Source organism: Passer domesticus, chromosome 3 (assembly GCF_036417665.1).
Source record: "Passer domesticus isolate bPasDom1 chromosome 3, bPasDom1.hap1, whole genome shotgun sequence".
Lineage (NCBI taxonomy): Eukaryota > Metazoa > Chordata > Aves > Passeriformes > Passeridae > Passer > Passer domesticus.
Genome location: NC_087476.1, coordinates 57856737 through 58388685, shown reverse-complemented (window position 1 = coordinate 58388685; position 531949 = coordinate 57856737). Strand labels below are relative to the sequence as shown.

General features: G+C 40.5%; 7 protein-coding genes and 3 long non-coding RNA genes across 29 annotated transcripts; 4 read left to right on the top strand and 6 right to left on the bottom strand.

Moving 5' to 3' along the window:
• Nucleotides 1-7438: 7438 nt before the first annotated feature.
• On the bottom strand, nucleotides 7439-54033 carry LOC135296682 (coiled-coil domain-containing protein 170-like). Of its 2 annotated transcripts, XM_064413346.1 has the most exons (15): nucleotides 53898-54033; nucleotides 52452-52557; nucleotides 51677-51918; nucleotides 50065-50230; nucleotides 48361-49080; nucleotides 34154-34285; nucleotides 31225-31481; nucleotides 27467-27611; nucleotides 25567-25752; nucleotides 18936-19253; nucleotides 16015-16215; nucleotides 14053-14226; nucleotides 13044-13286; nucleotides 12268-12504; nucleotides 7439-8825 (listed from the first exon to the last, which is right to left on the bottom strand). In XM_064413346.1, exons 1-15 carry the CDS (start codon nucleotides 53945-53947, stop codon nucleotides 8628-8630), a joined length of 3375 nt encoding a protein of 1124 aa, XP_064269416.1. In that variant the 5' UTR covers nucleotides 53948-54033; the 3' UTR covers nucleotides 7439-8627. The 2 variants fall into 2 exon arrangements, with proteins under 2 accessions (XP_064269416.1, XP_064269415.1); XM_064413345.1 differs by lacking the exons at nucleotides 48361-49080; nucleotides 50065-50230; nucleotides 51677-51918; nucleotides 52452-52557; nucleotides 53898-54033 and adding exons at nucleotides 37617-37665; nucleotides 39450-39525; nucleotides 39598-39968.
• RMND1 (required for meiotic nuclear division 1 homolog) lies at nucleotides 52776-75033 on the top strand. 4 transcript variants are annotated; one of them, XM_064413352.1, is made up of 12 exons: nucleotides 52776-52970; nucleotides 56810-57324; nucleotides 61417-61525; nucleotides 64432-64507; nucleotides 64852-64891; nucleotides 67891-67991; nucleotides 69233-69339; nucleotides 71375-71439; nucleotides 72314-72390; nucleotides 73511-73631; nucleotides 74332-74448; nucleotides 74687-75033. In XM_064413352.1, the coding sequence occupies exons 1-12, from the start codon at nucleotides 52901-52903 to the stop codon at nucleotides 74717-74719; spliced, it is 1431 nt and encodes a 476-aa protein (XP_064269422.1). In that variant the 5' UTR covers nucleotides 52776-52900; the 3' UTR covers nucleotides 74720-75033. The 4 variants fall into 4 exon arrangements, with proteins under 4 accessions (XP_064269422.1, XP_064269424.1, XP_064269423.1 ...); XM_064413354.1 differs by lacking the exon at nucleotides 52776-52970 and adding an exon at nucleotides 54043-54166; XM_064413353.1 differs by lacking the exon at nucleotides 52776-52970 and adding an exon at nucleotides 55345-55402.
• A 7008-nt stretch (nucleotides 75034-82041) lies between these two features.
• On the top strand, nucleotides 82042-90963 carry ZBTB2 (zinc finger and BTB domain containing 2). 4 transcript variants are annotated; one of them, XM_064413348.1, is made up of 3 exons: nucleotides 82042-82235; nucleotides 85786-85968; nucleotides 87947-90963. In XM_064413348.1, exons 2-3 carry the CDS (start codon nucleotides 85796-85798, stop codon nucleotides 89307-89309), a joined length of 1536 nt encoding a protein of 511 aa, XP_064269418.1. In that variant the 5' UTR covers nucleotides 82042-82235; nucleotides 85786-85795; the 3' UTR covers nucleotides 89310-90963. The 4 variants fall into 4 exon arrangements, with proteins under 4 accessions (XP_064269418.1, XP_064269421.1, XP_064269420.1 ...); XM_064413351.1 differs by lacking the exon at nucleotides 82042-82235 and adding an exon at nucleotides 82468-82524; XM_064413350.1 differs by lacking the exon at nucleotides 82042-82235 and adding an exon at nucleotides 83345-83381.
• A 14886-nt stretch (nucleotides 90964-105849) lies between these two features.
• Nucleotides 105850-135681, bottom strand: AKAP12 (A-kinase anchoring protein 12). Of its 2 annotated transcripts, XM_064413319.1 has the most exons (5): nucleotides 135523-135681; nucleotides 126091-126277; nucleotides 111656-115368; nucleotides 109002-110893; nucleotides 105850-108474 (listed from the first exon to the last, which is right to left on the bottom strand). In XM_064413319.1, exons 1-4 carry the CDS (start codon nucleotides 135658-135660, stop codon nucleotides 109004-109006), a joined length of 5928 nt encoding a protein of 1975 aa, XP_064269389.1. In that variant the 5' UTR covers nucleotides 135661-135681; the 3' UTR covers nucleotides 105850-108474; nucleotides 109002-109003. The 2 variants fall into 2 exon arrangements, with proteins under 2 accessions (XP_064269389.1, XP_064269390.1); XM_064413320.1 differs by lacking the exons at nucleotides 126091-126277; nucleotides 135523-135681 and adding an exon at nucleotides 123092-123244.
• Nucleotides 135682-139184: 3503 nt separating this feature from the next.
• Nucleotides 139185-146736, top strand: LOC135296679 (uncharacterized). Its single transcript, XR_010358696.1, has 2 exons — nucleotides 139185-144722; nucleotides 145654-146736. It is a non-coding gene; the product is annotated as an uncharacterized LOC135296679 (long non-coding RNA).
• Nucleotides 146737-158650: 11914 nt separating this feature from the next.
• On the bottom strand, nucleotides 158651-166020 carry LOC135296678 (uncharacterized). Its single transcript, XR_010358695.1, has 3 exons — nucleotides 165988-166020; nucleotides 160248-160296; nucleotides 158651-158923 (listed from the first exon to the last, which is right to left on the bottom strand). It is a non-coding gene; the product is annotated as an uncharacterized LOC135296678 (long non-coding RNA).
• On the top strand, nucleotides 163123-173281 carry LOC135296677 (uncharacterized). Of its 2 annotated transcripts, XR_010358694.1 has the most exons (4): nucleotides 163123-163426; nucleotides 163882-165136; nucleotides 166285-166370; nucleotides 168130-173281. It is a non-coding gene; the product is annotated as an uncharacterized LOC135296677 (long non-coding RNA). The 2 variants fall into 2 exon arrangements; XR_010358693.1 differs by lacking the exons at nucleotides 163123-163426; nucleotides 163882-165136 and having other exon boundaries at nucleotides 165815-166370.
• On the bottom strand, nucleotides 171290-316129 carry MTHFD1L (methylenetetrahydrofolate dehydrogenase (NADP+ dependent) 1 like). Of its 3 annotated transcripts, XM_064413316.1 has the most exons (28): nucleotides 316013-316129; nucleotides 314798-314882; nucleotides 312078-312128; nucleotides 311947-312000; nucleotides 309282-309406; nucleotides 308091-308191; nucleotides 307077-307201; nucleotides 299883-299994; nucleotides 295146-295225; nucleotides 294335-294432; nucleotides 290380-290553; nucleotides 282691-282827; nucleotides 281423-281469; nucleotides 280454-280561; nucleotides 279472-279546; nucleotides 278035-278137; nucleotides 274720-274796; nucleotides 270358-270498; nucleotides 264066-264134; nucleotides 256742-256853; nucleotides 236850-236989; nucleotides 235117-235158; nucleotides 233968-234068; nucleotides 233388-233565; nucleotides 220614-220721; nucleotides 219060-219212; nucleotides 177786-177894; nucleotides 171290-174199 (listed from the first exon to the last, which is right to left on the bottom strand). In XM_064413316.1, the coding sequence occupies exons 1-27, from the start codon at nucleotides 316117-316119 to the stop codon at nucleotides 177805-177807; spliced, it is 2793 nt and encodes a 930-aa protein (XP_064269386.1). In that variant the 5' UTR covers nucleotides 316120-316129; the 3' UTR covers nucleotides 171290-174199; nucleotides 177786-177804. The 3 variants fall into 3 exon arrangements, with proteins under 3 accessions (XP_064269386.1, XP_064269387.1, XP_064269388.1); XM_064413317.1 differs by lacking the exons at nucleotides 309282-309406; nucleotides 312078-312128; nucleotides 314798-314882; nucleotides 316013-316129; XM_064413318.1 differs by lacking the exons at nucleotides 282691-282827; nucleotides 290380-290553; nucleotides 294335-294432; ... (7 more) ...; nucleotides 314798-314882; nucleotides 316013-316129 and adding an exon at nucleotides 281944-282018.
• A 229-nt stretch (nucleotides 316130-316358) lies between these two features.
• PLEKHG1 (pleckstrin homology and RhoGEF domain containing G1) lies at nucleotides 316359-444396 on the bottom strand. Of its 9 annotated transcripts, XM_064413307.1 has the most exons (21): nucleotides 444343-444396; nucleotides 443912-443984; nucleotides 430264-430329; nucleotides 405139-405213; nucleotides 362416-362954; nucleotides 345676-345776; nucleotides 341196-341265; nucleotides 334160-334206; nucleotides 333548-333698; nucleotides 332427-332558; nucleotides 329896-330078; nucleotides 329712-329807; nucleotides 329511-329597; nucleotides 327633-327666; nucleotides 327071-327166; nucleotides 325813-325851; nucleotides 325369-325391; nucleotides 324300-324518; nucleotides 323078-323185; nucleotides 320597-322265; nucleotides 316359-319658 (listed from the first exon to the last, which is right to left on the bottom strand). In XM_064413307.1, the coding sequence occupies exons 2-21, from the start codon at nucleotides 443949-443951 to the stop codon at nucleotides 318556-318558; spliced, it is 4878 nt and encodes a 1625-aa protein (XP_064269377.1). In that variant the 5' UTR covers nucleotides 443952-443984; nucleotides 444343-444396; the 3' UTR covers nucleotides 316359-318555. The 9 variants fall into 9 exon arrangements, with proteins under 9 accessions (XP_064269377.1, XP_064269379.1, XP_064269384.1 ...); XM_064413309.1 differs by lacking the exons at nucleotides 443912-443984; nucleotides 444343-444396 and adding an exon at nucleotides 441973-442213; XM_064413314.1 differs by lacking the exons at nucleotides 443912-443984; nucleotides 444343-444396 and adding an exon at nucleotides 441676-441808.
• Nucleotides 444397-501599: 57203 nt separating this feature from the next.
• IYD (iodotyrosine deiodinase) lies at nucleotides 501600-517438 on the bottom strand. The gene is made up of 5 exons (XM_064413306.1): nucleotides 517121-517438; nucleotides 510781-510975; nucleotides 508528-508687; nucleotides 507155-507311; nucleotides 501600-505498 (listed from the first exon to the last, which is right to left on the bottom strand). Exons 1-5 carry the CDS (start codon nucleotides 517299-517301, stop codon nucleotides 505316-505318), a joined length of 876 nt encoding a protein of 291 aa, XP_064269376.1. The 5' UTR covers nucleotides 517302-517438; the 3' UTR covers nucleotides 501600-505315.
• Between the last annotated feature and the right edge of the window lie 14511 nt (nucleotides 517439-531949).

Below are 531949 nucleotides of genomic sequence, written 5' to 3'. Positions count from 1 at the left end.
TTCAGTGGGGGGATGAAGCACTAGAAGGCACCACAATACCCTGAAAAAATTACATTTGTTTCAAGCAGGAATTTTAACTGGATTTCAAGAATAATCAAACACCATGTAATTGACCTTGCATGTGAACTGCCTATAACTGAGGCAATGGCAAATATCAATATGGCAAACATCACTTTATCTTATTTGATGAATGCACACCACAGACTCAGGACTGGGAGTTGTTACACACTAGAAAACAAAGGCTATCATGTGTCTGGATGAGTATAAGGAACATACATTATAACTGCATGGAGACTTCAGTAATTCTGCACCAGTTTGCAATCTGGTCCCATTCCCTCATTGCACACCCCTGTGCCTCCAGCATCCTGAGTGCTCAGACCAATCATTCCTGCTCTCTCACAGCACTTGGCTCCTGCTGGCTGATACTTTGGGGCTTTCACAACTCTTTCATTTTTTTTATAGACATATTTTGATATGTGTCCTTTTCTTCAAATTGAAGCTGAAAGTTTTGCAATTTTTTTTAGATCTCCTGTTGTTTATCATGTGGAACTAAAACCAACATACCCATCTGGAAAATTATGGTAAGCTTCCAGGAGAGCCAAACCCAAATATATTCTGTGATAATTAGAAGATCTGGGATTCAGATATTTTGACTGCTCTTAATTATCATTTCAAAATCCCCTGGTGTAAGTTATAACAGGTTGCTCCAGAATAATCCCACACAGGGGAGTTTTCTCTTTGCTGTAACTTCCTGGTTTTATTGCTAATTTCTTTGAATTTACTAATGCCAAAAAGCACCCTATATTTATGACCATTTAGAACTATTTGTGGCAATGATATTCAGATATTTTACAAGAAAGTGTGAAAGCAATCTTAAAACCACTAAATGTGATTCCTGCATGATTCCAACCCACTTTCTATATGGGCTATCAAACAGCCTGGAGTTTAAGTGATGGCATTCAAGCTGCAACTGAGCTGAAATGCTTTTTCCTTTAGCAAGTGTTAAATTGGAGGGTTTCGTGTACTACAGGAAGATCCATACTTTGTCAGGAAATGCAGCTGAGAAATGGGCCCAGGAAAAGTAGGGAAGTATCAGGTCCAGCTGCAACACAGATGTGCAGCTCGGCACAAGGACAGAATGAGGGGATACAGTGATCCTTCTGCCTTGCACTTTATTGCATTTTTCAACAAGTTACTTCACTTCATTATAGGATTGCCGAGGTGTCCCGTCTCCTGCTGGCATGTGATGCTGGGAACATTTTGTGCAGTTGATTCCATCCTACTATGTTACCTTGCTTCCTCCCATTCTTCCCGCTTTATTTGGAGATGCAAATGCTGATTTCTCATGCTGCTCCTGGGTTTCCTGTTACTGCACCCAACAGACTCAACCTCAGCCTCTTGCCCTTGGCTTCTCTCTCCCCTGTCCTTCATCCTGGTCTATGACCAGGAAGTTCTGAAATGCTCCCATCCTCACCATTGCCTGCTGCTTGCTTCCCAATCATCAGCTCTCCCAAACACTTGTTCCCAAATCCCTACTCAGCTACTCACACTCTCTCCCTCTTTTTATCTTACAGCATACCATTACTGCATCTCTCCCACTGAACTTCCTTTCTCTTCTCTTCCCTTCCCTGTGAAACCTGCCATAACTAGCTCCTTCCTGAGTCTGTTCCTTTTCCTTCTGGCTTGGAGATGGTCCCCTCCTTCCACTCCTGTTTATTTTTAATTAATAAAGCACTGGGAGAAGTAAGGTGTGTCAACCTTTGCTCTAGTCCAAAGCAAGCCAGGAACACTTGCTACAAAGCAACTTAGTTTTGACTCTGGCCTGAATTGCTCCAAATTGTCACATTTTTGTTTATAGATATAGACAAATTATAGGTTTTCCATTAGTCTTGTTCTTAGGAAGGGCTGAATCACTTTGGCTTGAATTTTCAAATAAATAAATTCTGCCATCTGGCAAGGAAGACTTCCCTCCTCCTGTAAATAAAAGCAAAGCATCATATTGCATTACAGGCAATGATACTACAGATACATGTAAAAACTGAACTTCCAAACCAGCCCAGTCAAGAATTTCTTAGGAAAACCACAGAGAGAACATTTTTTGAGAAATACAACCTCTTCTTTGACTAGGCCAGGGAGTCACTATAAACAACTACAAAGTATTTGAAGACACACCACTTAAAAATAAAAAAGCTGTTGTGAAAAACTGTTATCCTAACTGGGAGGATTTTGGATCTCTATCACTTGCTGGTACAGACATTGTCATTTGTACAGCTTCATGACACTGTGAAAGGAAGCTTACCTGTCTTGATTCGAAACCCAGCTGGGCAGCAGTCTTCAGGCACTTAGCCAGTCTTTCTTCCTGTTCCAGCTTCCTTTTTTCCCTCTACATTACCAGCAGATTTCCAAGGGCAACTAGCTCCTCTTGTTTCTATCCTGAAGCTCACCCACAAGTCAGGAGAAGTTTATAAAGCCTTGCAGTTAAGATTTATCACCAGAGGATTAGTCTGTGCAGCCCTAAACCCATGACATTATTTTCTGTTTAGGTCATTAGTCTAAATCCCTGTCTGTTTACTGGTTGCTTTTTCAAATATTTATTCTTTTTGATCCCTACACTCTCCACAGCCTCCTGTCTCATGCTATTGAAATTAATAGTTCCTAATCATAAACACAGAAAAATATTTTCAGGGATATTTTTAGCCACTTGGATCAATACATTTTAGCTCCATGACTTTGTGAGGTGCATCTCAGACACCCAGCTGTGTTCCCAGCTCCTTCCACAGCCCCTCAGGCAGCTAAATGTCATCAATACATGCTGAGATTTAGATCCCTGTGCTATATGAGTCACGCTGCTTCTCCACTCGTGCTGGACACACCCAGTTGTGTTGCCTGTCCTCTGTTCCACTGTTCCCAATACATGTTTTCAAAGGCAGCTGGGACTACATAGTGCTGTCATGTGCTGGAGTAATACCATGGAAGTATAATTCTAAATGTCTCTAATACCAAACAATATCAAAAATAGTAAACATTGATATTACTATGATAATGCCAGCACTAGCCTAGCACTTTTCTGCACAGCCTGGTTTGGACTGATGTCTAAGGGAAGCTCTTAGGGACTTTTACTCCATAATCTGCAGGATTCCATCCATCTACACTGATGTCCGTAGTGCTTCTGCTATAAAAATCATTGCAGCCTGCTTCACAAGAATCTGCACCTGTCCTGGCTCGTCTGCTGCCATCATTTTACCCTCGTGTTATTTCTCCTTCTCGCAGCTCCACCTCCCCTGCAGATCCCGCAGTACATATCTGTCCCCTTGTGGCCGCATGCCTGACACAGCCCTGCTATTTCGTAGGATCCTTTAAGCTGACCACAACATTTCAGCTCTTTCTCCCACCCACACAAACATGGACTGACTGTCCCTGACCTGGCAGCTCCAGGAAAATACTTAGAATGGGGAGGAAGCATCTAAAAGGCTCTGCAGTCTTAGACGAGAGACTCAGCTGTGTCTTGGTGTCTGCTGAGTGCCACACAGCGTGCAAAGATCACACCCTGACTAGAGATAAAGTGCAGGAGGAGGCTGCCAGGTCTGAGGGATGGAAAGTGGTGGCAGAGCAAAACTGTGAACAGGTTTCTCTAGCAAACCTACACAACTCAGCTGACTCTGGGGCTCCTTGCAAGGTGCAGATGTGAAACCTTGCTGGATGAAGAACAGGACTGAGCACAGAGACTTTGCTGCAGGCAAGTGATCTGGGAAAGATCCAGGTGAGAAAGGTTTCGTGAAGGACAACAAATCCAATGCAGCATGTAGAGACTAAGAAAAAAAAGTCTTCAGTTAAAGGTCTGAGAGTTGTTGCCAGTCATGTTTTTCTGCTAGTCCTTTGGGACGCCTGTTGGTTTAATCATGAGTCTCTGACCTCCTCTAAGGGCAAGTCAGCCACAGTAGCTGACCATATCAATTCACACTGTTACTTTAAAATTCATACTGCATATTTTTACATCATTGGTGTAGTATGAAGAGTACCCAGAGGAAATTTAAATACTCAGTGAAATAGTGCTAGAAATACTCTTACTGTTCCTTACTGTGTGCCAGCTTAAGCCCAAGCCACCAATCGAAGCACAGTTTTCAGGCTGCAGGCACTCCCTGTTGGGAGCAGAGGTGCCTCTTTGGGGTGCCCAGATTTACATTCCTGTTTGCAAGGCTCCCCCCATGCCCTGCCACAGCCCCCAGAGCTGCCGTGGCCGTGCTCTTCCTCACAGCACAAAACCATGACCAGGAGGGGAAAGGGCTGAGTCAGCTCTGCTGGCATGCTGCTGCCAGCCCTGGGGAAGGTCTTCCAGCATTCCAGGGGTGCCATCACGTGTTTGTTTTGTAATCAGAGCTCCCAGCGTTTTGTGGGCAAGATTCTTTTTTTTCCAGATTAAATTGCATCCGTTGGCCTGTTTAAAAACAGTAATAATAGAAAGCTGAATGCTTTGTTTATAACCAAGCACTCAACCTCCCCACCCAACATACTAACATTCCAAAAAAAAAAAAAAAATCAAAATCGTTTTACAAAAACACCAAATTATAACAAAAATTATAAAAGTACTCATAACCTAGGGCTGAAACCTATCCAGCTCCCAGTTTGGTGAGAATTCCTGCTCTCCACTCCATCCCCAGCATTACCAGAAGCCATCTGACACTTGAATTCTCTACCTGGAACCTGTCTGGAGCCCACTGGCTCACACTTTGCAATCTTCTTTGTGTTGTTGCTCCTACATATCCAAAGTGTAAGTAGTCACAGAGGAAAAAAATGAAATAACATATCTCAACTATTTTATTTGTTCCCATCTGAAAATAAGTTTTTTTCATTGTCTCCAGGCTCATTAGCTGACTTTAAAACTGACGGAAAAATAAACTATTTTGTGCAAACACGTTGTTATGTTTCATAGATTTTTTTTTCTGACTCAGTTATTCCTCACTAATTATGAGTGCAATCTAATAAACTCATCTGCCTTCCAAAAAAAAAAGTATTTCCATAGAGGATTCTTACTTGTTTTGACAAAAAAATCTGAAATCTTCCATTTGAAAAGGATTATCTTTGAACATTCTATCCAGTTTCTATTCTGGCAAGCTATCATTTTTTTATTTTCCACATAGTTGACTAATTTTGTTTTGCATGCTTCAGTGATACAAGAAATCCCTTTTCTCTAATTTCCTAGAGAATTTTACTTCATTTTGCTTCATTCTTCAGCCTTTTTATTTTAGATGGTCAAGAGAAAAAGTTAGAACCTGTAATTTTACAAAATACTTCTATTTCACATGAAGATTTTGGTAGAATACATTACTTTTTCTCTCAAAATGTACCTGATTCCTCATCTGCTATTTTTTAAATTAAAATCTATTATGACTTGAGTCATTCATATTTCCCCCCTCCCTCGCCATCATAATGTGCAAAATAATCCAGTACCAGAACAGCTGTAGGAAATTGTGCATGATGCATACATCCACTGAAAATGTGAAAAAGCAAGCAAACTGCTTTATACTTTAATAATAAATTACAGAGCAACAGAGATCAAAGAGTAATTTAATGTGATCTGTCTTGATGCATCTTAATTCCAATTTAGCAAGTACTTGAATACTTTTGCACTTAATTTCTTTGAGGAACAATGGTTCTACTACATTGATATTCTGATGCATGGTTCAGCTGTGTTACAAATAGTGTATTATCAATAATAAGATGCATAGGCAAAAATTCAGTTCCGTGTACTTTAAAACACTTATAACACTCTAACACCCATTTTTCTATCCACTTTGTGATTTTATTTTTACAGTGTTTATAGCATGTAAATAATTTCACTTTAATATCTACAATTGCAACATTTTAATTTGTTGAGTTTTGCCTTCACACTTAGTAAAGTTGTCATCATTGAAGTTAGTTCAGCTGTTATTTGGAGAAAAAAAAATGTAGTTCTGTAGCTATACTGATCTGTGAGTTAACATACATTTCTTCTATTTCGGAATGCATTCTGTTGATAAATCAAGAATTTGATACACTTTACCACAATAAAAGAGTAATTATGATAAGATAGTAAACTCTTAATCCCACACCTTTTTAATACAGACAAACCTAGTAAAAATAACCTATGGGAAGAGGAGTGTCTGCTGACACAACATTAATAGACACTTGCAACACCTGTCTTGTGATGTATGCACCTTGGATAAAAAAGAAAACATTTGAAACAAATGTTCAAAACATTTATAAGCCTCTTCTAATTTTCTCCCAAGAAAGACTTCCTTCAATGCTGTATGGAACAAGTCTTAAAAAAAATTCAATGTCAGTTTTTTCCAGGGCTTACTTAAATTATATAGGTCAAAAATCACCTGAACTTTGTGCGAATCAAATTGCTTCTTATTTATTTATTTATTTTTCTTTAGCTAAATGGAGAAATATATCAGTGCTCTTCCAAAAGTGAAGCAAATACAGGGAATATTAGTATTCCTAATACTAATATTAGGAATATAGTAATTTATAATTATTAGGAATAGGTCATATTCCTTTGTGAACATGGTGAGCATTAATACTTCAGAAAATACAGATCTGCTGGGCTAAAAAAAAAATAAAAGGCATTAGAAAACCTTTATTCCTTCTTCTGGCTTAACACACAAACCGCTAATCAAGCATTGCTGTGAACTTCATGTGAAAATCTGCCTCCTTTGAAATAATTTAGAGACCCGTCCTGGTGGTTTCTGTGGGGCTGGAACTCCACTGCTGGTGCCAGGGCTGGTCACAGGGTGGCAGGGAACGAGGCTCATGGGCCTGACAGGAGCCTTCAAGTCTCATTGCAGACATCAGGAAGTCATTTTACAATGCAACCTTACTTTATATTTGTCACTCTCAGAGACTATTTCTTAATGTTGTGAATGTATTATCTAGGCTGAGTGGACCTGAATTTGTAATGTAATTTACTTAACTTTCAAAATACAGTAAATCAAGTTTTGTATGATATTTATTAATGTGGATGAAGAAAGTGGGGTTTGTTATTTAGTAATAAATCAAAAATAAGTGCCAATAAAACCAACAAAACACAAAGTGAAACTACTTCTATTATCTCACAAAGAATTAGAAAATTATTGCCTCCTTTTACACCCTCTAAATCCCTAATCAACATATCATGCCTAAAAATTACATTTCATCCAGCCTTGAACACTTCCAGGGATGGAGTATCTACAACTTCTCTGTCCAACATGTGCCTCACTATCCACACCAAAAAAAAAAAAAATTTTTTTCTCATATCTAATCTAAACCTGCTCTCTTTCCATTTGAAGTCATTCCCCCCAAAACAATGTTACATTACAAAACAAAAAATTTAATTGATTTCAATCCAGTTAGCCACAGGAGCATAAGAATTTATGCAAATTTTATTTCTGTCTTCTCAAATGACTGATTTTACAAAAGCTTGAGTGTTTATTTCTTTATTTTACAGCAAGTCAATGAGAAACAATTCTTCAGAAGCCAAAGAAATAAAAACATGGTTTGAGTCCCCAGCCAGATACCCAAATTACCACTCTTACTTGAAAAAGTGTCATTTTTCTTAAAATAGTGTGTTCAGTTTTACTGAGTGGGTCATCATTCACTGAGATACTGTAGAAAGCCCACAAGTGGTCAAGACAAAAATAAGTAAGTCATCTTTACTGTTCTACACAACCATACAAAACCTATAATGGGAAGAGACGACTAAAACCACAGAATCAAGTTTGAATGTGCTATTAAAACAGATTTATTGTCCATATTTCTTTTTTAAAAACATGAATTTTAGCAACACTCAGAAAGCGTTTTTTATGATTAAGAGGTAGTTCTGTACACCTCATCATCACTTCTCTGAAAATAAACACTCAGCTATTTTCTGTAGTGAACAAGAATTCTAAAATAATTTTTCATTAACTCAGAAGAATTGCCATGCGGATTAATTGCCCAAGGAATACAGCAGCTGGAAGCAAACTTTTCAAGACATCATGACCAAGGCCAACACTCAATTTTACCAAATATATTTATATGAGGCAAATGACAGGACCCTGTGAGAAAGCCTTTGCTGCAAAAATGATTTTTTTTGTTTTGCCATACAAGCAGACAAAAGAAGCCAACAGAAAAAAAAAAAACCCATCTTGTTCCAAAATTGAAATAATCCTCTAACTTGCAGACAATTGTGTTGAAGCCCTTATGTGTAAAAATGCAGAGATGTCCCAGGTGGCAAGAAGAACAGCAGAAGAACAACCCCTACTTGATTTCATCCTTGTCACCTAGAGGTAAAACACAAGGAATGCCACTGAAGCAGTAACTTCTCAAAACTGTGGGCTGACCTGGGGTGACCCATCACTTCACTGCCTCTGCACTGAAACTTGAGAGCATTGCTGATGTGTTGCCTACCATTTTCATAACTGAAGTATTAAGCTACCCAGGATTTTCTGTTTGCCATCTCCAGGCTGCTGGCTTGACTCTACCCATTCCAAACAGTCTCTCTGTTGAAGTTCTAAAAAATCAGCCCTAGATGGTTGTCTAGAATAGGGAGCAGAAATAGGGATCTGTTTCTTGTGGAGGTCCAGCAGGTAAGGAAGCAAACAGAAAATTTTACTTGGTTCCATCTCCGTTCAGTGAAGAAGCTGGATGTTTCTTTGCTGCTCCTCTGGGGTCCTTGCCATGTCTTTGAGGCAGACACAGGGGAAGAAGAGGTGCTGATGGGAGTGAATCAGCCCTTCAAGGCGTGAAATGATTTCATAGTCAGGAAGAGCAAGGCTGGCAATGTCAAGGCCCAGCATCCGCGAGACCACCTCTCGGAAATCTGCCAGCTGCGAGAGCAAACAGAAAGGAATAAATCAAATAGGGAGCTAGGGAGATGTCAGGGACAGCATGCACATATGGCCATACATACAAACACAAGCACTTGTGTTGTCAGTGCTAATATAGGCATTTCAGCTGTTGCTCAATACAGAGAGCAGAAAAGAACAGAAACAGCCCTTTGGGATATACATCAAATCACAAAACACAAACAGCTGAGATGTCAAGTATCTCAAACACAAAACAGTTTTCAAGTGTTTCTTCAGTATCTTTCACAAGCATATCTTCCCTGCTGACTCAACTCCAAAAACTGAGGAAAGCACACTTTTACTTGATCCAGATGATCAAAAATTATACAAAATGGAAACTCTGGTGGGCACTTCCCAGAGCAGAGGTTGTTGCTTGTCCTTGACCACCATCTGCCACCTCTCCCCTCTACCCTGCACTTTCTTGAGAAAAAAGAAAGGAGGAAGTTAGAAGAAAGGTGAAGTTGTTGGCACATCCTGCAGTCTGACTTTGATTTGAATCAGGATACTGCCCAAATTTAAGACGCAGATTAAGAAAATGCTTGTTTTTCTTCTGTGCATAGCTGCTGAAAATGTCATAGGAATAGTATTTGGTAAAGTAATTAATTAAAGACACCAGCTTTCTCTCTGAAGTTCCAAATGGATAGACATCCACAAGTAGCTGTCATCACCGCTGATTTACTCTTCTCAACTCAGGATATGTATCATTATCAGTCAAACTTCAAGACCTCTTGAAGAGACGATAAATTACACAGCCAAAATGACAAATGCCTTAATACTCCTTATCATCAACATATAAAAGAGGAAAATGTTACTATTTGAGGAAATATGCTTTTCCTGCTTTCTATTTGAATGCCAAGATCCCCATTTCCAAGCATGAAAGAGACCCAAAATGCCACAAAATCATCAGAACCATTGAGAAACTGGACTCATGTTCTGATGTGACAGCATCCTCACTCCACCAATCATACCAAGGGCTAAGGATAGGGAGAAGATAGACAGTCCTGAAATATCTCCAACCCCAAGAACACTGTGCAGAATTCTGAAGCAGTTAAGTCTGTGAGGAAAGGGGTTTGCTTTCCTGAAAACCAGGTCTCAGTTTCCAAGACTTTGCCAAAGGCAGTTGGTTTGTTTCAAACCCTGAGGAGCTGCCATCGATTCAGAAACACAAATATGGAAATCAATACAGAACAGAGCTGAGGTCTGACATGGACCTGTTAGAACAGTTCCCAGGGAGAGCTACAGAGATGATCAGAGGGCTGAAGAACTCTCCTTCTATGAAGTCAGGCTGAGAGAGCTGGGGTTGTTCAGCCTGGAGAAGAGAAGGCTCCAGGGAGACCTTTCAACAGCCTTCCAGGACTTAAAGGGGGTTTACAAAAATAAAAAAAAAAGAGAGAGAGAGAGAGAGCAACACCTTACACAAGCATATAGGGATAGGAAAAGGGAGAAGGATTTTAAACTAAAAGAGGAGACATTCAGATTAGATGTTAAGAAGAAGTTCTTTACTGGGAGGGTAGTGAGACACAGGAACAGCTTTGCTCAGGGAACTTGTGCTGTCCCATCCCTGGAAGTGTTCAAGGTTCAAGTGTTCAGGGTGAATGGGGTTTTGCACAGTCTGGTCTAGTGGGGGGTTTCCCTACCCGTGGGAGGTGTGTTGGAACTAGATCATCTTTAGGGGCCGTTCCAATACAACTGATTTGAGAATTCAGTCCCAGCTATCTGTATTACCAAGGCAGTGAGATATCTTGGATAAAATGTTGGAACAACATTACACCAAAACCCCAAAGTTCCCATATATTACATTCTACACTATTTCAGGAGGTCACTGATGCAGGGATCTGGCAGTGTGCTAGGCAAGTAGTATTTAGCAGAAGCTAAAGACTTTTTTTAAAACATCTGGATGACAGACAGGATAAGGAGGCAGCAAAGCTGGGATTTGTTTCCATACAGACTTTTTACATTGAAAGATCAAGGCAGCTCTCTGCAAAGATCCGGCCTTTGGATGAAGGAGACAAATAAGAAAGGATAAACATCACTAAAGACTCAAACACAAAGGTATGGTGCAGATAACAACAATCCTGCTAAATTTTCTTTACACCTTCCATTCAGTGAGTAAAAAATTATTAGAAGTAAAAAACAGGAAATTAATGCAACTTAGAGCATTAACCCAAGATATTGGGATTTGAGGAAGTAAAAAGCAGACACTATATTTTATTTTCACACTGTAACTACAAGAAAGTAGAAGGGATCTTATTCCAACAGAAAGAGAGCAAAAAGAAAAGTCCAAAGAATATTCCAACAATATTCAAATGGTTTGAAACCCCATGGACTCAGACGGTAAAAAGTCAACATTTGTATCTATGCTTTTAGCAAAATACTCAATGTTTGACTCCATGGAATATTTTCCTGCATATAATTAATATCTTCTTCCCTGTGCCAGATGCTTTGTTTCCTCATGAGATGTATGAAGAAATTAAATCTTCCTTTCAAATTTCTAACCTTTGTTATAAAACAAAGCATCATCAAAGACTTCCAGGGAAAAAAAAAAAAGATTCCCAGGTTATTAGTTGTCTCTCCACATAAATAAAAAAATATTTTTCTAGACTAATTTTCTGAAATAGCATTCTTAAGTTTCATCCAGAGTAATTGTTAAGGCCAACACGTGCCATAAAATTTTTAGCTGGGAAATCTAATAAAGTTTTAGGGAGAGAGGGATGTTTCTTGTATTCTCCAACATTCTTTGAATTTGTGGCCTATACACAGTAACACAGCTTCTTGCATCATTTAGGTTGGAAAGGGCCTTTAAGACTATCAAATCCAACTCCTAAGCTGCATTGCCAAGTCCATCACTAAACCATGTCTAGGTGTCTTTTAAACACCTTTAGGATGGTGACTCAGTCCTGGGCAGCTTGTTCCAGTGCCTGACTACGCTTTCAGTGAATAAATTTTGTCTAATATCCAGTCTAAACTTCCTCCCACCCCACACAGCTTGAGGCTGCTTCCTTTCATCCTATCACTTAGTCTTGTTGAACCTCTTACAACTGGCAAGGAGAAAGTGCAAGAGATGGATGTGTGAGAAACAGAAGGAAACAGATGAGAAGTTGGTAAGTTTCAAACCTAAGATATTTGGAAAAAGACATACCTTAAGAGAGATTTTACAGCAGTTTAACACTTCTCTAAAAGTTAATGTAATATTTTGTGATGAGCAAAGAAAATAATGCCTGTATTTATTATTCTCTTGCAAAACTTAACTTGCAGAATATCTTTGCAATCACAATTGTTAGTGTTGCTCACAAGTGTGAGCTGAAATGTCCTTGTTTGATAATGTTTGGAACAGTTTAAAGCACAGCTGGATAGCTGCTCCACCTATAATATTTTCCTACACTCTAAGGGACACCTAGCACTTGTCAAATACCTGTACACTTACCTGTCTCTCTCTTTTTGCTAGTTCTGCAAGGGTTGTTTTAAGGACTTTCATCTCACTAGTAATTGCTTCTAACATATTTTTGTTTTTTTCTTTATCTTCAGTAGCTTTACGCTCCTTTAAAAGTAGTTCTGATTTGGCAGATCTAAGTTGTTTCTCAGCTTTTTCTTTCATTCTTTCCAATTTCTCTTGAGACTTACTGAGTTCCTCTATCGTTCTGTTCTGCTCCAAAGTTTTGATCTGCAATAAGAAAAGGAAGCATTAAATTTGTCATACTTTTTATTCTAACTTGAGCAAACAATAAAAATATCAGGAGCACTTTAGTGTGGTTTCTTTTGGGTACTTCATTGAATCATCACATGTACATGTGAACTAAAACGTTATTTAAGGAGACAGACCTATTTCAACACAATTAACAAAAAGATTTTTCCTTCAAAGACAGGAATTAATTCTCCACAGGTTTTGTGAAAAGAGGTATCTGGACAGAAAAGAAAATCCACAGTGAAGGTTCACTCTCTTCCCTGGAAAAAGAGTACTAAAAAGACTTGTCAAATATTTTGCTGGTAAAAATAGCCCAAAAATTTACATTGTGCTTTGCAGATGCTACTTAGTATATCAAGACAAATTGAAAAATACTCAAAATATTGTAGTATTATATTTGTTTTTGCCACCTAGATTTGAGCAGTTCTCCATGAACACATTTATTTTAAATTAAGTCCAGCTGTATCCAAGTGAAATAGAAAAATTGATAGTAGTACAAATTTAATCTTTTAACTCACCTTAAGTTCACTGGTTTCAGACAGCTTGGCTTTGAGATCAGTATTTGTTTCCCTTGCCAGATCAAGCTGCTTCTGTAGCCTCTCTATCATCTTATGTAACTTTTTGACAGCAAGATTGGCCTCATCCCTTTCCACAGCTAAGGCAGCCCTTACTTGCCTCTCTTCTTCCAGCTGAGTTATTTTCTGCCGCAGAAGGTTCATGTGCAGCTCTTTGTTTTCAAGTTTTTCTTTCTGAGCCTTCAACTTGATTTCCAAACACAGGGACATTTGAAAAAATAAATGTGAAATATGTACTATATAATCACAAATTTAATCCTCATGTCGCATTTATAACCTGAACTCCTTTTCCTCTCTTGAAAACTTTGTGAAGAAGTATCAGCATATATACCCTAACTTGATACTCCTTGTATTACCAATTCATTGTGCTTCTCTGTTGTCTTAAACCTCACACAGACCAAATTCCCAGCTCTATACCAGTCTGACAAGTCTAAACCCAAAAGATTTCCCTATGTCATAACAGGATGACAGAGGGTTGTTTGACCAAATTTGAACAGACTTGTTCCTGGAGGAAAACTGAATGAAGGAACAGTTCTTGTTGGAAACATTGCAATTCTTGGTGAAGTACAACTAAAACCCTACTAGTTTCTAGAGAAGTTTGTGTAATGTGCCTCCCTCCTTGGCAGATCCCTTTAGATTTAAATATTACTGGCAGTTGTTTACAGAATTATAAATGTGTATTAAAAAGTACACAAATATACAGATATAAACACCCATAACTTCATTGTTTTTTCTTAAGAAGTTGTGAAAAGCAGTATCGTGTTCAACTGACTGGTGCGTTTAGTTATTTCAATATGCAGTCTTTTTGCAGTTTGCAAACATTCACTATCTTCTTTTTATGTCATGGTTATCTTTGAAATTCTTTGCACATATCCAGTCTGCTGCCTCTAGCAAGCCACTACAGAAACACAGCCATATGTTTATTTTTGAATGGTATGTCTTTTTTGCATACCTTCCTTCTGAGGCTGTATGCCACAGTCTTGTTCTCAACCACCGCATCCCCTTCCAGTTTCACCAACTGCTCTACCCGGGCCAGAATCACATCCATAGCCATATCAAATCCAACCTCTGCTGCTAGACTGTCCAGCTTCATCTTCTCATTAAGTTGCTCCAGAAATTTCAGATACTAAGATGTGGGAAAGTGGGCAGAAGAATAATAAAATTTCATTAAAAGTCATGAAGAAGTACAATTTAAAAACAATCTCCACTATAGCAGCAGCCAACAATATGTAAAAGTACACTACAAGAAATAATGTACTGAAAGGGTGTAATTGGGCACATTCCTGACACAACTGCAAATTCTCCATATGTCCTTTTTTTAGTCAACACTTACTTTGTCCATAAATCCCTAGATCTACTGTATTTATCTTCTTAGCATGAAAAAATGGGGTTTGCTTCTCTGCAGCAATAGGTAGGTCCCTGCTTCTGACTCCAGCTCCTGTCTGGAGCTCTGTCGTTTTACACAGCTGTGCATTGGCAAGGAGAAGTCAGAATGGGCAGCTATGTCCTAATTAATACAGCAAGGGCTGGGACTGCCCCGTGCTGTGAGCTATCAAACAGAGGGAACTGGCACCAGGGATGCCATGAATGACATACAATGTAGTCTGAGGAGATGCAGGAATGTTAACACAGTCAGCCTTCAGCCCTTCTTTGGAACAGCAAGGTTTGAGGTAAATTACTGGTTTACAAATTGCTTTTAAGGTTATTTTAATTGCATCTCCATCTGGTTTACTGATGTGAACACATACAGATATCAAATAGTATTCAATCCAGTTTTTCCTTCTTTTGTCCTGCCCTACCAGCTCTTTAAAAATTGCTTTAGTCTCTTGCTCTCAATTAGCTTCTCTTGCAAAATCCAAAACCCTCCTTCTTACTAGGAACTGTTTCACTTTGTTTCCTCTTATTTCTGGTGCAAACCATTATATTTGCAAAGAATCAACAAAATAAATAAAAAGGGGAAAAAAACAATAAACCAGTTTCACCATTTGTTCATTAGCAAGAATATCTTTTTGTTTCATGATATTTCTGATTCAAAAAATTAAAAACAGCAGCAGAAGAGGAAAGCACTGCAGTTATTCATTGGCAGAAAAAAAAATCACAAAAAAGGTCTCTTCATTGCAGCAAAATGTAGAGAATAATTTAAGAATCTAGGCCCACATGTTATTCACAGAGGAAGCAGAGCAGAAAGAACAGCTCCTTTTTCTGGTTTTCTCCCAATGTGATGGATACCTCATTCAAAAAAGTTATTTTATCATAGTCTAAGGCAAAACAAATAGCATAAAACTGTTGATTCCTCTAAGCATTAATCCTGGCCTGGAAACATGCTACAGCTTTGCTTTTCGTAGCTGTAGTGTTTGGCTTTCCAGGTACTATGTCATTTTTCAAACTATTTAGTATGTGAATGAGTTCTAGGATAACAGTGTGCTCATTCATACAATTAGACAAAAAAAAACTTAGTAGTTATGATTGTCTAATAATATAAAAGAATCAAAGACTAAAGACAAGACCTTGAGAGACTGCAGACCAGATAATGTTTTAGAGAAAGACATAGAGATGACAGAAATGTTGAGATCAGAGAATAATTGAAGGACTTCTGATGAGGTATTGACAGGGACTTCTTTTAAGCTGGTTTTGGGGTGTAGTTTGGTTTTGGGTTTTTTTTTTACTTGGTATTTTTTTTGGGTGGGGGTTGGGTTTTTTGTTCATTTTGTTTCACAGTAATGGACTTGGGACTCAAAAGCTTAGCTACATCTTCCAATTGTTGGTCAAAGAAAAGGTATTATTGCTCCCTACATCATGTCTGACTTTGCTATTTCACATTACTTGCAGTGCTCCAGTAGACCAAAGCAATACAATGAGCTGTGTCTCTGCCTTTAGTGACTTCCATTCAAAAGTAAATAATGTGTGCAACTACTTTTTGTTTCTCAAGCTTCAAACCATCTTGCATCAGGTTTCCAGTTAATAATTCCTCTTCCAAGTGCTTCAGTTGATCGTGGAAATTCTCAGAACATTTTTCAGCTTTCCTGCTCCTCTCCAGGGCTTCATGGTACAATCTGGTCTGATTTTCCAAAGCTTTAGTCAATTTAGCTAATTGTGTTTCAAGCTGAGATACCATCTAGGGAGTAAGCAAACCAACAAAGCATATGGGGTTAGGTGGGAAATGCTAGAAAGATATGAAAGATAAATCAATAAATTATTAAAAATAGGGCAAAATATTGATCTTTAAAATATACGCATTTAAAAAGTCAAAAAGAAAAATCTGTAACCACCAGCAAAAAATTGCAGAAGTGGAGACACCCAGAAATGAGCAGCACATTCTATAAATAAGATGAGTCAAATACAATTACTTTGTATTAAAAAATCAATACAAAGTAATTCAGACAGAAAATTTCCAAAGATGTGGACACAGCAGCAATACCTGGACAGTCCGCTATCATACCTTGAAATAAGCCAAAGAAATCACTATTCTATTGAGGAGTTGACTAGAAAAAGCATATAAATTACTTAGAAAATACATGCAGCATGTAGGGGAGAATGTGGATAGGGATAATTAAGCCTCAGAGGAGTGTTTCCCAACTGGTAACTGTTAAGCAGTGTTCAAGAGATAGTGCTTTAAAAAATATTAGCAATAATAATTTCTGTAATCTAGCCAGAGCCCAAGGATAAAAGGATAAAATCTCAAAACAAGCAACTAGAATAATTCTGAAAAAAATTTCTAATTCTTCACTCTTAACCTTACAACACCTGCATATAGTGTGATGGATATTAAGTTGTAAACTATGTATAAATTAAATGCTTTAAAGTATCTGGTTATGCTACTGCCAAATACTGAAAGGCACTCCTATACATCAAATTGCTTGTTTCCCTCTGTATTCTTCTTACTGTCATTTGGTTACATAGCTAACCATAGTGCATTTGAAAGTCAGTGTTCACACACTCATCTCCAAGCAGCCTCTTAATTTTAAGCGTCTTGTTGGTTCCTGTTAATAAAATTAACAGTGAGTACATGGAGCTGTCATTCATTTTAATGGCACTGAAAGGCTTCCAACTCAAACTGCAATTAAATACAAACAGTTTGCCCCCAATTTGCCTAAAAACACTGAGAAATTACTGATGCTCATGCAGTAGACAACACTAAACAATAATAAATCTGCAAGAACCCGCAAACATATTTTATGCTGTTTTGCATTTCACATCACCCAGTAGGAACAGGAATTTCAGTAAGTGGTCCCCCCCCCAGATGTGCTGCTGCCAGGGAACCTAGAGCCCCTTTATCAGGCTGCAGAGGGGGTTTCAGAGGCTTCAAAGATCCATAAACATGAGAAAGTGAAGGGCTGTACCACAGAAGCAGAGCAGAAGCTGTCATTTTATTATCCTGAGGCATCCTGGTGTAACTATTATCCTTGGCTTAAGGACAACCCACAAGGTAGGCATTTCCTAAAACAACGCTGCAGCCTTGTTACCCACCTGTGCCTAATCCATCATCTTACAAGGCTGCATTTTTCATCCTGCAGTTCTGACCTCTATAACTTTTCATTCTTATGACTCAGTCAGCTTAATCAGTCAGCCTGCAAAATAAAAACCCCCCTCCTGCTTTTTTTTAATGTGGCTACTGGATAATTTCAGATTACAACCATTTTACATGTGACGCAAAACAGGGTCTGAGTGTGGATCTGCAGGAGGGTAGGAAGGCTCTGCAGAGGGATCTGGGCAGGCTGGATCAATGGGCTGATGCCAATGTATGAAGTTCAACAAGACAAAGTGCCAGTTCCAAGTGCCAGGTCCTGCCCTTGGGTCACAACATTGCTGCAGGCTGGGCAGAGTGGCTGGGAAGCTGCATAGTGGAAAAGGATGTGTGGGTGCTGGTGAACAGCTGGCTGAAACTGAGCCAACAATGTGTCTAGGTAGGCAACAAGGCCAATGGCATAGGCTTTTGTTTGTTTGTTTTTTTAAGTACTTCACCAAAATGCACAGGATATTTTCAAGAACTATTTCCAGCCTTGGACAGAATACAAAACCATTTGCTGTCATTAAAAACTATCACATCAGCAGGAGATGCTAGAATTTCAAAATCTGGCAAGAATATTAGAGCTGGTTTTCAGTGGCTCACTGAAAGCAGCTTTGGATTTAGTATGTGACTTTCAATTATATAAATAGTCCTCACTGACAAAATTAATAAACTGTAAGCAAGCAAGTGAGAAACTTCAGTGCAGTGTCAGGCTGCATTCTGATTCACCTGCCTCCTGGGCTGACCCTTCTCTATCTGTACATACAAACACACCTTTGCAAACTACCAGCCCAAATGCCTCAAGCCAGAGCCTTCCTTTTACCTTTGGATGCTGAATAATGTTTAGCTGTAAATGTAAAAACACATCTTTATTTTTAGGTGCAGGTTTTGAGGACTGGAGGGAAAGAAGTTGCCTGTGGTAACTCATCAATTATATCTGCTTTGAGGAAGAAGTAAGTTCTTGAAGTCACCATTATAGCAGCAAATCCATACATGTTCACAGGTTTTACTAAATCATGGCAACCAAACAGCCACCTTTGATGTCTGCTGGCACAGAAACCAAATTTCAATGTCATAAGTGAAAGACCATTCCTAGTCTTTTCTTCTTAACACCATCTATTATTAATTTAATTTCTGAACTCTTCCTGCTTAGCAAAACATAGATGCTTTTCCCCTATTACCTTAAATCAATAGACAACAAATTAAAGGTTTCTGCAATTCCAAAACCTAAACAGAAGGAACCAACACTCTACCAGATGAATAAAATGAAACAGAACCCAAAGAGAATAAATACATACATTGGGCAAGTGCAGTAGTTGCTGACTTACTATTTCTTTATTCTCCTCTTTGCAATTTATTTCTTGGATCCTCTCCAAAATGGCCTTCTCAGAAGGTTTAACTATTGCAGATCCACAGCTGAGCAGGGTAGCAATTTCTTCTTTAAAAGCCTCTAAAGATCTCTGAGCAGTCCTGGCCTCTTCTCTGCTACTCTTCAAGCTTGCATCTAACTCACTGGAAGATTTCTTCAGATTGTGCAGCTCCTGCTTTGAGGTGTCCAAAGCTCTCTGGTTAACAGCCAGGCTCTCTTGGAGGTTTCTGATCTCCATCTCTAAACTCTGCCTCTTTATTATAGCACTGTCAAGATCCTAAAGTGCATGAAAAATTAAACAAGGTTTTTAAAATCAGTTATAAATTCTCTCCACACACAAATTAAGGAATAACTCAGGAGCAGGTACTGCAGACAGAGAAACTAGGACCCATATTCCTCATATTTGTTTGGCATCAGGGTCTCACAGGTGAACTGCCACTGAAATTGATGAAGACCTTAAGTCTGCTGTAATCACACTAAAGCCTAACCTCTTACATTGGTTTGCAAAGAGGAATACATAAACAAAATTTTCAGATGAATGAAACCAAATTTTTTTATTGTAAAACTATTGAAATCTTACTTTTCCATCTAGACAATATAGTCTGAAAAAGATGCATCACAGTGAAAAGCAGTGAAAAAGATCACAAATAAAGCCAAAGTACTACAACCGAGAGGGGAAAGGGTAGGATAGAATATCTCAGTTGGAAGGGACCTGCAGTGATGATCAACTCCAACTGCCTGAAAATTCAAAGCTGACCAAAACCACAGACACAAACTCACTGAATATGGTGAAAAGAGGTGATCTCTGAGATCAGTTGATCTGACAAAAGTTTATGCAACAAAAATTCCTGAGATTATTTATTCACAGAAATGAGAAGGGTGGGACCAGGCAAATCAAGGCTTGGTTGGGAAAGAATAAAACATAGCCAAGACGTATGTATCTATATCAGCTGTATATAAATATTGACCTAACAGGTCAGAGCAGACAGAGAGAATTGTGCATCCTGACCCATGACACCAAAACAAATCATGACAGAAAAAATAAAGAAAAATAGCCCTCTAAACATAAAGGGCTATTTGTGTCTCTCCTTTCCCCACAATACCAATATTAAGAGTGTTTACACATACAAGAAAAATATGTGCAGCAAGACCAACTAAAAGTACAGCAAAGACTACGTCTTCATTTCGCAGGGCATTTTCTGATTGGGAAGAACAAATGGGAAAGAATATTATTCCACACATGATACAAAATTACTACAGAGGACAGAAGATTTACAGAGAGGGATTGGATTCTTCTGGAGGTCTCAGTGGTAAGTGGACTGATATGAGCTAAGACTGTGCACACTGGAGGTAGAGAACTGTTCCTAGAGCAGTTATGAATATGGTGATTACTCAAGGGTCTCTCAGGGTCTGTGTGTGCTTGCACTGGAGCACAGCATGTCATTTGTATTAATGGAATACCTGCCAATCAAGCAGTTAAATCTGGGGGCATTTCTGTAGTTCTGCAGGGAGGGTGGACAAAACAAAGGAGTTTGCAGGGCACTTTTAGAAAATAAAATATAAAAATATGGTACTAAAAACGCCAAAATTTTTAATAGCAGTGAAAAGGCAAACATGCAAAAACATAAATAAAAACATTTAGGAAATTATTTGTTGTTACACATTTCTGAAGTAATTTTAGAATTGTTTTAGAAACAAATGTTGGCCTGATTCCTTGCCAATTTCTCTTTTTTATTCTAGACAAGTCCTATTAATAGAAAATTCCCACCTGTGCTCGGAACTACATTATGGTAATTACAGCAAAGAATAAAGAGTCATTTATTTCAATTACAGTTTTCAGCAGTGTGTATTTTTCCTTTCAGAAAGGCAGTGCTAAAATGGCTTGCCATTACCAGGGAGCTCACCTAATCACCATCTTGTTAAATTGTGAACATCTGAAAACAAACATAGTTTATTAAAAATATCAAGGTCTAAAATAAAGAAGCACAAGCCACAAAACAGTGGCTGGGAAGCTGCCTGTCAGAAAAGGACCTGGGGGTGCTGATCAACAGCAGCTAAACACGAGCCAGCTGTGCCCAGGTGGCCAAGAAGGCCGATGGCATCCCAGCCTGGATCAGCAATGGTGTGGCCAGCAGGAGCAGGGCAGGGATTGTTCCCCTGTACTCAGCACTGGTGAGGCCACACCTTGAGTCCTGTGTTTTGTTTTGGGCCCCTCACTACAGGAAGGACATTGACGTGCTCTGGTGGCCAGAGAAGGGCAATGGAGCTGGTGAAGGGTCTGGAGCACAAGTGTGATGAGGAGGATCTGGAGGAGCTGGAGCCTCTGGAGGAGGCTCAAGGGAGACCTTATCACTCCCTTCTACTGCCTGAAAGGAGGCTGGAGACAGGTGGGGGTCGATTTCTTCTCCCATTTAAGAAACGTAGGAAATGGCTTTGAATTGTGGCTGGGGAGGTTTAGACTGGATATTAGGAAAATATTCTTCATCAAAAAGGCTGAAGCACTGGAACAGGCTACCCAGGGAAGTGGTGGAATCACCACCCCTGAAGGCATCTGAAAGACTTGTAGACAGGATACTTAGGGACATGGTCTAGTAGTGGGTTTGGCAGTGCTGGGTTAACAGTAGATTCCATGAACTTACAGGTCTTTTCAAACCCAAATAATTCCATGATTCTGCTAATACTGACACCCCAATCAGCAGCATGCTCTCAATAGACTAAAGTCAACTACATATACAAAAAAGAGCCCACATTACATTAAAAGTAATAATAAGGTATTAAAAGAATGCAGGTATTATCCAGATTGATTCTTACACCAGCTGCACCTCCACTTACTACTGTTATACCATAAGGATTGTAAACTACTTTGCTCTTATCTCCTGTCTTCTCAAATGATTCAATCTGGAAATATTTGTGATGTCTGCTGAAACCTGTCTCTAATATGTATTTTCTCAACACCTTATAAAAAAAACAAAAAAAATCCATGTTCTGAGAAACTCAATCCTGTATTTATCTGTTGGGACAAGAAAAACCTAAAATCATTTGGCTGTCTCTCCTACAATCTAAGTATTTGGGTATATTCAAAATGTAGCCATGTTTCTCAAGTTCAGTGAAATTTCTTAAATAAGGTTTTCATATTTTAATTAACTCTTTTCATAAAATTGATTTATTTTAATATGTTTATATTGATTAGAAACCACTTAGATCTATTTTGTTCATTAACATAACAATATAAGCCAATATTGAATACTGAAGAGTATTTTCTTGGTTAATTTTGCATCAGTAGTAAATGCAGATGTATTTGTATTAATTAAAATTGCTTGCTTACATTTCAAGTATGTTCTTTAAAGATTTGTACAGTATACATCTTTGCAAAACAAATGTTTAAAATAACACTTCAGAGGGAAATCACAAATATTTCCAGGTTGAACCATCAGCAAAGATGTGAAACAGAACAAAACAGTTAACTAGTTCTTGTGGTTCATCTGTGGCAATGCTGTATTTAAATTAATATGGAAGAATATATGCATCCTCTTCTATATCTTAGATAAATACCATAGAGGAATTTATTAAATATTAAAAAGAAACTTTCTTAGGGTAAATAAGACATTTCAGAGGACCTATAGACACTCTCAAAGAATGTTATAATTCTCTAAGTATGATTATCATAATCAGTAATCACTCTCTGGAAATACTGAAAGAAAGTTCAGGTATTCTGATTCTCAGTCTAGAAATCTGGGCAGGATTTAAAAGTTGTTTTTCATCAAATGCAAATTTGATAACCAATGCAATAAAGGTATGCACAATATTTACAGATTTCTAAAAGCAAAATCCTGCAATATTCTATCAGAAACATGATAAATCCAGAAATAAATCGAAGAATATATTCAGAAATAAATAAAAATAATAGATTAGGGGGAAAAAACAGCTTCTTTAATTGCTTTTTTTATTTTTATTAGTTTCAGGAATTACTGACTTTTATTCTTTGCTGCTTGATATTGTCATGCAGTGAGACTGAGAGGGGAACAAGTAAAATGATTGTTCACTTGTTAATATTCCTCAAATAGAGCCCAGCTAACTGCAACAAATATTCAATTATTAAACAAGCCAAAGAATATTTTACATATATTAACCTTAAAATGTAATTAACTGGCTTTCAATTTATTTAGTAAGAATTTTTGAATACTGCCTCCTAGGACATTAAAAAAAAAAGAACCTGATCAAGAGAAGGAATTCATAAAATTCCTAAGGAATGGCAGTGGAGAACTACCTGGCAACTAAAGCAGGCAATTATTCAGAAGGGTGGCAGAGAACAGTGTGGTTGCCAAATCTTGACAGAACAGTGTGATGGTCTCTATACACTTAGGGAGAATTTTAAGAGAAAACTGGGGGAAATGGGCTGCCATCTCCATCTGTAGCACTGAAGATGGCCAAAATGTTTGGTCCTGCGAGCTGCTGGCACACGCAGGCAGAGTCACTTGTACTCAGCCTTTGCTGGGTGAATTCAGCTACAGGCAGTTCCATTAATTAAGTCCAGGAAACAGCCCAGAAACACACAGCCAAGTATGAGTCCTCTGGCACAGGAGCAGTATGGATTCCTGCTTCTCACCTTGACAGGGGAACATGTCGCAACACATGCAGCTCCTTCCATGTGCTTAAACTGTGCAGCATGAGGTACATGGTGAAGTCAGACTGACTTGTGCCACTGGTGCCCCTCCTGTAACCAAGCCAGACACCCACCAAGGCAACAGAGGATCCCACACTAAACACGTGAGGACTTAAAGCATTTTTTGCTTTTGCTTTCTTTTTCAACACTGAACTTCTTCATATGCTTTTGTGAACACAAAACCTTCTCAAAAGCGACAGCAAATGTAAGTTGCTAAACTGAAATTGCACTGGAGGAATCTGCAGCCTCTGTGCAGATGGGGCATTTCAAAGGCAATGCTTTTGAAAGGCAATACTAATAAAAGATATTTCTGCAAAATTGGTTAAATAAATTATGTATTTGGCACATGTAAAATAACGATAGGAAAATATTTTTCGGAAAATATTTTTCAGAAAATAGCTCAACTTGGTAAATGTTTTGGCAGTTGGAGCAAACTTGAAAAACAAGCCACAAATGGAGCCCTGATCTTGGTTTAAAACATCTCCTGATTCTGGCTTACTGAGAAAACTACACTCTGCTCTTCCTCACACACCTGTGTTTGAAGTGAAGCATGAAAACAAAATGTTCTCAAAAAGGACCTGTTTAAATTTTTGATGCAGGCTCTCTCCCAGTTCTATTGAGTCTTAGAAAATTGTACACAGCTTGGTAAAAACTATTTTCGGCAGTAAAAAAAATTTATTACCCTTGCGGTACTTACATTTATCTTCCCCACAAATTCTTTCTTTTCCAGAGCAGGCTGCCAGCTATTTCTCATCTCCTAAGTATTTTGCTTACAACCAAATCAGAACACTATATCCTTCAAAGTGTATGGTGGGTGTCTCTTCTTCAGGAAAAGAGGAATGCCAGGGCTGGGGAAAATGCTGTATTACTTCGGAATACTCACTTGTACCAGGTTGTCTTTATGTTAAAAATTCCTACAAACTCAATCACACACAACTCAGCTACGTATTTGGCAGTCTAAGTTTCTTCTCTTATTTTCTCACGTTCTGGCCATCAGCTTTAACTGCACTGTTTCACCTGCAGAAGAACTTCATACTGGCTTCACTAAACTGCTTCCTTTCCACAGACACCACCCAAAGTGCAAAGCAATAAGGAAAATTGCTACAGAAATGCACTTTGTTCATCCATCCTTTGAAATAGATGAACTCTTAATGGCGAGTTCTCCTGGAGCAATTCAATCCTTAAATCACATCCTTTTCCTTCGCAAATCATAGCTAAGTGGATTTGGAATGCTTGACTTACAACTCAACTTACATTTCTCATCTGACCATGCTTCCTGCTGCACAGATTTCCTCTAAGGCTTCCCAACAGGGAAACTTCTTGCTTTCCTGCAAGAGCCATCCTATTGCTACAACTTTTGGGCTATGAGTCAATGGTTATGAAATACAAATTTATAAGGTAATGAAAAGATAATCTAGTGTGTATGGAAGCCAAAACACTTAACCTGCCAGTGCTTTAAGAGAAAGAATAGTGTCCAATCAATTTCTTTCAATTTCTCATTAGAATTTTTGTAAAACTGAGTCTAAAAATTCTCATAAAACTGGCAGTGTCAAATAAATATTGTTTTAAAAAGCATTTTTTCACCACTTCATACTTGTGCCCCAGATATTAACATTATACACATTCATTTATTTACATGTTTGTGCAAGCACAAAGGTTACAACCCTACGAAGAAAGCAAAAACAGACATTTGCAAACAGCATTGAAAGCCATCAAATCTACCTCAGATCTATTTTATAACATGTTATTGTTTAATCTTCATATCTCACTTTCAAAAAGTTGAAAATAACCTTAGAAAAATGTCCTTTTTAGGAAAGACCCTAATCAACATATTTTTTTTCTCATGCAATTCCTATTGAAAATTAATTTGAAATTTCAAGAAAACATTCGAAAACCAGATAAGCATACACACCATGCAATTATGTACCTTACTAAGTTTTTCCATGTCTTGGTAGTATCCTGCTGCCTTTTTCTGCTCCTTGGCCACTTCTGAAACTAGTCTCATGATAGTTTCTCTGTTAGCTTTAGACTCCATCTCATGGCCATTCACAGCTTCTTGAAGAGCACCAACCTGATCTTTTAATGTCACATTTTCTTTAGATATGTCAGAGACCTTGAGAAATAAATCAAATATTAGTACCTTCTTGAAAGCTCTTAAAAATTAAAAATATTCATCCCAGTTATACCTTCTCCTAATCAAGCCAATAAAGACTCAATGTTTCTGGTGACCCCTAGGTCAGACTTATAATTGCACTCCACTGCTTCTTTAGAAAAAGAGTAGAAAGAGAGTTAAAATCATAGAATTATAGTCTCGCTATAAACCCCCACCCTAGCTAAATGTGATTCAGATCTGCTCCCACACAGGCTTTATGATGTATTAAACAGGTGGAGAGCTTCTGCTGCTGCATATCTGTGCTTGACATGAGGCAGGTTAGAAGACAGACCACGCAGCTCCTTCATGTGAAAAGCAAACCATTCCAGCCTGGCTTTTTAAGATGTGAGCCTTTCATTTGGAACAAGAAAGCTGCAATTCATGCTCAAATCTGTGTAAGCACCAGAGGTTTGAGCTATAAACAGATATTTATGTTTATAAGCACATTCAAGGACAGGGCCAAATACCTGGTGTGCTGCCGTTATGAGCAGCCAACACCTTGGAAAAAGGAGTCCTTTCCAGGAGGATTCTAGGGCTGTTTTGGTACACTGTGCTATTCCCAATCAGTGCAATAGATGAATGTGGGCACTTCAAAGAGTGAGCAAAAAATGTACCCTGATTCCTGCTGGCAAGACATTTCTTAAGACTAAAACAGATCAATGTGGAAAAGAAGCTAAATAGATGTGCCAAGACCCCAGAAAAACTAGTTGCTAAGGTTTCCTAAGACACAGCTTTCAGCACAAATTAGATTTCCCAACTAGATTTATTACTACTTTGTTAAAACACATGAAAATATGTTTTTAAAGCTCTAAGTATCAACTTATTAATTATTAAAGCATGCAAGAGTGCATCTTGCATGACAACTTTTTTTAGAGCATCGATTAAAATTACAATATGCTTGCAATATTATGTAATATTATGAGGGCGTACACTCACTGTGATACATACCTAGATAATCTTGATTTATTAAGACTGTAATCTTACAATGACATGAACATAATGAAATAGAATTTCCCCAAATATCTATTGTGCTCCAAAATGAAGAAAAATAGAGATCAAAGAGTGGACAGAAGATGAGTCAAACTAATAAAATTAGAATAAAATTACTTTCAGCAGCATTGATAGTTGTTAAAAGAATATACAAACAACTTTCTTTTCCTAAATGGAAACTTAGTTTTTGGAATTTCAGAAGTATTCTGAAGAGAAATTATAAATTTTTAAGCTTCAGAAACACCACAAAGTTATTTACAGCATTTCATTACAGGACACAGAAAAGGTTGTTTTAGGGCATGCCATTTCAGATGTTTGTATTTAATGGTATGTCAGCTCAAAATAAGAGATAAGATCTAGTGCTACAGTTTACACATCACCTGTTGACCCCCACATTAATGTTTTAAGGAAAGCTTTTAACCAAGTATCTAATCAGGACTGTATGTGGGAACTGCAGGCTGATAAATTATTTATGCAGATAAGATCAGACTGCGTTCACTGAGGCATATTAGTCTTCAGCACCTTTGAAAATTAGCCCAGTAGGAAAAAAAATCTGTCTTTAAATGATAGCACTGTCTGCAAACCATAATTAAATACAAAGATCTCTATTATTTGCTTTACTTCTGTGACAACTAAATATTTTTCTGTTAAATCACTGTAGAGAAACATTTGCCTACACAATCACCTTTGATGTTAAATGTTCTTGTGGTTTCTCTTTTTCTCTGATGTCTATGTCCAAGAATCCAGAAAGATGTGTAAGGAGCTCTTCATAGTTTTTGCTGATTTTAGAAGCTTGAGTCATGTTTTCTTCATACTCATTCAAATATTTACTAATCAGACAGAGAAAAATATACACATCAGGATGAATGCTCCCTGAAAAAGAACTCTAGGCAAAATGCATTGCTGCAAGACTATTGCTAGTTTCTGCATACCACCAAATGAATTTTAAAAGTTACATTTAATTCTCTATATCTGTTATGTAATGCATATAACTTTTGCTGTTGCCTTATGTGTAAACATTTTTTCATCATTGCTTTTGATTAACACAAAAAAACTTTCTGTGATTCCAATCTCATTCTCAGCATAAATTCTAATAAAACACAAAAACTAAGTGTCATGAATAAATAGTGCCCTCAAGATACTACAAGGAGAAAATGCAAGCAAACCTTAGAAAAAGTAAGTGGGGGGAGAAGGTGATCAACTCTTAGCAAAAATACGTGAAAAGCACTTCACATTCTCTCTCTGTAAAGAAGCTGACAGAGATGATCAACAAAATTCAAGTAAAGAGAAGTCTTTCTGGACCAATGGAAGTGTAAGGCATCCAGAGTACCCATGAAGGGAAGTCCACCAGCAGAAGCAGAGATGGGAGACACTACTTTGCTGTGCAGTGCTCTGAAACACTACTCTTGAAAGGGATGCATTTAAAAAGACAGCATCTAGGGGCTACCACAAAGATATTAAGAAATGGGAGCTTTTTGCCAGGAATTTCATCACAATTTTGTCTTCAATTTCACGCAACAGGTGCTTATCACTCAGATGCATATCCCACATTAAACGTGTTCTCAGCCTTAAGAGCAGATGTCAGTTTGTAAAGACTCTACAAGAACAACCAACCAAATAAATTAACAGTGAGTTTAATACAAATGTGGTTATTTTCTTTCCCTTGCCAGGAACAAAGATAGGTCCAGCAAACAAGAACCACCACAGACTGATTTGGTAGGAAACACAGAAAAAAATCTTGCTCATGGTGCTGAAACACACATCACTTATGAAAAACTACAAACAAACAGGTTAGCAAAACCAGCCAACCAAACAGAGCTCAAAACAACCACCAGTGTAATCCAAATGCCAACTCCAGCACCTCTCAGTTCCACCCACGAGTGAGGTTCTCAGTGGAAGAGTGCAAGACCTGGTAGGTTGGTAGTGGAAAATTTGTAATACTAGCTTTCATTTGAAGAACAAGGTTCTTTCTAAAGCAAGTTCTTCACTCTAGAATAAATCAAGACCTGAGACGTAACCAAATGAGTGTCTAGAGCAAATATTTTATTGAAATTCATTTGCTTATCAGAGCATAGCACTATTCTCAGTTTTTAAGGTGGGTCCAGCAGTCATTGTTGGACTCATTCTTTTCCATGTCTGATTTCTTCCTCTCCCAGCTGTTAATCAAACAGAGCATCATTCCATAACCAAAGAGACTCCAATGGGAGATGCAAACACAGTATGTTGAATGATTATAAATCAGTAAGCAAAACAGTCCATGAAAAGATTTAACACATAACCTTAGGAGGGAGAGCAGCACAGCTGCTGAAAATGCTGCAAAGTGAAAGAGAGTGACAGAATAACAGAGAGGAATGGAAAACATCTATTGCTGCTCTGGACACAGTGAGGGCAGTTCCACATAGTGCTGCACAGCACACACCGTGAGCCAAAAGGGCTCTGCCTTCTGCAGCAGACACTGTCCCTCTGAGCACAAGAACCCTCACAGCTTCCTCACCTCTGGGCACCTTCCTTTCCTCTGCAGCCCCAACAAAACTAAACCATGAGATGATTGCTGCACTGTTGTTGTGAGGAGGGATATATCAGAGGTGAAAAGGTATTAGGCTCAGACATGCCATAAAAGCATGCCTATATGTCAGAATATTATATAAGATTGACCACCCACAACTGTTCTATGGCTCTAAAAACCTGAGGTATCCACTAACAAAACCATGCCTGCTGCTAAAAATAAAAAATCTGAAGTACAAAGCACTCATTTGATAACTTTACGAATAATCTAATTACTTGCAGTAGGGCCATAGAGGTGTGAGCACATAGAAAATAGGCAATCAGGTACAAAAAAGTAGAACACAGCTTTTTCACAGTTTTGCTAGCTCTTCAGAACTAATGAGCAAAGAGAAGGGAAGGAAAAAGAAGAAGAAAAAAGCTTTTGACAGTTCACACTCTAAAAATACCATGGCAATCGACATGTTGAGTAGAAAAGCACCATTTTCGATAGAAGAGGTGCACATCCTGGGAGCCAATCAGAGAATTCACCAAACATTTCTTACTGTATCCGCAAGATATAGAATGCAAATGTGCACTTCATGCATGCTGGCTTGCTCTTCCCTCTCATTAGTGGTTTTAAGTGAAAATCTTTTTTGAACACCTAATTAGGACCAGTCATGTGCCAGGCACTACCAGGGTGGCCAGAATAAGTGACTGAAGTTCACTGAGTTTACACATTGGTTAGTGTGAAATGACACATGTAAACATTAGCTGAGGACAACAAAAAGCTTTGGAAGCAAACACTGCATGTTCATGAGCAACCTGACATGTTTGTTCCTTCCAAATTAGCAGAGCCACTATCCCTGTATCTCCTCCCTTTTGCCAGAAGCCCAGTGGCACACTCCAGGTGCACAGTGAACCAGAGCTGGGATTGGTAGAGGTGGAAATCAAGCTTTTTTTTTTGCTCACTTCTCTCTTGGAGCAGTCCCCTGGTCCTGACCACCACACATCAGCACAAACAGAACTGATTACACAAGTATTGTATGCCAAAGAGAGCAGCCAGGACTGCTCTGGGAGTGACAGCAGAGATTTATTCCCATAAAATTGATTGTATCACTATAATTGCAGGCAAGTATGAAACAGTATTCCAGAAGTTTTCTCCCATGTGAGTTAGGCAAGCAAATGGGATAGGAGGTTTTTCTTCCCTTTTCTTCTTCTTTTTTTTTTTTCCCCTACCAGAAACAGCATTCTAAAGAATTTTAACAACCATTATGTAAAACTGCACTCTCCAGGCAGGGCTTTTGGCAAATCAGCTGCTAATAAACAAGTGCACTGTAATGGTTTTCTCTAAGTTTTAAAATTACTTAATTAATCACTTTTAATGCATAAAACCTGGCAGAGATGTGCCAAACACTCATTTGGGAAAGACAGGTGTCTGGTAAACACTCACCTTGCTCTGGTAAACACTCACTCCTTCTCTAGACAGTATTGATAGAGTCACAGATATTAGTCTGATAATGGGCAGAAAAATCTGTTTTAAAATTCCAGGTGTCTACTAATGGGACTGACTGATTTTGGAATTTAAGAGCTCGGAATATTTTCATACCAATCAATTTTGCTACAAGTCTCCATCCTACAGACACGAAACATGAGCAATTATGTAGAACTGACATATCAGTGATCTGATACACTATGCTAAGAACAGTACAGTTAAAGGATACTACATTTTGTAAGTTCAATGCATTTCACCTTCAAAGTACAAAACCTTCAAACCTCTAAGTATTGACTACCAACTCAAAACAAAATTCAAATTTCAACACCTTCCACACACTCAGGCACTGTAACAGAATTCAGAGCTGCAATAAAGTCTATCCACCTACTTACTTCTCTATATTGACAAATGTACCATTGTCTCATCCCACCCAAAAAAAGTAGTTTCTTATCTCACATGACTCTTACTTAAGTTCTGCACTTTTCTCATGAAGCTCCTCCTTCAGCTCCAAATTTTCCTTGCATGCCACCTGCGCTGCCAGCTCAGCCTGGGTTTTAGAAGCAGCGAGCACGCACAGCTCTTCCTCCATCTCCTGGATTCGTGTTTGCAAAGACAGGAGGCGGGACGTCAGTCTAGCCTCGTTTTCCTTATAGCTTTCAGCTTCAGCCTTCAGCTCTTGAAAAGAAGCTTCTTTAGAGATCATGCTCGACCTGAGTTTAAGAAGCTATAGATAGAAAAGGAGACAATTAATGAAGAATGGTTTTCCCAGCCTGAAATAACATGACTGTATTACAAACTTAGTAATGTGAAAAGAAACACATTTCTATCACTACAGGACTGAGTAGAGGAACACAAATTTACTTTCATATGACTAGGAAAAAGAAATTGAAGAGGTTTGCAAAAACAAAAGCTACTGTTGGGTAACACAATACAACTTTTCAAGACAACATCTTACAGGAAGATAAGTTTATTTACTAATTCAGAATTTAGGAAAAGTCTAACTTAAGTTCTGCTGCACAACCTCAACTCATGTCTCCTATGTATCTGCAGTACAGCAAAGTTATCAACACCGCTATTCCCTCTTTTTTGCCTGCTGCCTGGGTGCTTCCAAATCTGGTGCTCAATTCCACAGATAATCTAGAGCTGCAGGGAGTTGTAACAGCAAAGTATCCTGCTGTATGAATGTGGAGACTTGATGGCTTGAGGCATATTCAGAAGCAGGTAAAGTTTTGGAGCATTGTGTGGTAGGCACCCTCTTCTCATCTTATGCAAATAGTTATTTTTGAATATGGTAATCAAATTAAAGTTGTATTTACACAGGAACAGCAACAGAGCCTTTAAAGGAAGGGTAGGAGGAGGAAAATCACCTTTAAATGTTAAAGACCTATTACAAGGATGATGTTAGAGCTTTCCAAGAGCTCATGGAGTTTAGTAGATTTTCCTCTATCTTTTTGTTAAAAATACCATTTTCCATTGAACTATTCCTGTTAGAAGTTTCTCTAGGAAACTTCACATGAGGGAGACTCACCAGGTGAGCAAAATTTCCACATGATTTTTTTTTTTATTAGGAACAAGTAATTTAAAGTGGACTTTTTGTCACAAGAAGTGTTAAGGCATATTTCAGTTTTCCTGACAATTCCAACTAACAGCACCAAGATGCAATCTGAAGGACTTCTGTCCTATCACATAAAATTACCAGACAAATAATTTAGCCAAGTTAACCGTTCTTTATGGTGAATGACCAAACTTCTAAACTGTGGCAAACATTTTAAGGGGAAAAAAAATTTAGGACATTAAGCTGAAATCCAGAACAATGGGAAATTCACTTCTCTGCTGGAGTCTTGCAGTGTGACCCAACATACTCAGAGAAATTTGAGAGGCTGGTGAGGCAACAGAACAGCAACTGCCTTGGAAAAGGGAGGTCCTGCTTCTCCTCTTTCCAGCCACGCACACCTGTCCTCTCCCTCACACCCGCCCTGTGTTTGTCTGACTCCTCTACAAACAACTTCAATAACAACCCATATAAAATAGTTCACTTCTCTTGCAGAGGAGAAAGAGAATCACAGAGCAAAGGCTAACGCTGAGGAATCAGGTAGGAGGATCACCCTTGTAGCAGCAGCACAGCCTTCAATAAGCTTGTGTTTCACGTGCAAGTGCAGCTTTATCAGATACTCTGGAGCAGCACTGAGTTTGAGAAAAGCAGCTTGGCTTTTTCCCAGGTCCACGGGCTTCATTTCCATACTCCACCCTCCTCTCAGTGCTAGAAGAAGCACTTGTACGGCTACAAGGCGAAACAAGATTGGGAAACTGATCTGGTTAAAAAGCAACTCAGAAGGAAAGGAATTATTTTTCAATTGCATGGACACAACAGCGCACTGTAAAAACTACACATACATCTGTGCAGGCACAAGGGGTGGGGCAGTGTGGGGAAGGAAATGAGCAGCTGAAGGAACAATAGCACTGCTTTGCTTGGCAGCTGGACCAAGCTATGGTATCTTAGAGTGTTCATAACCTTAAAATTTCTCTGTGGTTCAACTCCCCATGTGATATTTTTTCATCTGTCCATTGTCTTTGTGGTCAGTTCCAATAGCAGAAAAAGCAAGAATAATCCCATATCATGAATTTTAGAGAGCACTCAGCAGAACAAGGCTCTGACCTCAGCTGGGTCATGAAGGTCTTTATTAACAAGAGCATGAACAGCTGCTTTTTTGACTATGCTTTTGCAAGCACTGTCTTGAAAAATCTATAAATCAGTCAGAAGTTCTGGCAATAAAGCCATTCAACATTTCCAGTAATAAATTCTTTGTATGAGAACATTATATTCTGTATGGCTTCTTAAAATTTAAATTTAAGGCACCAGTTCTGGATAAATGTTAAATGTAGGGGAACCCTGCAGTAACTTCAGGATCAACTGATCAAATTAAAAAGTATGTGTACATGTTCTTCAGTCTCTGTAGCTACAATCAAGCTCATTAGCACAAACACAATTTCACTGGTGACGAAAGCAGAGCACATTTGGGGAGTTATAACTTGAATAAAAGGGAGACATGAGTAAAGACAAGCAGCTAGATCTTAACTCTCCAGCAGGAAGAGGAGGCTATCTATCTGAACATTTATACAACCATAATTTAATTAATTTTCAGATTTTATATAAACATATTGCACATAGATTACAATAAAAAGCTACACTGTTTCAAATCTTCCAAATACAAACTTATGATCAGTTCACAGAAGGAAACAAAGTATAAATCACACAGATATTCTAAAAGCAAAAACCCAAAACTTCTGTAGGAAAGGCAAGTTTTGGACTTTCTGCAAGCTTTCTATTCTCTACATAAGGAGACTGCAAAATATCTTCAGGTTTGGAGAAAGATTTGAAATTATTTCTAGATGTACCTCTGATTGGGCACAGTCATACTTCACTGAAAGTGCTGCAAATTCACTTTGAGCAGTTTCAGCTGCAGCTCGATAGTGATTCATTTGCTCTCTAGTGACGGGAATATCCAAAAGAACGTGGTCATGAGATTTCTGTGAAGACAGAATGAACATAAAACCTTTAGACATCACATTTTTGGAAGATTTTTCTTCAGTCCTTTTTTGTTTGATTAAGCTGCTCCGGGGCATTACTCCAAATGTTGCGGAGTATTATTCCCAGAGCAACACACTTACTGAAAAATACATTAAAGAGCCACTTTTCTACGAGTCACCACCTTCATCTCCAAGTTCAGCCACCAACACCAGCACTAAAGGAAGATAGTTCCCCTCAACAATCCCCTCCCACTGTTTGCAGCTCTGGCTATTTCCAGCAGTTTCTATATATTTAGCAACATCCAAAAGGCCCTTTTTCTACAAACTTATCCAGTCACTCTTTCAACCTGTATAAACTTTAATGCAAAGGGATTCCTCAGGGGTCTCTTATGCAAAGAATCACTTTGGTTTTTAGACTTCAGTTCTACCGCACATCCCCTCATTTCTCGTTCAGAAGATATGCTGCAAAAAAGCAATGGCTATCCATCTTCTCTGTGCCACTCATGATTTTTCAGATTTCTATCATATCTCTCATCCACAGTCTCTCTACCAGGCTGAAGAGCCCATGCCTACTCAGACACTTCTATCTGCTCCTCCAAGTCACTTTTTGTCTTGCCATTCGCTTTTTTACTTCTAACCTTTCAAGGTTAGAGGTCCTTTTGAACTCCATCACTTGGACATTACTTCAGCTTCCTGACTGATGCTTTCTCATCCCCAGCCATCACCATAATGACTACCTTTCATTCTTTTTCAAGTCCTGATTCCATGGCAAGCACTGCCTCTGTCTTTCCGTTACAGTCTCTTTTCACACCACTTGTTCTTTTAGCTGTGCCCTTTAGATTCTATAGTAGGCTTTCTCCTTTTTGTGATGTTCTGCTCTTCTGCAGTAGAGCAGGAATGTGGTGGATTTCTTGGCCTTTGTTACTTAAGTCTTTCAAGATGAAAATTCAGACCTGAAGTCTTGGTAGAGTTTCATTAGACAGAACTTTTTTCCTTTTTTCAATCAATAGTAACTAAAACCTATGAAATGTAACCTCTTCAGAACAGAACTAAGTTTAGGCTATGATGGAAGCACACATGGCAGAGAATTGAACATGAGATTTGTTCTCCATCAGCTTTCACACAGGACTAAACCAAAACTACAATCCTGGTACATTTGGGTATGAATTACAAAATGCAAAACACCCCCAGATAATGACTGCTTTTGGAAAAAGGTATTGCAATGGAGACAAAGACATCTTCTCTTCATGTTTACTACATCAACATCAATTTCTAGGCTGAGATAAATTACAAGTTCAGCCCCTACCCATTCCATATAGGAAAAAAAAAAACCCTGAAGAACTTTACAAATATGTCCACATCTAGTAAAATAAGCATTTACCATGCAACACAGAGAGAAATCCCTGAGGAATAAGGAAAAACTACTAGTTTAGACTGCAGCAGAAGATAAATCACCTTGGATTAGTTGCTATAATATCCCCAGCTCTATTCTTTAATCTTTCCTCCCTGTGCTAGTTGACACTAGATTAGACCCATCAAGTTTAATTGCATTCATCTCCTTCAAAGACACTCAGCTGTGCTCTTCCACAAAGGAGTTGCCACTCTCATCAAGCCGGACTGACACATGCAGAAAACTCATGGCCACATAGAACACAGCACATTATCTGGGAGATAAAAGGGCTGCTAATTTTCTCAACACTTTATCACTGTTCTGAGGGAGTAAGGGAAAGCATGTGCCATCTCCTCACTGCTTTTGTCTTACTTTTGCTTCACGCTGCTTGTTTCACATGTACAACCACATGAAATTCTTTCATGTAGAGGGCATTTTTCTCATTCTGTAATACACCAGGGCTGCAAAACTATGGATGGAGACTGGAAACAGTAACACTGGGTATGATGGTTATGTACATTATTACATTTGTAGTACTGCATGAATGTAGGTTTTTCCTTTTCTTCCCAAAAAAACCACAGCTTATGACTTCACGGAAAGAAGGAGTACGTCTCAAAACTGGTGAAATAAATACATTTCAGAGCATAGCTCAAGAAAAGAGGCCCCCATTCAGCAGCACTAATCAACGCAACAGCTTTAGACCCGAAACTTCCAAAATCTATGTTTTTCATACAAATTAGATTTGTATGTTTTGATTTTTAAATTAGGAACACTTTAAAGATGCAGCTACACATCCAGAAGTATTTAAAAGAAGTTTAAATGAAGCCAGGTGCCAAAGTCAATGGGAATTACTGTTCGACTCATCTACAGTTTTAGTGAGATTTACAGACGCAGATCTCTGCATCCTCCAGTGCCTTGGCAAATATAAAACTAATCATGGTGACACCACACTAGGAAAGTTGGTGTTATCATCATACTTTTAGCAGGAAACATGCATGCTCTAAAATTAATAGTTTTCTATGTTTCTGTGAGTTCCCATCAGCCAATCACAAGTCAGACGTATCAGACAACTCAATTAAATTGGCATGACTTTCCTATAGGGGTAATATTTGCAATGCAGATGTGGCATTTTTCTATCCATGGAAAAAATCAGATTTCTAATGTTTCATAAGTATTATATAATCTATACTGATTTTTGTTAGGAAAATAGAATTAATGAAGTGTTAAAAGAATTAGAGAGATTAACACATTAATACTCAATCAGCTCTAAATAAATCTAAGTTTTGGGTGTTTCTCCTACTCACTTATTATCACTCAATTATTAATTTTTTTGATCTCTTTCCACTTACCTGCAAGAAAATGAAGTTTTCATCTAGCTTCATATGCTAAACAAAAGCAAAGCCTATATTTACATTACTTAAGAGCAATATCTACTTGGACCTTCAGATTTATTAGTAATAGGTGTTCTTTAGAAGATCAACAATATAAGGTGATTTTTGTAATTGTTGACCATTTTTGTTTTGACTGTTTTACCAAATAAATGCCTTTATCTCCCAGCCTTTAGTTGGAAAACTTCATTTGATTCAGATACAACAACTTTCATGACTTTTATGTCTATCCATGTACTTTGAAATCAGCCAACTGTTAAAGCCACTCACTCCCATTCTGCTTTTGGCAGCTTCTCTTTTATTTCCTGCTGTATTTCTCCTTTCAATGCTGTCAAATTCCACTACCACTGCCATTGCCTGCACACAGCCCAGACCCCTTTCCCACAACATATAATTTTAAAAAATCTTTTCTGAAACACAAAGCTCCCAGCAGGCATTTAAACACCCATCACCACCCTGAGTGACTTGTCAATGCTCTGCCATAGACTGAGCTCAGGGCAGGGATTTCTTCTTCCCATTCCCAAAGCACCTGAACACATTGGGGTTGACATACCAAAAATGATGACTCACGAACCTTTGTTGACTTCATTCTTCCTTTGTTTCTACAGAACAAATGGGAGAAAGAGGGGGGAAAGGTTGAAAATGAAATAGATTTGTAATATGAAGGCACATTACATTATTTTTTCACTGGTATGCTTTGCTAAACTGTCTCATAGGTTACCATCAGCAAAGTTGGGCATGAAAGAAGAACACCATGGGAAAGTTTCTGTAGTAGCTTATGAGCTCTGATTGTCTCCACAGTACTCAAACACACATCTAACTAAAACAGACACATTCATATTGGTTTGTCCAGGGAATATTCACCAGTTCAGCTACACAGGCAGCCTTCATGCAGTGACTGCTTCCTTTGCCACTGCTTTTCACTTGCTCCAAGTTTTTACTTCACTTCTCCTTTTGTCCTGCATCTCTTCTATACTGATATGTTTTAAAAGGATCTGAGCAATAACACAGGCCCTATCTTAACTGAAATACATCTTTTTTCCCCCCTCAGATGTTAAGATAATCAGTGGGCCCTTTTTACCTACATATTTATATAGAACTTTTCATATTCTGAAATCAAACAAAATTACATAACCCAAATCTGCAATGTTGCAATGTTTTTTCTTAAGACAATGAATATTTATGTGTATATGTGCATAAAATTGTTCTAACTTCTGAAAATACAATGCAGCAGTGGAGTTGATTATTATTATTATTAATTGTTGCTACCAGAAAGATGACATCCATCATGAAACACCTGAAAAAATGGGTGTTGAAACATTTGCACACTTGGCTGCGGCAGATTTTTCTTGGTAGCAGCAGCCAGCATGCACATCACCTCAGAAAAGCACAACAGCTACAAACTGCAATGAGCATGAGAAGGTTCAGGCACTATCTACAGTGACTCAGATTCTGTTAACACATACAAAAACAGATTAAAATGAATCACACATAACCCATGAGGTTGGAAAGGACTTCTGAGAACATCAAGTCCGACCTGTGACCAAACACCACCGTGTCAAGCAGATCATGGCACTGAGTGTCAAGCACAGTCTTTCCTTAAACACCTCCAGGGACAGTGACTCCACCACGTCCTTGAGCAGTCCATCCCAATGTCTAACCATCCTTTCTGCAAAGGAATTCCTCTTAATGCCCAACCTAAAACCTCCCCTGGCAGAGCTAAAGACTGTGTCCTCTTGTCCTGTCGCTGGTCAGCTGGAATAGGCCAGAGTGACTTGAGGAGGTGGGAAAAAACTGGTTCACAAATTAACCATCTTGTACATTATATTATATATGTATATTTTGGGTCTTCTTTATAGATAACACTTTGCCCAATTTGCCTATCAGGGATCTCAAAATGTATTGATAATTATATATTAACATAAATCAAAATTTGCGAGTAATATTTCACAACTCAGTTCTGTCACTCGCTCTTGCATATTAGAAAGTGCCAAAAACACCCAAATACTCACTATCCACTCAGTAAAGTCCTATTTTCCCTTGCTGATTCCTTCTTGTAACTAGGCCAACTCACTACTTGCAGTACTTTTATATGTTATTGTTATATACCTACGGAGTTTTTCTGCATTAGTGTAATATTCCAGAAACATGTAAAACTAACTCAAGTGTTCTCAGCAGCTCAAATAAATTACCAAAGAGATTTTCTAAATTCCTTTCAGAAGGACACTGCTCAGATCTACCCTCCTCCCTTTGCAGTAATCATTGAAAGGTATTACTGAAAAGATAAAAATCGCTCCTGCTGTTCATTGGCCTCAAAGAGGCAAATTTTGAGCTTGATTAATGGGCCCAAATGAAATCTTCATTACAAGCAAAATTTTACTCTTACCTGCTGCTACTACTACAATAAGCAGTTAAAGCATTTTCATCTTCTGTTTTTCTCTTAAGAAGAGGTGACTTTGCATCTAAATATAATAAATGTATTTAATGTGATGAAAGACAACAGTCATCTGAAGGCAATTAGAGAGATACATCACCTACTCTAAACATTACTTAACATGCTTTCTGGTTGACTTCATCCTTTGTCTGTATGGACAAATTAAGGAATTTGGAACTCTCCAGATGCTTTCTCTCATTGCTTTTCCAAAATGATTAACAAGGAGCTGCTGTTTATTCCCTAAACAATGAAAAGGGTAATTGCTAAGACAAGATTAAGTGCTTATTTAGGGATTTGCACAAACAATTCATTCTACTGTTTTTACTTTATCAGTGCTAGAATTAAATAACTTCTGTAACAGAACTACTTAAATGGTAGATTTAAAAAACAGACCATCACGCACTGCCAACAGCTGCAATTTTCCTATAACGCCTACTATACTTTACTGTAGTCAACAAAATGAAAATATTTTAGAAATACTTCAGTATATTGGCATATACCAAATTAAAAACTGATTAGTGCTGTAGTTTTATTTAGCAGTTGTAACTTACATTTTATTCTAGTGTGTTTTTTAGTCCCAAAATCAACACTCACAAATTATTTGACTTCTGGTTGGTTAAAATGTGGAGCAGGTTGCTGTCAACTCAGCCACTAAACAGCGCTAGCAAAAAGTTTGTAATTGAGTCATAACTGTCGTATTTATATAATGGTAGTTGTTTTTGCCACCACAAACTACCAAAATTCTGTATTTTTTGGTCTCAGAACAATATAGCTTCATTACAAAATTGATGTTCAACTAAATGAACTGCTCACACAAATAAATTGTTTATCCTTTGGAATGCAAAACTGTTACAAGGTTCCTATTACATCTTTAGTACAAGGGTTTGATCCTTCTAAGCAATATCCTCTAGTGTCTCCCTTAAATTCACATCAAAGCTAGCAAACCCCTTTCAAAGGAGCAAGAGATGCAAAGAAGAAATTCTTAGATAACTATAAATTCCTGCTCCGTGAAAGCTACTCCCTTCTGCAGCACTTAGTAACAAAAACCTTTCTGGCCTTGAACTTGTAAAGATAAGGTGTAATGATCAGCTGAAGTTCACGGGGCTTCAATCGCACCACGCACGGACCACCGGGCACAGCTCTGCACCTGCAGGAGCTCTGCTTTGGGGTTGGGGTTTTCTGTTTGTTTGGGGGTTTTGGTTGGTTGGGTTTTGGTTTGTCTGTTTGATGCTTTTTTGGGGATTTTTTGCTTTGTTTTTTTTTTTTTTTTGGGGGGTGGGGAGGAATGTTTAAAGGCGAGATAAAATTTAATATTGCAAAGATGACTCGCAAAGGGGGGTTACAGCCAGCCCGTGTCAGCCGCTGCAGCAATAGCAACAGAAAGGCGGGTAGGAGGGGGCATATTTCCAAAGTCCGGGCTTTATTCCCTAATAGGGGAACTGCCAAAAAACCCCAAGCCCTAACCAAACCAGCCCCTCGGCCCTTTCTGCCTCGGCCCGTTCCCCGGTTACCGCGGTTCCGCCGCGCCGCTGCCCCGCCAGCCCCGGAGCCGCTCCCGGGCACAGCGGTGTCCCTGGCAACGCGTCCCGGGGGAAGGACGGAGGGCGGCCCTGGCCGGGGAAGCCGGGAGAGGGCTCAGGGACTGCAAGTGAGCAGTCTTCACAAGGGGAAGCTCACAGAAAAGCCGGGGTTTGTCGTTTCTGTTTGTCTGTCGTTCTCACTTCAAATAAACATTAACCTGAGAGTATTTGCTCACGTTTTCCCTCAAAAAAAAAAAAAAGTCAGAAGAGGCGAGGGGAGCAGATGGCACCTGAGCAGCTGCTCCTGTTACCCAGGCAGGGTTTCCCTCTCTCCCCAGAACCTGCCAAGGCAGCACCCCCGCAAACGCAGCCTTCCTTGATGGCTGCTGAAGTGCCTCCAGCCGAAAGAGCACCTCCTCCTCTTCCTCCTCACCTTTCATCCAAATAAAGTGGATAAACACGGAAGAGAGGAACTGAGGATTGCAGTAAAAGAAAGTTAGACCTGTGGGTGCATGGGAGCTGCACATTATTTTCTCTGAAGACCCTGTGAGCTTTAATCATCCTCTGGGGACAGTGCCATCGAGCATCATTTCTGTACTCAAAATTCAAAAAAAAGTACTTTACCTTTCTCAGGAATGCTGACTTAATCACGTTTCCCAGACAAGAAAATGAAGAAGGTAGGGATAGTACTAATTTTTCCTGTCCTTGCCCCTCTGTGCCTGCTACCGTTTCACTGCTGCTGCTGAGGACACAGAAACCCCCAAGCAGAGGGGGGATTTTGCAGATGTGGATCATGCTGCTCCAGGGTAGCCTCATTCTGCAATCCCAACCTATTAAGTATTTTTGATGGGTTAAATTTGTACTGGGCAGTCTTACATAAACCCAGAGGAAATCTGGCACATGTTTTACTATCTACTGCAAATTTGAACAAAAATATCATCTTGGATTTGTCCAGCATTTGACTACAGCCTAATCCATCCTGCTGCTGGAGTGGCATGCAGATGCAGGAGTGAATGCTTGTGAAACTTTGTCCTAACTTTCCTGAGCATGTGCTTGAGCACACTTCCCCATCTCTAGTCCTGCAGTGCCACGGCTGGCGTTACATTTTAGCTGCTTCTACACCCTTGGTGATGGGGAAGGAGTGCTTATGCAGCTGTATCTCAGCGCAGATCTATGAAGTTATTTGCCCTTAAAAAAAACCACACTTTATTCTGGTGAACTGTAACAAGAGTAACAACAAAAGAGACAAAAAAAAAAGGATGGAGAAAAGTAGAAATGTCAACAGGTGCAATACCCACTCTTCAAGCCATTTGACTGAGAAAAAACTACCTTATTACAAAATGCTCAAACTTTAAAATGCTTTATCCTTGTTTGCTAATATTTAAAAGCAGAGTTCCCAAAAGAATTTAATGTTTCTTTTTCCTTAACAGGGGCAGGAAATAATTTAGGAAGGGTTAATTTGGGATTTTTAAGTCTAAATAATTTCAAAGAGTCATTTTCATTAATCAAGTTCTTCATGTTGTGTTTCATAAAATACATAGAAAGGATGTTCTCAGCCTTTCTGAGCAAATAATGATGCAAATCTCTTGAATGTAAGGACCTAATAAAGCCACACTAATTTTTGAAAGAAAAAATAATTTAAAAATTAGTACAAACTTTCCCTTCCATGAAAATGCTCAGTGTTGAGAAAAGATGATAAAATTGATCAGTTTTATGAAAACCCAATTCCAGAACCCAGTACATTCAAAAATGTACCAGCTGATATTCTGCAGGTGTCTAAATGAGAATGGATGTGTAAAAATAATTTCAAAGCCAAAAGTCACATGATTACGTCCCTGTGATAAGCACATGTGGTGGGATCAGCAATCTTCTGAGGAAAATAACCTGGTTTTACAACTCTGGACAAAGTGGGGGGTGAAAATGCAATAAGCATAAGGGGGAACGACTCAGGCTTGGGAATCTGTGTAAGGGAAAGATGCTGGTGCTGATGTATTGTTTTCAGTTTGAGGAACTTAAACCAGAAAAGTCTAAACTCAACCCATGCAGCTATTTTGCAAATCCTCTGTATGTGGATCTTAGGTTTCCACATAAGTATGAAAACTCCCTGATTTGCCCCAAGCAAGTAGTTCCTGCTAATGTTTCCCTCACAATCCAGCAAAGTAGCAGCACAACTTCCAAGGCCCAATCTAACATCATGGATGCAGCCAAAGCTGTGTATCCAATACATGACCAAAGCACTCAAGTGTAGCTCTAACTCTAACAGGATTACCTCAAAACAAGACTACAACAAGCCACGGACAAATGGGGATGCTCTTTGTTCATATAAAGATACTCAAACCCCACTGCAAGCTGTAGGCCCTCTCAGTCTGGAAGAATTTACCTGTCCCCTAATTCCCTAACCTTAGCCCAGGGACACACATACTCCTTGAGTGGAAGGAGGACCACTATGCAGATAACACAAGAGTCACTGGACAGAAGGAAAAGCAGGTGGAAAAGCCCTTCAGCTAGCTTGAGGGAGCACTCCTGCACCCTAACCCTTTTTCCTGAATGGTTCTGCCTTCCACACAGATCCTAGACTAAAATTAACAATTATGTGTGTATACAAACCATCTAGGACCAGAACACAGCGCACTTCCTGACCTATGACAATTAATGGCATTTTTTTGGGAAGTGGGAGGTAAGAGATAAAACCTATTCCAAATGCAACTGCATGAAATGCATCATCAGGCCCTTCATCAGAGCCACTTGGAAGGCATCAGCCTTACCATGGTAGTGTGAGATCCATCAATTAGTTAACATTAACAAAGCAAATTAAAAAGCCCATAGTATATATCTTGATGTATCTTACCTCAGCTTTTAATCTGTTACTTCATTAGATTTGGAAGAAGCCAGCAGAATCCCAGGAAAAATAAATTTCTACAAGGATGAAAATTTTTCTTCACAGGGAGTTTTAAAGATTATGATTATGTCACTTACTGAAAAGTGATACAACAGAAGCAGCACACAAGTACTGAATATGTTTATTCACTCTAAGTTATCATAAGTGGACATTTTATATTTCTTTCACAGTGGAAACAAAGCCAGTTGAGCTAAACCTCAAAAAAGCACTGTAAATAAAATCCCTTCTCACAACATGTCTGCAGAATTCACAACTGCAAAGCTGAGGTAGAATGTGGAACAATCCATAAACTAATTCTTAATTCACGTAAAAATACATGTAAATGGACTTTTTATTTGCAGGCTGTTAAAAACAGAAGTATATCAGCAAGAATAAAAATGTACAGAAGTTTTCAAAACCTTTTTTAGGGAAAAAAAATATACAGAAGCAAACAAGAAAACAAACAGTCCATGTTATAGGATGTTTTTCCTCACATGTGTTCTGCCAGTAGCATATGAAAAAGAAAGAAAAGGACCACTTTAACCAGCACATTCTCAGTTTTATTTTAAAATCCCTAGATAAGTGTTAGGTGAACTTCAACTTACATTTTGCCTTAAATAAAAATAATTACAAGCTTTTGTTCTGTAATTTTGGATAAACATAAAGCTGGTAAGCAAACAAACTTTACTGAAAAAAAAACCAACAGTTCTGTACAAGATTCCATTTTGGAATTTTTATTTTAGACACAATTAAGGGTTTCTTTTTAGATTAAACCATTTCATAGAATAATTTTCATGCAACAGAGTAAACCTTTTTCCTTTGCTGTTTGACAGCACAGGAGATAAATGTTCACATGGAACAAGTTGTAACCATGAATGCAAATAACACTATGAACTTTACAGAACTGTTTCAACAACAACAGTTAGGGTTTATGGGACATCAGCAAGGTGTGTAAACCAAAGTGTTTTGGAAATATTTTAGTTACAGTAAGAGTAACACCAAAATATTTTCATTTTTGCTGAGAACACATGAAGCACCTATCAGTTCTAGAAGTGATACTGGAAACGACATCATCAGCTGCACCAACCTTAGTAAGTAAGTACCAGATACATTTTAGAGATACTCAATGATTTTTAAGGTTTTAAAATTTTAACAGGAGTACAGGTAGTGTAAAAATTAGAAAATTCCTTATTATTGCCCTGTCTTGTTACAGAAGAACATTTTATGATACCTATCTCTTGCATCTGTATCTTTCAAAACCTCATTGAATAAATATGCTTTACAGGTTTACGCATAAAATCCATTTCAAAGGAAAAAAATTCAGGAACTAAGACCTGAATTATTTTAAGTTGGCTTTCCCAGTCACTGAAATAGTATAACAATATCTGACTTGCACAAAATTATATCATTTATTTCAATATTCTTACAAGCTTCTACTCATACAATCAACTTATTTTCCACATCAAACAATTTATTTTAAGAAACCTTATATACACAAGAAATTATTGTAGCTATCTTACAGGATAACTTATCAAGTATTCAGACAGATGTGTGTACTGCCTTTCACTGTGCCTGTGACATTACTTTCCTTCTATTTCCTCAACAATCAAAGTCATTATCAAAAACTGACTTACAAATACAGTTGTTCAAAAGTTAGAAGACAGAAATAAAAAGTAAAAAAATGCTTTTTTGTTGTGGTCCTCAGAATTACTGAAAACACCTTTGGTTTTTGTTATAAATAATCAAATGGCATATGAAATGAAAATCTCAAAAATTTGGATGTACAAATCAGTAGCTCCTGAGTTATACTTTGCGTTTTGGGAAATCAGTTGTGACACAGATGTTTAGAAGGAACTTTCTTAAATACGCAAGTAAAAAAAATGTTACATTACAGCAAATGCTAGTGTTCTAACACATGCTTCAGATTATGTTTTCAAATTCCACCTAAATGCAATAGGTTCATGTTGGCATTTCATGAAGCTGTATTACAACACTGAATAACTACAAAAGAGTTTCCTATTTTTAAGTAAACCGTAGCAAACCCATCAGCAGAGCACTGTGCCTCATTGGAATATTCCTTCACAACTTTGTTGTATCATGGGAGACTGTAACACTGCACTACAGCAACACTGATGTTATTTTTTTCTTTTTTCCATACAATCAATCAAAATTTTACAAAAATACAGCCAACCAACACACATAAAAGGATGCTGAATGTTCAGTTCTGCCTAGAGATAGCCCTTTGCAATTATAGCTATAGAAGTCAAGCTTTTGGAAGTTATGGCTGTGCATTCCTTACACAGCCACACAGTCACACTGTGCTACCACAAACTTCTCTTTGTGAGGGGCAAAAGAAGGAAAGTGCACTTTTAATCAGCAGGAGAATAGAGAGATTTTTTTTCACCATGACATCACACTAAGCTACAAATTACATGTCTTGTAGTAATCTTCATAATTCAGTAATACTGAGCAAACGCCGCTGCCTCTCCTAATTAATTTTAGATTTTGTAGGATTGTATTTATCATAACTTCATACTACTAATTTTCCCCAATCTGCATTGTGAATTTTCAGAAGTAAGAGCCTGAAAACAACCTGGGCACAGGGACACAGTAGCAAACAGTAACACACTAAATCAAGTTTCTCAGCATGTGTAAGGAGGGTGTAAGAGGCAGATCTATATGTCAAGGGTGGCCTCAACAGCGACTTTCTCTTCTTGTTCATTATATTCTTTTAAACCTCCAGTAAATTAAGTCAGCACCTTATAAACAATCTGAGCACAGCAAAGCCAATTCTGCCCCCAGTTGCTCTCTGAGCAAGGTACGATGTTCTCATTCCACATATTCCACAACTTCTAGGTCTCTGTTCTTGACCCAAAGTTGTTGCTTCAAAATGCACTTCAAACAAGTTAACGGCACTTTGAAAGATGAAACACTGAGGCCCCAGTGCACAGATTCATCCTGTCATTTACATATTTGATCAAAGCACTAAAGCTGGAGTGCTGTTGAGCTCTCTCTAGCCAGAAACCTTCAGCACTGTGGCCTTCAGCCTCCTTGACTAGATTTTTAATTTCTACAGTTCAATCAGGTGCCTAAGGATGAGGATTAATTCACCCTGTAGGAGTACTAAGCCAAAGAGACAAAGGAGATAAGACCAGTAAACCCAGGTCTCAAAACTATAACTCTCCCTACAACTGCCTCATGAAATTCCTTGCATCTTTGTTTTTGAATACTTGACCTTGGAACCTTAAAATACCCTCTCATATTTAAGAAGAAGAAAATAAACACAAATAATCCAAGTCATCAGCATTTGGAACATATTTATCCACTGTATAGATCTTTGTTGCATGAACATAACGAGCAGCAGCTTTTGAGACCAGGATAGAAGAGTAGAAATGGGCACCTAACAACTCCAGTTAACAGGAACCAGTATGGCATATGCTTCTCTACCCTGTACTTCTCAGTGCAAATGAGGTTGTATATTCTCCCTAAAAATTAAGGCATTCTTCTTAAAAAACAACCAACCAAACAAAAACCCCCAAACAAATACATTTGAAAAATAGGAGAATTACCACCACAGAAGGAAGCAGCAGTACTTGAACCTCATACATACACTGCTGACAGGCCACCTGAAGATCAAGTCTGCATTAAACCTGAAGTCCAGTTAATGCAACTGCTTGGGTTTCATTAATTTTTTGTTTGGAGAGGCTTTTCTGTGTGCTTCTTTTTTGGTAGAGCTTTGTAAATAAACAGTATCTTCAATATTCTTAGAATGAGATTGTCCTTTCTCCCACTAATCTTCCTACCAGATGGGACAACTCTCTCACAGGCAATCTGGCTAGCAACATTCACTTGTGCTTTAAAATTGAAATTCAAATTTCAATTCTACATGAATGTTTACAAGCTGCTACACAATAACTTATCCCTTAATGTAACGCAAACTATCCTCAAAACGTCAAAAGAATCTGTCTGTAATTAACTTCTGAACTCTGTAGAATACTAACTTTCATGCAATGCATGAAATGACATGGAGCACAAATTATTCCAAAATAAGTAAATTCATGCTAATGTGGCACTGGGGAAATTGTTTCTGAAGCAAATTTTTCACTAGTAAAGCTTTCACTCATTAAACTCATACTCACTGATGAAAAAAATATTATGGACAACCAAATATTCATCTTAAAGATCTGCTGACACTGGACAACAGGAAAAGAAAATGCATTGAAATGCAGATTGATTTATGTATATGAAGACAGTTTATAAATATTTTCACAACATTAAAGTCTTCCACAGGACAAAAACAACAAATCACTTGGGAGGAAAAAGCACAAACAAAAAAGAATCTTTACTGAAGCCAAGCATGGAACAAAGATTAATTAAAGTCAGACTTAATGTCTCTTTCAGAATATTACAAATCATTTAACTAGAGACCAGCATCAAACTGAACTACCCCGTATTTTCCACTTACCATCCACTCAGGTTCAGAAGCCTGAATTTGCTCACCTTGTCCAGGTTTCAGGCCAACCTGAGTGTCAGATTTCAGTGTTCTCAAACTACAGAGAGGCGCGGGATGAAATTTATTCAAGGCTTGATGAAACGGGACACTGTATTCCCATTTTCTATCTCCTGTCAATTTTCTATAGTTTAGATCACCTTTGAAGAGAAGCAAGTTTGACTTCTGTAGCTCAGCATACAAATCAGGAGCAACTTCACTCATACTGGAAAAATCATGTGGTAAAGTCCAAAACATGTGGTCACGGAAAACCCAAACTCCCTTTTTCAAATTGCCCTCCCAGTTTATCCCACATCTAGACATCCACATATGATTAGCTGACCCCAGTTGTTTAATAGTCCAGTTAAAATCATGCTTTGTGGTATCAGATACATACCATGGAATACTTTTTCCATGAAAATAGACTTCATCAGCTAGCTTTGACGACAACAAGAAATCAGCCAACACAAGATCACTTACAAGTTCAAATCCAGCATTATCCAGGATTATGTCAACTCTAACATTACTTCTTTCTGTTCTATTTTTTTTGGCATTTAGTAATGACCAAACTTTTTCCATATCATTCACTAAGATGTAAGGTACCATGTTTTCCAGGGATTGCAAAGGACTAGATTTCTGAGAGCTGTCTTCACCAGCTGAAAAAGAAAGGTCACACTTATTGCCCCACAATGACACCTGGAAGGAAAAAGAAAAACAAGAAAAAAAAATTTACTATGTCTCACTGTAGTTACATTCTCAACTTCACATACATTGAAGATTTTGTTCCCTTGTTTCTGTTTTAGGTAATGAAGGTTCTAACTCCACATATTCTTCCAAACTTTAATAAAATTCAACTTCTTGTACAGGTATCTCAACATAGACAGGATTTTGTGGAAGAAACCAAACAAAGCTCTGTATTAACACAAGCGTCAGAAGTGACAAAGATGGAAGATTTAGATCAACGTAAACACATTGGCCACAAAGTTCAAAACAGAAAATTCTCCATACTGCAATTCTAAAAAATATCAGTGGTAACACAGATAAAGGAATTTAAAAAGCAGATGTATTTGTTTATTGCATGCAGCCAAATAAGTATTTTAGATATATGTATTTTAAGTACTCACTAATGAGCCCTTTGTGAAGATTCATCAAATACTTGGGGACACTGTTGCCAGCTACTGGACTTATTTGTAACCCTATGATACTTTGGGGTTTCTACCCAAAGGCACTATATTCCAAGAATAATACTGTTAAAAAGCTTTTAAACCACTTCTGACCCAGACTGACTTCTACTTTCTCTCCAAAGAAGTCTAAAATCTTTTAAAGTGACAACTAAAATTAACTATTTTAAGAAACAATAGGTAAATATCAAAAAGGTCACTGGAATTTGACTTACAATGTTTAAGAGATACTGGTTTTGAAGGAAGAATTGCTGGGTTTTCATATACACAATGAAGACCAGCAGCTAATAAAAAAGTGTCACATTTAAAACAAGTACCCAAAATATAAATATTTTCAGAAGAGCAGCAATAGAGTAGGGCTATCAGGACTTCATCAAACTTTTACAAACTAAAGATTTATGTTTTAATTCTCATATGAAATTCAGATTCTTTATAGCCTCAAATTCTTGCTTGTTTCATAGGAGAGTTATTTTCAGTTCTTGTGTTAAGCACAATTTACCTGCAATAGCTTAAAAAGCTCCTCCTGAAGTTGCTTTTCATCTAGATCCTTGATGTTCTTAAGAAGTTCCTGAAAGTAAGTGCATAAGGCAATAACAGCTTCTTGGGATTCAAAGAAATTTTGAGCCTTTCCTTCCTTAAATACATCAAAGTTGTCAATAGGTGGGCTAAAAAGAGAAGAAAAAAACATGTTGACATACTTCCCACATTCTTCATTACAGCGCATGCAAAGGAAGCTCAAAGGTCAGCTTCTTTAGACTGCACTACAGGCCTTAATTAGATTTTCCACTTCTAATTTGTCATACTAGATTTTCACATATCTCCATAACAGCCTAATACTGCATTGTGCTAAAAGACACTATGCAAGGCATCTTTATATAGCAATATATTCTGAAAGTGAACAAGTATTCAATCACAACAACTCTGGGAGCTGCACAGACAGTAAGCATTTTGAACTCCAACCTTCAGACAAGAGATTTAAAGCTGTAACATACAAGTGAACTAAAGTCAAGAAAAGCTGGCCTGATTTTAAATGTGTTTCTGTGTGCTGGAGTCTACTTCCCATACCAAATTCTCTTCCAGTTAGGAAGTTATGAAAGCCTTTACTAGGATTTTGGAAAATTATCATGACAAATGAGAATGTTGTAAAATACAAAAATTATAGGCCAATCTATTATGAGACATATTGCACAATGACCTTTCAACAAATGACTGAACTTCCATCCAAGCATATGCTTAAGAGCAACTAAATAATGGAGATCAAGAAACTTAAACATGAAAAGTATCTGCTCAGCTTTTTAAGTGCAATCCAGCAGATCAACCTCATATTTGAAGAATTTGGTTCGAGAGTTCAAATTACACAACATACCAGTAGAAACTGAGTCCTATTACTGTGTTTGCAACTCCACAGCACTAAGGGTAAATCCAGTACTCGGGGAGCTTTCAAATTTTTTTGGCAGCAATGGGATCTTAAACTGTTCATTCCTACCCCATGACGATGTACTGGCATGTCTCCATGGTACCAGCACAACAAGTTTTTCCTGCCCAGTTATTTTTAACCAGTATCAGCTCCCAACATTCGATGCAACACATGGTCTGCAGGCACTGCTGTAACGAAGAAGCTGGTGTAGAGTGAACAGCAGGGGCTGCTTAACATGGATCTACTGCTGCAAGAAACACCTCTCAAATGGTAACTTCAGACTGCAAGCAGCAAAACAAGTTAGAATTCCCAACGGATTTGTGGCTCTCATATTCTGTGTTTAAGGTTTAAGAGAAAATTCTAGGCCAACAAACCTTGTAGAAATGCTACATGGTTTTCATATCTCAATTCACATTAGTCTGCAAGGTCAAACTATACAGTCAAGCTCAAGAGTTACATGTAGACCAACTCACCAAAACCGAAGCATAAAAAATTAATAAGCTTCAAATTCTGCTAAATATAAGAAGTAAAGGTATTAATTTTAAATCTGATGTGCAAGCTGAGGAAAAAGCAATAGGGTAAAAGCTTAAGATTTTCCTTTATCTTACTCCTCAGCTGTCTTTCCTTTTCCCAAAATAAAAATGGGAAAGAGCAATGTTTTACAAAATAATATACCAAGCCAGTAAATACTTACTTCTGTGCTAATGCTGCATGGATTCTTCGATACATGTAACACTCTACGTACAGCCAAGGGGACTGAAACCAACTTGGCTCTCCATTTCCATTTGGTAAATTTCGTTGGTATTCCAGGTATTGGTTCCACAGCACAGCATCAGGCAACTCATCTTCCAAAGGGGTCACTGGCTTGTCTGTCTGCAGCTCATTCCGCAGTTTGGAGAGGAAAGATATAGCTCTCTTCTCTGCTTCAACACCCTTCTGAAAAAAGCGGAGAACAAAAGTTCCTACTCTGTACCTTTATTGCTGCAGAGACACAGACCAACTGCTCATGGAATGTGCAAAGTTTTAATTGCCATATCAGAGTCCCTGACAAATCACAGCTTGATTCAACAAAATACACTGTGGTGAATAAAGCTCAGTTCAGATCCAAGATCCTAAAATGAATTCCACATGGGACTTCTTTTCAGATTGGAATTTTTGCGAATTAGAGGTGAAAAGAGTGTTGAAACACCATCATATTCACAAGGTGTTACTGTCTATCAAACACTGCATCAACAAAAAAACCCCAGTAAGTGATGCAGATGCATGAGTGACAGATCAGAAGAAAAAGGTTAGACAGAAAGGTGTGTTACAGAACTAATCAAAAATAGCTGCCAGAAAGAAATTATTTTTTCAAAAATCAGACAAAAGGATTGAGACAAACAAGCCTCATCAGTAAAAACAAGGCAGAGAAAGGGTCTCAAGGGCTAGAGGGGAATAAACATCAGGGAAAACAGGGACCTTACTCTTACCTCACCATGTTCTTCAAAAAATTCATTTTTGTGTCGATGCAAAGTATCAATAACTCTTGTGAGGATCTGGGGGAGTCGGTCTTTAATCGTAAAATATGCAAAGGATCTAAAAAAGAGATCAGTATTTTATTATTGTCAGCAAAGGATGAAGTGGCTTCAATTTTTAAAAACAAATGCAAAGTCTTTGTGCTACTTTGGGCTGGGATAGAGTTAATTTTCTTTACAGTAGCTGGTATGGGGGCTGTGTTTTAGATTTGTGCTGGAGACAGTGCTGACAACACAGGGATGTTTTCCTTACTGCTGAGCAGGGTTTGCACAGAGCCAAGGCCTTTTCTGCCTCACCCCATCCCACCAGTGAGGAAGCTGAGGGTGCACAGGGTGTTGGGAGGGGACACGGCAGGACAGCTGACCCTAACTGACCCAGAGGATATTCCACACCATATGCTGTCATGCCCAGCACTGGAAACCAGGAGGAGAAGTTAACCAGGGAGCCACTGCCTAGACATCAGGAAGTTCATGGTGAGCAATTGCTTTCATTGGCTTTACTTGATTTTCTTGGGTTCTCTTTCTCCTTGCTCTTTTCATTATGATTTATTCTCATTTCAATTATTAAACTGCTCTCAACGCACAAGTTTCCTCATTTTTACCCTTCTCATTCACTTCTCCCACCCCGCTGAGCTACGTGGTGCTTTGCTGCCAGCTGCGGTTGTAACACAGTATATGTAACAGTATTAGAAGTAGCCTGACATGCCCTTAAAGCTGTGGACAGCAAAAAACCCAAAACAAAACGAAAAAAAAATTCAAACCGGTCAGGTTCTTGCGCCTACTTTTGCAGCCTTTTCGTGGAAGAAAAAGCTAAATGACTGGCCCTGACAAAACAGCAAAAAACTAGCAGTTAATTCTAGGCTAAACCGCGACCTCTGTTGCTAAGATACCCAGACGCAAAACCTGGGAAATGTAAAACCAAAAGCAGAGACATCTGTTCAAACTTTATCACGCATCTCATCAACAAGAAGCGCGCTCTCCATTATACACTTGAATCACATTTCCTCCAAACGCTGTTTTATGTACGAGCAGAAGGCGGCCAGCCGCACAGAGAGCGCGCACTTCCTGAGGACGATTTTTACTGCGAGACTTCGACCCGGTGGGTTGGAGCGGCGGAGCCGAGCAGCGGCACCGGGAGCAGGGCACCGGGAGCAGGGCAGCCCCTCACGGCCAGGCCGGGCCGGTGACTGCGGCAGCGCCGCGCCCACAGCGCCGCCTACGGGCCCCGCGCGCCGCCGGCGCTGCCGTCCCCGCCCGCCCCCCCGGGCCAAGAGCCGCCCCCCGGCCCCGCCCGGCGCCAGAAAACCTCCGCTCCCCGACGGCGGGGCGCCGGACGGCCCCGCGGCTCCCTCCCGGCCCCCGCCTCGCTGCCGGTGCCGAGCGCGCCAGGCCGTGACGGACCCCTTAAACCTGCCCGACAGGGACACCGGGAGCGCCGGTACCGCCGCCATCTTGCTCCGCCCCCCCGCGAGCCGGCGCGCCGCCCTGCCCCCGCCCCCTCCCGGAAGCGGGCCCGAGCGGCGGCCGGACGTTATTGGCGCGCGGGCCGCGCCCCGCCGCGCGGCGGCGGACGGGCGGGGCGTGTCGGCCCGCGCGCCCTGGCGGGGCCCGGCGGGCGGTGGGCGGGGCCGCGGCTCGCGCGGCGGAGAGCGGCGCGCCCCCTCCCCCAGGTCAGTGCTGGCGCGCGGCGGCGGCGGGAACCGCCTCGCCCCTCCCGCCGCGGCGGCGGCGGCGGGCGCGCGCGCGGGGCGGGGGAAGGGAGGGGAAGGGAAGGGGGGCCGGGCCGGGTCGGGCCGGCGGCGCAGCGGGCGCCCTTGGCGGCCCCGCGCGCCGGCCGCAGCTGCGGCGCAGCCCGCACTGCGGCAGGGGAGGGGGGCGCAGCCCCTCCTGGGACAATCCCGGGGCGGCGGGGCCTGCGGCAGCGCCCGCGGGAAGGGTGCGGGCGAGCCGAGACGACCTTGCCCGCCCTTCCCGCCAGCTCCGGTCCTGCCGCGGCTGGGAGGGCCCCGCGACGTTGCTCGCCAGGAGGGCGCAGTTTCGGGGCTAGCGCGAGCCCCGTCTGAGGGCGTGAGGGGCGATTCCCACCCCCGTGTCTCCCCCCACCCCAGGGGGTCCCTGTGGCCCCCGGAGCGGGGCGGCTGCCGGGCGGCCGCCCCGCCACCCCCCGTGTTCAGGTGTCGCTGCCCGCGGGTGACGCAGCACCGGCGGAGACCGCGGGCCGGGATGGGGGGGCCCGGACCCCGCGCGCTGCCGGCGCTGCCTCCCGCGCCCGCCAGGGGCGCCCGTCAGCGCCGCGGGGCGGCGGCCGTGCTCGGCCCGCGCGGGCGGAGCGGCCTCGCCTTCCGATTGGTCGGCTTGCTCCCCGCTGTGCCCGCCCCCCGGCACGCAGCCAATAGGAGCGGGGCCCTCGCGCCCCGGCCGCCCTGCCCCCGCGCTTGCCGCAGGGGCGGAGCGGGCGCTGTTTGCCTGGGAGCCGAGGGCGGCAGCGCGGGGGCAGGGACGGGCGGAGCGCCCCCCGCGTCCGGGGCTGGCGGGCCCCAGGGGCAGCCTGCAGGCATCCGCACTGCGGAGGCCGGGCGGAGCTTGCGGGCTGGTCTGTGCCGGTCCGGTCCGGTCCGCCCTATCCGTGTATGTCGGTGGCGGTGCCGCAGCAAGCCGGGCCTCCCGGCCGCGGGGGCGGCGGGCGTGGCCAAAGTGTGCCGTGTGCTGAGGAGAGACGCTGGAAAATAAATCCCAGCTGCTGGCCGGCTGCTCGGAGGTGGCGCCTCCTGGCCTGGTGTGGTCGCCCTTCGTCCCGCTTTCGTGTTGGATTGCTGTGTTCCGCTCCTGCCCTGGTGCCGCAGGTCTGAAGCTCAGGCCCTCGATGGAATTCAGTCTATGTGATCCCTCTTTCCTTGCAACTTACTGTAAGCCTGTACAGTTGAAAAATCGTTCCTGGCATTACTGATCCACGATGAGGTTTTGTTGGCTAGGAACGCCAACAAAGCCATTTTAAATCTCTTTCTGCCACTTACCACACACTGTTGGAGACTTTTTACCCCTTGCCCCAGCTCTCCACCACTTGGTTTGCAGTTGCTGAGTTTCTCTCTGCTTTTCCTTTATCCAGGAGGTATCAAGCCTTTAAAAAGGTAAATATGCCTCGTCCTGGATGGGGTTGCTTTTTAAATAAGGAACAAGTTTAAAATGAAACTAATAGTTTATCCCAATAAGTATGCCAATAACAGGCTTCTAAATTGGGCAGAAATGTATAAGTGAAGAGCATGTAAAGATACAAAGTTAAGCCCAATATCAGTTCATCTAGGTATCCTTGTGAGGATGGAGGGCTTGTTCCACAGCACACACTATGATTTGCTCTTAAAACAAAACATTTATTTGAACTATTATGTTAAATATATTTTTAGTATTAAAGATCCACCTTCAGTTTTTGAAAAATATTCTAAAATGGGCAGGTTTTTGTACTAGGCAGCTTAATGACATTTTGTTAATAACTTGCTGAGGATGGATTTTGTGTTATAAGGGAAGTGTTCTTGATTAAGAAACCAGATTAGTGTAGGGACTTGTCGCTGAGTTTTTTCAGCAAATGAAACACGTCCACTGTGTTATTGAGCCTGTGAATATTTTTGTTTTGTTAGCTCACACAATGTAGTGCAAATATAGAAGGGTTGCTCTTAGTCTGAGCTGGCAGCATAAGGACGCTGTTGTGTTTCAGGCTGCAGGGTGGCTGTGCTGGCAGGCCTGGTGGTCCCTGGAGCACCGGGATGTACTGGCAGGAGCAAGGCTGTGAGTCGGCTCCATTCTCTGTCCTGTGGTCAGGACAGATGGCTGGGGCTGGATCTGTGCTCGGCTGTTCATGGCACAGCAGCTGGAGCTGAGGCTGGGCAGCGTGTGTGTTCTGCAGGTGACATTCCCATACAACCATGTAGTAATCTAATTGTTGTTTTTATTATGTTTCACAGTGATTCACAGAGTCTGGTGTCCTCTTGAACGTGTGTGCTTGCTTGCTCACAAGCAGTGGAGTTACTGAAAGTGCAGGCTGCTGCACAGAATGAGCAGCCAAAGGAAAAGATGCCCTCTTGCATATTGGCACAGCAACCAGTTCTATTTTTTCACCACTTGTTGCAAGCACACAGATGTGTTTTGATCTTAGTGTTTCCATAGGATCAAAAAAGTGCTTTTATTCCCACCAGTGTCGTGTGCTAAGGAGTTCTTACACATGCAAGAGTAGTATGGACCACCTTTTGGATAAGAGGGAAATAATACTATTTCTTTCCAAAATGTTGACGGGTGATTTTGTTTGTTTGTTTTAAATACAGTTCAAAGGGAAGAAATGAGACTGAAACTTCTGCACCGTCAGCTGAGATCTTTCCACGCTTTAACAACAATATGCCAGTGCCAAAGCTTTAGCAAAACCGGATATCTGCTATTAAACCTGGATAATGAAGTTGAAAGAGCAGCTCACAGAACGGCAAAGTCTTGGGATTTGTATGCACTGAAACCTGCATTCCCTTGGTTGACAAGTCAATGTGTGCAAGTCAGGAATCAGCATTTTCTCCAAGGATTTCTGTCTACTTTGGAAAGAAATGTTTATTATCAGAGTGGGGAGGGTTTTTTCTCATCCTGGAGACGTTTGGGGGCGACAATGATGGAAAACTACAGGCTCAATACAGAGTGGATCAAAAAGCTTAGGAACACATCGACGAGATTTTATGCAGTTGTGTCAGCTGGTAAAACTGTCCCCAAAGCCAGTAACCAGCCAGTTAAGAGGCCACCAAAGGCACCAAGGACCAAGCAGCCATCCAGAACGAACCTGCCGCTCTCAGACATGGAGGTGAAGTATAACATTTACAGTCTATGTGACATTAAGGGAGTGCATCAGTTTAATTTCCATTCAGATTTGGGGTTAGATGAACATTTTAATGAAATTAACATAATTGTTTGGTGAGAAGGACTTCATTATTTACACTAGTGTTGGAGCTTTGGAAATAGAAGCAAGCTTGATGGAAATTGGCATGTGTGGTATTTTCAAGGTAAAATGGAAGTTTACTTGCAGTGTGTTAACAAAAGTGGAGGAAAGATGAGTGGTTATTAAAAAGTGGAAAGTGAAGTGCATTAAAAATAGTTTTGGCCTGTGCTTTCAAATGACATTTTCTATTGAGAAACAAAGTCTAGCTGTCAGAATAATTTAACTTTGTCTACATTCATTGCTTGTCCAGATCTACCCAGTTTTAAGGTTTCACTCAAACAGAAATAAAAGTGCAAGTAAATAGTATAAAGTTTATATTCAGATTAAGTTTCAGATGGGAAATGAATGTGCAAGTGTAGTGTGTGTTATCTGAGAAAAATCATTCCTTGTGTAGATATAGCACCTTGATTATCAGACTCTGAGGCCTACAGAGGAAATGCAACAACACACTGTTTTAGATACAGTGAGGTACCATGGGGAAGAGCAGTGCATATTTGTAGCCATATCTCCTTAAGACAGCTCTTAGGCAAGCCAGGCCGTAAGTACACTTGAATATAGGATTCCCATGGTGTCAGATGTGTTACTGTTCTCATCAGGATAAAACAACCGAGTTCCAGGGTGTTTTAGTAAAATAGTATGATAGGTGAGACTAAAACAAGCACTGTGTCTTCAGAAATAGTTTCCACATTGCAGAATATATCTGTTACATGATGTACTGAGTGTGAGCAAAGTTTTAGTGCTTGCCTTCTCATATCTAAGCCTATGATGAGTATTTTGTGCGATAAGCAGGTGTATGCCATAGTGTAACATAAAGAGGTAGTTATAAACAATTTAGTTCCCACTAATACTTTAATATTGCTTTGGAAGAGGAAAGTGAAAAATATTAGTCCTGAAACACTATGTAATGTTTCCAGCTGTTTAGTCATGGTATAACATTACATTCAGAGTTTGATTCTTGTTGGTTTTGGGTGAAGTGACAACATTTTTGAGGCTTTCAAGTGACAGCGTAGAATGCAAAGAGTTTCTTTGTTTGACATTTTCATATATATGTGCAAGTAACATGCAGTGCTATTTTTAATTTTTTCCGTTGTGAAAAAATGCTGCCTGATGCACTGAAATAGTAATGTACTTCCTGGGGAGGCTTTTGCATGGCAAAATGCTGGGCAAGAAATGACCTCTAGTGTAGCAGGCCCTAGCACCAAGACTGTTGCCTTAGGTGCATCTCCATCCCATCTTTTCCCACCTCTGGAGGCAGCAGTTGCAGGCCCATTCCTGAGGTTCTCAGTTCAAGAACCCTGAGGGTCTGTGGTGTTTTCCCTCTGGGAGGGCCTGACAGCTGACACCTTTCTTTTGCAGAGCACTGGGTGAATGAGATCCTTCCCATCCTCCGTAGCACTGGTCATCATGTGTTTTTACAGGCAGAGTGCAGTGATAAATCATTGTACAACCAGTTTTTCAGGATAGATAGAGGATTTCCTTGGAGGCAGTTAAGTGGTTTAGTCAGTCCATCAGTGAGTGGTACCACTACTTGGATAACCTGGTACAATCTGATGGCAGGAAAAGCCTCTGAGCTAACTCTTAATGCTACAGCCATCTAGCATAGAAATAGTTTGAAATTCAGGTATAGACATAGTATTAGATAAAGATTGGTTCCTGTGCTGATGTGAGGACTAAAGTTTATCCTACGGGTTTTCTTTCTTAAAAATTTTTGTATGCTAAAAGTGGAAGATAGGGACTAAGGGGAGTTATGATTCCATCAGCCTGTGCAGTTGTTGGGGGCATGGTGATACAGAAAATGAGTTGTCAGCATGCTTAGCTGTCCTTAGGAGCAACCATCCTGTGTTGCTGCTCTGAATAGAATCTCAATAATGCTGCAGGCAGAAAGGAGAAGGGGATGAGTAGCTCAAGTTCCATTCTAGCAGCAGTACAGGTGCTGTATTCTGGGGTTTTTGAAGTTTGCAAGTGAAAGTGATGTAGCAGAAAACATGGCATTAAGGTTGGTCAGCCATTTAACACATCTATTTTAGGATTAATTGAGTCATTGATTAGAGTAGATTTTTTTTTTCTATATCTCCACCAGCACCCATGAACAGGTATTTTAGGTGTCTTAATCACAAATTATGCCCAAGCTGAATCTTCTGTATCAAACAAGATTTTTGTAAATATGTAAGTGAAACAATGAATTATAAAAAAAAAAAAAAAAAATCCCCAAACCCTAAAGTGGTTCATATCCAAAATGCTATTTCAGGCATGTAGCTTAGTGGTTGTAACTAAATGAGAAATGTAGCTATTGAAACTAAAATTGCAGCTGTAAGACAGTCAATTCTGTAGTGCCTTGAAGTGAAGAATAGCCCAAGTAATAAACTGTGGGAAACACAGAGCAGAAGAGAGGTTTTTAGATTGCATACTAACTACAAGATTTTTGTAGTCCCTTACTAACTACAAGGGAGAATTTGCTCCCTTAACTCTCGACAGAAGAGTTTCATGGCAGAGCATATGTACTTACAATAGCCAGAGCTTTTTGGAAGAATCATGAGATTCAGATGTATAATTGGCACTGGTGATTTAGCGATTGAGAATGGATTTAGGTAGTTGAAATTGTGATAATGAAACTCGATACTTCAAGGGAACTGAAAGCAGAGTTCTGTTCCACTGTTAGTTCAACCTTCTAGCACAGTTGTGGGAATATGCCTACAAAATTGTTCTCTGAATATTATAATTACTTTGAAAGCTTATTTTCTGCTAGTGGTTGCTGAATTAAGATGATGTGTAAGCAAAGCTTTGGATGTGATAGAATGTTGACATTAAAAAAGAAAAGTTCGAATGTGAGGTGGTGATGCTAATGATTGGTGACAGGCCCCCCGCAGGGAGCAGAGCCCCTCTTGAAGCCTTGATTTTTGACAGTGTAGGAGTGCTGCAAGAATAAAACTTGGATTTTAGGTTGAAGTGTATTGTGGATCTAAATGCCTGTAGATGAGCACAGTTCTTTTGTTCATTTGTTGTTAGTTACATCCCCATTTGTATTAGTTACAAAAAGCTGGGAAGTGACTGATCCACAGTGAAACATTGCTTTCTGGATGTTTTCCACTACATTGTACTGAAAAACAATTTTGTAGGTCATACAGAACGTATCAGAACAAAGAAATACACTTCAGATGAGTAGTAGAATTTGAAAATCAGTTTCTTGTGCCTTGTTTGATTAATCGAGAAAATCTCACATCTCCTTGCAAGTCAGCATCATTCCATGTACTTCTTGGACTATGACATTTTAGTTGTTTAAGATGGTGGGATATTGGGACAAATTTCCCATGTGTACAGTTCCACTGTGGAGCTGTCAGGGGAGAGCCGCTGTTAGTGCAGGATGCAGCTCAGGGCGGGGGAGGGACGCTGTACATGTGCAGCACCCGCAGCTGGCCCGGAAGGTCGGTGACTTTCTGTGCTGCAGTGGCTCAGCCCTGGCAGTGGCTTGGTGCATGGCAGAACACGATGTTTGTGGTTGGAGCTTCTGCTTGATAAACAGACTGGGGTAGTTAAACTCCATTTATCTGTAAAACACGGTGTTTCAGCTCTGTCAGGGGTGTCCTGCCTCAGTGGTCAGCCAAGTATGTCATAAGCCGTGGGATGGGAGGGCAGCAGCAAGTGCAGCTCTACTGTTCAAGTGTTTGATTGGCTTTCAGGGAAGAAGGATTGTCTTTGTGGCTCTGTCATAGAGTTTTTTCTTGCGACTTTACTCATGCCACCTGATTTGTTCTCAGTGTGTGATTTGTGCTCCTACTTAACAAGGAGCAAGTACTCTTGTTAGTATATGTACACCAGGTGGAAATCATGGCAATGATACCACAGAACAGTGCATAAGTTAAAACTGTCACTCTCTTAATAAATTTGAAGCAAACAGTTGTCTTATTACCATCTTGCTTCAGCTTTGCCCTAACTCAAATCTCTATTCCTTTGGCACAGAATCTGATGCAGTGCACAGCCTTTGCAACAGCAGATGAATATCACCTTGGTAATCTGTGTCATGACCTGACTTCACATGGATATGTTGAAATAACAAGTTTGCCTAGAGGTAGATTTTTGAAACATACTAAATGCAATGTTATGTCTTGGGAAATAAAATATGGGTGAGGGTTATAAATTTTGTAACCTTATGTATTCTTATTCTGATAATATCCTGGAATATATCATACTGCCTGTAAAATTATTGCTTTGCTTAAAGATTCTATTTGCCTATAAGTCCCCACAACAAAACCTTTCAGAATAGCAATGTGAATAGCTCTTGCTCTTACCCTCTGATAATTTTTCCCAACATTACAATTACATTAGAAGTATAGAAAAATTACATGCATGCATAAGAAATAACTTTGGAAATTGACTGATACAGAGAATTTCTACAGAAATTCACTAACTGAATGTTAGTTTCCGAATGATTTATTTTAATTAATCTTTCAGTAGTGAGGTAGTGCAGTACATCAGCTGTCAAAACAATTCTGTAGGTTGAAGTGTTGCATCTTCTTTCTGTACCTAGATTTCTGTTAGTGTAAATCACAGAGTTGGAGAGGAAGGCGTGCAAGAGAGAATCTTGCTGACTAAGTGAAATGAAAAAAATACACACCTAAGTGTTTAGTTCTAGTAAAGAGAATGCTGTTGATACTTCTTTATTGTGCCAAGTATATCCTAGCAATTGTTGAACACTTCACTTAGGTAGGCTTCAGCAAAATAATTTATTCTGGTTTCAATATAAAGCATCTCTGCAGACTTGGGAAAGTATGGCTTGAAAATAGCTGCAGTATACTACAAAAGAAAAACAAATTTATCTTCTTATAGCTCAGGGAACCTTACTCCCTGGAACAGCTGTGATTTTCATATGTCAGTAGTAGAATGCCTTTTCTTCTTCCTTTGAAAGAACAGATTATATGAAGCTAGGAGAAGCCCTGGCAGTTCATGGGCATTTCAGTAGGGGTATCAAAAGCCTGGCTGCCTCTCAAATAATAATCTAAGTGCAGTAACACTCCAGTGGGTCTCTTTCAAGCACAAGATTTACTAATGATTGTCTTGTTCAGAAAGATGAACATGAATGACAATACCCACTAGAATAGAGGCTTCATGTTCCTTTGTAGTTTCTTTGTATTAAAACTAACCCTGGTTTCACAGCTTTGGGATAGCAACTTTGTACAACCCCCCAGCATGACCCTGAATTAAATGTTACTGTTGATGTTATTTTACCCTGGGAGTGTCAGTTTTGCCAATTCCTTTTATTTCTTCATGGTGTTTTAGACTCATAATGAGTACTGTTTATCAAAGGTTTGGAGGAAGTAATGATGAAAGGATATTGGATTGTGCCAGCATATCTGAAGTGTTGTGATGGTTGGCATGTGCGTGTAGCAGTGGTTGGTTACCAAGCCAAACACTGAATCTGGGAAAATAATTTTTAAAGATACTTCTGCACAGAAATCTAAACCAGCAGTTGTGCTGTGAATTTATCGCTTTGTAGTGTTTTCCCAAAGCATTATTCTTTGTTTTGACCTCTTTAAAAACATTTTAGAGACAAATCCTGCACCTCCACTTGAAGTAGAGAAAATTCTTTTCAATTGAGTGTGTTTTGGCTGGAGCAGATAAATAAAGATATACCTGGTATTTGAAAAGGCAAATGAGAAAACATAGACAGATGTTACTTCCATGATGAACTCAAACTTCACACCTAAAATTGCTCTAGTTATTCATCCAGTTATGTGTTTCTGAACTGGATTAGCAAGTGGAAGAAAAGTCTTCAAGGGCTCATTCAGACCAACTGTGTGGTCCCAATTCAGATACCAGCAAAAGTGTGTCTGGTACTCTGTTGTCTCTCTGCTGCCTCAGTCTGTCTACCTGGCCTCTACAGCCTGAGCAGTAAAGCAGAAGGTAGAATTTGTACACAAGCAGAAGTAACAACATTCGATACCATCACTTGACTTGTGATTTTCCCAAAAAGGCATTGAACTTTTTAAGGCTTAGCTGGTAGGCCCTGCAAAATCTTTGTGAAGTCTCATTTTAAATAGAAGTAGGGGGCTTTCCTGGTATAGCTTCCACTAGTGCTGCAACAAAACAAGTCATGCTGGTTTGAAATCACACCAGGACTTCTAAAACTGCATCTGTATTAGTGACTGGCACAGTGGAGAAGAATTGTAGAAGAAAAATAAACCCCTGTTTTGAGAACCCAGCAACCACATTTTGTAAGTTTGGAGATACTCTACTTGCACTAGGTCTGATCTAATCCTTTGTAACAAATGCCCCATTTAGTGGTTGGAGTACCACAGGAACATTTTTTTTTTTTTTTGAGCTTCTCATTCATTTTAATTTAATGCAAAAGCCCTCACATTTTATGTACTGTTGTGCAGTGCACATCAGAAGTGTGGTAAGGGAGAGTAGGTGGAAGATTTGTTTCAAAAGCACACTTCTGATGTGCAGAGAAATGCAGGTGTAGGCTCTCCTGTCTTGGGGGTACATTCTTTCAGGTTTCTGACTGGCAAAGCAAAGTCAGCACAATTTGAGTGCAGATTAATCCTTTAGTGTATAGAAATGAAGAGCTTCCAGACAAGCAGATTTGACTGGTAATTTCTCTGCAACTGTGCAAAACTTCCACAGTTCTCTCACATTGTATGTCCACTCCTGTATTCTGTTCCTGGTTATTTACAATGTCTGCATCAGTGTTCTCCTAAGTGTTTTGTTCTTCAAGGCTACTATCTTTCATTAGCTGAAGATTCTGATGAGGTTTCCAGCAGAGGCCCAGTTGGTCTAGAATGTGTTCTCTAGTTCAGAGAAGCAGATTAGTGTGATATTGTAGTTGGTCTCTGGCAAGCATTTCTATCAGAAAAACAAAATGTGGAACTGGCTGATGTGTTAGTATGCAACTGTTGAATTACATGCTTACAGCTATCAGCTGTCATATTTAGAAGTTTGACTAAATAGTCAATTTTTTCATTTATTTCAAACCAGATGCTGCAAATGTTTTGGTGGTCAGTACTGAGAAATCTGCAAAAGAAGATGATCCTGGCATGATTTTTTTCTTCAGGTAAGCTACAAATCATGCTCAAAACATTAAGTCATTAATAGTAATGGTGTGAAGGAAGTAGTGCAGCTTGCTAGATCTTGAATCATATTACCTCATGAAACTCAAGGAATAACTGTCCAGTCAGAATGACTAAAAAAAATCAGAATTATTTAAATGGTTGAAAAAAACCTTCTCATTGTTTTCATTGAAGTATGGTTAAAAAGCAACTAGTATGTAATTTCTGTGAAAATAGTTTTAAGTTTCTTGATTCACAATGACAAAAATTACCACTGTACAATTTGAGTATTCCATTAAAATACATTTAAAACAGTATGATTACACTCAGTTTTTCCTTGAATTCACAGGGAAGGGGCTGTTGTATTTTGGAATGTGGAAGAGAAAAGTGTAAGTAAAGTGAAACTTGGTTAAAACTGCATAAGCAGGTGTTTTGTCAGTCTCACAAAGCTCAGCATGCTAGAGGTTTGTTTGGGAGATTGATCTTTCTGTGAAGGAAAAAAACTGATTGATTCTCCAGTGAGTGCAGGTTCTTGCCTGCTACTGCCCTCAAGTGTGTGGGCTGCTGACACATCACCTCTGAAATTCTTCTACAAAATCTAAAACCTTAATTTAGTGAGACTGACAAAAAGAATATTCTTGCAGTTCTACATCCTGAAAAAGTAGATCAGAAAAATCTACCTGTGAATGACTGTTTGAAAAGCACTAATGTAACAGAAAATATGTTAGAAGGATTATTCCATTCTATTCCATCTAAGGCAGTTATTAAAGACTTATGTTTGTACAACTTTGAAAGAGAAAAAAGAATTATAAGCAACTTGTTAATACTGTTCTGTGTTTTTACCAGCCAGCAATTTTCCTGAAGGAAGTTTTTTATTGGATGATATAATTATTAAATATGTTGCTGGCATATTCTATTTTTGTGATCTTTGCTGACCTAGAATGATATGCCAGAAGCATATCTATTCTAATGAATACATTTATAGTTATTTAATGTTTTAAATGTATTTTTATTATTGTGGTTAAACTGGATTCTAGATACAAAAAGTATTGACCTTATTTGTAGAAGGACGATGTGAAATTAAGTGGTGTATTAAATAAATGATACTGAGATGCATAGAAGTTCACAGGAGGATTTTCATTGGGGTAAACGAAAACATAGAGCAGTTGTTTCCAGACATGAACAATTTCTGGATTCAAGTTCATTTCTTCTGTTTCACAATTGAAATGTTCCTGATTTCCTTTCTGTTTTGGGGGGTGTCAGTGTATCAGGTGTCTTACTAGTTCTGCCTTCAAACCTTGCCTGTTTGGATGCTATGGCTGTAACTACACTACTGATTCACAAGTGTTACTGAAAACCAGCTGCTTTAACTCCTGATGATCTTTGAGTTGAACACCTTAGCCCACTGGAGTACTCTGAAAATTCTCCTGTTATTGTACAAGCTCAAATACCTTTGAAAATTTGATACATTGTTTTCCTGGTTAATACTAGTATCAGTAGTTGGTCCCTTGCTAGCTTTATTTATAAAAGAGGAGGAAAAATGCCCCTTTCTGTTTGTTGAAATCATAGTCAAAGCTTTAACTGCCAAATGACTTTCTCAAATACAGGAAGTATTTTTATGGACATGCTTTAATGAACTGAAATGAAGGGAGAAAAACCCCAAACTGGTCTGTAGAACAGAAACTGAAAGTAATTCAGTAAACCAGAATGTAGAATGTCACTGCAAATGGACAAAAGTACCCCAAAATTACTAGTAGGAGAAAAAGAATATTTTAAATTAACAGACATTTAACATAAGAAGTAACAAATACGGACTGATCACAAAAAGAAACTTAAAATACAAAATAGCAATTTCAAATACCTGAGTAGGAAGGTACTGCAGCTTCCTTACCAAAATAGCAAGGGCAAAAAAAAAAAACCAGCTCTGAGGTTTTTTTAAAAGGAAACCGTGTGACGTAAATGCCCATAATAGCAAGAGTTTGCAGCTAGTGACTCCAGAACATCTCTTCTAATTAATTTTACTGTGTCACAACTAGTCCCTTCTATAAAATTAGGCTGGGCCTAGAAGCAGTGTGAGGTTTTTGCTGCTGAACTGTCCCTCAGCTGTTTGGCTGAGGTGACTGGCCTCAGAGCAGATGCTTCCTATGTTTCCATACCCTTTTTTATCACAAGACTAGAATTATATGGCAAGTCTTAGTCATGTTAATATTGAATTCAGGATTATGTAATGAGCTGTTTCAGCTGTACAGTTGAGGGGGGTTTTTTCAGTGAAAAATGTTACTGTGTTACATAGATAGTATCACCAAAGTTCTTGAAAGCAATGAAGAAAGCTAGCTGTGCAAAGAAAATCCCTCTTGCAGATGATCCAACAGATTTTTTTTCAAGTACTTTACCTGGAGAATATGTGTTATGAAAAATTTATAGGGTACAGTTTTGTGCTAAAAGATGAACTATGATCTTTTATTTTAAAAAGAGAGTGCTTTTTAAGTTAGTTAGTAGAAGACTGAACTCTAAAGAATTTAGGCATCAAAAGTGTTTTGTGGTTTTGTGGTTTGGTTTTTTGTTGGCTGTTGTGTAGCTAAATGCCTTTTAAAAACTCATAGGTGAGTGCTTTTTTAGTTGAGAATTTGTTCTAATTGCAGATTTTTTGAGAGGAGCCTTGTAGCATATAAAAAAGGAACAAGGATGAGAGATCCTAAGTCAGATGTCAAGAGGAGAAAGTTTTGTGAGAGAAAAGGGCTCTTTCTTCCTACATCAGGTTTTAGTGTGCTGGAGAATAAAGGAGCAGTGAGATTACTTTTGCAATTAAAATTGCACATTTTACTATTTACAGGGGTGAATGTGGCAGCTGAAACAAATTTTCCAGATTTTTGTAGTGGTAAAGGGTTTCTGTAATAGCACTGACCTCTGGTAGCTGAAACAAGACTACTGATTTCAGCAGCAATCAAAAACAAAACTACTGATTTAGCAGCAAACTAGTAATATTATCAGAAACAACCACCTAAGGTACTTCTCCTAAAGATTCATTCCCACACTCAGACATCTGCCAAAATCTAGTACAGCTCATTGTTATAATACTGAATACATCCATGTTTCCCTTACTACTGCTGTGGTTAATCCTTAGCCTCGTCCGTGTGTGCACATATAAAATGACATTTCAGTTTTCCCAGATTCCTTGCAGCTGTTATAGCTACAAATTCTTCTGAAACCACAACTAGTTTCAGAAGTAAACTATGTTAACAATAACTTCATTATTTAGCGTACCTCTTCATTGTTAGGTAAATAACTTCAGCATGAAGGTTGCATTCATCAGCCTGCCCTATGCATGTTCTTTGCAGAGTGATAATTTACTGCATGGTAACTATTGCTGCAATTGTCTCCTTCTTAGATGAAGAATATCATGCGAGTGCTAGAGCACCATGAAATTCAGCCATACGAAGTTGCACTGGTCCATTGGGAGAATGAAGAGCTGAACTATAGAATAGGAGAGTAAGTATCTTCAGGTGTTCTGTATATAAAAGCTAACAGACACCTAAACCAATTTCAAGCAAAAGTAATTCAGCTACTAAAAATATACTTGTCCTTACTTTTTTCCAAATAAGTAAAATAAAGAAACAACACTATAAACGTGAGTGGATAAATTCTTGGTAAACTTGCAGGGAGTGGCCTTTGTGATTTGCTTATACAATAGATCTTGTAAATAAGAAGTTCCCTGCCCACACAACTCTTCAGCAATCCCAAACAGAAACTATGTATGTCACAGCAAAAACACTAATAAGTATTATTGAGATGAGGCTGATTTTAAAGAGAATGTTCTCTCTAAGTTTTCTCCATGTCCTTGAGATTCATATACAAAGATGTAATTTCTGCATATACTTCATTTAATAGGAAAGTTACAGCTTGATTATTGTGTAATGATAAACCTGGCAAGTTATCCTTCCTTGTTAAATAATGTTTTTTCATCATGGAAAGAAAATTATCTCTTCAGAAATATTTCACAATGGAAATTGTTATATATATTACCTGTCATTTTCCAACAGCACACAAAAGCAACCCCTAGACAGGACACTTTTAATACTAGGAACTGAATAAATGATACTCAGCTTATTTAAAGTAACTTGATAAGGAGACAGGTGTTTGGTTTTTCCTGACCATTTGAAAACTGCATGTACTGTGTAGTTGTGTAATTTGCAATTGTTGACATGCTCTATTTTGCTTCTGTGGTGTTCATAGGGACATTGACATGAAAAACTGAACAAGTCTCTTGTCCCCTTTTCTTTGTTTCTTGCCCCTTATGCAATAGAGGTTTTAGGGAAAGAAACATCCTAGTGGGGGGGAGTAAGGTTGATAAGAGTGACAGTGGAAAATGAAAACAGAAAGATAACAGAGGAGCTAAAGAGCAGGAGAGAGGCCAGCATCCTGCTTACTCTGAATAATCTGTGTGTATGCAGCAATGCTACAGTTACCATCACAGCTTGCTGCACTTGCATTTACACCTAGAAAATTTGGCCATAATATTGGTCTTAGACTGAGGAACTAATTTTCAGTGATTTGTTGTGAATATCATCAGGTTGAACATGAGTAAAATGCAAGGACGGGGATGACACCATACAGACATGGCATGCCTTATCTAAATAAACAACCAGCCTTTCTTGCACTGTCGATTATTCTTTAAATGTTCCTATGCTGGTGGCTCGATCAATGAAGATGCTTCAATCTTGTCTTAACAGAGGTCAGTCAAAGCTCCATAAAGGACAAATCTTGTTAAATTCTGAGCTGGATAGTGATGAAGTTGTTCTGCAGAAATTTGCCTTTTCAAATGCTCTTTGTCTTTCTGGTAAGTTAATATTGTTTGTACTATGTAGTTTATGCTACAGATCTTGTGAAATGTCATTTTAAGCGGGACTTGTACAGTGACAGGCTGGAAAAAACTTGGTATCTGGTTTAGACAAACTGTGTAAAGTGTGATTGTGCTTCAGATTGAGAGGATTTGTTTTGAGTACTTTTACCGTGTTTTCTGTAAACTGGAATTGCTTTATTCAATGGAAACCTTTTTAAAGCTGAACAAAGCACATTAACAAACATGCTTTGCAAAAGATACACATTCTACTGAGCATCCTGTTCCCCACCTTTGAGAACTATCCTAGGATAACAATGAGTGTAGAGTTCAGTATTAGAAACCTCTCAGTAATCTTGAGTAACTCATACTGACATCATTTCCTCTCAGAGAAAAAGCTAGATGCCAGCTGAAGAAGTGATACAGGACAGCTATTCCCAGCTGGGGAGGTGTATCAGTAACACATATGTGGACCAGAGTCACAGATAATGTTTTGCAGGCTTATTAGCTATGATAGCAGACAGTGGGAGGCACTGTGAAGAAGTCAGGTTCACCAAGTCATCCTGCTGCTTGAGCAAATAACACCCGTCTACTGCTTCAGACCTTGATGACGGAGTGGGAGTTAGGAACCAGCAGCAGTAAGGCTGTCCTCAGAAAGGCCTTTAAGGGAAGTCTGGTCTGTCTACTTCTGCTGCCTTTGGGGTAAATTCCTGGATTCCAGTAGTATTTTGGGAAAGTGCACCTTTACACAGGAGAGAAACAGAATGCACATTTTTGAAGTGCTACACCATTTCATCAAGGAGTGCAGTGTAAGTAAATGGTTCTTGACTGTTGAAGGAAGAGCTGTTGAGAAAAAAGCATGTTGTTCTCTATAGTTTTCTTATTCATAAGAAAATATTCATTCTTATTACTCAAAATACTAAAGAGTAGTGCCTCCTAAAAGAGAGCAAGGGATTTATTGCCAGGAGATAATGTTCAGTAAAAATAAAGGATGCAAGTACAGTCCCTAGTCAGATTTATGAACGGCAGAAACCAGCCTCTGTCAAATAACAGGTGACAGATGAAATGCTTACTGGCTGTTGTTTTTTTCAGGGGCTAAATTTGAAGTCATTTAAGTCAGTGACTTGGATTAGGCCTCTGTATTCAAAAGATTAGTGTGCAAAATGCTCAGCATTGAGTTTACTGGCAGTGTCCTAACAAGATGATACTATTGATTACTGCCACAGAAGAGTTCATTTTGACAATTAAATCTTCCCTGATTAATTTTTTCAGATTTAATGGGGTTAATTTTTGATCTGTTGCTACTTCTTTGTTGTCTGGGAATCTGTGGACTAAAGAACAAGGCCCAAGTTTTATTATCATCTTGCAGAAACATTTTACTGCAAGGTTCAAGCTGAGGCATAGCAGAATTTGTGTTGCCAGTGCTGAACTCAAGCTTCCATGGAACAAAAGTTGGTATCTTCAGTAACAGTACACTCACCTAAAAACAAAGCAGAAGATTGCTCAAATTTGGATTGAGCTCCAACAGGAACAGGCGTGTCTATAGAAGCTAACTCTGTGGTTGGAGCACAGTGCATCAATAGTGCACAAATGGAGAATGAGAGCTGTCCATTTCTAGGACACTAGAAATACAGTGGAGGCTCTTGAGGTGCCACATGAAGTCAACCTGACGCCAGCATAGCTCATTATCTCTAGCCTCCTTGGAATGTAATTTGCAGAAGGCTCACACATCCAGTAGAGCACTTGGACACACAACTTCTGAGCTGCAGCAAAAACTCTCCAGGATCTGAACTGATCGCTTGCAGAAGAAAGCTGTGCTCATGGTGAAGCTGGTTCTGTGTGCAGAGCTGTCAGTGCCCAGCCCAGATCTGCCCACTGATACATGAACAGTGATTGTATAGTACAAACTGTAACTTGCTGCAAATAATGTCTGTAAGCATCAACATGTCCTGAAGCAGCCTGTTGGCAGATTTAAAGTTAGAACTACTTGAAAGCATATGTACTTCTCACAGTCTTTGTCATCTCTGTGTTGCAGTGAAGCTAGCTATTTGGGAATCATTACTGGATAACTTTGTGGAATCTATCCAGTCAATTCCTGAGGTGAGGCCTTGTTCCCCTCCTTTTCTCCTGTGTTTTGTAAAAGATCAGTCCATATGTAGCTGAGGATAGGAATAAAGGAATTGAATGTTGAATATATTTGATCGTAAATCCATCAGTGTAGAGAAGCTGAGAACCCCTGCAGAGTGGTTGGACAAGAAATCATCAGCCTTTAAAGGGCTGGGAGTGAGGTTCTGCATTGTAATAATGTTTCCCATATTGTGCCACAGTCACTTGCTACTGGTGAAATGTATGTGTAACAGGACAAGCAGCATTTAAAAACCTGGCCAAACTCAGTGTGTGCTATAACTTGGGCTGAAAATAATGTGTTTGACTTGAACATAATAAAGAGTTTGAGTGAATTACTTAAAAGTTTTTCATGAGATGTAATTACAGTACAAAGCCCATATGATGTTATATATAAAATTGAGATTTGTAGGGTTCAAAAGAGAAAACGTTGGGTTTATTAATTTTATATGAAGGAAATAAATGGTAATACATTGTTACAAGGAGAAAGTCTGTAGAAAGGCTAAGGAGTGGCAAGGTAAAAGAACACTGTCATGACTTTAAAATAAAAACAGCAGGAAGGAAGAACAAATCATCTCTTGTTCAGGAAAACACTTGGAGAAAATGCCCCAGTATTTCTGTGGCTACTGGTGACGTACTCAGTGATTTATTGAGAAGCCTGGATGAACCAGTTGCACAGTGATATTCTTAGAAAGCTAGAGAAGCAAAGCACTTAAGCAAACAAAACTAAAATGTTAGTAAGTGCACTATGCATTTAGATTCTGAGATACTTCAGGCTGTAAAACTCTGGACTTCTTAACTACTGGTACATGTTACTTGATCAAGCAGTGAAGAACTTCCTACTTTTCAGATTCTAAAGTCACGAAGGAAGGTAAAACTCTCTCATGCAGATGTGATGCAGAAAATTGGAGAACTCTTCGCACTAAGGTAACTTCTTTAGTTACACCTAAGACATTGTATTACACAGAATGTAAAAGTTACATTGTGCAGGATACAAAGAGAAGAATACAGACTAAATAGAGCAGGGTGAGACAGGGTGGGAGAATTCCTCATTTTGACTGGAGTCCATGTGCTATTTACATTGGTAAGGGGAGCCACAGGCTTACCACTCACACTGGCATTTCAACTGCAGGCATTAAGCAGGCAGTATATCATAAATAACCAAATACCACACCCTTTTCCCTTCCTGAGTCCAGCAACATGTGTTTAAACTAGTAATTACAGTAGATACTACAGCATGTAAAGGATACCAGGAGAAAGGTGGGTAGGTGTAGAACTGTTAACTACAGCCTAGAGTTGGTAAAAATCTTTCTTGAGTTCTGTTCTTCCCTTGACTTACTCAGAAACCACTGCTAAGTCATTGTTTTTAATGTTTTTTCCTCCCTCAAGTGAAATTTGGCCTTTGACAATACAGACCATTACACACTCAAAAAAAAAAAAAAAAAGGAAAAAATCCCACCAAAATCTCCAAGGTAAAATTAAAAAACAATTCCTGTTTCAGATGCTGGGGTACTTGAAGGACTGATCAGTAATCAACAGTGATGTTGCAGGTATCCAAAGGTTTATGTTAGCAATACATTGAAGGTAGGAGATTTTAGCTTTTAGCCTTTATGATGCTTAGACCATTGCCTGATTCTGAGGGGTGTGCTGCACACACATATCCAGCATGCAGTACCAGTCACATTTAGGAGTTCTGTATTGTTATTTTGTGTACTGCTTCAGTGAGCCACCAGCATAGTCAGGGACCTCTCTACAGGTATCGAAAACTAAGGAAGGTGACAGGTTGAGGAGGCAGTGATGGCATAAGGAAAAAGTCATTAATGTTCAAAAGAGTTCCACAGTAGAGTATTCCCAGAAAAGTTTCAGGAGATGTGACCAATTTTAAATAATCACTCCAATTGCATTTTTACTATGAAAGGACATTCTTTTCATATGGTATGTAGAATTAGAATTTTTCTACATTTAGAATGTAGAATTTTTCTTATTTAATTTAACTGCATGTCAAGAGGAAACCTGAACTACAGTAAGTAGTACCCATTCTTTTTAGACACCGTATAAATCTGAGCTCAGACCTGCTAATAACACCAGACTTCTACTGGGATAGAGAAAAACTGGAAGAGCTTTATGACAAGACTTGCCAGTTTCTCAACATTAATCGCAGAGTTAAGGTGAGTGTCTTACTGTTGTGAGACTCTTCCACACTCAGATCAGTTGTCTTTGGCTCAGCAGGGTCACAGATTGCTCTGTGAATGTGCTTTAATTGCAGAAAGGGAATAAATAAGGTATCATACACTCTTCCCATTTCCAGGTGTTATTAGCCCACTCGTACCTTTCCCTGGTTTAGGTTAACATGCCTCACATGAATTAATTATTTATTTCCTGGGCCACTAAATTAGGCTTTATATACATAGAAGAACTGAGAAGTGTATTCTTCTTATTGACATGATCATTCACATCAGTCCTTGAAGGGTGACATAATGTTTACTGCTGAACCAGAATATAAGAAGCACAAAAACTACCTTTCCTGCTGGTACAGCAATCATAAATATTTAATTTTGAGGCATTCCAGAAAGCTGTATCTCCGTTTGCTTATGACTCTTTTCATGAGTAGGTATCACCCAGAAACACTTCAATACTGCAGATGCATATCTAAATTTATATTCTTTTGGAGAACCCATTGAAATAACAGGTTTATTTATGCTGAAGCTTCTGTTGCTTGTGTCTTACAGAATTTTCTGTTCTATTAATTTTCTATTCTATTTTGCAGAGGTGTTAACCCCTTTCTAGTTCTGTGGAGTATGTTTCCCTATTTAGTGATCTGATTCTATTTCTGGAGTCCAGATTTGTGATGTTTGTAATTGCTTGCAGGTAATGAATGAAAAGCTCCAGCACTGCATGGAGCTGACAGACCTAATGCGAAATCACCTGAATGAAAAGCACGCGCTGCGCCTTGAGTGGATGATAGTAATACTAATCACCATAGAGGTTGGTGGGGTTTTTTTCAATATTAAGAACATAATAACAAGTGCAATTTCTATACTTCATACTTTGAGAATTAAGATTACTGTATTAGTGTGATGTACACGGGGATTAGTATTTGTTCTTTGCAACTTGCAAATTGAAGCTACAGTTACTTTTCAGATTATCTGATTTATAGTGTAAACTGGTTTAAAGATTTTTAAATAAAATAAAAATTCACATCCATGTGTTTGCTGTTCCACAGGTTCTGTTTGAACTTGCAAGGGTAGTTTTCTGATGACAGAACAAACTCAGGAAGAAGAAAACAGACAAAACAATAGAAAACACAAGACTTGGAAAATTCCGATCAGATGCTTCTGGAGAATCATAAAATTGTGTCTCTTGATAAATCTCTAAATCTTCTGATCAAATAAAAAAAAATTCAAATCTGTCTGTGAAATTATTCCCAGCCGCTGTACTAATAATGTTAGAGAGGGCTTAACCTATGGATGGATCTCATCTGTGCTGACTGTATTTGGTGAAAGACTCTACTGCTTTCTCCCTTAACAGTTAAAATGATGCTGAATAAATTGCTACTTTGTGTATTTCTGATAGATGTTTTCTCTCATGTTTGCCAGCTCACTCTTGGAGAGCTGGAACACTGTCCCAAGCTTTCAGATGGCATTACCATTTGTTCTCCTGGCATGATTTTAATATATGTGGCAGATATATTTAATGTTGTGTTCCATCCCATCAAAAGGTGATGTTGATATACTTGAATAGGAATATGTTTGTTGTGAGATGGTACTATTTCCATTCTTTTTTTACATTTAGTGTTCATATAGAGGGGGAATTAATTGATTCTAGAAATCACAGGGACCTGTAGCAAAATGGTAAACTAAAGAAAGATTCACAGAATTTCTCTGTCCACCTTATCATGCTGATTTTCATCAGTGTAAGTTGCAAGGAGTTAGCATAGGGTGAGATATCTTAATTATCCTCTAAGATAAAAGTTTCTTTTTTATTTTTAATCTGTTCCTAGTCCGCAGAGTGTTAGAGGATGAACATATTTTTTTCCTAGCAACTTTTTCTAAATATATTTTCAGAAACTGGTACACAACTGCTTTTTTCTCACCTCTTTCAAATTCACTTTAGTCCACTGTATTGAATAAGGAACAGAACTTAAAGATTCTGTTAAAAGCTCCTGGAGCATCATTAACAAGCCATGATGACTAAATTCTGGCTAAAAATGCAACTAGAGTTGCAGTAGCTTACTGTTCTCTCTTCACCTGAGAGCATTATTTCTGATTGCAATACTGGACTCCTGTTTAATACATCAAACAGACATAATGGACACAATAAAGTCAGGCACAGCTAGGAAAAACATCTGACTGCAAACCTATCCTTTTGCTGTAAATTACAATACAATGCTATGGGTGCCTCTGAAGAAGCAGCTGCTGCTCTGAAGTGGAGGCTTTTCTCCACTGGAATCAAAACAGATTGTAGCTGGAGGTCTTGGTTCTGGAATAATTCAAGTTCCTCTTCTCTGAACTGCTGAGAAGGTCTGAACAGACAGGCCCTGCTCAGGGAAGTGAATTGGTCAGAACAGCTTGGTGACACAGACTTGTCACTGTGAACTTCTCTGCATCAATAGCCTGACTTACACAGTGTTGTTGAGAAACAGAACATTACATCTTTTGTGCAGCAGGAAAATTTACCAATCACCACTTAATTACAATTACAGAGAACTAGGTTACATTTTAATTCTAATTTTTCCAGCAAATATTTTTCAGGCTTCTCCCTCCCCTGCTGTGAGGTAATACACTCAAGGACATTTATTCCCTTTGATCTCACATTTAATGTTTCCACGTTTCAACTAAATTGCTAAAATGTATACATGCAGACCACTTGCATCAGTAAGAAAAGTGGTTTTAACAAAGTCATTGGAGGACTCCTAAATGCTCTTTAAAAGCATGAAGTGTCTAGGCTGGATTATCTGAAGTATTCTGTCTCAGGACTGTAAGAGTTACCAACACCTCAAAACAAAAGAAGGGCAGTTACTTTTGAAACTGTAAATCAGTTTATCTTGGCACATAAAATCATAGGCATAAAGTCATACTATGCTTCTTGCCAAGCCCCCAACCCTGCTTACTCCATTGAGTGGCTAGTCACAGTTTGAAAAAAAAAATGCAAAAGCTTCAGTTAAGCCTTAACAGACCTTTAAAACTTTGTATCCATTTTTTTCATGGTGTACACACTGGCAGCTGCATCCAAGCATGAGGGGCTTTTATGTTAGCAGCTAACTCTAGAGAGAATCCTCTTGCTATATTACACATAGAGAACCAAGCTGGGAATTGAATTCACCAAGAACGTAACTTGAGCTTTCACTGCACAATATAGCAGGGAGGAGAGCCCTCTATGACCACACAGCACGTGGGAAACTCTCCCTGCCTGCAGTCCCTGTTTCTGCTTCAAGCCAGAGATCCCCTGGGGAGCCTGTGCACATGTACACATGGCCTGACCAGGGGGAAGTTCTATGGCACAGGCAGGATGAGACTCAAGCTCCAGAAGCAACACAAAACTGCCTTATTTGTGAGAACACACCCAGCTTTTGCCTGCCTCGCCCACCCCATGCTCTCCTGGTGTAACTGAAAACAACCATCATCACTACAGTTTGAACAGTCTGAGTCTTCATTAAAATGGATCTACTCTAACCAGTAAGGGTCACTTGAGGGGGAAAAAATGCAATAGCAATAACAGAATATGCAAGGAAGAGCAGAGAGGAATCCTAAAATACCCAGCACTCTGAAATTTTAACCTTTTTTTTTTTTTTAATTAAGACTGAATGGTAAAAATCTGTTCATATGGAACCTTGTTAGACCATTATTTTATAAAGATCCCAACTGTGCAAACTGGTTCTATCTGTGCTTTTTCTGTCACATAAGGTAAAGGATAACTTACATATGATTTTCTTTGGCAGATCTGCTGGGAAGTCGTCACAAGAGTAGCTATTTGTAAAACAGCAAGGAATGCTGAGAGCTGTGACTCAATTCCAGACCTGTTTTTCTGGGGTGACAGCACTCATGGCTACCGAGTCAATCTCTGCTCTCTGCTGCACTGTTCACATCAGCTCTGCTTGCTGTATGCATGCACAAACCTCCCTGGAGCTCTGTCATTGAGAGCTGCTTCCTCTGCAACACCTCACCTGCATGGGCTTTAAAAATACACTTGGGAACCACTGCAGTTTGATTTTTTTTCCTAAGGAAAATAGCACATGCAAGTACATATATTGCTGTAACTTTACAGTCAAGCTCCACTAAAAATGTCGCTCCAGCCAAGAGGACATGGTCATGTTTGATTTTACCTGTTAAAAGTGGGCAGGGCCCATGTAAAAGGCTCATTTCAGACTAAGCCAAAGGCAGGAAATAGATGGCTAATCTGCACTGCAAGAATTGTGTTAGTTGGGTTACACTAAAAATTCCTGACAGAGAGGATTCTCCTAACAAGAAAAACTATAACACAATTAAACTATTTCCTTAAATGACATACATTGTGCTGGCAAAAGAATGCTTGTAATTATTTCCCCTGGTCTAAATTGCAGCTACTCAACTAGTTTTGTTCACTAGGTGTAAAAAAAATTCCTAATACCCAATACCAAAAAAAAACAGCCTACAGAACAACAAAGATCATTTTCTTCATCTTTTCATCTCATACAGCCTACACAAAAGGTGGCTCACACGCCATGGATATCCTTCACCTCTCAGACCACCAAAACTACTGGCAACAAAAATATGAAAGCTCAGATCTCCTTGGGGATGACCACTCACCTATCACCAACAGCAAGGCAAGGAAGAGTATGGAAGCCAAGGCAAGAAAAAGCAGACCCATTCCACTATTACTGTGATCCCATACATCAGTTTTCCCAGGGATCACTTTTACATTCCTACAATGCTGTCTGAAAGATAGGTGAAACTTGGCTAAACTGTGTTCACAATTCTAACAGGGGGAATGACAGAGTCCTGGATGAAAAGCTTGGAGACTCTCAAGAGGTACAATGTTCCAGGAAGAAGCTATTGCAGCTGTCACACTTGCCACCAAGCCTTCTTGCCAGCATACATACAAAGTGGAAGTATTAGAAATGGCAGCTGTGCTAATAGAACAGATTTACAGCATTGACATAAACTCTTGGTTTACTACAGTTGTACCCATGTGAAAAAAGGTCCCACACCTTTGGGGAACAATTCCCACTCATTGCCCAGGACATGAAACTCCCAGATCCCTGTGGCTTCCACTCCTCTGGGAGTGTGTCAGCAGTGTTGCAGGGAGCAATGAGCGAAGAGCTCTTCAAAACAGCAACTCTGCTCTCTTAATTTTCAAAAATGCTGAAAAATTTGAAAACTCACAAAAAATCTTAGCACTTTGAGCCTAATTAACATCACTAGAGCTGTTGAGGTTTTGACTATAGCAATAAAAAAATCTGCTATTCCACTCAGATTTCAACTGAACTCATCCAAGAAGACACACTTACAGGACTTGAGACTGGATCAAGTTCCTCCCACTGCTCAAGTGACTTTTTACTCAGATTAGCAGACACTTCCATCATCCTATTAACACTTATATCATCAGCAGCATGCTCATTTACAATGTAAAATATGATCTTATCAGACAAAATGCTGCCTGTAATGCAAGTACGTGCAGATTGAAGTAAACCCCAAAACCTAGGGACTGATCCTGTCATCAACAGCATCACACCTAAGAATGCGCTCAGATGTGTGTAGCACTATCTCAAACATTCTGAACAGTCCTTTCAAAAAATCATAAAAGTGGGAAAGAAATCCTAATCAAGTACCTCTAGCAACTCAGGAGGAAAAGTCAGCACATAAAAACCAAAAGCACAGTAATGCCACTTAACAAGACATGGATACATTTTTCTTACAATTTCAGGTGCATGAATTTTAACGTAAGAAACAAACAAACCCAAAAATCTGAAGAGATAGAGTAATATTTTAGATCCATATGATAATTTGGGTGTCCCAAATTCATCAGGTGAATGCTTATCACTCCCTGTGACACAGGTGACACGTTTCAGGTGTCAGTCAGTACTGAAAGTGTGAAGTTTGGCAACATTACACCCAACACAGCCATCTTTCTACAGATTCCAAGAGGATTAGAAACTGCATTATTGCTGGATTCAAATACTGCAGTATAAATAAAGGTGATTTACAGCTGAATTATGAGCTGTTAATAATACAAATAAACCATAGCCAAGTTAATTTTTTCTCCAGTTTCAGAGACAGCACAGAGGAGAATCCCACACAAATGCCAAGTTCAGCATAAAAGAGAAAAAAAGGCCAAAAAGCCTGCCAGATATCTGCCAGAAACACCCTGGTTTTCCTAAGTAGCCCACTCAGTTAAATTAAAAATTATATAACTTTTTCCAATATCTTCCAGAATGAGACAGATCCTCAAACACTAAGCAACTTGAGTACAAATGCCCATCTACTCTTTCTACTTTGTATTTAGCTTGCAAAATTGAAATGCAAGGGAAACCATTCAGGGGAAAAAATTGCCAAGTAGACTGGTTAAATACACTCTATAAACTTTCTGCCACATGCTCACATAGCAGAACTCTGAGAGTTGTGCTGAACTACAATGGACATGTTTTTAAGATCTCAGCTATTTGAGATGGGTCTTAAAGATTAGGTTCTGTTCAGATGCTTTATTCTAAGTACTGGAACAGCAGCAGACAGCTTTCAGCTCCATTAAAATTAAAAGTTGCTGGGTTTTGGGGTTGGTTTGTTGGGGGTTTTTAAGACTTTACTAGTCTTAAACACCTGCACTTTTCAAATGCATTTTAAGTTGGGTAAAAAAATTAATATTCATTAGCTATTTGATGCAAAGAATCAAGCTGTGCCTATCAAGACATCCATTAATTTCAGTGGGAGATGGCTTAGTCAGACTCATGTAAAACTGGTCTAATCCTTTATCAGTTTAGATCCTGTAGAAGTAGCAACAGTCTGGGATGGCTGCAGTTATCTGTGGATCTACAAACCAGACAAGATACAAGACTCCTCCTCCCCATCAGCACACCTGCTGTCAAGATGCAAAGTTCAAAGTTTGGGCCTTTTCTTCCATAGTATATCTTATTTAATTACCATGGAAACAACATCCCAGGTACAGCTAGGCTCCTAAATGCTTGCTTAAATAAGTATCCTAGAATGTAATAATCATCTGGACCTAATTCTGACAGCTGGCATTGTAGCATATGCTCTTCCCACGAAAAACAAAAAGCACACTGGAGGACAGCGGGAGCAGGGCTCCAGGGCACAGGAACCCCCTTTACCTGGCCAAACATCTTCCCACAAGAGTTCAACAACAATGACAAAGTTTCTCTCTGAAAATGGTTCCGTCCATGACACTGCCCTGCTTAGCAGATGTATCCAGGCTGTCCCTGGACTGATTCCCTGCCTGGAAATCACATCCAATCACTCCAGGCCTCTTGTAAGAAGACGGCATCCCTGCTCCATGCTAACAGCTCTGACTTAGTAACTTCTGTGAGACCAACAATTTTTTTCCAGGTCCGTCTGTTGGTGTACTTCTTTATGCAGTCTTATAAGCATCCATGTATTATTCTACAGCATGCCTTGGATTTGGATAAAATGAGGCCTTGCTACAGCCACCTTCCCTCTGCACTCCACCACAACCAGATCTGCCACTGTGGGAAGTTGCAGATGTGATTTTTGCATACGGCAGCTATATCATCCCTTAGAAAGGCAAGTTAAGAATACCCACTTCAAATAACCTGCATCCAGCTGAACAGACCGCAAGCAGACCCAACTTTTCCACGTTTGTACTCTGAATCACTCTTTTTGACAACTGATCTCGTAACCTCCCATCTGACAGCGCAGCCACGGCGTGCCCAGGGCAGTCTCACAGAGCCCGGTCCCACGCCGCCCCTTCCCGACGCACCGGAGCGAGACTTGCTATAAATGACACCTGGAGAGCAGCCAGGGTGACGCGGAGGAGGGCACCGGCGCTCAGAGTTCCTGCCCGCTATACCCGGGACACCGCGTCCCGCCGCTGCCGGCCCGTCCCCGTCTCCCACATCCCCGGCGACTCCGCGGGAAGCGCCGGGACGCACCTGCGCCCGTCACTCCTCCCGGCAGCGAGCGCGAGGGCAGCCCCCGGCGGCATCCATCCCTCCATCCCGCACCCGCCGCCAAGCACCGCCCGGCGGGAGCCGCTCGGGGCCCCCCGGCGGCGGCACCGAGCAGCCTCTGCCGCCGCGGCGAGGACGGACGGGCGCCGGGAAGGCGGCGGCGGGCGCGGCACAGCACCGCCCCATCCCATCCCGTGCCGTGCCGTCCCATCCCAGCCCCGCACGCCGCCAGGATCCCCGTTATCCCGCAGCGCTGGAGGCGGAGGGGGGTGCAGGGGGGCTACACCGACCTCCGCCGCCCGGGAGTTTTAAAGGGGCAGCGCGCCTGGCTAGGACGGGAGCGGCGGCTTTGCCCCGGGGGTGCCCGGAAGGCGGGAGGGCCGCTCCCGTTCCCGGTGGTGGGGCGGGCGCGGAGGGAGGGGCGCGGGCTGGGTGTCTCCCGCTGCCGCCACAGCGCTCGCCGCCTCCCCTCCCCCACGGCGGGGGCTCCTCGCCGCAGCCTCTGTGCTCCGCTCCCGGTCATGTGACCCGAACGTAACCGGACAGGAAAAGCCGCCGCCGCCGCCGCCGCGCTGACTCCGTTGTTGCTGCTGCCGGGCGCGGAGACGGCGGCGGCCCCCGCGCGGCGCCACCCGGCGGCCCCCACGCCCCCCAGGTGAGCGAGCACCGGCCGCGCCGCGCCCGCCCCGCGGGGAGCCCGGCCCCGCCGCCCGCACGTGCGCCCGGCCCCGTCGCGCCGGCCGCGGCCCGGGCTGAGGCGGCGGCGGCGGGGGCGCGGCGGGGCCTGCTCGGCCCTACCTCCGCATTGTGTGTGAGGGGCTCCCCGGGCCCCGCCGGGTCCGAGCGGGCCGAGGGGGTTGCGGGGCGGGAGGTAGAACTGCCCGGTGAATCCCCGCCGGACCGGGCCGGACCGGGCCGGGCCGGGCGGCTCCATCCGGGACACGGTACGGGGCGGGGGGGGGGATGGGTGCGCACCGAGGGGAGGGCCGGGCCGAGCCGGAGGGGTGTGGGTGGGTCGCGGAGAGAGAGAGGAAGAGAGGGAGGAGGTCGGGGGGACCGGTGCCGCCCGGCGCGGGGCTCGGCTCGGCCGGTTGAGGCCCGCGCTGCCTCCCTCCCGCCCCCTTCGGCGGCGGTGGCGGCGGCAGCAGCAGCAGCGGCGGGATCCGGCGCGCGCGGGGCGGGGCGGCCCCGCCTGTCCCCCGCCCCCCCCCGGCGGGCTGGGCTGGGCTGGGCCGGCCCTGCCGGCGGCGGCGGCGGCGGCTCTTCCCGTCTCGCGCGCCCTGGCGGCTCCGCTCGCGCTGCGTCTCGCGCGCCGGCTCCGTCCCGTCCGTGCGCGCGTGGCGTGCGCGGGGGGGTGGGGGGGGGGGCGTGGGCGGGGCCAGCGGGAGGAGGGAGGGGCGGGGCGCAGCCAGTGAGAGCGGCGCGCGGCCGCCCGGCCTTCCGCCCCGGCGGCCAATGGGAGAGCGCCGCCCGCTCCCGCACTGGGGCCGAGCGCGCCGCGGGCCGGCAGCGGGCGCGCGGCCGCCACGCCCCCGGCCCGGCCCGGGAGGGCGGCAGCGCCCGGCGGGGCCCGCCCGCGCTGAGGGCGAAGGGCGAGCGGGGCCGGCCGGGGCCCGCTGCCGTCGGAGCGGCAGCCCGCTTGGTTGCCCGTAGCCGGCTCACTCCCGCGGTGCGGTCCCGGCGCTTCCCCGGTGTCATCCTGGGCTTGTGCCGCCCCCTTTTCCCAGCGAGGCACCGGAGCCAGCGCCCTGCCCGAGCCGGCTCGGCCCCATGTGGCTCTCGGCCCCGCCGCACACATTCGGTAACCCCCAAAGCCGCGGCGGAGCGGGCCGGGCAGGGAGGCAGCGTCCCCGCGGGGTTTCAGGCACAAGAAGCATTTCTCGCACTTGTTGAGTCGGTCAGCACTGACATGGGGCCGTGCCGGTGTTAATCGCCGCTTCATTTAGCTAAGGGTAACATTCCTGAGCACACGCGTACCTGTACTGTGCAAAGTGCCTTCCTCGCTCCTTTCATCTGCCCTGTCATTTCCTTAGAGTGTAATTACTGCAGTGCTTCCAGCTACAGCGTGTAGATGTCATCCAGATACATGCAAAACACAATGTTGTGCACATGTATAATTTTTTTTAAAGTTCAATTCGGGTCGTTAAGGAAGGGCTTGCTGTTTGGGGTAAGAGCGAAGCTCCAAACTAAACACACTTAGGATGGTAATAGCTAGGAAGAATGCTTGTCTGGCTTGGAGTGCCTTCACATCGGTGGTTTGCTCTGCTTGGCAAGTTTTGTTATCCAAGTGCAAACCAGACTGAATTTAAAAATGTAGAACGCAATAATCAAAGGTAAAAAAAAAATCTAGCGTGTTTTCTGTAACATCACCCACATGGGGCATCTTGCAGGATTAAATAATATCAAATATGATTTCTGTTCCTGCTGACAGCAAGTATTCCCTCTTGTGGAGAGAGAGAGAGAGTCTTAGCACATTGTATGTACAAACTTAGTTATCCAAACGTTAGTTTAGGGAGGAGGATATGTACCTAAAGAGAGTTAAAACCTAACTTCTTTTTCTCTTATTAACTGTAAGAAAATAATCAGCTGTATCTTACACTGTATCTTACACTGTATTTCTTTCTTTGTCTTTACACCCTTGTCTCCAGTGAGTTCTGATCTCGATGGATGCAAAAAAATGCATTTTGTCAGCCTGGTTATCCTTTAAATATGAGGGAGTTCTTCCCTGTCCAGCAAGTAGAAATACTTGCATCTCTAGTGACTAAACATACTGGCATATGTGGAATACATTTCTGTTCTTTTTCCCAAAAAGCCATGCTTTTACTGTATAAAAGAAACTAGCTGCTTGAACCTGACTTAAATTCCTATAACTTGCTTTTAAGTTTAGAGGGGAAAATGCCCAAGACTATTTATAAATTTTTTTATCCACTTCTAGTTTCACCTTCTCATTCTGTTGTGTTTCTGTTCTGGGCATTACATGGCCAGGAATTTTGTTGGCTTCTCTTGCTGTTTTGTATGCTTATGTACAGATTTATATTGCTTCATACTTTCACTTTTGCCCAAAGCTCTATTTGCTTTGATGAAGTTTGTTTCCACTTGCTGATCTTACTAGCCCTGTATTCATCCATGCATCCAACCATGGGTAGCTGTCCTGATGTGTTTTCCTATGTATTTTTTTCCCCCAAAGCTACCCATTTTTGCTTCCAAGACTGCCCTTGAATCCTTGAGAAAAAGTTTATAGCCCTTAGGTAGTTTTTTGTGGACAGCCTCCAGCATCTGGTCCAAGGAGGTGCCCAGGAGGGTGAGGGGCAGTGGAAACCCTGGCCTAGCGGGGCTCGGTCAGTGCCACATTTCACTGTTGGTCATCCTACCTGCAGTGGACAGAACTGCACCTCTCATCTCACCCTTTGAGTTTCTTGATTTTCTAGGCAGGCATGAGGCATGCAGACTTCTTAAAAATGCTGTTGTAGCTGGTCTCAATAAATAGATCAATAGTTATTAGGTGAAAAGGTTGGCCCCTCCTGTATTGATAGTCCAGAGTTGCCAATACCTAGAATGAATTCACTGTTTGAGCCTGGGAAGATTCAGGTATGTATCTGGTATTTCCCAGGAGAGGGCATAACCATCACCAAAGTTGAGTTATTTAATGCTGGCCTTGGATTCAGCTGGAGGGACTCATAACTTTTAGGTAAAAGATGCACAGAGACGCTGAAAATCCAGGTTAAAAGTATCTAACTTGTCTTTTATTGGGTTGTGTCACTCCCACTGGTGTAGGTGAGAGTGACTAACATCAGAATGGAAAATCAGTTTTCCTATTTGAGCAGACAAGTGGCAACCAAAAGACTTTCTTTTCCCCACTCTGTATAGGTGTTTTTACTACTTGTTAATATATCTTCCTCTTCCTTAGCTATTTATATTTCTGTATCCAAGTACCCACACCATGCCTTTCCACAACACTTTGGTCCTGGTTCTCCTTTGCTCTTTAAGCCTTGGCAAATCACTCACACCTTGGTGAATCGCAATTCCCATCATGAAAGAGAAATCCTTGCCTATGTGTAAGGTATCTTTTATACAGTAACTTGGGATTAAGATGTGTTACTAAAGTATGGCATCTGGATATTGGAGAAAATATCTGCTAAGAGACAGCTACTGTTGCATCTGTGCATCTACTGTAAAGTTTTACATGCAAGTCATTTGCTTTTCAGAGTGTAAAAAATGGATTTGGCCAACCATGGACTTATTCTGCTGCAGCAGCTAAATGCTCAGAGAGAGTTCGGTTTCCTGTGTGACTGCACAGTTGCCATTGGGGATGTCTACTTCAAGGCACACAAATCTGTCCTCGCTTCTTTCTCCAACTACTTCAAGATGTTGTTTGTTCATCAAACCAGGTAACTCTAAAAAGGTTCACCGTTTACATGTTGTTCAGCTAACTAAGCTAAGGAAGTCTAGCAACAAAATGTTCTTTTTGCTTCTTGTTATGACATAAAGAGCATCTTAACTGCAAACAGTCTTACCTGCAAACTAGAACCTCGCGTTCAAACATATTGAAGTCGAACTGTGATTCATTAACACTGATTTTATAATTTAGCATAAATTCTTTATCCTTAAGAAAACATAGAAAATTTAATTTCTACAATTGAATACTACTTCAAGGATCCTGTCTTCTCTCCTGCACTTTCCTTCCCCCAGTCACTGTCTTCTACGCTGTCTTGACACTGTTCTTGACGTTTGTGTAATGTTACATGCAATCCAATAAGTACTTGCTAGGAGATTTTGAGAAATAAACTTACAAAAGAGGTATATGTGTTTCATTTCTTTGCAGTTTATTGTTAATTAAATAATAGAATACTATATAATGGTGGAAAATAAGGGGGGTTGTGGTATTTTTCTTTCAGTGTTTTTTTATTATTATTATTTCTGTACCACAGGCTTACATTGAGGAGATTGAAAAGACCACCAGGGTGTGAGATTTAAAGATATTTTGGTCTTTTTCCAAAATACTTGAACTAACTCAAAAAGTTAGTTAAGTGATTCAAACTTAACTCTTTGGCTAAGAGTTCTTAGCCAGAAGTGAACTGCTAGGACAGAAGTGCATTTGCACTTCTGAAAAAAGACTGCAGGCAGATGTTATCACTCTTGATACTCCTTCAAAAGCACACAGTCATCTTTGAAAGACAGCATTGCAAGTTTACTTTTGAGTCATATATCTGAATTCAGAAGCAGTCACAGAGAGAGCTCAAGAAGGGTGCACCTCAAGAAACCGAAGAATTGGCTATAATTTCCTCCTCAGCTTGGTAGCCTTCTGTAGTTAGAGCATTCAGACCACAGCACGCAATGTCCATTTTTGAATTTTTGTGGTTTATTTATGTTTGTTTTTAATAGAGGAGCTACAGATACTTATGAAAAATAATTAGAATCCCAGTTCCTCTCCTGTTAGCTAACTGACCTGACAAAGACGTTCCCTCTTTTCTTCTTCTGTGAGCCTTGCCTTACTTTCTGCACAGAGATACAGGCTTAGCTAGAACAGTGGTAGCTGTCTCAGTCCAGAGCATTGTGAAGGTTGATGCATAGGACACACTCTGAGCTGGAGGGGGGTGTTGGTTTCAGTCCTGTTTGGCTGAAGAGTGGATCACAGCCAAAGCATCTCCCTTTGAGTGCTCTAATCAAGGGACTGCTAGACTGACCAGGCAGTCCACTGGTGCTGCTGTTTCTCCCTCCCTATGCAAGGAAAAAATCTGCTGTTCTGCTGTGTAAGGAACCTGTATTCCAGGGGTTACACCTGTTGCATCAGATCCCCAGGTGAATTCATACCCTGTCCTGCATGGTTTCTGGATCATAATGCACTTGGGACAGCACAATACTGCACATTTGCAGAACTGTAGCTGTAAACCCTAGTAGGACATAGAAGCCCAGCAGGTAAGTGCCAGACGAATTAGGTGTTTTCAGGGCTAAATAATGAGAAAAGTTTATTGGACTGTGAATTTAGAGTCCCATGCTAGCAGGTTGTAATTTCACTACAGATGTGTTTGAATCCAGCCAAGAAAAGGGGGAAAATGTCTTTGCAGTTTAGAAAATATATTAGTATGTGACAACTCATTTACAACATAACAGCAGTTTAAAATGGTATAGGTTGCAATGGGACAGCTTTTCTTTCAAGCCAGTTACTTCACTGAGGAAAGAAGTCATCTTTCAAGTAGCTCCTAAGATTAGCTCTTTCACAGTAAAGCATTTCCCTTAATATTTATTGCAGATTCTGTCTTTTGAATTTAAGTAGAAACCTCCTATTTTTATCAAGGCTTGAATAACCTAGAACTGGGAAAAAATATTTTCCTTATGTCTTATTTATAATTTTGTTTCACCTTTCAGTGAATGTGTCCGTTTGAAAGCGACCGACATACAGCCAGATATCTTCAGTTATCTCTTGCATTTGATGTACACTGGGAAGATGGCACCACAACTCATTGACCCAGTTCGACTAGAACAGGGAATAAAGTTTCTGCATGCATATCCACTAATTCAAGAGGCCAGCCTTGCAAGTCAGGGAACTTTTTCTCACCCAGATCAAGTCTTTCCATTAGCATCTTCATTATATGGCATTCAGATTGCAGATCACCAGATAAGACATCCCACTAAGGTTACGTCAGCGACTGACAAACTTGGGCGAGAACCACGGCCTCAGACATCCCGGATGAACCAAGAGCAGGCTTCTGAAGGCTCGCAGCTCTCGCAGTTGGGTGCAAATCTGCCACAAGTGACCCGGACAAATATGTCTGCTTCTGACCCATTGCCATCTTCTCTATCTCCGGAATTGGTGTCTGCTGCTGGTAATAATTCACCTTCGGGAGAAGAGGGCAATATGGAAGCATCTTCTTCAGATGAGCAGCCTGCCTCTCTCACAATAGCACACGTCAAGCCAAGCATTATGAAAAGGAACGGAAGCTTCCCAAAATACTATGCCTGTCACCTCTGCGGTCGCCGGTTCAACCTGCGCAGCAGCTTGCGGGAGCACCTGCAGATCCACACGGGAGTTCCCTTCACATCTAGCCAGCAGGGAGAAAGTAATATTTCTTTGTCTCTCTGTAACAACACGGCTGATAAAGATGCCATGGAAGTGCCTGAAGCGGGGATGATTAGTGACAGCGAGCTGCAGCAGATCTCAGACTCCCCAATAATTGATGGGCAGCAGCAGTCAGAGACACCTCCCCCCTCCGATATCGCAGATATTGACAACCTGGAGCAGGCAGATCAAGAGAGGGAGGTAAAGAGACGGAAATACGAATGTTCCATCTGTGGTCGCAAATTTATTCAGAAAAGCCACTGGAGGGAGCACATGTACATACACACGGGCAAGCCCTTCAAGTGCAGCACTTGTGACAAAAGCTTTTGTAGGGCTAACCAGGCTGCCAGACACGTGTGCCTAAACCAGAGCATGGACACGTACACGATGGTGGATAAACAGACTCTGGAGCTCTGTACTTTTGAGGAAGGCAGTCAAATGGACAACATGCTAGTACAGACCAACAAGCCCTACAAATGTAACTTGTGTGACAAAACTTTTTCAACTCCCAATGAAGTAGTCAAACATTCGTGCCAAAATCAAAACTCTGTCTTTACACTAGAAGAAGATCGCTCCATTCTGTTAGGTGGTGGGGACACAGAAGCCACAGAGACTGATAACGCAGTGTTAGCCTCCATCAAAAAGGAGCAGGAAGCAGTGTTGTTAGACTGAATGTGAAACCTATATCAATTTTTTAAAGTTTCTTTACTCATTTTTTATTAAATCAATTTTTTCCTCCCCCTACCTCTTACCTCACTTACCCCACCATCTTTTCCAGCAACCTCCTTCCCACCCTTTGTCTTCAGCAACCAGAACTGTACTGGCACATTAGGAAATTGGACTTTGCCTCTCCCACCAAAACAAACAAAAAGCTCTTGCATCAAACCACAACAAAATTGATTTTAATACAAAGGAACATGTGAAAAAACAATCCAGCTAACTATGTTGATAGTATTAGTTATTCCAAATTTAATAGATTTTAAACAAAATTTAGATTGCTTAAAAGTGTATTTAGATACAATGATGAGTGTAATGAGAAACAGAGTATCAGTTTGGTAAGCAAAGGATATATGTATTTTAGTTTCCCTGGTAGAAGGCATTTTGAGATCTGGCAGATTAAACACCGTGCTCTTTACAAGTCCGCATGCAAGTTGATTAAGGTTATAACCTAAGCCCTCAGAACTTTTCCTCAAGGAATGCAGAAATCTCTGTTCATTGAGTTAAAAAGAGCTGAGGGTGTTGGTTTTCTTTTAGCTGTATGTCTTCCTTCAAGTATGCCTTTGGGTATCTGTTTCAGAGTCAAGCAAAGTCGTTACTTAGTCAAATTCTGACTTAAGTAGCTGTAATAGTAATGTGATGGCAATCTTTATATATATATATATATAAATACTGTATATGTATAAAGATTTATATATATATAAAGTGTCTGTGTGTATATTTGGTACAGGTAAATAAATGCACACATCCTTTTTAACTGGCCGTCTGCTCTCAGATTCAGCCTGGAATGTCTTTTAGTTGTTTGACAAAGCTAGTCATTGCACAGGTTGCTTTTAGCCAAATTTGAAACGTCCTGAGCTGTGTGCATTTTTATTGACCTGTTGAAGAGAAGCCAATAGGTAAGTGTTGTCACCCAAGCTACCAAGGAAACTAGAGAAGTGGCATACTGGTGAGCACTGCACCATCATTAGTGCAGCACATGCGTGTGTTGTTAGCTATACAGAGCTTTGAGTCATTCTGGATGAAAGGAGAGAGAAAAGCTTTATTCCCTTACTCAGGCAAGGAATGTCCATGATTGCATTTGGTCTAATGGCATGAGTTAAGAGGAAGGAAAAGCGGTGTTCTAGCAACAGGTGATCATGGTTGTTTTAAAATGAATCTGTAGTGCTGGCTGGGAAATTCTGCTCTATGAGTTACTTTGAAAGCCAAGACAAAGCCTGCAAAACCTGAAAGGATGAATTCTGTAGTTTTAGTTACTGCTGATGGTAGTACTGCATCTTTGTGTTAAAAATCAAGTTGTTGATTTTTATTATTTTATATAGATGCCCAGATTTTTTGCTGGTAGCCTAAAAACCTAAACTGACAGCAGCAGTGAAGCCCACGGAGCAATTACTGGGCCAACAGAAGGTCTAAGTGGACAGAAAAAGTGCCCCATCATAAATGGAGACAGTGTGTGTTTGGGGGGAGGGGTGGGAGAGGGCAAGTCACAAACCACAGCTCTTCTCTGTGTATACGTTTAAACTGAATATCATCTTTTTGTGTATAGTTAAGTTCTCAGATTTGTAAGTTTTTATACATCATTTCATTGAATAAAAACTGAATTAAATGGGATATGATTTATTGAGTTGAAGGTGAAAGGTTGTTGGTTTTCGGTCTTCCTGATGAGCTCTTGCTGAATGAGTTAATTTAAAAGCCAAGCAATGTATTCTGTTTATCAGACTAAAACCTCCATCACACAGGTGAACAATGAGCTTACTAAAACTTGAGGTGGATTTAGCACAAAAAGTCTCTACATACTAGATTTTTTCCCAGCTTATTATGATGTGACCATTATTGTAAAGTTTATTGTAAGTGATATTGATTTTATTATCTGTATTTTATTAGAGTGATAGGTTTAAAATCAATTGACTTCAAAGTATAGAAGTCTTTTGAGGTAAAAAAAATAGCATCTTACAGAATTATTTTAGTGCTGCCCATTTTAAAACTTTAGGTCCTTCATCTACCAGTATAATTTCCTTAAATGTGGATTTTATTTAATCTTTCTTAGTCCAAAAGCTCTCAGAATACAAAAACAAAAGAATAAACCTTTCCTAGTTCAGGGTAACGTCAGCTTTTGAGGTGTCTGTGGTTTAGGGGATAGTCACAAGTTCATTTCCAAAATGACTGAAGCTGCTAAAGGTGCTACCACCTCAGCTGTTAGTTACTGCTTAGATGCCTTTTTTTTTTTTTTTTTTAAATCCAGTGCTCCAGTTCTGCTGTGGGCAAAGTACAGCAGTTCCACTCAACTCCCCAGATGGCTGGTTGTGTAAGGGTGCACGTGGCCACAGCATTTGTTGTGAGACATTATTCCTGCTCTCACTTCTCCACTCTTTGGACATCATGATGTTTGCTAGGTTACGTATTGAATGGACTCAAGTAAAAAACAACCAGTCTTAAAAGAAGCTATTTTTCTGCCAAACCTGTTCCTTATTTTAGCTCTGCAGAAGGTTTTGAACAACTCACAGATTGTGCAGAGACGGAGATGAGCTGGGAAGAGCCTTACTGAAGGCAGTGTTGCTGCTGGCAACACCCGGGATGCAGAAGATGGGAAGTGGTGACTCCCACGTGGGCAGGTGGCTCCTCTGGAGGGCACTGTGGCCTTGCAGGCTGGTGTGCTGCCCAGCTAGAAGGAGCAGGGTAGGGCAGGGAAACAAGCAGCTGTGGAAGGAGTTGGTTATGATGGTCCTGGCTCAGCAGAGATACTTTCACCTGTTAATATTTATTCTTATGAAATAACACTGTCAGGTAAAGAGAAAAAAAAAAAACCACAATAAAGAGACTTTTAATATGTGTTGAGCTATGATAATGGTTTCTTTTAAATACCCTTTTATTGTCTGATGCTCCATCGGGATATTTAAGTCATTGCCATTCAACTTCATGAGCAGTTTTGTTCCTTTACAACAAATTAGAAACAGTATATTCTGGTTATTAACAGCTGCCTCAAGAATTTGGGAAATTGCAGCACAAATGCAGTTTTGCTCAAGCTTCTTTTTCTAAACCCTCTGAATTATTATTACAGTAAGAGATAACTCCAGGGTTTAGTTTTCAGTTTGACTTGGAGATTTGTGACTGCGTTGCTCATTGCTCATTCAGACTGCTCACCTGCTGAAGTTGTAAATTTTCTACCAAATAAAAGCAGACATCTTGGCAGGAGCTGCTGAGAAGTTGGTGAAAATCTGCCATCATTCAAGGCCGTGGGCTGGAACTTCAGCTCCACGCTTTTCCAAAGGAGTATCTTCAAAAGTAATTTCCTAGGCATGTCACTTGACATCTCTGCCTTGACTTCAAAAGTACCAAACACCTACAAATCTCTCTGCTCCAAAAGAGGATTATCTCTTCTGAAAGTGAAGTTTGCAGTCCATTGTAGTCAATATTTTCCCATCAAGTATCTTCTCCATCACTGGTCTGGTAATCTTTCTGCTTCAGCAGGGGGAGAATTTATCAGAAGATGCTTGTATTACAAACATTGAATACTTAAAATTGTGCTCCTGTTTACACTGCAGAGCCTTCAGTTGCTGTCTTGGTGTTTAAAAAATCTGGCTGGCTCTTCAGCTCCAAATCCCATAAAATAACAGTCTCAGTCACAAAAAGTTGTCAGTTGCAAGAGGAAAAAAAAAAAAGAAACCAATTTCATTCTGTTTACTTTAAATAATTTCTTTGGCCTTGCAACATCTTTTACAGCAGGTACTATGGTACCTGCTGGCATCACAGTCTCTCAGAATGTTTTTTTCCCAATCTGCTTAACTGGAGGATTACCTGTTTGGGTATTTTGCCTTTTTGGAGAGTAATGCAATTGTTTAGCTATACTTATCCCAAGGACTTAAAGATCAAACTGATTCATTCTTAACCAAGTTCAAGTAATTTTCCTTGATTGTGTTTCCACACCTTTTAATCTTGAAAAGTAAACACATATAAGGGAAGTTAATTTTGGGGTTCTATCATTGATTCTCTTACTGCTTCCCAAAAGTCAACAAGTGTTTTAAGATACTTCATAGTTATGAATGATTAGGAGTAATCGGTTTACTTTAAAAAAATAAAATTTAAAACCCATTAGATTCCTACTTCAACACTGTAAATGTTACACTGTTAATTACAGCAGCATACTTTGGTTAATAAAATCTAGGTGACAGACTACCAGTGGTGTTGGAAGCTGACTGCCAGCTCTTACTCTGAGACAGAATGTTTCCATTTCTACAGCTCTTATTTTGTTCACTTGTTTTTGTTTGTGAAAAATGCCCATTGTCACTGGCTAATGAAATCCCACTCATACCGAAAGTAGAACAAAGCAGAGAGAAGCAAGCAATCTTTTGCAACACCATAAATACGTATTTGCCAAATTATCTGTGATCATCTCTAGAAATAAGAGAAATTCACTGTCCTTAAATATGGGCTTCTATCAAGTCTGCCATTAAGAAGGACATATTTAGATGAAAGAACATAACACATTTCCTCTGCAGCACAGCCCTGGTGCCGTGATGTTGGTGCATCCATGATTTTGAACAGGTCACGTGTGCCAAGATGTAAGAGCTCAGCATGGCCTTGGAGCAGGTGGCAGTGACTGTTGTCATTCCTTGAGGTGCCAGTGTTTCAATGCCAAAGGAGCTGCCAGCAGGACTTCCTCATATTCAGTCCATGCCTATTGCCTTGGCCAAAGCTGAAGCCTTCCTGGAGCCTTAGGAAATCTGCTCAGGGAGGAGAAGCAGAGCCACAAAATTAAAGTTAACACAAATGTTCACTTACTGTACTGGAGGAGAAGCAGAGCCACAAAATTAAAGTTAACACAAATGTTCACTTACTGTACTGCTCTGTGGAGTGTGGAGGAGGTTCCCAGCACTCCAGCATGCCTCAGCACAGACCCACAGCCTGTATCCAATCTGCTGAGTGTCAGGACTCATTTTGAAGCAGCTCATACACTTTCTAAGGGAGCTTCCTGATAAATCCATTGTTTCCTTCTATCCTTAATCTCTTAACCATATGGTTAAAGCACTTTCTATTCTGTTACCACTCTTTTGTGCAATTCCAGTTCCAGCAGTGAATTATTTTATATATTGCCATTGTTTATTTGGGCCTCTCATATTCACAGAGCAATGTACTCTGTCAATCAAGATTTATTTCATGAGCTTATCAGGTAAAAGTCAAGCCAGGCTTCAATCCACTTTTCATTAATTAGTCTGATTTTTCATTGTGTTGCTTCAACAATTCACATGCTCATTAACTCAGGAACTGACTGAAGCACATGCTTATGAGCACAAGAGCTGCCTGGCTGGTGGTGAGGGTGCTCATCCTTCCTTTGCCTCACGCTGCAGGTGTCCCCTCCATCACCCCAGGAAGCAGAGAACCTCAGCAGCCTGGCTTCTGCTGGATGTGCTGCCAAAGGCTTTTGGGGTAAGCTGGTGTATCCCTGCCTCCCAACTTGGAAGCCTGGTCTACACCTTTCCTGTGGCTTGTTGCAGCTCACTCCATGAAATATCGTGTTTTCTGCCGGGCTGTTGGGGTCCACTCTGGCTAGCTATGGACCCTTGCCCACAGGATAATTCATAGACAAAGGTAAAAGATTGAGAAGCGCTCTCCACGTGGGAAATGTTCTCCTTTATTCCAAGAAACACACCAGGTGGACAAACCCTTGGGAGAAAGAGGGCATTCCCTGGTGGCAGGGGACATTTATACCCTGGGATGGGGACAGAGGGAGAGTTCCACAGCCACTGGGATACCAGTGAGGAGTGGCGAGGGGAGGGATAACCCAGGAGGGACCACCAGGGGGTACTGGGGTGGGTGAGGGAAAGGCCATGTGATGGGGGAAAGGGATAACAAACCACATGATATAACATAAGCTATACACTGCAATATAAAAACTACTCTGTGCAAATTCCCAGTCACCCAGTGCAAGAGAACAACTAAATAAACTATGCACCACAACTCCAAAGACTTCCAGGCTCATCAGACACTGCCAAGCAGTCACTTGTGCCAGGCTGCAGGCGCAGGTGCCGCTGTTCCTGCAGCCACGGGCACTTCTGCCAGCAGGGCTGGGCCTCGGCAGGAGCTGTGCCTTGGCAGCACCGAGCAGGAGCCAAGCGAGAGCTGCTGTGGATCCTGACCTGAGCCAGTCTGGCACCAGATGCAGCAGCGATCTGGAGCTCTGCTGCACACGCAGCTCTAGGTAAGGACAAGCACAGGCTTTAGGGCAGCCCTGAACGTGGACACTGGCCACAGCCTCTCTGTTGGTGTTATACTGCCAGCACGAACTTCCCAACCCAGCAGGAGCAGGCCTTTCCTGAGCGTCCTGTAAAAGGGTAAAGTCTGGAAAATGTGGAATGTCAGGTCCTTCCACCCCAACAGTAGTGCTCAGAGGATGTGAAGTGAAATAGTCACTCAAAGTCTGTGACGCAGCTGCGCAGCTGCTGAGGAAAGGAAGGGATGCCCCATGGCCAAACCAGCACCACTCCAGCTGCTGGCACACAGACAGACGTATACACAGAATATGGAGTAATAATTGTTCAATAATAATAATAATCTTGTTATTTGATATGATTGCATTCTTATGCAGAATTAATTTTTTTTAATCTCATTTTGAGTCACTATTGCAATACTGATAACAGAATGGGACCCAGAGCAAGTCCTGATTTGTGCACAAGAACTGAAAAAAAAAACATTTGTAGAAACTTCATTCTTGTTCACTGAGTTTATTAAGGTTCAAAATTGTCATGCCCTTTTAAATGAAACTGTAGTATGATATTCATTTTTTAAAAACCATGCTACAGGCATGACTTGAAGGATGTAAGTATTACTCTGCACCACTCTCCTGTCATATAGGAAACGTCTCAGAGCAAATGGCCACAATGACACCAGTTTTTTCTGAGTTTATCTGCTGCAAGTGAAGCAAAACCAAAAATCAGCAGAAGAAATCAGCTGAAATATGAATCAGCTTTCATCTGTGTGCAGAGCTGTGCCACATAGAGTGGAAAGCCAACGTGGTGAAACAGCAGCTCAAACTAAATGGGGAGAGCCTGAAAGAGCTGAGCAGTTACTCAGGAAGCAGCCAGCTAAGCTGTGAAGTTGTGATCACGCCTGTAAGGACACCACCTTTCCTGTTTGGGGGTGGGGTTTGGGTTTTTTGTTTTGCTTTGGGATCTTTTACATTATATTAACTATTTCCTCTTAGAAGAGTGGTACACTTGTCCCAGGGAATGGGAGCACTACCTCCAGTTCTCATTAGCTCAAGGGCCAGAAATCTCAGCTTGAGATTTGCATTTGTGTCTTAAAAGAGCATACTACGCATTTGGAAATGATGGCTGTATTAATGCTTTTTCCACCCTTCCCTCTGCCATAGATAGCACCTCTTTCTCCTAAAGGAGATGTTTTATGCTTCAAAAAGAAGTTGACCTAGAGAGATTAAAAGTCATCAGCTCCTGTATCAATGAGAAATTCATCTAGTGTTGCAATGCCATAGAAAACATCTCCCTGCTTCAGATACCACTGCAAGGGAGTCTGAGCTGATGGTTTACTCTACATGTGGCCATGCTGGTGGGCTCCCTCAGAGTGCTTACAGGAGCTGAGGCTTTGCATGGTGAGAGGAAAAAAGTGCAGCTGCTGCTGCCAAGAGGATTTATTTGCTCTGTCATGCAGCTGCCAGTAGCGGTACTCCCTTGCAGAGCCACACCTCCGTGGTGACTCTTGCATGAGGAAATGAGCACATCTATTTCCTATTGCTGTCAAGGAATGTGATTAAACATGGCTCTGAGAGCTGAGAAATAGAGATACAATGACAGTGGCACTTAGCACTGATGTCTCTGCCACTGAGCATAACCAGGGTTTCCAAAGCAGTGACGCTCCAGGCTTCAGGAGCTCTCCTGGACAGAGCTGAACTGCTCTGCCTGAAGTGAAGCAGGAGGTTTTGCAGATGTGCCAGCTTGCAAAGTGCTATAGACAAGGGCAGTTCCTCAGTCTGTGTTTAAAACCTACCAGCTGGGTGGCAAAATTGTTTTTCAGTGTCTGATGGGACCAAGAAGATACATTTCTTGGTATTATCCTGCAGGAGGAAATGTGTGATGATTACACAGGTGAGTTGCTCCAGCTCTCGGGAACCCAAAGGAGATCCCAGGGAATTCAAGGATGTGCAGAAGCGATGTTTAGGTCCAGGAATGGCACTGCCTCTGACAGGGACTTTGGTGGCAAAGTCACTCGCTGCAGAAACCATGCTGGGCCTGTCAAGGGGGCCACAAGCCCGGCGCTCTCAGAGCAGGTCCTGTCCTGGCCATGCTCCCCCTCAGCTCCTCCTGCTCCTCCTCACTGGCAGAGAGAGGGAACTGGAATGTCCTTGACTTGGGGTAACCACTATTCAGCAACAACTACATCACCACGGTGTTATCAACATCGTTCTCACACGGAGTAAGAACACATGGCACTGCACCAGCTGCTAGGGAGGCAATTAACTCTATCCTAGCCAGAACCAGGACAAGGATTAGGGTTAGGGTTGGGAGAGAAACAGAGTGCTAACCTCTCACCAGAATGGGGCTGAGAAAGAGCTGCTGGAGGAAGAAGGAGGCTGTAGAAAGTCAGTGTAACCACTGGTGGAGAGTGCAGGCGTGGGACACTGCCTGTTCAGCTGGAATGACACCAAACAAGTATTTTAACCACTGCAGCCACTAAAGAGAATGTGGTTTTCTCCCCTTCTCACTCAGTCTTCTCTAATTCCAGCTTCAATTTTCCCTTTCACTTGAGAGCATGTGCAGGACACGCCCTTGTTTCTGTCCTGTCTCATGACAGGAAAAGGGAGAAGGAGGCAGAGAAATCCTTGATGTCCTCCATGAGGGGAGTGGGTTGAGATATCTCCCATGATCTTGGCTCTGTTGTGCCGACCATGGCATGGAACACATATGTGGCTACACTGAACATTAAAGGCATTGCTTTTTATGACCATGACAAAAAGGTAAAGTCTTCAAAGAATAACTGTCAGCATCCCTGAATGAAGCCTCATGGATAAAGCTCCTGACTCTGCCACAACCTTGGTAGTTGTTCTCCAAGACTGGCATCTCTCCAAATGGCACATGGATGACCAGTGTATCTGGAGTATATCGGTATCTGACAGAAAGAAGAGAATTATGAAAGTTTTATTAATGAAAACTTGCTCTCCCAAGATTGTCTTATTTTCCCAAGCAGTTCTTAGAGATGGAGACAGGAAGGTCTCAGTTAAGCAAACGCAGAAAATGGTCTAGGGAGCAGCTACACCTACCACCTTTTCTGATGCAGATTTCACTGAAGTGTAAAAAGCTTTGGAAGTGAGGCAGTCCATGCTTACCACAGAAATAAACACTCATGCTCTTTGCTTTTCAAAAAGCTTTATTACAGGGTAAGTGCGCTTGCCTTCACAATGACCCCACTGCCCAGCTTCATGATCTTCCTCTAAAATCATAATCTCTGGCTCCCTTTTCAAAATATTTTTTCTTTTCATAATTATTTTATAGCAAATTGTTACATATGACTGCATTCTTACATCCTCTTTGGAACCCAAAGTGGCTTGATATTGCAGGTGTCCAGGCAGTCACTCCATCTCCAGCCTGCAGCCATATCCCTTCTCTCCCACCTGGATGTACACTGAGGGGGGCCACATAGGGCAGATGAATCCCAGTGACTGAAACACATTTATGGTTTTCTTCAACAGCACTAGGGCCTTCTATGTTGTGGGGTCCATTCCCAGATTGCATTTTTCCTTAGTAAATTACAGAGTAGTCAGATTATTACACTTAATCCTAGAATATGCCTCCTCCTAAAGTCTCTGGCACAGCACATAATTAATTTCTTATTCTGGGACAGGGATAACTTTTGGATTTCATGTAGCAACTGTTTGTCTCCCACCTGTCCACCTGACTTTCCAAAAGATGAATTTGTGACTGGGCTCTTGTTTAGTCTCTCTGGGCTCTTGTGTCCATGGTCTTTACAGGTTTTGTGAAGCAGCCTCGTCCTCCATCACTGATGCACTGCCTCACAGTGACCTCTTGTGGAAATTTTAACATTTCCAGCTCTTCGGGCAATGCAGCATGAGCTATACAAATGCTAGGAGCAGGGTTTAAGCTTTGGAATAGACAAATATAGTGAAGACCCTGACAGATGACAGCAAACCTCATCTGATCTGCCCCCAGTGCTGGGGTCATGGAAAACATTTATTTCCCGTTAGGTGCCATACATCATTAACAGGAGTGACTGTATCAGCTTTACTGGGCACAGATGCAGTGAGTGGCTTGGCAGCAACTGCTGGGGGCCTCCACCATCTGCTGTTAGTTGCTACTTGCCGTGCAGGTGCCTAAGACACCACATCCCTAAAAGCTCTGCCTTGGTCATTACTTTTTTTTAAATTGTACTTTGTCACCACCATCCCTGGGTGTGGATCCCAGGGGATTGTTATGAAGAGGGAAATTCAGCCAATTGATGTAAAACAGGTATTGTCTGTACATTTAAATTACTTAGAGTTTGCTTTTTGTCCAAGTACATTTTCCACCACCACGTATATTCAGTGGTGCTTCTCTATTTCCCCAGTTTGCTTTCCCCTTTTTACTTGGACACAGGCTGGCTCTTTTTCTTTTCCATTACCTTTATTTTCATTGAGGTTCTCCTCTGTTTTTTACCATTTGTGGTACATACTGGGTGTATCTGCAAACAGGCTGAAGAACCTCTTGGAAGGCACTAACACTTAACCTTGGCTAGTGACTCCAGTGCTCACTCAGCTTCCTTTGCCTCACAATGCAGGTGTCCCCTCCATAACCCCAGGAAGCAGGAGAGCCTCAGCAGCCCAGTTTCTGCTGGATCTGCCGCCAAAGGCTTTTGGGGTAAGCTGGTGTCACCCTGACTCCCAGCCCAGAAGCCCGGTCTGTACCTTTCCTGAGGCTTGCAGCTCACTCTGAAGACTTTCAGGCTCCAAAATCAGCAGTGATCCAGAACTGAACTTGCATTTTCTCTTCAGAGCCCGCTAAAGCAGCCCATCATTTCACATGTGTGTTTTGTGCATATATACATCGCTAATGCAAGCTAACACTCTGCCCTGCTTTTTACTCTTCAACAGCTGGTGGAGTTTCAGCTAGCTGGGAAAACAACAACTAAAAGTTTCTGCCTTTGCCACATCGATTTCTCCACCTTTGGGGATGTTATGAAGCAGGAGATAATGGTTCTACGCACACGGAAGGTGCAGCCTGGGTCGATTTTTCCTGTTTGTTTGTGAGAGAGGCCCCAGCTGAGCCTCCTCCCGGCCGAGCACGCAGCGGCGGTGTGCAGGGACAGCACTAGATGGTGCTGCGCTGTCACACCAGCGCAGCCAGCCCGGCCCTCCGCGGGACAGCCGCTGCGCACCCGGCAGCATCCCGGGCAGCATCCCGGGCAGCATCCCCCAGCATCCCGGGCAGCATCCCCGGCAGCATCCCCGGCAGCATCCCCGGCAGCATCCCGGACAGCATTCCCGGCAGCATCCCCGGCAGCATCCCGGACAGCATCCCGGACAGCATTCCCGGCAGCATCCCCGGCAGCATCCCCGGCAGCATCCCGGGCAGCATCCCGGACAGCATTCCGGGCAGCATCCCCGGCAGCATCCCCCAGCATCCCGGGCAGCATCCCGGGCAGCATCCCCGGCAGCATCCCCCAGCATCCCGGGCAGCATGCCGGGCAGCATCCCCCAGCATCCCCGGCAGCATCCCCGGCAGCATCCCCGGCAGCATCCCGGACAGCATTCCCGGCAGCATCCCCGGCAGCATCCCCCAGCATCCCGGGCAGCATCCCGGGCAGCATCCCCGGCAGCATCCCCCAGCATCCCGGGCAGCATGCCGGGCAGCATCCCCCAGCATCCCCGGCAGCATCCCCGGCAGCATCCCCGGCAGCATCCCGGACAGCATTCCCGGCAGCATCCCCGGCAGCATCCCCCAGCATCCCGGGCAGCATCCCGAGCAGCATCCCCAGCAGCATCCCCGGCAGCATCCCTTGGGCAGCGTCCCCGGCAGCATCCCGAGCAGCATCCCCCAGCAGCATCCCGCTCCCAGCGGCTGCACTGGAAAGCCAAAGGAAGGCGCAGGAGGGACTCCGGCAGCCCTGTCCCGCAGCGGGCTCGTCCCGGAGAGCAGAGCCTTTTCCACGGTGGGCTGCGGAGCACTCAGAGGCGCCAAGTTCCGAGGCTGGCAGGGGCAGGTACACCAGGGAAAATACACCTCGAGAGGATAGTTTGTGTTCCCCACACAGCAGCAGCGCTGCCAGGAGAGACCCGTGAGCTGATAAGCAGGTGCTTATCGGCAGATGAAACTTCAGCGCAGCGGAAACAGCGGCACGTCCCTGCACACCGTGTTCCAGCTGCGCCAGGGAAGTGCAAGGCCAAGGGGAAGCAATTGTTTGAGCTTCAGTGCAGCTGCTGAAGCTCCCTGTCCCCAGGTCCAGAGAGGGGACAGAGCCTGAGCACGTCCTTGCCAGAGGGACAGTGCACGTATGCACACATGTGTGCACACACAAAGTACACAAATGTGTACTCCAGTCCAGAGCACTAACTTAGGAAGGGCTGAGAAATATTAATTCTCCAAGCATCACCAGTAATACTCCCTCTGTTTAGTCTTCCTCCTCTATGCTTAAAAGCCAGAGTATCTTCTCACTTTAGGGACACCCTGTGCTCATCATTTGGTTACATTTTGAGATCACAATTAGAATTAGAAAGAGCTACAGATTTTTCCCCAGAATATTAAAACAGGCTAACCTCAGCACTGCTCACTTGACAGTCTATTTAAGGCTCTTCTAAGCTGAGAAATCATTAATATTTCAGTCTAGCCCATTTAAAATTCAAACATAACCTTCTAAACTTTGGTTTGTGTGCTGTATTTAGAGTAGAAGCCAGGTAGAGGGTTTTGGCGTCTCCCTTAAGAAAATTGTTAATGAGCAGGAAGATTGAGCTTTACACTTCAAAGATCATTATTAGTTAACCATACACTTTCGTGTTTTTTATTTCTAGCAAATTTTTAAAAGTCCTCTTGCCTGTCTTTCCTCTTGCAGAAAGGAAAGCACTAGCTTCACACCATCTTTGGTTCATTGGTAAGTGTTATGTTACAGCTATGAGCTTATCTTTAAAGCTTACCTCTTACTTCAGATGTTCATATGTATGTACGAACACGTTCTTAAAGAGCTCTTCATCCTTGAGAAGCCACAGTGGCCATATTATCTGCATTCCTGCAAACAGGTCACAAATTCATGTTCCATAAAAGTACTCCTTTTTTTTCAACTCATTTAAATATTTTTTTGGATTTGCAGATTGTGGAGCCTCTCTGATTTTTTCTCCTAATTCCGAGTTTGTCATAATAAACATTCTGTTTCCAGTAGCAGCAATCTTACATCACTTGATGCTTGTTGGTCTCTGCTCCTGCAGTCCTCCAGCTGTGCTCTTCTGCTTCCCTGCTTCTTGTCAGTGCCACCCACCACCACTTTCCTGCTAATTTTACTTTGTCTCTCAATAGGAAAAAATAATTGTTACCTTTCTTAGTTTACAATTCAAGTGTTATTTTTCCAGTGATATGCCAAGGTTCCTGGTTTCTGTGGTATAATATAGAAGTATAGCAGGTTGCTTTGTCATAGCACATCATCACTGTGCTCTCTGTACATTAGTTAAAACTGAAAGGAATCATTAATATTTCAGATTTTGAGAAGTTTTAAGCAAAACCATCTCACCTGCTAGATTGCAAGGTTTGATGCTACCCAGGTGATCCAAGCTCTCAAGTGGAAAGAGATAACAAAATATGATGCCTCTTCTATTGGAAAAATAAATAACTACTAACAGGAACATCCAGAGCCTTGAGACACTTCAGGGATATTTACAGAAAGAAGTATTGTATCTGTTCTCTTCATGAGCAACTATTGCCCATGAGTGAAAGAAAACAAATAGTAATTTCAACATAGTCAATATACTGCCATGATTAATATGAGCCAAGAATGAATAAGAGCCTGCTTCTACCAACTGGTGCCAATAATGGCTCAAGGGGATTGTCTGTTTGGAATGTTTAAATTAAATATGCTTTTGTATGGGGAACTGTAAGCAACATGCCCAGCCTTTGCCACATCATTCATACTGATGCAGGTTCCCCCCTTGCATCTGCAAGGCATTAACTGGCTCTGCTGTGGGGAGGAGAGAGGATGTATGAGCTGGAATCCAATTGCAGGATCAAGACAGATTATGCAAAAAATCCAATAAAAGCATTTTCCCAGCAGGGAGACTTACGCCAAAGAAAATAATGCTATTTTCAAGATTATTCAGCAAATACTGTAGTTTAGAAGAGTTCATGTCAGCTCCAGAATAATGGACAGGTCATATCTGTCCTTCACCTTCTTAATCATGCTCATTAAATGACAATGAAAACATCTGGAAGATTTAAAAATAAATGTAATTGGGCTAAGAAAACTTCCTCTGAATAAATAATGTTTCCCCCTTGCTCCACCTTCACCTAGCAGACTTTCCTTGGAGCTATAACTTACCAGCCTCCTCTACATTAGTGAAGAAGTCATGAAAACTTTACCCCTTTTTGGCCCTAGGCATACACTACCCTCAAACACTGGCTGAGCATCACCTCTGCCTTTTTGTTACCCTCATGGCTACCCTGGAATGGTGAAAGGGAGACAGGCTAGTCCAGGTGGTTGTGTGTCAGGATTTCTGCTTCATACAGCTGCTTTTATGAGAAATTACAGGCACCACTGACTGTAACGCTGCCTCTGGGACTGTCCCATGAAAATCTCCCTGAAATAAATTTAAAAGTTCACCAGGGACCTGCTTACAAAGCAGAGACAGCTAGCTCGGCTAGGGGAGAGGCCATAGCACTGCAAGGCTGAGGGGACACAGAAGAGCCCCCCAGAGGAACATTTTTGCTGGGGAGAAGGCAGGGATTGCTCCCAGGCTGCTTCCTGAAGGCTTAATGGGATGTCTGCCTTCCAGGGCAGCAACTGGTTTGCAAATGCTTTGCAGTTTTCCACAATTCCCTCTTGTCTAGCTGCTGGGAGAAAAGGCGTTGTGTTGGTTATCCTTCCTGTCCTTGTAGGAGGGACAGAGGTCTATCTGCAGAACAGATGATGAGGGCAGGGTCAAGCTGACACAGAGATCATCCCCAGGGCACAGCTCCTGTGGCATATCAGACTTCTGCTCCCCTCATTTCATCGTATCATCACTCCTGGCCCTGCCCATTGCAGAAGGAGCTGGAACCACAAGGTCTTCAAGGTCCCACCTGTCCCAAATCATTCTATGATTATACAGAGCCTTATCAAGCTCTAGAAGTGGGTGTCAAATAGGAGATGCTTCCTAAAACTGTTCTTCCTGTTCTAACAAGTTGATAGTATTTTTACAAGAGGATGTTGAAGCAGAACAGACACGTGCTAACTTTACAGACAGTAGAACAGACAGCAGAACAGACACTAAACCCCTGAGTCAAATTCTTACTTTTGTAAAGACGACATGTAGTGCCCAACTAGAGATGACACCAGCCCTGTACCAGGTGTTAGCATTGTGGTGGCTGTTTCCACCTTGTCAGGAGTATCTCAAAATGTTCACAGAGCAAAGTCACCCCTCCTTTATCACATCATTCTTCCCCCCACCAAATTAGAACTCCAAACCCTGTGCTGCCAATTCCACTGGCCTTCTGCTCCACATTGCTGCTCATTCCAAGCCACATCCTCCCTTGTGAGGCCACCAGCCTCCTCAGGCCTGCTCCCTTCCCATGTGGCAGCTGCCAATGACAAACATCCAGCGCTCAGCATCCAGACAAGAACATCTCAGGAATCCTCTCTGCTTCTGGCAAACCTCCTGCCCATCCCCAAGCACTTGCTGTATCCAAGCTGTGCAGGTTCCTCAGTGAGCACAGCTGCCTCCCATATGCTCTGGATTGCATGGGAAAGCCAGATCCGCTTCCATAGCCTGAGCTAACAGGCAGGATACTTGAGCTGTTGCCAAAAAAACCAACCCTACCAGAGGAAACAGCAGACAAACTTCCTGGGGATGCAAGAAGCTTGGACTCCAAGCCCTAGTACACCCTTGCTAAGAAGAAGTGGGGGAGCCTAAAACATACCAGTTATGAGCCCAAGACCCTTAATCTGCTAATCTGTAACAAAGGTTTTGTGGACATTTATGTTGTTGCTTTGTTGGAGTTTTCTATACCTAAGTCACACCAGCAAGGCATGTGATTTAATAATTTTTCATTCTGGCTCACAGAACGCCATTTTCTATCTTGAATTTAATTAAAGTATTTCAGTCTTCAGGAGTACCCTATTCTTACTTCTTCTGAAATATGCATATTTTATTGAAACTTAAGAGCCAAATCATAGTTTAATTCTGTAATTAGCTTCTGTAATTCACGTCAAAACCTGAATGTGAATTCTCAGGAGCAAATCTAACTCCCTGAAGATGAAGCAAACATCACAAAATAATTTACACTAAGTAAGGTGAAAAAAAACTCACCACATACACAAGTTAGAACAAATTTGTAGTTGCATTTTATTTAATCAATGAAATCTACCTTAAAAACACAAAATCAAATTTAGTAACCCAATACATTGGATTAGAGAAAGCTTCAAGCTTTTAAGCACAAGCCAGAAGTCACAGTCTCAAGGAGAGTTTCAGAGCTCAAAGCAACACACTGGAACAAAGTAGTATTTTTTTGTGGAGCCATGCTCCCTGCACCATTAGTGTGGTTTTGGGTGCAGTAGGTTTTTTAGCTGTCAGTTATAAAAAGAAGTTTTTTTATTTGTTTTATAGTTAGGTTTGTTGCATTGCTTACCTAGGCCCTGGATTAATGGGGAAAACAGGCAAGTTAAAAGCCCTTGCCTGCTCAATTACTACCAACAGACAATTTACATTGTGGTAAAGCTAGCTTTATTTAAATGAGGTTCAGACAAGAAGTAACTTTACATATTATTAACAGCTTTGGAGCTACAAACTTAAGAATCAGGATTACACAGGTCATGCTTTTGTTATTTTGTTTTACCTGCTGCAGTTATTGCAATATGGCTTAAAGTACATAGGTATACAATTTGTACAAATTCAGCCAAGTTTGCACTTGTGAGGTGTTATTAAGAGCATCATTACCTTGCAAGCCAATCTAAACGTGTGGAAGTCAACTGAGGTTTTTGGAATTGCCCAAAGCTAAGGGGGAAAGCTGCCGCTAACAATGGACAGATAGACTGGATTGTTTGAAACCACATTGTTTGGCTTTAAATATTTATATAATTCGCTCTGAGGTAAGGAAAAATCTTTTGATGCTTCCACACAGGGCAGCACCAGATGGTGCAATCACACCAGTGCAATCAGTCACATCGCTTGCTGGACGTGCAGCCTCGAGGAGAGGCCAGCACCTGCCATAACAAGAGCATTTGTACACTAAAATTGATTTTAAAATAAATTACTATACAGGTATGAGTGAGCTATTGTTCAACTTGATGGGCATTGGTTTCACAATGTGTGATCTGTAACCTTCACTTTGGAAATCAGAGCTGAAAGTACTGACTTGTACCCCTTGTTCGATTTTAACGTAAACAACAAAGGAGAGGACCAATTCCTGTTGGGGACAGACATCCCAGGACTCTCAGTCTTGGGGCTTCTAAGTATCTTTACATCACCCTGCCCTTTCCGGTCTCACCTGCTGTCAATCCAATCCACCTTTCATGAAGCTTTTTAAGACCTCAGTACCCCAAAAATCTCATCAGCTTTTTGAAATTCAAGGCAGAACTCATTACCAAGTCCCTTTTTTCCTCTTTCCTACTCCTGCCTCAGAAAAGACAAAATTGTCAGGAGTGGGGAGAATTTCAAAAAATGGTGTGGTGGGAAAACAGTTCAGGCAGGGATTGGGAAAGAAGGAAGTGTGTATGTAGGAAAGATGTTAAGACATTATAGGGCAGGGAAAGGCTTTGCACCGGATGGGACAGTGACCAGAAATTGGCAGAGCTTGGAATGAGAGGGGCGAGATACAAAGGCAGTGGCACAAGAACAAGGTGATGGTGAAATGGTGGTGTCTGGAGGGTTCTCAGAAACCAGGGAGGGCTGCAAGTAGAAGTGAGCAGTGGGTCAGGTCAGAGCTCTCCTTTTGTCATTACAAATATCATAGTTCTACATTAAAATCAGAACTGGGTTTAGGATATACATATAAATATTCAAAGCAAGACAGCCAAATTTTTTGAGAGATTTTACAGGGGGAAAAACCTGGAACAATAAATAGGAAACTACATGTTATCAATTTCTGCTCCAATAAGTATCAATTTCCTCTCCAGGCTACTCTACAATATTCACTTAAAGGAATGCCTAAACAGTACAGAAGTATCATTGCTCTACATTAAAATCAGAACTGGGTTTAAGACATACATATAAATATTCAATTACATTACAGTCCAGTCCTGAGACGTGAAGTCTGGAACAGAGGAAGGGTATTTTCCATCTCCTTTCAAAGCTACACTGTAGATATAATTTCTGACTGAATCAGTCCTGCACAAATACAACTGAAAGATGGACAGAGATACCTGAATGGGACTGAAAGGCAGCAAACTTGAGCACCCTGCTCAACAATTTGTGCGTGATCCAGTTCCTGCTGTTTGACAGACGTATCCAGAAGTCTCGTGTGTTCTCATCAGTCAGCCCTCCTCTTCCCCCTCACACACAAGCTGAGTAGCACCTACAGCCATTCACAGGTCAGATCAAGGCAGCTAGGAAAGATGTGAGGGGTAAGGGAGACGCTAAAGAAGGGAGGGAGATTCAGGGACAAGTGAAGGGATTCAAGGAAATTGGACAGACAGGACACACATTAAATGAGGGGACAGTAATAACCATGGCAAAAATTCTAGTGGACTGCCCAGTCACTCAGTGGTGCATCTCCAGTCTTAATGGATTATTTTGGGCAGAGACAAATAACCTTCAAATGGAACACAGGTATGGATACAGCCAATATTAAAGGCATTGGTTTTTAACAAAAATGGCAAGGCGAGGTCTTCAAAAGAACAGATGTTAACATCCAAGAATAAAGGGTAGTGAATAAAGCTCCTGGTTCTGTGGCAGGATTGTCAGTTGTTCTCTAGGACTGTCATCTCTCCACATGCCACATGGATGCTTCTGAAAGAAAGATGACAGTAAAAAAGCTTTAGTAATGACTACTTACTTTCTCAAGAATATGTTATTTTCCCAAACAGTTCTCAGAGATAAAGGTCTTATGACTTAGTGAAGCAAGTGCAGCACATATCCTAGGGAGAGACTGCATTTGTAAATTCTGATTCAAATTCCTCTGAAGTGCAAAGAGCTTTGTAGGTGAGGCACTCCAGGTTTACCATGGAAGGCAATACTCACATCGTTTAGGATTTTTAAAAGAACTTTGTTAGAGAGTGTATTTGCACATTAAATTGAATACATTAAATATGACATGTGAGTTCCTACCTAGGAAAACTGAAAAATACATTTACTACCTCCCAGAAATGCCACACCAAAATACAGGCCAAGTCCAAAGCCACTGAGGTGAAGGCAACCCTTCAGCAAAATAATTAAAAACAAAACAAACAACCACATCACAGTAGAGAGAACAGGTTACAGACCCTCACAACTATCTTAAAAAAAGAAATAAATTACTGGCTAAAAATGCTACTTACATTCAAGGCGTCAGAGCCACCGAGTTCTGACTTTGTCTATCACAAGATGTTCCTTCTTGACAACTGTCATCCTCCCACATTTGTGTTTTCCCATCTTCCACTGGTGGATGATATGGTTGTTCTTCATTTTCTCTGCATATTTGCTGTCTTGTATGCTGGTCTGAGATTTCCATAATGTACCCAACCTCTTTTTCCCTTAATTTTGGTGTGTGTATGTCTACGGTGTCTTTGGTTGAATCTTCTGAAGTACTTTGTTCTAGGGTTGATTTCTGAAGTCTCACACTTCCCCTTGAAATTTCTTCAGGGCTTGTCACGGCTGTTAAAGAATTCTGACTTTGCCCATCTTTCAGCATATCAGAAATCAAAGGTGTGTCCTTTGTTTTTTCCACAGGTGCTTGAATTTCTGCAGACTCAGTTAAGGTAGTAGTTTTCACTATTCCTGATTGCTTGAGCTCTTGTTCTTTACTCTGAATCTCTTCCTTTTTTACTGGAAGCTGTTGATCTACCTGTGTACTTCCCAGAAGTTCAGGTACAATTATATCTGATGGGCTTTTCCCTACAGACTTAATGCTCTCCTCTGACTCAAGGGCAGCTGACTCTTCTGTTTCTGCAAGTTTATGAACAGCTGACTGGATAGCATTCAATACAATTTCTGTGCTCTGGGACTCTATGACCACAGAGTGAATAACATGCTCCTGCAATTCTGGGTGGCTGGGAGACAGACTGTGACTGGAAGGGAAACCATTGTGTTCAGCTTGCCCTGTGCTCTGGGGCTGCTCTTGCTCCTCTGATACTCCATTCATGGAAGCACAAGTTACTCTAGGCTGGGGTGCCTCCACACTACCAAGCTCTGCAGTGCCACAGCCTGAACAGTCAGTATTAGAAACTGGGACCTCTTCAGAAGCCATTTGCTCTGGTGTTGTTGCCAAGGGCTGTACAGTTTTGGCTGTCACGTCTGCGCGTGTCACAGTTTCTGCCACAACATGCTCTCCACCTGCTGCAGCTGCTGGAGGCACAGGTGCTTTCAGAGCCTGTGGAAAGGCTGAGCCAGAGCCTTCCTCTTGCTGGACAGCAGTTGAACATTCATCATGTCTCACAGCTTCCTGTTTTCCATGTTCAAATACTTCTTTGGCTCCATCCAGCAATTGCTCATTTTTCTTATCTTCTTTCTGAAAACCTTGACAGTTCAAGGTTTCTTCAAGTTCTTGTCCTTTTCCCACAGTCTCTTCTCCAGCCAAACTGCTGGGTGTTTCACATTTCTGAGGACTTTTATCAGTGATAACAGCACTTCCATTTTCAACAATCTCTGGACATGTTGATGCTAAATTAGATGCCCCATCTGCTTTAATCTGCACGGGAGCCTCAGCAACAATGGAAGTGCTCTCCAACCGTGTTTCAGATTTGACCACAGCACCTTCCACTTCTCCACCTTTGGCTTCATCACTCTTGGAGAGGGTTTCAGTTGTTTTGTCTCCGCATTGTGGCTCTATGACGGGCACAGAATCTTTTGCTGCAATATCCCTGTCAGACCCATTGCTCATGCTCTGCTCAGCATCTGCAGCTGCTTCTGAGCCAACTGTTTTTGAAGGAAGGGCAGAGGTTTTTCCCTTGCTCTCCAGTAGAACCTCAGGAACAGTGACTTCTGTGCTTTTTACTCCATTGTGCACAGCATCATCTTCCTCTCCCAGGGCAGGTGTCCTGCTAGGAACTCCTTTAGTACAAACTTGCTCTTCTGAGTCAGGAATTCCATCTTGTTTCTCAGTTTTAACAGGGACTACAGTGACAACTGCTTCTGTGCACTCTGGTCCCACAGTGAGTGTTCTGCCCTCTCCTTCATGCTTTTCAGCTGTAAGCCTCAAGGATGAGGTTTCATCCTCTGTCTTGTCCTGAACCTGTGGAGAATTGCAACAGATCTGTGAAAAAGTACAAGCAGAGAGTGACCAGCAATGTTCTACGTTAAAAAACGCAACACCCAAAAGGACAAGTGTTATGGGGAGAGCACAAGGTGATGACATGGGGATTAGCAGCTCACCAAGATCCCAACTTGTGTTGTTTCTGAGGACATGTAGCTCATTAAACAAAGGGCAGCCTTAAAATTAATTAAAGGAAGGGACAGCTGGCAGCACTTGAAACAAAGACAAAGACAGGAGGTAGGGAAAAAGGTAGAAAGGTGCCAGCCACAGCAACTACAGCATTTAAAGCTGGAGGTAGTGGTGTTGTTTTCGTGTCCTCCCTTTGCAGAGGTACCCCAGCTTCACCTGTATTTCTGCCTACAACTGAAAATACCATCCAACATACATGGTGTCACATGGATCACATATATCTCAGGTGTTCATATAGCATCATCAGTCACTTTGTGCAGTGCAGGAGCCATAATGGCAATCATTTCAATACCTCTGCATTTATGCACACCATCTCCCACTCCATTTCTGCAGGCATTACATCCACCTCACCCTGCACACAAGCTGCAATGCATGCTGCTTCCAGACATCTGTGTATCTCTCACCGGAAATAAACTTCAGCTGTCTCAGGCTACACAAGGAAGGTCCTTGACAGTAATATACCTACAACCTGGTCCAAAATGAGGTATAGTAGTTAACACTTGCTAACTTTTACTTTGACAAATTAACCTTTGTGTTATATGCAATACTTACTGCAGGCTTTCCTTCTGGAGCACATTCATCTCTCGTATCATCCTCTGTAACAGGCAGTTTCTCTTGTTCTGAAGGCTCCTGGATTGCAAACAGCTCTTCCTTGGGAGTAGTAGCTTTGACACTGTGAAACTCTTTGTCGTGTGATAAAGTTTCCTCTGTTGTCCTCTGCACTTCATTTACTTCTTTATGGTCTTCCACACATCCTTGACATCCATCTGTGCTTTCTTCCATCACAGAAGGTACTTCACTTTTCTCTGAACCTTCAGGTAATACGCTCTCTTCAACTCTCTTTTGGCCCTGAATGCTCCCTGCACTTTGCTGGGGGCCATCCTCTTTGTGTTCTTTTTCCAAGGACTGCTCAAGCAGAATGGTTTCCTGGCTGGCAACGTTCCCATCTTTAGCACCACCTTTCACTTCTGACTCAAGTCCCTGTACTGCTGTAATTATAGTTTCTGTCACAGCTCGTTCACTAACCAGCTGTGTTACATCTGACTTTACTCTTTCAGCAACTTCATGAAGAACTTTTTGCGTCTGTTTGTCCAATTCTTTCAAATTTTGTTCAGTGGCCTCTACTTCTTGAACTGGTGTAGCTTCCTCTGTAGTATCTGGGGTTTCTAACTGTGAAACAGCAGAAACCATCTCAGTTGTCTCCTCAGCAAGGGACACTTCCATGGTCTCTTCAGCACAGGAAGGTTCTGCTGTCTCCAGAGCAGTCACAGCTTCAGAGGTTAGCTCCAGCTCACTTGCTGTGGTGTCATCACTTGCATCTTTTCTAGTCTCTGGCACTGTCTCAGCAGCTACCACTGCATCCTCCACAGTAACACATGGTTCAGCTGTTTTCTGAGTTTCTTTCTCTTCCTCTTCTCTCACCTGCTCAATGCACTCTGTCAGAGCAGCAGATATCCATGATGGTGACCTTTCCTCAATGCTGCTCACTGCCCTTTCTTCTTCCACAATGGTAACAGCAACTGCATGTACTAGCCCTTCTGATCCTTGCCCCATCCTTAGAGTCTCCTCTAACTTTTCTGCTCTCTCTTCCTCTGAGGTTTGTTCTCTCATTGCTTCAGCATCTTTTGCTCGTTGAGCTTCCATTTTCTCCTGTTCTGCTGCTTCATATTCAGATAAAGGAACAACAGCTGGAACATCAGAATCTTCCTCAGCTGTTTCTGCCATGTCTTCTCTTGCTTGTTTAAGATGAGCTGGTTCTGGCTTTCCATCTGACTTTTTCTTCCTGCGCCCAGGCATCAGTTTTCTAAATGGAACCCATGATTCATCTTTTCCAGGCTCACCATCAGATGTTGAATGCTCCAGGCTAGATCCCACCACAGAGTCTTCACTTCTCTCCTCCATTCTGGTTTTGGATCTCCTTCTTGGAGTAACTAACCTTTTAAAAGATTCCCATGTTGAAATACCTTCACTTTCAGATGGACTTCCAGCTTGTTCTGGGGAAGAATTCCCTTGTCCTTGATCACTCTCCTGAGAGCTAGTAAGAACTGCATCTGTTGCTGTTTCTTTGCTCTGTCCAGATTCTTCTACTTTTTGGCTTTCTTCATCAGATGATGATGACTTCCTGGCTCTTTTCTTTGAAGAACCTACACATATGAAAGTTTCCCAGGAGACAGAGGTGTCAACTTTTCTTTTGGGCTCTTCTGCAATTTTCTCTGGTTTCTGGTCAATCCCATTTTCTTGTATTTCTCCCTGATTCTCATCAACAACATTTTCAGTCGCAGATACTGCAACAGTCTTTGTCTTATCAATTTCTTCTTCTTTATCACTTTCAGAAGGCCTTCTGACACGTTTCTTGGGAGTCACCATCTTTTTAAATGATGCCCAAGGTGTAACAGTTTCTCTTTTTCGCTCCACATCTGGAATTGTGGCATCTTCACTTTCAGTGCCCTGCATTCCATCTTCAGATTTTTCCAAAGAGGGAATTTCATTCATCTCCTCAGGAGAAGAAGCAGAACTCTCCCCCTTTTGTTCCTCTGGGCTATCTGGGGAATCTGATAAGTGCTGAATTGGTTCACCCTGTTCCCCTAACTTAGATTCTTCTCTTTTACCTTTCTGCTTCTTTCCAGACAGTTTTTTCAATCCAGTACCTGTAAAGAGTTTCTTTAAAGGGCTACCTTGTAGTTTAGTCTTCTCTTGAGAAGACAGGAGTTCTGCTTCATTTGTGATACCTTCTGGAGGTCTCTTTCCAGCTGCCTCTTCAGAAGTTACTTCCATGGTTGTTTCATCTGGTTTGACAGAATCAGTTGTATCTGTGCCAGGTTTTCCCTGTAGTCCTTCAGCAGCAGGTTTGACTGACTGTTGATTATCCTCTGTGTCAACTGATTGTTCAGAAGTAGAAAAGGACTTCGATTCAGGAGCACTCAGAGATGATTTTGTTTCATGTTCTTTGCTTTCTTTCTTCTCTGTGGTTCTGTCCAGAGTTTCTCCCTGTGCAACATCATCTGCTGTGGGTGACATCTTTAATTCTGCTTCCTCTGTTTTTTCATCTAATGTCTCCTTCCCAAGTAGAGCATGTTTACTTCCTTCTCTTCCTTCAGATTTTCTAAGCTGATCACTAGAAATTTCCATTGCCACAGATCCTGTTTCACATGTCTCTTCAGAGGCTATTTCAGTTCTGTCATCTCTTTCATGATTTTCCATTGACTCCAGTTTTTCTCCCACAGGTAGGCCTTCTGAGGATGTTGTCAATTCTCCGTTCACACTGTCAGTGACAAGAGGTACCACTGACTTTGTTTTTAGTAGTTTCTCTGTCACCTCACCTTCTTTCTCCCCTTCTTCAGTTTTTTCTTCCTCTTCACCAAGATTTTCGGGGACTTCCACCACTTTCCTTTCTTGATCATCTTTTTTTCCCTCTGCACTTTCTTTTACAGCTGCTGCTGCCTGGTCCTCTTTTTGTCCCTGCTCATCGTGCTTGTCTGCCTCTTTCTTTTCACTTCCTTCTACCCCTGTGGCTGCCTTTTCAGACTCCTGCATTTCACCTTCAGTTTGCTCCTTTTCGTGTGCTTCAACAGTTACTGCTGTCACACTTCTCTCTTCATCTTGCTTCTCAGACTCGGGTTTCTCCTCCTTTTCACTGATTTCAGTTGTTAATGTTGTCTCCTCTTTTTCTTTCTCCTCTTCCTTCACAGGAGACTGTTGTTCATCTTCTTTAGGCTTCCTAAAACTTTTCTTTTTTCTAAATCCAGTCCATCCTTGAGTAAAAAGTTTTCTTAATGGTGATGCAGTTTCGGTGGCTAAGGCAACTGGCTGAGAACAAATCTCAGTTGCTTCTGGTATTTTAGGAGATTCATCATCTGTTTTTTCGTTTTTCAATGTATCTTTGGTATTGTCTTCTGCAGAGGGTACATCCTCAGGCACTGCTGTTTCTTCTGAGGCAACTTCTTTTTGATCATCAGCTCCTTCAGGGACCTGTGTTTCCTTTTTCACAGTAAGCAGCTGAACTGGTTCTGATTTTCCTGTCTTTTCCTTCTTCACTGTGAATCTGAACCCAACAAATTTAAAAACCTTTTTAAAACCCAGATCATAAGACTGTGGCTCTGCCACCTGGTCTTCTGCAACTTCTTCCAAAGCTGGCAACTGCTTAATTGAATGAGCATCCTCCTTCTCGGCATCTACACCATCCTTGGTGCCCGAGTCAGATGGATTTGTCTCCATAGTTTCACTGTCTTCCTTCACAGTTACACTGGAATGTTCTGTTTGTCCAACTGTTTAAACAACAACAAAACTCCAGTTAATTTCCTTCTAAATTTAATGTTATATTACACCTATATATATTTTTTCATTATTACCCATTTTCATAAGAATACATGTTTTATTATTATCTGTGCACCTTTTCTATATGCTACTAGTACATTTTTAAGAATTAGTTTCTGTTCTATCACTATTATAACTATTTTCCTTCTTCATATCATTGTACAATTCTTTCCACAGTTTATTTGCAACTGCAACTTTCAAGCTTATAACTGATTTTGCAGTTCTTTTTGTGTGTTTTGTGGGTTTTTTTAAGGCAAACTTAAGTAAAAAAAATATATACTGCAGACTATACAGAATAATATAAGCAATTACTCCTGAAGCAAAGCTCAATAAGTATTTCCATGCAGACAGACACATCTGAGGAAACCCAACGAACAAAAAAAACTCTGCAAACAAACAAAACTCAAAAAAAGCCTGTTGACCTAAAATATGACAAAAATGAAAGCTTATTTTACAGCTCTGTCCCAAAAGAATAGTAAGATGTGAAACCGCCCATGGGAAATCACCTGTTTTTCTGAAAACTCGTAAACCCTACAAAACAATACCCCTACAGAAGTTAGGTAACAATATATTGTTTTGAAGATCACGAACCTTTGGCATTCTCCCATAGAATATATGTACGTATTCAATATATACATAGCATCACCATCTCCAGCAATTCCTTGTTGCTTAAAATGAATAAGGTTGTTACTATGCAAGAAGGTAAAATCCCCCACTGGTCACATGCCTGTTTGCATTATTTTTTCTTTGAGGACATTTTGCGTTTTTCGTTCAGGTCACTGGCAGCCCCCCTCTCAGTCTTGCCAGGATAATTTAAGTATTATTGCTCCTCTGGCCAACTCAAGTTCTGAGACTGTCATTGTAAATTACATCTATGGCATATTCAAGACACCAAAAAATTCCTGGGCTTGGATGCTGTCAGGATTTCAGTTTAGTATTGTTCTGGACCCTAGACTTTGTGCAACAGGCAAAAGCGCAAGGCCACAAAGAAACATACTCTTCTCTCTGACCAAACCTGCTAGAGTGCCAAGATGAAAAAATAAAATTCTTTTAATATATTCAATGTTGAACATCAATACCCTAGAAGAAGACATGGTCTGTTTCTTTTAAGCTGTACATGTGCTACTTCAATGTCCAGAGGCAGGAGGAGACAGCTTTACAAAGCATGTGATCATCAACTTCCCTGAAGTGATTTGGTTTTTATTTGAACCACCTTGAAGCTGTCTCTGACTCTGCAGCTGGCCCTGCTTTGCTGGAACACCTGATCTCCAGAAGTCCCTCCAGACTCTTGCCTGGTTCTCCCTTTATTAAGGGCTGCTTCTTCAGAAGCACACAGACAATGCAGTCCAGGTAAGGCTGCAACTAACTACACAATAAGCAAAACAAAATCTACAAGGATACTGGCTTCTAACTGCTATGTGGAGGGCAAATTATAATTATGTTTCACTATCAGCAGCCTACTGGTTGTTGGTTCCAAGTCAACATAAGCAAAGCTTTTTGTTTTTCCTTTATCTAACAGCTTAATATTATTTACCTCAATTGTTAATTCCTAATTCAATTAAAAGCCTGACCTCTGCTAACATGCTAACTCCCCGAACATTTCAGACCAGAGATCTTTGAACTGAGCCATTTGTGAGGGCGAAGGTTGAGACAAAAGAGACATTCTGAAGAAGTTGCCAGAATTTTTAGTATATTGTTAATATACCTCTTGCAAACATCAATACAATCCACAAGCAAAATAACTCTTATCAGTCAAACACTACATTTTGTTTATTTAGTTTTATGTTGAGATTATACAATGATAAAGTCAAGGAACCACCCTTGTATCTATGTTCATTTATTTCTAGGTCTGAAAATGAAGTCCTTGTCACTTCCATAAAATAATGTAATTTAACGGAAAGCTGTCAAAGGCCTAACGGGAATTCACAAAGTTAGAGGCACTTCTTCAGAGACTATCTTCCAAACATCACATATTTTATAATTATTTAGTAACAGTTACTTTAATATATTCTTAAGCTTATTTACACTAAAAATTATTCTTTTGGCTTAACCAGCTATGAAGCTAAATGCTGATCACTTAACATTGAATAAAAATTTCCTCATGAGCCAGGCCTTTCAGCATCTCTGCTGGAAACAAGGTCTACAGAGTCTGTTTGTCCTAGCCCTGTATTAGTGCCAAATGCTTACTCTTCGACACATTCAAATCTCCATGTGACAGGAGTTAGATAAAGGTAGACTGAAACACAGGGCTGAGAGCAAGTGGGGAATTCTGGGTCTAAGTGGGAAGGACCAGAAGTACAGGAAGGCAGAAGGGAGTGGAGAACTCAGAAGGCACTTGGGACTGCTAAGCAGCCAGAGACATGGATTTCTATGGGCTCACCTTTCCTTTTGCAAACATTCCCCAGGAATGCATGCCCTTCAAACACTGAAAATCCTGAAGTTTCAAAAAAAATCATCAAAAAGTGACACGTCTTTTTTTTATTTGTTCCTAAACTTTTCCTAATTCCCTTAAGAAAACATCCCTTGGGAAGTTTCCTTCCAAATTTCCTTCCAAACCTTCCTTTTCTCAAACCAGAACAGGTGTTTAGTGTAATTTCAGTGTTTAAGATGAGTTCCAGGTATTACAGATAAATGGGATTACTGTAAGAGTGGAATGATAAAGAATATGAATAAATGAGGTATTCCATTTCCAAAGAGAGATAAGATATAAAACCAGTATATAAAGGTGTCTCTTCATATATAAGATAAGCATTCAAAGGATTTTTGCTTATTCTGTTTATAAAATGAGGTGTTTATAACACCCTAAGATAACGACCATATTTCTGTAAAATGTTTTGCAGGTGAAAAGAGCTGTGACTATTACAAAAACTGCAGGTATGGGTATGCGTTAAGATAGCAAAAGCAATCGCAAAAATAGAGAACACCGAGTTTAGAGGCAGTGGTAAGCTTTCAAAAGTGTTAAATCAAGCTGACAGTAATTAGTGTGAGTCCATCCAGCAGACACGCTACCTTGCAACACTTCACTAAACACAGTGCCAAAGGAAAAACTAACAGAAATATTGACAGTTGAATTCTATAGTGATGCTTTTATTAATGATACTTCAGTGCCCAAACACTGTGAGGGCAATTCTGAATGCAGGAAGGTTTGGAAGTTACTTACACAAGGCACTGCTGGTCAGAGTTCTGTAGCATGTCACTACCATAGGTATTCTGGCAAGACAACCATCACTTTCTGAATTTTAATTCAGTGGTTTTGAAAGCACCTTGAAGAAACACCAGACAGGCTCATCCAAACAGCCACCAGAAAACCAAACAAATAAAGTAAAATACTGATATGATGAATAACATTTCCTTAGGTCTCTCCTGGGCAGGGCTGTACTTCACTAGCTATGTGCTAGCCAAGGAATAGAATACAACAAAAATATAACTAGAGGAGGTGATAAAGATCAGGGGTGATATCATAAAATTGATACACTTAGCTGTTTAAAATCCACTGCGGCTAAGGACCAACACTGAAATTCTATTTTAACTGCTTACATACCAGTTAATCTTTCAAATATTTTTAATTGAATCAAGGTGCTGCTTGTGCTTTATCAACTGCAACTTTTATTCTGAAAGAAACTTTCAAAACTGACAGTCCTGAGGACTCAAAGGTGCTTGATTTCACAATTTCATAAGTATTTAGCCCACTGTAAGAATTTATTTCTATTTTATCAGAAGCATACTGATCAGTTGTTGGAGAATTATTATTTTCAGAATGACTGAACTCCTGTCTCATCCCATTAAAAATAAAATGAGTAATTAAACTCTTCCTTTTGTAGACTGACGGACACAGCTGGCAGTGCAACTTAACTGCTCCCAGCTCTCATCTCTCTCCAGAAGTGAAAATGTGTTTCTCCCCTGGTAGCTGCCAAAGAGTTAAAAAAACCACTCTGACTGCAAGAGTTAAATCCACAGCACTTCATGGGGCTTGAAGTCAACCATGTCAACATCTGGAGTTGGTTGACTTTTTCCCCTAAGGATTTGCAGTACGGCGCTGGATTTTTTCCATGAATTCCCTACATTCTCAATCTCTCAGATGCATGTGACACACACCCAGCGCCCACCTCGCAAACTCCTCTGGCCACTGCAAAGCTCCAGAGGACTTAGTACTATTTTCATTTATTCAGTGTTTAGAGCCAAATCGTGCTGTTGGTCACATACACAACTCTCTCACAAGGTCTGCATGAGCAAAAGCAAATGCTACAGCCCTGAGGTGTATTTTACAATCATTTGTTGTGTCTAGATTTGCTACAAATACAACTTGTAAAAGGAAAAAAAAAAGCCACAAACAAACCACCAGCTACTGCTCTAAAAACTCATATGACACAAAAAGAAGGCTGTTAAAAAAAAAACTGAACCAAGCTTGTATTTGTCAAACACAGCTTTCTCTTAACTGCACAATTCTTCTAATTATCATTAGAAACATTAATGACAATATAAAGAAAGGATAAAAATTTATACAAATGAGTAATTAAAAACCAAGACACAGCTTGAAATTACAGTATCTATGAAAAACTTACACGGAACAGATTTATTTAGAATAAAGTAGCTATGTGGAATTATTTGTGAAATTGAGCACTTTAGTATTAAAAAAAAAAAAAAGAAGAAAACCAATCTGTGCTTCTAAGTTTCCACTGCAGACCGTACAAACTGGGCATTATACCACAAATTCTGATTATTTTAATCACAAGTTTCAGAAGGTTGGATTTAAGTATCTCAAACACACTACTCACGTCACAGTAAGAAAATAACACAGAAATATGATTATGTATTATCCTTCTAACAATTCAATTTTTTTAAACTACACCTGTGACATTGCTACTTCTTAACAACATATTTTTCAAAAATTCTTCCTTCCTTTGTCTGCCACAGGCCATATTTAACTTCACTTCAATGTACAAACAATTCTTCCATAGAAAGCACATACTACATCCTTCTCCCTTCTATTCATTCAATTTTCCAGGGACTGACTTGCTGTGTTCATTGCAGGGAACAAGTTCTTTCAGATTAATTAAATAATGAGGGAGGAATTACAGAGATTTTTGCATGCTAAATCTCACCATGTATCCATGCAATTCATGAGCTTTTCAACCACACTGTTATTTCAAAGCTTTTGAAACAAGTACTATTTAGTCTTTAGTTCTCTGATACTTCGGTGGCAACTGAAGAGTTAGGTTTTAAAATCTCACATACTTTTGTGCTCATTTTTAAAATCAGAAAAAAAGGAACAAGCTGCAAATTATCTATTATTTTTCATGGATTAGAGCTCATTTAGAAAGCAAAAGCAGCATCCCCAGAAAATGACATCATAGAAAAGCAACCAAAAAAACAAACAAACAAAAACCCCAAACACACAATCATTTAGACTGTGATGCTGTAGCATTCTAAAATTCCCCAAAAATCTTTATTTTTAGAAGATTTTCATTTAGATGTACTTCTCTGCTCCAACCCAGAGCTTCTCAAATTCCAATTCTGAGCCCAGCTTCTCAAATTCCAGCAGGAAAAGTTATGTATTTCATTTATTCAAGATTAAGATATTTCTTTTTTCATTTCAGTGTTTCAAGAAACAGCCCTAAAAATCAGAAAACAGTGTAGTTCTTTAAAAACAAACAGAAGCCTTTTAAAGCCAGAAGGGTCACTAGCTATGCCATGGATATAGTTGCTGTAGTTAAAAATTCTTCATTAAATACACTCACAATAATAAACTGCTCTCAGATCAGCACAGCTGTTCTGTTTGGGAACCAAACCAGCATGCTACAAATATTTATGAAATTTCATGGTTAGACATGCTGTCCACATCGCACATTCAGTGACTTGGTTCTGCTTCTTAAAATAAAATTTATTCACCGGGGGTAAGACAGACACAACTCTAGGACTTGGGTCTTTAAGGGGAAAAAATTCATGGCTCCATTAGCAACAAGGATGGGATAAGCAATACAGGCCACTAATCGCTGAGACATTTTTTGAGAGCCCCTAATGATTAATGAACAATGAAAAGCAGATTGAAATTTTTTCTTTATCAAAACGACCACATAAAGACTAATGTAAACATCACAAACTCACCACAAAGGAGATGAAGCTGCATCTGCACTAATTAGACACATGACAGCTTAATACACTCCTGCATACCAATAAGCAGAAGTTCTCTGTCCCTTCCAAGAAATGGTAACACATACCACAAGCTAAATGCAGTTCTTGGGAAATGTACTATAGAAGCAGCTGTGCTGCAGTGAAAAGCTAAGGTTCTTCCACAGGAATTATTAAATAAGGAAACCTCAAACAACCACAACTGCGCAAACCTATAAAGACATTGCTTTTGAAAAACAGTTTAACCTTTAATTGCTAACAATAAAAGGAAATAAAAAAAATAGAGAACCCTTGAGGAAAAAGACTCAGCATGTGATAAGCTCATTAAGCATCAAGTTTAATGAAAACCCTATTGTAAACAGCAGTAGGATATCTCCTCCACTACTCACTGATTCAAATCACGTACAGTCCTCCCCAGGGCCCGCTCCAAATGGAGCCGCACTTCTACAGGCTTTGTTGTCGATATGTATTGTAAAGTTAGAGTATTTTGCATGAATAAGCTCCCCCTATTTGCTGAATTCATTCACTGGCTCTAGCCAACAATATACAAGAGCGTAATCATTAATACAATGAAATAAAGATTTCCTAGATAGCTAGAGCCATATATCATCAATCTGAGAGAAATTCCGATGCAAATTAGCTATCTTTAGGGGAAAAAAAAAAAATCACAAAAAACCCGGGATTTGTTTATTTAAATTTCATAATAGCACTTTGTCTCTCAGAGAAAAACGTAGGTTTGTCTTTGACATAAATTTTTTGAAAAAACATGATTTTTTTCTTTTAATTCTTTGCTCATCCAGAACTTATCTTTTCAGAAACCCCAATTAGTTTACGGTATTAGCTCTCATCTTCAGAGCCTCGTGTGCTAATTCCTGAAGTAAGATGTGCGGAGTTCAGCACACACAGCATCGAGTTTTTGGTACTGCAGGCTAGGATCCCGCTGCCCCCCATACACACACACCCCCCTGCCACGGTGCTAATCGCCTGTGGATTCTGCTTTGTTAAGGTAAAACAGCAATAAAGCAACAGCTTCATTTCTCTCATGCAAATATTTTTATAACATATAAACGATGCTAACTTCCATATTGCCTCCAACTTCACCAAGTTTAGCTCTTAAGGTATTTTACTGCCTTTTTGCCTGACTGATGTAAAACAGCACCATCAGCGCGGTCACTACCTTTTCTTTCTATTCCTCAATTTCAGACACCAGGTCATAGCCCCGTCCCGCAGAAAAACACCCACTTAGCACCTCCACATGCACCAAGCCTCGTATCACAGGTACCACCACATCGTACGATATTACACTTCCTGAAGTTTCAGCCACCTTCGCTTGGAAGCGGTTCTCATTGAGATAAAAATACTTCAGGCAGACCTTTTAACTCCTAACGCCCTGCCAGGAAACCCAGCGTCGGTAAGCCGGGGCTCGGCGCTCCGCGGCTCCGGGGCTCGGCGCACGGCCGCAGCCCCGCGATGCTGCCGCTGCTGCCGCTGCCCGCCCAGCCCAGCGAGCGAACCGCGTGTGCCGGCAGCGCCACACCGCCTTACCCGCCATCGTCACTGTCCCCAGCATGGCTGAAGCCACTCCGGCACCACGAACTCCCTCTCCCGCTCCGAGGTTCCTCCCAGGGGCGCAGGGCAGCCCCAGCCGAGGGCGGCGAGAGGAAGGCGGCCGTGCGGCAGCGGCGCTTCCAGCCCCCGGCACGCGGCTGGCTGGACGGACGGACGGATGGACGGACAGCCGACAGAGAGCCTGCCTGATGGAAGTCTGCCTGTCGGAGGGCTGGGCTCGCCCCCGAGCCCCACGGCCGCTCCCCCCGTCCCGGACAGCCCCGGGCCCCGCCCGGGACCGCCCCCCGCCCGCCCGGCTCTTCCCACCGCCGGCCGGCACAAGCGCGGGGCCTCCCAGGGTCCGCCTCGGAACTCCGAGCCTTCATCTCCCTCTGCCCCGAAGGGAAGAGGCGCCGGCTGCCGCTTTCGAACCAGCCGCCCGCTTCAGTTCCCGCTGCTGTAATGCGAACTTCCCGATGCAGCTTCCCACAAGGCATCCACACCCGACCTCAAGAGATGCTGCTTAAAAGCCCCCCGGATTTTGTCCCTCATAAACAAAAACATACAAAAACCACTTCTGTTTTTCCACACTGAAATATTTGCTCCTTTGCCTGTTACTGTGGGGTTGGTTTGGGTTTGTTTTGTTTTCATTTGTCTGGAGGGTTTTTTTAATTGGAATTCTCTACAACCTAATTACTTATAAATTGCCTCAAATTCTGCTGTCAAGAGTTTCATAAACATGTTACTCCAGACACTTGTAGTATAATAATGTTATGTTCCTACTGACTGTAAAAAGGGATGCAATATAATAAAATAAAATCAGTATCTAACACAGGCGTCCTCCGATAATAGCAACAGTATTTCTGTTTCGATTACAACTGATTATGTTGAATATCCAAAGCTCTGATACTTTGAGCCTTCATCTCTCTGACTGTCAGAGCCAACTTCCCAGCCAATTTACCAGAATATCTGGTTAATTTCATAGTGGCAATTTAATGAGTCTAGGTCATCTCTCAAGTGGTCTCCTGACGGCAAGATTCAAATGACGATGATAGAACCAACTAAACAAAAAACCTTTAACCATAAACACTTCTTTACTGTAGGCAAACACTTGTGTTGTTTCAGTGCTTGGTGCCACAAGGCTTTACATCTGAGTTGAGACTTGCAAGCAAGGTGAAATAAACAATGAGTGCAGAACATGAAGTGTAGCACTAAAATGGGAAATTCTTCTGTGTGGAAAGATTTGTCTGCATGAAGCAACTAAGAGATACCTCTTCTGCACCTTTATTCATCTGCCTAAGGACAGGTGAGGTGGAGACCAGACTCTCTAAGGTCCAGAGGAATGGACAAAAACAAACATTTGAACATAACCTTTATTTGAAGAACTCTTTTCAGTGCTCAACTGGGCAAGTTTCACTTGTCACTACAGATTGTGTCATTTTCATCTATCATTACCAGCAAATACATGCTGCATCATCCTCATAAAAGGATTTTTTACTTCAAGAGCAACCACAGTACTGTTTTCCCTTTCACATAAATAATGCTATCACATAAACTTGGCTTCACTGAATAGGAATCACACAACCACGGAGAGATGATTCTCAAAACAAAGCCAACATTTTTCAGGCAGTATACTCCAATCCAGATTCCTAATGCTGTGTATGTTCATGTGTATCATGCCATGCAACTGGCTACACATAATTACCTGCACTCGGAGGAAGCTTCTCACCTCTTCATTACAAATCCTAGGAATGTGATTTCCATGCAACTGAAACTACAACCCAGGATAATTAAAAAATAATTATAATCTTGGACTATTGACTTGAAACTCATGTCCTTTTAATATCCTTTTCTTTCACTTGATCCAGAAGCTGAGTATCAACATGAAATCTTCTGACACTACTTCCAAACATCAAGTATTTTCTTTTCCTTTACGACTCTGTTTAGCGAGTATCCTTCCCGTCAATCCCTGTCCACTTTAGAGTAAAATTTTAGGGAAGTGGAGTTTTGTGAAAGATAAAACAAGTTGCTTTCCATTTTTATAGTGTCAAAAGTCCCTACTGGTACGATTAAAAAAAAAAAAAGGCACAAAAGCTCAGGATAAAATATGGTAGCCTTCTGTTGGGATAATAGTATTATGGTAATTCATCTAAAGACGTGACAAAGAATTGCTTTTACCAGGATCCAAACCCTAGAGGACACCACGGGTTACACACGTGCCTTAAGGCACTCTGCAGGCTGATGCTGAGACAGTGCCTCCTACCCTGTCCCCATCCCTTCCCAGCTCACCACCACAAGCATTAGATGTCTGCTCTGACTGAAAACCAGCCCTCCCTCTCGCCATCCTGCCAAAAAGTCAGCAGGATTGCTGAAGCAGATCTCTCAATGCACTCCCGTGAACAGGAACAGAGAGAAGCAAGAAGAGGCTGATGAGAGCAGGAAAGGTGGGCTGCCAGATCACACAGGAGAAAGAACAGCACATTCATGACTGTGCAGCAAGGCAGGGGAGACACTCCTAAGACAGAACTGGGATGCCTATGATGAGAAAGGTTTTGTGGTCCTAATGCAAATCCAATTAAAAGCTGTAGGAAAGGAAACTTTAATCAAGGTAAAACCAGATTAGCAGCCTGTCCCTTCCTGTGAGTTCAGAATCATTTATCATTAATACCACTAATGAATTAACATAAAAAGGATTTCTGCCTTATGAAGGAAGGGACAGGCAGCAGGAACTAACATGAGAAGTGGAAACTGAGCTGTTCCTAATAGGAAGATGTCCACCACTGACACCAACACCACAAGCCATTTGTCATATCAACTCTCTCCTACAGAGAAAACACCTCCCACAAAACAGTGCCCAAGAAGCACCTGAGCAACAACAGATCACTTGAGTAATATCTGCTCAGGAGCAGACAGCTAGTCGAGCCCTATTTCTACTTCTCATCCCATTTAGCAGTCAGGCCTCTATGGTATGTCACTGAACACAGGTCTGTACTCACCATTTGCTCCAGCAGACTCTGTTTGCTCTCCGGGTGGTTCTTGGAGGGCTGAAGCCACCTCTGACTGCTGCCCACCCGGTTCCTTAGATGCTGTAACAGCTCCCAGCTGCAGTGGCTCCTGTGGTGAGGCATCATCCTTCAAATTGTCTTCACTAACATCAGGTACTGGTAAACTTGCATTTAAAGCCTGTGTGGTCAAATATTGATTGAAGGATGGTAGTAGGGAAAGATAAAGAGAGGAAAGAAAATGTCAGTATTAGGCTGGATTCCCCCACATCCCCCCAGAATATGGTTCTTTCATTCTCATTTTGAATATATACATACAAGCAATTTGAACTTTATTAAATAAAAATACTTCTGTAAAAAACAAACTCAAAACACATAATCTGGGACTATTTATCTTTCTGCTCTCCTGCACTAAATACGTGGAAGAAGCAGGTCTTACAGACAATGGCCTATAACCTTGTGTAGAAATTGGTTTCTTCCATGAAGGAAAACTTCAGGATAAGGTGAATCTAGCTGATGGGAAGAAATTCTTCATTCAAAGTGTCTGGCACAACTGCTCTGATATATGAATGAATCCTCTCTACAATATAGTCTTTGGTATTGCTCCTCTGCTGATGTTCTTATCATCATCAACAATACAACTACAAAGAAACAACTATTCAGGACAGAAAGCAGAAGACATGGATTTCCCATGAGGAAACACAGTGAAACTGAGATTAAAACTAGAATTTTTGGACCTCTGTTATTAGGCAGAAACAACTCTTACAGGAGGAAAGAGTTTTGCAATTCTTTGGGACTCAGCCCTATATAATTTGAAATATTTTTTCTAGATGTGCTAATATATGCAAAAAGAAGAATTTGTTTTTCAGCTTCCTCATTTGACACGTTTTAATTATTTGCAGAATTTGTATTGGCTTGCCCTATAAGAAGAAATATACTTTCACAAGCATATTTTTATTTCAAAATCATGGAATGTGTTGTGGTCATTATAAGATACTTAATTACTCTTTAATTTATTGATTACCCTTTAATGAACTAGCTCTCCAACTGATTCTATTGCCTTCCAACAGAAAACATTTCAACTAATTAACCATTATTCCTGAAGTGAAGGTTTGAAGTTCCTCTGGTGGAACAGTAAACTTTAATTACGTATCATTGTCTTATGATTTGTCTGTACTCCCAAAATACTGCCACTGAAGCCCTGTTAATTAATCAAAGGTACCACAGATACATTACACCGAAAGATGGGATCCAACAACCACATGCCTGAAGCACCAAACTGGGATCAGGAAGATGCCACATTCCTGACTATTCTCTTCCAGCCCCCCTCTACATAAACCTTCGGATGGGGAAATCTATTTATTTATTTTTACTAGTAATTAGTCTGCTGCAACAGAATTTCAAATCAACAGACAAATCAACAGACAGAGAGCCAGGAAAAGGGCTTTCCTCTTAATCATCAGATTCTTTTCACATGCTGGGTGAGATCTGGGAGAAGCACCGTACCCCACTTCCACAGGCAATGAAGTGTGTGCATTCAGGTTCCCAATTTTCAGTTCAGAAGCCCTTAATTAAGCCAAATTGTTTCCACCCGGCGTTGTTGCACTCCTCAAAGCTGCCTTTCACAGCCACATAATCCACCTCACGAAAAAGGATCCCATTCTGCTCCACTGCCAATACCACAGATGGAATAATTTGGCTTTAGAGTTTTCACATGCTGAGACCAGATATTAAATAGTAGAAATACGGACTGGCTCAACACTCAGATTACATTCCCGCTTCTCACATCATCCTTCCCATAAATCTAAAACACAGGAACTCAGGAGGGATAAAGACACCACACTACTGAACAAAGGCAGGTAAACCCTGGGAAGCTCCTCTGTAGCTGCACACAGCTGAATGGGAGTAACCAATTAAAGACAAGCAAGAAAATCAAGACATAGAAAACAACAACCTAATTCTGAAAGGGCTTTAAGATTCTTCAGTACAAGTTTAGTAGAAGACTGTTACTATTTTTTTAATAATAATACGTTTTAATGATTTATTCCTGAAAGACAACTGCTAGTCCTGCAAACACAAGAACAACCTTGACTTGACTGGCTCTCAGGAAACCTGGCTATCTGAAGAAAAAGCCATGGATGACTGTTTCAAGATGATACTCTCAGAATTGGCACCAATAATTCTTTCAAGTCACAAGAAAGGCAACAGCACTGAATATCTTAGCATTCCTCATGTTATTCAAAGATTTCTTTGCCTCTCTTTCCAAACCTCCCCCGGGCAGTACACCATTTTAAAGCCATGTATAGACACACATGTACAGACACAGTCGACCATTTGCCTGATAAGCACCAGTGGACTCTGCAAAGAACCAGAGTACAAAGGCACTTGGTTCAGTGCAGTACAACTTGTCTCCTTTTCAAATTGAGCACAGACTGTTACGATAAAATATTAACAATGGTAGTACTTGCTATTACCCCAGCTCTGAATTTATTCTATAGTTTTGGTGCATTCAGGAAAAGTGACTTTATATAATCCTAAAGATTTGTGATTTCAGACTACTAAAGTTCAGAAGTCACTGGGTCTAGCAGATAACCCTTTGCATCTGTTAAATCTGCAACAACTTCCAGTATGAAAAACAGAATTAAATATAAAATATCACTAAATATAAGACTATAAACAGTTTTTATAACCAGTCAGTGTAATTATAATCCCTGTTCACTCTGTACATAAGTTCAGTTTTGGAAACAGGATCCATCTGTGACAACTAAGTAAAAAATGTAAATACATGGAAAACCTCAATACTTTCAAATCTGACCAGACCTGCAATATAACCCTACCTTTTTACCCCAGTCTCTTGGGAAAGAGTTTGATGTGATTCTTGGCCATGGGAAGGCAAACTTAAGATTTTCAAACCAAGTCTTCTGCTTTAAATAATTGAATAATCAAAACTAATAAAATAATAGTATTTTTTTCCAAATTAAAACATGTGCAAAGGAGAATAAACCTTTGGGGAGTTTGTAAACTGAAAGGAGACATAACAGCATCATTAGTTTAAATAAAGAAAAAAAAAAGTGTTTTAAAAAAAGTTGCTCAGGCTCTTTATGAGGGTCAATGCAGTCTGTCCCACTGCATTAGTCCTCAAAAGAAACTAATTTCAGTTTTCCTTCACATTAACTGCTTCATTTCTCTGAAGGGATCTAAACTGCAGTTTAGTCCAATTATATCTAATTTGGTGAGCAGTGCTCTTAATTCCATTGAGAATAGCTGTAAAGCTTAGACAAATACAACATCAGACCTTAGAGAGATGGACAAAAACAAAATTTAAAAAGACAAATTAACGGTATTAGGAATCACTCTGTTCATCTTTATGCATTTATCTACAAGTAATGAGACATTACATTTGGCAGGTTTACCAACATTTATCAGTTTTTTGTGGCACACATTCATTACACTCCTTTGATTATTAATTTATGAATGTGTTGTCTCATGAACACAGGAGAAACCAAGGGGAACTGGTTATCCAGTTCACTGATCTTTCAGCTTCTTCATTCCCAAAACAAAGGGCCATTAGCAAAGCAACGCTCCAGTTTCTGTCACGCCATTACTGTACATCCTGCATATATTTTTTTAATGTTTGCCTCGCATTCACCACAAAGATGGAAGCAAAGGGCAGACACCCAGCTAATGAGACTAAAATGCACAGGGCTTGTTGCCCATGTCGCTCTAACCAAGAGCAGTTTCTGCTCCATCTTGCATCCAGCAGTGGGCCCAACTGTTAGACCCTATTAAACACACACAAAATTGAAAAGGAACAAATTAACACGACAAATTGCATGAGATGTGGATGAACTGCAGGTCCTGATTTCACTGTGCATTAGTGGACACTTCCTTCAGGCGCTGTTCCTGAGGGGTTCACAGCACCCAGCCTCTTCCCCCACCAGCAATCACCATCATTCCCAACATTCCTTGTACCAGACCCAAATCATTCCAGGGATTCCTCACACCAGGCCCAAACGTACCAGAGTTAATTTTGCTTCATTCTGTTAATCCTGCTACAGTGATTCTACATCAGATTACTAAAATAGCCAGATCCAGCTGTCTGAACAACTGAGCAAACTAACATAATGGTCGCTAATATTTTTCCTGAAGTTTGATTTTGAAGCTCTGGGAAAGACTGTTGCTGTGCTCAGGGGGTCTGCTTTTAGCACATGCTGCTTCATTAAAAAAAACCAAAAAACTTCAAACACCAACACTTAGGAAAAGAAAAAAATTGGATCATTCCAACTCTTTGTTCACAGCAGTTTGTCTTGTTTTGCATTAGCTAAACATTGGAGGTTTGTGGGATACTGCAAGTTCCAGGTAAAGAAAACACAAGGCCCTTCCTCTGTAAGGCACATAACAGCACACTTAATTTCATTACCTTGTTTCTGCCTCCTGCAGACAAAGCCAAGAACTTTCTACACACCTTCCAGCTCCTCATCTACCCTATTCTCTCCCAATTCTCAGCTTGACTTCGCTGTGACACCTCCTTATGGATCACTACCCTCGAAATCCAAATGGATAAAACAAAACAGCCAAAACACCAGGAAGTTTCTACACCCAATTCATCCCTGTCATCTCTTTTTGCAATCTGTGAAAGAAACACTACCTCCAGTCTGTTATTCTGAAGCCTGATCCAAACGGAGCTCCTTCCCAGGTCTCCCACCTTTCAGCTCTTTCAGACACCACCTTATGGAAGCATTTCACAGGTACAGCTCACCCAGGCTCTAAGGACCAGCCAGAACAAAGGCTGAGCACGAAGCACGTTCCTCTCCTCTCAGCAACCACACCCAAGCTTGCATTTCCAACCTGGAGGACTTTCAAAGTCCCGACGCTCCTCTTAGCATCTCTTTAGCCTCTACCACATCAAACACAAGCTAATTGCCTCGGCTTTCAAAGTGCCCGGCCACTCCCCCTACCACCTCCCTCTTATCTCCTATATGATTTGATTAGGGGGCTATTTCACGCTTTTGGTGCCGCTATGACACCAATTTCCATTGTGCATTTTTTCAATTACGCATTTTTATTCTTTCACCCCAGCCACGGTCAGCCCTCCAAACCTTACCACTGAATTGTACTGAAACTCTTCCTCCTCAGTTGGAAAAGAAGTATCTAATGGGAATCAGACCCTGCTGAACCAGGGGAACCCTGCAGCCTCAGACCAAATGTCCCAAAATAGGGCTCCCAGAGACACGTCTAGGGACTTTCCTTGCATAAGCTCAGTTTCACCATTGCTAACGCAGTATTTTCAGGCTGACTCAGCTCCCTCACCAGAACACAGTTGTTTAAATAGCAGATGTAAGTCTGCCCCAGCTGCTATTTGTCAGGCACTCGGACAATAAGACACTCTGACATCTCAGCTGGTAACCTCTTTAGAAGAGACAGTTCCAAATATTTACTGTCTAGCACACACTTGCTCTCATTACAACACAGGTAGCATAATCAAGTTACTACTCAGAAATGGGAACCATCCCGAAAACACTGTTTGAATTACTTGCTGCTCAAGTGGGGGCCCTTGCATGCCAGCAAGCCAGGAATCCACCACACCACATTTTCAAGCCATCAATCTCCATTAAAATATTATCTCTGACAAACCTAGATTTTGATGCAAGAATAGCTTATTAGCATGCCTGTATCTCTGGAAGTTTCCCTACACTGTTTCAGGTAGCTGTTCCAACAGAGCTTGACTCCTTCCACATGGCCACAAAAAGAAACCTGTATTAAAGCTGGCACCTCAAACTTCCAAATAAAATGAAAGTGGCACGTGTGACTGTCACTGTCAGCTGCAATGTTGGTAGGATAATACTGCTATCCTGGTGTTGCCCACATGGCTTGAAGTCACCTTCCTCCCCATGGGAGGGCACCACGCTGGCATTTTTTCCATCTCTCCCATGCTTAGCATCAAAATTGGAAGTTGGATGAGAGTCACATCACTGCTATGAACAGAGAAGGTGCTCACAAAATGGAGATGCCCAAACCAATCCAGTCACATGCTGCCACCAACAGAAGTGTCACCCAGCTTCTTTTCCAACTCTGGACACAAGATCCTGCCTGCTCCCCTGCAGCTTCTGCTGAGTCCCAGAAGCCAACATATCTGGCTCAATTGGCAGAGAATGACCTTGCCAAAGAACTGGAACAATTTTCCAGGGGCCTAGCTCCTTGAAGGAGCTGACACAGTGCCTGATGCAATAAAGGAGAAGCTCCCATGTGCTCTGGGTAGGAGGCAAGAGCACATGAACCACCTCACCGGACATCTCCATGGCTTTTGTCAGTCCAGGACACCAAAAGTTGGTTTGGCCTTCTTCAAGATCAAAAAAAGATCTTGTTCCTTCTTCTAGCACTATTGAAATCTAGTAAATCCTTCTCAGGCCAAGCTTCAGGCCTCTGTGCTGCTCAGGACAGTCTGCCCCTGAGGTTTCAATGAGTTTTCACCAGCTCACTGCTGCCAACAGGAGTTGTTTTTTCATTTCCCCTCCTGCCCTGCTGGAAATGCTTGCCTTGTTCTGGCTCTTGGTCTTACCTCTACAATGTAGGAGTCAAATGAACTCACAAGCAGATCAGGAAAATGGTTCAACAAGAATAAATTTCAGTTTCCTGAAGGGTTAGTGAGTTTAACCTGCTTACAGAAAGGTAATGTTAGGACACAATACAGCCAAGTGAGACTGCATCATCTGAGGCAAAACAAGGAAGAAAAGGAGGGGGAAAAGAGCATTGCTACTAAAACAGCAAAGAGGTAACTCCATCACAAAAATCAGCCTTCTGTAGAACCATACCCTGGCCCTTGGTGTCAATAGGACCTCAGGTGTCAATTCACAGATCTGATTAATTCAGTTGAGGCAGCTGAGTGGATCAGTACCACCAGGATCTCTCACACTTCCCTGCAGAGGCGGCTTCCCACAGTGTGGTGGCTATGCAAGATAAGGAGCAGCTCCTCCACTGCCAGATTTCAAGTCTTGTCTGCTACAGGGAAGAAATCCACCCGTTTTGAGTCCTAGTACTGTGGCAGGCTGGAAACTCTGGAGCTGCTTTACGTGTAATTCACCAGGAACTTTTGAGAAGATGGGGTCAACAGCTGAGGTACTCACCACATGAGCCCACATTTAACCCACCGTGTTCACAAGCCAGGCCCCAAAGCTCCGTAGACCAAGGCCTTTCCAGGGTCCCTGGGCTGCAGAAGTGAGCAACACCGAAACATACACCCTCCCTTTTTGAACCAGGACACCCAAAAACTGGTACCTGGCCAGAGTCACACATGAGTAACAAAACAGCTTAATGACTAAACTTTTTCCTTTCTAGAAGAAAAGGCAAAGAGGTTTTCATCTTGTAAAAAATGCAACTATGTCATGAAAGAAATCTAATTAAGTATTTAATGGATTTCACATCACAAAAGAAAGCACAATTTCTCTGAGATTTTATATCCTGTATAAGACTAGCTGCTTAGACAGTTTATTTGTAATTGCCTTGCCAAGGCTCACTCAAGTTGGATTCCACTGAAATAATTTTCCAAAGTTTTCTTCTAAAAGGGTTGTAATAAGCATTTTAATTTGGAAAATGCAAAATAGAAGACCACCCTCCAAAAGATTCCCTATCTTCCACAAACATATTAGCTATCTGACAGATTTCTCCAGGGGCATTGCAAGACCTGGTAATTTTCAAATTCAAAGAGCTGCAAGGAATAATGACGAAAAACTGTGTCACAAATCTGCATAGAGTTACTTTACTTTAGTAAGACAGACTAAATGAGACACAAAAAAAGTATGACTAAACTTCATTAAAACCTATTTTTCTTTTTAGGCCATGTATTGGAAGACATAACCAGCTGTTTTAGGGTAACAGCAGTAATATAACTTCTCACAGCAGCAAAATGGTAATAGAACCTCCCAAATTTTAAACAGTTCTACTTGAATAATCAGGCAAAAATCTACTAGAAGACATTTTTCCTAAAGCATAAAAGACATAAAACACAGTATTAATAATAATCTGTACTTGAGAACAGTATTACTGTGATTCTCTTTTTTTAGAGGGTCTTAGTTCCCATAACTGAATAAACATGGCTATGAATATTATGTCCCTTCTTCAAAGTCGCATTATCTTAAATTTTAAACAACCACAATAGCCAAATGCTTGCCCGATATAACTTCCCTCTTTTCTAAACGCCAGCATCTGAATTCTAAAATTGCCCAACAAAACTGCTAAATATTTTGTGAACCAACACCAATCCCAATGCTTATTTAGTTTAAAAAAAAAATACATCTTAGTTAATTTAAAGTTCATTCGCAATGTGGTTTTCAAATCTGTCAAAACACGCACAAGGAGGTCTAGTGGCAGCCAGGAACTATGGGAAATTCAACTTGAAAGTTAAATCTGAACCACAAGGTCAAAGAAACAAAGTCATAACCGGTTCTCAAGCTCTAATACACCCACGCACCAGTCACAGAAACTTCGAAGTCTCCCTGCTCTGAGCACCCAAACTCTGAAGAGCCCAAAGAAGGGGATCTCGGTAGAACGTGGTCCTATTTCTCCCCTCACAAACTCCCTAAAGCCACGCTATGTAAACACACAGATGCACATAACCTCCCTTTCAGTCCCAAAATCCCCTAAACGCGCCTATTCCAGAGGGATAAATGGGTTCATTCATAATCTATTTTTAAATACCAGACATGTTTTAAAAGAATTTCTTTCAATTCTTCAACGTCTTTATTTCAAATCACACATACCTAGAGCCCCGTCGCTCCCCACGGGCTGGGAGTTCGGGAGTCCCTCCCCCATGGCCCCTATGCGGTACGACTATGGCCGCACCAAAGGCATGGCTCCAGCCCTCGCCGCCGACACTGCCGCCCCTTCTCCGCGGCGGCGGCCGGGGGGCGGCGGCTCAGGTGAGCCCGAGCCCCGGGGTGCGGGACGGGGCGGGAAAGGGGGCACGGCGCGGCTGGCGCCCAGCCGAAGGCACTGCCGGGCCGCGCCCCGACGCGCCTCCCACCTGCTCCCTCGGGAGGGGAGAGGATGGAGTGGGGGGGCTGCGGAGAGCCGCGGGAACCGCGGCGATCCGGCCGCAGGACCGCAGTCAGGAGGCTCCTTGGCGCAGACCTCGCCGCGGCTGGGCGCGGCTCCCCTCGCCCCGGCCGCACACAAAAGCGGCGGCGCCCCCGCAGCCGCCCTCGCCCCCCGCCCCGCCGCTGCTGCCGCCGGCGGGAGTTTTATGACTGCGGCGCCGGCCGTGGCGCAGTCCCGGCCCCGCCGCGCCCCGGCTCCGCGCCCGGCCCGGGGGGTGCCCAGCGCTGCGGCAGGTGGCCGCAGCCGCGGCGGGAAACTTTACCCGGCCCGGGGGTGCGGCGGGAGCCGCCGCCTCGCGTCCCCCCCGCCACCTTCCCGCCGCCCCTGCCTTACCTTGGCGGGCTCCGCTGGTGGCTGGGACTCCGCCGCGTCTTCTGCCGGCAGCGGCTCCGGGGGAGTGCTGGGGGGCTCGGCCGCGGCCCCGGCCCCGTCCTGCGGGGCGGCCGGCTCGGCGGAGCTGCCGGCGCCCATGGCGCTGCCCCGCGACCGTGCGGAGCCGCGGGCGGGGGCTGGCGGTGGGCGGCGGCGGCACAGCCGGGAATGAAGGAGCCCGGCTCTCCGCAAACTCCTTTAGGGCGCGAGATGGGGGGAAATTTAAAAAAAAAAAAAAAAAAAAGGGAAGGGAAGGAGAAAAAAAAAAAAAAAGCGCGACCGAGAGCAGCGAGGAAAATCACCTCCTCCCCTGGTCCCCCCGCCCGCCTGCCTCTTGCTCCATCACATGAGCAGATCCCCGGACACGCCTTGCAGCATCAAACCGGGCTGATAAGGAGCGGCCAAGGGGGGCAGCGCCCTGCCCGCCGCCGCTGCCGCCTCTCCCCGCCCCTCCCGGGCACCGCCGGGGCGGGGGCGCCGCCCGGCCCCCGGCCCTCCGCGGCGGCACCGCGGCGCTGACTCAGCGCTTCGGGCCCCTCGCCGCTCTCCCGGGGCCGGGACGAGCGCCCGCCCGCCGGCACCCTCACGGGCTCCGGCCCCGGGGCCGCGCCCCCCGCCCGGCCACGCTGCCCCTCGGCCCCCGCGGGGCTCCTGCCGCCTCCTGCCCCGGGCGCTCGGCTCCGCGGCCACCAGCCCTCAGCGCCGGCTCCGGACCTCAGCCATGCTGGGCCTGCCTGAGGGAAGGACGTCCATGCAGATGCAGAAATGTAAGGTCCCATGTCTGAGGCAACTTTGAAGAAACAAAAAAATCAAGCCGCCTCTTTGGTTTTTGGACTTCTTTTTGCTTGTGGGTGGGGTTTTTTGTTGTTGTTGTTTTGTTTTTGTTTTTGTTTTTTTTTTTATTGTCATGCACGATAGGTTCCCAGTTATTAATTCATGCCAGATCCTGGCGCAAGCAAGCAAAGCCAAGAACAGGGTAGTTTCTCTCCTAGCCCAGAATACACAAAGCATCTTTCCCATGCCACAAAAGCAGGACCAGTGTGTATGTAGGCACACTCTTACCCGGTGCTTTCAAAGGTATCTGCAGTGAAATAGCACACAAATTAAATTAAACTAACCACAACGTGCCAAACGGGTAGCAAATGGATCCATTTACTGTTCTTCACCATAAGCATCCTTTTTTTTTCCCTAGATATATGCATGTACCTGTCCTATACAGAGTTAATGGTTTAAGTCAGGAATGGTGTGAAGAATTCATAGTACAGACACAATTTCTTTTAGAACATTTAAACCAGTCCTCATTCACCAAAGCACTGTGTCATTCAGAAAAAAACCCCAAAAAACCAAACCAAAAAAAAAAAAAAACCACCACCAACAACAAAACCATTCTGAAAAAATTCTATTCTACAAAGAGCCTAATCTTCACATGCTGGTCAGTTTTTTTTCCCTAAAAAAAAAATCAACACACATCAAGTCAATGACTGAAAAAGCATTTTCATAATCTCCCTTAGCTAATGCAAGAACCTACTGGAATTGTTTGTGTTCAGCAGAACAAAACTGGTGTTGTGGATCACAGAGTTGGGATAAATATCTCCCCCTTTCTGTTTTGTCTTCCTCATTTTCAGAAGAGAGAGGAGATACAGGTCTGAGCTCAGTGGTGCCTGAGTCCCTGTAGTAGAACTTACCCAGAGCCACCCAGTACTTCTGGATCACCCACCAGCCAGCACTCACAACAGGGAGCAAGGAGCCTGTTCCCAGCCTTTCCTGGCTGCCATCCTTTGATGTCCGTGTCTCTGGTGGAGAAAGAGTTGGCACCACCTCCATTCCCTACTAAATCTGCCTTTCTCCCTGCCTTCAGCTGCTCCTTTGCAGGTGCAGCTGAGAATGGAGGCCAGCCCAACTGCTGCAGGGCTGTCTTGGGTTCCCCTTCAGCTGTGGACCCTGGGCACAGACACAGAGGATTCCTGGGTTTTGGAGAGGGGAGGGCTTGCTGTGGGGCTCAGTGGCACACAGAGAGGTTGGGAATGCCGTGTGCCATGGGGAGATCAGGGTTTTGCCAGGGAGTTTCTCAAGAAGGGAGATGTGACATAATTCAAGGTCTGTGGCACATCATTTCTCTTTTCACTGCTCACTTTCTCTGCAAGCAGCTGGAGCACTGCCTCCTTCCTCCCATGTAAACTTGCTCTTCAGTCCTTTTGCTTGTGCCCAGCAGCACCGGCTCTGTGCCCAGCAGTCTCAGAGCAAAGATGCTGCAAGCACTGCAGCTGAGAGAGACAGCCCTCAATGCCCATTCACTTGCCATTTTCTGCATACAAATTACTTTCTTTTGGCTGAAAGTCTTTGGTTACATCTAGTCAGTGAAATAAAATGTGCTGGGGATGGCTTTTTGCTGATGAGGTAGAGCAGCACAGGATAACTTGTGTGTACACTCGTAACTTCTCCCCACTTTGAACCCCCACATTTCTGCAAACTTGTGCTGCAGACAGCCATGAGCTGTTGTCTGTCCCTGTATAATCTCTGATATGGGCACAGCTTCTGTCTCCTTTCCTCTTGCATTTGCTTTGGTTTTCTTTCCTGGAGTACATCTAGCATAGCAACTTTTAAGAGAGAGATCTATCTGACATCTCCAGTCTTGTCCAGAGGGTGGTCAGTTCCCAATTTGCCATTCTTGATGGTCTGTACCCTGCCTGTACAGAAGGAATCCCGATGAATGACAGGTCTGACTGTGGCATTTGCCAGCCTGTGTTTCCCTGTCTTCTGCCTGTGTGCTGGGGTGGTTATTGCCCAGACCTTTATCCTGAACACCGCAACTGCCTGCTGCTGTATCGAAGTGTTGTTCAGGCACTGTGTCTGTTTCTACTGACAAACTTTGCAGTGAAGTGCAGTCACATAAGCTTCCTCTGGTCCTCTTGCAAAGTCACCAAGGTTGGTGCTGAGGCGAGAATATTCAAGCTATTGACAAAAGTATGCATGCACACTTTTTAGGATGAATCCAAGGAATCAAGAAAGATAATAATTAAAGCTCTACTGTCATGTAATCTAGAACTATTTCTAGTGAAACATCTTGGAGGAAACTCCTACTAAGAGGTGCAAGCACAAACTTTCCAAATAGCAGGACAATCTTTCAGCATTGCAGCTAGCATGTGACTGTTTTAAAACTCCCCTGAAACCTGGATAACTTTCATAATGATATTTATAATGCAGAGTCTGTAGACAGGGTTTAATTTTTGCAAAAGCGTTTATAATTATGTAACTGCTGCTGGTACAGAAGAGACGAACCACATGTCTGAGTCTCTGAGCCTGTGTTGAAATATTTTCCTGCTGTCTTCTGCCCCATCCATGATTTTCCCCGTGCACTCCTTCCAGCCTTCACTCTGTTGGTCTCTGCAAGTGGCCACAAGCTTTGCTGCTGTTGGCCGCTCTGGCTGATCCTGAGGAGCAGCAAGGTGTGGATGGCAGGGCTAGTCCCCAGCATCCATGGTACCCAGTGGGCATGCCAGGGGCTCCTCCGTATCCCATCCAGGCTGGCTGTTCACAGGTTTGTGTGAGACAGTGGCTGGGAGCACTAGCAGCTGCCTGGAGCTCTGTTTACATGAAGCCTCTTGCTTCCTTTATCAGTGGCGGAGGTGCATTGGGATATTTTTGGCATAAAAGCTAAGTGGAAACATATCGTGTAAGTGTTCTCAAAATGGGAAGCTCTCAAGAACATACCTTAGATCTGGATAGAGAATATAGTGCTCTGACGTCACCTCAGCTGTATTTACTGCAACCTTCAGCTTTTTCTCCCTTCTCTTTTGTCCAGTTGTGATAGGAAATTCTAGGATGCTGTCAGAAGTGCACGGATATGCCTAAGGAGCTAATATGTATCAGACAAACAAAATACGGATGAGTGTAAAAAGAAAAAAAAATACAAAAATAGCGTAAAAAGTTTTACAAGCAGAATTGATAACGCCACAGTAAGAAATAAGGAAAAAGGAATAAATTTTGCTGGTAGAAGACTGTTTCTTTGCTTCCCAGGAGTTCACATATCCCAGAAAAATCACAGTAAATAGATAAAATGAGCATTTCACATCTAACAGGTTGACATCACAGAGGTGATCTGTGTCAGAAAAAACCTATTCATGGATAAAGACACACATCTGTGTGTCACACATAACAAAACTAAATTGGCTCCTCACACTGTGCAGTTTTAAAATAATGTTAGTAGCAGAAACTGACTTCAGACTTGAATTTGATGGTTATTTCAGTAAAGGCCATATATTTGTGTAGCAAGTGTGTGGTTCAGTGAGTAGTTGCACATTTCTGTAGCACCCAGAGACCCTTGTTGGATATCCCAGAGCTTCCTTCAGGAGAGAGAGACCCAGCCTGTAGTTTTCTCTAGTACCAATCTGTCTATAGTGTCTCTCTGCTACTGTCTCTCTACTACTACCCAGCCTGTGATTTCTCTCTAGTTTCCCTGTGGTTTCTCTCCTCACCAGTTCTTCACTTGTCCTGTTCTTCCCAGGAGGTGTTGGACAGATACGTTAAGCTTCAGGAGTCTAACTGTTGTCATCTGCCCATGGACAGTTCTTCACAAGGGCATGGGACAGGGCAAGAGACTGCAAAAGTCCATCCCATTGGGGGTTTGGCTGAAGAGATTCACAGCTTGTCCTGGGCACAGCCCTCTCAAACCTGTAAGAGCTCTAGTTGTTGGAAGGGCTCTGATCTGTCTGTGTAATTATATTGGTGTTTCCAGGAGGTAATGTTTGGGTGTTGAATCTTGAAGGTGACAGTGGATGAAAATCTTTTCTTAAATGAGGAGGAAAAGTAAAATTTGGCTTTATAAAGGACAAAAAAATGTATTCTCTATGAGTTCTCTTTTCATCAGAAAATAAGGAATAAGATCAAAGGACTGTGTTTCATCATTCCCCTATAATGCCAAGTGGTCCACTTTCCTGCTAAGGAGGGAAAAGATACAGTCAGGCTGTTGTTTAGTTTCATTTTATCAGTATAATAGTCATGCAGTGCAATAGGAGAATAAATGATGCGGTGTGCAAGTGCAAGGGGACACCAGCTTACAGGCAAGCTTAGTCACAGTGTCAAAGATGGAAGAATGTGACCTCCACTGCAGTGTTTTATCTGCTGTACAGATAAATGCATCTCACCCAAGAAGCCTTTCAGGCAGAGCTCTGAGGAAATTCCTCATCAAGGAAGGAATGCCCAGAGGAGAGATAAAGAGGCCTAGAAGGTCCCCCTAATGCCATTATCCCATTGTCCCAGCAGCAGGTGAGTGAGGCTCTTTTGTCTTCAGGAGGAGACCCCTGTGGATTGGGACTGAGCCCAGTGACTGTTTAGAAATGCCTTGGCACTACTGATGTTATCAAGAATGGCAGAGTTCAGAGCCAGCAGGTGCTAAAACACCACCCTGAAAATTAAATTGGAATCTGGAGTGGATTTAGAGAGTCGATTAGATTGGGGGGATCCTCCAGAGGTCATCTAGTCCAATCTCTTGCTCAAAAGAGTGTGAGCTTCAGGCTAAGATGAGGTTGTTTAGGGCTTTGTCCAAGTGAGTTCTTGAACAAAGCCCTAAACAACACAGTGCCAGCCCCTGCATGTGCACATCAGTAGGTAAAGGAAACACATTCCCTCTGTCACCAGCAGCAATATGCTTCCAGTCACTGCTGCTGAGGGATCCCCATCCCTCACAAGCTTGGCTGTCACCCTGAGATGCCCACCCTTTGCCTGCAGTTTCTGCCAAGCCTCTGTATCCCCATCTGCTTTCCCAAAGGCTTGGTGACACAAGCAGGCTGTAGGGAAGACACCCACAGCCACCCCAAAAGGCACCCAGCTCTGCCTGTCTGGATAGACACATCCCCCTCAGGAGCCCTGTCCCATAACTGGGAACCAGGCTGTGAAGCTGCTCTGTGTGTTCTGCCCCTCTGGCAGTTTCTCATCGTATTTTGTGGCTCCTGGCCGAGCCAGCAGACATTTGCAGTGTGAAACTGCATAAGCCATGAAATCCTTCCTCCCTCCTTCTACCCCGAGCAGGGTCAATGCACCTGGGAGACCTTTACAGCTGCAGGTAGGAAATGGCAAAACGTTTAAGAAAAATGGACCACTGAGATTGTGTCTTAGTACTGTCACATTCTTCCTCTGGCCTGAGCAAGCACTGTCCTGCTCTGCTAGTACCCAGCCAGAATAATTTCCCTAGACTGTTACCTCTTGATTTGTCTATTTGCAGCTTACCTCTGGATCTCCACTAAGTATGATTTACTTATCTTTGGCTTTCCCATCTAAACCTATCATATTTATAAGTTACCTTTCAGTACTGGCAATGGTCATGACTACCCACCTCCTTCATTTGCTTTTGAGATTTTCAAACAGGAGCATCTGTGCTATGCCCTGAGCTGCTGCTAATGCCTATAGGCAATGTCCTTCAGAATCTTCATTAAATCATGCCTTTGACATGTCATCTACAGAAAATGGGACAGCAGATAAGTAGCAGTGTGGCTGACCTATGACTATTGATTACTCAGCAACATTACTTTCTTATTTCCTTGTATCCGTTCATGGGCCTGTCCCCATCTATTGCAGACACATCAGGTTTGACCTCTGAGTCAGCCCTTTTCCCTTAACCCCTCACCTGCATGGTGTCTGTCAGCCCAGGCTGGCAGGGGGTGTCCAGGCATAGAGCAGCCCAGTGTCCCTGTTGGCAGAAGGGTTTCATGGTGAGCTCCCCATGTCCAGGGGTGCAGAGCCATCAGGTGGTCCCCTGCTGGGCAATGCCTCCTCCCTTTCCTAGACTGGTACACATGGCCATTGAATTGAGGGAAGCCACAAGATGTGCTGTTTACACTACTTTGTAGGGGGATTGTAAATTTTCAGATGTGAGGAAAATGCTTTTGTTCTGGCCAATATAATGCCAAATATAAGGCGGGTCTGGTGTGGCTCAAAAAGCCTATTTCTGAACTGATACAAACAATAAATACCCCTTGGTCATTCATAATTTATAATTTTTGTTGTGAGCAATCCTTAAAAATTCTAGTCTCATCACTTGACTGACAAAGTACTAAGAAGTGCCTCAACTTTTAATCAGAGGTTTTTAACTTTCTGCCAACGTGATCAAAAATAAGTTCACTCCCAGAAAAATAACCAGAAGAAAGATAGCCAGAAAGATAACCATCATCATTCAGACTTCTAAATAATGCCCAAACTGGGACTTGAGCTCAAAGCATTTTTAGCCCCTTTGTTGTCGAGGCACATATAAAAATCTTACAGCTGCAGAAAGGATGCAATAAGTAGAGCAAACATAGGTCATTTCTATAGTCCTGTTTTTGTCTTAGTTTGTAGAAGGTGGCACTAGCACACCTGACAGGCAAAAACCTTCAGCAGCAGTGAGAACAAGTGAGAACCACCTTCAAAGTTTGTGTGGGTCTCTGTCTTGGAAAACAAAAGTAAAAAGGCTCTAGTGTGAAGACAGGAGTCTTTCAGTAAGGTACCATGTACAGATGTAAAATTTATATCACCTTTTCTAATTTTTACACATAAAAAGGTAACAAGCTTTTCTCTATGGATCTCCACCTTTACGAATTTGTAAGAATAGTAACACAGATTTAACCCAGCTTGTAAATGGTCTCTGCACCTCGGCTGTAAGAGGAGGGACAGTGACCCAGCTGGTGTCATTTCTAGGGCTGGTCAGGCTGCCACTGCACTTGAAGTGATCCTTGATAAGATTTCAAGTGAAAGGAGGGAAAGACAGAAAGAAAGAAGGCAAGGAAACCTCCCCCACTTCAAATTCTTCAGGCTGACCTGTCAGCATCTATGTTACTACATTTGGACTTGAATTTCTTGCCAAGGTCAGAGCAGATTAGAAGCTGCTTTCATATCTGACAGAAATACTACTCCCCGGTGAACAAGGGGGTGTAGCTCCAGCATCTTTAAGTGGAAGGAAAAGTTCAGTCTTCTCCAGTCATCAGCGTGGCGTGCACAGGGGCCTCCCAATATTAACTCTGGTCAGCACCAGCGGGTCATCTTCTCTCTGAAATCCCACATTCTCTCCATCTCTGCTTGGATCTGAGCTGCAAGCTTGAAAAGCATGACTGAAAATACCAGAAAAACAGTGAGATTTGAAGGATCATATGATCATCTCATGATCACCAGTATTTCTTTCTTTTTATGCTCTTTGTGGGAAATATATACTACTTTTTTTCTCAATCACCCTTAAAACACAACAGCAGAATTATGTGCAGCCAGGCAAGAGTTTGATTTCAGGAGTGACCTCAGGACTCACATTTCCTCTTGCCTGAAGCTCAATTCACATTTGTAGGGAACTTGCTCAGTGGGAGACATGTTTTTCTTAAATGTTCAACAGCTGCATGGAAGCTAGGCAGCAGCAAAAACACAGGGGCAGGCAAAGGATAAAAATAATGATAGTGTTTTATCCCCTTGTCTTTTAAAACTTTGGTTCTCTCAAATAAAATGTAAGGAAATCTGTAAGTCCTGATGTGATGAGACCAAGGCACAGTGGATGAGTGGCTTGCCAGAGGTCATAAAGGAGTCTGAACAAAGAACAACATGCATCATTCAGCCATGTTTACAAAAATGTCTAGCTCCACCAGAATTAGTAATTGCATGCCAGAATGCTAAAGGTTTTTTTTTTTAGTAGGAACTAAAGAACACAGGGCTGAGAAAACACATGTGAAAAGGAATTATAAAGTCTTTAGAGCAGACTGGCAAAGTAAGAGGGTTTGCTGAGAAAAATATCTGGAGAAGATTGCAGTTCCAGAAGAGGAAGGAGGCTGTAGTAGTCAGCAGGTGACCACAAATCACTAAAGATCAGTGTTAACCAGAGTTTTCCATTTGGCCACTTGGCTTCCCATATGTCATTTTACATGTCACAGACTGAGCTTGCACCCCTTTTTTTCTCTGCCTCTTGCAGCAGTGAGAGGGGCTGCTCAGAATAATTCAGAAGAAATATTTCCCTGGTTTACTTTCCCTGTGTGGGATGCCTCACTTGGCTGGAAATCAGTCTTTGTGCGTCTCACAACCAGGAAGGAAGGGGAAATTAAGAAATTGAAGATAAAGAGAAAGCAAAGAGGAAAGAGAAGCAAAGAAGTCAGGAGTGGCAGAAATCAAGAGACACAGGGATGATGGTTATGGACTCCAACGACAGCAAAGGGCAGGTAGGAAGAAGCAATGAAAATCAGTGAAATCCAGAGATAACAAGGAATGAGGGCAAAGGAAACATTTTTTTTTTCAAAAATATAGTGTTTCGTTGAGAACTGAATGCAAAATAGTAAAAAAAGTTTTAACCTAAACTGATATCATATCAATCAACACTTTTTGGAGAAAATCAGGAATTATTATTGCCTCATCGGTGTGCCTGTAGCCCTTTGCTGGGTTTTGGGCTGACCCCTCTCTCTGTGCCTGCCCATGTGAGGTGGTGGGGAGGGATGGAGATAATGCTGACGGAAATTAGTCCCTCTTTATCTGGCCTGGCTCTGGCTGCAAGACTAAACAAGCTGAAAATACTCCTTAAAGGTGATAGGTCTTCACAAAACACAATTAACAACTTCAAGATGCCCTTCCAGGAACCAGCAAGACAATTCAGAGCATGCAGAGTTGGTTTGTCCTAAAAGGAGTCAGTCTCTCAAAACACATAGAACTCCAAAGCAGGCATGTCTGTCAGGCCATGGGGAGGAGCATCAGCTCTGTTCCTCTGGCCCTGTGGGGGAATGGGTGCTGGAAAAAGCCAAGACTGGCGGGCAGAAGGGGGTTCTATCCTTCAAGTGTTTTATAAATAACTTTCATGCAATGCTGGAGAAACCTGGGGACCAGAGATGTTTCAGAGAAATACTTCTGCATACAAGTGCTGCATGTTCCAGGCATGGCAGCAGCCTTCTGAGGAAAGCCAGAGCAGGCACCAGTATGGGTGCTGGCCTGTAGCTTGTTTCTCATTGAATTAGAAGTTGTAAAATCACCACTGCAATTGTCAGTAGTGGCTTGAGTCTCACCCTATGATGGTAGAATAAAAAAAATCTTGCCAGCAAAATATGAGCCCTCTTGCAAAACTTAAAAGCAGTCCTTTTATATGATTCTCCTCCTTGTTTTCAGACCTGTCCTCAGATTTAAGTGGCATCATGCAGAAGCTCAGTAAATCCCTTTGGCCACTCTATGCAACAACCTGCAAACTGCATAATTAAGAGTATGAGCAGTTAACATGGACGCCACATGATAACAAAACTCCTAGGGGACTTTACAGAAGTTTACTCTGAAAAGCCATCAGTCCTTAACTGAATTCCTTCCCAGAAAAGCTGTGTGTGGTACTGGAGCATTTCCAGAGGACTCTCAGCTGCATTAGAGACATGGTTTGTGCCTGGCAGATGTTTCTTAGCATGAGCTCCTCACAAATGGGTGCACACATAACATGGGAGCCCATCAGTGGGGCAGTGGGTCTCCTCAAGTCTATTCCCTGTGTGGGCAGAGCTGTCCCTGTCACCTGGGAAGGTCCCCTCTCCACCAGCACCAGCACAGGTCCAAGTTTTCCTTCTAGCTGGAGGCTGGGAATTTAATGCCTCTTTTATTCATTAGCAATCTCTTCTCAGTGCTAAAGTTACCCAACTATATTGAAATAAGTTATTATTAAAACTTGTAATTAGTCTTTTCAGGTCTGAAGTGCTGGGCACACCAGAAAATCAGAACTGGTAAGCTGTGCTTCTCATGGCATTTTTATTTTTGTACACCTTTTCAGTACCAAGCTGGGCTCTCACACCATGCTTCAGGGGCTGAGCCCTGCATTTAAATGCTACCTGTGAGCCTCAGTGTGGCTGTGTGCCACCCATGGAGCTATAGACAGGGATCAACCAGTGTGACAAAAATTACAGGCTAAAGCCAACCCCTCTGTCAGCTTGTGACTGAGAAGTCCGGAGTGATGAGAGCAGAGGCAGTGTCTGATTGGATCAGACTGAAGTCTCTTCAAGTCCACAGTGTGACATTGATGCTGTTCAATACCAGATTACTACAGTAGAAAAGATCTCTTAAAGAATGGTTATGAAATTGCTTTCTATTTCATATGGTGCAGTTTTGCTAAGCTCTGTTGTGTAGTGGATGACAGAATCACTAGGTTGCTTTTTTTTATCTCCCTTACTGTGTATTTTAAACTTGATTTCCAAAAACAATAAATATATTTGGAAACTACCCCAGATTGTGTTTTTGTGGTATCTGGAAATGAACCTGGCATTGGAAAAAGTGATAATATTTTCTAAGGTTTTAACCACCCTCCATCTGACACTATGTTAGATGGTTTTTTAAAATTTTAATCTTTATTTCAGTGACCACTGCATCTGATTAAACTACTTTGAACATTAGTTTAATTTCAAGTCCATTGATTAATACCCCAAAGCTCTACCTGCCATACCCCAAAAGTAATGTGAAACCGGGGTGTAATAATATAAGAAATGTAAGTACATTACATAAGTAATGTAAGCAATATTTTTCTCTGTCTGAACATCCACAGTATCAAACAGATATTCAAATTACTCCTCTGTCCCAAGGGGTTTTTCCCATGATTATCTGATCCCTTTCAATCAAACAGGGTGTGTGCATCAGTCCCAAAGGCAGTGTAAAGCTGACCAGAGCCATATTTCTGCAGAATCCTCGAAAGGCACAGGCAAAAATTCCTTTCGCCTCTGAGGATCAGAAATGCTGCAGGAGTTAATTGACTTTATATGGATTTTTTTTTTTTTTTAATATGGATGCTGCAGGCTTCCCATCCATCAGCAATAAGAATATTTTTTCCAGGGATGGATGGTGGTGCAGAGGCAGAAATTCTCTGCAAGTAGGATAATGCTGGTCAAAAGATTCCCTTCTCTCATGTTCCCATTCTCCATGACAGAAGTATATACAGCATCAGTGGCATTTTCAGTATATATTCTCATGTAAATGTGTTAATTCTCTTGCATTGTCCTTGTAAGCATAATTTTTTAGTTCTGTGAATTTTTATGTGGGGGAAGCAGTACCACTAGCTTTTGTAAGAATGTTTTTTTGACTAAAGAGAAGTTTGATTTTTTGATAACTTTGTAGATGTAGGGTAATACTGCATGAAAGAGCAAATGCAAACCACCAACTCAGAGATGCATACGATGGTTAACTGCATGTGGTGTTGGTTGTGAGATGTTAGTTAACTGTGGTGCCCTGTTGAACCATGGCCCTACTTCAACCATGGAATCACAGGAGTGGAAAAAATCATATAAAATCACCAAGTTTGCCTCTCTGGCCCAAGGGAGGATCAGCTGTAACTGAGCTATTCTTGACTGCTGCTCATCCGTCCGGTTCTCAAAGACCTCCAGAGATGGAAACATTTCAGTTTCTTAAAATAATCTCTCCACACTCTACAGTGGAGCCTGGAACTTGCACAGCACCCCATCCACGTCTGTGGGAGGCCAGGGATCTGCCCCAGACTCGGCAGAGAGCTTTAGAGAAAGGGAGTGAAAAGGTTTTTGCTCTTGGGCTGTGCTACAAGACAGCACCACCACTCTTGTTCACAGCTTTCACTCTCCTCTTTCCCCTGATCTCTTCTGCCAGAGCCCCACAAGATGATACATTGCTCCCCCTCAGCTTCCTATCATGATTGTGATGTGAACTGGAACCCTGAGACCACCTGCATAAGGAAAACACCTGCAATTCCCCTGGCCAGTGGCAAATAGGGGTCATGGACAGCAGCAGGGGAAGGGAATGGTGTCCAGAGTAATGGTGTCCAAAGAAGGATGGTTGGAGTGGTTTCACTGTGTTTGCTGCCAGGGCAAATGGTCATGGAAGAGACTCTAACATTTCTCACTAGGTAGCCAAGAGCAACTGGTCTTAATTGGAATATTCCAGAGATATTGTTACTCTTCATCCAGTCTTCCAAAAAGCCCTTACACTTGTGCTTCAGGGACTCCTTCCTCATGCACATGGATCAGTCTGAGGCTCAGCCTCAATAAAACCATTTCAGATCCCTTTTACAAAGGATGCTAGTCTGTGTCATGAAGCAACCCATTATTAAAAATACCTTAAATTAACTTTGATCATAGCAACTCAAAATCATTGAGGTATTTCTGAGTACCCAAATTTGCTATTTTTTCTTTTTCTATTGAACTTTGCATAACCTTACAAAAAGCAGAACTGACTTTGACAGTTTTAGGAAAGTGAGAAATAGTACTGCCCTCAAACCCCTCCTGTGGTGCTTTCTGGTGATGTTTTGTTCTGTAGGAGCGTTTCACAGCAGAGCTCTGATCCTCAGCATTCGTGTTTACATGGAAGAGCTGCCAGAGCCATAAATACAGAGACTAACGAGCACAACTGTGCTCAAAATGTTTCTTTGTGAATCACACATAATTTTCTTATCCAAACTGAGGGAACATCATGTTGCTAATGCAGTACACAAGGTCACCTCAAATTGTGAAATAAAACTTATTTTCCCTTTGCTGGTTTTACTTTCAATGCCATCACGTTCCACGTCTGAACATTGTTCTACAATGTCTCTCTTGCTAGTTTTCCAGGTATCCTGGATGGGAGACATTTTACTATCCCTGACCCGAAACAAATGGGTTTAGTCAGAGATTATCAAAACAATAAAGATTTTTAATTTTTTTTTTAATACCACAAAATTTTCTGCTTAAAAGGAAATATTGCAAGATGCTTTACTTGCATAAGGCATGTCCCTGCTCTTCTCAGTAACAACTGCAGCATAGCTAGAGGAGTTGCACAGGTGAGTGAAGCTAATGGATGTGTTAACATAAATGTTTATTTTTATATCCCTTCACTCTTCAGCCACTGGGTTGTATGAGATGGAAATCATGGTGGATTCAGCAAACGTTTTCTCAGTTTGAACCATTTTTCCAGTATGTCTAGACTTAACAGGAGTATCCACAGCTCTGTGCTTGAGCATATGAAGCAGATGAATAATTTAGTTGTAGGTTATTGAAACCTGATGCAAGATGCGAGTAAAATGGTGAAAAACCAAACAGCTGAGTACCCTGTTTTTCACAGGACATCCTCAGTTACAGTGTGATGTCCCAGTGTAACGTTCCGTGGTATCTATCCAGGGAGGAAATACTTTGGAGCATTTCATTAGATAAAAATATGCAGCCAAGAATTCCAGAAAATGGCAATGCTCTGCTACAGATATGTAATATGAATAAAAGGCATTGTTCAGGAGGATCTCTGCAAAAGCAATCCTAATCCTCTTAAATATTTGGGCTCTTGGTACCTATTCTTTCTGGTCATTATAAACATAATATTTTTTTTAAAGTATTTCCAGTGTTGTGGGGTAGGATCTCTGGAGACAGTAGAGACATGAGATAATGTGGGATTGCTACAAATGCTGTTAGTCTTCAGTGCAAGGATTTGATTATGCCTCTAAGAGCTCTGATTTTATAGTGCTATCCGTTTTTCAGAGAAAAAACCTTTCATAAGCTCTGACCCAATTGTCACAGAAACCAAAGTGGAAAATTAAACTCTGAATGCACAGAATAAATATGGTTCTGTGTAATTTTTCTTGAGTGACCATTAGTTTCTGGAGATTTTCTTACTAATTTTTCTGTCTTCTGTAAACAAACCTGGTAAGGGAGTGCCACATAAAATTTAATGTCAGTATGATTTTTAAAAAACCAAAGGTTTAATTTTTTTCTCTCTCTTTTGTTTTGTTTTGTTTTGTTTAATTTAGTTCTATTTGTTTAGGTTTCAACAAGCTTTGTTGTGCTTGCAAATGCTCACACTGAAATACTGTTGGGGCAAGAGAGCCAGAACTGGCAGGGACTGCAAAACGTTCAGTTAAAAAATTAACCTGATGTCTGTTTACAGAATCTAGGCAAAATTAGAAAAAGGAAATGGAGAATATTATGAAATAGCAATTAAACTGTCAGATTAATTCACTTTTAATAGTCCAACAATATAACGTTTTTTAACAGAGTCTTTAATCTGGCACCTTCTCTACTCCTGAATGTATTGCTGCAATCCAGAAATGCAGAAAAGCATTACATGTGTTAATAGTTTAACCAAAACAGGGAAGATGTTTGAAGATATCTGAAATATTAATTACATGAGATCAATCTGGCATTCCAGGCAAAGCATGATGAACTTGTGAAGCTGGAAATGTTACATCTTGGTCTGAGAGAGGTACCTTTTGCACAAACTTGAATATAATCACCTGTGGTTCACAAAAAATAAACTAGAAAAGAATATCTTCTGAAAAGGTGAACAGAGGGACAGCTATAGGGGCAGAAGGGGGCATGAGTGCTTGTACAGCTAGTTTCAGGCAACACTTTGAGATGTATGAGGAGGATTATTGTATGATTTTGCAGATATCCTTCAGCAATGCCTTTACATCTCATAAGAATTTGTCTGTGGGTCAGTTTACTTTTATTAGCTTGCCCAGATAAGTATTAACTCTTATGCTATTATTCCACATATATTTGGATTCTCTTATTATACTCTTGTGTGCTGTGTAATTGTAGTGGTTTTTATGTTATAGCCATGATAATTTTAAGAGTTTGAGCAAACTGTGGGTTGAAGGGCATAAGTATAATTTCATTAGACTAAGCAGGTCTTTCATCACATAAGCTCCTCTTCAGAGCTACATGATTTTTTAAATTAAAAAATTAAATGGATTAGCATTAAAATGCCATTTGCAGTTAAATGTTTCTCTTCAGCTCTAGGAATTGTTATATGACCCATGTTGACAAAATGAAAGATTTACTTCTGTTCTTTGCATGTTTATGGTTATAATATTCTCATGCCTATCTTACATCTTGCACTGATTCTATTGTCAGTTTGACCTGAAACTACATAATTAAGCCAGTGCAAAATTGTTGTGATCCCTCCTTTGAAATGGACTTACTTGATTTGGACAGGTTCAGGTAGATGTCGGTAAAAGCTGAAGTGAAATAAGTCACTCTCATCTGATTTCACATGGGCTTCCTAACAATATAACTGCTTTGGCTGGTGAGTTTGATTTCCCTTGTGCTAAGATATCGTTTTCATAGAGGCTTTCTGGCAGGTGTAAGCATGCCCACTGTGATGTGCTCGTGATGGTGCTAACCCAACACTCCTCTACACCTGCAAACTCTGTCCCTGGCACTGACCTGCTCGGACAGTGCAGACACAGTGGCCAGATCGGGATTTACTGACGCAGAGAAGGTGAAGGGAGGTGCCACTGCCCTCAGCCTTCTCACCACGTGCTTTGCTCCTGAAACTGATAAAGGAGCAGCCTCATCCCCGGCATTCACTTTCAGTCCTATCTGGCCCTGTGAAAGCTACATCTGCCCTGCAGACGTGGGGGTTGATGGCCGTGACAGCCAAGGGGTGTGAGGAGCTGTGAACCCACATCAACATCCCTGTGTCAGCAGAAGCATCTCACGCAGACCAGCCACGCTGCCAGATCATCATATTTACTGGGGTACTTTCTTCATCTTGGGGAAGGCCTGGTTGTTTTACCCACAATGTCATGCATGAGTTAAGAAAATGTTCAAAGCTAAAGCAGCTTTCGTAGTGAAGCTGCCAAGGATTTAAAACATTCCTGTGCTGCCAAAGCACTCCAATTGGAAACATATCAGTATATGGAGGAGTCCTGTGCATGTGCTCACACAAGTTAACATTGATCTACTTAAATTGATATAGCATGTGATTTTAGCTCACTCATAGCTGTGTCACGGCTGAGACATCAGAACCATAATCACTCTCCTCTTAAGAGCATCACTGGCAGCATGAACTCTTAGTGAGTGAGGAATCTGGTCTCTCCAGGCTGGATGCAGTTCATTCCCAAAAACACGCATTTGTTAGCTTATGCTGTGATGCATTGCTGCTCCTGCTCTTTGCACGCAGCTTTTGCAGCCATCACAGTGTTCCCTGCAGCAATGCTCAGGAGAAGATGGCCCAGCTCTGAGGAGTGGTGTCCCTCCCAGGCAGCTGCAAGTACTGCCTACCACATTAAACAAATGAAATCTCACCCTTTGTCATGCAAATAAGCAAGGTTAATTCCCTACCACGGGAAAAACGTGAAATTCCCGTGTGATATCCCTTTCCCTCCTCTCTTCTCACTGCAACCAAGTGGTGGAAAGGGACAGCCCATTTGGTACAGCATCTAAGAGGAGGGGGGAGGCAAGCACACCCTTGTTCTCCCACGGGAGCTTTCCCAAGGGCCTGCCCTGTTCCTGGCAGCATCCCAAAGACCCAGGCGCTGCAGACCAGAGTGCCTGCCTTTGATCTCTCCATCTTGACCTCAGAGCAACCCTGCTGCCACATCAGCCAATACTCCCCACTGGAAATGAGAAAAAGAAGAAGCTTTATAAAATATTTCTTCAGCTGAATTTTTGTTCATCTACAGTAGGGGCCGTGTGGCGTGTCTGCCTCCTGGTCTCTTCAGTCTCTTTTTGGCAGCAGAGCAGGTTCCTGGGCCACAGCATAGTGAGAGAGTGTCAGGAGGGTGCTGCAGAATCAGCAATCTGCCTGGTAGATGACACGGGGATCCCCCAAACTGGGAAATGAAAGTCCAACCTAATGACACAACCCTATTTTCACAATTGAAACAACAGTGGCATTTGGTTTAAACAACAATCTGCAGTTCAATTACAAAGGGTTTCAACATGTCTGAATTCAGAAGGTGATACTTTCATAATGGAGCTGCAAGGATCACAGCTGTATGAGAATATGGCCCCAGGGAGTGCCATCATCTTCATTATTCATGTTGCCTGGCCTATTTTCTCCCCTCTTCTGGAAAGAACATGTGTGCGTGTGCAGGCGTGTGAGAGAGAAAATGTAGCTAAGTTAATGTTTTTCAAATAAAGTAGCTAGAAATTGTTGCTGATAATTAACCATGTATTTGGCTTGTCCCACCGCAAAGTGCAATATCCCCAAGCAGAGTTGTGGCTGCATGACCTCATGCCACAGAGGCATGAATTCCTGAGAGCTCCATGACGTCCATATGTGGATGCCTTAGCTGCTGTGGAGCTGTTGCTGATGGGAAGATTACAGATTCCTCTGCCATGGAACAGGAGGGCCACATCCACAGGTATCATGGCCACTGGGGACTTCCAGTGACAAAGCCCTGAATCCAAACGTTGGCAGGAGCACACTCTGGGGCTCAGTGGGTTTGTCTGGGCAGACTCACGGTCTGCTAGTGGGGGGAGGGTCCACACAGGTACTGTGAGGATTGCCTCCCCTTTTCCTGGGGGCATGCTGGGCCCTTGGCAGGGCAACAGTGCTGTCACGGAAGGGATTGGCCTCTCAGCAGTGCCATATCTGAGTGATAAAACCTGTAAGCAGATAAGTTATTGCATCCTGAGGGGATAGTGTTATTAAATCTATTTAGCATCTTGTTTCACAGATGTGAAACCTTTGAAAGGTTTCACAGATATGAGCTATGCTGAAACAGTTTCTACCCTCTATGCTCTGGATGCCAAGGTGTTGTCCTGATTCAAAGATCTCCTTTTTTTCCTCATTCTGCATTCATCATGGGGACTAAATTAGCAGAGATAAACGGGTGGCAAACACTTCTCTCCTCCCCTCACCACACCACAGCTGTGGTTGTGTTTCTGCTGGGTGCCAGCAGCTCATCCCTACTGACAGCTCCAATTTCTTGCTCTTGACTAAACCATCCGCTCATGAAATGGTGGCACTTAATGGTTCCCTGCACAACCTGCTTGCCTTTGACATGAAACTGCTTTTTAATGCATGTAGTGGAGATGTCTAACATTTCTACATGAAAGTATTGCACTTTTATAGCATTTCAAAGTGACACATACTTGTATATAAAAGAAATAAAATCCACAAAGCTGTAGTTCTGAGAGGAAAACAATTTCAAGCCATTATCATGCTTGTCAGTGGCAGCTTTTTATCTGCAGGGGCAGTGAGCACACGCAGGTTCTGGTGGGGTGTCAGTGGCTGCAATGCCTCTGGGGTGCACCTATCCCTAGGCAGGTCCAGAGGGTCACCCTGTGCTGGCAGCTGGAGAACTCTGTGTGTGAGAGAGAGTGTGTGTGTGTGTGTGTGTGTGTGTGTGTGTGTGTGTGTGAGAGAGAGAGAGAGAGAGAGAGAGCAGTAACTCAATCTGATGTGAGGAGTCACCTTTCTGTTTCTGAATCACACCTAAACCCTTTGGAGAAAGTAATCATTAGGCTACTTGCAAGGGTAAGGGCCACTTAGCATGGTAGTGAAACACAAAGCTGGAGAGATAAGAGGTAAAGATAGCATTTACTCATCATTCAGCCCATCTGGATTTGGTTTATGGTACACATTCTTCAGCATGTCTTCTAGAGACCAGATGATTTCCCTGTTTCCCTCAGCCTGTATCTCAACCACCCACCACTGCAGATGCAGTGAAAACTTTCTTTGAACTCTGTGTCCAGGGGAGTCCCTTCCAAACACTGCTGGATAAGGATTCATGTAAGGACTGAACACTGTGCTGCCTTCTTCTCCGCTGTTGCTGTGCCTTTTCTGCCTTTTTCCACACATGCACACACATGCACATCGAGCAGGGACTGAAATTTAAAGTAGGGAGGATGCATCCCCCAGTGTCCTCCCTGGTGGGAGGTTTGCCAAGGCTGGCCAGCTCCGGGCACTCCTCTGCCTCTCTCCAAAGGCAGTGCAGCTCCTGCCGCAGCTTCATCAGGTGGCTCATTTGGTGTTAGAACAGCTGCTGCTGGGCCAAACTCTGTCAGTGTCCTGGTGTCAGTGTCCAGCACCCTGAGCTGGTGCCTGTCGGTGCTGCCAGCTCAGCCTTCTTCAAAAGCTTTCTCCAAGGGGTGGCAGGCAGGCTTTTTGCTGGATGGTGCATTGCCTCCAGGAGCTGACAGAGAGCCAAACCCAGCAAAAACACAGTGTGCAAAAAAACTAATGTGACAAACAAAAAAACTGATGTGACACAAATACGATGCCAATAAAGTCTGTACATCCAGGTGACCCGACAGTGCAGGGAAGTAATGACTGGACCACGGTGGACCCATGTTCTGACCCGCTTCACAAACACGGGCCACAGATGTCACTGGTCAGGGACCCCTTCGAAATCTGGGAGCAGGGGGGTGGTGGTTAATGACTTCCTTCACTCAGCTGTTGGCAAAAGAAGATTGCATCCACAGGCAACATTTACCCTGAGTCTGCAATATGCAGATCAAAGGGATGATAGCCATCGTACTGAGTCCTTCACCTCTTGGGAATACTCTGAAACAGTGACTGACACACCCACTCCCACTGACTGCCTGGGGTACTATGGGTCTGCAGCACTTTTATCAGCCTGCTTGTGTTGTTTACAACTATTTGAGGTTTGAAAATGCCCTGCTAAATGAAATACAGAGCTAAGCTGAGAAAATACTAAACAGATTCCTATTCTGTAATTGGCTCTATCTATGGAAATCTAGATAATTACCCTAACCAAAACTTTTTCAATAATGAGATTAAAGAACGTGTTTATATTTTGACTTTTTGCATTTAAAAACAAGGAGAAATTAACATTAAAGGATATGTGAAAGAACATATCTGTATCTCTAGCCAGAGATGAATGGAGAGAAGGCATCATAAAAGTGACATTACCACTCCTGCAGACCTAAGGACACTGTTACTGTGTTATTGAAACCCAAGGTGTCTGAGACCAGAGAGGCTCTGCAGGAGCTGTAGTGTGGGGGTGGTTTGTCCCAGTGCCATAGCACAAGCTGGTCAAAATATGGCTCAGGATCAGCAGGTTAAGTGATAATCACATCTACACTTATTTAAAAATAGCAAAGTCTGAGGTCACTCTGCAAAAACTGGTGTTAGAAATGCCACAAAGAATAATAAAGATCTGCGAGTCTGGTTATAAAAAGAGCAGTGGAAGGAAAGAAGGCAGCAGAAAGGTGAAGATTTATGAATACTTCTTATAAGGCATTATGGTGAGACCAGGGAGAAAAAATTGAATATAGGTAGAGACACAGAGGGTATTTTTTAAATCTCATATCTGAAGATGCATATGCCTTACAGACAAGTGATTACTCCAGCATGCTGGTAAGGTCACATGCAGACAGGTACACACATCTGCAGGCATCCCTTCCCATTCAGTGCTATGAAGTACACATGTACCTTTCCCTGTAAATGCAGCATCCTGTGGCTTTTATCGGTACGAATCAAGATTGCTACTTTTTGCAGATATGGTCCTTTGTGTCTACTTAGAGCTACGCCTGTGTTTTATTAGGCTGTTGTGTGTATTTTATAGAGGCTGTGGTGCAGAGATCTGTGCCACTAGCAGCAGGAGATGGGGATACTGTTGGTCTGTATGGCCAGCATAGCAGCCTTAGGTAACTGAGCACTAAACCAACCATCTTTTTCCTGTCCTGGGGTGATGTAGAGGAGGCTCATCACATGATGCAGTAAGCAAGCAAGCACTGCTGGCTTGAAAAGAAGGAAAAGAGATTGACATGGTGGCGAGTTTTTCTCACTGAGGTGAGATGGTCGCCTACCTTTGCTGTGTTGAGGCAGGAGATTTGGTTATAAAGCTAAGTGAGAGGCGGTGATTGATTCTCAGCTGGTGAGGACTTGCTGTTCAGCCTTAAGCAAAGCATTTACCCTTTTGTTCTTGCTTGTTGCCACAGCAAAAAGGGAATATGGGAATTTTTTTTTCTCGTCTTAGATGCACTGTTAAACAAAACTGTCTGTGACATGCTCTGAGACGATAAGATGTAAAATGCTTCAGGATTGCCAGTGTTGTTAAAGGATTGCCAAAGGACAAGGTCCTCCTGGCTGGGAGGATTTAAAACTTCATTGTGAAGCTTCAATGGAAATGAAATACCATCCCAGCATTTGGGGTTTACCCCCTCTGCTTGAATGGTGAGCTCGGTCCTGCAGACGTGTCAAGCATTAAAGCGCGGTGGGGCTTGTGCCAAAAGCCCAAACAGAGCAGGAGACAGAGCTGCTGCCTGCTGACAGACGCTCTCCTGCCATTCCTCCTCATGGGCCAACGTGGAACAGTCTGGTACCAAACTCCAGTTGGCTTAGAGAGAAACGGGGGGCGGGTTGGAGGGCAGTAGGAAACTCCTTCCGTTTCTGTCTCTTTTAGGGCAGGATGTGAGAGTGCTGCCTACGCTTTGTTCTCGCTCCCTGCCTGATCATCTTTGCATAAAGTCCCTGTGATCAATACTGATTAACTGTCTTCAGAGAAAAGGTCCTTCCTTCCTTTGTTTCTCCTGAGATAAGAAGCATCCCGATCCTGCCAGCCTGCCCTGTGGGAATTGTTAGATATTTGCAGACTGTAAAACCAAGCAATAGCTTTTGCACTGGACAGTGCATAACTCCTTAGACAGGAGCAAGGTTTGTTCTTCCAACTGATGCAGATGAGGAAGAGGATTAATTATTGAGCTGAGAATTCTTTTGTTTCCAGATGTTGTAGCTGATCAGGTAAAAAAAATATATTTGCTGCAGGTGTGGCTTTTCTTAGTCTTTAGGCTTTGTTTAAAACTGGTAGCACCTCTGGGATTAGTTAATATTTAATTTGAATGGGAAAAGAAACTAAAGGCAGGCCACAACAAATGGTTCTAGTGCACAAATCTCATCCAGTGACACAGCAGCTGAGAAACAAAGCCAGTCACCCAAGAGCAGCAGTTAAATGGTGAAGGATGGAACTGGAGTTCACTGCCTCTGTGAGATTTATTTCACCCTCCCAAGGAAAGCTTGGCAAAAAATAAAACAGTAAATACTTCTTTCTTCTGGCTGACAGTTTACTGCTTCTGAGAAGCAGTGGTTTATGGACAAGAGCACCAGACAGACTGCAGCAAGAGAGAGAGAAAATGGGAGATGCTGTCAGGAGAAGGGAGGGAGAAGGAATGGGCAGGGCCACACTTTCCAGCAGGAGTGATCCTCCAGTGAGGGGAGAACATGGTTTAGGTTAAATTTAACACAGCAGAAAACTACTTCAGTTGGGAGGGCTGTGATGATGTGGACCTAGAATGGGTGATATCATTTGCCCTTCTGCATCCCACCACTCTTATGTGCACACAGCTGTGAACACTAGCAAGGTTTTAATTTTGATTTTTGAGTGCAATTTTTTCCTATGAACTGTAATAATTTTTCATATGGGCATGTGCTTTGTTTTATCTTTCAATGCCGTGTTTAATTGACCATAAGGGCTCCTCAAATTAGACTGATTTTATGTATTGGTTTGGTTTTTTAACATTACAGATATAATGGGACCCTCATGAATTTCACTCATGCTAATACAGAAGCATTTTTTCCCAGTTTAAATGATACTGTAGCATCTTGGCATATTTGGAGGTCAGGCAGTGTGGCAACATGACGAAAACTCCTGTTAAATGAATCATTTGTCCTTTTGTAATTGGGCTTCTTGGCACATATTGCTGAGAAAGTGAGTTGCTTCAGCCCTGAAAAACTTAAGTTCACAATGTTCACTCAAGTATCAAATCAGTATCTGTGCAAAAGGGGAACAAGCATTTGTGATATTAATTCCCTTCTGTCTAGGGACAGCTGATACATCTTTTTTATTTGCCTTTTTCTTTCCCTGTAGCAATGTGCTCTCTGTTACCTGAGTAAGGCAGAATGAATGGACAAGAAATTCTAAATCTTTACCCAAACTTGCAAAAAGACAATGTTTAACTGACATCGTTTACTTGTGAGTCTTTGCACTTTGGAAATTTGGCCCAAATTAAAGGGAACTCAGTGTCAGAGGTTGCTCATGGGATACTTTTGATGTAGGAAAAGACTGGAATTTGCTTAGAGCCCTCTGCTATTGGAAGAAGTTTGTATAGGTATTTAAAATTTCATGTCCTCAGTCAACCTTCTGGGCCTTTAGAAGCTTGCCAGAACTGGAATATGGGCTGTTACTCTGTCAGAGAACATTAAGCCACAGTGCAAGCTATTTTCAAGATAGAAATAATAATTCACCCCCAGGATATAGCAACTTGAGCAGTGGTTCCATTAGCAGCCTGCCAGGCTCTTTGGGTCTTGTGGAGGCTGTGTACCACCGTGGGTCCTAGGCCAGCTCTGGAGGATGCTGCAGCCACAGGTCCTGTGGATCTGCCTCCTCCCTTACAGTGTTCTGAACAATTTTTAGTGGAAGTAAATAAATGGGTGGGGGAAAATACCAGAGAGAATAATGCTGAGTGACTCTTCACTTAGGGTGTTTATTATGAGCAAGAATAATAATCCATTCATCTTTTTTTTCCCCCTCAGTGACTGGAAAAACAAGTGGTATTTCAAATGTGATACCAGATGTTTGGAGTCCCTTGTTCAGAAAGATTTCAAGGTTTTTATTCAGTATTTTTCAGAATCTCCTAAGGAAATATCTCTATATTATTAGTTTGGAATGAAGAGGTACTGCTCACAATGGCTAAAGTTTGGCTTACTTATTTATATTCCCATTGGCTTACATTTTTCATACTCTCATTAGCTACATTTTTTGTACTCCTTTTTTTTAGTTGCATATTAAAATTAGGAACTTAATATCCGCTTTTCCATCACATATAGTATTTTTTTGTTACTTATGTTTTTAGGAAGCCCCAGACTGACTTAAGCTTCGTATGTGGTGCTGCAGATACAGCTCATCCAGTGTTAGTGCAGCTCATTGGGTAAATTATTATGTGGCCTTAGTTTCATATTACGTTAGACTAAAGCCATAATTGCTGGTAATTCAATATGACAAAGGAAAGGAAACATCATATTCAGCAAATTAGGCTTCATATGACGGCATTACTTACGAAATGAACAGTTGGTCAAGGACTTTCAGGGACTATAAATAGCAGGAACCTGTAAATTCAAAGAGTGGAGTTTTTAGTGATGGAAAGCAGAAGCGTTGAAGCTATTGCCATAACAAGGCAGAAAGAGCTCTTCAGGAAGTATCCCTCAGGGCTGAAGGGTGAAGTAGGTGGATCATATTTATTGAACATCCCAAGGGATGGGTTTTCTTTTAAAAATTTCCTTGCTTCTGATCAGTGAACAGCAGTGTTTCAGGATTCACTGGGTCTTGCTTTCAAATTAAAGTTCAATAATATTTCTGAGTGAAAATCTGCCTCTGCTGAGAGTGGCAGGAGCTTTGCTATTGATTTAGGATGGGATAAGGTCTCACCAAGCATGGCAGGAGAGGGAGGATCTTGACCTTTCTTCTTACAAACTGAGGATGTAAAGAGGGCAGAACAGGTCTGCACCAAGACCCTTTCCAGGACTGCTGAGGTCCGTGAAAATTGCTCTGTTCCTGTTTCCCATGTTGAGGGCTCACTGGGTGTCTGGAGGTGGCAATGCAGCAGGATTTAGCATCACCTGGAGTCTCTGGCCTGAGCTGTGTCCTTCCAGAGAGCTGCCCTCACCATGTCCTGCTGCCCACTGCTGCTGATGGGAACTCTCGTCATGCCTTTTCTGAGGAAAAGGATTGGGTTTTGCCACACTGTGGATATTTTAATCCTTCCTGATTTTGATGTAAAAATGAAAATCTAAGTGCTTGAGTTCTGCAAGAAAATGTGGCTTCATTGTGAATTTTAGGGTTTTTTTGGTCTTGTTCAATTATTTGTCCATTAATGTCAGACAGGAAAATGTTTTTAAGAGTATTCAAAAAGTGATAGAAATCCAACCATTTCCTATAATTTCCCTGTGGAAAACATAAAAAGCTGAGAAAACAAATCCTCTCCTGTTTTGAAATGAACATTTGGAGATCTATTTGTTTCCATTTTTCATCTTGAAAAATAAATTTCTGAAATGTTTTGTCCTGTCTGCCAGATGCCTTTGCTTGAGTCACACATTTTCTCTAAATAAAACCCCCTCAAATATTTGACACGTCCTGTATAAGCAGCAGTGCTTCTTACATGCCTTTGATAATGAAGACCTCTTACCTAGCAGCAGTGACTGAGGAATCTCTTGGAAAGGAATCATTCCTATCTTTCAAGAACAATATTTTTTAAAATCTTATCTTAGAGTCTTGGATCAATAGGATAAAATCAACATAAGTCTTTTATCAAGACTATACATTTTATCAAAGGGCTGATCAAGAACTGAAAAGGGATGTGGGTCCAAATTTGAGCAGAAGGATGAAAGACCATGAGTTGTGACATGTCTATCCCTGCCAACAACCTCTATGTTCAAACAAAAGACCTCATTCCTGGTAACCTTGCCATTGATTTTATCTTTAAGCACCTTGTCTGTAGTCCCACCTTCCTTTCTTCCCCTGATCCCAGCAGGGCTGGGTGGATGTCAAGGGAAGGGCTCCAAAGGGATCAATAGACTTTGGATCAGGCTATTGGTGATTACAGGGCTGTAGTAAAAGATTTTAGGTAACATCTAGGGTGTGTTCCAAGCCTGCTTTCTTACAAGACTAGGCAAATAGGATAAAGGTACACATAATTCATCCTTTTGTATTTCTATTTCAGTATGAAAATGTTGGCCAAACCTCCAATTTCCCTTTGACTTTCAGTATTTGAGATGTAACTGTGTTTTATCCTACAGTGTATGGTTTTGAAATGTACTTTTTAAATTTAAAATATTTTTTAAAGCCTCATTTCAAATTTTCAAAGTTTACACACACATTTTTTTTAAAATTCACCAGAGTATTTTATATAGTTTAAACTATTTTAAACAGCATTGAACCAGTCAGAAATAATGCCATATAATTTCTTTTGAACTGAAAAATGAGATGTGTAAACTTCTGTAATTTGAATGCATCTTTTTCCACTGATGATGGTGCACAGCCCATTTAGCCTGCTGTCTCTTTTCTCACTGTTCTCTTGCTTCACCTTTGCTGAAGAATTTTGCAAATTTTGTGTCATTGCTTTAATTTTTGTTTTCATCTCTCAAACTGTGCTCCAACAAAGACACAGAACTACAGGAAGGTGAGTTGCAAATTTCTCTCACTCTCAGCAATTTCAGCAGGCGAGGGAAATGAGCCATTCCTCTGCCTAGCATTGCTTGGTACACACAGAGACACCAACCTGCCCTGCTGTGCCTCTCATCTTCCCACCACACAGAAACAGCTGCAGCATTTTGTCTCCTCCAGAAATTCCCCTGGGCCTGATTCTTTGCTCTTCTGTCTCCTCAGTCCCTCAATCCCGTGAACAGTAAGTGTTTGTCAAGCTGGCTTTTACAGTCACTAAATGGTTCTGCAATAAACATCAGGATCGTAATTAAGATGAAAATATGTTCCCTTCTCTATGTCCTCAGTAAACAAATGCTGTAGGCCAGTGTAGAGCTACACAGCACACCTGAACCAACCATACAAAAGGGATTTTTCAAGGAAAAAACAGCCTGACACTGTGTGATGGGTCTGCCTTTTCCCACCTTGCTTTGTGTGCAGCTCATATACAGCAACATTTTTCTGTAGCAGCAGCAGCAGTAATGAAGACCTCGGATGGTTTAAGTGAAAGACACAAGTGTGCCCTGAAGAGCTGCCAACATTTGCTCACCCACAGGTGCAGAGGCAATCTGGCTTCTCCTTAAAGAGCAGCTTCTGAGCCTTTCACCAGAGGCAGCTGAGGCGTTTCTCATCACTGCAGCTCTGGAACTGCTGGGCAGCATTTACCCAGAGCTCTGAGAAGATGTTGCATTATGTCCTAATGGTGTCCATGTATTGATCACAGGTAAAAGATTGCTAATTACACACGTTTCCGTGATTAAAACACTCAGGCTGAAATGCTGTTTCTAAATTATTCTGTTACACAACAGAAGCACTTTCCTGTTGCATCAGACCAAGGTTCTCCCTCCCCAGAAAGAGGGATCCGTGGGTCCTGCAGGGGTACGTGTCCCAGGAGCTGCCTAGTTCCTCCAGGGGCACAGGGAATGCACAGGGCATGGCTGGGGCATTGCAGAGGCTAGCAAGCAAAAACACCAGCTCTGCTTTCCCAGGCACCACAGAGCAGATAAACAAGGATGGGTCTTCTCTTACACGCCAAGAAAAGTAATGTAGTTATTAATCTCATTTCCTCAGAGAGAACAAGGGGTGATTTATTTTGTATTTTACTTCTACAACACATTCAGTGTGTGAATTATCCCTTTGATTTCACACCTTTCCCACTGCAGCTGCCTTGCACCACAGAAATACTGTAGAAATCTCATGCTGGCTACAAAGAAAAGTGACCAGGAGTGAAAGTCTGGGTCTGATGATCAGCTCCCATGGAGTAAAGCGTGACCCAGCAGCCAGTGCTCCTGGGGGAAGAAGAAACAGTAGGGACACAGGGAGGTCCCCTTGCTGGGGCATGTGAGAGGGACCGGCCCTGGGGATGGCACAAGGCCACAGGTCTGGGAAAGTGAGAGTCAAATCTCGGTAGCTGGGCTTTGGCAGGCTCCCAGCAGTGGTGGGGAAAATAGTAATTTGAAAAATGATGCCAAGATTAATTTTTCTTATTGTTCCAGGAAACCATAGTTCCTTAGTGTCTGTCCAAGGACTTGCAAGAGAAGTCCTGAATTTGTCCTTCCAGTATGGGCAATGAATAGTTGGAAACTGAGACTTTTGCCGTGTGTTGTTGAAATTTTGATGGAGAACTTTCCTCCATCAAATAAAGTTGATGTGATTTGAATATCAGAGCAGCATTGAGGTCCTGAGCTTATTTTCTCCTCTAAATGAATTTTTTGCTGATTCTCAGTCTGTACATTTTAAAAAATAAGTAAAGTCAGTTTGCTCCTGTTTTGAGTATTTTCTATTGATAAGATGCAATAAAGAGCACCAGGTTTATCCCCTGTTCATAAACCCTTTTTCAGGGCTGAGTAGGGCCCTCACATATGAGATTGTAGCAATTTAGGATTTTATGAACATTATATTACTTTTCAACAGATTTACAAACTTAAAGCAATATGACTCCTGATTCTAAAATACAGCAACAGAATTGCAACCAGAATTATGAATAAGTTAAAACATTACATGTAATGAAAGCATAGCCTGGCAAGAAATGAAATTGGAAAGTTTGTTCCTCATAAATTTCCATATCACTATGGAAAATATCTTATCTCTCTCCTATGTCCACTCAATTTTATCTCTCACTGTCTCTCTGTTTTCATGAAATCTATAGTCATTTACATGTCTGTCAATTTACTGCTTAGGGACTGATTCAGTATTAGGGAATGGACAAACATGCAAAAATATCATGGTCACATAAAATCAATTTCCTTGAGAAAGAATAAAAATAAGACTAAGAAGACCCCTTCACTACTTAGTAAGCCTTGGGATAATTTAATTTATGCAAATGTATACAAAGTGCCATGGAGGATATAAATTTTACTGAACATTAATTGGAAGTGATCTATGGTACCACACAGAGGTATGAGTGAGCAGGCCATTTCCAGTTTGCATTTATGTGTGTGAAATGTGTGTGCACACAGCCCTGGCAGTGATTACCAGTGCTGAAAGCAATCACACGCTGCAGCTGACAAGTCAAAGATCAAGTAGAAGTTTTTTTGTAAAATGGGGAAAATCCTGCTTTGAATAACCAATGACTTGACCTTTGTCAGCTGTTAGTCTAGTTGGTAGCAATTATCCAAAGGAGATTAAATTATCAGTCTCAAGGCAAGGTACTTTGCATTTTGAACAAGACCTGGGATTAAACACAGATACTTTCTGAATGCCAAGGGAGTTTCCAGCAGGATAACGATTTCAGAGGAAAAGCACACTACTGTGAGTAAATTGCAGTTTTCTTCCCCCTTCCTTGCTCCTTTTCTTTAGCTTGAGAGTCCTGAGGAAAGCTTACCATGGGCTGGCAACAACACTGCTGGCTTATCCAGCAGGCTGCAAGTGGGGGAGAAATGGCAGCACTTGCTCTGCTTGCAAACCAGGCAGGTGCTGTGTGAGTCCTGCTGTGGGTTCACAAACAGCTGTGTGCCAGGACATGGTATTTTGTGGTTGGATGAGGATTTCTAAGGCCTGACACCCATTCCTGAATACCATCCAGAGTCCCACCCACCTTCTCAGGAGCACCGGGCATTTCCCCAGGGACACAGAGGACAGCCTGCCCAGGCTGGGCTGATGGGTGGTTTGTCTCGGGGGCACCATGGTGCCAGCCAGTGCCAGGACAGCTGGCACAGCAGGTAGAGCTGACTGCATGGCAGGATTCAGCCACACCAGCTATTCCCACCACCCCCTTTAGCAGTGGAGTGGTTCCTGCAGCACTGCCCCAGGGCAAAGCTGCCTGCATGGGCTGAGGCACCCAGAGCTGGTGGTTTAAACCCATCTATCTGCTTTCATAGGAGGGGGCTATAGCTTTGCTGTCTCCACTGGGGTGAGGGTAGTTCTGGCCACTGGTCCAAACACCTAAGTCTATTAAACACTGCCAGACCAAAACTCCCAGGTAAGGAACTGGTGTGAGTGGATGTCACAGCATATGATGTAGTTAAAATGGCCACAATACACAGAGTAAAATCATGCAATTTCAGAAGGCTTCAAGCATCTGCCCATACAAAACAACATAACTTAAAAACTGCAAACATCTACACCTCTTGTTCTTCAACCCAACCTTTTATACCCCTCACCTTATGTGCATTGCACCTCTGTTCCCTTTGGTGACTGGTCAGTGCACCTGGGCACTCTGTGTCTCATTGCTTTCAATGCTGTTCACTGCTTTTCACAGCTGCAGCCCACTGGGGATGAGGCTCGGTGCAGCCCCACTCCCAATTACCCCAAACTGTGTGCCTACAGGTAGGCAGCACCTGCCCCTGCCAGACCTCCTTGTTACAGAGAAACTTAAAACACCTGAGGGCTGGGAGGGGGTGGAGTGGGAGTTGTTTCCTCTGGCTGCTCAGGGTTTTTCTTCTGTTTTCCCCCTGAAGTGCTTTGAAGTAAGTGATCAGGCCGTGCTCTGAAAGTCTGCAGGATGTGACGTGGACTATGATAACTCATCCAGGAGAATGAGCAGGTTAGTGGTCTTAATGTGGCTCCTTCAGGGGGCTGTAGGGGAATAGCTATGCCATGCTTCCACAGTCCAGGGGACTGGGTGGTTCTGGCTGTCCTACCTTTGCAGCAAGCCTTTGGTTTTTTAGCACGTTGCATGAATGAGCAACTCCTTCAATTTACAGCTGCTAAGCAGCCCTACAGCATGTGAGCTAGTCCCTAAATCTGTACATGAAAACACAAACTTACTTAAATAAATTTTGTTTAGCAATAAATACAACGTTGAGCATGTGGTGGAACCTGGTGAGCTCCAGAGGTTCTTTCCCTCCTGAGTGGTTCTGTGTAAGCAGTGTGGGTAGGGCCAGCATCTATACCAGTTCTGAGTGAATATTTAAATTCTAAAATATTTTTATTAGAAAAAATATAGAGTTATAACCTGCTGATTCTATACTGGATTCCTTACCCCTATTGAAAGTATGAAAAAAAAAAAATCTATTTGCCTGCTGGGAACTGGCATTTAAATAAATTGTGTAGCATTTAAAGCATGTGCTTGAATTTTTGAGTCTGGAATTTAAGTTTATAAATCTTGGGAGAGGTTTTTTTTGTTGTTGTTGTTTTTTGTTTTTTTGTTTGTTTGTTTGTTGTTGTTGTTGGTTTTTTTACATCTGTCATGCACATCTTTCTACATGGTAAACACCTACATCTTCACCTGGTGGTGCGCTGCAGGGAGCAGATTTTGCCCTGTTTGTAGGGTGGGGTGCTGTGGAATGCTCTGGCCAGGCCTTGGGCTTGGTGGCATGATAGCAAATGTCTGCAGTGAGTCCAATGATCCAGTGCTGATTGTGTCTGCAGCATCCCCAGACACTGGTTTCAAGATCCAGGCGAGGTTTTCTTCTATCCTGCTGCAGCAGATGGCTGTAAACATTTCTGTAGCTGCTCAGCCTCAAGTCAAGCTGGTTGAGGCAATGTGAAATTCTAGGTCAAAAGGTGAAATGTTGCTAAATTTAAGGTTCAAGTTTATGTAGATGAGTAAATGGTTACTTGGACTGTTTCCATTTCAGTTGCACTAAGCAAGGTATGGTTTTCCCAGCATGTCTCCCTGCCACAGCTGGGTATCACAGCCACTTCACTTCAGGAGTTATAAAAAAGGTCCTCCCCAAACATGTTTTCCCAAGTATGCAAGCCTAATTGCTCCTGTGCATCCAGGCTTGTCTCTCTAAATGTTTGGATTTGGCTCTGTAGGTTCACTTCATCATCCATTATACAGGATTAAACAGTGTATTCTTCTGTCAGTTTGTTCCTACCACTTGTCTTCAAACAGTGGAAAAACCTGAGCATTAGAGAGGTATGGGGTAAGAATCCATTTGCAGATACACAAATATATTGGATGGGATCCTCTCACTGGGAGAGAGTGAAGTTTTGTGACTTTTTTCTTTTGTCAGAGCCTAGAGGGACAAAAGTGGAATACCAGCAGAAAAGCAGTGTTTTAAAGAATCATTTTTGCACCCAAGTACTACTTCCCCAAGCATGGTGTTGGATGAAGATACTGCTGGTCCTTTCCAAAGGGTTAGAAAAAGAAACCATCTGTCTTTTAAACAGCTTGTGAAACTCTTGGTTTGGTAATTGCAGGTTGTCTGCACAGCTCCTAGACGTGTTTAAATCATACTGGGTATAACTCTTCCATTTCTGCCTCCAGGCTGGTGTGTGGTTTGTTTGTTGCTGAGTAACTGCAGTTGTGGGATAGCCTCACCTTGGCTAAATTTGGACATCTCTATCTGTTGCAGTGACCTGCCACAGAGGAGGCACGTATGAGGAGGACTCAGTAAATACAGGAATCTGAGCCTGGAGCCTCCCCCATCTCTGGGCTCCATGGCAATTGCTGCCACCCCTCTGCTCCCCTGCAGTTGCTGTAGGTAATACCAGGCACAAGCTCAATGCAAGATCATCTTCCTGTCTCTGGGGACCTGGTAACCCATGCTGTGAGGAACAATTGATGTGAAACAGCTTACAACACCTTGCTATGAACTGGCTCTTGGTCATCTCCAGCAGCATTAACTTTCCAAGTGTTATTATTATCACAGAAGCTATTTCAGAATTTTTTTTTTTTTAACTCACAACATTTTTCGCTTGCTGGTCATCTCTTTATCTACTATTTCCTAGTTAAACTTTAATACATTGTGCTGATTTAGTGTATTTCTTTAATATCAAATTAGTATTAAAATTTCCCTTTTCAGCAGCAATTTGCAGTTAAATGCACTTTTGCTTTATATATAGCCTTCTTCAGAACTGTTGGTGCTAAGTTATATACTGCTCCACTTAAAGGAATTTTTAATGTGAGATTTAGTAAAATTACTTCTTAGATTTACCTTGATTTACAACTGCTTTCATACAAATCTGTCCCAAAAGAGTGAACTTGATTCCTATGCTTTGTTCCTTCATTTACGATCTTCATCCTTTTTCTTCTTTCCTTGTTTTTCATTTCTCCCATACTATGGAGAATTAAGTAACTTGGATACTTAGTTATTACTGACAGGACTGAAGTTTAAGTAGTGACTGACTTTCAGTAGTTCAAGAAGCAGAATTAGGTACAGGTTTCATCCTGATGAACAAGCTTTTGCCAGGCGTTAATGTCTGACACTGACAGCAGCTGAACATTCTTAACATAGGGGAAAAATCAACCTCTGTATGGCACTGATGTGCAGGGCCTGGTTCATTAAACTGCCACCTCAAGCTAATGTCATAAAGAGCAGATGGGAGTTAGATGTTGGTTTTGTTGCTCTCCCTAGAAACCTCCCTCAGGGAGAGTTCACTTACCTCAGTCTCTTGGAAAAAAATGAACAGGTTGGAAAATGGAGCTTTCTCTGACTGCAATGGAGACAGCAAGGTGATTGAGATGAGCTGAGTGGGAATAGGTGTCACACCCAAGCACAGAACCAGTGAAAAAAGGGATTTTGTGTCCTTGCAGAGATTCTGGCTGAAAGTTGTGTAGAGGCTGATCTGCTGTCTCAAGTCAGACATTCTCCTCTCTGTTTTCCCCTTCAGCCTTTCCTCAAAAAAGAAAATGGAAGGAAATATCCTGGAGTTCAAATAGTGGGGCAGCTACATGTCATGTACATAAGACACATTTTGTACAAATACAGCCATAATTGTATTTTTCTAGAGAATAAATAGAAGCTGTTTGTGGGTGTGTGTGTGATAAGAACATGCAAGGGCTGCATTATACAGGCAACTAACAGGCTGTATCCTGAAAAGCTGAAACTCTTCTTTGGCATTAAGAATGTAACTTTGACCAGATGTTGATGGTAATTGAGTTGAAAGAGCATGATGGAAATTGCCCAGTGGGAAACAATTTAGCTTTTAAAATGTCATAACTTAAACCTTGATTTACTGTATTACAAAGAAGTGGGCATGACTTGTATTTGATACATCCTATTTTTTATTAGTACTTTGCAAAGTGAACTTCTTAAGGTGCCTGTGGCATGTGTGTGGGGTGTATTCCAGCTCTGGGCTTCCTCAGTCCTAACTTTTGCTGCTCATAGGAGCACAGGACAGTTTTAAAAAGGTTTGTCAGGGTCTTCCCAGTTGAGCCTATGCTGTTACATAGCAGTTTAACTCCTCCCAATCATTACTCAAAAGGTTTAAGTTAAAAATTTTACTGGGGAAGCAAATATTGAAGATTTTACATAAAAGCTGCATGCACAAATTGATTCTTGCTCACGCCTGTGTGTATGTAATACGTTACACTCAACCACATGGAGCAGGGAACTATTATTATGACCACACTTGTGAAAATATTTGAATTTAGCTTACTTTAGGTAAACACTCTGGCCTTAACTCCACAGTGAATGGTAACATGTATAGCACAGCAGTCCTGTTCTCAGGACAAATGCCTGAAGGAGCTTTCAGTGTTTCCATTCCATCCCTCAAGCAGGGGGTCACATCTTGGCCTTAAAATTTTTCTCTAAAATATTATCTCCAAAGAAAATGATATGAAAACCTGCATGTTTAAAGGGGTAACACCCTAGTAATTCTGTGTAGGGGAGAGTTAGCACATGCCTCCCACACTCACCCTTGGCTGATTGGGTGGCTGGCGGCAGGGCAGGCCCATGGGCCACCAAGAACAAATCCAGTGCTTGAGACCTGTTCCATATGGGTAAGGTTGAAAATTGCAGAAAGCTGAGAAGCTTTGGAAATCTAGCCACGAGAAGCATGTTAAAAATCCAGTACTAATGCAAACCACATGTCTGGGACTTCATTTAGCTATTTAGAAAACAGGAATACTGTCCACTATTTGCCTGCAATGTTGGATTTATTCCCTCACCTTCCCCATTTTATTAATTTGCACTCCCAGGATGTTTTCTGCTCTGTTATGGCCTAATGATTTAGCACCCATAATTCCTGAAGCTTTTGCATTGCTTGTGTTTGAATCCCACCTTGAGAAGCCCACAGATAATATTTCTGTACCTGACACTGATTCACACGAATCCACCTGACAACTGAGAAGTGAAAAGTGTCCAACTGACCCTTGCATCTGACCCAGCCCTTCACGTCAAGGACCGAAGGCAACAGCAAGATTATTTTGGGACCAGGACAGGATGTTAGCCTTATGTGTCCTTCCCCAAGCACAAACCAACTTCAAAAGGGCTGTACTGATGGAGAAGAACCTATGGACAACCCTCTAGTGCATGGCCCTTTGTGGCAACAGACAGGTACCAAATACTTTCCTGGGTTCTGGGAAGCCAGGTCAGAGTCCCATGCTTTGCTCACATCTGGCACTTCACCACACCATGGCTGAGCTCCTCTCCCTCCTTGGCATAGCTGTGTTTAGCTGGAGACATGGGCATGAGAAGACTAAATGGCTTATGAGGAATTAAAAAAAAAAATCCAAAAGGAAAGTCACTATTTAAGTAGAGAAGATCGTAGAGAGAGAGAGAGAAAACAATATTAAATAATGAATGTATTTATTAATGAACTCAGACAGGCACCACTTGTGCAAAAGAAATGTTAGCACACAGACTTTATTTTCATGTTCATAGCAACTGAAATTCTGGAAGCCTGAATTTCAAACTACAAATGAAGAAACCTGTTACATGTATTCTGAAGTATTTCAATGTCATTGCAGAATTAGTGCAGCAGTAGCAATAACAAAGTATTCAGTCACTACAGAAAGCAGATCTTCTGATAATAAACAACGGCATGGTGCTAAACACACTTCAGCAAACGCAGGGATAAGCTTGGCAAGCTGCCTTACAAAGCTCTGGTTCTGCCATGTGACAACGTTGCTCAGAGTAGATGCAAAAAACAAAGGAGTCCCACAGTCACATCCATGTAACAAGTGACACACCTACCAATAAGACTGATCTTAAAAAGTTTTCATGTTAAACTCGTCTGGAGGAAGCAGCTCAGCTGGTGGCCAGTAGCTCAATCCCTTTGGATCAAAGGACCAAAAATGCAATAGCTGGAGAGATTTTGGAGCTAGTTAACTAGAAGGGGTGGGGGAAAAGCTATGACAAAAGTGGCCATTTCAGCGTTCCTTGAATTACTGAAGCTATCTAAACAATATAACAAATCCTGTGCACATGACAGTAGAAAAATTACAGGATGTTTGCCAACTCTCAACTAAATGAGCTGGAATGGTGTTTTAGGGAGAAACTGCTGGGTCAGATAAATGGCCCCAGCATGTGTGGCCTGAAGGGATAGATGGAGACAACATTATAGAAAGCATCAAAAAGCAGCTTGAGATGACTTATAAAACTTGTTGCTCAAATATCCACATCCATATGGAAGCTTCACAAGCAATCAGACAGTGCCACGTTTAGTATCCAACACTGCATGGGGACAATTCCAGTGCACCTGCAGGGGAACCACAGTGACTCCAATAAAGGCACAATTATGTATTTTCTGAATTTCTCTGAACAAAATGGAGGGAAAACCTTGTTTATTTTTCTTGTAAGGAAGCTACTAGGAAAACTATATCTTGAAACCATACTTATTTTCTTCCAAAACTCTCTGGCTATTTCTTGGCTAGATAGATGAGTGTGTGCAAGACTAAGTTACAACACTGTTGTGTGTATGAATAGCATTGAGTTGTATTTTGTGGCACAATTTAATAGAAAATATAAGAAATCTCTCTTCCCAGCAGCTCTGAGAGCTTGGATCTGACTTTCTACTTATCATGTTTGTCATGCCCCAGTGTAATTTAAGCATCCACGTCTAGGCTGCTATGAGCTCTATCGTCTAGTAAGGATAAAATATTAAATTGCTCTAGTTTTTACACTTCACAGCAATCCCTGTAGTGCTGGAGGACCGTGCTATGAATAGCACTGAATGCAGTCAACAGACATTTCCGTGCTAGTCCAGGGAAGGCACAGACAATTAATTGTCCCCAGTTTGCCCTACTGTCCATAATTATAGGTTTGAGTTTATAAATAACAAAGCATGATTTTAAGAACCAAAACAAACCCCTCAATTACTACAGAGTTCCTGAGATAATTAAGTCTCCAAATGTGGCTCTGTAGAAGGGAACCAAGGCTACACTGCAAAAGTCCATAACATGCAGATGTGCGTAAGCACAGCAAAGTGACAGGATGGAAAACGTCATCAGGAAAATAAACTCTCTCATCATTATTTCACCGCTTTTTACCTAAAAAAACAATGGCCTATTGTCTCGATTCACCCTATTGTTCTGTCCCATTTTTTGTTATTGAAGGAACCAGCAGTCAGTCAGCGAGAGTTTCCTGAGGAGTAGCAGTTTGGAAAGTTCAATGCAGCATCCTGTGCCTAAGGCTTGTTTTGCTACAAGTTTTAGGAAAAACCAGGAAAGTAAAGTTACTGAGACAAATTAAAGCACACGGTTTGTAATTCAGCTTGTTTGAATACCCCTTCAAATGGAAATACCCTCCACTTTTACAAGTGTGGTCATTAAAACCTTCAAAATGAAGCAGAAAAAAAGCTGTGCCCTGTCCACATCCCCGCTTGATGGACGTTCCTCTGTTGTTGCTGGGCCGTTGTGTACTGCCAGGGAAGAACTCTAGGTCGGGAGCCAGCACAGCAGGAGGCTTCATTAGCCATGAACAGGAGCAAAACAGTGCTTCAGAAGGAGCAGTGCCCTGTCTGAACAACCAGCTTCACCACAACAAGCACACAATCAGCTGGACAGCCTGTAACACACGCTTCGGATAAAGACAGCCCTATGGATACAAGACAGCCGTGGCTTAAGTGTTTCAAAAGATCTTTGCCCAACAAGGAAACAAATTATACATTAAAAACTTTTTACAAAATACATGCTCTGTTCTTTCTCTGTTTAATATCTTCCTTGCTTGAAGCTTGGCTGTTGCCCAAACGCATCCAGAGCAACGCTTGATGATAACTCAAAAATGTGCAGTTAATCTGTGTGTAGTTTCAGCTCTTGAATGCCAGGAGCAAAAGTGTACTTTTCAGAGAGAAATAGGCTTGGTCACACAGCATAATCATGTTTATGCAAGTTTTTAGTAGATAGCCAAGATAAAGGAAATACTTCTGTGCACTCCTCTGACAAAAGACAAAAACTCTGAGTTGAAAAACTGCTCCTTTTCAATGTCATTTTACCCACAAACAAGCATAAGCCCTAGTAGAGAGCTTCCTGCATTACAGAGAGTAAAACTTTAGCTTGCTGTGTGTTTTTTTTCTTTTTTCTGTTTTTTAAACCTTACAGCTATATTTCATCATAAAAACTAGTTTGAAGAAAGAGTAAACTTTTGCTCTTTGGTCTATCTTGACATTGCTCCAGAGACACATAACAGGAATATTTCAGATTCATTTTTTGTCTCCTACTTGCAGGAAACAGGAAAGTTGGAGTTCTTAATTTTCAGGCTTCTGAAATGACAAAGATAAGAAATTTATACATTGAAACAAGATATCTTTGCTTTCTTTAAAGAAAAAAAAAAAGGCATCACATTCTAAAATGAATGCTTAAATGAAATGGGATATTTTTGCCTTAACCATAATAAACAAAAATGTATAATTAAGCTATATACACCTCCTATTTATTATCTGTGCAGCTCTACTAGGTGAGAAACGAAAATCTGTACTCGTACTCCAGCGTGATACAGACTTCAGACTGCACATTACTGTACTAATTGTTGCTGAGTGAAAGTTAATACTGCGGCATGAGACTAAAGGAAGTAATTTTTTTTGCTCATAGGCTTAGCTCTGTGGATGTAAGGGAAAGGTCTTAAAACACTTCCTATTGGTATTTGAATAAATTAAGATGAAAACATCTAACAAATAGTTTGAAATTTTAGAACGCCAGTTTTGGTCTCCTCTCTCTTTATGGACTTCTTTATGGCCATGAAGGTGCTCACAGGCAGAGCTCTGGGATTCCTCTCAAGCTCAGAAAAGCTCAAAGTATCCAGGCTGTGTGTTAAAATAACTCTGATGCACTGCCAGTGTTGAAGAGAAGAATGTGAGAATACATCAGACACTGTGGACAGTGGCAGCCTTACGAAGTCTCAACCAACTGAGGAGAACAATTTCCCCCTGCTGCCATCAACCCAGATACTCAAAGCCTGCACAGTAAGAGCAGGCACCAACGAGCAAATATTACTTTTTTTTGTTTTTTGTTTTTTTTTTTTTTTTTAAAAATTTTTTTTTAAAATTCCTTCCTACTGGCAGACTTGTCTCCAGGTAAGCCTTACTCTGACTAGTGCTCTCTACAGACAGCTCCTAAGGAAACAATTTCAGCTTTCTCAGTGTATGACTTGGGCAGTATAATTTAAATAGGACAGTGCCTAGTGATGAGGACTAGCCAGATTTCTTTGGGTTCATTTCTGTATATTAATGTTTCATTTTTTTGGTAGATCATGTTGCTCCTACAGAGACACTGCAATATTGTATACCCATGTCTTGTATATTTGTCAACAGAGAAAAACAGAGTTGACTTTTATGATAAGATTTTTGCTTCTATGACTTTTTAGAGCATGTTCAAATGACTGCTGTAAAGTGGTGGAGAAAAATCAGAGTGGCAAATGACACCCAGTGTTTTATCTCAGTCAGAGCCTCACACAGCATCCTGAGAAGCAGGAACTTCTGCCTGTATCTCTTTCACAGATATGAAGATATGCACAGGTCTGAAGACATGCATTGCAGAGGAGGATATTAACTGCACACTAAACAAATGTTCTCAGCTCTATAGGCATGTTTATAATGAAATATCTGCAGCTCTTCCACAAATTTCTAAATATTTTTCAATTAAACTGTCTTAAAGATCTGAATCAGCCCTAATGAGTTGGCAAAACACCATATTATTAGTATTATTACATCATACAATAAAATGCTGAAGAACTAAAATTAAATGAAAAAAAAAAACCCCTTGATTTGCCATGACAGAAACAAACCCACAAAGACCTCAAAAGCACAGTATCACCTACAGTGTGGGTTCACTTCAGTGTGTATGTGGAAACAAAGAATACTACTAAACTACACAGAAAGTTGGGAGTAAAGACTACATGGGAATATTATTTCTCTCTTCTTCCAAAATTAGCAATGTACAAATCTAGCATGTGAACCAGATGAATTCTAGAACTAATGGACACTTGAGTACCTTGTGTGGTGCTCACTGGGTATTACCATACTCTCAAGGCATTTGTTAAAGGTAGGAACACAGGTGAGCATGTACCTATATTGGTGAAAAATATATATAATCAAACTGGTTTTTTATTTAAAAGGCTTAAACTTAATGAATCATTCATCTGTCAGATGCCAACAATACCTCCATAATGAAATTAGAATAATTTATTAACATTTGGCTATACATGCTATTTCCTACATATTTATTATGTTTTTGTGACTTCATTAGCATTTCTTTTTACATCTGACAAAACACCATCACTGACTAAAAGCCAAGTTTAGCATTTTCATTTCATGTACAGCTTCCAATGAAAGGCCTTCACGGTTGGAATGGAGTATTTTGTCTGCTTAATTACTGTTGTTCTTCCAAACTCATCAGTGCCTGGTTTGGATGGATTTGTGTAAGACTAGGCAGTAAACACCCAATTAAGCAGGCTGTGTGAATCTGCATATAGATTTTACATTAGGATTCTACAGTCATTCCAAATGATTCAGAAGCAATTACATGGCTGACACATGATGAATCAATATGTATGCATGAAGCTGCCAGACATATCATGCATATCAGTAACAAAAATGGGATATATGCCAAGGAGTGGTATGTGCAGTGCTACCCAGCCACAGAACAGTCAGGGATGGTTTGCATGCAGGTAATTACCTGTGCATGCAGGTTAATTTTCAAGGTAGGTGCTTTTTACTTGTCGTGACTGGCACACACAAACTGGTGGAATCTGCTCTCACCAGTTGTTATGTGAATATTGTGGCATTCATGTGAATGTGTGGGCAAGCAAACAGTTTGCTTGGTCTGGTTGGGTTGTGCAAACCTCTCCCCTCCTCCAAATCCATCAAAACACAGAAATAGAAAATGAAAGCCCCTTCTCTCAGTCCACAGTAAGAAAGGACTGCTAAAGCACAGCTAAAGCACGTGGGCACATCCACCTCAAAGCTGTGGCTGATCTGGGGTTCCATCACAGTCCTATTAGCTCATAGTAAGAGTGTTGTTCTGTCTTAAAAAAAGAAAAACCCTTTTGCTCTCCAGACCAATCTATTGAGGGAGAGAGCTAAGTGATGAAAGGAGAGAATCCCATGACAGCCACACATGGTTTATTTCAGTCAGGGTTACATTCTCTCTTACTCCACTTATTATGTTAAAAGGTTAAAGTGGAGTAGCATGAAATATTTTCATAACATCTTGTATTTTTAAGTGAGGAACATGTGCTGCACAAAATTAAAGCAGGACACCAAGAAGATTAAGTACTTAGAGAAAGGGAGGAGGTGGTGGGGGAACTGCAACCTTCAAGGAAAAGGGAGAGAATCCGGCATGAAAACCAGGCTAAGAGGACAGCTTTGTGTTCCTGAAATGCTTATTACCATTTGAGAGAGATGACAGCAGCTATGAAAACAAAACATGAAAAAACAAAATAGAGCTCATGAACACACTCAGAAGTATCTTCTGTGCTATCTAGGTAATGACAGACACACACTGCCACGTGAGTGCTGTATCAAAGAGTATTTCTTTTGAGGTAAGTAAGACAATATGGTTTCTTCAGACTGCCTTTTTCCATAGCCAAGAGTGGTACAGTTGCAGAGCTGGCTCCTCCTGATGCCAAAAATCCAAAGGCACCATTAGTGGACAACAGCAAAGTGCCATTCACCCATCAGCAAATGAGAAACCCAAGTGATAAATTGCACATTATGGAATACACCCCAAAGTGTCTGAAATCCTTACTGAAACTAGAGCCCAGATAAACTCCTGACAACCTTCCATACACACATACTAGGCACAAACATCCTCCCCCAAACTGGAACAGGAAAATAAAGGCTGTTGACTGACCTGAATTTGGATGTCACTCTCAAAACAAGCCTTTCACTTGCTCTGTGATGGGGTCAAGGTCAATGTCATAGAAGCACGGCCTTGTGGGCAGTCCTGGCATGGTGCTCATCTGTGGAAACAATGACAGCCAGTTACACTCCTGCACCTGGAAGCAGATAATCAGTCTACCCTTGCATGTAAACCTTAGATTAAGAGAAAGGTTGCATTGTTCACCACAGGCTCGACCACAGATGTGATCGGTACCACATTTTTTGTTTCTGCTAAATATGTCAAACTTGGTACTCTTTTGATGAATTTTTAAGTATGAGCTCCTAAAAAACAGGAAAAACAAAAGCCAAAAAGTACAGGCTAGTTCAGCAACCTAAGAATAAAGTCTATAACAAAATGAATACCCTTTGGTACTTGCTTGTTCCCCAAAATATTTATCCAGAACATTTATCCATTTTTATCTCCTGAAAAAAAAATCACAGGGTAAAGCAAAGGGTAAAGTTGTAATTGTCTGAATTTACCTGGTGATATGAACATGTTAAACTCAGACCTCTCCCACAGAAAACCAGAATATAGAAGCAGAATTAATCACAATACTTACCTAATGTCAGGAGCAAATTGAAATAGTTCTACTAAAGATACAGGAATTACAGCTGAATTCTAATTTAGTAGTTAGAATTAACAGGTTGAGATACTACGCTAAAGCAACCCAATTATCTCAAACTATGCATAATTAAGATCCTGATCTAGCATAAGACACTAGCATCTGCACACTTTTAAACATGTGAATAGTTTCATGGAACTAAATTACACAGTTAGCTACAGCTCTGCTCAGGCTATTTATACTATTAATTGAAATTGGCATTTTTAGCAGCAATTAAAGGCACATGACTGACACTGAAATCTTGAAGTGCCCCACAACAGTTTAAGCCCCTGTAAATCAGAGGTTCCCCCGTTTCCCAACTCCCTGCCTCAGGATTCTTCGCTCATCCCTTGCTAAGGAGATGTCTGGAGAGCAGGTTTGGCAGAATAATGCTGGTTTTTGATCTGCTTCATTTTCTCCTGTTTCAGCCCCTGAAGCCAGGAAGGGCTTCCCTATTCCCAGTGCCCCCACTGGCACAGAGTAAAGGCTGTGCCTCTGGGGCAGTTTTAAAACAGGACCAGTTTGGATCAACTTGGGTCACTTTGGATTCACATCCTGAATATCTCACTATAATTCCACTAATTCAAGGAACTCAGAAAACAGCATTTCATCTTAATGACTCCTTAAACCCTTTTGATGTCTTAACCTCATAAGTGGAGAAAGTGGAGAAGAACCCTGCTATAATAGGCCCTATATTAATACCTAAATTAATGAAAAACCTTACAATCTCTCAAAACAAACCTGGAATTCAACTTTGCTTGTCTGTTGGCTGAGAGTCTTTAAAACTTATTTGCTAGATTTTGAGGAACAAACTTTTTGGCAAATCAGCAGAGTTCATGAAAACTGGTGGTTAACCTGCCCACAGAAGGTAACCTTAAAACATGGCTGTGTAGGAAAAAAAATTATACAAGCTTGAGTACCAGAAACACTCCAAACACAATAACCTACAGAAAGGGTCAGATTAGGGTATGTCTTCATGAGTGACCTGAAACAGCTTGCTGGAAGAGGCAAGTTTCACCCTGGGAGCCCCTTGAATGATTCCTCCCTGGAGCTGGCTCTGGCCAGCTTGTCTTACTGCAACCAACCTTCTTCAACACACTGAACTGATGTCAATGTGTTTTTATGGGCAGGCTTGGTTGGCTGATGACCTAAATCTGCTTACCACATGACCAGATCACCTCCAGGCCCCAGGCTGTGCCGAGGGAGCAGCCAGAGTACACTGTGGCCAGCCATCACCTCCAGCTCTCCAGCAGAGAGCTCAAAGCCAGGCAACCTCCTCCCTCTATCCTCCCTAATTCCCCAAAAAGCACAGCTCAGCTACAGTGTTTGCTCTGGCCAAAGGCGAGCCCTAACAGGATAATTGGCCTCCAAAGAGGAAAAACTTATGACCACCATCCTAGCTGCTCCAGAGTGCCAGACTTGCAGGCCCCCCACGCTCTGGGTCAGACTGTGTTTCATTCTGTCAACCCGACGTGCTGCACGCTCCAGCATCTCCCTCATGCTTCAGCTTTGCTCTGAACACTCACGTAATGACTCCATCATGGGAATACAAGCAAAATGTAAAACCTCCTCAGCACAGTCCCATTTGCTCCGGAGAGTAAATGCTGCTGCCATTTCAGAGGTTAATCCCGTACTGAGGAGGGGGAAAGGCGCCTCGGGAGCTCAGTACTGGCGCAGCCATCATCTCACTTGAGATCTAGCCCAGAGGAAAAACAATGCAACAAGCTCTTCTAGTGGCTCAGGACATTTCCTCTGTTTTTAAATATAGTTCTTCCTGATGTTTTGTTATTGTACGTAGTAGGATTAAAAGACAAAACTGTCGGTTTGCGTTGACCAAACCCTGCCTCTGACTGCATGACATCATTTATTGGCTGACACTACCCTGGCATCTCAGCTAAGTACTAAAACACCTTGCTACTACTATTCTTTATCCATTGGCCACAGTAGTTGAACTACTACATCATTAGGGTTACTTAATTATTTTCTGTCTCAGATTCCTTCCAGTTTCTGAGTTAATGTTTCACAAGGAACTGCCTTAATGAATAACATCTCACTGGGAGGGGAATGAACAAATTGCCAAAGACAACTTTCTGGTTACTTTGTTTATGGCAGTTCAACATCTGAAAGCAAACTCCCAAATTCCAAGGTGTTTTTTTTACAAATTTTTAATAAATTGTAGCTAATTTAGAAGAGTTTTTCCCTTTTTTTTGTTAATATTTGTGGGGTGCTTTTTTAGTTTTCTTTTATTTTTTTTTTTTTTTTTTTTTTAATAAGAAACTTTAAATACAAGTCCTACATATTTCATATTTTGGACTATTTTTTTGTTGTTTTTTCTTTCATAGGCACAGTTGTACACCAGTATAACTCTACTACATTAACTAATGAAAAGTTACTACATTTAAAAAAATGCAAATAACAGACGAGTTTATTGCTGCTTTGGGAAATACAACTACTCTCCTATTGAAAATTGCAGTCAACGAAAGGGAATAGGTTCATTTGAATTAAAACCACTGCTGCATAAAATGAAGTACAAGGCAAAAAAAAAAAACCAAAAAAAAACACCTCCAGAAGAAACACTTTGGAACAAATACTTATGTGAATTACAGACTGAAAATAAACTATGTACTGTCATTTTTCCCATGGCCCAGACTTTCAAACAGGCAAAGCCATGTAGATTTATGATCATTACTCTCTGCTCTCATTATCTGTACACACAGAGGTAACCTGCAGAAGAATCTATCCCTTTTTCATTACTTCAAGGTCAATAGGAGGAGATGGCTGAGGAGAGTACTGCTGATTATTCCCTCTGCAGCCCTCCATTTCTCTCCTTCAACCACAAAGACAGGAAAGCTCAGTCTGCTGCAAGGCTGCAGTGAGGCTTCACCTGCCTGGCTTTCCATATGGCTACAGGATCCTCTTCCCTCTCACCATTTTCCATGATGCTGAATGAAGGCATTAATAAGTGAGTTGGTCTTTACTCCAGCAGGCATGATCCAGAGGGATCCCTCTCCCTGACCTCAGTTACCAGAGCCCAGATTTTTGTGCATGGAGGAGGAAAACCAACAACCCCCTGGCTGTGGCACATTCTGTACCTGCACAGTGCACAGCAGACTATCTCCACCTCTCCAAGGCTTTCTGAAATAACTAATTACTAAAATTACTTCAGTTTTAAAATTTGAAAAAAGAATGAACAACGAAAGAGAAAATATGCTTAAAATGTAAATTGGTAATTAGCAGGTATGTACAGTATGAGATAAAACCCACAGAAATTTATAGTCATACAGCAGCTTGCTTGGTATCTCATAAAATATATATCCTCTGTATATTGCCCAGAGAGCAGCACTACTCTCCACTCTATTGCAACAACATTTGGGTTGTAGCTCTGCAACATTGCACAGCGTGGCTGTGAGAAAAGAACAGGGTAAGAAGTGGAGAATGACAGCACCTCATCCACTAAAAATCACAAACTGGGTTTAGATGGCTGAAATAATCAGTACTTAGTTTGAACAAAACTGCTACTATCACACTTTTCCTGGGAGAAGGAAAATATAAGGCATAAACTTGGTAAACTTGGTATCTTAAGGCTTAATACAATTAATATGAATGCTTCAAGCAAAAAAAAAAAAAAGCAATGCAAATAATTTAGGAATTAATAGGAACTACTTTTCTAGGAACAGACCATTTTCTTTACAAACTGTGCAACTGTCCATACATCCATGAGAGTGAATCAACTGCAGAAAGATGATGTGAAAAATACAGTGCTATTTGTTACTACTGCTCTCTGTGTTTAGAGCAGCAAGTCTTACAGTCACCGTATCCTAAGGATCATTTACATTCTTGGAAATGCACAGCTGGTGGAAGATAAAATACAATTTTAGTTAGAATGCCTGAAGGCTACTGTTATATCAGGCACTTACGATCCTCCAGAAGTTTACTTACATGACTGAACAAAAAAACCATAATGAGCTTCCTTACAAATGGAGAATGCCAGTTATTTTCAAGAAAGCCAAATGAAAGTGTTGCTCCACACCTTCTCCACAAATGCATCCAAAGCTACTGGAAGAGTAACTAAGTTTCATTTAAATTACAGTTGTGTGTTGACTTTTAATTTGAGTTGGCCATGAGATCTACATAACAGTTGTACACTCAAGCACCAAGACTCTGCTCACCAGCTTTGTTGTGGTCCCATGAGGAACTATGCTGCTTAGCTTCCTTTTTTATCATACCTATATGCCTATCAGTGGTTGACATCCTGCCTTTGAGATGTATTCATCCATATATGTGTGTACATTTTTTTACCTTTATCTATATGAAAAGATCCTAACAGAACTTGAGGTTGCCTTAACAGGGTTAGCACAATGGCATAATTTGCAAAACAGATGGTCCTGAGGACCACATCCAACTCATGTTTAGTGTCTTTTTCACCTACAAGACAAGAAGTGTTTGTTTTACAGGCATAACATGGTTTCTGTTGAAGAGAGAAAGAAAATGCTTACATAAAGTATGGCAAACAACTCACTAGAAAATACTGAAAAATCAAAAAATAGCTTATAGAGGAAACCTCCCTATTCTGTGGGTTATGGAGTTAACATTGTGTTTGACAAAAAACAAAAGTAATTCACATTTTTTAATTGTATCCTTTTGTTAATTAAATGAGCTGTAACAATTCACAACCATTTCAAACTTGAAATACCGCAGAAAACAGATGTTGTTTCTCAAGAGAATCCAGCATGCACATGACTGCGGATAACTCCTCAATAAAATCTGATGGGATGAATTGCATATCCCACACTCCCTCAGCAAGAAACAATACAAGAGGAAACTCAAGAGATTTATAAATAGTGCTATAAACCTGTATGCATTCTGGTCAACGTGCCAGAACTTGTTGGAATCCTGAGGCACAGCACGGAGGATCTACGCTTCAGGGTTTCAGTAACGTTTCCTGGTGTGAGTTACAGCCCTGGAAGACAGATCCACCACCAGAAATTTCTTCAACTTCAGCACATCTGTCAGTCTCAGGGCATGCAAAGGTGAATGAAATAAGTTTCTGAAGAAATCCTTGCAGGTCTCCAGTCCTGCCTGCCCTTAGGTGTGCTTTGAGTGCCAACTACTCCCACTGACACGCGTGGTGCTGGCCACGCACTGGAAGCTGGCACCAGGGGAACTGCAGTCCATGGAGCAGGAGAGAGAGATTAACAGTCAGCTCACCGCACTGCATGGCTGGTGTGTGCAGAACTCTTTACTGGATCCCTCATGGTCTCTGCACTCTCCATTTCAAACCTATACTTGGAAATACTTCATGAGACTGTCCCTGCAATGAGGGTCGTGGGTAGGGCTCCAGCACTCTGAAGCATGGAACTGTGCAAACACTTCCAATGATCAGCCACTTATTTAATCTTCAAACTGGACTGTCCTACAGCACACAGAGGCACTCGGTGTGAAAAGGGTACAGAAAAATTAGGCAGCATACATTAAGCACTTCCAGAATCAGCTTGAAGTTTGTTCCACAGAACTGGAAAATTCCTCCAGTCTACAGAACTCTATGACTTCAAAGGTAGCGCAGGTTTTGAATGATGGAAAAAAAAATTGCATGAAAATAATGAAAGAGAATAGTTAAGAAAACAGTATTTCCACACCCCCTCCTTCCCTCCCCCCCAAAACTACAAGAACATCAGAACAAAATGGCCAAAACAAAAAAATGCACTTTACAGTCTTCATCTCATCCACCCACCACATATTACAGAGGAGAATGATGCCATACTAAAGCCTGAAGTGATACTCAAGTGACCTTTCACCACCTCTTAAAAGCAAACAAACCTCCAAATCTCTTATTAGGAAAAGCAGATGCATAATGGAGGCAAGTTCGTGCTTCCTTCAATAAATATCAACCTTTACAAACCAATAAATTCAGTTTTGGAAATGGTAATGTTTTTAAAAAATTACTTTAATAGCTACATAATGTTTAAGAAAATATTATCTCATTGTTTTTAATTGCCTGAAGATAACACGGGTTCCTGAAAACAGCTAACCAATGATCTTTAGTGACTGTTTAAATAATGGTTTACTTTTAAGTTTTAATGAAAATTTGCCAAACCTGATGATGGCCACGGGAATTAGGGAGAGCGAAGATCGTATTTCCTTCTCAGGAAATCCTTAACAGGAAAGGGTCTTGCTGCAATGTCTAAGAACAACCATAGCATGAAACTCAACACTTTCGCAGCTTTCAAAATGATGATGCTACTCTGACATATGCTGTAGTGTTCCTTGCAGTAAATGGCTCTTTTTCACTCGCATGTTGACTGATCTCAGGTGCAGAAATCCATCTGGCATCAATTATTATATTATAATTGCCTCTTACTTTGATGTTTTACACATTCTTGGCAATAGTTCGATTTTTGTGAAAGGATTTACAACAACAAAATGTATGGACATTGCTCCTCTGCTCTCAGCATCTGGATGAAGTTATAAAGGTACTGAATATTGATTATACAATCCAAATTGGCCTTGCTGCCAGGTGCTCAAGGTAGGCAGAAGCAACTTGTGCCCAGCTACATCCTCTGGAGGATTACCAGGATCCAACAAATTACTCATCTTAAATGGAGATGATCTGAACCCAAAAGTGACCTCCTGGGCACCTTAGGGAATAAACAAAACCCACACAATAGTCCACATCTGTCCAGTACAGCTTTTGGAGAGACCTTTGGATGCATATCCCAAAGGAAGCAAGGGATTTCTTGGTGAATCAGTCAGTATACGGGAACTCAAATGCCACTGTTAGTGATGTGCTGAAGGACCAAAGACCCAGAAAGGACATTTTTCTAGCTATTAAATAAAATATTTAGGAATAGATGTAATCTGTAACAGAATGAGCAATTTCCCCAATTAAGTAAAATATTTATGACTCACATATATGACTGCAGTTCCTCTTGGCAGAGCTCTCTCAACTCATTTTCATCTTAGAATTTATAAAACCACACTTGAAGCAGAAGAAAATGGTCCCCATTACAACAGCACAATGGAAACAATATATTAAATTTTAATTGAAAACTAGACCTCACTGAGGTAGCACATTAGGTGGTGGTAGTTAAGTGAACTGTGTTCTATACAATGCACACCAGGTTTCACAGAGTATTCTGCCCTACACAGGGTAATTGATAAACAAAATACTGCAAAAATGAAAGCTTCAAAACCAACTTAACCACACAACCCCTCAGAAAAAAAGAACAACTCATTCATGAAGGAAATGAAGGGAGTGAGAAAAAAATGAGACTATAAATTCCAGGTGACTTGTTCCAAAACACTTCCTTCATCCCAGCCCACTCAAATCCATTTCCAGAAGTAACTGCTCCCTTGACCAAGGCTTACATCCTGATTTTCCTTTCCCCCTTGGGCTTTAGACAGAATCCCTGGCAGAGGACTCTTGCTCACTGCCTCCTGTACAAAATCACCTCCTCATCCAGGAGAAATCCTTCCCTGCAGCTCAATCCTGATGTCAGATGCTCCCAGGGCTGTTCCCATTCTTGAAAAGTGTCCAATATACCAGACACTGCTGGAAATGGGCCTCTGAAGGAATAAATCCAGAGAATAAAGGCATTTTTCTCAAGTGCTTAATATCGATTATTAATATTTAAAGCACCTGATGTTCATGGGTACAATAATTTTCCTGCTTTGTTCAGTGTTCGGATCTCCTGGCAAAGAGGAGGTGTCCAAACTTTGCCAGCAGCTCAGTTTCTGCTGAAAACAGACCAAGTTTTGTGGTATTTGGAGGGGAGAGATCTTGGGTGACCCATCTCAGCTGCCTTGTATTTGCTCAGGGACTAGGAACCATTCCTTTCCTCTGAAACCTGTTTATTTTGTACCAAGTGTTTCTTTAGAAATGCTGTTCTTCAGACTCTGGGAGCAAGTCGCACTTTGTGCTGCTGATCATCACTATGACATTTTGGTTAAAATCTTCATAACTCTGAGAAAACCTCAATTACAGCCCAGAAACTGGAGATGGTGGCAGCAGTAGACTGTGTGAAGCAAATGTGTGTGCTCAACACGTAACAAACTTTAGCCTTCTCAGTACACCATACTAGAAGAGCATGAGGAGCATCGTGCAGTAATTTCATGGCAAATTGCAACATGGAAAAACCAAAAAAGATTGTATAACTGAAAGGAATAAAAGCACATGAAAAATAAAAGCACATGCCATACCAGCCCTTTTGGTTACAATTAACTGGATCCACTGATACCTGAGTAAGTAAAGTTTCCTAGGAAACATCATCCAGGCAAAGATGATGTGCGTGCATGTGTGCATAAGTGTGTGTATATTTATGGGAAAAACTGCTTCTAAAGACCATAAAGGCATTATAGTGAAGGACTCCTTAAAATTATTTATTTTTAACCATTAAATTGCCAAACTGGCTTGGTCTCATTACTTGATTTAAACTAAATGCGAGTGATGACCTTTGTGGTACCAAAGGGTATTGGATTTTTGGAAACCACCTCAAAACAACAGAAGTGGAGAAAAGTGGTAGAGGAGGTGACTATACTTTGCTGGTCCCATCTAAGATCTAGTTTTCCAGACTGGGAAACAATAGAAGCTAGCACGTACACTTCACAGGTGCAGTTCTGCTTTCTGGTCTGTAGGTATCATGGGAAGTGACAGAAAGAAGAGCCTGTCTTCAAAGAATAATCAAGCATGGTAGGCACCAACAGCATCAGTCACTATCACTGGACTGTCATCATGTACAAACCTTGGCTTGTGAGCATCTCTAACCTCGTTAATTCAAGTTTCTATATCTACTTTCTCTACTCACTTGTTGTTTGGATAAACAATTTAAATTTGCTCTTTACAAATTAAACTTACTTAACACACGCTATTTCATGACAGACTGAAGCAAACAAGAAATAAACAATGACAAAGAAGCACTTTATATTGTAATTTTGGATATGGGTGCTTTCTAACCCTACACAGTTTTGCTCTTCAGACAAATTACTGTTTTGATACGCTTGGTCCATGGCTGCACTGAGGAATTCAAAAGCTTTTCCTTTCTATTTGTTCCTAACCCAGAAAACCCGAATGGATCCAGCTTGGATGGAGACAAGGATGCCAAATTGTTAAGCTGTCTGCGTAAATCAGATAGTCTGAGTCACAATTCCATTGCAGACCTCTGGCATCACACACTATTCAATATAGTGTGTCCTCTAGAATCATGCCAGAATGTACTACAGTCCCCTGTGACAAGGAACAAAATAGAAAAATAAGGATATCACCTAGATCAGCAGTTTTCCTCCTCTAGTCTATCAAACCACTATTTTAAGAAGTGTTCACAAGGCTGCTAAGAAAAGCAAGCCTTGAATAACCTATGCTAGAGCTCACACTTCTCCTGGAAAATAAAGGAACATAGAAATAATTTGAAAAAAGCTGAAAGCTGATGACTTGTGATGAACTTGAGTGTTCAGAAGAGCCAGCTCCTTTGTAAGCCATCTTAACAGCACTAATAGCTGTAAGGAGAAAGAAAAAAATTCTAGCCATGAATGTGGGACTTTCTTATGGCAGTACTGACTTTCAGAGTTTCTCTAAGAAGATACTAAAACCTTAATTTCTGTTCACTTTCTGTTAACCATGAGTTAGCAAGCTGTCAAGACAGATTTAATTGTCAAAGGAAATAAAATAAAATTTTGTAAACTGATGGAAAGCACAATCTTTATCCCACAAATGTGTATACCTACATAATATAATAAAGATTTATGTATTTTTTATTTATAAATATAATTCTTTTCAAAGTACACATATAAATGAAATACTTCAAGTACATCTGGGTAATAAATAAAATAAGATCACCACTTTAAATTGTTAGCTAGGAAGCAGAGAAGGTTAAATGATTTGCCAAAAGGAGCTGAGGTGCTGCCAGGACAATGGAACTTGAAATTGGTAACTGATTCTTATTTTAGTTTCATATAAGTGAAATTCAAAAATAACACTGCATGCAACATCTTCTTCTATTACACAATGAATGCTGTATCAGCATTTTTATACAACTTTCTCCATTTCTCACAATTTGTTCTCTATGAACTTGCAGTAAGTCACTTCCCTAACCACAGTTTCAGCAATAAAACAAGGGATAACAATATATTCACAAAAGCAACAAATATGCTGTTAAACCATCTAATTAAAATCCAACTCTATTTGGAAACACATTTTTTCAGTCTGAAGAACAAAGCAACCCCCAAACAGATGTTTTGTGGGTAGTATTTTTCCCAAATGAAGTATATGAAAAGACAAAAAAGGAAAGGGAAGGTAGTGAATTTCTGCATCCCAACACAAGTTAGCACAATGTTTTTTTATTCTGACAAACATCTAGTATAGTCTATGGGAACTTCCTTCCAAGCACTAGAAAAACTGTAAAAGTTCACCATTGTGGAAAGATTTTTGTGCACATACAGAGTAAATCCTAATAAGACTAAAAGCAAAAAAATTGTAACACAGAAATCAAAAACCAGTTAGAATATAATCCCTCTAATGCCAAAGTGAACAAACTAGCAGGTAAAGCCATAAGCTTTATTTATTCTTATGGTATATCCTCCCAACTCTTCCTAATCAAAACAAGTCCAGTGTGTAATGAACTTTCATTTTTGGCAAATAAATAATTTACAACTCCTCAGCCGAGGTATAACAAGCACAACCCGCACCACAGCCACTAATGTCCAGCCTTCCTCCTTCCCTCCTGACAACCCCTCGAACACAGATCCCCCCGGGATGGCACACCAAACTCACCTGAAGAGCTGCAGTGCCCCAGCAGTGTGTTGCCACCCACCTGCCAGGGCACTTGCCTTGAACAGAGGCTACTGGTGAGCAAGAGTGCTCTCCCTTGAATGTAGCCACGGATCCTGCTGCAATCCCATCAGCAGCATCCCCTCCAGCAACTGGAATTCATGTAGTCATTCTCATCTGAAAATTACTAGTTGTTTATTTGTAGGAAAATGCTGCTTTATCTTTGCTTCCACATTGCATTTCTCAGACTGTGAGAATAAATACTGACAGCAAAGCTATGTTAAAGTTGATTTTTTTTTCTGTGAAAGTTATCATGAAATTTTGCTTTTTTTCTTTTTTCCATAGAAAATTAAAGAGACAAAGAGCTTCACAAACTCAGAGGGAGCTTATTTGTGCTGTCACAAGCATTCCTTGATCCCATTCTGGACAGATTACCTGCAGAGCGCTGATTTTCCATGTCTACTCTCTGTGTCACATCTTTACTACAGGTGCCAAATGCAATGGCATTGATGTTCTTTCCTACAGTCTGGAGCAGAGCTCTACAGTCAGCACAGCTCATTCAGGGTCTCAGACACAAAGCAAATCTGACACACGCAGTGCCAGCAGTGTGATGTTTCTCTCTGGTGCAGACAGAAAAGGCTTTACTCTGCTCCCTGGGCACCACTGCATGTTCCCTCTCCGTTTTCCTGCTGCTTTGCTGCAACTGTGCCTGACCCTGCAGGACAGTGCAGAGCATGTGCCTGGCCACAGCTGAAACACAGCAATGAGAAAGAGCTCTCAAAGCTAGAAGAAGGAGGGGACTATCTGTATCTACTTTGCTTCATTTGTTTGTGAACGTCACCTTTCCATTTGATCCAGCCTAGTAACAAAAGCTCCCGGCGCCTTGCTGCCCACAGGCACGGAGCAGCAGGGCGCTGCACAGCTCAGAGAGCTGGCACAGTGTGGCCAGTGACTGCAGGAGCTGCACGCCTCCACCAGCCAGAAGGCAGGCAGGGAGCGTGTGGGTCCCATGTCACAGCAAATGCGCTGTCCCAGGGGTTGTCCCATACCCGGGCTGGTGCCAAATGCTGCACGGAGCAAAGCTGGAACTACGGAGGTTGACAAAGTAATCTCTGTCCAGCTGGGAGCTGATAGCTGAAGACCAACTGAATCCTTGAGCACTGTGCTTAGCATTTTTTCCAAATTACTTGTTCTAATTACAACCCTGTATATTGTTGATGGCTATAACCTCTCAGAAGTCCTGTTAAATTCTTGGACTCAATGGCTTTCCTGTGTTAATGACTTCCACATTTTAGTCACATGTGAGAAAGTATTTCCTTCTTTTATAGAAGTATTAATATAAATGCCTGGCAGCATCTCTTCACAGACTGAAAATATTTTTAAAGTAAAACTAGTTTCCAGGCAGTATGGCGACGGCTTCAGATAACCTTTAAATTATGTGTAACACCACAGGGACACAATACAGATATAAATACAAATCTGTGAAATTCACAAGATGTTGGATTTACAGATATAAATTCTATATGAACAGGGCAACTTAAATTCTTAAAATTTCTTAAATTAAAATTCTTGGCTTTCTCAGTACTTCAAATACTAGAAACATGGTAACATGTCAAGAGTCTTAAAACTGTTTCTGTGAAGAATGATCCAAGAAGTTTTGATTAAATGGAGAGACAGAAAGTGGTCAAGTTGCTAAAGAATAGGAACCTTTTCCTAAATTAATTAATTCAGGGATAACAGCAGAGCTCTGATAGCATCAATCAGCTCCAAACACACATTTTAAGTCAGAAAGCTTATGCAAAATACTACACGCCATACTGTGTGCAAGCTGATATTTAAAACTCAGTTCAGTATTTTGTTTTCAGAAGGGAATGACCACATATTAATGTGCAGCTGTATGACAGTCTCTGTAACATTCTGCCTTTCAAGATTACTGTCTAGATACTCACCCACCCATTCAAATTTTAGCTGAAAAAGGTACATTACATGAATTATAATTTTTCTGGGAACCAGATTATAATGTAGAAGTAACCAGGGTTATGTATGCCTAACATATGTGATAACCTTCACAACTGAAAAGTTTCTCTTTCTTGTGAATAGGGTTGCATTGCTCTTCCAGTCGTAACTTTTGAGTTTTAACAAGCCAGCTGAAGTGGCTGCAATGTCACACAAACAAGGATCTTTACTTTTTTGTGGACCTGCTGGGATTACTGGGGAAGGTGATGAAAAGCCTGGCAGACACTGAAAAAACCAGCACAGGCCAGAAAGTAATTTCTGGGAGCAGATGTTTGTTCTAAGTGCCTTTACAGATGGATGCCATACAAGGAGAAGCTGGCATTTAGCAGGTCCTGCACTCATCCATTTCACTGTCATTGAGGCTACTATTAAAAATACATATAAATAAAGAAGATTCAGTGAGAGAGAAGGGAAAATGATGACATACCCAGGGCACAACTCCAAATAACGCCAGAGATGGTCTGTGACGTCCTTATTACTCATTTCCTCTCAAAAGATTTTGACCCTTGACTACCTCATCCCGATGTTTAAGGCTTATTGCCTCTTTGCCAGTGAAAACCCCTTAAAAAGAAAACACTGCTGCTCCTTCAGAGAGGGCTGCAGCAGGCAGGGCTGGGAGCCTGGGCTCCTCCCCAAGGCAGCAGTGATTTACAGCTTCCAGAGCACAGGCACCTACCCCCAAACTGCTGCCAACAGGGGCACGTCTGCAGCCTGTTTGACCACTCCCCGCATCACCAAAGGACTGCCCCAGGTTTAGGACTGACTAGGGGACAAGGACAGTGGGATTTGGAGCAGGAGCTGAGACAGACACTCCTGCCATCCCTCCCTTAGCTCTCGTTACTGAAATACCTTGGTCACTTCTCAACCCAGTCTCTGGACAACTACTTTTTTTTTTTTTTTTTTAAGAGTAAAGCAAAGTGAAAATACCAGAGGCTTAGCTACAAAACACTAAATATAGCAAACTGTGACCACTGTGGAGCTGATTCACAAACAAATCAGATGTTCATACACCCGGGGTACTGCCACCCCTCAGACAGACAGGGGCTGATACAGCTCCAGCAATATGATTTTCATTTGTAGACACATGTCTGTCAGAACCCTAAACTTCATACAGTATTACCTTTGTGATTGATATTATGTGGGTCTGGAAATAATCAAAGGGCAGTCAGTTGTCTTGAATTTGATAATATGTAAGAATTTTTCATACTCAAGTGTCAAAAAATATTAACATAACTTGTTCTTTATGGAGGGGAAAGATTCAAAAACCAGGCAGTGTTCCATGTACCTGCAGTGATAAGTAGAAGAATGGTTAGCTATAATATAGACTGACAAAAAAATAAAACTCCCTTGGAAGTTTCTTTTCCATCTGGGAGAATACTGCAATTCTCCATGAAAAATGCCAGCAGCAAACTGTCATGCTGAATTTTCCTCTACAGTATGTATTTGATTCTGAATCAATCCCACAGAGAACAGCAGACAACATCAAAACAGAAGTCTTTAATTGCCCCATAAAATGAAGATTACTTTAGACCCCTAAGAATGAACTTTTATGAGTATATCCCTGGAAAATAAAACCACTAGACATTACACTGGAGTTATCTGGGATTCATCTCATATACTACCATTTTTTTAAGCTTTACTGGAAATCATACTGAAAGGCCTACAAGAAGGCACATTTTTGGATTATCATGGCTTTTGTGTCTGGGAAACAGACTTTAGAACACATCTTTAATGAAATGGTCCGTTTGGTCTAAACAATCCAAGGAAAGAAAAAAGTTGCTTTCCCTTTAGAAAATGTGATTTTAAATGTTTTCCAGTTGTAATAGTAAACATAGGCTGAGCTAACGTTTCAGAGCAGATTCAGATTACCTAGAAAGAAGCACTTCTATCCTGGAATAAAAATGCTTGCAGCCATTCTGCTTAAATTTTGAAGGTACCCCACTCCAGCATGACATGTGCATGCGTGTGGAATGTGTCTGTGTCTATATTCACCAGATCTCCCATCATGGTCCTCCTGACTGGGGAGTAAAGCAAGCCTCCCAGTTGTGCCTATTTGGAAAAGTGCATGTAAAGCATTAGGAAACGGCATTTAAATAATTTGAAATGATTGCTGACTTTGCAGCAGCACATTTATCAGTAAAACAAGGAAGCGTGGTCACTGACACAGCTTGCTCAGCTACCAGGTTTTTCATTGCAGATGGACTTTCTACATTTCTTCAAATTAGGATAACTTGCTGAATAAGCCAAGGGATAGGAGCTCTGGAAGACAGGCCACATTCACTAAAAGGTATTTTTAATGGAATTATATCAGCTTATCCTACCAGAAAGTTATCCTAAAACAAATTCAAAAGGGATTCAAAGTGGCAACTCAGGAATACCAACAACTCTCCAGCTCAGTGGAAACACAGCTATGGGACTTGATGATGCTTATGCAACTTGGGCATTTTGTGTTACTGAACAAGTGGAGCTATTAGGAAACCTTTTTTGCTTGTGGTCCCACTTTTTTTATGCCCACCTCTTAGGGATTTGTCACAATGCCACCATGGCTCGCTCTCCTGAAGGAGCCTTCTTTCTCTCTCTTCCAGAGCATAGGCATTAGGACAATTTTTATTTTATTTTTGATTGTCTGGGAGAGTGAAGAGGAGCCATTGCACTTTGGAGGCATGCGTGATTTCATGTGTCTGACTTTATTTTTTCCTTTTCTACTGGCTTTGACCACTTGAATAAGTTTCAGTATTGCTCTGAGTATCTTTCTCACTCTTACACAAAATCCTTTACAGATTACATGTCTTGTTCAACAGCACAGGGAATATTTGAAACAATACATCTATTTATATAGCTCTGACAGACATTCTTCCTATGCTCTTCCTGTGCTGTGTTTGTAATTTTATCTGTCTTTCAAAAATTCAATTAAGGGACTGTTAATAAAAATTAATTAAATTAGTCTCTGACAATACAGAGCAGCACCACATAGATGACATATTACCAGCTCATGATGGTGCAATGAGAAGGAAGCAGCAAAGTACCAGTAAGTCTCCTGCATCCCTCAAAATACTGAGGAAGGATGCTCTGAAGTGGTCTGTTAGACAGGATGCCATGTGGTACAGAATGCAAGACAGCTGCTGCTTTCTATGAGGCACGAGGGAAGCTAAAAATAAAACAAGCAGAAAGGTAAAATGGATGAATCCTGGATGTCTACTCCTTATTCCTAATGAAAATAATTCTCAGCATTTTTTTGAGAAACAAGGGTGTGAAATATACATAGGAGGGTTAAGAAAGACTATGGATGAAGGCACTCAAAGGAGGATCCAAATAATTAATAAAAATGCAAGCAAATAAATACATCTACAACATCACAGAAATAATTCTCCAACTGTCCAAAGTGTTTTGTTTTCCAGCAAAGATGCAAAAATCCTAAAATGCATTACACTGTGGATCAATACAACTTTTGTATTTGATTCTATGTCAGTACACATCCAATGTACTGGGGTGGGGAAAAGAGATGAAAGGAGGAGGAAGGATGAAAGATGCCCTTATCTGTTAAGGGTATCTGGAAGGGAGCCACTGTGAAGGATAAATAACTTATTTGCCAATCAAAATGAATGTGAGGATACACAGAGGAATTTTATCCCCAGGAATGCTTATCAGTTGCTTCTTACTGTAGTCAATACAGACTCTTGACAATGTAACCTACTTGTGAATGTTTCTGAAATTTGTACTTGATTTCTCCTGAATATGCAAATCCAGAAGTGGAAGCATCCTTAATTGCATACTACAACTAAAAGTGTGTAGTGTGCAGGTAGGTGGGTATGCCCATATGTGTGTTCCCACTATTCTGAATGCCTGTGAATGAAAAGTTTTCTTGTCAAAAGGAAGCTAGTTAAAAATAATGGTATTGTTGTTTTTATTCAAAAATTTCTGTTACATTTTCCCATCTTGTTCACATAAGCCTTCAGTTTATGATTTTAAATTTATATGAGACTTCTACTATATTTCTTTCTTCTGGAAACCAGCTATCCCAAAGCAAAATGATGAGTGACAGGCTGAATTGACAGGGTTGACTAGGTTGAAATGCTCCCACCATTCCTGGCTCGCTGCACCTGCGGTTCACAGCACATTAGTCACAATGTGTGCTGCAGAGCCCATGCATGCCCCACCTCTAGGTTCCACAGCACTATTAATTGAATTTGGGGATGCAGCCAAACAGCTTAAAACCTTCCCTTTCATATACAATGCAGTACTTTGTCTTGTTAGGACAGGAACCTTGGGTGAGCTTGCTCAGGCGCTCTGCAGAGAACTAGCACTGGGAAGAGCGCGTGGGCTGGGTTTGCCCCAGCCTGCCTTCCTGGGACTTACAGCAGCCCTACTTCAGCAGCCACATTTCCCTTTATGGCAGGGCCTTCCAGAGCATCCAACTGCAGTAATGTAACCTGTCTGTGAGGCAGGGCTGTGTCCAACACGGCCTTGCAGGGAAGTTGATCCACCCCTCTGGCACTCCACACCTCTCAAGTGATGCAAACGACTTTATTTTAGAGTCCAATGAAAAACAATAAATTTTGACACTTCCATGCCACTCTTCATATGGTCTATACAAAAAAGAGGAAATTAATATGGAATATAAATGTGCCAAACCAATCAGAGTTGATCATGCACACCAGATAAGCACCTTTCAGCATTACCTGTCTCCTGGATTGTCAGTCAGCAATGTTTCTGCTTAGCTTGAGAAGAGGACTATGGCCAGCACAGCACCCATTCCCAGCTAACCCAAGGGATGTAAAGAAGGAGGAAACACTGTGCTTTGAGCTACTGCTCTTAAAATGCTTCAGAGCAAAAGAACTACGAATTTGGGGTTGAGGAGTGAAGGGGGACTGAAAGTCTCAGAACTGGGTATTTCAAGAAAATGATAGTCAAAGAATGCATTTAAACACAGTCCAGTACAGTTATGTTGTAAGAAACCAATTAACCTTCTTTCAAGTATCATAGGATCTAAGGACTCATTAAATCAATTAAGAATATGATACTTCACACTAGTTTATCAGGTGCTATTAGTAGCACACTGTGTTCTACCACAGTTTCTTTCCCACTTCACCACAGACCAGAACTGAGTATCAACATTTTTGTCGTTTGGGTTAAAAACAGGATTATATAAAGTTGTAACCTAATGTTACACTGACTAAAAGTTATGGACAGCAGTAACCACAAAAAAAATTACAGAACCACTATAAGCAAAGCAATTGTTACTAAAACAATTAATGCACTTATTTTACAGCCACTTTGGGTGTAAATGGATAATTTCATCTGAGCTCCAGTCACACAGCTGCAGCTTGCTGGTTTACTGTGGGTAACCAGCAATAAATTTATATGATCAAAACCACTGAGACACAACTGAGATCATTTTGATCATGATGCAGGAAAACAGCTAACAAGAATTTTATAGCTTTCAATCATCCTGTGTGCTTCACAGACCAGTCATATGAAACTAATAACTGATGATGAAACTTTTTATTACGGAAAATCCTTGCCAAAGTGAAGGAAGATAGACTAATTCAGGAAACAATCACAGGGGGAAAACCCTCCACTAAAACCATATTACACTTGAGACTGAAAATAAATGGACTTTATAGCATGATGTGGAAGTCAAGAAACCCATTCAGCAGACAAAAGGTGTGAGGTGCCTTCTCAGCAGCACAGGTAATATTCCCTCAAACCAGAGGGAAGGCTTGTCCCTGGCTGTATGCTGGTCCAGAACTGCCCTCCTCCCTGCTTGTTCACTATACCCATGCTGACAATACCCAGCTCAACGCAACATAAAGGTGGCAAAGCACACCCACACTACCTTTGGAAGCAAAAAGCAGTTTTATATATATATATATATATATGTAGATGAACATGCCATTGAGCCAGAGGATGTTCAGCTCCTACCAACTTTGGAACCACAGGCAAACCTTCCCAGGCCTGCTGTGCCATCCATTGTACCATCACAGATCTCCATGGTGCCCTGCCCAGCATGCCATGGGCTCCTTCCACTCCACAGCCTAGTAAAGCACCATCTTCAACACCTCTCAAAAGCATCAAAAAGTTAATCGAAGGAAAGAGTTAAAAAAGCCTAAACACAGAGTTTTCGAGAAATCTGTGCTTTAGTGATAAGATTTTGGCCACCCCCTCTAAAACCATTGATGGCTCTCACACTGAGTTACCATGATGCTAATTGAACATAATTTTTCTTCAATTCTGCATGCCAAAATCAATACCACAGCAGTGGCTATAACTCTCTTTCTCACGTCATATACTTGCAGTCCCAGTCCATGAGCTGGGAAACCAAATAAGAAACCAAAGAAAAAACTGTTTCACTGCCAAATTGGAAGAATACTAGTAAACAAATTCTTGAAACTATCACCTTAAAAACAGACTTTCAAAAGCCTTGAAAGAAGCTTTGGGTCAGCGACTAGACTACAGATGCTAATCCAAAATTTGAGTCAGCTTCTGAAGCAACCAAAAAATGTCCATGCCTATCAGACTTCTAGGACCACACTCCTCTTCCCCTGTTCTCCCATAAAGGCACATATGCCTGCCCACTTTCATGTCTAGTACCTTGGCCCCATTCCCAGAGCAGTGTGTGATATCCTCCTTCCACTCTTTAAAGATGTGACACAGAATCCAGCTGCAGCTACACTGAGATTTGGATACAAATACCATGTGCAGCATATCAGTTGCTGGAACTTTCAATCTGACATACAAAGCAGTGAGTTATGATAGCTAAATAAATAAAAGATTACACAATAGTAAAACCAACCTACTTCCTTACAGGATTGTGCAAGCTTTAAATGAATGCTGCAAAGTACTTTGTAAAGGAGAATCATAGTAGGAGTCATAAAGAAAGAAAATGGATGGGGATTGTGATGATAGGACCAAGTCCTTTGTCACACTGGCCATAGTTTTAAGAACTAAGAAATAGAAAGGTAAATTCCAGGAATAAAATTCCAATGCTTAGAAAGAAGAAGATTTTCCAAGCTTTCTGACATTCAGATACCTACATTGAGCTACCCTGAAAAACAATATGAATTTTATAGTCATTAATTCTTACCTAGCTTTATAACACATGACTTTATCTATGCTGCTCATTACAAGAATAATTTCACCTGTATGCTGCCAAATCAAATTTCAGTAATACCTACTTTAATTTAATTCGACTTTGAGGGGCTGTGAAAAATATTTTAACTGGGAAGAAGCCAGAGGAAATTTTGATAACTTTCAATGTTAGCAATATCCCCAAACAAGATGACAAAAATTTGCTTCTTAATTGTGCTATGCAGTTCCTTTGACTGGCAGCCATCTCCTTCCCCACCATTTCAGCCCATCCCAAGAGAAAAATTCATACTTTTCCTGAATCAGTTGTCCCATGACACTCACTGGAGGTTCAGCAGCAGCAGTATGTGCACAGCTGTAAAACATCTGGTACACAGGTGTATGAAATGGCATTTGCTTGCTGTCTGGCCAGTCACACATTTTTTGGAAAGATAACAAACAGTTATTGTGCAAAAAGACAGATAGTACTGCTGTGCTCACTATTGTAAGTTGCATTTATCTTCAGTGGGGTAATCTCCAGGGCAAGGAAGAAGAATAAAGTTAAGAAAGACAAATTTTATGGAAGTCAAGCATGGTCTTTCACGTTGGTACTGATAATCCAGCATGGATCCAGGTTTATTTCCAAGAAGTGAGTGGGGTTGGAAGGCACACTTTAAATAAATCCTCTGACACTGTCTGAAATGGAATGGGAGCAAATGCTTTCCTTTGGCAGCTTGAACTTACAAGTTAATGCCAGCAACATTACAAACATTAATCTTAAATACAGCACCAACGACAGACTAAACACAAACCTCTACATAAGAAGTAAGGCTGTTTAAAAGCAAATTTGATATACAAAAGGCAGCTTACATAGAGCAATGAAGAAAATGCATTGCTTTCAGCATCAGACATTAGATATTTGGAAAAAATACATTAACAAATGCAATCAATGTCACATTTGCCAAAGGTGTTGATTGGACAAAATTGCTATCTACAGAGTTCTACTTAAAATAGTATAAGACAGAACTGCATGGCAAAACTGAGGAGGTAACTCATGCCCAATGCCCACCATGAGCATGCAGGCACACGTGTCAGCTTTAACACAACAGGTGCAACACCAGCAATGAAGATTTTAGCCACATTGAGAATCCCTCAACAGCTTGCACCACAACTGGAAGCTGCATCTTCATCACTGGCACCACTTGGGTATGCCTTTGCTTAGTCACAGTACAAGCATCTTAGATTGCTCCTCATGTATCAGCAATGGATGTGCGGTGGCTCGTGCGGTGGGCAAATGGAAGCAGTGCCTGCTGCACACTTTTTCATTCCCCAGTAATTAAAAAAGAAGCTTGATGAGACTCTGCTGGCACTAGGGCTCTTCCTACGTGAACCAGGATTTCAAACAGCAGTCCAAGGAACAGATTCTCTGATTTATAGTCGCTTGAATATAAATCACCAGGTCTACATGACATGTCAACATCATGATTCAGCTTGCAAATTCAACGTCCTTACCATTGCAGAACTCTCAATTTTCCTCTGCTCTTATCCTCTTTCTGTTAAGAATAGAATATTCTTAATATTCTACATATTCTACAGCAATGCAACACCAAATGCTCATTGAGGGCAATGCACACAGAAAAAATAACTGTGTAATCCAATCAAACTATCCAAGCAATGTTGAAACCACAAAACACTGACTGGTCTTTTCCACGCACTGCCATACTCAAAAAAATGTTTGCTTTTTCTTTCTATGTTAGCTTTCTTCAGAAGGTTTTCTCCCCAAAAGAAAAGGCTCATCACATCTCAAAAGCCTACGGTTACTGAAATGAAATGGAACAAGAATGATTAGATGGATAGTCATGAAGACAGGAAACATGAGACAGGCATTTTAGAAGGAAGGGCAAGTCTTTACCATAAATCAAAATTTTCCAAATGTTTCCAGCAACAAAATGGATTGGCAGCATGAGGTGATAGGTGCTTTGGCAGAGATAAAACTGACAATGTGAAATGAAATATCTGTAGGTTATTAAAACAGCGAGATTTGCTGGCAGCTGGGGTTTGTTGAAATTCTAATGAAGATTCCAGAAAGAACTCATATTTGAAATTAGAAAGGAATGCCTCATCTATTGGCAGAAGCCTTAAGGCCCATTTAATTAGTCCTGAAATGAATGGGTGCAATATTTTTCTTCAACTGATGTTATGCAAATGCATGCATGCTTCAGTTTACCTGTGCTTCTCCAGACTTCACACTTCTCTGTCCTTGCTGTTGAGGCAGCTGGAGTCAGTGAACAAGTATCTCCCATTTTGATACTCAAAAAGCAATTCAACTGTACCCACAACTCTTTATTTACACTGGCTCCATTCTCTACTGAGTTATCAGTACAGGACCAAACCCTCTGAGCATGTTACTGGCAACTTTTTGATTCAAAAAGTAAATACTAAAGATTTACTAGAAGTGAACCTACTTTTCCTCCTGAAAATACTCTGTTGCTAAGGTGGGAAAGGTGCCACTCCAAACACTTCCAAAACAGTTGAAAAACAACAAAACCCTTTCTTTTTGCTTAAGAGAAATGAATAATATTCTGAGATATTACCTACAGTGCTGAATCAGCAGTTATCTTTACCTTCTGACCATCCATAAAGGACAACCTTCAAAAGATGAAAAACAAAGACCTGAAAAAGACCTAGCTTTTGCTAAATAAGTGGCAAGGAGTCAGAAGCAATATTCCATGAGCATCATTGTGCTCTAATGCATCATCCACACTGTAGCAACATTTCATAAACTATTTCAAAACCAGGCTTTGCAGCTGCTTGGCTTGGGGGGTGTCATGGGATCAGTACATAAAATGAAAGCAAAACAAATACCTCAGTTGCTACTAAAAATTTCTGCTGGCAAATACCAAGATTTTGTTTTCTGTTTTGTTCAGAGATTGACAGATCCCTCCAAAGGACTGCAGCTAAGCAGCTAAACATTAAATTACAACATTTAAGGTGGACGCTTTTAACTGTTTATGGGCTTATTTTTTTCTAGTTACCATAACTTTTTATTATTTTATTAAAAGTAAGTGAGAACCCAAACCAACAACTTACACATTCCCGTGATTCACAAGACCATGTGAACATCAGGGAGTGGGAAGGGTTAACCTGTGTATATCAAGATAAAAAGGTTGGAAAACAGTACTAAAAAATTAACACAAGTCTGCATTCCTCACTTTGGCCTCTTTCCTAGCCTGTACTTAAGTCTCCATTCTGCCCAGGGGCTCCATCTCCTCTTGGAAGAAGAGGACTGCAGCTGGAAGGGGATGAGGCTGCCCCTAGGCACAGGTACATGTACCCATGTGCAGACTGCAGCCTTCCCCTGCTCATCCACGGCCAAGGGGATGGTCCTGTGGGACTGCAGGAGCTTAGTCTTAGCTCTGTGTAAGCTAACTGGGGACTGGCCATCCTCCTCTGATAAGCTTGAATTTGTACATACAGTCAGGTCGGCAGCTTTCTAATACCTGCACATTTGTGGGTCACTAAATGTGCCCCGAGTATTAAGCGGTTAATCTGTGCCTATGGAAATGTTTTGGAATAAATACAACCAGCTTCAACATCTCAAAGGATTTTAAGGCTTGGGTTGCACAGTCATTCAAACAAGGCCTCAAGTGGCACATACCACTGCCAGCAGTTTGATTTCCACAGCAGTCAGGTAATTTCCCAGCTGTGTTGCTTTAGATGCACAATTTCCTTCTCATCCGAGTACAAGGACTGTACCTAACTTGTGCCTCCTCTGCAACGTGTCAGAAAATTAGTGATGAAAAGCACTACGAAAGACACAGTGTGTTACTGCAAATACATCACATGACAGCCTATCAAATGGGAATAATGGCACTGCAGATTGACTTTGAACAGCACATTTGGGAGTTACAAAGGATGTCCATTGCACAGTAAACATCTACGGCCTGACACCTTGCTTGCCTGCCACCGACAACAGATTTTGTATCCATTAATGAACAACTTCCAAAATACACTTTTTGCAGCCTTTATCTAAGAGTATGTGAAATAACTTGTGATATAAATTAAATAAACACTTCAAAATATGCAGCCCCCCAAACCAGTCTCCTTAATGTAAGGTCATTTCTGACGTAGCTTATTTATCTTTCATGAATGCTTCAAGGCATAAGTAGGTACACTAAGAAATCACCACTTTTACAATTAGGTAATTGAGTCTGCAAATTGCAGTTAATATCCTCGATTCCTGGCTATCAGCTGAAGGCATTATTCAGAGGAGATGCTTGATCCAAAGGGAATGCATGAGAAAGACTGAAAAATAACTAAGTGTGTCTGTGGCATTCAAATGAACAGAAAAATTTCTTTCAGAAGAGAAGTAAGACATTGCTTGGAAAATTATTGCATATTTTGATTAATGGAGATATAAAACAGAATTATTAGCTAGAAAAATCAAAACTTTTGAAGTCTATCAGCTGGAAGGAAAAACAAAGATTGGGAACATAGCTTTGGAGACAAAATAGAAAATAATATGTCACCTATGAAATGATATGTAAAATGGGCAAATAAGAAAGGGGTCCTTCACAGCAACAGAAACAACCAGATGCTGTGAATCACAGTGACTCTCAGATGCCAACAGGGTGGAGAGCCAAAAGACTATTTGTTACCTGCTGCCAAAGGGTATAAAATAAAGCAGCACAACTAGAACCAACAGCTGGTGCCTACTCTGAGTACACCTGTCTTGATGCCTGGATGCTGGAGGTGCGTCTTGGTGCTTGGGAGTACGTGGCAATGGCAGCCAGAGTGACTGAAAATTGGTTTATTTTCCCATCCTAATTTTGCCTCAAGATTTGCTGCACTGTTGCAACATTATTTTTTATATCTAGGAAAGCTATTTATTCTTTGAAGGACATGTGGGAAAACAGTACAGGGAGAAGAAACAAGTGTTGTGAGGCGAATGAGAGGGCCTGGAAAAAAAAGGGGGAAATATGTCCTGTGCAGACAGGGATGGTACCAAAGCCACTTGGGAAAACATAGCAGGAAGCAGAGAAAAACACTAGCTGAACAACAGACAGATCTCATCAGCAAAATGCAAAGAACAGAGGCACATGACTTCAGAAGATAATTGCTAAAAGACAGAAACAATGAAGCAGCAGTAATGATATTATAGAGTCCTTATACCTCTCTGAGACCTGAGAACAAATACCATCTGTAAGGCAGTAAAAGCAACATCCATCTCTGTAGTCTGAACTTCAGGAACAATTCTGCCCTGGTGCCTGTGAACTAGGAGAAATTCCAGTTTTGAAGATCTCAAAGTCTAAATAGCCAAAGCAAACAAGGAAAGGAATTTAAAGATATTGAGGGTTTCTGAGAACTGCATTTTTAAAGCTGCAGTAAAGAACTACTTATTAAGAATTTATCATATGCATCTCAAAACCCATTCTCAATGGAATTAGGAATCAATATGCCATTGCATCCAAAGCCAGATAATTTTAAATGTAATTAATCTTTTCTTCCATGGAAATTATATAGAGCTGTTAGAATTATGTAGGGCTAAAAATAACATGATTTAGAGGTTGTGAAAAGGCAGAAACACCTGATTGCCTTTCCCCCCCCTTTTTGGAAATGGTTTTCTTTCATTATTTCTTTCATTAATTCAGATTTAAAAAAAAAATCAGCAGCTGATTTCCTCTGAAAGTCTATTCCTCCTATAGTCACTTTCACAGTTGGACTGAAGTGCATCACAGGATACACAAAACAGAAAAAGAATGGGTCCCAGATGCATCCACCTTAAACAGGCATGTTCTTTCCCATTTTATCCTCGAACACAATAAAGCCAATTAGTTCTTAATTTAGTTCTTTTTCCATAAAATGACAAAAATCCTTTTTGTTGGGTTTCTGCTGGTTTAAAACAGCTCCTGCAGCTTCATTCATCATTTGTAAGAAACTGCTGTCCTGTAGCAGCTGCTTTTAACACTTCCTCAGGAAAGTAGATTTATCTTTTGAATTTCTCACTGCAGTAAGTTGCATCAGACTTATTACACACAAGGAACAAAATGAATACAAACTATTTGGCAATGCTTCCCCATGACCTGCACTATAGATGAACACACTAACTCATCTATTTAGAAAAGCAGACCTAATCACGGCATTAAAGAGAGAACAGATTCGGATTGTCTTCCTCTGAGTAGCTGCAGGTTTCTCCTCAATTTACAAATGAGTGTAGCAATTTCAGTTTAATTGTGGTCCTGTAGGTAATTTTACCTCATGCAAAATGACACACTAATGCAACACAACCAACCAGAGAAAAATGCAAACCAACAGCACTGATGCAAACAAGAGAGATCTTTACACTTCAGTCAAAATGGATTTAGGTGAAGGTTTGAATTCATTTTACAATTAAAGGAAATGTATTTTATGGACTTGGAAACTTTTTCTACAAATCTACCCACAAGAAATTCCTTGAGGCTTCACACAAATTGCCTTTCTGCTTTCTTTTTGTTGGTTTTCACTAAACTACAAAATAAACTTAACTGGAGGGCAAAGTACAATTTACCAAAACAATTTTAAAAAGTGGGAGCTCATTCTGTGGCAAAAGCTAAATTACATCTTCCAAGAATCACATTTGGCAGGAGTCTTAATACAGCAGACTGCCTTGGTTTCCAGAGGTTACGTCCAAATTAAGAGAGAGCCAGCAACACCAGCCCATAAACAGTAACACAACATGTGAAGGAGAGCTGGAGCAGAGCTGACAATCAAGAAAAGTTCAGTACTTTCAGAGATTGAATTTAGGATGAAAAAGCTGCTTACTGCTCAAGCAAGTACTATTAAGAACACACCTTTCATTCAGTACATTCCCTGGCTCACTCATGGCTGGAGGAAGCCAGAAGCCTCCTAAGTGACCTCCCTCCCCACCCTCTATCCTTTCTGACGAGCCTGGAAGAACAAGACATAGTGACACTAATGCAAAGGGATGTAACACTTCATACCCCAGGAGTAAAATGTGGATTTGAGTGGCACAGAGATGGGGCCAGCAAGCCTCCCTTTTACAACTACACAGGCAGAAGGAAGGAGGTAACTACACACATTTTAAGGGTATTCATGCTCCTGCTCTTCTGCACAGGTGTTGCTGGCACATGGAAACATCTCCACTCCTTGAATGAACTTGGGAATATTGGCATGCATATTTTGAAATTCTGACCACACAGAAAAATCCCACATTTGGATACACATGCTTTTCAGTCCAGGACTGATCCCAAGAACAGCATGTATGTGGTTATTGGTTGGTTTTGTTGTTTTAGGTTTTTTGGGTTTTTTGGTTTTTTTTTAATATACGACTTCCTCTTGGCTGGATCCCTAAGGTTGTAAATTACACATTCTATGTTTAATGTATGCCATAATCTTGTTTGCCATTTTGTTTCCATAGAATGTTAAGTTTTATGGTGCCAACAACATAGCTAAATTCTCTCCATTTAAATAAAGCCCTTTAATTGAAATTTATTCTCATGCATATCTTGAACTGAAACCAAAAACTATTTCTATTCAAAGGATCAGAAAGAATATTCTTAATTTCTGCAATGCAGTGATGCAATTTTTCTTCCTCCACTAGCTTTTCTGCTTCCAAAACTGGACACGTTTCATCCTTTATGTCAAATGTGTCAAAATAAAAACTGCCTCCAGGTGCAAAAAACAGCTCCCAGGAGGAAAAAAGAGTGAAAAAAGAAGGAGGGGAAAAAAAAAAAAAAAAGAGAGAAGGATGAGGTGGAAAAGAAAAGATTAGGCTTTTGACCACTATAATGAAGATATGATAGTCATTTATAAAATCTTATCAATTTGCTGCAATGACATGTACTACAACTGAACACAACAAAGACGTGGTCTAATGGGTAAAACAATGCATACATTTTCAATGGGTAAAAAAATGCATACATTTTCAATGCAGTCCACAATCCAAAGAAAATGTGGGTAAACAACAGAATGATGACTTCTAATACTCTCAACTGTCAGCAGAAATCTCTCCCGTTACAGAGAAATTTTCCACAAATACCTGATGATCAAACTAAATGCACCCTTCTATCAACAAATTCATTCCCACAATTTACATTTTTCTGTACTTATAAGGAAATTCTTCTTACATCACACGATGACTGCACCATTCATTGCACTCCACCTCCAGTAATAACACTATGAATTAAGTCAAACATGTATAAACCAATGGGTGGAAAACTGCCTTTTCAACATAAATACACAGAAATCCTTAAAACACTTCCAACAAGAAAGAGATACCACTCGAAAAATGCTGGTCAAGGGCAAAGATGAATAGGAACTGATCTGTATAGCAAATACATTTCCTCTGAACACTGATACAATGCATTCAAGAGCAGGAATGCTCCCTGTTGAGGCTGGGTTTGAATGGGCACTTACAGAAGTTCAACAAGGCTCAAGTGCCATGTCCTACACCTGGGTCACGACGAGCGCAGGCAGTGCCACGGGCTGGGGGGACAGCAGCTGGAAAGCTGCCCAGCAGAGAAGGACCTTGTCAAGAGCAGCTGAACATGAGGTGGCCAAGAAGGCCAGTGGCACCCTGAATCAGCAATAGTGTGGCCAGCTGGAGCAGGGAAGTGATTATTCCCTTGTAGTGAGGCCACACCTGGAGTGCTCTGTCCAGTTCCAGGCCCCTCACGACAAGAAGGACATCGAGGGGCTGGAGTGAGTCCAGAGGAAGGCAACAGAGCTGGTGCAGGGTCTGGAGCACAAGTCTGATGAGCAACTGAAGGAGCTGGGGGTGTTGAGCCTGGAGAAGAGGGGCTCAGGGGTGACCTTACTGCTCTCCACAGCTCCCTGAAAGGAGGCTGTAGCCAGGTGGGGGTTGGCCTCTTCTCCCAGGCAACCAGCAACAGGATGAGAGGATATAGCCTCAAGCTGCACCAGGAGACATTCAGTTTGGGTATTATGAGGAATTTCTTCACCAAAAGGGTGATTAGATCTTGGATTGGACTTCCCAGGGAGGTGGTGGAGTCACCATCCCTGAAGGTCTTTAAGAAAAGACTGTAAGAGGCACCCAGTGCCATGGTATAATTGACAAGGTGGTGTGTCAAGTGACAGGTTGAAATTCATGATCTCAGAGGTCTTTTCCAAACTAACTGATTCTGTGATTCTATGAAAAGAGTAAAATTATAGGAGAGAAGAAGCACTATTTATATATTAACATCCTTTCAAACAGCCACATATCCTGCATAGTAGTAACACTCTTGGAAACCTGAAATTGGATCTGAGTCAAAACCATGAGCTGGATGGCGAGAAAAATCTGCAGGAGAGCCTTCTGAACAACCACTGGCTGAAGGAAGCCTGGAGATGCTCACAAGGAAACCCTACTGTGAGCAGGGAAATTGGGCCTTTATAATATAATATGAACAGCACTGCATGTAAGATACCAAACTAGCTTTTGTTTTCCAGGAAAAGAACCACAGACCCCTGTATTTTGGGCTATTTCATGAATCAAAGAAAGGTAGAAGTCACAGCTTTTGTCATGCAGCTTCCTTGCACAAACTCAGATTAGCACTGAGCCCCAGCAGTTTTTGAGAGCTGTGCAAATGCAGTAACTTCTGAGCAACAGGAGGCAAATGTTGCAAACGGAACTGGGAAAAAAACAATTCAGTGGTACCACCTATGTGATGTTTACTACTTCTTTTTTGGGGGTGCATTTGTCATATTATGTTATAAATAGCATTGCCTAAAAGAAAAAGAAGTGTAATATAAATTAACACCACTGAGATTCCACCTGTCTCAGGTGTCCCCAGGTACACTTCTCCGGCAGCACTTCTACCTCTCACAGCAGACTGAAAATAAGGAGTCAAGCAGGAACTCTTAAGTGGTGTTGAATTTCATGCTGTTTTGTGAAAAAAATATAAGTGAAAAGTAAAATCAAGCCAGGAGATTTATTTTCACTTATCTAAGTTTAATCTTAAAAAAGACTAGAAACAGTACAACAGGTTCCTACAGGTGACAAATTGTCATAATTCTTCCAGCCTCAGTCTCCTGGTTGTTTTTAGTGAGTGAGCAAGTAACAAACCCAGATCATCTCAGCACTAGAGCTTACTGATGATTTACTAAAAGGCAAACATATTTTCTGCATTTCTCTGCTGCTTTTGCTTTTGGTATGCTCATTTGATTGCGACACTGAAACCAGAAGGCTATGGCAAGACACACTCAATATTCAGTATTTGTAGGGTATCAGCCTGGTAGGTGCTGACAAAGATACAAAAGATTTGGCACTTCAGTGAGAGTTATTAAGCAATCTTTTCCCATGCAACAATGCAGCTTTCTCCCCGACACACACCCAGTACCTCTTTATAGACTGCTTTTGATTTGTAAAACCAGAATTTAAGGAGAATCAGAGCAAGATTTTCTGAAGATTGCAGGGGATATAAATGATACTTCTGTGACTATCACAAGCCTCCACATATTTAATCAGTGATGTGTTGGTTTTTACAAATGCCATTTTGCATATTTGTAAAAAAAAAAAGAAACCGTTTATTTGGACTCAACCACCCTTTTAAAATTGCTGTAGACATGTAGTCTCCAACTAAAAAAAGGGAAGTAAAAACCTGTAAAAAAGTGACAGGAAAAAATAGCTCCTGAGTGGCTGTGCAGAAAAGGAACCATGACCTGATTACCTAATTCTCACTACTTTTCCTGAAAGCCTGTGCTCTGAAGTTAACTTTAGACTCAACGTCTTCAGAGCATTGCTGATCTTGAAGTAGGACAGCTCGTGCAGAACTTCAACATTTCTAAAATACTTTCCAATTGCAACATTTTCATACATGACTGAATAGCTCGTTCTGAATTTCTTCATGTCACTACCTTTTCTTATTAAGCCTAAAGTCCAGCTCCTTATATTGTCTAAAGAAACACGGTTATTAAACAAAGATGCTGCAAGTCAGGCACTCCAGCCTAAAATATCATGCAATTATAGAATTTTATCTTCTGAAAATATGGAGTCCCTAGAGAGAAACTGTTTAGCCTACTAGCTCCAAACTTTGACATGTTATTAAAAAGCATTATTAAAAATGTGAAACCAGTTAAAAAGACTTTTGTATCAGGCATTTTTATATGACTTCAAAAAAAGCTGAATGTCCAGCTGCCAGGCACTAACCTGTGAAATGCCAAGCACTGGTATAGCTAGCATGGGATTATTATCCACTATGGATAATAATATGGATGGCTATGGAGGTAAGAGTCAAAATTATCTCAAAGAAGCCAAACTTTGCTGTAGAAGTGAACACCCGCCCATCTGGTGCCACATGTTGGATGTTTTGCAGCTGTCCCAGACAGCACCACTGTCGGGAATGTTTCATTGGGAATGCTCTCCTGACACACCTTCATGCCCTTCCCTCGGGTCCTGTCCCTGGCCACCAGAGAGACAAAGTTGTAGAATGCAATGAGGTCTTCCCCTCAGTCTCCTCTGCTGTTCATTTCAGAAACCAAGTGATTTCAGCCGGTCCTCATAAGGCTTCTGCTCCACACCCATCACCATCTTCACAGCTCTCCTTTGGATGCTCTCTAATAGCTTTATATCATTTTTTTAGTGTGGCACCCAAAACTACACACAGGACTTGATGTGAGGCCAAGTTGGTCAAAAGTTAACGCTCTATTCATGGCATTTCATCATTTCATAAGTAAAGAAAGATTGCTCTTTTCAAAGCAACCCATTACCACTTATCAAAATGAAAATTCAGCATGCCAGCATTCGTACATTTTGTATTTTTTTAAATAAGGACACATGAGGAATATCTCAGGAAATACTTTAGGATTTTTATGTGGGTGGGTGGGTGGAGTAGGGGAGGAGTAGCAGCATAACTTTATCTTTTAGCATTGTGCACAGAATGTAGGTCAACCTACTCCAATGGAAATACCCCATGCTGATTCTTCACATTCTTAGACATAAACATCTCACGATTTTGTAGGCCAGGAAATTGTGAATTTTATTCATGGTCCTGTCCCAAAATTGTCAGGGGGACCTTACTGTTTGTACCTCTGGACTCCTTATTTTAAAAAAAGTAAAAATTTTGCTTGTCTAGCAAATTACTAATACAAAGAGATAGTATGTAAATGTTGAGTGTTTCAGCTTCTATAGTCCATGTCACAACATAGTAAATTAGAGAAGCTCAGTTACTAATTTCTCAGTAAATATTATTTTGTACATAACAAATGCAGGATGCATTTATTTCAATATAAAACAATCTGGAAAGTGTCCTTCCTTCCCTGTAAAAGCTATATGTTAACTAATAATAGATATATATTTTACTGTCTAAAATTATAACCTATTTTTAACCTCACATTGTCATACAAAGTTTATGGAGAAAATACTTAAAAAAAGGAAACCAGAGTCCATTTCCCGTTTTAACAAGGATAATCCCTTGACCAGAAGGCACAAATATTCATTCGTCTTTAAGGTTAATTAGCACACTGTTTATTTTATTTGTCACAATTCAACGAAAGAAAGCAAGTTGCTGGGAACATTATTAAGTTCAAAACATCTTTCGCCTTATTTATCCAGAACTCAATAAAACTGTTCAGTCACAGACTTGCAGCCTCCAGCTAGGTTCCTGCTCTTAGCCTTAAATAATTTTTAGAGTTTCAGTAACAGTAAGTTGCCAAGCTCAAATATACAGCTATCTACATCTGCTAGATAGTTTGTCTTACTGGACACTCTAAAAGAATTTCGCTCACTTGATCCAAACTGTAAAGTTTTTTGCTGCTATCAAGGAATCAATCTTTTTAAAATTTGCAAATCAGCATTTGAAAAGTGCATCTGTGTGAACGCTGAAAGGACAATGTGTTTTTTCCTTTAGGTGATCATAAGATAGCCTCTCAAAAAAATTGCACATAGTTTAAAAAAGTAACTACTCCTTCTTTAATGAATGACTGAATCTCTAAATTTCCTATTGGAGCCATAGAGAACCTTTTCAGAAACTTCAGTTTTTCCAACTGAGGAAGCTTATCAGGCTGAACAAGCAAAAATATGGAGCATGAAAGATAATTTCATTTTTTCCCTATACAGAGGAACAGCAGAAAGCTGGAAGTGACAGGATGGCTGCTGCTACCAGACTGAACTATGACAGGCAGCAGTGATACCCAACCTGCCCCAAAGCAATCAGATTCAGTGATTCCTATGTCTGGCAGCATCAGCCTCTTCCACAGCAAGTCACCCAAAACATCTTGAATGGGGGAAGAAATACCTGGCTGCCATCTGTAATGTTTAAGTCTGTACATCTTCCACATGGATAGCATAATGTAACCCTTAACACTGCTGTTTCAAGGCATTCCAAAACTGATTTTTGAGCTCTTCACATCTGATCAAAGTCTACACGTACCAGGTTGGTTGAACGAGCTCTTAACCAAACCCACTTACCCGCCCTGGTGTGTAACCAGCACGGCCAGAGCTGTAGGCTGGGAGCAGGGTGGGCAGGCAGCACTGGCCAGAATTCACCCACCTGCTTCCCTCTCTGCCCTGCAGAACACCCAGCAAGAGGCATTCACTAACTGCTCAGACTTGCACGTGCCTGCATTTCCACTGCAACATCCCTATTTCTTGTCTGAAGTCGTGCATAAAATCCAAGGGCAGTTGTCCAAAACTGGTGCTGGCTTTTGTCCAAATTGCACTTCCCACTTTTAACTGATACATCTTTGTTAAAAGCAAGCCTTGAGCAAATAAGCTAATGTACATCATTTAAAGAGCCCTACTCTCCATATGGATTATCAGTCTCTGTTTTTTTCCTTCTTAACTGATGCAGCCATATCTATTCTTATCAGGGATCATGGACTGTAAATCAGAGACAAGGGAATGAAACAGATAGAAGACATATCCAAACTGGTTATGATCACAGGTAGGTCTCACTGGAACAGACAGCAAGGATCATGACTCCTCAGGCTCCCTGAAGGCCCTGAGCAAAGGACACTTTCCCAGAGGTGCGCCCTTGGCTCCATGTGCTCTACAGGTGATTCCCATTGGCTGCACTGATGGCATCTGCAAGCCTAAGCTGCACTGAGTTCATTACACACAACTTCCCAGCTCTGATGAGAGCAAGGCATTCACAACCACCGTGAAGAAAACTGTTCCAGAGCATAGGGAGCTCTCTTGGTTCCTGCATGGCTTAGACTTGTCTGCACTGGCCAGGCACGACCCGTGATCAGTGAATCCGCAGTGCCCGGGCTGGTGTGCCCAGTCAGCCCATCCTAACTGGAAACATCTGCTCAAGCACTCCTTGTCCTGGCATACCAGCCTGGGAAATTCCTCTGCAGCTGCTCTGATCCACCATACCTTCCATGCCCTTTCACATCTAAAGCAAAGGAGGTTAGGGAAAATTCCCTCAAGAGATGGGAGACTATCAAAATGCATTTTCAGGGGATCTGTCTGAAACTTTTTCTGGCTAAAGTGAAACATGAAAGTCACCTCTTGTTCAAGTTTACCTATTCAGATAAACTACTTTAGGCTAACAGTGACATGTCTAAGAGCTTAAACATAATCTTATATTTCTATGGATGTATTTAATATAAATATACTTGGAAAAGATGACAAAGGAAACCTGATTGATACAAGAAAAACACTTAGTTAATTTTTGTCACTAAAAAGTTAATTTTATTTAAAACCAAATTTAAACATTTGCATAGAAAAAATTCTCTGACAAGGCTTAAAATATGGTAAGATGGGAAAATGATTTTGGAAAATAACGGACACTGGATACAAAGAAATAATTTCACAGAAGTCATAATGGAATTGCTTAAAATGGAGGCTGTAGTATGAAAAAAATCTCATCAAAACTAAACATTAAATAGCTTACTATACCACAGGGTCTATTTTCTTATTTGTTGTGTTATCTAGTGATTTCATCCTGTCCCAAAAAACCAGGTTTTCCTTCAACAATTCAGTTCACTAAATAGCACACACACCTACAAAACGTCTTTTTTCTTCTCTGTAGAAAAGAAATCAAAACCATTAATTCATTTCTCTAACTCCAAGTGCTGGCCTTCAAGGAATGTAAGGTTAGTTGGAATAAAGCAATAATAAGCTACAAATTTAATCTGGCCAGCAATGGGACATGGTCTTTCATTCAGAATGAGGCAATATATGGTACATTATTGTGATGTAGGTTAAATAATGCTTACTGGCAAACAAACAGCAGTCAAGAGTGACAGCATGAACTATACAGAATCTAAGTGTCTTGCCTTTATTATCTGTCAAGACATGGCAGAGGAGGAAGAGAGGCTGGTTTGTGGGGTTTTTTTGGTATCGTTTCAGGTTGTAAGAGAGTATTTTACCATATGCCTGTGTCACAGCCATGGCATGGAGGTACAGTGATCCAAAGCAAAGTATATTTACTCAAAGTATTTCCAACAAGTACTGGCTTTTCCACATCAGTTTAAAAGAGGTGAAGTAAACAGTAAATGCACAGACTATATGGAAATTTCTACCATTCTTTTCTATTCCCTTTCAAAAGTTACAGAAATGACAATGATATTTTCAAGCCAGCTAAACTCTACTCTTTTCCTCTTAAATTAAAAAAAAAAAATCCTTAGTCATCAGCAAGGCATGTTCTGCTCTCCTGTGACTACATTCATTACTCACATGACTTCTTCCTGACCAGATCTTAGGTCATCTCATTGTTTTAACTAATGCTTTTGGAACATCTTCAAAGCTCTTTGACCCTTGTGGCTTTTATGTCAGTGTCCTCTTCCAGTTCTCCATGTACATCTTGGATGTGTCTCCAAATAATTTCACAGGTATCTCCTCCCACCAGTACAACTCTCAGTTTTTTCCTTTCCAGCCAACCCCATCTCTCCAGTCCTGACCTCAATCTTCTGTTTCCATCTTCTGATCACAAATGGCCACAGCCATCCTTGAATCTTAACTGCCTCACAGTCCATACACCTGGGATGTTTGCAAAGGCAAACCATTCCATTACAATCTACAACTTTTTCCTCAGCCCTTCTGCTAAATCATTCACTTAGGACTATTTCTGCCTCATTTACAGAGACCCTCCCCTCTCTGGCCAGTCCAATACCATCACAACCACATCATGCAATCCACCAAGGGCCAGAAGTGGATTTCTTGTTATCACATTAACCTCAGCCTACTAACTAACTTCTCAGCCTTTGGCTTTTAGACACAACGAAGTGAGGTTGATTGTCCCCACCCTCAGTTCCAGCCATCAATCACACCTATCTGGTCACCCCCAGCCCATCAACCCTGAATAATTTATCAGCCTTCCACCAAGTATAACATCATTCAGCATTTCCACATGTGCATAGCTGGTCACTGGACAGGAATGATGCACCCTCTGTAATTGAGAAAACCTCTCTCCCTCGTTGGGATGACACCTACTGTAATGGATACAAAGGCACAGCATCTAACACAGGGCAGCTCTTCTTTTCCTGTTACCAATTTTCAATTTAGAACTAAACAATTGTTAACCTACTTTCCTATGTGAGTTGAATTTCATGGCTTTCCTTTACTCTTACTGCTTACACACTTCTTGCAGTTATCTCAAAACCAGCCCACAGAGCCTGTGAGCACCTAGCTTTCACACCTAGCTGTTCTGAGCACTGCTACAACACAGCAACTATACAACACCAAAGGCAGGTGCCAAATGCAACATCCCCAGGGACATTTTTTGGACCAAGAGTGGTCACAATACCTAGCAGAGCTTAAATCCTTTGTAAACAATACAAAATTGAACTGTAAGCTAAATGTTTTACAAAGCAAATATAAACCTCACCATCATTTATGTTTTTCAAATACTACCCTGTGTTACACAGATCACCAGGATGAGTTGAGCAATCAAACAATTATTATTCATCCCTCCCATAAAAGCACCTGAGAAAGGGACAAAATCACGGTTTGGAGGCAATCTGGGTATCATGCACCACTGAAAAACTGCAATTTCACTTCAGGTGGCCTGGACTCCAGCTTATGTTCAATAGACAGTCTCAAAACTTAATAAGCTCTAACCACTAAGAAAAAAGAAATTAATTCAGCAGGGAACAATATTTTCTTTCTGAAAGTATTAATAAAAATATTTATTTGTGAGGTCTTTTCCCTCTTACAATATACAGGTAATATTTTGGCAGGAAAGTCCTGGCTCTCACCCACAAGTGAGCTTGAGCTTTGTTCCTCCCATACACTGATTTCAAACTACACTGGGTCACCCCAAGAGCTCCTTCCAAGGGGATATAGTTTCAGCACTAGCTCCAGAGACTTGGACTTCTTTCTCTATGAGGAGAAAAATGTTTCTGTAATGGGTTGACCTTTCTTCAGATATGTTGATATCTGAAGGATGTCAGTTCATTGTGAGAATTTGGAAGCTGGCCATGACTCCAAAGGCTACACATATTTTCAGAGTGACCATGCCTTTAATTTTAACCCATTGAAATGAAAGTGCATGGCTGGAGAAGAGTAGTACGTGCTTACAAATCTCACTGTGACTCAAACACTGATTTATTTCCTGCAGCAGTGATTTGGTAGCATCACTTCACAAAGGCAAAACGCAACAGGTTTTATTTCTGTGACCTTCCTGCATTCTTGCAACTCACATGAAAAGGAACAATGGAAATGTGGCTGAATGTGAGAAAGCACCAAACTGCTATGGCTTTTTGGGTGGGTGTGGAGAGAAACACACAAACTACAAAAAATCTAGTAACTCCACACCCAAGCATTGCTAGTGAATGACCTCACTGCTTTCCTACATGTACTCCAGCAGCTTTCCTGCCATCACTCTGTTAAGCCAAGCAATGATGTCAACAGTCCACCTGTGAGAATGATGTAGCCCTCTGGGTCATGGTCTCAGAGAACTTGGATAAAAGCTGTGCCAGTGTTAATTAAATGCACCTCTTGTTTCACTGCTGATTTCCTCTGATAAGGCTCAGCTCATTTTTCCTGGAAAGACTTCCATGCTGTATGGGAACTGGAGCCAACCATAACACAAACCAAATATTGCTTAGAGAATATGAAGACAACATGCTAAATATTTAGTTAAAAAAAATCACTGTGTATCAGAGCTGGGATAAATACAAACCTCATTACTTTGCATGTGCTAGTGACAAGGCTAAACTACAAATGCTAGTTACTGCAGATAGTTTGTTATCTTTCAGCAGTACTTATCTCCCTCATTTGTAATGCTCTTCCTGATTACGTTGGAGCAGAAACTCTTAACAAATGGTTTACTGATCAATTCTGACAGGCTAGAATATGAGAAGTTCACCTGGTAAAAGATATGCTTTGAGAATGGCATTTGACTTTTAATTAGCATCAGAATTATCACTACAATTTTAATGAAAAACAGCATTTTTTTCCTGCCATCAGAAAAGCCTTAGTTGCAAAAAGGTTTTGAGCAGCTTAGTTATTAAGGGAACTCTCCATTAATACAATTAGCTAGCAAGCAGTGGAAGGGGAAAAAATTATGCTGCTCCTTCTTTTTTTTCCTATATAAAGATATTCTAGTCCACTGTCATGACTGGTTGTTTTCACCATATGCTGTCACTGGGATTTCTGTAATCCCTCTACTCACAACATTGACTTCCAACTACTTTTAGTCTTCAGGACATGCTCTTTTATACTGGCTTTGTTCTTGCAGACATTTTCAGGTAGCTTTATTAGTAAGAGAACTGCAAAAGGATGGCTTTCAGTTTTGAAACTAGACATCAAAAATATTTCTTTTTGCACAACTTAAAAAGTAACACTAACCCTAAGACTTAGCTGCTGACAATGCCGCGCACAAAAAATCTGAAGGTGACAAATTAGAAAAGTGGTTTCAAAAGTCGTGGTGCAATTATATTACGAAAGTTTGTCTCATGATGCTCACAACTCTCCACTCTGAAAGGCTGCAAGTTGGACCTCTCGCTATAAATTTAATTCTAAAGAAAGAACTGTGTGGTAATGATGTTAGCAATACATTCGTATTCATTCATTCGTTCTGATTTGTAGCAATTGTGATGGTTCCAAGAAGTGTTCTGTCCCACATTCCTGAGCATTACATTCCTGAGCATTAGCAATATTTTTCCAAACAACCAATGATCGATGTCCATGTATTTACATTTTTACCTCTTGGGGATCTTATGTTTATACAATACCTCGCCTACAAACTCTCTTGGAATACATAACACAGGCTATACTGCCTTCCCAGCTCAGGATATGGGAGAAGTTCCACGGCTAATACTGCCTCTCACCAAAGTCAAGCTAACTAACTTAGACATATTTTTTACACTCTATTCCAAAAAGAAATCTCATATACAAAATGTCCTTCAAAAGAACTTCATTTTTTGGTTTCTAAATGGAAACAGAAAGAGGTAATCCTTGAACTTGTTTGGTTTATACTGCTCCTATGGACAGTTTCTATGGATTTATGACACTGAACTGCAGCTAGTTTATTGCAAAGCATGCAGGGTGTAACACATCCAGAAAGCTCAACCCAAGAATATTTCATTCTGACATCCACTAGAAAAACTCCCTCATGGATTTGAATTAGTTACTGCCCATTACTCACACGCATTCCTTCTCATAACTTCATGACACACAACTTGCAGTGCAAACTTGAATCCAGGTCATGAAGGAGATACTAGAAGTTCTGGCAAATTTTACCCCTGTCACCAGTAAGTGGAATTTGGTCTTACACAATTTAAATACAGAGCTGCACTCTGCTTCTGGAGGATGTGCATAATGTGGTCATGCAGAAGGAAAGCATATCCCCAAGCCTAGTGACTTAAAGTGACACAGTTTCCTGAACTCCAGGAACCCTCCTGGTCAGAAAGTACTTCCTTCCTCATTTCAAACACTTGATTGTTTCAGAGGGAATTCAAAACAATAGATTAGAAATTTTCAACCTTTCCTAAGTGTACTGCTACACAAGGAAATCAGGCCGTGCTCTGGGAAGATGAGATAACATTGGGAGAGTACTCCTTCCGGAAATGCAATGGCTTTTGCATCCCTTCTCTAGCACCATCCATGAATCAGCTACATGTAAGTAATAACTTTAGCTATGAGATGTCAGATGCAGTTCAGCTGCTGTTTGGATTAAGATGTGCGTGGTTGGCAAAAGGCATGAGCCAACTCACTTCTCAGCTATTTCGATAAGGCCTGCAAGGGAAGAAATATCAGGAGCTTTTTAATCTGAGTCTGTACTTGTAGGGATGGATGGGAAGAAACGATGATGATTGCCTCTTTTTAGCACATCATTGTTTAAATCTCTAATAAAGGAGAAGGAATATGCTATTACTTCTGCAGTTAAAAATCTACTCGTTCCCAGCATAACTTACTTTTACAGCACCAGTAGTGATGTTCACAAAGACTGTGAGCAGATCAGGCTCATCAGCTGAAGAGCAATTATACTCTATTCCCCAACACAATTCCTTTAATCTAGATGCATTGAAATGGTTTGTAATGATGGATAAATGATTTAAAATTTACAATAATATCTAAATAGTTATTTACAGGCTGAAGTTTGAATAAGGAAAGGCAACGACGAGTAAATTCATTTTTCTGCAGCATTAGGGTGCCTAAATACCCTAGACTAACCTAAAAACAACAGCAAGAGCCATTCTCTCAGACCCGACAGTCAAAGGCTCTTATATGACATTGCATTTTCTTGATTATCTTTTCCTATCAACGTAGAGTTACAAAAAGTTTGAGGATAAGATTATTATACAATAACAAGAACTCACATGGTTGTACACATTACTTTTGCAGGCAAACAGGAAACGCACTTCCCTGTCAAGCTGGGTGAAAGGGGAGTTACCGGGTCGAATGCTCTGCACTCACCGTTCCTACCAGAGGGTAGATGAATCCTGCTCCAATGCTGGCTCGCACATCGCTAATCGGCAAAATGAAACCAGTGGGAACACCCTTCCTCTCAGGCTGATGGGAGAGGGATAGGTGAGTTTTTGCCATGCAAATGGGAAGATTTCCAAATCCCTAACAAAAAAAAAAAAAAAAGGGAAAGAAAAGAAAAATGTTTTAAAAATTAGAGTAAAGGCACATTATGTTTTTGTTTTGTTATCAGTATCTTCTAGAAACCTCTCTTACAGCAGCTCCCTTTGGGCTCTAATGACCTAGTCAGACACCAAACCTGAGACCAGGATTCAGAGTCCAAAATTTTCTAAGGGCATTAATGTCTTCTCGGGCGTAAACACAGATGGTGCTTATGATGCTTTCCTTTGTTTTTAAACAAGACAAAACTTGCATGAGGTGATGGCACCCCCTTCACTAATGTCAATGCACTAATTAGGGAAAGTGTGGGAGAAAATCAGGAAAAGTGCCTCAGCAGCTCCCCCTGCCCATAATTTGTCTCCAAGTTATTGATTAATCTTGAGTCAGGCACCTTCCACTCTTCTGTTCAATTCTTTTACAAACAGGGCCAGGAGGAGAGCAGGACTTCAGGGAATTGTCTCTGCAGCCCAGAGCTGACAACTCTTTAGGTGACATTGTGAAAATATTTCCTAATATACTAACACTTAGACTAAAAATGGATTAGAGAATCACAGCAGGAAAAAAATAAAGGCATGGATTATTTAGCTTCAAGTACACTAAGTAACCTCCTTTTCCATTTAGAAAAATCAAATTAATTCTCAGGAAGTTTGCATTTTGGGGAAGATGGCTGTCCGCCTGTCTGACCAAGGACTTCTGTTTGTCTGACCAAGCTGCTGAAGTTTACTCAGGAATTTTTCCTGGACATATTGTTTCTATTTCCTGACAGAAAGGCTCCAGCCACATTTATGTCCAGAAGCCATTCCACTACAAAAAACCACATTCACCTCTTCACATGGTTTCAAAACTTTCCAAACTGTAACATGCTCTCACACGCTTTAGGATAGGTGATGTATTTCATGTTCTAGTATTCATGACTCCTTGGAAGTAATAGGAACAGAAAGAAACCAAAAGATTTTACAAATAGTGGCAGCTTTGCTATCAATGTGTATAGCTGTGCACAGGTCTTACCGTGTTTGCAAACTCTTTTTTTGCAGGTACAAATGAACAAATTTTATGCTAAAATTGGTTACATTTGCTAGCAGCAACTTTTGTAGATATGCAGTTGTCAGGTTTAGGAGAGTAACCCAAACTGCATAGAAAGTACAGTTTCATGGACAATCTCAGGAGTATTCTGAACTCTGTTCATATCTCACAGGAGATCACCCTCAAGGTTAAAACCATTCTGTTCTACCAAATCTAAACCAACCCATACTGACCTCCATAGCTTACTACCATGGGTAAGCTCATGCCTTTCAGCAAAGCTTGACAAAACACTCCAGTCTGAGAACATGTTACACCCTGAGGTTTCCCAAGGTACCTGCCTGCACAATTCCCTGGTGCTCTTACCTGCCGGGTGTAACGATCAACTTGAGACTGTGCAGCAGGAGACAACTCGATATCCTGAGCTCCATACACCTTCTGAGCAATGATCCTTATTTTTTCAACAATAGGAAGCTGCAGAGACAAGGAAACAATACAAGGATGAAGACTGGCCAAGAGAAATGAGGATCTTGTTTGCTGCTTGAGGTCTCTGAATCTCTCATTTAGATTCATCCCTGTTAAACAGGCTTGCTAAAGCATGAGACCAAGTAAGGAGCAGTGGTGATGGATACACAGCTGCAGGTGCATGAACTAACAGCTGTGATTTCAGCTACCCCATCATCTGTAAACTGCACAATTTGTGCATTACAGAGTCGACAACGTGATCTAATGCTCACCTGAAGTGGGGGGAGAAAATTACTGCCATCTAGTTATGAGAGAGAAGAGATAACCTACACCTAGAATCCCTACACAGGGATCACTAGACAAGAAAGTTTCATTTCAAAATAAAGATTACCTACATAAGTGGACAAGGCAAGGGTATGGGGGGCAGCCAGGGAAGGTTCCCCTGAGAAGTGAGGAATTGTAGCAGAAAATTCCAGACCCATCACTGCCCCTTTGATTGTGATTTTCTTTCATTATTATTATTCTTCCCACCTATACTTTCTAACATGCATACTTTTAATTGTAGCTTTGATATTGTAAAGCACTTTGGACACTTAAAAAAAAGAATATGAAAGCATTCTAGAATTCATTTTAAAACCTCAAGTCACTAAATTCAATCCCAGTCTCCAAGATTATTCACATCATGTTATTCAGCTCAAACTGAACAAGTTCTGCCTTCACAGCTTCTATTTGAAGGCAGAGGCAGACTCTCACATTCAATGTTAGAAAACCCTTAAGAGATTTTCAAGAAACATTTTTTTGTGGTCAGATCAGGCATTTACTTTTTCTGCCATAATTTTTGTGTACTTAGAATAAACAACTCTTTCCTATTTCCTCGTTCTCTTTCCTTTTGCTTTTAATGACCCAGGAGACAACAATTGTGACTCCTCCAGCCTATTTTAAACAAGCCATTCTCTGACTTCTCTCAATAGGAACAGGATGATGGAGGAGGGATCTTACCACGAGTTCAGATAATTCTGTGCTCACTACAGATGGCTAAAAATGTGTGCAAGATTAAAGGGAATATCTCATCAGTAATATTTAATTAACAACACACATGGAATAAGTGCTAAACAAAATCTAGAGAGATAACCACTTGAGGAAGAAGACTTGGTAGTCTCAAGCAATACAAAAAGCACAAAATAGAAGTGTATAATTTTATTCTAACAAAGGTAAGAAATTAATTAAGTTGTGAATAATGAACTCTATCTGGTGCATTTATAGGAAGTTCCACAGTTAACCACATTTTTGCAATGCCTGCCTGGAAGCAGCTCTTTTTCTGTAAAGATACATCAGTTGAAGTGTTTGTGTCAGGCTGATATTTTTTGTATTTATGATTGAATTTTAGAAAAATCGAAGATCATATTAATAAATAACTCAAGTAATAGAGGTATCACAAGAAAATAATCTCTCCAGACTTCGAAGTACCTTAAATGTAAGTCTGTTAAAAGCTACTAAGGCTCAGATAAAATTCCCCCCCAGATATGAAATTTCAAGGACAGCTTTAAAGAAGATTCACAAGATACTTTCTGAACATGCTCACTATACAATTGCTGCTCCTTAATTGGGTGAAATAATGTCACATTCCCAACATCAGGCTTTTTACAGGAATCCAAGCAGGGCAAAAAAATCTAATCAGGACAGAAGATAGCACATTGTAAATATCCTGGGTATAATTCCTGGCAGCATCAAGCTGAATGGAATACTTAGTGCCATGGACACCCATCAAGAGATGAAATTTGTCTCAGGGTGATTATTAAATACGTTCATATCCATGGCAGTTTTCAACACAGTGGGAGAAATGCAAAACATGTCTGTTAATTTGCCTTTTGGGTGCTGTTTGCTTGCAGTAAAGGACTAACAGCAATGGCAAATGGAAAGGCAAAAGGAATTCCATTCCCTGTTGTCAGCGGGCCAACATGGAAACTAACAGCTTTCTGCTTAAACCTCAGTAAATTCATTGAGATGGACATGGACATTTAGATTCAACTTGCATTTGTGTCAAAACATTTCCAACTAATTTGACAGCAGTATAACTACTGCGCCTTCAGCTCCCTTCCAATGACCACAGCTGTATTTTCCAAAAGAAACCCAGCAGGGCTCTGGCTAACATCAGAGAAGAATGCTTTAATGACACTGGTGGCACTCTGCTTCTCCTGGGATATGTGCAGTGTGTTGCATGACCGAGTCTGAGCTGGACAGTCAAATCATATCCCTACGGATTTATGGTTTGTGGTTTTTTTTCCTGGTTTGTTTTTTAACCAGAATGTCAAATACTTTTTGGGTCAGTACCCACACCTCAAATTTTGCAAATGTAACCTCAGAAGAATCACCACTGAGGAAGGAGTTGTGGGAGTGTGAATGGCAAAAAAAAATTGGTCTCCCAAGCCTGTCATGTTCTTGCCAGGCATGCTCACACAAACAGGTGAGGCAATGTGTGCGTGGTGTCAGAGGAGAGTTTGAGCCTATTTCATCTCAGCAGAGGCAAGATGAGTCTTGGCTGAGCCAAATTCAGACAGAAACCAGCAGGAAGGCACAGATGTGCTATGGACATTAACATAGCCCATGCACATGCACGCTCTCACATATGCTTCCTTCCTGAAGCTTCAGGAGTAGGGAAAGGAGTACACTACACCATGCTAAGGATCCACCTGTTTCCTAGTATTTAGTGTGATTTTAAGGCATTATCTGTTTAGAATCACAGTGTAACAGGGCATTTCAAGCTAAAAAGTTTCCTGTGTTTCAGTTATAAAGTAATACAGTAATACTGCTGGGAAACTTCATTATAATTAAAAAAAATGTTTTCCAAACCAAAAAAACACCTAGTGCTTTAAACGAGAAATAAAAATTAATTTTGCTTGAAAGTGCCATAATGGTATTTTAACAGAAAAGAAGTTCTACTTATTCAAGAGGCATTTTACATAGCAAAAGCCTGGATTTAGCAGACACTTGTTTAGCTTTAGGTTTTCAACAAAACTGTTGATTATTCAGCACTTTGCTATCAAAATAGTCTCACTGATGGGCAAAGACATCCACCATATGTAGCAATAATGCTAATTCGCATGGAGAAGGGGGCTAAAAAAATTAAACTCCTATTGCATAAATAACTAAACCATTAGGGGATTTTATGCTGGATTTTTGCTCCAGCTGATACCAGACTTACCTAGAAAAAAAAATCTGTGAACTATATATTTGTGCCTTATATACTTTGGTCAAATGTCTGCCAGCAGAAACCACTTATCTCAGATACTTAAAAAAAGAGTAATTCCACATCTGCTTTGGTTTGGGAATGGTACTCTCCAATTCAGTGTCCCCACCAAGACTCTCCAGGAATGTCTTCTCCCAGGAAGCAACTCCTTTTCCCCTGCCCCCATGATGGAACATTGTATAGAATAATCTCCTGGTTGTGTCTCCTTCAACTGCTGCACAAATTGTCCAGGCTAGAAGCAGGACATATCTCTCACTTCTTCTTTTGTCTGAGAATTTTTTACAACAGCCTTAGGAATTTCCTGAACCAGTTGTTCACTCCCACTAGCAACCTCCAGTGCTGCACCCTTAGCTGTGCTGATGCAACCATTTGCAGGCGATCACCAAAAAACTCTTAAGGAAAGGAGGATTAAAAGTCTCATCTGAACAGGGAGTGTTGATGCACCCCTATCAACAGCAACTTGATTCCACAGCATCTCTGCCACCTGGAGAGCTAGGGTGAGAAGGAAAGTTGTAAAATGCCCAGGGTGTCAAAAGCATGAAAGATTTATGATCAGCAATAAAAGCTATCCTTCTTCTCAGTTCCCTTATGTAAAGGTGTGACTGTTGCACAACTAAGTACATTTAGGTGAAGATTAGTGACAGATAGACAATAGATACCATGAATTTGGGTAGAACCTGACTTTTATAGATACGCAACTACGTATTAGTACTACTGCTGAAGGAATTATGGCAGCTTCAGAGAATTTGTTCCAAATTCAATTTCAGCTTCCTGAGAAAATGGTGTAATAAAATACTTATGTAAATTTACATTGAATACGAGAAGATACTACACAGTACAAATATCTGCAGACAATTCATTAGGATTCTCTCAGAAACAACCAATCTTGCCACTCCTGCCAGAGAGAATGTTCACTTCTGAAATCTCACACATTTAGAGCTACCAAAGCCATATGCTGCTTCTGAGGCAAGCACAAACACACGCGCTTGCTGGGGCTGCCAAGCACCCACACCATAAATAGGATTATCTCCTGGGCTAAAGCATAACAAGTGCTAAAGCACAAACTGCTTTCACAAAAACAGTAGCTATGTAGCTGTATATTTCATTACTTGATAGAGAATGATTAAACCACGAAATCAGCACTGATAAAGGTGAGAGCCTGTCATTCCCAGGATTGTATTGATTATCTAAACCAAATCATACCAGTGTTATCATCCAGCCATACTGCCACTTCCAGTCCATCTCACTTTGCAACACATGATATTAGTGCCAAGTCATCCTGCTTGTTACAAAATCTTCTAATAGTGCTTAATTTCTGCTAACCTTTTCTCACGTTTCCTTCACTCCTCATCTCTTCCTTCACTTCTAACAGCTGACTTCAGATTATCAGTTTTTCACATAAGGCTTGATAAGGATTTCCATGAACAGCAGACCAACTACAATAGGCCTTCTTTTCATCCTTGTTTCCTCTGCTGCTCACACTCACCCATGTGCCAGTGCAACGGAGGCAGCACCGCTGTTTGTGCAGCTGCACATACCAGAGACAGTCATCCAGGCTAAAACACAGCCCAGGGAAAAAAACCTATTGCAACCCATATCAGTTCACACATCCACCTTATCATAAAGGCAAAGCCCATGTGAAGCAGGAAGAATTGCTGAAACTGTTCAAATCTGAGCACTGAAAGGTACCAGCAGAAAAAGCGAGTTGGGGCAGGGACACACACCTTGGCTGGGATTCCTGAAATCAGTCTCGCTGCCAGAAGTCAGTATTAAGTGAAACCAAGCATGCATATTACCAGGCATCTGGTCTGAGACTATGCTCAAGATTTCCCTCTTTTGCATCCTAATTTGAACACCTGACTTTTTAAGTCTTTGCCTACTGGAGAAAGGAGTTAATATTTTTAACTCCCCACAGCCAATCCCTGAGACTGCTGAAAACAACCCCTATTCCCTTCCTCCTTAATTCCTTCTGCTTTTAAACATCCTCCTGACTTCCTCACCAACAGGACACATCTCTGTAAAGCCAGACACAACAGCAGTGAGTCCCAAGTCATACCACATTTCACTAGGTTGCAGTCCCACTTCCAAGAGAAGCCCTGGTCTAGTTTAAATTGAGTACCATGAGTGAACACCCATCGGTGCAGCACTGTCTGACAGGGTCCCTTCCCAGTTATACAACATAAATACTTAAAACTACTTTATTATCCAACAAAACTATGATTCTGTTGAAAAAGCATGCATTTAACCAGAGGATATACAAAAGCACTATTTATTTGTAACTTACACATTTAATACTTCAAGTACCTTAAACATTCACTTTAGTCTCAATGCCTACTTTTAATTATGACATCACCAGTTTAATTATAAGGTGAAAACCTCTGGGCTTGCTGTTACTAAGCTGTTTGTGTTTAAGCATAAATTCTTAATATAATTTGAAATGCAAGGCAGTGGCACTTTTTTTTTTAAACTTACACATTCACTGAAAGCAATAAAGAAGAATTGCTGGTTGGCTAAGTGAAACAGTATGCAGACATCACTCATTCCTCTTCTTGGGAAGGCTGCCAAATGAAAACATGATGGGAGTATGGCTGAAGGTGCTGTGTGAGGTGACAGAGTGCAGTGCTAAAACAATAGCTGACTCTGCACATTTGAACTCCTACTTCTAGCTTTTCCCTTGGATAAAATAAAAATGCATTTATTAAAGTATCTGTATATTCTGGTTCCAGAAGATCTGTGGCTGACAAAAGGATTTCCAAGTCTTTAGCACTCCTCTTCCTTTGCTGGCACAGGACAAGAGATGGTTTTTTTAATTAGTGGAAAAGCATTTTCAGTCAAGCTAAACAGTTTGTGAATCAACCTAAGCCTGTGGCCTTAGAGATTTATTTTCCTTTTCCCCAACTTTGAAATCCCAGCTGTGCATAAGAAAATTGTTCTATGCAAAGAATAGGGAAATAATGAAAACAAACATAAAAGTATAGCGCTGTCAAGAGCCCTACATCTGCAAATAAAGCATGGAGTGGCAGAAAGACAGCTTCCAACCCTAGAACACCCAATTCAGAAAACAAGTGTCCAGACTCCACCGAAATCTCTTTGATGGGAGTGGGAGGAGTGGGTGGTACAGACCTATGGAATTCCTCTTTAATGTGGCTTCATTGGTAGATGTCTGACTGGCAGTAGAGGGGAGGGGGGAAATAGTTTAAAGGCCAGCATTTGCTGCAGGGCAGCACAGCCTGCATTTCAGGATGAGAAATGATCGCCATCAATTACTAGGAAAAATTCCAGTAAGGACCATTTTATTTATTCCCACCCCAGCAGCACCTAAGGACTTTCCATTAGGTCCACACATGACTGAACTCCATGCTGTATAGAGAACAAGACAGAAGTTATTTGCTTCCCAGACAAATGAGCTGGGCTGCTGTGACAGCAGATACACAATGGATGGCTTTCACGGCTTAGCAACTCTGTGGTATTAGTAGAGGAAACAGAAAATACTTCTGTTTACAAAGTATAAGAAACACTCTGCCTTGGGATAGTCCCCTGGACGTTGGCATCCTCAAACACAGGTCCCATGAGCCCTTCTTGACTGTGCCTTCCTCTCTGAGCTGCTCCTCCTCTTGCAGTACATGCACCAAGGAGCCTTCTCCTCTACTGATGGGGCTCTTCCTCCTCCATTACTCACAGCTCATTCTTGCTTTGGGACACCATGGATGGAAGAGAATATAATGCACAGAGAACCACTGCTGGCAGAGTTTTCTCTGTTTCAATGCTACCCTTAGACCCCTCTGAGTGACCCACTGTCCATGACAGCTGAAGCAAAGACTGGAGGGAACGAGGTAAGTGACAGCCCACACCATGCTGCCACAGCAAAACAGAGGCAGGGACAAACAAAACTCTGGACTCAGATGCTCCAGATTTGCCCAAACTATTATTATGCTACCAGCAGGGGAAGAAAAATACCAGGGCTGAGGCTGCCAACTGCTTGAATGCCTCTCTGAGAAATGCTGCTACTCAACCTCGCTCCCAGTGGATGGTCCCAAGCTGAGAAATCTCTCCTTTGTTCTGCAGGCTGGCCAGGCAATGCACTGCACCCTGCCAAAATATTTGTGCAATCAACTTTCACTGTATAACCTGGAAATACTTTCATTTGTCATGATATTACCTAAAGGCTGAAGATGCACTGTCAAAAAAAGTTGTCATCTGACAAATCTGGAAGGCTGGAACAACCCCTTCTCTTCCCCCCGATTCGTGACCTTTAGAGTCTTCAATTTAGTTTTCCAGTGCACCATAAATCCAGTGATTTGAGGCTCTTCAATACCATTTGTCAGGTTACCAAGTCATCCTTTTAAGGGGACAGTGCTAACTCCCTGACCAGCCAGATGTGCTGATCCTGCCTCATGCCAAATGCCTGTCCTTCTCCTTTCTTCTATCTCCCCAGCGCCCGCTCCACTCCAGCTGCTTGCAGGAAGGGGCAATGTATCTCTTGAAAACCTAATGCCTGCCTTCTTCAGACCTATGCTTCAGTCCCAGGCTGAGGAGGGCTGCTCTAAGGCAAGGGAGAGTTCACCACAGCAGAAGAGAGGAGGCCAGGATAGCGAAGGCAGGTCACTCAACAGGCGTGCATTAGTGAGGAATATAGCTTCCCCCCTTCTCCTGATCAAGAACAGGCGCTGGAGCCAGAGAAATTTGGGAACGGGATGCGTTTCCATTCTCTCCTTTCCTCCCCCTAGTTATCTAAACTTACTTTTAATGGTTCAGTCAACTTTATTTTGAGTAATGGCTTTCTGCTGCAACTTAAAGACCCATACTTCAAGAAAACTGAACCCAGAAGGGAAGTCAACAGTGATAAGAGGATTGATATTTTGATATTTTCCATATGTAGCAAGAATATATATTAAAATAAACTGCCACAGATGATTTCACAAAGAGTTCAGGAGGCCTTTTAAACAAACCCATCCTTCAAACACTGAAGAGAAACACTCTGCAAGAAACCAACTCAACAGCAACTTAATAAAGATTATTGTGCAGAGGGGACAAAAATCCATACTAAAACCACACAATACCATAGTATTTACTTCAATTACTGCCAATAATATTTTAAGCTACGTTATAAACTCTGAAGTCTATGATATGAAAACTCATCCTTGCTCCTGGCCAACCCCCCTGACCTGTGCAATTCCTAATACTGTAAGCATTTCAGGGTACTCTATCTGTTTCTGTGCTTTTCTTACACTTCTACAGAGGAGATTGTGCAATATTTACTTGTCATAGGTCATGTCTTGTGTTTGATCCATGAAATGACTGCCACACATACGCACTCCAAAACCATATATGAGGTATTCTGTTCTCATTTGCAGCCCCCAAATATATTTGTTCATCTCATACCAAATGTGAAAAAAATCCTTTCTATAACCAAGACTAAAAAAAAAGTCAAATGACAAGCAGCAGCCACTAGGATAAAAAAAAAAATATTGCCTGCTTAGAGAAACAAATAAAGAAAACCCAAAAAGCCACCAAAAAGTGGGAGTATAGAAGAGTATGTCATGGAATGACACCCAAGGAAGTTAAAGAGACAAGATTAGATGCTTCAAGGAATAAAATTAGCACAGTCTTCTAATTAGACTGGTTTGCTATGATACTGAACAGGAGCAGAGCCTGAATCCTGAACTCACACAACTGTGTTGTGTCCAATGTCTAAAACTGCTCATTTGGTACATGCTCAGGTTTCACTGGACAAGATGGTATACATGTATACTTCAGAAAACAACCATCTGATTCTCAACTCCTAACCAGCATTTGACAGATCTAGAAATTACTTTCTTCTAGTGTTCTTCTCCCACTACACACATTTGTAAATATTCTTCAAGGAAGCTTTTGTTTTCAAAGATAAATTTGGAAATTACATGAAGGACTACAGAGATGAATGCATTTGGGAAAAAAAAAATTAAACACAGAGAGCCCACTTGACATGGGCTATCCTCTAAGTACATGTCTGACTGCACACTAATAAGATCGTTTACTGCAAAGTTTGTTTGAACTAGAAAGAAAGGATATAAACCAGTTTTACATACAAGGGCTTGAAGCTTTTTTTTAAAAATACCCTGAGTGTTGCTTTCTCACAAAAGATCAAAATACTGAATGAAATGAACCTACAGTGGTCTGTGCTGTTGGAAATTTTTCTAATTATAGCTAGTTCTGGAAGCAAATTCTGATGAAGTTTTCCAACAGGGAAACAGGGTGCATAGACATCACAGGATTAAATCAAGACGTGGAGTAAAGGGAACAGTAGAGCAATCTCAAAAAGACAGACAGGTATATGAATGAAGTGGTAGTGGTTTTAAGCAGAGTGTTTCCCCTCTTTGACCTTCCAAAAGGGAAAGAAAACAGAACAAAACCCCAACCACAGTAAATCCTGTGAAACTTGAGGCAACCAGAACTTAATATTATTCAAGTAACTGGACAAGTTGTACAATCAGATAAGGAATGGAACTATGTCCTTTCACTTACACCCCCTTAAGGAACAATGGCGGGGGGGGGGGGGGGGAATAATCTGTCTGAATCCCATTTTACTGCTACTTAGATTCCTTAATTTTCTTAATTTTACCCCTTTGAACAGCAGAAACCACACCTCAAAATGACTACAACAATCCAGAAAAAAAAAAAATCAGGGCAGGCTTATTTGGGAGAGGTGGCTTTCCTTCATTTGTGTGTGAGCCTACTAACCAATTGACCTACATACTGTAAAAGAGGCAGCATTGCTGTTTCATTCTCCTACTTCCAGCTGCTTCAGTCCCCATCCTTTGCACAGTAAGGATGAAACAGAAGCCTGAACTTTACACTTCACTGTTTTTGTTGGCCTGAATGTACTTTTTTACAGTATTTAAAAATCTTTATATGTTTTCATAAAATCCCTTCAACAGATTTTTGAGGCTTAGAGTACTTGTGTGAAGTCACAGGACACTAAGTTGATGTAAAGATGTGATTCATTCCCTTTGTGCTCATGCTGCTTATGCAACGCAGCACGAAACGACGTGTCTGGGAAAGACATTAAAGTGGAAATCAATCTGATTTTCTTTTTAGGCAGAGTCTACCCCCACCAATCCTTTTTACTCACTCTTACCACCAGATTGTAAGCTACACAGTGTACAGTAACACCAGAGCTCTAGTATGAGCCTTGTCAAAGGTTAATGCACGATCCCTCTAACACAAGTGTCCAGTGAGGAAAACTGTAACATGTATTTCTCAAAGAATTTTTTTCCCTCGTTTTACTACACAAGCTCCATAAGATGACAGCCTCAGTTTTCAGAGCATCTCAGTAGAGACAAACTTAGAAGGGCTTATACATTGTCCATTTTTCAGCTGTAAAATTATTGCATGATCAAAATGCCTTGAATACATGCTGCAGCACTAGTATTCCCAACACATTTCCTTGTTTTCTGTCAGGGCAGGGGTTAATACTGATATGGGTTGGCTGGATTACTGACATTTTGTAAAACATCAAGGGAGGTGGAAAGAAAAAAATAAAATGGGTGCAACAGCTACGTGGTGCACATGAAGAAGAAGAGAGAACGAAAGATGACCATAGGGCATATCTACCTCAGGCTGACCTTTTTTCTGGACAGAAGAATCAAAACAGGAACTTCCAGCCATTTAAAAGAATGAAGCTGAGGTTCTGTTATAAAAAAATAGCATTTGAACATTTTCTGAAGAAACTTAAGTAGCACGGGCACAGGATCTGAAACTTGACAAGGGCTTCCTTGGAGCCAGAAAAGTCTGTTTGGCTGTTCAGATTTAAACCCACCCACATCTGGATAGCCAGGAAGGCCCTGAGAAATCATTTGTATAACCTTCTTGCCAATATGTCCCTCCAAATATTCTGCCAGCACAGTGGTACCCCAGCACCTCCAGTGCTCCCAGGGGTCCATGCTCCTCTTGGCAGCTCACATCCAGCTCACAATGCTGTGATGTTACCTTGCAGACAACTGCAATAACAGTCTCCAAGGCATGGAAAAAGAGTCCCTAACTCTGGCAGACATAGGATTGAAACTTGGACCACACTATCCTTTCTAAGGTTATCTAAGGGCTAAGCAAATCAGCCCCAAAGCCCCAGCAAGGATCAGAGCAACAATGAAAGGTGGAGGAACCCTCTGTAATGTAATCACTACAAAAACCTAATCAGTGAAAATTAGAGCATACTGAGCCTGTTTCCTACAACAATCCAAGGGGAAGATGAGACCATTGTCCTTGGTGTGAAATGCACCAAATGGGTCAACAGGAAAACTCTTTGATCAAAAAACTTTGCAAATGAAAGGAAGTGATTGTGTACAGCAGCACAGGACTCTATGGGATGTATGAAAAATCAGATTTTGGGACTGTGTGAACCTTATGATGGGATTTTCAAAGAGGATAGTGGGAATGTCTAAAGATTGTTTAGTGGAAGGAGCAAAGATGGGAAAAGGGAGTAATTAAGGTGGATTGAAAAGGTGCAAGTGTGGAAAGAAAATGAGAGAATAGAGGAAGAAGGGATCAGTTGTGTGTAAAGGTGTCTGGCCAGTAGTCTGGCTAACTAAGCTATGTGCTTGAGGACCTCTCTATTCTTACTAAATCTGGTTTCTGACTGCCCTTTGTGTGGTTGTGCTCTCTGCTCTGGACTATGAGGACAGAGAGTCTAGGAAAGGGCTGTGCCCAGCAGCTGTAGTGAGCTGCAAACCACAGGGGCTTGTGGACTCTGGTGCCATCAGCTGGAGCAGGACGGGAGCCCTGGGGGCTGCTCCTGAATAGACTGAGGCCAGCAGCAGCAGTGACCCATGCATTGTGTGCACCATATTGTACTGGCAGACTCCAATCTGGAGAGAAGGAACACGACTGGGTCACCTGTGCTCTTTGTGTTCACCTGAGAACTGTCCTGTGTAGGTGGGTGCAGGTAAGGGCAGTGCTTCCTCTCTGTGTTGACCTGGCTGGGCAGATGTGTGGGATGAGCATGGATGTGCTACCTGTCACAGCCTTCTCATACAGACACTGAATGCTTCAGGAAGCCACAACCTGGTGCAATACCTGTGACTGTGGGACAGCAACCACATCTCCTGTTGTCCAATCAACAGGACAAATATTGTGACTGTGAGAAGTCTCCCAAAATAATCAGAGAGTGTTCCATCTGCATACATACTTTTATGTTAAACATGAAAGTATCTGACGTGTCATTCAATGCACTAAGTAACCATCATTGCCAGTGAGTATCCTGCTCCCTGATTAGACAAGCCACAGATTGCTTGTTCTCTCCAGCCTTTATGATTTTAAACCAAGGGAAGTTCCTTTCCAAGTATTTTGGATAACTTTGTTTCAATGTTCTCAGTGTTCTTCTTGTTTTAGATCCAACTCTGATGCAGATGTATTCATTAAAAAAAAAAAAAGAGACAGAAAAGAAATCTTACCTCCAAGCTGTAGAGATATTTGAAACTGTTTTTTTGATTGGCTGCCTTTTCCACAGCTTGAGCTAATTTTACTGCTCCTTTACCACCAGCCGACCAGTGATTGCAGGGTACAGCATCAAATGCTCCAGACTCCTTTGCAATCTTACACACCAGATCAACCTCAGCTGGAGAGTCAGTTCTGCCAACCAAACAGTCCTGTCTCATTATTTTGTTTGATTAGTTCTCTGTTACAACCTTACAAACTTAGCCTTATTTTACCATGAGCAGTGGTAAAGCAGGTAGATATAGAAATGTGCCATATACATAATTCATTTATATATAGCATATGTATTTACATGTTTCAAGAAAATTTTGTAACTGTTATAGCTAATTAACATGGAAGATTATCAACTCTGTAATAGTATATACTTTTTTTGATTGGTTTTAGAACATTAAGAACAAGGTAAGAACTTATATATCTTTATATTCATGATGAAAAAAGGAAATTCTTTAATAGCTCCTTTGTTCAGGCCAAATTGAATAATTTAAAAACCAAGAAAAGCGAGGAATTTGAACAAGACTAATGAAAGAACAGACTTACTTGAAGACGTTTAGAGCAACCACAACAGGAACTCCAAAGAGCTGAGTAATTTGAATCTGTTTCTGTAGATTACAGCAGCCATCAGCTACCAGCTGGAGGTTCTGTGCAATTAAATAAAAATTAATGGAAATTCTAAGACATATAAAGTCTTCTCCAGCCAAAGAATTTTCCATAAATTTAAGTGAACATAAACAGTGCTGATCATGACAGTTGCAGGCAAGTGACATTCTTCCAGACGAAAGTATTCTGGCACTTATTAATTCTCATTCCAATTAATAAGCATCAGACCTTATTAAGGAACTAAGCAGCATCCAAAATTTGTACATGAACCCACTGCTCTCTTCTGAGACACAGGAAGATGGTGCAGCTGATGACTGGTTTCTTGTCGTGATTGTGGAAGGGACGACAGTCTGCTGTTTGCAAAGTTTATAAACAGACTGCAGTGGTGGGGTGGGGTTTGACATACAGATGTGCTAGATGCAGAGTCCATATACACACATGCACAGACTACCCCAAGCACAGCACTGGATTGCCTTATTTACTCTTTTACCTCACACTTTGTAGGCCTTGTCTTAGTTGTAACAAAACACATATCCTTAGCTTCACACAAGCAGAAGACCAGAACTTGTCTGGAGTGAAGTGACAAAGAAAACAAACCAGCAGAATTCACTCTTTGTTTGAAGAGAGACATCCCGCCCCAAATGTGAAGCATAAACATATTAAACTTGTTCTTTAATGAACAGGTTATGCTGTCATTAATTTCAGGGAGTGTCCTTGACCCCTACACCACGCTGCTCTTGTGCTTTTATAAATGCCTGTACATTGATCAGTCTGAAAACTTAGTGGCCCTGGAAAAACTATTGAAAAAAGGTTATTTTTCAGGTATTTCAGTTTGTTATTACAATCCATCACACAGTCACACACACCATACACCTAAGAGGGGTAACACAAAGGGGCTGAGGGAGGATGAGGTGGTTTTAGTTGTTGGCAATGCCTGACTGAATGTCAGCTTTAGAGCACGCTACTGTCAAAGCTGAGGCTGCACACTGTCCAGCGAGAACAAGGAGAAGTCCTAATTCTCTGTACGCCATATTATTTTGTTCCTTTAACCAAAAACCCCTTTTAAAGTTTTATATCAGTTCCTCTTACCTCTTCTGTGTATTCTTTCTTCAAGGGGGCACCAGCAGTTACCTGGGAACAGGTAATAATAAACAAGCAAAGTCATCACACATTGGTACTTGTCATAACCCTAAAGGGTCTGAAGTGCAATTTTGCTTGCTTTCTGTACTGCCAGCTAACCCATACCAGTGCACACAGCATCACAGCCTGCCTGCAGCTTTTGTTTTATTCCAAGCTGCACCAGCACACAAACAACAGCAACACCTCCTATTGTATTTAGGTAGCAAGACACAGGCAGTGCCTCAGCAATTAGCTGCAAAAGACTGCTAGGGGAGGCAGCTGGATCTCATTCTACGTGTTGTTACAGCACACCAGCAGTGCAAAGACAATAGGCAGCAACTCCCAACAGCTGAAGAAATAACAGCAACACAGAAGAACATCATCTTTGATGTTCTTTAATTACTGCCCATGGCAAGGAACTGCATGCAAGTAATTTGCTGGAAAGCACAAAGGTATACATGCAGAGTGCATCATGAGGGTGATCACTGGGATACTGTACTGAGTCTCCAAGGAGCACATAACGCCAGTCCCAGGCACCAGACTTACTTTTGTCTCTAGCATTAGTCCTTTTTATAGTTAACCTCCCAGTAAAAGTATCTGGTACTCTACATGCCTCAGTGATGAATGCATCACATTTGTAAACAAATGAAACCTTTAAACTTCTAAGGACACAAGTGAGACAGAAATAGAGACAGTTATTAAGACATATTTAAGTCCTATTTTTGCTAGATTGAGTGATAACACGTGAAAATATACTTGCTTTGATAGAGATGGAGAAATATAATTCAAAATAAAGAAAACATGCATCAGAAGTGTACTAAAATGATAGAAAATTATATCATTACATCAACCTGAAAGACTGAAAAAGGGTAGCTCAGCTTTAACTCTTAGAGAAGATTAGCTGTAAGGGAAACCATGCCTTCTAAAATTTTGTGGCTGTGGAAACAGCTCTGGTATTTTCCCCCAGTGTGACTGTTTCCCTGGCAGCATCACTCTCCAGCATTCTGCTGGGCAGATGAAAGTGCTCCTAGGAGTTAAGTGTCTGCCTGCTTGGCCAGCACAGTCTGATCTGATTGCACGTTCGGGGAGCATTTCTACAATCAGTAAGCTGTAAAATCTCTTTGTGCCTTAGATGGCAAAAAGTGATACACTGGTGACTCTTGGTACACCCAGAAAACACTTGGAAAATTTAATCAGTTACTTCAGCATCCCCGAGGGAGTTAATCTGAGCAAAATAAAAGGACATAAGGGGTACCCATTACTGGAGTGAAAGAAATCTCAAAACCTTCACTAACAATGTTCTCTACTTCCACTCACATACTGCAACTTGAACTCGTCTCATTCCTCCTCAGCTGTCAAATTGCCCAGCCTGTGACGACTTCACTGCACTTACAAATGCTGTTTCAAAAGGCAGGGAAAAGAATATCTATCTCTTACAGCTTTTTTAAAAATGCAATAACCTTCCCTTCCTCTGTAAGACATAGGACTTGTTCAGAGCTCTTCTGTCCCTCATCTTTCATTTGTGGCTTTATTTTAGAGACAGCATTAACTTTAGTGATAACATCTACTCAATGAGGTACCTCAGAAGGGTTATCTAAACATTGCCCCACAGACTACTCCAAATATTTCTTAAATCAAGGTATTTTACGTATTTCAAATATTAGCAACAATTTGATTTTTCCAAGAAAGGTGCAAAAACTTACATTTGGCCCACCTCCATGCATCTTCAAAGCCCTCACTGTAGCAACAAGTACAACCACACTGGGAACCAAGCCAGACGCTCTGCATTTGATGTTGAAGAATTTCTCCATCCCAATGTCAGCACCAAAGCCAGCTTCAGTTACTGTTAAACATTAAAAAAACAAAACAAAACCACACATTGAACATGCTTTTGGTTAAACACTGGGGGATATTTCTACTTCAGCATACAGTGCACTTAAATACACACCAGTACTCAGTTTTGAATGAACTTTTACATAGAGGTCTATTTGCATTACTGAGTCTGATTAAAAACCTATTCTCAGCTCAGAAATAAATTCTCTTATTCTTATATTTACAATATGCCATCAAAGTAGTTCCATGGGGGGGGGGGAAATCCAAGCAATCTGAATTAGTTTGAATCAAAGTACTTAAAAATACATAGTCCTCTAAAATCACTGTTTATGTGTAATTATGTGTAAAATGATTGCAAATTCTCAGATATAAGACTTTCCCACATTATTCCTCCTCCTTTGATTTCTAAAAAAGCACTAAAGATGTGCTTTCATCACCATTAATGGACCTAAATTCTCCTAGGTTTGCAGAACTTCTGCTGATCTCTTGCTTTTGTGGAGAGGATGTTTAGTTATAAACACAAACCAGCAGTTGGAGCCACATCTCAGTGTTGAATATGCTGTTAAACAACTAATTTAATAATGGGATTTTGCACCAAAGAAGTCAGACATGAATGTAACGTGACTCAAGAGAAAAATCTGTGCAGAATTAGGATACACATGGCAAAGTATGTTTAGTGGACCTACAAATAAAGAGAAGATAATTTGTATTGAAGGAGACCAGTCTCTTCAGAGTGAATTTGTTCTGATTTGTCAAATATAAATTATTTTTCTTGCTTCTTTTAAATTCAAGTAATTTCTTTACATTAGACAAAGACAAGCACACAGTAAATAAAAAATTAAAGGGATTAGATCTCCTGTTGGTTGAAAATTTACTGACGCAACGATTTCCCACCAGAATACATTAAAGAGCTGGGCTCAGTGCACACCTCTCAAAGATGTGAAGGGACTTTCAGGCAGACAAGTCAGGGCAGGAAAACAGCTCCAGAGGCTTCTGGACCTGACTCCAAGCAGGGCTGGTAATGCGTTCTCATAACCCAAATCAACTTGTAAAAACTCGTAAATTCCCTTCTCTTTCCCTCTTGTCAGCAGTTTTGTGTCTCATACTTAGGAGGGGAAGGGACCACAAATGGCTGATTGAACATTTCAGGACTGGGAACCTTCAGCAGGATCAAGGAGGAGGACACACAGATCCTGTTGCCGTGGCAGAAAGCATCTCACTGTTGGCAGCTGAGGCACTTTAGGAAGTCCCAGCCTTTGAGCATTTGTCCTAACCCCACTGGTCCTTTTCCACCTCTTCATTTTGCACAGGATAAAACAATTGCCTGGATCTGCTCTAGGGAGGAAATGGCTGCTGGGGCTGCGAGAGGAAGCAAGTAGTAGCAAACAAGGGGGTGGGCCTGCTGGGGGGAGCAGGGACCTCTTGAAATAGTAACATGGCAAGTGTCATAATTAATGTTCTCCTCAATCATTGTAATAACTATACCATCTTTTTCTAAATAGCCCTGAGAAAAACAGACACACCAAACATGGGAACAAAAAAAAAAAAAAATGTTTACACAAACGCAGTAATTCATAGGAGCAAAGCTAATGCCAGGATAAGTCACATTAAAAGCAGAGCCAGGGATCACATTTCTGCTTTCCAGTAACCCTCATTCTTCTTCCCCAGTCTCTTACGTGGCATAGGGTGATTAATGGGAACTCTGAATTAGGAATATATAACCACGATCAATCTTTAATATAAACAACAGATAAACTACCAAGTGCTTGAGAGGGTGGGAAAATAATTTGTCTCTTACAGAGATTGCCAGCACATATACATAGCAGCCTCCTAACATTTCCAAACAAAGTTTCCAGGGAGTTAATCCATTTCATGCCAAGCCTTTTCAAGGGTCAGCTTCCCTCTGAGAAAGGGGGGATTGCAAGTCTGCCTTTCAGTGGGAGAAAAGCAGAGATGTCAGCCTTCCACAGCAACTGCTCGCACAGCAAGCCACCCTTCGGACAGCCCAGGCAGCCAGGGCTGTGCATATTCCCCTATTCTTTACACTCTTCCCATTGATACAGAGGATAAAATTCACTTTTGCCTAAACAACCCAAATACTGTGTCAGAGTTCACCGGAGTGAGTGCTACAACATGGAGACCGGGATTTTTTCATTGGAAGTGGAGGAAAGGGAGACAGACGTCAGTGCTTTCTCCAGTGTGCGGAAGGAAACAGGATGTAGTAGAAAAGCTGCCTGGATGAAAGTTGCAACTCCATTTTATTTCCTCCAAGGAATATTAAGAAGACAGAATAACATGCCAAGCTATTATATTTTAAAATCTTTGTGCTGAAACACTTAATACAATTACTTTTAGATTGTTTCCTGCTTTCAAATGAAAGCATCAATGAAAAACACAGACTACGAATGGGAAGTTTCAAACTACTCTATATTTAATGATCATGAGATAAACCAGCTAATCACTTTAAATGTAACAGAAATTGAAAGTAGTACATGGTGAGCTAATCACTTTCCAGGTAACAACAGAAAATTGAAGTACTATACAGGTGTATTTACTTTGACAATATTTTCTCATACATAGCTTGTCAATAGCAGGGATTACAGGCGAACTCACATACATTTTGGGCAACAAACATTTCCTTTAGTAGCTTTAGTAGCTGTGGTCTGCTGTACTTCAGCTGAAGAGAAGTTTGTAGCACAAGCACTGCTACCAGACCATACATTTTTGCCCAGCTTCAGCTCCCTTCCCCAGATGCCTGTTTATCTCATGCCCTGCCAAGCAACCATTTCCCAGCTCCATGAATCACAGCTGCCTGGGCTGCTGCCCTGAAAGCAGGCAGGGGGTTTGTAATAGATACCAGCATGGTGTTAATTGCTTGCTTTGATTTCCAGGTCACAAACACAGTTCCAATGCAGTTTTAATGAAAGTAAAGAGGTAAATGATTTGCCTTCAGCAAGCTCACAGAAAACACAAAGGTATTTGCACTTCCAGGCTGAGAACACAACTCCATGGCAAACATATACTAGATCAGTGTTATTACAGTCCCAGGCCTTGTTTTGCCTTCTGAATCCCCTCCTTGCACTGATAAGACTCAATGATGAGCTGAGCAAGTGCTAAAAGATTATTTCTGGGTGCAATTTTCACTCAGTACAGTTCTCTGGACTCTCACTGTTGTGGTCATATAAAGTGCAAAACCTAAAGTGCAAACCTATTGTTTGATTTTGTCCTTCAGTTTTAGAGCCTAAGCATCATAAAGAACATTGGAATGAGGAATAAAAATTAAAATTTCATGTATCAGCAGTGCACTACCACTGCATTACTGTTAAGAGTGGGCTATAGGTCAAACCTAACAATTAATTTACATATATATCAGAAATAAACTGCATCAAAATGGTCAAATAAGGTCAAATAATTTGTTCTTATTAAATATCCACATGAGTGTGACCAAAAGCAGCTCATTCTTACACATCTGGGTAACTGTGGGATCTCGGGTCAAAAAGCCAGTAGGCAAAACACAACAGGCAATCACTACAGGTCTTTCTAGAGATCATTTATGTGACATCTACTTCACCCACTCCTGCTACCAAAATCATCAATAAACCACAGTTTTCTTTCAGAGCAAAAATCCAAAATATCAAAATTAGGTAAGGTAAGGGGAAAATGGGGAAGGAAAAGCCCATATGGGTGAAATTGGGCAATAGAGAGAAGTTTGTTGGGTGGGGCAAAGTCAGAACAAACTCTCTTCACTGGAGTCTTTAATTCCACTTCAGGCAATTGAACAAATCACTCTCATGATTTTGTTTCTTGTTTATAATTATCATAACCTCCTTCATGTAATTACTGCCTTACCAAGGACATCTGGGAATCACCTACATGTGACAATAGCTTAAATAGACAGTGTCGTGTGTTAAGCAGCTAATCAGATTTCACCATCATTCTTAATACAAAATCTAATTTTTCTCCATCTAAAAATGCATCTATCTTGCTAAAGCTGCATAAAGTGGTTCCACATTACTCTTACATTGATATAGTGCTTAAAAGCCTTACAGAAAGTGATGTTTAGAATATTTTTCAAAAAGCTATTTCACCCACAATTGAACTTGATGTGTACTGAGGGTAATTTCTAGTGAAAGTATCTTTTCCCTAGTCAGCCCTTTGTATCAACAAATCAATGTCAAAATAAAGCATTTGTACTATAAAGGGCCAAGTCAGATGCACACACATGAGGCGAAGCTTGAGGACGAATTGTGAGCCTGGATTCCTGAACAATGTAAAAGGAAATGGAAACTCTGAGCTGCAAGTTGCCACTTACTCCCCACATGTAAACATATCTGTTCTAGTGCAGCTGTCTGCTGGTAAACTCAGGAAAGGAAGAGCTCAAAGTCACAGAAGCACATGAACTGTGAACCTGGAATGGGAGATATGCTAGCTATAAAGTACTGATATGTTCTTTTTTAAGTGAAAAATACCAAGGTGCGCTATCGCCAAAATAAACCAGGATGATCAGTGATTTCTCTAACAGGATATCATATTTTTGTTAGTATAGCTAGGGATGAATAACCAGATGTTTGTCCATTCTGACTCTAGCAATTATTTGATGTGAACTTCCATTATTATGGCTGATTTTGGAATGTAACAAATACTTTTTTCTCCCCCTCACCTCCCACCAAAAGAGGGAGTTTTCCTGTTCATTTTTCTTTCCAAGCATTCTCAGATGTCATGGAACACAGGAACTCACTGCTACCACTGCTGAACACAAAGTCCAGCAGAAAACTACACGTGAATATTTTAAGCCTGAGCATTTTCCATGCCATGAAGAAACTATTTTGCTCTGGTTGTTAAAATTTTATGTTGTTGTTGTGATGTCTAGAAGAAAAGGTAATAGGAAAAATATTTGCCCCTAAGTTTAACAGACCATAATCTAACTGGATGTAATCTGCACTTTCCATCTTTTGCTAAAGAAAGATGCCAGGGCGGTGTTTACCCTGCTGACATCAGGGCACTGGAGGGTTCTGATTGTTCACACCCAATCCATGCTTTTGACTGAGCCAGCAGATATGGCAATTCATTCTGCCTTCCTTCAAAGGACACTTATTATCTCCTTTGGCTGAGTCTCAGGCCTCGGCTAACAGTCACTGCCTGCTGGCAGCAAGGGCTGCATAGGAAACTTGGCTCCCAGGAATACACTTAATTTAAGTGCTGGTTCCCTTGGGACTCCATAACAAGCTATTTCAATCTTTTCCTCAGAAGCATTTATTTTTCCATAAGAAAGTAATTTTACCATTGAAAAGCAGAGCAGCTTTAAATGAGAAACTAAAGGTTACCTCATAACCTCTCACAGTTACTCACTTTTAATATAAATTGCTGTTAACTTTCCAAGAGCATCCTGTACATTAAACAAAATAATATTCACAATGATTCATACAGATCATTCCCAGACTATAGATAAAAAAGAAGTATAGAAAATTCATTTATTTACTCCAAGCCAGACAGGTGAAGAAAAATTTTAAATCTCAGTCCTCTGACAATTAAGGGTACAATTCCTTTCTGTAGGTGTTAAAGGCCTGTTTATGTATGTATGCTGCAGATGTTGGACTTTAAATTCAGGGTGGGAATCAAACTGAAAACTCCAGGAGCTGGCAGGAGTAGCACTGTGTGACAGAAAGCATGCTCTGCACATCTCCACAGCTCTGCTTGCTTCCTCGCCTTGAAAATATGCAGAAGTGCAACTGCAGTGATTCCTGCCTCCAAACCAATTTAGGGCATGGTTTTACCCTGTGGCTGAAGCAAATGTGCACCCTGACTTGCTGAAAGGGTAATTCTTGTTCATTCTTAAGTCTTCTACCTGTCTCTCCTGCTCTGTCCCGCTGCCCAGATGTTTTTGGCATCCATTTAATTGGAAGGTAAACTCTTGCAATTTGCTAAACAGAAAGCAAAAACATACAAAAACACAGTGCAAAAAAACTTGTCAGTTTTTCCACTGGGCTATATTTTAATTAGTTGATGTAAGACCAGACAAGTACCTGAACGTGTTCAAACAAGCAGCAGAAGAAAGGGAAGGAAGGAAGATACATTTCAGCAATAGAAAACTTAATTCTTCCCTAGCCACCTTGTCAAACCATATTCCGATACTTTGAATGTAAAATTTGACATTTTCTTGCAGCTCACTATAGTAATGAGCTCATTATTTAAATTTATTACTAGAGATTAAAACCAGAAGATGTCTAACAAGTTACAAATTATTCATTCTAATAGAAACTAAGTGAGCTGAATGTGGCTTCATGGGCTACATGTTTCTTTGAATTGCTCTGCTAAGCCTGCTGGGCTTTACAGTCATTTTCTCTTAATTTCTGTGTCCCATACTCATGTAAGGATATGTAACTCTTAGGCTAAGTGTTGGGCCCTGTCATAAACTGCAATGCATAGCTGAATACACTAACCAAATATACACAGTCCCCCCTTTTGTAACCTCCTTCTGTTACAACATTAACCAGAAAGATTCAAACAAAAGAACTATGAATTTTAGGTTGCCTCCTTTCACCATTCATAGCACGTTTTCTTTGAGGTAAGAGAGTAACATTTGCTCATAAGACAGATGACCACGTTTGGAGCAAAATTAATGGCACAGGAATAAGGCAATTACGTTACATACTTTAAAGATCACCATGGTCTTTGGCAAAAGAATTATTAGTCTTCTGGTAATTACAAAATTAAAACCTCACCACCTCTTTATTTAGACTTGCATGGAAGGAATAATTAACAGCAGCACTGATGGCTCTTCATTTAAGGCCATTCTTTTACAATTCTGCAAGGAGTACATTAACTTATGGTACCCACGGTATTTCCCTAAGGGGTTAAAATAAATTTCATCACACTTAAACCATGTTACTCAATGCATTTCTCACTACTAGACTTTCATTTACTTCCACTTTTAAAAGATCCAGTTGGCTGAAGTACCTTTCATCAGAGTGAAACTGCTTCATGTTGAGCTCTCAGGTTTTGGGTCCTTCTACACTCCCCTTAAAAAAGCTACTGAAAATGGACTTTGAACATGCTTTGAGAATTGATGTTACAAGCATCTGGAAAACACTAACTTCAAGGGGCAGGCAGAGAGCCTGAAAATTTCTTCCCTGGAAAACTTCTAAGCATTTCATCAAATGGTCATGAAACAAAACATGCTTTAGCACCAATACTGTACTGTTTTGTGAAAAAGAAAAGAAGGGATGCAAAGAACCCTGGTTTTGAGACAAACTACCATTTTGGCATACGCCCTGGAAGAAGACATACTTTCTGAAGGGCAGCAGAAACAGTTGGGCAATGGGTGATGACACAGGTAGTGATGTGAAACACAGAATTCTTGCAGCCAGACAAGCTATCATCAGAATCTATCACAACTCCGAGACAAAGTCCATTTAAGCAGCACCTGCCACTACATGCTGGGCTGTGGGTGCCCTCACTTGCCCTCAGACGGGCATGGCTGGGATGGGGGGAGCCCAGGAAATCGCGCTGCCCCTCACCCTCGTCACAGAACAAAAGCATCTGTCTGTGCACACAACAAAGGCCGCTGAAGCCCGATGATCAATGCTCTGTCACTTGTGCACCACCCGAGGCACACCAGGCACAGAGAGATCCATCACTGCCATGCAAGCCCAGCCCCAGCACACGCAGCCATTCGCCCGGGCAGCCGCTGGCACAGAACTGCCCCCGACTCCGCACCGAGGCACGCACTGGGAGAAGATTCTCCACTCTGCCCTTCTACATCAAAATCATTATCACAGCATGCAAGTGCTCCCGGGGAGCACTTGCATGCTGTGATAATGATTTTGCCCATGACTTAGACACTGTCTTTTCTGTGCACACGTGTAGTGCATCCCTCTCCCAGAAGGACAAACAGGATCTGGTTTTATTTCATCCTGCTTAAGTCTTTGCTAGGAGACAGAATGCCTTCCTTGCATGGTTCGCTTAGGAGAGGACACCAACAGCCCTATTGACAGCACAACTACATCTTTTAGAAATTCATGGCAAAGGGCATCTCCTGTTATGTATCCCCAGGAAGAAAAGTATTATTCCCCTGCACGAGCAGTGTGTCTTAATGTAAAAGTGGCCTAGTGAAACATCTGATGCCAAGGCTGTTAATTACTCTACAAGACCATCCCAAGAGCTTTGCTGGAGAGTTCTGTGAGAGTAGAAATGATTCTACAAAAAGTGCAATATGTGTGTATTAAACACATACAAAAATGTAAGATATCAATAAACAGAAAGACGTTCCATGGAGACAGAGAACACCAGGTACTATTAGTAGTATTTTAGGAGACAGGAAATAATGCCTAGGTGTGAGAACGTGCAGCATAAGCCACAGAAGAGCAGAGGAGGGTAAAAGAAGCAGGAAGGTAAAGTCCACTGTGCTGCACAGACTTCATGCAATAGCCACATATATGAAGAAATGCAGCAGATGAAACTTTGGAAATCATGGAAACTCTTCATGGAAGCTCGCAAATACCCTTTGTAGGCAGGGAGTATTGTGGTTGCAATCACCTGCATTTTTAAAATATTATATACAAAACTGGTATTTGAACCTCTACTCAAAGTATAAGATTGATGAACTGCAACAAGCTTATTAATATGTATTTGCTTTTTTCCCTATAATTTTTGGATAAGGAAAAAAACCTCAACTGGTTAAAACTGCTCTGGAAAATAATTGTGTCTGTTAAATGACATGATGTCATGTGTAATTTATCTTACAGAAAGAATTACAAGCTGAGGAGAGAGACAGTACTAAGGTCACACACCAACAAATCCCATCTTCCTACATGGAATTCCCAATTAAAAATGCAGTCAAAACCAAAACCAAACCAAACCATAATTCTTCTGGTTTGCACGACAAATCCTTGCGACTGCTCATGGCTAAATCAATTCTTTAATGCCTATGGTGAATTTATCCACTTAATCACAATTCAAGCAATCAGGGCAACAGAATTGCCATTGCAAACTACCCATTACCATTTCTGAAATATTTCTACATTATTAGTTGTGCCTCCTTACTACAGATTATAAATTATTAATTTTTTTTTCAATTCCTCTTCATAATTGCCCATCATCTTGTCATCTTAGCTACTCTATCATCCTTTAGCCCTCCCCCACATTTTTGTGCTTTCTTGCTCCTTGTGCAGTGAAGAGCCCCAAAACGTACACTGAATTCCTAATCGGCTTCTGGACAGGCTGAACCTGCAACCCTTGATTTATGGAGCTGTTACTCAAGTCTCTTGGGAGCTCTGTTTGAGATGCTGTAGATGGAGGCAGCACAAAGATACCGTGTCCTCATGCATGTAAAGCATCTGCTTGTCCCTGAAGCTTCATTCCCTCTCAGGGCTTGCAGCCTGTGCCAAGCTGAAAATATTTTAGAAGCATGTGCCTTATTCCTGCAGGTAGCAAAGCTGAAGAGCTTGAGACTGTCAGCTTCAATAAAGCTGTCAGCATAGAAAGCCAACAATAAAGAGACCAAAAAATAGGCTCGCCATGTAAAAGACAGGTAGGCCACCCAAAATTTTAAAAAGACTGTAACCTACATTTTCCCTTATTGTAGTAATCTAATCTGTTTCCTCAATCAAATCAAATTAATTAAACAGCAGCTTTATAAAACTGCAAAAATTAAATTACAAGGTCAGAGCATTAAACTGACCCTGAGATACCATTTCGGATATTAATCTTTTCTTTTAATGTATTATTTTATAGAACCAGAGAGCAGCATTTGAACACTTTCAAATATCGTCAACATCTGACCTTCAAAAGCACTTTGGCTATTTGCCAAAACACCACTCTTCCCATTAACAAATCATACTGGCCACACATAACCTAGCATTATTTGCAATCTCATTAACATGTTTAAAAATGGTTTAGAAACAAATTTACATCCCTAGACATGAATTCTTGAACTCTTCTTTAAAGCTAATCCAATTAGATGATAAGATCAGATATGTAAACAAACACAGTTTCTGTTTTCAAAGAGAAATAACTATTTTTCAGTAATTATTTTGACATACAAAATATGTCAAATACAATACATATAGTTTGTTGCCTGAAAACTGAAAAAACCCAAGAAAACAACAATTTAAAGTTAGCATATTTTCAGAGAAATCACAGTGTTTTTCTCTTATATTGTATTACCATAGAGTACTTCATTTCTGAGGAAAAAACACAACATCTGTAAATAAAAATATTTGGAACCCTTAGCATCTGCACTTTTCTTCCAGGAAGATCTAAAGACATAATCTTAACCTTTTTCCCAAACCACATTATTTTAATTTGGCTCATAGAGAGGGCAGCACAAGATGAAAAGAAAACATATCAGAGTTCTGATCCTGAATAAGAAAATGTAGCTTTAAATAATAGTTTTTGAAACCCCTGTTAATAGAGCTCTCAGTGTGCCTGAGCTTATGGAATACTAGCAGAAAACAGAAAATCAACTCTGCAAAATGTAAATTTGTAGTAGATGATATTAAAACTTTACCTACTATAATTACCGTAATCAAAAATGGAAATACATATATTTATGTTCTTTTCACACTCCATGTTTGTATTGACTTCTCTGGAGCCTTGATGAATTAAGTCAGCCGATCCAAAAGTAAATATACAAAATAAATAAACAAATATTGCCCCCTCAGTATGTGTACATTATTAACAATTTTAATTATAAAAGCTTTCAGAAAACAAAACATTTCTGCCTGCAGATTCAGAATGAGTCAGAAAATAAAAAGCAAACACTGGTTTCTCCAACATGATGTAAATATCTGAAGAAACCTAATTCTTACACAAGTTGTGCATAAAAAGAACATTAGGTTTCAGGATCAAAAGGTCAGTAAACCAAACAAACAGAAATCTAATAAAGAGCTAACATTTTCAACTGATATTAAAAATAAACCATCCACTAAAATTAAAATTCAGCCTTTGAGATAGGACTTGAACTCTTTATGCAAACTCTGCCCTGCTGACCCTTGCTAAAGGGTGTAAGTCAATATGAAATACTCACAAATGGAGAGAGGATGATGGATTTTCTGCCAAATAACCCTAAGCAAAAGTAACGCAGTTAGCTGGGGAGCCTGCTTTTATTTCCTTTGCCAAGTGATGAATTAAGAGAACTTCCTAGCATACATGATGTTTTACTGTTTGCAACTTTTTTAACCCCTGGTTCCTTTCTTCTTACAAATAAAAACAATACAACCAGCCGGCAACAAGAGAACAAAAAGAACTGCTTCTTATGTGTTGGGAGTTTTAGAACTAGGTAAGATTGCTAACTTGGGGAAGGAAGGGAAAATGAACAGAAGTTGCAATGTCATCAGTTTCTACTCACTAGAATGGTATTTTATTTACCAGGAACTGGGCAGTGCCTCTACTTTCTGAATGAATGACAGATCCTTCCTATCTATTTTTACCTCTGGGTAACTATCCTGAGACTGAGAATAATGGATAGCCCTTAACAGTTGTACACTCCATTTAGCTTATGAATATCACTGCCAGAGGAAAGAGTTGTGTTAATCTCTAACATGTTGCAGAAGAGGTCAGCATACAGGACATTAAAATACCATGTCAGCTTGTAAGTAAATTCCTGATGCATGTTTAAGTACTGGCAGCTGCTGTGGCTCCACAAAAGCCCTGTTACCTTAAAGTTCCTGTTACAGCACTTGTCATCTCCCTGTTTGTTATGGCGAGACAGCTTTTGCCCCCAAGAAAGTTCATAAACTGAAAGAACACATCAGGAAGAATGGGTTTACATGTGCAGGCATAGAGGCTGAAATTACTTGCTTAAGGCCAGAAAGCCAGTCAAGGATGGAGCTGGGAATAAGATGTATGGCTCCTGTCAGGCGCTGCAGTACCACAGCCTTGTGACAGACCTGGAGGTTTCCATCAGAGACCGTGTGCTGCTGGTGGCAAGCGATGGACTCGGCATCTGGTTCTCTGCTTGTCTGTGACCCAGCCAGCTCAGTAGTGGTGTGACACTTCATTCAGCACACAGCCAACACACATGTGCCCTTTCACTGCTCCTAGTCTGTGAGAAAGCCATTTAATTCCTTTTCCAGTGAGGCATAGAGCAGCATCCATCCACCCACAAACAATAAAAACCCCATTGAATATAACTGTGATAAGGCCACGCTATCTCTTAATTATTTTCTGTCATGTAACCATTAAAATTTCTTTCTTCACACTGAAATCACCCATTAATTCAAAATTCTCTAAATGTACAAATTAAAATGCCTGGTCTCTCACATGACATCTGGCATGAGAACAGTGGTAACTTCTGGTCACTAGGAGGAAAGGCAGTCAAATAAACAGCTTTGCTATCCTGCAGGGTTAACTCCTTGAGTAGAAGATAATGTCACTATTAATTACATAAGCTCTAAAACAGAGGAAAAGACAGAGCGAGCTGCTATGCTAGGGAACAAGTATCAGAACCTGCAAAGGAAATGTAAACAAATTACAAGGGTCTTCAGCTCCATAAATTGAAACAGAGAAGCTAATGATGTGAGGTTACTGTAATATATTAAAAATGGAATTAAAAACCCAAAATACACAAGAGCTGAATGCACTTCTCTTAATAAAGTGTGATTCAGTGCTTTTAAAATCCTGGAAGAAGAAGAAAAATACAAACCACAGTGTTTGTATCAATGTCTTAAATAAGCTCCTTTTCTTTTGGTGCCTTGTGCCTGACAAGTATCAAAACATATCTTCAAGTAATGTGGGAAAGTCTGAGTGACTACAGACCTGATGGTTTTCTAACAGATTTTTAAGAAGAGAATCACTTTTAAAAAACTGAAATAAGTAAGAAATACAACCTTTGTCTACCAAAGGGAGGCCCGGCCAGATTAAAAGCTTTCTCCTGTGATGAAAATACAACAAAGTCTCATCAATGAAGAGGAACAAAAGAACCTGCTACAGCAATACACAGGAGTCTGTTAACCAGGCTAGAAGAACATTACTACATGATCAAGGGGAGAGTAGGCAGCCATCACACAAGAACTGTGGGGCAGCAGAGAGGACCAGCCCCAGGGCTCCCATTTGCTATTTGTTAAATCATGTCCACAGAAAGACTGTGGAACACCGATGAAGTTTATTGGCAACAGCAAGGCTTCAAAAGGTATCGCACAGGAAAAAGTTTCTGTGGATTTATGAAGAATACAAATGGAATAAAAGCTATTTGCAGTAAAGAATTACTGCCATTGGAGAAATGTGACAAAAATCTGACCTACAATTTGGGAACTTCATCCTTGCAAACATCAGGGAGGAGTGTGGGAACCTAACAGTATTAAGTCAATCACAGTCATGTATAGAAAATGTGTGCTTGAATACTTAGAGACAGTATTACTAAAAATTATCACTTGAGAAAGAGAGGACTAAGCTGTAACAGTATTACAAAAACCAGATCAAATGAGTCCCAACTGGCCATGGCAAGAGTTAAAAATCCTAGCTGGTTTCAAAGTGGAGCTAAGTCAGTTTATGAAGGAGATCACTTGATATGCTTGTCAGATAAATCAGAGAACTCTGCTAAAAGGCTGATGATTTATAATCACATGTTATTTCATTCCTGTAAATTGCCTCTCACAATTCTGGATATAAACAGTAGATTTGGGAACAAACATTTACAAATACGCTTTGTAGCAAGGAAAGACTAAGTGAATTTCTAACATGTTTTTTAGATGCCTTTTTTTTTTTTTTTAAAGGAAGAAGGTAATATCTCACTACAAGACAGTCCACAATTTCAGAGGCTTTGTCTTCAAAACAGCACCACCTCTCCTGCCTGGGAAAAGCATAACTTTTTCTGCCAAGTGTGATGTTTGTCAGACGTAATTCAATAGCTCATGATCAATACCAACTTTCAGTTTTCAGTTCAGCTTTGCATAATTTATAGGATTGCAAATTAATTCAGCTCTGAAATATGATGACATGTAATACTGAAGTCAATGCTAGGATGCTTCCTTATATACAAAAACATTCAGGACAGCTCTCTTCTACTCAATCCTTCTTCTGAAAAGCTTCATATTGCAATGTGTGCTAAAGAGCAGAAGAAAAAATTTCTAGAAATCTGCAGCGACAAGGTAGAGTCAGAACTTTCTCAAGGACTCCAAACGCACAAAAATATAAGAAAATATCTGTTTCTCATTTCACATAATAATGAATAAATTATTTCAAGACTGTTTTAAGCACTAAAGCACAAATTGACAGTAATTTAAATCATTGTCACCTGACTTCCAGTTGCATCAAGCTACAAACAAGCATGATTTGCATCCAGATTATTTATGACAAGGCAGTAAGTAAACTCAGTGTCCAGGAAGTCTGACTTCATGCCAGTGAAGAAAAACACATTGCACTACGTCTCATCTCTGAAGACTTTCCTGCTTACTGATAAGAAAATTTGCTAAGATTCTAAAAGCATGAAGAAGGAGATGATTTTTTTTGTTCCCACTTTACAACAAGTGAAAGCAATAGAATTTACTTTTACCTCAGAAGCTGTGAGGAAAGCAATAAAAAGGGCAGCCTGGATGTGAATGGCACCACCACTCACAAGAGAACGGCACACATTCACGGGTCTTTTTGCAGTAATGGCACCTTTTTTTGCACTTTGTGGTACCACTGAGACTTGTATTATTAGAGCATGACTTTAAGAGCCTCACAGCAATACCAGCTAACACAGTATCACCTTCCCACCCCACTGTGACAGTTGTGCCCAGCACAGCTGCTTGAGCAGCTGCACTATGAACGGGGTCAGAGAAAATACTGTAAAGTTCTGAACATCCTTCTTCTAGTTTGTAGTACACACAGACTGGAGTAGGCAACACCTACACTGATAATGCCCTCAACCACCCTGTACCGTGAAACCTTAGCCTTGCTTTAACACTTTAACAAGATGTGTTAAAATGTTAATGCACATTGTTCAGAGAGCAACATCCTGGAATGCAATCCCACTAAATTTTGGGGTTTTTTTGTGAAAGTAAGAGTGAAGAAGTCAGAGATTAAATAATGCAAGCTAGAAAGATGCTGGGCAGATTCTTAAAAATTAAAGCTTTCTGGAGGGTCACTGCATGGAATCCCCTTCTAATGATATCAAGCAAAAAATATTAAAAATAAATCCTTGAACTTGACATTTAAATGTAATAATATCACATTACTAGTGGCGCCAAGAGAAGTTTAGCCAAAGTTTTTGGGCTTTATTTCCTTTTTTTGGAAAAAGAGTACACAAAAAATGGATTGAAGTGTCTTATGACATTAAAAAAAATCTACTGAAGATTATTCACTTAGTGTATTAAACACATACAATTTTTATAAGGTGTTTTATAAACTTGTTAAACAATGTCTGCTCTGAGAGTATGTAAAATGGATAGCCTTTGAAATAAAACTTTGTATGTACTGAAAAGATACTTACAACAGCTAGCATCATTAGCTTACTCTAATCAACAGAGTACCAGCACAATAAAGAGTCAATTACTTGGCTTATAAAAATTTACTGCATCTACAAATTCCTTCCAATTACATCAAGTGTACCAACTAAAGAAAGAAACAGAAAGTGGACTTTTCTTAAGTCAGCAACGGTTTGCAATAACTCCCCTCTTGTCACCTGATGAAAAGCACCAGGACAGAGCTGCCCAGCACAGCATGCTCTCAGCATCGAATGTGACATGCTTATTGGGAGTAGCAAAGAAAGCAATCGACAACCATGAAGTCCAGACGTGAAAAACAAACTTGAGAAGAGCTTTACTTTAGCATTCCATAGATCTACTCATGTTTCACTTGTCTTCTGACTTCCAGTAACCTCTCTCTTGAGCTGAACACAAAGTGATTATAGAGATGCACAGGGTAATCTGTTGAGTTGTATAGTGCAATAATTTCTGACAGCTCAGGCAAAGCCCCGAGTTCAGAGAGCCACAAGACCCTACAGTTCCAGGGGCACAGCAGCTGTGATGATGGCACATTCTCTGTGCCCCAGAGTGGGTGCTCCCCACGCAGGAGCTGCCTGCAGCCCTCCTCAGTGGGCCACTCCTGCTAGCAGCAGGGCCAGGGGGAATAGTGTTCCCAGCAGGGAAACACTAAGAAGCTGAGGGGACAAACAAGTGCAAACCATGCAGTGGCAGCTGCAGCATTGCACTTAAAGTTCAGCAGCAAAACTCATACCAAGAACTCAAAATTAAAGCAGAAAAGCTGAGTTATTGGTACGTAGCAACAAGGCTCAGGAAAGAGAGAAAGGAACAGATGAGCTAAAAGGCTTAAGTTATCTAAAACCTAATGAAGGTCTGTGATTCACTTGGATATCTGAAACTGAAGCAGGGAATGCCTTCAGTTAGGGAGAGTTCACAACAGGATTCAATGGTTAAACTTCATTTATATTTTCTTTAAAGCAGACTGTCTGCATCACTGTTACCTGACACTACTCAAAAGGCACAGCACGATGCCATTCCAGCTGAAAAGCAAGCAGAGAAAGAGGCAATGTAGGGTAGAGAGAAAAAGTAAGGTTTAAAAATAATTTTTAAAAGAACACTTTGAGAGGTTTTTTTTTTTTTCTTTTGCCTTGGCTGTGGCACATGGTCACACAAGTAATTGGATCTACACAACAGATTGGTTTCTCACTGCTGGCTGTCCCAGCTCACCCTCTCCTGCACCAGCTCTGGTGTTTTTGTGACTCTGGGCTGAACTGCTTCTGTGTTAAGTCAGCAGAAAACTAAGCCAACAAAAAAGGCAATAGGTTTCTGCTGGGATGTCATGCAAAAACAGTTGAGCACAGGCTGAGAAAGGAGACAGGCTTAGCTGCCCTGGCAAAGCAGGCTCAGTCTGGCCAGATAGTGCATCCACAGTAGCTTTACTGGCACTTGAAAGCTCCAAAGGAGGCTTTAATGCTATAAATATTTATTTCAGCAAAAACACCATCTTATGTGGCATTATCTCATCTTCCCCCTGTCACACAAAGCTGTTTGCCCAGACACTGTCTGATGAGGGGGAAGGAAAGGGCTTTTTTTTGTTGTAGTTGTTTTCAATGGAGACCAAGCCTCCAGCTCAGCTTGTGACGTGGCCCTGTGAACAGGTGTGCTGGTGAAACAGAGGGGCTGCAAAGGGCTGGAAACCGGCAGCTGCAGGAAGGAGGGTGCTTAAAGCAGGACAGAGAGTTAAAAAAGTGTGTTTGTAAAACTGTGTTGCAAATGCAAGCCATGCTATTCTCCTTAGTACTGCCCACACACGTAACATGAAATTCTAATCTAAGATAAATATGGTGTAAGTGAAAAAAAAAGAATAAATAAGAAATAGAATATAAACACTAAATATATAGAACAATAAATATATTAATTATATATTTTCTATATCATCATCCCATCTCACAGAGAGTGAGCTAATGTATGTACATTAAGATATTTATTCTACTATTCAGGAAAGTAATTTAATTGCAGAATATATCACAGATTTCTAACGTTCCTGCTTTGGATGCAGCTGAGAATAATCTCATAGCCTCAATGTCTCTCCCAGCCACATGGTCCTGCAAGATACCTTACTCTATTCCTAGCACCTTTTGAATTCTTTCCTGAGCTTATGCAACTAAGTGACATGGCAGGACTGTACTGTAATCACTCATACAAGATTTACTGAGTGCCAGATCTAATGCACAAGAACACTCCCAAAAGAGAAATGTGGAACAGTGAAAACTTCTACTTTTAGCAGGAGTGAATAAACTTACTCAGCTACTTCCCTAACTGCAGCATAGCTGTCCTGCACTCTGGCTGTCTGAATTAGCTACAGGATCAGCTTTCCCCTTGGAATTTCAATGGCCATAGAAGGCTCAGGCAAACTCCTGTGAGTAGAAATGCAGTAGAGTTTCTTGCTACCTTTGCTGTACAGATTCACAAGGCATCCATCTGTATGGATGTCACCTCAGCGTGGGCTGGTGAGCACTTTGTAGCTGTCATCTTAGACTTCAGTTGTGTAGGGTAGGACAGGACAGTATTTAATAAACCAGTATAGTCTCTGCCCACGTGCTCTGATTTGCTACCAGAAAAAATGTATTTTTTTAAACCATAAAGCTTATGGTAATTACAACCATTAGAACAAATATTTACACTTGTGACTACCTGCAAAGTTTATTTAAGTAGGCCACTCTAAGAACTATTGCTTTTAATAACCTAACAAAGGACTACAAATCATGCTGAAGTTCCTGGCTCTGCAGAGAAAAGGCAGTCTTATTCTGAAGCCAGTTTCATGGGGATTTGTGTTCTGTGGAATAGAATCTGAACAAGAGCCTTTAGCTGGCAAAGCACAAAGGTTTTCCTATATTGAAGCTACGCTGCTTTGTCTCCCAGCAGAGAAACTGGAGCCAAAGACAAACAAAGCAGAAAAGAGTGTTAAAGACAAACAGGTGGATGAGACTGAAAAAGGCACAAGAAATGCAAGGATATGCACTCTGTGCCTGAGGGACACACTCAATGGAAGGGAATCCAAATCTAAGGCAATACATTTTGGACTCTGAAACCTGGATCAAGACTCAAGACTGTTGCCAACATGCTTTCATTCAATTGATACACAATGGACTCCTCACTTGAAAAGACTGCACACTGCAGAAACAGTCACTTCACATGGCTAATGAAAAATATTAGCTACCCTAAATCCTTTTGTTCTTTATTCCACAATGCCATGTAACAACAAACATGGCCCAATGAAATAGGAATTCAACTATCATTAAATAAATGTATTCAGAATGCGAAACGTTTTTCTTTGAATGGATGTTTGATTAATGGAGGGAAATAAACAGACCTTTAAGCTGTACAACACTGCAAAAAAATCCTTTCCTATATGTATGTATGACACAAGCATATACATACACATTTCTCTACTAGTTTAAGGGTGCTAGCATAATAAACCTCACGTTTCACATTGCTGCTTCTTTTCAAGAGCATTGTTCCACAGGTACTCAAACTCGTTCCAAAGGTACTTGAACTTCAGCTTTAGGATTAATGTAATCCAACCTGGGTGTTCAGGACTCAGAAGAGAAGTGCAAAGGCATCACTACTGCAAAGCTGCAGTGCTCCTTTTATTTAATTAATTCTAAAGTTTAAACACTCGCAACAATTTTTATAAAAGCCAGTTCATTGTTCAGCCACAAGTTTATTTTGCCTGCAACTGTAAGCTCTGTGTGTCTGTTGTTGCTTGTGAAGGCTGAATTCCTAATATAAAAAGAGTCAGCCCACTCAAATGCTTTCATGGGAACATAAGGGCTTCACGGTGAGGTTTGACAATGCAGCTGGACCAACCGAATGGCTCACAGCCACCAAAATGAGGCAGCATTAATCTTTGCTCTACCACCTTGCCTCTGCACTGGCTCAGGGACATCTGACCTCTGATTTGGCTGAGTTTACTGAACTGGTAGAGAAATAATTCATCAGGAAAAAAAGAATGGTTTCTGTTGGTTTATCAAGTGAGGCCAGATGAATGCTAACAGAATGAACAACAGGACACCTCTTTCAATGCAATCCAGTCATTTGACTAGTTCAGCCACCTTGTGGAGTGAACAGGTCACTTGTGAGTCAAACATGGTGACAGGACCATGGTGACAGGACTTGAGAAAAAAGGCAGGGTAAGAGAAGTAGTGCTTTTGGCTAATTACACATTCATTTTGGGATTATTTTATAATTATATTAATAATGAAGTAGCATTCTTACCTTTAATGGCTAATTTTTCCATTCATTTGCATCATTGCCAATTTACAGATCATAATACAATAAACTGAATATTTACTTACCTACAAATCCTTTCTCTCCAACTAATTTAAGGGCAATTTTATCTGCCAAAACAGAAGAATTTCCATGTGCAATGTTAGCAAAAGGTCCAGCATGAACAAATACTGGCGTACCCTGGATAACAAAAAAAAAAAAAAAAAGTAATTCAATGTATAGACATCATGGTTTAACCCCAGCCATGGGGGGTTAAACTAAGCCCCACACAGCTGATTACTCACTCCTCTATCAGTGGGATGGGGGAGCAAATCAGGAGGGTTAAAGTAAGAATTCTCATGGCTTGAGATAAAGACAATTTAATAGGTAAAGAAGAGACTGCACATACACGACCAAAGCAAAACAAGGAATTCATTCCTGCTTCCCATGGGCAGGCAGGTGCTCAGCCCAGGAAAGCAGGGCTCCATCCTGTGTAATTGTTACTTGGGAAGACAAATGCCATCACTCCAAATGTCCCCCCTTCCTCCTTCTTCCCACACCTTTGTATGCTCAGCATGATGCCTTATGGTTGGGAATAGCCAGTTGGGGTCAGCTGTGTCTGACTGTGTCCTATTCCAATGTCTTGTCCACCCCACAGCCTGCTTGCTGGTGGAGTGAGAGACAGAAAGGCCTTGACTCTGTGCAAGCCCTGCTCAGCAATTACAAAAACATTCCTGTGTTATCAACACTGTCTCCAGCACAAATCCAAAACACAGCCCTGTACTAACTGACATAAGACAATTAACCCTATCCCAGGCCAAACCAGCACATTATGTACAAAACTCAATAATTTTTCAGACTTATCGAAGTCACATATAAATCAAAGCACATTTAGCAAGGAAGTGCTATTAGACAATTTAGAGGAACATCTCAGGTGCTTGAGACCTCATTTGCAGCTTCATTCCTAGAAAAGTAATAAACAGTAGTGCACACCTACACAAGTTCCTCACCACACCTGGTACTAGTTCATGTTTCATATTTCCACAGCTCTAACTCTGTTGTGTGCTGTTCTGGCACACGTCCTGTAACAAGCACTCAATGCAGCACTGCAGATACACAGCTAAGAGCCCAGCTCCAGCCCTGGGTGCTTCTGTTTTCCTGCAGCCATTCCTGCGCTGGCAGAGGAGTCAGCAGAAGCTGTGAGGGACCTAAGTCAAGGGTGATGGAGCTGGAGAGGGAGATGGCAAGAGATATGCTGGGATGCAGTGGGGATACTGACACAACGGCAAACACATTCACAGCTGCTGGAAGCCCAGGTGCAGAACTGAATTCTTCTGCAATAGACACCATGCATTTGTATTTACACAGAGAAAACTGTCGATTTTCTCTCTGTAAATACAAATGCATGGTGTCTATGTCTAGTGGCTGAGTCCTTGCCTCTCCTTTCTCTGGTCGAGATTGATTTTCCAATCTGAACCAGAGAAAGGAGAGGCAAGGAGTAAGCAAATTAGCTATGTGTAAGGAATTTGTGAGGTAGGAAGCAGTTCTCAGCTTCCCTCATATTTTTGGCAGGGACCCAAAAGAAAGGAGAAATTAGAAAATAAGCATCCTCAGAAAGGATTGAATTTACATTAACTGCTATTTTTTCTCTAAAACAAAATACATGATCAGACAGAAGAATATCACTTCAGCTGTTCTGCTACAAAATACTTATGCAAACAAATGCCCATTGTTGTGTTTATACATCTTAAAGTGCCCAGCTGGTTAAAGAAAAGGTAGGCAGACAATTTCACATCAATATTCTTCTCACATTCTGTACTAGGAGATACTGCCAGCCCTCAAAATTTCAGGAAACCTACCAGGCAACCTCCTTCAAGTTTTGACCAGAAACACCACTTAAGGAGGACAGTGTTCTACAGATCAGCTGCAGGGCACATCTAATAGTCCCCTGAACCACAGCTTGGAAACTGTTAACCATAAAATACAAGTTGCTTCTTTCTTCTCCCTTCCCCCAGCCACCAATGTCTTAAGGAAACAACCTACATAGGAAAATCTCTATTTCACTACTGTAATCTAAGTGATGTTTTACAGAAAACATGGACATTTTAGTAATGATGACTAGAAATCATATATGAAAATGATACATCAACAAAAAGCATCCCTTCTTTATGCTTCCTTTAGAAGTAATAGCATATAATTGTTTTGTTCAGAGGAAAGACAACTTTTTAGCCACTGCCACATGCACACAAATGGGTGGGGGCTGTTCTCCAGGAACAGCCCAATTGAGCTACAACTCAGATGACTCTGCCTCCTACATATTAGAGTAGAAACAGGAGCCAAAAAAGTAAACAAAGGAGAAATCATGCCTTGTAACAAGATAAGTGATTTAGATCACTATAATCATGACATAGTGCTTACTTAGGGTTAGCTGTTTTCCTTGTTTTCTATCTGCTAATGGACACATACTGCAAAATCAACTGAGATTTTACACAGGTACACAAAAACTTAACTACATGTGCCTTCAAAGCTTCTTACTTGGGCATCAGACTAATAGGTGCCACATAAAATATGTTATCCCTGTCCAAAGAGCTTGTAACAGAAAATCAAATGCAAACAACTTTCACCAAACAAAGCTGAAGCTTTACTTCTACTTTAATCCAGTATTTGGCATTCAAATAAGTAGCACCACAAATTTTCAGCTACCAGACTCAGATCCATAAGGTTTATTCCAATTTGCCTTTTATTACTCAGTAAGACTAATTTTACTCTTCTAACCCCTAATTTCTTGTGGCAAGCAATTACAGGGCTGGTCTTATTAAAGCCCAGAGCATGCACTGGGCAGATGTGATGGATGGACCCACAGCCACTGCCCGTGACTGGGCAGCCCAGCACACACTGCAGCAGCTATGCAAAGAGAGGTGCCAGAAGGGTCTCCTCCTGCATTCCCTGTGCTACTGTGCTTCCAAGAGTTCATCCACGCAACATGGATAGGAAGGGAATGTGGACTGCAGGATCCAAAATCCAGAATATTGGAAGTCAAGAGGCTCCCATGGCTAACTGGAAATCCAAACATGCTATTAAATCACTGGCATAGACAGATGCTCCCCTGGAGCTCTGAAATCCACCAGAAGGAAAGGAAGAGCAATTGGAATGTTTTTTTACAAGAGCAATCCTGAAGAAAAGTACAGTCTAGGTACTGAAGAGAATGAACTCCAGCAGGACCTTGGGAGCCTCAGGCACACCTTGGAACAGGGACAACAATGTCTCCTCAGGCCAGCTTTAGTGACTGTGCCAGTCCATCTGTCCCACTTATTTTTTGCTACACTCTTAACAAACTATATGGAGAACCCAACAGTGGCACAGGGATGCATTCTGCTGACTGTTTTCAGTACAGAAAATATCATTATCCAAGGTTCAGTAAAAGAAAATAAACCCAGAATGTCAATAAATATCTGAAGCTATCTGGCCGCTAGAAGGATGTTTATAATACTTATTACCATTCTTCTCTCATCTTTACCATGAGTGGCACTTCAAAAGTAACACAACAAACCACCCCAGAGCAGCCAGCCTGCAACTACAAAGGGCTGTCCCATAGAGCAGCTGCTCTGTTACGCGTGGTATAAATAAATGCTAAGCATTAAGGGATCAGTCGACAGGGGAACAAATCTGTCATGAGAAACATAGATAAACACTATGAAATCATTATGTACATTCCAAACAAAGTAATCTCAATTCTACAGCACGGGATGTAAGTAAGCTCCACTGAAGTCTGTGGTTATTGCAGATGGAGTGCCCTGTGTCTCCCATTTTCAGATTTTTAATGTCATTCCTGCATATAAAACATTGTCAATCACTAACACTTTCAGGCAGAATTTCTGGTGTCAGAGTAGCAGGACTGTGACGGAAAGCAACCCACCAAGAAACCTCTTTAAAAACCAGCAAATTAAACCACACATCAATTCACATATGAAAAAAAGCACTGACATAAGTTGCCAGTTCAGTTCCATGCAGGGCTGACATTTGGTCACTTTTGATTTATGACCTTCTAAGCCTCTCCTCCAGTGCATGCAGACATCCATATAAAGTTGGTGCAAATCTACCAGGCATGTTGCTCTTCTCCCTTTTCACAGGCCCTTAGAAGCAACTCCACAGACTTCCATGGCTTAACACAATTCCCATCTACAGGCTTGTGGCCAGATCACAGAGGAGCACAGCTCCACTGGCTGCTTCTATATGGCTACTATCTCTGCAATGGCTCCTTCCACTCACTGCTACCCACAGTCACTGTGACTTACAAATTATGCCAAATCAACTGTCAGCTGATTGTCAGTTGTCATCCAGAGCTCCTGCTCTCCCTTATCCAGCAGTCTTTTTGCCATTCCCCAAAGTAGTCTGGAAGATCTGCTTTGGTGAATAGTTTTGTCCCTAGTTGCCAGACAGGTCCATGGCACATTCTGAGCTGCATTTATACTCTCTGTAATCACATTATTCTGTTTTTTCACCTATATGCTGTAATTTTTCTGTTGCCAAATTGTGGTCCTCACATTTTCATGAAGAACTCGTTCTCCCCAAAGGGATTAGGATTATGTTGCCCAATTACTACTGGTAACCTCTTTGGAAATTTAAGACGCTAACTTTTGGATGCTACTTACTAGGTTTATTTCAAGTGTAATGCAGGCTTCAGTTATGCTCATTTCCGATTTGCAATTCACACATTCATCAGAAAGATGGCATTACCTGTAGCAGAAGAAATACTATTACATCTACCACCCTAGGGTATACTAGGATGAGTTTGGCTTAAAAATCTATCATGCTAGAGGGCTCTAAACTAAGAAGTGGATCACTAGAGTACATTCAAGCATGCAGGGCACAATATCCTCCTTGTTCTCCTCCTTTTTCCTTTTCTTTTTTAAACTGAAGTTATTAAAAACCACACCTCTTACAGTTATTCAGATGAAGAATTAAAAATGGTGAAGAGAGCTCAAGAGCAGCAACAGCACAGGCAGTAGAGTGGGCCATTGCATCCCCAGAAAGGTGACGTGTGTCCTGGGGTGCATCAGGCACAGCATGGCCAGCCAGGCAAGGGAGGGGATTGTCCTGCTCTGCTCTGTGCTGGGGCAGCCTCACCTCGAGTGCTGAGGGGGGAGTTTTGGGTGTCACAGTGTAAAAAAAGACAGTGAGCCATTAGAGAGTGTCCAAAGGAGGGCAATGAAGATGGTGAAGGGCCTTGAGGAGAAGCCATCTGAGGAGTGGCTGAGGTCACTTGGTCTGGAAGAGACTGAGGGGAGACTTCACTGCACTTACAACTTCCTTGTGAGGGGAAGAGGAGGGACAGACACTCATCTCTTCTCTGTGGTGACCAGTGACAGGGCATGAAGCTGAGTCAGGGGAGGTTTATGTTGAATACTAGGAAAAGGCTCCTCACCCAGAGGGTGTTTGGGCACTGGAACAGGCTCCCCAGGGAAGTGATCAAGCACCAGCCTGACAGAGTTCAAGAAGTGTTTGTCTTGGGCTCAGGATGTGGTTCTTGGGGGTGGTGCTGTGCAGGGCCAGGAGCTGGGCTTGGTGATCCTTGGGGGTCACTTCTAACTCAGCAGATTCTGTGATTCTACATGAGAGCAATGACACAGCCCAAAAGGACATCAGCCAAAGCACAGCACCATCTTGGAAAATATTTGGATAAACTGGGGATCACCATTACTTGGATAGGTGACTCATATTAGCCTGCAAGCCAGAAAGTTTCCAAAGGGCGACAAAAATTCATATTTAAGACTCAAAGTGGAGGAATGGAGCATGAAGCAGTCTTCTGAGCTGCTTTGGTTTGCTGTTTTAAAAATAACTTTGTGAGAAGAATTGAGGGGGAAAATGAATCTTTGGGTAATGTGGTCAGGGTCCTGCTAACAAGCAATAGGGGTTGATGAAAATTGGCAGATGTTTCAGCCATAGCATAGATTAGACTAGAAAAGAATACCACATAAAAGGCAGGAATTTTATTGCATAGAAATGTGAATATAAAGAAATGCAGGGAGAAAATAAATGCATGCAAGTCCCAGAACCAAATGCCTATCGATCAAAAGAATCTCTTCTGACATTTATAATTGTCTTTCACAACACTGCAACAAAACCACAGTATTTTCCAACAGATATGCAAAGTGCAAATAGAGTGACTAAAGAGTCAGAATCAAAGCTACTTTGTCACTGGTGCTTAACCCACACAATGTTACCCAAGTGGTGATTATAATACTGAACCCTGGCCGTATTCTGAATGCTATGTGACCTCCAGTTTCTGCTATTCAATGTTACATTAAAATTATCACACACACACATGCATGCTTCATACAGCTACATGAAAGAACACGTTTCCTTTGCAGGGGAAAATAATTAAGATGGCTATAATAAAATAACATAGACCTAAATTCTGTTTTTCTAATATTCCACAAGACTAGGAAGCTGTCCCTGTTCAAACTCAAAAGCAAAAAGGTAGTTATCACTTCAACATGCTGTAGAAATGAGATATATTTATCAACTGGTGATTGCACTGGTATCTTTCTGCATTCTTCAATTTTTCATCATGTCAAGAATCATTGTTATTTTGTAATCATTGAAAATTCCACCTATGTAATTTTGATGGTCAAATGAAAAAAATACATACACTGATTTTTCTCCAAGTGCATTTGTTTTCAAAGATGCTTCATTATTTTCTCACTTTTCTTTCTCCTTCTCCCCTTGAATGTTACTCATCTATTTCCCATGAAAATATCAATACCAGATTGCCCAGGCACAAAGTTAGCTTGCACTAATTCTACATTCATTAAGCTTTTGGAAGAAAGCTCACTACGGTAGGTTTAAACCTCATAGCCCATCAAAGCTTCATTTAGTCCATGAAACCACTTTGGCAAGATTGGGTAGCTGGGAAATTTCTTTTGAAAATGCACAAACAGCTGAAATGACCCTCCTGTGATTTTGAATGGAACAAACTGTAATACAGATTAGAATGGCCACAGCAAAGAACCTTTTTTCCACACAAACTGCTGAGCCGCGGGAATTGTCATGAGAACATATAAAGAAATACACAAAAAAGGACACTTCCCTGCAAGAACAAGGTGGGAAATAGTAGTAAATCTGTGATGAACCTGCCTCCCATTGTGCTCAGAAGCAGCTCAACAAACACTGCAGCTTGTTTGCAACACCAGGTAAAGTTATGACTATAGCCAGATCTCAAAAAGGAAAAAACCAACAAAAACATATAAATGCTGATAGAGTTGAATAGTTAACATAAAAAAATGAATGCCTTTATGGATCAGACCCTGGCTTGAGCTTTGAAAGTCAAGCACAGTTGCTGAAGAGAAGCATGTTCAGCACACTATGGAATTTGAAAGTTGGAGAAGGGCAGGCATCATAAGCCATACTTACCTCTAATGTCTGCATTAGTGTGGGCTTAATTGCATCTTTCATCAAAACTGCCAAAGCACCAGTTACTCCCTAAAAGACAAGAGTCCACATTTTAAGGAAGTCAATTCTAAGGTGCAACATTTCCAAGTTATACTTATAGATTAAAAACCCTTTCAGTTCAAAGCAGTGCTGCAGTGATGCATAAAGACTTTATTTAAATATTACCTCAAGATTTCTGAAATTCTGTATTTACAGTGTGTCTAAAACAAAAATTATTTTATTCTGAATACACTTAAAAGGCAACAGGTAACTTCTTTGTCCTATTTCATGAAAAGATCAGAAACAGAATTAAGTGATCAGCATGAGGATATTCAAGGTAATAAAACATGAAGTGCCAATGTCCACTGAGACCTGAGAAAGCAAGAAGGCAACAGCTTGCTAAAACTGCCTAAAGAAATTACACATGTATTTTTTTAAGACAGAATCTACAGCATAAATCAATAGCTAGCCATAGCCAGAAAGAGTATTTTTCAAGACTTGGACAAATACATACATAACAAATACAGGATGAAAGCAGCCACAGAGTTTACTAGGGGCAGATAAAAAATACATCAAGATTAAAAGTTAGAGGTGCCTTACTGTGATGATGAGATCACAAGAGGAGTTGAGCAAACTGCTGCATTTGGGTTGCAAAAAACTTTCCTCTTCCCTAAAAATTCTGTTGAAGTATAAATTTCACACTGACTGACCTTAAAATAAATAAAAGTCATGACAACTCTCTACACCAAATTTCAGTGCTCATTCTAGAAAAAAAAAGGCTATAGAGTATGCACATCACTATCAGATTATATGAAGAGTTCTATCTAGAAACCACCAGCATATGTTCAAATTTATTCTTGAATTACTTTGATTTTGAAATTATGGTTTTCATCTGAAAGAACTAGATCATGGTTCAAAAAAACCACAGTAGTGTTATAAAGAGTGGCTCACAGACTTGCCAGAGAACGCAAAAAAATGAATATTTTTGTATTGAAAAGAAACATGAAAACCAAACAAAAATCCTAGCTGCTGTAAATTCTTTAAAATGAAGATTTAAAAACAGTACAATATCCAAGTTGCCTATAAAGAGATGAACAATAACAGTCAAATAAAGAAAAGCAATAAAAATAGTGCCTTTATAATTCCCAACACAGCTTTTGTCAACTAACCCCAAATTTGAGCAATCAAAGTCTGCATGAAAATTTTGATGGCAACAGATAAGACATAAAAGTATGCGATGATTAAGTACACTATTTTATAAAATACAATTTTCCCCTTTCTGAGCATCACTTCTGAGCACAGACTTCAGAGGAAAATGACACAGAATATTTGGCCTTAGATAAAACTGAATTGAAACCAAAATAGTAAAACTGGCTTCTACTGATGCATAGTAAGTGTTTCCTTGGAGGACTGTGAAGGAGAGAGAGAAGGAAAAGATTTTTCTTTGCACTCTGCACCTCCCACTATTTACAAACTCCAATGGATCCACAAGGATATGAGAAGCTGACAGCAAAACAGCATACTTTTTCATCTTCTGAATGAGATTGCTGTTTCTTAAGATGCTAATTTTAGAAGTTAGGATTAAAATGCAAGGAAACATAAGCACTCCAGCTCTTTCAAAATGGTGAGACTCCACCACATCCATACAAAGAGCCTGGTGTTATGTTGTTTATATACCCAAATACTCTCAATTCTAGAAGAGAAAAAAAAAAAAGCCAAATGCAAAACTTTACATCTGGTCTTTCAAGTGGTCAACAGCAGGAATAACTACCTGAGCAGTCATGGATCAGCCCTACTGGAAAGAAGACTTGGGGGAAGAAGTGGTGAAAAATAAAATCAGGACACTTCTCCCCCAGCCTCTTCCCCTGCTCCTTCTAGGTAAGAATGGCTCAAATCTCATCTCCTTTGCTTTCTGATGTCTTCACCAATCTGATAAAAACAGTGAAGTAAAAAGCCACTTCCTCTGCATCTGAACTTTTTGGGAGATATGACTTATGCATTATTTCGGAAACACTAAACACACCTTCTGGACACAACAACTTGTTTTATCTGAAGCTGAAAGCAAAGAAAAAAAGATGCAAATACACTAGGCATATTTTGTGCCTCCCATGGTTCTTATCCAGGTTTGGTGTCAACAGCAGTCCTTAAAAGCTAAGCAAATTTTTTTTAGGTTTTCATACCTATCTGACATGACTGAGAATGAAGTTTTCATTTCTTTGTATACTCAGTCCTCCAATTATCTAATATGCAATTCCTACAGCTTACTTCAAGTCCTGGATCTGATTCACAAAGATGTTTAAGGAATCAGGTTCCTATTTACAATTCAGAACAGGTAAACTTCTTATAAAAGAATTAGGGACTTCGACACTTACACACCAATTAAGCTTGTGAGAGCCCAAAGATCATTAGATTTCCACTAACTCACTGTCAGAGGAAAGAAGCAGGGTTCTGAATCATTTGCATACAGATGTTCAACTTTTCTGGTTCCTTCCTGGAATTGATCACAGGTATTTTTGAAAATAATGCTCCTTCCATCTATCCAGCAGCCGCCAGGGCAGGTATGCTCCCCAGGACAGCAGAGATCACAGAGCATAAAATAATTACACACACGACACAGAAAAGGCAAACTTAGATGAAAATCCAAAATACTTTCAAAGCAACTTCCAGTGGAGCAGTCTCTGAAGTCTATCAAGACTGGAAATGAAAGCCAAAACCAGATGACAAGAAAAGTGATTGAAAGTAACTACTATGAAATGAAAAAAGGCTACACAGACTGAAGAGTAGAGAAGAACCCTTTTCTTTATAAGAAAAATAATGAAGTACTTGCAACTTCCTTCAGTTGAAACTATAGTCTCTAACAAAATAATAATACTTTCTGTAATTTCAGTCCTGTAACAAAACTAAACCTTAAATCATAACCTGAGAAGAACTGCAACTCCTTTTGTTTGAAGTGAACACTGTACACAATGTTTCTCATGAACCAGAGAACAAAATCTCAGTAGCTGACAGATCATTTACATAAGCAAATATGAAGCTATTTATTTTTTTCTTTTGGTCCCAGAATTACTGAAAGCTAACAGTATGGCACAGCAAGTAAGCTGAGAAGAAGTCTTGTTAAAAAAAAATAGTGACATATTTATTTAATATTTTTCATATCTGCTGAAATACTGATCTTGGGCATATATTCCAATTTAGCTTCACACAAAAATATGGTATGTGTCCATCAGAATTCTACCTCACTGTAAGAGCCAAAAAGCAATTAAGTCTTCAAAATACTGTACAATGAGCACCACATTTTGGCAAAGAGTTCAACATATTCCATTACAGAGGATAGACATTTAATCCATTACTCTTGTGGAAAGAGTCTTCTCAATTCATGAAATATTCAATTTATCTTTTTTCTATTATTCCTAGCCTGTCTCTGCATATGGTTTGTATCTGCCAATGTGTATTTTAGGTTTTACTATTGTATTATGATAAATATATTGCATATAAAGTCAAAATTAAGAGCAATTGTATTTTTGTGAAGTACTTTGTGTGTACATCTGGAAACAAATCACAGAGAAAGGTTTAGTGGTTTTGGTTCACACAGATTTCAAAGAACTAAAGACTACTGTCAAATACTTAAACTTGTAAATTCAATCTGTGTTGGACATAAACATGAACCCCAGGATTTTTTTTAAAGATAGGTAGAACTGTCCCATTATTCAGGCTGTGTGACATTTCTCATTAAAAAAGTGCCTTTAAAGTTTCTTAAAACCACATGCAATTCCAGTTCTTTGGGCTAAAATGTTCCATGTGAATGGACTATGATAGACTGAAGCTTTTAAACTTCATATTGTTGACAAAAACAGAAGTCAAAATTATTGAACCTGGACTGAGAGCATTCTAAAATCTGGTACAGTGTTCTTCCTTTGTTCAGCTGTCTTGAGATCTTTCCTTACTGAACTTTAGAGCTTTACCTCTTCACTGACCCTGACCTGAAAGGACGATGGAAAATCAGGAGTCGAATTGCTTCACATCAAACCTCTTGATATGTGTGAAAATTTTCTCAAGAAATAATCCTTGGATTATATCAACACAGGCAGCACAAGCTGCAGGGGAAGAGGGGAAGAGTAGAGACTGCATTTATGGTCTAGAATCTGTAGCTTTAGTTGCAAGCTGCTCAAACAGACTGACCACCTGTGGGAAGAAAACAGTAAAGGAAACAAAATGCTGCACGACAGAACAGAACATATTTACTTCTTTGTACATATGAATTATGACTTGTTATGGTCTTTGATTATACTTCTCCTGCTGTTGTTTCTAGAGGATTCAGCTTCATTCAGTACACTTTCACCAGTGCAGTATGGTTATTCATTTCACTCTTTCCATATTTTTCAGTTGTTAAGCTCCCTAGTATTAAACCAGACTGAGGAATGTGTAACTCCTTATGTACTGTAAGAATCAGTTTGTGTGGACAGAGCACCTCATGAACGTTTTGCTAAGAACACAGGAATAGAGCTCTCCAAAGAGGTGCTTTACATCCTTGAACATGAAATCATATTCCTCTTATTCCCATGGTTCTAATACTCATTTTTAACACACTGCAAAACAAAAGAGGTAGGAGTTCCTGCACTTCTCAATCAGGACATACACCCAAGTCCTTCATGTGTATGGGACAGAAACCTCCAGAAGGAAAAGAATGCAGCAGCATAGCTGCAGATGCTCATAACACATGTACCTCAGACTGTGATGATTTTTCTTTCTGGGCAGGTTGGTTTTTTTTTTTTTTCTGTATAATAAAAAACACTGCTTTAAAAAACAACTAGAAACATATGTTCAGTACAAGGAAAACTATCAAATGATTGAGACACTAAGCATAGGAAGTTTGTTTTAAAAAAAGCCAAAGAAAACTGAATTAGTAACAGACATTTTGCTGAGCACTACTTTCATTTTAGGGATGCAGTGGAAAAGTTCTAAAATTCTTTTGCCTCAGTGGAAAAGCCATTTCTTTCATTCATCAAGCTCATTACCATTAAGTGGTTAGCAGGTCAAATATTTTGCAGTTCTACATAAAAGTAGTGTCAAAATTAAAATCACATACTACAAATGTGGTTTTAATTCTAACACTAAATAATTTTAAAGTATTTGCATATGCCTTATAATTTAACTTATTCCCCATTCCCCTCCATTTGGCCAAGACAAAGTTATACAATTGAAAAGCAAAAGCAAAACTTCAACAGCTAGAATATTAAATGTAGTTCTTCATGTCTCCAGCATAATTGGGAATAGATGATTTACTTTGAATTTTAATGATGACTGTACTTAGAAATTTTTAACCTTATCTTAATTTTATTCTTAAATCCAGGCACTCTAGATATCATGTTTTCATTTCTTTATTAAACTGGAATCCACTAAGGCTGTGAAGGTGCTCCTGACTTGTGGATTTGCTATCTTTGCTGACAGGGCAGGATACCCATTACTTTACTCATTCATTACTCTGTAAGTTTGAGCAGATGTTCACGAAAGAGGGAAAAACAGGACAAAACAGAGCCTGTGTGATAGAGGCAGCCACCACCACTGGGCTGGCATTGGGCTGCTCCTGGCATGCAGCTGATTACAAACAGCAGCTGATAGCTCCTGGCTGCACCAGAACCTGCCATGCACAACACATGTGAGCTTCCAACCACTGTTCAATGACTCACGGCCCAGATACAAGGGACAGTATGTGATTTAAAGGAAAAACATACTGATTTTTTTTTTCAGAAGCTGAAGTACGGAATGAGGAAACAGCAACTAGTGAAGGTAAAAAGAAAAAAAAATCTAATGGCAGATAAACCTGTCCCAAGCACTATCAGCAATCTTTGAATTAAGAACAGCTTGTTTCCATTCTGATTCAGTGGTACAGGCATTCATGTGGTAACTATCACTGCAACATCTGAGCAGACTCCAAAAGCACAGTAGCAAACATTACCAGCTCTCTCAAAGAAGAGCCCGCACTTTGACTCCCTCCAGCACTGAATTTGTTTGCCTTAAGATTTGCAGAAAATGATCCAAGTAGGTTATGGAGACCAGAGGCTTTCTGAACCAGATGTTACCAGAGTTGAAGAAATGAGTTCTACATCTTGTTCTCATTCTCAAGCAGGTTTTGGCCCAGAAGATGATCTTTCTTTGATATCTGACTGTGCTGTTCAAAGCAAAATCTTTGGCATGTACCTGCCTTTTTAATGCTTCATGAGGCAAAACAAACATATCTGAGGTTATTCACAGGTCTCTACAGCACTGAACATACCAAATCCTCTGCTGTTACTGGTTGTCCTTTCTTGTCATTAGCCACCACCATTCTTCCCAGTCTTTCTTTCATATCTTGAAGGCTGGTGGTAAGTGCCAAGATGGCCATAATCTCACTTGCAACAGCAATATCAAACTGAGCCTGTAAAGCAGAAATGAGAATCATGAACCAAATCAAAGTCAGCTGAAATACTCACGGGGGATCATCAGGAATACACTCAGGAAAGATCAATTTCACACTGGAATTCAAACAAGTTCTAAATGGTAAGTTAGCTTTTGAGATTACTTAAGACTAGAGTAACTCTATGAACTGTGGGAAGGAAGAGCTGCAAAAAGGAACCTGGGGGTCCTGGTCAATGGCAAGCTGAACAGGAGTCATCAGTGCCCTGGCAGCCAGGAGAGCCAAGCCTGTCCTGGGGACATCAGGTACAGCATGGCCAGCTGGGCAAGGGAGGGGATTGTCCCCTCTGCTCTGAGCTGGGGTGGGCTCACCTCCAGTGCTGGGGGCAGTTCTGGTGCCATGATACAAGAAAGACACAAAAATATGGGAAAGCATCCAAAGAAGGGCTACAAAATGGTGACAACCTTGAGAGGATGCCATATGAGGAGCAGCTGAGGTCACTTAGTCTGTTCAGCCTGGAGAAGAGGAGACCAAGGGGAGACCTTATTGCAGCCTACAGTTTCCTCTTGAGAGGAAGAGGAGGGGCAGGCACTGATCTCTTCTCTTGTGACAGGACCCGAGAAAATGGCCTGAAGTTGTGTCAGGGGAGGTTTAGACTGGATATTAGAAAAAAATTCTTCACCCAGAGGGTGGTTGTGCACAGAGTCCCAGGGAAGTGATCACAGAATCAAGCCTGACAGAGTTCAAGAAGAATTTAGACAATGCTCTCAGGCATAAGGTGTGACTCCTGGGGATGGTCCTGCACAGGGCCAAGTCCGACTTTGATGCACGCCTTTCAACTCAAGATATTGTATGATTCTGTGAACTTCAAACAATTTGTATTCCCTGATTAATATTCTCCATTATACTACATTTATTTGAGGACAAGTGTTGCAGACTGTTTAGCCCCTTGGCTCACATTATCTTTAGAGAAGCTCCCTGAAGGATCAAGAACTTTCTTTCTGTGGCAGAAACAGGAAATCGCCAGATGTCTTTTGAGCTTTACTGGCCTGAGCAAAGGAACACTGCATTGTGGAGGGTTTTTAATTTTTTTTTTTCTGTAATGATCTCCAACAGCTTTTTATTCTGGTTTCAAAAACATTCTTGTTACATTTGATCATTCTTTTTCTACTTAAGCTCAAAATTTAGAGTCTGTGCTGTTAAGTCTTGTACTTGACCTATGAAAACGTAAAATATATCTCTGCCCTTTGTTTTTTTAACTAAATGAACAAATATGTAAGTCAAAAAGCACCAAGAACTATATGTGGCATTAGTTCTACTGCTCTTGTAGAAACACACCCACACTGTGCAGCATTTCAGCATAATGTGAAATGTTAATAAGCAAACAACCAATAGCTTTTACTTTTCTTTAAGAGTATAGATTAGTAGCACTTGTAGTTGTAGTAATGCACTATTAGTAAACTACTACTACACAATTAGTAAAGCTCAGGCCACATGCTGTCAGAACATAAACAGAGAAGAATAGAAAAGCCACTAATGTATTATGTGATAGGAATGCAGTGTTGGCAGTGATCAAGAACTGCAATTTCTTTAGTAATCTCTCCATCTCCAGCAATTAAAGTCTACATAAAGTTTAGTAACTGACATCCTACTGCTATCTATGTAAGAAAAAAGGCCAGGACTGTTTCTATAAGACCTCTGGCAGATGTATCCCATACTAATACCAGAGGAATCTGCTCAAATTGAGAGATTTGTCTGTTTTTAAGAAACATCAACAGAGAACATACCACTCTTGTGCATTTGCCCAGTACTTTAAGAGCTTCTGCCCTTCTTTAACCCATGTTCCTGCTTTTAGCTTTTGACATCTACAGCCCAGAGCAGCCCTATTCAGGCTGACCTCTATGTACCCACTTGTTTAATCAAAACTTCTGAAGACACCTGAGCACTTTTCTGCTGTGGACATAGGCAGAGAGGCCTACATACCACAGAAAAGAAAAATAATTCTGTAACTGAGATTTTCAGCATAGTGACTCAAGTGAAATGGTGAAATTACAAACCAGATTTTCTGTATTCTTTGGAAGCAGTTCTAAATGCAATGAACTTTGTTAGCATTGTCATGACATGGATTCCACTATCTTTTCTGAATTTGAGAATGTCCTCAGTGAGTCACTGCAGCATATGTAAGAGAAGAAATAGGCCTGAGAAATCTGTGTCCAACCCATATGGTGAAACACTTCTGATTTATCAGAATGTTTATTAGAAGACCCACCAAAAAAGTTTTTATCATTGTTTCTATATAAACCCAAAAGGACAGCAAAAACATTCCAGGTAGATGCTCATAGAGTGACATAACATTTAATTGAAGAAACAGGCACAAAAGATTGCAGTAGCAGGTGCTATTTTAACTCTAAATAACCTTTATACACCTATGAAGTGCTGACAGAAGTCTTAGCTGCAAAGTCAGTTTTTTATCGATGAAAGGATCCACCCACATGGATTCAATTGCAGGATCAAGGGCATCAGTCATGGAATACTCTTCAGAAACCACAGCATCCCTGTTCATTAAAATGCAGACTTTTGTGCCTGCTGTGCTCTGCCATTTCACACAGGTGTCATTGATTTTAAGAGTGCTAGAACATCACTCCAAATATTTATAAAATGCATCTGTTAACCATGAAGTCCTATTTTCTCTGGATCTCTAGCTAGGCTCTGAAATGAGTTTTCCTAACTGCTAACTCTATTTCTTGAGTCACTAAGTCCATATTAAAATGTGAATGGATATGCATCAGTCCAACACCTCAATACTGAAAGCATTAATTTTACCTGAAAAAGTACAGAAGCAACATTTGACAGCGATATTGTCAAGTAATACTCTATAATAAAATAAGCCACATTTAACTCAGTAGTACAATTACAGTGGTGAAACACTACACAATAAGGCTGGCAGAACCCAGCTTAAGACTAATAATCATATTGAGTCACTGAAACAAATCTAAACATATGAAAAGGTCTCAAGTGTTGAAGGAACTCACACCAAATACAATATTTTGCAGTCCCAGCCCATTATCAGAAATGACTATTAGCTAATATTGAATTTCCTGTGAGCTGCAGACAGAAAAATTTCTATTTTGTGCATTCAAAACCAAAGTAAGTGAGCATTTCTAGTGGAAGGTGTCTCTGCTTAGGGCAGAGGGGCTGGAACTAGATGATCTTTCAGATCCCTTCCAACCCAAACTGCTCTAGGATTTTATGATTTCTCTTTCAAGTTCTTCTCTCCAATTTGGCTTTGCTTTACCTGATGCAAAAAATACAGCACTATGCTTTGGTCTCTTTATTTAGGCCTTTGTAAAAGGAAATGTTGAAAAAAGGGTAAAGAAAAATTAAAGCTAGGATTTCCAAAAATGTGAAAGCCTTATCTCTACCACACGAGCTGTTCACATCAAAATAGTCAGAACCTCATGTATTTCATGATCCACAATGTTAAATTACAAGATCTTCATCAAATTAAGAGCCACTCCACATCACCACAGTGAATTTACTCCTCCCGACGCTGCTGTTCCATGCTGGGCTGTTTCAGTAAATTCATTTACCTACATTACACTGGGAACACTTGCTCAGGTGGTGTTGGGAAAGTCTGGCTTTCAATTTATCAGTAAGTTCTTTAATAAACTCCCATAATCTCTCATTCAGTAATGCAGGTTAGCTTTTTACACCACTGAAAAGTACACACTCATTTGCTGAACTATCTCTTCAAGCCCACATAGCAAAAGCAAGTACATGCTCAAAGTTCTTAAAGTTCACATTCCAAAGCTGAGATGCATGACAGGGAAATGAGAACTCTGAATACAAAGCTTATTTTTAAACAATTAAAAAAATAGAATTTAAATGTAATTTGAATTATGTGTGTCTTATATAAGTTGTTATAGATATTTAAAAAAAATTAAGTCATACAAATTAACTTTATGAGGGCATAAAAGCATCTTGTCATAGGACAATGTTAAACCTCCCGACACATGCAATTTTTTAAGTGCTTTCAACACATTGTAGAATATACATTGGTTTTTGTTTCTGAAAATTCAGATTCAGTTACTCATTAACATGACCAGTTTCACTGCAATATTACTATACAACAGCAACAGACATAATTATTGCAATTCAAATATGCTGAATGAACTGCAGAAGCCCTCTCAGCCTCTAATGCAAAGTCTGTCCAGAATGTGATTTATTAATGCCTTTACATACCTGACGGACAAATCCCTTCTCCGTGTTTGCCTGCCCAACTGTTATTTTGCGCAGGAATCTGTCATTTGTATCCACCACTGAAATAAGGGAATAGCAAAAGTAAAACATGTTAACAAGGACTCAGGAATATGGGTTTTTCCAGGCATACCTGTTGTTACACATATGAGATTCAACTGCTCCAACAGCGTAACCAGATGGCCACACTTCTGCATAGCAGCATTGGCACTGACTTGGTTGCTCCCTTCTAGCTGATACTGTTTGATGACAGGTCAAAACAACTCAAATACTGTTTATTTGAACAGCATTTGAGGCTAATACATTCTTAGTATTCTGACATACTTGATCTCGTGGATAGTATTTTTTCTAGACAAGGAAAAATCAGTCTTAGTAGATACAAAGCACCAGCTCTACTTCAAGTCATCTGCTTCATCACTGACTTGTTACGAATTGATTTTAAGACTGCATGATGTTGGCTAGACTTGGTCAGATCCTCTTCTAAAGGATGATTATGCTGTCAGATTGGTTCTTCCAGACAGGTATCTTTCACACACATCACAGTAACTGACTCCACACTCAGCTGCACAGCATGAGGATGATCACCTTTGTGCCCCATGGAGCACCTGTTATGAAGACAGGCTGAGAGTTGGGGCTGCTCAGCCTAGGGAAGAGAAGGCTCTTGGAAGACATTATAGCATCTCCCAGTACCTAAAGGGTCCCAAGAGGGACTTTTTACAAGGGCATGCAGTGATAGGACAAGGGGACATGTCAATTCCTACAGAATGAAAAAACAGACCATCTTTTTATTACAGGCTCTGTAGTCCTAGAAATGCACCAAAGTTTGCACTAAACGTAAAATAAAGGGTGCAAGGTACTCTTGGTAAGTTCAGTTCAGATAACTCAATCTTCTGGTAGATTTCAGTCCTGTTCATTTATAAGTGGAGAGTCCAGGGACCTACAGAGAAAATGTCAGCACCCAAGGTAAGTGAGCTCCTTCCACTTTTCCTGCTGCTTTTGGAAATTAAAAAAATTCTGTCTGTACAGGAAAAGTTGACATAATTACGCAAGAACAAAAGGGACTTTGAATGTTAATTAAACCCCAGATCAGGGATGTGAGTGAGCTGGGAAAAAAACAAGATTTAAGTCACTTTCCACCTTCTTGGGCATTTCTCTTGGGGCTGTTGTAAATACCACACATATATATTTCCCTCTGCTCTGTCTTTAGGCCCCTAATTTCTTCAGGAATCCCATCTAAGGGATGGTGCAACACAGATTTGGCCAACTCATTTTGGCTTCTGTATATACACAGTCATACTCTAAAATACTACACTACTGGCAGGAATTGCAGAACAGAGCCTGGTACATGGAAGCTGTATCCTGGCACCAAGCTGTGGTGCCATATGGCACAGTGAAGCCATATGGCAAGCTGATTTCTCCAGCTCAGACTTCTCCCTTCTCTTCCTCAGAAGCTCAGTTTCACAACATGGCTTAAGCAGACCTTACACAGGCACTCCTAAGGGCAGGAACTTACCTTCCCACCAGCCTGACAGCCAGTGAGCTGATTTTTTATCTGGACCTTCCTCGTGAAGTCATGTAACCTAAACACCCTTACCATGAAACTGTAACTGCTCCTGCAACTCCTGGTCACTGAGACATACTTACTGTGGTCACTGTGACCAATTCTCACTGTGGTCACTCACTCTCCAAGAAGATTCCAATAGCTGCACTACGTAGTAATAAAATAAGAAATAACTGGTTTTGCCATAAAACCAAATTTTCCTTCTTCAAATCTTCCCTCTTCCTTTACCCAAAGTATACCTTTCACTAAGTTTTAGGTTCAAATAAGTGTTAGGTTCAAATAAGTGTTAGGTTTAACTTCCTTATCCTCTAGAGATGTAAACAGAATCTGACTATCAGGGAAAGACAAAGAAGGGGGAAGCTTTCCCACTTTTCAGTATATTGTATGTTTTCAAGTTAGTGTAAGCTGACAATGAACTGAAAGTTTGTGATACTTCTATGGAAACAGGTCCTGACTAAAATTAATTTTCAGAAGATCCGATAGCTTAGCTCTTTTTCCCTACAAATTCCCTGGTATGTAACAAGCTTCATAGACATATGGACTGCAGAAAGATTCCTAAATAAAACATTCTTCAAGTTATCTAAACCATTCCTAAATTCAGGGGTTTTATTTCCTAAAATGTTTAAGGTATGTACATCATATAGAGCTGTGTGGAATAGAAATTTCACTAACATTGTTTGAGATTAATTAAATAGCTCCCTTGAGGTTAACAGCTGTTGAGCAATGTTGCCTTCTCCCAAACCCATGCTGATAAAAAAGAGGAGTCACATTACACTAAACATTTATATTACTTCTTTATCCTAATACAGGTCTCTTCCAGACACACTGTGTGACTAATAAAAAACATCTTACGCCACATCCCCAGAATTATCTTGAGAAAAATATCCCAAGCCTGAGATGACATGCACACAAAGGGCACACTAAAGCATGGCCAAGGCTCCTCCCTTCTCAATATATTCACCCTTTTTTCTAAGCATCACAACACATTCCATTTAACAGTGATAACTTCAGCATTTGAGAACTAAGAAAGAAAATAAAATCCAGTGGTATTTAGCTCAGAACTTTATGCAGAGTTTACTTCCCTAAAGAAGAAAAAGATGGGTATAGAAATTGAGGTAAACACTGAAATTTGACCCAGCAGTAGAACTGGAAAAAGCAGAGGGGATCTAAGGGTATCAGAGTGGGTATCAGTTTGCTTGGCAACAGCACCACATCTTTCATTTCTTTTTCCAAATGAAGCAAACAACTCAAGAGACTTCAAAAATCACAAAAACACATAATCCCTTAAGCCTCCTACGTCTCTTGAGCTACCCAGGCCCCTGAGCTTGGGAGGATGAGGGACCAAAATCAAGAAGAATAAATACAAATAACCTAGAACCATAACAGACACAGTTAAGAAAAGAGTGGATAAGATTTGCAAAATGCACAGAAAAGACACTTTCACATATCTGGAGAGGCATAACCTAATGTGAGAGGGACTGGGGATGTCTTTAATCTGTCAAAGAAACCTATCTTTCAGAATTTTAGCAAAGTCTCTTGAGTTATTGCAGATACTTAACCAAGTTTAGAGCAACATGCTGCACTTGCATTTGTTATGAACCCACACTTCCTACTTGCAAATTGGTTATTCTTGCTGTCAGAGCAGAAACAGCTCTGATTCAGGTGAAAAATCTCCTAAGCAAATTAGGAGACAAATTATGATGAAATCCCAGATAAAGTGAGGCTTTCTGGCTACGTACCTCTTTGCCATGTTATGGTGGATGGGTCAATATCAAGGCGCACAAATTTGCTGATCTCCTCTTCTGTTAAAGTCTCAGGATCAGTCTTGTTTATTCCCAGCCTCTACATACAAAAAGTTCAAGAAGTGCAATGAAATGGTTTATTTGTTTCAAATGGTGTAGCTGCTCTGGTTTATCAACCTCACATATGTAAGTGAGGCGTTCCAATCTTAGTAATCCTGTTTTAAGAAAAATGCAACCTAATCCCACTGTGATTCTTTACAATCAACATCTTGTTAGCTGTAAGGAATCATTACACTGAGAATAATTCACAACAAAATAATTCAATTATATTGGAAATTATGATTCATGCATTTGAATATTATGAAGTCAAACTGTTATTTACTCAGTTGCAGCTCATGTGAAGAGAAAAATCCATTTCAAATATAGAGATGTTGATATGTCATGAATAAGGCAAATACTCCCCCTCTTTCCCTAACCTGTTATCTGTTACAGTGTAAACAAGAACAAACTGAAAATATCCCAAAATTCTGATGGAACAATCTCCGAGCCTGACTCTGCCTTAGAGTCAAGCAGGTATCATCCTCATTTTAGTTGACTGGCATTCAACTGAGCAGCACAAAAGCTTAACATGTTATGAGGACTCTTTTACCCCCCCACCAAAACAGAAGCTGTCACTACCTCTATCCCTTTTTCCACCCCCAAATTCCAAGTGTGCACGTGGCACCTGCCATTGCCATCCCATGACTGAAACAATCAGTCAGGACTCACAACAAACACGGAACTGGCCACAGAAGAACTGGAGCTGTCCTTAGGGGTGATATTTGAGAGGTTCATATCCTCTTTCTCCTACACTAGTGGGCTGTGTTCCTCTCTAGGTTTTTATCAGAATGGCACTCCCAAATCCAGACATGTTATACATGCATGAATTGCACAGGAAGCTCCTCTGGAAGGATTCAGGGAGCAAGATGGGATACAAAAATACACTGAGCATACAAATGTACACCTTGAAGAAAGAACACTGTCAAACTGACATCAATAAAACCCCAGAAGTATATGCTATATTAAACATTCGAAATCAGAAAGTACTGCAAAACCAAAGAATGTGAGCTTTCAAATCTGATTATACCATAATTGGAAAAGTATTTAAAAAACTCTGACTTTAATATTTCATCAGAAAAGACACAGCATTTAAAAACATTACTGGTTTATTTCAGGAGAAAAGAATAGCAAAAATGTTAGTTATAAAAATAATATCAGACCCAGATCCTATTACTCCAAGGATGATGCTTTCAGAAAAAAGTCTAGACTTGATATATTTATGAGGGTTTATACAAACTCAGTCCCATACATCAAGTAATTTTAAACAAGTTGTGTAAGAGAATGCATTTCATGAAGAGACACCATAATAGAGGAGAGACTGAGTTAACAACTTACTCTCAGACGGGCAAGCTGAATAGCAGAAAATCCTCTCACGCCATTAACTGCTGGAACCAGCCTGTTATACAAAGACTAGAAAAACCACACAAGAAGTTGAAGGGGAAGTTATAAAATGCTAATGCTTTTTTAATTTATTCCACCTAATTTCAGTAAGAACTTCCTAACCACATATGTTGTGGACTTCTGGTCAGAGACTTAAAAAAACAATTCTGAGAAGGCAGCAGGTGTCTGAGCCATGCCTATGATTCAACAGTCTAAAATCCAATTGCCAGAAATTATTGGTTTTCTCTGTTTCACAAAAATATATATATATAAATTCTGAAACTGTGAACCTTTTAAAACTTTAAGCAAGATCCAAAGTATTTAAACTACAATTATAATTTCCAAACTGGCCCAAAAGTACATTGACCTAAATGTACATTGTGTACAAATGTACCAAGCAAAGGGTACAACCATACTCAGTTTTAATGCTGCAGACAACAAGAAGAGGCTCCTTCTTTGATCTTCTCCCTCCTCTTTAAAGCCCCAAGTTAAGATTTAAGGTCACAATATATTTAGCAGCGGGACAAGGATCTAGTTTATTTTCCCTATAACTCCTTCCTCTTAAGGTACATCATACCCAACCACACATCAGAAATAACAATTTGTAACTTTGAAATGAGTCTTCAAATTACTGAAAATAATAGTATTATAGGCAGGGAAAACATGCTTTATTACACTATTTAGTACAGTTAGAAATAGCTGTCAATGTTCTGGGCATGGGATCCTTATCTTAAAGACTACCTTATGATAGCTATTTGCCAGAAAAATACATTATATATGGAAAATTTCCCAGCAGAACATAAAATAGCTTCAGCAACAGTTACTGTTCACATGGTGAAAATATAAAATTATAAACAACATGTTTTTCTCTGAAATGCAGTTTATTGAAAAACTGAAAATAAAAAATGTCATCTGGACAGGAGAAAATAATTCTCACCTTATCAGATTGAGTATTCTCATGCAAGATCCTAGCATCAATAGCAGCCGCCAGCAAATTATTTGCAGCAGTTATAGCATGAATATCTCCAGTCAAATGAAGATTGAACTAGAAGGGGGAAACAACAGGATTTTTTATAAGAAAATATCGAATTCAATTCACTAAGACAAATTAGCAGCACAAATCATTGCTATCTCCTTGAGACTGCAGCTCTGATTAGTCAGCTGTCAGGGTAGGCTAAAGAATTCCAGGTGAAAATACACTGGGGCATATGAAGGACTTGTTTTCATCTGAGTGCACGGTAAACTACTCTAAGTGTAGCCAAACAAAGCCAAGAACATCTTCATTCTTTGCTAAATGATTCAAGAATAAGAAGCCAAGAGTTACAGTTCCTCATCATTAACAGAGAATCAGTTTAGCATTACTAACCACTAACTGACCTGGACCAGAGGTGTGGATTACTGCAGAATGTGCCCCAGAGCACAGCATGTATCCTGACTTTGGGGCCACAGGCCACCTTCCTGTCAGCTGCAGGAGAACAGCCCCTAACCTCACAGGCATGAACTTCGCTGATACAAAATTTAACTCAGTTTTGTGAAAACTCTGAAATGAGCATCTCATATTAAGAATTGTGTCACACAGGTACAGTATTTTTTATGTGTCTGACAGAAGGAGTTGGAAGGTCAGTGTTAATGGCACTTCAGGGCTGACATTAAGACTCTGCTTGGACCAGCTGTGCACGGTCAAGGTGGTTCCTCACCAGTTCTAGCCAGTTCTAGAGGTTTTGCTGAGCTCTAAATTAGACTCTCCTGGGGCGAAACTGCCACACATCCCCAAACAAGCACTGTGAATGTCATAGAATCATTAGGGTCAGAAAAAAACCTCCAAAATCATCAAGTCAATCTTCAACCATGAATGCCATCGTGCCCATTAAGCCATCCCACAGACTGCAAGCTGAGGCTGTCTCACCTCCTCCATGGGGATCACTTGAGCATATCCACCTCCAGCTGCTCCACCTGCACAGGGAACCACATGGTCATATCAGTTTTGGAAAAAAACAACCATCTTTAAACACACAAAATGAAACATACAGCAATGATGACACAATTTTGGCATTTTGATTTCTATTAGAAGATCCGTGATGCATCCAAATAAACATGATTTCCTTAATCTTGCTGGCTTTTTTCTTTTTTTTTTTCAGCAGGTAGCAAAAAGGGAATTCTTGCTCTGAAATGAAAGGCTACATGTGATGGGTGGTGCAGGCTCTGGGTATGTAAGGGCTACCCTCTGCTCCTGCCCAGATTTAGGACACAGTCATGCACATGCAGCTGCTGGGTGGAAAGACAAAGCAGTCACAAGCAAGCACTGCTTCTGAATGAAACCTTCACACTCTGAGCACTCCTTCCCCTCTACCTCTCATGGTACAGGCAAAGAAATTTGCTGTTGCCTATGCACAAGTTGAGTGGAGGAATTAAAGCACTCACACGCACCAGTCTTAGCTGAGAAGCACCAGGAGCCTTCCAGCTGAAATCAAACTTGTTAACTTAAACTTCAGCAAAGCAAAGCAGAGCAGATGGGGAGTGCTTGCCCAGTTAGGCACCAATTTCAGCTGAGAAATGGCAAAAAAGAGATTTCATTACTTCCTATCATCAACATTGAAGATGGGTTTGAAATCTGGCTGGGTCTTACCTGACCCTCAGTCTCTTACAGGGTTTCTAGACAAAAAGGCAGCAGCCCATGATTAGAGGCGACAGCTCAGGAGAACAGAGAGAAGAGGTTCAGACCTAGCCAAACGTGTGCTGCTGACACAACTGAACCACAACTGCTAAATTCCTTGTATTGCTTGGAAATATCCAGTGTGGACCCTTTCTCAAGGAATAATTAGACAGTAATCTTTAGAAATGTATTTAAAGAGTCCCTAAGTAGAGGGGTGGCTGGAAGGGCGTGTACTCACACAAAATTCCTCATGGCTAATTACATCCCTCTGCCTTTCATTATGTTTGGGCTTTATCTGCATTATCAGTACATGTTAAGTGCAGGTACATAGGTATGAGCCTTGCACAGGAAGTCATGTGCAAAAACCTTAATCTATTAAAAAATCGAATATGCTACTACTGGGACAATCCACTGAGTGAAGCAATTAAGAGATTAAGAAAGAAGAAATAAATAAAAAAGGCAGAAAAGCAGTATTTCCTTTTAATCTGAAAGAGGTCATAGGTTCTGGAAATATTATGTACCTTTCACTCCAAAAGTAGGTCCTTGAGAAGGTTGTCTCAGACAAGCAAAGGAATTAATGTTAAGGTGTGCAGTAAGCGCCTGAACGAGACCAACTGTGACTGTGCTTTTCCCCTCTCCTAGGGGTGTAGGGGTTATTCTAGCAAAACAAAAAAAAAAGATTAATCAAATTTTTTGCTGATGTCAGCCTGGCTAAGGATATCAGAACTTAGAGCTTTTGATTTCAATGAAGAATATTTGTACAGCAAATTTCAATAAGATTACTTTATCTTCACAAAAATACTGCCACAATGTTAGCCCCTAGCTCAAGCTGGAATGCTAATATACATGTGTCTTCTATTTAAGCAATTTACTATGATAGCAGAAAAAGAGAAGATTATTTTGGCAAAAGTTCTAAAAAGAATATATTGAATTTAGACATTTTTATTACAGCACAAAAGTCTCACTAGTTTCATTAACAATCCATCCATCACGATACTCTAAGCATGTATTAATATTTTTCTGCAGTAATGCATGAAATCTTTTATTCCCATAGTTCAAACTTTGAATGAAATAATAGAATATTTTAAGTTAAATAACCAACACTTTTTTGTAGAACTCAGCTGTGTCTCTCTAGCTTCCATGTCACCATAACCATCAACAATGACAGATCAACTGCTTTTTCAACAAAACAGGACACAAAATCCACTATATTCAATTGAACATGATTTATCGTACACTTTTGTTTCCCAGATTTAAGGGCGATAGAGGACAATGACTATCGTAGCCCAAACAAAAGCTCAAAAGCCTCATGCTACAGCTCCCATATTGACTGAAACAGGATAGAATTTTAAAAATACCTGCAAACTCAAATCAGAGACTCTAACCTCCACTCTATTCTCACTCCTAGAGAAGACTCTATTCTTGCCCCTTTAATAAAGGGACAATGACAGCTGATTTTGCAAGCAGAAAATTTCATCAGCCTTCAGTGAATGAGAGACACCTCAGTTTAAATGATCCTCTCCCTACTTTCAACATCAGCACATTTCTTTGTGATCCACATTAAAAGTGTGGGGAGGGTGCTAGGGTTTTTCTTCTCTTTCTTTTTTTTTCCATGATGTATGAACACATCTCATGGCTCCAAAATGCACTTCAGTGATTCTTTTGAGGCAGCATTTCTTTTTCTGATTGGCAAAAGAAGAAAGCCCTGGTCCTTTTTCCATTCACACCACTCTCACACAAATCTTCCTTTTTGGCAAAGAATGACCATTCATATCTTTGGTGCCCTTTCTACCTGCAGAGAAGTATTTAGTGAAGTTGATGTTAAAAACTAGTGTTCATTCCCAAGGAAATACAAGCATGCACATGGATCTAGTCGAAGGGGAACCCTTGTCTTGACCTTTTCAAAACTTGAGCTGAAACATCTAGCTCTAATTAGAAACACTTCCTTCCCCAACTAGTAATTTTTCCAAGATATTGTTATCCTCAGATCACAATTCAAATCGCACAAAAACGTTAGAGTGATTGCAAGAATCAGTTTAGTTCAGTCAGTTCACAGACAGGGAAAAGCACTTCTTTACCCCACAAAAGAAAACAGATTAAAACATTAACTTTTCATAAATCTATCTTTTACAGCATCATCAGATCCTTGGCTTTTACTTTAAAAAAGATGCCCTGGATAGATATGTCTGGAAAAATGTGGGCAGTTTGGAATTAAGTCAAATCAACATCTTTATATTGTTCTAGGAAAAAAAAATACTATTCAGAAAAGTAGTATTTTAACTAAAGTTTCAGTGAAATCAATGGGGTTAAGCACATCTATAAGAGATTCCCTGAATTCTTCACTTTGAACTACCCTTATGTGACCATGGGCCACTTATTTGGGCACTTGATTTTAGCAATTTTCTCCCACATTTCATAACATTGTGTTCACCACCAACCACCAGATTCTAAAACATCATCAGTAACTTACTATTTGTTATCCTAGACTATTTCATTATCCTAGAATGGCACTTCTTTGACTTAAAAAAAGAATTCACAGAATTCTAGCAAAATATCTATGTAGAGCCAAAAAAAAAAAAGGTGGGAGATGTAGAGCATATCCTTTATCTCAAAAGCAGTTTTGGTCCCTGTCATTATTTTATCCATACTAGACCTTCTTATTCCCTTCTGATCTACTGCAGGAGCACAGAATGCTACTTCATTTCTTTTACTTTCAAAGTTTGCAGGTCCTAGAAGAAAGGATACTTTTAATCTCTGCATTGTCAGGACAGGGAACCCTCAGGATTTTACTGTAGCCACACAGATAGCTTCCTTTTTGTCCCAGGATCCTTACTTTAGAACAAATGAGTTTCCTTCACAGCACCACAGCCAGGTTAACTCATTTTTACTACCTGTTTCACCTTCTGACTACTGTTCTAACACTGGCTTCCCCAAACCCATTCATACAATTCTTAGCATGGTTTCTCCTTACCCCTTGTTCTCCTACTATCTCATTCACCTTTGTCTATTGTCCTAATCTCATTTACTTGATCCTCTTATTCCTGTGCATTAAAGCCAGATTTAAAGCATATATAAGTAATCCTGAGGCATTACTGTGTTGAAAGACTTAACAAGGTAACAACTCATGGAGCTATCAATTATTTAAAAATAACAACAACACAAAAAGAAAAAACAGTAATGAAACACCCAAAAGAAAAGTATTCTACTATGAAAGAGACACCTATAATTGTTTACTGGAAGTTGCCAGTAAAGAACTTTCCACAGACCCAAAAAACTCAGTGCACTCAATGGCTGCACTACTAACAGAAAAATTATGAAACCAGCAAAATCAAAGATACAGCCTCCTATCCAACAAAGGAAATGAAATTGCAATTGACAAATGCATAACCAGAATGCATGTTGGCAGCATAAAAAATAAAATCTACTTGTCACAGAAGAAAACAACACACAGTCAAGTGTCACATTACTAAAATGCTCTGCAACTTGACTGGCCTATTCTAACACTACACTGTAATACAAACCAGAAAGCACTGAGAGTTTTCTATGAGACAGACCTTTTATGCCAGAAAGCAAAAAGAGAAACACACCACTGCTCTTTGATTAAACTGGCAGGAAAGCTCAAGAGCTGAACAGTTATTTATTAGTTTCAACAGTTACCAAAATCTCAGCTTTAAACATTAGTTAAAAGAAAAAGAAAAGAAAGTGCCTGAAATTAAAAGAAAATTCTATTCCAATAATTTTCCTTCGAAAGCTGATTTTAAATATCTTCCCTTTTGTACCTGCTCTACTTTGATTGGGTTTTATAAATAAAATAAACCACTTAATCTGTTTTGTGGACATCGAGCTGTTTTTGCTGGCTACACTACTGAGCCTACACTCTTGCAGCTTAGGTCACTTGCTCACATGGGTATAAAATTACAACCGCCAATGGCTAACTTTAGCTCAATTGTGCAATACTGTGCTTTAACCTTATGCAAATTAAGGAAAAACCTCCTTTAAAATGCAATAATTTTAATGAACTTCAAGAGACTTTAACAGCCATTTGCATTATTCTTCAAATTTCTTTAGTATGTTTTCAATCAAAACACAGAAAATCCACAATAATTTTCCGCCTTAAACTTTGCCACCTACCAAGCAGTCATCAGCTCCTTGGCAAAGTAAGTTTTCCATAATATTGGAAAGCCTTCTCTCTTTCTGTGTATCAAAACAAAGATAAGAATATGCAGACTTTTTGTTTGTTTGTTATACATCACATTAGCTTGCAGCAGAGCTGTTTCTGTGGGAAAGCTGCACAAGGTCTCACAAAGAGAAAATAAACAAACAGGGAGACATACACTGCACCAGCTGTAACCTCCTCATAGCCACACCAGCCACTGTGACTCCAGCAAGAGCTTTACTGGATATGTGACAATTCTCTTTCAAACTTCCTACTTTAAACTCACAGGTATCAGCAGATTCAAATATTTTAATGAGTTCATAATTCGTGTGATGCACATGGAAACCTGCAAAGCCAGGCTATGGAGGCCATGGGCAACCGAGTTCCCAGCCATGTACATCTCCCATCCTAGATTACAATTGTCAGAAATGTGTTCTGAGCACAGAATTGCTGCGACTGCTGTCACCACATGGAGATGAGGTTATGACAATGTCGCTGTGGCATCCTTGGGTTGGGACTGGAGCTTCCAAATACAAAAGCACAGAGATTACTATGAAGCTAAAATGACTGAGCAAAGATAGGAACAGACTGAGGAATCCCCCACTACAAACTCTCCTAATCCACTACAGACTCATACAAAACAATCCCAATTAGGAGCTGTGTAATGCCATGACCAATACATGACAACTGTCTCAACTATGACTTTACCGTGGACTGTCAGACAATTCAGGGCATCAACACAGGGGTATTTTCCCCTCTTATCCATCCCTGTATCTTTCCTCTAATTTTTATTTTCCTTTTTTCTTAGCTTTTAAGCACATTGCAGCCCAAGGGACACAGTAAAAAGAAATTTTTGTTTTCCTCCATTTTTGCCTTACTGAAAAGGTAGTTCATCACAGAAAAATCTATTACTGTTAGGAGAAAAGTACTGATTCTAAATTTTCCAGCATTCAAAATCCAACACACTTCTTGTTAAAGGCAGAATTTTATTTCATTATTTTCTCACTTTTTACTCTTCCTCATCTTGCATTTTTTAAGTGAACAAGTTTCCAGAATTATCTGGCTAAAAGCCACAACACTGGAGCATTTAGAACAAGATACTGAAACATACACACACAGACATAGATTCTAACCAACTGCAGCTGTAATTTCATATTGTGTCTATGAATATGCCATCTACATGCTTGAACACATGATTAGGTAACCCTGAACACTAAACTTAGCTCCTAGGTCAAGAACAAGCTGCATTCATTTGCATGATCTCAGCTGGCAATGAGTGGAGGCAGCTTGAGTTAACAGATCCTGCGACATATTATTTAGCACACTAAAATCCTGTTTACAGGCAGCTGATGCCCAAGAATCAATTACTCCATGATAACTTGTGGCTCTGCCCCCACAGTGTCTCAACACAAGCCCTGTAGCAAGCAAAACACAAAGAAAATAAAAAAAGCAAGAATGAAACAAAAAAAAAACCAAAAAAAAAAAAAAACCAAAAAAAAAAAAACAAAGAATGGTCTCCATACAGCAGAAAATTGAATTTATGAAGAAATAAAAGTCTTCATCCTAGTTTCGGGTGTCATGGTCTGTTAATCAAACTGCAATATTTCAGCATACAAGGTTTATAATGGATGAGACACTTAGCCATATTTGCTTGCATTTAGAAGGAACAAAAAAGACTTTGAAGTTAGCAACTTTTTAAAGAGCCATAAACTATCCGTAGAGATAAAAAGGTGCATTTCAGTTGCATTTTCCTGCTCAGAACAAGAGGTTTGGTCTTTAGTGTACGGGGAATAAACTAGACATGCATTTGCAGCAAATATTTATAAATTCCTAGACATTGTGAAACATTTAAATATGAATGTGCAATTAAAGGCACAAATGTTACTGGCTGCATCATGGATGGAGGCTGGAGATTTTGTAGTTTCTTCCATACACACACACACTTTACACTCTTTTCACACATGAGAAGTTCTCATCGTACATTAGAAATATTTCTGCCAGAACTGTAAGTATAAACATATATCTTAAATATTTCCTCTGAAGCACCAAAAATTTATTTTGAAGGCCTACACTGATTCATTCTAAAGGAATTTTTAAATATCTTTGGTTATTGTGAACAAGCATAATAATCCAAATGGCAGGTTTTGGTTGACCTTGCCTTGGCAAGGGAGAGAATGAAGGCAAAGGAGGATACTATTTCACTCCCCAGTTTCCACACTTCAGCGATACCTGATTTTCATTGCATTGAACATTTCCCCATCAGACAGAGCTCCCTGCTTTTTTCTTAAAATCATTCTCATCTGCTACAGCCATTTCAGCAAGGGAGAGCAGCTGAGAGCATATAAACACACATTATATGTATATTTTATATGTACTATATTTCAAAGTCAAGCTTTGAACTCTCTCAGAAGAGAATGTTCCCACTATTGTAGCGACCTTGCCCAGGCACTCCTGCAGCAAATGTGGCTCTGCACTAACCCCACAAGATGCAATGACTTCAGAGATATTACAAATAGCAACATATTGCATCATGGGGTTGGCTAGGTACCAAACCCAGCCCTTTGTTTCTGAAACACCATTCTGTATTGGTACATTTTATGTAAACTTAAAAGAGGATACAATTTTCTACTTTTTGCCAGCTTTTTATCTTGCTGGTCAAAACTGCTGCATTTCTTCCACATGGAGATGTACTTCTTTCTGTGACAACTGCTTGAGACACCTTCTTTGAAGGAGAATGGGAGACAAAGCAATGTGAAGAAATGTAAGCACTGGTGCATGCAATCTGACACAACTAAAATCCACCCAAATGGGGCTTTGCAACTTGCTATCTTTGCACTTCCAGACATCTTCAAATAACCTCTTCTGAGAGAGGCTTTTTGCTAGGGAAGCCTGGATTGGTCTGCAGCATGATGCTGTTGACATCATGAGCATGAAAATCCATGGCAGCAACTTTCTTCAAACTCAGTCAAATGCTGAGCCTGTTTTTGTTTCTCCAGTGCCACAGAAACCCCAACCAAAATAAAACTATGCCAAAAGAAACCAAGCTCAACAAGCTATTATTTCCTTCTCTTATCTGCTTCAGCATCCTCCAGGAATATCTTTAATGCTGGACTTCTATCACATAACTTTGAGGAAAGCTTCATATCTCGCCTGCCTCAGCTTTGTGACATCAAGTCAGGCTACAACTCCATCTCAGTGCCAGAAATGCAGGTTGTTCCCACAGGAAGGCAGTAAAGAAAAGTTTGAGAAAGACTATCCAAGGTGAGGAATCAGTAGATCAAGCCAGTTAACAACAGCCTTGTCCTTCTGGATCAGCCAAAATTGCATTTTAAACCTGAACGGTTTTACTTAAAAGGGAGCAACCAAGAGAATAATTCAGAATATAAAGAACAAACTATAATTTAAAAATTAATGAAAACCTTCACATGTTTGTTCACAAGTAGAAGTTTCCACCTAGTAAACCAGGTGAATGAAAAAGTTGTGTCACTGAATGCATGAAAAACCTGAAGCTCTTCAGAAGTGCATTATTCCTGCTGAGCATTGCATTTGCTATAATCGTGGGAAAAGCGAGCAGGATAAGCCTGCCTGGAGACATGTCTACATTTCAGAGAAAAAACATGGCTTTTTAAACTTTGTAATCTGTTCTTCAATAAAAAAAGTATTTATTGTTAATATCAACAGATTAGCATGTAGCTTCTGTTAATGTTTGTTTATAAACAGCCACAATACAAGCAGCCTTAAATATCCAAGTTAAACATTTGAAATTCTGATAAAACAGTAAGAAAAACTCCACTCACCAACATTTCACAGAATCATAGAACAAATTATCTTTTATAAAATATATTCAGTAATTTACTTCAGTAATAAGAGTTTGGAAAAAAAGTTGTGTTACTTCAAAAAAGTTCAAAACCTGCTTACTTTCAGAAGAGAGCAATGTACAGATGAAAACATTCAAGATTCTTATTTGCACAGAGAGTAAAAAGATGTAAGTTACATGTTTATATTAATAAGAGTGGAAACAGCGGACATTAATGACATTACATAGCATTCTTACCCAGCAACTAGAACATATTTTCCATCTGGTTGATCCTTTAACCTTTCCAGCAGGGACAAACGTACTTTGGCTTTGGTTTGGCCATAGATCTCAATTTCATCTGTAAGCAATCCTATCTCCTTGGCAAGTACATCAACAGCTTTTGGACTCTGTGCTCGGGAAATCTCAATATCACTGGAAAAGAAAACAAATAGGAGCCAGGAGATTTCTCTCAGCTTAGGTGGTCGACGACAGAGCACAAAACAACAGCAAATAATCCAACAATGGAGTTATTGTAATGAGTTTTTCAATTCTTTCTCACATTTTATTAACCAAACCTAAATATTAACTAACACCTAATATAACATTGAAAATCACGTACAGAGTTTGTTAATTGTTACAATTTCACAGAGAGCTCTTGTTTAATCAGATTCCAAATATTATGTAATGCTTTCATATCAAGCTAGAAACGTGTCTGCTGGATGCTCAAGCATGTCCCACAGGAATGGATGTTTCTGGATTTGTTTTTCCCTTTTGTTCTCCTCCCTCACAGCATATTTCAGCACATACAATTTACTAAAAAGTGCATGGATTCCTTGGCCAACAGTCACACAAACACATTTGCTAAAGCCGAAGCCCGTGCATGGAGCGCCTTTCATCCGAGGGCAGCACCAACATCGCTGCTCCCCACGAGGGCACCAAAGGAAACAAGGCATTTGAAGACCAACTCACGCACTTCTAAAACACAGCTAAACTGAGAATGGCCACAGAGCAGGAGCCTAAAGCACAGGGCTCAGCCAAGACATCCAGTGAGCTTATGAGCCACCTCCAGCAAGGGTGAGCAGCAGCTGAGGCAAGCCACAGATTTCCTGAGGGAATGTGGCTGTAGGGGACACTATTGTATCTGCAATTCTTGACCTGGACAACCTGAGGTCTTTGGATTGAATACTCCATCGTGGATGTTTCATTTGCAAGCTTGTCCTAGTTGCCCATCATGTCCACATAAGCGAGTAGAAGCTGTAAGCTCCTGAAGCATGGAAGCCAGGGGCTGGCACACAGGATGAAGAGCTGTCTCCTTGGGCTTTGAATTGCTCACATTACCACAAAAACAACTTAAAAAATTACTTTCAGCCTAACCAGGCTAAATTTTTTCCTGTAGTTTCAGTTGATCACAGTATTTGTGATACAATCTGGCGGTGACATGAAAGCTCATGTCCTGAACTTTCTAACATTCTGCAAGACCTTAAATATCCCCCAATGAACATAAAACTACTACCAGATCTCAACTCTGTGTGTGGAATTTGGCCATTCTGCATCCACCCGGCAAATGATCAGTCTGTGCCAACTTAATTGCTTGCAATTCTTTGAGAAAATCCTAAATGGGCTCCATTATTCGTTTATAGCTCTCAAGTATCCCCCTTTTGCACCCTGCAGCAGCTCAGTGAAACCCAGAAACCATCCACTCAAACAATGACGTAATCCAGTACTACAGGACAAGGAGTTACTCAACCACAGCACTAACCTGGAACCTGCTTTCTTTCCAAGACATACTAAGAGCATCCTCTTTCACAGAAGGACATACCTTTGGCTTCTTATGTGTGACTTCAAACACATCTAGCCATAAAAATTTAATGAGAACATGAGCTGGAGTCGCTTACACCCATCACATTGCAAAGACCATCTACAGTTTTCACTTAGAACTTCCAATATATAAACAACTCAAGTCTCAGAAAATTCTTGTTAAGTTAGTGGTAGTGTAGTCCCTTAAAGATCTAAGAAATGGAGATTTTTAGGGTCACTATTCTCCTATTAAAATAATTGATACATTTAGCAAGAGGAGAACGATGTAGACTAATATGACAAAGTTAGTTTGCATTTTTTTCCTCATACCAAATATATTTTCCCAAAACACAGAAAATTGAAGACGTGGTTATACCTGGACTTTAGAAGTCTATATTTGCAGCTGACCCTTTTAGTGTGACAATACATTCTCTGTATTGGAAATACCAGAATTATTCAATATTCAGTTATTCAGTATTGCTGGAGATGTGCAAAAGTGGTTCTTCTGCATGAATGAAAACTGTTAAGCCAGAAGTCCATCACTGACAATGCTAAGTGATAATTTACAAAATAGAGAAAAATTTAAAAGACAGAGGAAGGCTCCACATCTATTACCTGACATTTTTTTTTACTGTAAGAAAATCTTCCATTCTATTTCCAATATATTTGGAAATACTTCAACCCAGATCTCATAGAAATCAAAAAGCAGATGTTCTTAGTTTTAGTGCTTAAGCAGCTTTTCCTCACTTTCAATGAATACTCCATCTGTTTCCACACAACGTGGTGTATTACTCAAAGCTTACATTTTATTACAGGATACTTTCCATTTGAAGGGTTTTTTTACATTTAAAAGAAAAAAGACAAAGCTACAGAGTTAGAAGATAAGTGCAAGTCCTATTACTAATTATATTATATATATTATATTCTATATATTATATTAGGGTGTGTATATACATATATACACACCATTATTTATTAATTATGTAATTCTTGGTGTACTAAACACACAATGTCATAGAGTGGGTTGGGAATACCTTTTTGTGAAAGTATTTTTTACCATCACCCTCATGACATTGCATACTTTAACTTTTAATTGTATTATTTAAGGATAGTTTTTTTTTTAGGCTTCAGTTCTAGAAATTGAATTCTAGAATTCCAGAAAAAAGCTTAAGCATTTCTGCCTCCTTGTGTCTCTGGTTACACAAGAAAACTCATTCTTTTGGCATCTCCAGTTTAAATTACATTTGTGCTCATTCTCATTAAACTGTTCTAAGAGACAGTGAAAAGTAAATCAAAATACAACATTTTGTCACAGTTTTCCAAAACGACACCAGTAGGATTCAGAATTACAGAATCACAACTGGCTGGGGTTGGAAGGGACCTCTGGAAGTCATCTGGTCCAACCCCCTGCTCATGCAGGGGCATCTAGAGCTGGTTAGCTGCCTATGTCCAGGTGGCTTCTGAATGTCTCCTAGCATGGACGCTCCACAACCACCCTGCACAATCTGTGTCAATGTTTGGTCACCCTCACAGTGACGTATTTCCTGATGCTCAAATGGAGCTTCCTGGGTTTCAGTTTGTGCTCAGTGCTGATGGCTCTGTCACTGGGCTCCACTGAAATGAGCCTGCCTCGCTCCTGTTTGTACCTGTACAATACCTGTACATGGTATTTAGACACATTGATGAGATGCCCCTGTCCTCCAGACTATGAAGTTCCAACCCTCTCTGACTTTCTTCTAGTGTGAGGTTCCTTCAACATCTGCAGAAGCAGGCGTATCAATAAGCACAAAAAAATGTTGACACATTCTTCACTTTTAAGCCATTGGCTCCTCTCTCTGTCACCCAATACAACCAACACGTAGCAAAGCACTTCAGCACAGCAAAGAGCTCAGGCTGCTTTAAATGTCAGAGATGTCAGCAATGGTGCCAAGGCAGACCTGAAATCCCTGAGGCCCAGACAGGGGCCTTGGGAAGTGAATGACAGGAGCTGATTGAAAAGATTCTGGCTATGAGAATAAATATGCTTCCTGCTTTTCACACCCACACAGGAATTTAAAAGTCTAATGTAGAAGAAAGTACTTCTGCTGAGGGAAGAAAATAAATACAAACTCAAACACCACTGAAATCACTGAGCCTTAACTAAACACCTTCCTACAGCAGGGTTCAGCCATTAGGAACTTCTGGTCTTTTGTATTTCTATTGGTGTTGCACAAGACTTCTCCTCCCTTCATCCATGAAACCCTTCCAGCTTTGGGTCTTCACTGAATAAACTTGGCTTCAATGAGAATGGCACAACACATAGTCCACATAAGATTAAAAATTAATTAGGCACAGCACATTTGTAGGTTGTTACACTTGCTTGCTCTTTTTAAAAATATTTTTTCACTTTTTTTTTTTCTTTAAAAGCACTTATTACCTGGGCACTGGGGAGAGGGGCTGCAGTTTCAAGCTGTGGAGGTCCCACTTCCTGTACTGCTGGGACTGGATCCATCGCTCCATGTTTTTTACCATGTTCTGGTTTTAAACAAGAAAACAGCACAAAACAGCTGCATCATAAATGCTGAACAGTAATTTCAAACAATCTCTAGAGTATGTTGAAATAACCTCTACGGCACAGGCTAACAAAAAGCCCCAAACTTAAAAAATTTTCCATTTCATGGCTTTAGGACAAAGTAAGAGCAACCTTTCTGTTGTTTGACCACATTTCAAAAAGAGACAAGCCCATTAACACGTAAGTGGCAGAGAAGATTCTAATTAGGCAGTGGGACACTTTATTCTGGTCAAAATGGAGAATTACTATTCTTCTCTCACACTTTAAAAATAATGGAAGATACTGATTTTTCATTGACTGACTCACGCTGCTTCCAAAATTAAATAACATACTTTTGGACCCTCTATCTATTGTAATGCAAACATGCAGATACAATTAATCTTCTCAGTCTTAGAAGTGTGAGTGACATTAGCCTATTGACAAAGTGCTTCTGCCAGCCTTTACTGTATTAACCACAATTATGAGATGTCTGATTTTTAATTTACCTTTCTCTAATTAAATGTAATAGGTATCACTCTATCTGATTAAGAGTTGCTATTAAAATGGAAGTGAGGTAAGATGTTCAAAAGAGCAAAACAAAAGTTAAAATGTAAACTGTAGAAGTAATTTCTGCAACTTATAGAAAGAGCAACAAATCTGCAACATTGGTACAATCTACAAACAAAGGTACACTAACCTGCATTCTCATTGCTACTGCAAGAGAACCTACAGTCTTCTCAGCAGCAGGGCTGTTCTGCTGACCATAGCTGTGTTTCTCTGAAAAATATAAGTATTGCAGTAACAAATCACAAATCTTCTGTGAGTGGGAGCATGTGTATTTGAAAGTTATATAAAAAAAAATTTCTGAAGGTTGACTTGAAATTTAACAATATTACTGACAAAATTATAGGTGGGTTCTCTAATACTTCAAATGAAACCAACCAGAAGGATGAATAGACTGTGAAAATCAGAGAGTAACTGTATATTCTGAAACATATTACACAAACCCACACAAAAAAAATCACACAGCTGTATTTGAAAATCTACATACATTCTTAAAAACACCTAAATGAGCATGGTAAAGACTGTCTTCTCTTTGACACATTACAGTGAGAGACAACAATGAACTGATCACAGATACCATGTGGGATCATTATAACTTGGAAACAGTAGATGCATAATTTTTTTAATAGTAACAGTTATCTTCATCAGCATAATATTAAAAGCAGGTATTCTGGAGAGTCTACACAAGGCTCAACTTCGGAGACACTTATAATTGTTTCTAGTGGCAATATATCAAATGATAATCATACATTAGCTACCCCAACTAAACATATTATTTTGTCATTTTGCTGTAATCCTTCTTCTGGCTTGTTCTTCTGTTGTTGCTCATTGACTTTTATCTAGACGCAATTTCTCCAAAATTCACATCCTAGTCCCTGTGGGCATATCAAGGCCATAGCCACATTCTGAAGGGCGTAGATATAATTGTAATAAAAAATAACAACTGTACGCTGACAGCTTTAACCTCTCTGCCACGGGGGAACTGAAGTGCAAACCCTGACCTGGTCAAGCTCTTGCTCTGTTCACCCCTTCTGTGCTGGTCATAAAAGGCTCACGTTTCCTTGCACAATCACCCCTCCCAACAAGGGTCCCAGAGCAGCAGGGCACAGAACACTCAGACTGGAGACAGGGTGGCAGCTACAGCCCACTCGCCCACATCCATTGCTGAGAGAGCAGGAGACCCTCTCTGCAGACCCCTCAGCCCCATTCCATGTGTTTCCTGACCCTTTCTCAAACTTTCCTGCCAGCTGGCATCCACACATCAGTGACACAGCTAACCAAGCTGAAGGCAACAGTCCTCATATTAAACTCTAATTAAGAAAGTGTCTGAAAAGTCCTTCTTCTTGCATTAATACTAGCAATTAAAACAAACAAACAAACAAAAACCAACGATTTCTTCTGGAGATGCTCAGCTTTAGATTTAGACAGAGGAGTTTTACTGGAGTGGTCTATTACAGTCATAAGCTGACTCTTGCTGCTTTGAGACCAGGCTGGGAGAGCTGCCAAACAGACAAACGAAGCAGGAAGAATGAAGTTGAAAACCCCCTTTCAGACAGCTGTGCTCTACAGAAACATTTTGACTTTTTATGTTATTTGGCTTAATATGACTACTTTTATCAGGGCAGAGCTAGCATGTGTGTAAATACATATTAGAATTGGACAATTCCCTTCAATAAACTATTTCTCTCAGACTGCCTATGCTACACAGTCACCCCACAAATGACTAACCAGGCTTTTACAGGGGTGAAGGTGAAACTAGAGGTGAAAGTGCTGCACGCATGGAGTTAGCAAGACAACCACAGGACTGCAACATCTCTCCTAGGATAAATTTTCCAGATGGAAGCTGGAACAGCACTCTTTGCTTCGGACTATGGTCAGATCAGCTGAACTTCAGACATTGTGCTCCCTCCTCTTACTCATACCCTATTGTGCAGGTGAGTGAGAGCTGCTGTCAGGTGCTGCCTGTCTGCTCAGGCAGCTTAGAATAGAGAAGAGATGGGGAAATGGTTGAATTTCCCACTAACATACTTAAACCATGTGGGCTTCAGCCTCCAAGTGACCCCAAAGGAGCTGGACATCAAATCTCAAATAATTCTGGCATCCCTAAGTTTTGTTCAGAAAGTTATTTTCATTTCTATACATTTATATATAAAGTATATTCCTGCAAAACTCTACCAGCATTCACCTGACTCCAAGATTGTCAGTGTAACAGAAGCAGATGTTGCTCTGCTAGAAAATTGCAGAATGTTTTAAAATTGTGATAATTTTAAAATCTTTGATAAAAAAAAAACTTGAAAAAGAACTGTCACTTTGGAGTGAGCAGTTTTATCTCTACTCTTCTGATTTACAACAATACATTTCCCCAATTCAGCTACATCCTTGCAAATTCTGAGAGCTTTTAAAACATGCAAGTGTGTTAGACAACATGTACACCCACGCAAGTTGGAAACCTAGCCACCATCTAGCAAGAACAAAAGTTACTTCATGACCATTATTGCTTTCAGGCTTCATTTAGCTCCTGTGACCCTACAGATGTTAAGTCGGACATTTCTAAAGCAAGAAAAAATCCAGAACAATTTCCAAGCACCTCAGCCAGATTCCATGGAAGTCAAGAGACAGTTATAAGATTCAGTTGTTTCTCCAAGGTCACAACTACTCCACAATGGGCTTTCCACAAACATCTTGCAACTAAACTAAATGCATCTGCCTGTCAGACACCTGTGTTTCATGTACCTCTCTAGTAAGCCTTGAGACAAACATTTTTATAGCTGGTAAAATGTATTTCTGCTGTAATTTTGGAGTTTCTCCAATGTTCTGACAACCTTGAAAGAATAACCATAAAGACAGATAGACATTTGGTAGATGAGTTCTAGTTAAATTATCTTGATAAAAATCTCATGCTGTCTTTAAAAAAAAAAAAAACAGAGCGCTTGAAAAATGCAAAGAAATGTATATGCTTATGCCAAATCTTACATTTCCTGCATTAGAAATGAATGTTACTGTGGTATGTAATGCAGTTTTTCTAACAACACTCTTTCAGAGAAGGGAAACACTAGTATTATCTACAGTTCTTTAGAGCAACTAAGGCATGAAGATATTTAAGTCTTAAGATGCAGCATGCACTTATACTGCATAACTTTCAGGCCTGTGAAGGCTCAGACTCACTTCTCAAAGGAGAGAATCAGGTGTCTGAAAATGGGGCTTGCACACAGTGCTGGGAGAGTCCAGGCACTCCTGGTGCCCACTCTGCTGCATGGACTGGCTTATCCCACCCTGTCAGAACCACCCCAGGTCTGTCACATAAGAGGTTTCTACCTTCAAGATTAAAATAAGGAGGGGAGATTCCTTTTTTTAAATTTATTTATTTATGGGTATGACTGCTGTACAACCACTCCCTCTCATCTCTATTCCTTTCCCTTTGTCCCCCATTCCTCCTTCATGTAAGGCTGTGTCATACTAGCAGGCAGGGTACCTCCTGAAGAGATCTGCATGCCAAGCCCTGTCCTACAGATACTTAACAATTATATCCAAAAATCCCTAGGGGAAATAAATGGGCATTAGAGATGCAAGGAGTCTCCTAGGCACTAGTCCAGGAAAAAGAAAACATGCATTATTTTTTGATAACTTGTGCAGCAGCAGGAAGGGAAAAGACTTGGTACCCACCCTTGAGATCCTTGGGAGGATCAGAGATCTGCTTTGGGAGGTAGACAATGAATGTCCAAAAGCTTTCAGACAATCAAGGGAATAATAACCCAGATCTCCACACCTGCAGTGTCTGTTCAAGTCAAGAGGATATATGAAAGACAAGGAAAGAAATCTATTGCTAAGGCCATGCTTTGCATGGGAACAGCAGCTGCTTTATTATGAGCCTGATCTTGCATTAGCTCTGCATGGAGTATCTGCTTCATTTGCCCTTAGGGAATATCCCTAGTTTAAAACCCATGCAATTAGGTTTTCTCAGCTTTATGCCCATTTCCACAGTTTTGTGTCAATAGATGTCAATCTAATACACTTGTGATAAGATTTAAAAAAAAAAACAGATTAACCAGTCATGCTATCCATGTACTTCCTCATTTTCCTATGCACTTGCAGCACAAGCTCATTGGGATGCTGAGCAAATTCATATACACACCAAAAATCTAGAAAATATCTAGAGATCTTTACAGAATTTTAAGAAATTTTACAGAAGATGTAAAATTACATGTTTATTATTATTACACATTATTCTAGCAGCAGAATAACTTCTGGGAAGATTTCTTAATTTTATTCCCAAGATAATTCTGTAACATTTTTTCAACTGAGAAATTATTGAACACATACACTCTCCACAACAAGTTAGGGGAAAAGGAAGGAGATGAATCCAAACCCTTTTTGTTGGAAAAATTACTGCAGGAGACATTCTGCCTCTTCTCAACTACACATGATTTCTGTACTCCCTCCTGCACCACTCTTTGCAGATACTTTCACAGCACTTTGCAGTTGTTATTTCTTTCCTTCTTCTCCCTTTCCCATATTCCAGGTAAGTCCACAGAAGTCATAGGATAAAACACTACACAAAACAGCACTATGTAATAATAGCTCATCTGGTGACCCAAAAGTCTTCCCTCTCAAGTCTCTGAATCCATTGGGTCATCGCTTATCTAACTATCCTGCTATGAAGAATCTGTTCCAAAGTTTCTTCTCCCACCTAACATCTTTTCCCTATTTATACACCAGAGGAAGGTGTACACGTGCCCTGTACACACATCTCTAAAGGCCCTCCCAGAGATGCAGCTTTTAACCATGCCCCGTTGTCACCAAGATGCCACACACACATCAAAGGCTCACTGTACATCACTTGCAAGAACTTGTACATTTTATCACCTCTTACCTGACAGAGGATCACGAGCACAATTGATAACGGTGGCCCCAGGCTTTATCCAGCTCACAGGAACGTCGTCGGGTTTCGTACTGCCGAACACCACGGCGTCCGCGTGACGGAGCTAGGCACGGGCCAAAACACCCCCAGAAACAAAACAAGCACTTCATCTTAGAAACACACGCTTGATATGCATCTTAAAAACATTCACACATACAGCAATAGCCTTTTGAGCAAAGCTTTTACAGACAGCAAGAGCAAAAACTGATCCAAACTATCCAAACTGATAGTTTGATTCTTACCTGCCATGAAACCTAAGACTAGCATTTAAAATTGGGAGATCAGGCAAGTGAGGTCAAAGTAAGTATCAATATTTAATGGGAATTATATCCTTCCAAATGTAAATTTCTACCATTGTCCTAAAGTGCAAAAAAAAACTTGGAGTAACTTAAGAAAAAGAAGGGTTGAAAGACAGTAAATAGGCATTTATAAAGAGCACAGTCAGATTGTCTGACAGTAGAAAACCAGTCCAGCTGACAGGAATGCAGGATGACCCCTTCTGCAAAGATCAGTGCCTTTGAATACCAATTAAAGCACATTTTTCCTTCTCAGTTCATGTCTGCTAATCACTGCCCCTGATTTAGCTCAACCCATCAGATGTTGGAGCAAAAATGGTTGCTACAAAAATTCTTATAATTAAAGACCCAAGTGCCTTTCTTTCCCCACTTCCTCTGAAACAGGGTCCTTTACCAGTTATTAGAATCACCGTGAGATAATGGACAGCACCAGAGGCAGATATATTAAGATACATTAAAAAAGCAAAACACAGACATAGCATTGCCTCAAGCCTGACTGCAAAAATGATTTCAGAAATGCAGCAGTTTTGGTAATACTTTGGATAAATGCAATTAATTCCAAGTGTCACAAACTCAGTGAGCCACTCTACGAATTGATTTGTGACTGACAAGAGTTCCAGCTTCTTTTTTGGCCAAAAGTGCTCTGACACAACCCTGCCCAACATCTTGCCAAGAAAGAATAGCTACAAATCTTGTCAGGATAGCAGGGTTTTGGCACAGCTGAGCATCCAGGAGGGGAGAAGAACGTAACTGCTGCGGAAAAGGCAGAAAACTAAAAAAACTCCATCTTCCCCTCAGAGGACCCAAGGATGGCCTAACTCTCCTTAGAGATCCCCATGTGGAAACAAAGCCAAAAGTGTGGGAGAAGATTTACTTGCTCGACAAACAATTAATGCAATGAGCTGATTCAGGCTTCAGTCACATGTCCAGCAACACTCCTGGGATTGCCTGTGCACAGCCATTCAGCCTTATCCAAACTGGTCACACTCCTGAGTCTGGTGCAAATATCAGCTTACATGCCACTCCTAGAAGGCCACATAAGTCATAATGCTTGACCAGTGTCAGGTCAAATGATACTGGGAAATCTGCAAGGAAATCTGGATAAAAAGATGCTGCAATGCCTCATGTACCAAGAATACCATGCTGAAGGCACACTTTGCCCTGCAAAAGAAGGAAATCTCTGCCATAACATCAACACAGAGAAAAATAGTGATTTTTCTCAGTTACATGATCACAGCCTTTTTTTTGCAAGGAAAAAATAATTCATATTCTAGCAGTTATAAATCATATACTGTAAGTCAAGATGCCTTTCCATGCAAAGCCTTTGGGACAGGGACTAAGAGCTTTGCACACCGCATAGCATCGTGAGTTGATGAACAAGTTGAGAGCTGTATGCAACAAGTAATAATTCTGATGAATGTTCAGCCAACATGCTTATGACAGAATTGATTCAATGTAACTGTAATGTCAGAAAACAACTGATGGAACCAAATATTCATCTCTATGACTACCGAACCTAATGTTGAAAAATGTTCTTAACAGCTGAACACAATTATTTTTGTAGCCAACATTAACAGTGGTTCGGATGGCTAACATCACATATAGCCATAAATTTTAGCAGAAAACCAGCTGGACCTTTCATCTCACTGCCCTGCCCCACCTCCTCCATGAAAAAGTTGCATCCCATGGCAGCAAAGAGTTGTACCACTGGTTCAAGACACTGATACCTCAGAGCCTTCCCCAGTGTGATTTTACTTTTCCTTATGTCACAAAGAAAACAATATTTTATGTGTAACCATTGAGAAAGTTCCTGCAGAGTCAATAAAATATATATATCACAAATATTTTAGAGATGTTTTTCCCCTGTGAGTATTTTTTAAAAGTATATTCAGAAACTGGGAGAGCAAGTCCACTGAAAGCAAAATACTTGTGTACAGAATTTTGGGTATCCTTGGAAGAGATTTATGCGATCTCCCTCAGGGAATTTTAGTTTCACTTGCAATAAGTTGTGCCCATGCTTCCTTTGCTTTTAGATTTTTCTCTCTTGCCATAATCTACCCTTTTGACTGCCTGTTTAATCACTAAAGCAAGAAGCAAGCCTTGGCATTCGTGTTCAGGGTCAACTCCTACATCAGAAACCGATCACGGACGTGAGAGATGGGAAACTCCTATGAAATAACCACAATTAGCCTCCCTCGGCAGATGCACCACGGTCCCTGACAGAGGACACAGAGGACACATCTGACAGGAACCAGATGTTATAGGCAGCCATAGCCAGAAGGTCAAGGAGATACCCATGAGGGAGAACATGTGGCTGCCTGCCTTATGCTTCCTGGACAGCCGGGCTCCATTCCATCAGGCTGGCTAGAGGAAGGAATGACAAGCAGCAGGCCAAACCCTCCCTGATGTACTAGGCAACTGGCTGGAGACAAAGTGAGCCAATAGTCCAGTAGTATCCTGCCTCCTCACCGGTAAATATTTTTTCAGTTGGGAAGAGCTGTGCCAATAAATAATCTGCAACCTTACCTCATAACAAAATATGATCCCCTCCACCAAGATTTAAGTTGAAGCAGATTAAGAAGCACCACCCATTCCCAAGACAGAACACCAAATGTTAAAACAACAATACAGACTTTCCAGCCAAGTATTAAATGATAATGGCACAAAGTAGCTGTATATTACAGATCGCTGAAACTCCATTTTACTGTGAAGAGACTGCATAACATTTTCATTTTCCCATAGTTAAAATGGACTGCTACAAAAGCCATTTTTAAATGCATGATCAAACAAAATAAAAATTAAAATTAAAAACTGAAATGTAAACCCTCAGATTCCTGGGTATGAAGCTAGGCCGTATAAAATTGAAGAGATGCAATGAGGAATAGGAATTTGATTAAAATTTTTTTTCACAACTCTCTTTATGAAAAAAGTCTGTTTGCACATCAGTTTACAGATCAGGTTCCACTTTAACCACAGTAATTTAATTATTCTCTGAAATCTTGACATTTTTGAAGTCAATGACTAGTTTCAGGCACTTTTTCCACCAAGGCATGTACTAATTACACGGTTTCTTCCAGCTTTCCCTGCCACATCGCCCTGAATGCACTTGCCCTACACAGTGCATGTGAAAAGCAAGCCCACACCACCTCTGCTGTGGGCTCAAGCCTGCCACTATGATCCACGCTGTAGCAACTGCTCCTCTAGCTTACAGACAGGGGATACACTTCAAAATTGGAAGGAACAGAGATGATGTGCATAAGATGTTGAAGTGGAAATACTTTGTCTACATCATCATCATCATTAGAAACACTCATGCAGCTTCCCTCTCCTCTCCTCTTATGGGATCTGTGTGCCTGGTCTCCCGTTCCTTCATGCTTACAATACAAAATATGTTTTTCTGCTCACAACAAGAGTCTTGGTCTTAGCAAGAAAGAATAACTAGGAGAGCAAATAACTAAGAGATGTCTAAGAGTTTGAAGCTCAAGTGTTGGCTCTAAGGGGAGGCAGACTGGGGCCAAAAGAAGTTATTTTTCAACCTCAAAAGGAAATTCCCAATCAGCACTCCAGCTAAAGCACTCTCATACTTCTTAACCTTGCTTTTGCAAACAACTTTTCTATTCCTAATTATACCTAGACAGACCAATGCTCACTTCTTTTACAATAAAATTGTATGATAGCAGCTCTCTTAAAATAGGCATGAGGTGGTTCACACATGGACTACATGAAAGATGACGTGCTGAAAAAATGACTGACTGAATTTAGATGACTGAAACAAAATTCAGTTTTCTTATAGGTACCAAGTATTACCCATGTTTTGGCAAGAAAATAATCCATCTTTTTCAATACGAATCTACTTGACAACCTCCATTCAAACTAGCAAGCATAATCTGACATAAAAAAGGATTAAACACATCAGCTCCCCTTCTTCACATGTAAGACTGAACTGACTTGTGGGAGTCTCATTTTAAAATTACAGGGGAGATGTCCCTAAAAGTATGTCACTAGGCCATACTTCAGTCACAATGCAGCGAATGTGCTTTGAAGAGCTATCTACACAAAGCTTAACAGAATGATAACATCTTAAGTATTTCCTGTAACATGCTTGTGTCCTTATCTCTCACTTTGTAACTTCTTTTACATTGAACCTATCAATGCAAACAGAACAATGTTTCTTCAGGACAACTTTGCACAGATGTGCCAGAACCTTCTAAAATGCTTTCTTGCATTTGTGAACTATTAGAAGACCCAGGAAGCTCAACAGTTCTGAAGGACATGGCTCAGCTGTGCTGTGAGAACTGAAGGCAAGCAAACCCAAAATGGAACAAAAAGAAATATCAATAATATGCTCAACTTAACAAAAACATGAAGTAAGGAGGGAAAAGAACATTGAGACTATGTCCATTATTTCAGATCAAAGCAATTAAATGAAAATGCACCATTATTTATTTTATTTCTTTTTCCTGCCATAAGACAGAACAGTCTTCCTTTAAAGGAGCACATTAAGTCAAATGGTAGCTGGTGTTATGCTGTTTGTTAGGAGAGTAAACTTTTCCTAAGGTGGACTAAAACATACTTCCTCTTGATCACTTTCAAAATATTTTTGCAAAAGTGCACAAGTGAAAAAAGCAATAACAAATCCATAGTAATACAAAACCTCATCCAAAAAACCTACAAACTTAGTGTTGTGTAACTCATTTAAATTAAAAGAATTTCTAAAGGAAACACTTGTTGTTATGCTGTTCTTTTTAAAAAGAAGAACAAATCAGTAGAGCTAGTCTAAGGTAATGCAGTAATCACTTAAGAAAGGCATTACATGATTAAGGTCAGGGTTAGTGCTTCAAGCAAATAGGCCTGGCCAATGGATTACATCAAATAACATTCTCCTACCATTAAGATAAAATTCTCCTTTCCTGGTGTATATTGCAAAACAATTGCATCCCAGTGAAAAAAAACATACTCTTCTTAAATTTGCACCTCACTTCCCAAGTGAAATTATTATGCTATCACAGGTTATAGTTCCAAACAACAGCACACAAACGGACACTGTAGAGGTGTCCTATTCAGAGAAAGGAAAAGTTACTGTATTGTGCAGGAAAAACAAAACATTTTGATTCCTTCAAGTCTTTGAACTAACACATTTTCTTACCTGAAATTCAAATAACAAAAAAAAAAAAAAAATATCAAGAGAAGAAACCTGGTGAACATTAAAGCTGTTTTTCATAATCAGCATTTTAAACAAGCAGAAGAATGTAAATTCTATAATCATGTTATCTAACAACATTGTCATTCAAATACAGGTTGCCACAGTACTCCACTGTTTGGTTAGAAACTTGTGCTCAGTTTCTGACTCTCAAGCTTCTGGGAATATGAAACAGGATAGTTTTCCCTGCATGCATTAGATTTTATCAAGGAACTAGAGTTAACTATCAGAGTGACATCCAGACAGGTTCAGCACAGCTCTGGGATTATTGGTGACATGCTGCTCCAGGCTCACAGGTGAGGAAGAGGAAGGTAGGTTTCCCCTGGGCTCTGCTGATTAGTCCCACAGGCAAAATACAAACTCTTTTACTGCCAAAAGTTAAAATGAACCTGGGAAGACTGAAGTGCACAAAGCTTCAAACTTAGGCTTCCCATTCTGTTTCCCATCAGTGGCCTGCTCCAAGAGGTAAGCTATGGGGAATGCCAAAAAGCAAAGCATGATTATGGGAACGCATCTGGATGGAAGGAAACAGAACTCTCTCCAGCTATTGACAGCACTGCACAAGCAGCTCTGGGCCCAATCCAGATTTTTTGCTGTGAACCAGTGGAAACACCTCTGGCCACCCTGTCACCCACCTCATCCAGCCCAGAGCAGTCCTCTAGCACAACCCCAAGCAATGAGAAATAGCTGAGGAATGAGACATGGCAAGGATCAAGTTCACAGCACTCCATCTCCCAGAGAGCCATATGTTTCCTAAGTGCTGTCAGTCACTTAAAAGCCCAGAGCTGAGACAAGCCTGACAAAAACATCCACAGCTGTGAAAACACGGGTTTGCCAGAGAACTTTCTATCGCAGCTGCTCGAATTTGTTTCCTCCTCCTGTCTGCGCCTGCGAAGCGCGGAGGTTGGACACCATGGTTTTGCCTTGGCTGCCACCCTGTGGCTCGGGCTGTCCAGCACAAGAGCTGTCCCCAGCACCTCACCACCCAGCCTGGACCCTGCTGCACATGCCCCCATGACAGTGCAACCCCAGCTGGACTATTCTGTGAGATTTGGGAGTGAGGAACAAACTGTTAAGTTTCACAGGAAGTCATACCAACTTCTAAGTTGTGTCTAAAAGCTCTGCAAAAAGCAGCCAGGGAGACCATGCAAATCCTTTGGTTTAAGGCTCCTGAATTTCTTTGCAGTTCTACTTAAAGATAAAGATTGGGGATTTCTTTGTCCCAAGAGCAGCAACACTTGCAAACCTTTAGGACACAAATCCAGTGGAAGTCATTTCATGCAGATGACAGTATCACAGGACAAGAAAAAAGAGGGCATTTCTCTTGCACAGCAAGAAAGCAAAAGGGAGAGCTAAAAGATTTGTTTGTTGGATTCCTTCTCTCACAGCCCTTGGTGTAAAATAATGAAGTTAGAGCAGCTGCTGTTACATGCAATATTCTGGTAGAGGCCAGTGCTTGCAAGCAGGAAGGAGAGAAGACCCTAACCCACACTACCAGCTACCAGCAACCCCAGAGCCACCTGTGACTGCAACGAGGAGTCTCCCTCTTGGGAACAGCAGCTAAGGGCAGGACTGCCAGGTGGACAGCTGACAGGCATGGGCAGACAGTGGGGATGCAGGATGAGCCCAGGCAGACAGAAGAGCACTCACCTCACTCTGCAGCTGCGGGGCTTTCCAGTGGCAGCTGAGCACGGCGGCTCCCTGGCGCTGCAGCACGCTCTGCAGGGCAGCACCCTCCGCCCCGTGTGCTCCCACCAGCAGCACCTTCTTCCCACCTGGGGGACACAAGGAAGTCACTGAGCCACCCCCAGCGCAGGCCACCAGCACCAGCAGCTGCATGGAGCTCCCCCAGGCCAGCCATGGCTGCAACACTGGGGAAGGGGCTCAGAACAGGACAGAGCCGTGTGCCTGCACAACCACAGCGGCTGTGCAGCACAGCTGGCACTTCTGGAGACTGTGCACTGATGCCAGCCACAGGTCTTAAGGAGTTTCCTGCTGACTCTCTAAATTGTAGTAAGCAAATACTGTTCTGGCTTTCTGGCATTTTGCACAAATCCTTTCATTCATGTTTGTTACTAAGTACATTTAACCTCCTGTTTACAGTTCTGTCACAGGAATCCTTGCTTCAACAATTATGAATCACTGTAAGAGAGACAGCTTCTGAAACACTGCCTCAAACCAGCAGTGTCTTCATACACAGTAAACCTGCTTGTTTAAATCTGCCATTTCAGTGTCAGCACTGACACAGCACAATCCAAACCCAAGGGTTTGCTCAGCAGCAATTTACAGGCAAACCTGGGTTTCTCCAACTCCTCACACTAATCAAAACAATCAAGTGAAATCCCCAAGTGATGTCTGTATTTTCTGTTTGGAAGCCTCACATGTCTTGTGCATCTTCAGTGAAATTAAACCTCCTGATGGCAGGTAACCCCTGCCTAATACCCAAAATCTGTAGGCCTGAGACCTGTTTATTCAAATACAGCATTCAGATGTCACTGAGCAGGAGGACTCCTCCTCATTAGGAGGAGACAAATACACATCCAGTGGGAAAGCAACACAAAATAGAAAACACAACAAGGTCAGGTTATATTTGGCTCCCAGACAGGATTAAAACTGAGTAAAACAGACCAAAATTAATGTAATGATTGTGATAGAATGGCTCACCTATATCTTCAAGAAGCTCCATCACAGCACACACTGTAGGAGGAACTAGACAGTCACAGACATCACCACGTACCAAACGTCCTAGATTTACACTGGATAATCTGCAGTGGAAAAATATGGCAATTTAACAAAAAAAAAGAGTTTGTGTAACATAAATCCCCAGCAATGCTTGTAACATGGCTAAGAGCTAATCCCAAGAGCAAACATCTCTCACAAAAGCAAATCCTTTGATAGTGATGTACTGCAGCTCATTTGTATCATCCCACACCTCAGTTAGACAAACACTGAGCCTCAAGAGAGGCCAGGGAAGGGATCTGTGTTAGGATGAGTAACACAATCCCAGGATACACATGCAGCTCTTTACTTGTCACCATGGGCCACTCACAGCACGCTGGGCACAGACACTTCAGTGGCTGCAATGAGACCAGACCAGTGCTGCCACAGCCAGGCTGGCTCAGGAGGGAGCAACCCAGGTATTCCCGTACTGCACTCCATTCTCCCTCATACAGAAAGATGCTCCAAGTTTTCCATTCTCTCTGACAATCTCCCCTACTTAACATAATGGAAAGGTTTTTGAAGGATTTTTAGATATTTTTCCTCACATGAAAAAAAAAAAAAGGGAAAGTTGGATAAAAAAATGGTAATAGCCTGCAGCTAAGAGCAGGAAGGCTAAAAGAGCAGCAAAATGATAACTCACAAACCTAAATTACACCAGTGGTCTCTTCAGAGAGCAGTACAACACAGCACTGATTGGAAATCTGTGCTAATGGGTCCAAACTATTATAGCTTACTCACTCACCACAAGAGAGTGCTGTAAGGAAGTTAAAACCTCTCAGCAATTTTTCCATCAATCCTTCTTGTGAAAATTCAGTCCTTTGTACTACCCTTTGTATTACTGAAGTGCTGAAATACCTTAAGTATCACCAGTAAATCAAGATTTCATTTTTTATTTCTTTGAAAGGACTATGCCCTGAATTATGTAAAAAAAAAAAAAAAAAAAGAAAAGATAATGACCAAAACTACTTCAGCAAAAGACTTCTCATTGATTTAGAGGCATCTTTTATCACTGCTAAATAGCACAGCTAGACACAATGACTAAGGAATCCATTAATGAAAAGCATAGGAGAAAACTGATTTTATAGAGCCATCAGGCTTGTGCCTGCTAGTATTATTTCTCAGTGCTCCACTTACCCATCCACATCCTTCTCTGGTTTCACAGCATTTAATACCTTACTGCTACATAAGCTTTCTGGGAGGTCAAGAGCAAGGCCCTGCACGTTAGGATCCTCATTGAATCTCAAGATTTCACTGACAATCTAGGAAGTTAATAACAAGCATTAAAGATCAGATGAACAGATAAAAGGAGAATCTGATTAGAATGAGGTAATTTTTTTTTTCAATTACTTTATGGCCACCTTGGCTTCCCTTGCTTATTACTGTAAACTCTAAATGAACTCAGTTTTTTATTCAGTGGCTTGCAAAATTAAGCCACCCTGACTCTATTCTAAACATCTTGCAAAGTAAACACATATTATGTGACATTATGCTGCTAAAAGCAGTTTGTGTTTCACCACTCCAAACATCAGCAAAAGCCTGTCACTGTAATGGCTTCAGAAGACGTTTTTTGAAACAGATACCTTAGTTAATACGTAGTGCAAAACAGGACCAGATCACGTCCCAGAGGGACAAAAAGTTGTAACACTTGAAAGAACAATTATACAAGAAAAAAACTCATTTTATTAAACCAGCATATATGGTTACCAATTTTCCTTCTCAAAACAGCCTGATCCTAAGAGCTGGCAATTGCCTTGTGAAGAACTGTTACATTGAAAAGGCACCACAGAGAAGTTTATGAAGTTCAAGTACTGAACCAGATGCAAGTTCAAGTGGTTTATAATTGGTCATATCTGACATCTGAGACTGTACCACCTACCCTTGATTTCTTCCTCTCTAAAATACAATGCTGATTCACGCTATTCAGCTGCGACCAGGAAGAACACAAAGGAACAAAACATGTCAAACATGTTTTTTTAGGTGAGAAATGTCATGCAAGCATGTCTTCCCATTTTATATATAAAACCCGTGTGCAAGCATCACAAAGCTTTATAATAGAATTAGATTAACATCCAACAGAAAAGGATTATAAGTTGTTTTGGTTTTTTTCCCCTTAACTAATACCATGCCCTTTTAAAATGCTTTTCTTGTAAAGTATTCATTGTAATTGTGAACTCTATTACCCAAACACTTGATAAGCAATCAACATTAAGCTGGGGGAATTAGGTAGGAGTTAGATTAGCAGCAACTCTGAACCAAGAGAACACCCTACTTTCATGCTAAACACAGATTACACAAGCATGCCACTGGTACAAAAATGCATCTTTAGTTTCCTGACTCCTGAGACAAAACCAGGCATATCTCTTAAGGTCCTATGGTACTTAAGAGCAACAGACCTTGTATCCATTGCACTAGAAAGGATGAATGCATATGGACATGAAAACATCTGCATTTTTCTTAAAAAACCCCCCTTTCATATGTTACAAAATGCTGAGGGCCTACAGAGCAATTAAAGCTTCAAGCTGTATTTTTGCCTCCTGGGAAAGTAATTCAGTTTTCCATTTTAATGGCATCTTACTTTAATTCAGCTTTCCATCATCACGGCATTTAAATTACTTATAACTCAAGGAGGGTAAAGTAGTACAGTATTAACTTGCCTTTATTATGCACAGGAAGTTATGGCAAAACTCCAGTGTGCATGGTATTGAAATCCCTCCCACCTTCCCACACCAAGGAACACAACTGAGATGTGGATTTCAGTAGATTAAAAAAAACTGTCATAGTGAGTAAGCAATACAGTAAGCAAACCATGATGAATTTTATAGGAAGTAACTTCCTTTAAATACCAGAAATACTCCAACTTTCTCTTTAAATCCACTTCTAAGATGCTACTTCTAGTAAACTAACTGCAACTACTGTTGCAAAGTCACTGTATTTTACCTATTTTCTGCTGTGTTTCTCAACAGATAAAATGCATTTACCCACAACAGAGTGTATTTGTTTTTCATTTCAAAGGCCCACTCTTCTTAAATGGGTAGCTGACTATCCATAATCTACAAAGCTTCACAGTACGTTCCTTTCAATGTATCTGGAAGCAGTTCTTGAGATTACAGTGCAAGGCAGTAACATTTTAAGAACAAAGTGTACCAAAAAAACCAAAACAGTACACAGAACTCACAAGCCTGCAGGATTATCAAACTTGCCAAGCACAAGGAGGCCAGCTGATAACAGTGTCATCTTCTACTATACATTCCTTCACTGGTTTAACTTTCACGTGGTTTTCTATATTTAAAACATAATTGATATTAAGTGCTGCACCTTCAACAAGGTAAAGAATTCAGGCCTCTAGTGATTTTGGGGGGATGTTTGATTTTTAATACATAATTGAAACATTAAAAGATCAATAGACAAATGCAACATCCTCCTCTCCTTCCTCCCTCCCTTCTCCATATAATCATGTAATCTTTAATTTCCCTGAATAATCTGGGCAATAATCAGGTTCAGTCACAAGAGCAACTGCAAGAGACAGGATACCTGAGCTTGTATGGGGTTAAACACCAAGCACAAAACCAAAGTATTACTCTATTGATTCTGCCCCAGCTTGCCAGGGAACAGCAGATATGCCCATTAATTCTCTTTGTTCTCACTCTTGCCAGTAAGGGGATAATATTTGCTATTTAAACCAAGGCAAGCCTAAGCCTAATTTGAGTTACTAGAGGTCAGTCAAGATAATAATGAATGTCAGTAACAAATAGGAGTTTATGACAAAAATGGAAAAGGAAGACTCAGGTACTTCAGTTACCTCATCTTTGGTGCTACCTTCAGGAAGACAGATGTGAATAACACGTAGACCAATCTGTTGAAAGAAAATACTTATAATTACCAAAGGCAAGTAGCTCACGATTATTAACGCATGTATCAGCTAAAGCTTACCTCTTTGGCAAAGTTCTTGTTTGCTTCTTGAATCAACTGGTCATTATGTGCCTTGGGGAACAAAACAGTAACTGAGTTTTAAAATAATACATTTTTAAATTGAGTACAGTAATGCACATGTCTATGCAAGAAACATAGTGACAATGTCTGTGTCTAAAGGTATTTAAACTAATAAGAAACAAATCTAAGAAAGAAGCAGAAGGCCATCCCTGTTAATTTCAAATAGTTCAAGACTGCTGACAGTGAATAAAAGAGCATTATAAAGCACAGGCTTCATGGAGAAGCACAATTCCTGTTAGGGAAGGACAGCTTGCCCTCTATCCCCAGCTCCCTCCCTGCACTGCCAGCATTCCTGGCACTGCACTATGAGCATCCCACTCCCCAAACGTGGCAGCTCGTAGTGAGGGGCAGCACAGAAGTTGCTGCACTGAGGACACTGTGCAGTGCTCCCACTGTGCCAAGGAAAAAGACAGGTCTAGGGACAGCTCAGCAGCTGCCTCCCTTGTGACAGTAAATGTGGGACTGTGCCCCCACACTGACTGCTCAAGAAGTTTAACTGGGAGGGAGCAACAGGTGGTACCACACTGTCCCCTGCAATGTCCCTGCTGCTGCAGCACTGGCAGGTGAACACTGACCTTGTGTGAGTGCAGAAAGTCCCTGCCCTAAACCAGTTCCTATCAAAACCCACTGAGCAGCACAGGTGAGGCCAGAGCTCAGCATGTGGGCTGGCAGAGTGCAAGGGCAGGACAGAAGCTGCAGGGGAGCCAGTGGTGCTTTGCTGAGCTTTGCAGGGCAACAGCTCCACTGCTAAGCAGGATCCTGATGCTCTATTTTACTTTTTAGCATCAAAAAAATTAAGAAGCACCCACCAATCATTTTTTGCTGTTGCACAGCTCCAACAGAGGTTCAACATGGATAATAAGCAACACAAGTATCAATTTTGGCATTAATTCAGATTCAGTTGACTCAAGAGGAAAGGGACACTCCTAAAATCATTACACTGCAGGTTCAGTCTGCAACTCCTCATTCCCAGCCCTGCAGAAGAGGTGGTGCCCTGTCATGCCGACTGCCATCACTCACGAGTACAGGAGCTAACTTCCCTGTCCTCCCCCTGCTCCTCTGGGCAGATGTGGCACATGGGGAGCAGCACAAATCTTAAGGCTCTGCCCACATTACTGGTAGAGCAGTGTATCACAAGAACACCTGTAGAACAAAGCAAGTTTTCTTTGCACCAACAAATATACATTTAAAATGGGCTTCAGTCTTCACCACCAGACCAGAGCTAGATGATTGGAAAGCTGGAGAACAGCTTGGGTGAATTTTAGAAGGATCTCCATGTTCCTACAGCCACCTCATGAGGCAGATCAAGTGGGGCAAACAGGGACAAGAGGGACATCCCTTCCATTGTGCCAGCATAAAACATGCATGTGGCCATGCAGAAAACCAGATCCAGGAGACAAATGTGGTTGAAAGGAAGCCTCTTTAGACCCCTTGGGCAGGAAGAGATCCCCATCCTAGTCCAGATCATGGTGCAACTGGATGGAGACTAACAGGAGTGAGAAAAAACAGGACACTGCTTTCCTATCAGTCCTTAAGCTTTAGCTTAGAGGGCTCTGTGAAAATGCAGTGATCAGGGAGGGTGAGAGATGAGAGAGACTGTTCAGATAGCCTCACTAGAAGGTCTTCTGAAATAAAGCTGTTGCTGCATTACTTAGATTCACTATCAGTACTTTAAAAATACTTACAGTTTTGTTTCAAACTTAAAACCTACTGGGTCAGAGTTTCAGTGTGTGCTCACTCAAAACCAATACCACCATCCTAGGAAACAGGACAATTACATTTTTGCTAGCATAGCATTGGGTCCCCTCTGAATGATAAATGTTCCTAGTTCTGTGGCTTTCAAACCTTAAGAGATCTAAGGATGAACATCTTTCAGCTTTGCAAGGATAGCAATCCTCATCCCTGATTTTGACTATCAAAAACGGCACCATCTGTGGATGGAAAGCTCTTTGCAGCATTAGTGAAACAATGGTTCTCAATTACTGCAAGACTCCTTCACATCAGAAAGTGCTGCTACATCTACAGGATGCTGACACTTTACACTTAGTTCACACAGACCCTTCTGAGCTGACTGAGACTTTTTAGTGTGGTTTTCCTCTCCTTAGAAGAGCAGGAAGACATTGATAAGCTGTAGCTACCCAAAGGTAACATGGCTGACAGGAAGCAACAGGGTCTTTCATTAATCCTGGCATTGTTATTTCAGGGGTGAGAAGTGAAGAGAGGCCCACGTTTTCAGGAACATAAGGACTTTGCTCAGGATTGCAAAACAAGCTTCAAGCTAAATAAAGGTTTGAGAACACTACTTTAATTCAACTATTAAGTTAATCAACCTAGACAAGCTGTGAGAAAAAGTGATCCACACTTAAAATGAGGGACTACATTGGCAAAAGGAAGAAGGATAAAACTGTTCCCTTCCTTTCCTTTGCAAAGCCTTCCCAGTCTGAAGTTTGCTGTGACTGTTTCAGGCCTGAAGAAGGGCAATCTGCCATCTGGTGGAGCTACCTCATCCTACTTCTTTACTTTATAATAAAGCAGACAATATTCTTTATGGGAAAAAAGGATTAAAATTACTTTCTCCATGGTGTGCTTCTGAAGTTTCAGACAAGTAACAATACCAAAGGAGACCTCTCACAGCCAGTGAGTGCACAGACATACTTTACCTGAATAATGGCAAGCGTTGGCTCAAGGCGAGGGTTTTCTCTCTTAAGAGAGGCCAAGGAATTCTTTGCATTGTCGGTGACTTTGCTGCAACACAATAACAAGTAAATCTTTAACAAAATAAATTCTCCTAACATTAGTGGGCAGAAACCAATGTTAGTCAACAATGTAACAGAAATGCTTGTGCATGTAATTTTCAATCTCCAAAATTATGGTTGGATGTAAACTGTGAGTGCTGGTGCTCAGCAGGTAGGTACAGAAAACCTTAAAAGGCTTTTTTTTTTTTTTTAATAGGTATGTGGGCCATTGCTCTGACATGCCCAAAACTTTATAGCTAGGCTGTGCAAATTCATGAGAAAGCTTGTCCAGCCCCACCACGGGAAGCATAGCAGGGAACCACCACCCTGAGCTGTCTGATCCCCTCTTGGGTGAGGTGCATCCTTCATCTCCATACCCCTGGCCAGGGCAGTGACAGATGCACAGGACTTTACAGCTCCGGCTGCCATGGCTTAACACGGGCTACACCAACCCCTGGAGCAGCAGAACAGCCACTCTCATGGATGCCTTTCAAAACCACTGGCAGAAGGGAGACAAGGCAGCTCTGTTTGCCACACTGCTTCTTGGAAAAACTAGTGACAGCCAAGCACTGGGAATGCTTTCTGGAAAAAAATTCTGGGTAAGTGGCAGCCAGCTCTCCTCCATTACTTTTTGCATGTGCAGGTGATACTTACCCAGCTAGACAAAGAGGAAATATGTCTGTCTGTCCCCCACAGCAAGGAAGACAAACAGAGGAGAACAGCCTGGAGTGGATTTCTGACAGCTCCTACCCTTGCAGAAGCCAATGACCAGTTCAATTCAATGCCATTGTAAACTATCCCATCCAGGGCTGAATCGGGACGGGGAGGGAGCAGGGACACGTTTTCCCAGGCACACATCCGCGCACCGCCTCACCTGAGCCCCCGCCGCACGACGGCAGCTCTGCCCGCTCCCAAAACGCCCCCAAAACCGAAACGCGCAGCAAATCCCGCCAGCAGTTCTGGGGGAACGGGGCAGTTTTACCACGAGGTTCCCCCAAAAATCCCACCTCAAAAACCAACCCGCCGCTCCCAGCGAGGGCGCATCGCCCAACTCCCCCTCTCCCCTCCTCCCTCGGCGCCCACACCACGGCACCCCCCGGTTGCATCAGCCGGCGCTGCCTCCCCACGTGCGCCTCTTACCGGGCGGCCGCGGCCGCGGCTGGGCCCCGGGGCAGCGGCGCGCTCAGCCCGCGGCGCGGCGGGGGCAGCGGCGGGGCCAGGCAGCGCCGCAGCGCCGCGCTCCGCATCGCGCTCCGCGCTCCGGCAGCCGCGGCGCTCCGCGGGCACGGGGCAGCGCGGCAGCGAGGCCGGGGGGCGGGCGGGGATGGAGCACCGCCCGCCCCCGCTCCCCGCCCCGCCGCTCCCCGGCTTTCGCTTCCGCTTTTTCTTTGCGAGAAAAAAAGCTGCATCCAAATCACCCCCCAACATCAGGCAGAAGCCAGTAGCTTTCTTCTTCCGGCCCCCCGCAATGAAAAGCACCCAAAGGTTTTGCATACTCAACGTTTATTAAAAATAGTATGAAATGGTCCCTGGGAGAAGTTACAATACTAGTAGAAGTCCCTTTTTTTCTGGTTGGTTGGTTGTTTTCCCCTCCCTCCCGATTCCACTGGTTGCATGAGATGCGAGTTAAACATTCTCCTAAAGCCGTTTAAACAAATCTAGATGCGCGCCCACAGATTTACTTTCTATCCATATTTACAATACTTTACAAGCTATATTAAATAAATATGGGCTTTGCTACACCTCGGCGTCTTAAATATGTACAACATTATTTTTCAGTCGGATTTTACTAGATAGATAGGGGTCCTATCACAGGGGGTGTGCTGACTGTAACAAGTATCCCTGTGGTACGAGCTAGTAAGTACCATGACCAACCAGCCCTCAAAAGAACAATTCCTAGCCAATGCAAGATACGTGTGGTAAATAATTTAGTCAGTTCTAATAAATTCAAGTCCTCAAATCTTAGTCTACAAGTAATTAGCTGTACACTAATAACTTCAGTTTTTCCTCATGGTAACCGATGTAGTAAATAATCAGCTGTTCTGGAAGTACAGTGCTCTGTAACTGAGGGGAGTGATAGGTGGTTAGTAAAAATAGTATTTCAATGAAATTCCTTTGTTTATTGATATGTTTAACTCGGTACTGGCTTTATCCATGTAATCTGAAAATGTAAGCACCAAAAAAGAACAACAGTCACACAAGATGATCAGTGTAGATGTATCTAGGCTTTCCTTTCGGTACAATGTTTTTTCAAGTAACAGAATCCAAACCTGTGCAACAAAGATGATGAAGGGAAGTTAAGCGCAGATGGTATTGGAAAGCCTGTCCTTGCTCTAAACGGCAGCATTTATTCTATACACTATTTGCAAAAGAATGGAATGTATTCTCATTTTTAAGCTACTTTTTATTGTACATGAATTGGATTAGAATCAGCACTGACTGATTTACAAAAGATATTTTTTTACCTCTCTCTGTCAGGAAAGGTCACTTCCTGCCACAGGAGATGCATGCCCTGGGGACTACAGCCTGTCACTCAACCAGCAGTATCACTGAACCACCCTGTGGGCCAAACACGCCCCACAATTAGCATTTCACCCAAGAATCTGACCAGGCCTCATTCTCTTACAGGGTTACTGACACTGGGACTTGAGCAAGTGCCTGGCAGGTCACTGTGTGTAACACACAGCTTTGTTTCAAACTCCACCCAGCAGCTTTCGACTCCTGGGTGCTGAACTCAGATTTGGCTTGCGTGTCACAAGATACTCAGATACTCAAGGTACTCAGATCTTGTTTGCATGTCACAAGATACTCAGATACTCAAGATACTCAGATCTTGCTTGTGTGTCACAAACGCCACCATCACTGGAGGTACCAAGACTGGCCTAGCCCTCTTGACAAGCAGTGCAGCTCCCCTTCTAAAGCCAAAATCATTCCCCAGGCAAGAACTGTGTCACATCCACAGGTTCTCGTAAAAAGCCTCCACTGCCTCTCTTCTGCCTCCTATGCAGTTCCAGAAAGTAGAAGAGGCTTCAGACACAGAGCTATCAGCCTGGCACAAGTGCTAGGACTAGATTTTCTTTAAAATGTAAGAAGCTTGCTCTAAAATAATGTAGCATATTCATTGGTCCCACACACTTGGAATCTGCCTGATGAAAAGTAACGTGCAAAAAGGTTATGTGCAATTGCACACGTAACCTGTTGGTGTAATCACCAGAACCCTGCTCAGAAATCTGCACAGTCACAGCAGCAGCTGCCCAGCTCCTGTATGTAAGCAGAGTAATCATACAGGTATTTTGGATGCAGAACACTGGACACCAACTGGAAAGTCTAAATACCAAGGTTTCCAAATGATAAAATGGCTTAAGAATCAAATGTTATTACACCTGGTTCGATGGCAAGAATCAGGGGGTATCACACCTAAGAAATGAAGAGATGTGAAGGGTCAGCAGGAGATGAGAAGTTCACACGTGCTACAGAGAGACCCCAGACAGTGCACACGTGGCCTTTTTCACATCTAGGATTCTAAACCATTTTTTAAAAGATACATTTTGCATCTATTTACAACATTATTGCGATACAATGCCTGATAGTGTAATATTATGGAAATACGTGATGCCAGTACTGATTGTCCTAGTATATATTCTGTCATGATAAGGCAGTACAGCTAGAAATTATTGAAAGCATCAAGCAAAGCTACTTGAACTGAGACACTGAAACTTTTCCCTTAAAGACTGGACAATATTCTGTTGATTAGGAGACGGTACTCTCCACAGGTAGTCATTCAGTTTATCCGAATCACTGTATGCAGTCAGATATGGGGTAAGTGCGTGTTTGCTGCTGGCAGACTTTGCAGGAGTACAGGAGACAGTTTTGCCACAGAACATTTCAGAAGGAACAGCATCTGTGTTACGCAGTTTAGGATCTGATTTCCTTGTTTGGTTCTGAGAAGTCTCCAAGTCAGATCCCTCATCTTCAGACTTTATTTCAACATAGTCATCATCATCCCCTTCTCCATCTTCAGAATCTTTGAAATTTGAAAAATAGTTCTGAGTAGCCATCTGTGCTGTCAGAGGGGAGGCTCTGTTCACTCTAAGAACCTTTTGAGAATCCTGCAGAATCATATCAGAATAGTTTTCGGGGATTTGCTTTCTCATCTCCGGCCCTGTATATCCTGAAGCAATTCCAGGAGTTTGATGGCTGTTGAATCGAAAGTTCCTATTCAAATGGAGTCTTTTCTTATCAATTTCATTATCATATACAATTGATTCTCCAGACCTGTTGACCACTATTGAGGACGAGGACTGCGACCTGCTGTATGCCTGTGGTTTTGCACTGCTTACTCTCCTCCCCAGCGAGTTATAGACATGATCTTGATGCAAGTTTTCTTTGTTTGGTTGGCTTATAATGGCACTCCACCTCTGTGCTGGGACATGCAGACGGTTGGAAATCTGAAGGGAAGGCACTGAGCCAGCTGATGGCAACTGCTTTGAATTGCTTTTTGTACCAGCTTCTGTAAATGAGTTCTTGGACTTTGTGTCCTGGGATTCGGAACATGGAGAGAAGTCGGCCAGCTCGCCGTTACTGTACGTGGAATGCAAAAGCCAATCTTCTGCTCTTGAGCATTCACTGGTGGGCTGGGAACGGGGAGGACATGTGGCCGTGGGTGTGGAAAACCTCCCAGCTGATGGCTCCTGAGGAGTGGCCCCGGCTTCCTTTTGGACCTTAGGTGTACTGTCCCTGAAGACAATTTGGTCATAAAGCTGGGAATATTCAGCTATTCTGGCACCTAGAAAGAAGAGAGAATTAACTTAGCACAGATGAGGAATCCATTTCAGCGAATCATACTAAAATGTTAAAATGTTAAAATCTCAAAGCGCTCAGTTGTGTCAATAAATTTGGCCTCTGCAAAGTAACATGAAACATTGGAGGCCTTTGCATCACATTTCAGTACACTTTGTTGAGGAAAAGAAGCATAAAATATCTTGCTACAGTGAGCAGTCATGCAGGACACAATGCAGCACATGGTTCCAATAATATGCTGCTTGTTTTATGTTAAAATGGAAAAGAACATTCTAAAAATGGCCTGGTAAATAAGATATTTAGGGAATTTTAAAAATATCACAAGAAGGCAAGAATGACACTCTGGTGCATGGAGTCTGCTGGCTCCACATCTTCCATTGGTTTCAATTGATCATAGACAAAAATAGTTCCAGACATGTTGCATATCCATGACTTTGCACATTCATTAGCTGATAGAAAGATTATCAGTTCTTTCTTATCTGACCACATTCCTTATGCTTATGGGTATGATTCTGAATGGTACCTGAGTAAATATACGTGACTTGTTAGAAGGCAGACTGACATGAAAAAACACTGGTTTAGTCCAACTCTAAAGAACATGCTATTAAAGGAAACAACTGCTTTTCTGTGGGGAGGCCAATAGTGCTTCAGGCATGATTTCTACTTCCAGCCTCAGCTGAATTGCTCTTTCCTGAGACTGCCCTGCTATTTCTTCCCAAAGTTATCAAGTAACCAGAAATGAGATATAAAGGACCGTTCTTGTTAAAGCAGTGTGAGAAAATTAATTTCAGTTGTAACACAGAAAATACGATCCTGATACTCAATGACCAAGGTGAGAAAAATTCATAATGTTCCATTTCAGAACACAAAGTTCACTGAAAGTTACTGAATAAATGTAACTGTACAGAAATGTTTTTAACATACCAATAGCAGGACCTCCTTGTTTCTTCTCCTCCAGAATAGCAGCAAGATCTTTGTGTTTCATTTTCTGTTGTCTGCCAGCTGGCTGTTCCTGCTCTGGACTTTTAACTTTCAAAAGCTGGTTAGCCTTCTTAATTTTTTGACTGTATTGTCTTGCCATCATAAAAACTCTGTTCTTTGTTTTATCCATAACAGCCAAGTCATTTTCCACGCCCTCTGCAGGTGTGCTGGACAGAACACTACTGGTGGGCTCATATGGGCTATCTACAAAAGGCATCTCACTGGAGAAGGAAGATCTGTTCAAACTCATAAAAGAGTTCTCCTTGCATGGTGTAGTGTCTTCAAACCTCAGATTAGCCTCACTTATGGTGGCAGCCCTGGGCTTCACAGTTTTAGGGAAAATAGGAGTTTCTGGCAGAGAGAGAGTAGACAGTGAGTACTCCACATCTTTACTCAGTTCAGGTGTGCTACCAGCATGCAGCCTTTCCTGCATGTCATCTTTACAAACAGGAAAGGCTGCAAGGACACGGTCTCTTGTCTTTTCCTCATTTTTCTTGATGTAGTTCTCCAGGTCATTCCAAATCTCGTCTACTTCTTCTGAGAGTTTATCTGCCGCAGACTTATGCGACAGCGAGTCGGAGTTGGAGGAGCTATCGACTAAGCTCAGATAGTCAGTGTCAATGGGAACACGATGGTAAGGACCTTCATCTTCACTGAACTGCAGACTCTCCTCAGAAACAAAATGTCGTAGATTGTCACAATATGCAAAGTCTTTTTCCAAAAAACTTCTCCTTTTAGAGGATTTTAAGGGTTCACATTTAAAATTCAATAGAGATGTTTCTGGAAGCCGTATGGTGTCATAGATGTTGTCTTCAATAATTCTGAGCTCATCCAAACTTGAAGTTGGTGCTTCTTTACTGAGCAGTATCTCCTCCCTGCTAGCATGAATGGAGGTCCTCTTTTGATTTGATGTTTTCTTTTTGGAAGTTGAATCTGAGCTGCTTTTGTTTTCAGCCTCATACAGAGAGTCTCTAGCTGATCTCCGGGGACCATGATGTGTCTCCTCCCTTCTTGTCAGACCCATCAGCTTTAAGTCTTCATAGCTTATATTATCATAAACATGTTCAATATCATCGATAGTCAGCTCCTCTGAAGATTCAGGATACGCATTCCTACTGCTCCCCTCTGCTGTCTTCACTTCCCTTCGAGAACCACGCTCCCCTGTTTTACACCTGGCGCCGGCTGGACACGTGTTGCTCTCACCAGCACTACTGGCCCGTCTGACAATTTTGTGACGAGTGGGGCTGGAAGTCTCATTTTGATGCGCTTGCCCCAAGTGCCAGCTGCATGGACGGCCAGAAGAGCCCCTCCTTTCTCCACCAGGAGCTGAGCTTGTGTTGGATGTAGACGCTGATGGTACAAACATCTGGTAATCGTCTTCATCATCCTCATTCTCATAAGGTGGGCGCCGGCTGGGGAACAATGCCTGCCTGATCTGATGGTCCGTCCAGATGTTTCTAACAGAGGTACCTCCCCCCAGGATATTCATGATCAGAGAGTTGCTCTGGGGTGTACTGAACTGTCTAGGAGACTGTGGCTGTCTAGCTGTGCAGGAAAATGGAAGATCGGTATTCAATTGCATTGATTCTTCATCTGAAGGGTCCTTGGAGCTCTGTGGAGATTTGAAATTTGCAGGTAACATTAGTATATCCCTGTAATAATAATAATACAGCAATTCCCTCTTTTCACAGGACTGCGACAGCACCAGTGTGTCCTGCAGCAGAGAGTCACGTGGAGATGGGCAGGGCAAGGGCTCTCTCTCAACAGAGTGAGGGAGCCAAGGTGGCAGTGCCAGACTACTTTGCCTCCTAATCCTTACCATGGCACAGAGTTCACTCCCGGTGTTTAATAACATCTTACTTCAAATACAAGACAGTAGCTTATGTTAATGCCTGAGTAATTAAAGGCAAATTTGTTTGGCAGGAGTTGGATTAAACCTTTTATGCTAACTCTGCAGTTTCACAGTTGGATTAAGCTAATCTGACTCTGGGCTTGTGCCAAAAGTTTTGTTCTTCTCCTTTTCCTCGCCTATAACCCTAGCAGAAAGGAATCTTATGCTCTCTAGCACATGCCACTGAAAACATCTTTTTCTTTTTAGTGTAAGTTTTCATCCAGATCTAATTTACAGCAAGGCCACGTGCTCCCTAATGCCAACATAAAGGATGCTTTAGATATTGCTGGCCAGAGTTTGGGGGAGTGAGGGAAAGATAATGCCTTTTATCTTCAGTTAAAGCTGATTGGTTTAGTCAGTTTTTCTCAGCCCCCAAAGGAGTCTTTTGTCATAGACATGAATATTTTGATGATATGAACATTGATACATAACATAAACAGAAGATGATGTATCTGTCAACCTAGGGAAAACAGATTTCTTTGAGATACCTATGATGCATAGCAAAATAGAAGTAAAAAATAAGAATTACTTACCTGCATTTCACATTTATTGAGATTGAGACTTCTCCGTTTTTCAACATTTTCAGCAGCTTGACTATTAAGTCTTTTTCTTCCCCCTTTTGATTTCTGCTGTGAGTTTTGCTGTGATTTTAAAGAAAAAAAAAGTGAGGGGTAATAAAACTTACTGTTCTTTGTACAGTCTGGTTCAGAGGAATTACTAGGAGCTACAACAGGTCAGGGACCTATACTGGGAGATGAACCAGCTCATGAGTCGTTAGCACTGCCACAAGAACTAGTCAGAGATTATAACACCTGTAAAAGTATCTAGTAGTTGCCAGATCTAGTAGTAACCACTAAGCTAATAGTATCAATTTTTTTGTGGTATTTTTTGTGCTTACTCATTCTTTTGTTCTTACTTATGTTAGCAAGAGGGGGAATTACAAGACACTGCACTACACTGATACAAGATACTATTTTATGAAATATTTATAATGCAAATAGTATTATTTTAAAGAGGAAATGCAGTCATCTTCAAAAAGAATCTCAATAACTGGTTTAATATAAGTCACAAAATAGATGAACCGCACAATGATATGACCTCAGTATCAACTAAACCAAATAAACTGAAAATCTAGACTCTTTAATACAGCCACATTTTGAAGTTGGATTTTTAGTCTTTGAAAGGTACTACATATGTGTGGAAAAATCTCATTTAGTGAGAAAAAACTACCATCTGTGCAGTAATAGGAGATAAAGATTCTCATTTTCATAAATCCTACTCAAAACTCCTCATATTCAAGTTCACCCATCTGTAGCTACTGCCAGAGACTCACAGATCAAGAAACATCCCATCACATGCAGCAGTGTCTGAATCTCAATATAATATTCAAGTCCTTGCTTTGAAAGCACTGTCTCTGCATGAGGACTAAAAAGTTTTTTCCTTGGCATCAGCTGAAGAAACAAGGAACAGCCTTGTGTGTGCAACAGGTCAAACTTTTCTGAACAACCAGGTTGGAGAACTGCAAACGAGTAAGTAAAATTCATACAGTGGGAATTTCTCCCTCTGTGTAGGGGCTTTTACATCTTCTCTCTTAAAATGCAAGTGAGTATTGTGTGAAGCCTAAATAAAAATGTTTCTAAGGAGAGGAAGTTGTAAACATTTGCAACACATCAGCCTGTTTTATACATAATTTTAATCCTTCTTCCATTCTCCCTAAGAAAAAATTATTTTCTTTTTTTCCCCACTTTTTCCTACCTGTTCAGACTCTTCTTCATCATCAGCATCAATCTGTTCCGTTGCAGAAGTCTGAAGAGTTTCATCATGATCACTACTGTAGGCTGGCTCAATAGACTCTTGAAACTGGCTCTCCAGCCCACTGGATTCCAGTGAAACCTTCTTCCTAGAATTCAGTAGAGCTTCACTTGATCCTAGTTTGGTGGCTTGAGATAACAGGGCTCCTTCAATGCCCATCCGCTTAAAAAAAATCATGAAACTTTGATTAGAAGTTTCTAGAGAGTCCATGTTTTAGTAAGATCCTCTTACATCAGACTCACAGGCAAGGTTTAACCTACAGTCAGTTAGCTGCAGTGAACTGAGATTTGTAAAGAAGTAAGTACAACAACCAGTACTTTTCCATGTAATATTTAGAACTGAAAAAATATATGCAAAAGACCCCATTCACATCAAATTCCGAGCTTCAATATTATGGCATGACAATGAAGTAGCATCTAATGTACTCTGTTTATAACATACACACTTTTAAAAAATCCATCCTAAACAAAACCCCAAGACCTGAAATTTAAAATGAGACTTTCAAATTGCACTGGAAATTTCCATACAAATTCTTACAGAAAATGAAAAAATTAGAAATGCTCGTTAAAATCTGCTTAAGCTGCATGTGCTCTGTTTGGTGATATATCATTACTTATATACATCTCAGACTAAGTTGAAACTTTCCAGTCTTATTTAATAAACACAAAGATAATATGATTCAAAGAATTAACACTATTTTTATACACTGCACTTCCTTGATTCTAGTGGTATTTTTAAGTGTCCTGTAGCACTAGTAATTGATTGGACTGTATTATAGACCACAACCATATATGGATTGGTGATTTTTTTCTTTATTAAATATTCCCAAAATACTAAGCTGTATTTCTACTTTTTTTATTCTAGTAATCTTATTTGAGATGGTAAATAACATTTATGGGTTTGTTTCCATTCTGAAGGTCAACACAACCAAAAAGATGCAGATTCTCCAGTAAATACTGTGCTCTAAAGTCATATGAATGGACTAAAACAAGGCATTTAAGAAATGGCTTACCTTCTGCATATCTGGGCTTACATCTGAAAACAAAAACACATCAATGAATAATCAAACTGGTGTCAGGGTATGCCCATTTCAATGCCACCCCAATTATGAATTCCCCAAAGGGGTTGAATGCAGCAGCAATTGAGCAAACAGACTAGATGGGATTTCTGATAAAACAGAGACAGCATGAGCTTTACCAGAGTTCCACTTGAGGCCCTGATTTTGCATCATTGCTATGATTTGAGGAAGTGTTCACGATGTTTACAGGACCAATCCCCAAGTATGGAAAAGCAGATACTAGATTTAAACACTAACTTTTTGGGTTTGGCTTTTTTTTCCCCAAAAAATCCTCTTCCTCCCCTTAATGTATTTAGGGACAGTCACAAGAAAAAAAGATTCTGTCTTCAGTCATTTTACAAAGTACAGGAGCAGTAAACAGTACACAAAGTATCTTACCATTTGACTTCAAAACTTTATGGACTCTAGATGAGGGTTCTGAAAAAGACAACAACATGTTTACCCACTGTGGCATTTCAAATAAAGCTGTGGGCATCCTGGAAAATTTTTTTAACATGTATATAAAAATTTAAGCTTCTGAGCCCACGCAGTGAAGCCAAATTTTAATTTCTTTATTGCAAAATTTCCTCACAAAGATGATCTGTTAAGTGTCAAATCTACAGCTGTTACCAAAGCACATATTTGTTTCTTAATGCAATAGCAGTTGTTCTCCATTCATCAAGGCACGCATAATTTTTTATCCCATCCAAAGATTCCTTCTTTCAAAAGACCTTATCACCTCTGTTAGAGGTTTTTCTATTAGAAATATGCATACAGTACCAAAGTCTTAGATGGGCTTAGAAAGTGTAAGTAGCTGAAGATTACATAGGAGGCCCTTTGGTCAGTATTTTGTATTCTTCCTTTCACAGAAAGAGCAGCACCAATGCAACAAAGGTGTACAAACACCTCAGAAACAAAGGAAAACATACGTCAAACATAATAAGAACTTGACTGCTTTTCAGGCACAAATGCTCCTGTATATCATTACATCAATATTCTCATGAGCCTTGTTTAAGTCATTCCCAAAATACAATATTACAGACCAAATTGGAAAGGTCTTTAAGGAGACAAATAGGGGAACACAAGGGACTGCAATATGAAGTCACCCAACTACAAAGACTTTGGGAGTGTCTTTGAGAGTAATTATAGATAGATGTTTGAGTTAGGAGGGCAAAAAAAGCCCAGACTCAGCAAAACCACCTCTCAAATGTCTATTATTCATAAGGCAAACATGACACCAAGTACAGATAGTAATCATGTTTTGAAATAATAAGCCTATCATAATCAGGATAGCAACTGTAATCTCAGATGCACTGCTGAGACAACAGTAACAGCAGTAAAGGGGAATGTCAGATTTAAATAATGTGACTGATCTTCCTGCATATGCACTTTATTAGAGAGTACCAGCTGCTCTTTATAAATTCACCATTACAAATATATATTCCTTAAATTAAACGCAAAATGTGGATTAAAAAAAAATTACAAGAACAACAAATAGTTAATAAGATACTTCATCCACATCAGAGAGATACTGTGCCATGTTACCTGCCTGGAGTGCAGATTAAAAACCAATTCCATGTACCCAGCCTAATCCACCCCTAAAAGAACCCTGCTTGTTTTTCCTTTGGTCATCTAGGGTATAAATGAGTTTATTCACCTGATTTCCGCCTCACTCTGTTTGGAGCAGTGCTTTCCTTAGGCTGGTAGGACGATTTCATTTCTCCCTCTGGGCTATAGTGGAAGCCTGGGTGATCTGTGGAACAAGCAGAGGCACAGGGAATAAGAGAGTGACAAGGATGGCACTCCACATGCCTTGGCAGCCCCCTTTGGAAGCAGTACCATCATCCCTATATGCCTAATCCAGCTGCACCCCATCAGAGCCTGAAGCTACATCAGCAGGATGTGCTGCTGGGGTCGCTGTTAGCCAGGCAGCCATGGAATGCTTTACCCATCTAGCTGGGCCTGGCTCCAGAGGGCTAACCCAGGAACACTGATCCACCACCATCCTGTTTGTCTGCCACTTTCTCAGTCAGAGCCTTCCCAACAAGCTCCACAGGATCTGCATCTAATTATCTAATTTTGCCTTTTCCAGCAGGGTCATAATTCAAGGAACATAAGCCTGGCATTCTTCCATCTCAGGTGACATCACCAGCTAAAGCCAAAATTTTCAAGATGGTTTTATTGATTTTTAAAACAAAAGGGAAAAAGACCCAACTTACGTATGGCATCCATTTCGAGAATTGCCTGCTTGGCCTGGAAGAGAAAAAGTAACAAAAGAAGAAGTGAAAACTGTTAGTAGCAGGGCAAGTTGTATTGCATGTTACACACAGTAGTGAGCTTATATGCAAATAACAGCAATTTTAATTTGGGAACCAATAAATATGGTTACCAGCATTTTTTTTTTGTTTGCATTTTTTATTTTTCTCTGTACTTTGGACATGTTACATATGGGGAGGAAAATTTTGGTGGCAGGAACTCACCAGAGCTTATCTCCAGGTCTGCACACAAAACCTGTTGTTCACTGCCTCCAGAATCTTTATCTTGCATGCTCACCTCTGCACAGGCAGTGCAAGGAGAGGAAGAGTGTGTGCCATAAAAAATTCATAATTTCGTTTAAGTAAGATTGATGCAGGATAAAGAGCATTTCCCAATGGCTTAAAATTTGTCCCTTTTTTAATAGGAAAAAAAAAAATCTGGATGTTTTAGGAAGCATATCAGCTACTAAGTAAGAAAATAATCTAAACTGAAATATCCTAAAATGCTTGCACTTGTACAGGTGCAGTTTGGTAATTTTCCACCAGGCGTCACATGTGGACTATTATTGCATTCCCCAGAAGCTGGGCAGACAGAAGCCTCACAACCAGCAATTACCGGTTCAACAGGAAAAAAAAATTAAAAATGTACAGATAACCTCAAAGATTTATTTCATTAGACTTCTCCTTTCTCAAGTGAAGTTATTCCTCTGAGAAGAAAATATTTTTGGTTTCACATTTTTTTCTACAGATAAAATAAAAATTGAGTAAGAAATAAGAAAAAAAAGATACAAAGGCCGAGATTGTGCTGTATTTTTTTAACAATCTAATAAACTGAAATGAGTAATTACAGTGTAAGTATGGATACTAGCATAAACATTATACCTTCAACAGAGTTTGCTAACAAAAAGAGAAGAGGAGAATTAGCAATAGGACCTGCTAGGGCTTTTTTCTTCCATAAGTCTCTTTTTGTCACACTGTTGAAAATGCGTGTTAGTACAGTATGGTGCATGTCAGTCACAGGTAACATTTTTTAGCCATTACAGCATAAAACAGTCAGGGAAACTGAAAAACCAAGAGTAAATTCAGTGTGAAAAAAAATCCTGTTTCCACACCCATCAATGTCTGCTGTGTCTTGGCAAGAATTAACAAGTGTTAATCCCCTTTGAGAGGTGCTGTATGTTACACTGGGAGACATCACCTAAAGCTCTAAGATTGGATTTCATAAATAAGAGCAGGAGATTTCCTCATCTCAAGATATTATAGCCACGAATATGATATCAGTGCCTCATTTTTTCTGCCATAAAGCTCTCCAGCTATCCCACCAAAAAGGGCCAGATGTCCCAGCTAAGGATGCTAGGTTGAGGATGGGCATGTGTAGTTGCAGTCAAGTGTGTGCTGCCAATGGCTTCACTGCTATGATACCCAACCAAGACTGATTAAAAAAACCTACAGTACTGCAAACAGTGCATCCCAGTGCTCTGCAGACAGGCAGCATCAAGCTAAAATGTACTCTCAGAGTAAGGCTTTCTGACGTTGCACCTCCATTACTTATGTCTTGGCAGGCAAATGCTGCTAACCCATTCTTCTATTCCCATACCAAACCCTGCAGAGAATTATAGTAGAACTTTAGCATTAGTTCTGAGGAACTTTTAAAAATATAAGGGAACAACACATTAATTAACATCCTGGAGTCTAAACTCTCTGTATATTGCATGCATCTTGCAGCTAACAGGAGTGTTTTAAGTTAGTACCCATACAAGGAGGTGTCCTGTGATTTTGTTTGCATTTTTTGTTTGTTTTTTTTTTCCTTTGGTTAGTTTTTGATTGTCCTTTTTTTTTTACCTTGGCAGGAATTTTAGCAGGATGATTTTCTAGAATTAACCTCTTCAAGTGAAGAATCCAAAGGCGCTTGTCTTGCTGCGACTTTGCCTGATAAAAAAATTTGGCACCATGAGAAAAATGCGTTCCTGCACTAGGCAGGGTCATAAATACCATATGGACATGAGCCATGTTACCCAGTGGGCAGGGGAGTTTCTGTGGTACCTGGACAGTATGCTGCATCTTAGGATTTTTGTAGTGGAAGACACTAAAGCTAAGTGGTTCCTTTGGTATTACTTCAACAAGCATCAGGTTTCCACACTGCAACGAAGAGAGGAAACAATGTGAATCACAGAGGAGTGTTAGGGAGACCTGTAAACAGCACATTACCACCTGCTCTCTGACATACCAGTATGTGAGCTTTGTATGCAAACATTTCATCTCTCTTTTTTGTAATTAGCAGCATCTTGTCAAAGAGGAACAACGTGCGCTCATTTTTGGCTCGCTGGATGCGGAATGTTCCTTCTAACACCAGCTCCCCGTAGCTTGTAAGGTCTGGCCCTTTCCAGTTAGTGAGCAAACTCTGTATCTCCTGCAACACGTCAAAGAACAACAACCAAAATTAATTTCAGAGATCTTGTTGAAACAAAAGACACAAACAATCTGCTGAGGCCATTCGCACTCTCCTATATAACGTTTAGCATCCAACAGCAGAAAGTCACCAGACACCAATCCTGAGGCTGGTAAGTTATGTATAACATTGCAGCCAAGTTAGGAGGCTTCACTGCACAGCCCACACTAAAACATGCCCTGAGTCCTGGTTACTGCCTCTGCATGGACCCAGCAAAGAGCCCTGAACTCCCTGGGGCACCCTGTAATGAAAGAGCACAACCTCTGCTCCCCTTGCTCCCAGAGACAGAAAATCTTTTGTAAGTCAGTCATCAGTTTCTCTCAGACTCTCCTTCATGTCCCCAACCAATCCCTCTTAACATCTCCCTCTCACCCTGGGTATCCTCCTGAAGTTGTGTGGTCTCCCACTGAATGAATTCTAATGCCATGTCCATGTCCTATAAGCCCATCACAGAAGACGCTTCTGTGAGGTGTTTGGATTGAAGAGATGATTCCCAGAAGACTAAACAGCCACAAGTGATTCAGTCAACTGAACAACTGAATATTTGCTTCTATCTTAATGATTTGTGTAGATACCAGAGATATTTCTCACCTCATTTATTATTTAGGGAAAAAAAAAAGGTTGGAGAAACATCTAAGAATACCTTCACAAGACTGTGTCACTTAGCTATGGCTATCCTGTTTCCTTAACGTGCTTATGTTTTCTGTCAATGGCAATGACATAGGACTTAAGCATGGGACATCAAATTCTAAAAGCAAGCTAAAATTTTAACTAGGGAACTCTTAAAAAATGTCCATCAGACTTTAAACCTGGCAGCATAGCAAAGCAGGGACAGATTGCCTCATCCTAGGTTGGTCATTCTAGGACATTAGACTTTAATACAGCTTTCAGCTAGAAAACATTCCAGTCCATTTGAAGCACCAATGCAGGCTAAATCATTCACAGGACTAAAACCCCAAAGCAGCCCACTTTGGACTATACAGAGAGTTGTTTATTTTACAAAAGGCAAAAAAAAGGTTTTAAAAAAGTTGTATTGTATCAGATCTCTCCAGAAGCTTCTTAGTAAGTCAGGATATAGCAAAGGGATCAAGTCCACCACTGTTGAGTGACACTTTGTGCTGGAACTGCTGCTGCAGTACTTGCAGACCACATTGCAGTGTGAGAGCCCACAGAAGGCCTATCTCTATGGCTGCAGAGGCAGGTTTTACATTTTTAAGGGAGAACCATGAACATAAACATTTTCCACAAACCCAAACATTTGCCAGCTGAGCTCAATAAATAAAAAAAAACTTTTGTTTTTTCCAAAAGCATTTAACTTCTATTTATTTCTGAATATAATTACTCAGATTTATAGCAGACTGTTGTTAAAAGTCATTAGCGTGCATTTCCAGCAATGTGTGGCAAAGGTTACCCTGCTGCAGGCAAGAATTATAAAATTTTCCTTACACATAAACAACAGCAACACAAAAAATAAACAATCATTAAAAAACCCCCAAAATAGAAAAAAGAAGAAAACCACCAAAAGGGTGAATAAATTTAATGTATGTTAAAAAAAAAAAGGACAAAGAATTAAATTATATGGATTTCTGAAATGGGATAAGCTTATTACTCCCTTTTATAAACTAAAAAATCCCCCCAATTTTCTTAAAGTGATATAAATATTGAAAATGTAACATAAAAATGTGATTCACCAGGAACCTAGAAACAGAATGAGAGCATAAATTCTACAAAAGAGCTTTCTCCTTGCTCTTGATGACAAAAATTACTCAGGACATAGCTTTCATTTCTTCTCCCCAAAAAAAATCTTCATTTGAAGCAAAGCTAGAGTTTTTCCAAGTATCATGTTTCTAGGTTTATGCTTTTCACAAAGCAACTGATAATGAGTTTTCTGAAACCCAAGAGGAAAGTACTTGAACAAGAATCAGCAAAAGAAATGCCTCAAAACAAAATTAATCAGCACAAAGGGAAGAAATCGGAAACCACAGGATTTCTGAACAAAGCCATGCCCTAGGGTTGTACAGCAGTGCTGTACAATTGAGGGAAAGGAAGAAAGAAGAGTTATCTTAAGTTCCATATTACTGCAAAATAAATGCTTTACAGGATGCTGCTTGTAGGTTAGAGATGTCTGAGATTTTCCTGCAGCAGTTATGACCATGGTTTCCAAGATCAAACAGCCACAGGCGTGCTCAACAAGATTCTAAATTATGACTGACAAAGATTAAAAGAAAAGATAAACTAAAAAATGTTAATTGCATATATATTGACAAAACCAGCTCACAAGCACACATAAAATTTCTCTGGGAACTCACCTGGAGCCTGATGGCGTGTTCATGTTTCCTCTTCATGTCATTTATATGCCATGCCACTCTCTGCATAGTATCTATGGCATCCAGCACCACATCATAGCCCTCAGTGTCCTTGTCAAGGTGGTTTTCTATTTCCTAAGACAAAGAGAAAAAAACCCAGAGTCCCCTTACTCCTAAGTGAACTTTCCCAGTCACAGGCAATACTGTGTTATCTCTACTGTTTTGTCTGTGCATCGCAATCACTCGAAGGCAACGTTCCTGCCTTTGTTAGTGATGTGTGTGCCTATCAATTTGATTAACACAAGATGACACACCAAGTCAAGGCTTTGGTGTCAGTTTGGTAGCAAGGGCACTTGAAGCAGCCAGTGTGACCAGAGAGGCACAGAAAGAGGGCGCAGCACACTGACAGGAGATCTTTCAGACAGCATTTAATGTCTTTCCTAGAGCACAGAACATTTCTACACACTTACAAAACCCTGATGGAATTACCCCAGGCTTTGCTTTACAGTTGGAGAGCAGAAAAGCACCAGGCATTTAAAATAAGGATCAGTGTCTTTACACTTCACTAGAACATGACTCTCTAATAGGAAACATATGTGGAAAATGTTAACAATAAAGCATGAATTTCCGAAACTTGCTTAACTCAATTCACTGAATGTGGAAAGAGTTCCCACTTCCTCCATCATTCCTCTCCACAAAATTCTTAGCAGTCAGGGAGTTTATATGTATTTAGTCCTTCTTTCAACCACCCCCAGCATTGCAACATGTGAAAAAACATTGTTCTTCATTGGAACAATAAATTTGTGTACAAAATGTTTAATCATGACAAGAATTTTCAATTTTCCAAACAACTTCAGAATTACAGAGCAGCTTTAAAAAAAAGTGCTAATTATTTGGATGCAAAGACTGATGCAATGTGTCTAAAATAATTACCATAAATTCCCCACTCCAAATAGATGCATATGGTGTGAAGTGACAAAGACAGAAAGTCTCCACATGTTGAAATCAAATACCCACAAAAGCATGAGCATTTAAGGAAAACCAGAACCTTTCTAACCACCAAGCCTTGTACCAGAGGAAGGAACTCCTACGTGCAGCAGCCCTAAACGAAATACATTTCTTACGTGCAGAAGCAGGTGGTACTTGAGGATGCGTTGGACAGGTTTCAAGAGGTAAGAGCCCAGGGGCAGAGAATGCTGCAGTGCTTCTTGCCGCTCTCTGAAGAACTTGGCCAGTGCCTTGTTCCTCATGCACTCTGTCAGCACAGCCACAGACCTGAAAACATCCATACAGGCTTTAAGACACTCTCTTTCCATAAGTCTGTAGGTAAAGTAAAGAATTGCTTCCTTTTTAGCTTGTAAAAAGGGGCACCAGGCTCCCATTCCAATAACTGCTGTTTCTGCTGTTTGGTTTGCCTTTTTTTTAAACTTATCTTGTGCATTCAGCTATGTTCTCCCTTGACATGCAACCAGTCTCTCTTACTGGGAATTCTATAAGCAGCATTGCAGAATAAGACCATCATTTTCTAAAGAAGGGTAAAGCAGTGAACCACAAGAATAGATGAAACAAAACTTCATTAATAAAATTTATTATTTTCCTTTTTTACATAAAAGGTAAATTCCCGCAAATTTAGGAAGGGGAGAAGCTAACTTTTTTTTTTTTTTTTCCTAGAGTGTAACTTGCATTACACAACCTGGCCAAGGGACAAAGGAAGAAAAGGAGCCCATAATTCCTACCTTGGGTAGTTGGTGCAGTACTGTGTATATATGTGGAAATCTTCACTCTGCACAGGGAGGAAAAGTTTGCATATATTGAGATTTTGTCAAACTAGCAGCTAATGTGTGCAAGAAAAAGATGATGTCAAGACAACACCTCCTTCAGCTCCTGTTCCATAAATTCTCTATGTTCACTGTGATAGTCCCATCACAACCAGAATTTAATCTCATCTTTTTGTGGGGGAGATTTTTCCTTTTTTTGAAAGAAAAATCAAGAAAACCTACACAGAGATAAAATAAGTGACTTTTCAACAAAGCCTCCAAGGTACCCTATGAAAATCTATGCATCTCAAAAAAACCCAAAAAACACAAAAACTTGACCAAAACACCATCACTACACAGATATCCTTCAAACAGCTGGCTGCACTTATGTAGTTTTTCTGTGTGCTGAAGCACACCCATATCACAGAATCATAGAATGCCCTGAGCTGGAAGGGACTCACAACCAGCTCCTGGCCCTGCACAGAACGTCCCCAACAATCACATCACATACCTGGTGTATTTACTGGGAGAATTAAGTTCTGCAGGTTATGTTTGGTGTGCCATTTTCAAGCAATTATAAATACTTTCACAGGTGAGCACAGTCTAAGCGTGAAATTAGAAGCCACAAAAGTAATTTTTTTAAGAAGTAAATTATGTGAAAGCAGACAGCTATTACCCTAACAAGTTGCAACTAGATCTGGATGGGTTTCCACACTTGCCTGTCACACTGAAATTACTCAAACTTAATGCTGATAAGCTTCTCAGAGCTGAAGTCTGAGTTTCATTTCTTTCTTCCCTGGCCTAAGATTTTTTCTTAATAATCATAATTTAATTCTATGCAAGAACAGATTTCCATAAACATTCCCATCTGCTCTAAGTCCACATCTGCCTACGAACTTTTAGCCCAAACAAGACACAATTTCTGCAGCTTACTGGAGTCCTAAAGGCTAAGAAAGCACTGTAGAATGGCAAAGTGCTCCCTGCATCAACCACTTTTCCTTTCATAAGACCTCGACAGATAAAACACAATCCTCCAGCAGTGAATAAGACCCCAGTTTCCACTCCAAGCGTCTTCAGAACGGGCTCTGGCATTCTGCAGTACAATAGCTGTGCTCCACAAGGGGCTGTCTCCCAGGGATCATTCCTGGTGAATGGCGAGACCAAACATCTGCATTCACAGAAGGCACAGTGCTCTGAGGAACACCACCCCTGGGGAGAGGGCTGACACAGGCTGTGGCTTTTGTTTTTCACTGTTGGGGTTTGGTTGTTTTTCATTCAGCTATTCATCAGAAAGAGCCATCTCAGGCAGTGCCCTTTGCCAATTCCAACAGCACTGGTCCTGTCCCCCTCTCCCGAGGGTAAAGCAGGTTGTGCCATTCATCTCTGCACTGAGCAGTGATCCATAAGGACCCCATATAAAATAAGATGTTACCCTGCAGGAGCACAAGTCATTGCAATTCATTTCAGTATGTCCTACTGGATTTCACTATTCACTGTTCTGAGAAAAATAACTCAAGCAAACTTCTAATAAATGTTACCCCAGGGGACTGTTATCCCCATTTACTCACTAGTGGGCTGCAAGCTTATTAAACTGCTTTTCTCTTAGAAACCAACAAACTAACTAAAAGCAGTCTTGATACAAATACAGTTAAATAATTCAGCTTGGTTTTTCACACTTGAACTAACTTTGTCATGGCAGCTCAGTTTTGTGGTGGTGTTACCTGTGCCCCACATCCACATGCAGAGGAAGTGAGCCTGTGTCACAGACAGCTCCTGTCCATGCTTGGAAACCCAGACACAGCTCCAAACCCCCTCCCCTCAAAACTAAGAATTAACAAACCTTAGAGAGCTGCAGCTATTACAGTGTGTAATTTTCTTTGGCAATCACTACCAAACCAGCCAGCACTCATAATAAGCCAGGGTGCTTAAGAAAGAACATTAAGGTGAAATTCAGTATGGTGAAAAAATGTAATTTATTTTATATATGCATATATTAATTCCAAGTTTTCATTCAGGGGATTTTGGTATAAATTTTAATATATTCCCATAGCTATCTTAACAGAATAATACAATTTATAGAACTACTTCATAAGCAGAGTGAAGAACATTTTGAGCCCATTTATTTTTATGTTTTTATTCTGCTCATATCACATGATTAGTCTGCTTTTCAAACAAAAAGGAAAAGAGTATCTGTTGTAAAATTTTAACCAATGAAAGTACTATCTGTAAAACAAACAAGGCCAAACACTTCAGGGTTACAGAGTAGGCTGTGTGCACATTCCCCTCAAAATCAAAAGCATGTCTGAAATCCCCAGGAGCCTTTTCACACTCTCGCTCTTTGGTTTGGTTTTTGGTTTGGGGTTTTTTTACACAAGGTCAGAACTACTTTTAATGGTGTTTTTTTTTGTTTTTTAAAGAATTTTTGTCTAGCTCTTAAATGCAACAAATTTGTAGGAAAAACAAAAGATAGTTTCTTATGCCCTCAATACCTCTAAACCTTAAGAATGGTTCCACTATCACCACAGTCACTTTCTGAACAGACATAACACCAAATTCCACACTGTACTTATGTGTGTACTCGCTCCAGTGAGCCACAGCTCATTTCGCCACACAGAACCATCAGAGAGCATTTACTTTTACTGAGCAATGCGAGCATAGTGCCAGGAGAAAGTCAAGGACATGTGTTTTGCCTCCAGGATGAGATTGTTGATACGCACTCAAACTTGCAGATCTCTTGTGAATCAACACCATACACCTTGCCCGGGCATTAGCCAGATTCATGTGAACATGTTGGGAAAGTGGCCAAGAGAGCCACTTCTAAGAGAAGTTCTTCCTCATCCTGACAAAAGTGCACTGCTCAGAACAGGAGCAAAAGAAAAACCAAGAACTAAGATGGTTTTACTATTTTTCTGACTACTTTCATAACATAAAGAAAACACCAGCTATGCTCATCAGTATTTCTTCTGACATTCTTAAACTTACTCAGCTTGAAAATAGTTTTGTTCACATCAACTGTCTTCAGACCAGATTAAAACTGATCTCTGCAAGGAGATTGGAATTGCTCCAGGGATCAGTTTAAATCTGAGGGCCCAAAGCTGTTGTGGTAGAAGCTGCAAAAACCTGAGACTCAAGCTGAGAGTTTGTCCACACTGATTGGAAGTCCCTTTCAAGAGCAAAGCCAAGTGTGAGCAGACCCCAGCTATATTTACACTGGTCTCTCACACTGGAATCAATTCACTGCACATCTCCTCCACATACATTCCAGATCTTTCCTCAACTCTTAGTGCACTGTGCTTTTTTATAGCCATAAAAGGCACTTTAAAAGAAAATGAAGACTGAGAAAATGAGTGGAGTAAGTGTACAAACTGAAGCCAATTGCCTGGATCTCCTCTTCGCTAATGAGATGCTAGATTAAAGTAATTCTCCCTTTCCCCCTGGTTAAGCTGTTAGTGTGCCTTGCAGAAAACATATGTTCTGAATTTCTGAGGTGCTGAGTGAGAAGAGCGATGCGCCAGAATTCAGCTCTCCTTTAAAACAACTCACTTAAATGTAAACGTACAGAATACTGAAGTCAATCTTCTAATTAACACTGGCATCATTACTATGAAAATGAAAGACTGGACTGGCAAAAAACCCCCTTATAAACAGTCTTCTGTGTGAATAATTAAGCCATAGCTAAGCTTGCACTGGAACCTTTTTATTAGTCTCCAATTAGTTACCATATGTCTCCAAGAACTTTTACATCTAGTGCTAATACAGTTCTTCTAGACAAAGAGAGAGGATCAGAACTGGTACAAACTGAACTAGTACAACACTACCCTCAGAGGCAGCTTATTTCTATGCAGCAGCCATCTCACACTGTAAAACAAATACCCAAACCCACACCACCTGCATCTTGAGGCAGAAAAAAAGACTGCAATTCATTATTGGATAGCAGGTTTTAAAATAAGCGTGCTTTTCTGTATTTGTACCTATCTGCCTGTGACTTATTAATGTATTAAAATATTTGGAAGCAGAGGGATTCCATATAATGTTGTAAGTTGATACTAAATATTTCCATTTCTTTAAAGTCATAGCTTTGCATCTTTATTTTACTGGTTAATGAGTTTTATGTTACTGGCTAGTTTAGACTAAAAACATTGCTGAAATCTGTTAATAAATCAAAGCTGCCATTTTAGGGGCTATTTACTTCGGGCACTCAGCACAAAAAAAATGTTAAGATAAAAGATTCAAATCCACAATGATGTGGTCTTTGTTCAAATTACGCTGAAGTGTGTTTTGATAATCCTTTCCCTTAAAAGTTACAAGGCTTTTTACTACAGAAGCATGGAAGTTATATACAGGAAACACAGTCATGTATGATTGTGTGAGTGAAGTATAATATGCTATACAAGAAATTTTACTGAGCTAAACCAAATAACAAAGTACAAAGAGAATGATCCAAAACTTCAAAAATCAAGCTCCCCATGTCTTCACAAATATAAAACATTTTATACAACAAGCTCCAGAGTTACTTTAACCTTAACTGTTCTGTTATACTGCAAACCAACTTCATGTGATTTCACATGAATCTTAAGAAAGAAACAACTTTTACTTTATGCAGTTACTGAGCTTCCTAAGAGTGCAAAAAGCAAACACAGTAACTAGAGTGAAAACTTGGTTATACCTTAAGATTTGCAACACCTACAATATTCACAGTTGGGTGAAAAAATGCCACTAGGTCCAGGGCTCATGTACCCTAAGCACAGTTCCACTGGAAGCATTCAAGAAGCATCAGCACAGCTATATCCATTAGCTAAGGCTGTGAGCTATGACTTCAGCATGATAACATCCCTGTGCTTAACTCACAGTGAAGATCTAACGCACTCGAAGCAATGAAACAATAAATGGCCAAAGTCCCATAAGACTTGAAGGAGCACATGCTGCCAAAAAAGGCAGTTTTATTTCCACTTCTCGGTCCTGGGAAGACACAAGCAACCAAGAATGGACAACTGGAGTTTGTTAAGGCAGTCAGCAGTTGCTGTAATGAAATCCTCACAGCCAAAACCAGAACTGTGGGGTATTTTGGTATTGTTTGACTTTGCTTTTAAGTGTTTGCACTTGTCTGGATGAAGCTAAAAAATGCCTGTTAGTACTGCAATCTCTAGCAATTTCTGAGCCATCAGGCAGTTGCCTGCCAATAATACAAATGCTAAAAGCATTTGACAAGGGAACAAAAGGCACAAGCAATGATATGCAGATGGATTTTGCAACTAATGGCCAGAAAGTCTACCAGACAAGCCCTTTCAGTTGGCCAGTTTGAATGAGAATACAATTTTTTCCTGGACTTCTTACTATCAGTTGCACCATCTCCGTTTTGCATCCCAGCAGGAGCAGTCCCAGCAGTCCCAGCTATAAGCAGGCAATACAGCAGAAATATCTACCAGCTCCAAACTGTTTTATCTATAAATACTCTGAAGGCCTCCCATTTGGCCTTCACTGCACAGGCACTCTGCTGACTTACTCACAACTTCCTGCCCACCAGGACTCCAGATCATTTTATTTAGCTGTTTTCTAGTCAGCCAGACTCAGCGGGCTCATGGGGTTACTCTGTTCCAGGAGCAGGACTTGCACCTGCCCTGATCCCATTCTCTCTCTCCTTCAATTCAATTTAATCCAGGTTATCTGTAGCAATAACAACATGCCATAAACCCCACTGCAATGGGGCAAAAATGCATCCTACTTTTGCATTAGTGGTGCCAACACTAAGGTCTCTCAGTGCTTACAAAAGACCAATGCCTAGATAAATTACAGCTTTCTCAAAGTCAGCTGAACCAAGAGATCTGGTGAAACAGCAGCACTTAGCTGGTATCATCACTCTAATTTACTATAAAATCCCTTATGTCACAACAGTGCCAAACAAATTACTGAATTAATGAGAGGGTGGTCCTGTTAATCCTAAATCCATGTGTTAGACTTATTACATTGAGTGCTTGGTGCTGACAATGCTGAGTTCAGGACAAAGTATAAAACATGACAGCCTTTGGCTTTTTGGTTTCTTTGGAGTTTTTTTCATGTTTGTATTTTTTAATTTTGGTTTTTGTTATTTTTTTTAATACAAAAAGGCAAACACACATATAAAGCGATTATTCAACTTTAGACAATTGCATGATCTCCCTTCCTCCAGAAATAACACAAAGGGAGCATTATTTTTTTAACACATTTGGGCTCTACAGATTCAAGACAAAGGTAGATTCGCTGGTGAAGTCTGCAGTGAACTAGCATCATCTGTAGCCCAAATAATTTAATTTCTTGTTGTCCTACTCATTATAGCCATTCCTCTTCTCCCTGACTGGTTTTCTGTGTTTCCTACAATGAAGATCACCTTCTTCCTTCATTTCTGCTGCATCTAACAACTTCTCATACTCCACATTTTTGGCTTCAGTATTGCCCAAGAGAATCAAGATGTCCTATCAATGTTCAGAAAATTCAAAGCATTACAGAGAGAATGGGATGTGAATCTTAAGGCTAGACTTCGGGTGATTCAATTTAAAAGAAAATTTAAGGTATAGTTGTGGGTTTCAGGAAAAATTCTCAGAAAACAATATGGCCACATGTTGTGTGTTAATGTTATTGCCCTTTGTAAGAATGCAGCTAAGTTTTACTCTCTAGCTGTTTCTAAGCTGACAAGGCATAACCAGAGTACCACTTGATCACCTCCATTAACATACGCAAGTAAAACAGAGAACCCCTGTAAGAGTTGACCAAAAAAAGTAAATCCTAAAAATGAACTCAATAAAAAGCTCCACCAGCTCAGATACACTTATTGAAGAAAATTACACCATTGTCTTGATTTTTTAGAAATGCAAATCACAGGTATATCCCTATCATTTACTAAGAGAAATTCCTTCCCTTTCCACAGATTTGCTAACTTTTCTTGGTTAACATTATACAAACTGTCAGGGTTAGGTCTCAAAAACTAATAAATGAATCTTATTTCCCCCACAGCACTCTGCAACTGGTGCTGCAGACTTACCTTGGAAACAAAACAATCTGCTATAGCCACAGGATCATTTTCACAGTTTTCCAAATCTTGCAGAAGTTCACTAAAACAAAAAACAGGACAAGGTAAGACAATTATGGCACACCTTGGAATAGACACAATTGTATATTCAGAACCAGACACTGTTGTGCTATTCATGGCAGCACTTAACAATGCAGGGAGTCCCACAAAGGGAACAAGAACACCTCTGATGCCCCTTCCCTGCCAGGTATTGGGGTTTTTTTTTATTTGCAGGCAGAGGAGAACTATAAGGAAATGGTATTCCCACTATTTCAAAATTCAAGCCATCAGGCTGACCATGGATTGGTTGTTCTGCTAAGCAAAGCTGAGACCCTTCCTTCAGGTAGATGTCCCATCCTAGAAACATTCAAGGCCAGGTTGGATGGGGGTCTGAGGAACCTGATCTAATTGAAGATGTCTCTGCTTATTGCAAGGAGGCTGGGCTAGATGACCTTTACAGATGCCTTCCAACCCAAACTATTCCATGACTCTGTGACTGATAGCTCTTTAATAATAATCATAGTGGTGCAATCAGACACTTGTGTACCTTGTATATCAACTAACATTATATAAAACTAATTAACTAAGAAAATTTAAAAGCCACTGAAGCACGTGCACTGTTCTATAAAGACTTTCATGTTTTACAAGCTTTATTTGACCAAGGGAGATGATGAACTGCTCTGAAAAATAGTGGTGAGAACTGGGGACGTATTTCTCATACATGAAGAATGGTATAAAGCTCACTTGGGAAAATTAGTCTACTTTTAGTGTGTTTCTTCATTGAAGATAAAACAGTTAGCCTGGAAAAAGTTTTCTGCAAGGGAATATATACACATATATGCTCTACATGCATAAAAACAACACCTGAGAGGATTTTATAATTTTTACATGCCAAAGAGAAAACTAATTCATTTGACCAAGAGCAAAGCAATAACAGAGCCTGTTTACTGTTGAATTAAACTCAATTATTGAAAGTAAATTCAGTGAAAGAAGAGTTCAAGTAGAAGAAGAAAACCTCAAAGGTTATCTCCTTGATCCAAAGAGTTTTCAGTCTTACTGAAGGACATACTCAGAAAAACAAGAGAAGAAACTGAGTTTTCTGCCAAATTGTTCTCTAAAAGAATTTTCTTCTTCTCCTCCTCACCCTCTTCCCCTGCCCCCCATATACACACAGACACTCCCACAGATGATTTTCCATTTAGGGCCACTTTTCTTCCAATTCACAGCTGGTTCCCTGAACAAGTTTTGCCTAAGTGTTCCTATGCCTGTATCTAGGGATCTACCCTTTTCCCCTCTAAGCAGACACAATTTCTCTCTGCATGTAGAAAAAAGAGTATACCAGAAGAGTTTCCTGACTTGTTCCTTGTTTCTCTAATTACTAAAGGAAGGAAAGGGAGAAATCAACATGCAATCACAAGAAACAAAGACAGGCAAAGACCTTAGGTTCAGCAGTCACTAAGTCACTTTGTACAGTGACAATTTAACCTCTACACCTCAATTTCTCCCTTCATCAAAATGGGAATAAAAATATGACCTTTGCTTGACACCCCACCCTCATGAAGCTCATTTACACCAGCAAAAGAAACAAGCTGTAGCAATGGTGACCATATCCATCAGTTATACTGACTGACTGGGTCCCACACACGAGTTTTGGAAATAACATCAAACATGCCAAACAGGCTCAGAGGATTCTTGCTGTCTGGCAAGACATTCTCCTAAAGTATGTAGCACCTGGACTGTCATTTTATTCCTACTGGTCTCTGATGAAACCACATCATTTCTCCTTCATGACAGAGAAGAGGAACACTTGAAGATTTTATATATTCATGCAATTTAGTCCATGTGCATATGCTCAATACACTAGTGGTTTGTGTCTTCAGCACAAGCTCAGAGTGTAAGGGCTGTTTTTGAAAGAGTCTGTTACCTACACTGCACTCCGTTCTTTCTCATCTGGATGGTAAGAAAAGGATTAGTAAGAGCAGTCTGCCACTGTAAAAACAGCAAAACTGCCATGCTCAGGCATTCTGAAAATCTTAAATAAATTCCTATAATACCAAGCTGATGTGAAAAAGTATGGCTATTATTATAGGCTATGTTAAAGTACCTGGCAGGAGGCAGAAAGAACAGTAGAGAAAAGTGTTGGTCCTGTTCACCTGAATATGCAGAGGACACAGGAGCCAGGGCCAGTTAAGACCATACTGAGCTATAGAGCTTGGGTTACTGTGGGCTGGGAAAATGTGAATCTGCATGAACATCACTGGGAGCTAATGCTAACTCCTTTGGGATGAGAGAGGAAAGCATAAAGACTGATAATTTTGCATACAGTGCATTTGTTATCTTTTCAAGTCAAATGAATGAAAGTCTTATTACAATGCCTTTTTAGGATGCTTTGATTTTTTGATGAAGCTTTATCATGGCTTCTCCTCAGAAGAAGTCAGATCTTACCACCATGAAACTCAGAAAGAAATTGTTTTACAAAAAGAGATCATAATCATGCAGTAGCTAGCAGTTACCATGATGACCACCATTTTTGCCATTCAACACAACACTTGAAAATACTAAGTAGTTTGGCTGAGAGCAATTCCCATTCACTGAAATGAAATCTCTCAGATCTGCAAGTCTGAAAAAACCTCAGACTGAAGCCTTTGATTATTGATTAATTATTATTGGTCAAATTCAAAGTTGAGAAACACAAGGTAATTCTAAATCTGTAAAATCATGCTCACAAAAAACATCTGAAACTACTAACACAGAACTGCCAAGTGGACCTTTTTCTGAAGCTAAGGATAAATAAAAAAGGCTCTAGAGTATGTTTAGGACCCAAAAGCTACATGCCAAATTTCACACATGAGTAAACTTAATCCTTGAAGCTATATTGGGATCTACAGTGAGTGTTCAATTTTAAGAACTCAGAATTTCCAAGCAGAACTTTGTATCAGAAGGCCTGAAATACATTAGTAATTTACTAGATACTTTGGACAACTTTCCAGTAAGTAAAATTGCTCAAAACTTTGTTGTTGTTGTTGTTGTTGTTGTTTTTTGTTTGTTTTTTGTTTTCCAACTGCTGCAATTTTCTTTTGTTTGCACAGCTCAGTAATTCTGTATAACAACTGATCATACTTGAAAGTATTTTTAGTAGACAATATTTGTAATGAAGCATAAATGCATCCTAAGTATCAAGTCTGTTGTTTTTCTAGCTTTTGAAGGATCAGAAAATATAATGTCCAGGACTGTATTTTTCCATTCTGTGACCACTGGGAATCTTTAAGTTCACAATCATTGTCTCATGGCTCTAAAACAGTCCATGAGCCTGTTTTAGCATGCTCCCACAATGTATTTTCCAGCTGTTAGACATTTAGTAAAGTCAGTTGTTATAGCTGAAGCAGGACACAGCAGCTTTCTAGTTAAGCATATTTCCATTACCCTGCAATAGCTATTTTAAGCTTCAGGAAAAGACTTTAGATTTCATCTTTGTCCATAAATTCTCAATAGATCCATTCTCACTCTTTCCTTTGACACTAAACAGCAATCCCAGCAGTCGAAGCCCTTAAAAGAAACTTCCCATGATGATGGAAAAACATTGAAGATGATCTTTCACACAAGTACTGCCCTTCAGAATCCTCTTTTGAGTCAATTAAATTATCTGTTGTTTTTCAAAGAACACAGTTGTTTGGGAGATGTTTTATCAACTATAGCAAAGCTAAGAGAGCTTTTACAGGCGTATTAGTATATAAAAGATGTGGGAACTTTATGTCAATAAATTTCCTGCACTGGTTGAATAGTCAGGTTTTTCTTAAATGCTGACTAAGTTAATAATTTTTATAGTAACAGAGGATTCAGACAGAAGTAGTAGTAGCATGCTCCTCAAACTGCAGATACTGAGATCCCACACAATGTGGCACTAGCTATGCAAGCAAGATATTTTACTTCAGGCTCCCAATACACACTGGAATTCCATCTGCAGAGCTTTAGAGAAGGTTGCAAAGACACTGAACAAAAAACTTCAATTAAGGAAAGGTACTTGAGTACAGTTTTGAGAAATTAATTCAGGGAGTACCTAATAGCATAACGTGCTACAAAAGCCAGATCTGGGTGATGTACATAGGTACACAAAAGAAGCTGATATAGTAGGAATAAAACATCTCTTCATTAAGGCAAGAATTTCTTTTACAGTGGTCTTCCATTAAGCTCAGTTAAAGCACAGAGCAGGTTAGGCTAACATTCATGTAAATACCCAGCATAAAAGCAGGAAAGAGACCATCTTGGTGCATCAAATAAACAGCTAAAAAAATCTGGTATCAGCAAACCAACTTTGCTTAGAATTAAAATTAGATCATTTCTCCATTTATAGATCTTGGCCGTTTAAGAGGGATAAGAGTGAATTTGGCTGGTTTGCTCCTTCTTGTTAACACAGGCTATTGAACTGTTTCCATTTAGTTAAAAATGAATTTACCTGTTGAAATGGTAGATATCCCGAATGTTTCCAAACAGGGCTGATCGCTCCTCTGTTCCCAGGGAGAGCTTGGTCTGATCAGTGATACAGTCGAGGTAATCCTACAAGAGAAATGAGAGGGAGGTCTTCAGACATTTCCTCCTTTCCTAGATGAGTAAACAGAGCTATGTTTTATTGTACAAGATGAGTCTCTGAATATCAGTTTCACCTTATTATTACAATAAAGCCTTCAGCAGCCCTTCTGAGAACAGTCACTCTATTATGAATTGTAACAGTACTTATCTGTTCCCTGAAACCAAGCAAATAACAAAAGGCTGAAAGCTAAGTTATACCTTTTAGACAGCACAGCCAATGTTTCTCTCACTACTGATAAACAAATGTTTTCAAATTTCATTCACAGTGACAGTTTAATTGATCATCTGGCTGGCTCAAAGACAAAAAAAATGTAAGAAATGAAGAATGTCATTTAATGCAGTCTTAGTAACAGAAAAACTATATAATGAAGAACAGAAAGCACGCAAGCAAGAGAGGCTCAGAAAAGCAACCACTGAATAAATTACTTTTAAAAAAATCATGGTTACCGAAGAATGCAGAATATGTAGAACACAGATCTCAAAGTATCTATGTCCACACAATTTACCAAGCATGGAGTTACACTGCAAATTACATTGCTATATACTCTAGCAAGAATTTCCTTTTGCCCTTACAAGATTGATAGACCCTCATCCAGGGACTTTGTTTGAATAAGAACATCACAGCTAGAAAAAGCTCAGATCAGCAGTGTTCTGGGAGAACAACTTTCCCACCTCTTCCCTCACTTTGATAAGAGCTCAATGTCACCCTTTTTTCTGTTGCTGCTGCAGTATTAAAACTCCCTCGTAAGGGCAAACAAATCCAGCAGGCTATTTAACTACAGCTCATGAAACAAGAAACCTGATGTGCTGCCACATTCATGAAGAAATTCTGCTGGAGTATGGAAATAAAAGTGAAAACAGCTGAAACAATGTGAAATAAAAATAAATAAAATCCTTTAGCCTGTGGCTAGACAATGTGGTGTGGCAACCTCCCAAAAGCAACACAGCATTCCAGGGTGCTGCAGGAAAGGAACCCTGTGAAATGCCAACAAGACCATGCAAACTTCTAAGATATAACTGTGTTCCAGAGGCATATAGAAAAAGGTCTTATAGAACACATACACTGGCCAAGATTTATTCTCTGTGTAAATTCTGAGAAGACAAAGGGTTTGAATCAGCCAAGGATCTGACTTTTGGTTTCTAGTTGTCCTCATAAGGAAGGTTAAGAATTACAGCATTTAAGCCTCCATGCCCATATCCTTATGTTCAACTGAAGTAGTTTCAGCAGATTCAGAGGTGTAACCAAGATTCAGATTTAGGTATCAGCAGAACTTCCTGTCACCTCCCCCTAACAATAATCCACACTTCATCATCACCTCCAGTTAAAGGTACGTAATCCTACCATCACTCTTATCACCCCCAAAACTCAGTATTTTTTGCTGGGGCAAAGCAAATAAGTCTATTTCAAGGTGACCTCAGTGTCTTTAAGAAGAGCAACAAATGGCAATAGGCAGACAAGTCTCTGGAGAGCCATGTCATCTCTCCTGTGATAGCATCTGAACTTTACCTTCCCTCCTGGCTAGCAGCAGCCTCAGAGCCCACACCTGACCTTGAAATATATTTGTGCAGGAAGTCTTTGGAATCACATCCACAGACTCCCTAAAATTTAGCTTTTTATTTATACTCAGAACAGTAAAAATGTTCAGGATGGCAAGGCAGACAGGACTGCAGCAAGCAGTACACTGGGTCAAAGGCAGAAGCAGACAATATATTCAGGTCTACTCCAGTAATAGTATTAAACAAATAACCTTTTCTGACCAGAGACAAATCTTCATCATATAAAAGCAAAGAACAGAAAAGCTCCAGTGGAATTGTGATCCTTTGAAAACATTTTTAGCACTGCAGGGACACTGCAGCACCCTGAGCTGATATGACAAGGTTGGGCTGCAGAGGAATAGAAAGCCTACATTAAGTAACTCCATACAGAACATTTAATGAAAAAGAGGAGTTCCTTTCCAATTCATTCATCTCAACATAGCTGGAGCTTGGGTTTCTTCAAAATAACAAACAGTCCACAGTTATTTCCAGTATTGTAGACAGTGTTAAATGCATGACCTGGTTTCTGCTCCTTTTGTTCTCTTATCCTGATTTTCCTCCACATAAACATACTCTTCTCAGTCTTTTACCAACTATTAGCAGGAAAGAGGGAACCAGGTACCCTTCTAATGTTGCTGCCAAGCAGCGGCCTGCGGGTGCTTTGGCAGTTTTCCTACACTCCTGTACCATATGCCAGTGTCAGCCTACGTACACCACACACCCACAGTCTGTGCTCCCTTTTGCTAGAAGTTCCTTCAGACTGGGCTTCAGGCCCCCTTCTTCATCCAGCCTCAGATCAGAAACAAACCAGAAACAACTGGGTGGATTTGTGCTTCCCTAGTGTAAGGCAAGATGGTTATTTGTTCAAAATGTTTGGGATTCAGAGTTACCTTACACCTCACCTCGTACTGCTAGGAAATGACACAATTTGGGGACTGCTGTCCTGGTTTAGCTTTCTAACTTTGTCAGTATTACTGACTCGAGACTACAGACGTTTACATTGCTGTTATTGGTGTAAGCAGATAGACACGCAGCAAAAAGCTCCAGGTATTCAAGTTTTTGTGAAAAAGGTGGACTACGGACAGTCCTAACACACTGGTGTCATGCAGGTCAGGACCTGCACAGGAGCACACTGCTGGCACTGGCTCAGCCAGTGGGACCTGTCTGATTATACTGCTTTATAGGGCACGTGTGCTCTCATAAAGGCTTCATGAACTCATCCAGGAAACAGATGCAGTATTGGCCTATAATGTCTTCTGCAAGGACAACACCACAGGCAGATCAAAGCTACCCAGACGTGGGGGTTTTCCTAATTATTTCTTAGCAAATGGTACTTTACCCCCATGGTAGTCACTGCAGTGTATCAACAGCTGTTATCATCTGCAGCAATAATGAAAGGTTTGGAGCTACAAGATAACAGGGCAGGCTGCAAATGTAATGACATGGTGCAGAAATCAATGAAATTTATCAGAACAGAGTACCGGCCTTATTCACTTTATTTGTTTCTTGTCAGCATCTATGAACGCTCTGTCGGCACCGAATGATTTGTTTATAACCTTTGCCTTTTATTGCTTCTCTGCAGTTATGGCATAAACATCTAGCTTACTTTATAGGAGAAAAAAACCCCTCACAAGTGTTTGTCTCCTTATATTGATTTACGGACCATGGTTTGATCTCATGGTATTGCACAATTTTCTCCTCCCTTTTCCTTGAAACTCTCCAAAAACTGGGCGAGTCTTGCCAGACTGCCCTGCCTTTCTTGCCGGGTTTGATGCTCTCCCCATCTGTCTTTCATCATGCCAAATCCTTCAGAAGGAATGTCTGCTAGAAGCTGCATACCCTAACTACCATCTCCTCCTGCACAATCACAAAAAAAAAAAGATCTCTAGAGGAATAAAATTATGAAAACACTAACCTTGGAGGCTAAAAAATATAATTATATGAATCAGAAATGAGGGAAAACTGTCAAGAAAAGCACAAAATTAGTAAAATTATTTTCAGATATTGATTAATGTTTTCCATGACCAAACTTAAGAAACCAAATGCAATAAGTGGGACATTTTCATCCAACAACCCCAGTTTTCCTTTGAACACATACACACACTTAACTTCAAAAACTTCATCTAGTGTTGTTTAGACCATAGTATAAATCAGCCGTTACTGTGATAATGTTAAAATTACACATAAAAGGGGCTAATATTAATGCTAATACTAACATAGTAATTCTAAAAAAATGGGCAAAAAACCACACTGCCTTGTAAAATGAGAATCAATTTTTATGCTGCTCTGCAAGAAACATGTATACTATGTAAGTTCTTAGTAATCCCTTTACAGGGCAGGAGTGTGCATATAAAAATATCACAAAAGATAAGCAAAATTGTTAAAAGAGCAGTGTAGTTGCACAGGTACACCTTTGTCAAGAGGCAGACACACAAGGCACACAGGACTGAAAATTTGATTAAATATCAATACCAAAAAAGAATCAAAAAATGATTCTATCCACTAGGAAACTTTGCTTTCTAATGTCTAAACAACCTGCAGGAGAAAGCAAATCTGCCCTCTGTCTCTGATTTCAGCAACACACTCTGGGTTCAACAGCTGAGGACTTATATCACAAAACCTCAGTCTCTGACCTAAAAATATTTAAAACCAGGTATTTATCAAAACCTCAGTGGCTTCTAGTAGTGTTGCAGACAGAGGAGGGATTGGTACTATTAAATCAAGCAGGACATGACCCAGGCAGTGCCACAGCATCACTCAGACCCCTAGTTTTCTGATACTCCCCAGACCTACTAGTAAAGCAGATTTTACTCCTAGGTACTATCCCATACTCATGGCCATATGTTTTTCCCAACTCCCTTCTACCCAACCACGATGTGTTTGGCCAAAATCAGATGGCTGTGCAGAAGAGGAACCAGTGAAACAGCTCAGCAGCCTTAGCCACCAAAGCACTACTTCCACACCACTTCCAGGAGGAAAATATGCCATGGAATAGATCCTATTTGTAGCCTGCTAGCTCGAGCCAGGCTGCCTGAACTAGCCACACACTTGTAAACTAAGAAGGTTGGGCAACAGATGTACATTTGAATAGACACTATGAAATGCTTCCCACTGCTTATTCTGCTAATTTATAGGTAACTGTAATATGTACCAATTCACCTTGTGCGTGATTTATTTTTCTATTCTTTTTTCTCCATTATTTATTTATTAATTTATCCAGCATGTATAGCATCATACTCTGAATGCCTTGTGGTTCAAAGAATAGCATGCTATCCACACAACAGGCGGCCAACGATGATGAGTTTTAGTCAGGGCAGTTCATTGCAGCTCTTTTCAATATTTAAGGTACTGCTGCGCTCTGCAAAGGCAATGTACATTTGTATACTAAGCATACTTTGCTATCTTGCTCTGGCTCCTTTTGCTATATGAGCCCAAGGGATTGAAACCTACAAATGCTTGCACTGTCCACCCTACAGAGCCACTACAAGAAAACCCAGAAACCTAAAAAATAAAGACAATTTCTGTGAGCATGTCCTTCTACTTTCTGCATTTACTGGTATTTGGTGGGGGTTTCTACACAGACATCTGAAGCTGGAAAAACCTCACACAGACCAAAGCATAGACAAGTCTGAAAGACCAGTCCCTACCTGGGGCTATGGCCACTAAGGCACTGCACAGTCCTGCACTGACCAACAGCCTAAGCCAGGGTCTTTCTGAGGACAACACACACTTGGAGACACGGCCTCCTGTGCTCCCTTCAGCAGAAAGCTCCTGTGCTCTGTGTGCTTCCTCCTCACCTTCTCCATTTGCTTTATTTCCCTCGGTACCGTGCGTGTTAGACTGGCACTTGTCAGCAGCAGCAAAGCTCTGCCCTGTGGGAAATGGACATGCCAGGCCTTGCAGGTGGGCTTTGGAGGATACGCTTACACGTGCAAGGACATGCCTGGAGAGCACTAACTCTGCCATCAAGGGAAAAGGACATGAAGAAGACCTCCCAGCACTGACAGCCAGCCCCCCTCCACATGGGAACAGCCAAGATAACCCATCTGCCTTACACAATCTGACACTAGATGTGGCTTGTGACTGATTTTTTTCCTCTCCGATATCCCTGCAGAAGAGCTGAGTCTCTGAGCTGGCAGGAGGCCACCTCACCAGCACCAGTCCTCTCCCTGGGCGGGTGGTGGAGGATCCATACCGAGCTCACCTGTGCTTCCAGGCAGCTTCCTGGGAAGTGCCAATTGACACGTGCAGCTGGCTCACACGCAGCCCGCGGGCAGCGGCAATAAAGCGTGACACGGTAAGACGATACTCTGCTGACTGACTGTGAGTAGGAAGGGCAAAGATTGATGGTGGGAGCACTCGTGAGAACATGGTATGAGGAAAGACTAAAAATAGAGAAAGCACATGTAAGTTTTATTTCCACTGTTTAACATTGCAGAGTAAGGTGATCATGACAGAGATCTCCCTAGACGTCACACAGTTAGGGGTTTGTAAATAAGTTAACAGTATTAACTTAAATTCTACCTGAAGAAGTGGATTTCTTTAAAAAGTATTTTTTTCTATGTAGTTATTCCTGAGGGACAGATTTTTGATAATCAACTTCCTTGCCTATATTACAGATGTAAAAACACTGTCCCATTTGCAGTTTCTAAGGTCTGGAAGTAGTGACCCCTAGTAGGTCCCCTTGGCTTAATCCACACGCATGGAAAGCCACAGGGGGAGTTATGTGTCAGCCAAAATTAGCAGTGAGAGATTCCTGAGTCCTAACACTATGCCTTGCACCTTGAAAACACACTCTTTCTTTGGTTTAGGCTGCCTTTGAACAGTTGTGCCCATGTAGACATGAACCAGAGACAAGAGACAGCCACAGTTGTATACAAAGTTGGAAATTTCCAGGGCACATCAATGTCAACAATTTAACAGTCAGGAGATCTTGTCACAGGACTTCAAGCTGTCAGGACACAGCTAATCTCAGGAAATGAACTAAAGAATTTGCCCTGGAAAACTCTGTCAGTGAGAGGTCCCTCAACACTCTGTTGCACTGAATCCATTCACCGGGGCCCTGGGCAAGGACAATTGCCTCACCAGCGTGCATGGCTGGGAGATAGCAGAACAGCTTCCTGCAGCTGTGGGTTCCCCCCCACTGCTTTAGAGCCTGGGCCTTTAAAGCAAGCTCTGCACATCCTCTTGCCCCTGCCCCAGCATCAGAGGATGCCTGTATCAATTTCCAGCTCTGTCCCACAGTTTCCTTCTAGAACTGGGGTGGGAGGGCGCAAATGTCCTATTCCACCAGCCAAGGGTCTTATGTCCTTTCTTTCTGTCCAGCATATGCTTTCTTCTTGTGGATGTTTCAGCATGAATGCTGTGCCTATAAAGCTCTCTGGGAGGGTCAACCCCTGACACCAGCTGATCCAGCATTGAACTGTCAGCCTGCCTGGATGGACTACTCTCATGGATTTTTGCCTTCCTTGTTGTAGTGAATTTTTGCTCTAATGAAACACAGTCAGAGTTCAATAATATTCCCTTGTTCAACTGCAGGAATTCCATGCTAAAATCTCCCATCTTAAAAAGACACCTTGGAAGGCAGGCTGTCAATTAAATCAAACTGTAATTTGACAGAGATGCATTAAAAGCACTCAAATTGAAACTGTCATTGATGGATTGTACACAGACAAGTCCTGTAAATGGTCGAGCAGCTGTAAAGATGATTATGGATAAATCACCAGAACAAAAACTCACATGAAACTCTACTTGGACACTTCAGCACACTAACTTACTGAAGTTGAAACCCACTGATTAAAACCATATCCCACATAAATCCTCAGTTATCAGCCAGCACCCACTGCCACATCACAGCTACAAGATTTTTTTCCCAGAAGCTGGCCCTCAAAATTGCTGCTCAGAGGTGTGGTAAGAAGCAAGCTCAGAGCACAGGTGGAGATCATGGGATCACAAGTGCTATCAGTAGTTTACTGACATGTCATTAAGGAGTAATGTGATGCCCTCATCTAATGCCTTTCTAAAGTTAAAAGGAAACACAGAAGAAATAAGTTACAGTAATAAAAACAGCCAAATGAAAATAATAATAGTAATATTATTACTAGTAATAGTAATGAGGATGTCAATTAGTTTGAGGTTACTAGGCAGATGAAGTACTATAAAGATTTCTAGATCTATAGCATTGGTGTCAATCACCATCATCATTCAATAATCTCAATCTTACTCAAAAAAGTACCAGCTGGAATTGCTTAGTAATTATAAATTTAAAAAATAATTAAACTTCATCAGGACATCTATAAATTATTTTTCACAACACACTTTAGTCAGTCTGATTATAAGATTATTGTACCATAATCAAACAACATACTGAGAATTATTAAGGCATATTTGGCCTTCCAATATACAAATCACCCAGGAAAAGAACCTGAGCCTTGTGGTGTAGACCCTTGCCCTGTTAAATAAACTTTCCCCAATTTGTAAGGCAAATGAATGATAACATTTTTAAAAAGAGATCTCAATATGCTTACAAGTTAAATGAGACATTCCAGAAGAGAAATGTTTATTTTAAAACACAAGAAGGGAAACTGAAAGAGTCTGTTTTCCAAAGAATGAAAATGCAAACCCAGCAAAATGGAGAAAATCTGCACACATCCTAAACACACATTTATCTTAACCTTAGTAACCACATGATTACCAGAGACTTCTGGATGGCTTTTCTTATGCATATATGAAGAGCAATGAAATGGAACTTTATAGTGGGTGGTTTGCAAGGAAAAACTTTGTTAAAGTGTCTTATTTACAAAATGGTCTGCTCATGAAACCAGGAAAAATCGAAGCTACCTCCACACCTTAATTTGCTGGAGCAGTAAGAGCAGAGAGAGAGAGAGAGACTACTATGTGGTTTGTTAAGCATTCAGGCTGTTCACTACCAAATAATATTTAATAACAGTGATATAACAACTTTGAAAGCAGTCAGATGTTTCCATGGACCAAAATGGATATGAGTATATACACAAAGAAAATTCCAGAAACTATGGCCTGGCTGGAAATGCAGAAATGTCTTTGCCTTTAAGATATCACCTCCGCATGATGAAATTTCTTTACAGAAAATCCCAATCATTCTGCAAAAAAGACATAATCTCATTAATGCATTGTAATGTTTACTGAAAATTTTTGCAGCATAAGCTATACTCCCTCTCCCTACCTCTCAGCTCTCAGACCTCAGACCTCTTCTTCACAGTTTTCCTGCCTACTCTATAAACTTTTGTAAAGCTCTGCTCTGAGGAGCTCCTTATCCACGGCCAGTAAGCAACAACAAGACGAGGGCAGAGGTGAGCAGACCTCTCTTTTGTTACTTCCTGAATCCCAGGAGGGCTCCATGCATCCTCCTAGGCAGGGATACAACCCCCTGCTCCAGCCTCAGTGCAGTCACAGGAAGGACTTTTCAATCCTGGAGTCCCCTGGCTGCCACCAACACTCCTAAATGGCACACTCCATATTTAAATTACATCTTCCCCTTGCCTCCCTGGTCCCAAAAGAATAAAGCTTTCTGGAACAGAAGATTAACTTTCATCCTTTAATCTATATTCATTCACATTCAGCAAGTGGGTAGGAGGTTGCAGACAGCACGGTCGAATGATTTACGCCCTGCTGCCAGAAAAGGGAGGACAAGAGCAACAGCAGCCAGGCTTTTCAGCAATTCTGTGGCTCCCTGGAAGAGCAGCAGCCCTCCCTGCTGCTTCTCTCCCACCCACAGCTTAAGAAAGGCTCACTGTACATTTATAGACAGCTCATTTATTACTGCAGTGTAACTCACCCTTCTGTGCTGTCCAAACACAGAGCTGACCTTAAAACAAACCCAAAACTATGGCTATACATTTGTGCTGTCTTAACATCTGCAGTCCCAGTCAACCAGAGAAGCTGTGCAATCACCTGACAAAGACAGCCTCTGTCCCAGCAAGTTTCTGCAATGTAGCTGTAAAATAAGAACTGGATGCATAGTACAGGTGAAGGAAACAGAAGGCAGCAATGGCATTTTATTCAGTGTCTTTCAAGTACTTGGGAACATGCTGAATAAAAGAAATTTATGAATGCTGCCAGCAGAAGTAAGACCGAAGTAGTGATGATGCAGATAAGAAAAGCCATGCATCAGTATATTTAACCCTGGCTTTGTGTATTTCCTGTGAAGTTAGTCTACAAACAGCTCCCTGCTCATGCCACAGCACAAGCAGATGCTTACAACACACAAGTTGTTTATTAGGTTACTTCTGGCTGTCCACAACACATGATATTCCTACTGTACAGCTATAAAACCTCTTTTTCCAAAACCCAGAACCATTCCCATCCTGCCCAGAAGCAAAATGAGGTTTGGGTTTTGCTTCTGCTTTTGTTAGGCATCATTAAAGAGCACATATGATGAGGAGTTTACAGCATATGTAGCTGGCAAAACACTTTTGTTCAAGATCTTGGAGTCCCAGAAACAACCGCATCTTAAACTATTTAAGACACAAACACAAAACCCAGTTTGTGTATACTTCCACTACTTTAGGTTGCTTAAGGATGTTTAATATGGCTCACATACATGAAGGAAGAAGCCCACAGGGAAAACTGAACTACCCCTGAAATGCATCAGAAAATCAGTAAATCAGAAAGAAGTCTGATTTATTCTCATTTTAGGTAGCCAGAACAGCTATTTACACCTGTTCGGTAACTTATCCTGTGGTGTTCCTGACTACCTCCTTCTCAGCAGCCTGCACTGGTCCTGATTCATAAACAGCAACTCCAGAAACAAAACACAACGCTACTGCCCTCTAATAAACCTACTTGCAAATTCATTACAAATTAATTAAGTGGAACATTCTTTTGCTCTGATTTATATTGCTCTGTTTAAACTTCAAAAATTTCAAGGCCTCTTGGACACGTACTGAGATGCTTCAGTTTCAGCTGTCATATCTCAGTATTACTGGACAAAACTTCCCTTGCTTTTAAGCCAAGCTTTCCCTTAAGGAGGTCAATCAGAATTTGACACTGCTCTTTCTTCATGGATAAAAGAAAAGCAGTGAGAAAGTTCAGCTCAAAAATTTAACAAATACTAATCACAGTTAAACTTATCACTGTTTCATAATCATACTACGTATATACAAAACATAATATTTTCCACGTAATTTAAATTGTTTATCCAAATTTTCACATGCAACTTAAGTCAGCAATCCAAAGGTATCTTTCTCAGGTATGCAGGCTAGCAAGCATAGAAAAAGAGGTCATGTGTAGAAATTAACTATAATGTGGAAATGTTAACTATAATGTCTCTCTAATATGAGATGCCTTAGCTACACTGGAATTCCCAAGTTTTGAATCAACAAAGAATTAACTTTCAGAGCTACGCTACCCAGCAGACCCAGAGCACAAGCAGCTATGCCTTTACTACCACATCACAAGTGACAATGTGCACACTGCAGTCTTCAGAGTGGTCTTTTTAACTGCTTAAAACACAGTTTTAAGGAGAAGGAGACGTCCTCTAGCTGCAGCACTGGGAGATAGGAAACAGGGAACAATAACATTCTGACAGCAACTTCCTTTCAGAAGGGTTTTCCTTCATCACTGGTGCCCCAACACATATCTACCTCAAACATCCAACATTTCCCCTGGCAAGGCTTGTCCCCACCCCACACGGGGTGTACAGCTTCAACAGACGTGTTCACCTCAGATGAAGCTTTCCATGCCAGAAACCTGCCTCCCTGATGAGCTGTTCTAGGAGATTTCAGCAAAGCCATTCCCCTGAGGCTTTTTGAGAAAGAATGCCCTTTTTTGCTCATGTTGAAAAATTTTGGTGACCTTTCCCCTGAGAAGACAAGCGCCCCCAGGCTGACTAGCAGGGACATGAACCATATCCTCACGTCTCAGGGAGAGAGAGCAGCAGATCCAAGCATAATGGAGACTTTGTTTCTCAGAGTAATGCCTTTTGCTGCCTTAATGTAAATTCCCCTATTTCTGACCATACTGGGGTGGGGGGGGAAGAGAAACCCTCCAAATTCATGTATCCTCAATAGGAACTTCCAGCAATGGTCCTTTGCAAGGTTCAGCTCAGGCTTCACAAGGCCTTAACCCACAACTGCCATTCTCGGATCTGGCTCAGATCCGATCCTTGGAGGCAAGAACATGGAAAAGATTGTTCCCATGTCTCAGTGACTCTCTGCAAGCCATAAACAGTATAGAAAAGCATGCTGTGCAATTTCAGGGCAGAGGAGACATAAAGGAGTACTACAGAAAGATGGGAAGGACAAAATGAGAACCAAGGAAGCCTGGTGGACACCACTCAACTTCTGTGTACTTAAGAGGGCAGAAAAATTAGGAATGGTGAAGAAAATGTTGTCAAGCCTACTGAGAGAACTATGGAGAGAGCTCTGGAATCAGGAGAAATGAAGAACATGAGAAAGATTAATACTAAAAAGCAAAAGGTCGCATAAGGAAATGAGAAAACATACTGATGGGATGCAGATGGGATTTACTGAGAGAAGACTTAGGGCAGAGAGACAGCAAGATCATAAGCAGGAGATTGTGCAGAAGGGAATGGAACTTTTTCAAATGAGGAGACTTAAGTATAAAAGGAGGGGGCCAGGGACAAAAGATCTGGAGAGGGGAAAGGACAAAGACTTCAACTAGTTCAGTGGAGATGGTTTAAAAAAAAAAAAAGTCACATTTGGAATTAAAGTGTAGAGGAATTCATTCACATAAGTGGTCTCCCAAATTTCAGATAGAGTTCAAGATTTCTGAAGCTCAACCTCTCTTTATATCAAACATATGTGAAACACACTGACAATGCACCCATTAGACACCTCTAGTCAGTCTATAGATACCAATGACCTTTAAATTATATTATTATACTGATAGGGGTGAAGATGTAAGTATTGCACTAGTGCATTTGCATTATTCTTTCATTTTGCAAAGGTAAAACAGAAATGTCGATGTCTTTCTACAGTTACAAGCATTTATACACATTATGTATGGGGGCTTCTGACTCCTATGACCTGCAAGGGCAAAACACAGATTTTTTTTTAATAGCTTCAGAAACAGCATTTTACCTAGAGGAGAAAAAAAATCACTTCAGTAAGTGACTCTAATTGAAGTTTATGTCTATTCTAACTACATTACTACTTGAAAAAGTCAGGCTAGGTCCTGAAGAGGAAAAGGTCAGTGAGTTCTGCCCTGGCCAGTACACCTGTCAGCATGATACAAGCAGGAAGCAGAAGTATCCAATTTCTCATCACAAACTTGCCCAAAACAAGCTTCAAGCTGTACTCATTCAAAATTGTAATTATCCTTAACAGATCATCTGATAAAACATACCAAATGGTGGAAAAGTTCACTCTATCCTTGTTGCAATGCTTGCCTGTGCAAGAATCACAGCAGCGTGCCTCAAAACAATCCTAACCCAACTGTCCTTCCAGGTCACAGGCAAAATGGCTGCACTGGCTAGAAAAGCAGTTGTTCTTTAATGCTTATCCTGGAGCAAAGGTGCCAAATAGCACCTGTACCTCATCCTCATCCTGCCAAATACTTCTTGTCAGCAGTTGGAAAGAAAACGGGAAAACCTCAGCAGCTCTCCAGGGTCATTTAAAAATCACATTAAACACATCCCATGAAGTCAACTTCTACTTCTGTCTACCAACCTGGCACTGTTAAGATCACCCAGACACTCAAAAGGCAACAGAAGTTATGACATTTTACTTTATTTATTTACTTACCAATGACCTAACAGCATTAGGTCAAAACAAGCATAAAAAGAATAAAATTCTATTTTGCCCCATTCCTCCATAGTATTTTACTTCAGGCATGACAACTCCATGCTCTAAGGACAACATAGTTTGGAAAGGACTCTCCCCAAAATACTGTGCTAGGCTAATTCTTAATGAGCTGATTTTTGATATTATGACTAGTACCAGGATCCTACATGCAATTTCACAATCATCCATGTTAGTAGGTCATTTGTGCTCAGCTAGCCCTGGAAACCAGTTCCTGGCACACTAAAGGCAAGGAGGTAATCAAGAACAGTCATCAGGTATTAACCAGGGGAAAGTTGACCAGTCTGATAACCTTTTAACTATGAAATGACTGGCTTGATGGATGAATGAAAAGCAGTGGATATTGTCTACCTTGACTTCAGGGAGGCTTTTAACTCCCTTAAGACCCTCATGCACAAGCTGGAGGAGTAGGAGTTGGATAAGCAGACAGTAAGTTTGACTTAGAACTGGCTGAACCAACATGACCTGAGGGTGGTGATCATAGGCACAAAATCTATTTGGAGATCAGTGGCTAGCGGCATACCCTAGGGGTCAATACTGGGTTCCACTCTGGTTTATGTATTCATTAATGATCTGGCTAATGGGAAAAAGAGTAAATGTATAAAAAGAAATTATCAAGAGAAAGAAACAAAACTGACACCCCACGACCACCACTGAAACTAATAAAAAAAAGCTCCCACCTCCTAAAAATCTAAAACCCAAACAAACAGCACCACCACCAAAGGAAGGGGAAAATATAGGCAAATTTGCTTTGCATTTTTATACCAGAAATGTAGAGAATGTAGATTCATAGATGTGAGTGTTGACACCCTCTCAGTTCCAGCCCTGAAATATGTTTCAAAGTCCTGGGAACAACAGTGAGAACACATTCTTTTTAAGTATGTTTCTACTGCCTACAGAGAGTGCAGCATCAACAAATCCCCTCTACTAGAGGACAAAAAGCATTAGGCTACATCTCTACTGACAGTTCTCAGATGGGGGTAGAGGGTGATTAAAATAGCACCTATTGATTTTTTCCTTTTTGTTCTTATGCTGTCCTCAATCTGACACCACTTCAGATTTTAGCTCTTTATATGTGGGTTGCCCCCCTCCTCTTTCTCCCTCCCTCTGCCAAAAAAAACCCCACCCTGAAACAAAAAAAACCCCAGCCCTCCTTACTACTTTTAGACTGTGTACATAAGCTTCTGGGGTCCTGGTGGACAACAAGCTGTTCATGAGCCAGCAGTGGGTCCTGGTGGCCAAGAAGGCCAATGGTATCCTAGGGTGTCTTAGGAAAAGCATTGCCAGCTGGTCAAGGGATGTGATCCTGCCCCTCAGCCCTGGTGAGGCACATCTGGAGAGCTGTGTCCAGTCCTGTCCAGTCCAGAGACTTGGAGCTCCTGGAGTGGGTCCAGTGGAGGGCAATGAATGTGATTAGGGCACTGGGGCATCTCTCTTACAATGAAAGGTTGAGAGAGCTGTGCTTGCTCAGCCTTGAGGAAAGGGGAATTTTGTCAATGAAGCACCTGGAGGGAGAGTGTGAGGAGGATGCTTCCAGGCTCTTCTCTGGGGTGCCAAGCACTAGGGTGAGAGGCAATGGGCAGAAACCGATGCACAGAAGTTCTGCATGAATATATGGGGAAGGGTGACTGAGCACTGGAACAGAGTGCTCGAAGAGATTGTGGAGTCTCCCTCACTGGAGGTATTCAAGGACCATCTGGACACAATCCTGTGCCAAGTGCTCTAGGACAGCCCTGCTTGAGCTGGGAGGTTGGACCAGATAGTTTCACACAAAGCTTTCTAGATTCATTATCAGGTGCTGTAGAAAATAGGCTTGGGCATTTCACAGGTTCACAATTCCTTCAGTTCTTCCATAAAAAAAATGCATTTGCCTTATTTATTCTACATCCACTGTAGTGATGCTTGAAGTATTTTCCAGAAAACATTTATTGGTATTCCTCCTTGCAATTGGAAAATCGTTACAATTGGAAAATTGTTACAAGATATTCATTTTAGTTTTCAGTTTCTCAAGTTGTACAGTTTACAGCATAGGAGAATGAGTGAGGGCTAAGGCTTCCAAAAGCATGGGAAGTCATGCCTAATAGGTGGTTACTATGCACAGAAGCTGACTTGGTTCTGCAACATCTGACAACCTTAAACAGTCCAAAATGAAACTCAGGCAACAGCTGAATGCAGTGAAACAGCACCAGCTATGGAAACCAGCGAAACCTTGTGGAAACAGCAACCTTTCTCAGAACTTTGGGTGGGGTACTGGTGTTTTAATCACAACATGCATTTGAGTTATCAAAGCCTTCCCCCCCACATTTTTCCCCTGCCATTGTGGGACCACACAGGTTAGAGCTGCAAGTGGGGAAGACTGTCTCCAGCTGGCTGATATTTCCTATCTCAGATGATACACACACCTACCTGGAGCTCTAGGTTCTACAAACAGCACACTAAGCACTTCTTTGTGTGTTAAACCTGTAGGCTACAAACAATAGCCAAGGAAATCAATTGTCATCTTAAAAAATGCAAAGCAGAATGATGCTGATGGCACAGACACAAGTGCAGAGTGAAAAGAACAATCCACAGAAGGACTCATCCATATTTTTCCCTGTACTAGAAAGAGGAAATGAAAGGTATTGTTCGGCTAGGGACTGGACAAAAACTCTACTGCTGCTAATAAATGCTATACCCATTCAGAATAAGTATTAAAGAAAATGTAATTCCTTCATATTACAGCCAAACAACAGTATTTTCCAGCAGATACATATGCCATATCCAATATTACAGGCCAAGGACAGAGAGAGAACTGCAGCTGTGAGCTGTATGAAAGAGACAGGGGAAAAGTCAGGAAAGAACTTGCAGGGCTAGGACTCTGGGAGGGCTGGGAAAAATCAGTAAGAACCTTCAGATAAAGCATATGAAGAGGCAGTTAAGTCTTGTCTTACTTCTTGCTATATACTTTAGGACACAGAGCAATCCCTTTTTTTTTGTAAATATAAAAATATTATCTTTTTTTACTACAAAGCATTTATCACTCTTTGTTCACTACTGCTGCCAGCTGTAGGATGTTTTTTCTGTTATTTTTTCATTAACACACAGTAACATCTTAGATTTATCTAATCAAATAAAAACTAGAAATACACTTAAACAACAATGTTACACTAATTTATAAAGACCAGCAAATGCCGGTTCCACTGTCAGGTCCATGTGTCCTACTGTGAAATCAAGCAATGTAAGAAATGGCATTATGGAGCAGTTAACACTGTCTTAACCAAGCTCCCTACCTTGACGATGCTTTTTAGATCCTGCACATACATCCTCTCTGTCTCCAGAATCTCTTGGACAACTCTGTCTACATAGAGGAGCTTCGGACTGGTGGGCTCTGTGACCAGGGACATCGCACAGTTTTTGCTTGCTCCTTTTGGTTCTGCTTTCCTTGGCATGCTTGGCCTTTTCTCAAGGCTTCCCTCAGGATCCTCTTGCTCCACAGCAGAGTTTCTGCGTGTCTTGTTGCTGGAAAATCGCCTGGCTGGGACCAGTTCTAGCTTGATGGCACCTGTTTCTTTATCCTGGTTAAACAAACCCAAGTGGCTGTTTGAAACCAAGGTCATTCTGCTTCCGAAGGAGCAGTGGCTGTCCCTGGAGGATGCGGAGGAGGAAGTGGAACTAAAGCTGACAGGACGGTCACTGTCTGACAGGTCCATGGTGTTTTTCTCACAGTAGCGGAAAGATCTGCTCTCCTTGTGCAAATCTTCCTCCTTCTTCTTGGAGTCAAGGGCCTCTGTCACAGCTGGTACAACATCAAGAGGTAAGTGGAAGTCATCTAAACAAACAAACAAAGAAACAGAAGAAGTGGGTTTATTGTTGCTGCTCCACATAATGCAAAAGTTGACGGCAGATACTTTTAAAGCTTTTTGCATAGAAAGCAGCCAAAATTCTATTTAAACCAAAAGACAACCAGAACAACATGGTTTGGGCGGCACTGTAACTCTAATGTTTTTTAGGTTGTGGGGATCACCCAATGAGGGCTACAACACCACATTCCTCCTGCTCACACTTCTGTCTCTGGCACATCCTTTTTCTGCCAGTGTGCTTCTTGCTACCACATCCACTGCCCAGGCTTAGCACAGGAGAAAAACAGAACTCAAAACATTTTCCTTAAGGTTATAAAAGACCACCACAACTTTACTGGGAGCCCTGCTATCTCCCAGCTGAGCCCCAACCCTGGCTTGGGAGGTTTGGAAACCTCAAGAAACACAGTGATACCAGAAAGCATCTTTCATTTTGAATTCTGTAAAGCCAACAGTCTTAAAAAAACTAAAAGCAGTTATCAATTACCAGCTCTGTGGCTTGTACAAAAATACTAAAAGCAGAACAATTTCCCAAAGAAAATAATGTAGTTTCTGAAGAGAGAGTCCCCACCGGAAAGAATGCTGCCAAATAATTCAGTTTTCTACTGGGAAAAATAAGTAATTCTAAAACTGTTCTGCACAAGCCAGAATATTACCCCCTGCTGAACTGACCCAAAGCTGTTTTTCAGATCAGTGCAACAACAAAATAATATGTCTGTCTTCCTGTTGGCATTTCAATTCTGCTTTATTTTCCTTGCCAAACTGCCCTGCAGGACACTGTCCACGATGCAATGCAGATTTGTCTCTGGCCAAGTTGTGTGTGATACAGCATAAGAATCTGAAAAAGTAGCTGCAGGTAAATTCAATACTTCAAAGCTTTGTTTCCTCCCAAAAAAAATCTTGCCACAAACTCATGGAATTTCATAATGCCTGTCCTGTGAAAAAAGGGAAACTTATGACAATTTAGGAAGAAAAGCAATACTGAAGCTACCCACAGCACGGTAGCTTAGTCCTTATTTTAGTCCAGTGACAACTTTTCAAAAATTCATACCAGTAATTACAGCTCTTGACAACAGTTTCAGTAAAGAAACCATAAAGCTGCAAATCAAACCCACCCAGCTTTTAAGGTGGCCCTTCTTGAAGTGAGTCAGACTTGCTATGCAATTACAAGCAGAAACCTTCCAGACACACAGCTCCAGCAGCTGTCAGAGCAGGGGGAGGATTTCATCCAAAGCTGAAAGCAACTCTCCCATTTTTTAAAATAAATCCAAAGCAAACAGAAATAAAATACCAGAGAAGAATGTTTTGATTTATTTGGCCCATCTTGAATGCACAAGATTTCATTTGTATGTGAGTAATTACTAGCACCATTTCAGTCATGATGGGATTAGCTTTCTATCAAGGAGAAGTATTGCCCTCAAGGTGATGTAAAGAATTAACACTGAGAGTAACTTGCTCATTACAAGGGCCAGAAATTGGCCATTAGATTAAAAACCTAATTCAGAAGGTCTGGACCTCTGGTTTTATCTTGTAGTCTGAAAATCTATAGCCTTTCTTTGTGCCAGGTTCTTCTAGTTTTGAAGCACAGAAGCATATTTGATAAAAACACATCAAGTACCAGTTCCAAAATAAGATATAAAGCAATAAAATAGGGAAAAATATTAAAACAGAAAAATGCACAAAAATTAAAACAGAAAAATAAAATTCTCTTGTTTCTATGTGGGCACAGAAAATGACGTGTGCCTTGCTATTACTGGTGATAAGTATACGTTTTTGACAAGAAAGAATGTGTTTTTGTTATCAGCTTTGGATAATTTTTCACATTCAAGTTAGAAAACACAACACTGCTGAATGAAAAATGCCCCCTTGAAAAATGCACAGGATAAACAAGATAACAGGGGTAGCACTTCCGCTAACTTACTCCAAAGTATTTTACTAAAATTACATGACAAACACCTGATTAGCTACATTTAAGAGGGAAGTAAAGGCAAAAACTTTATGAAATTCCATTACCCCACATTCTTTTCTTCCTGTTTCATTGACATATGGTCTGCCTCTCAGGTAATAGTGCAAAGGCATTAATAGTAGTATTTGCTTGACAAAAAATTTCATTAATATAAAGAATAGAAACAACATACAGTTCACATCAATGGCATTGGTGTCAAAAAAAAATGCTAAGGCAGTTTTACATAGGACATACTTGTAGCCAGAAGCACTAGGAGAACCTAACATGTTTTAGAAAACCAAAGTAAATCCACTTATTCTTTTGTTTAATGACAGTGTCATTGCTTATCAAAAAAGCTGAGGATTGTTTGGAATAGTTCAAATGGGTTTGCTCTTTAACACCTGTATTCCCAGTGACCTTGGCAAACCCCAGGCAACTGCAAGGCATGGCTAATTAATTGCATGCAACATAGTTGATTCAACTTCCTCTATTTTTTATAGAAACTGCTGATCCTGTATGCTTCTGCATAAATTACACCAAACTAGGTATTTACTACTTGGTCTGTTTTGTCCCCAGAGCTTCATCCTGACTATTAATCTGAAAAGTTACTTTTTACTTCATTTTTACTCCTTTCCCAGGTGGACATAAATCGTCATTTGGCTTCTCTGTGGAGAGTTCTGTTACAATTTTGTCCATTGTGTCTCCAACCGGTAAAATGTGTTCCTCAGGGTGCACTCTGATGGCACAGGAGCCCAGTGTTCCTGCAGGGAGGCACCTGGGCAGCTGGCACACCCAGCAGAAAGTCAGGGCACAGTGGACCGGGGATTTCAGCATGGCACGGAACCAGGAAGCAGCTCACTTCCCTCAGCTGCCAAGTCCTATACCAAACACCCTGCTCATGGAAATCAGGGTTTGGGGGCACGCCCTGGTTCTGCCCAGCTCTCAGTTCCTGCCTCAGGTACAGATAGCTGTGAAAAACTACAGCCCTTCCCAGTAACACAGGATCTGTTAATTTTCCAAGGCTTCTCAAGTTTTTCTTCAGAAACCCATCTGAACATTGTAATGGGCACTGGTGAGGCCACACCTCAAATCCTCTGTTCACTTTTGGGCCCCTCACTGAAAGAAAGACATCGAGGTGCTGGAGCATGTGCAGAGAAGGGCAACAGAGCTGGGAAGGGTCTGGAGCACAAATCTTATGAGGAACATCTGAAGGAGCTGAGGGTATTCCGTTCAGACAAAAGGAGGTTCAGGGGAGACCTTACTGCTCTCTATAACTACCTAAAAGGAGCTTGTAGCCAGGTGGGAGTTGGCCTTTTCTCCCAAATAACAAATGTTAAGACAAGAGGAAACAGCCTCAAGGGGAGGTTTAGATTGGATATTAGGAAATATTTCTTTACCAAATGGGCTGTCAAGCACCGGAATAGGGTACAAAGGGAATGGTGGAGTCACCATCCCTGGAGGTATTTGAAGATGTGTAGATATGGCACTTGGTGACATGGTTTAGTGGTGGAATTGGCATAACCACTGGGCTAAGAGCTGGACTTGATCATCTTAAAACACTTAGGTAGGAAAATAACCTCTACAATTACCCTTGCTGTTAAAATTAGGAAGAGTTTTTAGATGATTTCTGCAGTCACAAGGGCACCAGGACAGAGAGCAGTTGAATGGAGTTCATTGCCACAGCCACATGCCCATACTCTTTTCTCTTGTCAGCGCCTGTATTTGGATTTTCAGAACTCTGAAGAGCAGTTTTACTCTGCAGCTGTACCACTAAGTAACTTCACCCTCGCACCAGCTACCTAAGGTCTGTAGCAAATGCCTGGTGAGAAATTCACAAATGAATTAATGAGAGTGAAGAGAGTGTAAACAGCCTTCCCCAGGATTGCTCTCTATGAATCATAACTGACCCAGTGCCTTTGCAAACTCTGTAACCTCCAGCAAATTTTTCTCTTTCATAGAAATTTACTATAAAAAGCAAGTAATTTGTCCCATATCCTGTGGGACTGATTTACAAGCCCACTCCACCCCATCCTCCCAGCTTCAGCAGCACTGGTGGGTAGGTGCATTCATCAAAACTCAGTCTGCAAACACTGTGTGAAATCATAGGCTCCCCCAGAGCCTGCACAGGCTCTGAGCAACTCTTCTATACCCTGACCCATGTCTGGCCTGGTTCACTGCTTTTTTTGTTAGGCTTTCTTTTGGTTACTGAACCTTTTCAAGGATGAACGAAAATAATATTGAGAACTTTTGTCAGTTGTGAATAACGGTATTTAACTCAGTCTGGGGAGAAAAAAAAAGAAATCTTCAATTTGCATACTTTAATTAAGGAATAACAGTAATTACTTGTTAGTTCAGCACTGAAAGGAGGATAATTACTACTTGTCCCTACTCACAAGGAAACATGCTCCCCAAACAAGGTCATTTCTTGTTTGTGCCTTTGCATTAATTCAGTTACTCTCTCCCCCTTCCCAGCCCCTGCAAAGCTCCCTGCTCCTGTGTCACACACACACTGGCATGGCACGACCCCAGAGCGCTCCCCAGCAAGAACAATGACACGTCCCTGCTCCACAGACTTGCAAGGGCAAGGAATACTACTGTTTCATCCCAACAGGCAACTCTAATATTAGTTACAAGGCTGAAGGCACATGCAAAACAACCATCTTGGCATGTCTCGGGTTTTCATTGCGCAGTCATAACCAAGTTCTCACCAAAAATGCAGAACCTTCTTCTATCATTTGCTTTTCTTTAACAAAAAACCTCCTTCCTGTAATTATATTCATGGTAATGATAAATGGTTTTCCATTATCTCTGCAGCTTTGGCTGTGCTAGAACATTAGTATACAATGACAGATAAAGTGCTTTGTCTTTAAATATAAAACTGACTTAAAGATCCCCAAGTCCTATCTAAATATAGCTGTTTATTCCTCCAAGTTGTTTACTGCACATGAAATTTTATGACATACCGCACAAGTAAAAACTCCAAAGTTAATTTATATTCATGATTAGCATTGTTGTTGCCTTTCTCCTGGCAAGAAAAAGAGCACCTCAGGTGTTATCTACAAAGTCAACATTACCAGAAATTACAGTCCTCACATCCTCTGGAGTTTAGCTACCAAAAAGCGATGAGACTACAAGAAATAGCTTTCCTGTTTCTTTCCCCCTGAGATATCTTCATATTTTAAATAAAGCATTTCATACTGTGGATATAATTAAGCAAAGTAGTTTAGAACAATTTCTACATTCAGTATCAAATTCAAAATGCAACACTGGAACTAAGAAACAAAAACGCTCTCCGGCTTCCCGAGAAAGATTAAAATCCATTCACTACCAATCCCAAATAATCTTAAATACACTCCCTATATCTTCTGCTTTGAATCCTGTCCAAGTGAAGGTCAGCAGATTTTTAATCACTAAATTTTGTATATGAATACATATCAGTTGTAAAACTAACACCCTCTGCGCAAAATATCACACTAGAGAGCTACAATATTTGCAGGATTAGCTGTCTAGCCTGGACTGTCACAAACGATCCTCTGCCAAGTATTTTAACTGAACTTTGAGGAACAGAAATCCCATTTATTAGAAATCTCACAACAAGGGAAAAAGAGTCACCAACTAATGTGCTTCTCTCAGTCCAATTACTGTCCCCCCCACCCCCACTGCCTGCAGTATTTAAAGCAGAATAGCCTCTGTCACAACCAAGCACGCTAATACCCGAGAACATTATTGCAAGGGAAAATCCTCTGCGACAGTATCTCACCACTGAGGAATGTCTCTGGCTCCTGGCGCCCGGGCTGAACAAGTCCTCTCTCTTTTTCAGTCCTCTCCGAAGAGCCCACGACCTACCTGTGCGGCAGAGGAGAGGCGCGGGCTCCGGCTTCAGCTGCTCCCGAATTAGCTCATTGGGCACTCAGGTAAAACGAGAAGCTCTTACTAGTCTGTACAGCTCCTCCGCCAGAAATATTGCATGAGTCAGCTTTTATCTATCACAACCCTAAACACAAAGGCTTTACAGAAACCTGATTCACAACTTTCTCATCGCCTTTTTCCCAGCGCACCGACAGCCTTCGGCATCACTACAAGCTTTAAATGACACATGACATCATGCAATTCAGGGACAGGACAATGGGCATCACTGTGGGTAACTTTAAAATGCACACTTCACTGAGCAACACCCACTAACTTCCATTTTTCCAGGCACAACACTGAACAAACATCAAATAGAGCCCCCACTTCCACAGCATTTGTTTGCTTATCTGTAGACAATATTGATAAGTATGTATAGCAAATAAATCACTTGCTGGTACTGTGAAATTTCTGTGTTTACGTTAAAAACTTCCATGAATTTACAATATAATAGGATGATCCTGGGAAATATTCTGGATCTTATTCTGCCCTAACATAAACAGGAACAGGCTTTTGCAGAGTGCTTGCAAAGCTTCAGTGGTTTGGGGTTTTTTTCAGGGCAAGACAAATGAATTTCAGAAGAAAATGTGAAACCCATACAATCAAGTGTTCTGTGCTAAATCACAATGAAGAAAAGAAAAAGGAAAAAGAGAAAAAAAAGAAAAGAAAAAAGAAAAAAGAAAGGAGACAGTGAGAGGAGAAGCAGGAGAAAAGATGAAAAACAGAAAATGAGAAAAAAAGTATATAGGCTGGTGCTAACCTGCCAACTCATGAGAAAGCTGACATCTCCTTTGCCTGCAGAGGGTGTGGTGGCATTTCCATCTTGGAGCTGGGAGGCAAAAGAAGTCAGAAGAGTTCCCAGCTGCTGGCACCACTTTCCAGGTGTGCTCTCACAGCTGCATGCTGAAATGCAGCCCACAAAGAGGCATTCTGTCTTTAAAATTATACTTGAAACCAAGTACCTATGTCCTTGCACATGACACAGCCTCAGCTTCATGCAGAGTATTCCTAAAGAGCACAGTCCTTGAACAACGCCTTACAGCAGGAAACTGGAGGTAGAAAAGGAAGCCTTGAGAGCATTGGCAAAGCTGTGAAACACTTTGATCTGAACATCAGGGCTCTTGGGGTGAAAGTCCCTTTTACCCAGGCTAAGAGATCAGGTGTTTACAGCCTGCCATGCTGACATCACAGATCACTGAGATATGCTCCCTCCTCTATTCTCTGGATTCTCCCACAGCTTCCGAGGATTTTTTTTAATACTTACATATTTACATTAAAAGATCTTTTTGCAAGATCTGTGCAAAACACTTTAGAGTGAGCTACCACATATATGTAAGTCCTGGACACACTCAAAGGCACAGAATGGGCAACACTGGTGCCAAAAATTTCAACACATCTACAGTGCAGCACCCAGGTACTCAAATCACTTGAATATAGCAAATATACCATACATTTGCTATGTTCCACAAACACCCATATTTCTGTCAGGAGCTGATTATTTAGTCCTTCTGCTTTCTCACACCTTGTGCTCACCTTGCCTACAAACCTTCTATCACCTCGAAGTGAGAGGTTTGAACTAATTGCTGGACAGACCTGTAGAGCATTAACCAGACACAGAGCACTACCTGGTAAATTCTGTGAAGTCCTAAGAAATACAAGTAGTATCAGCAGCTTCATCATTTAGTGGTGACAAAGCTCCTGAACTCTGAAGCCTCAATGACAGAAAGCATCCCACATCTGTTTCAGTGGGCTGGGTAAAACCAGGGGCTGCAGCCCTGCAGTGTGAGCTTCAGCCACTGAACTGGCACAGGGAGCTCTCTTGAGCACTCCTGTGGGTGGAGGAAGAGGGAAATAGAGCTGAGATCCTTACTGTGCTCTGTCTTGGTCTTTCATCTCTGCACACCGACACCTGACCTTAGCTCTCCCTTCCATCCCCAGGTATAAGTCAGCAGAAGTTTCCTCCACACATAAGAATTTCCCCAAGAACAACCCCTCAACCTCCACCACTTTAAACATGCATCTCTCTGAGAGCTGTCAGGGCAGAAGACTAGAAACCAAAAAGCCTCCTGTTTTACTGATGTGCATCACAAATGACAGATTTGTCAGTACACAGATGTGTCAGAAAATAATGGGTTGGTCCCACTTCTCATTTTCTGGTATTTAATGCATTTTGTTAATTTGCATTATCTTTTAGGATTAGGGGCATACCTTTCTCTGTCCCATCTCCTGCTTTCTTCTATTGTATATATAGTGGCATAAGACCACAATTTTAGTGTATCAAGATTAAGATTTGAGAAGGGTGACCTGTTTTTATTTTGGAACAAGGCTTTGATTTTTCTAAACTTCAACAATAAGTGAAGTTTATAGAGGTTAAGACCAATGTTATTCTATAGTTCCCAGCTGGCTAAGAATTTACTGAAAAATAAGTTATCCTCAGCAAAATTTTAAAAAATCACCCCTAACTCAACCACAAGGTACATTCAGGCTAAAGGACACAGTGACATCTTCCCTGGAAGTGCAATGTAATGTATTAATAACTCTCTGCAATGCAGTAGCTATTTAATCTGTACACAGTGCTGCAGAGACACCTAACAAAAGGAACAAGCCATCACAGGCTGCTGATGTACTGCAACACAAACAGAGCATATGGATCCAATCCTCCATTTATAAGCCTTTTAGAGGAATTGTTTTGCATCTCCTTGTCAATTTTGAAGGCTGGCTTCTCTCCTCTTTAAAAAGAATTTTAAAACAACACAGTTCATTTTTTTTTTCTAAATCAGAGCAAATGAAAATTCTGTGAAGATTTGTAAATGTAAATGCATATGGAGGAATAACACCCTAGATGACAAGGAGGGATAATACCCTAGATGACAAGCAATCAAAGCTTCTACATCCTTTTCTTGGCTCCTACTGGCATTTAGTGAAGAAGTATAAGAAATGTGTTCAATATAACGCTGCTTGATCATTTTAGTACTTTTACACTCAAACTGCTGTGCCAGAATGAAAATTCCATGTAACCTTCCTTCCACCCAGCACCACACAGGATCAGGCCTTGCTTCCATCCTACACCGTATCACTGTAACAGTGCTTGGACACCATGTTTGCTTTTTACTTCTTCCTGGACTAATCTACTGCTCTGAGCAAACGTTCTGTCAGGCCTACATGTAACATACTACTGTTTTCAACTTCAAGTAAGCAACCTAAACTTGCTACTGAAGTTCACAACTTTTCAAAGCCCACCGCAGCACGAGCACACAGAGGGTCTTGGCTAGGCAGCCAATATAGCACACAACATTTATTGCTTTACCAAGAACATTGGGAGGTTTTTAAGACTAAAAATTGTTAACTGTCTCTCACTTTAAAGCTGGTAAAATAAACTTTAGAGAGTGAGACACAGTTTCAGAAGAAGGAAACATAGCATCTATGAATCATTCTTGCTAGTTCCAATGAAAAACCTGTATGACTCTAAGACATCCTTTTACAACTCACCTCTTTCAATTTCAATATAACTTGTAACTGCAGTATCTAGCACAAATGGATTAGTTCTTTTAAACTCATTTTAACAATTTTTTGACTGCTTCTGCCTCCAAATTCTCTGTTGACTCACAAATCTTTCCAGTGAAAATCCTGCATGAAGCAACACACATTTTATAAAAGCCAGTTCTCTGATATAGCAGACAATGTTAGATGCTAAAAAGAAGTGAGTTTCAGAAGCTTTAAATAATTGATGTTTTTCTTTAAATACAGCTAAACGATCTCTCCCATTTGGTTTCCAACTAAAGCCACTTACTGGAACCTCCTCTGCACCTCAGGAAGCAACCAGAATTTTGAAACAGAACTGAAATAGTAACAGCAGGCTCCTCCTAACAGATGTTCACATTTACAACAAAATGAAAACTTTCTTCTGTGTTTCTTCTCTTGCATAAAAATGTAAACTGCAGAAAGCAGTGTTCATGTTTACGTCTTGGGGAGAAGAATCCTTAAATTGTACACAGGTTGGAACTAAGACATATTGGTGGTCTGGCTTTATCACAGACTGGCTCTGGCATTTCAAGTCAGTTGTTTTCTTGTGCTCACCCTCCTAAAAGGAAACATTAGGTCTTATTTTTAAGATGGCATTACACCAGTAAGCTAACAGCTCTTTCAGAATCCCAGTTCAATAGGAACATATGCAATGACAGTTAAAGAGCTCTGGATTTAATAAATGACTGCAGCAGATTTTTACAAAATACAATAATCAGTATTTTGACATCTCACAAACCTTTAAATGAAAATAAATAAAAAGAAACGAAGCAGATGTTCAGGTCCAAAGGAGTTTAACATATACAATGTCTTCTCACTGTATTACTTCTACAGCCAAGTGTGGAATTTTACATAAATAAGGTCAAGTAGACTAACACTGCCAAATGGCAGCAAAATAACTGGTCACAGCAGAAAAATCAAAGGTGTCTTGTTTCTGCCACAAACACCAGATCCTTAAAAATGTAGCCACCCCATTTCTTAATTTTTTATTTTCTACTGATGACCCAATCACACCAGGACTGCCATTTGCCTTGATTTGGCCTTTCCAAATTGCCCCTTGGAGCATGGGGAGAACACCTGCATTTTTAAATTATGGGCATCATGTTTTACACCTTTCCTCTCAATGTCCTTGCCTGTTGCAATACAGAGAAAATACAGTGCTACATGAAAATGAAACCTCCCTTCCTTGTCATTCCCTTCCCTGCCTTGTCAGCTTTTCAGCCATGTCTATGAAAGCCACTCAAACAGATCCATGTTTGCGATGAAGAAGTCTTCACAATGCTTTCAGAGGTGCCTTAAGGCCCTTCTGCAGCATCTACAATACTTCCTATTACTTCTTTGCTGTTATTTCATGCACACAAACCATTGAGAGCAAAATTCCCATCCCAACAAGCAATACTTTCTTTAGAGTTTTTGTACTCAAGAAGCAAAGCGTGAATTGAGATTGATATCTCTGCAATGTCAGTGTACAGAGCAGTGCAGCCTCTGCACCCATATGCAGATGGTGTTAATGCCTGCAGCACTTATTGACATATCAGAATTCAAGATTAACAGTGACAACAATCACACTTCAGAAGCCACAGGGCAAGAAGCAAACAGATTAGAGGCCCAGACTTGGTTACAGAGAACATTTGGTGCATAATTCACAGCAACTGACTTCCTGAGTCATAAGCCTCTCTCTCTGCTTTCTTATCAGAGCAATAAAAAGCTTTATTTGAACCAGACAGTCATTTTATTAAAGCTATATATATTGCAGAAACCCTGTGCCTTCTTTACCAATAGCTACAGAAAAATAATCCTATAGACTTCAAAGTATCAAAATTCTCTAACATTCCTATTCAGGGGTATATTCATTGAATTTTTTAGACATGGAACACCATACAAAGAAAGATAGTAAAAAAAGGGATCTTCATATTTCCTCTGACCATTGGATTTACTATGCAATTTTTTGTCAATCTGGAGTTAAAAAAACCCTGACAAATGCAAACAAGAGAGGGGCATGAAACCTCCTAAAAATGTTTCACTTTGTGGTTCACAGCAAGGTAGCTGAAATCTAAAATATTCATGAAAAGACATCAGATAACAACTGTCTGCTACCATCCTTCTGCTTTTCTGGCTTTTTTAGTCAGTACTATTTTACTTCTCTTTTGCAGCCTTCAAACACTTCTATATAGACCAGTTTTCAGAGTTCTTGTTAACTACAATAAACAACATCTAAACCCGTTGGTATTTAGTAAACAGCACAGATGAATCTTCTCAGTGATTAGATCAGAGACAGGGAAAACAGAAACTTAGACTCCTATTTAAATCCAGTTAGTACAGCTAAAGCAGTTATTTTTCTCAGATTTTTCCTTCACACTTTATATTTCTTCCAGATAGGGATATTCAGTCCCACCACTTTCCTTGTTTGGGTTTTCCACTTGTTTGTTTTCTATGAGAAAGAAGTAGGAAATCCTTCAGTTTTAAAATATTAGAGCTAGAATCTGAATCAAATTCTCAAATCCAAAACACACAGACTGGACTTGGAGAAACTTCACCAAAAGGCCAATTTTGTGGTCTAAGACAGGTGAGGGTGGGGGCTGAGGAGGGGAGGATGTATTAACTCTGTGGTGGAACAGCAGGATTTTACGAACAAGCCATACTAAAAACCAATTATTTTTGTTATCCCTGTTTATAGAGAGAACATCAAAGCTTTCTCAACTCCATGGCCTACACACATGGGAACTACCAGGTAATTCACTTAAGAGCCATTTTCATCACTTCTCTAGAGTCTCTTTTTATTTAAGAAACACCCAAACCCCCACACAATTAAACATTTCTCGTCTTCCAAAACCTGTGACCAAATTTAGACCATTAAGCCGTAAATCCTCAATGAAATAACTTCTGTTATGTCCACGCTTTTCCTTAATTTCAAATGTCACCTTCTAACTTCCCTCAGGGAAAGCTTTCACTTAACATTCAAACACGAAACCAATCATGAGGGGGAAAAAAATCCTTCCCCTCTCTTTCATGCTCTCCCACGGGCACACTGCTGAGTGGCAGATCCCCGCAGGGACAGAGGGACTCCTCGCCACAGAGGAGCACAAAGCTGGTAGAGCAGAGGAGCCCTGAGGAATGGCCCCGGGCTTCTCCCAGCCCTCTGACAAGGAGGCCACAAGCTGAAAATCAGTTTCCCTCGGTCTGCCCTGACATCCCCAGCGCTCGGAGACTCTTCTCAGCCGAACAATGCTGCGCATTCACTATTGAGCTCCGCGGCGCAGACACACCGAGAGGCCGCGGCACAGACATTGTTCCACGGCCTCCAGCCTCTTACCACAGCTATTAGCTGGCGTGCTCACTTTTCAAACCCTCATCTCTCTGGAAACCCTGACTACCATTATTTTATTACAAAGAGGCACAGGTTAAAAGAAGTTTAGCTGGGCAGTTCCCTGCTCTTCCCTCTCTGGCATTACTTATAAAGTATGACTCACATAGGCAGAATTTCATTAAGAAGCATTCACTTTTACATTTATATAGAAATTTCTGTCACTATTGAAGTGTTCCCTTAACAAAGATCTTGACAAAAGATTTGCAAGGTTTTTGTAATTAAGTCAGTAAGTGAATGCAAACAGATGACCAGCCATAACAATTTAGTAACATGATGAAATAATTTGCAAGCCAGTTCAGTTCAAGTAACTTTATTTAACAAAAGAGAAGGATGGTGGGTTTACTCAATTTTTTTGTCTTTTACACTAGCTTCTAAATACAGCCATGGATGAAATCAGCTATACTTATTTCTCTATCAAAGCCATGTATCTCTTAATACCACAGGCCATAAGAATGGCTATATTCTTTGCCAGACCAAGAGAGTCTGGCACAACTCTCTTGAGAGTACAAGTCCCTTTTACAATTGATCACTATCACTTAACAGAGCAGCAAAAGATACTAAAATTTCCTCTTCAATGATTTTTCAATTAATACATGTTCTTTATAATGTAAAACTAATGGACTTGAAACACTTCAAACCTTTAAACTATGCACAGACCCTGCCAATTACAAATTCATTGCAAAATATTTTGAAGGTTAGAAAAACAATCTGGGAGAAACATTCCCCTCCTGACGAAATTAAAACAACGTTCTTTGAAAATAATGACAAAGGCATCTTGCACTGAAGGCCTGAACACTTCATAGCAAGAACAGCCAAACTGACTGTGGTCACATTGCTGCCTTTTGCATGGCAATTGTTACAGCTAATCTTGACTCAGAAAAATGCAACATCAAAAACTGAAGAGTGCCACAGCTAAACTGTGACATGAACGTGCATATTGATGGAAAGAAGAGAAGCTGCCAGTGGATCACCATGGGTAAGAGATCTTCAATGGCAAAATTACCAGAGAGGGACTGGTAAAAAGCATCTCCCAACAAGCATAGCACAGATTCACTGAAATTATCAAGAAGAGGCTTCAATATCCATAATCCCCTTTGCCCTTTAAGGCGTAATAACATGAAGTAATTTTTAAGATTCAATGAACAGCATTGACACAAACTGTTTCTAGAAGTATCTGCCAGAGGATTGTACAAAACCTAACACAGTTTGATCTCTACATTTAACATATATTGATATGTGTTAGATATGTGATTTATTTAGAACTCATACCAGGGAAAAAAAGAACATTCAAGAAAAAATTCTGATACAACTGATAATTTATTGATAATACTTTTGCATCTGCCAATAACTCTGCAATGGAAGAATATTGCACAGGGAGAAATGTGAGAGGATGAAAGCCTAGGGGAGCAAGAACAGAATGCCTAACCATTCAATAGTGTTAGTCAGTCACCACTGCCAATTTGTAACATTCTGAGTTGTGGTCCTACATTTTATGGATTTTCTTAGTCACAATAACACTGACACACAGGGATGGGACCAAACTAGTATCATAGGGATTTGCCAGATTTGTAAGTGGAGGGATCATGAGGTTTTTTCATTATCAAGTTCTATTTACTATGAAGAGGGTAGTTCAAACTCCAAGCCTCACTATGCCAGCACTATCTCTCACATCCAAAGGTGGCAAGAAGCATATTTAAGATAAAAGACCTGATAATCACCATTAGCAAACAGGAAAAAAATTATGCAGTATGCACTGAGCGTGTTATACTGGAGCCCACCATTCCTCCCTCCCCCAGCCCCTGTATTGACACTCCCTCCTCTTATGTTTGCTTTCCTCTTTTCAGACTAACACAGTTGGTTTGGCAACATATCACTGATACCAGTGGTTCTGCTTTGAGCCTGTAATATTACTCTGCACATAGTGATGTAGCTAGGAATCCCTCCTTAGCACTCCCACTTGCCCCTTTCATTTATCCCCTTTGTTACAGAGATGAATGGCTGTGGGCAGTGACAGCTTATACTTTGCACAAATAAAGGTAATTCACTATGCAACTCCACATTCTCATCTGAAATAGATTCATTTTAAGGAGGGGAAAAAAAAGAAAAGAAAGAAAAGAAGAAACCTTTGGACTTGCTACAGCAGTACAGAAGGGATGTACATGCAGCATGTCAGAGTTTTCAAATTTCCGAAGTGCTTAGACGTGGACTTTCTCCATGTGAGTTTTAAGGAAATCTTTACTGTATTTAAATCAGAACCTAAAATAGCCACCCTACTAAAATTGGGGGAAAAAAAACCCCATATTTTTCATTAGGAATCAGTTAATGGTAGCCCATGAGGATAACGTTTAATGCACTTAGAAGACAAGGTGGTTTTGTCTGCATAACCCAGAGGTGATGCTGCAGTGTCTGCCATCAGCCTTGTGTTAGGGCATAGCTGCCTCTCTACCACAGATTCCCAATCCCACTGGCAACAGAGGCCTCAGCTAGTGCCTCTGTAGGGTACAGAACAGAACTGCACCCATTCTGATACTTTTGCTGCTGTACACAGACTCTTAACTGTTCCTCAGTTCAGTGCAGAAGCCATCTCACCCGTGCTTATAGCACACGTAATCACTGTGGTGTCCTTTGGCACTGCAACACATTCAGATATGGTTTTTATGACATAAGGAGAGGAAAAAAACCCTTTCAACTTTATATATATATGGGATAAATACGTGCATAATAACCATCTGTTGCCAGATGATACACCTTGTTTTGAGAAAGAAGGACAAAGCTGGATCTGTTGTCACAATTACAACTCTCCACTCTTACTGGAAAAACACAGGCAAGGTTAAATAGTTTTGATATAATGGTTATGCTTTCCAAGTGCGATAAAAGTAGGACTGACACTGAGTTACTGAAGCCTGAAGGCTTGATAGATATAACACTCTGAGACAGAAGACAGATAGAACATCTTCCTTCTTCAGCACCTACATGCACCATCAACTTGGGACACTCCTGAGGCTGGGGTCACTTAGTGTGCAGACCCTGTCAACTGATTCCTTTCCAAATGCTTTCAACTCCTGCATTTCCCTGCTTGTTATAACAGCAAAGGCATTTTAGCAACTTCACACTGGGCTCTGCGGTCTTGACTTTTCAGACCTCTCTCGCCACATGAACAGAAGGAAAATGCAGTTGTGACTTTGCTGAGGCTCCTTTTATAGTGAAGAATCAGTGGTCTAAACTATTTGCAAGTCAATTTTACAGTCATATGTCCAAGAAATATGAATAAAACTTTTGAAAACAAAGTTTTTGTTACACCACATGAAAATTCAACATAGAATCATGTGAAGGAAGAAGAGGGTTTCTTCTTTTTTTTTTCTCCTAGTGTGCAAAAATCTAGTGTAAACCAGTAGGTTTACAAACCCCTCGCTGCATTTGGCTCAGTTTACACTCTGATCATAACAAGAGATGTTTCCTTCTGTTGTTGTTGCTCCATACTTCAATTCCCCATCACAAACAGCTGGGCTTGTAAAAGCAGACATGTCAAAAGGTTAAGAAATGAACAAAAAGATTTTCCCCAGCTGTAGGAAAGTAGCTGACAAACCCAACCTTATGGATCACAAGAAAAAAAATACTACTTTATACTAGATGTCTGGTATTGATTTAAAATGGAAATAAAGGAGCAGATTAAATTAATGTAGCAAAAAAGTAAGAAAATGCATGAGGAAATATTTTCAGTTTGAGAAAACGAGATGATCTTTGAGTAGGAAGAAAAGCATCTTAAGAGATTAATGATCTGGTGTGTGCATTATTAATCCAAAGCAAAATCCATTATAAAAAACACCCTGTTTAAGTGAGCATTATTGAAATATTAACTAGAGCATATTAGTAATAATCATGTATCAGCGTAAAGGTTGTTCAGCAGGGACTACAAATATTTTATTCATCTATTCCAGAGATTGCATCAAATTTGTAATGCTCCTGAATATTTGATACTTTGCTTTCAACATTTGGCTTTTATGAAGGATGCAAAATGATCTGTATTTTTTCCTCTGCTTACAGTCTTTAAACCCAAAGAAGACTTAAAAAGAAAGTTACCTTCTTGTTCAGGGTGGGGAAAGGGATTTCCTAAAGCCTTTCTTTTCTCCTCTTTCCTCTCCACCCTCCAGTAAATGAAATTAAAGGTCAGTAAGTACTCAGTGCAGTGGAAAGCCCCAGGTTACAAAAATAAATGGATTACAAAAAGCTATCCAAGATTACAGTAACTGGACATGTATTCTCTAGACTATTCCCAAATCCCAGACACAGTTGTGGAAATGCACAAAGTATCTAACATTGCTAGCAAACAAGATTAAAGTATACTCATATGCATTGCAAAAAAATCCACACCATACACAGGAACAATATACCTCCCCAAATTTTTGCTCCTGCCATTCAAGACATTCATCCCTGAAAGAAACAATAATACAGTGCATTTTCCATCTGCTGTCCTTCTGTCTGTACTCTAAAGGCACAGGAAAAATGTATCTTTACAAAAGATTTTCTTAATATATAGTCTTTAAATATTTTCTTATTCCTTTTGAAAGGCTGTATTAAACAGTTATCTGGTTTATATCCTAATTAAAATCCTTGCAAGAGGATTAAATGCTAACATAAGGATAGAACTGACAGAAAAGTATATTTATGATGTAATTTTCAGTCAAGTTCAGTCTCAGAGCACTCTAAGGGAGTCACTTTAAATCCCTGTTAAGCCCACTGGTGGGCTTGCCTCTCTCCTCTGACTCTGGATCACACACCCTCAAGCCCACCAAGAGCTCACTCCAGCAGTAATGGTCCTGTGGACACCCAGCTCCCTTTTCACCTGCACCAGGCTCCTGCTCAAGCTGGGCAGCTGCAGGACTGCTCCTGCCACAAGTGGGAGTGACCAGAGTGCATGGCCCAGGGGCTACAGGGGGAGCAGGAATCATCCCCTCTGTCACTGCACCACGGCTTCCTCTGTGTTTGGAAATCTCAGGGAGAACAAAGGTGCCTGCACTCCAAGGCGGCACAAAAACCAGGCTGAGCTGTCCCACAGACTGGACAGATGGTTTTGCAGGTTCAACTAGAAAAGATGCCCATGACCTTACCTATTAAAGGACCTCTGGGGAGGTGTTGTGGGTTATTAGAAAGCATAAGAATCTGATGTCAGACAGGCAGACTGAAAGACCTCCTTATATCCTCATTTAAATACAGACTTTGGGTTCAGGCATGCAGTGTCATTGATTGAACTGGAATTAAGAAATCTAACAACACGTGTGTCTCTGTGTGCATGTGTGTGTGAAGAAATGCCACATTAGTTTCTGGATAGACCTCACTTCATGTCAGCTGATTCAAACAAAACCAAGTTGTAGTAAGCCTCAGTGATTTCATGTGTGCATTTTGGGACTTCCTATCTCTTTTAGAGGTAGTTCATTTGGAGGGTGTTAAATATATCCTTTTCCTTTCTTCCCACATTCTCCCACAACAAGTGGGAGTATAGCTTCACTTCAATCCATCCTTTGTAGATCACTTACATGGAGGCCAAGACATTATTTTGAACCATAGAAAGGTAAATTGTTGAACTTAGAAAGTCAGCAAGCTAAAGGAAAAATGCTTCTGGAAAGTGTTTTTCTCCTGTAGCTATCAACTTTTAGAGAGAGCAAATCTTTCAGTCACAAAAGGAAACTAGAATGATATGTGAGGCCATGATCTCCTTAACCTTTAACTAAAGACAACAACTACTTGTGTCTGCACATCACACTTCCGCAAATCAATCTCTAGAGATAAAACAAATCAGCAGTGACAGGAATAGGATATTATGCTGACACCCAAAATAAAAAATACTTCGCACTTCTATGGTTTATGTATAAACACACCATGAAGCATCTCTAAAACACGCAAAGTCTGCAGTTTCTCTCTCTATCTTCTGCTTCTTTTCCCCCGTCTCAGAGAGAATTGGCAAATAAAACATCCAGAAATAACATATTTTGGGTTGTAACACAGCTTTTCATTCTTATACAGCTATGTCAACCCATACAAAATGCAATTACCATGATGACCAAATCAGCCCCACAGCATTTAACATTTGTCACTCAGGCAGTGAATTAAAGACATTCAGGTGTTTGACTGAGATGACAGAACACACGCACACAGAGATGGACCAGCTTCAGTGGCCACAATGACTGGTCATCCCAGAGATGCTTGACTCAGTGACTCAAAGACCCTCCTCTCAAAGTTTTGTCAGGAAAATACAAGGTGTCACTATTTGTCATTTTTCTTGCTATTTCATTCTTAAAAATTAGCTTCCCTGAGAAATTAATTGAAATAGCACAATAAATCTTCTATTTTAAATGACTCAACACTTAATGCTTATTGCATTACATTATATAGCTGGTACACAAAAAGAAAAGATTAACAAAAAAAATGCCATACACAGTTTTACAGAACAGCATTATGAGAAATTTAGAAAATATTCTAAGATCTTATAAGAACTCTAAATATTGGGGAAACCTCTTAGAGAAAGCAAGCAAAAGTGAGAAAGATGGAAAAGGTGAAAAGAATAGGAAAAGCTTACCCCAAAAAAGTCTTCCTACAGCAAATGCAGATTCATTTTCTCTGGAAGCAAAACTATATACACCATACAGCCCAATTTAGCCAATAAATAGGAGACAATTAGGTATTGTGCTTCTCAAATGTCCTAGAAGTGTTAATGTGCAGGAACACACTTGCAGAGTGAGCCCTCCACTCCACCCCACAGTGATTATTACTGGTGCACTTGTGCAGCTGAGTAACTGGTCACTCTCCGGGAGACCTTCAGTAAGGATTAACGAGTGGCTAAGAGCCATCCTTTCATTCCAATTTCAAAATTGCAGTTTTGATACTGAGCTGGACACCTGCCATCACTGCAGGCCTCAAAGAGGAATAAGGCTAAACAAAAAAAAAAAAGAAAAAAGTGTATTTCGTTCTTTCGGGAAAGTTCTTTTTCCCTGTCTGCTGCTCTGCAGCATCTTCAGCCTCCTCGGGGAGTGCGTTTATTCCACTGCCAGTTTTACATTCCAATTCCAGAGAGCTGCAGGCACAGCAAGCAGTATCTTTCAGTTATTTAAGTTTGGGAGTCCTCCAGGATTGTTTTCTATAAGCTGTCTGGGAAATGCTGCTTGATAAATCTGCACTATGCTTAGGACTCAAGCTCCTTGTACAGACTGCACAAAAGACTGACAGAAAAGACTTTTTAAAACAGTAACATCCCCACCGCATGCACATAGCACATCACCAACCCAGACCCATATAATCTGGCAAGGGAAATGGGAAGAAAAATTATATTTTCTGCCAAAATAATTAATTAATTAATAACTTAAATTAATTAATAACTTAAGGACAAAAGCAGAATCTTCTCAAATTTCTGAAGTGCACATCTTTACATATACAACATCTCTTTCCTTATTCTCCCTTTTAGACACATGGTTGAATTACCGAATTTACCAAGCAGCGTCAAAGCCAAAGTGGACAACTCTTTACTGGAAACAGACTAAAATGTATCAGTCTAACTTCTTTTCCATGGTGTGCATGAATACTAATTTTTCTTCTCTTCAAACACAATCATGGAGAGACAGAGTTGTTTTCCATTTCGTTATTGTTTAATTATTAATTTTGTAAGTACTATTTTTTGTTAATCCAAAACTGAAGCTTGCAAATCTTTAGAAAGAGCGGAAGAGAGAAAAGAGAAAAAACACTACTGCCATGCAGCTATGTAAGCAAGCGTCTTCCTTTTTTCTAAGATTATTTTGAACAAAACCACTTATGGTATATGGTACCTCTTGCTAGCAAAGCCATACACTAATTGTATGAGGTCAGTTTCACACATAAATAATGTTAGCAGATAAGCAAAGGGTAGAGCACTGTGCATAATAAGGAATCCTCACTGATGTTTAAACAGTCAACTCTAGCCCTTAAAGAGTACAAGAGTTTAGGTCTCAGAAGTATCAATTAGCTGTTCCAAGGGCAGGGCACGCCAGATGTGCAATTACCACAAGTTCTAAAACACCTATTACTGCTCACTATCACTGACTGTGTTCACTGTGTCTTGTATTATCAGTAGTACAATGCATGCCTCAGTGAAGTTGCTCATAAAGAGTCAAAATATTACTTGAAGTTATCCTAGCATTAAAAGATAAGTTCTAGCTGTATTGGAGGGCAATACATACGCTGAGTAAGTGCTAAGCTGAATAACAACTAAAACAGAATGCTCCATCAGTGTCTGTCAAACAGCTATGTGCATGCCAAGCAATAAATTTACAAGAAAGCTCACTGTATTTTCCAGAACCTAACTTCAGCAGTCATCACATCAGGAGGTACATGCTTCCCAGAATTTATTAAAATACACCCCACAAAACTAAGTAATATACTTCATGGGTGAGCGCCTGCTCATTTAAGCTTCAGGGAAACTACCTGTCCCTTCTTTCATGTGTCCTGACCAAATTTTGCAACAAGGAAGCTGAAAATGAAAAGTAATGAAGGTTTTCCATTAATTCTTTTTAACAGCTGTGAGAATTAAAGATAAAGTATGTTTACTCCCTGGAAATCATATTAAAGTATGAAGTGAGTCAGTGCCCCTAGAGATAAGAAAATCATGTCTTCAGATAGGCTTTACAAAGCTTAATTTTAAATTGAAAAGACTGACAAATCCTGAGATTTAATTAGTACTGGCAGGTCTGGACCGCTGGGAACATTTCCATAATTTCAATCATCAAAGTAATTATTGAAGGTTTTAGGGCTGGATGGGAGAAAGAGGAGCTGGGATAGCAAAGAGGAAGGAGCAAAGGAGGCAGCTTGTTTCCCACCATCAGCATAGTAATTTTTTCACTTTGCAGTTCTGCACCTAACTTTGATCAAAAAAGAAAAATAAACTCAACCCAGTGATAACACTTGAAGGCTCTGAACAAACAAGCAGAAAACTAATTTAATCGTCTTCCAGCTCCCTCCCTCAGGCAGCACTAAGCAAATGAGCTACATCTTCCTGAACTAAAATATATGAGTAAATAGTGTTTATCTTTTCAACTCTTTTCTGTATGACCAGGAACAGCTTTGTTCCTTTCATTACTGTAATCAGCATCCAAAACCTGGAGTTTTTATATCACACTTGCTCAAAAATGAAGTTATTTGACAAATTGCATGCACCTGTCTAATACTCATGAGGAATTTGGAGAAACCAGGGTTTGATTTTCAGCTGCATGTATCAAAAAGTGCTACTCTGTCAGGTAATACTCAGTTTGATTCCAATCAAAAATTGTGGTGGCAAAAGCCAAGCCTGTAAAAATTCCCAATTTTTACAGGCTTGGCTTTGGCCACCACAATCAAATATTAATAGTGGCCCCAATTCACCAAACAGCAATGTGTGCTTTTATCTTTATCACATATGCTTAACTTTGTTCTTCTGAGCAAAGAATCAAGGTCAGAGCAATCTCACTTGTCCTCTTAAGCAGAGTTCCTCATTTAAATATTAAGCATATCTTACTTAGAAGTTATATGTCCATGAATTCTCTCAAAGCATTTCCTACTCTTTTTGTTTTGTTTTTTATTAAAAGCTCTTCCACCACAATTACACAACCTGCCTAGACTGTGACAATGTCACAGCTCTGTTGTGGAGTGTATCATTCTACAGAGAAATTTTAGTTCTTTATGTAAATATGCATTTTTACAGAGTAACGTTAGAGTGAAAATACAAAAGGGATTTCCCTAAAACAAACAGAAAGGCCAGAGACCAACACATCAAAGGCAGCACTTTAGACATACCAAGGAAAGGACAGATATACAGTCACACGACCATCTTAGCTATCAAATTTTGAGCAGGCACTGACAACACCCTGGTGCAAATGTAGCAGCAGAAGGGCCACCAGCTCTTTTAACATTACTCAGCTTAAAGGAGGAACAACCACAGAACCATCAAGTCCTCATCATCGTTGCTGGATTGTACTCAATGCTGAATGGAACATACACTGCCAGTATGGTCTAGATATAGAATCTAAGAGTATAATATTTGCTGCCTTGATAGTATGATTTAGAAGTCTTCCCACAAAAATACGATCAAATGCTAAGCAAGGCTTTGCATTTTAGTTCACTTGTTATATTGATTAGAAACACCTCATATCACTTCACAATTTATTCTTGCATAGACCTAGCAAGTATAAATATATGAAAAATAGTCAGTGTTGTCTGTGGACTATAGATACAGTCATTGTATCAGGCTAACATGCAGAGAAGCTCAATGGTTTTGTAAACAAAGAGGAAAGTGTTGAATTTTTAAAATTTACAACATTTTACATTTTCAGTATATTAAGGATCTAAGATCTTTTACTGCCTTCTATAACCTACAGGAGTAGAAACAGAAACTGCAGTAGATATATCCGTATAAACAATGTATTTGTGATGTTAGATTAAGAACTAGTTCAGACTAAGGACAGTAACATAAAATAAAACATATTCCCCGACTTCCTCATAGCTTTTATCTGCCAAAAGCAATTAAGAGTACTGCACCTTTGGGGAGTCATGAGGAAGGGAGGGAATGCTTGATGAGGTTATGACCCTTTCTCTGATAAAAAACAAAGATCTGACTCCATTCCACAAGAGACTGGATACCAAAAGCTATTATGCTTTCGATTTTCCCCTGGAACCTGTTCACTCTTAAAAGTCTTACCAGCAGGATCAGCATTACATTCATATGTGCAGATTGTTACATTCTAAAAAACAGTAAAAATAACAATAACATTAAAAAAAATTCAAAGTTGAGCTCTCAGAATCTGAGTATTTTGGTTGAGCTCCCCCTTTGATCTGAACAAGTCAGCCCTGAATTCCAAGTTAAATGCCTCTGAGCAGGCATATTCTGTACTACTGTTGCATGTTAAACTTGCAGCAGAAATAACATATTCACGAGCACTTGCTTTTATTGGGTCTAAACCAGCATTTTTCTTGTACTCCTCTGCCAAATGGAGCCTGGGTGATCATTTTCAGTTCAAACACCTGTGCCCATGGCCATGACACCTGCTTGAGGATACATTCCCACTAACTCCTCCTAAAGCTCAAAAAAGTTTTCAACTATGGGCATATGTAATCCTTCCTTCAGAGCCTAAATGCAGGGAGTATGAGAGAAAAAACAGAGGCAAACAGCCTCCATTGCACCAGGGAGATATATCATCTTAGTCTAGCCCAGTTTACTCCATTTTACACTAATAGCAATATTGCTGTTGCTGCAGTATCTTGAATAAGAGCAACAAAACAAACTCAAAACAGATCAGAATTTATTTTTCTCTTGTAAGGAAGGCCTACACCATGACCTACTCTGAAATGGCAAACCACCTGGCTCTTGGGTTAAAAAAAAAAAAAGAAGGTAGCTTTTCCAGGTATGATGTCTAGATGCTTCTTTTACCATACAGAGTACAGTTAAGCCAAAATTATGATTTCTTTACTTCTGTCTAATTCAACTTCCCTACACTACTACCTTTCTCTAAATATGGGACAGGAGAAAGCATTAACTTCTGCCATACTCCTTGTTCTCCTCCTGTGATGGGATACTCTTAATTAACCACTTGTCAGTGCAATCATACACTATTATAGAACCAGAAATCTGAGAAACAGAATACAATGGTTTTACAGATTTTCTTTTTCAGCCACCACTATCAGGATTCTCTAGGATTACCTTTAATCCTGTAATCAGAAAGACCATTTCACAATGGGGCTAAGAATTTACCAAAACCAAACTAAAATGATACCTTTTTTTTGCCAGGGGAGTAAAGTTGAGCTAGTACCATCACAGTAAAATGGAAATAGGCTCCCGTTTTGTTCGTGCTGAATTGTAGAATACGCCGTGATATCAGCTTGCTTTGGACGAAGAGATCCAAGTGCCCACTAGGATTTCACATTGCGATTGCTATCGCAAATTAGCCATTGTCATTGAACAATTCCCTCCTTTGGAGCACTGAAAACACAGCCTTGGACATTTGATTAACAAATTCAGTCCTCCCATGCATAAACAAAAGAAAAAGATTCCTTTGTAAAATGGTACAACAAAAGGTAACAAACCATATCACAGGCATAAGCACATCACCGGCACTTCTTCCAAGTCAATCACAGGCATCCAACCTGCCACCAGTGAGAAGAAATTTACATTCATCTGTATTATTAATTTGCTTACCTTCAACCTCACTGTTTACCTGACACTTTATTCACTTACCATTTATACTGGGAGAGGTTACAAAAAGGGATTTCAAGGGAAATTCCAAAGCTCAACATAAATAAAGGATTAGTTGGTGGACACTACTTTCAAGATAAGGAGGTATAGGCCAGCAGTAAAGGCACCTGAGCTAATTAAGCCCTTCTAACCACAGGATGTTTACTCTGTACAAAAATTGGCTTCAAATGTTTCCAATGTGACAGTAGCTGCAGAACAGCCAACAAAAGTACTACCTGTTTGCACAAAACAAAATGAAAATGGGATGATAAAAAAACCTTGTCTGGGTTTGAAACTCCAACTTGTTTGATTTCAGTATTAAGTTACTCAGTTATGAATGAGGGATGAAACAATGGTAGCCAGACAGAACATGCCCAATAAGCAAAAAAAAGCCTTTTAAACAGGATTATACCAACCACTGAGCAAATATTGTAAAAAAAATTAAAACCCACCAAAACCACACCTTAAAATCAGAGCTCATGTTTGCTCTCCATCAGACAGATTAGAGATTTGGAGAGCACAGACCATAACCACAGGCTTTATTTAAATATCATTGTACAAAGAACAAGCTAGTGTGGGCACTGCATTCCAAATACAACCAAGTAATTCTACCAAATCATTGGTAAATATAAAATCCCAGAACTTTGAAAATTAGCACTTACTCCTAGAAAGCCCAGACATTTGTGGTGCATTTTACAGGCAAGTCCATTTTCTACGTCATTTTCCAATCCTTCAAGTAAGGACAAGTCTCCTTTCATTCACCCTTCAGGGATGCAGTTTCAGAGGAAACCCCTGGATAACTTTTTTATTCTTCTTGGTGTTCATGACACATTCACCCCTTCAAACTGGGACCTTTTAATCTGTCAGTAAAATGATACTTGCATTTCTCCTAGTCATGACATTGAGATTTTAGTATTTTTTTAAAAGAGTACGTTTCATGCTTTTTGTTTGAATTGCAATCTGCAGTTCAACAGAGATCCTCCTGGATTCTAGAGCCATGATGCTTCTTCCCCTTAATTTAAGTGGAAGAGACCTGTGAAAGCTTGAGACCTCTAGTATGCAATTATCACTGTAAAAATATTTTAAAGATTCTATTTGTATATATATAATATATATAGCCATCTTCTGTAAATCCATAACCAAAGAGTAACTATCATTGTCATTTTATCTCTCAACAAAATCTGCCAACAAGCTTGTTGTGTTACAGTATGGATGAAGCTTCACCTGAAAAGAGCCAGCCACTACACCTCAGTTTTGAGTCCAAGTCAGAACTTACATCCTTCCAGCTCCAAACAACTATCTCCTGTAACAAAACAAGCAGTAGGCATTAAAGAGCCTCACAGCAGTGGACAGTTACTGCTGTATAAAAATATGATTGTCAGCAGCATCTTTTTTTTGCCTTAGGATAAGCTCTGGGACTATAGGGACAAAGAAGGGTGGTAGGCAGAGCGAAACATTATTAAGTACTAACCATGGAGGAGAAAAAAGGAAAATTCCCCTGAGATGACAGGTTAAATTCTTCCCTTTGGGTTGCCTAGAACACTGTCAAGTTCCTATCAGGTTCCTTAGGCAAGTCAGGGACTTGTTTAAGTATTACAGGCAAGGAAATAAACAGACCCAGATTTCAAAGTCTCGTCCCAGAGCCAACAAAAACGCCACTTTCCCTCTGCAAGCTGTGCCTGTTGCTCTGTGTAAAGCTATCAATTACATCCTTTCCCAACTTGGCATTAAAAGTATCAAATTGCCCTGGCTGGATGAGAAACAGCCTCTCATCTGCTTCAGAAGTGATGTTTTTATTGCTTGAGTCCAGAAGTTCCATTATTTCATTAGCACAGAGTTAACACCAGAATGAAGGGAAAATGAGTTACAGCCACTTTTTCAGCATGCATGAAGCAGAACATCTTACTAAGGCCTGAATAATGTTGAACTAAACCTTCACATTTAATAAAGCTAGGCAAATTCACTGCACAAAGTATGATTTACCCTGCAAAGCATTTAAAACTAACATGGATGTTTAGCAGCAAAGCCCAACAGTAAGTGGGCTCAGGCATGGTGAATCAGTTCACACACAAAAAAATCCCCCAAATGATAAAGAAACCATTACATTCCTGCTGGTCTTGCTCCTGAAACATTGTGGTTTGCATGCTGGGTGAGAGCAAGCAGAGGTAAGTGAATATGTAACTAGACATAGGATGGGACTGTTCCTTCTTATGGTACTCTACTTAGCTGTATCATGAAATCATGGCTCTTTTCTGCAAGCTGGAAATTTTAATGTGAGTATTTAGCAATGAGCATGCCAACTTCTCTATATCTATGAATCCTTTATGAATTTAAAGTTACTAATTTGCTTAAATGTCTTGTTCTGAGAGCTCTGTAATACTGAGTACAAATATACTGATTTCTGATTCAATAGGCACTTTAAAGTTATGTTTTCTCTATGCTAATATCAGAATTGATGCTATTGGCAGCATAGTTTACAGGAGGCGTTTCAAAACTAACTTATTTTGGTTTTTAAGCAGAGGAATGGCATTCAAAGTACACCTAAGCTTTCCGGACATTCCATCCCCACACCTAATTTAAACACAAAATATTGCTATGACATCTTCATGTGAAGGTCTCAGAGTATCTTAAGCACACTGAATAAACTTCAGAAGACTATTCTGAGATACTAACCACAATTCCTCTGTAGTTACAAGGACAAAGCACAGTAACTTGGACTGTAACCCAACCACCTCTGACCCAAAATAGAAAACAAATAGATTTTGTCTGTCTGTGTCTGCGTATTTGCTTCAGGACACAGTTTCTTCAGGGATTGTTTTTTTTGTTCTCAAAGTTGGCAATCCACAAATCAGCCTAGATTAGTCACCTCCCCAGAACATACTAGTGTTTCAAAAGGGACATATTTTAAGCAGAAATTTTGCATTAAATGCATCATCCTTAGAACTTTTAACCACAACTGTGCATCAGCTTATTTACCACAGTGGTAAATAAAGCCAGTGAATCGCTGTATGTTTCAGTTTCTTTTGCATCAGGCTGTTTGACATTATACTCTTTTCAGTATTCAATGCTGATAAAGAGGACTCTTGGCACTTTAGCAAGAGTAATCTCTTGTGAGAATCTGAAGAGTTGACAAGTTGACTCAGTAATATAAGTCATAATTAGGACCATGCCAACAAGCAAATTTGTGAGTCTTTATTTTGATCTCCAAGTCACATGCACAAGGTTAGTAGACATAATATGCAAAAACACACTCGACTACATTGAAGAAACAGAAAATATTGTGTGCACACATGTGGATAACTAAGCAACTCTTCAACATCATAGAAGAGGTAGGGTATTTTTTTTTTGTTTCTGAGAACAGAGTCTCTGACACAACTCTTAGGAAATCCTTCACTGATGACTTCTGTGTCTAAATTACAAAACCCCACTTTCCTTTAAACAAATCCATTTCACTTTTGAATTGTTTCCTAATGTTCTTCTTCTGGTACACAAAAAAAAAATAGGAAAGAACCCACAAACCTTGAACATTCAGGTTTGTATTACCCACAGGAACTAAAAATGTATTGCTCATTTGTTTGGTAAGTAGGCCACAGATTTCTTTTTCTTAATTCTGAAACCCATCCAAGCCAAAAATCTGAGCTCTTTTTCAGGCTTTGATTAGTGTTTAGATTTCAGTAGCTCATATACAGAGCCCTCCCTTGCATTTGTATTAATATTTGCAATATAACACACATACACAATGAAAGTAAGAAAGAAAGAAAGGTGGGCATCTAGGTAGGAGAGAGACCAGCCCTTAGCTTCCTTCCAGTCTACTTTAGCAACAGCACCTCTCCACCACTACAAAAAGCAGTCCCAATCCTTCTCTCCTTTCTAACTCTCAGCCAATCTGATTATCAGAGTTTTCAAGTACTCTGCCAAGGTACTGAGAAAAGATCACAGGATAAAGTCTAACAGCTACAACTGTGTGATTTAAGAATGAAAGTGACTTTAAGTCATCAGTTCAGTACTGTTTCCTCTAATTACTGGATCATTTCCTATCTGGACATTTATAGTTTTTGATTATACAGCTGCTAAGATACCTGTGATCACAGATGACTGGTATATTCAACAGCATCCAAAGTTCAAGGCAGCAGTGAGCTCAAAGTAGCTTTTATCTAACTTTCTGCTTAACCCTTCTAACACCCTGCACTATTATATGGTAATGCAAGTTACTGCTTCTCTGCAAACTTACAAGAGCAGGGTGGGCAGGGAAGAACAGTACAAAAAAAACAAACAAAAAAAAATCCAACAAAACAAAATCAAACCAAACAAAAAAAAAAAAAAAAAAACCCAACCAAACAAAAAAAACCCCACCCTGGATTTAAAAATTAAATTACCTGTAATTAAATTTTAAATGTAAGGGCTCTGTTATTTAGTTTAGCATAGTTTTACTCTGTAACCTGAATGCCATTGAAAACTTTTATAATCATTTTGGACTAGCTCAGAGATTTAAACTAGGGACTGCTCGCTTTTCCCTACCAAGAGAAAAAAGAATAGAAATGAAAAAAAAAAAAAAAGAGAGATTTAAAAAGAAAAAAGGGAAAAGAATGTGCATTAATTACAAGGTACTGACTGACCTGGATTAGCCTTTATTCCATGTCAGCAGTAAAGAATTCTGAACATCTGCATCAATTACAAGGACTGCTGTTCCAAGTGGACTTCTTGTGAGAAATAAATGAAGAAAATCAACTTTTGGCTTGCTTCTGTGCCTAAGTTTAACCCTGTGTAGTCTACTAATGAGATAGTACCTTTCTTACAAAGTCTTTCACATTATTTTAGGAACAGAGCAAAGAAACTCATCAAGTCTCAGCCTGTATACTTTAATTCCAAATGGCTGGGGGACCAGTTTTCCCCTATTTATAAATAATCCTAAGCATCTTAATCAAGTGGGAATAGGGAAAAAAATGCCTGAGAGACAAATGAAAAGATGTGCAGGATTCCAGGGCACTCAAGCTCTAGCTCTTACATTTCTAAAAGAACATCCAAGCATTGTGAAGATTGCAAAAGAAGACATGAGGAACACATGCTGTCAAAAATCCTACACTGTAATAGGCAAAAGAAGCTCAATCTGTTCAATTTACACAGTCAACAGGTACCTGTCTGAGGGTCACAACCATTTCTTCAGACAAAAGTTTAATGGTTTAAGCTAAACACATAGACAAGTTCAGTCTAGAAACAGGATTGAACTGATGGCACAATCAGGGATAAAAATCTTTTTGTCATGCTTGATTCTACAATATAAGTTATTACTTAGAAGTCTAAATCTCTTTCTAAACAGTACAAGATCACAGAAACAAAACCTTTGCAATTCAGGTTTTCAGCTTACAAAGACCACATTTTGCAGGGGAGGGGCTCACACACCTATTGCAGCACTTCCAGGCTTTAGAAACTTCTAGACACCTCTCCAACAGGTGGAGATTCAGTGTTAATTCTCTTCATCAGGAAGTCCACGAAACTCCTGTGAGGACAAAAATTCCCACTTTTCTTTGTACACCAAATCCAATAGGTAATACGTGTACTGACAAGCAGAATTACTGCTGAAATTAGCACTGTCCTTAGAAGAAAGACCAATTACAATCAAGCCATAAAGTTTTGATTACTTTTACTTTGATCATTTTAAATTTCAGCTTTATGCAAGGGACGGAACTATCAAAGGTATTCAAATACAGAATGTCTCCTATGTAATGGTTTTGCAGTTCTTCATAAAATCAAAGTTAAGACAATGAAGATGTCATCTCTGCAGGGACAGGCTGTGCATTAAAGCCAGATGAAACGCTTAGAAGCCAAGACGTGGAAAACGTTGCTAATTTGAAAAAAGAAAAAATTTAGTGACTTGCCAAGCGTTACTGTACCTTTTTCAGTTGAAAGAGCACATATTCTGTAAAACTATGAAGTGTTTCAGGTAAAATACACAGTAGCAGAATTTGCTTAAATGGAAAACGTACTTCCAAATACATAATGTACTGGTAGAAAAATTATATCTGATGTATAAAGTGAAATATCAATTAGTTGTGCTTCTTGACAGATTGTAAAAACAACTATAGGCTGAAATGTTTGAACTGGGATTTTCATACATCTTTACAAGTAACAAACTAAGTCAGCCAAATACAGTACTTGAATACATCCAGACTTGAGGAAGCTTGCCAGAATGTCTAACTTGGCAGAAAAAGATTAAGCAGGATCAAGTCTGGTCAACAGGCAGTATTTTCAGCTCTATGAGACTCAGGGGTTTTTTTGGTTGTTTTTTTTTCTTAGTTTTCTGGTTCTTTTTTCTCCTTTTAATATGCATTCATTTTAGAGGAATTTTAAAGGCTTAAACCTGGAACCAAGAAGCCTTCCTGTATATCAGTGCTTACAAACACATCTGCTGTTTTCTGTCAAAGGCAGCCTAAATTTATTTTCTTTAAATATAAAATAAAAAAAAGGGAATAGGCATAAACCCTATATTTCTTTCCCTCCATACAGTATCTTCAGTGTGAATTTTCCTGCCCCACAAGCTTCCCTCCTCCCCATGTTCTTTGTATTTCACATTAAAGATTTCCTGGTATGACATTATCAGTGTGGCCTTTCCAGCTCTTTTATTCACATGCAGAGAAGGGTGTGGGTAACTTATAAAAGTAGCTGTAAAGTAAATATGCCTATAAACTCTGACAATTTTATAAAAGGCATTTATTTGTCTGTATTCAGAAGTGACAACAATGCAGGGACATTTTCCCACAATTGGTAAGTGCAAACTTGGTTTTGGGTATCATACTCTTTCAGTCACAGCATTAATTCCATTACTTTTAAATTTGTGAAAAAGCTTGTGCAATAATTTTTATTCTTTGTAAGACTTTGATTTCCCCACCTCTCAAGGAAAGGGTCCACAGAAGCCAGCTATCCAGGTAGCCTAGCTGTCTTCCAAAAATATGTAAGTCTAAATACAGGCTCAGCACCAACAAAGAAGTAGAAAATAAAAAACCAAAAACAATCCCCAAAAAACTTCTCATTTAGAAACACTACATTCTTCAAATACTAAAGAAATGTAGAGCAAAAAGAAAAGCACTAAAGAAAAGCAGAGTCAAATCCTGCCCCATCAGGGCTCATAATAAAACCTACCTCTATCCAAACAAAGTCTGAACCACTATCTTCAGGCTGTTCACAAGAAAGAGGGCTCAGCACTTAAAAATGTGTTGCCTTTCTGGTGGTTTTGGCTCACTCTCCTGCACCCTGATTACACAAACACAGCCCCAGCTGGGGCCAGTGCTAGCTCGGACAGGGTCATACTGCTCCTCTCTGGTGGCCAGGAGAGCTCAGTGTAGCACAGGGCACAGGAACACGCTGGGACAGTTGGATTTAGACCACGAAACTACTCCAAAGGCATGATTTGAATCATATCCACATGTCTACATCCGTCTGAAAAGATGTGTGGCAAAATGGACTGGAGCTGCTGTGTTAATAATGCGGATTCCAGGCAGGCCCAAAGTGATGAGCAAGTCGTGGTCTGTGATAAATGCACAATATCCATGTATGATACCAAAGTTTAAGTCACAACAGAAGATTGCAGAGGCACAGCTGCATACAGAATCAGTTGTTCTGATTCTAAAGCAGAAACTCCAGCTTTCTGACTTGACATAGAAGTTTCCGGAAGCAGTGTACAGAGCAACTTCTCCAGAAGCATAAAGCACTGTGAGTTCCCACTGCTGCTTCTCCAAATCAAATGAAGCTTGTCGTGTCATCATGAGCCCTTCAGCTTTGGTGTTGGCCAAAAAAACACTACTTTCAGTACACCTGAAGCCTTGGAGAGCAGATAAACTTTATCGTTAGGCATTAACATAAGACCTGGTCAAAAAAGCCATCAGTCCCTGTCACCCTGGTTGTAGCCACATCTTGCAGTAAGAGCTGAAGAACTGTGACAAACACAGGAACTCAGGTTCTCAACAGCATTAGATTTCTTCACCATGTGAAATGCAGACATTATTTTTCTCCAGCATTTCTCTTATGAAACACTTCAAATATTTCTCAGCACTTCATTAAATGCACAACATTGACAGGAAATATGCAACGAGACGAATATTTTTATTTGTAGGTCCTAAAATTACCATTTGAAGATGTAACCTGAAACCTCAGTGCTGCAACACAGCTCACCCATACAGCTCCTCACATCCACTGATCACTCCTCACCCATACAGCTCCTCACATCCACTGATCACTCCATAATTACAAAAAAGACACTCCTTCCAGGACTGTAATGCTCTTTTAAGACCAAAGTCCCAAGAAGTGGAGTCCAGGTATATAAGAAGATACAGGTGTGAGTTTTTTCCTTCAAGAGGTTGAAATGAGAGGGGGTGGCAAGCAGCAGAACTAACCAACAATCATTAATAACAAATATGGATTTAAAATACAATTAGGACATTTTTCATCAATATTTCTGAGGAGAGAAATGAGCAACAGTTCATGACAGAGTTCACACTCAATAAAGTAATTTTTTTGTCACGTGTCTTCTTTCTATCACAAGGACTACCTAGCTAGCAGCTGTCAATGGAATTGGTCTTTAAATCCTTTGCCTGTTTCAGCAGGTCACCAAATATTTACATGGTGGGGTTGAGGAGGGCAGCTTTGGGACTCCTTCAGTTTCTTATCTGAAATTTGCCAAATGCTGTAAGATTAGACCAGTGCCTCTAGTTAATATTGCTACTTCTCTGAAGGGGAAAAGATGCTCAAAAATTTTAGACAGTCTTTAAACAAAAACAATGTATTTTACTACTACTCAGTTGGGGGAAAAAAAATCACTAATGATATGAGAAAAATTCCATTTATACATATCATACTTACAGTGTGAAGAAGGGCCTCTGTGTCTGTTTTTGAGTGACTACAGAGCTCATAGAACTGGGATGTAATACCAAGATCTTAAACCAAGATTCTCACAGGGTAGGAATCCTAACTGGGGACAAACCTTGAATGCAGCCATTTGGTTTTTGGGAGAGTTGTAAGCAGACTCTTATCTTCCTAAAGGATTTCCTGCTGCCTACAATTTGTATTCATATGGCAAAACCACAAAACATTCATGACAGGACATTCCATCTTTAGAAACACTGGCTTACTTCAGATATGACCAGACAGAACCATCTCCTGGCCAGACATCAGGCAAAATTCCCTAACAATTAGCCTCATACATGACTTGTTTCTTCCAATATTGCTTTCCATTGTGAAACACATACCCTCTCATGAGATAAGATTTAACCATGAACATGAAATTTTTACGCAGTGAAAAGTACAAATACATAAACTGATAACCATCCTTCTTAACAAACAGACATTGAGAGAAAGCATGTGGTTTACAACTATCTCAACAGAAAGTAGACAAAACAGAACCCAAACAACATGGATTGCCTGGCTTTCCTGAACCAGAAGACTCCAGATTTCCTAGGACAGAGGTTAAGCTCAAATTCTTACCACCTTAATAATTTTTTCAGTCACCCCATCATCTGAAGCACAGGCTACACTGTGTGCATATGGGAAAACAAGTCTTTACTTCACCTGGAAGCTGTGTCCCTTTTAAATTATTCCACAATACATACGTTGCAGGAACCATTGCCAAGATGCATGTAATGGAATTTATCTTAAGACCCACTCCACAAAAGCCACAACTAAGAACAGATTTTTTTTTTGCAAATAATTTGTTAACTTCTCGTGTCTTGAACTGCACAATTGCTTTTGCAGCATATTCTGACCCAAAAGATGACCAGAAGGAAACTAATGTGGATATAATTTAAAGTATCCTGTTTGCTCTTTTTCCTGCACCACTAATGGAGCTGGGCACAGTACAACAAAAGCAGCCTCCCACCTTTACTCCCCTTCCCTGCTCTCCTCAACTTGCTGACTCTTCAAGAAGTTGACTTCAGGTGTTTGACATATCACTTCAAAATTTTTTATTGCTCATAAAACATCAAAGCTACCTCCCCTTCTGGTTTATCAGCAAGAAGCATTTACCCCCTTTTTAAGCTAAATAAAACTACGGGGAAGCAATTAAAAAAGCAAAAGTACAACTAAGCTTTCCTCTGTATATATTGATCTCTCAAGTTTAAATTTAGCATATCAAGGCCTCTCAGCCCACTTCTAATATCAGTGGCATAGATTGAACTTACTGCTAGACATATAACTGGGTAAATAAAAAACAAAAAATAGTGATACTTACTACTAGCATGCTTACATTTGCTATCTATATCACCTGTCAAAATTCTTCAGAATTAAGTGGTCAATAATGGGGAGGTACCTGTGCTGCTGTAACTCAAACAGCAAAATGTGGTTTTATCTTTATTTTTACTACTTTGGATCTTTTGGTTTTAAGGATATGGTCAGCACAAGATGAAAGAATGTAACCTTGACATTGTCATTTATCTTAAGAATTGCAGATCACTTTAATTGGTAGCAAGTAATCCATTTTTGTCTGTTATCCTTCCATGTCCTCTAAGTTACTTTGGAAGAAATATGGCTGGGGAAAAGGTGGAATCAATGAATAAGAAAACAGATTTTTGGCTTGTCACTTGAATAAAGCACAAGGCAAAATATGACAGAAATTCCAAAAGGGAGTAAAAAAGCACAGTTGTGGGGATGAAACCTGATTTACATTTAAGAAACTTGTTGAAAGACTAACTGTTACTATCACTTATTTTCTGTATATTAACCCTGTGCAGTTGCCAGCAATCTGGATTGTTTCCACACAATGACATGGAATATATGATAGTAAAGAAAAACACCTCAAAAAAAAAAAAAAAAATCAAAACAAGCCATTATGAAACTGGCAAAGGAAACTACTTTACATCAGCATTTTTAACAGGACAATTTTCATTATAACTGTCTTTTTAAGCTGTTTCAATTATTGCAGAACAGCAATTTAACAGCACCTAGTAGCTGCTTTAACAACAATAACTGTTCTGTTTGACTACAAAGTTTTCCCAATAAAGCAATCTCAAGAGAAGCAATAGTTATCAATCCCAATCTAGAAAGAGCTGATGCAAAACATACTGCTAAGATCTGTAATCACAGAACAGTACATTTATGTTTTTACTCCAGCTCAAGCACAGCTAAGACTCCAGTATTAGACTGTAACTTCTGGTTGGGGCCTTCTTCAAAAACTATTATGGTACTCAAATTATTTTTAAACATAAAAAGGTAATTTAAACCTGCCATAGCTTTTTTTTAGGATCAGCAGCACATTTCGGTAAGCAAGACAGATGTTAAACATATCACAGAAATTTAAAAAAAAACTATTCATAAAGGAGTGTTCAATCAATCTTTTTGTCAAGCATTTTATATACACAGCTAAGCTAAAAATAATTAATAAATTAAATAATTAGAGACTGTTTATCATTCCTGATAGGAAAAGGAATTTTTACACTTGAATACACAGATAATTAGTATGCCACTTCTTTCTTTTCTCTAGCAAGGAACCTTTGCTCCTCCAGGAATGCTTGAATTGTTTTAGATTTCTCTTGATTTGAAAGATCAATTAGAAAAAAATTAGTAACATTAGGACTCAGAAGGGCGTTCATCAAGATGTATCACATTTGACTGCTTCATGCAAGCCACATTTAGCCTCTCTATTCTGAACTACCCCAAATCGGTTATTTACTATGTGCACATTATGTGTGAAACATTATACACATAATTTTACATCGTGCAATTTATTGATACAAAAGAGAAAAATTTATCAAACTCAAGTGCTACACTTCTTAATTGCCTCAGAACTAAGAATTAGTTACCACTGAAACAGAAAAATGTGAGTAATTTTTGAAAATGGGATCACTGATATAAAAAAAATCCTCCATAGTTTTTCAAATCTCAAGTTTAAGCAGTTCAGGCCATATAAACATTTTATAATTCGTGGATGACTGGAACACTGATCTTTGGCAGGATACCAGCCAGTCAGGACACCAGGGAAAGTGCTCGGCATCTGAAGAACAAGTCATTCTACTTGTTAATGGCCCAACCTTTGTAATCAGTGACTTAATCACCATTACATTACAGCAACTGCATCTTCACTTCTGATGGGGAGCAGGCTTTCCTGTACTCAAACATTTCACGAGGTCCAGAACAGTCTGCCTCTCACTGCCCTTCACTGCCCTAGATCAAGACAGCCACCGCCACCTCCTCCTCCTCCTCCTCCTCCTCTTCACTGAGCCAAGGAAGTTTAGAAGCCTGTCCAGGTTCAGCCTGTTGGTGACTGAGAAGAAGGTGGGATGCAGCCAGGGTGGCTCGGTGACTAAGGCAGCGCACCGAGGTGCTTTCAGGAGAATGCCCAGCTGGTTCCAGGCTGTGGTTTAAGGCCTCGGGCACCAGCAGGGAACACGAGCTGTGCTGCACACCGCACGGACCGGCTCAAGCAAAGCAGCTGGCTCAGGCTCCTGCGAGTGCCCAGCTTCTGTGGGCTGGAGGCTCGCCCAGATGTCAAGAGTTATGACAAGAGTCATTATGCCTTGTGACAGCAGCCTGCAACCCCTTTTTCAAAGGAAGACGTGCCACCCTCTTGCAGTGGGCTTAGGGAAGCCAACAATGTAGTGAGGAGTCAGAAACAAAATAACCAATTTCATCACCCTTCCACCTGACGTTTCAGATTTCCAGTGTGCTTTCAAATCTACTTAGGCTTCATCACCTCCTTTTATAAACACTAGGGTTAAGAATTTCAGATACTGTCTTTATACAGAGACTTCCTCCTCCATCAAGATATGATTTTGTGGGCATTAAAAGCTGCTGCAAAATAGTACTATGAATAGTAACTAAGGAATAACCTGGCACAGGAGGATTGAATTGCTGGGGATAGTGAGGATGTAAAAAGCGTGTACTATGTTTTCCCCATCACTTTTCTAGCTTCCAACCATTTTCAACTAAAGGCCATTCCTTAATTTACAGTGGCTCATTTATTTGGAGCTGTCTTCTCTGGTCTCCCTTTCAGCTCATGATTTTTAAAAACTCACAATATTATTTTGCAGGGAAGTCCACAATGTCCACCCCCTTCTGCATAAATAGCCAAGGCATTTTATGTTCCATCTCACCCACTCAGTGTCAGCACACAGATTTTTTTGTGCCCATCTCAGCCAAGTGATGTACCATTAAGCCTACAAGAGCACCATCACCATAGCTTCCTGTAACTTCACATGCATATAAGATCTGAAAAAGCTTTAGATAAGATGCTTCATTTTCCCTTCTATTTCGGTGTTTCTTTAAAAGGGGTGTAGTAACAATAAAGTGTAACAACAACTTTCTCCATTACACACGATGTATTGAAAGCTCACACAGCACTGGGACAAAAGGCAGCACAGCAGCACTCACTAACCCATACAACCACACCCTGGCATTCCTGCCACTAAAGAATCACCCTTGGCTAAATCTGGAAGCAGGAATACTGATGCTATTTTCTTCACTGCATTTCAAGTGTATGATCCACGGGGCTGTGCTTGCACGTTTTTCCTGTGCAGTGTTGCACATTACAGCAGAAACATCACACAGACCTAAGTCAGAGGAGTTACAAAACGCAATGAGACTTATCACAAGCAGCAACAGAAAGAGCTGGCAGGCTCCCATTAGTGCCATCAGGTACACAATGCAAGGAAAGCCACTGCTTGTTGCTGTAGGATATTTTACAATGACATAAGCTTGCTGTCCACAGGGATTTGTCAGTGGCTGTTTATAAAGTCCAGGTGTAACATTCGTTTCCTTCAGGATGCAAGTGTGGACCATGAAGTCAGTAAGAGAGGATCCAGCTGTGGGAAGTCATGCCTCTTACTTAATGAAAAAGTTGGTGTGGGAAGAGGGAAAGGAAGAAGACTTTGTGGGAGTTTAACTTCCTCATGTCTTCTTCAAATATGCCTACTTTAAGGCACAGAAAAACAACCAGTCAAGCTGACTGGAGAAACTGAAAAAAGGTTCCCACATTCATATATATGTTCTAAGTGTTTTGCATAAAGCTACTGCTAAGGTAGCACTTGACTGATATCCCAAAAACTTTTTGTCTGTGAATCTTCCAAATAGACACTAAACTAAGGTAGACCTCATCTGGTTTCTTTGAAGCAAGCCTAGCTATGTTGTGAACAGCTGTTCACAGGTATCAGGACAAAAAAATTAATCCACTATCCATGGGATGAAACACTTGGGTCTTATGAAAAAAAAATTTCAGTATCATCAAATTTTGTTAAGCTAGAAAAAGTTTTAATCCTATAAGACAGATCATTTGTAGTAAAATAATTCTACAATCATTCCCCTAAATTTTTGCAAATAAGTAATTTCCCAGCTCCAGATACCATTATGATCAGCCACTGTGAATCACAGCAGCCACTCTAAAGGACAGAGGGGGAATTTGAGCTGTGGCTGAGGTGCTCCTGTCGCAGCCTCATTTCCAGTGGTTAACTATACCAGAAGTTTAAGAGTGACTTTTCGGCAAACACAAGCAGAAAAAAATGGTAATTCCTTTGCAAGCTAAACCAGAAATACACTCAATCCACTTCCTGGTATTGACATAGTACATTGTTCTAAATGCATCCATTGTAAATAGAATATAATAGCTTTGCCAAAGGAAAACAGTTAAGAAATAGTTATATGTGGATCATGGTAGGAGCTTTTTGTTTTAATTTGTTTGTCTACCACTCCTTGATAGCTAGACAAGCTTCTTGAAAAATATTTTTCCCTGTGTGATATGCACACATTTCCATCTTTGCAACAACCAAATCTCCAGATCCTGGGTTTTTTCTCCTGATAGCACAAAGCAAGCATTGACATTTATAAACACAACTGTTGACTCAAAAGGTTTGACAGAAGAGGTGGCAGAAAAGCAAACAGTCTGCCCACCCACTGGGGACCCTCGAGTCAAGGACTAAGTTACAGTAACTTAATTACAGGAAACTCCTGTCTCAATTGTCTGCTCCTGTGTGCTTCATGGCTTAACTGGAGTATATGGAGCAGTGGGTCAGGGGCAGGGAGGGGCACTGCTAGGTTAAAGCAACACTGGCTTTTTCAAAGTTTCCAGATAATCAGTTACTTGCCAACACTTTGCTCAACCCAACTTGACCCTGATGAGCATTAGAGATTAATTGTTAGAAATCTGTAACAACAAATATACACTTTTCTTTTTTTTTAACCAATGATTGCAAGAATTTTTCTTTGGGGAAAAAAAAAACAAGCAGTAAAAAGTTATTATGATTTCTGGAAATAATTACAGAAGTTCACATAAATGTTTATACACGTAAGGAGCATTGCTATTTTAATCATGAGAAATGAAACACCCACTTTTCAATTCTGACTCAGTCACACCAGCAAAATATTTCTACATAGCAGTTACTGTATAAATGCTAAGTAAATAGAGATGTATATGATCAAAGACTAACTATGGAAGTTTATCTTGTAATCCATGCTGCAGCAGCCACTGTCATATATGTCTGATCTTTTTCTTCAGTAAACATTATCATAACATCTTTGAATGTATTTATTACAATAAACCAAAACAAACTCTCATTAACTTCCAGCACTCATGACTTCATATCATTAGAATGTTTTATCTATAGTAGAGCATTTTCATTAAGACATAAAAACAGGTCTCAAGTGCAGTTTCATCATTATTCATTAGTTCATCTTTTATTTTTTAAATCTAAAATTTAGTTCCTAAAGAGCAATTAAAAACAAAGTATCCAGATTGAACCTGGATAAAATTTTGTTTTAGTAAATATTGCATTTGTTAAAGCATACACACAAAATCACACAGAATATTCTGAGTTGGAAGGGACCCACAAGTATCAGCAAGTACAACTCTAATGTGAATGGGCCATTGAGGAGCTAAGGCTGTGACCCTGGCATTATCAGCATCCTGCTCTAACCAACTGAGCAAGGATATTTCATACAGACTCTGGAATAACTTCATGAGCTCTTATCACAACAAAGGGCAATGATAACTGCAATTTGAAAATGAAGATTCAAAATAATCTCATTATTTTAGTTAGCTACATTTTATTGTAGGCTTTTGCTTCAAGCAAACTCACTCCAATGCTTTTAGCATAAGCATTTCTTTATAAGGATGACACACAACATGTGCATCAGAGAAAGCTCAGTCTTTAAAAGACTAGCTGGAATTGCTTCTCCTCTTGTGTGGAGAGTTCTCCCAGTAACATGTTAAGATTTACAGTAAATTATAAAAAGGCCTTCCACAGTTAAGCATAATTTAATACTCTTTACATAAAGAGAATTATCTTTCTCTACGATATTTGATGCACTTCTTGAAATTATTATTGCAGCTTGCTCCTCCATGCCTTTCAAATGCCAAAAGTGAGGTTCAAAATCTATGAAAATACTTAAAACTAAATTTTGAGACATCTGTCTTGAGGCATATAATGAACAATCCTGAGCTGTAAACTTTAGTCAAGCTAAACCACACATTTTAATTAATATAGTACTTGTGTGAGGACAGCAATGATCTAGAAAGTAAGGATATACGAGAGCTACTATAGTTTTAACACAATACTGTCAGAAATATCTCACAATGAAATAGCAAATTTCACTTCACATGAAATAGCAACTTTTTATAAAATGCTTTAATGACACATCCAGCAGTGATTCTGAGGAAGGAATCAAGTTAGGCAGGATTACAATTGTTTTCAAAGAATTAATTTGCCCTGAAACCAAGTACCAAACCTTCAGATGTGGGAATTTAAAATTAATAGACCTCAAGAGGAAACAAAATAGTCTGAAGGAGCATTTCAAGATTCCACTGATTTAGTGAAAATCACACAGACAATTCCTCCTTGTATCGATCAATCCACATCTTAAATGTCAGCTTTAGTTCTGTGAGACTCAAGTATCTTGTACAAAAAACTGGCTTCAGTTAAGATCTCTTTAGCAAATGGGACAAAACATCTCCAATGCTGAAATCCCAGGAGTGCACTTCCCCACTATTATATATTTTAGTACTCCCATGGATGATGGGCTAGGGAGGGATGGAGAGGTTACTCAAAGACAAGTGAAAATTTCCTGGATCTAGATAAACATGCATATATAATACTAATCCAACTCTCCCTTAAAATTAAGCCTAGTAAGGGAAACTCAGCCTTTAACTTCAAAAAAATTTTCACAGAATCCAAACACTTCTTTTTTTTTTTTCAATAGACAAAAGAATGGAAGAAAACTACTAACCTTCACTTCTGGGCACAGGCTCTGTAGCACCTGGTGTTTTATCTGGCATTTCTGCAGACACAGGCTTAGTAGAACCTAATGGACACAAAGCAAAGGAAGAGTTCTCCATCAAAACCAGCACGTTTCAGTAAGGCACTCCCCTGCTCCACGGCCCCTGGGAAGGATGGGTTTTCAGCTTTCAGCACTTCTATGTCTGTTTGTAAGATGTGTAAACAGACAAAACTCTGTCAGGATTAACTGCAATACCATTCAGGAGGCTCTCAGTTGGATGTTCTACCCTCTCATACCTGAGAGCACTAATTACATCTGGTGAACTGCTGCCTTTGATTTCACACATTTTCTGCCTCAGTTAATTTTGAGTGAGGTCTATGAACTGGGATGGAAGAGCTGCTTACACCCAGGTACTGCTGAAGTTAACCATGGAGTGACCATCTCCAGTGTGGAGGGTCTCAGCAGCCTGCATCAAACACAAAAATCCACTGACTTAAAGCTTTGCTACACTGTAGAGCACCAATATTTCTTCCAGCACAGCAGTGGGCAGAGAAGAAAAAGGCTTCTCAGGAAGGCAGTGAACACCTCTCCTCTTACAGCAACCTTATGTACCCTCTGTGGTACTGGCCAGTGGTCAACATGTGGCCACCACACACTGGCTGAGATTTTGTATCCTCCTTTCCAGCACCTTTGAATATTTTCACATCACCAGCAATGCTGACACTTCATTTTACATAATGAAAGCCTCAAGATCAGACAGGATGCACCAAGACCAGACAAATCAGAACAAGGATGATTCTCTGTCTGAAGGAGTTTGTGTGCCAAGTGGGACTTCACCTCAGCTGACAATTCACACAGCTCAGTGCTGTGTACATAGTGCACAGCATCAGAACTACTCACAGTACAACCCAATTCCTAATGAAGGAATGATCTACTTTCTAACAACACTGAGGCCAAGAGCAGATTTCGCATGCAGTTTTCAAGATAGCCATCAGATCCAGACCCCCCTGGATAACCCTGCAGCAGAACTGAGACTGAAGTCAAATAAATGGCCCTTTTTTCCTCCCTTCTTAAATTACTTTGCTTTCAAATTCATATAGCTTGTTTTGAATCCTATCCTCAGATGTAAAATGAAAATATTTCTGCCCTAGTGTCCAGTAAAGAGCTTAGGTTTACATTACAACCAAACTACACAAAATTTGTAGGATTTCTTAAGTTGTAAAATAGTATTTTAGGTGTGTTATCCAGGGCAAGTATATTTGCCATATTTAATTCACAAATATGTAAAATACTTAAAACATTAGATACATGTGAGGCTACAATCCACTAGCACTTCTTAGGGTAGAAATTAATTTCTATTTTACTGATGGAAATTCTACTAGATTTTCTATGTGATTTTCTAGATCAGCCAATTTATCTCTACTCAAGATAAAATCCACCATGCCTTATTCAGAAATTACTTTGTCCTTAACACAGATGTTTCACCCACACAACAGTACATATACTATGTACCGTGAGCTAGCTAAACATCTTTTCTAACCCCCCTGAATTAATAGCTGTAATGCTTATCCACCTGAAGGTCTGGGTTTATGAGTTCATAAAACACAGCTGGACATTGCCACAAACTGAACAAACAAGTGTGACCACAACAGAGGCTTAAACAACTATAAAAACCTAGGGGTCTCCAAACTTCTTTATAAATCAGCTGTAAAACAGAACCTGCTCTCCACAAGACAATTAAAAAATAAATTTGTTCTTCAAACAGATTACTCAAATTTAATTATCTATGCTTATCATCACTAAGCAGTTGGCTAGAATAAATACACCAACTAATTCTAAAACTTGGCAAGCTCTTGTCTAACCCTCTGCATTCAATGGTGCACTACATATTCTCTGAAGATTACACAGGTATATTAATCAACTTCCACCTATCCAGTAATTTTTTAGTAAAGTGGATAGGAACCAGTTAATCACACAATGTATTTGAAACAAGAAATTTCATCAACAAATACTATATTTATTTTCTCTTATTAATTTTAAAATACAAACCCCATTTCATTTAAATTTTAAATAAATCATTTCATATCACTTATTCAGGAAAAAATATGTTAAAAATGGAAAAACATGGATATCCACATATTTGTTTTCTGGTTTTGGTTGGTTGGAGTTGCATAGACTTGAAGTAAATATGCCAAGTAAACTTCACCATGAAAATGCTCACAGAGTCACTTACTGACATGTTAATGACAAAAAAAAAAAAATCAGTAGTCTCAGAAATAATTTTGGGCTTCTTCACGGACATTTTGTGGAGGTGCTGAATACAAGCAATAAAAAAAGACTTTTTTTCCTTGCCTCTTCTGCCCTGATTTTAATTTACATAAGTCTAATCTTTTCTTGTCTAAAGTAGGCCAGCCTTTTCTACTTGGCCTTCCAAGGAAGTGTTAGCCTTGTTTTTCTGTTATCTAAACTCAAAACCAGAAAACAATTTTACTGCAAGTAAGGCACACCCCAACAGTCATTTACCCAAATTTAATGGCGTTCCTGTGCTTATCCCTTGCTATGGAGTATGACCTATCATTACAGTACAAAACCAAGCGGGATTCAAATGGGCGTTGAATGACCTTGTCATTTTTAATAATAGAATAGTAACTTGAAAGCTGGATCATTCAATTACTGCACACAAACCAAGGTATTTATTGAACAGGTTCAGACCTGCCACTGCTACAACAACTCTGTCTCAACAGTTCATTTGGATAATCCATGGCAATTTTAAAAACTACAGTCCCACTGATGGTTTTCTACAGACTTGCCAGTTTAGCAGCTCTGCATTACAAAACATGATAGCAAGGGCTTAACATAGCTACAACAGTTGAAAGAAAGTCAGCCTCTGTGCCTAGAAAGTGCATCTTCAGAACAATGTCTAGAAACTCTCACACCTCCAAGATCCCTGAGTCCAGCTGGTAAACTGACACTGCCAAGTCCACCCCTAAACCATGTCCCTAGTGCCACGTCTATGTGCCTTTTAAATATCTCCACCTCTTCCCCGGCCAGCCTGTTTCAATGCTTGAAAAAGCCCTTCCATAATGACTTTTTCACCCCAAAGGTTCTTGTCACTGTCTGTAATGGTTTTCAGCAATGAAACAGTCTGAAATTTGTTGCCGCTTCTCCTAAAGCTTACAGGAGATTAGTTGTACCAGAATAGTACAACCAGGTGCAAACATGACACAGTCTTCAGCACTTTTACAATTCACTGCCAATGGAAAACATTACATCTAAAAACTGAGGTCCAGTAATGTAGCACAAAACAGTGTTTTATTACTTCTTTTAAAAATACACAAATCGATATATTGTTAAAAATACCTTTTCCCCTTTCTGTCTCATTAATGCAAACCAGTTCCATGTTATTGCTAGAAATTGCAGAATGTACTAAAAAACTTTTTTAAAAAAGAAATACAGAACTCTGCTGTTGTTTTCTGCAACACACGAAGTTTTGAATTATTCAGTGTTGAGCACTCCTTTATTTATAAAATCCCTCCTTTTAATCTAGGAGGGGAATCTCTGATAAAAACTACTAATCAGTCGAGGAAACTAAATCTCCCTCTCTCTCTGCAGTAAGGCTAAGCTGGACTCACGTAAAATCCAGTCAAAGAGCAGCATTTGAGGTACAAGCTTGCTAGTAAATATAAAAGGAAATAATGCTTGCTCACTTTTTATACAAATAATTTCCACTTATCCAGACAATCTTATTAGTAGTAGTATACTAAAGTTTTTAAGCACCTTATAAAAACATTCCAGGCAGACCCTTCTAAATACTCTTGCAATATAATTATTGAAATGGTTTTAATTTTCTCTGAATCTCAGGCTCAGCTATTCTAGTAGTCCATGAGGTACCTTGTATTTTTTAATTCATCACTCAAAACTGCTACCTATTGCTTAGAGCACTTTTTCACAGAACATCCTAGTAAGAGAACTTAAAATACATATGCATTGATAATTTATGAATAAACACAGCTATACTGTTTACACTGCTCAGTTAAGCAAAACTCTTTTAACAGCAACCAAAACCAGTCAGATGTATGACCATGCATTTTCATGGGCCATAATCAGCCAGGGCCACCCAAACAGGCATACTGGGAGGTCCTAGTTCAAGAAAATTTTTGTTCCTACCAGTAGATTGATTTGCCTTTAAAATCCTGAGCTGCTAAAAACTGCAAATCAGCTTTAGCATTATGAAAAACATAAGATCCTTTAAACACAGCATCTAAGCCAAGAGTGTGCTGTAGGTGAATTAGTAAAACATTCAAATTTATAGCCCATGGGTTGCTAAAAAATTAAAAAAAAAACCAAACCAACCAAAAACAAACAAAAGAAAACCATCAGTAAGGGTTTCCAACTATTTAAAATTACTGTTAATCAAAGTATCACAATTTTCACTTTTAAAGTTTCATGGAAAAATTTCCATTGGAGAGAAGACTTCTGTTCCACTTTAATTCTTTCAGCAATTTATTGATATTTTCTCAAAAAAGCATCAAGGCTCTTGAAAGAGACCATTGTTTGTTACAGGACTGTTTGCAGATGTAACTATGGAGCTCAGCTATGTATTTATGTTGAACAATGATCATCACTAACCAAAATCTAACCTGACCCTCCCCCTTTTGTGTCAAAACCTTAGCCCTTAGTTTACATCTGCTCCAAATAGCTGGAAGCGATCATATTCAAGAAAGTTGGTTGGATTTCTTCAAAAACTTGTCAAATACAGTCACTTTTCAAACACAGACACTGCACTTCTCCCCCATCTTCCACAGGCACAACCAACATTAATATAATATTCCGCTGTGGTCACTTTATTCACAATCAGAATACATGTTCCCTTACAATATTTTATTACAATTTTAAATGCAGCCTTTTACATTAAACAGTCAGTGCTTTATACACACATCAATACATGTAAAACAACTGAAGTTCTGAAATTCTACATTACATACTGTGCTGTTAACAGAAAAACTGTTGGTTTATTTTTTAAACAGTGTCTAGATGAGTAATTTCTGTTGCAATTTAAAAAAAAAAGTTGCAAGAGGGGCAGAAATAAAACAGATATTAGTAGGTTTTTTAACATGAAATATTTTGTAAACTAATAAGGACAATTAAATGCCCAGAGATAGCCTGCACATCCTTCTTGGATGAATGGTACTGGATATTGCATTTCTGAATGCAATAAAACTCATAGAAGAAAAAACAACTCATAAAACCCCAAAACCAGCACTCACATTTTCAGGTTTCAGGAGGAATTCCAAACTCCAAGGATGGCTACGGTAAAATTCACACTCACATCAACACACCCAGACTCTGACATCTGAGTTTTAAACACTGCATATTATCTTTGTTAGAGAATAAAGACATCTGTCCCTGATCTAGTTTTTGCCATTTGTTTGCCTACAAAATCCCTTCTGGAGCAGATGCATTGCTGCTCTGAACCCCACGAGAATAGCTTTGATCCCAGGTCACATAAACCATAAAACAAGTTTATATGCTAACACTCACACAGTTCTTTCACATGAACCAAGAAGTGACACTGAAAGCAACCCTAAACAACACTGACCTAAGGGACAGCAGTTATGAGGACATAAACCAAGCCCTCATTTCTGCTCCTGTTCACCACCACCCCTCAGCCTTCCTAAGTAATATGGTAGTACCTGGTTAAGATTCAAGTGTAATTTCAAGTTCATTATTATCCCTTCAAAAATTACACAGAATTCTAATGTCTCCTTTCATTCCCTTCCAGCAGCATTCTGGATGTGGGTGTGAGTTACAGCTTCCCTTCTACAACAATGTCCCACAAAAATCTTCCAGTCCTGTCCCCCCTTTTCCACATGAACACATACCAAAATGTTCCAGCTTTGAGGGGTTTTGCTGGAGCTTGGGGGCTGGATTTTGTGGGATTGTCTTGGTAAAATGCTACAGATTTTGCTGATATTCCCGAACATGCCATTCTTTCACTTTCTTTTCCACAGAAAGGCAGTAACTGTGACACTTACGACAAATACAGCAAAAGATGAGCTGGTCTAAACTAGACCCTCTGATCTATATTGGCAAGAAGGAGCAACACCCCCTTTACACATGTGCCCATGGACGAAAATCACAGTAACATCACTCTCCTGCCCACTCCTTCAAAACATTTAATCTACAGTATCCTCTGCCTAGTTTCTGAAGCTAATCATCCATACTGTGGCTCCAATCCAAAATACTTAACTTTCTGCCAGCAGGCGAAGACCAAATCACAGAATCCCTTTGTCACTTTCATTCTGGTTTACTGTAATTCACAGTGTTTGAATGTGAAAAGCATCATAAATGTTCCAAGGTAAAGAAGGAGCTGTCTGGCTCCTCTGTGGTTTAACTGCTACGCATATGTCTTCCTCCTCCTCCCGTCTCTCCAACACTTTTGAATCCATTCCCAGCACTATTCCAAGGTTTTGGTCATGGTTTTCCAAACCCACTAAAAGATCAAGTTCAGCAGCTAATCACCATGTTTCAGTCTGCAAGGCAAGACAGCGTATTTTTTACAAAGTAACGCCGGATATGAGGTCCAGAAGGGCATGTGACACAATATTTTCTCCTTCAAACTTTGTATAGAAGTTCTAGAAAAGATGAGCCATACTCAACTTTTGGTCTGTGTCCAACCACGTTGCAAGGCTCCTTACTTAAAACAGCGTATGCTGTTTCTATGCCAAGTGAAACAAAGAGGAAAACTCCCCACAGGGTCTTGTGGGAGGAGGAAGAGGGATCAAAACCTTGACTGACACTCCCCAAATACCCTTGTGAAGCTCAAAGCCTAAGCAGAAAGACATCCGCTTTAATTGGTGAAATGCATGTATTTCCTGCATGTAAGTATTAACTCTGTGCTGAGCACAGCAGTTTCTCAGCTCAGCAGAAGTGCTGTCTTTCAAACTCGGGTCCTCTCAGGGCAGTTTGTAGGGAATTCCTTAGTACAACCAACCATTGCTATTTCTCTCTCTGTAAAAATGAATGTAAAAATGAACCACTTTCGAGTATTTTTGAAAATATTTTTTAGCACGTTCTCTGTTGCACACGCAGCTTTGCCCAAGCCCACAAGGAATCAGTCAGGCTGCCGGCACGGAAGGAGCCGAGGCCTCCCTGGCAGCGCTTCCCGGGATGCTTCCAGCGGAGCTCCCGCAGGTGGCACTCGCTGCTGCTCCACGGACAGACAAACGGAGTGCTTGCAGCACAGCCTGTCTCTCAGCGTGTCGGGGGAGGGCTCAGCATCATTCTGAGCTGTCGTGCCTATCACTCGAGTCTGGATTTGGGGGTGGGTAGCCCGACAGCTAAGCGGCTGTATCACCTTTCGCTTATTTCGAAACTCCCTATAACCAGAACGAACAGAATCATTTTGTAAAGCACCGGGCACTTTTCAAGTTATGTACACATACTGCTTCTCTCATGCTTTTGTACAGTGCAGTTAATCTCAGCAGCTCTTCCAGGTCTTCATTAAAGTTAAAAAACCCCACATGAACAAAGGAAAAAAAAATCCATCAAAAGATCATGTTTCGCTTACATACAGAAAGTCTGTCACTTCAGACACTTTCTTTTGAATCCAAGCTTGAGAAAACAGACAGACTTAGGTAAAGTGGCTCAGCACAGGACATGCCTGACATACACTGATGAAAACCAAGGAAAAGCAGGATAAGCAGGTCAGTCCCAAGATATTTAGGGACTTAGAGGCAAGTCTCAGCACGGACGGTTGTGAGTACAGCAGTAGCAAGTCACAGCTGCCAAGAACAGCTATCGTTATCACAAAATACTGTTGTCATCTACTCAAAGAAACCTGCTACTCAACAACCATAGAGTGAAGCACACAATATGTTCTAAACAAAGCATTTTCTGAGCAAATTAAGAGCCCCATGCAATGCATTGAATGTAGTTACTGTGCAAAAATCAACCAACAGCATAGTTTTCTTTATTGACTCTTAGAAAGATAGAGATAAAATCTGTTAAATGAGTTTTCCTTACATTGCTTCCTGATTTCATTTTTTAGATAATAGTACTTGTACTGTTAAGTGCTAATTAGTACCACGCAAAGAAAACTGAATTTGAAACAAACCTATTTAAAAATAAACCAAATGTCTCAACATAGATAAGAATGCATAGTTCAACATTTTCTTTATTACAAGAGCTTATTTCCAGCACCATTACTTTGTGACTCTTCAGTAATGCATATAACAAGAGCAGAAATAGCACAAAAAGCACTATGCACATACACTGGTTACAGCACTAAAGAGACTACAGAATTTTAGAGTACAAGTACTCACATTGTGACAACAGCCAAACCCATGGCCAGAACCCTGACAGTTGCCAATAAAGAATAACCAACCTTCCCCTCCACAAATTCTCTGTCACCGTCAGAATTTATGCAGTCCTTTTACCACATTACCCTAAATACAGTCTCTGGATGTTGGGTTTACAGCTGCACTTCTGCCTTGCTCACCATTCACCCTTCCAGCTATATATTCCAGGTAACTGTTCAGACATTGTAGGGGAAAATAGTTTAAAGTATTTTTTAATACATTAGGTATTTTGACTGGTCACTAGCATTCCCTCTTCTTGCATCTTTCTCAGGAGAAATACAACTACAAAGGCATTAGGTCTTGTACTTTGTTGAAGAAAGTCTAGATGCTCATCTAGATCATCAAGTTGATTAAAGGGATGGAGCACCTCCCCTAGGTAGAAAGGCTGAGACAATTGGGGTTTTCCAGGCTGGAGAAGAGAAGGCTTCAAGGTGATTTGATTGTGGCCATCCAGTATGTGAAACAGGCCTATGAGAAAGCTGGAGAGGGACTTTTTTACAAGAGCATGTAGTGACAAGAGAAAATGGCTTCAAATTGAAAGGAAATAGGTTTAGATGAATTTATTACTGTGGGTGGTGAGGCACTAGAAGGAGCTGCCCTGAAAAGTGGCAAATGCCCCATCCCTGGAAGTGTTTAAGCCAGGTTAGGTGGAGCTCTGAGCAACCTGGTCTTGTGGAAGGTGTCTCTACCCATGGCAGGGAGGAACTAGATGATCTTTAAGATCTCTTCCAACCAAAGCCATTCTAGGATTTCATTCTAATGAGCTGCAGAGCCTAAACCTCACTACCAGGTCAAAAGTTTTGGCTTAATAAATGAAAAAAAAAAAATCCAATACATTCCACAGCTGGATGTGAATCTGTCAAACTTCTTCAGTAGCAGAGACTGCTTTATAGTGCACATGGTTAAGAAAAGGAAACTGAAGAAGAAAGAATTTCAGCATTGTTTATCACAGAATTACTCAAATTCCTTTCAAAGCTCTGAACTTTGCTACAATTAGAAGAGATGCTGATATGGCTAATAAACAATCAGAGGGATGCACACATGCAAAGAGTCCTTCTTTAGTCTTTTTCACATTCTGTCCCTCTTTAGTCTTTTTTATATTCAAGCCTCCAGTGCTCAGCAACTACAGTTTTAAGATTTCTGGTTAAAGACAAGGACTGCTGCTGCTGTTCCACTCCACTCACAGATATTAAAAAAACCAAACAAGCAAACGAGCCATAACCCAGCCAGCATCATAACATTCACCTTTTATTCCCATTTCTCTTTTATACAAGAAAAAAATAAGCAAAACAAATGAACAAAAAACCCTCCAGATTTGCATTTGGCATATATAGTAAAGAGTCCCTGGTACCTGCTTTTACAGGCTGTAAGCCTCCTCCAAATTGTATTTTCTATTAGAGAGGTTGTGTAGCACTTAAAAAGACACTTCTCTTTTTATGTGATGCCTGTGCTTGGAGTATCACTAAACATCATCTTGGAAAAGATCACTGATGGGCAAGTGCATCATTTAATGGAAGAAATAAAATCAAAACAGGCTGCAAGGAAGCAAAGCTGTTGTTGGAGTCCAAGCAATCCAATTACAGCAAACAAGTCAAATAACAATGAAAATAAACTAAAATATGCAAGGCCTTAAATTTACTTGAATCCAGTCCTGTGTGCTGAATAAATATTACAGTGATGAATAACATACCAGTGAATCCCAATACATCTGAAAAATTGGATCTACTGATGGTAGAAACAATCTTGCCGTGTCTGCAGGTGTTTCACCCTCTGACACTTCCCTTTTATATTTTTCATTTCTGTTTCAGGAAATTTCTTGACACCCAACTAAAGTTCACTAACTTTGTCACACTTACTCATCAGAAGAAAGGAAACAACCTTGCCATCTGCTTAGTAAGGACATCAGGCTGTGCCTGTTATACAGGGTAGTTTCTCGAAATCACAAGACTATGATAATAATGAAGGTTTTGTGGGGCTTGTTTCACTTTAAATTAAAACTTTATAGCCCTCTTACAGTGAAATTCCTTATAGTCAAGGTCAGCAGAAAGCTATTATCTATGGGAAGAATGAAATTTGTATGTATTTTAACTCTGTGTAGGGCCAAAGTCAAGGCACTGAGATAGGGAATGACATCTTCCTCAGCTCGCATAACCAGTATGCAATGTAAACCCTGACAACTTGACAGAGATAAGCAAAAGCATCCAAAAGCAAATACTCCAAGAGTACAGAACAGCCCAATGCTTTTCAAGGGTAAAAATACAGAAAAGTGCTTTTCAAAATCAGCTGTTTCAGGGGTATTTCTGCTCTGCACTTAAATATGTTTCTGAAAGCTCCTCCCCCACCTCCCAAAATAAAAACAAACCAAAAAACAGCAAACCACAAAATGCTGCTCTGCACCAAATTAAAATCACAAATTTATTCTCTCGTGCATATTTTTTTAAAGCACTGCTGTTTTTCTTCCAATTTGGCTAACAGCAAAGAAATTAGTATGCATCAACTCCAATTAGGGTTGCTACACCTCTCCTTGTAATATGTTTGGATTCACTGCAAATTTTTAAAGAAATAACTTCAGACCTCATTGTAGAAGAAAACCACAAAACTTCCAGAATAAGGTCATACTGATGAAAGACAAAAATGTCAGCACTGTCCAGAAAGTCAATTTACTTTCTTAAAAATTTTCCTAAACAATGTCAACTCCAAGTAAAGAGGAGAGAATGATATTTTCCCCTTCAACTCTAAACTCATTTGGAGAATTAAAGCTGGGGGGGAAAGATACAAAGGAATGTTTGGTTTGGCATTGCTGACAAGGGGAATGTTCATGAAGGAGAAATCTACTTGAAACCAGTATAATGGATAATTATTGCTTTATATGTGGATCCTTCATTAGCTTTGTCTCCATGACATACAGTGACACCGTTACATTTGTAAGGAAAGACTCAGACATAGATCCACCATGAGGAAAACAGTCTTCTACAAAGCCCATTTGTGTGTCTCCTTCAACTGCAATTGCCTGAGTATGGCATTACTGCTGAAATGAGAGGTTTACATGTAGACTTTATAATTATTAGACAAGTAATACTCAGCTGGCTTTTCCAGAAATTGTCATTTGAGTGGCTAGCCAAAGTACAGCCATGCATAACTACTTAGGCATGCCCTCTGAAACACGTTTGTTGCGGGTTTTTTGCCCAAAGCCATCAGAAAATGTCCATCTAACTTTCTGACTGCAGTGAAGTATCATTAATGAAAATTTTGGGGTTTTGTTTTCATCACAGAGTATGCAACATTAGGAAACAACACAGCAAATCACATAAAAAAATCAACAGTTAAAGCTTTCTGAGCCCTGACATATTGCAGGCTCCAAACGCTGCTGAACCTGGCAGCCCCCCAGCCCTGGCAGCTGACTGTAGGACCCCTTCATGTTCCTCCAGCTTTTCCTTCTCCCTACTTTGGGAATACATACATCTATGTGTATATACGTATATATATTTATATACACACTGTGCACACATGTTAAAAAAGAGGAAATTAATAACAGACAAGCTAACGCATTGAGTACATTCCCTTGCAATTTACCCAAATGAATGGCCTCATAACTCAGATTAGGACATTTCCTGTAAAAACACTCCACTATTTATCAAGCCACTCCAGAGTGCAACTGTTGAAGCATGGCTTGCAAACAACATGCCTTCTAGAGCCAAAGCCTGCAGTTATCTGCAGAACACTGTAACTGGTTGGGATGGAGAAGCCAGAGCTCTCTTGCTGTATACTACCTTTGAAAAATATGTTCCCAATTCAGAGTTCAGTAACTGCAGGCATAGTCCAATTGGCTTTTGTGGCATTGTGCAGAGCACAGAGAAACTACAGTTTCAAGTTACATTCGTGCTTAATCTGTGACAGAGCACATGCATTTATATCGTCATTAAATATATTCATTAGAAAGAATAAGGAGTATTACATGAAATAGGACTAGAAATGGAAAGGAAATTATTTCAGCACTCGTACTTGATCAGCACAAGTACAGAGTCTAGGAAACTAAAACTGGTGAAAGGGAAACCACTCACGGTAACAATCTTCAACCTGCCAGAATTTCCAAAGGAATTCGAATGACCATTTTGACAGAAGCAGGTGACAAGCTGTTGAATAAACATTTCTTTTTGGTCAAACCGCTGTATTCTCTAGACATGGAAACTCATTCTATACAAATACATAAAGCCTCTTATCTCCAGTATTCTTTCTCAGAAGAGCCAGATTTGTTAGTAAACACTGAATCGCCAAATGCAAACCTTCACTGGCCCCTGACCAAAATATGACTTCCATTCAGAAAAAAACAGATGGGGAAAAAATAACATGACTTAAGAGTATTATAGTTGGAAAGGTGATTTCCTTCAGATGAATGTTTTTCTCTTTCTACATCAGTCTAAGAGACATGGTTTGATCAATCAGTTGTTTATAAGTAATTCTCGACAACTGCATGGAGTCTGAGCCATTGTGCATTTTGATACTTCATTCACCTTCTCAGAAAATAAATAACTTAGACTTATCTTTCAAACACAGAAACAAAGAAATACCCATTATGTGCTAAAATAACACAAAATCCAGCAATAGCAATACCACTGACAACTTCAGAAGAACCTATTTTTAAGAAAACAGCTTTATATTTCATGGGTCATTTGATCTAGTACTGGAAACCAACAAAAATAAGGACGGAGTGTGAGCAGGAATCTCTAAATAGGCTTGATTAAAGTAAATATTCAAAGGGATATTACTCAAGTCAGTACCAAGAGCTTCAGCCAGTTTCCAAAGCCTTTTGAATTCTCAGAGCTAAGCCCGGTGAATTCAGATGAAAGTTCCTTTTCTTCCACTTTTAAGGGAAGAAATAACTTATGTGAACTTTCTGCACAACACCCTTCTGAGTTTAGTAACTGGGGAACAAACCTAAAGCACTGCCAAGATACACAACTAACCATTTATAAACCTTAATATTTCATTCAAAAATTAAGCACTGATCTACTGAAACAACACAGAGGTATTCCAATAATGCTGTTTCAAGTTATGTAATACCATCCTTAGTACACAAAAACCCCAGCTCCTCCATTCTTGCTGCCTAGCCCACATTTTGTCCTCTGAGGAACACAGGCACACAGAGTGCATACTAACAACACCAGGTTCCCACTGAACCCAGCAAGAGGCACAGCAGAGAGAGGAAACCACCTGGCCCTGCCTCACTCTGAAATTATGCCAGCCTGTTCAGTGGGGCTACAGGAAAAAAAGAAAAAGTCCCTGTTGTATTTCAGACACACACCAAGAGCTATGTACATTAGCACAAAAAGCAGGGAACCACTCTATTTGATCAGCAAATGAATTTCTATAGCCCTCTAAGCCTTACTGCATTTAGACAAGAGGAGTAAGGGGAAGAAGCATTTGCTCCCTTTAAATTCTATGCCAGTCACTTGATCTCCTCCTCATCCTGCCACTGTTCCCACAGCCCTGCAGTATTCCCAGAGATACCACCAAGCTTCTATCACTTTTCCCCCAATGGTCACCACTATGTGTTCACCCACCAGGACACATCAACTTAACAAGTGCCAAGTCAGTTCCAAACTCTTCTGTTTCCTCTTTCCCAGCTCCAAACTCCTCAATTTCTCTCTACAAAAGAAACAATCCAAAAATTCACTTTGAAATAAACAATAGCAATTCTGTGGAGCAAACTTACTCAAGCAAGGAACTAAAAATCTGCAGAGAAATGCTGACTGAGGAGATGTGATGACATCAAATAAAATGTGACCCCCGATCTTCCCCACAGTGAAAACACTCGTGGGATTTCTGGGCCAACCTGCAGATTATCTGATGCTGAATAAATGCTGAGGTCACATTGCAGGGTTTCATCAAGAGAAAAACTAAGGCTATTCTTAAATTAAGGCATTAGATGTGCTCAAAAAGTGCTCCTGGGTGCAAAAGCAAGCTGGAACTGAATAACACATCTGTGGTAATGAATAATCCGAGTCTCCAAAACAGGGTGCATAAGAACCATCTTTCAAGTGATGGCTGAACTGCACTAGGGACTGAGTCATGCCTGGAAACTGTCTGTGGAGAAGGCTGTCATTTCCCAACATCACACCAGCAAACGTGACCACCATGGATCATCTTCTCCTAGACCTCGGAACACTCCTGGGCCCATCTGAATTATACACAGATGTAACCTTACAGCACTCCTTTCTCACACCACCTATGCTCATAAAAACTTACTGACACATAGTTTAGTAGAATTCTTTCTTAATTGTGTCTTATTACACTTCAAAGATTTAAAGAACTCTGATTGGAGACAGAGACAGAAAAACAAATGCTGGCATAAAAAGCAGAACAGGGAGAGAAGAAAAAAAAAAAAGACAACCATACTTTCTGCAGAGGAGAAAGTATAATTACATGCAATTGAACTCCTCTTCCCTTATGCATATGCCACTGGGTCAGGGTTTGCTGCTACCTTTGAGTCCTGACCTTTAAAACAGACCAGATACAAACCTTTCTAAAAGAAGCATAATTTTTTGTCTCTGTACTTTCAGAAATTTCTCTGCACCTTTCAGCTTCTGTGTATCCAACAAATGGTGGATACCTCCTTCCACTGTGTCAGAGCAAGAGATTTTGCACAAGCAGAGCTCAGAGACAGCTGCCCAACCCTCCTGTAGCAAGCAAAGTCCTCTTTTGGCTGTTCCATAGACAAGTTTAAGTCTGGGCATCCATGTAGTACTACCAGGCTAATGCCATCGTGAAATGTAAAGCAGATCCTTAATGGGAGGGAATTTTTGTGGTTTGGGGGCTTTGGGTTTTCTTTTTAAATCCAACTGTAAAACAGTTTAAGCATAAACTACAAAAGTTTGGGAAGAAGCTGCAATGAATCCTAGTTTTAAAACAAAGGCCAAACTTTTTAAAAATTCTTCAGTCATTTTAGCATCTACTCCAATTTGTAGAAAACAGGAACCCAGGATACTTAATAAAAGCAACTATAGTGAACATTATGGCAACTACCAAACTTGAAAATTACCTGTTATTTTTGACAGCTTTGAATTTTTACACTTAAATTCAAGAAAAATTTGATCTATTTCAAAACATGTAAACTATGTGGTATTTCTTTCAAATTGTTCTTACTACCAAACAGGCAAAAAAAAAAACCCAAAAAAACCTACAAAACTAAAGAACGAGGTGTGAATCATGCAAACTTTGATGGGTTGAATTAGCATAACCTTTACAGTATATCTAGATTTATTTTATCTTTCTCCAAAGTTAACTGTCAGCAAAACATACACAGAAACTCAACTATTTGGGTAATTAATTTGTTACAAAGTTACTAGCTAAAACAGATTACCTGTAACTACCAGCCTCAAATCTCTGAAGCTGAAAATTCAGCATATTTCTCTAAGGAAATAAGAGAACTGCTCCACTTTTCAGAGAAGTAACTACAAAAATATATTGTTCTTTCACCAATTCAAATACATGGAAATAAAGTCCATTTTAACCACATACATGTTCTGCTTTTTTCTGCAGTTTTGCTCTTTTTTCCACTCTGCAAGAACTCCATCACAAGATCTACTTTAACTGATGCATCAGAGTGCACACTTAGCAGATTATAAGAAGATGCCAAATAAAAAAAAATTGTCAACCTTTTAGCTGCAATAAAGGAAAAGAAATCTCTTAGGAAGAACACTTGAATGCTCTACAAATGCACAGCCTGAAGAAGATGGCCCATGGGTCCCCCAGTGCCTGATTACTGGGTAGAGTTTTACATTCCACTTTTCCTCTGGGATACTGGTGCCTCCCCCAGGAAGGCTGCACTCCATCCATTCCCAAGTGTGAGCCTGCTTCTGCAGACTGCAGGGAAAACCCTACATCCAAACGAACACTTCATACAAGAGTATGAAATACACTTCAAAAATATTCCACCCAATCATATCAGAACACCATGGATGCTGTCATCTTCAAGATATTTACCATGAGCAGCATTTTTGGAAGTAGAGGATTGCAACCCTAGATTAATGTAAAAGAATCATCAAGGAAAAATTATTTGTTTACTTTTAGTGACAAAGATCAATGGCAGGAAGCATGATACTACAGAGATATTAAGATATTTGTATGATGCCTACTTATAAATAGATGTGTGTTTACACTATGCTTTCCACATACACAGAAAGAAGCATGCATTTTTCTACCAGTACTGCCAGTTCATTTTAAGGAAAACACCCCAGCTATTAATCTCATTTCCAGCAAGCATGCAGCAGCTTATGTCACTCACCTTGAAGACTAATATCCAAGCAAGCAGGGAAGGAAATTACTTGTGCAGGGGAATTTCATGCCTCCCTCATTTATACAGTTATTTACACTACACAATCTACTAAGGTACCTTTTTTCTTTATGCCTCATAAAGGTATGGGTAAGACAAAATATGATTTGACAAACTCAAGAAATGTACACCATTCTCAGTGCTGAAAGGCTGTTAAAGAGCTTCATGAGAGTTAGAGTTTCAGGCAGATAAACTACATCTTGGGAAGCAGTTTAGGTACATGGAACGAATAGCAACAGGGATGAAGAGCTGGGGACTCAGTTTATCACATATGCACTGTTGCACCATAGGAGATGAAACACAACAGCACTTGTGTGGGGCTCCTCCAGTCCCCAGAGTAAAAAGCATTTGGGTTTTTTGTCTCTCATCTCTCCTGGCTGGTGGGGGAATCAAATCAAGCTGTGCTCAGGAATGTAGAATAATAGTAAGCTTCAACCCTTGGAAGACAGTCGTCTCATGCAAAAATTACCTAAATTTTACAGTTTCATCCATCTTTTGTTTCCTTGTTCTATGCTTAGTAACAATACAGAAATTAAGATTTGTCCAAGCATGTTACCACAGGCGTCACTCTGTCTCTCAAAGCCTGCTGGACATCAACAACCCAGCAGATGGTCATTACTCCAAATTCCCCACCCTCCATCATCATTAATTCAGGAGCAAACTCATTTCAATGGGCTAGCCCCAATTCATAAAGAACTCATTGTCCTGACCAAATTAATAGCTTTACATTTTGCATTACCAGATGTGCTTCAGAGACACAGTAACATTTTGTATTATAATGTGCTGTTTAAAGTCCACTTCAATGTCATTTCTCATAAATATTGTTGTACAAGGCAAACGTACAACTATGAACCTATTCCCAAAATAAACATAAAAACTCTGTATTTTTGGTTTAGATCCTAGACATATTTGGCACAAGTGTTGCTCAATTATCCTGCAACCCACTTGATCAAAAGCTGTCTATTCTGATAGCACAGTCTTTTGAAAGGCTTTACTTCACCCTGAAGATTCATAAACCCTCAACCCTGGCACATCCAGTAAAGAGACAGGCACTTACAGTGCCTATTACATAAGCAACACAGTTTAGACCCATCATCATCATAATAACAACAAATGGGACAAATAAAATTTATAAGAATTTGGAGTAAGTCTTAACTTCACTGACAGTCACTTACTGGAGTAAGTCTTAATTTCACTGATTAGTCACCAGCAGATTTTGATACATGTCAAATGGGGAATGAAAAAGAACAGAGGGAATCATTTATCATTACTTGGGTCATGTCATGTCTGCCATTTGTCAGCAAGTTTGCATTAAAACAATGGAAGACTCTTTTCCATAGGAACAATTTGCAAAAATTAACATCAATAGACTAGAATTAACTGGGAAGCCATCTTTCCCACTTCATGGAAAAATAAAAAGTAGAATTGTGAAAATAGCCATGTTCCTTGTGAGAAAGAGCTAGAAATCATTGAAAGACTCTAATTCAAAAGAAAGTATAATTAAAAATAGAGACAGAGCTTTCCAGAGAGATAGTATTTGCTTGAGTTTTAAGTTACATTGTTATTTTTCCATGGAACTCAAACAGGTTTTCCTATAATCCTATATCTGAAAAAATTTTCTTGCTGATAGTTTTGTCGAAAACTGATTGTGTGAAATGTTCTGTTTTCAATAAATTGTTGTTTTCCAACAAAATATTTTTGGCTGAAAAATTCCTAACTGGCTTGACTTGTGAAATAATTTCTCGAGTGTAACATTTCATTAAGTCCAATGCCTTCCTTAGTTAAAAGGCTGCATTGTGTATTTTAGGAGATATCCACTCACTCTCATACCAACACAAAACAAGCAATTTGTGTTTAAACTTGTGATGCATGGAGGGCATTTTTCCTAAGAAATCTATTTTTACGTAGAAGAAATAAATATAACGACTATGATATTATGGTCTGTTCTATTCTACCTTGAAAACAGGATTAGAATCTACAACTGCAATAAACCTTAACGTCTGTTCAATCACAGTCAAAACATATAACTATCTTTACTAAATAACTTTACACATTTAAATTATATGGTAAGCAAATATCATCCAGGTGGATTTACGCTGGAAGTGCAGTTTACAGCCATAGCTGAAGGAAAGGAGTGACGGCTGAAATGTCTGTGCTTTGACAAACATAATTTTGGGAGGGGACAAGGGAGAAAGTATTTCTTTTTCTCCCTTTCTTATTAAAAGGAAAACAAAGAAGAAATTATGTCTCTTATCAAATTCCATACTGGTATAATTTTTAATACAATAGAAACTCATTAATCAAGAACATAAGATCATTTGATGTATTGCACTTCTGTAACTGAAGCTAAATATGCAAAGGTTAGGGCTTTTTCATGTATTAAATTTTTTTTTCAAATTCCTACATAACATAACTAATAAAAATATTTACTTTTACAAAGGGTCAAGTGGACAGAACATAATTCTCCCAGAAGGAAACCAGATGTTCAGTTTCTTCAAAGCAATGTCCATACTGATAAAAGCAGTAGCTAATCTTTCTTTCAGAGGTTGAAGGTCTTGTTGAAGTTTCTTTTACTGAAGAGCTATGCATCAAGCTTTAATGAATATCTGCCTCAATGGAAGAAGTATTTTTAATTTTTAATAGGATTTTGCTTGTGTGTATAGTCATCAATGCACTCAAAGAGCTGTCTTTGAAAATTTTGTAAAACAATCTATAGTCATGCTCCAGGTCATGTACTGGATCTTAAATTCATGATAAAAGAAGTCACATCTGTTCTCAAAGCCAAGATTGCATAAAAAAAAATCTTAGCAAACTCCTATATAGTAATTTGAATACATTAAGTCACACAAATATTCAAGTGTTTCTCACAAGTAATTCAAGTGGTGCAGAATAATCTATCAATGTAGTGCTCAGAATTGTAAAAAGCTCAAATCAACAATATATTATGTTTCTTAATAATACACTCTTTATAAAGCTCAATATATTAAGAGATCTATAAAATGGAATTTACAAAACCTTGAACAAATAAATTTTGAATGATTCTGTGGTATTTTCCTGTATTACTTGGCTTTTGCCATGACTAATATTTAGCTACAACATAATGCTTGCCAAGAGATGCAAGATAATTCTGAAATCCTATGGGGGTAGGCTAAATGTTTAAAAGACTTCAGAGGCATGAACAGGGTCTCTGTGTATCTCACTCAAAGAAAAAGGATCACTTAGTTGCTTAAATTACTCTTAGATAATCCTTTGGGAAAAAAAACCCAAAACAGTTTTATCACAGGTAGAAGGAAACCCCACACAATTTAAATTTGGGGTTATGTCACCTGCTTTTTCATCTTCTGAATTCTGTTCTGATGAAGGAAAACCTATAGGTTAACCTGGGACATTAACTGCAGCATGATTCACTTATGATATCCTGAATTTTGTGTTCAGCCACGTTGGTGTGCACCTACAGCACAGAATGCTCTCTCACTTTTCCCATCTCTAGTGGCCAGGTGCATCTGTTATTTGAAAAACCTTTAAAAGGCTGTAAGCTTCCAGCTAAACAGCATCCTGTGGATAGAAAGCTGTACATCTCAACATACCCTTTGTTAAGGAATCCTCTCCTAAGACGATAGGGACAAAGCAGCTCTCGGGATTGCTGTGACAAGACAGGGCTGAAAAAAACCCCAATTTTATCCAGTACCCATCAGAAACCCCCAAGGAAGAGAGCAGCACTACCCAGATCGCTGACTTTAGCTAACCAGCTGCATCCAAGCCCAACACAAACTCTGTTAGTTCAAGTACCAATCTGTTTAGTCTGTGCAAAAGCAGAATACTGGCATCTTGCTTACAAGAAATGGTGCAATTGAACAGGATGAAAGAAAAGGAAGGAACAAGCAACTAAATATCAGGTAAGAACTGAGACTTACAAAGCTCCTTCATTTAATAGTTTTTCAAACACTGCATGGCAAGAGAGAACAAAATGGTCAATACACACACTCAGGGTTTGTATAGAGTGCATATCACTTTCACATCTTTATAATACAAGAGTTAAAAGGAAAAAGTTGTGGGAAAATTATGGCTGGTGTGATGGAAGGGATAAACTGTGGTACACTGCTACCATAACCTACTTCACTCAGCTGCTTCACTGGCCTCCTTCAAGCATTTCTCCAGACATTTGTCTTCCCCAGCACCAAGGCCCATTCTTCTCTCAGGCCAGACACTGACCAACAGTTCACCATTCATCTGTCCCCAGAACTTCTTTCTCTGCCACCCGTAAAGCCAAGTAAAGACCTCCATACATGCCCAACCTCCTCTCTGGGAGAGCAGGAGCACACTTCAGAGCTCCCCAGTTTGTTTCTCAGCACTTCTGAGAGCTCTGCTACAACACATCAAGCAGAAGATGCTCAAACTGGACAATGGCATCACAGACTTGGAAAAGGCATCTTAGAAATTGTAGTGAAAGATGTGTGAATGTTTCAGCTTTTGGGTCCTTGGTATGAATGCTATCTTATTTCTCCCCTTCCCCAAAGGAAGCCATTTCCAGCTTGATTTTGGCGTATTAAATCTACAAGGCAGTCAACTATGAAGACAGGACTCACTTACAACCAATACATAGCACATCCATAAAGATTTTGTAAGATTGTGTGTGTGTATGCATGTGTAAAATACACTTGTTTGAAAAGCAAGTTATTTTCTTCTAGCGTGCAATTTGTTTTTCTGCTCTGGCTACACCTGTGATAAAGGAACAACACTGTCCCTGTACTAGTCCCCTGTCATGACTATTAACTAGTCCTGAATAGAAGGAAAAAAAACAAACAACCAACAAAAAAATAACCAACAGAAAAAAAAAGAGAAAAAAAAAGTAGTCTTCAAGACAGTTTCACTGCTGTACAGGATGCTCACCAGAAAACAACAGATGTGCTATAATCACTACTGCCCATTCATTTCCTTTCTGCCAGAAAGAAAGCAGCAGTCATCAATTAAGAAGCCCTATCTGCAGCACACAAAAGGAAGTATACACTTCTCCTTGGTCACTTGAGTGCAACAATGGGAGATGGCAGCGGGAAAGGACTGACCGCTCTGAGCAAGTGTGGCAGGGGAAAGCAGTGAGTGAGCTTGTTTCTTTTGATTAAAAAAAAAAAAAATTATTTATATATATATATATATAAGAATTTTTGTTCAACACTTTAATATACAAATGTTTAAAAATTAAATCACTTTGCCTACAAGTTATACAAAAGCCTAATTATATAATTTCTGAACTTTTTCAGACAATTCATTTACGCCTTTTCACAGCAGAAAATCCCAAACATGGGAACTGACAAGAGAATTAAGCAGCCTCTATCTGGAAAAGCTGTTTTATCAATTAACAATGGCTTTTCTGAAACAGTTATCACAATTTTTATAAAAACATTAGTCTAAATGTACTAGGTACATAGAATTTCAAAACATCACTTGCATAAATTATTTGGATTAGCATTTTTTAAGAAGTCTAGTCGGATCTTGAATCTTCCTATTAAAGATTACATTTGCTGGTCAGCTTCATCACTCTGAAATAGAATGACAGCTTTCATAAAACTGCCAACAACAGAAAACCCTAGAGATGGGCTTTATATTATGTCTGTTCCACAACTGTAGTCAGCCACAAAGGGTTTGCAGGAAACTTATTAAAAATGTGAGCCTTAATTAAGGTATTAGGCCTTAATCTAGCATGCTAAATTAAACCCCAAATATTCCCATGGACACTAATGCAACTGCTCTAAGAGCTTGGCAGGCACTTCCCACAATAGGAAAGCTTTTACAGGCCTTCACATTGCAACTGAACCCTTATTTTCACTCTGTACCTCTGCTTCACTGCATACCAAAAATAGACCCAACTTACAGAAAAGCTCATACGTGGGCATAGGATCATTCCTCTCCACCCCCACACAGATTTGCAAGCCCTCACACCACTAAAGGCATGACCTAAACAAAGCATTCAGTGATGCACAAATGCTCGAGGAATTTTTTTAATGTATTGACTTTTAGCATAAACACACTGCATATTAAAAGTCACATGGAATTGTCAGAATAAAGTATATTGATCTAATGTTTCCTTTCCTTCTCTGCTACAACATTTTATTATTTAATAGATGCTGAAGCCCATTTTAATCCTTGTAAAGATATCCTAACCACCAACTTATTGAAACAATTAAAAACAAACATTATTGTTATACAAGTCAAGAGCATAATAGCAAATTAGAAACAAATTTTGTAAAACATTTTCCCCCACCACCCCAAAAGTTTTTCAGAATGAAAATATTCTTAGATATTCCAGATTTAAGCCTGACATGTAAAGCAAATTTGGCAAAATTACCAGTGGTTATTTGGTAAGATTCAACAGCCACCCCTCAAAACTCTTATCTGCCTAAACCATTAAGCTCCTATTTTTACAGAGCACCAGTTCTCATATTTTGTGTTTTTTCCTTTTTCCCACAAAATTAATTCCTTACAATATGCACTTCATCTAGTCCTTGAATGCCTTATCCCCTCAGTTGATACATTCCCACACACTCCAGCTTTGTTGACACAACAATTTTTTGAAGCACTTCACAGTGAATGCTTCTCTGCCAGGGATCCTAAAGAATCTTAGGAAATCCTCTGCATCTCAGGCCACAGGCACAATCCATGTTATCTCTGCTTTCAGAAAAGAGGTTATTTGACTTTGCTGGTCTGGTTGGCTTTTCTGTTCATCATGCAAACACAGTAAAACCACTGCAACTCAAAACCAAGGCCAAGCAGCACACATGAAATGAAATGGAGATCAGGGAAGGGGGAGAGTTTGTGCAAATAATTCACTCTAAGGTCACTAGGCAAATACTTTGCATGCATTTGGATATGCACAAACTTCAAGCTAAATAAATAAAATTATTTCCTGTGTGGAAGATGGGAATGTACAGCCCCTCCATGCTTGTGGATAAAAAAAATATGCCAGTAATTAACTATCAGCAAATAACACAGAGAACTAGTGTACTGAATTTAGGTCATGCCAATTATTTTTCTGCAATGCATGTTAAAACATGTAACCTTATTCAAATCTTGCTATTTTTGGAAAAGACTGAAGAGGAATTTCTGGTCTTTCCTCTTGCAGTCTCCACAAAAAGTTTTTCTACTTACAGAGACTGTTCTCCCTTGGATCCAAAGGAGAGTAAGATCTCACTAATGTTTGTCAGATGTAAAAGTGAATCTAATGCTACACAGTCCTGCAAGGGTCTCTCTATTACAGTTATGCAATCTCAAAGCATTGAAATCAAAATAAAGTTGCTATTTTTCTAAAATTTCATAAATGTTTGAGCACAATTGGACCATAAATACATACGACAAAATTATATTACAAGCCCCACTATCAGTAAGGTAAAAGAATAAATATTATTTATTAGTGGTCTGATATAGCATATTAGTATTCCCTCTGAAGGTCACAGAAGCCAGAGGGGCAATTAACATAATGCACCTTTCTTTTTTTTTAAATTATAAACTTATCTATGCTACACTGGTTTCAACAGTGGCACTGCAAGGAGTGAAGTAGATTACCCATAATGCATCAAGTTTTTCCAAATAGCAGTGTCTGAGTTGTTAGCCATTGAACGTCTGCTTTTTTCAGAGAGAAGAAAGATTCCTGGTGCTAACCTAAAGGAATCTTTTCTTGTTGGAGAGGAGGAGAAAAGGATCTTGCCTAAAGCTCTCTTGTTTAATATTTTCTGTAGAGTCTCCTTCCAGCCCTATTGTGAAGCTTTCTGGAATGCCAATTTGTTTCAGATAATCAAAGGAGTGAAATCAGTTATTACAATCAGGTTACGTTTCCATGGCATGTAAACCTGCTTTTCCTACGTTCCCAAGTTCCTTAGATACTCCAAGACTGCCAGGTAGTGAGATTATATAAACAAAATTAAATCACTAAAAAATAAGCTAAAATGACATAGACTAACATAGGAAATTTCAGGAGAACAAAGTTGTCCTGGATCTCCCCATCCCCACAGGGAGACCATTGTTTCTCCATGAAAGTGGCACTTTCACTTCCAAGGAGAGAGAATCAAGCAAGCGAACAAAATTTCAGCTACAGATCTTTAGCAAAACCTCAGTTTCAGAAACAAAGGCTAAAACTGAACAGTCAACCTCCCCTAACTGCTTAGGTGCCCCCCCCCAAAAACTGAATTTAATTAGCATAAAACGCCACTAGTGTGCACATGAGGAACACCCTCTCTCCTGGCTAACTCACGCGCCAGGCCCGCTCAGCACAGTGACCTACTGTGGGCTTGGATACTGAGCAGCCTCATGGTTAACCTGAGGCACATTCACCATACACCAGCGGTAATCCTCTCAGTCAGAGGCACACCGAACATCATCTCACATTTAAAATAAAGTTTAAATTAAAAAGTTAAAATGAGAGTAAAAAAATTTACCTGGTAGAGTACTCACCAAATATCGCTGTTAGGTTGGGCAAAATGGAGTCACTTTTCCTCTCCTCCGTTGAGTCTTGGCATTCTGCAGGAAGGAGGGTGGAAATCATGGAATTAGAGAAAGGATAAAAGGGAGCTCAGCTGCACAGCTCAGCAGGGGTCTAGGCACACCTCGGTTTAGTCCCCCTAAGTCACGCTCACCATACGTACACCTCCCATTCTGTCCTAAAGAGCAGCTGAATAAAACATAGCACGGGCTGAATCCAGTTCAGACAAGCTAAGGAGTCAGATTTTGAATAGGAATTAGACACTAATGTGATTCTGAAAATCCCATTAAGAGCCTTTACCACCTCTGCCTACCTACATATCTTTAAAAATCTGGATCAGACAGCTTGCCTATGGTTGTGCCGTATGCCTGTGCTGAAGCAAGGAAGTACTGCTGGGTTCCCAAGCTCTAAAGCCCAAGGGCTTCAGGCCACACTCCTTCTGGAAATTGTTAGAGCTGATTTTCAACTTAATTATCTTTAATGGTTGGAAACCTCTATCCAAATGAGCCCTCACTTCCCTGGTAAGCTACATCAGTGGCCTATAAAGTACATCAGAGACATGGGCCACTGTGATCTGCCTGGTACCTCCATCAAATCTAGGTATTTGCACAAGGTCAACAAAGCATGATAAATATCTGAACAAAAATAGTGTTTCTCCTACCAAACCCAGCTATTTAAGTAAAATTGCAGTGCAGCTTTTTCTCACAAAATTTATTAGCCTGCTTTGAAGCCTAAAAATGGAGGATTTTTGATTTAACAAGGGAAAGAACTCATTCCCTCTTTAAACTTGTAACCCCTCCCAGCCTCAGCAGAATATCAACTGGAACTGAACAAGGATACCTTTTTTATTCTTTTCATTTCTCTAAGATATTGCTTTACGTTTCCCTTTTCTAGAGTATCCAACATTAATTCATCTCTCCTTCTGTGCTATTTTTGTGCCATGGACTGAGCCAAAGGTGACAGTGAAGAATCTACAGAAACTGAACATCAAATGTTTCTGTTCTGAACTTTCAAGAAACTATTTAATATCTTTCTTCTTTTTTTATATCATCATAAGGCCTGTTTATATACTTGAAGTGGAAACAGTGCACATTCAGCTGCAATTGATTTCCTGTATGGCAAAATACCTCAGGCATTCAGCTGGCTGGGAACACTACGGAGGCCTCTTACCATCATCGGTTTTTTGAGACTGGGAAGCTCTGCCCAACGCTTGTTCTTCTGCCAGAATAAATGAGAGACCCTGCTAAGAGTCCAAGTTAATTTGGTCTAGCTGAACCAAATCATAAACAGGCAAAATTTTCTATTTCAAAAACCCATTTCAAAAATACTGGTCTATTTTTGATTTCAAGAGTAATGCCACCAATTCAATCTTGCTAATGGGGCATAATGTTCATCTACAGATGAACAGATTTTTAAATACAAAAAACTAACACATCTGAAATTTTCTTTTAATAAAATATCAATATATTGGCTGTCTTCATGCTATCTTTATAGCAAAAAATTAACACTATAGGCAATTTCACAGACTAAAATATTTTTTTTCTTTTGATATCCCTGAGTGACAACCACAGCAATAATTTTATTTACTTCACTTAGTTTTTCTTTTTAATAACTGAAGACACAGAGTAGTCTCCACTAACATTTCTAGGAATTTGAAGAAGGAAATACATGAGTAGTCTCACCAAGTTCCTGTGATTAGACTGTAACAGCTGTAACATTCAAATGCCCAACCACCTGACTGTACTTCAGATTGTAAATTAAGCAAAACAGAAATGCAAAGTGACCTATAATTACCATCCTGCTTTCCACTTATCATGGAAGTTTCCCTAGCCTCAAATCCTCCAGCGTCAAAGGACTCAATTTCAACTGCTTGAGAACCCAGTTTCTTTAAGAACCCTAGAAAAAAACAGACTGATAATACAACCATTTAAATATACACACATTTGTGTGTGTATATCTATATTATATACATTATATATAAATAAATGAAAATCAGGAATCTAGGTAACTTTGAAGAAGCCTAAACTTTTTACTGGGCTCTCTTGTTGGACAGTAGTTTCATCAACAACAGTTTCTTAATTCTAGGGTAAAATTATTTGCCAAAAGCTGAGGTATTCTCTAACACCCAGCAGATACAATGGCATTTCAAAACCTTTCAACTGATGATCTGAGACAGGGTCTTACAGTCACATCCAACTTGACTGAAGTACAAGCTCTTGGATGCTACAGAATGTTCTACCAGCCTTCTTTACCTTTTCCAAGAAGGTTTTCTACAGATTTTACTATCCTCATAATATTGAACAGGACAATCTGTAAAGAAAATTAATTTTTCATCCTGTGAATTTTTTTAATCAACTCAGCGGTTTATTTCTTAACCATCAGTGTAAGAAAATTGAACACTTTTGTACTAGAAAAACTATCATGAAGATGCTGCACGTTTCCTTAAAGAAAGTGATTAACAAAGATACCGTCATTTGCCCTGTAATTTCTATTTCATCTTTGAAAAGTTTGTAAGATTTAAAATAGTCTTAGTTAGTCTAGAAATATATCACAGTTATTAACAAAAATCTTTACTTCTTAATCACTTTTAGAAAATACACAGGGTTAAAGCATCAAGCAAATATCAGCTTAAGAAGCAAAAGCACCAAAGAAACCTGCATTCAGATATTTAAACTGATTTGAACCATAATGTCTGGATGTCTTGTGAAAAACACTTTAGAACTTGGAGTTCACACTCCAATATAATAACGTTAAATTAAAAGCCCAGAAGTTTGAAAACTATCTCTCAAAATGCAGTAAAATTAATGTGTTCATTTTTGAGGCATACTCTAGCATACCTGGGAGGCAAGCAAAACAATTTTCAGTAAGATGATGGGTGCTTTACTTTATCCCTTAGGAGTCACTGAGGTTATCTTTACCTCAGTTTTCCTAAAAAGTGTAAATGACACATAACCCTTATGTTCTACATACCCTCTCAGTGTGGTGAAAGCTAACATTATCACTTTAGTCCAGTTAACAGGTTCCCTGAAATCATGAGGTCTGAGCTTTGAAATCTCTGCTTTTAAAGAATTTCCTTATCCTGTTTCAGCAAGGTTAGAAGACCACAGCAAGCCAGAGCCACCCAACTACATGCAATTGTGTTCCACAAACTTAGAGGTGGGAATTTGCTTCCATTTCAAGTAGGACATCAAGACATTCATTCCATTCACTTATATTCCTGCTCCCACCTAGTCCCCAACCCCACCTCACATCCATACAACTCCATCCTTACAACTTGGATTATATTGTGTATTGCACATAATAAAATGGTGTCAACACATACTGTAGCATTTTAAAGCAAGTACTCTTGACAAACAATTCCACATACTGACCCTCTAAGAAAAGCTCAGAATAAAATTCTTTGTAGATGTTCACATGTGCTAGACAGCAAACCATTGTGCAAGTTTAATCACCAGAGAGGAGGACTAAAGTAAAAATTTATTTGACATTACTTTTACTGAGCTATGTGCCAGTTCCTAAAGCCTAACTTTTCTGGCTGAGGAATGCAGTTTGCTGTTACAGGAAGGCCACATACTGTAGCACCTTCTCACTGCACGACACAACTGATTAACAGACGGAAAATGCGCCACATCCCAAGCAAACAGATTTATTCCACATGCAATCAGCTGAGAGCTTTTCCAGACACATTAAGCTAATTTCATGGACTAAGTTCATGCAGTGTTCCTGGAGTTTCTTTCACTCTATCCATTCACAACAGTGGTTGTGAGTTGCATGACAAGGCCAACAGTCTTTGCCAGAACTCCTCCAGACCATCCCTGCTGTGACCTCAAACTGTCCCCAGAAAGAAGTCAGCACTGGGCAAGTATGGGCATAGACCAGTAACTGTGATCCAGATACCGGAACTAATCACCCCCAATATGACTCAATATTTATAATTAACAAATAAAAGGAACCAACCCAGTACATTTTCCTGAAATCATCAGAAGATGGGCATCACTGATCCTCTATTAAATATTGAAAGAACCCTTTGTGCAATGCTGATGCTGATTTAAAGAGCAAAAGGGGAAAAAAAACCCATAACATTTAGTGGGCAGACTCCTTATTGCTACAAGACAGCAGCAACGAAGAAGCATCCAGATGTTCTAGCATCCAGACCCCTGTGGAAGCTCCAGGAGCTGCATGATGCACACAGCCAGGGTGGGCAGGTGCCTCTGTCAGGTGTGTATGTCAGCACTGTCCCCTTGAGATGAAAGAGACTCACAAATAACAGATCTTCAGTGACAAAGGCTGATGACCAGCTTTTCTTCTGAAGAGACCAAATGAGATCATATGGTTTTGTTTTTTCAGAATTCTTCCCTGAAAAGCAGCCACAGCCCCTATCCTATCCAAACAGCATGCAGTGGTGTCTGGGCGACGCCACTTTCTCCTCCATACCCTACCTCTGCATGTCACAGGTCCCAGTCACATCAATGCGTCACCAAAACAGGGCAGAATTAAAAAAAAAAATCATCTATTCTCCTTGCTTTGACCTTGTAGAAGTCTGAGTCAGTACCTATTTTGTGCTTTGGATGAATAAACTGCTTTAAAGGGGCCTGCGGAGTGCAAGAGCCAAATTTGTGTTTGAGAACAAAGGTTGTTTATCAGCAGGATCCTTTGCTGCAAGGTTGCACAAAGAACTCTTCAGCGTGGTTCCTTTTGGATCTGCAGTGTGGATGGCAGCAGCAGCACAGCCTAGGTCTAAGATGAAGAACACAAGTGACTGTCAGCATGAACAACCATGAATGAGGAAGCACACCTGTGTTGGGAACAGGCCACACTGCCAAGGAGAGAGCTGCTGCAGGTGAAGTGGCAAAGTGCACACTGCAGTGACTGAGATCACCAGGATGAGTCAGCATGCAGGAGATCAGCTCTAAAGTTTGCCCAGCACGGCTTGTGCCTTAGCAAACCACTCTGTCCTTCACGTCAAGAGAAAAGTGGGGTTTTCTTAGTGCTCTGGTCTGCACTTCCCTCTGGCAGGCTCTAAGAAAATGGAAAACAATTCCTGAAGGGAAGGTCTGCAGAAAACCTGTCCTTTTCCCCGGAGAAATCTGCCTAGCACCGACTCTCCTAGCACAGGTATCTCCAACACCAATCTAGGAACCATGCCATCTAAAGCAATGGAGAAGGACAAGCATGTCATTGGAGATTAAATGGTCATTAATGCCCCCAGAAATCACTAGCTTTCACTTAATAACAGATTGCAGTATACTAGAGTGGCCTACCACGACATCTACACTATGCTTGATGCTTGGTACTGCAGGTAGAGTTTAAGAAAGTCAGCAGCTTTGCCCTAGAAATCTGGGAAAAACTCAGAAGATTAAATGAGTTCAAGCTCAGGAAGGGAAGATGCTGCAAGCAATCTCCTCATACCATAAGGCAGAAGAGCCTTCACAGTAAAACCAACCTGATAAGGCAAGGATTCTCAAAGGCTGCATCCAGTGAGGAGGGGGCTGAGTGGTCCTGTCTGCCAGCAGGACACAGACACCAACCACTTCAAGGCAGGAGGAGCACAGAATGACCAAGACAAAGCAAATCAAAGATTTATGACTTCAGATTCATTCAACATGAGAGAGACTGACAATTACCAGAAAAGACTGACAGAAAGATGTTACAAACCTTATGCTGGTAGAGTATGAGGGAAGGAGGGAAGGCAAACTATCTCTCCAAATTCATGATGATTTATTGCTAAATACATCTTTGCCTACCATTCAAATAGGCTGACTGCTGATTCTTCAGAGGAATTAGTGCTTCTACAAACAACTGAATGTGTTGTGACACAAGCAAATGAACTATGATGACATCACTCAAACACTGAGGTGTGACACCTCTCTGAGCAACCTCACGAGGCATGTTATCAGAAGAGTGAGAAAGAACTGGAAACTAAACAGTGAGAAAGCTTCATAAGCACTTGAGTAAGAAGCACGCTCATCTTGGCAGCACCAATACTGCTTGGAAGCCAAACCCAAGTTTCTGCTATTAACTTGGTTTCAGTTTAAAACAATAACTGGAAAGATCTGTGCATAGTGAAGTGATAAAGATTACAGACGTGCACATAAGTAGTTCTTCACCTCACCCATTTTCAAAATTATTTACAAAGAAGGAACTATCATTTTCCCCCATATCAGACATCAAGGACACAAAGCACTACGTTACTTCATACTGAAGCACCACAGATCAGTGGCAGCAGCAGAAAGGAAACTGCTCTGTCTCTGCCTTTCTGAAACGTGTTGGGATGGATCTGGACTCACCGGGGTAGGCAATGCAAATACAGAAAAAGAAACAAAGACAGAAAGAAAACCCCCAAACAACACATTGATTCCAGTATATAGAAATCACAATAAAGCTTCAGCAGACAGTGTATCTAATCTTAGGGGACATACACGAGGGTAAACATTTCCTAAATACTTTAACAAACCAGAGTTTACAGGAGGTTAGGGAGGAAAACTTGTCTGTGTTTACACATAACTTTGCATAACACAAGGGGAAGCATGGGAGAAAGTACAAGCACTAGACCCTATGCACTAAATCAGGAGCTACAGACTCCTTATGTGGGCTAATTAAAAGGCAGAAGCCGACCTTGAAGCCCACACCCATGCTGGAAGATGTCAGCCATGACCATGAAAAGGAACTGGCTGTTACGCTGCTCCTGATACTGCTCCTTATGACAACCCAAACAGCCATCTTCTTCCCAAGGTTTTATCTCCAATGGCTGTGAGCAAGCAAATGAGCAGGTGACTCAATCACTGTACCCATGACACACTTTTTATCTCTGCTCTGTACTTCCAGCGAAAGGAAGCACGCATCTTATCAGCAGAAAACAGTAGCTGAATGATACTAATGCTTGGAGTGTGATCCTGAAACAGCCGAATAGATATGAAGGTTCAAATATTTAAATCTTAGCATTCATTAAGTTAGGTTTTAAAACATCTGGGCAGGGCTCACAAGCCGGTTTCTGCAGAATATATGCTTACAGGAAGAGGCTTGGCAGCACTTACAGTCTGAAACTCTGAGCAGGCAAGCAAGACTTATAGGATTCAAAGTTAATTAGCACTGCTTCAGTCTAAAGTTTACATGGGAAACTGCTGCCAGCCTAATTTATACCTGTTCACTACACTTATAAAAAACACATGCAGCCTCCACTAGCATAATCATCATGGTCAAATAGAACATTAGGAAGCAGACCTAGTGGAGCTCATGTTGAGGAAGGAAGAAAAGAATCAAGTCAAATGCATGAAGTCACTCTTACAGATAAATTTTCAAAGTGTCACCTTGCTTTGCATTTTCACAGCAATGCTCTGCATCGTGATTAGTGAAAACACAGGTAGGGACCACTTCCACATGCAGGTACTTCAGTAGGCACCCCAGTCAAGAGATGACAGTGGGTTTAATAGTTTGTAACATGGCTTTGACAACTGCTTCTTTCAGGCCTCATTGATAAGTATAAGTAGTTTTTCCCCTCTATTTCCTTATTTCCTTCCCCAGTCCTCCCTGACTAGGCCCCTTTCTTTTCCTGTATTTGTAATCAAGTTCATGGTTATACCTATTTCAGGCCAAGTTCATATAAACTCAACTTTTGGTGAATCAGGCTAGACTAACCTATTTGATACAACCACCATAACAAAAAAAAAAACCCAACCAAACCAGACAACTTTCTATCCCTAAAGTGCTTTGGGTAACTTTAAGCACTAAGAGATAGTATAGTGCTACTTTTACTTATTATTCAATCTGTTCACATTCATCTTTTGTATTCTTAGCCACATATATAAAACTCCTGTACTCAAGAGTTGTAAATGTTGCCACTGCACTAAGATTGACTTTACTCTTCATTCCCTCTACTCCTGCTCCCAGGCCAGTTTTGTGGTTCCGCCACTCACTGTGGTGTGTGAGGCTTTTCTAAAGTGGAGGGGAAATCTAGGCTCCACATCCTTTGCATTCTAAATTTACAAGAATAACCCTTCCTTCCACTTTTTTTCCCTCACTGACAGTCCTACTAACTACAGCTTTCTGTGTGCAGTGACAGTAATGACAGTGACAGTAATGCAGGTTCTGAGAATTAACCATTCAGCAACAGTTCTGCAAGCCTTTCGGTCACTCCAGACTTTGCTGAGGGCTGCAAAAATTATTTTCCCCCACCTCCCCCTCTTAACTCTACAGAAGCTGAATGTCATTTGGACTAAGTAGTGGTAAGACATTCTCATTGTCTCCACCAGAAAAAACTCCAGCTTATTATAAGAGGATCACCATCTCTCCAAATGTCTTCAGTACACATTACATTATTAACTTACATTTTTTCATATTTTATTATTCTGTCTTCTATTGTATATTCTAGCTAAATATCTGTTTACTATATTTGGCAATTAAGAAATTTATGGCAAGGTAACTTAAAGCCATAATTAATTTAACATGTTTAACACAGCAACCTTCCTTCTCAACACGACTGAATGCAAAAGAGAACACACATCAGATTAATTCCTTTGTTCTAATTTATAACTGCCACAGCTTTATACATGTCTAATCTGAGAAACACTTCTAAATGAAGCCTGCAAATGGCTCCCTTCATCAGCTTGGATATTCCCATTATTTCCTGACCCAGTACATATGACCCTGTGGAGTTGGGGTACATGACAGGGCCATGCTGTCACCCAGAAATGTGGTTCCTCTTCGTCAAAACCCCATGCTCCCAAGACCAAGAACTGCAGCTCTGGCTTGGCCAGTAGAAACTTAGTGGTGCCCAGCAATTGCTGGAATGGCAACCAAGCATGAAGAAAATGAATAAAAAATAAAAACCAACAGCTGAATGAGTCTTTGGCATACTTTAACAACTTCGCTAAGTATTTGTTAAAATATTGCTGTTTTGGAATTCTTATAAAAAAATAAGAGATAAAATAAAAAAGTTCCATCCATTCTGTAGTATCCTTCCCTAAGAACTGCTTTGGTTTAGGATTGGTCTTTTTTAGTGACAGTTTTAGAGATGACACCTCTGTCCATAAACCTTTTTTCAATAGCAGTATCTCAGGCTAATCTGTGGATCTACTCTTCAAAATTAGTAACAGCAGATTTTGTAACTGTTTTCTTGATTTCCCCATTTTTGGGTTGATCTCAAAAGTACTCACCAGAGCCTAAAAGTTGTATGGGTGATGCTACCACAAAGGAAGATAAAATAGCAGAACCCAATGTCAAATTACAGTTCTGTTAGTGTTCTATGGTTAGAGAAACAGACCAGCTTTGCACTGCTGAGTTTGCATTCAAGGACAATAAAGAACTACTTCAAGTAAATACTTTTGTCAGTTGCTACAGCCCTATCTGGTTAGCAGGGCTTTAAAAAGCCTTTCCTGAACAGGAGCCAAGAAATCACAAGCATATGAAAGGCAGAGGACAACAGGTATACAACAACCCAATCCAAATAAATGCACACAGGGAGGCTTTCGAACATGCACACTGCTCCAAATGACCTCACAAAAATACTATCACTGGTGCCACATGAAAGACTGTGTCAGTGAAAGGTTCAAACAAACCAACCTACACAAATAACATTAGCAAAAAGTACCCAAACTCACTATGTGCCACTTATTAGAAAAGTAAGCAGGTATTTTCACTTCCCTTCTAGGTAACAACAAAGGTTTAAAATAAAATAGCAAAACAAAACTACAAAGAAACCCAAAACACGACCCCATAAAAAAACCTACCTAGACAAAAACACCCCACTTCCACACAGGAAGGTACCAAGTGTTCAGTTAGTTAGCTCCAAACCCTTTCTACCTTTTTCCATGGCCTCACAATCAAACACTTTAGTCTCAAAGTATTCCTCTAGACAGTTAATTTGTAGTCTCACATCCTGCCCAAGGAAGAAGAACACATTAGCAGATGTCTTGAAATTATGAGAGCTGCCAACAAACTAGGTTCACTACTGGAAGATTTCCACTTAAGAATCAAGTCAATGCTGTCTTTGCAAGATGTTATCAAGTAAGATTATAAATTACAAACTGATTTGGCTACACACCTATTTTTTTCCCCTCTTTTCCTGGAAAATCAAAAGTAAAACAGCAAGAAAAATGACACCTTAACACCCAGTGTTAGAATGATAGCATGTCTGCAGAGATGCACTAAGTTGCGTGGCCACAGGTCCACATTGTTTGCTTAGGGCTCTCCAGATCTGTGAGAAACAGCCAGCATTCCCGTAAATGAACACATCTAAAACTGAACCTTTTATCAGAGTGTTTTGAACTATTTCTAGTTTGCCAACTGAGAACACAGACCAGAAGTAGAGTCCAAGTTTAATAGCCAAGCATCTGCATGGACCCGAGAACAATACCAATATTCATTAAGAAGCCAGTCTCAAACTGCCTTCTCATATTTTCGAGACAAGTACTCTATTAATACATTTCCTAACCTTAGCATAACTCTTATGTTTTCATCCCAAAGCACACACACACACACACTGGTGAAGAGTTCCCAAAATTATGACAACTACGCGCCCTACACGTACCAGGGGGGAAAACCCCCTAAAAATAAATCTCAAGGAAGCTATATATTGTGCCTTGCCAACCACAGTGAATTGTACAGCCAGGAGTTGCTACAGCCAGATTTAGCTTCACACAAGCTAACAGGATTCCTTTATAAATTTAGCTAGAGGCACGGGCAACAAACGCTTGTGGAAATTCGAACCGCAACTCTCCAGCAGCAAAGGCTGCTCCCTCCAAGAATGAAACAGTAGCAAAAGATGACTATTAGTAGGCTCTTATTACACAGCTTTCAAAACACCTATAAGTCATCAGGTTGTCTAGGCAGAGTTATACGCTGAAGTACCAGCGAACATTAAAAGAAAAAAGCAAGGCCACAGCTCTTTCTGTGCCTGCCCATTAATAATCAAAGGGGGAAAAAAGCCAACTAAAGAGAGACCGTATTGGAAACAGCTGACCGTTTGTCTAAGTTTATTTCAGGTCCTTTTCCCTCATACTTGGAGCAGCGTGGCTTGTGAAGAAAGAAGGAAAGGAGTGCCTCAGGTCTCTCAGTGCTAACTGAAGGATGAGATCTGAAGGGCTTCTCCAGCAAGAGGGACTGGGACACACGACCCGCAAAGCAAGGAAAAGATGAGCGCAGGAAATGGGGAAATGCATACAGGGTCCTATAGGACAGCTCTGCCCCACTGCCGCGCCACAGAATCAAAGCTCCTGCTACTTAACAATAGATCAATCATATCTTTAAACCTCTTTAGGCCATACTTATCATAATCCCACTAACTTTAAAACATTTTTAAAAACAGAGGATGGGTTTTGGTGGTTTGTTAAAGCATCCCCATAAAACCTGAAGCCCTACAGAATTTTATAATATTTTAAAAGAAGTACCTTCTCCCTCGCCGAAGAAACTGGAGGCAGCCCCCAGGCTCGGGCTGAGCCGGTGCAGCTCGGCCAGGCTACCCCGGGCTCCGGCGGGGCACAAAGCGGCAGCGGGAGCCCGGCGCACGGTGCCCGCGGCGGGCAGCGCACAAAGGCTGCGCTCCCGGATCGCCCGCTCCGCGGCCTCGGGGGCTGCGGGACACCGGGTACCTCCCCGCCCGCCCCGCTCCGCCCCGAGCCGCTCCGGGAGCCGCCGCCGCCCCCTCCCCGGCGCGCCCACCGAACAAAGCCGCCGGCAGCGCTCACCGGCAGCCTCTCGCCGTCTTCTGCCCTGGCCCAGCGCTCCTCCTCCCGCTGGAAGTGCAGGCGCAGGGGTGCGGGCCGGAGCGCGGAGCTCACCCCGCTCCGCAGCCCATTCAGCGGCGCCGGGCGGGTGTTCCCCTCGCAGCGCCCGTGGCCGCGCCCCGGCTCCCTCCGTGCGCTGCAGCTCCGGGCAGCGGCTTAATCTCCAAACTTCCTCCTCCTCCCGGCCGGGCAGAGGAGTCTGTGCAACCCCTCCTCCATGCAGCTCCCGCAGCCCAGCCGCTGGCTCAGCCCCTCCCCGGGGAGGCCTGGCCCGGCTCTGGGCCGGGGCTTGCTCTGCTCTCCCTCCCCTCCCTGCTCCGCCGCCCCCAGCCCCCGAGGCTGGGAAAGGGGGGAAGAGAGATTAACCACTCGGATTTGTCTCTGGAACGGAGCCAAAGAGAGCAGTCGGATTACAGCCCCGGGAAGAAGAAGGGAGGAAAAGAGAACGGGGGATTAAAAAAAAAAAAAATTAAAATGAGGGAAAAAAAATATCCGCTACTGTTTTCACGGAGGGGAAAAGCGCTGCCCTCCCCCGTGTGTCAGGTCACAGCCTCTCCGCACGGCTGCGAGCCCCATCCCCGCCTCGCCGAGCTGCCCAGAGGCTCCTCTCCGCCACCACAGGTCTGAAATTCAATTCACAGGTCTGAGAGGGCTTAATGAGTAAATGAGTTGCCAAATTGTCAAAATGCTAAGGGGGCAAGTCCACCACGAAATACAGACCCTCAAAAAGCAAATTCCAAGAGGCTGCAGATAGAGACTACACCTGCCTCGTGGCAGGCTGCTGGGTCATCTTCTTTGGAAAGGTGTGTTAAAAGTTACACAGCATTAAAAAGACACACATAAAAGAGAAAAAAATGGCTTAAATAAAGCCTGAATTCTTCATACATGTTCAGTGCTCCTTATTCCTTTGAGCCCTAACAAAATCCTTGGTTTCCTGTAAAACCTCATTCCATATTTTACATTTAGTAAAGCTGTATTGCTTTTGTTCTATGTTTCTCCCTCTTCTCATGCTAATACACAGCATGTGGAATGCTGTGGAAAACTGAGAGGTTAGAACAGCTCATACTTTTCAGATGTCACAAGGAGTAATTACAGCAGTAATTCAGAAAAGCAGGAAGTTTCAGTGTTTGCCCTCATCTTACCTGTTCTCATTGGAATCCTAAAAAAACAAACAAACAAAAAAAACCACCCCAAAACACCTTGGTCAGGGTCTGTTTCTCTGTCATTGATTCAGAAGCCCAGAGCTCTTTCCCAACATACACACTGAATATTCTTCAGACCAGTGCTGAATTTTAAAAGATTACCCCATTTATTGATTAATTTTGGCCACATTTCTAAACAAAAGTTTGTGTTTAATAAGTGAGACTGTATTACCTTTTCAAGAAAAAAATACCTAAAATGTTTTAGTTACAGCTGTTCTTGCATATAACATTTATTGACATTGCAGAATTACAGCACAGTTATCATGGAATCGCAGAGTATTCTGAGTTGGAAGGGACCCTCAAGGATCATCAAGTCCAAGTCCTGGTCCTGCAGAGTACAGCCCCAGGAATCCCACCCTGTGCCTAAAAGGGTTCTCCAAATGCTCCTTGAACTCTGTCAGGCTGCTGCTGTGACCACTTCCCTGGGGAGCCTGTTCCAGAGCCCAGCCACCCTCTGGCTGAAGAACCTTATCACCATGGGGTAAATCTCACTCCACTCCTATTTCCTTGGGAGCCATCACTGCCCTGCCAGGCAAGAAAGGCAGATCACAGAAGGCTGGACTCCACATTTAATACTCTGGAACAGCATTCTACAAAGTTGCTTGACAGGGGGGCAAGTGGGAAAAGAGCAATTTCAGATGAGATTTAGTAGCTTCATTAAAATCAGCCTACTGGTTGTGATCTCCTGCACTACATACCTGCTCCATGTCTGAATTCAGCATCCAGCTGAGCATACATCCTTGCTTCAGCACACTACACTCTGACCTTGTGCTGGGAACAAAAAGTTAGCAGTCATTTGCAAGTCAATAGAAAAAAAAAGGGAAAAAAAAAGAAAAAAAGCAAGAAAAAAAGCAGTAAAACTTCTCTGATGAAACTACTGGGAGAGAAGCATTTGTAACTCTTTCCCATTTGGGGAATCAGGGAATGTTTTTCCTTTATGAATAGATCTTTGAAAGATGGTAATAAAACAAACTACTGCTTGATGCATTTAACTCGGTCCAAATTAAAACAAATGAAAATGCACACACATCCCCAAATGGGAAATACAGCAAAAGCCCCAAACCACAGACTATTCCAAGTTCCTTTAAGAAACTGTACAGTCTCTCCAAATATGTTTTAAAGGCCTTACATGATCTGTTCCATATGCAGTTTGTTTTTCCTCAGTGCTGTGACTAACAGGAAAAATCTTCAAGAGGAGAAGTCTCTTCCTCTCTCTTCATCCTTCTACCTCCGTTTCCCCAAAGGACTGATCATGAGTCTGTCTGGTTTCTGTTTGCTTGTGCTAAAAATAACGTTACAGTGGACTGACAAAACACCCTGAGTTTTAAGGCAACTGACTGATAATGTAGGATTATTGTTGCACAAGAAGTGAGGAAAGTTTAAAGGCCGAGCTTTACAACAGTGTAACACAAAAGAGTGTATCTGAAGAATCACCCATTTTTGGAGGAATTAGATACATGGACAAATTGTGGGAACTCCTGTCTTTGAAGGTAATTCACGTGACTGTTGGTAAAAGAGCACAAGTGACAAGGAAGCTGCAGGCAGGTGAACCTTTCTCCTGGGTTTTCCTGTGCACCAGAAGGTCAGTGGCAGACGGGGGAGCACCAGTTGTTGTCAGTCACCCTCAGCAGCACTCCTGTGCACAGGCAAGAAGCAAGCCCTTGTTCCCCCCAGCTCCACCTTTTCTGACACACATCTTTTTCTGCTCACTCTCACAGCATCTCTCATACTCTCACACTGCAGGATCCCTGCCTTCCCCCTTAATAAGGTGGGATCCAGCTCCATCTGCCAGCTCTTCACCTCTATTTTTCCTGCTGTGCTGGCAGTCAGAAATTTGCACCGCTAATGAGTTGGTGTCTTTCACAATGGTGGCCAGAACTTCCCTTCACCTACTACTTGAAAGTGATTTGCTTATTATGTTGGGCATCTATAGCCTAAAATTATTTTCCTTCCAGGTCTGCTTACATCAACTGGTCTATCAATAAGTTTGTACATATGTTCTCAAATGTCACAGCATATCTTTACACCACCAGCTCTGAACTGCACCAGTCATTGTGTCAATGTTTTCCTCATTCTGGCTGTGACTCAGCAAAACTATAACCAGTGCCTTTAAATGTACAGAAATCACTGTCACTTCAGTTTTGCTGACTGGTGATGAATTTCAGCATTCACTTGAGGAGAAGCACAAGTTTATCTGTTCTGAGTTAGAATCTGGGGGGAAAAAAAGCTTGTCTGTACAATAACAGAAAAGTGCTACTTGTAAAGACACTCCCCACACACACTTAAAAGAAAAAGAGACATCCCAGAATTGATTGTTTGGTGAGGGAGAGGTTCTGTAGAAGAAAACTGCTGCATCCATGCCATGTACAAGGGTGTAAAGCAGGGAAAACAGATATAATGTTAACCTGAGCACTCCCCAGTCAGCAATAAAAATAAAAATAAAGATAAAAATAAAAATAAAAATAAAAAATGCAATGCTCTCCTTGTCTTGTGTCCAAATTAGTTATTCCACTCACAATACAATTTAATTGGCAGGCACAGGTACACTCATTTGCTTTGCAAAGCAATATTATTAAGTGCAGGGGGTTTTTAGAGCTGTGCTCCTGTTTCACAGAACACACTTGTGTACACTAATGCTAAGGAGTACGCAACCATTCCAGTAATTATATGTTCCAGTAAAATAATTAATATCAAATAAAATGCTATCATACCTACGTTTTGCCTGTATCCTGCAGGTATTCAATTACCCCCAAGCTGATGAGATACCTGTGTGAAGAAAAAAAAAAAAGGAAGCATATTTAAGTCTTTACAGCAACAGCTGCTAAAACATTTAATCACAAAGTTGAAAATATCTTACTCCCAATCTTACTGTAAATTTTAAGTGGAAGTACTTTAAATACAAGATGACTTTGCATGCCACTTGCCTTGGGAAACAAACAGTGTGCATAAAGAATGGGAGAAAGAGGATAAAGTTTAGTGGTTACAAGTATGAAGACTGTCAACATAAGAAAAGAGCAAAATATTGTACAGAAGAAAAGGGCTGAATTTAGTCTTTCTAGGGAGAGGGTTTGACTCCTTTGTCTGGGAATATTTCCATGCAGAAGTAAACATCTTTGAGATTATTTGCTTTTCCACATAGCAGCGCTGCTTGGATCTTCCACAAATGCAACTGTATTTCATAAAAAATGCAGTTTTCATGAAATAGGCTTCTGGTAAATTCAAAAGCTAGTGCAATTATGTTGTGAGTTCAGGTCTCAAATTCCTTACAAGTCTTGGGTCTTAAGCACAATCTCCACCATGATGCTTTTTTCATTGTGTTAAATAATAGTTGTCTACATTTCCCATCTGTTCTCCAGAAATTTTTTCCTCTGTATTATTCCTGAAAACATTTGCATCTACACTCTTGCAAATGAAAACCATGTTTCAGTCTTACGAGGGCTCATCCTCTTCCCAACTGAATGTTCTTTGGAGCATTTTAGGTTATAAGGCTGGAATTGAGCTGTTAATTTCAAACTTTGGCCTTCAGCCATCTTGCTCTAGAAGAAAGTGCCCACTAGTTCCATGCTCCTCATAACAAAGCCACCAGTTAAGGATGACCCATTGCAACCCCTCCAGGATAGAAGATGCTTACCCCATTTTCTCTGGACAGAACAGTCAAAAGCTCAAAATAAAGCTGGAGCAGGATCCCAGCCACTTCCTCTTCTCTGTTTAGCTGCTTGCACAGCAAACAGCCTTAGTGGGCACACAGGAGGTGCTTGTTTCTCAAAATACAGCTGCCTCTTTTTGGCTTAAATTAATTATTCACACGAAGAGTATTAAAATGTCACAAGGAGGCCTCCATCTTGTGTGTTTTATTTAGGGGCTGCAAGACCATGCTCTTTAAAAGGGTTTTTTCTTGCTGCATGCCTTGTGGTGAGTCTACGTGTACAAAAAAGCAGGATCAAGTCCAAGGTCTTCAGAGCACAACAAGGAGTATATTAGACTTGTTTTAAGCAACAGCTAATACAGGTGCTCAGATGGCAGATGAACTCATCTGATTACAGGACTCCAAGGAAACTCCTTCAAATATAAGAAACCGCTGGTTTCTTCTGACTCATCTAGGTTATTAAAAGAAACTTTTACTACTTACATGGAAATCTTGTGGTTCCCTACTTTCTGCTGTAACTTTTAAAGCACAATGCTCCACAATAATTAGACTAATTGTTTTAAACTACCCTCTGAGTAATAAGTAATAACATGCTTTTTTTTTTCTCAGACAATAAACTAAATTCAGCCCCTAACTTCTTCAAGATCACCATCCAGTCCCTGGGGTATTTTCCTCAAGCACAACTAGCCCTGGATTCTTCCTTGCATTTAGTCTGGTTTGCTGCTCATCAGAGAATCAGATGGGCAAACCCCAGAGCAAGAAGAGTGCAAGGGCAGTTCTCTGGGCATGCATCAGAGAGGATGCCAAGGGGCAAACTTCCAAGAAGGAGCTAAGAGGACTGTAATCTCCTTTGCTGTATCGCTGTCTAATGCAACTCGCAGTCCAAACCACCTATCAGATAACTGTTGGGCCACTGTTCAGCCATCCCAATCCTCATCAAAGCTGCGTCCCGTGCTGTCCTAACCTACTACCACAGCAAAAGATTTTCCTCTCTCTGAGTAAATTTACTATGAGTGGCAAAAGCCAACAAGACCATGGGCAGCGGGCATAATTCATCACAACGCTCAGGAAGTTTGAGTAACACTCAAAGATTCACTCTCAGCCACTGCAGACTCGTCGAGGGAAGGTGATATTTCAGATCCTATCAAAACAGAACAAAGATGGAACAAACTCACTGTAGTTTCATTCTGCACCTATCTACATGAGTGCTGACAGGACAGTGGAAGAGGAAGTTTAAAGCTTTATCAGGACTTGTAACAATGAAGGCTGTTAACTTCCAAATGGGAACTTGCATTGAGCTCTGTCAGTGTGTGTCCAGAAGAAGGATGCAAGCCCTAAAATGGAGATCTGTCGTTGACAAAAAGACAGAGAACCTCTTACAGTTTTTACAAATGCTGCTACCTACAGTAGGGATAGATGCTTTTGATTTTTAATGGTTGTATATAGCAGTATAAAAATACAAAATACTTTAAACATAAGCAAGAAAAAAGATGGTACCTCAACCTTTGACAAAGGAGATTGAGAGCAGAAGAGACACCGAAGTGAACTAATGAAATAAGGAATAAAACCAGAAGAAAATGAAAAAAGTAAAAAAGGAAACCTAAAAATCCTAAGGTGTTATGGTCAGAGTTGTTAGTTCCTGTCACTTAATGTAGAAGTTTAGTACAGGAGAACAACCCCAAATTAAAATCAGAAACAATATCATTTAGAAAAGACAATGTGTCGCAGCATTTTGTAAATACTTGTTTATATTACATGACATGGCCTATGCTTACTGGTTATTCTATCTCTGTTCACAAAGAAATTCTCTATATAAAAAGTATGAAATTTGAATGTTAATGTAACCAAAACAGTTCCAAATTATTCTGACACATGACTGAATGTCAATTATCACTTTTTTGAAAAAAATCCATCAGTCAAGCAGCCAGCACACTGTAATATTATTACAGATGCAAGAGTTACCAAGTCACATCAAAATTGGAATATTTGGATCAGAGAATCCCAGAATTTTCAGAGCATCTCAGAGACAATAGTGCCCAGCTTTCACTGAATACTGTTACTAGATTACTCTGCTATCTCAAGATATGACAGATAAAATCACTTCCATAGTATCTTTCTCACAGCCATTGACAAAGCAGCTGATGTAAGAAAGAGACGAAAGTCTGTTCTGTTTCCTCAAGCTTTCAACTTTGTGGTACATCTGTCCCAGGACAGTGTCCCACTACATCACTTTGAACAAAAAAGCCAACAAACACTTAAGTCTGTTAACTGCCTGTAAATCTGAGCAGCTGTGTTGTGAGTCATTTCAGGACTGGCTAATAATTGAATAAACAACTGTAATTGTGCTCCATGAAACTCCCATGTTTCCTTTCAGTCTTGCCTTCTCTCATGAAAGCTGTACAAGTTAGGGTGCAACCACAAAAACTCAGTCAGCTATGACAATATTTACCTCATACCTCTAGTCTATCAACCATCATGAAACACATCCTGCTTCTGAGAATGTAACAGTAATCATTTCCAAATATTCCAAATCCAGTGGGGAGAAGTTTTCTTACAGAATGATATTTTTGAGGACCCTCAGATAAAACTGCCATTTATTATTTATACTGCAATAATGCTCACAAAGCACAGTGACCAAAGAACCGAATCCACTGTTTGTAAAAAAGAAGGAAAGGGTCCCTATAACAGGGAATTTACAATCTAAGTCATGGTGAGAGTGTTCTGAACCTTTGAGTAAATGTAACTTCAATTTCAGCTGAAAGACAGGTCTCTTTTTCTAGATTAGTGGTCTTTAACATGTGGTCTACTACTAGGACACCTGGAAAGACAACTGAGAAAAGAAAGTTTTCTTCAGTGGACTTAGATTCATTTTGCAGGGGTCCACAAATTTGAGACACATTGAAAATACCAATCTTCCTAAAGATTTGTAAACTATACCACGGAATTGCATTCTTGCTCAATTATTTGATGGGATCATAACCACACTACTGGCTAAACAAGAGAAGTAGTCACTCTGGGAAGTTCACTGAGACAGTGAAAGGCAGCAATATTCCTGAGCCCCAGACTTCTTTACCTTCCAGCCAAGTTTCCAGACTCATCCATGCATGATGAACATTTAGCAGCAGCATCTGGGAGAGAGCTAAGAGAGAGGAGCCTAGGAGCCATAGGAACTCACCTTAGGTTTTCAAAGTGTTGGAAAGTGTAAAAACAAGTTCTAAAGTCTGTAAAAATCTATAAATTTTACTAGTATATAAAGTAATTCTTATTAAACCTCATGAGGTTTATGCAAAAACTCTGTAATAAGAAGATTCCCTACTGGCGAGCAGATCGCTTCACTGCTGTGACTAATTCAGCCTATGACGGCTTTGCCAAGGCTATAAACAAAGTTTCAGGCTGTTTTATTGACAAGGATACTGCTGGAAAAACCTCTGACACCCTCCAGCTGCATTTCTTTTCACCTACAAGACATTGCTATAGCTTGCACAGTATCAGGGCATAAAAAAAAAGCAAGAAGCACTTGTGTCTGAAGCCTGAATTTGCTTTGATGGTAAGTATCTGTTTTGCCATTCCTAGAGGAATTCCTTTAATAAGAGCCTATGTTAATAAGGTTAAGAGATATCCTGGTAGAGCAAGAAGTTCAGAAATGCAGAGTAATCTGGGGCAGAACTGAGCAGCAAAAATAAAGAAGCAAAAAGCTAAAAATGCTCTCAAGCCTAAATATTTGGTTTCGACCTGCAGAGTGAAGATCTGTTTTAATCACAACGTTATTATGGCCAACAATCGTACAATTCTTTTTCTGAATCTTATGAACTGGTATGACATAAAACTGTTTCACTGGAAAACAATACCTATGGACACAATGTTTTTTGCTTTTGTGTATAAAAACAAGAGAGGCACAAAGAATCTTTCTTTGTCTACTAGGCAGCTGATATGCATGGTATACAAAGAAAAACTTTTTTCAGCATGTTTCCCAGAATGAGGTCCCTTTTGACAGTAGTTACAAGCAAAGAAACATCTTTATTTAAATACATGTTAGAGGCAGAATATTTTTTTGTTCTACCTTAATCACTTGAACTATGTGAAGTAGTCCTTTTTACTGCCTTCTTTCTTTTAATTGAAAAAAAACCCCACAGTTTTGTGCTACCTTTCTTTAGGTCCAAGACCAAGAGTTTTTACTGGCTGAGTGCATGGTATGGGTCTATTATGTGCTTCCAAAAAAAAAAAAAAAGCCAAATGCTTGTTTATTAAAATCAGTTGTTCCTTTCTGGGGCAAAAGATTTAGCAAGTGGGGAAAAAAGATAATTTTCTCACAATATCAAATATCTTGATCAATCTCTTTTACCCTACAACCTTCCATTTTGCCACTTTTCTCATTTTGGAAGTTCTTTGTGGGGATCTTGGACTAATCATATCTATCCTATCACTACATTCATTGATGCTCAAAGCCATTTTTTTTCATAGAAGGAGAACACAATTTCATAACCATGAAAATTGAATAAATATCCCTAGAAAGAAAGAGACCTCTGATTTTATCTTATATTGCTCATCTTGTTTCTTTTGCATATTAACAAACATATAATGCCATATATTGTAATGATAAAATGCTGAGTTAAGAAAATACTGTGCTGCAAGCAGGTTTTCTGTGTAGAATACAATGCATGAAGACAATTAATTGTTATAACAGGAGGGTAGTGATGGAAGAGGAATTTCATAAGAAAAAGGAGGAAAAACAGCATCATTTCTGACCTGTCCCCTCTCCCTTTAGGGAAAGCTGGGAAGGCTGGCCTCTCCACCTGGGAAGATACTCCAAAACAGAAAAAGTAGTGGAAAAAAATTATTCTTGGAAGGGCAGTCAGAGAGCTAACACATACACACATCCTTCCTTTTCAATGGACTTTTCTGAAAATTGCCTCAGATGTCTGCTGAGCTCTCATGAAAACATTTTTCCTTTTTATTAAAAAAAAAGCAATCAAAACCTTCCTCTTCATATTTTGGAGCCAGCAACTCTCCTCATTGGCAGCAGTTTCCAAATGTTATTGAACAAACCTAAAAAAGGTTTGCACTGAAGGCAAAGCACCTGCCTTGGCTGGGACCTTGGAGACAACAGCTTAGGCAGCACTATTCTACCTAAAGCCCATCAGAAATTAATATACAGTCACTCATCACATCAATCTCTGCCTAAAGACAGTTCTCAGCAACTTCAGGTTAAAGGAAAATATATACTTATTGTAGATGTCCTGCTTGGGTTTGCTGTAGTAGACTAGTGCTGAGCTGTAGACATACTTAGAATGAGGAAAATCAGAGGAAAATTTGTATTCTTCCATTTGAAGAACGGTATGGACAAGACTGTTAAAACAAGTAGTAAAAGGGAATTAAAATTAGCACTGGTTATTTCTCTCAAGAAGTTCCCTTCCAAAATTCCAGTGAAAATTGGCTTTGACCTGGCAGATTTATGAGGCTTTGAAACTTTCAGTTGGAGCCCAAGCAATAGTTTGTTTTGTGTTTAGAATAATAATACTCCTTAACTGAGGCAAAGAGTGGCGGTGACACCACTATTTATGGCTTGTTGTCCCTCTCAGTTTCTACACAGGGAATGCAGCTGGACTGGTTATTGCCTTTACAATTACCACATGCTTTTTGTATTGGCAACCCTCATGTATTGAAAAACTACAAAACTGCTCCTCCAGAACAGAGAGTTAATTAAAAAGAAGAGGTTTAGGAAAGTGATGTTTTCAGTTGTTGTTGCTTGTCCTCTTATTTAAGCCATTTTTGTGTGTTTGTTTCAAGTTTCCAAGTTTTTCCCCCAAAGCATGAATACTAGAAGCTGAGATCTTCATACATTTTAAGGTTCTGTCATCTGAAGCCAGATGGAAAGCACCAAATATCATAGTATTAGCAATAAACTTGACAGTCACCAGCACAAAAACTTGAAAGAGCTGTTTTGTCTTCGTAAATTGCATTCTTGATGAAAGATAAAAATACCTTAATGTCCGCATTTTTGACAGGCGGACATATAAATCTAATTTAAAATTTAGTGTTCTTGCCTTTCTTCTAGAGTTTGTATAACTCTAAGCTGAAGTTTTCTTAATGTGCTGGAAGTACTTCTTTACGTACAAGCTTCTAAAAATTGGCTCGGTAATGTAGTTTGCCTTTTCTAAGTGGAGGTATTGAATAAAAAGGGATTTTTTTTTCCTCTCCCTATTGAAAAGGCAAATAGCATTGTTTTTACTCTTGTACAAGAATTCGAGAGCTGCAGAATCAATAGGCTGTTTCATATCCCATCATCAGCAGATACTGGGCTGAAAGCCAGTTTCTTCACGATGGCTTTGTTTAGCATAGAGTTTTGTAATTCTAGTTAATTGATTGCTGGTTTGTTTGAGTTAGCACAATTGAAAATGGTAATGTAGACATCCAAGAAATATTTGGGGCAGAACAGTTCATTAATCAAAGTTAGAACATGGCCAAAAATTTGTAACAGACTAGGTTAGTTTGGGTATAACCTTTCTGACCTCTCTCCCATCTGACACTCAGGAACTCCATCCACACCTCCCTGGGGTCTGCTGCACTGAAGGAAGACAGATCTCATAAGGGCCTGGGTGTGGTACATCAGTCTTTTGATTACAGGTGAAAGCAGACAGATTCCCTGCAGACAAAGCAAACCTTCCACCCAGTCCCCAGCCCCAGAGGGAGACAGGATGGGGCACTATGTTCAAAAGCAAAAGCAGTTGTACTCAAGCATCTTACCCCCATTAGGGCAAACAGCTGAAGCAGCAAAGGTTACTGCAACTAAACCTTTCCTTTCACCTCTGCTTTACGTCTGAGTGTGAAAGAAGCTGTTTTCTTCCATTTTCATACATAATAACCACAACATAATCCTTCGTGGTTCCTCATGCAGGACCTGTGCAGAGTAAAACCATTATTCTGCAAAGTAACATAAAAATATGAACAGACACCTACAGTTACATTTATGCACCCAAATTCAGAAGGGTGTAGGTCATTCTGATATGAATTGTAAACTGAAGTACTAGATTTTTTATCACTACCCTATACAAGATGGCAGTTATGAAAAAGCATAATTGATCTAGACACTATGGCACTTTGGACTAATATAATAAACTAAGTGATAAAATTATACTATTCTTTAGGATGTGTGTCCCTTGCCCTCAAATAAAAGGACTTTCAATTCAGGATCCCATGGTGTAGTTGCAGTCTCACTGGTGGACACTGTAACACAGATGGGATTTGGATGTGTTTGCTATTCCATTGTTTGACTTTATCCTGGCGTAGCATGGTTCACTATGTGACACAATGGTTTGAGTCTTCACTGCTGTTCAGTTTTCATCACCCATAGAACTGGTTTAATGACAGAAAATTGTAACTTAGAATTTCATGGTGTAATGAGGCTGGAATTTGAGTGCTGGTCTCAAACCTTGGCTATGTTTTCACACCAGAACTATGCTGTTCCCCACTGCTGAGATTGTTATAAGGCATGAAAATAATTAAAAAGTTGCATCTGACTTCAGACACCAGATAAGAGTATACACACCACTCCTAGTGAGTGTACATCATACTTGACCCTCTGTTACTTTTTTCTCTGGAATGGCTGACAGCATTTTGCCATTGGTTCTCCCAGTGGTCTGGGAGAACTTACATTTCTATCTTTCCTCTTATACAGGACAGTGAAAAGCTTTACTGTGCTTATAATAACCTGAAATAGAGCTGGTCCCTGCTGCCTAAGCTGTGCCCTAAGCAGACTCAGAAGCAGTTTCCAAAGTGCAGACTGATTAATGACAGCTCAGCATGGGGATGCTGAGAGACTCAGACTCATGAGTGATGGATGTGAAAAGACTGATTAACAGGGGGTGGTCAGGTCTGAGAAAACAAAACCCATCACTGAAATTGCTGAAAGCTTCTGACAATTGTTTTTGCACACAGAGGCTATTTCTAAACATGAGAAAACTTACTGCTACTAACTGTTCTTCTGTGTTTCCCCTTCCTATTGTCACAATCCCAGTCTTCCTGCCACAGTTAAAAAGGAAATCTGGAAGTAGGAAACAAGTCAAGAGGCAGCCCCACCTTTATATAAGGAGATGTCTATGTTCCATGGAAGTGTCATTCTTACAATAAAAAGAGTGATTCTAATTTTAATAATTTTTATTAATTAATTGAATTTTACTAGCCAACCATTATATTGATCAGTGTATTATAGTTTATATATTTGACCTCCTTCTCCTAGGAGATTAACACCCCAAAACTAGATGACATATGTGACCCCGAGAGTTCATCTGACATGTGAGGGGTGAGAGAGTGCAGATAGATAGAGGGGAGGTGAAATAAGCCATGATGTTCTAAAGCCAAAAGTTTTAGGCTGTTTATCCATTATTCTATTGTTCATTTCTGTCATACACATTTCTCTCCTTGGAAAGAATAAATGTACCAAAGTCAAAGAGACAAAGTCAATGCTGTAATAGAAGAAGATTGGCTAAATGAAGTTAATACTTCTTCCCTAGAAGTCTCAGTCCCAAAACACTTGATGCATTCCTCTTTCTTTCTTTTTCACAGTCGAACGTTAGAAGGGGTGCCCTGATTGGTACGGCTTTCTTAATAAATCAGAAACTCCAGAATGAGGAAAACCTGAAGGAACAACAGCTCCATTTCAGACACTATCACTCAATACTTTTACTGTATAATGACAAAAATGTGTGCAATATACATTGCCCTAAAGAAAAGACCATGCAGAAAGCCAAGACAGCACTATTTTTTCCCACAGTGGAAAGTAAACTTTACTCTCAGATTCACAGTTCATGTACCTTCAAGAAAGGTTCTGTCCCATTTTCAGTGACTGAGGGGCCTTCAAATGTCTTGGTCCTGGAATATGCCAGGAATTTCCCCTGTATTCACAGAAGCCACAATGAGCCGTTATCCCAGATATTGTGAGAAGAGCTTGTTCAGTAAATGTGACATAGAAAAAAATCACCTTGCGTGGGAGCCAGCACAGCATATCACTTGAAACAATGGTCAGTGGCCCAGCCAAGTGCATGCAGCATGGATGGGAAATCCCAGCCCTGAGACACCGACCTTCCTGACCGTCCCTCACCCACGAGAGCAAATCTTCTGTTCCACTGTGCTTGGCAGTGCCTTGCCCTTTGTCATTAAATTACTTCAAGGAAAGCGGATAGTAAGAACATATGTCAAGCCTGTTTAAGAAAGACCCTCTCCTAATTACAAGATACTACAGGGAGAGACCCACATGCTATATATTATGGAAATCATGATCATTGCTTTACAGCTTCAGTTAATAGCAGTGTTTCTGTTACATAGTGGGAGAAGAGTTTTTTATGTTGAGAAAAACTTGACAGTGTTTGTCTGAAACATTTACCAAAATTATTTTTGTTCAGTGAAATCCATGAAATTTTGTGTACAAGCCAGGTTGAGTATAAGAATCTATTCTAAGAGAAAACATGCAGGTCCTTCATAGCACGTAAGTCATTAAACAGCTAGTGGTTAAAACACCATATAACAAGATGGGTGGAGTTTTCCTAGTGGAGGCTCTGAAATTGTTTCCTCCTAACAAAAGTTCAGAATCCATTTGTCAGCACATATAATTTCCTGTGTTCCTTGCTGCATTTCAAAAGCCAAAATATGCATCCTATTGTAACGAAACTCCTAGTTTACCAAGCTAAACAAACAACAAAACAGATCTGCATGGTGTCAGAACTCCAGGCAGCTCTTTGTATTTGTTGGAAGATCTTACTGGGTTAGGAAACAGTAATTATTTCTAGGCAAATTCAAACATTTTCAACAGAGATTGTGATGAAAAAAAATGTAAGACCTTTTCCCCTGTAGTTGAAAAGTTTAAATCCTCAGTAGTAACCTTAAACCTGACCATTAGTTCAACTTTGTCCCATGTTATGCAGCTATGCAAAACAAAGTCTGTTGATAAAATGAAAACAGTTTCCTAGAATGCCAAAACAGAGTGCTCCCTCCCCATGGAAGACAGTCATCGCTCCAACAGTGAAGTATGTTTACTAATCTGTGTCATTGTTAACAAAGATATATAGGGGACACAGCATTTGAATTAAAGCCTCTGGTAAATGAAGTAAGTGATCATACTGCATGAATTCAGAAAGAAATTGGGTCAGCCTAGAATTGTAGAACCTCCTAGGCCTCCAATACACAACTGGAGACAATTTAATATTTATTAAGCTGTGGCTCCATGAACAACTGAGCAAACCTGGTGCCCTATGGTGGCCAACAAAGAGGAAGTGTGACCCTTGCCTGTCTCTCTTCTCCCCTGCCCTGCTCCTAGACTACACACGTGATGTATGGACTCTTCTGGATGCTGCCCTAACCTAGTAGAAGACTGTCCAGCTCTTCTGCTGAGTAATTTATCCTGCTGAGCCAGTCACTTACACTGCTCTCAGCCTGGAAATGAATCAATAGGAATGGACAGGATGGCACGTGCATGGGCAAGAACAAGACTCTTGTATCTTGGAATCTGCGAGTCAGTAGGTTGGGCAGCTGTGCAAGGAACCACTGCTCAGTGAGTAACAATATGACAAGAGCCAAAGAGTAAGGACTCACCTCCTCTGCTAAAAAGACACTGCCTGTTGACTTCAGCTAAGTAATTCTTACTAATTTCATGAAATTACAAAGTGCATAAAGATATTCTGCAGGAAAGTTTAGGAAATCCCTGTGTTATTAGGTATGCAGCAGGGAATCTGACTAGCAGACATCCAAGAGAGAAGGAGGATTGCATTGTGTTTGACTGCAAATATGTAGCAAAAATTGTCTTCTGCAAATACATTACAGCTGAGCAAACCAGATAAAATCAGAAGTGAAAAATTACCATGTCTATAATACAGGTCATCAGCAACATCAGAACTCAATCCAGGTCCTTTGAGGTGGTCCTGGATCACTGTCATGTAGATCTCTCTTGTTTTCTCAATGCCTTGAACCTAGTAAGGGCCCCACTACCTTATACTGTAGAGTCTTTAACTGTTATTGGTCAAGAGTCAACTCCATCAAGCTGCATAAAAAACCCATTCAAATTAGCTTAAAATGCATACTAGACATTGGGCTTAAGAAAGTTTTGTTTCAATGACAATTTTGATTCCAACTATATAGTGTTTTCTCATAAATATCAATTGCTAGAAGTACCTGTGGGATTTGCCATTTAACGGTTTCATTACAGATTTGTGAAAGGACTGAATGGACAACAGTTGTCTTCTTCTGAGTTAAAACTGTGGACAATATTCATGCTTCAACAGAGTGAGACTAGAAGGCAATTAACTTCTCAGCTCTGTCTAAATAGCACACACAGTAGTTAGTATCAACTTGGGTGCACTACTTGGATGTTTATTGACCTGTGTATCTACTGTGCTAGAGCAGACTGTATTCTACTGAAGCCTTTTGAACTCTTGCTTGTGTCTGTGGCTTCCAGACCACACAAATTTCCCAGAATAAGGAGAACCTCCAACACATTTCAATTTAGAAACATGTGTGGCCCACATGAGAAATGTATCCCAAAGGAATGGGAAATTATAGTTTGCACATGTGTGGATAAGAGTCAACTGGTGTTGAAGGTAATTAAATTTTGTCACTAATTATTTTCAACCAACAGTGTGCATTAATTAATCCACACAGTGCTCCTGTGAAAGAAATGCAGAAAGCTCTGAGACTGAGGGTTTGTTGATGGATGAAAATTGATATATAACAGGATTGGGAGACATTTTTAAATGGATAGCTGCTTCAGATTGCTTCTATGAGTGAACATTCCTATTCTGGAGCAAGTTCTATCTTGCTTAGTCCAAGTGCAAAGCAGCTTGAACTCATTTAGAAAGAGAAATGAAAAAAAAATCACCCTTCTATTCAAGATAAAACCAACCAAACTCCCAAACCAGTTACTCATTAAATCTATAGACAAACCACAAATCCTATTATTTTATGTCCTGGACTACTTCCATAGTTACACATTTTTCACATATGGCAAGTGTGTTGGTATAACTCTGATGATGCTCCCTCTGAAGGGATACAGTAGAACTTGGAGTAATCTGGAGGGGGACAAGGGTGGCTGCAAATATGGCTCAACACCTGCTCAAGCAAAGCAGGCCATCTTTCTTCAGCTCAGGATGGCGCGTGTGTGTGGGGAGAGGAGGTTTATAAAACCATAATTGGGACAGAGAAGATGAATAAGGAACAATTGTTCATCATTCCTTGCCATATAAAAACAAAATCATTTATCCAATGACATGTTTAAAAAAGTTTAAAACCAAAGGGAACAATTTTCCACACAACAAGATATTGAGCTGTATGACTCATTTCTAAATTAAGTTTGGATGTGAAAAATATTAGCAGGTTGAAAATGGCATTAGGCAAGTCAATTGGAGAAAGGTCCATCGAGGATAACTAAACAATGGCTCTAATGTGATATCAAGAGGAGGAAATGCCTGCAGCACTGATCACTAGAAGAAAGGAAAGAGGAACCCATCATTGTTGTGTTTCTTAAGCTCTTTCCCCTGAGCAGTTGGTGCTGGCTGTTGTCCGAGACAGGCTAATGGGATGCTCAACCAGCATAGGATTGCTTAAACTGGTGTTTTTATGAGTTTCCAGTCACATCTGAGCTTAAATGGGTTTCAACACTACATTTAAAAGAAGTAATGGTAACATTACACAGAGAGTGCAGGGCAGTAGAGCTGGGTTTGGATCTTGTTTTGAATCCAACCCTTTTGTGTTTTCTCCTTTTTGGTAGTGATTACAATTACTCAGTCTTTGTCTTTCTTATCTAAGGAGCTCTGCAACTGTATGGGAGGGGTGGCAAGTAATATCACTATGAAATAAGAAGTAACTATAAATAAGTCAATTCCTTCCATGCCCTATATTTATAAGACTCAAAAAAAAAAATCTCTTGATATAATAACCCAGATGAGTGAAAGATTTCTTTATGAGGATCTTGACATTTTGGTCACATCAGATTAATTGAATGCTATGGTCATCGTTCCAGAGGCTGTAGATTGAGAATGAATTTGCCTTGTAACTATCTGGCTCTAAAACTTGATTGAAAGACACAATGAAGTCTTTATGGCCTTTCTGGACTATGGCAATTTTCCAGCTACCAACAACTATTGACAAGAAACTCCTCTTGCTTTTCTGTTTATTTCCACGTTTCACTGTCCTTGTTTTATGTGGTAATGCAATTTAAGGATTAAAACTCTCTCCAACCTATTTTTCCATCCCAGTGCTATTAGTGCAGATTTTAAAAAGAGATTTTCAGTTAAGAATAGACAAATTCCTTTTTGCCTAATTTTGACCTCACAAAGAAAACCAAAAAACAAACAGAAAACCAAAACTAAACCCGGATGAGATGAAAAGTTCAGTTTGACCTTTTTATGGTATTAATGAGAGAAAAGCCAATGAAAAATAGATTGCAGTGAAAAATAGAAAAGAATTCAGAAGAGAGAACATGTAATGAGGACATGAACCCTAAGATCTCCCACACATGCTGAGCCAGTTTCTGTGGAATGGTGGACAGTCTCTACTCTAGCACGCAGAGTTCAACCTACCAGGAAACCCTACAACCAACCAATTTAAAAAGAAAAAAAACTAACAAAAAACTCCAATCAATATGGCCAGGGGGAAATCAAATTTAAAATTGCAGGAAAATGTAATTCATGGTAATTATGAATTAGGGTGATGAGTGAAGTGGAATTATGAATTAGAGTGATAAGGAGTGAAGTGGACTACACATTTTGCCAAACCCCAAGATTTTTTAAAAATCTAGCTTTATATAAAGTAACCACCTGGTGGATGGTTTCTATATCTATTCTGACATCCAGAACAAATTTAGAAAAACAACAATATGAAATTGTAGAGGGATTAAAAATATACTCACCAAATGGACTTCTCAATTAAGAAAGAATGTAAGAACAAAAATATAGTGCACAGAATTATAAGCTCTCAGGTAACATTTTAATTACATTCTATAAGTGCTATGTCATTTAGAATTAATGTTATACATATTATAGGTCTTCCAGCATTCAAATTTTTTAGAAATAAAAAGGCCAGATGCCATTGAAGCAGTCTCCATAAAGCATCTCTATTGAAATTCAAAGGCATTCAACAAAGGGACAGTATTGATGAGTGATTTCTAGTGTAGTCTGCCAATCACCTGGGGAGTTTTCATCAACAGAAATGATCTTAGAATTGTACTGTAGTATATCTTGTTTAAGAAAGCAAATTTTTTTGTTCACTAATAATAGGCAAGGAAAAAAAAGACTCTACAAAAATACAGTGAGGACATAAATTTCATGAATTACATACCTAAGTGGCATGCATTTGTTGGAAATGTGCCAAAAAAAGAAGATGCAAATAAAGCTGAGGAATTCTATGTTGCACTGAAATAGTAATCTTGTGATGCTATACATGAGTTCACATACTATATAAGCAACTTGTAAATGTCTTCTAAAAATAAGAAATAAGTTTTTTGAAAAAATTCTGGGTATAGTAGAGCCAAATGAATACTTTCCCCATGTCCACCTCACCCCAAAAGTGCTCAAGGCTTGTTAAAAATACCAAGAGAATTACAGCAACAGAAGTAGAAGAGAAGCAAGGGTTCTTGTTTTTTTCCAGAAAGCCAGGCATGCATAATCATATTTCCCACTCCCAAGTATTTGTGGGGGCTATAGAAACATTTCAGTCCAAGATGAACATAAGCTAAAAGTCTCCAAGACAATTATAAACCCACAAGCTTTATTAAGCTAGAGGTATGATAAGGAATACTTGCTTGCACATGGTAGAAACGTGGAAAAAAAACTGTTCTAGATTCCCATTCCAGCTCTCCCATTTAATGCTTACATGGTTGCAGAGTAACCAGGGAATATCATAGGACAATATTACTGCATGTAACTTCTTTCTCCCTGCTGACTTGAGGATGCTGCGTACGCACTGGAAACCTCAGTTTGGTTCCTTCCTCTGCTTGAGGCAACTTGAATATGTATTTCTAAATTTCAAGGGAGGACTCACACCACAGATGTACATAGCACAGTTATCTGAATTTTTGGACTATACTCCACACAAAGTAGTATGCACATGTGCAACATGGAACCTGACAGTCCTGCTTCCCAGGGGGGCAGGCAAAAGCTAAGGTACCCACTTGCTCAGCACTGATGGGGCAATTCCAGTAGGCAGCACCCAGGAATCTGCCACAACCTGAGAAGGACTCTCATCTCTGAAACATGAGGAGGGGATGGCATCTCTGAGGAGAATCGCTTCAGTTGGAGAGGAAACATAAACTCACATCCCAGGACAGTGTTCCAACGGATGAGCTGTAAGATAAACAGGAAATCCTTCTGATAGACTTTTCAAAGTCACACTTTCTATCCCTGCCCTATTTTCCTCGTCTCTCTTCTACCACTTCCAAAACTAAAATGTTCCAAGACATGAATTCATTCTATGTTGAACACAGCAACTTCAGTTCATCATTCCCTTGAAGTCTGTACCATACAGTGCAATCTGAGATGGCTCTGCTGGGTTTTTTTGTGTCTTCTCACCACAATGAACACATTTACATACAAAGCTATATGAATAACAGTGGTCTGAAAGATGCACTATTTCAACTAGAGATGTCAAAATCTTTTTTTTCCACATTGTCTCTTCCGCCAATGACAAAATACAGAGAAAGCAGAAAGAAATAGCATTAGTTTGCCTCTCTGACTGCTTTACATATTCCCTCATATCTCAGTGGGATTTCTGGAAATAATGCAAAGCCTCTCCAGTGCTTGACATGCAGTTCCTCCAAATATGACAGAAAAGCTCTATAGGCAATAAGCAGGAAAATCTGCATAAAAATGGAAACTAATTTCTCTCTCCATATAGAGAATATTCTGTGTCTGGCAAGCAGTATGAGCCTGAATTTGCACACATTTCTTTGCAAACAGTAATACAGGCACTGTCACATCCATTCTGCTGCTACTATGATAAAAGCAAACAGGATTTAGTGCAACTGTTACATATTGTTCGGTGAACAGGTTGTTTCAGGCCATAACAAAAGACATCTACCTTTTGAAAATGTTTCTAAGGATAAACATGTGCAAATTTTTATAAGAAAAAGCCTTTTTTTTTTCCCAACATATTTTTCCATTTGCTCATCAGCTTCTTGATTTTTTCCTGTGGAATAGCAAAACAAAGCCATGCTATGTTCTCAGCAGGGCTATTTTCATAGTAGAACAAGTTTCAGAGTTGTGACTTGGTACTCTTCCATCATTAAAAACATAAAAATAAAAAACTTATTCCTTGTCCTTCCTTCAAGGAAGGAACTGGAAGACACAATTTCCAGTGGTATTCCTGGTATCTCTGTAAGCAAAAAACAACAATAGCAAAAGTTTAGCATACATAATAGAGGAAGGAAGAGACAATGAAAGCAATGTTTGTGTTTATTTTCTCCAGTGTATGCACTCAACTATCACTGACTTCAATGCAAATGCCATTTTCCATAACATCTAAAGAATGAGACTGATGCTGTAGGAGTCATACCCTGAAGTAGGAAGCACAGTATAAAATTAGCCAGGCAAACAATCAGCAGTCTGCTCTGAAGCTACCACTGTGTGGGGTGGCAATGTACAGACTCCTTTTGCCAGATGTGCCTTACTAGGAGTTTTCCTATATACTCTTCTGTTCTCATTTTGCTTTTAAACAAATAGAATCCAAATAGAAAAGCAATAGGTCCCCTAGCTACAGTAAACACAACTGGACAAAACAGAGTAAAAGTTAATTTCTTATGATATTACATTCAAAGAAGATAAAAAGCTCATGCTGGGACTTGGTGTGGCCTTTTGGAACACAACTTGCTTTCCCAGCTTACTTGTCTGACCTCTGTAGTGAATGACAAAAACCATCAATACAATGTGCAGAAATGATGTCACCCCTTTGGTATGAAGGGTGAGGGATGGCTCATTTGGGATATTTGTTTTAATGATATCACAGTCACACATCGTGTGATTTCAATCAAATAGATGCTTTTGAGCTTAAAAAAACCCTATTGATCTATCTATCAAAATATTTTTTTGGTTTTGGTTTTGAGTGGAGTTACTGTTACCATTTAAATGACTTCATAGCTGATGCAGTAAACATATTCAAAAATAGAAACAGCTCAGTTTTATTTAAAAATTGAAGCAAATAAAACGATCTGTCTCAAACAGCAACAAAGAATTAAAAATCACTTCCCAGTAACTGCAATGGAAAGTCACAAGTGGAATATGCAAATTCTCTGACTCTAAATCATCTGTCAGATCATCATCTGAACCAGATCTGTCAATAAAACTCATTTGTTTCACAAAAACTGCACTTCCAAAAAATAATTGCCCAGTTTATACCTGTGACCATAATAATGAAAAAAGGTGATGCAAACATGATTAGCTCAGTTGGTGGGAGCATGGTGCTAGTGACACCAAGGTTTTCAGTTCAATCCCCATATAGACCATTCACGTAAGAGTTGGACTCTATCTATGATCATTGTGGGCCCCTTCCAATTCAGAATATTCCGTGATTCTAGGATGTGTCTGTGACGCTCTAAAAATTCTTTTTAGCATAGTCTGTAGCTTGCATGTGCTGAATTGAACAGCATCAATGCAAATTTCACTTTCCATAGGCTTTACTTTACATCAATTTTACAAGTTCATGGTATTGCTGTAGGATCTCAGTATTATGTATAATTAATAAGAGCTAGACATGACAATAAATCTGAATTAATATAATATCTTGAAATATAATAGTCCAAATGATAGCATTTAATTTAACTTTTTTTCATTTTTTCAAGTTTTCATTATACTTACCTGGTTTATCACCGCTATTTTCAAATTCACAAAGAACTAAAATTCTCATGAAAGGTGTTGCTAGAAATATATCAAAGATATCAGTAGCCCCCAGTTTTTCCCCAGCTTCTTGGCTTTACTCTCAATACCAGCCATCAATGTTTCAAATGAAGACCATAAATTAGTTCAGGTTTATCCTTGTTTTGAAAAGCAGTAAAGAAAAAGATCAACACAGGTCACTAGTACTTGTTGAGTCAGCACACAAAGAAATAAGAACTCAGGCTATTCCCCCATAACATGAGGTCAAAACAGTTTTCTTTTGCATGCAGTTTCTTCAAGAGGGAAACTACAGGGATATCTGCCGTGGATGATACCTGGCATAGTTTTATAACAAAAGGACTGTTCTAGGAGTGTATTTATTCAGTATTTGCCCTACATATATACTCAGCTGGTATAAGTATGTGTGTTTATACATCCATTTTGCTTCCTCTTAGTGTGCTCACTTAGCTCTATGGACTTAGATGATATAAGTTTCTGAATATAAGTTTCTGATACTTATCTGTATCATATATACTTCTGCTGTATTTACTGTGACCTGTTAGCATTGCAGTGATGCCTGCAGTATCCTGCCAAGTATTTGTCTGCATCTAAAAGGTGTACTGAGAAATATTTTTCATAATACTTGCATTTAACTGTAACTGTCATTTGGTTCCAAAAACTGCACCCTGATAAGAGCAGTTCTTAATTTAAACCAACTGCTCTCTACATGTGTGAAAAAGACTGTCACTATGGTAGCAAAACACCTAGGATAAACTCCTAGGCCATTGAAAAAGCTAGTTTTGCCAATAACTTCAGGAGACCAGCAGTCCTCTGCTTAACAGAATAGCAAATAATCAAGCTTTTGTTGAGTGTTCTGGCCTACCTCTGCTCTCTGGCGGATGTTTTCCTTGGTAAATTTGCCACCTGTATCAGAAAAAAACAACTTATTCTTACCAAAATAAAAGACAAGACCCTATATCTTTACAACACATGTTTCCTTTAATAGAAGAGAATGTGTTTACAGTCTCTGTGCTTCCTCATCTTGCTTGGACTTCATCACCTTGGCTTATCTCCCATGCAACTTGTGTTTGCACGTTCAGTAGTTTACACTGGAAACAGTGTAGTAAAAAATAGTCTTCTAAAAAATAGTCTTCATCACACAGGCAGAATTTGATATGTGTTCTGTATTGATGTATTTTCCTGCACCCAGAAACAAGGACACATAAACCTAAGTATTTTGGCACTCCCATTGGTATAAAACTACAGCATCCCACTTTTGAAAAACAGTTCAGTCACTTTTCTGAATGAGTTCCACACAAAAGAGAGAGCATGTTTCTGATGTAAAACCCAGATGCACAAGCCATCCCTCACTGATGAGAATGCAACACTGGCCAAAGTCTAGTCCTTAGGGAGCAGAACAATGCTGGGTAAAACATGGACAAGTAATACAGGATTACAGTAACAGTATTAATGGCAGAACACTACTTGCTTCTTATGCCAGACAGACACAGAAAACACTTGTAGAGGCTTAGGAGATCCCCAAACATTCAGCCTAAAATCTGAGCAGCTATTAACAGTTTGGACTTATTTCTGCTGTTGGTAAGCACATTGTTTCTAAGTCTGAAATCATTAGAGGAGTGTTTTTAGCAAAGCAGATGCAAAGAAGCAGGACCTTTTCCTATTGCATACCTGCTCTCTGCATCAAGAGCTCCTGTGCCCTCTCTAGGTGACTATTCCAGAAAGATGGACAGTAAAGCTAGGTTGCTGTTTCTCACACATCATAAAAACCTCAACCCTGCCTCATGGGTGTCAGAGATAAAACTCCCATTATGCCACGAAGGAATCAAATTTCTCAAAATCACCAAGTTGCTCCTAGGAAAATCCACTACAGGTGGAAGTAGTCAGGCTGTTGTTGAGGAGGTGAGTTAAGGCAGTCATGACATATGGTTAGGTGACCCAATTGGACCATTTGAAGGTTATTAGCTACCCAGGTGTCCCCCAGCGGGCATAATGTCCTGGAAAACATGCCCTTCAAGATATGAAGGACCCCTACAGCTTTGGCTCTCTCCTCTCAGGCTCAATAGAGGATTGACAGTTTAAAGGCAATGTTCACAGCAATATTATTAATAAAATAGATGGTCAAGGTTAATAAGCACACACAGCTATCTCACCTCATTTGCAAGTGAGTAATGGTTATTTCTACTTTTTGTCATTTTATAAGCAAATGGCACTCTCATTACAGCTATGCCCTGAATTACTACTACTTCCATCACTACCAGGACAACAGCACTGGTTTCACAAAGCTCCTGACTTACACTGCCTCCTGTACAGGAGCAGGCATTTCCCATACCTGTTGCAGAACAAAATCTGAGTTACAGGTTCTCATTACATCTAAAAGTCAGATCCCAGACATTGGTTTACATGGAATAGCAGTAAATCCTACAGAAAGCTACAGGTCTAAATGTTTTCTTTCAAAGAGAGTAAAAGGAGAGAAGGAAGAACAAAATTTTATTTTGATTACACTCTACTGTTGTGGCTGGGTGGAAGTGCAAATATTATAGTTGTCCTAACCAAGTTATTCTTACTATTTTTCATGGGTAGTGATTTTTTTTTTTTGATAAAATGTTTATAATTTTATCTCATTTTGTGAGTTTTACACTAATGGCTGTTCCTCAACACAGCATAGAACCTGAGTGAATCCATCCCACAGATCCACTAACAGTAACTTTTAACTGATGCAAGCATTTGGGATTTGCAATTGCAGAGAATGCACAGAAAGCAGAAAGTACCCAGGTAAGTGTGAGATACCAAGATATCCAGGGAGTACAACACAAATTTTCAGAGCCAAATACTGCAAATTGCAGACTCATTGAGAATCAGAACAAAAAGAATGGCACTGAGATAGAATGACAAGGGAGAGATTCCCATACCACTCCTTTATGAAGAAAACTGAAATAGTGTGTTGCCCTGATGGGAATTTTATTTTAAAATGGCTGTAAATAAGATGCAATTAGCACAGAGATAATAAGATGCAAAATACCCCCTTTTATGCTACTACTTTGGAAAAACTCCAGCAACTTCACAATTAAAAAAAAAAAAAAAAACAAACAAAAAAAACCAGAAAAAAACCCAACCAAACAAACCAAACCACGAAAGTGTATGCTAATCTTCATTTGCAGTTTTGTGAGTTTATGTATTTTGCCTGGAATACTAATCTCTATTTTATTTATTGGTATCAGAGTGATTTCAAAAATTCTTCCTCAGACATGTCTCATCACGTCATAAGTATTCTTCATTGTGAAGGCTTCTAACAGCCTCTAGTTACAATGCATAAAGTTTTCTAATAAATTATAAAGCAAAAGGACAATTTAGTCTCCATAACAAATTAATCTTTGGCTTCTCAGCAAAACTTAGTTACAGAAAATAATGTGTCCCTTAGTGTCGGGAGAGATAGACTACCACAATCAGTTCACCTCACTCTTTCCCTGGAAATAACCAACATAACCAAATGCTTTCCAGTTCTGACCAAACTGGACAAGCCATAAAGGGCATATGGAGAGCCTGAAGTAGCCTCTTTGAACTCTCTTCTCCAATGGGAGAGCAGACCAATGACTTAGCATCTCAAAATTGAGATAAAGGAAAGGTTGTCATGAACATGCCTCAGCTTGATTTGGAGCAGGACCTCATGCATTTTCTACAGACCTTTGGATAACATTTCCTTAGATCAGTGGAAATAGTCCATTAATTTCATGGCTACTGAGGTGCATACTAGGAGGGGAGACACAATGTTATTATATAAACAGGGGCAACCAACATAAGCATTTGGACTTACTGCAGTAGGTAATCAAGTTGACAGCTGTTGAATTGTGGGTATATGAGCCCCAGGAGTAAGTATTCTTAAGAAAAACCTAGTTTTGTGAATACTAGTCTAATCTGGATCAACCCCTCCTAAGACTAAATATTGGGGTTTTGTTTGTTTAAACTTAGGTGTCTGCAGTATCTACAAATGTATTCTACTGTATGCAGACAAGGTCAGTGAGATGTTTCAGGTATCAAGGGGGAAGCTCTCACATTTCTGGAATGGCAGAGGAAAGATTTATAAAGTTTTTACTGGCCTGAAGGAAAGAAAGAAAGTAAAAACATCTGCCAGAGTAATGAGTGGATTGTTGGCTAAAATCATTCAGCGGAGGAGTCTGAAATAGATCATCTCTGTCTTAAGAAGTAGGTGTTAGTGGAGTCATCAAAAATAATTACTAGAGAGGAGTCCAGGACATACCTACAGGGAATAAAACTAATCTGAAAATGTAAATTAAATTCACAAAGTATGGATAGAAAAGCCAGGGGTTCTTACACTCCTGGACTCACACAATGTACCAACCTTTCTAAGGTCTTATGAAACAATAACAGAAATATTTTTTATTTGAATCTGGAATAGTACTTATGAACATGTCACTAAAAGAGGGAAAGTTGCAGACCATAGAGGTTGCTACAAATATGACTATGATCACACTACCCAGCTCTTCGCTGTTATAAAACATCCATCCAAAAATACAAGCATGGATTTCATACAATCACAAAATGTCCTGAGTTGGAAGGGACCCTCAAGGCTCAGAGAAGTCCAACTCCTGGCCCTGTACAGGACAGCCTGAAGAGTCACACCATGTACCTGAAAGTTTCGTCCAAACACTTTTTGAACTCTGGAAGGCCTGGTGCTGTGGTGACCTCCCTGGGGAGCCTGTTCCAGTGTCTGACCACCCTTTGGGGAAAGATGTTTTTGTAATAACCCACCTAACCCCCCCCAAACAGCTTCATGCCATTCCCTCAGGTCCTGTCACTGGTTACCAGAGAGGAGAGATTGGTCTCCACTTTTCCTCATGAGGAAGCTGTAGACCACTATAAGATCTATCAAGTCTCCCCCCTCCAGGCTGAACAAGTGACCTCAGTTGCTCAAACTTTGGCATTGCCTGCAATGTTTCTAATGTGCTCTAGAAACTCACTGGCGCACAGAGAAGTAAACATAAGTGGGTGGAAAAAAGGTTCAAACAGCTGAGCAGCAGTGACAGTAGTACAAATTTAAACAACTCTCTCCCTTTTTAGGTTTTGAAGAAGATCAAAAGGAGGCTCTGCCGTTCCTGAGGTGCTCTGTCATGAGTGTGTTTGTGCTTGCCACCTGGCACTATTGTATAAACAGCATACAGTACACCACAAGTGATGCGGCCATTTCCCACAGCAGCCCTTTCTCTCTCCTCGTAAACAAACCCAAGGCTGTGCGTATCCTTTACAGCCGCCCCGGCCTCTCCTCAGGAGCTCACATGAAAGCTTTGACTGTGTTTTGCATTAGTTTGCTTCCAGTGCCAAACAGCCTGCGGACCAGCCCCTGCTCTGGGCGGGCAGACAGCTGGGCTGCGTGGGGCCCACGGGGCTCACCCAGGGCCGGCAGCGCAGCAGCTCCGAGCCCTCTGGCTCTACAATGGATGGATGGCCAGACCTCTGTGTCCAGGGTTATCTGCAGGATTCGCTCCGTGCACCTGCCCTGGAGCAGCCGGAGCTCAGCGGAACGGCAGCGCTTGCAGCCAGAGCCGCTTTTTTCACTCTGGATGTTAACGCCCGGCCTTCCCCCTGCACTGACAAGTTCCTGTGGTTAAACTGGTCAGGCACCATACATGATTTCTTCAGGGCTACTGAAAATTTATTAATCCCATTTTGGCACTGGTCAAAGTCTTACAAAACGTTGTACAGAAATTGTTTTAGTTCCTTTCTTTCTTAGGGCCTGCTCTTCTCCACTGCCCCTCCACTGCTCTGGCTGCAGGTGCCTGGCCCCAAAATAGTATGAACTGGGTTTGTGCAACAAGAGTGTGGAAGGAGTTCAAAACTATGTTTCTCAGTCTGGGCCTCCAGAGGAGGGCAACTATAAATAGATACAAAGCCAAGGATAATTGGCATGTAAAATGAATAATGCCGCAAGCTCACCCTAGGAATTTTAGCAAAATAAAACTTTTGTGGCAATTCCACCAACTTGTACTCTGGTTTTCCTCATCTGATTTTTTCCAGATGTCCCACTTTCCCTTTCTTCTGTGAACAGTAGTACCTTTCCCTGGAGTCCCAATACCATATTGTATAAATCACATGTATTCCAGCCTGTAATAACTTGCATAGATTAAGCAAAGAAATGACCACATGAAAGATGGATAATCCTAACAAGCCTGATGCTTGTTTGGGAAAATTAGGCATGTTATTAAGTAAAAAAACCTTCTAATCTCCTGTTCCATATGGGAACTGCTTTTGGCCTTGGACATGTCACTGTGAAGAGGTGCCTTGAGCCCAGGTAGTTTGGCAGGAAACTAGAGTTGTAAAAGCACACCTTTTTAACCTCATTCTCAGGTAGTAATTTGAAAAAACATGAACTTATGGGGCAGAGTAACTGCTAACCTCCAGCCCATCCAGACTTTCTCCAGGAAAACAGCCTGAAGAAGAAATATGTGGAACAACAGAACTTTCTGTTGAGAGGAAACTGGAAAGAAAACAGTTAATATGATCTCTGTTTCTAACTCATACCACATTTTGTTTTCTGACTCTTAACAGACACCCACCTCAGACTTGGATCCACTGGAAATTTCCATGGATTTCATAAAAACAGGATTTGAAACTCTGCTGTGGCAAAAGTATGATATAAAAAAATTTACAAATTTGTTTCTAAGAGCCATCAGATTAATTTCCCTTTTGGCTTATGCTAAATCATGGGGGTGGAAGAGGAAAAAAAATAATGCCCATAATTGAGCTCTTTAGAGTAGGACTTGAAATTATGTCCTGACAACTCACAGCAACCACACAGGACCAGCTCTCATTGCCCCATAGGAAAAGGAATGAGAAGAGGAGAATGCTCCAGAAGTCAGAAAGCAACCTGAATTATCAAGAAAAGTTTTTTTGGGTAGGGGCAGGGAAAACAGGGTAAGAAACAAACTGGTTGGTCAGGTCAAGAGAAATTATCTGTATCTGAAGTATGGAAAACCACTGCCTTCTGTCACTACAATTTTTTTTTTTCCAAAAGTAAAACCCAAGGATATGAAAAAGGAAAATAGTTAAACCACAAAGGATAAACTGCTCTGGCAGACAGAAGACCTCAAAGAGAAGTCTCTCCATCAGATTGCTAACAGATATAACCCATGGAGAATGAAGTGCAAGTAGACAGAAGCTGAAAGCAGACTAGATTGTGTAGTGTGTTTCAGAGAGACAGATATCATCTTCAAGGTGGTGATGAAAAAAAAGCTAGTTTAAATTCAGAGAATGGAAAGTTGCCCTTAGATGTCAGGGAAGAAAAGGTCAATTAATTTAGTTTGTCTAAATCTACGCCAGTTACAGCTATGAAGTGACAGACCCTCTTCACACTGATGTCACACTCCAGGTCTCAGCCTTCTATCCCTCCTTCCTGGAGATTATCTCCAAACACAAAATGATTACAAAAATAATCTATGTCTGATCAGAGCATCCAGTATAAATGCACAAATCCTTCTGTGTTCATAAACCAGCAAGGTGACATGAGAAGCTTTTCTAATTATGCATGTCTAATATGTGGAAAAACCACAGATGTTGTTAACTCTTTACATAAAACTGAGAAACCAAACACCCTGTGTCTGACCTGGGTTTCTTCCTGGAAGGGATGGCGGAACGGTTCCTCTGCAAGCTAAAAGTGAAACCCTATGGTTGAACTCAAGAACTGAATTTCTTTGCAGATGCAAGATTCCAGGAGGACTTTCAGTAAATAGTGAGTAAAGGATGCTCTGAGCTCTTGCCCCTGATTAAGCAGGGCAGAAAAGTCTGTGAAATGAAGGCGAGGCACAGAGGAGCTTTTCTGCATTACAAAAGGCAACTTCAGAAGGTTAGGTCAATAAACCTGAAGTACGTCAATAAGCCAGTATACATTTTAACAGCCCCTACCCAAACAAGACTATTTCATTTGGATATTTTGCTATCAGAAGGTCAACAGTTTAATTGCATCACCTAAACAGCAACCCAATTAAAGTTACCTCAGCAATGCATAGATACAGTTCAAATAACTCTCCCAAACAACATAAATAGTCTTAAAATGGCACCCTTTATAATCACAAAGGAGATCCTTGGGTGACCATCAGAGAGATGAAAGGTGAATAGCACAGCCCTTTACCCACACAGTCTGCTTTTATTGCCTTTCAAAACACAATTGTATTGCTTTTAATTCTTTGGCGGGTTCTCCCTTTTTTTTTTGCAGCAAGATCAGGCTACAGGAAGAAAAGCACTGTTAACACTGCAGTGTCTTAAGGACTATTTTTACGGTTCCTGATTTATTTCTGACCTCCTGATTTCTTTTTTCTGTTTGACCTTTTACATGAAGACAAGGAAAAGGGTATATTTCATCTGCCAGTTGAGAGCATTTTCTTTTCTTCACTAGCAGAATTATAGGGTTTTAAATGAATGTCAGCTATTCTGCCTGCAGGCTTTTACTTCACAGCAACTGTATACCTGGCCTTTTCTTTCTTCACTAGTAATAGCCTTTGTTGAGTAAGGCAATGTTTACTGAGCAAAACCTGCACAGCCTCTAAGAACTGAGCTGAATGATGATGTTTTCAAATCAGTTTCCCTTGGGAGTCAAAATTGGTGACATGTAGCCAGGTGTTTTCTTAGTGCTATTGGCTTGTTTACCAAACCTGCACATTTCCCGTCAGGGTTCCTCTGAATCACAATGAATGTCACACAAGCCCCTTCCTAATTCTGGGTTGCCTCCTGACCAGAAATTGCTGCTTTAAGCTGTGTCACTTCACCAATTCACTCTACAGCTGAAAGTGTATGGTCCAAGCCAAGGTTAATTCAGATAGCTGTGTGCTCAAACCCACGTACTGAGCTAGAGAAAGACAGAAAAGGTTTGAGAACATCACCATTGCATTACCACCAGGGTTATGTTAGCAACCTTGCATGTAGCAAAGCTGAGAACACCCCCTCCTCCTCCTTTCCCTTGCTGTCACAGTTCCCTGAACTGTCAGCCTTCAACAGTGTCCTCTCCCCAGTTGTTCTGGTTTTTATACTTGCATCCAGAGCTTTGGGAACAACTGTAGGAGAGTCATGGGTAAGACACTAAACAGATGTTGGTGTTGCACAGAAGCAAACAAGTTCAGATCTCAGCCAGACAAGGCTGCTGCCTCTAAGACTTGGGGCTGAACAGACCATGGTGCAGCCTTCACCTTCCTATGGCACTCCCAATCTAATGAGACGCTTGAACTCTTGGTCTCAGCTATCACTGCTGCATCTGTGGCCCCCTTCCTGGCAGCTGTGTTTGTCTCTGCTGCCTATGCAGGTAAAAAAGGTAGAACTTTATTCTACTATTCTGTTACAATGAGGGACCAACAACAGCACTGGCGTGAGACAGGGAGGCTCTTTCTTGTCAGAAGTTGTTCCCAGGACACCACATTCCAGGCCCTTGGCACTAAGGGGCCTTGAAGCCATTCAGAGAAGCTGTTAAGAGAAAGGAGACCAAGGTACTGGGGAAGGTGCTGGATGCAGGTTTGCTGAATTTCATCCTTAGGACTCCATGTCCTTGTTAGGACACAGGATACACCAGCATGGGCAAGGGGGTTTCTGCAAGTCTTGAACAGGAAGTATGAAGGGCTTCCCTGGCTTCTTTCTCCTAAGCTTATAGCATGGACACAGATATTCAGTAACCTATCTTAGAGATTTACTCTCTGCAGTTTGCACTTGTCCTGCTGACCAGCCTGAAGGCAGATGTGGCCAGCAACTGACTCCATCACATGATCCAAGGCTTACCTGCCATTTTTCTTGCTTGCAGCACAACAGAGTATCCAAGAAAGTTAGTCTGTGCAACTTCATCCTCTCCTTGTGCCCAACAAATGACTTGTAGCCCATTAACTATCAGAGAAAGGATCTTACTTCATCCTAGTTACAGAAATTAAAATAACTGGAAAGCCTCCTCTTCTCCCTCTGCAAGAAGCTTCACCCAAGTTTCTTCCAGGCTGGTGCCTGCAGTGTGCAAACCATTAGGGTGTCCTGCCAAAATTATAAATTTCCAGTCAGTCTTTACAAAAAGCAGCATTAGTTTCCTAATCACACAACTGGGAAAACAGGATATGAAGTCCCAGTTAAATTAACTTAACAGGTATCCACAGACTAATAAAAATTTCCTTATAACAAATTTGAACGTCTCTGTTTTCCCCTCTGTTTTCAAAATCCAAACAGTGTTCTCTTTACTCCAAACAAGCCACTGAACTCTCAAAAAGGCAATTCTTCCTTAAAGGTATTCTTTTTCATATGGAATTTAAACATCTGAGTTTTATTTTGTTACAGAGATTGTATTAAAAACACCTTCTACTACATTTCTGTCTTTAGAGCAAAAGATAAATTGTTGGTTCAGCCCAGCTGCTACTGAAGTGCCTTTTGCTGCCTCATCCACACAGAAAGACCAGATCCTTTTGACAGTAGTTAAAGCAGTAAAAGATAACACCGTCTTCTCCAAGTATAGAAGCAGTAGTACTGGTACAAACGAGCCCTCTAACACCATGGTTAAGAGCAAGAAAAAATTCACGGTGGATCAAAAATGGCATCTAGCGCAATGTACAGTGCTTGACACTGGCCAACAGTGGATATCAGGGAGGAATAAATTAGCATGAAAAGCTCAAACTGACATTCTGCAAGATTTCATACTTTGTTTCCAGGCATTTGTGTATGACAGACACCTTAAGCCATTGTAGGTATATTTGTGCCAGTTAAATCTCAAGCCATCTTTCATCTATGAACCTTCAAAGCCAGTTTCTGAAGCTCTAAGAACTTCTGGACCCCAAGACATGCCGTGGCCAAGGATTGCATAACTTCAACATGCAGTAGCCTGTGAAGCAGCCTGTTATCTCTTGTTTGTTTTGAACCTGACACCTGATGGTTTCATGGCACGCTTACCTGCTTTGGCAGTGGAAGCAACATGATAAACTCTTTCATAATGACTTTTTCCTTCCTACTCTGAATTTTATTGACATCTAATTTAAGCCTCCTCCCACATCCATCTTTCCCGCTGCAAAACCACACCCTGCTGCTTCTGGTAAAGAAGCCTCATACAGAAGGGAAGAGACTTCTCAACTAGAAGAGTAAGAATATCAAAAGTACAGTAAGTCACCTGAAAAGTCACATTTTTCAGGTTGCAAGTAGCAGTGAATTTGTGCCAGCTACTTTGCATTAACTGCTTATTTACATGCCACTACTCTGTAGTAAACACAATGTACATTATCCTTCAGGGAGAGTGAATCATCACTGAAACAGAGATAAAATTTATCAGGTAGTAAGAATGCATACCCAGGCAGGTACCAAGGAGCAGCTGACACCCACACTGTATTTATGTCTCACTTCAGCCGTCAATACTCAGGCCCAGTCCAACTGCAGGGGCCTTGCATGGAGATGCTGTGGTATTGCCTGGTTAAACAGCCCACTGTTAACATCCCAACCACCAAAAATACTCCTCTGCCTCTGCTCCTTGAGCTGTAGCACCAACCTCAGACTAGCAGGCAGCCCTTTCCTCCCCTCTGCTCACACTCACACCCCCAACTCACTGCTCTCCTCTGCCAGAGCCTGGTGTCCACACCCTCCCCCCAAAACAGACCATACCCAAAGAACCCCTGCCAGTTGCTATAAACTCCATAGGAATGCCAGGGCCTAAGAAAAGATCTTTATGGACACTGATATTTATGGTTGGTTTGTGATCATATCAACTGTCCTTAACCACTGGTTTATGGGGAGAGACACAAAGAAAATTTCCATAGTTAGGATGGCAGGCTAACATGCTGACAGTGCTCTGGCCAGAAGGAGGAAGGGAATATGGTGAAGGCTGCTTGAGGAGAGGAGAAGCCAGATTTCTAAAATAACCAACATTTCATATGTATCACATAGGCTAGTTTGCCAACAACCACAGCTATATACTGAAACCTTCACTGAGACAAGATAAAACCTTTCGTCCTGCAATAGTGGAGTAAAGAGTTGCAAAGCAAGTGCATCAAAACCAAAATTCACTGTTCTTCAAACTGCATATCTTTCTATTGAAATATAGATTTTTATAGAAAGAAATTAATTACCCATAGGGGTTAATTAATTTACAGAAATTTGCTGGATCACTTCTACCATATCCTTTTCAGTTGGTCATGGGCACATCTGTCTAAAATCTGTGCTACATATTTTCTGTTTTCTACACAATTGACCATTCACATTTCCTTTCTACCTTCTCTCCTTCACATGATGCTGAAGCAAACCAATTTTAGAGTCATTTACAACATTACAGAAAAAAGAGCATTACTGAATGAAGGTCAAGGTAAACTAGTGCCATGGAATTCATAGTAGGAGATAAACCCACATGATCTTTAAGTATAATTCCTGCCCATTTCTTCAGAGTAAAGCACACACACACACACACCTGCCTCTCATCTTCTGTCCTGATGAACAGAAACTTCTGTGTGCTTTCATCAGTTACAGCCTTTAGAAAGCACCTTAAATAAAGTGGACTTTACATGTCATCTCAAAAAGCAGGATTCCTAATGTCACTCTTTCGTTTTTTGAGGTTATAAGGGTTGCAACCAAGAAACTCCTTCCTTCACACCTGCCTTTCTGAAGGCATGATTTACTGCAACTATTAAAAAGTTAAGCTAGATTATCCAGTGGTGTTTAACCATGTTGTCATGAGTCATTAGGTCATGTGGTAAATCAGGCCAAGCACTTCTTGTGGGAGCACACCTGTGTGCTAATTTTAACATGGGTTCTCTGCAGTTCCCACTCTCCTATGAGACTTTTTCCATTAATGCTTCGTTAGCACAGCTTATCCACTGGATGCTCAGTCCAGATCACTGCTGTGTAGCCATAGAGAAATGATGTGCAGAAGGCAATGCAGAATCTTAAATATGATTATCAGTGCACACCAGCAGCTAGTTGAAGTTCTCCTACCTTTCTAACTCTTAGCATTGATACAGGATATCACCTGCTAAGCAACTTGTGTCATGTAGTTGTCACAGAAGTACAGCAAGTAAGGGACTTGACAGATAGTAGAGATCAGGGCCACGCACAGAGAGGATCAATTTTATCTGGGTTGTCCTAATTGATTAAAAAGTCTTCTGACTTTTTAACTCATTCTTGACCCCAAGGGGTCTGGATAAATTATGTCAATCCAATGTTCATCCTCATCTCATTTTAGTATCAACTCAATCGTACTTACATTACAGTACTTGAAATACTTGTGTTATTGTTCAAATCCTCTATAATCTATACCAGCTTGAAGAACATTTCAGTTTTTTCTAGGAAATTCAATGCCAGTCTGTTCTATATTTGTTTCATGCAATTCTATCAGCTCTTTGGAAATGCTGACATCACTGCAAATTAGTTGATCAGAGATACTGGAATAAGCAGAGGCACTGAAGGAACTGAATGAGGAATATCCTGCATTTGCCTTTGAGGCCACAAAAACAGCAGCGGGAAGGAAGAATGTCATGTGAAAGCACGTCTCCCCCAGACAGCATCTCCCCAGATGACAAAAGAAATTTAAAATAAATGTTTATGCCACAGGAAACAACAGGAAAACAGGAACTCTCCTGCATAGTGTCAGGGAAACAAATGCATGTTTCAGAAGAAGGCTCTAATTACAGTTTTTTAGCTATTTGAAGTCTCCTTAAGCTTGCAATGTCTCAAAAGAAGAGGAGAGATTGTTCAGTCCAAAAGATACACTACATTTAGGCTGTTTTCCTTTCTGTGCCTTCTCTGCCTTTTCTTTATAGTCTGACAACAGCTGCCCAGGATGTCTACAAATAAAATAGTGTTTCCTGGCACTCTTATGCAAGTTAGGTCTTTTGAATGGCTTTCAGATGCATAGCTGAGATGTGCATTAAGTGCCAACAACCACAGCTGTACCCCAAACTTTTGCTGCTTCTTTAATGTTATCTTCTTACAGAAGTTTTCACTCCCACCATGGGCGTGACTAGAACCATATACATACCTAATGTATGCAACTCCATTTGCTGTATATTACTTTATCAAAGTCTCCCTAGTTTGCTATTTTTTTAATACTGTCTTTGTCAGTACAATATCTGAACAAACTACTTACTTTAATGGCCCCCAAAAGATAATCAGATCACGGTTTTTTATGGCATTTTGGCACTTAGAAAGCATCCTGGGCATAACTCCCATCAAAATTAATTCAAAGTAGGTACCTATGTCTAGACAGCTTAAATACCAGTGTATTACTTCCTATAAATCAAGCTTTCCTAAAGGCCTACAGACAGAAAATGTTTCTGAGAGATCTCTCCCCTTGCCTGTTCACTTCGGCTTTAAGCATTGGTTTCCACCAATAGTTTCATCATTACAACATGCAGCAACTGTTGCAAGTTGTGACAGCTTCTGGTGAGACAATCTTCTAAGTGTGATCAATGTTACTGGCTCCAAATTACTGAAAAAACAAAAAATTTTTAATACTAAAAAGTTGGATGATATTTTTAGGACTAGTTGAAACTGTTTGAGTTACAGCAGGGGGAAAAAAAAAGAAAAAAATAATAAATTTTTAGTCATATTATGCTTCCACAGTCAAGGCTTAGATTTTTTTTCCTTTAAAAGGTTTTCATATGGTCTCTCCAAAAAGAAGACCAAAAGGATGGAGACTATTAGCAACAAATGAACAAAAACGCAAAGAAAGTGACAGAAACCATTTTGAACTACTGCTGTTAAAGTTTAGCCACTGAACCACCTCATGCAGACAAAAATGTGCTGAAGCCTGGTAGGAGACAATGCTCCTTCTCCTGCAAGCACACTGGGTGTCACCTTCATACCTTTGCCATCACGAGTCCATGACAGCTTATGTTTTCCTCTTGTAAATCCCCTGGGATGTCAAACAGGATGCAAGAGTCTTGCTCTGTGCAGTCAGGGACATCCCGAGTGTGTACACCTGGAGTGTATAGTGCTCTGAAAGTCAGACTGCTTCTGTCAGCACATATTCAAAATGAACAGATGAATTTGTGTGTGTCAGTATTTTATCCATCAAGGCAGGAAGCAGGAAATTCTGCCTCAGAACTAGATCTGTCAATATTTCCTGAAATCGTTGGCTATAATGAAGTCTTGTACATGTTCTGGTTTTTCAGAGGCTGCTGGTAATTTGTCCCTTTGAACTAGAAAGAAGGCAAGAATTATATTGTTAGACTCTAAATAGATTTTATTTTCTGTTTCTTCTTTGAAAGTTTTATTACAGAACCTCTTTCCTCTTTTTATCATCTGACTGATAGGAAATCAAAGGATTCTCAAATGCAAAACATCTGATTGTAGAAATGAAGCAATTATCTGGCATCAATACCAAGAACTTATCATTACTGACAAAAGCATAGCTGCAACCTAGGATCTTTAAAAAAAAAATATTAAAGAAACAAATGTGCAGCAGCCAGAGCTAAGATCCATTCCAGCTTAATGGGAGAAAGCAATGGCAAGCTAACTGATACTAGCTTTACTTATTACAATGGCTTAACCCATTTGCTCTTTGCCCTTGGAGTATTTTATTGCGTATGATAAACACATAACAAGTAAACACTTCAAAAGCGTTAATAAAAAAATCAGGTAAAGCAACTGCCATGTCTACTGTTTGAGCATTAAAGCTATTAAGCTTAATGTTCCTGTATTCACTTAATGGCACTGCATAACCAAAAGGCTACCCTGTCTTGCACATAAAATACATAAAAATAGCAACTTCATTACTCAGCTTTAGAAGATACTAAATATATTTCAACAAATAAACTATTAGGAGACATAAAGATGGATTCTGAGAAATACTGTTAGTGACACACTCAATAGAACAGTTTAAAATTACATCAGGGAGGTTATCAGAATTAAGGCTGTTTTAAAGACTCCTGTGGCAGGAATCAGTGAGGTGGCTCTGAGCCTCATTTCTCCTCTCTGCATAAGGCTGCCAAACTCCTGTTTCAGAGTCAATGATACAAAACCAAAGTTAAATCTTACCATGCTGACTCTGAATAAGTCTTATGGGATCTTTGACACAGGAATTAGGCTACAAAGCTCTCACACAAAAGCCAATAAGTCAAAATTGTGTTTTGCTTGGAAGTGTTTTTCAGTTCCCAGGAATTTATAAGGGTTTGTACACAACAGTAACAAAACAGCAGTAAGAGCTCTGCAACTAAATCACTTTCCTTAGCAAACCAGGAAGAAATAACAGAATGGCCTTGGTCTTTGATGTTTGACTAAAAACACCAAGAGTGATCCCTGTTGCCATATAAAGTGGCCTTGGTATAATCAAGGCCCAAGTATATCTGTTTGCTTCGCCCACATTATGCAAGATCTCCACGTGACAGGCAAAAATGTGCCAGTCTGCTCAGCTGAATTCATTACTGGGAATAAATGGCAATAGACTCAAGGGGGAATTTTTGAAACATACAGGGAAAGGGTAGGAAAAAAGGAGGAGAAAATTTAATTCTTTACCTTGATACAGCATCACTTACTTTTTTCTCTTCTAAGAGAGTAACATCTCTGTTTTCCTAATGGAATAACTTAAAGCTTTCTCCTGCCCCAAAATAGGTGGTTATGAGTTGCTGTTCTATCACCCTAGAATATATAATAATATAACACATACATGTAATTACACATAATAACACAGAGTAGAAAATATCACCCATACAATGAAGTTTTAAGTCCTGTCTCATTATGACTTAATGCAAATTACTTAAATTAGACCATTTCCCCGGGCACCATGGAAATCCCATCCTCTCCCCTGCCTAATAATTCCCTCTCAACTCATCCTTGGTCTGTCTCTTCAAACTTGGCAGAAGTTGGCTGTCTCTTTTCCTTCAGATCAGCTTTCACCCTAGGCTCTCCTGCCCTTGGGAAGAGGAAGGGCTGGGAAGGTGACAGACAAAACCGGGCCAGACCCCTCCCTTTGCCCCTGGTATCTGTAGGAGTGGCAACTGCTGTAGGAGAGGAAAAGGAAGAGAAAAGTGCTGAGGAAAGGGAGAGATAAGAAGAAGCTGCAATGGATCACAATGCATAAACATGCAGGTGTGTAAACTACTAAGACAAAATGCTCAAAGGCAAGAGGATTAATAGGAGGCATCGAGGTAAAATTGGGCCAAGTGGAATGACGTCTCTACACAAAGAGACCTAACTGAACAGCTCTGTATAAAAATAACAACTTGCCTTGCCAGCCACATTCTGCCTTTGGCCCCCAGCTGTTTCCACTTCCTTAACATATGTTGAATCAAATAATTTCCCATACAGCTTTTTCAAAAAAACACAAGGCCGGAAGAAGGTGAAAAAGACCAGGCAAGAAGAACAGTAGAAGATAAAACTAAAGTGTTTAATCAGTGCATTTCTCTGGGGTTTTCTGCAGGTCTCACTTAACAACTTCATTACCAGAGCTACGCCCAAGATCAACAGCCACAGTTACCAGTTTTATGGAAGCCAAATGGATGTCCAAGGCAAGAGATTTCATAATGGGATCTGTTCTTTCCCTGACTGACTACTAATGATCACAACAAAAAAATAATACCTACAACACATCTGTCATTCACATTCTAGAGGAGGTGCCTGAATTGCAGCCCCCTGCACAGTCCAGATGCAGACAGGAAAAGCAGTTTTTTCCAGTTTTCTCCTTTTAGTAATTCTAATAATAATAAAACAGTCAGAAGCTCATAGTATATTTGCTGGTTCTCTATCACTCTTCCATCAACATAGCTCAAGGATAATTAATGCATGATTCCCTGGCAGCAGTCATTCTGTTTATTCATGAACCCAAGTTAATAACCCAAACCAGTAATTCCAAACTGCTAATTCTCACCCACTTGTATCACATAAACAGGAACAAAGCAGATTTATTCACACAACAGCGAGAGAAGGAAAGAACTGAGACTGAAATGAGAGCCTTGTTCATATTCAAACACTGAATATGGTGCTGAATGTTGTGCAGCTGTGCACAGCTGGTGTGCCTCTCTGCCCTCTCCATATTGATGCAGCTAGCTGCAAGAACATACTGTACCTGTAACTGAACCTCCCTATCTTCATAAAGTTGTTCACAGGCTAATCTATTCAGATGTAACTGTTTCAGTCTCAGTCATGCTTTCACAAGATACTTAAAAGCCAGTGAGAGAGCTCCAGGCAGCGACTGACCACAGAAACAAATTTCCCCTGGTTCCTTTTCCTTGTGAGCACAACTTTGATGGAGCAACAGGTAGCACAAAAGATGAGACAAAAACTGCAATTAAAAAGTAATCCTGGGATTAGCAGGTTTAATGAGTCAAAATCCCTGGAGATTTAATGAAGTAGAAACCCGGACTAGTATCATGCACCTCCAGTCTACAGAGAAGTGTGTGTTGAGTTTGAAGCTTCAGCATTTATGGTAAGTGCTTTGTTACCTAGTATCTCCTGCACCCGAAGTGATTCAGTTAATGAGGCAGAAGAGCCTTATATTGTAAAACTTTTTCTCAGCATGTTTCCAATCAGCATGCAGCAACTACAATGCAGAATAGGGAAGAATTCTTTTTCTGCTGCAAAATCTGTTAAATCTTTGTTGCTCCCACATCTGCTGAGCAAGAGGGGTAAACACCCTCATTTGAGATCTCAGTTGATAGCTCTTCACTATAAATATGCAGCATCTGGGTAAGTAAAATCCATCAACAGAAGTACAAAGAATACAATCACATTTCTTTTCTGTCAATTAGGGTGACTGCTGCATGTGAAGAGCCCTGCCTCCCCACCTTGGCATGCTGCTTAAGGTCAGATTCTCTGGAATCAGAGAAAACACCAAGAAAATGCACAGATACAGGACTTTTTCCTTCTTCTTTCCATTTACTGACCATTCCGTTGTCAGTGACTTCAGCACTGCAGCCTAAGTGAAGACATGGGTAAAGGAAGTTTTCAGTGGCCTTATCCTTCTATTTCCTGATATCATTGTGAGCTAACTTGACTTCCAGTGTCTTTCATGGCTGCTCTGATCCATTCTCATGCACCATCATCCAGAACATGATACATTCCAGCTATGACCCTTCCATCCTCCTCTTGGCACTGTGGCTCTGCAGGCAGAGCAGAGATTCATTAAGGAGAAGATATCCCCTTGGGCTTTTTCAGTACCTCTTGTTCCTTCTCAAGGGTGGTAAAAGAGTCTGGATAATGAGCCCCAAAGAACTAATTCACAGTAGCTTGCTATGGGAGGCAGAGTGATTAAAAAGGACTGAAAAGCTTACACAGCAGCTGCCAGCCTAGCAAATAGAAGTGTTCTCCATACTGAAAAATGTGGAGCACAGGTTTTAGAGCTCCTTGACAACACAGCCCTCTATGGAATAGAATTAAATAGGAAAAATACAAATACAAGCTAGTTTGCTGCTGTAGTTAAGACACTTCCTGCACCAGATGCAAAGGAGGAAAAAAATCCCAAAAAACAAATGTATGCTATAAAAGAGTGAACTATATTATATCAGCTGCTAGACATCCCATATACGTCCCCATTCAGCCCAGATAAGTCCAGTCTTGATCTTTCCTCTGAGGACCACAGCCTATTGTGTTGCATTTTCTTCCATTCTGAATCTGGTCAGAAAAATCTTTCCAAGAAGTGGTGTTAAGGAATACCATATTCCCTACTTCATTTGACTCTGAATGATTAAGGCTCTTACCAGTTGCATTTCTGATGTGGTTTATTCTTAATCGGTCTGGCATTGCTTTGATTTTACTTCCACAACTGCTTGATCTTGCACTGACTTGTCCTCCTGTGGCATTGGTGTTAAAGCTCCAGCCTTCAATCCCTTTTTAATTTATATGCTGTTAACACATTCTTAAAACATTTCCAGCTAAGGAAAGGCGATCTCTCTAAATCACCTCAGCCTACACTGAGGAAATTCTCTTAAGGTCTGTCATGAATCTCAAGGGCTACAGTTTAGAGCCATTTTTAAACTGTCTTGTTTCTACTGTGTAAGTCAGAGAGAGAAAGCAGGATGAGTTTACAGAGGCAGGAAAACATGTGTTATTGCTTACTTCCTCCAGCTTGGTCATGCTGGAACAGATTTGTGTCAAGTTCAGTGTGTTACAGGAGCAGCCCAAGGCTGTAAAACAATTTTCTTATTTCAGGGCACATGAGCTCCATGTCAGCCACAGAGCACACAAGGGTGCCAGTAGATGATAAACTTGAAACCTCCTCTCTCTGACAAGGACTGACATCATCTCTGCATTCAGATGCAACTTCACATTTGCATTCCAGCAAGGACAGTACTGCTGGGTGGGCACACCCCTTCTATTTGTACAACCCTCCTTCATTCACTCCCAATTTATTTTTCTCAGGCAGATGCCACTCACCCATTTTTCTCTTGATACCATGCACAATTTTCTCTTCTCTTCATCCATCTCTACCATTATCTTCTGTCTTTGTTTCATCCAACTGCTCACACGAACTCCAATTTCTCTTAGAGACTTCAGTACACTCTCCGAGGAGCTGAATAGATGGTAACAGAACTGTACTAATTCCCAAACAGACATTCATATTTCTACAGTGCCTTCTAGCTGTGCATCATGAAATGCTCTGAAAAGATAAGCTAAATAAATCAGCAACACTGCTTTCTTTCTAAAGACAGGAGTGCTAACCTCCTTCCTAACTAGGTGAAACTGTGCACAGAATGACAAACTGACATCTCCAAGATGCATCATGCAATCTCCAGGCCAGGCTTTCTATGCAACCTACATTGCTTACATTTACCAGCCTTGCTGTGATCTTGTGCTCTGTTCAGAACTCTCACTTTGCTTCATTCCTCTGGGATTCTGTATTTTATTTTGTTCCTAAAAATTAATATAGTTTTAAAGCTATTGACAACTAATGTCTATGCAATTATCGGCCCAGAAGGGTTGCAGTGTTTCAGAAATAAACATAGGGTTCTAGAGAGGTATCTGAAAACATGAAGTTTGTGAGAAAACTTCAAACTTGCAGGTAAAAGCTAAAAGAACTCACTAAGAATATAAATCCCCCGACACTGTAGGCGCTACAATGGCTCTTCCAAAGGGAGGAGACAGGTGGAAGCTGTTGGGTTACACAGTGTCCTTGCTGTGCTCTTGCTGGGAAGACAGGTGACCTCAGCGTTTCATAGCAGTGACGTGCTAGTGCCCCAAGGGGAAGGAAATTATTAATTCCTCATTTCTCAGCTGATTTATGACTACCTTGGCTGTGACGTAAGTGAGGAAGCTTGTCAAACAGAAGAGGGAGAAAAAAGATAAGGGGGTGGGTGACTAAAGGGGTAAACATGTAAAGAAGAAAGTAGTACTACAAATCCAAGCTGCTATCCAGACAGCACTTGTTTTCTGCATATCTATATGATCACTAAAGACTTTTATTTTCCCATTATACTAATCAAAGCTCCCATTACACCACCAGATTGCTCTTATATCCCCAGAATCTCTTCTGTAGTAATGATCCTAGTTTCTCAGTAACCCATATTCCATGCTCTAGCCCTGATCCTCACAACACTTCTATTACCCTGCCACACTTTACCTCTTTGACTGGGCAAGAGGCAGCATGAGTCACAGCTGATTTAGAACATTGAGTGCTGACAGCAACACTTGCACATCATAGAAGTCAGATAAGGACTGAACTCAGACTTTTCTTTTGTCTTCTTCCTCACAATGAATTTTCATGATTTTTCTTAGGGACTGATCATCTTAGAAGTTTCTACTTCTGCTGAATTTGTTTGAAATTTAGAATTTATTGGTAAAATTGCAGAGTTTGATGGGTCATACCTAAGCCTCATATTCACTCAAGTTTTCCCATTTCTGGATCTCTTTTGGATCCTACATTGATCCCAGGTAAGTGATTCTTTACCTGTTTATTTCTATAACATAAACATGAAACAGCCAAACAGAAAACAAGAGACAGCAAAAAAAGAAGGTAAAGGGAAAATAACCAGCTCATATATGAGTCTTTAGCAGTTTTGTCAGCCTATTAATTATGGTTTAGTCTCCTTTCCTGACACTTAGGAATGCTACTGATGTCAACATACAGCATGCAGATTTGGTCAGAGATGGTCAGAGGTAGACACTTCCTAAACAAGAAAACTAAAGCCAATCCTGCAATGAACCTTAAAAGCTGTTAAGTCACCAGTGGTTTTTTCTTCCACAGATTTGAAAAATTATTCAGCCTTGTAGCTAATAACATTTCATAAAGCTGAAAATCTCTAGTCTTGTTGACTTCCAAACATGGAAAAACTCTCAATAATAGGGGAGTCACGGTGAGATTTTATCACTTTTTAATTATTATGGGGACAATAAAAATTGCTGTCACTTGCTTTCTTATTGACTGTCCTAAGCCCAGCAACATAGCCAGTGTCAAGGAGAATTTCTAGACTGCTCCTTCAAATAAATCCAAGGCCAGTTACATTGTAACATGGTTTTCATTTTCATTGAGAAGTTTGAAATATTACTTCTCAGACGGTGGAACCATCTTTTCACATAACGAATAATGTTCTGAAAAAAATTACATCTTACCTAAAAATAGTAAGGAAAAGTAATTTCACCTCTAATTCCCTTTTGATCTATCCTGTTGTCTCACTCATTCATGTCATGAAATGCACTGTCCTGAAAGTAGCTATCAGGCCAACAGTATTAAACCTGAGGTTTAATACTTCAAAAGCAAATGCTTTTTGTATACAAAGGATATTTTTTCCTGAAATATGCTAGCATGTCCCATGTATTTTGTTTGTGGGAATATGTAGAAGGTAAAGCACGTGCATCAGTAAATATTGGCTGACATTGCTGGTAGGCAGACACAAAATGGATGCTTCTGTAGAAACAGTAACGTAGTTTAAAAAAAAAAAAAAAGAAAAAAAATTATGCATTTTTTTTTCAATTTTCAGCCTTGTGTTAGTAATGTGTCTGGGAAGATATCAAATTGAGGAAGCTGAGCTGTTTTGTCACACTGATCTTGAGGTCTGTGACAGGTTACTTAAGGAAGGTTATTATATGTCAGTGTAAAGGAAATTATTTTTTTAAGAGCTATTTTTATGCTTCGTTCTGTGCACGTGTAAAATGATAATTTGTGATCAGCCTGCTTTGTTTGCTCAGTGCTGCCAAAGAACATCCCATGTAATAAGCTTGGCAAAATCCTCAATTAAATCAGGTCAAAGGAGGTCAGGGCCCAGCAACCTTTCCACAAAGGCATGCCAGAATCTTTTTCCCTACTGACTAGAGATAAATCACGTACTGCTTCTCAAGGAGGCAAGAAGCTCCCACTTTCCATGTGCTCAAAGCTGGACATTACCTCTGTGCACAACAGGAACTTCCATCTTTCAGGAGCAGAGTATGCCTGGAAGTCACAGTAATCCCCCTGAAGGCACAGCAGCTCCCATCTTTTATTCTTGCCCAAACCCTGGTGGATGCCATTCAGAAGGAACTTGAGACTTTTGATTTTGGAGTAAAGAATTACTTGGAGGGACAATTCCTCTGGCAAAAAAATACATAGCTTCCACATCTAGCCTGTGGGGTGAGTTCTTTATTTGGCATGTTCTTTAATTTTGATTTCATGACTCTGTGCACCATGGTGAAATCCCATTCAGGTTCATGTGCTTGAGCTTATTTCTAGAAGCTTGAAAGCCTGAGCACAGAGAGAAAGATGTGGAAGCTGGCTCATGAATGGAGTCAAAACAGAGCTTGAACAGAGCTTCTTATGCAAAACTTGGGAATCACTCCCCAGTCTTCCAACTGGTTTATCCCTAGCCTGTAACATCACATAACCATTACTAGTAAAATCCATTTTACCATGCACTGAGCAGAACAGTGATGTGGGAGAAATCCACATTATATAGAATCCTGTGGACTTTGTGACATGAGGTCTATTTTAGCCTTAGCATCTTTTTCAGATGATGCAGCCTCACATGGAAATCCCTCAAATGTCACCACAGGAAACAAAACCCTGCTAAATCTTGGTTTAAAAAACAAGCAGAACAAGTTATTAACAAGTTTGTTAAAGTGGAATATAATAGTGATAGTAAGATCTAAAGAAAAACCTCTAGATATGGTCTAAACATGATAGAAAACAATATGAGAAGACAGAAACCTAACACTGTTTAAAGCTTGCACAAAATCTGAATGAAAATGGCATTCAATTTGGTGGCACTGCATAACTCTTGTCCCTTCTCTCCATTAAAAGCTGGACTTCAATCTACTCTGAAAAAGGCAAGGTAGGAAAGATGCAGTCACTAGTCAGCAGGCAGACTTTCCTGCCTTGTGCTGGTTATTCAGCAGGGAAGCATATACATGAATCACCAGATCCAAATCGGGTGCACTAAGAATGAATGATGCATTGGAAAAGATAGTGGAAGAGGTAAAAGGACAGCAGATGGGGCTGAAAGAAAAACCTGCACAGAGAAGCAAACAAGCAGAATCATGATTTGCATAAGCTGAAAGACAATTTGGCCTCTATGGTCCCATGCCAGGAAGGCAAGACTGAGTGGCAGCAATCCCACCTGAATTGAGACAAATCCATTTCTCTGCAGAGTTCTAAGCAAGAGCAAAAGCAGGGATTCTGGCCAGCTCCCCTGCATCCTCAGCAGCATATCCCCTGTTGACTCAAAGCCCGTGTTCAGAGGCCTCCTTCTGCACATTCCAGGTATGCTCAGATTCACAGAACTCTGCTATCATGTCCCCACACTCAAGTTTAAACCTACAGTGAAGAAGGGTATAACCCCTTAAGGCAAAACTGACAAAGATTAAATTTTAATTAACTGACAAAGCTAAAGAAGATGCTTTCAGGGAAGAAAACTACCTTTCAGTGAACATCTAGGTACAGAGCAAAGCAGTGAACTTCAAGTTCCCTCAGCAGCTTCTGTCTCAGAAGACAAAACTCTAACTCATTCATCTGCCTGGCATAGTGAAACCAGGTAAACTGATACAGGTATATTGAACATGACAATATTAAAATATTTTTCCAGAGTGATATTACAGTATTTTTCCAGAGTAATGACGGAAAAGGAAGTCAGAGATATTATTCAGATGGTGAAGAAAGAGGTGTAGTACCACTACTTATTAAAATTACACAAAGCAAGAAAAAGAGAATTCTTGCTTGCATTATGTGTAGTACTCAATGCTTTGAAACTGAATGTACCAGCTAAAATATCCATTTCTGGTTAAATTTACAGACTGGAACCACAGAAGAAATTGTACTGTGAATTATTTAGACTACACTATATTGTGCTAGAACAATACACCTTCATTTTCAAGTAAATGTTATCTCCTGACTATACCAACCTTAACCAAAATGTTCTTCCTTTCACTATATTGGAAAAGAAAATTTTATCTCTACCACTGCATGCCAGAAAAGATACAGCTCAGATAGCAAAGGTGATGTCTGGTACCCCAAAATTCTCTGATGTTTGCTGAGATAGAAAGGCTGCTTAAAACAAAGAACCATTTGAACTGCATCCATGGCACACTCAGTCCCTTCACTTCAGAAGCAACAAAACCTCAGAAGATCAAAACCTGACAGCCTTTCTTAGAATGGGACAGTGCAGTTGCTATGGAGGACAAATTTCCAATAATATTATGGGCAATGTGACAGATCCTGGTTATCTCCTAGCTCCTGATGCCCGTCAGCATGGCCTGATGCTGATAGCAGCCATGCCACAATGCACTGAAGCCACAATCACTGGGGCAAGTGAGACAGATTCTTTAAAAAGCATTTTTCTTAAAACTACCACTCAGAATTTCAGAAATGACATCTAATGGTCCCAGCTAATGAAAATGCCTCTAAGTTGCTGCAGTGATTGGATTCAGTAACACAACTGGACAAACACCACAAGGACTATTTCCACCAACACACAGGGCAAATTTGAAGAAGAATGTACTTTCCTGTTTCTACTTTGCTGAAAGTCCAGTCAAATGCTGCCAGACTGATTGCTTGTCAAAGCTTGTCTTGAAGCTACACACGTTATTTGCTGATATCACATTTAAAGTGTACATTAGAAAGCTTATATATACCACCAAATAGGGCTACAACAGCATGGTTTACCTGGTCACTGCTACTGAACTAGAGCTAAGCATTATGGTCACAAAATATTGCTTTAATTCCAAAGGAAGTGTTTACCCTCAAAGAGGACTTTGATTTTTTAAAAAATATATTCCTCTATCAATGCGATTCATGAAAATTAAACTGGTTTGCCAGAGCAGCCTCGTATTCACTGTAGGGTTTATTAAGATGTATTTATACTGTCCTGGTCAGACAGTCAGGATAAATTTTAAATACACAAAAAAATGAAAAAAAAGTTTTATGGAGAGTATACCAAAAAGCTGTGAGGCATTGAAAGAGCACTTAGACTGGTCACAACATAATCCTATGACATTCCTGCAAGTAACACACCATTACCTGGTTTCATTACAGGGCGTTTTTATGCTTATCAAAAATAAAAATGACAGAGACATGGTTTAAAGGGACTAAAGTTTTAAATGTAATTGTATCCCATGGGATTTGAATTTATTCAACAGCACCATGTGGATAACCATTCCACCTGAAGCAGGCTTTTGGCTCAATGGTAACCAGTGGCCTTATAAATTACATGACATAGAAAGTCTTCTCATCACTTTGTCAGAAACCTAATATGTTCTCCCCCTCTCCAAGAGGGCCAAACATTCAAATATAATCCCAGGAAATCCCATTGTTTACAAAAGATGCTGTCATCCCAACTTGCACTTTACAGCTCCCTCCAGGTGTGGCTGGACATTTCCAAATGAAGTCATTGGAAGCCCAGGCATGTGTGCAGTGTTGCGAAGTGCTTTTCTGATCACAAACACCCTAAAATAAAACAATACCTCGTCTTTGTACTCTCATTTCATAGCAAGCAGGCAGCTATTTGCCTGCCCTGCTGGAATGCCCTTGTCTTGCACCCAACAGAGCATAAAGCACGCAAGGTTGAGAGCTGTGGCGGCTATGTTACACAGACTTGCCAAGTTCTGTGCCCTGAGCATGAGCTTCCCATAATGTGCTGCTTCATGCTGCCAAGGAGGGGTTCAGGTGGCCACACTGCTGGTTTCAGCTCTGAGACCCTCTGTGCCAAAGCAGTGCATCTTAAAACCAGGGGTTACCACTATCTTGTGCCAGTGGGTGGAAAGGGGTGGAGGCTGTAGCTCAGCAGCCCATCCCAGAGTACTAGCCTAGATCTGTGATAAAGCCTGGGATTTAGGGACTTGGTTTGCATGAAGACCTGGGAGGGAACTCCTACTGAAACTGCAAATCTTTCCCACACATCGTCCCAGCTCCTGCCCACACACGGCGTTGATCTCTTGAAGCCTAAGACCTGGCGGGATTTGCCTTTCTCTATCTCTTCAGGCCTCCAGAAGTTTTCCTCCCCCACTTTTGGCACTGAGCCCAAAATGCAGCTGTTCCACAGTAAGGCAACAGCTCCTCTTTCCCTGCTCCTCCCTTAGCTCAGACTGCTATCAGACGTCAGTGTGTGGATCCTTTCCCAGGAGGAAGAGCCAGAGTAATTAAGCTCTAGTTCTGCTTGCAGGGATCCCAGCTCCAAAGGGAGACGGTTCAGCTGTGCAGACACCGGGAGCCTACATGGCTGAAGACATGTACTCCACCAGTGTGTGCTGAGTGATAATTAGAGTCCCCTTCTGCACTTGATGTATCCAAGCCAGACTACATGGTTTAAGTCTTGCTCAGACTGATAATTCCCATATTTCTGAAAGCAACTAGCCTCTCCCCTTTCATCTCTCATCTTCTTCCTGTTTCTTCCATCTTTAAAAGCCAAAGCTTTCCCTTGAGCATACAAAACCCCAAGGACATCTGTGACGGATTTGAAGATGCCTGAAATTCTATATCTAATCTTTTAAATGTTTGTTTGATTACTGGAAGGCAATTTACTGTATAAAAACAGGGAGCTAAATTGAGAAACAAGCTGCCTACATTGTGCAGGGAAAAATATAGTTCAGTTTCATACAACTCAGCCATTTACCTAACATTTCTGGAGAGGGTTGTCACACTTAGGATCACTGGGCCCTTCAGAGGTTATGGAGGGGGTCTCATCCCTCCTTTCACGTTATAAAGTATGGTGAGGGAATACTCAAGGACAAGGCTTAAAATGTTCTCTTCTTATGGTACAAGAGCTTCCCAAAGTCAGATTAACCTGCTACGTAAAAAGAAGTTAGAACTGTAGTGGAGGGATCATCTGACTAGGTCTAGAGGCACATTTCCTGAAGTATTCAGAAAGACTATTAAGAGATTAGACAGCCTTCAGTCCCACCCTCTTTCCACTCAAAGCTGGGAGTCCCAGTAGATTCCAGTTTTTGGTTGACAGGCTTCTGAAGAGAACAGGTCTGCACATGGATTATCTGCTTGTATATTTCTTTGATTCCTCTCCCCCAAAGTTTAGTTATTAGGAAATACATGGTGCTGTTTTATGTACAAGCCTCTTCTTCTAGACTCCAACACCCTCAGGCAGAGGATCTGTAGGGCCATACAATACTAGAGAATGGTATCAGGACTAAAGATTCACAGAAGTCTTCTGTGATGGACTGCCACCTAAAGCTGTTCTTCTTCAGAAGGTTGACCTAAACAATTGAATAGGAAGGTAGAAGAGAAGACAGACTCAGAAGGGGTTATACCCTAATTCCCAGTCTCAGAATGCATGTCACATAGTCACACTCTTGGTCCAGATTAAAAAAAAAAAAAAAAAAAAAAAAAAAAAGCGCCAGCTTCTGTTGTCATAACACCTGGCTGAACCTCCAACTGTCCTCCCAAATACCTTCTCTCTCTGGGGCAAACACACTCTCCCAGCCTGTTTTTCCTTCTGTCTGGGAGATAAGCCATGCAGCAGAACTAGGAAATTAGTAAAACCTAGCTGGCAAAGGGCAGCATTGAATAACACCCCACCCTTCCCAGTGCACCCATGCCATCCCACTGTGACCAAACTGCTCTGAACAGTGTTCAAACACATTAGTAAAACCTATCTGAACAGTGTTCAAACACATGTTCCCAAAGGGAAGGTTACACAGCACCTGGCCCAGCACGGATGAATGCCCAGCAGCTGTGCAGCACCTTGTTTGCTGCAACATGACAGCACTGCTCCTCACAGCTTGGGTGTCTGGGAGAAGCAGGGGGAACTAGAACAGTGCTGAGCAAGTCATGGGCCCAGAGAGATTAGAAAAATGAGAAAATATCCTCCCACTCTGTCCTCAGGCTCTTCTGGGTACTTAGGCACATCAGCAACACTGTGTGCAGGAAAAGAGTGGTGAGAGCAGGCTGGAACCATTTTGCCCCAGGATGATAAACAACTCTCAGAGGCTATCCAGGGGATTAACAGAAAGAAATCAGCATAAGAGAAGTTAATAGGGTAAAAGCAGTGACAGGAAATAACAATTCTATCACTAATTGCTACCACTTCAGCTCTCCCAAGTGCAGCTTTTCCCTCCTCAACATTACCCCGCCACCATGCACGCGCTTTTGATTTCACATCAGGATGCAGGTGTGATGGAAAGGAAAGTGCTGCAGGAGAATCCTGCTCTGCTCCTTACAATGGTTAGCCTCTTTGACAAGCCCTCCCCTTAGGCTCACCCCCACTAAAAATAATCAAACCTTCAGACTTGCATAGGAGTTTATCTTTAAAGACTGTGGGATCAGTGCTTTATTTCCTCCTTCAGCCACACACTTCTCTTCCTTCACGTGGGAGAACTTGTTCCTTCTGCCTTACACCACCACAGGCTTTGATAGATGCCCAATACCCAGCACATGCAAGCTCAGCAAGAGCCATGCATTAATCTGGGTGAGGTGGTGGTCAGCCCTGCAGCCCTCAGCATCGCTCTGATTCCTGCTCCTTCATTTTAACCACATCAGGCATAACCACACTACCCAAGGCAGGCTTGCTCCTCAGCTCCAGGTGCAGCCAGTAAGGGGATGTACACAGGGAGTCTGCCAAGGCCATGTACAGCTAATAATTTCCTATTGCTGTAATTCATGAAAACACCAAAGAATAGTTGGTGAAATTGCTGTGGAATTGTATCTGTCAAGTAATGCAGTTCTGCAAAATAGTGACCACTCTCTCTCACATATGCCATGAATTCATAAGACACTCTCATTGTTCAGTTCTCAGAGATCCCTCTGCTTTGATTTTTCCCTTTAGCAACCCTTTCAAGGCCAAAAGTAAAGGTATTTTGTCAAAGTCAGTTTCTTCATCAAATGCTTTATATTGCCTTTAGTAAAAAAGTGCAAAGCAGTGTACATTAGGTTACACAGCAAGGAAGCACAAAATAATCACATTAATTGGAGAAATTTCACTCCTATCTATTTAACCATTATACAAACAACATAGTAAGGAGGGTTTCATTAAACTTGTATGAATCTATCTTTAAAAAATCCAACACTATGTATTTCATCTACTGCCTTGCCTTTGTAAGAAATTGTCTTCTTCTTTGTGAGTACAGCAGCACAGAATACAGATGGAAACCCCTGCCTGGGAACACTTTCTATTTTCAAGTAGACACTTGGAATCCTCCTCAGAAGTAACTGAAATGCTGAAAAAGCAGCATCTGAGACAAATTTTAAGTTCAAGCATAAAATCTTTTCTTCCTCAAGTACACAAAGCTCATTGCGGCAGCCTGTCCAGTGTTAAAATATTTCTGCAGTGTTTATCTATCCTTTCTTGGTCTTCTACTTTTCTGGTACCCTTTTAGCAACCACAACTATTACAGGAAGAATACATTTATGATTAATGATCAAGTACAGATAAGGTTTAAACACAGATAAGCTGAATATGAAATCTGGAAAACTGATGTGCACAGCAAGTTTGAGATTATCAGACAAAGATTATCATGGGCTGCTCTAGTAATTTTCCCCCTTCATTTCCTTTGTAGATTATCAGCACAAATCCCACCATTCATGCACTGACAGAAAAAATATGGAAAGTGATTTATCCAGTGTCACATGGAGTTCCAGCCTTGTGTCTTAATCACCTGACTGAATCTTCCATGAGGAGAATGTTCCTTCACTTGATGCTGGCATCTGACTGATTCACTCCTTGGGCACCAAAGTAACTCCTCCACACCTGCAGGCAAGTCCAAGCCTACCTTCCCCTAGTACATAATTTTTGTTGTAACATAACAGACATACCTTCAAACCTGTGTTCCACTCCCAGACCTTTTTGCCCTTCTAAGCTCCCATAAGGCTCCTAAGGTCATCATACATTCTTGTGTTACATAATTCCCTCATGACTTAACCATATCTCAAGGGAAAGAAAGAAGGAACTATCTCCTTTTTCTCTCAGTCAAACAGCAGAAACAAAAAAAGGTCTACACTCTTTGCTCAGAGGAGAGCCATGCCTTGTGTTTCTCATGAGCCTTTGAGCAGACTGGAGTTGGAGCTGCTTCTGGAGAGACGAGTGTCTGCGTGTCATGCCTTAGCTGCTGGCCAGCCAGGATTGCAGAGGTCTGGAGAAGAGTACAAAGACCAACAGGGGAGGAAGGGAAACACATGGGGAATTAAATCAATGAGAGGAAATGGCTGAAAATTAGTGACCATATGCTTATTTGAAGACACCTGTGAACTTGACAGTCTGCTGTATGACTAGTGGGAAGCTTTGCATCTGTATCACTGTAAAGCATATGGCAATATATGGCAATATGTGGTTAGGTGACTAGATAAAACTGGGTCCCTTCTACAGCAAAGGAAAGCCCCACCTATACAAGCCTGTCAGAGCTTGGATGAAGTGAGTTTCACCCTTTGCATTACAGTCAATTCTTAAGCTATTGCAGTGCCCGACAAATTGAGTCTTTGTGTGCGGTCCTTTTTTGATCACAGATAAAACTCCAGCTTTTATCTCTCAGATGGATATTCCTAGATCTGTGATTTGTGTAACAATCACAGAGTAAGAGGATTTAAGGAGTCAATTTATTTCCGGGCAAAGGTCCTCCCTCTCTTCCTAAACGGTATTTTCGTGCCATCTAGTGGTACAAAGGCAGTGGTAGCAAAAGTAATGGAGCACTTCATGTGTTTTCTTGCCAATTAGGAGCAGCTAGGGATAAAAAAAGAGATTGTATCTACAAAAGGTTAGGGAGAAGCTCCTTCCATATGAATAGACTTCCTCTGAGAAGCTAAACAATATAATTATGTATCCAGCCCTTAGAGAGGAGAGCAGGGGTGCCACGTTAGTTATGCAGTTCATAAACAAATTGGAAAAAAAAGAGAGAAAGATTAAGATATCATTTACTTTTTTCTTACAAAAGGCATTTTAATTCTGGACAGAGATACTGGCCTGCAGGCAACAGTGTCTCCTATTACATAAGTTGACTCTGCATAATCCATGCAGAAAATAATATTTCCCCATTTAGTTGCTCATAGAAGGACTCTGCTCTCCTGGATCTAAGGGACAGGAAGGAAACCCATTCCTCCCACAATACAGGTTTGCTGCATGATTGTGCAGGTGAAAATACACAGTCTTCAGTCAAGAGGGTGTCTCATGCTCTGAGGGAACACCCCACAGACAGGAGACATTTATGCAGAGGTTCCATCACCATCCATAGCTACTCTCCATGCAGATTTTCAGAAATCAGTCACCTTTATCTGCTCTGAACCACCATTGAAATGCAAAAACCACAAAGTGGGAACACAAAGACAGCTGACATCAGCACAGAGTTAAAGGCAAGTGAATTCTGAGGCAATTTTTGATTCAGACCTGGTTGCAATCTTCTGTATTCAGTTTCTGCAGGAGAAAGTGTAGTCTCCTACAAAAAAGTGTGAATTAGTTAGCAGTCAGGCTGCATTGCTCTGTATTCTGGGTCCACCCAAATTTATAACACTGCAGTCTCATATGGAGTGAGCACTGTGCTGGCTAATTACAACATCAATTACAAACTGTTTTCAGCTGCTAATCAAATGATCCACAGAATATCAATTATGAGCTAAAGAAATTCTCTACTAATCGCAAATAATTACATACTTGAACTTTGTAATTTGTTCATCAACAATTTACTAAATTAGATGGGAAGGTAATATTCACAGAGAGTGTTTATTCACTTTGATTTGCAGGAAAGGAGGTGCCTGCCAGATTTCTCCTGGCAGTTAAAACAGACAGCAGTTGACAGGAGTTTGCTCTAACCTTTGTTTATTACCTCATTTATACTTGTGTTTTGTCATCTAATTATAAACAGATAGTACAAAGAATCCAGCTAAAAAGGAAGACAAACTTTGGAGTCAGAACCACTTTTTGCTACACACAGGATGGAGTTCAGGTACTATACCCACACAGATAAAAAAATCACAGTAAAAATAAGTGCAGAAAGATGGATATCTTGCTATTGACCTGTGCTTGCTATTTTCCTGACCCTTCTGCCAGCTCAACACACTTTACATATTACTCATACTTGTTCTACTAAAGAATAGGAACACCATGCTTAAAGCCCAAAAAGTACCTATAGCAAAAATATACTGAGGTCACATGTGAAATGAAGGACAGAAAAGAAATTGAGGTCAAAACCATAAGAAAATAGAGAAACAAGAAGCAGATATTATTTTGCTGCTGTTCATTCATCATGAATCCACTCAAATTGTGAGGTATACTCTCAGGTATCAGGGAGAAGCAATAGTTAGAGGTTACCCTCCATAAAACATTCCTATCTTCTGCTAAGAATGAAGAGACTTTTTAAAAGTCCTTCTGACCTTAGTGCTTTTTTCTAAGATTTATTCTTGAGAGAGTGGCAAAACTGCAGCCAGTCAGGAAGCACCAATCTGTATGATGTGAGGCAAGAACAGTTCTGCTGTGCCACAGTCCTTATCAATGTTTTATATTTATACATACACCTCTTATACACAGACATTCACATGTACTTGCACAACCACAGTTGTGGTCACAACAAAAAATCTCCCTGTCAGGTACCATCCATTGACCACCTCTGATTTATGATGCCATTGTAGCAAAGAGAGACATTTGAGGCACATTATATTTAAGGTTTGTGCATCATGTTTATCTCTCAGATCTCACTGAGCCACTGAAATGAGCCACCATGCCCTGTTCAGTGCATAACATATCCTTACTGAAACACAATCTGGAATCCTACACAGAGATGATCAGTTGTTGCCTTGACATCCTGGCTAGTAGACAGTTTGGAAATACATTTTCTCATTTCAAGGGCAATCTGAAATACAGTTCAGCATTAAACAGATCCTAAATCTCTTTCAAGTGATTATACTTGCATATGCTGCTTTGGTCTCCAAAGCAGTGAAAGAAAATAATCACAATTATTTTCATGCTTCTTGAAAGTTAATCAAAATGAGTCCGTATTTTCAGTGGCTTTTGATTTCCAAATAGATAATTTATTTATAAATATTTCAAGTATTCATTTTGAAGTTTTTCTTCCCTTTTCAGGACCAGCTACTACTAAAGTTAATTGATAATTCACCTCAGTTAAAAGTTGAGGATGCTCTTACTTCACACCATTTTGCAAAACTGTAAAATATGTGATCATTTAACATTTAAATTTATAAATCTAATGTCCATCACTTTGTCTATTGAGTATGCCACCTTTTTGCTTTGACCAATATTTATATTTCACTGAATTTAAAATTATTCTTCTTCTAGCATGTGCCTCATCTCCATTTTCCAGCAAAAAGGGAATAGAGACCAATACTGAAGAATGAGCGGCTGTATTGTATTAAGTCTAAAAAGTACCCTGAGAAATAGAAGGCGCTGTACCAAAGAGGAATGCCATCCTTCTTGACAGCAACTAAGTCATTGCTCATTAGTAGCTTTTCACACATAATTCCAAGAGTGACACAGATTTTTCAAGGGTCACTTGGTCTCCTGAAATTTAGTCAGATCTAAATTTAATGCATACCAGCTCACAAGCAGGAACAAACTGAATGGCCAGTGTAGCAAAGCTCTTTTTCTCCTCAGCTCTTTGACTCCTTTGTGTGGACACTTAGCATTGCCTAGTAGTTGTGGCTTGTCTTGCTCTTTTTTCTTCATTCATAAACCACAAAGAACAAGTTTACTGGTACACTAGAACTGAAATCAAACTGAGATCTTCAGACTTAAAAAGGGTTGACTTATATCTCGTATTTATTTGCCCCAGGAAGGCAAAGCCAGCAGGTTGTTGTTAACCCTTCCACTTGGTAATGTTACTTGCACAGAGAGATCTTTCACAGCAAACTACTAGAGAACCTTTTTCTCTTTACCCAAGAGTGGTACCTTGGCATTAGTCCCACAGAGAATTGGCTGTGACAGCCTTCTGCAAGCTGAATGAATAATTATTACCCTATGAGTGAGCTAAAGAAATAGTTTGAAGATGTTAAAAGCCTTCTGACATTTGGACCATTTGCACTACAAAAACAATGTCACAAAAGCTTCATTAAAATCCAGTGCATAATCTACAGACCCATGTCCCTACTGCACACACAACTGAAAAATGAAAGGCAGCCTGTTAAAGCAGTTCTTCTCTTTGAAGCATATCTGTGCCTGTTGTGGGTCTCCACAGCTGTGCTTTTGTCTGACTATCTGACTCCCAATATTCACACTTTGAACCTGGTATTTGCAGGACGTGCTCCTCAGGATAACTTCACCAATGCTGTCACATTGTAGGGCAAAACTAGTGGACTCTGGTCTTGCCCTTTCAAGCTGAGTCACTTGTGGTCTCAGCTACAAGATCCTACTCTCAAGTAATAGACAAGAACTTACCCTCAGGCACAGGGCAGCTCCTCATAAAAAATCCCGAGAGATCTCTTAAAAATCCTTCAAACACCTCATCTCTCAAATGTGTGTCTCAAAAAACTTGGCAACTGATGCCTTGAGGCCATGCTTGTTATCCATCTTGCTGATTAGCACTGTTTTCCCATGTCTTACACTGTGTTACCTGGCTCTTGGAATGCTTTTGTTGTTTCTATCAGAAATAGTCAAACTCAGTTCCCATCTTGTAGCTAAGTTAATACTCATACACAACCTGGAACAGGATGTGTATTTAACTGATATTTGCTGCTGCACTGATTCAAGTTTCAATGACTCTTCCATCTTAAATTTGAATGGAACTGTTGCCCAGCTCTCATGTAATTAAGTGTTCTCATTATTTACGCTCCACAAGCACAGGAGAGTTCTGTCTATATACGCAAAGGCTTGGCTCTCGTAGATGCTTGATATAGGTAATGTTAGCCAAAAAAAAAATTAAATTCCTTGAGAGTTCTAAGTCATGAGTACAATGGCTGTTCTGCTTTGACTAAGTTCAGGTGGGTGGAAATCTTCAAAAACTACAATAGCCCAACCTCTTCCTAATGATCTCCATGGAGGTCTCATCAGTGACACAACATCATGCCAAGGCTGAGCCCTTCCGGAAACAAAAACTTCTTAGGACTTGCATGTGCTGGCAGAATTAGCATTTGCATTTTTATTTCTTTCAAGTCTTTTGCTGGGAGCAGTTTATTAGTGCTGTGGATTCATGTTTTGTCAGTACCTGGCATTCAAGTACAGCTGATCCTGCCTTGGAGTGCAAGCTGGACTATTTCTTAAGACTGGTTTTTCATGGGCCCATGACATCTGTATAGCAATTAAATAAATCAATCAATCAGGTGCTGACTACACATCTACTTGCTTAAGTGTCTTTGAAGTGCTGCAGCTTAATCAGAGCAAAACCACAACCCGAGGTAGGGGCTTGTGTGCTTTTGTTCATCTGGGGTTCACAGCACCAAGCTGATACTTCCTCACACCCAGAAGTTGTTTTATTGTACTAGTGTGAATTTGTATGGCAAGAAATGCTCAAACACACAGCTAATAAATTATACCCTGTTACATCCCTGTGGACCAGTTCAGACCCAGTAACTGCCTGGGAACAATTATTTCTGTCAAATTCAAGATAACAGCACCTTGTTTTGAACTACTTGTACTGACAACCTGCTATTTCCATCAAGCAGAGAGCACTCAGATGGTTACTACAGCCCAGCTAATTTAGGGGAATCTTGAACTTGATCACATAGCTATGGAGGAGATAGGCACATAGACCAGTGGAACAGAGTCCTCAGTTCAAAAAATTCCTAGTAGCATCATTTAGGTTCGGGCTCACCTGTTTTGAAAGGAAGACGGTGGAGTGGGTAAGGTGGCGCTGCTCCAGGAGCAATGCTTCCCTCATGGCATGGCAGCTGGACTGCTGATGAACCCCAGCTGCAATATCTTCCAGCTCCCTGTTCAAGGGCAGACTGAAACCAACGCCAGTTCAGTCAGCCTTGCAGTGGGAGGAGATGGGCAGTTGGCCGTGGTTCCAACAAATGTGATATTTATTCCTTTAATTATCATCTGGATTGTCATGCAACCCACCGCCTTGCACCTGATTTCAAGAGCAAAATGCAACTCACCGTGTTGCACCCGATTTCAGGCAAATTTCAGACAGTGAGAGTCCTTGAATGCACACAGATTTGTCCATGCAGTTCAAGGAAGAAAGTTCCCAGAAATGGAGAGAGCCAGTTGCTGTCTGCAGTTACCTGATGGAAAGATACAGGGAAGGAGATGGGTGGCACCAGGCCAACAGGCAATGGACACTAGTGAAAACATGGGAAAGTCCATTTAGATAGCAGAAAAAACATTTTTTACCTTGAAATTGAACAAATGCCAACCAGCTATCCCCAGTTAAATGTAAAACAATTTAAATACTAACCTTTGCTTTATTCAACAGTGTATTGCATGGAAAGGCAAAATTTATTATTATTTGTGTTTTAAATAAAGACAGTGGCAATTCCAAGTAGACTTGTCACAACAGGAGTACTAACATGATTTACAAAGGACTCTACAGTATCATCAGCAGTAGTAATACTACTGAAGTATTTCCATTTGGAGAAGCATTTTTAAGGGAGGGAAAATGAAAAAAAAAAAAAAAAAGAAGAAGAAAAAAGAAGCTTATTTTACTTACATTTCATGATTCCAGAAATGCTTTTTGGATAGAATCTTTCCCATCTAGTAGGTGTGAGGGCTTGAGGTTTTAAACTGCTATGTGTGTCTTAGTGTCCAGAATGAACTCAGAGAAAAAAAACAACCATTAAGCTTCTTTGGTGTGAAGAGGTATATTGGTATACACCAATGCTTGTTATTGTGACAACTTTTAATGTATTTTTAAACTGCTTTAGTTCTTTGTTTTTAGTTATGAAATCACACTAGAAATAGCCTTATATATGCAAGCTCCTGCTGTTTGAAATTGAATTCATTTAGTAAAGTTTCTCTGACTGTCATCTATTTTGCAGACTGAGACCGGGCAGAAGTAATTTATTTCTGTAGATGAGAGTTTATTTCTGTAGGAAAGATTGCAACATGACAGGGAATCAGTCCTCCCTTTGTTGATGTGAACTCTGAATTAAAACACAGTAGTACCAGCAGGTAGAAACTGCTTGTGAAGGGACACGATGGCACAGAGCAACATCTACACAGAAGGAAAACAAGAAACAGTGACTTTAATATGTATTCCTGACCACCTGCAGGTGATCAGCCTTGGTTTCTTGGCTTGGTTCAGCTCATCCATATCTTCCCCTTACTGGTTTTTAGACTTAGACCTTGACAGTGTGTAGATATGTAGATCCAGGACCCAGAACTTCCTTCTTCCATGTTTTAGTGGTTGTTTTTTTGTTGTTTTTTTTTTTTTGGAAGGGGGGGGTGTTTTGTTTGTTTGTTGTTGTTTTTTCCTTTTTAGATTTTGTTTGAGTGTAGTTACAAGAGCTGATTTCAGACTAAGCCCACACAAGAAACTTCCTGCCACAGCTGTACCACTGAGAACGTGAAACAGGCTAGTACACCAGATGAAGACATTGCCATGTCTGCTAAATACCAGCAAAATTGTCTGTCAAAGAAGAAGACAGTTTTTCCCACTTGATGACAGAGGCATTGATCCAGCCAAAATCTGTACCTCTGCAAAACTTTATTCCTTCCACTTGCTCAGCTGATGAGCAATGGTAAATGGGATTTGACTTGTAGAATCATAGAATGGTTTGAATTGGAAGGAACCTCAAAGATCCTGTACTTTCAGTCCCCCCGCTGAGCCTTCCACTAGACCAGGTTAGACTTCAGATAAGGAGTGAGTTGACCAGAACACAGAATATCCTGAGTTAGAGGGACCCCCAAGCATCATTGAGTCCAGCTTCTGGCCCTGCACAGCACCATCCCCCAAGAGTCGCACCAAGTGTCCAAGAGCATCATCCAAATGCTTCTTGAACTCTTTCAGGCTTGGTGCTGCAATGACTTCCCTGGGAGCCTGTTCCAGTGCCCAGCCACCCTCTGGGTGAAGAACCCCTTTCTAATACCAACCTAAACCTCTCTGACACAACTTTAGGCCATTCCCTCAGGTTCTTCCTTCACCGTCTTCGTTGCTCCTCCTTTGGACGCTCTCTAACCACTTTACGTCTTATCCTATGATACCCAAAACTGCCCCCAGCACTCGAGGTGAGGACACCCCAGCTCTGAGCAGAGCAGGAAAATCCCCTCCCTTGCCCAGCTGGCCATGCTGTGCCTGATGCCCCCAGGACAGGCTTGGCTCTCCTGGCTGCCAGGACACTGCTGGCTCATGTTCAGCTTGCCATGACCAGGACCCCCAGGGCCCTTTCTGCAGTGCTGCTCTCCAGCCTCTCATCCCTCGAGGACGGCTGAAGCCAATTTGGCTGAATGTGCCCGACGCTGGCTGCAGCGGAGATCAGGGCGGGGAAGTGTTTTCCAGGAAGGAAAGGTCCCTCTCCGTGTTTCCCCTCTGACGCGCGGCCCCACGAGGGGGCTCTGCCCGCCCGGGCATGGGAGCGCCCGCCCTTCCAGCGCGCCGCTCCCAAATCCCGGACTGCGGCTGGCGTGGAGGCACCTCGCACGTGCCAGGGTCTCTAAAGGAGTCCCGGTTTTAGGGTGTTAAACTGGTATAGTTGTAGGTATGAACAGGATAACCAGAATAGTTGTTCCCTCTGCGCTTCTTCCAGAGGCAGCAGCAAAGTACCGGGGGCATGAATGATAGCTACCACATGATCTAACTGTGTCCGGGACACGTACACATAAATGGTAACAAGCAAATTATTTGCATGCCTTGTTTCTACTAAATTTCCCCCGACCTGAGACACTCATAGCTGCAGTAATTTAAGAAAGCCTGGTACAGAGAAAGTTTTTGAGATCAATTAAGTAGAGAAATCCTACCATATAGGAGAAAAATACCATCTTTTCACACACAGCTGAACACAGTAAAGGGGAAGGGGCATTTAAACAGCACACACTGGCCAAGATAGGACAGCTCAGTTTGACCTCTTTGTATCTTTTAATATAATCTTCATTAAAATTCTTAAAATAAGTGTGTAATGGCAATCACAGAAGTATAAAGAAAACATATATTCCAGTTCAAGAAGAGATTCGTCCCCAAAATGCATGAGAAAAACCAAGCGATGAGATCATTTAAATGCCATTGTACATATTCCCTGGAACAATGCCCTGGCCAGATAGGTAACAGCAGCTGTCCAAGGCACAGTGCTTGACTGCTCACTGCTGTTAGTAGATTAATAGCATTAAAAGAAATAGAGGTGTAAACAGCCAGAGCAACAGCGGCATAGGGGGATGATAACAGAAACAGCAGTGACAACTGCAGCTGTCAGCAGGGTCACTCTCCTGCTCCTGGCACTGGGCTCACATGACCACCATGATGTCTTCCAGCGGCTTCCGTGTCAGCGCAGGCACGGTGGCATCTTTCTTGGGATAGCCGACGGGGAGCAGCAGCAGGAGCTTCTCGTTTGCCGGCCTCTGGAGCAGCACCCGGAGCTGGGGGCCACAGTTCAGGGGCGTGGAGGTCACTGTGTACAGACCTGCGTTCTGCAGCAGGACAGACAGAAACAGTGAGACAGAGGTCTGTGCCCTTTATGTGTAGTGGTTGTTCCCACCACACCTGCACATACCCTTCTGTCAACTAGTCCAGAAATGCTGCTTCCTTAGACCTGCTGCAGCCTTTAGAACACCTGATTTACTATCAGCCTCAGTGGCACCATAAGGGATGTCTGCTCTGCTTACAGAGAAGTGGAGCATTTTCCCACCACAGCAGCAGCACAGCCTGCCTGCCATGCCAGTGTGATGGGGAATCCATGGCCACAGGGATGATGAGAGGCAGTTGAGGGCATATGATTGCAATGTCATCCCATGGTGCTGGTGGTTGGACTAGATGATTTGAAACATCCATTCCAAACCAAACTATTCCGTGGTTCTAGGATCTGGCTCATACAGAGAACTATTTCAGTTCTTGCCTCCATACAGCTGGCAGGAAGGTGCCTTACAGCCTTGTGAACACTTGAGCTCCTCCTCAAGAGCTGTACCTCACAGGGAGAGGGGACACAGGCTCTGCCTCAGAAGTTGTCACATGAGTCTGTTGGCATCTCTCACGGTGGCCATTGTTATGGATTACATCAGAATCCCAAAATAAGTCTATGTATCACTCTTCCTCTCATTCAAAATATCACAAAAACCCTAAAAAAGCTGGGCAAACAACAAAGAGCTGACATCATCCAAGGTGTGATCACACAGCTGAGTCACTTCCTGAGAGCTGCACATGTGGATTTCAGTCTCTCTGTCTTCGCAATGCCAGCATTTTGGGAGGCTTTGAGATACAAGTCAGCCAGGGAGATGTGCCCAGGAAATGCACCTGTTATGTTAAGTAATCTCTACTATCTTCTCAAGAGGAGAAGAGCTAATAGTGATGGTGCTGAATGGTGCCTGAGGAGCAGCAACGCATGAAAGAAAGTGTCATTCAAAACAGAATGGAGGAGAAATGGCAGTGCCTGGTAGGAAACTGGCCTAACATAAGAGGAGGCACCTTGCTGTTATCTTGCTGACAGGCCAGGTTAACTATCAGAATAGCTTCTCTATTTAACACTTGTGTGAGTACGTCAGGTACAAGAAGCAGAACTGAGCACTGAGAAACCGCTGAGAAAATCTAACTGGCTGGTGTCGAACATGCTGAGCTTTAGAGATCAGTGCACTTTCAGAAATGCCTCAGAAAGACTGATTGAAATAGTACAGCATGTTCTGTGGAATATGTCCCTGATTTTTTTTCAGCATTGTATACTAAAAGTGTTTTGGCCTCAAGCTGTTTTATAGGGATTACTGAAAAGAAAGGGCCAGTGTGGCACCACACAGTCGTGCTTGGGTAGTCTGAAGAGCCTGTCAGCCCTGTTAGCATAAGGCAGAAACCACAGGGGCTGAAGCCTGTGCCGAGAAAAGAGTGACAACTCTGGAAGCTACATTATATTTTTCTTCCTGTTAACCAGTACTGAGGATAAGAATCACCTTCTCAAATGTAAACCTGTGTAGAATAACATTAAAACTCAAAACTAAGACATATTTCCAGGAATTGGAATAATCCAGGAGACTGAAAATGTTAGCTCTAAACTGGGTTCCACCCTCTTTTGAGCAGAACAGTCTTGGAAGGTAATCCAAATTAATATATGGACTCACAATATGTTGGTTCTGTCAACGCACCTGCAGTGCAGCAAGCAGGATACCGCAGGCAATGGAAACACTGATTTCATTGTAGTAGTGGGTCTTCTTTTTGCCATTTGGAAGCCTCCCATATACCTGCTTGAAAATGAGGATCAGATATGGAGCAGTGTCCAAGTACTCTTTGATCCAATTTGTTCTGCAAAAGAATGTTTAAGACATTTATTTTGCAACCTTTTCACTTCCCTGTAAGTTAAATTTACTGTCTGCAAAGGACCACTAAAGGCACATGACAATTATAGCAGGAGACTAAACCTTAGAACATTTACTGCAGAGGATTAAGTATTATCAGCTTAAATAGAAACATTTCAGAAAGAAAAAAAAGCTTGAATAGAGGTCTCAATTTTAACAGATTTGACTGAGGAGTTGATGTGCTCACTCTGAGGAGTGGAATTGCATACAAATAAGAGAGAGTTCTTGACCTCTTATCTATGAACTGGTCTCATGAGTATTTGCCTTTGTGATTATTTAATTCCTGGAATTTTGCAGATTTGCCTGTTACCAGCAGTGCCAACTTTTTTTGTCATTGCAGGGAAGACTGCTGTCAGAAAAGTTCAAAACTTTTTTGTCTAAGGTCTAAACCTAAATATATTCCAGTGGTAAAAATTGTTGTTCTGTTCCCAGGTATTTCATCCCTGTTACAATTCATTTGGTTCCCATTTTCTTAAATGACAATCATGATATAGGATTTAGACAAGAAATTAGTGCTTTATACTGTTGTTGCTCAAAACATAAGAACCTCTGGCATTTAGTTGTTTGCATAGCACATACATTTGCATAGCACCTAAGCACCTGAAAAATAGTAACATAATCAAACAAGTAGGGCAAGTCAACCCTGCAAAGCTTTGTGCACATGCTCCATTTGACAAGCCAGGACTCAGTAGACATCTTCCCATTGTGTGAAGTTAAGCAAGTCAGTCAGACTTGGGAGGGCATTTGGAACAATTAAATATTGCATAATTCAGCACTTGGATAGGGACAGGCCTTGGGGCTTCCTCAGTTGGTAGCAAAGCTTCCAGTGACTTTGGGAGCTTGGCTGTTTGGCAAACAACAAAAAAAAAAATCTGGGACAAGAGTTTCAGCCGGAGAAGTTACATAGGAAAAAATAATAATGGAGCCAGGTGCTTGGAAAACTTTCAAAATAGAGAGCATGTAATCCTTTTTACTGGAAGCAATTTTATGAACCAGCCACCAAGGCACAGTTCTGCATGTATTTAGAAGTTTTTGTTTCCAAACATAGATTTTAGAAAAACATTAAAAGTGAGAGGGAGGAAAAAATTTAGAAAATTATAGAAGTCTTTCTACACTGAAACAACAGCTATCTTCACACCCCTTAGGTAATTGACTTTTCATACCTCAGTCTTTTCAGGTCATTAACCCATCTGTCTCCCATCCTTTTTTTGTAGTTGATTTCCTCTTCTTCTTCTACAATTTCACGAATCTTATGTTTTAAATACGGATCTTGCACTACCACAAAGGTCCAGGGCTCAGTGTGTGCTCCACTAGGTGAAGTACCTTCATACAAAAACAGGGGAAAATAAAAACCCAGGAAGGAGGGTGGGCAGTGAGAGATATCAGCTCTTGCTTGTGAGATTTTAGGCTGACCAGCTGAGCAATGGGAAAGCAAGTGGATGAGACAGGAAGAAAAGGACTAAGTTCTGGCAGACAATCCTGTTCATTTCTTTCTCAAAGAATGTGAAATCCCATTGAAGAACAGAGGTGAGTCCTTTCATACTGCTATCTTACAGGAAGCCAGTGTTAAGGATTTGTAAAAAATTCCTTTTTTTGGTGGCAGTAATGTGGTACCTTATATATGAATGCAGTAATGCTACTACAAAGTGTTGTACCAAAAGCAGAGCTCTGTCTGAATACACAGCCAACTCTGACACGTGGTTTTAGCTGAAGGGCGAAAACAATGGCTTTCAGGAAAACAAGGCTGAATGACCACAGGCAGGAACCTGTTACTGACTGACAAAGATAAATAAGAAGCTGTACAGCACAGACATCTGCCATAGAGCATACAGGTTTGAGTATGTTGTCCCCAAGACAGCTGGTATTCATAGGTGTGGGCATATATATGTTACATATATATTTTAGATATATATATATATATATATATATATATATATAAAATATATATATTAAATCTGTACTTGCTCATCCAAGTTGTTGTACTTGCAACCACTGGAGAAATATTTTAACTGCCTAGAGGTTAAAAGCCAGAAGCTGAAGAATTTATATCTGCACAGGTTCACAGATATATAGATTAAGAAGACTGTTTAGAGCCCTCTGGTCCCTCATACACATTTAAAAATATTTTAAGATCTTGAATGTATACAATACTAAGGACTGGTTTTAGTTCAAGAAACATTGAATAAGCAGCTTCCACTCTGTTGATATAGGAAGGTGTTTTTATATTGTGAACCTTGCTTCTCCTCAGGTTTGGGTAAAAACTGATGGCATTCATGCTTCCTTTTGTTTTCTTCTTCTCTACACAGCCCAAAGCTTTCAGGGTTACTAAGTACTTCATCTGCACGCCAGGCTTGTTTGCTTTGCTGTATTTGCCAAAACATGCTCAGTGTTTTAATGATGCCTAGTTAATTAGAGAGAGATGGAGACTCTTTACAGTGCAGGAACAAAGCTGCTTACAGTTCTTAAAGGGAAAATAATGCACCTCAAATGTGGAGATTCTTTACATTATTAACCCTGCTAAAGGCTGCTGAACTTTTCTCTAAGGCAGCTTGGGAATATTTTCTATAGTAGCAGCAGCTGTCTCATAGAATAGGAGAAATCATGAGGGTCAAAACCACTCCTGGCTGAACTCAGTGTTAGTAAGACAGAGATGACATTAGGCCATGACAATAATGATTTGAAACACATAAATTCTCAACAACAACAACAAAAAAGATAATCAGTTTCTGATATTCAGTCAAATAACCTCTATCAGGGTCCTCAGCATAACACTCCAATCATATGCAACAGGGATCTGGCACTACTCTTGGAAGGACTGCAAAAGGTTTTTTGTTCTAGACTGAAATTCTTTCCCTTTATTAAGCACCAATCATTTATGTCAATATATGTTCAATATGTATGAAATATTTTGCATGGCTGAGACAATTTAATCTCTTTGTTTGTGGGGGACCCCAAAATGCAAAACCCACACATGATAAATATCATAATGCATTAAATTTTAGAGCATGTGAAGTACATATGGCTTGACATTTTCGAGAAAATACTTCAGTATTTCCATTTGAAAGATGTCTTAATAAACCACCCATAAATTTAATTTTAAATAACATCTTTTAAAAGTTGAAAATTAAGTTATTTGTTTCGTGCTTTTGAAATGCTCTTCTTCCCTGCTGGGTGAACTGCAAATACAGAGAAATTGGGAGTACTCCAAAACAGACTCTGACAAAGAGTTGTTCAAGCTGAGTAATTTCCAATCAATCAATGGGTGCTCATTCATTCAGCTAAAGGTGAATCTAGGAAAACCATAAGCAAAATTTCAGTTCCCTTGGCTTTTCCACACCATTTTTTCACAGTTACATAGTTGAACAGCAATGCTGACCCTTTTTTTCCCCCAAGACCTTGAACCACTCAGTACCTACCTGCTGTTCTGATGACATTATCAATAACCTCCCTGGGGACTGGCTCATCACTGAGAAACCTGACAGATCGCCTCTTGTTTAGAAGCTCATAGAATGTCTGTGACCTCTTAATCATTTCAGCCTCAGAGTAGCGCTCGCCAGTGAAGGGGATGTGGGCAACGTTTTCTTCAAGTCCTTGCCACTCTTCCTCACCCTCTGCAAGAAGATAGAAGTGGTTAGGGATTTTTTTTTTTTTTTTTTTTTTGGAGAATGCTGTTGATATCCTTGGCATTCACACTGTAAGGCATCATGTCCTGCACTGGCATACACTGCACTTGTACACCACTGGTAAGGCAAAGTCTGAGGCTCCAGTTGACACAACTCATTGATCCCCAGCTCCAGCTACTGAATAAACACCTTGTTTAAATACCAAGAGGTAGGAGGGTCCTGGCCTGCTCTAGCAAGTGTGATCCACAGAGAAGTCATTGCCTTCTCCACTTCAGCCTGCAAGCCTGCTTGCAAAAATGGGTTACAAGATGAAACAGCATTCAATAAGTGGACAAGATTCCAGCCCAATTTTCTCAGCAAGTAAATGTGAACATCTGTGTTCCTTCTTGAGCTGTTTAATAAGGAAAAAAATCAATTAAATTATTGAAGTTAAGGAGAGAGCTTAACTAGCAATATGTGTAAAATCTCCTCTGAAGAGCTGAATGTCAACTTCTCCCATATTCATGTTTCATAGCAGAAACTTTGCAAGCTTTGGTTCTGTAGAAATGTGACTTTGTGGTTAAGCTCTTTGGTTTCCCAATAGTTTCAGCATAAGAGGAAATGGATGTTAGGCATCTATATTTAGGATAACAACACAGCAAATGTAGGATATTGTGTTTCTTTGCTTTAATTTAAAAACTCAAAATGATTCTCCATTTCACTGAAATCTGTCTGTTTATATCACAAAATGAATCTTTTGTTGTCTCTGAGGCCTCTTTCTCCCCCATATTCCTAGAATCAGCATAGATAGCATTTTTTGCAGCTATGATCTGGAAGTTAAAGCCACTTAAATGCTGCATTTTGACTAGTCAATAGTATTGAGCAATCTGCTACAGAGAGCTGAGTCGGGAAAACATATTCCAGTTCTTTTTCTGTTGCTATTTGGCTATTATTCCCAAATCATAGCAATCTCCAGCACAAATTCAAACAGCAATTACTTCTGTGTTTTAGTAGTATGCAGTTGCCTTAGAGACCAGGCTGGTTTTTTGTTCATTTTAAAAGCAGTGAAATATTCACATGAGGCTCAGCCCGTGCAAAGGGGCAAAATAAATCCAGTTTCATAAATTGAATCTAAACGGAATGGTTCTGGTCCCCAAACCACACACATTTCATTTTGTGTACAAAGAATTCACCCTGAGAATTTGTTTTGTTCAGCATTTCATTCCTGTGTTAAGCACTCTTGGTCATAGTCTGCAAGGACCTGGCACCAGGTTAATGGAAAGCAGTGAGCCCTGGTAAAAATTATTTTAGTGATCATCTTGTGCACGTTCAAAAACTAAAAGGGTGCCTCTTGATAATGTTCCCTTTGTGATTTGCACTTGGTAAAATAGTGAGTGCTTGCTTGTTTTGTGTTGTGGGGGGGTGGGGGGGTTTCCCGTATAAGTAGAAGAGAAGTGAAGTTGCTGTTTGGTCAAGATAGTTCAACTTAATAATAAGGGGAAAAAAGAAATGTACTTTCAAAGATTTTGAACATGGGACAAAGGTGAGATGGCTAATGAGAATGGAAAACCTCAATACACTCAACATGGGAATACTGGCTGAAGCAGAAAAACCTAGAAGTGCAGGAACTGACACACAAAACCAAAACTCTCCTGGCAAATTAATTTTTTTTAAATAAATTAATCTATTATATATTCTCTTTTACCATGTGTCTACCATTCTTTCTTAGCAGTTAACATTATCCATATGCTAACTTTAAATCATTATCAGCACCATCTGTTTAGTGCATGCTCTCTATATCTCTAATTGCTGTGTTTAGACACACTCCTGTTTGTACAGTCACGTTGTACAATACCACAAGTGTCTTGTTTACATCTCTTTGTATTGCACCACTTGGTGGACAACAGACATCCTGCTAGCAAGTCTATTACCTTGTTAGCCACATTCTAAAGATTGCCATCAATTCCATCAATTGCCATTTACAGTAGTCATCAAGCTTCCTGCTTTTTAAGTAAATCTGGAATGGTTTTGGCTCAGACATCCCAAATGGTATCTCATTTTAAAAGTACATTTTTCTATCTCTATCAGAAATTCCTCTTTGGATACATTTTAGGATGATAACTATGTTCTTCCTAGCAGTCCATATGGGAGGTTATAATCAGCCTGCAAATCATGTAATAAATTTTACCTCAATTTGAAGCATGAGTTCTTAATTAAAAACTCATACTGAGAACACTAAGTTGTCATTTCACTTCTGTTGGCCACTTACTTTATCTACACTGACACTTCTCCGTGTTGCTGGCTTCCAGTTGTATGTCATTAAGATATTTCACTTTTACTCTCCTTGGTTTCATGCAAAGACCACTAGATAATATTAGCAATTGATTCTGAGACTGATCCTTGAGAAACCCCAGTCAAGACTACTGCATTTGCTTTCCAAACAAGTTTCTTCTCTAGAGAATTTCTTCCTGAGCATACAATTCCTCTCAAACCCTCTTTTCCAGTGTAAAGACATGATACATAGGAAAAAAAATTCAACGTATGTAAAGAAAGTTTTCACATCTTTAGTCTTAAATGCTGGGTACACACTGACCCTGTGGGTTCTTTATCTGATTAATGGCAGACTGCTGCAAAATGGACCACCACAGGAATCCTGATAGTGAATCCAGCCCTGAAGTGAGTGTGACTAATAGGGAACTAAAGGAGATGGATTACCCTACTAGTGGGTCATAAATAGTGGTTAGTAGGCTGCTCCTAGAATCTTCAAGAGTGGGCCAGGGGTCTTAAACAAAAGAAGTAGCAGATTGGACAGGCACAGACCCTGGAAAAAATAACCCAGCACCAAAGTATTGTGAAAATTACCTCAACTGGAATATAGTTGCAGAAGGTTTCTTACAATCTTAAGATAAATAGAGTAGCTGTTACATAAAGAGAAAACCTAGTATAAGGAAAGCTGAGAGCTAATCTGATTGCAATCCATAAACCACAGGAGAGTATATGCCAGGGCTGGAAGAGAATCCTTTGAAATCAAGAGGATGGAACAGATTGAATATGTAAACAGTAGTATTAAACAAGTTTGGGCAGGCAGAAAGGCAGAAGAGGGTTTTTAACCTATACTAAGAAATTCTGGACCAGCCTTTCAGCAAGGTTAAAGAAAAGGGGTCACAAGATTCCAGTTTCCATGTTCATTCAGCTGATGACAAAGGCTGGATGTATTTGCAGCAGCAGGAAGATACACACAGTAATGCATTGTGTCCATCTAAGTCCTGTATTCCTAAATTTTACAAAACATGAACTCTCATTGAAAAGGAGCTTTAAATTGCTACTGCTTCATCCATGTCAGTAGTAGTATTATTAAGATATGGGGAGTCTGAAACTGGGGAGAGGAGAAATGCTTTTAAGTGGGACAGGTCTATTACAAGGAGAATCACAAGCAACTAGCAGTGCATTTTCAGGAGAAATGGAACATTTGGGACTTTGTGTGTTGTTTTGTAGTCCTTAAGTAGAGTGTATCATCAGTGTCCTTGCCAATCCACAGCACAGCAATCTCTCATTCTGGATCTTTTAAATGAAGGAAAAAAGTTACAGGACAGATGGGCATGCAAACAAATCTGAAGTACTGCCAGTTAAAGCATTAAACAAATGGACTGAGTGCTTTGCACTTAAAAGAACTGGGTTTCTGGCTGCTACAAGAAACATCCATCTCTTCAGCTGTGGAAAGCACAACACAGACAAGCTCAGGAGCACTTGGCCCTCACCACTCTACCCTTCACTGCCAATAAGTGACCCTCCTGAGCCTGCCCAAGCAGTTCAGCTGCTTACACTGGATGCTCTGCTGTTCAAAGGCATGTCCTTCTCACGGGAAACATCCCCGAGGGCTCCACTGCAGGAAAGGCTCATGGGGCTACAAGTGAGCTCAGTGCTTTTCTGCTTTTCTAGCTGAGTGCTTCACTCTCTCAGCAAATAGACCTTGCTTTGGTCAGGGACATGAATCAAAAGACTTGGTCTTCAGCTGTCCCTTCCTGTTCAGGGGGCTGCTGAAAATTCAGCTTGTTCAAACGGGGCAGCCCTAGATTCTAGCTTTAGACAAGGCCTTAAGAATATCACCTTCATGTTACCTAACTCAGATTCTCTTCAGAGGAACATAATCTTTAAACACAAGCCAGCCAAAGACATTTAAATAGAACTGAGCTTGTCTGATAAAGTAAGATACATTAATAAAATAACAGAATTTACACAGCAGGTAAAGTATTCTTTACTATTAAAAAAATCTCTTTTTACATCCATGTTTCCATTTCAGCATCTAGTGCAGTCAGTGAAAACTTTAACACTGACAACAAGGTTAACGTGTTTTGATCTTTAATTAACACTTTAACAAAGTAGCAGATCCTTATTAACACCTCTTCTCCTCCTTCCAACTCTTCTCACTCAAGCTGGGCTTTCCCCAGCTGAAGACAAATTTCCCTATGAATGATGAAATTATTTTAATTTTTCTAGAGATAAAAGACATGACTATTTTACAAAGAAATTGGTTTGAATCACGCACCACTAAGGGAAAGATCATTATTTTTTACTAAAATAAAAAATAGCAAGAAAATTTAATATTGAATGACATAGTATATTGAGAAAGATTTTATTTAAAAGTAAATAAAACTTAGTAAGTGAATAAAACTTACCAACATTACCAACATGTTTACCTGTCAAAAATTTCTTGAAAGCAATTTTGTTGCAACAAAAACTAGTACAGTTTTGAATTTAGTATCTGAATAACAGGGAGAGCAACTAACAAATAAAATAATAAAATTTTATATATAGAGCTGTGGCAGTGAGGCTCCTTGATAAAAGTTAATAGGTTTGTTTATGCAGAGGGTCTAAATTTTTTAACTGATAGAAACAGCTATAGTCCAAGATTCATAGATTATCATTTGAACTACCCACAGGAATTCTAATTTGAAGCAATTTAACTGAAGTAGTAAGCCATTAGTGACAAAGAAATTATTGAATTATTCTATACAGGACCTATTTTGCATTGAACAAAGGAGGATACAACAGGTGGACTGATTTCTAAAGAATTTTTATATATTTGGAATACAGTCAACAAGGTTTAAATCTTTCTTGGTATCAACTCTTTTTAGAAACTGATAAACAACAATAGCTCAAAGAACACTGAACACTGAGAAAAGAGCTATAATAGTTCTTAGAAATAGGTCTATATGCAGAAGAACACTGTAAGTTTTAATATTCCTTGAAGCAGACTGAGGGGAGTGTTATTATGGGGAAAAATTACCCCAGACAGACCCCTCAAAAAGTCTTTGAAACAAGCTTGAGGAGGAAAAGGGGAGAAAAAAAGGAGCTGCATTAACCACAACTTTAAGAGATTGATAGGAACAGAACTTGGTAGATTGTTATTTCATAAAGAAATAAAGTGAGTTTATGGAGGATAATTAGGAAGGAAGAAAAAGGCAGGGTACATTTTTAGCTTGGACTTTTGTCTAAGCTGTGAATCAGAAAAAGCCAATGAAAATAAAGGGCATTCTGTATGGGTTTAAATATGCAGCTGAGTGGCCAGATTATCACCACCAACAGTTTTTGTTCTTAAATATTTGATCAACACAGCTTCTAACAAAGCTCTCACTGACATTCTCAGAAGCCACAAATGGAGGACCTTTGTAAAAACAGTAATAAACCAATTTCCAACTTTTTAGCTGTGCTGAGACCAAGCATGTAACCCTGAGTGATAAAGTGGTTTGATTTGCAGGTAGAAACACTCTGCTCAGGTCTTCCCTTTGCTCACACTAATGAGGCCTGAGAAGAGACTGTGGGGAATTCAGCAGGATCTCTTCTCTTTCCTTACACTGTCCATAGAGTCCCTCATAGGTCTGAAATCTGCTGTACACAGGAACAGACAGGAGTCTCTGGGAATATATTTTATATATATATTTTTTGGGGGGTCTGAAGGGAATAGAAATTGACACCAGGAGTGACATGACATGAGGACTGCCTCCTTCCTGGGAGATGACAAGCTCAGGGCAGAGCAGCAGCATTGCACTGAGCATTGCTGTCATGTGGAGAAGTCCAGAACATTGCACCTCCTTTATTCATATCAGCAGATAAAATTCAAACAACAAAAATATTTGGGATAAGATTTTCTTACCTTCTTCTTCTAAGGGATGGTCAGTGCCATCTTTTAAATCTTCATCCACCCATGGGCGAGATGGATGCTTGCTTTTAGCATCACGTTTTTCCTTCTCTCCATTTGTCTTCTTCATTATTACCCCAATCAAAACACATATAATGGCTATAAATACTGGTGTGAGGGAAGAAAAGAGTGCCATGACTACGGAGATGTGGAGCCTTTCTTCCACATTCAGTAGTTTCTCACAAAAAGGAGAGGCTGAACAGGGAAGAGCAGCAAAATAGTCAGCAAAAAGGGGTGGACTCAAGGTTCAGTCCTCTACCCTATCTTGCTTCTACTTTTCAGACACCGCCCCCACAATCTCATCTGTGATGGACTCCTGCTGTTAATAAATAGCTTCTGCAGTTAAAAAAACCCTCCAGACCCAGGTTTACATATTTTCTGAGAAGAAGCATCTTACAAACAGCAAGCAGAGGCAATGACCATACATATACATGCTGTCAAGTGCAAAATAAATTTTAAAACCCCAAGGCCTTCTCAAACTCCAGACTAAGGCAAAAGACTTCTCCCCCCTTATTTTTATTGTTATGGTCATCCCAGTAATCTTCCTTATAACAGTGATTATGAGAAGAGCCAAGTGGAAATATTACTTTTAAAAACTAATGGCACATCCTCAATGTTTAATTCATAAAATTAACATTTTACATGTATCCCAGGAATTCAGAACATTACCAATCACAAATCAGTTTGCAGCACCACCCTCAGCTATGTCAACGGGTCAACAGAAAAGATAAATAAAGGGGCAGCATCGCCTCTCTATAAAGTGTGAGTGAGACAATTCACAGAGCCCTGTATTCATCCTGGCTGTTCTGGGGGAACTGACAGGGAGAATTCAAGGAATCAAAGTAAAAAATATGTGAGGGCTGCAGTGAATTTAAAAGGCATGTTTCAGCATGTTATCAAAGATTAAGAACCGATAGGATCCTGGTATAATCCAATAATGGTCAATGTCTAAATGCTTAACCCATTCTTACCTCAGCCAGCTGCTTGGGAACTGAACCAACACAGCAACACTGATTTGCTGTCTTTGTCTGGGGCTGTTGGGACATACTGGATAATAAAATGTCAGATGGCAGTGAGTGCTGAGGGTTGTACTGGAGAGCAGGGTGCAGGAGTGCTCTCTGCATGCAGCCACCAGTGTCCATCAGCTGTTCTTAGCACCTGCTAAGCACCATCTTGGCCAAGCCTTATCTCATGCCATACAGGGCCATTTCTGATGTCTCAGCACCCATGGCAAGATAATCACATTTTGAATAAGCACCCCCAAGATAAGTGGGAGCAGTCGTGAGTGTAGCCATACCAGCAGATGGTGAGTCCCAGCTGTGTCGGGTCATTGCAGTCCCCTTTCCTCAACATGGAAACCAGGACACAAAGGGGAGAGAGAATTTGAGGTATGCACAGATCCCATCCTGACAGGCTGTCAGTCATACCCTACCACTCATCCCTCTCACCTCACCAGTTTTGCAGCACTGGTCACATTTGACACTGTCACTCCAAGGGCTCCCTACCTTCCAAGGCTCCAGCAGATACTGCCAGCTGCCTTGAGGATTGGTCTGTGTGTTGGGAAGCATAGATTAGCGACCAGGTTGCTGCACAAAAAGAGGAATGTGTGACCACACTGGTTGGCCACACACAATGGTAGTCTGGCTGACAGTCCAGACCTGTAACCTCTTTTAATTCAAGCTCCTCGTGTTAAAAGGGCAAGGTCAATGTGCACAGCTGTGCACATATTGTCCAGATGTGCTTAGAGGCAAAATGAAACTGCCTCAAAGCATGTACCCAGGTTGGGCTTTCTCAGCTGCCAAGCTCAGATACAGAATAAATACTTTGCTGCTGTTGCACTGCATCCTACCCCAACACAAGCCCCCAGTTCCTGTAGCTACCAGTCCCTACAGGCAGTATTTGAGATCTGTGCAAGAAGGGTGACCCCAGCACCAGCCAAGGAACTGCACAAATCCTTCAGAGATGCAATAAAGTGGACATGAGAAAGTTGTATTTAGGTTCCTAATTTAATCTAATTCAGTAAAGTTGGCAATAAACTTCCATCTACCTCTGTCTAAGAGGACAATTTTCTTGAAAATCCAAGCCATGAATCTTGTCTTTCCTACTCTCCAGTCAATTTGTGACCTGGGACATATGCTTGGATCATTGATTTGGGCTGCCTGTATAAAAAGCCCCAAAACCAGTATTCTCTATAGGAATGGAAACAATTATCATGAGGGGAAAAAAGAAAATATGTAGATTTATCCTCTCTCGCCTTGATTCAGAGTAGATATTTAAACTCATTTGTCCCACCTGCTGGCTGTCCAGTTGTGGGGAGAGGTACTTTACCTAATCCCAATTAGAAACATTAAATTAATTCATGAGAATAGAGAAAGAACCTGCAATTTCATCAGACATATTTTCAACAGACTACTCTGTGGCAAGGGAGGAAAACAGAATGTGGTCTGGATGGCACTGACTGTTTCTCCCACAGGGAATGTATTAACCTTGATTATACACATAAATTAGGATCTGGATGCTCTGCAGCTGAGAATTCACCCTATGAAGAGACAGGTCTGTGCTGAGAGAGAGAGAAGCAATACAGAAGGGTGAATGATGTTGTTTAAAATAACTACCTCTATTTGCAATGCTGGAAACTTTGTAATAGCTCACTGTTCCAGAATAACTTTGACTTCCTTAGAGGTGATATTAATTTTTCTTTTGTAGAACAGAGAAAGAAAAAAAGTTAAATAAAAGTCACTTTGATATTACCTTGAGCAAAATGTATTTGGTGTTACATATTGAAAATTGTTAGGTTGCATTTCAAGCCCACAGAAACCCCAGCCTATCTTGTTTAATTTAAACCAGAATTAGTTTAAATAACTCTATATTGTAGACACTTAAAACAGAAACATAGTGATGTCTTGAGGAATTGTGGGAAAGGGTCGGTAGAATCAGTTAATTTTTGTACAGTAGCTTTCAATCAGTTTTTCTGTTAATTTTTTTTCAATCCAAGCTTTATAGAATATAAAATCAATATTATGGAAAATTCAATACAATTTATTATAATTATTTCTTCTGCTCTACAGTAAACCCTAAAAAGTAGCAGCTGTATTTTTGAGGATTTTTTCAGTCTCAAAAATGTCAGGAGAAACTTTACAAATAATCCTACTCCTAGAAATTAATGGAGTTTTTCTGTCAAACATGGAAAGAAGTTAGAAAATGTTGATAGAAATGCAACAATTGTGAACAGCAAAGTACTCGACTATTACCACATGAAAAACATGTAAGCACTCCTAAAAAGTAGATCTAAAAAGACCATCATACTAAAAGCTTCTGGTCCCAAAATACTTTAATATTTCCCACTAAATTCTGTGGATAGCTGTTGTTCTTCTGAAGGAAAAAGAAAAAAAGTACTCTAGTATCAAATATAGCCCTTTATTTTTTTTTCCTCAAATTAAAAAGTTGTGATGAGCAAATGCCAGTAGTGGATGGACCCATGGCGAGACAGTCACACAAGGATCACCCAGGGGCATGAGACTGTCACGTGGTGGGCACATGCACCATTGTAGGCTGCAAGGACACTTGAAGGCCACAAATGACACCTGCTCATCACACATTTTTACTTTGAGAAGTCTCTATTGGAGAACTCCTAGGGCTCCTTATTCAGTGCTACAGAATATTACTAAGATCTAGACATTCAAAAAGGGATCCAACACATCTATTAGAATTGTTTAACTATCAAAGGCAAAGTATGGTAGTTAAAACACCTAAGTCAGGAAATCTCTGAGGCTTAGGAAGGCATATGGAAGGAAGGACCATTTCATGCAGTCCTTAGCCTTCTTGTTTTTCCTAATCATCTACCTTTGGCCACAGGCTATAGCACTAGCACATGTCCTCACATGGCTAGGATTTGGTATGAGTTGTTGTGGTGTAGGAATGGAATGACATAATTTAGTGCTCCCACTAAAATGAAAACCACAACCAACTCCCCTCCTCTCCCTGCCTTCAGTGAGACAGACAAGGGCAGGTACCCTTGGTTAAGAAAAATTTACTGGAAACAGCAACGAGATAGAAAACTATGTTTCCTTCTTGCTTGTTGGTGGGATCACAGTTGGCATTTTTCTGGTTTTTGACCATGTCCATGAGAATGTGACAACGTTCTTCTTGCCATTTTACTCCAAAAACCTGAATTTCCTGGGCAGGTCCTTTAACCTTACTTTGTTTTAAGGCAGAACTGGCCTTCAGGAGGATCAGGGTTATCTTCTCCCCTTTCTCAAAAGCTTCCTCTGCCATGTTGCTCCATACAATGGTATCATCAAAGAACTGCAGGTGTTCTGGCGCCTCGCTGTTTTCCAGGGCAGCCTGGATCAGTCCATGGCAGATGGTAGGACTGTGCTTCCATCCCCGGGGGAGTTAATTCCAGGTGTCCTGCACATCCCTCCAGGTGAAAGCAAACTGAGGCCTGCATTCTGCTGCCAGAGGAGTGGAGAAAAACACACTGGCAACGTCAACAAGCCACATCACCCTCCTTGGAAGGGAGAATCCCTTATTTCTGCCTCCCCCGAAGAAGTGCATGGTATAAACAACCTAGACACACCCACACAGCTCCGGGCTCTGCCACCTTGTGGCTACAGCTAAAAATTAACCTTTGGCTGAAACTAGGACAGAAGTCTTACTGTAGCAAAAAGCAGATATGTGTTAAAGAGAACAGTAGCAGAAATAGAAGAATGCTCACAGTGAACATACAGAAGTGCAGAGTAAGATGAAGGAGGTACTTGCAATAAATACAGTACGAGTCTGTGAGAGAAAACATGGTTTGGGGTGCTGGCTATAATTCCCATTGCAAGTATCCTTTGCTGACAGTTATCAGTTGCATACCTACAAGGAACACAAAGCCCCTGTTTGGACCCTCAAGTGATATACCAGTATGGGGCAATGAAAGGGTCCACAAAAGCATCTGTGTTTATAGCTAGAAGCAAGAAAAAATTCACCACTGAGTATCATCTAGATATGCAATAAAATACTGCATTTGCTTCAGAAGTGAGTTTCACACTGAAGCTTATGTTTACCAAAAAAAAATTCCAAAGGCTGTTTCAGTGCCATCCTTGGTCAGCTCCCAAGTCAGTATATGCCTGCTGTGGACAAGGCAGAACCAGGCATGAACTACTTCATCCAATTTCCCAATAAACACATTGAGACAATGTCTGGGATCAGCTGAAACTTACCTATTAGGGATCAGCATTACTAAAAATATCATTAGCTTAATAAGCATCTCCATCTCTGTGACATATCTAGCAATCCCCTCCTGCCTCTGCCAGTGACCAGCACACAGTGCTTCTGAGCAAGGTGACCCTCACTTTTCTGCTGCCTCTTGCCTCTTCTTGCACTCACATATACAGCCGCCCCTTGCCCTGAGACAGCTGTATGATCTCTTTATGACCCCTGGAGATATCACATATCTTGCCCTGGAGCATTAGATTTGATTATCTTTTTCATTAACTTAGCTCAGATTGCCACAAATGTTATTAGTGCTTATGAACTACCCTTTTGAAATCTAACAGTACAGTGGGTAATACAATTACAGCCCATAGCAACGAAAGCACAGGACAACAGAGCACCATGCAGCAGAGCAATTCTTTCCATTTGTCCTCAGTGTAGCGCCCTTCACTTGCAAACTCCCTGTGTTTATGTATCACAGGCAGAAGAAATAACCTAACTATAGATGTGATCCACTAGCATCTTTCTAAATAGAATAATCCATTTATTGGGATTGGTCTTATCTGATACACCATTAGTTGTTCTCAACAGGACAAACAAGTGCTCCTAAAAATATTTCTGATTTCAGAAAATAAATTTAACCCAGAGACTAATTTGCCCCTAGATTCATAGCAGAACAAGAAATTTGCTGTTGCTGTAACAATGTTGCCACCATGAAGCTGTCGGAGTGAGTTTCCACATGGCAGGAATCTGGTGGACATTAGTAGTGCTACTTACTGAAGTAAAGCTGCATGGCTGAGTTTTCAGAAACTCACTAAAACTCTAAACAAAGATCCCGAAAACATCACTGAACTTACGTGGAAACTACCAAGGGTCTGCAGCTAACACAGACCTTGGAAGATATATGCCCCAAACTGGGGCAAAATAAAGAAAAAAAATATTGTTTTTCCACAATCACTTTTAGGCACAGACTCATAATACGCTGTGTTCAAATCTGGTTTTATTCTGTGAGTTACCTTTGATATCAGCTGATGGGGAAAAGTAAAGTCAATTTCTGAGTAGCCCCGTGGGAGCACAAAGCCTAACAGAGGTTGTTAAAACCTCTTCAGAATAGGTGTTTTGGGGTGCAGGAGGGAGGGGTAGCAATGGTCTCTCTCACAGGCTGAGAATAGCCTCTTTCAGATAAAATATCACAGGAAACATTCCCTGCATATTGGCCCAAAGAGGGGAAGGCAGAGGCAGAATGCAGAGACAGAAATCCAGAAGGCAGATTCTGTATGACCACAGTGCCCAAGGTGTGGGGCTGAAGCACATGTACAGGTAGACCTAAACCAGCTCCATTATCAGAGCCAACACAGTTACCCTCATGCCAAAGGCTTACCCAGGACCTGGGCAAAGACTCTGACAGCTCCTCTTGCTGGATCCCCTGCAGCTCCCCAGCCTTCATTCACCCCCAGGGTCACGGAGCCCATACCTGCTCTGCCTGGGCTTCTGACTGCAGCACAGGCATCACCCCAGATCTCTCTTCCCTGTCAGCTCACAGTGCAGGAGAATGAGTGTTTATAGCAAATTTATAGTCATGCCCCACATGATCGGGCTTTTCAGATCATGATGTCGAGTGAGGTAACATCAGTAGTGAAATGATAACTGGATGTCCTTTGTAGCTGATGTAAGAAACATTGCTAATTGTCTTTGTGATGCTGAGAAGAAATACAGGGAGAAAAAATAGAATAAATAGAATATAAAGTAAAAGAGGACAAAAATTATGTTCCCTGTTTTTTAGAGCTGGATTTTTATTTCCAGTTGCTAATATATCCTTCTTTTTGTATGTTCACAGAGAGGAAAACTGTCTTTTGTTCCATACTGCTATGACAGGACAGCTGAGTGGCAGCATGGAGCATTTTAAATCAGCATTTCAAAGCTTCAGCTGTTCCAGGAATAGCTATTCCTATTACTTCACTTCTTATTTGCACCAAATCAAAACACGGCTTAGCTTATTTGAAGAGTTCCTTAGCTGATTACATCTAAGCCTCTAAAACTTTATCTAGGAAAACAGTTTCTAGCTATGAACACGAAGGAAGCCTTGAATTCCTATGTAATCATAAATAGCAATGTTCAAAGGGTTCAGGTTTTTTGTGGGTTGCTTGTTTCGAATTTTTTTTTTCTTCTTCTTTACATGCTTTGAATGAGTTTCATCTCCTAGCCCCCTGAAGAAATCTATCACAAGTCTGAAGCCCTGTCCTTACTGCCAAGGACAGTGCTGCCTTACTCCTCTCATCATTAAGCTGGGTCTGTCCATCATTAGCTCCACCCTCTCCAGCTGCTCTCCTTCAGAGGAGTCACACCTTGCTGTCCACAGGGTTGGCTTGGATGGTGGAGCTGCCACACAGGCTCCTCACCCAGCCTAACAGAGAGCATCTACTTAAGGGGACTTCGCAGCCCCCTGGAATTACCTCCAAGTGAAAGCCTTCCTCCCTTCCACAGTACAACCTGTGGCCAAGGATCAGCTGTCACTGGGACTCTGGTTCACCTGCATCAAGGATGATGCTGTTCTGTATTTCCCCTTCCCTTGCTCCAGCACTTGTTGCTTGTGAAGGGAAGCTGGGAAGTAAATGTGCAATGCACAAAGTCCAGAGCAGCACATGTGCTGACCCAGCTCTCAGGTAAACCACAGAGACATCAGACACCGTGGGAGACATTTTTAGAGTGTCTGACAATGTCAAATATTTTGGTACCCAGAGAGGGTGGGATAGCTGGGTGGTCAGGTCAGTGTGTGCCACAGCAGTCCTGAGGGTGGAAAGTTAACCAAGGAACTCAAAATTGCCAATCTTGTTCTTTTCTTGAATGATCTTCTCGAAGAGAAATCCCGAGCACATGGAGAATTTAAACAATATTTCCTGACAAAGATATTTCCACCCTTTCCCTCAAGGCCAGAAATGAAAACATTTTTCCCACACAAATCGCTGACCTAAGAGTTCAGGAGATGAAGATCTCTTGCCCAACTCTACTGTAACTTTTACCCGATGTGTAAATATTTGTTTATTAACCTGTCACCTCAGATAATTGGCAAATCAGTTCTCTTGGATTGCAATCCGCCACCTGACAGTTTGCCAAGGGTTGATTTATATTCACCATCTTCCCTCCTATAGAAAGGAGCTGCAGCTTTACGTGGCTGGTCCAGAAAAAAAACCAAAAAACCAAACAACCAAACAACAACAACAACACAAACAAAAAAACCCACAAAAAACAAACAAACAAAAAAAAAAAACAACCAAAAAACCCCACCAGCCTTTGTCACAATGACAGTTCAAAATCCCTGCACTGTTCAAACAATTCACTTTACTCAGCTAGCACTTCTTTACAGAAAATTGCTCTCTGAAATTGAAACTGGATATTATTGGACTGTTTGAAAAATACAACGGTGTATTATCGATGATTAAACCTCTCAAAGTTTGCTATTCTACCAGCCACTGAATTTGACGTGTGGTTTCTTCCAGTGGGCTTAGATTTGATTTATGCATACAGAGCTTGGAAATGGACTTATCTGAAATTTTCCTCTGGATCTTTGGGATCTAAAGTCATTGAAAAGATCAGAATAACTACATAGGCAAAACCCACTGTGAAACTCTTCACATCACAGATATATTATGACTGTAGTCATTGGAGTGAGGAAGAAGAAACCCAGATTCCACAGAGGTTACTTTACTTAAAAACTTATGAATGGGTATTTCTAGAAAATAAAATGCACACCGTAAATGAGTGAACTCAGAGATCCAGGCATTCTGCCAGCATCGTCACCCTCACCTTGCCTTGTCACCAACACAGTGACAGAACAGACTTCTGCCCTGCCTGATGCTCCCAGATTATCTTGCAGCACCAACACAGTCCCTGTTCCCTGCACAAGGAATTCGGCCTGGGACAGCTCTGCACGCGTGGCTGGTGCTCTTTGAAAGGCTGCCAAAGTGCTGCCCCAATACCAAGTGTCTTCCCACCAGCAATCAATCATATCTTACCTTGCAATCAGTGCCCTGCAGTCCATTACAGTTAATCAATGCTGGAGCATCTTCTGTGTCCAAAGAGATAAATAAGCTAATTTTTCAGTATTGACTGCAACTGTTTGCTTTTCAGTGTGATTTCACTCCAAAATAAAAAAATAATTAGGACCTATATTCTGCTTTCTCTGTGCTACAGATTCGTCCTGCCCCTGCTAACTGTGAGGTGGTCTGTCATCCTGTGCTTTGCCAGCAGGTACACACATACACCAAGGATCCTACTTTAGAGCTTTGTCAGTGGCTTTTTGCAGCACGAGAAGCCAATTGCTTATTTTAGTCAGGTTCGTCTCAGTAAATGAAAAAGCAGAAAGCTTTATCTATGAAACCAGGCGGGGCCCTGTCCAAGCCCTGATGTTAATTGAGGTGACCTCTGAGAAGCCTTACCTCCCACCCAGAATCAGCTGCCTTTGAGGTTGTGCTGATAGCAAAAATAGACGTGGTATGTAACCAGCACTTGGTTATTTCCCCTTCCTCAGCCAGTGCCTTATTATTATACAAGGCTCTGAGGGCTGTGGCTGTACAACTAACAATCTGTGAAAGCATATTTCCCCAGCGGTTCCTTCCAAGCAGCATGAAAGTGTCAGATGAGGACAGAAGCTGGCATTATGCTACTGGCATGACTGAATCACAACAGGAGCTCTGTTGTTAACCATTTAACTGTCCAGCACTGTCCTGTCTGGTTTCTGCCCAGCATTATTCCTATTAGAGAAGATTCAGGGAGCTAATTGTCCAGCAAAACTGCGTGATGAGCCTCTGAACAGACACCAGAATGACAGATCCAAGCAACTCTTCAGCTGTTCCAGCATCCTGGCAATGGTGACAAAAAATGCCTCAGATGATGCTAAATCCTTCAAAACCAGATCTTATCATGGCAATGGTTAAGGCAGATCACTGAAAATAAGTCAGCCTTCTCTTCAAAAGGCAAAGGCTTGAATTACCATGACCCTCTGCTTGATGGGCTTCTTGTGCTAGTATGTGGCTTAAGAAAAGGCTTCTTTTCTGCACTTTTCATCACCCTTGCGTCAAACTCTCCTGAGGACACTCTGAAAACATGCTGACACAAGCTGACAAGCTCAGCCATAGCCCAGGGGGAGGCAGTAAGTTCAGGCCTCACAGAGACAAGTCTCTGTTTCCCACTGTTGCCTTCTGGGAGCTGCTTGGCAGCAAACAGCTCTGCTCATTTACCATCAGCCTGCTCACCTGCTCAATCCACCCATGCTGTCCTGCTTCATCTTCCTCTCACTTCCCCACCTCTTCCGTCACCTTTTATTTCCCAACGTCCAACTTCATAACGCTCTTCCCTTTTCAGCTTCCATCACAGGTCCAAACACCCTTTAACAGCACAAATATTGCCTTTCCTTACAGTTAGGACATAAGAGTCAATGAAACCCTAACTCAAGTTGTCTGGGTGCTGGCAGAGGAGCTCACCTTCAGCAATCACCTCCCGTACTATGATTTCCCTCCAGGATGCATTGGAGGCTCCCCAGAGCAGAACCATCTGTCCTGAGCAAAAGAAAGAAGGCAGCACCAATGACATGCCTTTTGTGCCATCACTTCTTCTTAAAACCATGCCCTAACTTGACAGGGTAAATTAAAGGTGACATCTGGGGTGAGATGAAACAAATTTAGGAAAAATTGTCTTTTTGCTGTTAATTTGGGGACCTATATTGGTTTCAGAAGGGATTTTTCTGTGATTATACTAAGTCTGCCAATAAATCTGATAAGAAATTAGTCAAGCTCTCCTTTTTCCATGTCGCTGTTTACAATTAAAGTTGGTCTCTTTATTTCCTTAATGTTGTTGCTTATTGCACTGCAGTACTTCCAGCCTCAGCAAGATTAAAGGTAGTAAGAGTCTTAACCTTACATTTCATTGCTCTTGTCAGTTCAAGTTAGCTACACAATGTCATTATGCTTTTATATATAACATAGAAAAAACAAGTTGTACTTCTAGTATTCCTTTTAACTAAATCCATTCCTTTTCTAGGCAGGGGATAGCAAAAATTAATGTCTCCTCTCATAATATTTTATGATCTTGAACATCAAATATTCCCTGGTTGCTGAATCAATTAGGATTCATTGGCTCCTATTAACGGTTAACAGGGTACTGTGTTCTTCAAGCAGACATTAATAATAAGGCTTTGACTCTGTGAAGCCACACTAGATAGCCAGGGAGTCATTTAAGTTACATGCAAGACTTGGTTTGCTGGAATCAAGAAACAGGAATACATTTATTTTCTTCAACACATTGATGCCAGCCAATGTTTCCCACAGTGCAATTTTAAAATATGATGTCCTAGCTTCATCATTTTTACATAATCCCTTTTATTATTTAGTTGTGTTTCAGGCAGACAGACAATTTTTCTGATCACTATCAGACATAAGACATGAGGAAATTCAGGGTCTGTAAATTTTCAAAGAATATTTTTAGGAAATACTTTTCTCTAATATTAGTGCAACATTCCTATTGGCAATTTAAATTGATACTCTAAGTGATAATAGGAACACCATTTCAAATTATATATACATCTGCACATACAGTTATACAGTCTGTAATGAAAAGGCTCTGCACAATTTTGCTTGTATACCTTAAAAACAAAAACTAACTTTGTACTGAAGCCCATAAAACCATCCTTGAAACGTGATGCTAATAAAGGAAATTTTATGTTGTTCTACTCATAAAATTTAAGAAGCAAATTAATTTGTCTCGCTTGTGAGAACAGCATCACCAGCTCCAGTGGTTGTTAGCAGTGTAAAGCAAATAAGGTTGGGATCCCTGGACACACTGTGCTTCTCAGAAATAATTGCCCTCTTGAAAGAGTTAAGAGCTTCTGCCCTTTCTAAATGTGGCACAGTAAAAACATTGCTCTCACTAACAAGTGTGGTTCAGTAATTGAAAAGTAATTTTAAATTCTAATTCCAAGTAATTTGATTTGCAGGAAATGGCAGTTAATTACTCATGCAAATGCCTCTGTTAGGTGTGGCTGGACTAATGCACAATGCATGGAGCAGGGAGAGCACACAGTTCAATGTGCCTCAGCCTGAGATATCTTTCATAATACCAAGTAGAACAATATTTTTTTTTCTTGCAAAACACTACCTGCTGAAAGTAATTTCCACACAGTAATTTAAATTAGAGGTGTAGTGCAACATAAGGAATAACTCCAGCCAGTTATAACTATTCTCTGCAGACACATGGCCAATGTGCCCCTCTGTGACAGTCCCTTTCTGTCATTCTGTTTCACAAGGCCTGGCCCTTTCTGCCATCCCAGCTTCATCTCCAGACCATGAAGAACTTCCAGCGCATCTGAAGGTATGGGTTTACAACCCTAAGCAGGCCCTAAAGCTCACACACAAAGGGTAAAATCAGACAAAAAATGTCCTGATTGCAAAGTCCTGCCTAAGGCAATGTTTTGACAAGGGGAACCAGCATCTTTTCCATGAGGAGAGGCTGATCCTACTGTGCTCAGCCAGGGCTTTCCCACTCCCTCTTCACAAGTTTGTAGTGTGCTAGCCCTCACTCTGTCACACAAGGTTAGCAACGCTCCACTGTACTGTAAGTACACTCACCCACCTATTTTTTGCTTTACTACAGCACAGATTCCAGCAGTAAATAAGGTGCCTGCTGTCTGCAGTCTACTTATCTAGCCCTAACCCTGTGAGCTGGGAAAATATCGCTACACCCACAGCACATGCAGGGAGAGAGGCAGAGGGATTGAGCAGTGGCACAGCAGGGACTGAACACCCCCCTGCCATGTGAGCACCCAGCCTAGCTACCTATGTATGCTTTGACACTTTTTCTTTCTCTGAGCACACAGTTTTTCACTTGAGAATAATGTGATGTGTCCTGGGTACTGGCCAAGGATGGGGCCAGGACACCAGCAGGGAGCTGAGTTCCTGGACACCATCTCTTCAGCTCTAGGATGCACTGCAACATTCAGTCACAGCTGCGGGCCAAAGTGGCACAAATTCCTAAATCATCAGAAGCAACATAGGAAAAGCAACCTGACCTTTGAACCAAGATAATTAGGAGGAATTGTAACTGTGAAAAGAATTAGTGGTCAACTAGAGAAGTACAAGCTACTTGGGTGACCAGAGTATGAAAAATTAGTAGGGCTTTTATAATGAGATCTTTCTTTCTCTCCCTGGAGAACTGCAAAATGATCCACAAATCTGAAGATAAGAGTAATTTGGTTGACATTGACTGCCTTGATTTTCAAAAACATCTTCTAAAGCATTAGAAGAAACCAAGCATCCATGGAAGGTCTTTGCCTGGTTAGGAAACAGAGTAGCAACACTTTCTCAATGAAGAGTAAGCAACAGTTCAAGAGGGGTCTGTGCTGTTCAGTGTACTTATGGAAATTTTAGAAAAGGGTGAAGTGAGAAAACTTATCAAGAATACCAAGTTATTCAGGATAGTAAGGACTAGCATCATCTGTGAAAAATTGCAGAGGAATCTCATACATCTGAGCAAGAAAATCCCTCAAAAGCTTTATAGCAGAACTGGCAAATGTTCAGAGGAAGGCTGAAGAGAAGATCGAAGATAGAGAAAGCTGCTGCACAAGGAACAAATGAGTGAGGTAGGACACATCAGTTGTGAAAGAGGTGACTTCTGGGTATACAAAAAAAAGTCTGCAAAAGGACTGATTGTCTGCTTCTCTAGCAGTGCCAGCAACAGGGGGTCATCAGTTGAAGCTTGAAGGAGCCAAAATAACAGCAAAAAGGGCAGCAGGAGCTCCTTGACAAAGGTCACTACAGATGGTACAAGTTTTTGTGGCTTCAAGGGAAGGCTGGACATATTCTCACAGAGGGCAACTGCCTGGGAGCACATCTAGCCATGAAGTCTCTGAGTTCAAAATGGCTGAGAGAACAGCAAGTACCACACATACCTGTCTTGCTCAGACTCTTCCATAGGTCCTCACCTATGGGTACTGTCAGAAATAGCACTCTGGGCTGGGCAAACCTGGGTCAGGGTCTGCATCACCAATATATATTTAAAATAACTAAATTCTCTCTCTTATAAGGAAATTTCAACATCTTTCTTTATGGATTGACTTACTTTGGGGGTTCTGTATCAAATTTACCATTTTCCTTGCCTCCTTCCCCAAATATTTTTTTTAAATTCTGTCTGAATTGCATATTTTTTTTTTAAATTTCATACCAGAGGCATGCTTGGCTACATCTCCCAGGCTCATAAATAAGAGCACCAACACAAAAGAGCGCAAACATAATTACAACTTCTAGGCTACCCTCCTGATGATTTCAGGGCTCACATAAAGTTTTACTGCTACTGTTAAAGTTCCATTTAAGTGAAGAAAGCCTTGCAACCAGAATATCCTGGCATTGCAAAATGCAGTCTCAAGTAGGCAAAAATGCTTGAGACAGAGCTGTGTGACACATATGAGGACAAGGAAGACATCCATGAGATGATTTATGAAATAGATTTCACAAATTCTCTTTGTTTAAAGCTTGAAGAAAAAAAAAATTGTTGAAATGGGACATTATTTTACACATGAAGTACTTTGAGATCTGGGGG

Coding starts and splice junctions, on each gene's coding strand:
- RMND1 (XM_064413352.1), top strand. CDS start 52,901: ATGCCCAGCACTGGAAACCAGGAGGAGAAGTTAACCAGGGAGCCACTG. Junction 52,971..56,809: donor TAGACATCAGGAAGTTCATG/GTGAGCAATTGC, acceptor TTTTAAATACAG/TTCAAAGGGAAGAAATGAGA. Junction 67,992..69,232: donor CTGAACTATAGAATAGGAGA/GTAAGTATCTTC, acceptor TTGTCTTAACAG/AGGTCAGTCAAAGCTCCATA.
- LOC135296682 (XM_064413346.1), bottom strand. CDS start 53,947: ATGGCGGCGGTACCGGCGCTCCCGGTGTCCCTGTCGGGCAGGTTTAAG. Junction 19,254..25,566: donor ACATGGAAAAACTTAGTAAG/GTACATAATTGC, acceptor CATGCACTTTAG/GATCTTGACAGTGCTATAAT. Junction 14,227..16,014: donor TGAAGCTTGAGAAACAAAAA/GTAGTTGCACAC, acceptor CCCACATCTTAG/TATCTGAAATTTCTGGAGCA.
- ZBTB2 (XM_064413348.1), top strand. CDS start 85,796: ATGGATTTGGCCAACCATGGACTTATTCTGCTGCAGCAGCTAAATGCT. Junction 85,969..87,946: donor TTGTTTGTTCATCAAACCAG/GTAACTCTAAAA, acceptor TTCACCTTTCAG/TGAATGTGTCCGTTTGAAAG.
- AKAP12 (XM_064413319.1), bottom strand. CDS start 135,660: ATGGGCGCCGGCAGCTCCGCCGAGCCGGCCGCCCCGCAGGACGGGGCC. Junction 126,278..135,522: donor CACCAGCGGAGCCCGCCAAG/GTAAGGCAGGGG, acceptor TTGACCACACAG/GCTTTAAATGCAAGTTTACC. Junction 110,894..111,655: donor CTCCAGAAGGAAAGCCTGCA/GTAAGTATTGCA, acceptor AATTCTCCACAG/GTTCAGGACAAGACAGAGGA.
- MTHFD1L (XM_064413316.1), bottom strand. CDS start 316,119: ATGCGGAGCGCGGCGCTGCGGCGCTGCCTGGCCCCGCCGCTGCCCCCG. Junction 290,554..294,334: donor CCCCTCTCCCCAGTGCCCAG/GTAATAAGTGCT, acceptor TTTCTTTTCCAG/TGATATTGAGATTTCCCGAG. Junction 280,562..281,422: donor AAGTGATCCCCATGGAGGAG/GTGAGACAGCCT, acceptor TCCCCCTTCTAG/TTCAATCTTCATTTGACTGG.
- PLEKHG1 (XM_064413307.1), bottom strand. CDS start 443,951: ATGTATGCTCAGCTGGATGCTGAATTCAGACATGGAGCAG. Junction 332,559..333,547: donor AGTACCACCTGCTTCTGCAC/GTAAGAAATGTA, acceptor TCTTTGTCTTAG/GAAATAGAAAACCACCTTGA. Junction 319,659..320,596: donor ACAAGGAGGTCCTGCTATTG/GTATGTTAAAAA, acceptor TCTTCTTTCTAG/GTGCCAGAATAGCTGAATAT.
- IYD (XM_064413306.1), bottom strand. CDS start 517,301: ATGGCACTCTTTTCTTCCCTCACACCAGTATTTATAGCCATTATATGT. Junction 508,688..510,780: donor TAATGTCATCAGAACAGCAG/GTAGGTACTGAG, acceptor TTTTGTATGAAG/GTACTTCACCTAGTGGAGCA. Junction 507,312..508,527: donor AATGACCTGAAAAGACTGAG/GTATGAAAAGTC, acceptor ATTCTTTTGCAG/AACAAATTGGATCAAAGAGT.